The 576716-nt window shown below is 38.5% G+C and overlaps 1 protein-coding gene and 5 long non-coding RNA genes across 6 annotated transcripts; 3 read left to right on the top strand and 3 right to left on the bottom strand.

Annotated features, from left to right (window-relative positions):
• The first annotated feature begins 17031 nt into the window (after positions 1 to 17031).
• On the top strand, positions 17032 to 28373 carry LOC114156433 (uncharacterized). Its single transcript, XR_003597937.1, has 3 exons — positions 17032 to 17045; positions 22697 to 22702; positions 28177 to 28373. It is a non-coding gene; the product is annotated as an uncharacterized LOC114156433 (long non-coding RNA).
• A 3959-nt stretch (positions 28374 to 32332) lies between these two features.
• On the bottom strand, positions 32333 to 32793 carry LOC114156385 (uncharacterized). Its single transcript, XR_003597933.1, has 2 exons — positions 32484 to 32793; positions 32333 to 32394 (listed from the first exon to the last, which is right to left on the bottom strand). It is a non-coding gene; the product is annotated as an uncharacterized LOC114156385 (long non-coding RNA).
• Positions 32794 to 45909: 13116 nt separating this feature from the next.
• Positions 45910 to 54643, top strand: LOC114155331 (uncharacterized). The gene is made up of 2 exons (XR_003597719.1): positions 45910 to 46054; positions 54389 to 54643. It is a non-coding gene; the product is annotated as an uncharacterized LOC114155331 (long non-coding RNA).
• A 123275-nt stretch (positions 54644 to 177918) lies between these two features.
• Positions 177919 to 442279, top strand: csmd2 (CUB and Sushi multiple domains 2). The gene is made up of 72 exons (XM_028036079.1): positions 177919 to 178366; positions 215112 to 215328; positions 239145 to 239257; positions 264029 to 264223; positions 268748 to 268955; positions 303734 to 303846; positions 305693 to 305770; positions 309284 to 309371; positions 309868 to 309992; positions 323107 to 323228; positions 326235 to 326338; positions 328212 to 328324; positions 331630 to 331812; positions 333077 to 333267; positions 333504 to 333639; positions 337402 to 337596; positions 339593 to 339731; positions 341732 to 341919; positions 342696 to 342884; positions 343442 to 343558; positions 344007 to 344222; positions 345432 to 345620; positions 346861 to 347030; positions 347161 to 347317; positions 348073 to 348264; positions 350107 to 350233; positions 362158 to 362360; positions 362490 to 362681; positions 362924 to 363062; positions 363258 to 363445; positions 367521 to 367715; positions 369606 to 369722; positions 371567 to 371680; positions 378325 to 378420; positions 378860 to 379063; positions 380122 to 380246; positions 382864 to 382960; positions 383330 to 383434; positions 383593 to 383711; positions 386688 to 386757; positions 388754 to 388870; positions 389052 to 389261; positions 391480 to 391668; positions 393906 to 394083; positions 395713 to 395858; positions 395955 to 396035; positions 396583 to 396696; positions 402801 to 402989; positions 403649 to 403795; positions 407357 to 407545; positions 408593 to 408778; positions 410306 to 410500; positions 410677 to 410850; positions 410937 to 411110; positions 411345 to 411518; positions 416491 to 416679; positions 416887 to 417060; positions 418718 to 418900; positions 420372 to 420548; positions 423125 to 423304; positions 423457 to 423630; positions 423830 to 424003; positions 426121 to 426194; positions 426798 to 426909; positions 427089 to 427268; positions 432028 to 432093; positions 432370 to 432531; positions 432708 to 432820; positions 433465 to 433552; positions 434817 to 434949; positions 436349 to 436526; positions 436831 to 442279. The coding sequence occupies exons 1-71, from the start codon at positions 178171 to 178173 to the stop codon at positions 436506 to 436508; spliced, it is 10827 nt and encodes a 3608-aa protein (XP_027891880.1). The 5' UTR covers positions 177919 to 178170; the 3' UTR covers positions 436509 to 436526; positions 436831 to 442279.
• Positions 191428 to 191745, bottom strand: LOC114155938 (uncharacterized). The gene is made up of 2 exons (XR_003597869.1): positions 191605 to 191745; positions 191428 to 191523 (listed from the first exon to the last, which is right to left on the bottom strand). It is a non-coding gene; the product is annotated as an uncharacterized LOC114155938 (long non-coding RNA).
• On the bottom strand, positions 196571 to 196888 carry LOC114155937 (uncharacterized). The gene is made up of 2 exons (XR_003597868.1): positions 196748 to 196888; positions 196571 to 196666 (listed from the first exon to the last, which is right to left on the bottom strand). It is a non-coding gene; the product is annotated as an uncharacterized LOC114155937 (long non-coding RNA).
• Positions 442280 to 576716: the final 134437 nt, after the last annotated feature.

A 576716-nucleotide genomic window follows, 5' to 3' on the forward strand; every position in this document is an offset into this window, starting at 1 on the left:
TATGGGCATGGACCAGCATGACACGCTCTTCGGGTCATTAAATAATCCGCCATGCAATCAACGCTGATTGTAGCGATCACGAAACAACACTCCCCCAAAAAAACAACACCATTTTAGTACAATACGAGTGCTGGTTCTGGCAGCCACGTCCCAGCCGGAGTCAGCAATTTGACCCAATTGCTGACTGTAATTGATCTTCTTGGAGAAGCCGCCATGTGGATTTTGTTTTCAAAAGCCACGTTTTTACGCTGTCTGCCTATCTGTGATAGTAGGTATTATTTATATCATCGCTAGCAGCTCTTCTGGTGCGAGTTGTTCACACAACATGCACATATTAGCGCACAAGCCGTGCGTAACACATTGGTTTTATCTCTTTGTGTCAGTAATCCCGTGCAGCGGTGGCCTCAGAAGTGTGCCCGGTGTGGAAAGCAAGGCCTTTCTCCTACTGCGAGTGTTGAAGTAAGTTGACCCAGTTAACCGCTCTTCTCTGAGGGCAGACATAAATTCTACAAAAGTACAATAAGGAATCTGTAATGTCTAGAATATCTGCCACACTTTTGTCTCTTTTAATAGATTTGTTCCAAGAATTCATTTAGCAATAGCTAGAGAAAGTGCACCAGGTTTTAAAATAAAAAGCTTCCTACATGAGTGTTTCTTTTGAAATGTGTTATTCTATACTTGTCAAGGTGTCGGTCTTCTATTGAATTCTTAAATTACGTACATTAAATTACAGAAGTATTCCTTACCTTTGTACATTTTCACATTGCGCCACGTTACAACCACGAACTTCAATGGTTTTGGTGGAGCTTTATGTGATAGGTCAACACAAAGTAGCGCATGACTGAAATTGAGAGAAAATAATATATGCTCTACAGAAAAATTCAGATGTGAGAAGTGTGCATACCACCTGCACACACACGCACACACACCAATCATATATATCTCCCCTACTGGATGTGTGTAGAGTCATTGTGCTTTTGAAAGGCAAACCTTTCAGACCACAGTCTTTCATTTTTTTTGCAGCCTTTAACAGGTTTTCTTTTTCAGCTTCATCCATCTTTCCATCACTTCTGATGGAAGACTTTGTTTAGGCTTTTGCCTTTAGCTCAAAGTGTAATTCTAGTCTCATCTGATGAGATCGTCCCTCTGCAGACATTTGGTGTGTCCCCTACGTCGTTTGTGGCAAACCGTGAACAGGACTTCTTGAGACTTTCTTTCAACGGGTTATTTCTTTTGGCCATTCATGCATGAAAGCCAGACTTGAGGACTGTAGGACTAATAGTTGTCCTGTTGATGCATCCTCTCACCAATGCTGTTCTCCCTTTCCATGGACAGTCGTATTTTTGTGGGTTTGCAGTTTTGCCTCACTCACTCTATTTCTGGATTTGGATTTAACTCGGTCAGCTGTTTAATGCTTGAGATATACACATTGCCTTTTTTTAGCGTTACTTTTATTGGCTTCTCTGACCTTTTTTCTTTCGGTCATTAACAGATTAGTGCTAACCATTTGGTCCATCTGTGTATATTGTTGTTTAAGTTAAAACTCATGCTGGTGTGTTCCTTGAAGTAGATAATGACCCCTAAAAAGATCTCAATGATATTCATTGTGGGTTTTTTTTTATTTTTATTATTATTTAGAACAGCACGCACCGTCGCAAGAACTTTCTCCGCAAGTCCTTTCTCCGAAGAAATCTAGTTTCCTCCACGGGTACTTCTCAGAAGACCGTTTTTCATTTGTTTTAAGGATGTATAATTTCTTAAAAGATTGTAATGGGTCATCTAATATGACAAAGTCCATTTTAATTACTGGACAGTTTTCCTAAGTAGCCCCAAGAGACAAAAAAGAAAAAATACAAATGGACGTCATAAATTAGTTAAATGGGAGTGCACGTTAAATGATCCTTGAATTTTAACTAGTCATTATCCATACAGAGCCCGGCGCATCACAAATATCCATCCTTGACCCCGGGTCTTACCCTGAACACTTTATTCACTCATTTTTCATCAAGCTAATCAAAACTCTTGCCATTAAAAAAAAAGAGAGAGAAAGATTTGACTTTCACTGAAGAAGTTTGCAGTTAGTATGTCTTTCTGTGGAGAACTCCACGTTTACTTCACAAAATATAAAACTTCTTACAAATTATACAGTGTGCAGGTCGAGAGACAAGGTTACTGATGTTAGTGAATTCACTGGATAAAGCAGCAGCACATATGCTGATGACTTTTTAAAAGTCTCACATTCTCCGTCCCCTTGACGCTCCCACCTGAGCAAAACTTAGTAGAAGCTACAAACAACAGACATTCCCCTCCAACTAACCTTAACAACAATACGTTGTTGCAAAGAGGAGAGATTAAAAGTCAACTACATAAAAAGATATTTATAAAACAAAAACAAAAAAATTTAAAGACTGCAAAAAAAGCTTTTAAGGTTGTTTAAATTGCCTAACCAAGCTTACTGTTTAGGTGGCGCTTGTACAAAGCTTCGTTAGCTTGTTCTAATGAAGATTTATCTTCGATGTGGCTGATGTCTAATGTCATAAAGGAGAGCTACTACGTTACACTTAACTACGTAAAAACAAGCAGCACTGGTAAACACTAGGAGGACTGAGATACAATTTGCTGATCAAACCTAAAAAAAGTACAAATATTCTGTGAAGTTCAAGTTCTGTAAAATGTCGAGTATCTTTCTGTGTTTCCATTATCCCCTCAAACCACAGAGGGTGTAATATGAAATGGGCAAAAAGAAATGTGGCCAAAGATTTGCAACCTTTCGATGCAGTAGACTCCAAATTATATTTCCTGTTGCAACGAAATCGACTCAATCATAGCATTGTGTCTTAATAGTCCCATTTAATCACATTTAACCATATGCAGACGTTCTGTCTGCACAGATGAACATTTTCTCCCTTTTGCATTCTGAATAATCGGATGTGCTGCTAATATGGCAGAGGAGTTTGCTCTATTTTCTGATTGATTTGGCAAATAACTGACCGGTTGTGGGCAAATAGCACCAAACTTTCAACTCGATTTGAAGGCGATCATGTTCAAGCATGAAAAAAGAAAAGCAAAGTGACAGACATGAATGTTTTTAGGTTAATTGTTCTCTCAAAAATTGTAAAGTAGAAAAGGAGTATAAAGTGAAAGAAATCTGTTTTGGGTTTTGTTTAGACTAACATCGATGTCTATTAAAAAAACCCTCATTCTCTTCTTTACCATCTGTAATACTTTTCAAAACAAAGGTCTAAAGGTTGTGTAAACTAAAACTTGAAAATGAAACGACAAAGGAAGATTAATTGCTCATCTCCTTAAAACAAATGACATGAATAAGGCAATCTATTTGTGAAAAGACGTAGCTCTACAGCAGGTGCGAGAATAATCTCCACCAGCTGCCAAATGAAATTTATGAAGTGGACGGTAAACTTGATGATGCCACCGTAGTTAATTTTCTACTACCGCTAAACTGTCTGGGGCAGCGTCACACCTGAGCTGCTGCGAAACTGCTGCAGCAGACATTACTAGAAAAAGAACGGATTAGCAGAGTGGTTACACTTTAATGCAGTTGGCAGAAACCACCCAAGGTTTTCAACAGGATCCAACGGAGGAACCTTAAGTCCCTGGCCTTTATTGAGGCTTAGTGATGAAATGATAATGGTGAATTACGTGACAGAGTGGATTTTGTCAAGTCAGTCAGTGTTTTGCTCCCAGTGTTGGTCAATTGGCTCCATTCTGTACCTTTGCAGGGTATTTTCTTTTATATACCAAAACTTGTTAGAAATGTTTCACCTGCATTGTTGTTGTATCAACCTTCCTGTTGTATCAACCCTCCAGACCTCTCAGGTCTTCCGGTTCTGGTTCTGCTCTGCATCCCCAGAACCAGAACCAAACGAGGAGAAGCAGCTTTCAGCATCTATGCACCACAAATTTGGAACAAACTTGCAGAAAACTGTAAAACAGCTGAAACACTGACTTTCTTTAAATCTCGACTAAAAACCCACCTGTTTAGAATTGTATTTGAAATGTAATCAATTACAAATTTATTGATGGAACTTGAATTAATGATTGATTCTATGTTGCATTGTGTTTCTGTGTTTGTAATGATGTAAAGCACTTTGAAATGCCTTGCTGCTGAAATGTGCTATACAAATAAAATTTGATTGATTGATTGATTGAAAATTGATGATAAAGTAATTTTTCAATTTAGTCTGATTTGATCAAAGGTGGATTATCTGTGATATTTCATATGACTCAACCGGCATAAACATAAATCAGAAATACAGTTAGCGGAACTGAAATTCTCACAAAGCAATCTACAATTAGAACAAATGAAATATTAAATATCTGCACCTGTGTTATTATTTATTTACATAATACAATAATGCTGCCATGTTAACGTAGCAATACAGGAATAGTTCTAAAAGGGTAAGAACTTTATCCTTTAAAAAAAACGGCGAAAAAAATGTTTTGCACCTTAAAAACAAGTGACATGGCAAGATACATTTAAATAAATGGGAGTCCATGAAGAAGTTGCTCCTTATGAAACCTGTCTATACAACACCTTTCCTCCACAAATCTTGATTAAACCATAAAAAAGCTGTTTTGTAATGTGAAAAAGGTCAACACTCAGGTTCAGCAGGGTAACAGAATGACATGAAAGGAAATAAACGTTTGCTGAAAGGTAGCCTGACTTGAATGTGTTCTGTTTGAATCATCACTTTTTGTTCATCACTTCCTACATCCTATATCTGATCATAAAGTTCAGTGAAAGACGGCACATTTTTAAGCATTCCCTGATACTTTTTGATCAACTTCTTCAACGAGGGGATTATTTGCACACCATGCATGTACAGACATCACACTAGATGGCACTGTTCCCTCTTGCCCAAAGAGGCAGGTCACACAAGAGAAGAGTAGCCCTGTAGTCTAAAAGAGGCTTCCTTATCTTGTACTGTGTTTCCCACTTACGTGGAAACCAAGAGCATTCCCGACCAGACGCTTGTGAGTGTTTGATTTTAGCTCGATCAGATTACAGTGAAGGGCCTGTGGAATTAGGGGATTACCGACGAATTTGCTAGATTTCCATAAAAACAGAGCCTTCCATGCTTAGAGAAACGACAAAACAGAGAAAGTCATGTTTTTGGGAAAGTGATCAGCGATACACCCTATTATTTTCAGGCCCGGCCAAGCCGTTGTTCGTCTGCATGCCGATGCAAACCGGACAGCGGCAGTGAACTTAAGGGGCAAGCCGAGAAGAACAGGCCGGAAAGCAAGGATGTAAGTGGAGGTTTTTTCAGGCTTATGTCACAAACAACCTTTTTCCTGACATCATGGTGCAACGAGCTATCTACATGGCTGGAAGGTACACACACACACACATCCACACACCGAGAGACAGAGTGAGCAAACAATGCATACCTCGATGCTCTGTTGTTTGAGCGGTAACGCAGCACCTGCTCCACACTCGTCGGGGCAAGAAAGAGATAAATGGCCGGAGCTGGGGTATTCACAAGGACATCTCCAGACAAGGCAGGTGACTCGTGTTTTTCAGCGTGGCGAGCATCTGCAAGCCAAACTCTTGTGGGACTTTTTGGAGATGAACAAGCTGGTCACTTAGTCTCATAAGCACTACAGAAATGCATTCCCTGCTACCTCTATAGATCCATGCGGGCAGTGTGGTTGTAGAGTGGCGGAGGTTTAGGAACTTGAATGTGATTTCTTGAAAGTTTTAAGGGATGGCGAGTCCAGGTGGATTGGACCGACGTTCTGAGGTTTTCTGCTCTCTTGATCAATACTGCAGTATCTCAAACGAATCTCATTGTGCAATGAATTAGTGGCGGGCACAACGCATCTTTGACATGTGGAACCTCGTCAGCTGATTAGTAGGGATTCCTGTGCAGTCCTGAAAAGGGTGGAATTTAAGTGTTTTTAGCATTTTTAGGTGTACCCAGACAGCATTCAGATCTGGGCCATTACAGGTTGCCGTATCCACGCACGTGTGCCAGCTCTGTGCTGGACTGGGGTCATGAAACTCGCCTGACACCTGCAGAAATTGCTTTGGCTCTGAACCGGTCTGGTGTGGGCCAAATGCGGTATTTCTGTAGCTCCTCTGGATCACATCTGGTTCAGCTCCATTCCAGATCCACACCAGTTACAAACCATTGGACACAGGCACAGGTTAGTTTACTTACAGATCCAAGTCAAATTCTCACCTATAGTTGGTCCAGAGCTGGCACAAATAACTTTTGCTGTCAGGGTAGACAAATATGGATTTTCTATCCATATTTGAATTTTTTTTTTATGCTGGTTGTTAAATGAAAGAGGCATATATAAGTGCATTCATCTATCCACTCAGCTAGGAATTCATCAATAAATCAAGAGCAAAACTCTTAACTTTTTTTGTATTTTTTCCCCAACTACCTGGCAAAAAAAAAAAGGTCTTTGAAATTTTAACCCCACTCTCCTTCACCTGACATTTGGTTTGATCCAACTTGCTCCATAAAGATTGTTTTGCCTGGTTGTACACAGCTTACAGCAATGGGCAGAAAAGGTAACATGAGCCAAATTAGTTCAACTATTTAAAGTGTTATATCAGTTCTGCATCTTTCTCACTTACCAGAAAAGAGACAAAATAAGGTAGAAAACCTTTCACAGCTTAGCAGCTGTAGGCTCGTAGACACATGATTCTCTTCTAACTAAGCCTTGAAATAACACAACATTTTATGATGGTCCTGCGTCATTGAGAGACTGAACTGCAGGAACTGTTATTCATGAATGAGCTGCATTAACAGACTTTGGTTCCAGAAGAAGAAAGAGGATGAGTTTAATTTTTTTCTATCCGTCCGTCCGTCCGTCCATCCAGTTCTATGTTTGAAGCTTTAGCTCTAACCACCAAATCTGCCAGAATCACGCACAGAAAGAGCAAGACTCCATGGGAGCACAGATGCTTTTAAACACAACAAGCAGTTTTATTTAGAATTTGACCTGCGCTGTTCATAAGCAGCTACAAGTCGCCCCACAAAGAGCGTTTGCTATCCTCACAGAACTGTTTAAACCTGGCGGCAGAGTAAATTGCACACATGCTGGTTTCCCCCATTCACACATAAACAGACACCTCTGCACTCCGCTGGGATTATCATGCATGATGCCTCTCAGACTGAATGGCTGGTTTCACACTGACAGCCTGGTGATCTCTTGTCTTTGTCTGCCTTTTGAGAACCACTGAAGCTCCCTCCATCGCGCTCGCACACTCGAACCTACTTTTCCTTCCCCTCTGTGTATGCAAATCTCCGCCTAAGTGTTGGTGTGTCACAGGAAGGCAGAGCCAGGCAGGCAGGCAGGCAGACAGACAGAAGCCGCAAAAGAGAGAAAATGAGCATTATGTAAGACGGGAAATCCAGGTCAGACAGTAGATTCATCCTTTTGTTTTGCACGCTGAATGGGTTCCACGGTGCATTTAACACCAAAGAGCTTCACTGCAGGTATGGTTTTTTTTGGGGACGTCTAAAGCTATTCATGGCTGAATAATAACCATAACAACAATGAGGGTTCAACATTTTCATGTAAATGTGGAAACTTGCACTCCAAAGCACTTGGGGGATTTAAAAATTTTTTTTTAATGTTTGACGCATTTGGGCCCAAAATTGATATCAGCATTGCTTTGAAAAGGTTTCCGTATCTCTTGCGTTTCATGAGCATTTTTCCCACATGTCATAAAATGCACATTATTACTGGAAAAAAATGATGTGTTTAGGTGACTGACCAACACAAAGAAAAATACAGCTGAAATAAAGCCTCTGTTACTCTGATACCCATAAAAAATATGCATGTAATTGCTTTCAGTAGGCACAAAATAAGTGAAGCGGACGTGTAATTCAGACCTTCTTTACTCTGAAAAGTACCAAAAATTGTATATTGTAGATAACCATTGAGCAGTATGACGACGAAAATGTGAGGGCAAGACATCTTGGAACGATGAGCTAATGTACCTGCCCCCCTGCAGCCAATGGACCAATCAACAGCTGACTTCAAATTGTAGTTTCTAATGTGTATGCGGACACAATTTACGGGTTTTCAATGTGCAGGTGTAGAAATCTAACTTGGTCACAGTTACCATGCAAAGCTGCTGTTACATCTTTTTTTTATTCTACGTTACATATTACCGCAGGCGATCAGCTCTATGACAAACACAAGAACGTTTCTGTAATAATATAAAGAAATGCAACACACAGCCTGAGCAATCAGGCAATGTCTGACATCGAAGCATGTTTAACCGTCGGAGTTGGCCAGTCAACGTTCTGACATAAATCCAGTTGTGAATCTGTGAAAAAGATCAAAATTCGACTCCCTACTCAGTACGACTGACTAAAGTCCCTGGATTTTGAAAGTTGTTAAAGACATAGACCCGAAACATCAAAAAATGACTTAAATAATATTCCTTGAATTTTATTGTTCTAATGTGGCGGGGTCTGAGGGGTAAATACTTTTTTTTGGACACGTCACATAGATAACAACATAATTAATAATCAATTAATAAGACAAACAGTTTAAACAGCAGTGGAAATATTGGTAGATGTTGCTCTGCTTCAGAGGTGCACTGTGCATAAAACTGTAAATACATATGACTCTTTCAGCTTTGTTAATATCCGTTTTAAGTTTCAAAGTGTGATTTTCAAATATAAGGATATACATATTTCATTTAAGCCCGTGCTACGTGAGTCGACACAATTACAATTAAGCCTTTTGTAGGCGGTAAATGTATTTTATTATTAAATCCCTGCATTGCTTTAGAAGCTAGCGGTATAATAGGAAATGTCAAAGAAAAGTTTCAAATGTGTCACTTGCTAAAGAAACTTGGTTCTCAAGAGACAGAAATGTTTTTTTTTTTTTAAGAAAGTGATAGACAGCAAGAAAAGCGAGGTGGGATTTTTTTTTCTCACTGCGGTTTTGGATGCTTGGTTTTTAAATGCTCTGTCCTACAGATTAACCAGATACAGACCATATTAGGTGTCAGGTATTAAAGGTTGGCAAATATTGTTTTTCTTTAAATCGTTTTTGTCAGTTAAGTGATGCAATTTTAATTTGTTTGGGTTTAAACTTGTAAATCACTGCCATACCAATGTTTGTAAGGGCTATAGTCAATACTTAGTCTCCTGTGATTACTGGTTGTTACAAATTTAAAGAGATCTGGAGCATTATTTGGACTTTCATCCACTGTTCATAGCAAATTATGGACAACATTATATTCTTTGAGAGAGAAAAATAAGCAGAGTTCACATAGTTGAAGGAAGGAAGATCGTTTTCAATGACAATGAAGGAGAGACACAGCAAAACACAGAAGCACTGAATCAGGAGTACCTTTATGGGGAAAGGAAAAAACAAAGCAGGGCACGTAATTATTGGCAGCAATGACTCTCTCGAAGCTTCCTGCCCAGAAAGAGACAAATAAACACAGAAGCACTGGGCCAGGAGAGCTTTTCCTGGTAAAGAAAACATTGTTAGTGCTACCAGTGACTCCTTCGGTAACTACCTAGGGAAGAAATTAAGCCAAAACACAGAAGAAGAAGTCAGGGCAACTTCTTTTATGGTAAAGAAAAATTGAACAGGGGACACATGGGTTATGGCAGCAATAGCTCCTTGGAAAGAAACAGAGCTAAATAAGTTAGCACTGACACAGATGACCTGGCTCAGGTTACACAGTTGAAGTTAGTAATGCTTCTTTCAATGGTTCAATCTAGGAAAGAGGCAAAGTTTTATACGGAACCACTGGATCAGGTGTACATTCTATGCAAACAAAAGACAGAGTCTTGTCCACAAAGTATGGAAGTAAATATGTGCCATCAGGATTTGAATTAAAAATGCCTCTGAAATTTGAATGTTGTATATTTGTACGTAATTTTTCAGTGCCAAAATATGTATTTTAGCACTGCTGAAATATACATTTTAACACTGAAAAAATAAGTTCAATTATAAAAATTTGTGCACAGTCTTCATTCAGTCACAGGCTTCATTCTATCTTCGTCTCCAGTCAACAAGGAAAAAAGGTTCTAACACAGCAAGGAGCACAAGACCCAGAACTTTCCAGAAAACAAAAGTAATATCCACAGTTCTCAAGCCTTTCAGTTGAATTTATTAGACCTTCACAAATGTGGTCATCATATGGAACCCATACAGGAATGTTAATGGCATGTGGAGGTAGGGGGGGGGCGGAGAAGACTGTGACCAGTATAATTATTATTATTACACACAGTAAATTATTACATCATCATTAAGCATCTTCACCTGTTTCTTTCAAAGGACTGTCCCATGATCCCTTTAGAGCAGGCATGGCTTCAAGTTGTTCCCTTGGTAACTCTCCAGCATGTATTATGTCGGCGAGATGGGATATAACTCTGTTTATGATGCTGTAAAGTGTTTTTGGCTGAAGCCCCTGCTGCCCACGGTGAGGCTTTAGGTCCACAGTAAAGCTGGAATGGGCTGAAACCTTGGAATGGTGCTGTAAATAACATCGTCTGTGTGCGTAGGCTCCTATTAGGCCAACAGTTCGGGCTCGAGTTTTAGTTGTTCATATGATTCCAAACGCAAAACAAAACAAAACAAATTAAACCTGTGGAACTGCTTGCAAAATGGCTTTTTGTTTGTGCCCACGCTTTTCATGTCTGAGGATTGGTTTTATGAATGAACAGCTACGGTGCTCTCAGCTCTGAGGATAATAAACGGAAGACCTGAACTATCTCTACATGCAACAATGCTCATTTCTTACATTCAAAAAAATAAGTGATTGACATTTGGGGCCTACCGAGAGCAGAGCTTCCAGTTAGAACTACAGAGACGCCATCTTGGCAGAACACTTACTACAGACAAGTATATAATATACAGTATATAATTATAATATATTTACCACCAATGACAAAAAATTCACCAACTGCACAATTCTTAAGGAGTAAATAGTATAAGATAAATAGTGTTTCAAAAGAGCAGAAGAAATCTTATGTTTTTTGAACAATAACAATATTTGTTAATATGTTGCTAAGAGATGAGCGCGTTTTCCGGTAACGAAGTGCCACAAAGTAAACATCTGATTTTTTACTTTTGCAAAAGTAAAAATGTTTTGCCATGTTTGGCACCCTAAATGGAGAAAGTCAATGTAAAACATCATGCTAGTTTTACCCCACATGCCACTGGCAGCATTTCGGCTAACTTTCGCATTTTGGCTAATTTTAGCTTTGATAATGTCAGGAAGGTGGCCATGGTAATAATCTTTGACTGCTTAACTTCTTCACTGGCTAACCAAACAGCAGAGTACTTTGAACAGTAAGTTTCGGTGTTTATTCAGTCCAACTCATCTTTAATGTCCCAGCTCGTACTAGTTCCCCATCCCCATTTTGCTTGAAGTAAAGCTCTGTGCCTATTTCCACTGCAGCCATGCGTCCACCCATCTGGTCTTCCAATGGTCACTGTTATTTTATTAGTGCATAGATGATTTGAAAACCTGTTTTCAGTCCTAACATTTTCACTTATGTGTCCTATTTAGTGGTGGATGGATTTCAAAAATCATTAGCTGCAAATTTGTGCCCGTTTCTTGCGACCCTGTTGACTGTTTGCAACAAAGTGACTTGAGATCTTGGCAGTTTCAAGAGTGATGCGTCCCTGTGAACGACTTAACATTTCGGACTTTTCTGAGTCAGTTAAATCTGTTGTTTTTGGCACATTTCGTTTGAGGAGCAGAAGCTGCTTAATAAATACACAAACCGAGCAACGGGATGTTAGGTTTAACATCACTGAATATTCTCTCAATTTCATTTTGGTATCTCTAACATGATGCATTGAGAAGATAAACTCTAATTTAATCACATGTATAATTCAATACAGTTGACACTGCTGTTATGTTATTCCCCTTTCAAGTCCAAAGGGTTAAATTATTAAAAAGCATATTTTAGATGTTTTCCACTCGGCATCCTTTCAACTCAGTAAGAACTCTGATGTTTCTCTTCACAATATAAAGACAAAAATTGATATTTCCTAAAACTTTGTGTTTAAGGCTCATTAATGGTTAATTTTGATTTGGAGAATCATACAAAACATCTAAAACACACCATCCTAATGTTTTACACCAGGTTTTGATGTGTTAACGGTTACGATGGCACCAATTACAACACATGCCATTTCAAAGCCTTCTACACATTAAAAGGTAAATTCAGTCCAATCATACATTGTCATTCACTTTGCCAGAAATCCCTCATTCCGAGCAAGCATAGTTTATGAATTTCAAATGGGTTGAGGTCAGGGATTTATGAAGGGCGTTCCATGAGATTAATGTTGCCTGCATAATTCATTCAAAAACAGTTTTGCTGTGTGTTTGGGATCATTGTCCCCGTTGGAATATTGAATTAAAAACTCAGATTCAACCTTTCAGCTATTGATTTTAGGTGAAAAGACTCTGTGGGTGTCCCTTATTTGTCGTTTCAGTCACTCTGTAATATGCAAAGACACAATGAACAATGAAGCAGACCCTCAGCATGATGCTTCTGCCACCATGTTTGACAGCTTTTGGAATAATCCCATTATTTAAAAGTCTTTCCTGGATTCTTTCAATGTACTTTTCACTGTGGCTGTACAACTCGCGTCTTGTTTTTGCTGACTAAATATAAAAGTTTCTGGAAGGTAGCCAGCGTTTCCAGAACTTTTCACTTTACTGCCGGTTGAGTCTTGGTGAGAACTGAACGTTCCAACAGTAGAACGTTCTCAAACCTACATAAAAACTGGCTCTGAAATGGACCAAAGCAGGCTAACTAAAGCCCCAACCTTAATCAAATTGAAAATTAGTTGGGCTATGCGCCAAAGTGTGGCCACTAGTTGAATTAGCAGAAAACATGCTTTATTCTGCTAAAATTGAACAGGTGCTGCCTATTTTGCCAAGAAGAATGGTCAGAATTGCAGCTAGAATTGTTCCAGAATATTCAAGATCAAAAATAAATAAATAAATAAAACATGCGAGTCTGTATTCATAAATCTGACCAGAAATTCCACAATGTGCTCTAAAAATCGGTGTCACGATGCGTGTTGGTATTGGAAATAATAACACCAATACAGTAACAATGCAGCATGTTGAGATTTTGAATTGATTTTGAAGATTTAATAAAGAATCAAAAAACACAAACCTACCACAAAATACAGGTTGTCAGGGAGCCAGAGCAGAACAAAAGTAACAGGAACCTAGAATGTAACGGGCTTATCCAGGATTATTATTATTCTTTTTTTTAATGCCGGTTTTCAAGCAAAAATTAGACATGCATTACAAAAAAAAAAAAAGTATTAGGCAAGATTTAACAGGAGACGGGTTTAAATATTGTGAGGTGAATGCTGGGAAAAAAAAGACCTGGTAACGAGTTGCAGGTGTGAGATGAGATTGAAGAGGTGGACTGAGGAACCAAACTAGAAATGGTAGACTGACACAAGGCAGCAAGGGAGGACAAAGCAGGAAATAATCTACCTGTAACTCTCAAAAAGAGTAAAACTAAGAGCAGACTAAGAGTAAAACATGATGAGACTGATCAGATGAAAATAGCTGAACAAACAGAGGAAACAAACATGGACGAAGGGAAATAAGAAATCAAAACAAGGAAATAACGCAAGCAAACACTCCAAATAACACAGAATATGACACATAGACGTTTGTGTATAATCATTCCTCCCTGGAAAATTGATACGTTGTTTCACTAATCGTCAAGTGCATAAAGTTAAGGTTTTATTTATAATCATGATGAGTTTGCGAATCTCTCACTGCCACTGCGTACAAAACAGCAAACGGAAGACGCCTCTTTTTATTTTTATTTTTATTAAACACTGCTTGAATCGCTTCTGCTTCATCCAACCATTACAAAGTGGATCACAGAAAAAAAAAAAAAGAAAAAAAAAAAGCCTCTGCCGATGTCACAAAGCGTATGTGTTTCTGAGATAGCATTTCGGGTTAATGGCTCGTCGTGGCTCGCCTGCTCCCCGAGTGCACGCGCGAGACCAAGTGTCGGAGAGCATTTTGTGCGTGAAACGCGGCCCCCCGTCGACAACCGGCGGAGCAGTCAGCGAGGGCGAATGTAACCAAAGAAAACATGTGGCGTCCTGCTAATGTCAAGCGGGCAAACAAGCGACTGTCAAAGGGATTAATTGGACTCCTACACACCGGCTTAAGCGGAGAGTCGTGGACGTGGGTGTCTGAGTGCGTGCACATCAGCTCGCTCTGACGACTGAGAAACTAACAGCAAGAATGATCAATTCCCACTGTGTGTGTTTGAATTATTTGTGCATGCGCGTGTGTGCGTGTGTGTGTCATGGTGTTCCCATGTAATGTATGTCAGGCTCGCCGCGAGCAAGTCAGTTTCAGGTTGGTTTCATTACCAAGGTAATTCCTCCAGAGCAACAGCCTCATAATGGCAGGAGATGGTAATGGTCCTTTAATAGCCCTCCTCATTGCCCACTGGCCAGATCCTAAAACCCGATTTGCCTACTGTGCTCCCACTGAGCTGAGAAGATGAATAGAAAACTAACCATCATTATATCTGCCTTAGAAATCAAATCTGAACACCCTTAATGTACTTCTCTGATCCCTCCCTTTTCATCTTTTTTTTTTTTTTATCTTCAAACATGGCGGTGTGCAAATGTAGAGTTGTCTATGCAAGCATGTCGGCAGCTCTCTTTTGTTTTGCTGGTGTTATAGCTTTTAAACACAAGCAATACTGTGATTTTTTCTCTCCTTTTTTTAATTGAAGCATCATTTTGAGATCAAATGTACATGTGCGGCCGGTCCAAGGTTTTAACTCTGCGTTGTGTGTTTCTATCAGGGTGTCAAATGGAACAGAAAAGCCAGACCGTCTTTTATTTTGTTTGTCTGTTTGAGGCATCAAAAGAAACATCAGTGAGCACTCTGCACAGTCTGGTCCAAAACACCTCCCTTTCTTTTCAAGGAAATAACATCCAAAATAAAGAAAAAATTGTCAAAAGCAAACAAACATCCAAGAAAATCCCGCCACAATTGCAAAAAAAAAATCAAGCTAAAGTAACGCACAGTTATGTAACTATAACAAAGGAACTTGTTATTAGCTCGCTGTACATTTCGATAAAATCTCATTTCGGCTTGTGTAGACCACATAACTTCCCACGGTGTTAAAAAAAAAAAGACATATCCCATCAATCATCAGTATAAATATGTAACTTATGAGATGTGAATTAGACAACATGGTGCAGCACGTTTAACCCCCTCTGCATTCACGTAACTGCGCTGCATGAGGTGCGTTCAAGTGCAATAGGAAAAATGAACTGCTCACTTCAAACAGGCACTAATAAAAAGAAATAACTAACCTACATAACAGATAACGTCAGGAATTCAAAGCTTAACTTAAAGTAATATAATTAACTTGTTACACATGCTTGTTTTACTTCCCCCAACAGTGCCTTGCTAAAAGGCACATCACCTGAACCTCTTCTAGTCGTCAGATTACACCCACAAAGTTCAACGGATTCCATTTGGATTTTATGCCACAGACAAAATTGTGTGGCTTTTTTTCCCTGTCAGTGGGTCTTTCTTGCCACTCATCCCTAAAGCCCATATTTGTTAAGTGCAAAACTTAGTAGATGTTCATTCAGGTTTTAATAATTTATTCCAGGGCACAATGTGACTCAGGGGCAGAGCAGGTGCCCCATAAACACAGAGTATCCCCCTAAAACAAATCTTCAAATTCTGACGCGGATCATTTGCTGCATTTTATTTTGTCCCCCGTGTCCTTAATGCTTTTGGGTCTGTCAGTCTACTGACAAATAAAGGTCATCAGGACCAGAAAAGACCGACTAGGTGCAAGTTGCAGCATAATGCTGCGATTAACTCGAGGCAACGCAAGTAGAGTTCTGCATGGAGGGAACTAAAACATAACGACCCAACTGAAACACAAAACTCCAAACAGGATGAGCGAACCGATGCGAAAGAATCCGATTTGCGCCATTCAAGCCATCATAAAAAAAAAGTAGATATAACTTTGTTAAATTGTCACTTTTGAATGTCGTCTAGCATTTATCCTGTTGACAAATTCTCTCAGAAAACCTCTCCAGCTCTTCTACAGATACTTGGCTGCTTCACTAGCCAACGCTCTTGTTGCCATGGATGTCCCTTTAGCTGAAAGGAGATGTCTTGATAGGTTTGCAGTCCTACCACAATCTTTTCGTTGCCAGGTTGAGCGATTGAAAGGGAAGAATATTACTGATTTGACCTGTATTCTCCATTTGTACACTGTAGTGGATCTAGAAGTGAGGTTCTACAATTTGAGTTCTAAACCTGCGCTGGTACTTGTTTGTTTGACAGTTTAATCGGTTTCTGTCTGTAAAACACCAACTATAATGCTGAAAAACCAATACCCGGAATAAAGGTCCCGCTGTTTGACGGGGCTGGAGGCGAGCTCAAAGAAACCCAGCGATCAATCAAAAATGCTCAGCGTGCCACGTTTGATACAAGTCAGCTTTACTTTTCGTCACCTGATCTGACTGAGGGAAAACTAAAATCGTAGGACTTAAATGAAATAAAAAAATTTTGACAAGCACGTGAATAATGTCAAGTTCCTGTTTGTTTCTAACCGTGCCGTCTCCAATGAGATGCTTTTTCAGCTGAATTTAGAAATGTGTTTTGTGATTCTGTTCATAAACGCTGACCAAACAGAAATCTTTAAAGTATCGGCCACACCTTTTCATACATTAAGGACAATTTAGCTCCTTATAGTAAAACAGGAACAAATACATTTAACACGGGATCCCTGCGCCCATTTTTATTGAAAGAAATGTGATCATACCTAAATAGAAAAACACTTTTGATTATTTTTCCAGGCACGTGGTGGGTTGCAAATGGGCACATGATACTTTATAGATGGTCAAGATCAGCTATGAGTATTTAGTTGTTGGGTTTTTTTTGCTGAGGTTCTTGTAGAACTTCTTAACAACCAAGTATAATCCCAGTCAAAACCATTTAAGTGGTAAAAACAGTCTGAAATGGAGCTGTGCCTGCCTGATCTTTGGTGTCTAGGCAAATGTGCGAGCACATTTCTGTTCTGCAGTCATTTAGCAGCCGTAGCTTCAGTCCAACGCTTCATATTCATAGGGATTTTCCCCTTCAGTTCTCTGAGTTTCCAAGAGAATAATGGTAAATGTAGAATCTGATTGAGTGGGCGTCTGAGACCCCGCGCCATCTGAGGTGAAACATTTAAGAAAAGAGCAAAACTCCATGCTAATCTCTTCCAAATGTGGTTGGCTTTCTTTTAAATCTTTTGTGAGATTCATGCGGATTAGTTTGCGTTAAAAAAAATAAAATAATAACCAAAGTGTTGGGGGAGGTGGGGAGGAGAGAATGACTTTCTGGAGCGTCTTTTAATCTTTGAGGCATGTTGACATGATAAGCACGTGCTGAACACATGAATCCATTTATTGAATATGGGAGAAAACGATTCAACATTGCAGGGAAGGAATGAAATAAACAACCGGTTAATGCTGCGGTTGATTTATAAATTGGAGCAAGTTTTCTCCTCTAACTGTTCATTAAATTCCAGGAAGTCCATGTGTTTTGCTGTGTGTGTTTGTCATCCACAACGCTGTGAAATCGCAGTGCCTGCTGTGTGTGTGTGTGTGTGTGTGGGTTTCCAGTCTGTGTAGCTTTGTGAAAAGAGAAAAAAGTGAGGTGGGGCGGGAGAGAAAAACGGGCAAAAACAAGAAACTGTCAAGCCTATTCATCATTGTAGCATAACAGAAGAACTGTTGATCCCAACACACTGTCCAGGAAAAAAGAAAAGACAAAAAAAAAGCCCGACACCACCTGGATTTAGCTAACAAAGGAGGCAGTAGCCTCTTGTTGGAAATGCATTCTCCACTTATTCAGCTCTGAGAGAAACCAAAGCTGCAGTAAAGTTTATCAATGCCAAGTACATTAGCAGTGGCCAGACCTGAGAATGAATTTTGACATGCAGAGAGAAAATGAAAACCAAAAGGCGTGGTTTAGTTTCTCAAACTACGTGGAAAAGAATCACCTCAGAGATCCTTGCAGATCCATGAGAACCGTTTGGCCCTTAAATATTTTGTTTGCCATACATACATGTTTTAGATAACAAAATTAGTCCTATAGTCAGACAAAGATGACCTTTTGGTTGATAAAATTAACACATTTTCAAGTAAGGATTTGACTTATTTATTCATTTACATACTGAGGGGCAACTACTATCCAAACCAACCTGACTGAGTGAGAAAGTAATCAACCCCTGGATAAATCGTGAATCTGTTTTCCCACAGTTTGAGTCAATGACTCAACAATAAGAAAGAGACTTGGCAAAATTGTCGTCCACTGAAGAGCTCCAATGCCGAAATTTGGAAAAAGAAAAACTAAGACCTGAATGACATTTGCAGAACAACATGTTCATGCAGCAGACGAGGGGTTTTGTCCTAAAGCTCCAGGTGTTTTTGATGGGAAATGTACACATCAGTGTCTAAGCAAAAGAAAATTGAGCCTGAGAAAATGGTGGCCAAGGCTCATAATGGGAAATATTTCGAGTGAACTTTTCTGAAAAGTTTCTGGAGGGATAACATAGCTGTCTATATTGTACTTCACTCATACAACATAGACAGCTATTCTATCAAACATAAATGAGATTTACATAAATATTTGAACGGGAAGAAAAACCATAAATAACATTATTCTGTTATTCATAAAACAAAAAAAAAAACTTTTCCAATACTAAATCGCACGAAAGAGGAAAACATTTGCATAATTGAATCTCTGACTGTCATGAGTTGAGTTTTCTTTCGTTTCAGTGTTTCTTAATGCCCACCACCTGGGTGTAATTGCCACGGCTGTTTTCATTATTTCGTGATGGTGTTTGGTTCCTGCGTGTATTAAGTTCACCTGTTGTCCCCAGTCATTGTGGGATCATTGTTGTTTCTAGCTGCACTCGCAGTAAATTGTCATTGGAAAGGTTCCAGCGTGGCAATAAAGTGATTATTCTTAAACTTTAAGCTGAATTCCTGGACTCACCTGTGTTCACCATGACGCCTGATGACACTGACAGTGAGTACTAAAAAAATTGGAGTCTTTTTTTTTTTATAAAGTGTATGGAGACCTCAAGTTAAATCTGCATGTCAAATGTAAGCTTGAAGGGCAGAAACTCTCACCAGACTGGCCAAAAGTATTATTAGCATGCAAAGCCTGAACGAGTGAGATTCAAATAAAAAATGGCCAACCACATGTTGCATTCCTGTGCACTTGTTACATTGCATACAATGACGTGGCCATGACGGTTGCGATTCAACATCCATCCATCCATTTTCTTACACCCTTGCCCCTGGTGGGGTCAGGAGGGGTGCTGGTGCCTATCTCCAGCTGCCAACGGGTGAGAGGTGGGGTGCAATTCAGCATGTTAACATATTGACAATTTGTAAAAAAAAAAAAAAAAAAAACAAATACATCGGTACGACCACACACTCCCTCAAAGCCAACAGGCAACGCTGCATCTGAAATGAATTTCTGTCAAAAACTATAAACCACTGAAAATGTTTCAAGATTTCTGCCCATGTCACCCCCGAAGTTTCCAACATCGCCGCTGGCAGTGATTATAGATACAGCTATTTTGCTAACAAGATAAAACAGCCCAGAACTTTACCATGACTGTGCTGCCTGGGGCGAGACGGAAGCGGTGATGGACTTCAGGCCTTATCAGCCCTTTTCCATAGGAGATCCAGTGCATATAGGGTACATGGACAGGTCGAGTGTATTGATTTGTCAGGGAGAACACCTTCTGGAAGCAGATTGGTTTGAGGGTGTCAATGTTCAATCTGTTGTATGTGTGTATGTGGGCGTGTGTACGTGAGTGTTAGTGGTCTGCAGTTTCACCACAGTTGCCTGCCAGCTTCTCTCCTATTTTAATTAGAGAAAAAGCATCTACAACAAAGGTCACAAATGAAGGATTGGAGGAGAAAGGAGTGTTTGCAATGTAAACTAAACTATCCCATTCGGTTTCAGGGACTATGCATGGTTGATCTGACTGTATTTTGTTTTTCATGCTTTTACCATTTTTTTAAGTAAAGATAACAAGCAATACAGTGTTGGTGAAGTTTACAGACAGACAAAGAACTTGAGCTTTTAATGTGTTTGCTTGGAGATGTACAAATACAAGCAAAGGGCGTTGAGGAGTCAAGTTTACTTGTATAGCGCATTTCAGCAATAAGGTAGTTCAAAGTAGTTACAGAACATCAATTATGAAACAGACAATAAAAATTACATTTTGTCATATGCCGTCCTCAAAATCATCACCACACATCAGATATGTTGGTCGATGTTCCGTTTACTATAAAGGCAACAGTTGGGCTTTTCTCCTTGATTTAAAGGAACTCAGTGTTTCAGCTGTTTTGCAGTTTTCTGGAGAGAGCATTATGGCTGTCTCCAGAAAAGTGTGTTGAACAGTGCAGCTAAAACTTAAAGTAAGCTATAGTTGGATGAAAAGGTTGCAGTTAGTTCTACTCAAACCTGGGGAAAAAAACCCATAAAAACTTAAATTACATTTAGCACAATGCTGCAATTCAATAATGTATTTGTGTGGGAACAATTTGTTCCTTTTTTTCTTTTTCTCTGGCAAACAACTTCTAAAAAAGAAGTTTGTTATAGCTCGCCCCGTACCTTTCAAATGGGCGAGGGAATTTCATTTGTATAGCACATTTTTAACGGCAAGACAAATCACAGTGCTTTAAATGATTAGAAGGAAAATAAAGCAACAAACACGGAAAAGACATCACACTGCGGTGCCAAAGAAAGGGACAAAAGATGACAGGTAGAAAGCAAAAAACTACTCTTTATATTGTTCCAGTTGTTATTTATCAAAGGCGGCTCTAAACAAATGGGTTTCTAGCCTTGATTTGATTTGTCAGATTTAGAGGACTAAGAATATTTGAAATACTGCCAAGCCTGAGTTTTAGACAGCAATTAAAATTATTTTTTTAAAGTGCATGCATTCGAGAATAGAAAAACAATGCTGATAATAAGATTGGCATACGTGTTAACAGGCTGGTTGAAGATTTTAAGCACGACGTGTTGGATGAAGGACAGAGCTGTTTTAACTCTAAGGTAACTTTACAAATGCAGCATAAAAAAAAAAGCTTTCCATAACTTAAAAATGCTAACAAAACGTTGTGATGTGTTTACATAAGGGGAAAAAAGTTCCCAATTATCTCAAACCAAATTTGTATTTGCAGCTTCTATGATTTATGTGCAATAAAAGTTAATCTGCTACTTCTCGTTTTTCTCATTTCGGTACACTGTGGTGAGTTTTTTCAGCTGTTTTCAATATTGGTGTGACTGAGGACATTCCTTTAACACTAGTGACTAATAGCCAGCATAATATGACATAATATGACTTCTCAAGCAGTGACTCATGTGCTCCCAGTGTTTCAAAGATGACCAAAGAGCTAAGTGAGTTTTCTGCCTCAGAATGTGTCTTTTCACTTCATTTATTTGGGGTTATTGCTAGTTTAACATTACCCATTGTGCTCCCTTCTCTTTTCAACCTGGTTATATCACATAAAGTAATTTAGAAGTAATAACCCTATGATTGAAAAAGAGGAAAGATTCCAAAAGCTTTCATCTTTCTGATTGTTTAGTTAAAAAAATATGATTTAGTAGAGCATTATGGTACTTTATGTAAAGCAACCTTATAAAGTAATTCATGTCTGTCAGAAATGCTATTATTACTGCAATATATTTTGCCAGAATAGTTGATGACAGCAGCGGCTTGTCAGAGTGCCGATTTATTTTAAAAAGGGCAATAAGGCTTCATTTTAATAAAGTGACTGAAACAAGATCTGTATTTGTAGTTTCTGTAATTTAAACACCACCTGGGTTTATATGAGCACTGGTATTAAAGCAAAAGATGAATCACGTAACACGCAAAAAGACTTTTCCTGGGATGGAGATAAACATGTTCCATCCTGAGACTTTTTCACTGAATCGGGTTTGAAAAGCTGTACGATGTCTGGGTGTTAAAAGAAGCAGCTTTGGTTCAACTGTTGACAGAGACGCATTATCATAGCAAAGTATTCACGAGGTGGCAAATTTTCAGGTGAATCCCCCTGCCTTCCCAAAAAACCCATAAGCACCATTCTGTAATATATAGTTTTTAATCAGAGGTACATGTATGAAAACCGCTTGTGTGCAGTAAAAATTACGAAAGAAAATACCTTCAGGTTAGAATTGACTTGTGAAAATCATTTGTTGCTGGCGATACTTCATCCCAGTTGGTTGTCCTTTCAGGTAACATCCAGCAGCAAGAATTTCTGTATCTTACCGCAACAATTACGCCAGGATGTACAGGGGACTCAGGATTTTGCACATGCGGCTGCTTTTCTCCTGTGACTTTGTCAAGTGGTTGGCAGACTCAAAGGAAGCTGCATTAAAAAAAAAATCTGTGTTTTTAATGATTTTTGTATAACTCGGAAAATGTCAGGAAATGTTACAAGAATATTTGTCAGTTGATGAACTGTGCAAGGCGATCAGTGGCTTCTTTTCAAATTTTGCGGGATAAATAGACCGCCTGATGTGAGCCAGAAATGTTGACGTCACAACAGGGTTATCCCTCCAACATGTGGGCAAAGAGCTTCCCACGTCCTGAACAGATTTACTTAACCAACAATGGGCGAGACAAAGGTTAAGTAAATCGACAATCCAGAAAGCGTTAGTCAGAACGACGGTCCGGCTCGAAAACAAGGCAGGCAAGGAGAGGCAGAGCAAATCCAAAGTCCTCTGGGCAACCGTCAGAATCAAGAGACGTGAGGGAGGTTTCAGAGCCAAAAGCAGAATTCCTCACAGTACAAACAAGGAGCAGGCAGAAGGCAATGGTCAAGATGCAGAAACGGGTCAGGCATGTATCCCTCAGAGTCTGTGTTGAGAATAAATAATTCTGTGTTTTCACCCTGTCTCTGTTAGCTAGTTGCCAAGCTGAAGCTAAGCTAAAGCTAAAAGATATGACATGTTAGGAAACGCCCTGAAAACTAAGATTACAGGATACTAGGAGACGCCCCAAAAAGGGAACGCCCTTTTTGGGGCGTACCTTAGAGAGACGCTAACAAAGGAGATCACAACCCCTTCTGGGGGGCCATTTTTTTCTGTTAGCTCTTAAAGGTAGCAGGTCATAATGGACCAGCTGTATTTTGGTATTAATAAACGGAATTCATGAATTCGACTCACTGGCTCTTCTGCAACCTCATACATCGAGAACTCAGCATGGAGAACGGATAATTCTCCACATCTGTGACAAAAAAGAAAACAAAAAAACAACAGAGGATAACACCAAGTTAATAACACAGGAGTTTATACAGGCAGCAGGACAAGCAAGCCCAATCAACACCCAGTAGGACCGGCAGATGCACAGGTGAGAGCAACGAGCTAATCAGCAGGTAAGGCTTGGTTGGGGTTGGGATGTCATGAATCAAGGCAGGAAACAAAGGAAACAGGGACATGATGACAGCCTCACGTCTTCTATGAAATGGATCAGACTTGATCCCAGATAAAAGCAAGAAGACTTGTGTTACACTTTTTCCAGACACTGACTGGATGAATAAGTGTGTTACCAGTGAATGCATTAGTAAATACTGGAGAATCCAGTCCTGACTGGTTTTGTTGTCAGGAATGATGGAATGGTTGTACCAACACGACTCAAAAGGTCAAGTTTACGGTCAACAAACCAAACGGGTGAAGTACAAAATCTATTGCAAGCAGCCCTTTAAGCCAACACGAAGCAGCTTAAAAAGTTGCTATTTACTTCTGTTAATATTATAGAACCATAAAAGCTAACATGACACTTTACCCGTCCCATGAGGTCGCGCAGTTCTTACCTTGAATACAATACAGCTTTTCGCGCATTAAAACAAAACAATTCGTCTGCCACAGTTCCACTTCTTTGCTTTTTCCCCGGGTGGCTTATCCACTGCATCAGCACAACACTATATATGCTCTCTGACGTCCTAAATTAAACTCAAAGGAGTTGCTTTGAAAGCGTCAGCATCATTAACGGCGGAATAATTACCATGCACTCCGAGCTGCACTGACTCTTCAGCAGCAACGTAACCACCATTCTGTGCTCCATTTGTGCATCCCGCTTTCATCGAATTATATGCCCCTTCAATCTTGTTTGCGACCTTTTCTTTTTCCACTGGTCAGATTTTCTTTTTTTTTTTTTACCCCTCAAGCATAACTCATATCCTGCCCTTTCCTTCACAACATCTCCTTTCAAATCTCTTCCAATCCCTCTCTGTGTGTCATCACGTTACAGAATTAAGTCTCTCTCTTTGTGACTACCTCTATTTTTATTGACTTTTTTTTAGTATTATTATTTCATCTGCTCCCCTCTGTCCATTTTCATCGTCTCTCTCAGTCTCTAGCTCTTTTTTTTTTTCAGGTGTAAAAATTGGATGACATGCGGAGAGTTGTGGATTAAAGTGAATGTCAATCACCTTCTTTTCTATCCTCTCTCCTCCAGGCAATGCTCCCCAGTGGATTCACATACCTGTGGGGATTTTTCATTTTTCTCTCTGTCTTCCTTTTGTCTCCTTGTCTCTCATCCATAACCACTGTCACATACACAGGACCGGATGCTAATTGCGTTTCTAACGGAACTTCCAGCCCAAACACCTAGTCACTTTTTGACCCTTACTTAAGGAAACTGTCTGTTTATGTTTTGTTTTTCACTTTTCCAGCCGCCCAGTCTTAGGCTGTCTATGGTTTCTCCACCCCTCTCTCCCTCCCTGTCTTGTTATACCTGAGACCTGTGGAGACAAGAGGAAAATCTCTCCTCCTTTCATGTGATAAAAATCACAGAGCTGTGGCTGTATCCAAAGCCAATAAGCCTTTGAAAGGAAAACAGCTTTGCGGAAAAGAGTGACTGGCAGTTTGAGTCGCAGGAGACGTGGCGAATAAAAGACAAGCACCTTTTCTCTTTTTCCTTTTATTTCCACCTGGGTAGACGACAGAAATGGCAGATCACATAAACTGACCTCTTAATGGCTACCGTTTTCATTAGCGCTCGGGATAAGGCAGTGGTGATTCAATGGCTGGAGGGAGTTTTCTTGTTAAGAAGAGAGCAAAGTCCCCCTTTCTTTTTTTTACTCGTATGTCAAAGTGCAGACAAGAGAGAAGCAGCGACAGGCCTGTTCATCAATCACAGGATCAACTTTAAAATTAGACTACCTGTGTGTGAGTCAACCTCGGTATAAATGTGACGGGATCAGAGGATTGTCAGAGAAACGATAGCATCGCAGACACCAAAGAACCCAACTTTGTACCTTTTTGTTTTTCTTCAACAACCATCATTTTGAGCGGCTCGTTTCTCACCTGCATCGTCGTATGGGAAGCAGGAGTTTAGAGCGTTTATTAACGCCACCCAGAGATATTTAAAGACCAGCAGTGGTCGAGGACTGAGCCAGAAACATTTATTTAGTCAGTGGAAAACAATCAGTTGAGAGCTCAGCCAAAAGCAGAACATTGACCTACTTAAACTTGTTAATGGTTATTTAAAAGAGTGAGGGAAGTTAAAACACAATCAGCATGTGTTTGAATATTAATCCGACATTTCATCATAGTTCAAGCGCTATTTTTTTTTATATGGTTTAAATTCTAGGGTTTTGAACTCAACATGTTTTGATTGGCTGCTGTCCTCAATGATCCCACACCTGATTGGTGAATTTATTTAGTGCTGGAGCCAAAGCATGGTCAGGGGAAACACAGAGAACTGGTGTTTAGTAAGCTCTAGCATCAGTTCATCATTGGTTGGTGGAAAAGGCAACCTAGAGGCTGCACTGAAAATTCCCCTTTCGACATGACATGACCGTCGACCGGCCAGCCACTATGGGATGCTTTTTTTATTTATTTTTTTTTTAGAATGATTGTTTGGCAGAGAAAAAGAGGGAAAAAGGTTGAAGTCTAGATGTAAAAAGCTCTACAAAGTATTCACTCGGGGACTCGCATACAAAAGCCTATCCCAGGCTTTTTAGGTTTGTATTTGAAGGGGAGCAGAGAAGAAGTCATAGCCTTGTATCATTTTTCTTCAATTTCACAAACCCCCCTTTGTGCTCATCTACCACAAAAAAATTTCAATAATACATTCTAATATTCGGTTACCATGTAACATAATGTAATAAAAAAAAAAAAAAGAGTATCAATACCTTTGCATGGTAACAGCGTTTGGAATCTTGTCATAACCTGCCAAAGACTTTGTTCAGTATTTAACACTACATGGAGCCGCGTAGTGGAACGGCTTTGTGAGAGTTCAAAGCTCACTAATAAATTAAAGGCTGCAGATGAAACAGAATGCGCCACAGAAAATGAATCAGTCAGGGGACTATCTTTATGCATTAGCTACCTTTGAGACATTGTGTCAGGATTTGCGAGTTCACTTAGGGCGCATAACTAAGGTGACCATTTAAATCGCAAGGCGCATGAAAGATTGAGGAGTTGTCTGTGTTTGGTTGTTTTAAAATAATGTGACAGCAGCCAGAAGTAACCCCTCTTAAACAGATGACATTGAAATAAACTGCTTTTTAACTACAGTGTGCGGCTAATTAGCACTGAAGGATAGGATGGGGGTGGTGGAGCAATGGAGGGTGGCGAAGGATACGGCAATTAATCTGTCAGTTTAGCTATTAAATCAATAGTTTAAAAAAAAACAAGCATGTTTGATCCCACATTTTCATGTTGCACCCATGCATTTTCATATATAATGTTTTTGTAAATAGAATTTGTTATTCACTCTGGACAAGAGAATGTAGCAACCTATATATTTTATTGCAGTTTTTTGGCTTCTCTCAGTAGATATTTGATTTACAAACAGGGATTTCTACACTCTGAACTGATCAAAAATGATCAACAACTCAATGCAGACCACGGGGAACCGTATAACTTCCTGTTACTGCAGTACTCAGAGAAGGTTATAATTTAAATATGCAAAAATGCTCAACTTAAGTTAAACTACTACTTTCATTATCCATCACTGCTATGCTTAACATAGATTATCTTTTTTTTATCTACTTGGAATCAGTCTTTGCTTTATTTACGGGATTTCATGTAACTTGATGTTTTGCTCACATGGAGCGACAGATGGTAGACAGATTTGGACCTCATCTAACAAAATGTGGCCAAAAGCTAAGGATTTACCAATGATCTAATAACCCTTGGTCGTGAGATATAGATCATAACGGATCTCAGATGAGTTTGGCCCTAAAGGTAAGGTGAGTAATTAGGTAATAGTTTGGGTCAGGCTGCATCCTGGGCGTCTTCTCTAGGTGGGATTTTTGTGCAAGAAGCAAAAGAAGATTGATCAGACAGAAAGAAAACCAGAACACCTTCTATATTGCTTTGAACTGAGTCATACTCTGAGCTCCGACAGCTAGAAGTTAAAACAAACCAACACTGTACAACTAATACGTAGCAACATATTTATCTTTTTCACTGTTTTGTTTCTGGTTCATGACAAAGTTTTACAGAAGGCACTCCAGAGAAAACTTCAGCGACATCCAGTCTGAACCGAAATGGAAGACAATGACCTTGTGCTTCAATTACTTTTCTTTTTCCACTTCAAAGTCTTTTGCAGCTAAGTAGAGTAAAACATTTCCACAGAATAATGTGAAGACCACCACGTTTAAGAGCTGGATGGTGTTTTCTTGCCAACGTACAGTTAGTTTTGCATGTCAAGTCAAAAAGTTTCGTTTTGGTGTCATGAGCAATTTCTTCCACGTTTGTTGGAAGCCGACACAAAGCAAGCGTAAAATGTGTAGCGAAGTGTCATGATTCATGTGCTGTCCTGTCCATGCTGTGCTTAAACACTCATTCAGCTCAGCTGCCACGCCTGATTGCTTACCTGTTCCACCAGGGCCCCGCCCCTCTGCCTCCTTGCCAAATTAACGACAGCCATGAGCCAGTAGAGATCCAGCGTTTCCTTCCAAGCCTTCAGTGTTTCTTTGACCCTTTTCTGTCCACAGATTGACCCCCCCTGCCAAGCCCTTCACGGATCCCATCTGTTCTGGATTTCTGGACCCTGACCCAAGCCTTGCCTCACGACCACCGAGCATTGCCTGCCCCTCAAGCTAAGTTTGCTCTCTCTGTCCTCCTGTGTATGACCTCTGCCTGAGTCCCTGGGTGTTGCCTCTTGGATCTCCTTGTGGAGAGTTTCATTGCTTCCACCGTAGCCTGTTCTACCTGGTTTCTCAGCTCCACCCGTCCACTGCTCTACAGTGCTGTGTTTGACGACCTCATCCTGAGCAGCAACCAGTGTCTGAACATTTTATTAAACTTGTTCTTTCCTTTTCTAACTCCTGTGTGTGGTTGAATTTCCGGGTCCCCACCGAGTGTCCTTACAGTGAAGCTTAAGCAAGACTTATTGACACTGGCTTTCTTCTTGCCAGTTGTCAAGAAGAAAACCCAGCCGGGTTGTATGGAGCCAATCTGGGATGGGGCTGAACAAACAAACCGTAAGAGTATAATCTTGTAATAATAATTTGTCTAGGTCTGGTACATATACGTCCAATAAAAGAGATTGACATTTGTGGTTGTAACATGACAAAATGTTACAACCGTCGACATTTAGCAAGACTGTACTTTGACTTGAAAGGCCAATTATTTTTTATGGTTTTTATCACTACATAAAAAAAAAAAAATAATCAAAGGGGACTGAAGTGAACTTTTGAAAAGGTGGAAGGAAACAGAAAGAGGAAGGGAGTGAGAGATGAAGTAGTAATGCATCATGCTGGCAGAGGTCAGGGAAGAGCAGGCTGTGTAATTAACTATAGAGGAATCAGGTAATCATGCAACTAATACACTGTTTCAGCAGATAATTAGTCACACTACGGTACCAGGATGTTCCGTATATAAATAAATATTTATGGTATATGTATTTATGGGAGTCGTGTTGGAAGGCCGACTTTACGATGAAAGGCAACATCGTAACAGCATCTTAGTGAACGCTGCAGGTAAATTTGCTTATATAGACCAACATTCAGTAATGCGTTTTAAATACCTGCCCAGCTCTAGCTACAGTTTTCATTTTCCTCCCATTCTCTATGCGCTCTGCATGAGATTAGTTATCCTGGTTCTCACCATTCACCCTGTGCATTCTCAACAGACAGCTCAGAAAGGAGGCTAATAAATGCTAATCACAGGGACCCATGCTGCCGCCTCTTATTCATTATGGGGCACACATTAACTCACCAAACCTTCTTTTTTTTTCAGGATTGACAGTTTGAACTCTTTCTGTTCCGCCTTTCATTTCTATACTCTCCTTCCTGCTATTTTTTCTTCACCTATTTTGTTACTTGATGCAAAAGTGGCATGGTCTCTACTTACCTTCTGTGTTTTTTGTTAGTTTTTCTTTTCTTTTTTCTTTTTTTCCCCTCGCAGCATCCTCACCTCCCCAGTGAATACTAACATGTGCTAATATGGCCCTAATTACTGCTCATTGCCTTTTCGGTGGGCAGAGAGAGATAGAAAAAAAAAAAAACTCTTCGGATGAAACAAACTCGTCTTCCAGCAAAGACAGATGACTCAGTATTGTCTGGGGTTTGAAAAGTCTTTGTGGCTGCTTATCATTCTCGGTCCTGCTTTAGTCATCAGTAGCATGCTTCTTGGCATCAGGAATTATAATTAAGCTACAATTAGCAATTAAGCTGTTACATTTGTGGAAGCTTTAATCGTCTTTGACTGGGTAAAATGAGGTAGACTGTGGCGCAACACACATGGCCTTTACCTTTTGACCCTCTGCTCCTCCTTAGAGCAGGCGTACCATTTGCAAATCTGGATTATCTTCAGCAAGTCAACATTTTTATATGGCTCTCGTGAAAACTGATATTAACAAAATTCCCAAAACAGACCAAAAAAATTGAATTCAATACTAAAGCACCACAATCGTATTTGTGTGTCTACATGTATAATAAATATTGAACATGTTAATATTTTTCTTAGTGGATACATTACTAATGAGAAGATTGATGAGAGAGATTCCAAAACATTAAAAAACACATTAGTAAATAGTTATATTTTTTTAAAAAGTAAAATGGTATTGAAGTATGGGATGAACTTACTAAAATTAAGATACTTAGTACATTTTTAATGAGTAATGGACAGCTTATGTGGGGAGAATTTAATTTCAGCCATTACTAAGGTAAAGGGTGCAAGTCGGTGGTTAATGATATTTAAATATCCACAAACTATTCTCAAAAATGGAAGTTTTCTTGAGACCACTTTTTGGTCATCTTGGCATTTGCCTATTTCTGTAGCTTTTCAATTGGATCCTAATAACTCAATTGATTAAGCATTTAAACTTGATTTTCTTCCTCTGAAACAATTTTTCCTGAGATTTCTTGGGTTTGTCTGGGATCAGCATGTTCCCCAAAATCCACCTGGATTTCACCTTTAAATTCTTATCAGGAATGTTGTTGCATTTCATTACTTTTCCCTTCAATTACAAGAAGTCTGCTAGTACCGTATCCTGAGAGTCGGACCTACTCCTTGCCAGGCTAGTTGGTGAACTACAGCGGATCCAATGAACGTAGGACAAATTTCTCATAAGTCTTCAATAGATGCATCGTCAGAGCCACCGATGTCCGGACGCTTGGTCTTTGGCACTGACACCTCACAGGAGGTCTTCCACGGTTGTCTTCAGGCTCAGGTTGATCATGCATCCCATGATGCCACACAGTTTATTTGTGCACCACCTCAGAAGAAGCCAGGAGCGGATGCCATCTAGATCAGCAGCCTTTAGCACCTTGATCTTTTGCAGCCCCATTCCTCACCCAAAGTGTTGAAGGAGACGAGATGGTGGCGGGAGAGGAGTGATGTGGGACGGAGTCCTCTGAAGCGAAGGAGCTGAGAGCTGTGAAGTCCCGAGAAGAAAAGCCAGCTGTCGACAAACGTGATGGGGGGCAACAGCATGTGGAAAGAGGAGGAAAGAGCGGGTTGGTCAAACATGCTAAAGAACTGGTTCAGGTCATTCTGCTACCCTAAGGTATATATATAAAGATATAGCTGTCATGAATTATGTGTGGAGCCTTTCAAAAGCTTACTGAATGCTAAACTAGCAAACAAAATAAAAAGATCACTTGCTTTAAAGTACACTACTTGTATCTCCTGTAGCTATTTTTTTATTTATTTAATTGCCTGCAGGGTCACAAACATCACTCACATTTTCTGAAGAAGTCCGAAACACAAACGGCAGAATAAAAGATATTTTTTCCAACTCCATGTGAAGCCATCGTGACAGGGCTCTGAAAATGTCTCGGCAGAGAGCGAAAGGTGCGCATATTTGTGCGAGAAGAATCTGATTTCCAAGGTTTACATCCACTACAGGAGCTCACGTTGATGGAGTACTGTAAAGCAGCCAGCCGGGACGTTTACTACAAATGTTTTCCTTTTGTATATATATATGCACACACCTCTGCAGGATGTGGCACGGAGCACATATTGCACTTGTACAAAAAAAAACCAACACATGTACAGCCAACCAACAAAATTAATAAGACATCAAAGTCGGTACACAGACAGCTGCCTTAGCTCTGGGTGGCTTCTTGGCAGAGCAACTACAGGGCAGGCACCACTTCATGTCTGATACATGTCTGGCATGAGGTACTGACTATTACCCTAAGCAACGCATCTTTATTTTTCTTTTTAAGTTTTAAGTCTAACCCACCTTAAACTGAACATATTGACACAAGTGTAATGACAAGCTTGTCAGGTAGATTTGGTTCTCTTAAGCTGTAATATTTCTGGAAATGAGAAATTAGAGATTAGTGAGTTGGATCTGGTTGTTAAAGATATATTTACTTGACATACATGACCATACATATATATATATAGAGAGAGAGAAATCTGTTACTATTAATTCAGTATTTGATCAGCTTTAAGCGTTCACTTTTGTTCTTCAGTAATCCATTCTGAGCTCAGAGTGCTGTCAGCTGTTTCTCTGATGTCTGCTGTGTTTCCTAGAATTATTCACTCGCTCTCTTGCTGGCATTGATGTCACTTTCCGGTGTGATTCCTTCACGCCGAACTCGGTTCCGGGAAAAGATTTCTTGCTTGTTGCACTTGCTGTTGTTTTTGGCTCAAATCGACTTGGTAAGCAAGATATAATTAGACGGCAGCTGTCCCACGAGGAGTGGCTACTACGCACGACAGCCGTTCCTCTCTGACTGCTGCATGCTCTTCAATTCGTTTATTTTTTCTTTCTTCTCCCCATTCATTGGCTCACCAATAGACCCTGTTGCTCCTCTCGAGTTTAATCAAGGCTTAACGCAGTTCTTGGTTTCAACAGCCATTTATTGTGGACACGTCTTACAAAGTCCCCAAAAATGCCGTCAGAACTAAAAGCAAAAGGTAACACAAACCCAAATCAGTTCACAATAAATGGAGTGTTTACATAAATAAAAGATACAAATAAACAAAACCGTACCTCATTAGCCGCATTGACTCCAGAGGAATAAAGTTTAATTTCTAGCGATCAGCTTCTTTAGCTTGAATGCCCCATGTGGCTCTAAGTGCGCCAGCTAATGTTTCCCCGGGCAACACATGGTCCGCGGAACAAAATAAAAGGTCCCCCCACATTTGAATGTACACTTAACCGAACTTAATGAGCATCAACACAACTTTAATAAAACTACCACACATATTAAACTTCATGTTTAATATTAAATAAACTTTAACTACTGCCACCTTAAACCAAACATCAAAACAATAAACCAGATGCAGTTGTCTTGACAGCAGCTACAGGCCCAGTCATTTTTTTTTTTTTTTTTGGTCAAAGCCATTTTTCCTGTTCCTCATCTCTTGTGAGAATGCCAGTGCTACAGTAATTGTGTTTGTTCTCTCTCTCGTTAGTAACCTTTTTTTCCCCGCTAAAACAAATGTGGCAATTAAAACTTTCTCTTCAAAACGTTCCCTCCCTGGTCTATCTTTACTTTCAAAGTGACCTCTTTCTTCATGGGTCCTCAGAGGAGCATCAGGAAGATGTGGTTCAGACTTGCTGCTCCTATAAGCTATAAACCCCCCTGTCATTCGATAGCGGATTTCCCTCGCGCTTTAATGATGTAGGAAGATACGCTGCCTTGGGTTAACAACGTTCCAGAATTACCTTCCAAGTCTTTTGGTTCTCAGAGTTTCTGCAAGTTCCATTGAAGACTTCTTTTAAACCCATCTTGGGATCTTCAAGATCTCAATGAATTAAAAAAAAAGAATCTGAGTTTATTACTCCTCATCAGGGGTTAAACAAGTGAAAAATAACTATGAATGTAAATTGGTGTTTTTTTGTATACATATATATCAGAAATTATTGAAATATTGATTTCTGAACTCTTCCTGAGTTCAAACATTAGTATTTGTCGTGTTCTGTGTTTTCTGTGTATTTATTTAGAGTTTTCTGTGTCCCCGAGTCTTCGTGTTGTCCTGTCCTCCTCTTGATTGTTCCCAGGTGTGTCTCATTCTGTGATTACCCGCTGTGTATTTAACTCCACCTGTGTTCCTTGTTCCTCGTCGGGTCCTTGTCAATTCAGCGTCTAACGTGCGTGCTGTCAGTCGTGTTGTCCATTCGTGTAAACGGTTGCTACCGGCGTCGAGCCCTGGCTTCTGCTTGGCCGTGCTGCCCATTGATCGGACTGTGTTTGCTTTATTAAAATCATTTACTCATCTTACCTGGGCCTACAGCGTCTGCCTCACCACCTCTCACCCTACTCTGCACCGCTTCGTGACAGTATTGTTGTTTCCAAATGAATATGAACTTGTTTTCTTTGCATTATTCGATGTCTGAAAGCACAGCATCTTTTTTGTTATTTTGGCTATTTCTCATTTTCTGCAAATAAATACCAAATTTTTGCTTGGAATTGTCAATAGTTCATAGAATAAAAGAACAATGTTCATTTTACTGAAACATATACCCAACCCATCCCAAACTTTGAACATGCCACTGTGCACTGCTCCAGCCATTATCTAAAAATGGAAAAGAATGTAGCAAACCCACCCAAACATGGCTGCACACCTGAACTGAAAGGGCAAAGCAATAAGAGCAGTAATCAGAGAGGCAGACAAAAGGCTGCTGGTAAATTTGGAAACCGCAAATATCAACATCTCACATGGGAGAATATATTGACAAGACAACTGTTAGATGTGGAGTCTGCAACTCGCCTTTCCCTGTGGTGAAACATGACGGTGGCAGCTTCAGGTGGTGTGGATGCTTTTATTCAGTTTTCTCTTGAAAGCTGGACAGAGCTAACTTGTGCTCAATATAGTGAGAAAACATGAGGGGAAAAAAATCAGTTGGAGGCTGCAAAAACCTGACATCTTTAGGTGCTTAAATGAATATTGTACAGTGTTCAGTAGTCCTTTCTCTGTACCTGGCTACGTTTTTAATGATCACAAACACATTCATTAGACAACATTAAATAATAATCCATGTTGTCGTCCCAAATATGTCAAAGTCCAGAGCGAAATCCGGTTGAGAACATTGAGCAACACCTGAAAGTGTGCGTCTTCACGCACTCTTCCTCCAGTCTGACTGAGCCTGAACCATTTAGGAAAGACTGGAGAGATATTCCAGTCTTTAAGGAATGCTTTAGGAAACTTTTAAAGACATACTTCGAAAGACCTGCAGGTGCAGTAGGTAGATGGATAGATTTTAGTACATTCGTAGTCCACATCACATATAAGAACAGGTGACACTGCAGTGAAAGTGGTTCTAAGGGCATCGACTCCGGTTTTTACGTTTTCATGTGTAACAATATTTTAAAGACCATCTTTTCACACATCACAATTACACAATGCTCTTAAGACAACTATTGAATGCATTACACTGCCATTTTACACCAATTATTAGCGCATTGTCGGTGTAAAATACACACGTTTCACAGTCCTCTAGATCAGTGTTTCCCAACCCTGGTCCTCAAGGCACACTGTCCTGCATGTTCTAGGTATTTCTTTGCTTCAGTCCAGCTGATTTCAATTGATGACTGATTAACAGGCATTTGTTGAACTGCAATCAGTTGAATCAGGCACGTTAAAGCAGGGAAACCTCTAAAACATGTAGGACAGTGTGCCTTGAGGACCAGGGTTAGGAAACACTGCTCTAGATGATACATCGCAGCTGACAAATTGTCAAAAGGTGAACGCCTTTGCTGGGTACATTGTAATGAATATGTAGAGCACCAACAACAATTATGTCTGGTAATGTTAAGGAGCACAGAGCCTGACCTTGTTAAATGTTCTGAGGTCTGCTTGACCTCCTTATTCGAGGAAAAAAGAAACTTGATGGAGCTGCACAGGGGAAAGCATTAGAAACACACTGGTGCACAAGGGAATTAGAGGTTATGGGTCCTTGTAAACTTCAAACCTTTCACAACGTGACAACCGACCTTGGTAGACCCGTCCAAGACACCTTTTAACACCGTGTAGCACCTGAAAGGGTTTTTGTTCTTGGTGTTTAAAGGTCAAAAACCAGATGCATATATATTACAACGTGCTGCCACTCTTCTGTATTTTAAACTTCGAGAGGATTTGATGTTCGTTTTTGCCACAAAAGACCAAAAATAAGGAAGCCGATATATTTACATGAGAACATATTCCTTCGGTAACGAGGCATTATACTTTAAAGACAAGAACACTTCAGAACACAATGATCCGTAGGGCTGTGCCACCCCAAGAAAAACACTCCTTGAATTTGAAAGTGACATCGTTTACGGCCTTGGGTACTGTAATGCAAAAAAAAAAAAAAAAAGAAGAAGAAAAAAGAGGACAATTACTTTGCGCAGAATAACCAGGTGTTAAAATGAGATCTTAAAAGGAAAACCTTGTTTCTGTAAAAAGAAAAAAAAAAAAGAAATCATACAGAAATTCTGCTGGCCTTGATGGCAGTGTTTTCCTTCCCACACAGTGTTCTGCACATTGGCTTTCATATCAATAGACAGGCACACAATCGCTCCCCTAATGTAGAGATTTGTTCTCGCGCTCGTGTTTTTGGTGCGTCTCGGTGAGCCTGAGCGCGTGACGGGTCCGCCATTTCATCTTCTGTCCCCGAGCCTTTGAACGCCGGGACATTGGAGCCCCGAACGCAGCAACTGAGAATTCACTTTGATAAACTTATGTCTTTAGGCTAGATTAAAACAGAAAGCGACAAACGGCGCACATCGGGCTTCTCCTTTGAACATCCTCCAGCGGGAGTCGTAATAAGCCACCACTCCCCCGACTTTCTGCCGTTTTATTTTATTTATTTTTTCTCTCCTCACACTGCTGACACTAAAAGTTGGAGCGACTGAGGCATGTAGGAGGTGCACATCTTGCAACATTGCTATTTTGATGTCATTATGTTTGTGATGTATTAGATTAAATAGGCGGATTTACAACCACAAAATTAGATTCTGTAAGTATCTAGTACAGGGAAAACAGGGGATATATGTTTTTAGATTTACATTTAAAAAAAATCTTTTAAAAAAAAATGTTGACATATTAACATTTTCTACAGCCCCTTCTTCATTCTGCATATAATTGATAGATAATTATCTGACGCTCATATTAATAGTTCACACCTCATTGCCAGGGCTTTGCAAGACAGAATCCCCCTTGAGGTGAGATTTCGATGCCACAAGGTGCGACAGACTTTGATTCTTTTTCACGTAGTGTAGAAGAAACCGGAAACATCTGAAGATGTGGCTTTGTGTGTTTGGTTTCATGTTTGCTTCATTGCATATCGTGTCTCTTTTTGTTGTTGTTGTTGTTGTGGTTGAACTCTTACGCCGCCGTTCTTCAAGATGCTGGACCAAACCTGCCGCATCATTTTTCACTTCATCTGTGCTTCCTTACCTTTCGAGTGCATCTCTCTATTGTCAGCAGCCCATGCTGTGTGATAAAAGGCCAATCAGGTGGTGGCGGGGGGGGGGAACTGCATCCTGACTTGAAAATAAAGTGCTGCACATATCCACTTATCTCGAAGCTGATGAAGTAAAACATGTTTCCTACCAGTGTGAAGACAACTTTTTTTTTTGTGACTTTTCTGAAGGAAAAACAACAACCATGTACCGCTGTCAACTAAAATCAAAACTCAACACCAGTTGCAGCTCGCATGAACTGTGTCTCATCCCAGCTGCTCGGTTCAGAAATGTATAATGAGGCAAACGGATATCTGCTTGTCTGACTTGTTTATCACTGACATGGTGGGCGAGAAGGTAGAGATGAATGGCGATCATTAAAGCGGCGCGGGCGACGGCATCTGAGCGGGCTCCGACTGCGAGGTGCACCGGGTCCTCCCTGAGCTTGGTTTTTAAATGTCAGCGCCGCGTCGTCCGGCCGTAAGAGCCAGCCCTCTCTCTCATGCGCTGTGAGATATTACAGCAATTATTCCCATCATGAATCAGAGCCCATCGGCTCCAAGAATCATTTGAGGCCTCACGCCGGGGATCCAACCGGCGTCGTTTCCTCGGTCAGACATCGGAAAGAGTGACATTTTCCCTCCGTCCATATTTTCCACCAAATCAGAAAATCGTTTAAAACAAGTCAAGTGACAATATTACCCATATTGCACAGTGAGGCCACGTGCATTGGCTAATAGCTATCCACGGAGCAGGTTTGCGACCTTCCATTGACTGTGTGGCATTTTGCCATGACATTCAAAAAGCCAATTTTTTTTTTACACATACTAAACCCGAATTTATACAGTTAATAAGAAGTCAGTTTATGACTGTTACGTGTTTGTTGGTCGTACATTGCTCTACCTGAGGTATTTCAGCAATTTTCCAAATATTTTCAATTATTGCCTTCTAATTCAGCCGCTGCTAAAGGAAATGGTAATTGGGGATGACAGTGGTACATGTTTGACAACAAATGGAAGCAGAGTGTATAGTGTTATATCCAAAATACGTACTTGTTGTGTGAAACGGAGAGTTTTTGGAGATGTTTTCCTCCATAGCCATAACTCTGGTTATCAGTGAGCCTCGTTTGTTAAGGTCCCAGCATAAATCGTTTTATTTGCTTCTTATGTGTACCTACATACAAGTTTAACTGAGCTTATATTTTGTTTTACTTTTTTTCTTTCATATACTTTGTTGCCTAGAAAGTTAGAAAATTTTGTATTGAGATAGGTTATAATTTTTTGCTGGGTTCTTCAGTCTGCTTTTAACAAATAAAAGTATAAATTGAACCAAATCAGTCAGTGGCATTTCATTTACATGAATTGTTACCTACAAGTCTCACAGTTATAAATTCTCTTAATGCATCTGCAGTGAAAAAAAAAATACTTTTAAGGGTTTTTTTTCTGCTTTAAGGGTTGCTTTATATGAACAGTATAAGGTGTACAATTTCTCATTCCAGGAGGAAATGTAGTACTGGTTCATGTCATTTCAAGAGTTTGACATTTCCTTGAACAACACAAATATCTTATCCTTGTCCCTACTGCACAACAATTATTCCCATTATGAATCAGAACTATTGGCTCTAAGAATCATTTGAGGCTGTATGTTCTAATTTTTGACATTACTTTAGACCAGTGGTCTCACACTGCAGTCCTTGAGGACCGGTGTCCTGTACAGTTTAGACGTGTCTCTTGAATCCAATGGCTAAACTGCCCTTGAGGACTGGCTTATGAGACTTCTGCTTTAGACTGAGAACGTTCAAACAGCCATTATACAGTACGTATCAATATTTTGTACTATTCCCATAGAACATGGGAATCCGTAGCATAGCAACATCCGGTCCTTGTTTTCCACCTATCTGAGGTGGACTTGTGGGACAAAAAAAGTTCAAGATCAAGAGCTATAAATCGCTCACCCTAACAACACCTGTAAGCTCCCTCTGAGGAACCTCAAGGTGTTCCACAGCAGAAGGGATATATTCAGTCTTCCCAATGATTTCTCAGTTTGTGCCCTGGTCTTCTCCAGTGAGACGTGCCCACGACGCCCCTCAAAGGAAACACGTAGGATGCATCCTGGTCAGATTCTCTAACCACTTCAGCTAACTCCCCTTTTTCTGTAAAACACCAATAACTTTACTTTGAGGCTCCCTAGACCTCCTCACCTTATCTCTAATGATGAAGGTCATTTCAGTCAGTTTTCTCCACTATGTGATTCCATTCTGTCGGCCTATATATCATTGACATAGGGTCAAGGTCAAAACATAAACTGATTTATTTATTTTTTTTCCCATTTGGATCAGCTTTTTCTACTCTATGACAAACCAGAGAAGCACCCACGACTAAGAGCCCATCTATAGAAGTGGGAATACTTCTTTGCTATCACATGTCAGAAAAAAATCTTTAGCTTGATTTAGAAACGGAAATAAAAAAATAAAATAAAAAGGAAAGATGAGGCATGAAAAAATTAAAGCAAGGTAGACTGTAAAGCATTGTAAAAAAAAGAAAAAAAAGAAAAGAAGAGCCAACCTTGATTAAAATAAGCATCTTTGTTTTGCCTCTTGTAAAGGCTTGGACCACTGAGGTCTCTGCTCAAGTTAAGAGACCCGCCCACCCTAAAGTGTACCGCCGAGGTGATGCCTCCACACTTTTTAGTGTGAATTGTGACTGTGAATACAAAAACTGTGAATACAAAACCCTGGGCGAGCTCAACTCGAGACCATGTATAAGTCGATGGTTGTGAAACAGTTTTTGCAGCGTCAGAGTACAAGTTTGGTTACAGCGTCGATGTTACAAAACCGCATTGCGATGAAAAGCAACTGTTCCTCCACTCGTATTTAAATTAATTGGTAATGTCACATTAAAGTTGATCATAATAATTACTTGCTAGGTCAATTGTTGTGGTTTGATGCTAATTATTTTTAATGAATGAGATTGTCCTTTCGTAGCACTACTTTCAACGTACCATCTCTCGGATAGTTACTGTCCATAATATACTTATGGACAGTAACATGTGGTTATGATTTTTTTTTGTGTGTGTTTTGATATGGAAGCAAGTAAGCCGGTTCCTTCAACTGAAATAACTTAAATTACTCAAGAACATAAGTGAACATTGATTATCAGCCTTAGGTGCCATTTGGTGATCGATCAGTTTTTGGTTTTTTTCCTGTATTTTGTGAAGGACCCATTCTTCTGAGAGTTACATTGCACATAGTGGCATTAATCAGCCCTCTCAGTCATTAATCTCTCCTTCACTATCCATCTCCTGCTCAAAAAGGTGCCTTGCGCAAACATTTTCAAATGCAAGCAAATATTGATGTCACCTTCTGCCACCTTCCTTTCCTCTCTGTCCTGAAGCTATTACTTCAAACACTCGTGTCATCATCATGGTACGAGAGACAGTAGCAACGTAAATCGTGACTCACTCCTTCTATAATGCAGCAGTAATTGGGACATTAAGTGTGATGTTATGCAACTGCTCTATTTGTTTCTCCTCGCTTTTTTCCCAGTTTTTATTTTTTATTTTTAATCTTCCTTTGTGAGCGACGCTGCGTTACTATTCCGAGGGATGTAACAGTTTTGTTGCCCAGTGGGCATGAATTTGCAGGCTGCTTTAGTGGCCCCTTTATTTCACTGTGAACCTCTCTATCCCTGCAGGATATTAGCTTTTAAAGTCCTCTAGAGAATTCTGGCAACCTGCTGCAAACACACACCCTCCGCCCCCCCCCCCCCCCCCCCCACACACACATTCTTTGTTATGAAAGGTGGGGAGAAAGGTGTGTTTTTTTTATAACATCCATCATACACAAAATGACTGTTTTCTCTTTAAATAATTAAATTTCTATTTCTAGAGCTGAGATATTGTCCACCGGCAGCCGAGTATTGCATCTGCAGCTCATCTGACGTGGGCGTGCGCGGGGTGGGCGTGTGTGGGGGTGTGTGTGTGGCTGTAACTGTTTTGAAGTTATGCTCCTGTCCTCAAGACCTGCTCCAAATAGCCATTAATGTATTCAGGGTAGGCCCTGGGAGCATGAACAAGGCCTGCAGTGGGGTGCATTAAGATGCTTCACATTCTTCATCCATGAATTTCCCCACAGCAGAGTGCAATAAAGAGCTCCAAGACCAGGTAGAGGAACTGGTTCTGTAGCATCCTGTCTGCCTTTAATGATTAACCTGCACAAGTCCAGTGGAAATAGGGGGAAACATACTTATCGGATGTTTGCTATATAGATATTCTATTAGATATTCTTACAGCTGTAAAGAAAAAAAAATACATTTCCTGTCAAAGTTTCTTGTTCTTTCCTTGTCGGATAAAGCAAAGTCTTTGCTCTTCCTTCTGTGATTTAATGTTCCTCGTTATCGTCAGAACACATCAGCAATGCCAGCAACTAGTTTTGGGTCAAAATCTCCATAATGTGAAGATCAAAGAAATACTACTTTGACCAAATGATGGGCTTGTTTTCGCATTTGCTTCAGCGCAAGAAGAAAGTGAAAGTGCTCACTAAGACGTCAATCATTTGGAACTAAAATACCAATCCTGTATCAATATATCAATGATGAAAAGCTGCGATGCAGGCTGTGTACAGAAAGCATGTAAAATTGTTGAATTTTGGAGAACAGTCTTTCTCTGTGTTCATTACAATTCTCAAACTGAGTAAAACGCCAAGGTATAGCATCCCTTTGCATCTTATATGTTAATGGATTATTAACTATTGTAGAGTGGGATGGAAATGATTTATTGAGTGACTTAAATTATCATTACAAAAACCCAAACACTTTTTCTTTAAGACTGTGACCTCCCTCCTAACCTCTGAACATTTTCTGTGCATTTCGTTGCAGCAGGCTATTTGTTATCTTTTGCATGACTACTGCCTTTTAATCAGACCAGATCCGTCATGCGCTAATGAATTCCTTCTTGATTCATAACCCCTATAGCTCTTTTCTGTGTACACAAGTGCTGAAATGAACTCTTGAATATGTCAGCCTACACTTTCACACAGCCATTCAAACTTGAACTTACTGAACGTTAAGAATGTTAAGTGATTTCTGGTCAGATCACTTATAAAGGTTATACTTGTACAACTCATAAAGAGTTGTACTTCTTTATGAATTTGATAAGATATTTCTTATGCGATGCTTCAGGCAGGTTTTGTCAACAGTAGTCACTTCAAAACATTGACATGCTCATTCTACTTCAACTGACACATGCACCACTATGACCTCCCGGCAGGAAGTCATCCATTGGTTTTGAAAGTTGGAGGAATTATTTGCTAACTACAACAAAATTTTCAACAACTGAATGATCGACCTAGAGTCATTCTTCAGTTTCTTGAAAGATCCGGATCTTCATCCAGAAGGCAAAGCTTAGTGGTCCATCAGAAAGATGTCACTGATCTCAAAGTTGGATATTGCTGGGGTGTGCTGTGGTGGCACAGGGGGTTAGCACGCCCCACGCTTGGAGGCCTTAGTCCTCGACGCGGACGTCGCGGGTTCGACTCCCGGTCCCGACGACCTTTACCGCATGTCTTCCCCCCTCTCCTCACCCACCTTCCTGTCTGCCTACTGTACAAAAAATACGAGCCACTAGCGCCGGAAAAAAAAAAAAAAAAAGTTGGATATTGCTGTCAATTATGCATGACAGTAAAAAATGTAATGAAATAATCTAAATCACTGTCATTTGACAGTATGGGAAGCAGAGAACACTGTATTTTGGAAATCTGTTGATGATTGACATCTTTGTAGCTTCCTAATAACATTACAAAACAGTTCTAAAATATGTAAGTTATCAGAATTGTATGTCTGGCGTGCCGTGGCGGTGTAGTGGTTAGCGCGACCCGTATTTGGCGGCCTTCAGTCCTCGACGCGGCCAGTCCTTCGACTCCCGAACCTGACAACATTTGCAGCATGTCTTCCCCCCTCTCCTTCCTCGTTTCCTGTCAGCCTACTATCACATAAGGGACACTAGAGCCCACAAAAAGACCCCCTGGAGGGGTAAAAAAAAAAAAAAAGAATTGTATGTCTGTAAAAATGCAGGTGAAGAAAGCCCTTCACTCTCCTGGCATGTACATTTCTTTTAAGCATGTGAGAGCAAGCACTGAGTGGCTTCAGTAGGTGCTGCTGTTTTTACCAATTCAAGGACCTTGTCTGCTTTTGTCTGTGGAAAAATGGAGAACTACCTTGACCAGTCAGTCCTTGCAAGGCCCGCCCACGTAGCAGAATTTACTTCTATTATCTCCCTTGTCCCCATCTACATAGTTCCTGCTAGTGCTTTAGTATTGAGGAGAGGATGTGAAAGCTCAGGGAGGAGGGCAGTCTCCCACGACAGCTTTCCAATATCTTCAACCTGATTAATCCCGCTGTAAGTTTATGCATCTGGTAAAGTTTTTTATTCTCTATATATCTCTGCCAGACTGTCATAGAGGAAGTCGCTACATTATTATATTGCCATTTAATCTAGCAGTGGAAAAGTTATCTGATGCATTTATCCAACTTGAATAAGGAAGCAGAATTACCGTGCTGCACATTTATGAAATACCAGACCATTTTTACTCTGGTAGAGCCATTTGACAGACGTTCTGGTGCTCAAAACCAAATTCTTAATAGCATTAGATATTCTCAAAAGGCTTCATTAAGTTTTGAATGTTTGAATTTCATAAAAGCAGAGCAAAATTTTTTATGCCATTTCCCATGTCCTCCTTTTTTGCCCAATGCCAAACAAGAGACATTTGATTGGTCACAAAAAAGTAAACCTTTATACAAGGTGAAAATAATGGAAATAATGCTTTAAAGATAGAATAACTAAATGTGCTGCTGTCATTTTCGCTGCCATTTCCATCATATGAAATATTAGTTCAGTTTGTATGTGTGATGACAGCTCATTCATATCAAATAAAATCACATAGTGAGTTCATTACATGCCTTAAGCAAATAACTTCACCAGAATTTGACTAAGGTGATTCTGATTAAAAGGAGAGTCGATTTTAACACCACTGAATGTTTTTCACCATCTACCAGTAATGTGAAATCTGTGGCCGATTGGACACATTTCTCCATGAACCGATAATGATCTGATTCATTGTAATAAATTAAGAAAAAAATATGACCCAATGCATGTACTATGATACCGTTTAATGAATTGATTTCAATGGACCTTACCAAGCTCCGCCCACAACCGACCCACGTGACCGCAAGTCTCACAAGCAAAGCCTCACGGTGGTTGTTTCTATGTAAACATGACTCGATTAGTGCATCATTTCTACCGGATTTTCACAATATATCAGCTACTACAATGGACAGAGGAACTAACAAGTTCGTGTCATCATCTGGGAGGAGGTTACTGGTTTCTCAGTCACAAGCTGGTTGCAAACCTGAGGCCAGCAGGTATCAGTCAGTTACGGTAGATCTGAAATTTGGTTTGATGACGTCAATATGAGAAACTACAGACTGATAGGAGGAACCAAAGAGCTCTGTAAAGGTAAAGGCAAGTCTTCTGAAGCTGGGATATAATTAATTTAATTTCACATAATTACCGCGGTAGAAGCCATTTGTTTGTTAAAATTTTATGAAATATATTTGTTCTATTTGATGTTTGTTGTGAATGACGTAAACTCACAAACGAACGAGGTCATTAGTCCAACGTTTAGAAACTACAGCGGCTGTAATGCGCCGCAGCAAAGGTAAACAAAGGTAAAATAACCTGAACAGGTGATCAACTCAAAACCACTCCTACCTTTTTACTCTCTCAATCTCTTTGCAGTTTAAGCACACCTATTACCGTGGCAACCGCCTGCGCCCCGCAAGACGAGCAAAGATTACGTTAAAAATAGGCCTGCTAAAATAAAATCTTTAGTGTATGTCAGATACAGTACACATTGCATATTGATCTGTTTAGCTAACGTAAGACTGTGTAGCAGACAGGCTTCAAGGTGTAGAAGTTCTATCAGTTCTGCCATTATGCTGTACTTAGCTAACGGGAAGCGTCTGTTTGTGAGACGGTCACGCACGTGACCACGTAGAATGGGCATCAGCCAATGAAAAGCGGCCCCTGTGGTAAGGTCCGTTCATCAAAGAGGCAAAGTTCAGAATTTATACAATGGAATTGGGTATATATTTCTAATACTTCTAGTGCATTTTTAAATAACATGGTGCTTAATGCAATATAAAAACTGCCAGAATAAAACTGCACTTATTGTAGCATGGAAGAAAGAAATCATAATGCATTCCACCAAAAATAAATACGTGAATCTTATTTATGTATTTTTAATAGTTTTTTTTCTTCATTTTATTGTCTTTCATTTTCATCAGGAAATTATTATTTAATTATTATTTAAACAAAATCTATGTAATAAGTTTCGGAACGTTATTTTTTTTTTTTGCGGTCGTGACCCGTGACGTCACTTCCTCCTTCACCGTCCATGACAGTTTTTGTGGAAGGTGAGTTTCTCCCGGAGCTTCTGTTAATTTACTGTCTAAAAATGGCTCTAAATGACAAAATGTTTTAGCTAACATGTTTGTAAGATGTTCCTTTCACTTATATAGTTCAGAGGAGGATGGAATGTTTTTTCTGTCGAACTTTAGACCTTACTGTTGTAGCACATACAGTATGTGAACAAGCCGACTGGTCTTCTGGCGCCTTGCGGCCATTTTCTTTTTTAATGTGGTTTTTTTTGGTCATGCGCAGGTGAACTGATGTCGACTGGGTGTTTTTCGTGCTGCCGAACTATCCAATTCCATTCTGTGCAGGTATGTTGTTTGTCTCTTTTTTTAAAAATTAATTTATTTTTTATTGAACTTTCTTGTCTGTTTTTGAATTTATATGTTATTTTCACAATATGCAAGTTGTTATGCCTTTAAATTATTAATCATAGAGCTTGGACAGTGGTGTGTGTTCCTTTTATTTTTATTTTGTCGTGATTTAAAAATATGTAAAGCTGTTTATATTAGCATTTAATGCTGGATACTGTGATAAAAGACCAGACCGTTCATGGCAGGAAGGTAAACTGATGTCAGCTGGGTGTTTTTTGTGTTGCTGAACTATTTAATTCCATTCTGTGCAGAATAAAAACGCCATCAGTTAGGCTGACCCGGAACTCCTGAGCCGTCTTCATCCGCACAACGCAGAGCTTCAATTGGTGATTCAGGTAGTGTAACGCTGAGCCCGGCTACATTAAGAAGTATTATTTGAAATTTCTTGCTTTAAAACTTCTTAACCATTCAGTGTTACCATAAACTAACACCAGTATCATGCCATCAATGACAGCAAAGGAGTTAATTTGCACTGCAAATATAATACCCATTCTCTAAGACATGCAGAGCATATCGACTTTTATATTTAACATTGTTTGGCAAGCTAGCTGGATAATTTGATGTACTTAATTACACTGTAAACCTTTGGGACTATTTGTTCTAACCATGAAATGATGACAATTTTTTATTTTTTTTGCGAATTTCTTTTTTTTCCTAAGCAGTAAAAGTGCAACCTCTTAAAACGGGGTGCCTTACTCAGTCTGCAGCCAGGCATCCCTTCTCCAACCCACCTGAATCAAATGAATGACTCAATACCAGGCCTTAGCCGAGCTGAATGACATGCTGATAAAGGGTTTCAGCTATTTGATGCAGATGTGTTGAAGATGGGATGCATCTAATAGGGTAGTGATTCAATAACTTGTCTTGTAGCAACAAATACATGCCTCCTTCAATGCAACATCTTCACCAATTACTAGAATAGTACAAAGCTATTGAATTTTGCACTGCCCTCTAGTGGATCTAGTGTCTCATAACCATGCCAATACAACGCACCCTGGAGTTTATGGTTTGTGATGTTTGGCAACATGTGAAACCGGCATACGTTTTTTACTAATAGTGTAATGGTACACAGTCTCTTACCTTGATTGTAAAGTTCAGTTTGGTATGATTTTGATATGCTTGAAATGGAGGTAAAACCACAAATGTGTGAAGCAAAATTTCTTGATATTTACATTTTAACGATATGATCTAGCCTTTTAAAAAGTGGCAAATTTAAATTCCAAGACGGATCTTGGTATTTAAAGAAATCGCTACGCAACAATAAAACCACTTGACAGTGGTCAATATGTTTGGGTAGGATTGTAGAAAAAGACTTTTAGAACTTTTGATCAATTTTGAGATATTTTGAAAAATGGACAATTCAGTGCATGCATTGTACTGGAGGTGATCGCGACTCGTCTCTACACTGCTGGTGTTGAGGGTTGGAGTCATGCTGCAGATACTGTAGCTGTTGAGGTTTATACTTTAGCTGATTAATTTTTAAATTAGATTTGTAGGCTGGTTGTTCTCTGTACCACTGTCACTGTAGCTCAGAGATATCTCCACTTTGTTTTCCTTTCTAAAGTGGCTTTGCAAAATGTTAAATTCCACATTCTTATTCCACACAAGAAATCCTGTTATGCATGTGCTGAGATTCAAAATAACACTGTATTCATACAGCACACATTCATGCAGAACTGGAAAGGCTATCCTAATAATTTTGGTATTTGTGCATGTACATTACGCCCTTATTGTTTACATACAGTGAGCTTTAGTGGGAATTAAGGGAAATAGTGGGCAGAAACATGGAAATAAGTTTATTTTTACAACATTGGATTGAGGGCAAGCATCTGATTTGTTGTTCTTGCATAAAAATATAACTTAGTTAAATTAATACTGTTTTTCCAACTATAGGGTTCAATCAGGACATCCTTTAACTACCTTACAGGCCCGGAGAATTTGCGTCTGAAATATTATAATCATGTTTTAAAAGAAATATACAAAAAGGAGAATATAGGCTGAAATGTTACCTAGATTCCAAACAGTTTCGTGACAGTCAACAATAAAAAGAGAGGTGGTACATATTTTGAAATTCTGATAATGGGTCTAGAATCTCAAAATACTTGCAAATGTTGGGATTGTCCTGCAAAGAACAGCTGCAGGTCAGCATGGAAGCAGGCAATAGGGGAATGACTTACTGCTGGAAAAAAAGAGGATTTTTTTTTTTTAAGGAAAAGATGGAAAGATGCGGTCAGAGTTCATATACATGCGCCTTAACCGTCTCTCTTCCTCCTGACCTCTCAGTCTCAGAGAGAGTGATTAGCCTCAGCAGGTGTACGGACACAGTCGCCCCCACTGTAGGAGCAATGAATAAATAAAATGGTTGAGAGTGCTGTTTTAGAAAATGGCCCGAGTCCTTATGCCTACAAAATGTTGAGTGTTTTTACCTTCAGAAATCTTCAGTATATACTCAAAGTCCAGCGGAGACAAATGGATAAAACTTAAGAGTTTGCTGGTTGATTTAGTCCCGGTGTCGTGTTTCTGCCTGTCTCATCCAATTTTTTTTATGTAGAAGGAAAAACTGCACAGATATTATTACTCGAGTATGGCTAAAAAAAAAATAGAGAGAAACCTTTCCTTATGCTATGTAGTGTGTATGCAGGTTAGTTATGCGAGTCTGCTGTTAGATGCTCTTTGTGCGTATTCTTTAGGGCCTGTAATGTGTTTGGAATTATAGCGCAGAAAGCAATTAACCGTTTCATACACCTCGCTAATCCTGTCATCATCTGTAATTAACATAAAAGCATCACACCTGTGCTTGATTTGAATCAGTGAGGTCAGTCCAGCAAGAACCGCGCAGTCCTCTGGTAGCAGAGCAGTCATTGCCGAGAACATTCGGGTCAGAACATTGTCATTTTTGACAAAAAATTACCGCTGTTGTGACTTCATCACAAAGTACCGTCTTTTCTTCTTTTTCTTTCCACTGCAATCGGAGATGATCTGGACTCATAGATCAGCGGATGACATCTACACATTTTACGTCTCACCACAGCTGGAAGTAGATATGTCTTCTTAATTATCAGAAATAAATGGCCAACATTAATCAAGAATCCTCTGTTTAACTGGATAAAAGATGTAAGCTTTTATTAAGTAGTTTGTATTAACATTTGTTATAATATAATGCGAACTTCTGTGAAACGTTTGTTTGCTGAGCATTTAAAAGTGTGCATGTGGCTTGATATTTGATACAGTATAAGGACAATTTTTCCAGCAAATACTACATTGTGAGGATGGAGGTTTAGGAGTAAGATGCCAATTAAGTTTTGATTAGGTTTAGCAATAGGCTAGTAATGGTTAGGGTTACAAAAAATAAAGGTTTGTTGCCCAGAAACAAACCTGACAAACTGAACTCTTTAATTCTTCCCTCTTGGCTGATAGTTGGATAAATTTAAATTCATACTTTTTTCCATTTCAGCTTCAAGTCCCTCCATTATAAATGCCCCAATTTCATATTTAACGTTCTTGCTCAGTTACATAAGCAACCTAATATCGCACCTAATCTCATGCATGCCTCTGTAACTTTTTATATGAACTTTTGCAACTCTTACTTTCCAATTTCATCCCACAAGTTCTTCTACACACTTCAGTTGGTTCTGAATGCAGAACCAACATCCCTGCTTGCCTTGTCACCAGAACCCAATCCGTAGAATGTGTCGCTCAGTTCTTCCTGCAACCTCCTGTCAAAAAAAAAAAAAATCAAGATTTAAGATTCTCCTTCAAACTTTCAAAGCTGTCCATAATCTTGCTCCTTCCATATCTCTGAAACGATCCTTTCCATCGAAAACTCACAGATAATCTTTTCCAGTTCTCGACTCCCTTGCCAAGTTATCTACTGTACAATCACCTTCAGAGCCGTAGCTGCACTGTAGCCCGTTTTCTGGAACTCATTCTCACTTTTCCTATGCACCCTATAAAACCTTGAAAATGTTTTTGTAGCCTAAGACGTTTTTGTTTTTTTCCCCCCAAATTTGGCTACATTACAAAGAAAAAATTAGCTTTTTGGAAAAAAAATAAATCAACATCATGTGTGATAGACAAAGTTCTGTATTATTGCCAAATAAAAAAACAATCCTACATGGTTATCACTTTTCCAAATTTGCACATAAAGGGAACAGTTTTAGTCTACCATCTAACTCTGCAGGCTATATAGTGGATATGTTAAATAAAATTGTATTTTAGCTGTTTAATCAATGTGGTTGAACAATTGTTCAAAAAGCTTCCAACAACTAAAAGCAGTGGATAGGGTTAGTATTGATTGTGGTCTCAAGTTTGCTCATTTGTAAAACTTGAGGGAAAACTTTGAAAATTGCATACATGTGTATGCAATTTTCAATCATTTGAATTTCTCTTTTAGACCGCAACCCCCTTCCTCCATTATTATTATTATTATTATAGTCACAGTTCTGACTAGGACTCTGTGTTTTAATAAAATACAAATATTGTGTTGATCTCTACAATTTTCTAAAAGAGAAAGAAATATTTCTGAATAACTGATGCAGTGTATCCAAAACAGAAAAAAAAGAAAAATCACATGTTGGAAATTATTACCCTGCAGTTATTTTATTGCGAATCAGTCGGCTTTTATTAAAGCCAGATATTCTGCAGCTGTGAACAACGTTGGAGAATATGAGATACGGTGCTTTATTACTCTTGTAATATTTTTTAAGATCACTTAAGTTCAATCTTGCAAGTAACTGCCAATGTAGAAAAGCATATAAAATGCCATAAACAGCAACCGTAGCTGCTTCTTTATCATATATGAATGAATGTCTGTGTGTTAGGAAAGCAGACGTCTTTTAAATACAAAGCTCAACGAAGAGCAATCCTTCAGTAGTATTATTGTGAGTAGTATTAGTGAAAATCTAAATTACTTAATTAAAAATATTATATTTTTAAATTATTTTGATCAAAATAGTCTCTAAATAGCCAATATTATTTAATGTTTAAGAAAAAAAAGTATCAGGGGGGTTGATAAGTGAAACTTGCGTAATGGAAACTCTTTTTTTCTTCCTTCCCAGTTGAGATGTTCATACGTGTTGACAAAGTTTCCGGTTACATTAATCCCAAAGAGCAAGAGTTGATGCCCCTCACTCTGTAATGAGGCAATATCCGCAGCGATGTGGCTGCACGAACGATGGAGACTATCTATTGGCGCTAACGCGACATTGGCTTTAAGTAGGGCGACGGGACGGGCTGAGCCGACTTTAAAGAGATCATTCTGATAAATAGACTTGGTGAGGTTGGATGGTTGAGTGTTCTCTCCTCGGAGAAAGCGAGCCGAGCCCGTCACGGTAGCGGTTATGCGGCTCTGACGAGGCGGAAGGGATTATGACATTAAGTTGGCTAAGCGTCTGATTTTAAGGGAGGTTTGGTGCTGCTGTGTTAAGTACCCATGCCTGCTGATTCACAGAGGGGGGTTAATATTTGATCCAGTATTTTTGGTTCGACACTGACAGCGTTGGCAGTTTAATGTTAAAAGTTTGGTAAATACGTACTGGTTTGCGACTGCATGTTAAAGTCTGTTTCTTGACTCGATTGGTATAAAAGGAGCTTAACCAAAGTGCCAAAGGAGATTCAAGCCAAATTATAACCAAGATATTTATTGCCTGTGTTTCTAAAATATAACACCACACATTCAGCCAAACCTTCCCGATCCATTAGAAAACATAAGTTTGGGTTTAATTTACGGCTTTCAGTTTTGTTTTCTCTTTCTTCCATTAGTAAACCTTTTCCCCTGTTATTGTTTAGTACACCAGAAATGTCATACATCAGGAGTGCATATTTCTCCATATACTGTTTTCCTAGATATGCAGAAAATGACAAATGAGGATGTAGTTTGCAATTTACAGTATACTATGCCGTTTTTGATGGCGTAGCCAAAATGGGAAAACAATCTACCTAACTCGCATGTACCAAACTGAAATGTTGAAAAATTGCTGCAGTTTCTGGATAACTTGGAGGTAAATCTTGTTAAATTTAAACAATATACTTTGCCCCACTTCTTAGCAGGACATCAAATTTAGGTATTTTGGGGTACTGCAGTGCAGTCCTCAAATAGTCCTCAAAGGAGTGAAGAGATAAACTCTAGAAATTAGGACAACCACCTCCTTTCCCTTTCGCTGACCCTTTGCTCTGTAAAACACTGTACATAGATGTGCCACAAAATTTAAAAAAAAGAAATTGGAGCTTGATTCTATGGATCTAAAAGTCCAGCCGAGAATGAAACGATTACCAGACTTGATTTTAAAGCGGGAAAATTACAGCTCTGGAGTCCAGAGTTGCATATGGAAAAATTTCTGCCCCCGCCCCCCATGCAGCGACAGGGTAGCGTGGTCGAAGAATTGGTCTTGGTCCGGTTTACAGGAGGTTCACCGTTTGACAATTTAAGACCGGCTGGCAGAGAAGAGTCAGCAGGGTCAAAACTATTAAACCAGAGTCCGTAAGAATAACTAGGTAGGGGCAGACGAGGTTCAGGGGGATCAGGAAGGCAGAAACAGGGTCGTGTTCTCTGAGTCGACAGGAAAATGCAGGATTTCGTCGGCATGGTGCTTCAGGTAATGTGGCTGGAAAGGGCTTTCATCCTGGAAGAAGAACAGGTGGAAATAATCAGACAGGCACAGGTGAGGGTGGCTAAGTAGTCATGGAAACCGAGAGCAGTGAGCTCGGGAAAAGTGGTTATAGCAACAATTTACGCATTATGTGACACGAAAACAGACCAGAAACAAGAATTATGGCCAAAACAAACAAACAAAAAAACTTTTGTTGTGAGTCATGGTAAACTGAAGCAGCCCAACTTTTTTCCACATATAGCAAACAAATCAAAAGAGTCGCACAGGAATAAAACTGCAGTATAAGGAACCACAGACTGGAAAGCAAAAGCATGGAGATGGTTTTTTCCATATTTATGCTAACTGGTAGTTCTCATTCAAACACAAAATAAAGGGAAATGCTGTTGAGGTGTTATCTGAGGTACATGTTTTTGATTATTTAAAAAAAATATATATATTTTTGAAGGTTTGTAAGTGTTTCTGTGTTATTTTTCAGCTCAAAAAGGGGAGTTGAAGTGGTTCTTTAAAACGTGATTGAAACAAATTCATTTTTACAATAATGTTACTGCTCATACAGGAGGAGTCATTTTAGTTTGGAGAAAATAATTTGTTCACACTGGATCATGACAAATGATCCAGCGTGAAAAAAAACTCACTGACATAAACTCAGTAATAGAAGAACTAAGAAGAAAAAAACTGAAACCAAATTGCCACAGATGTTCAGTTTGCTTGAATGCTTTATGCAGAAGGGTCACCTGACAATTTAGGCAAACCAAGGCTTAGAGCTTTTTGCCACTGACGGTGGACATATGTAGTAGAGCAGCTGATGATTCGGTCTGAATCTATCTGTAAGGTCTGTAGTGGGGCCTTTCTCTTGTGGGCACCTTGTTTTCTTTCAGCTGCTTGAGACTCAGAGAAGCCTCAAAGAGACACTCCTTTGAACAAGACCAAAGACATGTGCAAATCCCAAAACCCAGTTCCATTAAAACCTTCTGGCTGTCGAAAAGGCCCCCAGACGAGAAGATTGTTGACATGTGCGCCCTTTGAAGACGGAAACATGTCCTCCTGTACTTACAGTGAGAATTACCATTGAGAATCTGCTAAATAATGTCTTTTCTTTTTTAAGCACAGTTTTTAAAAGAAAGTCTAGCTTTTACCAATTTGTCTGGCATCTTTAACATATATTTAGATATTGTAGAGTTTTTTGAATTATTGTGACGAATGTTGGCATGTTTACCTTCTTTTTTAACATTTCTCTAAGTTAATCATTCAAATTGCAAAATATTTCACTGCTTTTTAAGTAAATCGTGTTCTCACAAGAAAATCTTTTTCTCCTGAGGAAAAGAAAATGCTTTGAATTTGTATGAGCTGGACGTCAGAGACATTTATTTGAGCACAGGCATAGCAACACATCCTTATCACAGGCTGCAATAGTCAATACAGTGTCTCTTTATCGATCAATGTAGCTGTAAAGAGAAACAAAAGTTTGAAAATAATGTTCATTGCCCATAAAACATCACACCACACCCATAGTCGTAATGAGTTTGGTCAGGGGCTGGAACACGATGAGAACATCTTTGATTCTAAAATAATTTAATATAAGAAATAGCTTGAGCCTATGATATATTTCATTGTTACCAATGTTGATAAAAAAAAAAAATTGACAGAAAAAAATCCAGGTATGTACCATCAGCATTGCCCTTTCAAATTAATTATTGAAGGAAAATGAGGAAATTGTGCAAAAAAAAAAAGGAAACAAAGCTGATCTTTTGTTCACTTGGAAACATGGCCAAATGTCAGAAGGGACAAGTTGCAATTATTAAGCCTTCTTTTCCCATCCATCACTCCAGCCATAACATAATAGATTTGATTAGTTGCCTCCTGAACATGACAGGTTGGAAATTGCCTGCATAAGTCTGATAAATATAACGTTGGTATTAACACTAGATGGTTTCTGGTGAATTCACTTTGCCGATGAATTATGTGAAGTTTATGGTCTTTACTGTTTTTGTTTCTTTTTTTTTCTTCTCTCTCTTGCTTAAACCTTCCAACTTCTGTCACCGTTTGTTCTGCAAAGAGTAGGCCGTGCAATCGGAGCACGGAATGCTCAGAAAACGCCTTGCGAAGATGACCTTCAAACAACTTCTTAAATTCTCAGAAGGTTGATTATAGGATTGCATCCGAGTGTCGTTGTAACACTCAGACCACGCCTGCAGGTGGGAGATATGCAACTCCAACTGAACATACCAAAACCACTCACACTCCAAGCCATGACACTCAGAGCCTGAATGAATTGCAGACACGTCATAGAACAGAATAAAGTGTCCTTTCAAACAACTTTCCCTTTTTATGCTCCCTCTGTAATAAAAATGATAATAAAAATGGCTAATTCTGAGTCTTGTCCCTTCTGTAAAAGCACAGAAAAGCACTTTCATTAGAACCACCCTGGAGTGCTTAGTATGGTGCATTCAGTGATTGGGAAAAAATTGGATTATTGAGCTTCTGACCAAGCTGCAAGCGACGAGGGGCCGATGAAGAAGAAAATCTGCAGGTTCCGGTCGCTAGCAAATTTCTCGCTGCATCTCTTAAGTGTTTTTGTTTTCTGGAATTCTTTGAGAAAACTAGACCTTTTTAAATGTGCTCACTGCGAATTAGCCAAAAGTGTTTGAACATACAGAGCAATACACAACTCCCCTTCTGTCATTACTCTCCTGACTTTGATGACATTGGATTATGTTGCTACAATGTACTCCCTCAAAAACAGACGCCTGCTCCAGGCCACATCCCTGCAAACAAGTCAGTGACGAGAAGAAAAAGAAATAGTCTCTGAAAGATGTTAAGAAATGCAGTTGCTACACTTTTGGCATTCTCTTGAGGTGCTTTGCATCCTTTAGATGTGTCAAAGTTTCACCAAAAAAAAAAAGAAGCATACTTTACCCTGTGCATTAAGCTACTCGTCGACTTCAACAGCTTACTTAAGATGCCGGAGAAAACTAGTTTCCAAAGTAATGCCAGAGCTTTCACTCACTCCAGTTTTTTAAAATGAAAATAAAAAATTCACGCTATACCGTTCTTTACGACAGCTAGTTTAATTACTCAACAAGGAGTCCTTCCTTCCTGTGCACATTTTTCATTTTTATGCTTTATAGCTTGCTTGTAATTTGCTCTTTAGCAGAATGCAAATTGATCGCATGAATCAATGAGGCCATTCGCATTTTTCAAGAATGAGTTACAGCTTCATAAGTTGACACAACCATTTTTGAGTTCAAGTTAATGAGCTCCCACTGAGTGGGACGCACTCTCGGCTGCATTACTCATTCTTATCCTCAATAGGATCACTTCCTTTATGGAAATCTACCTACCTATTATTGCTACTGAAAAGCATCATTCTTTTTTTCTTCTTCCTCTTTTTAGAGAAGAAGAGCCGAGCTGAATTAGGAAGACTGACAATGCCTTTCATTTGCATGCAGGAAATTGAGTTTCCGTCAAAATACAAAATACATTGTATCGACCGTAATCTCGCCAAGTCCTTTTGTAGAGTAACAAAATTAGTTAATAAACAATCACAACCGTGGATAGGAGGCAAATATGCAAACACAGAGGACGCCTTATAACTGAATTAATATCTCCTCTCATTCCCTTGTGATGTTTCAACCTTAAGGCTGAACCAGTTTGTGCATCCAGATATTAATTTAATTCACTTCCACCAATTCGGTTGAGGAAGACTCCTTTTTTTTTATAAAAGGGCAGCAATGACTCCTTTAGCAGTTTCTCTCTGTTATGCTGAAGATGACAGCAGAGTCAGTGATGATGAGTGGAGTGATTCATTTGTTATGCTCCAATTGCTATGTCGTATAAGCTAGTTTAGTTATTTTTTTTCAAGGTTTTCATTTTTTTGGATTTTTTTATTAATCAAAATTTATGCAAAGTTCTATACATTGTGTTTCTTTCTACATTTTATGTTGCAACCACAAATTTTATTGGGATTTTATGCAATGTACTTTTTTTTTTTTTTACAAGTCAACCTGAAAAATTTGCCGTGCGTTTATATTCATATCTCTTCAGTTAATACAGCTTGAAACAAATTTTCGCTGCAATTACAGTTGTAGCGACGTGTCTCCTCGAGCGTTTGGAACCAGAAATTTTCTGCTTCTTCTTTTCAGCTAATAATTGATAACATGAACGGTTTGTCTCCCATAGAAGGAAACAAACACAGCCCAATTCCTTTCTCTCTAAAGAGACCCTCTTCAAATAAAAAAAGGCAAATAAAATCGACATGATGGATTGATGAGCAGCGACTTTGCAGTGAGCAGCTGCAAAAGTTTATAAGGGTGAGTTCCCAGCTGATGATGCCTCCGCACATTAAGGCTGAGGCACTCGGATGATAAAATCACCACGCCACAGTCAGGTTGTGTCCATCCGCCGCAAGTTTTGTCAGAGGCAATTTAATTTTACACCTCCTGATTTCTCATCTCGTTTTTCAAAGTGAGTGGCAAAAGGGGAGCACCCTAAGACTTTATCAACTTCCCCTTACCTGCAGATTAACACACATACTTGCAGCATGGGGCTAATTATCTTCTTTATCAGCTAATAGCAACTTCGGAGTGGCCCCATTGATAGCTGCCCATTGATACACAAATTGCAGATTGAAAAAGAGCCCGCCAATATTTCCACTCCCCTTTTAGAGGAAAGATATGGCGCTATGCTGATGATATGATCCTCCTTCTCAATGATGCGTATCCAGATTAAGTGGGAGGCAATGTGGTGACTGCTGGTGCCGTCTTTTGATAGGAGTTTTTCTATTTACCCATCAAAACACTGAAAAACATAATCAATAATGAGCATTTCCTCCCTCCCAAGCATAAAGACCCCAGCTGTCACAGCGAGCACGCGGCGCGTCCTACACTCGCTCCTTCCTAAAGTATGCTTTGCCGATGTATGATAATACCATCATGAGGATAAGTGTCTCTGCAGAGAGCAGCCTCGCTGATGATGTCTCACACCCATCACTTCAAGTCTCTGAAGTTGAAACAAAAGGCCTCACCGCGGAACAGATGACTCAGATCTGATCTCCTTTGATACGAGACTTGACTCGGCGACAATGACAGAACCAGGTCTGCCGGCGGAGGATTTCTCATGCAGGTGCGGACGGATTTGTTGGGACCGGGTAAAAGATGTGTAAAAGGTCCTCAGATAAATTTGCCCTTTATCAAAGCAGCATAACCTCAAAGAGAAAAAGAGTGAATTTATTCAGAGAAGAAATGGTTGCTTTAAAAAAAAAAATCATTGGTTGCATAATAATTACCACTGCTGTGAACTTTGGGGGAAAAAAAAACCTTTTGTCAAAAGAATGGCAGCAGGTTTTCTACAGGATTTAAAGCTTGAGATCAAGTTGTGAATGGTTTCTTTTTTTTGACTGGTGATTCATTTATATATTAATACTGAAATACCAAATGATGACTCATTTTCAGGCTTCTGGTAGAGTCCACCAGATTTTTATTTCAAATTTCCTGATACTTTGAGGACCCTATAATAACATCCACCCTAACAAAGCTACCTGGATTATTGGAAGAGAAACATCACAGACCATTCACTGTACCTAAACTTTGAATGCTTCTCCACATTTTCATAATTTGTTTGCTTGTCACAACAAATATCTCGGCATCTAAATGTGGACAAAACAGAACACATCCACATCCTGTTTGAATGTTACTGTAAAACTCTTTTTGTTCCCTCTGTGTTTCTTTGATTTTTTTGGTCTTTCTCTTATTAAATTTTTTTTTAGAGAGAGATTATTTTCTTTTTTTTTCTTTTTCCTAGATTAAACTTTCTCGGAATGTTTTACCCCTAAGGGAGTCGACGTTATCGGATCTTTTCAGAACAGGTGCAGAGGGGGAAAACGAGTAAGACATTTGAAAAGGGAAAATCCCTTTATTGCATAAAATTGTCTTTAAGATCACAAGGCAGATAAGTTCGACATTAGAAGGAAGTGTGTTTTTTTCTTTACTGCAGGAGAAGCAACTCTGAAACTAACACTTTTTTTTACCTGAGGTCTATTTATTGCATATCTAGCTTCCTTTGCTTTGTTCTTTTCACTTGGATGGCTGATTAGGTATTTTTATTATTATTATTTATTTAACTCCATTCACTGCTGCTTCATGCAGAGTGGAGTGCAGTGTCAGTCTAGCCTGCTCCCCTTCCTGTCCCCGCTCTGCCTTGCCATGCCTTATTAATGTCTCCGTCTCTGACGCAACCTGTGTACCAATTAGACCTACTTAACCTTTCAGGAGTAGTATGCTGATTGGCCTTTAACCTGTTAATGTTGCCGCTAAGCTATTCAGTCATGTGTGCGTTCCGACCCTCATGCTACTTCCCCGAGATTTTCAGTACGGTACCTGCATCAGCTGCTGTGCCAAATTTCTGCACCCGTCTCGCTCCCACACATTACTCTACTGCCCCTCCCGCACTCATTCCTGCCCATCTCAGTGGCTTTACCTCGGCATGAATATTTTATGCATCCCTCATGTCAGGCCCGAGATGCAAGGTAGACAAACGTAGTCGAAACAAGCCCACAGGATGATGGAGAGCCGAGGTGTACTCAAATTTTCAGCCAAAGGGTAAAGGTGTGGTAACGGAGGCAACGGAGTTACTCCTGACACTTTTTATTTTTTTTGTGGAATGTCAAAAGGAATAACCGAGAAAAATACATAAACTATGAACCAGCAGCCGTAACCTTGTCGGTTCAGAGCCACAGAGCGCAAGCTTGAAAGACGGGAAGAGGGATAACGCCGTATTGGATATCCTAATGATGGTGATTTTATTCATAATGGCGGAGTATATCACTTGTGGCCACAGTGACACATTTTGCATTTTGGCAGAGCGAAAAGAGATTGCGGCGTCAGGAAGGAAATGACTTACGGGTCGGTGTGACAACAGCTAATCATACCAGTCGCACACAACAACATGTAGGGCGATAAAATAGAGGGAAGGAGGAGCAGCGTGCTCACACGCGCCGCGCACATCCTCACGGGTACACAAAGGACTGACCTTGAAAGTGGACTCTATTAATTACATGGACCTTGTGGCGGCTTCGCCGATCCTGCTTTACACGAGTTGTTATAGTGCTTAATTAAAATAATAAGTCAATTATTACCAACATGGCTAAGGTCAGGGCCCAGAAGATCTTGGAACTACCACTTGCCGCTCTCTGGAAGGCTTTGTTTTGCGAGCACCTTTATGTGTTGGATGTATGAACTAACTAAAAAAAAGGAAAAAGAGAACTCTATTATCTCTCCTCCTCAAGCCCTCAGTCTCATTGTAAAGTAGCAACCCAACGTTTCTTCTGTACATCCATCCCCTTAACTCAAGCATCCCATTTCACCTGCTGAAAGACAGAGTGCCCTTGCAGAGTAATTATATTAGGTTTGGTGATAGGTGATCATAAAACTCAAAGCACTCTAATTCCTGGGAATGGGCTCTGGGTCCAGCTATGAGTCACGCTGTTGTGTTTGATGTCATATCGGGCCTGCACGCTTTTCGCAGCTGGCCTCTTGTAAATTGCGCCATCATGAAAAATAAACAGATAGGCAAAAATAAATGGTCTTAAATCAGGATCTTTAGAATGGTGCTGCATGCCATCTTCCTTATTACCTGGTTTAGTCTCTGTTCAGCCGGTGATAATGCTGAACTTTATGGCAACATAAACTCTTCTCTGCTGCCTGTGCTTTGCCTCTCTCTCTATGGCCCACCTCAGCTGCCCTCCAGTTTCCTCCTCCTTTCTTCCCACACATTGTCCTTCTAAAATGTTTTTGCTGATTGAACATTTTCCCATATTGAGTAGATTGCAGTTACTAACTTTTATGTTGTAAATCAACATAAAGAAAAGCTATTTGGGAGGAGGAAGGAAAGGGGTAAGATTTAGTAATTAGGAATGCACCAGTGAAAATTTAGGTCGATATCCAATATAAATATTGCTGGTATGTTATTTACCAATGTTGTGTGTGATTTCAGCTTCTATGCGCCATAAATTGATAAACTGGTCTTCTTGTCCAGTCTGTCGGTGTAAATGGACAGCAATGTCTTTGTTGGGTCAAACTCTTATTTTTGGGTGACAGATGTGTTTCGTTAAATCTTCTAAACTTGAAATTCTAGTTTATTTCTAAATCGGCTTTAAATGTCGCCACAATTTGAGGATTTATTTGACTAATTTTCCAAGGAAGTCATTTGGACAGAATTATATTTAGATGTGTCAGAGTAAAGGGAGATGGATAAAAGCTCAAACCACAATTTTAATGTTTTAATAGGTAAAAACAAGCATTTTCTATCAACTTCACAACAATTTAGTGCTTGAGGTTGGTCTGCGACATGAAATTACAACTAAATACTTCGAGGTTTGCGATAGGAATGCGACAAAACCCGTACAGAATCTAAGGGAGAATACTTTTTCAAGGCATTCGTTCTCCTCCACAGTTGCCAGAGAGCATTAGATACCTGACCAAATATGTTTCTGAGGTAATTATACAGTATTACGTAACCAAAGCCATGCTTGCACCCTGCACAGTTTCAGTCCTTCACCCTTTTATCAGCACATCCCCTTAGATGCTGTTTTTCATGCCAGCCACCTCTAACTGCCTGCTCTTCTAATGCCTTTAGTGGCTGTCTTCCTCTTCACTCACACAGTGATATGCCTTAAGCTAAGTGGTCCACAGCGGAGCGTGCATGCCAAGGGTGATGGTTGAGTAATGACTATGGATTACTTTGTTATCCCACCCCTTACAGGCTGGCAGGGTGCTTAAACAAGGTTGCTCGTAACAAGTTGAATACAGGGAGGGAGCCGACAAACAAAGGAAAACAATCCCAGGTCATGTCTTTGCTGCTGTTATGACCGTGAACCAGTAAATCATGCCATTGCATTCCAACATGTGAAACTGTCTTCGTCTTTCCTCTTAATACGTACTTAGCCTCAACAAATACATGAAACCAGGAAGTTAGCAGAACAAGCAGTAGTTAACAAAGCATTATTGGCTCTTAAAATAATCCAGGTCTTATCTTTTTGCAACCTTCATGACGGTTCCAGTATCCAAAGCGACAAAAAAATGGGAGACAAATGGGATCAATCGCTTATCATTTGTGGGCAGACAGCAGCTGCTCCAGTTTCAAATTAAGCCAAAGAATTTGGCAATGGGTGAGAACTTATTTGTTTTATATTATGTGTGGAGGTTTTTTTTTATTTTTTAGATGAAGAGTTTAAAAAAAATCTGGACTAGAGCATTTTTTATTACTTTTTTAATACAATTAAATAAGAAACTGGCACAGACGTATGGTAATTAGGTTTACTCCTAATTCTCAAAGCAGTATGACATTTTTCTAGACACTCCCACATAAAAAAATACTTACTTACTTGGTTATTCTTGGGTGTTCTCTATGAACTGGAGATTTTTTTAAAAAATGTTTTTTATTATTATTTGTCTTTATCCTGGTCATGTTATAAACCATGGACTCTCACCTGTTGGGAAAGAATCCAACCTCTCTGTGAGAGAACAGAAAAGAGCTGATACTGAAAAATGAATGAATATATAATTAAACTGGTTAGAGTTTTTATCCTTACATTTGACCGACATTTAAATGACAGTATCACATTGTCAAGTGTAGATGATGTCATATCAATTTGTTTGAAGTTAATTATCATTTTCTTTTACCAGAACATAAAATGTTGACAGTATATTTGATTATCTTAAGATTGCATAGAAATAAACATTTGTTAAACTATGTAGCCATTTTAATGAAAAGCTTCAGGACTGAGCTCTTTTGAGTCTCTGAGATCAGATAATTTGATGTTTTCCACAATTTGGTCCAATGCTATTTTCAGTGGATTTGATGCCTTAATCTTGACCTAACTTTGTGGTAACCTTCAGTTTGAACTTTTTCCTCTAGGGTATGGGTTTATTTTTTAGTTTTTGCCAAGGTTTTTTGTTTTATCTTATGCACAGTCTGAGTTTAGGGATGGATGATTTAACAAGGAATGGCCATATGTGTGCTCCTGGTAAGGCTGAGGCATCAATGGTTTTTGGAATTGTCTGATCCGGAAATCTAAATTTAAACATATGCTTATATTAATATTAACATTTTATAATCTAAAATGCTTTCACTTAGACAAATAGTTTAGTATTGGGCCTTGTATTGTATGTGAATCAGCCTCGGCTCCAGATGAGTTTAACAGGAGGGGCATTGGCTTCTGTTAAGGAAATATGATTATTTTTAATGCTCAATACAGTTAATCTTAAAAGATATATGGAACACTCTTATTTTGAACAGGTTTGTGTTAAGCATTTAAAACTAAACCAGATGGGTAAGTATTCAGAGACACAGGAACCAAATGCAGATTAAGGGAGATCTCTCAATGGGACCCCCACTGTGAGGCCAGGCCACAGGCGAAGCCATAAAATTAGCATTTTCCTTGGGAGACAGAGACGTTAGATTTCTCAGGTATCTGTGAGGTCTTATCTCAGGATCGTTCTGTACTCAGAATGACCGAGGGAGCCACGGGGGGTCAGGGCCAGCTATCCGCTCTTTTGTTTTGGTAGAAGGCAGATGGTCCTTTGATCTTTGCGTAGATTGAGGGGAGTTTCCAAGTTTCCCTGGGAGTTTCCAGTTGGCCAACAAGAGGAACGCCTAGAATGCATAAATTAAATAGGAAAACACCCACTCAGTATAAAATTTAGTGTCATCACTAAATTGTAAAAAAAAGTTGCCATTTTTTTGCTTTTTTGCATTGGCTCTCTCTCCAAAGACGTCTTTGCTGTTTGTCTTTGTTTCGTGTTTGTTTGTCTCCCCTTGTGTGTCTTTATTTTTATGAGAAAAATGCATATCTCTGTTCCTCTGCAGCTTTGTTGTCGATTGCTTTGTATGAGATTAAACTCTGTGATCTGTGACGTCAACGCGCAGTGTGGTGGTTCCACTTTCTAGCGGCTGCCCTGCCCGCTGAGAGGACCCGGGTTTTAAGGAAGAAGACGAGCCAAACGATTTGTCTAAAGTTTTTAATAATTATTCTTCCTTTACACTTCTTTTTGGGGGGGCGAAATGAATCCACGTAGCTGAACGTCGACAACAACATCAGTAGTCTATAGGCTACTTGTTAACAAGCTTAAGGTGCTGTATTGTGATTAGCTAGTCATCTTTTAGCTAACATTACCTGCATCCAACCGCATTACTCTACTCAGTCGGTTAGTTTGGGGGAAAAACTGCAAAGTTCTTCGCGTTTTGCTGGTTTGCTGCATGATTTTAATACACACCTGACTAGCTCTGCACAGCAGCAGCAGGTCTCCGTCGCTGCTGCACAGATGTAAACCCAGCGCGAGTGTCGTAGCGCTCATGTTGCATTTAAAGGTGGCTCTGAAAAACAGGTTACGGCGTGTTAACAACGGATTAAACAGTTTTAACTGCTGAAAACAGTGACAGAGGACACAGATATGGGAAGTGCGGAAGCCCCTTCTGTATGAAGTTGATATAGGAATAACAGAAAGTTGGCCACTTTAAGGTAAAAACAACAAACAGCTTCCAGTCCAAGGGGGGCATGGTAGACTCTGTGGGCGGGCAATGCCGCCCATGCCACCGGGCCTGATGTGAATATGAAAAAACAGCAAGCAAAAATGGATACTATCAGCTATATATGGCTGCATTTTCATCTGCAATAAGAATAACTAAATAAGCTTTCCTTTTTTTTTTTTACCCCTCCAGGGGTAGTTTGTGGGCTCTAGTGTCCCTTATATGACAGTAGGCTGACAGGAATGGGGAAGGAGAGAGGGGAAGACATGCGGCAAATATTGTCGGGTCCGGGAGTCAAACCCGCGACGGCCGCGTCGAGGACTCCAGGCCTCCAAATATGGGTCGCGCTAACCACTACGCCACCACAGCACGCCCAATAATAAGCTTTTCTTTTATCCCCATAATAACATTATGCTGCTGCACAAAGCTAGTGAGACTCAAGACTAAAGAAAAGTAAAGAAGCTATGAAAAAAAACTTTCTAAACTTTCTTTGAATCAGAAAATGTTAAACATACGTTTAGGAATTAACTAGAACACTCCCTCAAGAATTTTCATCTAAAATGACAAATATCACATGCAGGTGTATACCATCAGGTGCACGTGATTAAATCATAGTTACTCAGCATTTTCAATCTTTTTTGTCCTGTTTCATCATTCATTTTAATATGTTGTGACTATTGTTGTGCCAGTTAGCACCATGGCAATATTGAAAGAGCTGTCTTCAGAAAGAAGATTGTTGCAACTTATGACTTTGATTAAAGCCTAGAAGAGGTCTTAACTGCATTTATTTCTACCGTGAAGATGATATCCAAAACATCTGCCAAGACCCCCAATTGAATTCATTCAGTTTGGTAGTAGATAACACAACAATATGAGCCGCCAACAACTCTTACATGTTGTCACTGGATCTAAATAGGCTCTTGTTCCTGTTTATAAGAAAATATAGGCGCTCTCACAAGCAGAAGTTTAACATTCACGTAAGAATAGAAGGAAGAAACAAAGTATTTTGGATCATTCTATTCTTCTTTCCAGTTCAGACTTTTCTATCAGCGTGTCTGCCTGTATATTACCCGTTCCAGCCTCAGTGACTCTCTTACAGTCAGGCATAGGCTTGATTAACCTTCATTGTGCGCCCATTTCTCTTGGGTGAGTTCTGATGCCTCTTGATGGCCACATCCTAAATACATTATAAACTAAGAAAATGGCCACCTCTTAACTAGTGCTGTCACAGCCAATGTTCTTCATCTGCATTCATTTTGACAGCACTGAGACAACTGTTGATAAAGTTAGATCGCATTAGTCTTAAAAATACATTAACCTAATCTCACCTTAATACCATAAAGAATAACACAAAAGAAAATGAATGAGCTCACTTCCCTGCCTGAGATCATGGTGTGTAAGCAGTTTGATGATGTCAAGCTCCCTTGTAATAGGTGTCTGTCTCTCTGTGGAGACATACTTGTATTGTGATGATTAGCAGTCATTTCTCTCTTGACTAGCTGGTTGTAGCTGGGTAATTAGAGGAGATACCTCTAGTTCTTCACATAAACTAGATTTTATTTGAGCCACAACAATGGCTCAAATAAAATAACATTAAGTCAATATGATAATGTCAATGATGAGTGGCCAGAACTGCAGAATGACTTGTACGTAGTAGATACAACCAACCGGCACGGGAGCAGCGACAGCTTCGTTTGACCGAGCACCGTTCACCTGTGGAGAATGAACCACTTTGCAAGCAATCATCACTACCATAAAAAGCAGAAAGAGCTTGTACTGTAACACCTTAACTTTACTGTGTCCATGTCACAGATGATGCATTAAGGATAGTGATGGGAAGGGCGGGCAGGTCGCAGATTTCCTATAGTGACCAATAAATATCTCACAGCTACCCACACTTGCGTGTTGTATTAATTTCTTCCACTGGGGAAAGTTCATCCCTTGTTGAGACAAGATTGACGATGGACATGAAAATGTACTCGCAGTGATTTTTGTAGGCTATAAAATGCTTTGCGAAAAACAAACCAGAATGCCTCTAAAGCAGTTTTTTTTTCTGTATTAGAAAAGAGAGACATTGAATGAACTGGACATGTGGTCATGCATGGAAGAAGGCCAATCTTGAGAGGACTGATCACATGGAAGTAAATTATCTCACTTGCCCAGACAATCATTCTCAGGCATGTTCTTTGATGATGGATGAAAACAGGGGAATGGCGAGAGCTCAAGTCACTTAGTAGACACCTGTGTGCTTCGAGTCACTCAAGTTTTTAAAAAGGTGGAAGAGTAAAAGCACTGGGGAAAAGCTTTATTTTAGCCATGTGTGTCAAGTACTTGACTTCGGTCTATCTGAAGCTGAAATGGATGCAATATTTGAAACTGAAAGTTAGATAAAGAAAATTGTCAAGATGTAAAATCCTGACATGATTTTCAATTGCTGTTGATTAAATCACTCTTGACAGCTTTCAGAATGCCAATATACCAAGGCACACCTGCTTATCTATGATACAATTCCTATAACATAACGCTGCTTTTAGGGCTTTATTAATCCGCTGGTGTAAATACACCAGCAGCGGTCTTCCCACCGTTCGTTATCCACGCAGTTCTGGGAGGAGAAAAGCTGTCATACTCCAAACATCGCGCCAGTCATTTTAAGAATTCTTATTGGTCTCACAACAACAATAAAAGGAAAACTTCACTTCATGCTGCTAACAGTTATCAACAACTCATAGGCGGAAGTGAGAGCACTGTCCAAGACAAATAATGATCCGGCCTGAACAAGGTGCGCTAAATAATGAAACATAATTTAATGAAGCTTCCAGGCAGATAAATTTTCCTCTGGGTAGTTTAATAACCAAGGTACCGGTATCCCTTGACGAATCGTTACAGCCCTAGTTGCTTTAATGTGATTTTATGGACCATAACTTAGTTTTGCTTTGCTCATCCCCCACATCTTGCTGTGAAATCCCGGTCATCTGACTGAAAGCAGGCCACTTTTCCCATTCGCCTTAAAATCAATAGATTTGATTGTTTGGATATTAGTGGTACTAAAAAACAGGCCATTGTGTGGAAAGTCAAGGACTCCACACATCACTTTTATATTGCAACGCAGTTTAAAACCAGAGAAGGAATGCATTATTTGAAGTTGTTTTTAAAAAAATGTACAAAGTAAACATTTTGTGCTATGATTAATGTAGTAATTTAAGTTTCGTAATATAGTTGATGCCACCCGCTGACACAAATGGCTGCATTTGGCTAAGATCCACAGATACATCGATCTGTTCACTTTTTGAACAAAAGACATGACTTGATGCTCCCGATATGTGTTTCCAAATTCACCAAAAAGAGATTATATTGGCTTGTTCTAATGATTACTCTTTCAATTGATTCCCATCACCTGTTGTTCATTAGAGCCACTATAAACAGAGACGATCGCAGAATGCTTCTCTTTTCCTTTGACGAAGTGTCTCATTGCCATTAGTTATTGCTGCGCGTTGTGCCGTTCATTTTGAAATGAGTAAAAGAAATAAAACTCAGAACATGTACACCCAGTGTTAAGCTATTCACGATGCTCATTCAACAACACCCAGAAACAGTTGTCTCAAGTCAAGCTAACTTGGAGCACAAGACATTAACAGGGTTGTAATGCTGTGAGCAGGGATGTCAGTGCCAACAAAAAGCTGTCACATATCGATGTCTTCGCTAAATTGTTGCCATGCATGTCATATTAGTCCAATCAGTCGGCCTCTCTGATGCAGATAATTAGAACATAAATGAATCAGGATGCCAAGATGCCTCCTTGGGTATAAAGTGGCACTAAGGCAAGCGTTAATGCAGTTTTAATAAGTGCTCCTCTCCATGACACTGCCTCTGTGCTTAAGTTTATTTCCTTACGTATCTCATTTCATGCTGCCAACTGAACTGTAACTGCATGGCTTTTTATTTTTTTCGTCTTTACCCATCAATCCAGTGCTATTTTTTTTTTTTTTATATTATTTTTATTAATTTTAGATTCGTTACAATATAAAGAACAAAGAAGAAACCTGTGCCGCCACACACATAGAAACAAACGAACACACAAAAAAAAAAAAAAAAAAAATCTACAACAAAATACCCCACACACAGTGCTATTTTTATGAATTGTTGAAGAAGTTTAGATTTGTGTTTGACTTTTGAATTAGGAAAAAGCAGAAAGGACAAATTCAGAAACAGAAGGAGTCTTGTCAGCTTTCTTGATCTTCAAAACACCATCATTGACTCACTGCTCGCTGTAGATGCATTATAAATCTATCTACATGGATGAAAAAAACTGCATTATTAATTCTATTCAGTGTTAACTATTGCTTGCGGATTTTATTTTGTAAAATTTGGAGAATGGTGACAAGTGATGTAACAATCCTCATTCACTATACACAGTTTTTCTCTGTTGTTTTCGTGCACTACTCGGAACAGAATTTAAATTTGTTTTACAAATGTCGATTATTCCAAAAATGTACACAAGTGACTGACAAAAACTTAAAAAAAATATAGTTGGTTTGACTTTCCTGCCAATTTCAGGGCATGATTCATTTCTCCATTACGATGGCTGGACATTAACATGCTTTTTATATTTGCATGTTATTGTTTGGACAGAAGAATTTGGCTTCTAAAAATTGTAACTAAACATGATGCAGCCTTGTGTAGCAGTCAGTGATTCTCTCCTTTAGCTCTTGGCTGGTTGGTTAAGACTTTTCTATTTCATAAAATGAAGCAATCTGTTACTAAAATACATGCACAGATGCACCTCAAATGTCTAAAATGATCATGTCAAAGGCTTAAAAAGTTATGGCTTCAACATCTGGGCTCTTATAAAGTGTTTAGAAGAGGGTTGTATAATGTAAAATTAACTTTTTCAGTTTTATATCGTGTTATAATGTCATTGCCTCGACAAAAAAGGGAATCAAAAGTGAATCAAAAAAACTACTTTTTGTTCCAACGCTCCTAAAAACAGTTGTAAACGGGATTATGGACGAGCATTGCTGTGATGACGTTTACAACTGCAGGAGCTTCTTAAAGAGACAGAGGCCAATTTCAAGGCATCAAATTGCGAAGTCAAATTTCTTTTATTTTTGATATGTACATTCTAGAGGTGTGCCACCGATCATAATCGGCTGATTACCATGAAAAAGTGTATGATAGGTGATGGCCAATGACTGTCTCTTGCTGCCGATCACCAAAACGATCACATTTATCTCACTTCGCAGCCTGCGTGTGCAGATCATCTCCTCTTTCCTTCACACTGTGCAAGCGCACAGCAACAAATCCTGTTGTGTGGAACTTTAACGCGCTGAGTGAATCCCTAGTGAACGTTTGCGTGTAGCGGCGGAAAATTACCCCGGGAGAGAAGCATGTCAAAATGCATCAGCAAAATAAATATAATATGGCATTTTAAAAACAAGCACTTGACGGAGTTCGGCCATATCGAGGCTTAATGCAGGAACAAAAGGACATCCGGAACGGCCGGTAAAGCAGCGCTCAACTACAAACACTCACCTGGATTAGCATCACAGTCAGAAAGCTAAACAAATAAACCGAAAAATAATTCAAGTCTTCGAGCTGGCGGTGAAATTCGCTGGTAGCCGCTACGCGCTACTGATAGTAATATTTCACAGACGGAGCACCGCTCGACCTCCACCCAGCAGTGAACTCTCACACCAAACGTCTGCTTAAAGCTGCAGCATGTAACATAAGCAAAAAAAAAAAAAGATTTTAGATATGCATTAAAGCTTTCGCCATCCTAACGTAAGACAGATAATCTCTGAAAAATAATCTGCCTCCTCCCTGTGTTCTGCATAATTACTCAGCTCAGTCAGAAACAGCCAATCGGAACCAGCAATAATCAGCTAGCTGTGCTATCAGAAAGTTATGATTTAGTAACTCAGGATTGTTTATTTTAATGCAACCTGCATTTGACTTTGAATTAATGTCTCCTTTTGACATTATTTGATAAAGACAGATTTATTTGACTAATAATCTATGGAACTGAGAACCTTACTGTTAAATATTATTTTACTGATTGCAGGTTTTTCAGTTGTCCTTTTGACTGTATAGCTGCTGTATTGAGCCTGCAAGTATTTTGGATGTTTATGTCTAAATTAGGTGAATTTATTGCCAAGTAATTTTTTAATTTTGCCAGATCACTTTGTATCATTTCTACCTAAAGCAAAAAATTAACAGTCAATCCAGGCAATAGGCAAAGATCGGTGATCAGCAGAGATCAGCCTCGTGGGTGATCGGTATCGGAATCGGCAGCAAAAAAACTAATCGGAGCATCCCTACTACATTCTTTTCATAACGACTGAAGGTCACAGTTTCTTTTCTGTGGCATAAAATTGCAAATATATTGCTAACTCTCCATCTTTAAATGCATTGTGTTCTCAGTGTTTGGACATTTCTAAATTTAAAGAAAATAATAAAGAGCACATTTCTAGAGGTTATCTCATTGTGACATTGAAAAAATATAAAATAGTTTTTTTTTTTATAACTTAAGTCGTGAAAGTTTTGATTAAATATCAAAAAGAGATAAAGAAAAAAAAGTTGGATCTTTTTATACTGTAGCCATAAACGTGCTTTGCACCGTTGGTTTTCAATCCACCTTTAACATAATCTTATGTGTGATTACATGTTTTTAGATCTTGCTTCACACTGACATGCAGTTGAGACCTGGAAGGCAGGCTAACAGCTGAACAAACAGCCTGACATGCGGCCCTAAAGTATAGTCTCCTTCTTCGCTCCAAATTCAGGGCCAATTATGCACTTCATGATCTGTGGTCAAAGGCGCCTCTCAGACAATCACCCTAATGAGTTGGGCCTCATCCAAAAGTGGAAAGCTCCATCACTCAGTGTGTTCATTTGCGAATGTGTGTGTGTCAGAGAACAAAAGGGTGTCGCTGCAGGGCTACACAGACGTACTAGGAAAAGGAAGCTTTTTTCTATCCCTAAATATGAGACGGGTAGATATTACTTTAAATTACACTCCCCTTCTCATAGATGGAGAAGTGGTGGAACGTGTGGACAACATCAAGTTCCTGGGCCTCCACATCACTTCTGACCTCTCCTGGAACACAAACACCTCCCACCTGGTGAAGAAAGCACAACAAAGGCTCTTCTTCCTCAGGAAACTGAGACGGGCTGGACTTTCCTCACGGCTGCTCGTGAACTTTTACAGGGCGATGATCGAGAGCATCCTCTGCCTCAACATGACTGTGTGGTATGGTAGCTGCACAGCATTGGAGAGGAAACAACTGACACGGGTGGTGAGAACAGCACAAGGCATTGTGGGATGCCCCCTCCCAGACCTGGACTCCATTTACACAGACCGGGTCAAGAAGAGAGCTGAATCCATAGCGATGGATTCCAGCCACCCGGGCCACAGACTGTTTGTGCCGCTGCCATCAGGCAAGCGGTACAGGAATATACGGACTACAACAAATAGACTGAGAAACAGTTTCTTCCCCACAGCCGTCAGAGCCATTACTCCCTGCCGCCCCCCCCCCCCCCCCTCCCCCTCCCACACATATCATAACCATAACAGTCACACATACATATCCCCCACCCCCACACAGCCATATTGTTCTGCACTTTGCACTGTCACATTATCTGTACTTTGCCATAATTGGACCTGCTGCTACTTCTTTGGTGTGGTTGAGTGCCTTTAGTTAATTTAGTTGTATATATTGTTATTATTATTATTGTGTGTTTGCTTATTTATACTGTATATATTTGACCTTTTGCACGGGAGCTGCAATGGAAATTTCGTTGAATTCTGTTCAATGACAATAAATGCTATCTATCTATCTAAATACAATTTGGGTTAATATTACAAAATCAAATTTTGATTTAAAGTGATCTATCTAATTGGTACTTGTTTTTACACAAAAATAAGAAATTGTCAAAAATGATACTGGTCAAAATAATTTATTTTAGAGGTAATGATTATCTTTCTTATTTTCCTTTTTTTTTTTGCATTAACATAATGTTTCGAATTTTAGCCCTGACCAAGTAGTTTTTTTTGGAACATGGTACATTGTGACCTTTCTTGGTGTATATCTACTATTATAACCAAAATGTCAAATAGTACTCAGTGAGTACATTAGTGAAAAGGAAACTAACTTCGATAGCATTTTCTTTAATAAAAAAAAAATATATATATCTAAAAAAAACAATCTTTTTTAATCTGTGGCAGTAACTCAGTGACAGTTTACTGGAGACTTGAATTACATTGACATTCTGTGGAGGCGAGTAAACAGAATCTGTAAATTGAATTTATTATGTGCCTTTGCCAGGGGATCAAAACAGAGCATTGAGAGAAGTCTGATGCTGACTGATGCTCTGTCGTTATCAGCTTTCCTTCTTTCAGTAAAGAAACCCATAAGAAGCAACACGGGGACACGCGTTCAGCCTTCATAACAGGTTTTACACAGTTTATCAGAGAGTTGGTTGTTAGAAGCCTCGACATGGTGTTTTACTCCCAATACCACTACCTACAGGAAAATGTAATGGTAAGTTCATGCAGCAGAAGCACAAATGTAACTGAAGTGCACAATTTTTCAAAGAAAAACCTCCAAAAAAGAGCATAATTTTTGAAAACAGGTTCAGTTTAAAATGACTCAAGCTGATAAGATTTAGTTGCATTTTGACATTAATACTGTAAATACTTCATTTCTCAAAATTTCAGGGTAATTAGCTTAGCCCCAAAGTCTTACTTTTTGTGTTGTTTCATCTCAAAATATTTTGGTTTTAAATTCTCCCAATGAAAACTATTATGCTTTCCTCATCTTCTGCAAACAACTCCTATCCTTCAGGAACCTTTGGGTCACTTTTGAGTTATTACTTACAGAAGTCAGTGACAATGATGAACCATAGCATAAAGTCTGTCTCGGCAATAAACTATTTTTCACTCCAGAGTCGGTGAGAGTCACTCTAGTGCCAATTATTCAGCATTTTCATGCAGTCTTCTTTCTTGTCCTTAAGAGCGAACACCGCATTGCTTGACAGATAGTGAACAGATGACTGCAGTGCTGAGGTTAACCTGCACTTTTAGTTTGATTTTTGTGAAACTGTAAACGCAAGAAAAACATAATTGTTTACAATAAACTGCTTGCAACAAGATAGCACATAATGTCTCATAAGCTAACTAACATTGCAAAGAGCTTTTGGTAGCACAACTCTTAACCTTTAATGATTTTCTAGCATATTGGGCAACTCGGATTGTCAAAAACAAAAACTGATTGTTTTTGCTAATTACCTAATAAACAAGCATAAAACTTGAAATGTAAAACTTGTATGTATGTTGTGCCTTAAACGATATACAGCAATTCAATTTTTGTCTGGATGGCTTTACTTTTCCATCAGACGCTTTGACAAATTCTGTTTTGCCATATTGCCAGATTTGTTTTTGCTCCATTGAAATTGTTGAGCTCTTCATAGGTTTTACTTTTGATTCTGCAGAGATGTTTATCTTGTTTTAGTTGAATTCTGTCCTTTTTGTAAAGCTCCTGCTGTGTTTTGTTTGCATTTGTAATTTTCTTGTTTACAGTTACAATGTGAAAGTGTATTTATCCTATATCTGCTTTGACTTTCCCTGCTTGCCTCTCGTCTGCTGACTGCTAATTGTTGCCAGCTGTGTCTCATCATCCACTGTGTTCATAAGTTTACATTCAGTGCCGTCTCGCTGCCTCATGCTTTTTGTCGAGCTTTAAGCTGTCTGACTAAATAAATCCAAACCGTTTACACCGCCATGGGTCACAGCCAGCATTGGCTGCACTATTTGTCCTCTTTTTTTCCTCCCCAGTACCTTTTATTCCTGTTGTCTTAAAAGAGCAAAATTCCGGATGCAGAAATCAAAATTCTTTGACCTACATTTATGCTATAAATAAGTAAAAAGAAAAACTAATGGAAAATTGTGCACTCATTTTTTTTTCTGCTGATACAGAGTGTGCCCAATTTAGAGTTTTAAACTCTAATATTTTACATATGTAATTCTAACATATAATAGTTGCCAAAACAGAAGAAATCAATATTTCTTCTGTTTTGACTCTATTGACAGCAGCCAGGCAGCACATTGGTAGGAATCTGTCAACATTTCCAAATCCGTCATGTGACATACTATTTGTCATGGTGAGGTAGGATGACCCAAATTCAAACATCAGGAAAAAAACTCTCATTTTGAAGAACATTTTAGATGTACATAAAAAAAACAAACAATAAGTCTGCAGGCGAGAGAGAAAACACAAAGAGGCTGCAATGCGGACTAATAAAAAAAATATTAGACAGCTGGCGCAGCAAGTTAATGAAAAGATTACACAACAGTCTACAAGAATATTGTTTAAATCAAGTTGGTTATGAAATTATGATTTAGAAGATTTTCATAGACTCACCATTCAGTTCAATTTAGTGTCGTAATATAGTTCCATATAGTACGTGACGCTATGTAGAATCCACTTTGATACAGTCAGATTCAGATACAGTTGCATAAAGTGCAGGTGAAGGCAAAAAAAATACCATGCAGGTAGCTTTAGTTGATCATCTAATGCCAACTGGTTAAAATCAATCTATTTCTAATCTATCCTTCTATTGAAGGAATCCTTGTGAGCAAGCATGCATAAACAGTGTAGAGGAACCAGTTCCTTTCGAGTGTAGGTAATATCTACAAGGTTCAGTTTAAGTGTTCATCAAATGTGATTGAGGGAAAAAAAAAAAAAGATTTTTTTTACTGTAACAAAATCCAAAGAGTACACAGATATTAGCAACAGTAGCTTTAATTTTCACATAGTTTTCATGATGTCTGTCGTGCATCAAATGAAATGCTTTCATTAAAATCTACCAGTGAGTTTCATTTCATTCATTTGATTGACTGGATATGGCTGTCTACTCAGCATTTTATTGTTAAAAATATTACTGAATTACACAGTAATTAGTATCACATCAAACATTTCAACATGTAGGCTACACTTTTAAAACCAACTCAACACATTTGACAAGGACTGCTGTGCCACTACATTTATGAGTATCCCCAGTTTGTTCAGAGTCTAATTGTCTATTTAATTTCACACTGAAAGATATCCATTATTATATCCATTGTTATTGATTATCTTGGTGGAGATGGCTTTTAAATTTTGCAGTTACCTTGTGTAAAAGGAATCTTTCCTTTCTTCCTTGTGTGCAACCCAATCGTGGCCTACTGCCTATTCCTGGCTGTGTCAAATTCAGCTTAAGATAAATACACAACAAAAGTCATTTCAAGGCACTAAAAAGGAAAAGTAAGCAGGTACTAAAGCAGCTAAATCAAATTTTAAAAGTCCAATTCAGTTTGACAGTTAATTGTTCCGCTCATCTGTAAATTTAGACTGCATCTTTCCACTGCTCTGCTCTGGTTGTTTATTTTCGTTACTCACTGTGGCAAATGCTCCCTCATCTTATTTTTTATTTATTTTATTTATTTTTTTATTAAATAATTTTTCCCATCTGGTTAAAATTGATTTCATTGTTTGGATTATTTTATTAACTGTGTCCAGCCTACTATTGCTTTGAAATGCTGGCTTACTTTTACAATCCGGTGTGCCTTGTGTACATTTTGGTACTCCTGGTTTTACGGTGCCTAGCAAAAGTATTCATGCCTCTTGAAGCTATTTCATATTCTGTCACAATACAACCAGGAATGTATTTTATTGTGACTAGTGCATATTTGGGTAAGCAAAAGATACATGATTAACAAAATCGTTCATGAACGAAAATCTGAAACGTTTGACATTAGTACTTTATAGAGCCACTATAAAAATGGCTTTTTATAGCCATTTCAGCTGCCGTTCTTTGGGGGGTATGCCTGCAGGCGTATGAATTATTTGTCACAGCAGTGTAAGTGCATACTATGTGTGGTATGAAAACAATAGCTTTGCAGACGGCGTAAACTAAGAGAGTTGCATTATTATTAACTAATATGACTTTTATCATGCCAAAAATCAATGATAAATGGACTGAACTTGTATGGTTATATGGCTTTTCTAGTCATTCTGACCACTCAAAGCACTAGAGCCTCTTTCGCACTTATACACCGATGCAGACACAGGTTGGTAGCCAATGACTCTTCCCACTAAGTCACTGAATACATTTGAGATATTTCCCCTGTAAACTTCCCTAGGCTATTTGGCAAAATTCCCTTGGCAGAAACAGTGAGATTTAGTTGTTTGTTAGCGTTTTCCGTATTCTTTTTTGTAAATACTGACAAGGTCCTGGCCATCTGCTCAGCTCAAAACAGTTAGTCATGCTCTGTTGCGGTGATGCTCTCTTGGGTTCTGTTACCATGTGGAACGACCACGGGGTGATGTGGTGGCAGTCTGAGAGCGGAAAGGCCAGTGTCACATCTGCATCTGTGCAGAACAGCATGCTGATGCAACACATGGATGAAACACGGGGAAAACAGCAGGGTTGGGCTTATTGAATGCTCCAGGTACTCTGAACAGCCAGAATTAAGATCTCCTTTTGGCAAGGCGCTTCACCATCCCGGTTCCATGCTTCGCTGTAAAGCATTAGCTTTGCACCAGTCAGGTGTGAATTCTATACTGCACACATTTACAGCTGCAGGCAACGGCCTTCATGGTAAAGACCTTGTGTTCAGCCAATTTGACTTAATAAATGTGAAAAAGAAAAAGGGTAAAACACATACCTATACAGAGATTCTGGTGGCAGTGGGTTATGTATTATGCATTCAACCAATCTCTCCAGAGTCATGTACAATGTTATAGCATTTCATGCTGTGTAAAATTACATCTTGTGTGATCTACAGGCCTGTTGATGAAAAAATGGCGGGAGCAAAACTGATTGAATGTACATGCAGCGGTGCCTGCTGTGTCTATGCATGAGTAGCTTGGTCCGCTCAGGTGTGTGTATGTCTCTTTGTGTGAGAAGAGCAAGATGATCCTGATTAGAAAAAAAATAAATTAGAAATGTAAATTAAATTGGGGTGCTTTCTTGATATCCTAATTATTGCTGTAGTAGAACTCGACAATCATATAGACAGATTACAGAAGTTACGTCTGGTCAGACAGAATGTGTATGCTTACGCTGGCACTTGATCACTAATATGTGTCTTCGTGTGTGTGCATTGTAACGCCCATAATTCCGGCAAATAGAAGCATTGTGAGAACCCACTGCCCATACTGGGGCCTAATGCCCAGACCCCATAAGGACTGTTTTTTGGGGGTTAGAGGTTAGGTCTAGGACTAAGGCATGAATTGAGTTTATGTTAGCTTTAGGGTAGTAGTCAGGGTTAGATTATATCAAAATGAAATATGAACGAAAGACAAGTTGTGCACATAGAAATACATACTGTGTTTGTGTGACTGAGGAACAAACATTCAAATAAATTAAAAAATACTTTATTAATCCCAGAGGAGAATTAATGGGCTAGTCATTCCCCTGATGGAAACCCTCTGACCAGACATATACACCAAGAATATGGATCAAATTGTGCTCTTGTTGTCATTTGCTTATCTGATTGAAACAGACATTTTACTGTGTACTATATACTGTACATAGCTTTGTTATCCCTTAGCCTAATTAATTCAATTAAAAACATCCAAGAATTACAAAATAACCTGTTGAAGTAGGGGATGCGCAAAAATCTAGCTCAGGTGTCCTGGCATACGGTAAAATGTTTTTTTTCTCTGTATGCCTCATTCACCCATTCACACACACACACCCCCACACACACACATTGATATTTTTGCTTCAAAGTAGTAAAACCTTTTACAGGCTTTGCTTGGCTGTTCCTCTAATATTAACACAAAAGAATCAGATGTAAAAGATGCTTTGGTTCATGCATGAAGAAGAAAGTTCAACACAGGAAGCTGTGGATCCAAATTGCTGATGGTAAAATTAGACGTTCTTCTCTCTGAGACACAAGCGCTTACTCAAAATCCATGACTGTAGGTTCAGTATTATGTGGAGATTTGAGAAGACCTCCAATGGCCATAAATTCAGATAATACCTGGTTTTTATATGTCATCAGTGGACCTTTATTTGTTTTGTAAGGTGACGATAGGAGCCAAGCAGATCCACCAGAGAGACAGGCCCAGGAGATGAATGAGAGACGGATTGCTTCCCAGATTAGGTTTGTTTTCCAATCATCTTCTGGCCATATACCATATTGATTAAAACCTAATAACCTCATAAGACGCTTTCCTGAAGCTTATACATCTGCTGCTAGCCCACACCCCTCTCCCTCACTCATCCGTTTCTTCTTTCTCTCACTGTCCCCGAAGTGAAACAACTTGCCGTCTCTCCTCTTCAGCATTAAAGAAGTACTGACAGCAAATCATTCTTCCTGACCTCAAAGTTCTGCCTTTAATTTTGATGATATCTATCAATCATGACAAGGATATCAAATAAAAAAAAAGGGATTGACTGGGTTATATATCCTACCCACGATTAAAAAATATTACCTTGCAACACACACATCAATCTGTCAGAGGTGTCAAGCAGACAAGAGGGTTAAGAAGGGGAAATAATCTTGCAACTTGATGACATTATTTTTGATTTGGTGCAACTTTTAGCTGACAAAGCATTGCATTTATTTAGGAGCAATTGATTGTGCTAAATCTCATATTTTATACATTGATCCCTCCTTAAAGTTTCATGAAGGTGAGACTAACCTTGTGGCACTGCAGTTTGCTCCCGCGATTTGTTTGCAGTGGTTACGCACTGAGCCTGTACATGAGCCATGCGGCTGTGTTTGCCATGTCAACACTCTATTTCACAGGTGTCATTGTGTTGATACGCCTGCTTCTCATATCTCCCTGATCAGAATGTCACGTGTACGTCTTCAAGCATTGCCGTGTGGGTGGGGAGACGACTGTAACCGTAGCTGTAAATTTGGGCGTCTTTTCCCTCAGGGGTTATGTCGTTTGTCGCATGCCACAGGTAGAGTTACATTAGGTTTTTAAAGAACTGCACATTCTTTGAACAATCAACACATATTACTTACTGCCAATAGAAGCAATCTTCTCAGCAACATCCAAACTGTTTTAATTTAACAAATTAAAACAGTCCTTGATGTTGGAACTTAGATATGATAGCTCCTAACCATTATTATCAAAGCAATCCCAAGGTAGCATCAGTTATAAAACCAACTCAGTACAGTAGTTACTTGGGTTATCAATTCAGTTTAATTATATAGTACCAATTTCCAGCTCGCCATGTTAAAGCACTTTACAGAAAAAGTCAGTTCAATCCAATGATACAAAAAGAACAAAAGTTAAGTGTGTAAGTTCCAATTGAAAGTTATTAGCTTGGTGCATTATCCAGAGTGTAGTGCTATCATAAATATCTGTATGAAATAGTGCTGTGATGCAGAACAAATTCAAGACTTGTTCTGACAATTAAAAAAAAAATACACAATTTGGATTTACAAAACCAAGGCAAACACAATATTATCCACTTTCTCAACTAGAGTAACGGCATATCTGTTGTGTTTGACTCTTAGTTGAGATCAGGCAGTCAATTCTGTCCCCACAGCAGTGCAACTTGACAACCACTTATTTTGAACTAAGATACTTGAACAGACACAGGCTTTCAACCTTAACGCACAACTTCAAATCCAGGGTTGACAAAAATAACTTCTAATTCATCTGTCTGTCTATTTCTGCAATAAAATCGTGACCATTTCAAACAGCCACTGCTCTCACTTCCATCATCAGCTAGCTGACCTGCAGGCATACTGTTTAAACTGTTTAAATTCATAATATAAATGTATCTATCAATTTAAAAGAGAGTTTCTGGATGTTGTTGACTTCAGTGTTAAATACAAACAATATCTTTTAACATCACTCCTAATAACACTCTTTTTCTTCTCATTTTATACAGAAAATGTTATATGTGAATGGAGACGTTGATAAAAATGTCACACAGACATACTGGTTTGTGAAACTAACTTGTGAACTAATATGCTTTTAAACATGACTTGTTTATTTTCTTCCCCTTCTTTTCTTTATAGACCAGATTATAACCTCTTTTCCTCCATTTCTTAATCTTACTTTAATCTCCAACGACAACACAAGGTTGTTTGCATTGGCTTTAACAGAGTGTGCAAATACCCAAAAGTCCCATTCATATCTTGTACGTGACATTTCAGACATTCCCCCTATTTTCTGGTGATCATCTCATTTTCTTACCATTTTGTGCCTAGTCTTGAGAAAACAAGCCTTGGTATATTAACCTTATTAGTGGTATTTACGTTCTAATTAAAGAGGAATTTACAAGCCCGGCAGGAGGGATTACAGAACACATGGACTATTGGGGCATGTGACAGATGGCAACCTTCAACAAGGCTTTAGCATTCATGTTGTGGTGTTACAGTACTTGGTTGGTTTTGCAGAAATGGCATGGTTCCCTATGCACTTCAAATTTCCCAAGTGTCGCTGTTGTTCTTGTTTTGCTTAGTTTTTTTATCTAGCTGTGAAACCGTATCACAGAGGGGTGTCACAAAGCTTAATTCACCAGAGTGCACAGGTCCCTGCATCTCTAATTATTTACGACCAAAACATCTAATCAAGATATGCTAAATTTACAGCTTCATGGTGCCTAAAATCTTGAGGCAATTATTTTAAGAATATTAAATCTCACCCCTTGTAGACTTGAGAACTGGCTGTGAAAAGCTGCAGCTTGTTTCCTCTTAGACGACTTGGCAACAGAAAAGCAAATGTATTTAAACTTTAAATCATATTTTGACTATTGTTCAAGGGAATTTAAACCATAAATACACATTGTGTTAGCTCAGCTGAAATTACAAAGCTGATCTTTCACATCTGAAGACTGAAAATGAATAGCTTGGATATTGTTTGAAACAAACGGGTTTCACATCACACTTTTCTGCTCAACAATATATCAATATGAATTCTGGTGACTTTTATTTTGAAGTAAGAAAGGAAGTAAGAGGCCAGTAGTGTTGAAATATTTTACTGCAGATTTCTTGTTGAGCTTCCTGACAATGCTCCATTAAGAAAAACGGCAAATAAGCCTCCATGACTTAAATTACCTGAGTGCCGCGATTTGGGGGTACTCTATCATTCTGTCACTTTGTTCACCTTTCTATAAAGAATATATGAAATAAATACAAGCATTGTGAGAGTTCCAATGAGAGGTAAAGTGCTAACCATTAATGACTTCAAAGTTTGCATCTGGTTTTATGCTTCCTGCCAGCACTAAATGACAGGCACGTTTCCAATATAGGAACATTTCTAAGAAATCAGAGAGAGTTAACATATTTAGCAAGAATAAATAAATTAATTTCCTTTTCCTTTTTTAGAGCTGAGAGAAAAGGACAACATATTTTTTTTTCCTACAACCATGGCTGTGACCTCTCACAACTTACTCTCAAGCCAGAACTTAACTTTTTTTTCTTGTGTGGCGTCTGCCAATTTTGTGATTGGTCAGAATGTTAAAGTGAGGGTTTAAGTACAAGATGGAATCCAAATAAATGACCAAGTCTGTGTTTGTATCAAATATATTTCAGCTGATATCTTCATTTGTCCTCAGCTACCGGTTTCCCTGGTACGTCTTTGCACTATAACTATACATGTTGTCATTGGCGCCTTCTGCATTGGTGTTGTGTGAACAGCACACTTATTAAAATGAATGAGGAAACTGTGATGCTACACAACAGGGCTGTGATGTTTAATGGAAACTATAATATCAGTTTTGTAAATTCAGTTGAGAGACCTCGAAGCTCAGTGCCTAGCTGCAGGTGTGAGGAATTACTGCAATAGCTTCTGCATGTTTAATGTACCATCCTTTACAGTTCACAAATTCTAACTAAATATTGCACATTTTCATTATTCTAAAAGTTAATAGCTGTAAAGTATACAGCACTTTCAAAAAGCGTCCATATGTTAAGATATAAGATAAATCTTTATTGTCATTGTCACAAGGACAACGAAATTTAAAAGGTGCTCTCATACAATTTAGCACTTTTATTATCACAAACCTTAATCTATTTTATTGTGATTTTATTCAATAAACTGACGGAAGTAGCATGCAAATGAGAAGTGGATGAAAAATGATGCATGGTTTGGATTTTTGTGGGATGCCCTTCAAAATATATACTCTTTAGGACCACAATCGCATGACCAATCTGCCAACAGATCTATCTCTGGATCTAAGGCGCCTCCAGAGTTACCATGGGTCAATTGACTAAGTACTCTACTTAAGGCAAAAGTAGTTTTTGATACGGTCACAAGATTTGCCATTCTAAACCTATAAAGCAGAAAGGACGATGTATTGAAAAATGACTGTTTTTTTTTGTTGTTTTTTTTTCCAACTAATGTAGTTGATAAAATATTCTTTTCAACAGGATAGAATCCCCAAACCACCTAAATTGTATCAAGAAAGATACAAATTTAGAGTACATAGTCATATTTGTCACCTAATAGCTAAATACTATGGAGAAAATACGTAGAAATTTAGTGTTAGTTATCAGGAAGGAGTCAAATTAGTTGGGGGGAAAAATACTGTCTTTCTCCAAATTATCAGAGGCCAATATTACAATGACAAAGTTCACTCATTAAGTCAGTGCCAACATGTTTTGATTACTTACCTTGTCTTGTTTCCCCTTACCTCCCTTTCCTCTCCCCTTCCAACCTTTCAAAGAAAACATCTTATTATGCAAAGGCCAAGCTGTAGAATTAGCAAGGTAATAGATGTGATCCGCTTGCTAACCTCAGCCAGCATCCATGCCCAGAATTTCAAAGAGGGTTGTCTACACAAGTCAGTCGCTTTCTGGAGCATAAGGCCTTGTCATCACTCTGCAGGGAACACGTATGTGCGAGTGTGTTGGGATTTGTCACATACGCGTCCAACACTGTTGCCATGTGGTAGGATTTACTAAGTCAGCTGTGGGGAAAATGTCAACTCCTATGACACGATTAGATGTACACACAATAGTTGTGTTTCCACTGCAGGCACCTGTTCCACAAACTCGGGTAGCTTTCAGGGCCATTTGTTTACCCGACTGCTTCTTCTGTAGGAACCATTTTTTAAACAGAATGCCAATGTTTAAACTTTCCAAAAAAAGAGAGAATGTCTAAAATTGAAAAGTTCAAAAATAGAAAACAAATTATTTAAAAAAAACTCTCATTGTTCGGCCACTAAGCAAATAGAATTGTATAATCCTAACACGCTAAACAATAAAAGTTTGTCTGATTTAAATGCCTGACAGAATAAAAATCTAATATGTCATAATATACACTGTCGTATGCATTAGCCTCGTAAAAAACTTCAACTACTTCACAATTATAAAACGGCCCAGAAACATTTATATTCTTGTCCAAAACAAAACATTCCAAAATTTATTACAAAGAAATGTCAAATCTTGGAAAGTTAACCACACTGAAAAAGTCTTCATCATAAACAGTTACAGAATATTTTATGAAGTCAAAGAAATTACCTATGCACAAAAACTGTGATTGATATACAAGCTTACTAAATAATAAATGTGAAACTTTATTGCTTTGCATGTCATTGACTGCAAAAGGAAGCTTTAGGAGCTGCCAACCACTCACGTATATCTGGCCTGCTTCTTTCAGTCACGTATCATATTCTAGGCTAGATTCTGATCAGCTGAGGGCTTCTACCCAATTTCCATAATAGGCATTTCAAGCCATCACAATGGGACTTTCAGACCGTGTATTTGTGTGTGGGGGTGAGCATGTGAACACACTGAACCAACGGGATGTGTTTTTATGTATTTATGATTCTGCCTCTGCCAGTGTGTGTTTCCAACAAATGCTGATCTGCGGGTTGGAAGGGAGCAGCTTTTCATATATTTAAGGGCAGGCCCACTTCTGAGCTATAACAGGCTGAGGGCACTGATGCAGTAGAGAAGCTAGTGGAGACCGAAAGCTTACACACACAACACACAGATGCAGCTGATGTTTAACTCATCTCCAGAGTCCTGTTTTGTGCTTTTCTTTTCCATTAAGATATTTTTTAAAGACGTCTGGATATTTTTACTGTCTAGTAAGACCAGTTGCATGCATCAGTTCAAAATATCAAATGTCAACCCTCAATAGAAAAGTTAGCTGATGGTCTGGTTTGTTTTCTGTAAAATAAAAATTGCATGAAGAAGGAAGCTGCAAAAGAGAAAAAACCCTTTAGATTTTCTACCCCTGTTGAGGAATAACAAAGCCACACTGGAATACACTGGCCAAATATTACAGTGGCCTTGTCCCTATAAAGATAAAGAATTAGGAAGAATATTTACATCTCCACCAAACTTTTATATATCTACCTCTAGTTTCTGTTGTGAATCCATGAACTCAACCCAACGCAGGCTGACAAAATTATTTGGACAAATTTGAATATTCAATTGCATAAGTGCAACTCGGAGACACATCAGCGAAATTGCAATGACATTTTTTGCAAATGCCTCTCTAATTTTACAGCAATCAAGCAATAATGGTTTCATGTATTTACTACAGTAGGCAGATGCGCTGCCTGCATCGATGCAGATTTGATCACCTCAGCATGCTGAATGCTTGGAGTGGCTCCAACAGGTGGGTTTAAGGTTATCTTGGCTAATTATTGGACCCAGTAGCACTCTACTGCACAAATTCAGCATTATCTCTCCATATTTACACACAAAGAAAGCCTTTTTAGATGCATCTGTATATATGATAGGAAAGAAAACATGCAACTTCACTTTTGTGCTTTCTCACTAGTTCAATCCTACTGCTTTGTTTCAAGCATCTAACTGAAAAATATTAATTTGATGGCAAAAATGGCCTAATGAAAGAAAACCACCTCCTTTTGCCTTGAAAACACAAACTGTTGAGAAAGTGCTCCAATTTAGTGGATGCAGTGACACAGAATTTACCAGTTTAGTTAATATCAGGGCAACAAAATGCATTCCCTATAAAACTGAATAGTACATTGCAGTTGTTTCTAATTAGCATGAATGAAGGTCTTAACAATACCTAAGGAAACGCATCACCCTTTCTTGCTGGGTTCTAAATGTCAAATCATAAACGTAAAAGAAACATTAACAAAGAGAAGGCTAAAGCATCGTATTTTACCACAACCAAAAGGGGATAGTCTGGATATCTTAAGACCAGAATGTTATGAAGGCTACATTTATGTCTCATATTCATGGCTGTAAATTTGTCAAAAATTCTGCCTTGGTACAATTGTAAAAAGAGAGTTTGCCACCTAAGAAATAACAACTTGTATTGATTATTCTTGAGAATCGTTGCAAGAGGTAAACACAGTCAAACTTAAAAACTGATTAATTAGAATTTACCTAAGTAAAATGTGCTTTAAAAAATATATATAAAAGCATGTAATTGCTATTAAGAGTTTTATTTAGTTCAATATTCATCTCCAGTTGCTACTTGTGCTAAACATTCATGTTAAGGCGTTGATCAAGTAGTTTGGGGTGTCAGAGAAAGGTTGCACACTCATGTGGTGATATTGTTGCAGCTGATGATTAAAATGGAATATGGAGTTTGTGTTATTATATGTCTGCAGATTCAAGTCAAGTTTATTTGCGTAGCACATTTCAGCAACAAGTTCAAACGGCTTTGCACCTTAAAAACAAAACATAAATCTGGCTTAGACATTTGTCCGACGGAAATGTTCTTCGGTCTGTATTCATGTGGATGTCATTAAACACTTTGACGAGGGCGGTCTCGGTACTGTGGTGAGCACGGAAACCAGACTGAAAGACGTCATATGCCAATTGTGTCAAACGACTAAACAGTCCCGTTATGCATGGTTTTATGTATATGTATATATGTGTATATTTATGTATGACATATGTATTTTTGTATAGTTCTGGAAATTATCAGTCTTTTTAAGGGGATATTTCTGGCCCATGAAGCTCACAGTTTCTGTTCTCCCCCTCATCATTCTCATTTGACCTAAGGGCAAGCGTACAGTGAAAGCCACAAAACCATCCATCTCCATTCTCTCTTATTCTGTCTCTCGCTGAATGTGTGGCAGAGGTCACCTTGTGCTGCAGAACAGGTAGTGTGCACACACTCACGAGCTCTTGGCTCTTAGTTTGTCCTTGTCCAGTCTCAGCCCTTCTCCACTCTGTATCCACAGATATCCTTCCCTCATTTCCTGTCACTGACCCTCTCCGGTAATTTGTCTTCACCTTAACTTCCTTACACGTCTCTCCTTCTGTGGACCTTTTTAAAGTCGAGCCTGTAAGTTTTGAACTGAATTTTGCAACAACAGTAGAACGGCTTCTACCTTTTGCCACAAAAGGACTTCGGCTGGTGCACATGTTCTGATAATTGCCAATCTATTTCTGACAATAGAAACAGAAATTATTACAATGGTTTCCATGCACATTGCAGGACAGCAATAAGTTGTAGGGCCTTTTTCACATGCTTTTTAAAAAAATTATTTTACATTTTTCCGTAATAAAATTATTTGACTTTCTGTATTGACTGAGGTTGTCTTTGTGTTTGTTCGGTTTGGTTTGGAAAAATAAACACACCTGCTCCAAAAAAGCTTTTGGTTTCTGTATTTTTTGTATTTACAGAAGCTATGTGGGAATGTGTTATAGTTATTACGTCTACCTATTATGCTTAGATTCTTCTAAGTCAGACTTCTTCAAAACTATTGGTCACAAACTAATTCATGATGGCAACATCGATGAACACAAGCAAAGTTACAATATGCTCACAAAGTCTTAGTAAACCGCTTGCTGTGCAGTTATGCGAATGCCAGTGCCTAATTCTTGAGTAATTGTCCAGGAATCTCAACATCAATGAAAACAGTCATTCATCAACTCCACTTCTACTTTCTACTACAGAGACAGACGGAAAGAGAAAGTCAAACAATTTTGTTTTGTGTCATTGCTGCTGAGTTGTCTTTAAAATTTTGTTTTAGTTGCTTTATTTACTACTTAAAAATGAACATTACAGGTTTTGTTGCTCCCCAGCAGTTTCTTCGCTTCGTTCTGTTGCTATGTTTGTCACCAGTGTTTGTTTGTTTTTTGTTTTTTACGTTTTTTTAATTCTTGGTGTTTGAAGACACGATGCCACCGGAAAATAATGTTTTACTCTCCCCAGGATGCACAATGCTTAAATCATATGCCATCATTTACTCTGAGTGATACAGCTACTAATTATCTGACCACTTGGGGGCGCTCATATGACATTGAAGTCTCATCTCCAGATGTTCTTCAGATTCTTCAATTGAAAGAAACAACAACAAAAAGTGATGTACCTGGTCATGACAAAGCAGAACACTGAATTCCATCACATCAATCTGAGCATACACATGCTATTTGGAACAGGAGCCTATCAAAAGAGACACACAAACAACCGAACTTGTTCCCACAATATCACTTTGATTTCTCCACTTTTAGCATGTTTTTTTTTTTCTTCAAAATGCCAGCATACCCTGTCAGATAGCAAATAGTGTAAATCAGATTTTACAAATTACTGTAATGATTATAAGGTGAATGACAGCTTCTAAGTTGCATATTAGCAGTTTTAAAATCGTAAGTTATACGCTTTATGCATCACTTAATTGTCCGTTTGATTTTACTTTTAATGGTAGTTGTTTTTCATGCTCTGTTACTGTAATAAATTCCATAATTGGCCTGTTGATTAATCGGCCCGTTTTGTTTGCAAAGAAAAGACCTGCCAACGCAGCAAGTCTTCAAAGGTCATACCTGCACCCGCGCAGCCACGCAGACACACACCAGCCTGCACACAAAACACCGCCCTCTAGGATCTTCCAGAGAAGGACAGATGCCCTTATTCAGCATCAGTTAACAGGCGATGTGTGAAGACATTTAGAGCAGCACATTTAACATCCCCACCTTGTCTCTCGCCCTATCCAGAGTTGTTTATCTCCCTCCCTTGATAAAGTGAGGGGCCCATTGTTTGAGTGCAAGCAAGCATTCTGTGCGTGTGTGTCATGAGCAATCAGTTCAAGCATTTCCCAAAGTCCCAGAACAGATCAATTGACCTTCCCTCCACATGTTAACAATGAAGAGTGATGGACAAAAAAACAACAGGACAAGCAATGAATGAATGCTGAAAGTAGAACTAGTGCAGGGGTCTCATGGAGTGGGGAAGATGACATGTGAGGTTGTCTGTAAGTGGTAAGCAGGGTGACTTGCTCTTGTTGCGAAGTTCCAGTAAGCTTTAAAGTGTGCAGCTATAACATCGTTTGGGTAATATAATAGTTTGTTTGTATGCAAACTTTCTTCCTGCTATTAGGCATAGAAGAGGCAATTACAGTTCATTACAAGCAAGAAAAACATAAGATTTACCAGCATTAGATGAGTATTTATTTTAAGTAATCCATATTGAAATGGTCAAAATGTTAGTATGTCATATTTACATTCCTTGAACATTTTCACATTTTGCACCATTTCAACCTCAAACACAAAGACATATGGATTGCAAAGTGGAAGGAAAATACATGTTTTGCTCTCATTAGGCTTTTTGTCAGTTTAGGCGGGCGGCCATGTCTTGGTAGGTTTGCAGGTGTCCCGTAATTTATTTTTCAGATGATGGGTCATAAAGTGCTCGCTGAGGTGTTCAAAGCTTGGGATTTTGTTTGATAATCTAACCCTGCTTTAAGCTTTCCCACCATTTTCTTTTTTTCTCTCATGTGTGTGTACTCCTTGGTCTTTATGATGCTGACCTCTGAGGTCTTCAAAGAACAGCTGTATTTGTACCGAGAATACACCACACACAGTTTGACTCTATTATTTAAGCAGCTTTCAAAGGATACTGGTCACACTAGATTTTACTTTAGTGTGTCGGAGCTGAATACAAATTCACCATGCACATTTTAGACTTCCTTATAAACAGAAACTTAAAACTGTCTATAATTTTCCTTTGCCTTTTTAAATGTGCAACTTTTTTGCTCTACTATATAGAATTACAAGAACATACATCGAATTATGACAATTTAAAAGGTTTAATCCTTTAGCTAAACATTTGGTGTTGAATCATTAGCATGATTGGCAGAGATGCAAATGTATTTATTTCTAAAGGCACCTGTTTTATTTAAAGAGTATCAAAAAAGAAGCTAAATACAAATTCATTTTCTTTTCAGATTTTTTTTTAGCAAATTTAAGGATGCGTCTTTTTCCTCTCTCCTCACAGTCATGCATGGGTTTGTGTTGGTCTGTCACAAATTCCTCATAAAAAACACTGATGTTTATGGTTCCAGCATAAAAAAGTGAAAACTTTAAAGGGTATGTATCCTTTTGCAAAGCAATATTCTTTGCAATAAACTGTTAGAATGACCCTAAAACGAAAACAAAGATTTACTTTGTGATAAGTCAAAACAATACAACAAAAAAAGTTAGAACTTGTAAACAGTCAAGGGAAAAGATGGAGAAATAGCTATACTAAATCAGTAAAGAGTTAGCCCTAAAACAGAGCTCTTTACAAATAAATCCTAGGGGAAGTTTGATTGACACCGTAATTTAAATGTTTAATTCAGCATTGACCAAATGTAATCTATTGGATGTCTAGAATAAACTTTGATCACCTTTATGTGACAGCAATTTTGTTCTGTAGTTAACAGGCCATCAGCCGTAGGTGCTGCTGACTAACTGTCCTTGTATACAGTCAATAAAATTAAGGTTGTCTGTGTGCGCTTGTGTATCAGTCATTGGCATGGTTAGTCAAAAGGTTTATTATGTATTAATCTGAGTTAGACATAAACATAACATAAAACGGGGCCCTCTGGCTGAAGAGGTCATTTTATATAACCACTTCAAGGTTTTACATTTTACATTAAATCTCAAAGGTAAATGTGCCAATGTTGGAATTTTTATGAAAAGAACAGAAGCTAAAGATTTTTACTTTTTACCCAAGTTTCACTTTAGAGAGAATTATTTCATGTCATATGAGATTTGCAACGGGAATGCTGTACACTGCGAGATACTGTTAAAGTGAACGGCAAGCAAAATGGGGCTTCTTTTATCTCTGAGAGTAATTTTGAGACTGTGAAGTCAAACCCAGACTAAGCTAAAAGTCTGTTTTTCACTTGTATTAACTGAAGCTTGTGTTCCTTTTAATCTGTACTTATTAAATGATTTCTTGGGTTTTCTTTTTCTGTGTTTTCTCCTCCTGTTTATGTTCTTATCCAGAAAGATTTTCCTTATTAAAAAAAATATCCCATTGAGCAAAAATCTTCCTCCCTCTACATTACAAATATGATGCAATGGCCTGCAAAAGGCCTTTTAGTAGACGTGCTCAGTTATTTTTAAGGCATATTTTTATTTGCTCTTGTGTGCAATGAGAGAAAAAATGTTCATATGTTTTATATAGTACAGAAACTGGGTCCTTCTTTTGCCCTGCTTATGTGTGGACAAACTTTCGGTAGAGCTGATCTTCATTTATCCAGATATTTTTGTGTTTAAACTAACTTTGTGCAAACTAAACATACATGCAGTGAATGTTTTTAGTTTAGCTTGATGCATACAACAGAAGTATCAAATAATATTAAAGTAAACTTGGTCTATTTCACAGAAAAAAGGGACAGATTTGCGCATTCTACCATTAAAATTGCAGAGCTACTTCTTTGAGGGCAAGTCTTAATCTCTCGGCGCATGCCTATGCATACCAACAGTGACAGCAGCATAAGTAGATAAGTTTATGTAAAATTTGGCACTGATGCATATTTATGCCCAATCATCCTTTTAAATTTTCTCATACACTTGTAGTTGTGAATATGCAGCGGGTTCTTTGCTTCTGGCCCAAGGTATTTGGTAATGTGGCTGATTAGCGACAGTCAGAACCTTATAAGCATTTTTAACGAGACCATATTGAAAACACACTTCGAATAAACATAATAAAACTTAGTTAACAAATGGGAAGGGAAGGATCAGATGTGTGCAAACAGTTTTTTCAACTTCACAATGCAAAAACACAAAATATTTTCAAGTATTTTTGGTCTGGTTTATTGTCAAAATATCTTAGCATGATTGAAATAAGACAAAACTAACTTACAAGTAACCTTACAGCAAGATACAGGAGCTGGTTTTGAGTCAATTAATTCTTAATATTGATGAAAAAGTACCAGTTCCGTTGGCAGATTATTTTTCTTATAACAAGACATTTTCCCATGTTATAAGTGAAATAATCTGACAATACAACAAGTACTCTTTCATCAAAATTAAGAAATTAGTTACTCAAAACAAGCTTCTGTGTCCTGCTGAAAAGGTGTTTTCATCATCAGGGTGTTGTTTTCAACCACCAGTAAAGATGGCATGGTGCTGAGTTTCACATGAGTCTGGAAGGTTCGAAGCAATTCTTTCACAAAACAATTTCAACCTTGTCCATGGATGTATTTTGAATTTCTACTACTTGAAATTATTTGTACACTTTTCACACTATTTGTAACCTATATTGCATTGGAAAGCACAATATTATTTTATTTCTCCTTGAGAGTGTTATTCATCCATGACTCTGCTGTAACAAAACAGTCTAACATCTTATAGAGTAGAGATTTTGTGTTTTTGTGACCACAAGGGCTTTCTTTAACTACGGAAGAAGGATATAAGGTTAAAGTGGCGTGTTATTAGATTCACTTTGCTACCTATGCAGTTTGGGACCCTTATGCACACATTTTTGTGCGTATGTGTGTGTTGTACAAAGGAGGTCAAAACCGGTGTGCATTATTTTATACTGTCTGATTTCTCTGGTATTTCATCCTGAAATAATCTAAAGATGCTGCAACAGAATCATAACAACACTGGATATGGCCATGCATGATCCATAATGAAATGATTATCGATATTGCTGTTCCTAAAGGACATAGCTATAACAAAATGCATTAGTAGGCAGACTACAGTAACAGATATAATATGTGAGCAAGACTATCTACAGTTTGTCAGTTTTATGTTGCGTAGCGGAGAATGATCCTATTAACTATACGGTTGCCATTGGACACAGGTTGGCAAGACATGCCAGTCTACTTTTAAAAGTTTTTTGTTTTTTTCTGCACTAAATTCTTAACATTTCTTCTTTCGGAAAACAAAATTATTTGCAATTTCCTTTCGCCTGACACATCTGGTGTGCAAACAGGGCCAACCAGCAGGGGGTTGGCACCAGGCCACATATATAGCCTTTAAATTCAGACTGTTTCTCTCCTTCTCTCTGCCGGGATCCAGTTGCTCTCAAGTTACAAAGTTACATTCTGAACATTTTGTTCTTTTAGCAATTCCAGAAATGAAACCAAATAGAACACTTTCTTCTATATTACAGTGTCATAGTTTTGCCTGGATTAACCTAAAAATGTTAATTCTTTTCTTTTGCACTTTTTAAAACGTACCAAAAAAATTCCTTTTTGGTTATAATTAGGGGTGTGGCGATACAATAATCTCACGATACGATATTCTGATCACAATGCTAAATATCACGATATTTGGCAAACAATACACTTCAATGCGATTTGATGCACTTTTTACATGTCTTTTTTTTTTGTCGCCCCGCAAGGGGTCTTTTTGTGGGCTCTAGTGTCCCTTTTTTCAAAGTAGACGGACAGGAAAGGGGGAAGGAGAGGAGGGAAGACATACGGCAAACGTCGTCGGGTCCGGGAGTCGAACCATAAACCAGCCGCGTCGAGGCCACCTTTTGCCTGAATGTAGGTCGCGCTAACCCCTCTGCCACCACTTTTAAGATTTTCTGAAAGATGTTTCGTTTTTTACGTTTGGGAGCTCATTCCCTGTCACATTCCCAGAAAAGCCCGTTTTTAACATTTCTCTGACTTTCGGAAAAATATGGTTTACTTATTTTAGCATAACTCTGGTTTTACTTAGCCTGTTAGCACAATTAAAAAACTGGTGTGTAGTTTATAATGTGCACTTTAAGCATAAGTGGAAAGTGAGACTGGGGTAGGCGGAGTCTTCCTGCTACAAACCAGACATGTTAAAAAGACGGTATAAGCCAATGGACCCCTATGGTCTAACGTATCGATACTCGCGAATGAAAAATCTATACGTTCCGAGGGTGGAAAAAATCAATAAATATCGTAGAATCGATATAATTATACAGTCCTAGTTATAATTGTTTTTATTAAAATTATAAAGTAAGGGAAGCTTGTTAAAATCATTTTGTAGTTGAAGTTGGTTGTGCGACTCTGGCTAATAAGATGAGAGTTCACGATTCTAATGGTGCATTCTCACCAACCTCGTTATGCATGTCAAAAACGAGTCTGACGCTTCAAGTTCGACGCGTGTGCACTTTTGGTGCGTTCACACCAAACGTGTTTTGAGCGTCAGGCACATCTGGTTTACATTCAAAGTCTATGTGGAGGGACGGACGCGTTTCACGCGTCAAACGCTCAAAATGCTCCAAACAGTTCAAATCACGCCACGTTAGACTCTCGAAACGCGCCTCCATAGCGCTCAAAGAGCCTCCACGTAGACTTTAAATGTAAACCTGACGCTCAAAACGCATTTGTTGTGAACGCACCATGAGATTAAATGCATGGAGATGATTATAATAAAATGTGTATTTATGCACGAGTTGCACACATACTATTTTACTTATAAATATGCATAGCTTGGCCTAATACTACTATGATGGATCTATGTTTAAGATGTTTGGCGCAAACATGGAGACAAATTTAAAATACTTACAAATGCTCAAAATAGCACTTAACACAGCAATCAATGAAAAAAATGTAAACTTTTGGGTTTGAGCTCTTTTGGATTTTCCTTAGCTTCAAACTGCTCTGAGGATTTATATACTGTTTGACAAATTCACTGCAAAATCACTTCTGTTTACTACAGATAAATGAACGATTACTGACATTTTACAGAATCTAACTTTAATAGAATGCAGCTATCCCATCTGAATTCAAATAATCCATTTATGCATTCATCAGTGTGGAGTCTTTTTCCCCTCGCCTCAAAAAGTCATATTATGACCTTTTTACTAGGACTTGCAAAGAGAAGACAAATTGTAGCCCTCTGGGAAACCAGAGCGCAAGACAAACAAGTGGAGTACAGTAAACGGCATGACTGAAGCACTTTTGTCATGTTTGTGAAAATAGGAAAAAAACTGCTTTATTGTAGTTTTGAGAAGAAACTATTTTTGATAAAACATGGATTAACAAAAACAAATGAATATAAACAATAAGAAAAAGTAATCAGTTGACCTATATGCAGATTATTATTATTAGCACACTTTCAGTAAGATTTTAAATACAGACAAAAGAACGTGTCTCAAGCCTGGAGACACTGATACAAGTTCTGCCAGCAGCTGGATCAACAATAAGTATGGGTTGCCAGAGCTGTCAGAAATGTGTGGCCACTGGATTGGGTGATGCACAAAAATGCTTGAAGACGGAGAGCAACCTTGATGCCTTCCTCATAACAAAAAGGTTGTTGTAGAAATTTTCTCAGAAATAAATAAAGCAAAAGATTTTTTTTATTTCCCATCCTGCTCTTCATGTCGAGTTGGTGGGTTATCCACAGAAAATGTGTTCTGTCTTTAATATCTAAATTAATAGACCACAAATGCAATGTTTGCAAATATTTAGCGTGGTTAGAAAATATCCGTTTGTTCATGTGCAACTTCATAATATGCAAATTGTATATTACCTTTTTAGAGAAATAATCCATTGGGTTTTACTAAGTGTTGGATGTGTTTATTTTCAGACAGCTTTTAGTTAATTATTATCCCTCGATTTAACCTTTTCATGCAAGAATTACAATCCTTTATGTCAGGATTTTTGGTCCAAAGTGTTTTTGATTTTCATGAGGTATTAAAAAAAGGTGGGAAAACAATTTTGTAAAAAAAATAAATAAAATAATTCTAGGATTTTTTTCTAGGTGATCAGTTGTAATTTTCCCCAAATACAAATAACTTTGTATTTGGAGACAAGAAAACACAAGAAAATGGCTTTTAGATAGCTGTCCACTGCAGCGACCACTATGGGTTAATTTTGACATGCCATAATTTGCAAAGGGCCCAAATGCAGAAAGCAACTGTGAAAGATTTGAGTTCTTTAATGAAAAAAAGAGAAACTTACAGCAGAGAGTCACAGGCCGACTCAGACATCAACATGGGCGGAGGGGCAGAAAGGGGAACGGAAGAATCAAGTAGCATTGAAAATCCAAGAGTCAAGTACTGATGAGTGTGACTGTCGACAAGAGGAAAGCGATTGATTACTAACAGGGTGAAGCTGGGAGAGATGGCAGACAGAGGGATGTTGAGCAATTAACACCAGTAACTGAAAAGAAACATGAGTTGAAAACTAAAGGAGGAAAGGTAAAAGTAAACGTCCTTACTTTTGGCCTTTAACCTTACGCAAAGAATGATGAATCAAAGAACTAATGTATGTTAACCAACTAGGTTTTTGTGCTCTTGAATTTAATCATGCACCCTGGAAAGTAACACTTTCTAATGTCACGTGGTTACGTCCTAAACAAAGCAAGCACATCCAAATTGGCAAGCAGCAGTGTCCTGATGTTACTCGTATAATATTGTGAAAGCAGGTCTATACTGTACTCTTGCAGTTGATTTAAATGTAAATAACTTTTTTTTATATATGGACATTTTATTTTTTTATTATGAGTTTTTAAATTTACTGCATGTTTTGTTAGTTATGGTTGATATTTACTGTATTTACTGATATTCAGACAATTTTGAAGTTCACTTCCTTCTTGATGCCTGTTCTGACAGCACATTTTAAAATAAGTCAAAAATCTCAAAATTACTAATACTCTGACTAAATTGCATATTTGGTCTGAGATTCTTTTTTTTCCACATGTCTTGTTTACTTAAAGTATAGGTGTAAAACTAAGTGTGTTTGTGTTGCGTGGGTGAATGTGAGTAAGTTTGTTACCTGGACCACGTTTCAGAAAGCAGAGTCAGCAAACCCTGAGTAGAAGACAGACACTCTGAGTAAACGTATGATTGAGAGTATATCATGAACCCTCATCAATGGAGGGCAGGTAACACGATTCGCCATGGCAACAGAAGGCAATACGAAGCCGCAAAGGGCGCGTTTCTCACCAGTGGAATTAGATATGTTAACGACGGCATATGGAGAATATCAAAACATATTTAACAAAAATAACCAGCAATACTGTTTGCTGCTGCAAAATAGCAAGAGCCCAAGTCAATGCGTGAGTACAATTTAGTAGAGAATTACTGAAATTCAATTTTAATGGTCTGAACAAAATATGAATGCTGTTCTTTAACTTGCAAGCAATAAAGAACACTTAATGAAATACAAGGATCATAGTATTTAGTTTATGAAGTGATTGGTAAATCAGGAAATATAATATGTCCATCCATCCATCTTATTTATGTAAATATGAGTCAAAATTTCATGTTTTGGACTTTGACTAGAGACCTGAAACTTTCATTCCTATACTTGGGATTTGAATAAAGATGTGAAGACTTACTGTAAGTAAGTGCTTGACAGAAAACACAGAAGCTTATGAATACTGGTAGTTATGTTTTACGACTGAGGACAGGAGTACTTAGTGCATGTATGAAACAGTTTTGAAGGGCAACTGGGAAAATGGCAACGAATCTTATGAAAGCAAACTATATAAAATACGCAGAAATCCAACAAGGCCGTGTAGCAGGAATTCATAAAAATTAAACCCAAATGGCCATCTAAAAAAATAATAAAATTAATTTTAAAAAATTAAAAAGACTTCTAATGAGAGTCATCAAAGTTGCGGTACACTGGGACACATTTGTTCTTTTTCTTTCCACGAGGCTCTCTGTGGTGTGCTGGACAGCTGGAAGAGAGCTCATTTTTCCTCTTTGTTCCATCTCACGGTTTACAGCACCTGTGTCTGTTTTTTGATCTTCCCTTCGTGCAAGATACTTTTAGTCATTACAAACAAACAGGTGCACATCCGGACCAGACATGTCAACAGTAGCGTGCAACCTGAAGCAGTGTCTGAACTCTCAAATGATACTGCATGTTAGCTTCCAACAGCAAGAAGGGTTTTAAGATAAATATGCAAAGGTAGGCAGAAGTAACATGAGGTTGAGGTCAAATCATTTGACTGAATTGCGAAATACACTTTTCACAAACAAAATCTTAATAAAAAACGTAGTTTCTGTGAAAATACCGACGATTGAATTCATTTCCCAATGAAGAGCGTGCAAGGCAGATTTATGAACAGAAACAAATTAAGACAGCTCTTTAGTCTATAAAACACTTTTATTTAAGACGTGTTTTAAAAGGAAATGAAATCCTAATTTTATTGAGAGGAATGACTGTACATCAGTCAAAAATGTCCACGGTTTCAGCTCTAACTTCTAATGAAATTTCTTCAGCACAATTAGCTTGGGCTTCATCTTGGAATAAAAAATACATGTAAAAATAATTTACTCTGGGGAAAACTGACTTCATTCTGAAAATCCTACGGCAAATTGATTATTAGAGGATGAATGAAATAATTACGTGGTAATGAGTCTGGCACTCCCATGATGAGTGGTAGCTACAATAGAATTTAATGCGCCGGGTCAGAAATCACGTTGACATTTTTAGCTTCTGTCTCATTTTTGCCATTGGATGTATTGTAAAATGGTGAGATTGAGTTTTGAAGCCGCGGCCCATCAGGTGATGTTGCCCCACACTCCATTCAAAAGCTCAGATCCTTTTAAAAAAAAAAAGCCTATAACAGACAGTTAAGTGTTTGTACTCTGCAGTGCAACCCATGAATCCATATCGGCCAGGACGTGCATGTTTTTGGTAATGCCATCAACACTTCAGTTTTGTCACGACGACAGTTATTTTTACTTGTTAACTTGGACATATGCCTTATATTGTCTTAGACTGTCTCGGTAATAAAAATACCAAGATACAATTTTTATTGTGAATGCTATGAAATAAATGGCATTATTGCTGCTCTTCTGATTTCTGTCATCCGAGGCAGAATTACTGAGTAAAATGTACCCTCTAGTGTTATTAGGAAGTTGAAAGAAGTCTGCTAATGGATAAAGTGAGGTTGAAAATGAAGTGAAACCATTGCACAGTATAAACAATGGCTTTATATAAATAGGCATTCATAAAGCACGTTGGTCTCAGGAGGAAAGAGAAAAGGGACAGAACAGAAAATAACTCCTGTTTAGTCAATCTATAATGGAGATATAAAAAAAGCAACATAAAAGTGTATGTATTGACAAACATAAACAGGGCTGATATTTACATAGCTTTAATGATGTCCTTTGAACGTCGTCACATTTTGTTCAAGTTAAAACGACACACTCCAATTTATTTTTAGGAACTTATTAAAACAAACGAGGGGTGGGCAACTCCAGTTAATGTCAATGTCAAATTTATTCAGATTGCACATTTAAAGCGGCATCGGCTGAGCGAGGCCTTCATGGCTACAATCACAGTTATAAAACAGGAAGCAGAATAAAAACGGCAAAGAAAGCAAGTAAAGCACATAGAAAAGATTTAAAGCTAACTATGTAGCGCCTCAGGCCAGAAAAAAGAAATGAGTTTATAGCAACATGTAAATGGTTGTAGATTCTGAACGGTACAAACAAGTTAAAGGTAAGCTATTCTACTGTAAATCTATAAGTTTTAGTAATTTGATCTCGGATGGAGCAAGCCCATTAAACATTTTTAAACATATAGAGACAAACAGGAACATAAGCATTTTCGGACGATTTACTATATTTTTGCTTATTTGTACCAGTTAAAAGACAAGCGGCAGTAATATTTGAACTATTTGTTGATGCTGAAAGGATGATTACTTTAGTCCAATACAACAAAGGATTGAAATAGTCCAGATAATGGGTAATAAAAGCGAGGACAACATTCTCAAGGTTCTTTAAAAGATTAAACGACAGATATGGCTTTGCTTTATTGATGAGTCTTAGTTTTAAAAAAAGCTGGATTGAATAACAGCAATTATGTTTGTTCAATTTGAAATTGCTGTGTAGAATGACACTCAGATTCCTTACTATAAAGTCACTGTAGGTATTTAGGCAACCAAGAACATCTGCTGCACAAGAGGAGGGATATGATTTGCTAAACCAGATGACCCAAGTCATCATTCCATTCCAAGATAGAAAATGTAGCTTCATCTGGGTTTTTATTTCAGCCTGAGTTTATTAGGGGGTTCAGTGCTTTATTGTTGCTTAATTTAACTGGCATATATGCCTAGATGTTGTCAGAGCGGCAATGAAAAGGTACATTATGCTTCTTATAAAGTCCCTAGCAGCAGGATGTCCAGAGTAAACGGCAGTAGTCCCAATATTTGTCCATGTGGGGAACACCATAATGTACAGGTGCTGCTGAGTAACAATACTGACAAAAAAAGCTTCTGCCTGAAAGATAGGACTTAAACCAGGAGAGAGTTGCAGCTTTAATACCAACATTATGTTCCAGATGGAATAACATGTTGTAGTCTATGGTATCAAAGGCTTCTGATAAATCCAAAAGCACTAAAACAACAGAATTCCCTGAGTCAACTGTTAAAAGGGTGTTGTTAAAAACTCTTAAAAGAGCTGTCTCTGTGCTGTGCTTGATCTAAAACCTGACTGAAGCTCTTCACAAATGTCATGGGTTTTTCTAGAAACTTTAAGAGCTGAATAGAAACTACCTTTTTCTAGAGCATTGGAGAAAAGAGGCAGTTCTGTGAGTTGGCAGAAGGTCGTCCGTAACTGCTGCCATTCTTCACTCCTTTCCTGTCGTTCTCAGTACAGTATTTTTATTTTCCTCAGCCAGAACACATAAATGACTCCACCATGAGCAGGCCACTGTCATAACCACATGCCAGACAGATGATTTAAATCAGATATATTGCAGCGGGGACACAACTAAAACTTTCAAGACACACCAATTCTCATAGATAAACCTCAGTTAGAAAAACCTGTGTTAGAAAAGAGAATGGCATGCTTTTGAAGTGAAAGTTAAAAATAAAGGTTTCTTTTTTTTGTTCCAAATGAAAATTTAAAAAGTGAGGTGTTAATCGGTATGATTAAAGCAGACCTTCAAATGTCTTAAGTCGATTCTATCATCTGATAGAAATGGAAAGAGCATGGTGAAACGACAAACCTTTGTTGCCGTCCATCTAAATCAGTGCTTTCCATAGTGGATCAGTCCTTCCTGGGGTACACACTGTATGAATGAATGAGTAAAGAAATGTTTGGACACTTCTACCATAATGGGCAATTTTTAAAGGGGCCCCCATATGAATGCATCACCAAATAAGCTTCTAAACCAACATTCTTCCACACCAAACGATGAAAAATGTGACTGAGTTTATCTTGCTACATGTCCTTTCATACTGGCTGATTTCCAGATTGGACTGGAAATAAGATTACCCACTACTTGGTAAGCGAGTCCTAGCCATACCTTTTCCTTTTTGCCACATCTCACCAGTATAAGATAAGTTATTCTCCCGTGGTCTCAATCAGCACATAGTATGGATTGAACTCTGAGTGTCAGTCCCACAACTGCAACCCAGATTTGAGAAGATCTACCGCAACAAGCAGGTTAACACTTGTCACTGAAAAGATCACTAGAAGATTAAATGTATTTTTATAGTAATATTTAGCATTGTTACATTGTAAAAAAAAAAGATGCACTAAAACAACCTGTAAGTTATCACAGTGTAGTTGTATTTTTACTGATCTTCATGAAAAAAAAGGTTGAGGTGTGAAAAGCTACAGTGGAGTTTAAAGATAAAGTGTGTGTGTGTGTCTCTTTGGATTGCGTGTGACACAAAGGAAAACGATTGTGAACTTATATAGCCAGAACTACACCGAACTATTTTAAATCGAAGCATGTTCATGTTAGAACGTACCATTCAAAACACATTAAAATTAATCTCCGTCCAGTCTGAATACTTTTCCAACACACTGGTTCTACTATTTTACAGAATAAAGTTCAGTAGTGAGTTGACAGAAAAAAGATATTTTACTGCTGGGTCCCCAACTGCTGTCACAGCCGTCTTTGAGCTCTAAATTCAATCTTCATTTTCCCCCCAGAAGATTTTGTACTTTGTGACAGATGGAAGTAAGGAAGTAAATCGAGGCTTATAAGGAATCCGTCTAAATGTCAATGCTGCCGTTGTTCTAAGGCCACTGTGCAAAACCTTTGATGGCTGAGCCAACCTATATCATATGCTTGTCCTTTTCTTTTTTTTCCAAAGATATAATGATACCAGAAGGTGGTAATGATACCAAAGAACACACAGTTTCTTAAATATACGACCTCTACCGTGCCCTCTACTTGTAAATCCTGTTGGTGTAATTTCCTGGTTATACAGAGAGGATTCAAATAAAACATGAACTCTGTCCTGAGCTGAAAAGACATCCTGGAAATTAGTCCCTGCTTTGTATGACCGCAGAAGTATCTTGTAACGCTTCATTCGGGGCTGTTTGTTCTGGCTCCTATACCTTCATATTGAAGCTAATATAATATCCCACATGGAATATTATAATTATTTCATAATTTGAAAATGGTATCTACAATGAACACATACAGATCATAACACTAGGCTTTGAATATATTTATTCACCTAGTCACCCGGTTCACAATTCTTCATCTTGTTTTGGAGAAATAATACGGATATTTCCCCCAGCTACAACAAAACCTCTGTTTGCATCCTGCGATCACGTTTACGGTTTTTATGTAGTGGAACAAAATAAGATTGGTTGGTCTCTTGAAAAAGTAGAAAAAAATCTTGCTCTTAGTATAAAAGGGTATAAGCCATACACAGTCATCTTTCTCTGTGGGTGTTGTGACAGCAACACTGTTGCCGCTATGCTTTAGGTGTTGGACATGGCAACAAATTTATATTTGACAGGGGAAAAGAAAAATACAGAATATCCCATCAGTGTCATGTTAATCTAGTGGCTATAAGTCATTGTCACAAAGGCATTGTAGAAATGTGTTGAACATGTAGTTTTATACGCATAATCTAAAATCCCCTACTATTGATAAATCATAGGCCCATCTGGGAGAAATGATTGATTTCATCAGAGTGAATAAAAGGCAGAATCATTCCCGCTACTGTTCCTCACCAACTCCGGCGCTTCTCCCTGCTGTGTTCACTCCGTCATCTCCGTGCAGCGGCGCAGTAGTCAGCAGCAGGCATTGTGTTTATGTGTTTATATTGGCTCATTTCTGTCTCTATGTCAGTGGGAGTAATGAAGCAGAGGATGAAGCTGACATGAAGTCTATCAAATAGACTCATTTCAGATTAATCCTGATCCAACTCAGCCTATTAATCAAACACACGCACACACACACACTAAAAGTTAGAGTATGTCAAGCTCATATGCCAAATCTTACTAGATTCAAGCTAGGCGGTTGGCTAAAAATGGGAGGATGCCATTCTTAGTGAAAACACACCGTCTGCTTTGGAGCATCTAACCTGCCACAAATTTCAACTATACCTATGACAATACAACCAGTTGCTATTTTAGTGAAAGTGACTTTGCAAAATGTCTTCGAGGGGCTCTTAGTAATGTGTCACAATCAAATAATTTGGTTATTGTCAAACTCTAAGTATCTATGCACTATGCAGGTACAGCCACAGTGATAGATATTTTTAGATCTGTTCTACAGCCGGAGTTAGGCTTTAATCTTCTTCATTTTCTTTTAAATATGAGAGGAAATGAATTTCTAAACCTGGAGATTTCGCACCCATCCTGTCTTATTAAATTGTGTAGCACTGTATAATCATGCTCTGTGATGCATGTTGCAACCACTGGTAGGAAATAATTCCTGAAATGTTGACATTTTTCAGTGTTTGCATTTTTATGTGCTCTTTTTCCTGTGATCAGCCTTTTTAATTGTTGTTTACTTGGTTAGGTTAGATTTGTTCATTCTTTGCGTCTAGTTATTTCTTCTTCTTATTTTTCTATCCCTCAGCGTATCCACCTGGTGTCTTCACCTTGTTTCCAATCAGTTACTTGTTCTGTGTCGGTAACCAAGCTCATCTGTATTAAGCTCCTCATTCTCTGTCACTCTTTAGCTTGGTATTTCTTTTAGTTTTATGGTTCCTTTTTTCCATTGTTTCTGCTGCTTCACTGCCCTGCCTCCCTGTGTTTTCCTATATTTGCAAGTTCCTGTAATACAAGAAAAAGGATACTTATGCAGATAGTACTATTATCACAGTTGGAGAACTATGGATATGAGGTTGACCGCTTCTTTTAGGAATTGAAATTCACTGTTATGAGTTATTGTTTCCCCATAAAACAAATGAAACAAGAGAATGATTCAGCACTAATTCAGAATATCACAAGGATTCAGAAATAATAGTTGACAGATAAAGATGAGAAGGTTAACAGAGATGTTAGTTATTATAACAGGGTTAGCAGCTATGCATGTATCTGTATGTACATGAGTTCCACATATGTGAAAATGATGAAACTGGTCAGGGTGGAAAGTCCAGATTGGTATGTTGCCCGCCATTTGCTGTAATTTTCTCCTTCCCTTTGCTATGAACCTGCTTTATTCATGCGGTGTCAGTGGGACAGAGCTCCAGTACCAAGGAGAGAATTCACATTGGCAAAAGCAATAACATGCAAATGCCATGCAAAAAAGACTGGGATACAAATATTCCAACCCCCCACAGCACCAGTTGTTTTTTTTTTGTTTTTTTTACCAGAATACTGTGATGGTGTCCTATGCTCTATCATAGTCAGGAAGAGAGCTGCACTGCTGGAATGCCTAAAAGTTTCCATTTCAAATGTAGCTACTTTAAATTTTCTCTTTTGGGTGACAGATTGCTCTTCTAATTCTTGGAAATTATAAAAAGAAAATTGATAAAGGCATAACGATAGCTCTTTTAAAAGCTATTTTGTTCAAAAATAGCATGGGCTATGTTTTGGGATTTCTTCTTCTAAAATATATGGGCTACTAGTGGCTGAATGTTGCTGTCCTCCTTCCTGGCAGTCCCCTCTTTGTAAGTCGACATTTCCCAGCAGTGCTTGATGTATATCTGACCTTTGATGTTGTCGCTGTATATATCCTGCAGTCTCAGGCCCAATTAAAGCTAACAAACACCGAGGCCCTGTAACCCTCCACCTAAGTTATGCTTTCTTCTCAACCACCCACCCATCGTGTGCAACTATTACTTATTGTCCCCCTTTTCAGAGTTCATCTTATTTCAATGTTTCTTACCCACCTGCAACCACAGATTTATTTTTTCCTCAATTAAAAAAAAATGTATCCATTTTCTTCTTGTCGCCTATTTTTGTTCCTAATGGACAAATTCTGAGTCATTCTCTAATCACATCCATCTTTTTCCTCACTTCTAGGTAATAGTTGCAAGAAACCTTGGAACTGCATTTTCAGCAAATTGCTCATTTTCTGGCCTGATGCAGGCTGGGCTTCACGTGGAGGCAATATCTGAAGCTCATATTTTAGCAATCCTAGCAAGTGAAAATGACGTAGAGCCTCACAAACTATTCATTATTCCAACTAGATCCAATAATTGGGTTTATAAGATTGTTAAAGCCATTAGGATATTACATGTTCAACTCTTTTATAAGTACCGGCGAATCAAGAATAGCACATGGCGTAAACTGTGTGTGCAACCCTCTCGACTAGTGACAAAGGATAAAGGCCACCAACCATGCAAATGACCCATTAGCATGTGGCAGGATTGCAGCAAAATTGGAAAACCTTTTTAAGTTTCAAAGGAAACTTGCCAAGCAGTCTATATATATATATATATTTTTTTTTTTTTCCCACTGCAGTTTTCTTTGCCCTTAAAATGCTCTAATGCACCCTCACCAAACTCTATGGATCAGCAGCCTACTAGCTTGTATTCTCGCAATCACATTATGTCCTGGGCCCCTTGCCTGGCACGACTTTCACAGGCCACATTAAGATGCAACTACACACCAAAAAAAAAACTACACAGTGCTACCACAAACCCACTGCAATGGGTACATCATCTATGCAACGCTATATGAAGAATTTTCTTTTTGGTTTGAGATGTTCAGCATTTACTACAACTTATCAGCAGCATAATGCAAGTGAAGAGAAGAGATTAGTTTGTCATTCTCAAACAAGGAGGGCAGGGGGTTAACTGGATCAAAAAGGCACGACTTTTTAAGGATTTACTCTTCACATCAAAAGATCAAGCACACACACAATAGACCATGTCACATAACTTCTCACAAGACCTTTCCTACGGACACAGGTTAGACAAAAAGCAAAGTACCACATTTGTCTACGTCTCTAACAGAAACCGCTGAATTTGTAAGCGCCATCAGAGCAGGGGATGAAGGGGTTAGAGAGGTCCGCGGATAATCTGTAGGTGACAGTTGATCGAGAAAGAGTATTAAAGATACCTGAAGTCTGAGGCGTGTGCTGCGCCTCCTCTCAGTCATGTAACTGAGAGGAGGAGAGTGTACTGTGTCTTTTAGCAAGGTAATGGAATGGCTGCTGGACCCAGAGCAGAGGGAATAATTCAGACTGAATACATTCCCGTTTTTGCTTGTGGCTGGAGAGGAGCAGCTCTGGACTTTATGATAAACTAGAGTTTGAGAGACGACTACTAGGAAGCTTCAGGGGATGGCATGAGGGTTTGTTTGCAGGAGAGAACTACATGGCACAGAATCACTGTTCAGATGAGACGGCCAAGACGCCTTTAAACCTTTGACAGGGCACTATATGGCTCTTTGATTGTAGCATGTTGTCAAAACACACATACACTTTAACCCTTAACCCTCATTTTGACAACAGTAAGTCTCAGATAAACCAAGGACTAATTTAACAAGTGTGACGCAAAAAAAAAAGATAAAAACTACCAATTTGAGAAAATAGTGAGTTTTGTAAAATACACAAGTTGAAGTTATGAAGAAACTATTCACTCGATTTGGTCATTGGTTTTGACCAATACGTTGCATGTTTGACGTGAACATTTGTGTCATTTACATCACCAACGCTTAACCCTCGAACCACATAATTTGAGGGTGTGGTTTGAAAATAAAGCAAAAAATTAATCTTTTTTGCTTTATTTTGGAAAAAGGCTTAATTTAGCTTAACCCTTTAATATGTTGTTTTTGGTGGAAAACAATTTCTGTATCTCAAGAACCCTTATCCGTTCTTGTGATGCATTAAATATCACAACTGAAAAGGGTTAAGTAGCATTTTATCCTTTCACCCATTTACTTCTGATTGGTTTGTCTCGTTCTGTTGTCATTTCCCACCTCTGCTTCTATATTTAAGCTTTTTCATTTTTTGTAACTAGATCCTTCTGTTTTGTTGTGTGAATCCATGCTAGTAATTTATTTTACAAGAAAAATTTACATTTTCAACCATTTTTCCCTGCGTTTGGGTCCACAATTTCATTTAAATAAATAAAAGTTTATTGAAATATTGCGCGAAATTGTATTTAACATCTTTTAGGGGGAATGTGTTCTACAGAAAAAAAATGTCATCTAAAAGATCAAAACCTGAAATCCAAAAAGATCATTTCAAGCAGATATGAGGACAGGAAAAAGGAAAAGAGAAAGGGGCATGAAATATGACTCAAACAAGTATCTAAATGGAAAATATTAACTAATTTTCTACTAGTTACTAAATACTGCCAATGGAAATTCATCATAACCTTACCTTGTCCCAGACCCAAGCAAGGTGGTCAGATAAGTTCAAGTTATCTGGAGCAGTCGTAGAACGTTGAAAATTCACTTTGTATGCTCCAGTTCAAGCCTAAATTAAAAGAAGGAAAGAAAGAAAGAAAGAAAAATATGAGACATGATTGTAATTGCAAATTTCTCAAAGCCGAGCTGATGCAAAGGAACAATGTGAATCTCAAACTCTTGATTCCAATACACACAAACTATTCAGAATGGGAGCGCATCCGAAGCAAGACACATATTTCAAAGATGTGACAGGAGTTGATGTTCCATGAAATCCCCTTCATTTCTTTACATTTGCACCTGTATAATGCATGTTTCTTCAACGCCCCAGCATACAAGAACGAAAACTGTGTGACAGCAGCTTAAGCAAGGTATTCTGTAAGAAGGTTACAGTTTATTCCACATAGTCCGACGGCGGCATGGAAGCAATCACTATTTAGACGCATTAGCTGGACGAGAACTCTTGAGAATATTAGAAACCTCTACCGGCGACTGCTTGTGCTTGTCGGCAAATACGAGTCCTATGTTTGGATGCGTTTCCTCCAGCATACGACTGTTAGTTGTACTATACTCACTTTTGCTATGTAAGAAAAAGACATTAGAGAAACATAGGGTCAATTCACAAAGGTATTTGTACATGCAACATCTGTGCAAAGCCCGTTTACTCTCACAAGCAAAAGAAGATCAACCCTTAAAATAGCACAATCTCGCTGAGCAGACACTGCTCAGCAGTCCGAATTTAAACAAAGCATTACACACACAGGCAGCAGTTTCCTCGTATTTATGTACATTTTTATGAATGTAAAATATGGAGACAGATACAGCTTAGGTTTTTATTTTTATTTATTTATTTAAACGCTCTCGCCACTACAAAATTAAAAGAAAAACGTGGATTGTGAGACTTTATGCAGACAACAACAGCTAGGATTCTTTAAGAGAAAGTCAGTGTTCAATTAACAATGAGGAGAAGACAAACTTTTGTCCCCAGTGTCCCTGATCTCTGCTGGGATCTTGTGCTGAGGGTGAAAGGAGAACCAGTGGCACCAGTGGGTAGGTCAGGCGGGCGGAGGTGAGGTGGTGGTTAGGAGGTAAGAACACAGTCAACCCTTTTAAACAGCAAATGCCAAGCACATTTAAATTACATTTATTAAAATAAAAGGCTGTTATCTAGGTCAGGAGAGCACAATAGCGTCTGGTATATTCCTATATTACAAATTTGTTCTGTGCATATTTGTGCAGGCACCCTTTAATTGTAATCCACCTAAATGGATGAATAATTCCAGTGTCTTTCACAATCTGTAGCATTCCATATTAATTCACGACGATTAATCCAATGGCAACTGGAGGGAAAAAGGACCAAAAAAATCAAATAAAAATACTGGGTCAACCTGCTGCTTGTTTGGCTTGATGTGTTTGCATCAATGTGCATTTAGTGCAATCTGTGTTGTGAATCTAGTGCGGATTCACAACACATCTGCTTCCGCACACATATGCACACTGTTTTTATCATTTCTGTTTTTAATCCAACCTTGTCAGATTTTTTTTAGTCAAAGGGACAATTTTATTATTATTTCGTATCTTTATTTAATTATTTTTTTCTAGAAAGCATTTGGAACTAAACCTGTCAAACGCCAGAACATGCACGTCAAAGTGCAAAAACCGCAGTTTAGCTTATTGTCAAGAAATGAAAAGTGCGCTATTAAATATAATTAGACCTATTTTGCACACCCGATGAGAACCCTTGATTCGGAACAAGTATCCTTGAACTCTCCCGCAGGTTTCTGTTCAAGAAGCATTGCCCTGACTGCAACAAAGCATTCAAGTTCAGATAATCATTTCGGCAGAAGGTAATACGCCTCCTGAAACCTTAGTCATTAAATGGAAAGAAAGTGACAAGAAACAGAGCAGCGAATATATATATATAAAAAAGTTTCCAATAGATTTCATGTGACCACAATTAAAGCATTAATATAAATTTATGAAATGATTTGGTTTGTCAAAGGATAAACAGACAGTGTTTATGACATTTACGTTATTAGCTTAGATTTATAATGTAAATACTGCATGACCAACATGTTTAAATACACCGCCATTCATTTGGAACTGACTATCTGTATCCCATTAAGACTAGAGATATTTACTTGTGCAGTAGTGCTAAGACTGTTTCCACTAACGCATATTGAGGTACTTTTGGTGTTAATTCTCTCATGTAAATCTGAAGGAAATAATTCCGAATTTTTGTTGTTTTTTTAGCTTGGTAATTTGGATAAAATCTGTCACACAACACACTTTACAGCCTTTTACATCTCTGTTTTGATGTTTGATGCAAAACTGTTTAAGTACGGGGTTTCGTGTGACCGTCAGCCTCCATGCGGAGTGTTGCGAAGCATTCTCATTCATCATGGCCCGCTGCATTGTGAGAAGACACTTTTTTGTGCCAGTGGGAGGGTCAAGGGTGATCGATGCCGAGAAACTCGAGAGCAGTCAGTGAAAAGGTGACAATATGGGCGCGCTAGGGGAAAGTCGTGGCGCGCCACCAGGTACGATGGCAAGAGCAAAGAGAACCTGTCGTGAGGGCACGCAAAGACCTCCGCCTCAAGGGTAAGAGGTGTTCTCTGTTAGTGCAACGCTTCTGGCTTCCTCCACTTTTTCTCCTCTGTGCTGTCTTGTAGAGGATGCACCTCCCCACCAGGTTTATTTAGCAGCTGCATTCTAAAAACAGCACCGGAACACATTGTTATCCTGCGCACTCGCAAGCTGACACAGACGTATACCAACACCTTCCTGCATGGACAAGCACTTGCTTACAGCACAAACTCACAGGCACATGTAGCCTGCAGGTAGTTTGCTTTTCTCTCTGGGTGACCCCAAGGGACTGGCTGCTCTTGACTCACAATCGCGTAGCTGTGTTTGTGTGTGTGCGTCCATTCGCACGCCTGTGTGTGGTTTTAAAGTCACCCCCACTACACATAAGTTGGCAACGTTTATCATACAGTGATAGGAAGACAGGCTAGGTATTCCTCAATGTGCCAACGTGGCATCAACCATAGAAATTATCTAAATTGGTGACTTCTGACAAAATAATCTGTTCCGACTTATATCGTTCCTAATATCAGGCTAATTATGTACATGTCAAGAATATCAATGCAAAATTGCAGTATGATATTGTTCAATTTGAAATTACATTATGTACATTCAACTAAAATGATTCAAGCATCTTATTTACAGATGCACGATATAAGAAACTTTAAATTCAGATGAAATATAGAAATCATAATGTTATATCATAAATATAAGATTGTTGCTTCGTCATCTGACCTCTCTGAATGTAACATCATCATCAAGCCATTGCATTTTGAAAAGAAATAAGATGTGGGTAATTATATTTTTACTTGACATAATTGAAAATGAGACATTTACATCCGTATTACATAAAACCTAATGACTAGTTTAAACTTGTAATGTCGCAGATACGGGGATCGTCACTTAATGTAGATCAGTTCCAAACCAACAGCGCAAGGAAAATTGGACTAGAAAGAATGAAATAATTCTTTTTGCAATATTTGCACATTGTGCGTTTCTTAGAGTGGCTGAAATCCACTGTTCATTTTGAAAATGGCCTTTTTATGTCATTATTTGCAATTTACAGCATCCAAGATGCATTGGATATTCTATCACTTGTCTAGCCTCCTACCATACAGAAATACCGGCAGGTGAAATTTAGTCGACAAGTAAAGCTTTCTCTGTTATTTGTTTGGGCGTATGTAATAATTAATAGCTTTAGGAGCGTTTGGAAAAGGGAAAGTCAAAGATTTGAACAAATCCAGTTCCTTACTATGTCTAGAGTCAATGTTGTTCCAAATACTAATGAAGAATGCGGTTCAGTTATGGTGTTGTGCAACATATTATTATTCTAAACTGAGGTCCACTATGTTCTTCACAAAGTTAAAACTATTTGAAAGACAACCAGCCATCATTTGTGAATTGTAAGTTGTATTTCTTCACATGTGTCAAACTCGAGGCCTGGGGCCAAATCTGGCCCGCCGTAGCTTTTTATGTGGCCCAAATGACTCCAGATTACATCAGTAAGTCCCTCCAGTTTTTCCACAAATGCACAAAATTCACACAAAATCAACACATCCCCACATTCTTTCTGACTTTCATGGCAGATCTTTCTCAAATTTGGCCAAGAACATTGGGTTTAAGTGACTGCTGGCCTCAGTCTTACTTGACGTCAATTTGTAGTCCGTGATTTATATGGCGAGTAATAACAAGTCACATTTAAAGTCATACATTAGCGTAAATATCATAAAATATTTCTTACAAATATTTCTAAATTAGCTTCACAAAATCTCTGGGTGTGTGATTTTGATTGCAAACATGCATGGTTGTTTGTCCTGTCTGTCTCTGTGTTGCCCTGCGACAGACTGGCAACCTGTCCAGGGTGAACCCCGCCTCTCGCCCAGAACGTTAGCTGGATGGAGATAGGCACCAGCACCTCCTGACCCCTCTAAGGGACAAGGGTGTTAGAAAATGGATGGATGGATGGATGGATGGATGGACAACCGCAAAGACAATCACAAAATCCTGGATAGACTGATCAGCGTGAAAAGATGTTCAATATTATTTTATTATAAGAAACACTTTTTGAATGCTGAAACAAACTGCTATTTATTGATATTTTAACAGCTTAGTGATTTTTATCATTGCATTCTGGCACAACCGGCCCTTCAAGGACATTGAGATTTTTGATATGGCCCAAAATGAAAATGAGTTTGACACTCCTTGATCCCAGCAAATCCACTCAACATAAAATTTTGCCCCTTACTAATCTGTTTTTTTTTCCTGGATTACAACACTTGCCCCGCGATAATCTTTTCTGAAGGGGATTGTATCGAGGATCTCTGTGTAAAACTGACATAAACCTTATGCATCATGTAGAACATGTCAGATGAAATATCTAATCAAAGAAACTCCTCATGTTCCTCTTTTCTTATCCACGTGTCAAAATCTTCAAAATGTCTCGCCCCATTTTCATATCCTTCATTTTTTTCCTTACATCACTCTGTGACATCTTCCTGCTTTGAAATCCTGAGGTGGGAAGAAAAAAAAACACCTTTGATGTTCTATTGCTAAACTTCAAAGCAGAGAGCTGCTGTAATTGACCTTGAAGAAATTATGTCGTGAATTGTTGATCCTGACTTTTTTTTTCCCCCCTCTGCTTTCTTTCAAAGTATGAACTCTTCCTTGTTACTTTTGAAGACTCACAACAACCGAATAAAACCACGTGGACCAAGCCATCTAGGAAAAATCCTCTTATCTTTAAACGCGAATTAACTAAAAGCCATCCACTAATTATATATTTACGTGTGTATCGCAAACATGAGGAAGTGTGTGCTTACGGAGAATGAAAAGTGTGTGCCTGTCCGTCTGTGTGGACCGGGTTTTATAAGTAGCGTTACCTTTCAATTGGCCTCAGTGTCGCTAATGAACCTTCAGGCACAGGGACAGAAACGAGGGCCAAAGACATTACGGGTGTATCGGTGGTTCATGCGTGACCACAGGCGGCACACTGAACCGCGTCTGTGTGTGTGTGTGTGTGTGTGTGTGTGTGTGTGTGTGTGTGTGTGTGAGTGAGAGAGAGAGAGAGATTGTGTGTGAGACCAATATGTTGTGTGGCCAGTGGAGCTGAGGGAGCTGCAAGCTGGCGATAGCACTGGCCTCTGTTGTGCTCCTGCTAATCTACTGAACTGCAAAGCATGAGGAGGGGGTCGGGTAGGAGGGAGGAGCGGGTCAAGGAGAGGCCTCATTCTTTCCAGGATGCAATCTAAAACACACTCTCTGGCAATGTGTACTCTTCCCCCTCCTCTTCTTTCGTTGGTGAGAAACAAAACGGGTGATTCAATATTCAGCAGAGCCCCGCTGTTGGTTTTCACATACATTCAATAAGAGATCTAAGGGAAATGTAAATATTGTCTGGGGTGGAGTAGTGCAGGGTTAATTTCGAGTAAACTGTTTTTGTAGAAGAGGTGGGAATCTTTATTCATCTCAGGATTTTGATTTTTCTGCAATGCAGATAGCTTTTAAAAACAAGTCATACACACACAATCATATCCCCAGACAAGACCTTCTACTTCAACAAAGCTGAGATTGAATACCTTGAACAAAAAAAGTAAAAGATAATACAGAATACGTAGAGAATAACTCTTACCACTTGCTCTGGAGGAAAGGGTTTTGAACCTTTACATATTCCATACTAACAGCTTATTAACTAATCTGTCATGGTGGCATGTTTGGCTCCCAGTTCGAATTTGAAAATTAGGTCATATATTAACTTTTATTTGAGTTATCAGAGACAAAATGGTTCGCGTTCCATTTTTTTTACTAACACTTTATTTGAAGAGGTGTGACATGACGCTGTCATAAAACATGACATAAGACCTGTCATGAACATAAAGGAGTTGCAGTAAAAGTCAATTAAAAGTGCCAGCTTTGCATCAAAGTGTCATTATTTACCAAATAATGCAAAGTTGGTGCTTTTAATGGACTTTTAATGTATCTTATAAAGCAACTTTGCATTAAAAGTGTCATTATTTACCGAATGACATTTCATGACAACAATCATAAACTTTCATAAGGTCTCCTTCATGTTCATGACGCGGGTTATGTCATGTTTGTGAAAGTGTCATGTCAGTCTAATGCACACTCCTTCACGTTGGTCACAATTCTCAACTTGGAAGAAAATATCATAGTAGAATGAAGAAATTACACGTAGTTTGTTTTAAAAATGAACACACAGGTCAGGGATGACGAGTGGCATTGTTCTGTTTTAATGGGGGGAGGAGGTAAATTACTTTTTCACACCAGGCCGTGTAGGTTTTTTTTTTTTTTCGTTTAACACTTTTGTTTAAAAACTGCATTTTGTGTTCACTTGTGTTGTCTTTGACTAATTCAATTTGATATTCCAAAACACTGATGTGTGACAAATGTGCCAAAAACGTAGAAAACCAGAAAGGAGGCAAACACACTTTTTCACAACAATGCATCATGACCTGCATTACATTGTAGACGGACTTTATTTGCTACCTTTGAATGAAAAGCACTCTCTTCAATCTACTTATAGCCATTTAGCACACACACACAAAAAAACATATGATCCCATGCCCGGGTATCCTTGATTCTCTCCCAGCTCTCAGAAAGGAAGCAGCATCTGCAATAATAGCCACGGCAAAGCATTCAGGCTCAAATAACCATCATTAAACCAAGGTTGAGATCAGTCAAGGGCCTCTTCTGCCCACTCCCTCAATGTCTGCTGTACCCCACAGGAGCAGAGTTTAGTGATTAAAAGGCCTCTAATTACTACACACAGAGTTCAGTGTCTGTGTGTTAGTGTCTGCAGGTGTTAATGTCCCAGAGAGTGTCTGCATACATTTCAAGCTGTATCCTTGAAGGGGGGGGTTTACCAAAAGGACACCTTGCCTGTAACTCCTGCTGTGAGAGGGTTGTTTAAGCGCTCCCTTTGTGAAAAAGTGTTTGGATGTTTCCTTTTGTTTGTGGTGCAGGGTATTGGCAAGTAGCTAGCAAGTGGTATTTCAGTTGCCACATACTTTCAGATGTCTACATCTCTATTTACTTGTGGTGGGTCTTTTTTCTTTCTTTTTTTTGCCACCAGGACATTGGCCAAGTGTTCCATTTGGTTCAAATAAAGACAAATGTTAACTTAACTCGAGAGTCAGTTTCTCTAGAGCTGCAGTCATGATTTTCCAACAGGAAAAAGAGACAGGCAGCCCTCCTCCAAGTCGGGGGTCTGTCTTCTTGGCCTCAAGTGAAACGAGCTCAAATATCTCGGCATCTGGTTCACGAGGGATTTTGCGGGATGTCATATCACCGTTCCACCTGTCATGGTGAAGCTTTAGATGTACCTTTAAAAAAAAAATAAAAATCTGTTCATCCAGTGGCCTAACATGTGATTAACTGAGGGGTCCTGATGTGAAGTGGAGGATTGAAGTTGACCGAGGAAAATATGCCCTTCATCCTCATTGGTAGTTATAAACCCATAAGGTTAGGGTGGAATTCTAAGGGGGGGATTAAAAGTCATAAAGCGGCTGCAGCTGTTAGCAGGTGTACACAGGACAGACGCGCCATGTCATCCTCCATTGTCAACATCCATCCATCCATTTTCTGTATACCTAGTGGGGTCGGGAGGTGCTGGTGTCTATCTCCAGCTAACGTTCCGGGCGTGAGGCGGGGTTCACCCTGGACAGGTCGCCAGTCTGTCGCAGGGCAACACAGAGACAAACAACCATGCACACACACACTCACACCTAGAGAGAATGTAGAGAGACCACTTAACCTAACAGGCTTCTATGTTTATGGGGCCGTACAGAATTGACCAATTGACCTAACAGTCATGTTTTTGGACTGTGGGAGGAAGCCGGAGTACCCGGAGAGAGCCCACGCATACACAGGGAGAACATGCAAACTCCGTGCAGAAAGACCCCCGGGCCGGGAATCAAACCCAGGACCTTCTTGCTGCAAGGCAACAGTGCTACCAACTGCTCCACTGTGCAGCCCCATTGTCAACATTATTAAAAAACGTGTTTCGCATTAGAATTTGTTAGTTTTTGCCATGCTGAGGGAGGTGCACTCTTTGCTTGTGTATAATGCACTGATCAGCAAGTCAACAAGTCTGCATGTGGACATAGAGAGTGGGTGGTCCTGGCAGGTCCAGTTGTTTCTGTGTCAAAGGACGAAGTGATATTTGTGGGGTGTTCGTTTTTTGTTTGCTTTGTTTTTATTGAGGAAGTTTCATCAAAAAGTACATTTTAGAAACCGGGTGATGGGGGAGGGTTATAAACTTTATCTTCTCGTTATATCTGTTATACTTAGTGCTTAAATACATTTTAATAATACCCTTGTGTAGTGACAAGCCCATCTCTGAGATGTCCCTAAATTGTTTTGTTCTGAGTCGGTTGATGTCTCTCTAGAAGCTAACTAAGGGGGAATGACAAAGAAGCCTTGATTGAAAAGGCAGAGCCGGCGCAAACAAAAAACAACTTGCTGTGATCGAAAGGTATTGTGTCAAAGCCACTCGCTTATGTCAGGGCGCATGAAGGTGATCACTGGTGCACACCTTGATTCCTTTGTCTGCTAAAATTACCCATCAGCATGTCTGTGCATATGAGTTTGCATTGTATTTGTGCATAAGAGGTGAGCTGGAAGAGGCTTAGTCAAAGCCTGTAGAAACTGCTGTTGCAGAAGTAGTATCAACCTTTTATTGTTTTCTGCCTGACAGTTTTGATTTTGTCAGCTGCATATGTGAATTCCCCAAGGCCAAAAGTAAATAAGTTGCCACCAAAAAAAGGTCATGCACTAATATGTCACTTGAGCGTTGTTAGCTTTGATTTCGGTCGGCATTTAGTGTGTCTTTCCGATTAGCTTCTCCAATGTCAAAGGATTTATTTGCAACAAGTGTTGCATTCATTTTTCAATAAGGTCTTTTATTGACGATGATGAGAGTCTGATCACGGCTCAAAGCATTCTTTAGCACATCCTAAAGATTCTTAATGGGGTTAAAGTTCAGTATCTGCGGTAGCCGGTCCTTCTGTGAAAACCTCATGCAGTGTCATGCTACCTGAACCATTCGTTCACAGTCTGAGGCTGAAGAGTCATGGCATTGTCATATGAAAGGTGCATCGCTTCATCGGCCTCTCTTCTGACCCTGATCCAAGGACGATAAATGTGAACTCATCAGACCACATGACCTTATTCCATTGCTCCAGAGTTCAGTGTTTATGCTTCTTCACAAACTGAAGTCTTTCTTAGACTCACTGCTTAGTTGTTTCGCTAATCGGTTCAGTCCCAATCCTCTGACTTCCCTTCACATTGTGCGTTTGGAACTATTCTGACTTTCGCTATTTAACACAGTCCTGAGTTCTGTTGTTGTTTGTCTTTGGTTTAATTTTGCCCAACTGTTAATTGATTGCCGATCACGATCATTCAGGATTTTTTTTACGGCCACATTTGTTCCCCTGGAGTTAATGGTTCCTTCACGTTTTTAACAAAGCGTTCTCAACCCAATTTTTGTAGTTTCTGCAATCTCTGATGTTTTCTTCTTGATGTGTGCCAACAACTTCACCCTCCTTGAACAGACTAGCATCTTTTCCATGACTATGGAATGTGTCTTTCCACGTCCGTCGTTTAAAAAATGAGAAGCTGCTCATTGCATTGCTTAGTGGTAAATAACGTGTTGCCAGCTCAAACATAATCACCCATACAGTAATTTATGCAATAGGCTCACACCTATTGGATAGTTACATATTACCTTTTTTTTTTGGTCATATAATGTAAGAGGTATGAAATATGAGTGGAATATCTTTCTGTAAAATAAAATAGGATTAGCACTATAAGTTGATGCTGACTCATGAATTACATATTTATGTAAAAATGTACATTTTAAAACCAAAATCTGAAGCAATAGACATTAAATTGATAAAATCCATTTAAATTACTTTTTTTTTATTCAATGCACATGCATACTTGCATGTAATATCCATCATCCTTGGCGAGAAGCATTTCATTTGACTGACACCGTTACATTATTTGCAGTCTTGTGTGAGTGTTGAAGCAAACACTCGCACACTATTCACATAAAGCCAGTTACATGCTGTGCAGAAGTGCAGAGAATCCGTCACAAGCGGGGACACAAATGAGCTTGTACAGCAATTACCTTTCCATAGCTGCGTATAAAACAAGTAGAAAAAAAAGTATAGAGTTTATTTTGAGCAACAACACATGGATCCATGTTTCTACCTACCAATCCATCTGCTGTCAGGATTCTGTTGCCTTAGATTAGCCCCAGACTTTAAGGCATGTTATCTATCTCCATTTCTATTCAATATATTTGTATGCCTTTGTGTATGTTTATAGGTCTTATGTCCTAATCTTTCCTGTCATAATATTTTTTTAAAACTGGTTGTGACTGTGGGGACCAAAACCCAGTCTTATAACATGAGAGCATCGTTTTTAGCTTCTACGTTACATTTATGGCTAATGTTCAAAGTGGTATTTGTTAGAGATTTTACTTATTTGGCATAGCTTACAGGAGCTGCAGTCTGAAATCTTTGTCTTCAACTATTTATTTGCATTTTGAAGGTTTATGCATCGGAGCAAGTTAGGGTTTGCCATTAAACCACATGTAAGATTGTATGCTGATTAAAGCACCTTTGCCTTGAAGCATGAAAGGCCTGAGTTTGAATCTGGCCCTTGCCCTCTGTGTCCAAGTGTGAATATTTCCAGGGTGCTCCGGATTCCTCCAAAAGTCCAAAATGTACGTCAGATTAATTGATTCATCTCTAAATTGGCCTTGGGTTGAGTGCAATCAAGGTGATTTGTGCTGTGTACCGCTGGGATAGCCCTGCTACTAGGTGGTACGTACCCCAACATATGCCCTCCAGTTACATTTGAAAGTCTTTTAGGCTACTTCTGTGTGCATACAGACTGACATTTCTGCTCATTCTTTGCAAAATAGCTCCTAACTGTTACACATTTGTAGAGCTGTGAACTTTGACTCTGTCATTCTAACACATGGATGCGCTTTGATCTAAACCATGGGTCTCAAACTCCAGTCCTCGAGGGCCGCAGTCCTACAGTTTTTAGATGTGCCACAGGTACAAAACACTGGAATGAAATGGCTTAATGACCTCCTGCTTGTGTAGATCAGTTCTCCAGAGCCTTAACGACCTAATTATTCTATTCAGGTGTGGTGCAGCAGAGGCACATCTAAAAGTTGCAGGACTGCGGCCCTCGAGGACTGGAGTTTGAGACCCCTGATCTAAACCATTCCATCGTATCAGTGGCCAAAGTGGTTTAGAGTGTTGTCTGTTGTGTTTGCCACCAAGCTTTACAGGGTAGCCATGGTTGCTAAAACCAGAAAACAGCAGATGTGAGTTTTTATTATCTTTTGCAGGGGAGCAAATACATGCTGATGATAAAAAGTGCATCCATGTCAAGAATAACAACAGTTGCACTGGTCCAGTGACTATCTGTTGCACACACACAGACCAAACGGTTCCATTTTAGTCTCATCTAACAAAAGCACGTTCTTCCATGTGTTTATTGTTCACATAACTACATACATTATTATACATTGCTCTATAAATGGAAAAAAAAAAACAAAGAAAAAGCACTGATAAGTCCCATCATATAACAATCTAGGAACACTATTTATATTGATCAAATTACTTAAAATTCACAGAAAAAAGCTATTTACGTTTTAGGTTTTTAAGAGTCATCTATTGTCCTTTGACCACATAAGGCAGTAAAGTAGACAGGAACTCATTCACACTTGATATAGGCGAGCCACTAAAAACACAACTGCAAAAATCCCACTTGAATTAAGCAGGTGTAGAAAATAGATGGTTGGCTAAACAGAAAAAGTAGCTTTGAGAGACTGACTTAGTGAGTTGAAATATTCCAGTTTTTACTATTACTGACAGAAATAATCTCATTACAATAAGTGAAACTTCACAAATTTAAGCCATCTAACACATTTCCAGCTTTCTAAATTCACTGCGACTTTATGGTGACATTTGAAGACAGAAAAAGAAAATAATTTTTGTTGTTGTTTTTTTCCCTGAGAGGTTGAGGATTTGGTGCAGTGGGAACGATCGAAGTCAGACACCAAGGCGTCTGACCGCCTACGAGGCTAAAACCTGTAGAGACGGAGATCAGTGAGGTAAAAAATGCGAGCGCAAAAAAAAAGGATACTTAAAAAACAGCAAGGAAAAATAAAATCAAATGAAATAGGACTTGTAAAATAAATCTGAGTAAATCAACAAAATATTCATACGCTTTGCATTCTGTTCCAGATAACATGCACAATTCATGAAATTCTGTTAGCCATCAGTCTGCATCCTTCCACATTTCCCCTCTCATAGTACTTTATTTTCTGTCATCTCTCGCTGAAAACTTTTTTAACTAAAACACATTTATATTGTAATGAGGCCACAGATTAAAGCAGGAGCGTGTTGTTTTATTTAAAATCCACTGCAGAGTGATGCAGTCAATCACGGACCCCTAACAACCTCTGCAAACCTCAATGACTGCGCAGCAGAGAGTGCTTGAAAGTGGAAGGATCAGAGCTACTGTCATAATCACAGTCGGTATTTTTATCAGCTTTTGTCATCAGCCTCTCATCCAGACCTTTTATTCCCACTTCTTCATTGTAGCCGTCTTCATCTCACGCATTCGGCCAATGATTTAAAGAGGAAATAAATGATTTAAAAATGAATAACTAAGCACCTTTGCCTCATGGTTCGGTTTTATACAGGACATAATCCACACTGCTTCTATCATTATCCTGCCTTCTTTGACTCCTTTTCCACCTCGCGTTGACCTCTCTGCTGCTTCAGCCTCACTTTTTGTCCTGCCCTCATTATTGTAATGTCTCCACTCTGCATGACAGGGAAACTGAGGGAGAATTTAACCAATGACTGGTTGCAATTACAGCAGCTGACCTGCTGAGTTCGTGTCCAACTCTGCCCTTGACCAGAACCCCTACCACATTGCGAAAAGCGGCTCAAACAAACAGCGGGGGACGGTTGATGGAGTAAGGATGTACAACCATACGTGAAGGTGGATGTGCAGGAATGGCTCGCAACAAAGAGTGGATGGTCATAAGGCTTCATTCTAACATGTGCACAGAAAGTTGCACAACTGCCCGAGTGCATTTTGCGAGCCTGACAAACCCTGTTTGGGTTCGCGGGTGATGAAAAGAAATCATAGCCCTGTCCCGTTGAGCTTTATGAAACCGTTGTGACAATGTGGAGTGATCCACTTAGGAGTTGGGTAGATCACCCTCAGGGGTGCCGAAGCTCGTCTGATGGCTCCCTTTGGAATTGTGTGTGTGAATGGTGGTCAGCCTTGTCCACCCTGACAGAAAGGACGCACAATCCACTGTCGGTGAAATGTTGCGGCTTGCTCCTGAGTCAAATAGTTCCTAAAATAGCTTCGGATTTTTAAATACATTTGAATGAATCATGAAAAGTGAACACAAATGTGATTGATGACAAAGGATGTAACAATTCATTCAGCCACAAGACAAGGCAATACGCGACATTGGGTTTGTGAAAGATGCTTTTTTTGCAGCATGTTAAATCACAATCTTCATTGCACTGTAAATCTGTGTAATTTAAGTGTTGCAAACCTCACTGTTTGGATGTGGTATTTGACTGATCTTATATTTTAGGTTTTATGCATACAAATACTGCATGCCAGTGATATATTTGTACTGCTGGACAGGGATTTCCATTGCTCTTGATACCCACACTTATGTGTCTTAAGTGGCAGAGATGATAAATCTCAGAGTGATGAGGACACTGTGATGGAGGAAAAAAAGAGAATCAGGAAATATTCTATCATAATCAACAGCATTAATGCAGCATTTCCGAACTGAATTTCGTACATCGGAATTTTATTTTATTTTTTTAAATGTTTGTTTTTCTTTTTTTTGTTCAACGTAATCATTCATTCATTCATCCATCTTTTTGCTCTGTGGCTGGACCTCCATGAAATGTATGCAGAAATAGGAGAGTAGACGTTAATCACTATAAGGAATTCAGTTTGCATGTGGGCAGTGGATAGGTCAAAGTTTCCAGTGTGGGAAAAGATGTGCACTTTGTCAATAAAAGGTCTTGGGAAAAACATAAGTACTTCCTACACAAACAGCTAAGGCCCATAGCGTGAACTGCAGACAACACAGCTCCTGTCAACAGCATAAAAATCCCAACTCTTTCTAGCATTAATCAACCAATCATGAAATTCTTAACTATCAACAGGAACACACTCTAACGCCGCTGCATTGTTTCACACTCGGTTAAAGTTTATGAGTTATAAAAGTCTTGTTAAGCTTATTTGCACACATTAATGCTCACATTTGCTAATTAAATGCAAGAATAAGATCTTTAAATTACAGAAAGAACAGTCAGAAATTTGCAATGCATTTAACTGCTTTCTGTAAACCTTGAATCCCGACAATAGGGATTTTATCCAGTTAAAACTTCTCTTTAAAAGCTGTAAAAAACACCATTTAATTTGTTTGGCGTTTTTTCTTCTTGCTATCCTGCAGTGATCATTCATTAAGTATAAACTCCATCACACAATTCTTAACAGCAGTGATCCTTGTGAAATTACTAGGTTGTATACAAGAGGAAGGTAAGTTATTTTGGAAAAAGTTATGTGTTAAAGAGTGAAGGTCAGAATGAGAAAGTCAGAGACAATGGTTACTCCAAAAGAAGCTTAAAGCTAATTTTGCAAAAAAAACAACCTTTTCCTATGAAAACTACAAGTCAAGTTTTTAACGTGGTATTTTGTCGTGACTTGTCTATGTGCAAAATAGACGAAGCACAGACTCATGCATTGTTCTACTTTAAAGAGGTACATCACATGATATTATTTTTAGTACTAACAAAATTCATCCAGTGTTTTAAATATATATATTTATTACTTTTAACACATAATAATAAAGCAAATCAGATATATCCTGTATGCATCTAATAAGCCACAGTCCTCTCTCAAATAATTTCCCTGCTGGGATGAATAAAGTAATTCTTCTTCTTCTTCTTCTTCATGCAGACTCACATTTATGCTAATGACTCCACAAGAAAAACACACTGAACCAAAATGGAGGGTACAGCAGCAGAACTAAAGAAGAGGCAGTGTTCTCCAAAAAGATAATTAGTGCCCATCTGCGGTTTGCTAAAAAAAAAAAAAAATTATGTAGTCAAACAGAAGACAGCTTGTAGAGTGTTTTGTGAGATTTTTTTTTTTTATTACCAAAACTGTATCCAAGCCTATTTATCTGAAGGGTCACACCCATTAATTCACTTTCTATATGGGATTTCCCAGCACAGATTAGCCTGAGGCAAAGTTGACCCCACCAGGTTGCTTTACTTTGCAGTGTTAACACAGAGACCGAACACCGCATCCATTCGTGCTTCTTATTGAAATGTTTAAAGAAATGTTCTGAACCTAAGCAGGCAAGTACTTTTGGCAGAGAGGAGGTTGAAGGGTATTAAGTGAATGCATTGCAATGGCCATGTTAAAGTCCTGACTACCATCCAAAAAAAGAAAAGAATGAATCGAACAGTTTATATAAGGCAACCTGCCAACTTCCCACTGCTAAAGCTGCTCAGTGCTGAAGAATAAGCTAAAATTCCTCCAAGCTGATGTATGGGATTGATTAAAAAATTCGCTGCAGTTATGCTTTTTGCTGTTTGCTTGTTTAATTGTGTTTTCCTCTATTTGTGTGAGATGTTCTATCTATTTTTTCAGAAAAAAATCCACAAAACCTGATATTGTTCTGTTCCTGTTATTCTCAATTCTACACAAACTGTATTTTCCTCTGTTTTTCTGGCTCAAGGTCCTTGTCATTTTCCTTGTCTTTGCATTGGTCTACGTTTACGTTTTCTCATAAAGCGGCGACAGGGCCTCTCCTCTGAGGATGTTTGCTGTTTCTTTACAGAACAGTGCAGAAGTCTCGGCGGTAAAATAAATTGCAAACATTTTACAGACCTTGATTTTTGTCCTTACTGACAAAGTTTTATTCTATGATTTCTGGAGTCTCTGCTGGTTGCTATGGGAACTGCTGTTGGCCCTGCAGTCCTGCATATTTGTAAAAAAGAAAGAAAAAAAATGTGTAAAATGTCAGATGGCGAATTTTGGAGAGCTGTTTTAGTTTTGACTTAAAGTGAATTGATCCCACAACCGAAACCCCAAAGGGTGTTCCCATTTCTCTCTGAATTAAAACCTGTTTTATATTAACCTAATTAAACCTTCATTTTCATCCAATTTTGTAAGAGTGGAGATTTTGTTTTTGTTGTTTTCTGAGTCTCAAATGGTTCTGGTATACATCTGGAACATCCAGAAAAACACAAAAATGCTGCATTTTTATGCTATCCTTTACTAAGACTTTTCCTAAAACATGGTTAGTCCCAAAATTTAAAATGTCATGGCTGCTCCATGGGCATTACACATCCAGCACCATAAAAACATTTTCATACATTAGTTTGATTTCTCATCTCAGTTTTTGTGTGTGTGTGTGTTTTGGATTTTGCTTTTTTCCATTTGTTTCTTTCTGTAATGGGTCCATTAGGTTCAGAGTTCCTTTCCCCAGCCTGGTTTATTTTTCTCCCTTCACCTCAGCCATTCTTCTCCAGAGGCTGAAGTGAGACGCAGATGGTGAGGTGGGGAATTGAAGCCACGCTGCATCATGATTCCTCTCAGAAATTTGATTTCACTCCATATCAAACTTTAATCATTGATCAAACTTATCACATGCATTTAAAATAGCAGCATAACTATACAAGAGGACCTTTCAAATGGGGGAAAAAAAGGTCCACAAGCAACTTAAAGCTTAAATCATAGTCCGTACAACGTGTCGTCAAAGTTTTCACACCATCAAATTCCTCTGTGACATACAGATAATCTAGGGTGATAAACATGCATATAATTTGACAAGGTGTGAGGCAGTCAGGCTGATTGCTGTAAATATTTAAATATTGTGGCGACACTGCTGAAAGATTTTACAAATGGGAGAAGCAGGAAGAAAATTCAAACTTTCCGGGGCCTGATCTGATGCACTCTTCCACTATAACCTGCAGGAGACGGGGGCTACCACCTTGGGCGCTGGCTCCAAACGCTGTTTCAAAACCCACAGAGGAGCCGCACTTTCATGTTGCTCACCCCCGTGAGTGCTCAACTCTGTGGAGCATGCCATCGGCCTCCTAAACTGTTGTGTATAACTTATTTGTCCCAACCACTAATGTGGCTACCGAAAAATTAGGTTTTCTTTACTCGTGTCAATTTCGCTTGGGTTTTTTCTGTGGTTGATGCTGGTGACCATGAAATAACATTGATCTACTGGCTCATTTAAATACACCCAAACATTCATGTAAGTGCACCTAATATTCACGAGGCCGTTTGCATAGACCACGCATGTAGATGGCAGAATCTGAGGCGGAACCTTATACACAATCATTTAAGTGGAGCTTTGCTCTATAAAAGGATATTGCTTGCTACTGTGCATGCATATTTTTATTTCCATATGCCATTTTTGTTTTTGTGCACATGTGCACTTGTTATATGGATTCTACGCTATCCTTTATAAAGACCGTAGGTCTAAGACTGGCAAGCGACAGGGGAGAGTGACTGTTTGACGTCCATGGAGTCTTCTGAGTGAACAGGCAACAAATGTGTTCCTGGAGGAAAGTAAGCTCTGACTCTTAGTGCAAGAATGTGCCGGTGAGTGGTGAAGAGATCAGGAGGATTTGGGACGTGATAGAGAAGGTCTTATGTCTGGAAGACCGATCAAGGAATGAAGGAAGGAGGAAACAGAGGGAGTTCTACAAGATTCAGGAATCTGAAGGTCCAGAGTTAAGGCACTCAAGATGTAACGTGACATGAGAGAGCCAATTTACTGTACCCTGGACAACTCCATTCATCCATCCATCCATTATATACCATTTATTCGAGATTGGGTCCACTGGGAGAACAGGACCAATTGAGAAACCCAGAGGAGTTTCTCTGGAATGATTGGAATGCTTTTAAAGAATGGTAACTGAAGTAACAGTGTATGTCTGAGGCATTGCTCAGATATATGCTCAGACAACAGTGATATAATTTTACCACATAACCTACCTCCTTCATGCACAGCCTCATCAAGTAGGCATGTGTTTTGCACCCAGTGGGTTTCCAGTTTGATCCCCATTCTATCCGTTTCAGTCACTTTGCCATTGTGTTTTTGGGTAAGACACTTCACCTTGCTTTACCTGCTAGTGGTGGTCGGGGGGCCAGGTGATTGAATGGCAACTTCTGTCAGTCTGGCAGCGGTGGCTACTATGTAGCTTATCACCATCAGTGTTCTGAATTGGTGACTGACTGATTGTAGCGTAAAGTGCTTTGGAATCCTCAAACTTCATAAAACGCTGTACAAGTACAGAACAGACCATGTGCAACCATTTGTTTGCGCTGACTTGAGTTCAAGTTATATTCTTTTATTTCAATTTACAAGCAGGTAGAAAAAGCCGACTATAATTCTGAAGAAGGGCCATGACTTTAAAGACAGAAATATTATTCCAAATCACTACTGTTTAAGGGCAACAAGAGGAGTAAGGGCTGGGAAATACATTTTTTATTTATCAAATCATACAATCATTTTTCAAGGCTGCCAAACCAAATCAACTATCCTTTTCATCTTAAGAGATTTTGTGACTCCTTTAAAATTTACCAAAGTACATGAAAGTCTTTGCTTCCATCTTCCAGAGGACAGGTGGATGAGATGCGTTTATCAAGGTTTCAATACGACACTTGTGTGCCAGGAGGCACAGCGGTCACAGGAGGCGCGGGGGCACAGATGGCAGCACAGGTGTGGAGATGCCACCACATCAAGCACAGTCATCAATGCCATCTAAACACGCTGCGCCACGGCTATTTACACACACACTAATAAAGAGTTTGCATCGGAGCTCTATGCTGGTATTCCGTTGCGAACGTCTGACAGAAAGAGTGGCTGTCTGCTGCATTGTTCATATAATAACTAAATGCAAGTTGGACGTATAGGCACAATGCTGAGACATTGAAAAATAACATTAAGATTAGGAGTAACGTGTGCTTGACTGTAAAGAATAACGACCCATCTGTCCTGATTGACTTTCTTGCAAAAGCTTTAGTCTGTCACTTTCCTAAAATTGAGATATTTTGCTTTACTTTTCTTTTCAGGATTTAGTTTGTCCTTTGACCTGTCAAGCACGTAGGAGTGAACAAAACATGGCAGCTCAAATGATACCCTTAACTAGTCAGTGTTTTGGTGGGTTGCATATTTTGAAGTTTAGAGATCTTGAATTTTTAGGAGTCTGTATCTTCCTAAATTGCCCTTTTTGTTGTTTTCAAGTTGTGTCTTCTGAATGTAATCAAATGTGCTGTCTTGAATAATAAAACTTGTTTTAGCTAAGTGACTAGAAAAATAACAACATACAATAGATGCATCTAAACTTGCATTAACAGAGATTAAATTGTAAATGTTATTTACTCTTATTAAATGTGCCTTGTAAAAGTATTTCAATCTCTTAGACTTATTTACATTTTTATCACATGACAAAAACACAAACTTTAATATATTTTGTTAGGGCTGAATGGAATAGAGCAGCACCTAGTGCATAACTGTGGCTTTGAAGGAATAATGTCTCAAAAGTTAACCCTAACTTTTGAAACTTTGTCTTCATAATATTTAATAGAAAGGAAAAAAAACATATCTTAAACTTTTTTGGTCTATGGCATTTAATCCCTCCTGCCCACAAAATGAATAAATAAACACACTCAAGTTTACAATAATGAGATAAAGTTCAAGGGAAACAGATATCTTTTATAGGTAAAGTGTGTATTATTAGTCTCTCCTTAAGTATTTCTATGTTTTTTTTTACCATAGTGATAAACAAGATGATTCCTGTACACTAAAGAATGTGTAATTCTATTGGCCGTTGCCCTTAAAAACCCCTGTGTTGGATTGATTACACAAAAGAGTGCTCTTCATGCTGAATTCATAAGAGTAAAGGGTGATTTGGTTTATAATGAGGCTCGCTCATTACAATGACAAGTCCTCATGGCTCATCAGGCTGACTTTGAGGAGGCAGTCTCAGAGTCAGCAACCTTAATTAGTGCTTTTATTAATATTAAGAGAAGATTAAAAGCACACACTACTGTAAAAAAGTGGCCAACATTTTGCAATTTTTATCAGCTTTGCAATGATTAATATAAATGAAATAACTGATGCAATGCGTTTCTCATGCTGTTAATAGTTAAACAGTAAACGCTTCACCTAAACATTTCTATTTAAGTTTGAAATTAACACACATTAACTTTGAGAAAATCAGCAGATATTTTATTCAAATCAAAAAGGTATCACCGTACTTACATGTAAGTGTTTCAAATAACTTAATTTTGCCAACTGACCATCTTGTTTATCATTACAGGCCTTGCTTCTATCATGAGACAACAGTAATTCACCTTGTTGTTTGCCAACTGCTAATTAGATCGCTTGTACATGCTCCAGTAAAATCTTCATGTGCAGTCTGGTTAAAAATGAAAGCACACAATTATCCACAACTAAAACAATTACCAGAGGAATACAAGAGTGCGTCCAAAAATGTAGTAAGTAGACCGCACACCCGTTTTCATTCAAATCATACAGATAATTATGATGAAGAACACGAGAAAATGGCCTTTTTTAACATGTCTTCACTATTTCAGTTGTTCAATAATTCAGGGATCGGAAAACAAAATATGCATCGGCTCCATTGAGTCTATGGAAATGGTGGGAAAATTTTTCAACTAAATCTCATTTCTCTTTCACCAAGTTAGGTTCCCACACTGAATGAACAATAGAAGAAAATGTAATTCACTTGAGGGGCTGAATGCATAAAATTCTTCTCTGTTCAGAGACTGTCTCACCTTCAAGCCATCTACAACAAAGAGGAGTCTATAAAACTGTCCTTCCACCTTCATTAAAACGGGATTAAATGCCCTTTTTTTTCTTGTGGCTATAGGCATTGAACACCTACAGAGAAGATTATGGTTTGTGGCTCAGGCAGTACTGAAAAGGTATTCTTTTCCCATAAGTCCCACTCTCGGCCACCTCCAGCTTCATTTTTCTAATTTAGCAATCGGCCTCTTCTTTTCTTGTGAATTGTCACATCTCTGCTCTTTCTCCAGTTTTTACTCAGTACCCTATATACAAATGTGTAAGTTTATAGTTGGATGGCTTATTTTTTTATTTTTTTTTTTTTACAGTTCGATGGATGCGTAGTGATTGTGGTGGGTGTAACAACAAAGTCTCACCTGCTGTGGCTTTATATCTGACCTATGAGAAAATAGCAATATCTTGCTGTGTTGTAGGAGTGGGCTGGTGAAAGTCTTTAGAGCATGTCGTCACCAACTGTGCACATCTACAGACAAAAATCTTTGCTTGTTCTTCTTCGCAAAATAGCTCAAGCTCCGTCCAATTGAATGGAGAGCTTCTGTTAACTTACAAGTCTTTCCTCTGGAAAGACAAACTGGGTAATTCCAGTTTATGGCCATCCTTCAATCTTAACCTATGCATGGTTGCTCTGACTGTTCCAGGTTGCTATCCTGCTGGAACCTTGGCCCATGTCTCAATTATTTTGGCGACTCTGACAGATTTTTCTTCCAGGATTCCCTTGAAGTGAGCAACATGAACACTAACCACTGTTCCTGTACCCGATGTAGAAAAGCATCACATGGTCAGGATTCTGCCACCGGCAAGTTTCACAGTGAAGACGCTATGTTCAAGGTTTAAAGCGATGTGCAGCTTTCATGGAACCTTGGTCTCATCTGAGTTGAGAATCTCCTCATAGTTGATTACTGTGTCCATTTTAACAGCTTTACCAAAGTCACTCAATGGTAGAAATTATGGGGTACATAAAGAACAACTAATTAACTTGTAAGGGTTCAGAAATTCTCTCCCCTTTGGCTTTAGCTTAGCTTTTGTGTGTGTGTGTGTGTGTGTGTGTGTGTGTGTGTGTGTGTGTGTGTGTGTGTGTGTGTGTGTGTGTGTGTGTGTGGTTACGGGAACTGATGGTCTGACGGGATATGACCTTGACAGGGTTAATGGTCAACCTGTCAATTGAGCAGGATGAAAATGTAGGTCTTCAGAGCTTTATTCATGAGCTATCTGATGCGTTCCTTGGTTTTCGTGATGTTATTTGTTCAACAGTGTTCTTTAAAGGAGCATTTTTAAGTATTTTCCAGGCACCTGCTGGCTGTCTTTTATAGGCTCTGGTCTAAAGCGCTTGTGACGGCAGGTTACTACTGTCTGTGGGTGTTTTCCAACAAAGGAAAGAAAGGCTTGTTTGAACTATTGGTGTGAATTTGTAGATTGTTATGCACCAAAGATTTTGTGGAGTTTAGTTTTTTTTTTTGTGTGTGTGTGGTTTCTGGAATTGACGGTCTGATGGGACAGACCATCAATTCCTTGCTATATGGTCTTGCTATATGTCTTTTCTTAAGAAAAGGTGTCTGTGTTTGATGTTAAAGAGGCCATCTTTGATCCTGGTAAGTTCTGGGTATGGGCGATTAACATAAAGATTAATCCAAAATGTCAAAGACTCAGCTGCTGTTTCTATGACACTGTAAGGATATGTCTATGTGAGACCAGCTGACCAATCTTATGAGAAGACTGTTAGTCTAATCTAAAACAAAAACAATGCTCCATTTTGATTTATAATGAGTTTAATTTGTGGCACTGGATTTAATTTATTTTTTGGACTCTTATGAATTTTTATTATAAAAAAAAGTTTTAAAACTACACATTTTCCCCTCTCTTCACAAAATGTGCCACTTTGTGTTGGTCTGACACAAAGAATAGATGCAAAAGAGAATGAATAACCAATAACCAGATGTTGATGTTTGTGGCTGTAACATGACAAACTGAGAAACGGCCCAAGGTGTAAAACAATTTTTTATATGTTGATTTAGAACAGTCGCAAACAACATAACGTAATTTTTTTAGTTGTGATTTTTATTAATTTTTTTTTATCACTCTTGACAGTACAACAGTGCCGTGTTGTTATTCATCCAGTATATGGATTTTCTGCTGCTATTTGTTTTAGAGGCACTGGTGGAAACTGTAAACATAACACTGAAATATTATCCTCTTAAAAAACTTATCATACTGAACCCCTTATCACATCCACCAGATTCAGAGTAATGTGAGCATTAATTTTTTCCCACCTTTCTATTTTAAGTCCAGAGGTTAATCTCCACATTGGTGTTAGTCCAAATTAACGAGGTTTTAAGGCCTCGAAATACTTGCTGGTTAATTCTGGAAGTCGGCAAACTCTACAGTGCTGGGAAGGTTATACACAACTCATTTATCATCAGTCAACACTTTGATTGCAATCGACTGGCCTTCTCTGAATAGATCGCTTTTTACCAGTTGGCATTATAAACTGAATCTGAACTTATGATATAATAACTAGAATTTATATGTAATATATGTAAATATGTTTGAATCTGACTAGATGATTAGACTCAGATTGTTTCAATTACATATTTCTGAAAGTCAATCAGATCTATTTGTCTTCTAAACTGCCTTGAGATTACCCTAGTCGTGAAATGACACTATATACAGTAAGTAATATGACTTGAATTTAACTGAATCATCAAGACCTTCTTATTTTCATAGCAACAAGGGAAAACTACTCGCATTTCTAGGTTTAAATGAATTATCCATTAAATTCTTAGTTCACATTGGGACTTTCAACAGTTAAAAATGGCAAAATACAGCACTATAGTTTTTCAGATGATAAATTTAGGGTTATGCTAAGCACCTAACAACTAATCTCTAAGTGGAATAAAAAGAGACCAGGAAAGATGAGAAGCACTATGAAATTGCAAGTACAAGCGCAATTAAATTAAATGTACAGGGAATAAGGACGGGGACAAAATAGATCAATCTCTGTTGTTGTTTTCAGTGGAGTTTAATATTGGTTTTGCTTAAACCACAGGAGTTTCCTCCAGTCCTGACTGTCAGGCAGTAGTAAACATTTTTAAAGATGTATCTTCTCGGCAAAACCAACTAAAGTAATAAAAGCATTCTGGTACCAAGGATCTTTTAACAGAAATGTGTTGTTTTTTTCTTACTTCTCATATGTATTGCGCAACAATAGGTTTGGTGTGCCGTTTGCCTGTAAATAACTAATAATAAATCAATAGTAATTTAATAAAAATTAGGACCATGAAGGTCCTGGATCCTGATTATCAGGAAATAGACTTTCAGTCTGTTTTTGCTTATGAATACCTGCCTAAATAAGTTTAGATATTACATAATAATTGATTAAGGATTAAGTTCAGCAATGAAAATGTATAGGATAAATGTAAACATTTATGCACCTAAATAATCCAACCTTCCTGTTACATACTTTGATCAGCAAACTCATTTAACTAGTAACACTCCAAAACATTTTTTAAAAAAATTGAACAATAATGAAAATAAAAAAGTAAAATGGTAATATTGAACAAATAAGAGTAGAAAGCCAGGATTCCAATATTCAATAAAATTAAGTCATTTTTTTCAATATTCACTCTAAATATAGAGAAAACAGATTTATTTTTGAGGAATTTGGGAATGAAGCCAAGCTAGCTCATAACTAATAAAGATTGGGCAGCACCATAAATCTTATGAATTACTCACATGGAAGCACCAAAATATGTAAGAATAAGACAGGATCTAAATCAAAGGATGTCATGTATGTGTTATATAGCAGGTCACAACGCAACCAGGAACATGCATCCCCAAGAGCATTTTGAGATATTTACAATTCCTGAAAGTGAGGATTTCAAACTTTCCAATGGATGGAAATACAGAAATTAAAAAAAAGAAGTAGAAATGCACATTTGAATGTTGGCACTCTGCGAACGAGCTTAGTGAGAAAACGGCTCTCAAAGTTTCAGAAGCATTTGTTAATGCAAATACTCATTTGCATTAACAAGCAGTGCAAGTTTTTCTTTCCCTGCAAAATTAACTCTAATAGTCCTGAATCTTCATTGGACATTAATATGCATTATTCTGTAACATTCACTGTCCTGTAGTCTAAAACTTATTGCAGCCTCTTACAAGGATTGTTCTGTGTTTAACTTCATCCATCCGTCCATAATCAGGTTCCCTCTACCTGTTCCATGAAGAACTTTGAGGCTTTCCCACACCGTGTTGCTGCCACAACTTTAGTTAATAAATGCCATTTTGCATGAAGGCCTAAAAGTGAAGTTTTGGTTTCGCTGACCAAAGCACAGTCACACTTTTCCGAATTTTATTAGTAGCAGTAAAAACGTGTTTTGTTTTTTGCTGCAGTTTTTTTCGTCTTTGTCTCCTAAAATCCAAGCAAACTACATTGAAGTTTCCCACTGCATTACAAAATGTAAAAAAATAAAAAAAATAAATTACTTGGCTATGAACACCTTTTCAAGGAGGCCCTTAAAAATGTTCACCCCACTAGCAAAAAAATCAAAGTATTTTATTTAAGTATTTTTACACATTCTACTTTTTACTGAGTTCGTTTTGAAATATACTCAACATGTTGTTTCACCGAAACTGGTCGCTTAAAGAGGTCCGTAGTATCAGAAGCAAGCCTACACTGTGACTACAAGGATAAAATCTCCTCTGGCTCTTCACCCATAAATATTTCCGTTATATTTTCCCTCCATGTTCCTAACCTCTGTCTTTCTGCAGACCCTGCTCTCCCTTTTCAATCTCTTCTGCGAGTCCTATTGATTTCTCCGACTGTGGCAGATGATGGCAGAGCGTTGTTTGCCATGTGATAATTGTCTCATCGCTGCGAGCTGTGATGAGTGCTCCAGTTCCTCCCTGCTTATTTATTTATTAATGGAACGTGTCACCTGCTCCAGACTCGAGAGGAAGAGTCGGGCAGGTTAAACAAGTGCAGGGCCGTCCGTTATCGATTAGAAATGGGGAGAAGATGGGAGAAGATGGGGGAAGGGGAGGAGGCACGAGTGCACTGGGGGTGAAAATGCGACATTCAGAATACATAAGTGTAGTCGTGGGATGTAGGATTGATTTATGGGGGAATGAGAGCAGGATCAACCTCACTCAGCATGCTCACTTGGTTATTTCAACTATAAGAACATTAAATAATTTTTTTTCTAAATACCGAATCGATCAAAAGAACTTTCCCGCGCTGACTGAACAACGAACACAGTCACACATCTCAAGGTAATCCATTTTACTTGTTTGAAGTTCATTATAGTACACAAGCTTTTTTTTTTTTTTTGCAGGGGGGAGTTTCAATTATTTTGACAATTTCTTTTTTTTTCTTTCTACCAGTTTGTATGACTCAGAAGCTCAAGTTTTCTTTGTCGTTATAGGAATCGTGCGCTGCGGCGTGATGGCCTTGGAGTAGGTGAAGTCCAGGCATCTTTCATTATTAGTGTTTTAATATTTGCAGAGTTCCAAACACATACAAATGTGTGAAAATATTTATGTAGGTGTGACTTAGGAACACTAAAACATTTGAAATTATTCGCTGGCCACTTAGTGGAGATGACATCACTACTCCTATTTGTGACAGGAAATAAGACAGGGAACAATTGAAGACCTCCAACGGGCAAATTTTGGTAAAATCCCCATTACATTTACATTAAATTGAAGGATTTTAATAATCTAATGTGCAACTACATGCAGTGCCCTAATATTTTGGTAAGGAGACTTTGTGTGTTTCATTCAATCTAAGGAAAAACATCGCTCAGAACTGACAAGCTTGCATGGTGCGGAAAGTCTGGCTTTTTGGTGGGTAGATTCATCTAAATGTCCCAATATTCCATCTGATCCATATCAAAACTGTCCACGCATTTCAGTGCACATCAGTGGGTGCTATGAACATATTATTTTGTCTTTTGAATGGCTAAACTGAGTGGTTTCCTTTTTACTCAAATTTCAAAGCCCCATGAGACTCCCTGTGTGTATAGTAGTTAGTTCAAGATAGGACTTTGGCTGGGCCACTCTAACACGCTATGTTTTTCAGTCACAAGAAACTTTCTTTTGGATTTTAGAATATGAAAAATCACAGTCTCTAAATTCCTTGAAAACTGTGCAATACTCTTTTAGGTCAGCATTTAGCTTTAGCCACTACTTCTTCATCGATATCCTGCTTGGCATGGCCATATTTTCCTATAATCCCATACAAACTTTGCAGTCTCGATCCCTAGTAACTAGAAATGCCAATAATTCTTTGAAATTTTTCTTAGAGCACAACTGACAGAACTGCTGGTAACGCCTAATAAAATTGCTAGAGTCTACCTACATCAAAAACCTTTTCCGTCGACACCGGTCCATGCGCTCTCAGAGAGGGGAACGTTTACAACAAGCAACAAAAGTCAGTATGTCTCCGAGTATCGTAAAAGACACACTGCAGAATGTGATACTGAGGCAGGCTACCCGGCCAATTACCCACGGAACATCTACCGACGAGATTCCAGATTTTTCGTAAGGACTGGAAATCCTACACAATATACCCCTGCTCCTCGCGTCAGCAGTAATAACATGCGGCGGAAACATGTTTATTTCTACAAGACACGCATTTAAGCGTGCGACTGAACTCAATGTTGCATCTATCACCTCCAACTATGAAATGATGGAGGCTCTGCAAAAGATTTCTATGGCAATCGCCATGTTGAATTACTTCACCAGAACGCCGTCTAATGTCAAACCCAGTCACCACTTCACAGGTTACTAATTATACTCATTTTAAACATTCACTCTGACCCATTCCTGTTTGTTTGAATGCATCAAAAATAACTATAAATAATACAAATACTATGACAGTTGCGATATTATTCCATGGGCAGCATTAGTAATAGCATTTCTGTTTGTATGGTGCTGTCAGAGTTTTACACACTCCCAGGCGTAGTGACCCCTGGTGGCAAGTTAAAAGTAAAGTATGTGTTCCATGACGATCTATCGTACCTACTTTAACTGCTGGAGATCGTCGTGCTACAACTCCTTCAGTCTTCGAAGAGCAAAGAGCCATTCCTGACAACTGTGAAGTAACGGAAGTTTTAGTTGAGTCTCATTTGAAGGCATTTGTTAATTGAACACTTGCCTAAGGAAAACGAAACTTTGCTGGCAAAAGATCGATGCCGAAACAATCTGAAAAATCAGAATAAAGCACAAGCGGATAAATTTTAATAATTGGGGAAAATGGGCAGAAAAGCTTCTTGTACATATGAACCATCTATTCGGTAATAAAAGAGCTGAATTCCTTTATTACACCATAGCGCAGTATAGATAATTTGATATAGATTGCATTGATAGCCATGAGTGATTGATGTGTTGACCTTGACAAGGTTTGAAGTAGATGGGACATTAAAGGGATTGTTCAGATAGCTCAAAGTGGGGTTCCTTTAAGCAGTTATGAGCGGCTAATATCTTACAGCACACCAACACAAATATGTACGTCAATCATCTTAAAGCAGCTTCAATCTAAAAGAGAAAAGAGGAGGATAGACAAGCTCGTATAATACGGGAGGTGTGGCGAATGACTTGAGAACCAGAAGGTCTAATCAGAGGGAAGTAGAGGCAGCTGGGAGAGAGAGAGTAAGCAGAACGGAAAACAGAGGAGGAGAAACAGCTGTGTGGAGAAGCTGACTGGCAGGCTAAGAGAGAGTGAAAGAAAAACAGCACAGAGAGGTGGAAGGAAAACCATACGACTACGCAGATCAGTAAACTGAAATGGTAAGATTTAAGGAGCTAAAATAAAGTCATCACCATAACACAAACAACTAAGAATCATGACACTGTCTGAATCGGCAGCAACAATCTTGTTCAATTATCACAGCACTGGTTCTATTTGTGAATCAGAATCAGTTAAATAATGCAAAGCTGAAATTATTTTGTGACTCATACCTGTACTTAGCCACAAAACAAAAAGAAACGTTTGTCACAGAGACAGAAAAAAAAAGCCTCACAAAGTAGCAAATGGTGTAAAAATAAAAATCTCACACAGGTAGTAAAAAAAACAACAACAAAAACCACTAAACATGTATCTATAATGATAATATGTGCCTATAAGTGTTGTAGGCCAAGCAGTACTATGTGTTTTGTGTGAGAATGTGGCATTCTTCTGAAATGATTTGGAGAATCATTCAAAGCATGCGCTACCTGAAAATTAAAACACCCTCTCCTGCTCGGCACTCGTGAGATGACGGGTCACATTTCCCCCCCCTTGTCTGCATCGAAAACAGCCGCTGTTAGAGAAAAAGCTTTCTGCAGTCAAGCAGCTCTGATTAGAGCTTCTCTCCACTGATTGCTGCTAGAGTGGGTGAAAATACTCCTCCTATTATTATAAGCGTCATTCTATGCCCTTAACATCCACCATGGTGTTGACAAGGGACCAGCATGTGAGGGGAAAAAATACATAGGGTTGTGTTTTTTTTTATTATTATTATTTTTTTAGCCCAGGTGATGTTTTTGGGACTATTTGCTCTTTTCTTTTCTGTAGGAATCCCTTTGCTCATGAGTTAGTTTTAGTACAATGTCTCACTTTTAGGCGAACCAGAGATAACACTATTTTTTCGAAATTGAAATGGTGTGGAATGACTTCTTGCCTAAAGGAAGTAAATATTAACAATTGCCAAAGGAAGAAGTCTTCTCTTTTTTCAAAACCATTGTTAGTATTATATAAGTAATAGTCAATAATCTCAATATTATCAGAAGTTTGTTTATTTTTGTAGCGCAGTTCACCCAGTGAAACACAGAAAGATGACCTAAACACAGACTGATGCTTTTAAGTCTTGAGTATCATGTTCGTTTTCTGCTTAAAGTAGATGAAAATCCGATAGAAGATGAGAATATTACAGCAGAGAAATAAGAATAACATTTTACAGAAAAGTTGAATATCTGCTTAGAAGTTATTTTGAAAAGATTATTTTAATTTGATCATTTTCATAATACAGTTTACTGAGAATTACACTTTGGTGACAAAAGTATTTGTCACAAAATACTTTTGTATTGTAAAGGGAAAGAGAAATGCATAATTTGATAAATCAATTTCTTAGGTTTCATCTCACAGTGAGACAAAACGGTGAGAAGTCAGTGTGTATTACCAGGTGCACAAAGTAATGTGGATAATTACCAGTACATATTTTTTTTCCTTATTGCACATCATCACTTCAACCAGTTATTCACTGGATTATCTAAGGGCCATGTAGTTCATTACAATCATTGGCCAATTTCAGTATTGGATAACAAAAACAACGTAGCAGTCAATTACTTTTGTGATAATGTCATTTTTAGCATCGACTTTATTTGATAGCCTGCTAGAGTTGGCAGTGGAAGTAGACAGAACTGTTTCATACCTGGAAAAGGTTTGGGAGAGAGCCAACACAAGTATGGCAGGTCTGATTGTGTTTGTTTTGACGGAAACGTTTTTTTTGGAATTGGAACAGAAGAGGATCTGCATCACTTTGACTCAACAATTTGATTCAACTGCTGAGAAGCTTGAACAATAAGTGATCCAACAACAACTAATGTAGAAAGTGTCAAATGTAATGGTTTATTCAATAATAAAATCGAGCGAGAATTTAAATAGAAGACCCGTAGTGTTCAAGTTGTAGTCTCTAAATAGAGCTACAGGTGTGACATTATCTCATTCTTTAAAGAAACAGTAATCATTCTGTACATACATTTCTGATTTTGATTACATTACTTAATAAATCTGATATTCTTCCCCTAATTATTGTGGCATTTAGCTAATAGAAATGATTTTTGGCAACTCCAACTGACCTAAAGCAAGAAAAGTTTGGTCTGCGTTATGTTCAGCGAGAAGAAAGTGTCTCTTGATGTGGTGCATGCAAACTTTTATGGGATAAAATATGTTGTGATGAGGAACATTTTCTACCAAGCACACATTTTCTCACTTTTTGTGCTAATTTTGGTTAGTATACTTCATATGTGTATAAGTAAAAATCAGCTTTAAGTTAGACTTTTCTTCTCCTTTATTTTGATGTGTTATTAAAAGTCTACAAGACTGACGTGCTCCACCCGGAAGCTTTGAATTACATCAACATTAGCTTATTCTTGCTCACCGAAACGCGCCACCGTGTTAAAAAGCAACAAAAACAAAAAAGCCATTAATATGTAATTTGGATCCTGTGTTGTGTTTGAACAGACTGGAGGAGTGAAGTGTACAGATTGGCCGCACGGTGTCTGGCGGGGGACGCCGCATACAAGCATGTGAGTGTGAACGCATCAGTGTGTGAGCGTGAAAAATTGATTGCTGATGCCCATTCATTTTTTGGTGGGGGTCATTCTCTGCTCATTGACCTCGGTGTAATTACCTTTGGGATGACTGGGAGTGGTATTTAAACTCATGACACTCATCTTGTTTACCAAACCTCCCCGCATAAGAGTTCCAATAAACAAGCTAATAACAGACTTTAAACAGTGTTGCTACGCTCAAGTTTTTCCCTCAATCTGTAATCACTTAATGAACTGGAACCACCTGTACCTTGTGCGACAGGCCCGTCGAGAGGCTTTCGTTTTGTGATTTCACCACTTGATGCAGCGCTTCCTGTTTGTAAGTAAGAAACAACAATGAGAAGGAAGCAGAGAAAATGGAAAATGTGAGAGGGAGAGACAGAAAGTTTTTAATTCCTTAACTAATTTGTTTTGTTTTGTATAGTAATTCATATGTGTTCAGTAGGGGTGTAACAGTATCTCGCTCACAAGATATTGGATTCATAAGAATGAGGTAGAGAGATAAAAAAGAAAAGTCGTATTTTTCATGTTTTGTTGTAGGATCAATATTTTATACATCTCAGTCAGTCCAGTGAACAGTTTTCAGTAGTCGCTTCTATCAATATATTTTTTTTAATTATTGCTTCCGTTGTTAGTTTTGTGTAAGAGCTTCACACTTAAAACATAACAGCTCAAGGTCAAAGCACTTACTTTCATATCCAGGAAATCAGAATAAGAGTTTAGACCTATTTCACCAGATAGAGTTGCATGCCAAAAGCAACTGGAAAGCACTTTGCAGGACTTCAGACTTCACTTTGATGACAGATGTGGTGTTGTACTGTTGTGGGATCTATTGACTAGTTGCTGCACCCTCTGCCATTATTGTCACTAATGGTGGCGATATGGAAAAGAAAAAAATACTTTAGCTGTTTATTAGAGTAGTGTTGTCTCACAGTAAGCTTCAGATATTTTTTTAAATAATTTTTTTCCCCCAATTTTTATGCCTCGCATAACTCATTTGGTGTAATGTACGAGTGTGTATTTATTTTTAAAAGCCCACATAAGAACTGGAGTTGCAAAAAAGCTAATTCTTTGATATGACCTTTGTGCACAACATCAAATAAACATAAGACGTACTCCACTATGGTTAAATAAAAAGAAAAGTGAATAATGGTAAGATCTAAATGATCCAGTCTTGTTGATTTATTAAAACTTTTTCAATTGCTTGTTTTGATTTTAGATATTAGCAAGTTTACATAAGTAGTTTTATTTATATTTATCTTTTTACATTTTCTAACATATGATGACCAGCTAACATCTTAGTCATATGGTATGTTTTCATGTCTTTCCCAGTTTGAATAACAGCTAAGATGTCGTATTTAAATCTCAGAAAAACAGAAAGTAACTGGTTTCTATACTGCAGTATTTTGTGAAAACTGTTAAGGTTGCTGAGAGAGGTGGCACTGGGAATCTCTGTTTTGTTCCTCCCACTAAATAAATGTGGTAAAACAGAAGTATTAGTTTTCTAAAACTTTACATGTGACGTTATGTGGCTGGAATAATGATGACATTTTCTTTGAGGCAACATGGTTTGGAATAGTGAGGTACAGAAAATGACAGATTCTTTTGGGAAATTGAATCCTATGATTAGAGACAAAAGGGAAATGATTGGAGTTTGCTTTAACTTTTATTTATTTATCATCAAACCAGGCACGTGCAGAAGGGGGAGGGGGGCAATGGGGGCTTGAGCCCCTGCTCCTTTTATTCTTGATGCCCCTAGTGCCCTTTTTGAGTTTTGTTTTTTTTTTTTTCAAAAAAAAATGTTTTCCAATTTGTAATTTTTTAAAATCTGCATGTCAGAAGGCCTGCTTGTGCCCCTCAGCAATAATATTTAGCTAAGTATAATAATTTAGTAAAAATAAATTAGTCTGGCTGCCCTCAGTCTAATAATGATCCATGTTGTTCAGACTCCGGGTCCATGGTGAGGAGGAGGGGGATCTGTGCCCTCTATCAAATTATGGGCAAGAATATTTTTTCATACTGGTTTGTGAATAAAACCATAGATCTGATGTTGACGTTAGAAAAACAGTTTCTATTTATATTTTGTTCATATAATCACATGTTATATGAACAGCTAGATGTTATATGTGTCATCATCAATCATTTACATCATTGTCTGAATAGTAAAAGGAAACTCTTCATTGTTGACACTTCAACATACATTAAAACAAGTCAAAAAGTAGTAAAAGGAAGAAAAAAAAGTATAATGATCCACAGAGACGATGGGCAAAATGTCACTCAGTTGGAAAACGGAACAAATTGCTTTTCTATTGAATAACTTTTAATCATTTAAAGACGGTTCCATTATATGATTACAGAATAAATTCAACCTTTTTTTTTGTTTTAAATATAGAATGTAAACCCAGGGCAGTTGTTTATACGTACTGATGATTTTATAAGCGATTATTGAACATCTCAGTTAAATCTGTTGAGAAATCTTTTTTTTTTCCCTCTTTCTGAGCTGACTTTAAATAATCCCACCCAGTTGTTCTCCGGTCCTGATCATTCATGACATTTTAGCTCAGGCTTCACTGCAAAGCCCTTTATGAAGCTGGAGTGCAAAATGCTAGCTAGTTATTTGGAGCAGCCACAGTGTTATGATGAGATGTGTATGGATTATATATGTAAATGTGATGTTTTGTTGTCGTGGTCGCCGTGTCCCTTTTTTCGGCCTTCATCGTGTTCAGCAAACGTCTTCCAATTCATCTTCCCGCTCTCAACCTTCGCCGCTCTGTCAATTAATCTCACCTGTTTTTTCCTCCTGCTGATCACTCCTTGCAGTATTTAAAGGGGTCAAGCATACATTGTGACCGCTGACAGGTGAAGAGGATGACTCATTATCTCGTCATCGTGACTCCTGTTAGTGGGTAGGACATAGTAGGAAGCATTTTATCCTCAAAACTGACATGCTGGAAGCTGAAAGAGAAAAGAAAAACGGATGTAAAGATTCAAGAGAGGTTGACAGGGGTGAATATTTAAAAGTTCAACTTGTATGCAGATTAGGATTAGGGAATTGTAATTATCCATCAACGGCGGCCCAAGGAAGAAACAATTATGAACATAGGCAGCCAAGACATGACGATATACGTTGGGCGCAAAAGCTCACCTGTGTTGTCCGATGTAGCAGAAAAGCCACTAACTGAGGTGATTCTTTAGCCTCTAAATTCCCCAGAACACAATTTAGTTGACAAGCTGTAAAATGTATAAGAAAAATAAGGTTATACCTTTGCAACTTATGGGACTCAAATAATCAAATGTTTTGTTGGTGTCGGATGCCGAAGGTGTTGAGTTGAGTCTGGGAGTTGAGAGGTCAGGGCTGTTTTGGTTTCAAAACGGGTACCAACACACTAACAAGCATGCGGACTTCAAGTTATATGTGACTCGTGCATTCTCCTTCTCCTCAGAAGATCCTTCTGAGGAGAAGGAGGCTGTGGTAGGATCCTACAATTACCCGTAGGACCCTACATTGTTATTGTAGGATTCTCATTTTCTTAGCCGTGGCTTCCCCCGCTTTTCACTCTTCCTCTTTGCATTCTGATTTTGCATCCATCTTGCCTGTCGCCATCCTCTTTACCGTCGTGACTGACATGACCCCAGACTAAAACCGAGCAACGTCATGACAAACTTTGAGGGTTTTCAGAACACACAGCGGATGATGCTTTAAAATAGTATTTTTTTGTCTGTTTTTCTTTACCCCCCAGGACCAAATAAAGATTGCTAGCACATTTGTACACATAAATATGCTAATGTTTTAGCACCATGCTGGCATCATCGCTGACATCGCTTCACAACCTCACATGCTAAGCTTTCCTGGCTTCCTCGCTTTAGAAGTCGGTGTAGGTTTCTATATTAAGCATAAACAGGCTGAAAACTGCTTCAAAGATGCACATAAAAGCTGGTCAGACTAAACATTTAACAAAGATTACAGACAGATAAGAGCAAAACAAAATAGAAAATTCCCATAGGTGTTACTTGTGTTGCTTTCTGGCGCTTGCTTTTCAGCTCTGCTTCTGATAGACGGTCACTTTCACTGTCCTGCTCATGCTTAATGAACCCCAATGTTTCTATCTTAATTGAACGCCTTTCATGCCTCGGTGTTCATCTCTCCCTTTTGTTTGTGAATAAGGATGCTGATGACTAATGAATAAGGTTCTCTCACGACTAACGTCTATTATGAGGCCTCTGGGGTGCGGGTACTCAAACAATGACACGTAAAAAAAAAAAAAAAGAAAACCAATCCGAAAAAACACACACCGAGGCACTTGTGTCCACATTCCCTGAATGGAAAGGGGAAGGGAGGGGGAAAAGTCCAGCAGAGTCATTGTTAGTAACTAAAATGCTGACTTTTCTTTCATCTAGTTGGCTGCATGGTTTTCAGAGAAAAGCCCTAAAAAAAGCATCAGCAAGTTGGTACACTTTGTTGGGAGGTGTTGCTGGAAATGTCAAGCTTTTTAAGGCACTGACCTCATTAAGTAATCTATAGTATACAGCATTTCCCTTGATTCCACCACTCTCTCGCTCTCTCTTGCCCTCTCTCTCACACACACTAAAATACCCATAGTGCCAGCTTGCAGCATTATCTCCAGAGATAAGTGCTTCAATGCAGTAAAATAGCTACATTGCCTACCTTAGGCTGTGGTAGTGTGGCTTTGGCTCAATTTGGACACAGACAATCAAAAGTGAAATGCATCTTTCAATGCATTTCTCATCAAAAAATAAAAAATTGCCACACAAGTGCTTTACGGCAAGTAGAAAACAGAATGGGCATGCTTTTCTTTTTTCTTTAAGGGAACAAAAAGACACCCTGCATTAGTTGGGATTACATTGCCAACAGAAAATTAATGATCACCGCACTTCATTTTAAGTTAAATGTTCCTATTTAATTTCCCTATCCAGGTGGTGACTGTTTTTGGCCAGGAGGAGATAGTGTGTAAGCAATGTGTTTTCCACGTCTGGCTGGCAAATGAACTGGCAGAGTGAAATGAAACAAAAACAAACGGATTCAAGATTTGTTTTTTTTGTTTCTCCCCCTCACATCTAGCGTTGTTTTAGAACAGATAGGCTAAAGAAACATGCTTCTCAATCAAGAATGTTTTTTTTAAAAACGACGTTTCACATTAACAACCGACAGTGAACTCGTACATTGTTTAGTTTAGTTTTTTTTTTTTTTTTTGCAGTGTTTTATCAAAACAAAGCGTTCGTCTCATCTCAGGGGATACGTCTGTGGAAGGACACAGAGAGCGTCTTAAAGATGGACGCAAATTGCTTACGTTCATTCTGAGCCAATGGATCTTTAATATTAGCCGGTCGGAATGATGTATCTGTTGGATTATTAGTTTGCCGCAGTCCAGATGAGAACCGTTTTTTTTGTTTGTTTGACGCTGAAGTAGCAGCATTCAGTTTCTATGCACCACAAATCTGCAACAAACCTCCAGGAGCCTGCAAAACTGCTGAAACACTGAGCTCGTTTAAATCATGGCTAAAAAAAAAACATACCTGTTTAGAGCTGCCTTTAATTAGTAGAAAATGCGAAATTGATCAACATATCTGATGTGTATTTGCTTGATGAGGGCGTTCGAAAAAGTGTAATGTTTATTGCCTGTTTTATGATGGTCTGTATGTCGTTGCTTACACTTGTGTAACAAGTCTAGATCATAAATTAAGAACATTTTGTGGATGTGCTTAACATTATGTTAACATGAAAGCTGCGATGAACAAAAAATAAACAAATAAAACTAAACAAAATGCAGGACATGAAGGAACAAATTGACCACTCTTGACAACAAGCTACTTATCTTTATATTACTTAAAGCGGATTTTTCATTTTCAGAGCAGAGGCAGAGGGGGAAGCTTCACAGGCCCGCTCCTAATTCCAATCAAATAAAGTAGAGCAAGCCAAACTTCCAGTTCAGAGGCGAATCCTCTCATTAATCAATGGCCCCTGAGCTTTGATGATCTCTGGAATCGATTCTCTGCCTCGCTGATCATTGTCTCAGCATTAACCAATCAAGCATCTATCCAGTAAAACAAACACTGCAACCACCAAAGGCACCGAAGGAAGCCCTGACGACACTCGAGCGATACGACAAGAAAAACAAACAAAAAAAAACAATATGGACTGAAATCCCCCTTGGAAGAGAATATGAAAACATAAGAGTGCTTAATATTTAAATGACTTGATGAAAAATGTATAGTAGCCCAGAAAGGAGGAGGAAAAAAAATGCAATGATTTAGATGCATTATGTATGAGAAGATCCACTGGCGAAAATGACACTGCACTACTGAATACTGAATATCACTATTACTCCCTTCACTGTGAGATTTCCTTATCACAACGGAATTCATTTGGAAACTGCAGAGCCTTTGTGCTTCGTAACTGGAAGTTAATTTGCGTGCGCAGACCACACCGATGCATGCTAATAAATCAAAGCGCTGACTGTATTGCACAACCGTGCCACAATCTCACTTGTTGAATCTCGCTGTCGCCCAGCCTCCGAAGCACAAAACACAGGAGTTGGTGAACGATGCAAACGTTTATTTCTTTTTTCTTCTTTTTTTTTAGAAGAGAAATCATAAAGGCTGATGGGCATCTGAAGAGACAAGCACAGCACAGTCGAAGGGATTGCCGTGTTATCATAAATAGCCTGATTCACATGGGAAACATCCGGCCTGAAAGATAAAATAATTAGACATTTAGATTCATTTTGTACTCTTTTAATTTGTTTGACGTATATACAGTCTGAATGCAACTTTCGATATGAATCTGAACGAGGAGTAGTTCTACTTTTCTTTGAGCTTTTTGTGGAGCACAATGGTTTCAGTCAGAAAACAAAAACATATATAGAGGAAAATCAAAGGACACGGCAATACCGAACACACTCTTTGTTTCTTACCAATACTGTAGTTTTCATTTTAAATGCATATTTTCTACACAATTTCCAAGACAAAAAAAAAAACAAAAACCTTCTTGATGTGTTAACTTTGTCAAACCTTTGGGTGTGCCATAAGTAATAAAGCTAAAACCAACTTTTTTGTGCTTCATATTTCTGTCACGTGACACAACTTATAAAACCGAACCATCACGCAACGCATTATTCAGCACTAGGAAATGTTTTCACTGAGGAAAACATTAAACCTGAAACTTGTGGTCATTTGGCTTACTACTCTGGTTAGGTGTTAGTTAGGTGAGCAGCTATGTCTTGACTGATTAACACTTAAAATTTTTCTGTTTCTGAATACAATATGTTTGATTGTATGTTTATGGTTAAACATTTTTATTTTTTTTTAAAATTCCTGTATCAAATTGTGTTGGGAAAACAAAGAGTACATATATACATGTATATATACAGTACAGACCAAACGTTTGGACACAACTGTGTGTCCAAACTTTTGGTCTGTACTGTATATATATATATATATATATATATCATATTGGAGAAAATGTGGAAGAAAACAAAATAAAATTCTGTCCCAACTCAGACTAATACGACTATTCAGATAATAGGGCAACTCAAATAATTCCCTCTTCCTCACATAGAATTCAAATATAAGAAGCTATTTTTTTTCCCCTCACTTTCTAGGTAGGTTCAGTGCAGTCATTACAAATAATGTCTAACCCTCAAAGTGCTTGATATTGTGTGGCTTTTTATTTTTCTTATTATTTATAAGAAAATATTATTTATTATATATTTTCCTTCTTATTTCCCCAGTTCACAACGTCAAATTGTAACCAGGTACTTGACTGTCATTGAAGGCTTGCCGCACAACCCAATTTTCTTAGACAGCCTGACACAAAAATAGATGATACACATGCTGCAAGTGTTGACAGGGCTCTCCTTCCGACATGTTAATATTTGCGCAAAAATCTTTTGAACTGGGTTTATTTTTTATTCTATAAAGTGTTGGAGGCTGAGTGAGGCACAGACTGGGGGTGTTTGCCAAGGACTTGTAAACCAAACCCAAAGTTTGACCATGTATAACACAAACAAGGAAAAGCTCTGGGCTCAAATAAGCACTCTATCAAGGCAAAGTGTGGAAGGAAGACCATTGCCTGTAACACATCTATCCCAGTAATGTGTCTTTAAGGCGGCTGTTTTCTTTAAGTGCATCCGCTAGCAGCTTTACAAGGATGAGTCCTTGCCGGCTGATTTTAAAACTCATCCAAAGACTCCAAATAGAAAAGTTTGATGGATAGAAAGTCCGTAACAACGTCAGCTTCATTGAAGTTGGAAAACTGGAATGATCTATTTGAGCTTAATAAAGTGTTTTAATGTTTTGCTCGCTGGATTACTAGTTGAGCATCTGTCTGTGAATGCGCATGGTGGCACCTAAACCAGAATAAAGAGATTTCCCCTCAAAAGAGGCGACTCTCAAACCCAATACTTGCGCATTGGGCCGATCAGGTAAAAAGGAATGCGTTCATTTACTCCAATGCCGCCTCTTGAAGTAAATGAATGATTTGAAAGTGATTCAATTTAGCTCTGAACGTTTTAGGAAGCTACAATGTTTAACTGAAATAAAGGACGCCTGTAGGAGCTATAAGACACTTAGGCGAATGGCAAAATGATTTTTCATCAGAAAATTAAAAACCCATAAATGTGAAGTGTTTCCCTGAATACTGTTGAGGGGCAGCTTGTTGCCAGACTGCCTTCAGCCTTTCTGAGATCAGTTTTCATATTTGTTAGTTTCTACTTTGACCTTGTTTAAGAAAAAAACAACCTGTGATGATTAATTTATTGGAAATAATCTGATGAAGTTCATGGCTTTTTAAAATCAGAATGCATCACCTCAAAAACTGTTCATACCCCTTGATTCTTTTAGTTTTTTGGTATTTTTTACATTTTATATCATGTTTGTTTGTTTTTTTTGTTGTTTTTTTTTAATAGGAGCAATACAAAGCCTCACATAATTATGAAGTAAGAATACAGGTTTCAATAGGTTTCAGTTTAATGTGTGTGACCCAAGATAGTGTTTTTAAAAGCTGGGTTTAAAAGCCTGTATACTACCAGTGCCCCATATTTAATTTTGCCTGATAAGACTCTGGCAAGCTTTTGTGATGCACATTTTGTGATTACGTCAAACTATGCTTATTTGTTTAATGGCTATGTTGGAATATTCACAGCACATACGTCAATAAGTAGCACATTTTCCTTTGTATTCTAAACTCTCTTCCATCGTTGCACATTGTCGTCTTTGTTTTTCTCTTTTGTTGATCGGTTCTCTCTGCATTTCTACTTTTCTGTCACTTCCTTGTTGTTCCTACCAGCCCTCTTTTGTTGCTTTGTTTAGCAGGATTAGCTATGCCTGTTTTGGATTTTAATTTAGCCTTTGTCTGGATTTCTTGCCCCGCAGCGCTATTGTTGTACTTTTTTTTTTTTTTAAGTTTCTTTCTTTTATTTATTTTTGTCCACCTGCCATCTTCTTGTTTGCATTTGAATGTTCCAATTATACAGTGGAAAACTTTTGCATTATCAAAATCAATGAATAAATATACATTTTAAGCATACCCTGCTTTGAAAACAATATGGCTGTTGTGCAGTTACTGAAAACTGTGCTTTGTTTTGTTTTTTGCATTCTGATTTGCCAGAAGTCTCTTTTTAGTAGCTTTATGATCAAGCAGAAAAGAAACCATTAAGTGAAGATTGTTTTGGATTTTTTTTTACATGAGGTTTGTAGTCACATGATCTTTTTATAACTGCAACGTACCTGATGATCAGTTTGGCCAAACTGTCCAGTGGAACAATAAAGCAAAACAGGGCTCTGCTGTTGTTTATCACTTCTGAGAGGAGAAGCTTTTGACAACATCCAGCAGTGTTTCCACCCTCATGTTTTTTAGGGTGCACATGTGTGTGTGCGCTTCTGTGTGTGTGTGTATGATTAGCAGATTTACTTAGATCTCCCTCATTTATATTCATGTATGCATTTGATGTTAAGCAGTCTAAACATTCAGGACACTAGAGGGTAAAGGGAAGAAATACGGAAGCTTCCACAGATTCCAGATCCCTGATTGATTGTCCTCGGCGAACTTCGCGCCGTTGCGCGTTGCGATCACAATTGTGTTCCAAAAGCACAATTGCGATCGGTGTAATAATTTGTGCAGCAATCGAAAATGAGCACATACCCGATCATCCTTTCCTTGCCGTTGTTCGAGGAAAGAGAAAAAGTCAGACTCAACTTACCAGACCACCTCTGTGCTCCACTGCTGATAAAGAAGTCTGGGATGATGTCTTGTTTTTTGTTTTTACAATTCTGCATAATTCACCATGTCAATATTTGCGTGAATACATAAAGCCTGTTGCTGTTAAGCATTTTCGCTTACGTGTCTATCACGTCCCTGTGACAACTTTATGTTGACTGTTTCTTTGAAACAACATGAACTCATAAAAACACTTATTCTGAAACTTATCAGCCCGGTGTCACATGAAAACCAGTTCGATGTGAACACTGTTTCCACCGGGTAGTTTAATGTGTGACACCGAGTACGCGTACGCGGTCATAAAAATCTATCCTTGCGCGGACATGTCTGGCGGACTGAAGTGCGCCCGAGTATGTTGGGGCCTTTACTTGATCTCTCTTTTATTCAGCAACCAAAATTAAGTTTATTGTTGTCTCTTTCTGCTTCTTTTGATTTTATGTTTTGAACTTTGGCCTTTCAAATTCTTTTTTTTTTCACTTGTTTATCTAATCATTACTGGTGTCTTTGTCATAATTTTTCTACCCATTTAATCTTCCTATAACATGGGTGAAAGAGGTAGTCCATCGTTTTTGATTTTTTAAATGAGGTTACAGTAATAAAAGGTTATGAGAAGTTAATATCTTACCTGCAATATTAACCTCACTTTGAATCTTTATTTGAGATAAACTCAATTAGATGGTGATGTGTTAAAACTAATGGCCCCCATTAGCTTTAGCCTAATGGGAGGGAAGGGGTGATTTCTTAACATACTTTCACTCCTTCACTCCAGTTTTAAAAAATGTCCCAAAGGTTCATCAGTAGAACTTGTAAAGTTGTTCTGATCAGAGTACCAAACTACATATTAAAAATGCATGGTAGCAAAAAAGAAGGAAAAAACTGGATTTGCTTAAATTGCTGAATTTATACTCATACCACTTCACTTTTATATCAGACAGACAGATTTTCCTGTCTGTCTGAATGCAAACACTTCACATTTTGAGCTCTCAGTGTGGACTTCTGTGTAAATTAAACCACTCGATGAAAATATGAAGGTTTAAAGGCTCATAAAATACGATTCACACAAACGTCTTTAAAGTTTTTGAGACTGCATGGTTCTTTAATTCAGTAGAGGTCTGCTTTGGTCTTGGTTCCTCTCAGACTAGAAACAAGTCCAACTCACTTCAATCCAAACTTCGCTTTATTAGGGCCCCAAAGGGCAATTCATTTGCCAACACATTCACACAAGTCTTATCCTGCGAGGTCCTGCCTCTGGGTCCAACAAGTACAAGGTGAAGGTGCTAAGAAAGTTTTGTACTGAAGGTAAAACTTTATCTGCTTATAACAAAAACTTCAACTTAGACACCTGAGCGGTACCTTTAAGAGCAAAAATGAAGCCTAGGCGCAAATTCAAACTGGAAGACTCTTTCCAGCCCCACCTGCATCATCCAACCGGTGCATCTTGCTCATCACCGTCAACCAATCAACGCTGGTCCAAGACACGTCACATCCAATCACCGTCCAAGTCCCAGTTGATAAGGACCTCTATCCATGGCGTCTTCCGCTTTCCAGCAGAGCTCAACCCACCTCCACCCCTTCACCTCCACTCGCTCGGCTTTTTGGCCACTTTCTTCACCACCTCCACCACCAGTACTGGGTCCCGGGGGGATGACGTTCCTAACAGCATATGGAATGCTCATTCGAGCCCATCGCAAATTTTGCGATAGTTGATGTCCTCAGCTGGGGCCCGAGCGCCAAAAATTTAATTCATGCTTGTTAATAAACTTTTCTAATTGTCTTCCTTTTCTCCGTCTGAGTCTCTCCAGATTGAAATCTACCCTCTCTCTTTAAGAAAGGTTTGTGCCTTGTTAAGGGAACATACTCATACAAGTCATGTTGGCGGAAGTAATTCATTGTGCAAGAAGCCCATTAAAATGGTGTCTACATTGTTTTAAACTGTGATTGTGAGTGGGAATAAAAATAGCAATAGGTATTTTGTTCCATATAACACAGTAGGAGTGTAACAGGTAAACCTTCTATGGATGCAAACTCGACCAAAAACCCACCTGTTTAGGATTGTATTTGAAACGTAATCAATTACATATTTAATGATGGAACTTGACTTAATGTCGTGTCCGTTCATGGACAAAATTCATACAAGGTAAGTATCATCAAAAGATAGCATCTATTTATTTATTTATTTCACTTTGACCAAAAAAGCAAAAAAATCGAAGCTTATCATTGCAGTAGTGCTTTCTTAGTTTTACAAAACCAGAGATGTTCTTTTAGGTGGGCAAAAATAGGTAGATGCTATAGTCTATGTATATGCTCCCTGTGCTTTTTAAAATAAACTTTCAGGTATTTTATTATTATTATTTTATTTTATCAGATTTGCATTTACCTGTTCTGTTGGTGCCTAAAGTCTACATCTAAAACTTCTGGTTAACCCTCATTGATTGAGCTCATTTAATTTTATTTTAATAATTAATTCGTCTGTTAATTCAATTAATTCATAATTTATCAAATTATGAATATATTTTATCTGTGTTATCTATTTCATCTACATTTTAATTTGATCATACAGTACTGCATTCCATATTATTTATCTTTTATATTCCAAACTTGATCAGAAAATAATTTTTATTCTATTATTAGAATAAAATAGTGTGTGTGTGTGCGCACACACACACATACACACACACACACGCACACACACACACATATATATATATATATATATATACACTGCTCAAAAAAATAAAGGGAACACTTAAACAACACAATATAACTCCAAGTAAATCAAACTTCTGTGAAATCAAACTGTCCACTTAGGAAGCAACACTGATTGACAATCAATTTCACCTGCTGTTGTGCAAATGGAATAGACAACAGGTGGAAATTATTGGCAATTAGCAAGACACACTCAATAAAGGAGTGGTTCTGCAGTTGGGACCACAGACCACTTCTCAGTACCTTTGCTGTCTGGCTGATGTTTTGGTCAGTTTTGAATGTTGGTGGTGCTTTCACACTCGTGGTAGCATGAGACGGACTCCACAACCCACACAAGTGGCTCATGTAGTGCAGCTCATCCAGGATGGCACATCAATGCGAGCTGTGGCAAAAAGGTTTGCTGTGTCTGTCAGCGTAGTGTCCAGAGGCTGGAGGCGCTACCAGGAGACAGGCCAGTACACCAGGAGACGTGGAGGAGGCCGTAGGAGGGCAACAACCCAGCAGCAGGACCGCTACCTCTGCCTTTGTGCAAGAAGGAACAGGAGGAGCACTGCCAGAGCTCTGCAAAATGACCTCCAGCAGGCCACAAATGTGCATGTGTCTGCACAAACGGTTAGAAACCGACTCCATGAGGATGGTATGAGGGCCCGACGTCCACAGATGGGGGTTGTGCTCACAGCCCAACACCGTGCAGGACGCTTGGCATTTGCCAGAGAACACCAGGATTGGCAAATTCGCTACTGGCGCCTTGTGCCCTTCACAGATGAAAGCAGGTTCACACTGAGCACATGTGACAGACGTGACAGAGTCTGGAGACGCCGTGGAGAACGGTCTGCTGCCTGCAACATCCTTCAGCATGGCCGGTTTGGCAGTGGGTCAGTAATGGTGTGGGGTGGCATTTCTTTGGAGGGCCGCACAGCCCTCCATGTTCTCACCAGAGGTAGCCTGACTGCCATTAGGTACCGAGATGAGATCCTCAGACCCCTTGTGAGACCATATGCTGGTGCGGTTGGCCCTGGGTTCCTCCTAATGCAGGACAATGCTAGACCTCATGTGGCTCGAGTGTGTCAGCAGTTCCTGCAAGATGAAGGCATTGAAGCTATGGACTGGCCAGCCCGTTCCCCAGACCTGAATCCGATTGAGCACATTTGGGACATCATGTCTCGCTCCATCCACCGTCACGTTGCACCACAGACTGTCCAGGAGTTGGCGGATGCTTTAGTCCAGGTCTGGGAGGAGATCCCTCAGGAGACCATCCGCCACCTCATCAGGAGCATGCCCAGGCGTTGTAGGGAGGTCACACACAGTACTGAGCCTCATTTTGACTTGTTTTAAGGACATTACATTAAAGTTGGATCAGCGTGTAGTGTTATTTCACTTTAATTTTGTGTGTGGCTCCAAATCCAGGCCTCCATTGGTTAATAAATTTGATTTCCATTGATGATTTTTGTGTGATTTTGTTGTCAGCACATTCAACTTTGTACAGAACAAAGTATTCAATGAGAATATTTCTTTCATTCAGATCTAGGATGTGTTATTTGAGTGTTCCCTTTATTTTTTTGAGCAGTGTATATATATATATATATATATAATACCACTTTGTATCCCCTACTGCAAGTTAAATGAAAAATTGTACAGTTACACGAATGTGGAGACACATTTTATCCTTTTCTAAAGTGGAAAAAAAAAGAATGCAACTGGTGTGGTAGAGGTGTAGAGGTGATAAAAAGGGGTCAGAAGAATAGAGCAGTCAGGGGTAGAGGTTGGGCAAGATTGAGAGGAGCATTAAAAAGGGAGAAAGGAAAGGCCGTCCTTTCACTTTCTTCAGCTTATGTTCCCAAAATGGCACCGCTGAACCATTAAATTCTGCAGCAGTCACCTCCAACCCCGCCTCGTGTCTGACACAGATCGGACTGTGGCGGCTTGACACCGGTAGTGGCCCTCGCCGTTTGTTGCGGAGAAAATGCCTGCTGCCTTCAAGCCTTGAACCCACGTGTTCACAGGGGACGCGCGTGCAAAACAAAAAAAAGAAGAGAGAAAATGGCATTTTGGAGAAAATAGAGAGGCACAAAGAGGCGTGATAAAAAGAGGGGGAAAAAACAGCATTGCAGAATTTGTGAAGAATGGGAAAAGGCTGCATTATTTCATTTCAAATATGTTTTTTTGTTCTCTTCCTCTGATGCTCAAGAAGACAGCTTTGCTTGATGATGGAGAATAGAATCAATTTCAGGGGTTTCCGTTTTCATGAATAATCCTGCGGCTGCAAACAATGCAGCAACATAACTAAGATTGTGCGAAAATAAATAAATAAATGGCCCATTGGATTTTTTTATTTTTTCATTTATTTTTTTGTATACCTGGCCTATTTATCCTTAAGTAAGAATCTATTTTACAAAAAAATTACCTTCTCTTTTCCCTCACTTCTGCTGATGGAGCTGCATACGGGATGAGGTTCGCCTATTCCTGGTTTATAGAACAAAATATAACCCATTTACAATAGCTGCTGTGAATGAGAGTCCTCACTTACAAAAGTGTTTGCTGATTCTGGATCAGTATGAAACTGCCAGTCTTACTTTGTATTTCTTTGCAGTGAATCAGGCTGTTTCATAGTGTGTTATAGATGGGGTTTGTTTTACTGTGATGTTTGAGCAAAGAAATTGCTCAATTTCAATAAAATAGTGTGTGTTCATGATGAAGCAGCCCCAAAAAGTGAATAGAACTAAAACTTGATTGTGACTTAAACGAGCTTTTGAACCAAGTGTGCTTTGTTCACTTTGTTGTCCTTAAAAGCCTCTTTGTAACACTTACAGTTTATATTTCTCTAGACCAGCAGTCTTCAACTCCAGTCGTCAAGGGCCGGTGTCCCGCAACTTTTAGATGTCACTCTGCTTCAGCACTCCTGGCTTCAATCTTAGCTTATAGCTCTATAGAGCTTGCCTGCAGGAAACTGAGGCAGTTTCAGGTGTGTGGGACAAGGGACATGTCTAAAAGTTGCAGGCCTCTTTACATGTCTATCAATGCATGTAAAGGGAAATGATTTTGAAGATTGACTTGGTACTACGAATTGCAAAATTTTAACATCAAGCTTAAGTGCAAGAAAGACTAGAATGGATACATCTGAGGAAGACTAATCAAGTATTTGTAAAGCCATAGCAACCGCTTTAAGTGCTGTGAGGTGTCCTCCTCCCCCCCATTAAAGGCGAGATGATGTGAAAATGCAAAGCATTGTAAATGCTGGAGGAAATGTGGATATACATTAGTTTGCCGTTTCCTTATTTTTAGGTAATGCCCAAAGATTTCCCCCCCCTACTGTGTAGAAGTAATTTAGACTATTAAACTGAATACTGGGTTAAAGCTGTATTCTATCCAGGCAATAATCCAATTGGACTGAAGAAGCAGAACAGATACCTGATACAAATGTTACAGGCAGCAAGAAAAAAAGCCATAAAAGAAACTGTGTCAGGATGGATGGGCATAATGCTCAAATTTTATGTTCTGGAGCGACTGACTTTTCAGAGAAAAAAAGTGAACAATATTGGAATATATATATATATATATATATATATATATATATATATATATATAAACAAATGTTCTTAATAATTAACTACACTCTATCAGTGTTGGATTCAATGCACAATGTCCATAATGAACCGAACCCAGACAAAATGTTTTATTTAATTTTCCTTCCAATTAGATGGCTTTCTTAACTGCCTGTTTTGTTTGTGTCTGTCCTCAGTTTGTTGCGTTTGAGATTATTGTTGTTTGCGACAAAAAAAGAAAAAATGCTCAATAAAAACGAAATATACAAGAAATAAAAGGATCATCTGCATTTGTACCGTGCTCAGCTGTTGATCCCCATGCACAGCGAATACAAAACAACTACTACTGCTGCAAAGAAAGCATGTTCTTACCAAAAAAATATTGAGATGTATTCATACTCTTTCTCCTACTTAATAACCATTTGTTATTTTTTAACCAATAAATCATGTAGTAATGTAATTCTCAGTATTTGTTCCAGGAAATATTGAAATTGTCAATAGTTTTATTTGGTTGTGATTGTATCATTTTGCCTCTCCATGGAAAGCAAAACAGTGACAGGTTACATTTTAATACTTGAAATTATTCTCCCTCAAAAAAGTGCAAATTACAGACTGTTCTGTTAAGTTCACAATATTATGCCAGTCATTCCCATTGAGGTGACTGGAGTTCTGACAGGTGTGCCCACAGACACAGCATGTCCTTACCAAAAAAAATATTATAAAATAATAATAATCACTCAAAGGAGCTAGTAGGGGATACAATAATAAACAAAATCTTATTCAGTGAGGTAGAAATATGTCATTAAAAAAGGCTATGTGATTAAATACCAATAAGAAAATAAACCTTTATTTGGGCTCAATGAACATGTCTTATATGTTGCTCTTTTTGAATTCAAAGGTTTTCACGTGAGATTTACAGAATCTTAGGAATCTGTTCTGCTTTATTTGACGACACTATAGTTTCCTCAGAATACTGCTTGGTTTGTTGCTTGCGTCAACGAGTTTAAATATTGTGTTTTTTTGACTTGAATGTAAGCTATAAACTGTTCGGGGAGAGCCGTGTTGCCGCTTTATTTCATAAGCTAGTAAAATGCATAAAATATTTTACGTTTCTGCTGACCATGCAAGAGTCTGGACTCTTAATTTTAAAAATGCAGAAAGAACATCAGTTGTTATAAATTTAATGGCGGGAACTCACCAGGTGGACAGTAAAAGGTTAGTAGGTCGTTCTTTTATAGGGATTGTGCAGCTGTGATCATAAGGAAGAAATCCTTCAGTGAAATTTGCTAAATTATTTACCAGTGTTCAGCAATCTGATTTGCAATCCATCAATAGAGTGAAACTAAGTCTGTGTTTGTATCATTCTTTAAACATCAACTTGAAAAAAAGGGATGTGTGGGTACAAATGATCAAAGTGGGAAACATGGAGCATTCTAGTGATTTGCAGCTTTCATTTTATCTAAATGGGTCTCTGATCGGCTCATTCTCAATTATATAGTAAGGTCTTGAAGGGGATTGGGCAAGTGGTGAGGTACGCCCTGAACAGGCCACCGGTCCTTCACAGAGCAACGATGAACAACACAGGACGAACAACCTTAAACTCAAAGCTAAGGGCAAAGCTAAGTTCCTCAGACAGTCGTGTTTTTGGACTGTCTGAGGAATTGCTAAAGACACAGGGAGTGAAATAGATCATGCATTTCTTAGTCTGGCTGCATGTTTCGAACAAGATCCAGCATTAAAGCGAGCGAGTCTAAGCGTCTGTCCTGACTGCACACTAAACTCTCTGAGAAAAAGACTCTTTTTTTTAAATGTTTCAAACATTTAGCATATTTGGAAAGATCTCTAGATGAATGTTGGTGTTCCTCTCTAATTCTTAACTCGGTGTCTAAAAAAACCAAACGCAACGCCACTGCAGACCGCAACACCCACCTGCCATTCAGTTTGTCGGCATTAACGTCGGATTTGACGGAACATTGTATTTTTACAACTAAAAACTGTAAATTTGTCCAAGTGTTGATTCTTCTAGATATCCGAATGCAAATGAAACATTGGGTGACAAAATGGCCACATCAAGCAAGTAATTTGAGGTACTGTGATATCAATGGTTTTATGTTCTTATTGTTGCTTAATGCTTGAGAGAATGATGATGCACAGAAATTAAATGAATATTTAGTCGATCCCATTTATATTTATAGCCACTTTTGTCCAGTTTTCTTATATATCCTGCTTTCAAAGGCTATGGTAAATGTGAGTGGTAAATATCTTTAGATATTTTCTTTTTACAAATATAATTACATTTGACCAAAACCAGCCTTCAGAATACCAAACGTCCTCTTTCAAGCCATTTTTTCAATAACACCAAACCGTACATTTATATCTCTAATACAACATGTAGACATTTTTGTTTTAATTCATTGCAATGTGTAATTTCATTTATAGAATTTCTTCCATTATTTACAAAAGTCTCATTGAACAAGTCACATTTTGAGAGAAAGGTACAGTAAGCCAAAGAAACAATACATTTTTCAATGCTAGGTTGTAGAATTTGTAAAATAACTTTCCCTTTTTGAATATACCGTTTATTGAAGAATGTATTTCCGCTGTAAGATTTACGTAAATAAAAGGGATAACCTCTTTAATATTGGGTAGCAGTAACGAAGCTCACAAATCCATACCTTCTGTTTGCGCCTCTGCTATTTTATTGCAATTAGATAAGGCGGCGTTTCCTTACACTGCTCCTGAAGACACGCTCCTTGGTGTGTTTTAGACGTGTCACTAGTTCAACACACCTCACTGAAAAGAATAAACTGCTTTAAAAGCTGTTATTCACCCTGAAATCCAAACAAGGTGAAACAGGGAAACATCTAATCTCAATATTCAACATGGGTTTTCTATTAAGAAACAAAATGCTGAACTGTGGGCGTGCCGTGGTGGCGTAGCTGTTAGCGCGACCCGTATTTGGAGGCCTTGAGTCCTCGACGCGGCCGTCGCGGGTTCGACTCCCGGACCCGGCGACATTTGCCGCATGTCTTCCCTCCTCTCCTTCCCCGTTTCCTGTCAGCCTACTACCATATAAGGGACACTAGAGCCCACAAAAAGACCCCCTGGAGGGGTAAAAAAAAAAAATGTTGAACTGTATTGATTTGACTGAATTTTTAAAGATCTAGGAATCCAGCAGAGACTTTTAAAAGTTTTAATTTTCAGTTTCATCTGCTTCCCCTCTGCCCCCCAGTTTTTCTCAAGAGATTATTTAGATTAAATAAATGTTGCAAATTGAAAAGTTGGTACAATCTCCATTTTTTTCTGTTCCTGTGAAAAGTACTTCTTAACATTTAATGTCCTACCAACATAGCCGGCATACCAGTGTGGAGATATCAAGGCTCATAAAAAAAAAAAAAAACTAAAGCAAGTTATACGACTACCCACAACATTCCTACACGAGGCTGTCCGCAGTGCTTTACAAGAAATCAAAGGGAAGACATTAAAATAGCAACAAAAAAAAAAACCTTTGAGCACTGCTTAAAACGATAGCTCAGTTTGTCCAACGGTTAAACTTCTAAAACAAAGAGACGCATTTTCTCTGTAGAGAAAAACAAACCGATAGGGTTTATTTTGCGTGAAATTGTTTGGTGCATTTTCTCATGAATTAACAAGGATTGCTTCGTTTCATTAGGTGCAAAGTAGCTGCCAAAAGTATCCAGTAGAAAATAACACATTTGCAAAGACACGATGATTCTGTTGTTCAAATGTTTTCAGCAAAAAACTAATTCCTGTTGGAAAGAACTAATCTAAATGGTGAAAAATATTCCTCTGTTTTTATTATTACTATTATTATTATTATTATTTAAGCCTTCTTCAATATGGGCCCCATTTTACTAAAAATGTCAATATCCAGTAAGAAAAAAGTAAGTAAACATCTAATTGTGAGGACTTTCATATAATTTTTCTTTTTGCTAAATTAAAAACATCCTTGGCCAAAAAAAAAAAAATGAAAGTAAATAAGGTGACCTCGGGCAGGCTGCAAATATAACCTGATGACATAATCTCTATGCTAATTACAAGCTGAGGCGGTCATAGTCCACAAAGAAAATTCATGGACAAATGAGAACGAATTAATGACATAACAGGGAATTTAGTTGCTTAGGTGATGAATTATTAATATGGCCCAATTCAGAATTAACCTGTGTGAAGACGTTCTTGTTAAACGTAAACTTGATCAACAATGTCTGCCTTTCTCCACCATGAAATGCACTGCGACACCAAACAGAGAGAACGTGCAGAGGAAGAAGACTAAGTTCTCGTCTTCGAGGAGGGGAAAAAACGAAGAAAAGTAGACGAAGAAGAAGGGTGAAGAGTTGGAGCAAAATTGAAGAATGATTCCTGATTGTACTTGTCTTATGAGGGGAATCCATCAAGGTGACACGTGAACAAATAAAAGCCTTTTTTAAACCCCTATATTCGATTATACAGCGTGAGGCAAGTTTGAGCCCAACAACACACAGATGGTGACACACATAGAGCTTTTCGGTCCAAAAAGTCCTCCATTTTGCATCACTCTAAAAGATTATAGGCTAATCTTCGCTAAATGACGTCTGAATCTTTAAGGACAGTTCCCTCTAAAAGTCATGTGGACTGGAGAGAATTCAACAAAAATAATGGATAGATATAAACAGTTCAACAGAAAGTAAAAGTTGAAGTAAGAAAAAAAGCTTTTTTTAAAAAAATATATGCCTGGAGATATGGAGGAATTAGTCAATGTTTGACCAGGACGAAAGCCAAGAAAGTGTCGGTGAGCTGTGGAGCTGGGGTATTTATTTATTTATTTATTTATTTATTTATTTATTTTCAGACAGGCAGTATCACATTAACTAGCCTTGACAAATTAATAATTAATATAAGGACACGCTCAGTAAAGTTTTTTGTATTTCCCAACTGCTCAGTCCTAAGGCTTAAAATGCTGACATTGGTAAAAAAAAAAAAATGTTGTGGAAAGCTCTTTCTGAAAAGTAATACAAATATTTAACCTGCAAAATAAGATAAGTCCTGCAGTGCCTGAAGGTATTAATAGATTAATGTCAGTCAAATATAAAATTTAACCTGTTATTTTGTTTTGAGGAAGACGTGCTGTGATCTCCGATCAAATCACATTACTAGATTTCCCTTATTAGCAGTGCGGGGGGAAAAAAAAGACGAATAAAGACCGATATCTGTCCACTGGGATAATGGAAAGACTTTAAGGAGAGAGAGTCTGCAATATATGTTTCTTTGAAAGGCTCTGAAATGACTGTGAGTATTTTTGTATAATAAAAAACGGACACACTCTATCAGTAATGCGTAGTCTTTTCCACAAATGGGTCATAATTTAACAGCATGCAAGAGATGCCAAAACTGCACCTTTTGAAACATCCACAAACTAATGTCAGTACATTTTCTATTAAGTTTATGTTTATTTGCATTCTTAAAAAAGATATATATACAGTATATCCAGGTAATATACTCAGCAGCTCCTTGGAACAAGTTAAGACAAGCCAACTACAAAATGACGGAAATTAAAATTAGGCCAACATTAGAAAGAGCTGTGGTATAATATTAGGTGAACACAGCAGCCCCAGTTAAACAGAATAAAAATAGTTAGATAAAGACTCAGCCGGTTCCATAATAATATTAAACCAAAGAATGAAACTAGCACTTTTAATAACCCACTAGTGAAAAAAAAAGAAAAATCCCTCCCATGATTTGAGTTTCATGCATCTATACTTATGCTGGTGGATTTATCTGATTATGTGTTGTTAAATGTAAAAAATATGACTCACACTATATTGTGACATATATGTACAACCATATGGTGTACATATGATAGCAAAAAGCATTTTATTACAAATCCTCAACAGAGATATACCAGAGGAAGTCATTTTCAAGCATACAGAAAAATATGATGTGATAGATCATTACTGGGGATATGTGGATTGATATCACTTAATGTGTACCTTCAGGGCACACACAATGACTCCTGGGATTCTTCTTTAAACCAAAAGTTGGGTTTATGTTGTTAGGACAAAGGTGGGGTAATTTTGATACCCCCACCATCTTCCCAACAAACCGTGTCAGTTTGTTGGGAAGACGGTGGAGGAATCATTCTACACAGAACACTGTTTTAATCTATGCAGCAACCTAAACTAACTATAATTAAATGGCTAGTGGAATTACACTGTCATATTAATTTCAGAGGGTTTGTTAATAATTACTTTAATTTATAGCAGAGTAAGAGTTGGTTAACTTCAGGTGTAAATTGAATCACAAAAGGAGATAAGTGCTGACAACGTTGATCATTTTTGCAAATATTAATATATTACTGCTATACTACGAACAGTCAAGCAATATAGGACGATCTCGTTCATTTTCATCATATTCAGTGGCTTGCATCCAATTCATGGTTCAATATTCACAGATTTTTGCGTTGAGCATTGCTAAAATATAGCAAATCAAATGCTGCTTGGTAAGCTGAAATACCTGGACGCCTTGCTATTGGACATGCTGCTGGCTGCCGTTTTCAATTAAATATTTATAAAGAATGTCCGCCACTGTATAGTCCTTGCATGCATTCCACAATACACAATCCATGTTCTACATGCTGCTTCGTATTTGACCAAAATGTTCCAAAAACAACATAGTTTAAAGCTGACTAGTTGCCATTTCATATTGCATTTATGCACAGTATTCAAACTAAAATGATCGACTTCACTAATTAGAGCAGGATTCCAGAATTGGAGTCAATTCATCCTGACGTAAAAACCAAATTCCGATCATAACAATGAGACTTCTTTGTCATTTGCGTTTTGGATGAAGATAAATATGTCTCGTGGTGCCAGGCGCTCAGTCACTGCACCCACCCTCCATCTTTGCGCATTTTAAAAATGCCAGAATGTGGGTGTTGGTGGGCTGTTGCAAAAATCTCTAAAAGCCACAAAAACATGATTTTTGCTTCGGCTCAACATTTTTAAGAACTACTTCTCCTTTACATGGCGGCTGAGAGCGCCTGTGCAGTGAAAATGACTCTTATTATGGTGAAATAATCTTTAACAACATTCACTTTTGTACCATGTAGCCTCCCTCAGAAGTTGCATGTTTTTCATAGCAGGTGTTGTGGTGTAGACCGCAGTCTATGGTCAGAATTAAAACGAGACCTACGAACAAATTTCTCTGACTATTAGGCCTCCTCTGCACGAATACCAATTTAATAAGCATAATCAGATCGAAGGGTTTCCGTCACTTAAACCTGAATTTGAGTGAAAATAAAGGCTATTTCTTTTCTGGTTTACTTTGAATTCTTATGTGCATTTTTTTTTAATAGCAACAAAAACTGCTTTATTTGAATTCACATGATGGTGTAGTATAAATAAAAGTCTAAAAAGTGTGGCAGACCTCTGTACATAGCAGCAATGTTTCCACCAACTTTCCATCTAGGAACTTCAAAAAGCTGAGTGAAATTATCAGAGCATCTAATTTTCATTTTTCAGTTTTCATGTCTTGCCACAAATTCTAAGGTAGATTTAAGTCCAGACTTTGACTAGGTCCATTTTAACACATTAATAATTTATCATACAACTTTCTCCCTGAAAAATTTGGGTCACTCGTTTATTAGATTTATCCTGTTTGGTTGCACCAGATTTTACTGTACTTAGGCATATTAGCATAAAGGGGACGACTGAACATACAAGCAGCTTTTCTTTAGATGTTTAATTGTAAAAAAAAAAAAAACTAAAAATTTTTAAAAATCCAAATTTTTATTTAGAAATGTTTAAAAAATCATCATTTTCCATAAACTTCAGAATAACGTGCTACTTTTTTGATCCATCACATCAAATTCCAATAAGATAAAGCTTGTGAATGTACTGTGTCAAAATGTCATCAAAACACTCCAAGTAGTTCACAGTCTCACGAAATGTTTGAAACACACGCACCCCCACACACACACACACACAAATATATGTAATTCTCAAAAGACGGACATAGACAGAAAAACGGCCACCTGCCGGATAGTGGAAGCAGAAAAGTGTAGCCAAGCAACAGCTTGGAGACGGGCTTATTAGCTGGAAGAACAAAGAAGGAACGCGAGAGGGGACAAACTTTGGTCTGCTTCTCTGCCACTCACACATTCGTACAAGCTGCGGGGCACACGGGCTCAAATACGCAATCCTTATCCCTGCCAAACCTCCTCTCCTCTCCAAATGTGCCTCGTTTCTGACAGTCCTACATTTTCAACAGCACACCGACCACAGGCGGCTAAACCAAAGGATTTGGCAACGCGCTTTTCTTCTCTCTTCTGCCAAGAGTGAAATATCTTGGATTGTTAGTTTTGTTGCTCTGTTTTTCTGTTGCCCAAATACAATCACAGGTTTGGCTCATTGAGTTTTGTCTTCAATATGGGTCATATTGTAATTTGAATCCTTGTTGTGTGGTGATTTATACACGACGTAGCTGCAGAAAGGAAGAGTAGAATCAGTTCAACTTTATACTCACTTAAGTGAGTGACCTCTGTTTTCAGGGAAAAAAAAAACTCCTTTCACAGCTTGTCGTCATCCAAACACCAACGCCCTGAGCAAAAGCTATGTAGCTCCTCCTTATTTGATTTGTTTAAATGTTTTTTATTATTATTATTATTATTATTTAAATGGAAAAAATATTTTAGAGACATTTAGTGCCAGAAGAAAAAGTGAAACAGGACTCGGCTAAAGTCTGAGAAGAGGATTTTCAAATACCTCAGTGTCTGCAAAAGCTCTCATAACTTTTTCACACTCCTATAAGCATTTACTCACATCTCAGCATTAGCTGTTTGGCTGGCAAAAATAAAACTCATCTAATGTCTCTCTACATCACCTTCACCTATTTTACAATCTCTTTCTCCTTGTTTCTTTTTCTCCTTCTTTTCTCCTTGCATCTCATTTATCTGCTGACACTAAGAATCCCTTATTTTGCCACTTCCACACACACACACGCACACACCCACAGGGGGAAAGTGTTTGCAGCCTCTGTAATTATCACGCTGGTTGGGAAGCGATGAGGCCAAAGGGCCAAAGCCTCAGAGTGCAGTAAGCCTCGCTGCCACAGTCACTGCTGTAGAGTGCAGACAAAATTTCAATAGGTCTGAGCTGCGAAGGGGGAGACAATAAAAGGCGGAAAGAAAAAAGAAGTAAAGGTACTCTGTTTCTATGCGACTGAAAAAATATACACTGATCTAAAACTTTTGGCAAAATGAAGACCAAAACTAAAAATCACCTACATCACATCTACACCTTCGTCAGTTTGACTACCACAGAATTCTGATCCTGCACAGATTTGAGTTTCAGGCGTCACCCTGCGAAGGAGAGCTTGCGGTTGAAAATAGAAAAGTTTTAAAATACCAAACTCTTTCCTCCAAACAGCGACTTCAAACTTTTTTCTGAGGGGGTCAGCATTATTCCAGAGAGCCAGCAGCTGCTTAGCTTTGTGCAACAACAGGGAAGTGGAGGGAATAGTTTTCTCCAAAGACAAAATAGCTCGCAATGGTTTGTCCTAATATTAGCTACGTATTAACTCACATTAGTTTAATATGAACTCATATGTAAATTACGGTGCTTTATATCGAGAGGCAACACTATTCCACAATAACTGCTGCATGTCTTTAATTTTATATAGATATAAAAAAACATTTTTTCTTTTTTTACTGCCTTGAAAAGAAAAAATTTGTACTCCAGGTGCATTATTAATTTTCATGTACTAAGTTCATTGGAAGTATCAAGTTTTTATTAAGGAAATTTAAAAATATTTTACAGCATTTGGCTGAAATATCAGTTTGTAACTCTTGTTCAATTTGCCATTTTGTATTCCTATTGCGCAGCTATTCTCTTGCATTCATGCTTTATTTGTGAATATATCATTTTGTTTCCATGTACTTAACAATAATTTCTTCCATTATTTCACCTGGTGGTTAGGTATAGTGAAAATAGATTTTCCCACCTAACTTGATAACAGTTTTCTGGATTTGTTCAGGGTTTTTTTTTTTTTTTTGTCTGTTTGATGATCTGAAACATTAACTTGTGCAAAGAAAGCAAAGCAAAAAAAAAAAAAAAAAAAACTCTGTAAAGAGGAAGGCAAGTTGAAAGTGCTGCAGTGTGTTTTGTCAGTTAGCAAGTGACTGGCCGTTGGACAAATCACTGGACTCCAGCCTTGGACGGTTTTATTAGAAGAGCAGGTGCTTTTGAAAAAATAAGAGAAAAGGTTAAAAAAGTATCACATAAAAAGCTGACAAGACGCAGCTTGGCTGAAAAGTATTTCGGCACATGTTTGACGCCCCACTGATGTGCCACTGGACACTTCTGAAAGATTTTGGTCCTCTATTAAACCAGAACAAACATGAGTGACAATCCTGCTGGTACATGCTGTGCAATGGAGTCAAAAAAAAATAAAATAAAATAAAACTTTCCCTCAGTGGTTGCCAAAGTGAATTCACAAATCCACAAGGGTGGGGGTCACCGAATCCTCTTTAGGAATCGAATTTGTTTTAAAAAATTGTCATGCTTGGTGCATGTTAGGTTAGAAATGTTTTGGGGAAATAAAAAAAAAGGAAAAACAAATAATGCTTCCAAATAGAAAAAAAAAAAAGCATTCTGGCAGTGGATGCTGTTTGTGGCGTCTTTAAATCCTTCTTTAATTGACTTTGCAGCAATGCTTGTATGCTTAATCCTCAAGCTCCTTTCGCTGTTTTTTAAGTACCTATGGAGGATTAGCTCAATTCATTGGCCATCAAAACAGATGTGAAAACGTACCCATGCTCAGTACAAGTTAAAGTGCAGATATCCTTTTTTTTTTTTACCAGACAAAGTTGCTATTATACAAACGCTAATTTGTAATAACAGAACATATTTTGCTGTACTATTTCTTTACCCCCCTTCTCCATCTTGAGGACTTGGTTAGTATGCTTCTTGTTAAAACTATAGTGCCTATAATATCCTTGTTTAAACATATATGTAGCAGTAATTCGTAGCTACCTGGTAAACAGAAGGGCTGTCAGGACTAACAGTGTGGTTTAGGTTGTGGGGGTGGAGGAACATGCTTGTGCAGAAATTTTGGCTTGGCCCAACACTCTGTACTGTGTGCACGTCTTCACGAACGTAGCCAGGAGGAATCATCCAGACAAACTCAAAAATCTTTGTGAGTGTGTTTTTTTTTTTGCCTTCTGATCACTCTGAGTTGATCGCAGCAAGCCTCTGAAGCCTGAAGTTGCTTAACTAAAAGTTGCATTAAACGTCCACTGAAAGTGTCAACTTTGCACCATTCGGTCAAAAGTTTCTATGAAAATTTGCACAAAAAGTCCATCAAAAGTGTCAACTTGGCATTAAAAATGTCATTTACTGAATGACACTTCATAACAAGAGTCAATAGCATTCATAAAGACTCCTTCATGTTCATAGGTGTTATGTCATATTTGTGACACTGTCGTGTCAGTCTTATGCACACCCCGTCAAATATAGTGTTACCAAAAATGAGTAATTTATTTTACATTTTAATGCATAAAATACCAATATTATGAGATGATAGGCCGGTTTCCTCAAGCTCAACCTTTGTGCATTGACGTGCCTTACGTTAGTGTCGCAGTGAATGGGACATTCCAACGCCAACGAAATAGATTACACAGCAGGAAGTGATCCAAAGCACGCATTCATTTTAAGTGCATTACCCAAACATCTTTTTGGGAGATCGGGTTGCCTTCAAATCAATTAAATATGCATGACAACTGAAATTTGACCATTGTGTACAAACATTTGCATGTCACAGTAATTTCATAGTGACATGAATAATTGATAGGTGAGAAATCTGTACAAAGAAGTTTGCTAAGCAATGCACATGAGGAGCTAAGGGGAACGGGGGCATTCTCTAGTCTTGTGCTTAGGTGGGACTAAAAAAAACGAAACGCACTCAACCAGTGATGATCATAATAAATTCTTCATGCAATCCACCAAGAAACGTAATATCCATGAAAGACGCAACCTGCTTGTACAGTATGGAGCTATAGCCTTACCTTTGGCTCTGTTAATGGCAACCGTGTGTTGAAAGGTACAAGGGCTGGCTGTCTCCCGGGGGGGACAGCTGCTTGCCTCATGCCTGCCTTGGCAGCGCGAGCTCAGGACCTGGCATTAACACCCACACCATCTGTACCTGCAACTGCAATGTGCACAGCGATGGGGGAGGGAGGGCACAGATTAGTGCTTCAGCCATTTCACATGCACGCTGTCTTTTCTCACCTATGTCATGTTAAGTGTGATGCAGAGGGCAGGCTTTAACGAGAGCTGTGCTCCGTTTCCTCTGCGAGGGAATTTTTTCAGCAGCCTAGCCCTCGGGGCTTCGACAAAATGCTATTGAGTCAACAGAGCTATACTATCAGCGAATAAACTCTATCATATCAGCACTGACTGTAAACCGCTGGAGGTGTGTTGGGAGTATATATCAAATCCTCATTTATTGGGCAGAGCAGAGCAGCCTTCAGCTAAAATTGTACACCTGTTAAGAAGCAGGAGGGAAATCAAACAAACCTAAATATGATGGTACGGGATTCATATATATATATATATATATATATATATATATATATATATATATATATATATATGTATATATATATATATATGATGAGGAGGTGCATGCCCAATGTAAGGCATGCTAGGGGTACCAAAAGCATCTCTGTGTTCTTGAATCGATGCTTTTTTTTGTTTTTTGTTTTTTTAAATCTATACCTATTGCTCTGCTCTGCACCAGCGATTAGGTCGGAAGGCTCGGTGTGTAATTTACTCTGCCACTGCACAATAATCTCCTCATTATGAAAACTTTTTTTTTTTTTTTCACCTTACTGAGTCATCCAAGTCAGGATGCAACAGCCATGCAGAGTCACAGTGTTAACACCTACACAGGAGAGATTCAGAGGGTTCTGCGTGTGCACGGTTGTGTGCGTGGGCAGATGGGTGGTGCTGGTTGGCGTCAAAAAGCCCTATTCCCCTCAACCCGACTGACTGATTTCGAAAAGTAGTTTTGCTTAGGCTGTTTTGGGTTTCAAGATACTCTGGATCAAGTCTCGAGTTTCAATGGTTAAGCAGTTGAGCAATGCTACGTCACCTGGGTAATGGTGTAAAACATTTATTCAATGAGCACAACTTCTAAAATGAACTTCTAAACGCACAACTTCTAAAATGAATATTTATGTCAAATTCAAAACAAACGCAGTAGTTGTACAATTTAAACCAAGGGAAACTCAGATGAGAGCTGTTATGGCTGGAAGCATAGAGACAGACAACTTCTCCAGAAAAAAAGCTGAGTGTATTAGTTAAGTCTATAAATACTACAGTACATACCAATATGAAAGTGCTATGTTTTTAGCTATTCACATCCTACAAATACATGCAGCAGCACCATGCAGTATTTCCTAAGGCTTCCTTGCTTTTTATTACGTTATGAATTGCTAATGTCAGTAGCACCAGCATAAAAAAGCCTACAGAATATTATCATTTATATACCTACATGGTTGCCACATAACAAAACAATGAATGGATCACAGAAAACCTACAAAACAAGAAGTGGCCGGTGGGAGTGTTGAATTGCTACTTTTCTGACTTCCTGCAAAAGTCTAAATAGCTGCAATGCTAGCTAGCTTGTATTTAAATAAGCTAGCTAGATTTTATTTCAGCTAGCTGCATTGCTATTTAGGTGGCAAAGCAGCTAATTAGCTGCAATGCTAGCTAGCGTGTATTTAAAGAAGCTAGCTAGATTTGATTTTAGCTGAGGGATTTTTCTGCCTTCCTTCATAGCACCACTATAGGAAGTACAAATTTGTTAGCATCACTACTATTTTTGCTGCAAAGTGAGCAAAGTTTGTTTTAGGTCGGCGGAGCTCAGTGTTTCTGTTCTTGTACAGAGTTTGCATTCCTCGAAAGGACACTATTCAGCACGGTATTATTTATTTGCTTTTGTTTTGTTTTTCTGTGAACCGCAAAAATAGTGGAAGTAATATGCAGAAGTACAAAGGCTGCCGGATTAATAGGGGAGAAATTGAACCCTATCGACTGATGTCACATTCACCATTTAAAAGTTTGCGACAAAGCTGATGAAATGTTTGGTTTACTGTGACCATGGTGCCCAACCAATGAGTCCTAGACTGTACTGGGTTGAGAGAGATCCACGTGGTAACGACAGCCTTCAAACCAAGTGGGCAACATGCATGCATTTTTAAGAGCAATTACAAACACAGTAAACCTCAAAGGGAACCTTGGAAGTATTCAGTACAAGAGCAGGACACAAACTCAACCAGAAGGGAACTAGAGAGAGAGACGCAAAGTTGAGTCGCATCTTCCAACCAATACAATGTATAATATGCTGTTCTTTTAACTAATTAGATTTATAAATGTCACTGGTATATAAACTATATATACAGTACATGTATGTACTATAAGTCTAATTATGAGACAGACAAATGGCAGATTTATTATCTGTAGGAGGCATTTGGTTGTTGGCCTTCATTTTCTCCCAGCTAACTCTGGGGGAGTTGGGCTGGCTAACCAAGCCAAATGTTTCGAGGCCCAGTGCTGATTTTTGATCTCCTGAACAGATGGAGGAGCCCTCACGGGGCACGTTTTCCACTCTTCTCTTGTGGGAAATCACACTGTCTTGGCGATGATTTGGCGAGAGGGTAAGACCTCTTTTTGCTGCTGCGGCTCTGGACCATTGGATTCCCCGTGACGCACTTCACCCCAGAGCTAAAGGGTTCTCTGGAGGGCAGAAGAGGCGGAAAGTCAGCCAGCAGGTCGGAGGCCCTCTGCAGCACCGGCAATGTGTCGGCTGCGGAGTCTGTGTGGAGCTCCTTGCGTTGGACTGGAGCCGGCACAGGGGCACTCGTGCCACTCGCCAAAGTGGCAGTGGGGGCATGGCGTGGGTGGAACGAGAAGGGAATCTCCCACTGGCTCTGCACCTTCCTCGAGGCTGAAGGCTCAGTGGGACAGGGTGGGATGCCAGCCTTGTTGGTAGGTAGCTGAGGAAAGTCTGTCTTTGTGTTAAATAGAAAACCGTGCTCTCTGTCAGAGCAGCTCCTTTCAGAAAGGTCTGGGATTTCTTTTTTTTTTTTTCCCCTGATCGTTTCTGTCAATCTCTGCAGCGGCCTTCCTGCTATCAGAAGCATACATTTGCACCCCAAGTGGAGTGACAGAATTATCATCATTACTAGAATTAGTGTCAAAGAGGTTTCTTCTGTCTCGATCACATTCACTTTGACGTGAATCCCGGTGTACTTTCGCAGGACAAAGTGAGGAAGGATCTTTTGTATTCTTTTTATGTTCAGCGCTAGTCAGAAGAACCCACAATTTTGTACCACTCTTCATATTTTCTTTTGCGCATTTCACCTGACATGACAGAGACATTAAAATAATAAAAAAATCACAGGACTGAGTTGGGTTTTTTTGGGGGGGGGGGCTTAACGAAAAGTGCACACTGCTAGAATATAGTCAACTTTTAACTTAACTTTTCTGCTGTCTTGTTCTCATTTCTTTTCCAGGTTTCTCTCTGTATCCACCGAAGTGCTCATTACCTGTGCAGGTACGGCAACACGGAGGCAACATGCAGACAGAGATGTAGGGGCAAGGCAGACTGGACTCGGTGTGGTGTTGTCTCTCGTCCCTCACATGCTGGTTTCTCAGAACCAAACACTTTGGGGGTTTTTTTGTTCCTCATCATTCCTGGAAAAAAAGCACAAAAAAAGAGAGGAGGAATAGGATTTTTTTTTTTCAGACACTGTACAGTGTCTCCCAAAAGTATTCACAACTCTTAAATATTTTTACAGTTTATCAGGTTTCAGCCACAACTTTTTCCGAAATGAAATGTTTACAATTGTGGTATAGAGCAATCCCTCCGAGGTGTTCAGTGCTACGAGCCTTAATGAAATAGTTACACTTAACATGAGCTTAAACATTGTGCATGGTGAATCTATTAATGATTGGGTGACGTTTGAAGGTATTTGACCACACTAAATTTTATTCACTATCTCAGTAAACCGGTCCAATTGTATATAAAGTGCACACTTTTCAGATTTTATTTGAAAAATAAAATAAAATAAAATCAAGAAATGAAAAGCTTTTGGATGATATGTCGCATAAAATCCTAACAGATTAAAGTTGAAGGAATTAGAAAGTTTTGTGAACTTTTGACTATTTCAAAGTAATCTTGATTGCTGTGTATGACATTTTATTTGATAAATGTTGCAAGATTTGTACAGATTTTTTTAAAGATTTTGTTTTTAGTTGGCTTGTATTTCAAATATTGTAGTGCAAACAGTGTAAAAAAAAATTAGGGCACAAATTTCTGCAACAGGATTAAATTACAACAAATAGCTGGAAAAGGAATATAAATGTACAGTAAAAGTACTAAATATAATAAAAAAACATTAAAATCATAAGTCAAATTAAAACATATGATCCTTCCATTGTTATACCCGCTTATCCTCGCAGGGTTGAGTGGAGCTGGGCCCTATCTAACATCAACTAATCTAAGAGGTTTGTTTTTTGGACAACGGGAGGAATCTGGAGTACCCAACGGGAACATGCACAGGGAAAAAATGCAGACTCCTCAAAGCAAAACCCTAAAGTCAGGATTTGAACCCAGGACATTCTTGCTACCAAAAATATTTTAAAAAATTGTATTTTTGTTTTCTAATAGGATTTGGCTGCGTTTTTTTTTTTTTTTTTTTACACAATTTCCACCCAACCACTTTATTCTAGGCTATAAATCATTGGGATATAGTAAAGTTCCTGAACTCAAAGGTCAGCCAGGAACTAATGAGGATCTAGTTGTGGAGTATAACTTTACTTCAGCCTTTCCTAATCCTGAATTGCTCTCAGTGCCAAAATTCTCACTTCATTTTAGCGACGGAAAACAGTGAGTTGGTACTTAAGTTACAGCAGCTTAGTGGTGAACAACAGATTTTGATTGTCCTTCTGCGATGGTGAAACAGTCACTGACTTGTTGCTTCCTCGTTTTATGACTGGCTAACCGTTTCATTCGAAGTTAGACGATAAACTAGAAGTGGTAAATAGTTAATCAGCAGGTGACGAGCTCCTCATTAGTCCGTGACGAGTTCCTCATTACTTTGGCCCTTATTAGGATGTGTTCGAGAACCACAAAATTATGTGGGATTTTATGGATTTAGCAGTTTTTCCGAAAATTGTGTTCCCATTTCTTTGATCAAACATACAAATAGGAAACGTAACAAAGACTTATTTGTTTTTATTGACATAATTTACCCCTGTGGTAAAATAATGCTTTCCATGCCTTAGCTTTCAGGGATGAAAACATTACCAATGACTGCTTACATTTGTTAAAGATTGTTTTTATTGGAATAATGCATATTCAACATTAAACCCACAGATTAAAATTTTTTGGGTTCTTTGTTTAATTTTCAGTCTCTCACTATTATTATTACTATAATTGGTCATTTTTCTCTCCCTCGATTTTACGTTTATGATCACATTAATAAATTGACAGAACATAAAACAAGTTGCGATACAACAAGAAAAACTAGGTCTGAGGTCGATATCTTCTAATTTTCTGTAATTATTGCTAAAATGTCTTAAAAATTTAAATTATTTCTCTTTATATTTCAAATGTGTAACACTTAACAATTGCGAAGCATCGTTAAAACAATCAATAGTAAAAAAAAAATGTTAATTATGAACTGCAACAACCGTACTTTTGAATGTACCAAATAGTTTTGTCGCTTTATTTTCTGTGTTGAGATCAGATAAAACAAGTCAGTGCTTTTTTTTTTTTTTTTTTTCAAATCATCCCTGGATATTTACAACTCCTCCACACTTTGTGGAGCTGAGGCCTGAAACGTCAGGGCAAGGAAGCCTGAAGTCGCTTTGGTTGTTCTTCTCCTCATCAGAGTCCATGTTTGACAAAAGTTAACTTTCCCCCTCTGCTGCTCGTCATTCCTGGACAGGAAGATAAAACCACAGAAGTCGTGAGTTTATTGTCGTAGCGCATCTCTTTGCTTAGGTTATGATTTCAAATTCTTTTAAAGAAAAACTCTGGCTATGAGATCTTTTGCTTTTGCTCTTTTTTTTCTGCTTCATGATTTTTTTTTTGTTTCTGTTTCATGACTGAATTGATGTGCATGTCCCAGTTTTTCATGTAGTCTGAGTTTAACTTCAACACTGTGGTAGTCTGATGCCATGCAACTACTGTATGCAGGATCTAAGTATCAAAAGAAACTAAGCATCTACACTGCTCAAAAAAATAAAGGGAACACTTAAACAGGTGTTTAACACTTAAAGTGTTCCCTTTATTTTTTTGAGCAGTATATTTCGTTTGAGCTAAACAATAAACGCAAAGCAAGCACTAGCTTTAATGCTGTTGTTTTCAGTTTTGGACTAAGACAAGTGGGCTCACAGGAAGAAACAAGAGGACAGTAATAAGAAAGCTTTTGATAACTGCTGATATTTTGCAATGATTGCCTTTTGGATACTAAATTAGCCTTTTGTGAGGCTGTTGCACTGAACAACTACAGACGTCAAAGTTCAGCATTTCTCCACCATCGATTTTAACCTTTCAAACATTTAAAAATCACATGCAAACCTAAAATGATTCTTGGCTTTCTGCATGGCATTTCTATTTTTCTTTATGTGGTCTGGGAAAGTCTGCAGACTCGCACGTTACCTGTCGTCCTCCATGGACTGTGTTTCTGGAAGGAGATCATCTTTCTCCTTCCGATTCCCATCAGCACTAGACAGAAAGAAAAACACTGACATAAGTAATAGAGTGGTGCAGCCAAAGGACAGATATAAAAAAAATATCATTCTGAAATTGCTGGGTTTTTTTTTTTTGTTCTTTTCCAGCCAATAATCTCAAATGCATTGCCATATTCCGAAACTGTATGGTTGCTTTCAAAATGTATACGAAAAAATATGAAACACATTTTTCCTCATTCGTACAGTACTAACATTTATATAAACACTCTTTGGATGGTAGGTGGACCTTGCTGACCTCCGGTCCAAGACATAAGGACAGGAAGAGGAAAGTCAGTGGATGCCTTGTTGCTCTCCTGACACAACACCTGAATAAAGTCTCTGTTTCCTCGGTTCTTTACACAAACACACAGACATGAGTGGGACTGTGATAAATGAACACATTTAATTATTGTTAATTAGGCCAGTTCTTTCCTGGGCGTGCATTTCTAAACTATCGTTTGCAAAGGAAGCTTTAATTTGGCTTTCACAAAATTGCCGAACTTGAAAAAGTGAAGTTGTCTGCACAGCGATTATAATGAAATCACAAGACATTTTTTGTTCATTCTTGACCTACATCTCAGTTAGACGACAGAGTGCATTCTAAGTGTCACTGTGTGAAATATCCTTGATATTATTATTGACTGGAAAAACAACCATCTAGAGGTCACCGGCGACATTTTTAACATTTGCTGCATGGCACCATTTTCAAAGCATGGCATTTTAATGGGGCTTAGGCTCCTTAGGCACCAGCCTATTGACTGTCAAGCTGTCAATGCAGAACAGACGCTCCTGTGAGACCGGGATGCTTATGATAACGGGGGACCTCATGGTACGTCCAGGTGGCTGGTGAGCAGATGGTGTACATTAACATTGTACGGTGGCTCTATAAGGAAATTCTTTGATAACTCTTATGGGATATAGGTCACAGATAGGCTTTAATTTCCATCCACACTTCCTACTATACAACTATCTGACCAAACAGATAACTATATCATCTGCTGGAGGTGCAATGTAGGCCAAACAAATCAAAAAGACTTCTGAAGATAACATTTTCATCACATGAAAATCTTTTATTTTGTGAGGTTTTGGTAGTCATTACGGTAGTATGAACCTTAAATTGATCCAATGCGAACACGAGAAACCAATTGCCATCATTCGGAGATGCAACCTTGCATTAAAATAACAGTTTTGATACATTGCTCTATAGCCATTTTCAATTATTGGTAAACAAATAAATGATTAAATAGACCCTGTTAAACAGCATGTACTGAGAATAGAATAGAATAGAATATCGTTTATTGTCTCACAGTGGGGAAAATTGGGGCACGTATTCTAGACTGAGAGGATGCATCTGTCTTATTACATAACTCACATAAACAGTAAAACAAATCCCTAGGAAAGCATATAAAATACAAAATAATTTACTTTGACATTATCCTCAGGTCGCATACTCTACTGAGATGTACAGGAATTAATTTCCATAATTAAGGTTAGTGAGAACCATTGAGGGGGCCCCCACTACTTTCCTCAGGAGCAAATGAAATGATAACACCCCATAAGAACAAAATGATGCAGCTGCCAGAGCATCGTTTAGGAAGATTTATTAAGCCCTGAAGAGAAATACAAAACCTAATGCTGTGAAAGAAAAAAAAAAAATCAAGAGTCAGCCTACAATGAATCACTTATGAGCTATAGTGTAGTAGGCACACGCATGCTAACACATATGAGTAAGAATCCAGACAAATACGGTACAATGCAAAAGTATTCACACCCCTTGAACTTTTTTTTCCATCATTCAACTTTCTATACTTTAACACATTCAACAACAAAAATCCAGCACAACCAATTCCATCCAGACGTTGCCTCTAGAAGCTTCTATATTAAGTGTTATTTTTGTTTATATCAACAACATGAATGAAGAAAGAGCATCATGGACACCCAGGAACACACCAGGCAGCTCAGGGATAGAGATTTTAGAGAGATCCAAAGCGGAAAATACATCACACATGACTATCCAATGTTTTATCTGAAAAGGGAGAAAGCGTGGTACCGCTTCAGAACGATCAAGCGTTGGCCACCTACCCTAAAATGGAAAATCAGAGAAGTAAGAGCCTATCATAGCTCTGGAGGAGCAGCAGAGATTCACTCTACAAATGTGGCTTTTACTTGTGAGAGGCCAGAAAAACAAAAGCCACTGCTGAAGGAAAGCCGCACAGAATCCTATGTAAAAAAAATGTTTCCATAAGGAAACATAGTAAATGTGTAGAAGGTGCTTTTGTCAGAAACACTGTAGTTGAGCTTCTAGCACTGCACATCACGCTGGACACACCATCCCCACATTGAAACTTGTTGGTGGGTGCATTGTGCTGTGGAGATGCTTTTGTTTAGCAGGAGCAGGTGAACTGCACGGTCAGAGCTGATGGGATGATGGAGGGAGCAAAAATAGCGAGCAACTGGAAAAAAAGAAGTCAGAACACCCGAAAGCTCGGGGTTTTGTCGCCGTGGCAAGACGAAATGTGAGGGTGGAGGGGGCAGGGGGGGCCCCAAGGGTGTGGATACTTTTGCGAGGCACTCTCTCCATAATTCTCGATTCTGCCTTACACGTTACTCAGCTCGTGGTCAGAGAAGACGCTGTCCGTATCCACTGGCCGCTGTGCCGAACTCTTCAGGTGGGTGGTTCTGCTCCAAATGATTTCACAGACCAGATCAAAGTCATCTCTGGGCGCGTTTGGGTGAATCCATGTGCGGCGCGGGAACGGAGCGAGGGCGCTGAAGCGTGCGCTGGTACTAAGTGGCTTCCAAGGATCTTCTACCATTATTTTTTCTTCTTCTTTTTTTTTTTTATTTATATATATATATATATATGTGTGTGTGTGTATATATATGTATATTGGGTGGAATCTTACTCTTTTAAAAGCGTGTGTTGTTTTGTTGCTATTCTGAGCACAAAGGGAAACAGTCCACCTGGCGCGTTCTTGCTGCCATGGAAACGATATACAATTCCGGAAGAACAACTCGGCGACTGAGAAGAATAGTTAAATGACTTAACACGTGTTTGATTTAAGCAGGAGGGTCCTGAATGCATCTCCTCATACTCAACAAACACGAGTAAGAATGTAACTGCAAACCTAATGAGTCCATGCAACGTGCCCACGCCAGGGAAGGTTGTTGGAAACCGAAGAATGTTTGATCGATATCCGATACAAGCAAAAGTAGCAGCGCGGTCCCGCTCCCTGCTCCCCCCACCACCCAAGCGTATCGAGAACTAATTATAATAATTCTGTGCAAAAATGGAAGTGAAATTCAAATTTACTGAGTATTGGGGGGGAGCAATAGTTCCGGGTAGTTTGGCATCCATTTCACGTGTAATAAGCAGAATGTGAACATAGCAGGTTAAACTGCTGGGCGAGTCCAATGATTGGTCTTAATGGACGGACACGATGGCCCCCAAGTCACGCCTTAGCAAAACAGAACAAGAAGACCTGAGTCTTTTACATTACTATTATTATTATTACTATTATTATTATTATTATTATTATTATTATTATTATTATTATTATTTGAGATTCAGTGAGTAGAGTGGAGCATCTTCATTCATTGACTTTACTGCAAACATCTTCTGAACTGATCTCAAAGGACAGAGGAGAAAGTGTGTGTGTGTGTGTGTGTGTGTGTGTGTGTGTGTGTGAGGGAGAGAGAGAGAGAGAAGGGAAGAGGCGGGTGGGCAGACACCGAGGAGAGATAGAGACGCGCAGAGTGGAGAGCAGGTCTGCAGTCTGAATCTTGGCGTCGCGCAGACCCCGAGTCGACGCTTCGTGGCCGCTCGCTGCGATAGATGCTGGGATTACCACAGACAGACCTACCGCATCCTCCGATCACTGACTGAACACGCTCCGAGGCTGCGGGCTCGAAAACTTCTCCAAGCCGTCGAGGAAAGAGGTTTTCTTTTTTTTTTTTTTGTTCTTTTTTTTTTTTGGTTTTTCTTCTTCTCTTGGATCGTTGGATAACATCTCCTTTGGACGGGGCGCCTTTTATGAATCTCCGTCTAATGACGAGCTCAAACGTGGATTTACTGGAAGTAAAATCAACCTACTGTTTAGATTAAAAAACAAAAAGGAGGAACGAGAGAAATTGAGAGAGAAAGAGAGCGAGCTCTGTTGGATTTGGGTACCATCAGTTACATTTCTGGAGCGGAGGAGAGATTTTCGTGATCTTATTTATTAATTTCATTTTGGAGGTGGTGGGTAAATCACTGGCCAATTCTCTCTCCCTCTCCTTCTCTCTCTCTCTCTCTCTCTCTCTCTCTGTCTCCCCCCACCCCCACACCCGCCGACCCCCACCACCACCCTACGGTTTGCCTTTTAGGTGTGAAATCTATCTTATCAGAGAGAGACTCTGAGCCCCCTTTTGGTCCCCCGCATGACATGGTTCAGTCCAGCTGTGAGATCCGAGCCTCCTCCATGCATTGGGATTTTTCTCAGCTCCGACACCGAGTGAATCTCCCTCTTCTGAGCATCTGAGAACTCATCGTGCCTGCCAGAAAAAAAGGAAAGAAAAAAAAAAAGAGAGAGAGAGAGAGACCCTGCCATGACCACCACTTCAAATCGGGATCGGGACGGAGCACCGGGACTTGGAAGGAGAGCGGAATCCGTATGCAGAAAGGGAGATGATGGCATTGGGGTTTTAGCAGCTCTGATGAAAGCTGGAGCTCAGGCGCGCTGCTGTCGGAGCCGAGTGCTGCTCTTCTACATGGGGTTGCTGATGCTAGTCGCCACAGTTGAGGGTGAGTTTTCTGCCCCCCCCCCCCTCTCCCCCCTCACACACACACACACACACACACTCTCTCTCGCTCTCTCTCCCTTCACAATTCTCCCCCAATCTTTTCAGCTGAAGACGTGTAAAAAAAATAAAATAAATAAATAAATGCAGCAGGCTTTACCCCCGCACACTCCACCGCCCACTCTTTCCCTCCACCTCATCGGTCCTTGACTGAATGCAAATCACGCAACCCGCACGCCAGAGAAGCTCTTTAAAAAAAGATAAAAAAAAGTGTTTTACACGATCGATCTCGGTGTGACGTCGCTGTTTCGTCAACCACGTAAAGTGTTGAAAAAAAAAAAAAAGAAAAGCTAGCTAGCTGCTGGAGGTTGGGTATTTTGGTGGCAGCAGATCCTCAGGACTCGACAACCTTGACTCATCGGATTCTGGTTCCATTAAGAAACGGGATGCTTGTTTTGGAGAAGGTTCTTTTTTAAAAAAAAAAAAAAAATTATTTCTCTTCCCGTGGTAAAAGAGACACAGCGGTGGGACAGCATGCATTTGCCCTCATGAGGAAATCCGTTGAGATGGACAAGAAGGAGGCTGATTATTATGCTGTTCAGAGTCCGAGAGCTGGTGTGTGTGTGTGTGTGTGTGTGTAGGTAGGTGTGTGTGTGTGTGTGTGTGTGTGTGTGTGTGTGTGTGTGAGGCAGAAAGAGAGTGAGGGAGAGAGTGCATAGATAAATCTTACTCTTTTTGTGCTACCTGCTCTCTAAAGTAGCATTGGTGTTGCAAAGAGTTTCTCTCAGCCTCTGTCTGTTCAGGTCGGGTTGTCCTGCGCTCTTGTGCGCGCGCAATTGTCACAAACCTTGAAGCAGCACGAGCTCGAGCATTCAACAGATTGCCACTCTTCCCGTTCATCTACACTTCCACTCACCGAGTGGGCTCCCTTCAAGGCGATGCTCATCTGCATCAAGAAGGAAGAAGAAAAAAAAACAGCAACTCACGATGTTATTTAAAACCTTCTTAGGGGGGAAGAACCGAGTGGGGATCTGTTTTAAAAAAGAGAGAAAGGCAGCCGCTCTATCTCTGTCTTGGCTCCGCACCAATGAGCGAGCACCTATTTTTAGCAAAATGAAGAAAAAAAGAAAGAAAAGCAAACAAGAAATGTTAAGAATACTGCCACAATATGAATTTGACTCTCCTAACCTTTAGCTTGGGCAGCTTGAGTTTAAGGGAAGGGTGGTGGTGGTGGGTGAAACTTGAACCTTTCAGGCCTTTCTGCGCACATTGTCTCCCACTTTTTGATCCAACACGTCACCTGTACCGTTGAAGCTATAAGCTCAGTCCTGATGAGAGCGACGCATTTTCCCCTCGACTTGAGTAAATCCCATTCTACGTCATATTGTTTTATTTGTACCCAGGGAGCTTTTATTGTCTCCACTCTCCACCGGGGGGTTTCAGCCAATAAATCGACTCCAACTTATTACACACTTTTTTCTTCTTCTTTTTTTTTTTTAAAGTCTGGAGAGCGGAAGAGACTTGTAACAACTTGTGCTTGGAGTGGCGGCAGTAAAGCGGCTTTTATGTTTCACGCTTTCCCGGTGCTGATGAGGTCTGGCGGTGCTGCCGCAGCCACCAGCAGTTGCCCCTTCCCCCCATTGAGCGGCACCAGAGCCTCGCACTACACAGCGGAGAGGGAACAGAATGGGACCTTTCCTGGTCACTTTTATTAAAGCCAAAGCAAGATTTTTTTTTTTTTTTTTTTAAAGTCCAATAACTGAAAAGAATGTGCCAAAATCCCAATGAATCCCAACCTTCCTACCTCCTCCTTTTTTTTTTTTTGTAAAATCCCTGCTTGCATTTATTAACTGTTCCTCTTTTGATTGCTTCCTTCTCTTCTAAAAGTGTCAACTATTTTGTTTGAACAGTAAGCTGGCCCAGATAACCCCCCATTTTTCAACAATAACAAAAAAAAAAGTTAAATAAGCTTCCATTCATTTAACAGCAAAGTGAAGGGGAAGGGAATTGGTTGAGGGCGACGCGTCTCCCTCAATAAATGCACCTGTGATGCATTTATATTTTTAAAATTTTCTATCTCCGACTTCATTTTGTCGTGACGTTGGTTTACGCCAGATCACGTCCTGTAGGCCTGCGCCTGTAATTAACCATAAAGTTATGTAAGTGATGTTGATTTTGTTGAGGGTCTGGATGCTTGAAACAGTTTACCACTTACTTTCTAATTCCGTGGGTGGCCCCGCCTGCTGGCTCGCTAGCGCGCTGCAATGTTAGCACATTCAAGTGCCTCCTGCATTTGAGGCTTTGTGAATTTGCTAATTTGCTAGTTTAACCAGCAGCGAGTGTCCGGAGGTTGGCTGACATTTCCAACACCCCGGAGAGCGACAGGACGCAGCAGAATCCGCCGCACGGATTAGAAAGTTCAGATCAGCACCGCGGACAGTTCCGCAAGCAACAGACTCCGCAGCAGTAGCTAACGCTTTTAGCGGAAATTAATCCGTCGCAAAGAGCAAATTTCTTTTCTTTTCTGTTAAAACATAGTCAGCGAGTTAGTGATTAAGCTTCTTAGATCATATATTTGGTGGGTGTATTTAATTTTTTATTTTTATTTTTTTTGCAATGAATAGCGTCGAAATTGAAACGATTTAAGTAACAAAACAGGAGGCACGTCACCTGTTGAGTAAATTGTCGTTGTTGAATTTAATAATGTAAGTAAGGTTAAAGGGGTTTTAGGAGGAAATGTTCTCAATATGTTGCTTACACCTGTTAAAAATCCAATAACATTCATAAAGATCTATTTATGGCTGTTTTAGGTGTGGCCTAAAATGACCTAAAAATACTTAACAAAACGACTTTAGATAACTATATAACTTTTCATCCAATATATATATATATATATATATATATATATATATATATATATATACATATATATATATATATATATATATATATATATATATATATATATATATATATATATATATATATATATATATATATATATGTTCATCTGGATCTTATTTCATCATTCAGTAAGGTAACACCACTTTTTTTAATGCATTTTGAACAAATATTTTCTCTGGGGGGACTTAAATGCTGCCTAATGCATGTTTGGTGAAGCAATAGTATCAGCCTGGAGTTTACATCCACTCATCTTGACATAAATAATAAATTAATTTCGGTCTATTAGTGGTTTATCCAAACTATTGTATTCCCAGAGTGGAATGCAACTAGCAACTTCAGTGTATTTCAAACAGAAGAGTAGAAGGACAAGGCCTGGTGTGGGACTCTGGGGTGACTGTGGCCCAGTGGGTAGAGTAGATTCCTCCTGGCACTTGTCAAGGTCAGATAGTGTCAAGACACTCACCCAAGTTGTCTACTCATCTGTGTATTGGTCTACAGACGCGTGTGGATGGGTGAAAGCTCGTTGAGTAGTCAGTATGACTAGAAAAGCTGTTATTAACTTCAGTCCATTTACCATCGGATTCCCCTCTACATCCCAAAACATGACTGTCAACAAAAAAAAGAAAAGGAAAAAAAGAAAAAGAAACAATGGTACTCGTTTTAAGAAAAACTGAGGTGTGCTCATACATCTCCAAAGTAAGACCTTCTCGTGGCAAATCAGATTCTTTCTCTGCTTGGTGAGGAAAAACCACTTGTCCAGAGACAACCTGTGACAAAAAGAAAAGATGATGATATAGATTGTTTGTTTGTCTGGAAGTCAGCTGGAGAGGTCCAAATAATGTCAGCCTCAGGGTCTCAAAAGCTTGTGCAGAGCAGCTCTTTGAGATTCTGCCACACTTCTTCGACCTTACCCAGGAAAGGGTTGAAGTGCTGTGGAAGACCTACTGCCCTGACATCCTGCATTATAAATGTAAAGTCATGTCTTAATGCTGTTGAGGAGTAAAAAAACCCTTTTCTAAAGATGCAGTTTTGAAGTATTAATGTGGATTTTTCTATACGTATTCAAGCCTGTACTGTATGTATAATTTCAATCCTGCGTGGCTTACACGTTTTATTCTAACGTTTGTGCCCAGTTACTCAAATATTTGTTGTTGTTTATTTTATTTAATTTTTTTTATTCTTCCCAAAATTTATTTATGATATTTAACAGTGGAAGTGGATTTCTGACCGGCATCGTTAACAGTGGATTAAATCTCGTGATAACAGTGATTTAGGTGTTCTCACTTCTCATCCGCTCTTGTAGTTCATATGATCTGCTTTTCCCGATACCTCAACATGAATTGTGGCTGAGGAAAACCGAGCGCTATCCCTGGTGATAACTAGATGGGTAATGCCGCCTTGTCATCGTTTCTGTGCCTTAGCAAAAGAGCCAAAGTGATCCACTGATAAAGATATTGATCATAAAGATGTGTTACTATGGGAGGATACGCACAGAGATGGGGAAAAAAGAGAGGATATTGTTGTAGATGGGTGATAATCTTCCAGCAGCTGAGCATTAATTTGACCTCTATGTTTTGGTGCCTTTTTAGAGCTGGGTGATTCCCACCCTCTCCCCCCCTTTCTGAGCAAATCATCTATTTGGAGAGCTTATTTTCTTATCAGGCAACAAGCAGACACCTATTTTAACAACTAACAGCTTGTAAGTAAGCTTGTGGGCACATGTATGCGTGTGGTTGGATGACTTTGTGAGTTGCCGCCTCCATTTACTCAGAGAGTGATTAGATGAAACTGTCGACACGGAGGTTGTGAGCTGCAGGAAAAAAAATAAAATCCGTAAGAGAACCCACAAAGCTTTTGGATTTCCTCGCCTTAGTTTACCCATCAGGCAGCTGATGTGCCAGCGCACTCCTCCGTCTTTTTCCGTTGGACCTTCGTCCCTCTAGGTTGCCGCTCCCTCCTTTGTCGTATCGCTCTGGTGATTCATGCCGTCCTCTGTCTCCAGATGGTCTGGGCTCTGTCGCCGCACTTCGTCACGCCGATTACAGCCCCGCATCGGTACACACACATAATTTCACGCACATGCAGACACCCACTGAGATAAAATGCAGCCAAACATCCAACTTCGCCAGTTACGTCACACGCAAAAAAACATGAAATGAAACAAAGCTTTACATTCGCAAAAAAAAAACACAAAACATAAACATCAGATTCGCTAAAGTTTGATGTTACCCTTCTTTAATTTTACTCCAAACACGTTAACCGACAATTTTTATATGTCTGTAGGCATCTGTTATAAAGACAGTTCCTTCAAATCTAACACAACTTGAGAAAGTCTTTGTTGGAGAGACACACACATATGATATAATGTTCACTATGCCCCTGAGTTTAAGATTAAATTAATAAATGTGGATATTTGGCTCAGTTTTTACTTGCAGGCACCATTTTTGGTGCCGCTTTTATAGTTATGTTCATTAATTGATCTTTTATCACAGTACTATATTGTAAGTACATATCTTCTTGTGGTAAATTATTGGCTTGGTCGTGTGTTTTAGATCGTCATCCTGCTGAAACAACCAAGAAACTTCCTGGCATTTTAGAAAAGCTTCTGATGACTTGCACTCAAACCAGGCCTTTTGAAACAGAACCAGGCCCACAGGATCATAGAGCCCCCGTCATGGATGAAAGAGAGTATTGATATAAGAACTCGCCCAGCGGCTAAAAGAAATAAATCTGTGTCACGTCATTTTTATATGCCTAAGAATCAAAGGTTCGTGGCTTGCATATTTTTAGGTTCCTGGTACCTGTGACCGCTGTTCAAAAGTAGAGCATAAAATGAAGAAAATGCAGGTTGATTTCTAATCAATTGCTTTGTCACTGGCGATTTTGGAAAAGAACTAATGTTTTGACACAAATTTCTCTGTTTCCCACTTGATCAAATGTACTCAAATATGACACTATGATACTGCAATAAAAAAGGACGTCGTTTTTATAAGCTTCAGGCGACGTTGTCAAGGATTCCTATATGGATATCTGCATATTACGTGACCGCTGTGGGGAGTGAGAAAGCATGAAGCAGCTACTGTAAATCCCTGAAAAGCAAAAGATAGACACAGATGACCCGTCTGTCTTGTCACGACAGAGATTTTACTTGCAGCGTTTTTTTAGTTTCTCGAATTACACTGCTCTTATCAGACACCAGTGATCCAAGAGATTGAAGATTAGATATCAGGAAGGAGGTACCTTGTCCTTGTCCTTGTCTTTTTCTTCCCCACTTCTGCCTTTCTCACCGTTTGCCGTATAGGCAATCTGTCACTGGCCTTTTTTCTGGGAACAAGGTAGAGTTATCGTGTGGAGAGAAGCGTCGAGAGAGTGTGGGAGGCGACTTATACTCCCACACCGGGGAAGACTATTTTGAGATTTGTTCAAGTTTAGATTTTAGACCAACAGAAGGCAAGCCGAAGATTTAACGATGCTCTGTTTGGAAGGCTGCTGATGGATAAGGATTTAATAAATAGGAACGAAAAAAATGCTTAGCCATTTGTACTCGCCGACATTGATATGTGTTCACTGTAATTTTGGACGCCACATGAAAATGACCTAAAGATGACAGATTTTCTTTTTAATCCAATGGTTACAATTTGTGTGTTTTAATTTATTCAGAGCAACAACATTTTGAGAAACAAGCATTGTAATTTGGGAACAGGCATATTTCCTAACTAATACGACACATGTCCATTTGTATGCATTTTAGAAGAGTTGCAAAAATGTCCCAAGTTCTTGTTCTGTTTTTTTTTCTTCCAAACAGCAAATAAATATTGCAATAATAAGTCTTCCTACATCACTGATTAAAACATATCCACATCAAACCAATATCTTTCAGATTTCTACACTTGCCTTTATTCACTATTTTGTTTTGTGTTGACAGTAACGTCTGTTCATTTAAACTTTATGACAGCCATGTTATATCTGAATGTATCCGAGTTTCACCGAAGCATGCTCAACCCTTATCAGTCATACCCCCCAAAAAAACCCAAACACTTACATGCAAGTCAATGGGTTCATGAGGACACCTTAAACTTCGAATGCCATGTAATAATTTACCCATTCATGTGAATACTTAAATCTAGTAAGGCAGCGTGACTGTTGCTGCAACCAAAAGTCTGCCGAGAATACTAATTATACATCTGCATCTGCGCCTGTAATGGCTTTGTAAATATTTGCGGTAAGAGCCCGTTGCAGCAGCTGGTAATGACCAACATTCATAACACTGAGAGACACAGCCAGTCATTCAGACTCCAGGTAATAAAATCCAAATGTGACAAAAACTATACTTTATATGTGCGTTAATGTGTTAAGTGTTTTAAAAAAAAACAATAAAAAAAACCTTTAAAAAAGTTTTAATAAGGTGCACAGCTGGGTGATAATTTTAAAAAAAGAATGTAGTTCTTGAATAGTTGTCATCCTTTATGTGCGAAACTGCTATGGTAAACATTTAGTTAGCATGGGTTCAGCTGTCCACTAAAAATGGCTCCGAAATATTAAGAGTAGGTACATTAAAAAACAACTGCCTCGGTGATTGCTCGGAAAATTCTAAGTCAACTACTATAAAATACATTCCTTGGGTATGTTGTGACAAACACCTGTTGCTTAAGATGAATCAACTTGTCACACTGGCTTGTTGAAGTATCTACATCAATCTTGAAAACTAAAGAACGCACTCAGTACAGACCAGCAGAAGGTTGCCGAATAAAAAAGCTAAAAAAAAAAAAAAGAAACATATTGATAGCCACTTATTATTTTTTAAGAAATGGTTCACTGCAGTTTTTAGCTGCTTTTCTACCATCCTGATTGCACCTAGCTGTGCTGCAGTGCTTACTATAGTGACCACATAAACATGAGCAGGTGGATGTTTGGTTTCTTTTTTATTTCATTTGAGTAAAAGATGGAATGTTTTATACCAATTATAGCAAAATGACAGTAGAATTCAGCTGGTGTTGCCCACAGTCGCCACCCACCACAGTATCACCAGGATTTTGGAAATTATGCATCTTAGAATTATAGTGAGCGTGATTACCACGACTACAGTTGATGTCCATCAAATCAACATTAATATTTGTGTTTACCAAATATTTTAAATACATTTTTATTAGATAATACCTTTTCTCAGCTCAGTAGTTTATCTTTTGTTTGTCTCTTCTTTATATTTACCATAAATCATGTTGTGCTGCTATTTTTTAAGTATGATTCATTGATTGGTTAATTAATTAGTAAAAGAAATAAGATCTGTGTTGAAAAGCTTCCTGGATTTAGTGTTGATTTTAAAATACATTGAATGGAACAGGAATACACCTGAATAACAAAGGATGCCAGCATGGATGACCATCAATTATGAAAACAGAGACATTTTAACAAGTTTAAATGGAGTGAGCTTTTGAGTCTCTTGACTTTAAAGTACTGCTGCATATTTCAGGAGAAAGAGAAATTGAATTTACTGAAACTCTGAACTGCGTTGGATATCTGAAACCATAGTCTGTGTCTTGCATGGCGTGAATTAGGCTCAAGCTGATAGACTTTTGAAACTACAAACTACACGTTTCTAGGCTAATTGAGCCTGACTTTGTTACGTTTCTGACTCTTTCAAAATGTTTATTTGTTCTTTTTTTTTTATCTTCCCCAAAGGGTCAATAATTGATGAATGCTTGTTCCACATCCAACATGGACATGCATGTGGGAATGCAAAGTGCCTGTAACCACACATGTAGCAGAAGCAATATGATTACACGTGAAACTCATCACTTGCAACTGTGCTTCACAAGCTGTCAGTCAAGCCTCCCCCTGGGGGCATGGTTGAATCTGAGTTGAAAGGTTAAAGTGTACCATTGCGAGAAGTAACTCGGATTGATCGCCTGCTCATCCAACTCTACGTGATTGATGGAATTGCCCTGCTGGGACAGTCACAGTCTGACCTTTGGATCGGTGCTTACACGCCCTGGCTTTAATCCAAGCTCGTCAAACGGGGAGCGCATGCTCACGTATGATCTTTCGCTTGCGCTTTGCTCAAACCGCTCATCGGCGTGTTTGCCTCAGAGAGGCACGTCACACGTTAAACGACGCTATTGACTTCGACTGATTTCTGGTGTAATTTTGGGGGGAAACTTGTGGGAGGCTGCATGTGGCTTTTTTTTTTTTTTCCAAAACGGGAGCAAACTCCAGGCGCTCTGCTCTCGCATGTGAGAAGAATGAAAATGAGGTGATAATTGACTTTCGCTGTTTCACACGTCAGTGTCACACACAATTGTGCTTACAAGCATCAAGAAGGCAGGAAGAGGGGTCGGGTTTGGGGGAAAAGAAATTATTTCAGACATCTGAGTAGTGCATTGTAAGGCTGCATACACTGGTGGGTTTGTGCGTGAAAAGCTAAATTTGCACATTAAGCAGACTTTAGTAAGGATAAATTAATGGTCTTGCCTTTTGTATCTGCCTGTATAGTGTTGTCATGGGAACAACAAGCATCGTTTTTTTCTTTACTCATCTTCCCTTTATCAATAGATAATCCAGGGTTAGCCTGAAATGAACTGTTACAGATCAGACATATATGTTTCACCAAGCCTTTAGTCTCATCGTATTATTTTGTGGAAAGCTCATTTCTACTGAGGCTGAATAGAAGCTATGCACAAAGAGAGGTGCCTCAAGAAGAAGAGTATCTTTGACTCTGAATGAGCTACCGTCTATTGATTAACTCCAAACCTCGGTGAACAGGTTGTGGAAAGGGCTGTTAGTCAGAGGGAGGCCAGGCTAATGCAGACCTAGTTAAACATTTTCATGCAAATAAGAATACCCCCCCCCCCCCCAAAGTTTATTTTAGTGTAACGATTGTTTTTTTCTTTTTTTTTTGTCATCTGTGGGGATAGAATTGGACGCCTTGCATGTCCTTTTGGCAGGAGCGACAGTACCGTGGGTTAAATATGACCCAGCTGGAAGGAAACTGCCCCGCTCCTCCCTTCGTTTCCTCTGTCTGGGAGGACACATGCTCCATTGTGCTCTTTTCACCAGTCCCTGATAACAAATAAGAGTGTGAGCATACATTCATTCAAAATGTGTATTTCTCCCAGCTTCTCATGTGTGTGTGTGTGTTTTTTTTAGCATTCTGAACCCAAGATCTATGGGAATAATCTACGCATGTGGGCTTTTTACACACCACACATATGAGCCCTCCAACCAGATCGAAGCATATTTTTTAAGCTCTTGCGCATGTACGTGTTGCCATAGGCATCATCAGATCCTCGAAAGAAATTCAAGAGACTGTGGATGTCATAAGTGGGACATCTGCGCCGTCAGCATGGAGCAGTATACACATGTCCCCTTATTTACAGTTTTATATATGTTTGTCTGAGTGTCTGCTGAGTACTTATTGAGTATCAGCTCTGTCTGCTTTTTTTGCTGGTACTTGCGCTGTGTCTTTCTTTGACACTTTCTGGAGCGGAATGCCTTCTAAAGATTTTTTTTTTTTTTTCCTGACTTAAAAGAATGTGATTTAAGTTAAGTTTAAGCAGACTGTACCAAGTTTGTTTTGTCAAAAGTGCCATTTGCCTCACCCTGCAGTCATTGATTTCAAAGAGGTCGCATTAAAGCTGAGATGCTGATGTTTGGACATGTAAAATGTATATATTCTCTCCGCATATGAATCTATAAATAGTTTGGTTTCTGTCAGTTCTGTAAAGATACAAGAGAGAACCATAGCGAATTTCTCTTTTACATGACCAGTACTTTAATTTTACTTTGCTGTAAAAATAACCATTAAATGGTTTCAAATTTAACAAACTTTGGCTCCTCTATGCTTTAGGAAATATTTCGCCCTATTTGATGTTTGATCTGAATTGATTAGCTACTTAAGCACCTGAACTTCTGATTATCTGTCAGAAAATGTGTGCAGTTCACCTTATTTTGTGTTAATTGAACCGTCACTGCGTGTGACGTTAAGCTGACAGGCTGACATAAAAAACACCCTGTTTTCACCTGGACAAATTGCATCATTTGTTCATAGAACGTGGCAATATTCAGATCAATCATCAAATAGGATGAAATATTTCATAAAGCATAAAGAGCCAAAGTTTGTTAAATTTTAAACCACGACTCCTGCTAAGTAAAATTAAATTATGGGCCATTATAAAGAGAAATTGGCTTTGTTCTCTTTTGTTTCTAGAGCTGACAGAAACCAAACTATAGATTTATTAGCAGAGATAAAATATGTTTTACATATCCAAACATCAGCATCTCAGCTTTAAGCCACATTTTATAGAATCCAATAATAACTAAATAAAGAGTTAACTGCCCCAACCAGACCCAAAAAAGGTTTTGCGTCTTTATTATTTGCTATATTAAAGACACATCATATCTTAATTTATTGCATTCTCGTGTAAGTTTTGGCTTTATTCTTAGCACTAGAAAAGAAAAGGTCGTCCAGTGACTGTAGGTGCATCAGCACCCCCCCCCCCCCACGCCCCACACTTCATCCCCACCAACTTGCAACACAAAGTTACACCCTTAGCCTAAAAACTTCTTTTCCTGAATAGTCAAAATAATCGGGGCACCGGGAGAAAAACTTTGCATCCAATCCAATCATTAATCCATTCATCCAATTATCCAATTGATAGTTGTTACCGTCCCTCATCCTGAGCAGTCAAGTAGAGAGGAACAACTCCCTTTTAACAGGAAGACACTCCAGCTTAGAGAGACTGATCATATTCTATGACCTGTTCAAAATTAAGACGACTAAGAAAACATAAAATATAGAAACATTAGGACTGGAAGCCATTTTATGAGGCCATGTAAGGAGTGTGTGCTAAAAAGAAACGCATTAAGAATCTGAACTAGATAAGTTCATATTCTTTGTATCTCTAACAGTCAGTGAGTGAGACACAGAGGTAAATTTAAAAGACACCAATTGACCTAATCACTTTTTCCCCGAAGGTAGGAAAAACCGGAGCACCCGGAGAAAACCTATGCATTGAGTTTAAAGTGTGTCCATTTAAAGAATGTCTTCAAATATTAGTGAGTGAGAGACAAAGGTAAATTTAAGAGAGACCAATTAGCCTAATCACTTTTTCCCCGAAGGTAGGAAAAACCGGAGCACCCGGAGAAAACCTTTGCATTTAAAGAGATGGGATGCATATCAGGAGGCATCCTAACCAGATTTTCCGGCTCAAGAACTCAATGGCCTTGGATTTGGAGGCACCGATTCTCATCCCGGCCACTTCGCACTCGGCTGCGAATCGCTCCAGTGAAAGCTGTAGATCACGACCTGATGAAGGCAGTAGGACCACATCTTCTGCAAAAAGCAGAGATCTGATCCTAAGGCCACCAAATCGGATCCCCTCAACACCTTGGCTGTGCCTAAAAATTCTGTCAATAAAAGTATTGAATAGAATTAGTGACAAAGATTAGCCTTGGTGGAGTCCAACTCTCACTGGAAACGAGCCCGAGGTACTGCCGGCAATGAGGACCAGACTCTGGTCTGTTCCTGAGCTTCTGTAGCTCAGGATCAGATCACCAAGGTCCCTACCTTCAGCTGCCATCCTTTTGACTCTGCACCCCACCAGTTTGTCTCCCCCAAAGGTGGTGAACCCGTGTGAAGAGGGAATCATGTCTCCTCTTCGGCTGTGCCCGGCTGGGCTCCATGGGTTAAAGCCCAGCCCCAAGGTGTATACGCCTCTTGTATGTGATGCTCACAAATGCACCTCATAATATCTTGTTGCCTTTAACCTCTAATGAGGGAACTTTAACGTTCCCATCAACTGTGGCACGCCTGCCTGATTGACCACTATTTTTTCTCTGCTCAGGTTCCCTGATGACAATCTTCCTGCCTGAAAGTGTAAATGATGGCATTTCAAGCTTCTTTTTGCTAGGGGGTATTGGGCTAAGGTTTAGCTTTTCTATCGTTATGAGCTTGTCTTCTTTCAATACTGGATCTAACCTGCCTCCACCCAGAGGCAAGGTTCCTTTATAACGAATTGACTTTCCGTCAATGGATGGTAGAAATTTGGCTTGCTGATCGTTGGTCTGTGTTTCATTTTTAGGTATTTCCGCAGCAGTATTATCTTGTTGTCATGATGGTAGTTTTTAACAAGCCCACATGCAGAACACAAGACAGGAGAGGTAGGATCAGTGTTAAATGATTTAATAATGATCACACAATTATCAGCGAGAATCAGGATGGTCTGGTCCAGGGGCAAAGACAGTGACGGCAACAATGGTTCACTACGAGGAAAGAGCAGAGTGGTGAGTTCAGGGGTCGTGGGAAGAAAGGAAATCTTTCTGGGAAAAACAGGCTGATCTTACTTGTTGCAGATGAACGGAGTCTTGGAGGGGAAACAAAGTATGTCCGGGGTCTCGGTTCTTGGTGGGTCCAAGAACAACGGAGGAGTGCGGCGGGCAGCGGACAGGTAGGCTCGGGTGCAGCGGAGAGACGGAGGAGTGGTACGGCCGCCAGCCGTGGGGGTCCAGGAGATAATTGCAAAACAACGGAGAGGTGAGTCTGGGAACTCGGGCAACCTGTGGATACTTTCCACGGCGTCACGAGGGTGGTTCATAAACCAGGAATTCAACCGGGATCTCATCAAAGGATCACCTAAAAGGCAACGGAGTAAACAAAGATAATTACTAGAATGTTCAAGACAACTAGAAACACAGAGACGGGCTCAGGGGGCTCAGAGGTACCGTGACTGGCTAACACTCAGGCGACGCTGGACTGGCGGCCAACTCCTTAAGTCTGCGCCGCTGATGAAGATGATCACGAACAGCTGCGGATAATAATGCACCGCACTCCAACCGGAACCTGTCGCCATCTGGTGGTAAAAGGTAATAAGGGTGCACAGGAACTCCCACCATGCAGCCAGAACCCCGGAACCTAACAGTACCCCCCCCTCAACGGTCGCCACCTGGCGGCCTAGACGAACTGGAAGGCAACGAGGAACGATAGTCGGAGATAAGGGAAGGGTCTAGGATGGAAGAACCAGAGATCCAGGATCTTTCCTCCGGACCGTAGCCCTCCCAATCGACGAGGTACTGCCAGCCGCGACCTCGCCGACGGGAGTCCACGATCCGGCGGACGGTGTATGCAGGATGACCATCAATGTCACGGGGGGGTGGAGGGGGTTCGGCTGGAGGGCAGAGCGTGCTGGTCTGGACAGGTTTGATCTGGGACACATGGAAGGTGGGGTGGACGCGGAGGGAGGCGGGCAGACGGAGACGGACAGCAGACGGACTGATTATGGTTTCAATGGGAAAGGGACCAATGTATCGGGGAGAGAGCTTCTTGGAAATGGATTTGAGCGGAATGTCACGTGAAGAAAGCCAAACCTGTTGACCTGGGATGTATATGGGTGCTGGTCTTCTCTTCTGGTCAGCCAGGCGCTTATTTCTATCTGCAGTGTGGTTGAGGTTACGGATAATGGTGTTCCAGACTTTCTGACAACGGCGGATGTGATGACGGACTGAGGTGACTGAAATATCCTTTTCCTCTGAGGAAAGAAGAGGGGGTTGATAACCAATGGAAGCCTCGAACGGGGACATACCGGTAGCTGCTGAGATGTGGCTGTTGTGAGCGTACTCCACCCAAGGGAGGAATTGGGACCAGTCAGAGGGGTTGGTGGAGGTGAAGCAGCGGAGGGTGGTTTCCAGGTCCTGGTTGAGCCGTTCAGTTTGACCGTTGGTCTGGGGGTGAAAGCCGGAAGAGAGTGAGATAGATGCGTTGAGAGCCGAACAGAAACTTTTCCAAACCTGAGAGATGAACTGAGGACCTCGGTCAGAGAGGATGTCTTGTGGGATGCCATGGAGTCGGAAAACGTGTTTGATCAGAAGTTGAGCGGTTTGAAAAGCTGTGGGTAACTTACGGAGAGGAACGAAGTGGCAGGTCTTGGAGAAACGGTCGACGATGGAGAGGATGGTGGTCATGCCCTTGGAAGGAGGTAGGCCGGTAACAAAATCTATAGATATGTGAGACCATGGCCGATTGGGGATGGGGAGAGGTTGCAGGAGACCAGATGGTGGTTGGGGAGAGGTTTTATTTCTGGAACAGGTGGTGCAGGCTTGGACATACTCACTGACATCTTTATGGACAGAAGGCCACCAAAACTTGCGGTTGACGAGTGCAATGGTACGGCTTATTCCGGGATGTGCAGAGAATTTTGAGGCATGGATCCAGTGGAGAAAACGGGCTCGGACTGAGACAGGAACGTAGAGCTTGTTGGGTGGACAGGTGTCGGGTGCAGGTTCTGTCAACTGAGCTTGTGTAATGATGTCTTCGATCTCCCAGGTAACGGTGGCGACTGTACAACTGGGAGGAAGAATAGTGGCAGGGGCCTTCTCGGAATCATCAGATGAATACAGGCGGGAAAGTGCGTCAGGTTTGATGTTACGGGAACCAGGGCGATATGAGATGGAGAGATTGAATCGAGAGAAAAATAGTGACCAGCGTGACTGACGTGGGTTGAGCCTCCGGGCAGACTGAAGGTAGGACAAGTTCTTGTGATCGGTCCAGACCAGCACCGGATGCTCTGCTCCCTCCAGCCAATGTCTCCATTCTTCCAGGGCTAATTTTATAGCTAGTAGCTCCCGATCTCCCACATCATAGTTTCTCTCTGGAGGTGATAATCTGCGGGAAAAAAAGGCACATGGGTGAGTTTTATTGTCGCGAGGAGAGATCTGGGATAAAACCGCACCAACTCCGGTGTCTGAGGCGTCGACCTCGACAATGAACTGTCGGGACGGGTCTGGCTGAATCAGGATGGGTGCGTTGGCGAAGAGGGCCTTGAGGCGTGAGAACGCCGCTTCAGCCTCCGGAGTCCAACTAAAAGGGATCTTGGAAGAGGTTAGTGCAGTTAGTGGTAAAGCTGTCTGACTGTAGTTTCTGATAAAACGGCGGTAAAAGTTTGCAAATCCGAGGAAGCGTTGGAGCTGCTTGCGGGTTTCGGGTGTGGGCCACTGCAGTACTGCCTGGATCTTTTCCTCCGTTGGCCGTACCTGTCCGCCCCCTAATATGAAACCCAAGAAGGAAATTGACGGCTTGTGGAACTCACACTTCTCAGCTTTGACAAATAGTTTGTTCTCGAGCAGTCTTTGGAGAACCATGCGAACGTGGCGTCTGTGTGTCTCTAGAGTCTGTGAATAAATGAGAATGTCATCCAGGTATACGAAAACAAAGATGTTCAGAAAGTCTCTTAAAACATCGTTTACTAGGGCTTGAAAAAATGCAGGCGCATTGGATAAGCCAAAAGGCATCACGCAGTACTCAAAATGGCCAGTAGGTGTCTTAAATGCAGTCTTCCACTCGTCACCCTTGCGTATGCGCAGAAGATGGTAAGCGTTTCTCAGGTCGAGTTTGGAAAAAACTGTAGCACCGTGCACCGGTTCGAAGGCAGATGATAATAATGGCAGGGGATACTTATTCTTAACTGTAATATTGTTTAACCCTCTATAGTCTATGCAGGGTCTCAGGGATCCATCTTTCTTCCCTACAAAAAAAAATCCAGCTCCCAGAGGGGAAGATGAGGTGCGGATTATACCGGCTGCCAAAGACTCCTTTATATATTTTTCCATAGTGTCTCTTTCAGGTCGAGAAATATTGTATAAGCGACTGGTGGGTAACGGAGCCCCCGGCAGGAGATCTATGGAACAATCATATGGACGGTGAGGAGGGAGAGAAAGAGCCTTGGACTTACTGAACACAGGAGCGAGGTCGTGGTATTCAGAGGGGATTGTGGAGAGATCGACCGGGTCCGCCTCCTGAGGCTCAGCCGGCGGAGGACCTGGGGGAACAGCTGAGCGGAGACAAGATGAGTGACAAGAAGTGGACCAGGATTCTAGGTGTTTTTCGGTCCAGTTTATTTGTGGGTTGTGAAGTTGTAACCAGTGGAAACCTAAAATTATGGGGGAATTGGCTGATGAAAATACAAAAAATGAAATAAACTCACTGTGGTTACCAGAAATGATGAGGTGGAGTGGTTTGGTTTTATGTGTGATGTGTGGCAGCGTTTTTCCATCTAATGCTGTGACTCGCAGTGGAACAGGTAGTGGTTCGGTCTCTATTTTCATCTGTTTCACCAGGGAGTCGTCGATCAAATCTTGTTCGCAACCAGAGTCGACTAGGGCGGATAAAGAAAATGACTGGGTCTGAATCAAAATGGTTGCGGGCAACAGTAAGCGAGGAGAGTCTCTTTCGCTGGGATGGTCCGCCAACCTCCTCGCTGCTACGGGCGGACCGGGAGGTTTAAACGAACCGGACAGTTGGCCAGAAAATTACCCGGGGAACCACAATAAATACAAAGGCGGGCTGAAATGCGCCGCTGGCGCTCCTCAGGAGTCAGGCGAGTCCGACCTAACTGCATGGGCTCGGGTTCCTGAAAGGCTCGGGGCGGAGAAACTGCCGAGGGGGAAGCGGAGCCACCGCGGTGTCTAAATGGTTGGCTCCTACGACCCCAATCTCTCCTTCGGGACCGGATTCTGTGATCCAGTCGGATGGTCTGGCTAATTAATTCCTCTAGGGTCCTAGGTTCTTCAAAAGTAGCCAGCTCATCCTTAATGTTTTCATTTAACGCGTTATAATATGCGCTCTTAAGCGCGGCTGGGTTCCAGCCTGTCGCTGCAGCCTTGATGCGGAAATCAACGGAAAATTCCGCCACAGTTCTATTTCCTTGTTTAATATTCCACAACTCTCTGGAATTAAATGACTGGTCAGCATCTTGACAAAACACCTGTCTGAACTCTTTTATGAATTCATCAAATGAACAGCCATAGCGTGCTGGATCTGGGAAACGAGCTTCGGCCCATAACAAAGCTTGTCCCGACAACGAGGACAGGACGTATGCAATCTTGGAGCTGTCGTAAGGGAAGCTTCTCGGGGAGTGATTGAACATTATCGAGCATTGAAGGAGAAAACCATTACATTTTCTCCGGTCACCTGTGAATCTTTCGGGTGTAGGTGGACGGACCTCAGAAAACGTGGATTGGATCTCCGGAGCTGGGTTTGAAGCTAGAGCTGAGTCAGAAGCTGGAGCGGGATCTGGAGGAGAAGTTTGAGGGGCTGAACCTCGAAGGAAACGGGTTAATTCAGACACTTGTTGGTTCGTTTCAGTTTGGATTCTACTTAACTCTCTTAATGCGTTTTCATGAGTTTGCAATGTAGATTGTTGTTCGGCTAAGGCTCTCCGGATTGCGTCTGCTGGGCTGATTTGTTGGCCTGAGTGTTCTGTCATGATGGTAGTTTTTAACAAGCCCACATGCAGAACACAAGACAGGAGAGGTAGGATCAGTGTTAAATGATTTAATAATGATCACACAATTATCAGCGAGAATCAGGATGGTCTGGTCCAGGGGCAAAGACAGTGACGGCAACAATGGTTCACTACGAGGAAAGAGCAGAGTGGTGAGTTCAGGGGTCGTGGGAAGAAAGGAAATCTTTCTGGGAAAAACAGGCTGATCTTACTTGTTGCAGATGAACGGAGTCTTGGAGGGGAAACAAAGTATGTCCGGGGTCTCGGTTCTTGGTGGGTCCAAGAACAACGGAGGAGTGCGGCGGGCAGCGGACAGGTAGGCTCGGGTGCAGCGGAGAGACGGAGGAGTGGTACGGCCGCCAGCCGTGGGGGTCCAGGAGATAATTGCAAAACAACGGAGAGGTGAGTCTGGGAACTCGGGCAACCTGTGGATACTTTCCACGGCGTCACGAGGGTGGTTCATAAACCAGGAATTCAACCGGGATCTCATCAAAGGATCACCTAAAAGGCAACGGAGTAAACAAAGATAATTACTAGAATGTTCAAGACAACTAGAAACACAGAGACGGGCTCAGGGGGCTCAGAGGTACCGTGACTGGCTAACACTCAGGCGACGCTGGACTGGCGGCCAACTCCTTAAGTCTGCGCCGCTGATGAAGATGATCACGAACAGCTGCGGATAATAATCCACCGCACTCCAACCGGAACCTGTCGCCATCTGGTGGTAAAAGGTAATAAGGGTGCACAGGAACTCCCACCATGCAGCCAGAACCCCGGAACATAACACTTGTACCTTTGTCTCTTTGCTCTTTATGGATTCATTTAAATCCTTGTATTTCTTCTTCTCCCTGTAATACTTAGTTTTCATCGTATTCACTTGTTCAGTGAGATTTTTAATGCACTCTTGATCCCTCTGCCTGTTTTGAGTTAGTGCCTGTATCTGACCATTTAAGGACTGAATTTTCTCCTTCAGCCTTTTCCAATCAAATTCTGTGCGGTAAAAACTTCTTTCCTTATCCATGGCTTCTTGCTGTCGTCGTAAGTCTTCTTCCTGTAGTTTTAAGCTTTCTTGCTGTTGTAAGGCTGGGAGCGTTGAGTGGCTCTCGGCCTGCTTCTTCAAGGGTTTTCCCTCCTGGAGAGCTCTTGCCTTCTGATATGACTGATTCTTGTGGGACCTCTGGTTCATTATCTCACTTTCTAACTTTGGGATTGTCTTAAAGTTCAGGTTTTTGTTTTGTCTGTGAGACTCATCTAGCTTTTCCTTGAGTGAACCAATGTTCTGATTTAGATGCACAATTTCTTCCTGAGCTGCTTTCAACTCTTCCTCCACTGCGGGTCTACTCCGATGCTTCTTATCTATTTTTTTAAATCTTTGCATGAAATCCAGAATCACGACGATCATTTCATCTCTACTCATTTGTTTAATTTCGCATTCTGTTAAACAATAAGTGTTAATTGGCAGCATTTTGGCTGTCCGACTGATGTATCACTAAAGCTACAAAAAAATGCACTGTTCAATCCAATATGGAAAACCCAACGTCCGAGCTGCTGCTGCTTGACTTCTGCAAGTTTGATTCAGACGCTGGATATTCAAGGCATCTGTTCCTTGTGATGTCATAAGGGACAGATGCCTTGTCCCTTATGACATCATAACACTTTGGCATCATCAGATTACATCAGTGGAATAATGTCATGTATGCCATGTTGCCAGGCAACAGCAAAGCCAGCTCATTTTCCACCATATTCCTGGGAGGCTTACTGTGTGAAACGATTCTAAAATTCATTAACTCTTATTTGAGGAATTGTTTAAGAGAAGTAGTACTGCTCAGCACGCCACGCTGCCAGAACTCTCTATTCCTGGGAGGCTTACTGTGGAAACGATTATGAGTCTTACTTCCGGCGCCCACCGGACGTAGCGGCATTTTACTGTAATTTGTAGGGTTTTTTGTTCATCTATATTCATGATAGAAGTTACATCTCTCTTTTCAGTTACTGTACAATGTTTGGTAAAACTTGTTCACGGAGACGCCGTCTGCCATCAGAGAGCTGCTCAGTTCAGAGGACAGTTTGTGAGTTTAATCACGGGGAGCGACAGGAACACAGCGTTAAGTTTGGTAATGGAGTGACGGTGAATTAGCAGCGCTGCTAGCAGCTCGTCTCTCTGAAGAACCGACTTTAACAAAGAGAAAAGCAGAGAAGCTGGTCAGAGTTCTGAGCTGCAGGTTTGTGCCAACAGTGGAAAACAGCAGAAATACATAATATTAGCTTGGTGTGATGTGAATTTGAGTTTTCATTTGGATTTAAAAAGTCATAAAGTTCATGATCTGAATCTTTATCATTATGTTTGGGCCAGCAATACATTTCTATAGTACAAAAAATATATATATCTGGGTTTATTTAGTCCATCACAACCAGAACGTCGAGGTTCTCCATTGCTGAGTGTCGCTGCAAATAAGCGGAGAAAAGACCGCAGCTGTCCGTAACCCGGAGAATCTCCCCACTGGACCTGAACCGAACCGAACTGAACCGAACCGCACATTAATCTGTTCTAGAGAACAACTTGCCACTAGAAAGGGCCGTAAGATGCCCCTGTGAAACTCGGGTAACTGCTGTGCTCTAATAATTAGACCAAACTTAATTTGTGGCAGCAACAGGTGTGTTTTGAACGTGCTCCCGAAACCAAAAAGACAGTGTTTCTGTGATAAGAGGTAGTTTTCATAGCCTACCGACAGATAAGGAAACAAAAAGAATTTGGCTAAAAATTCTAAACTTGGAGAGAGAACCCAAAATGCTTTATGTGCTCGTTTCATTGTGTGGACAAAAAGCCAATGGAAGAAAACCCTCATCTGCATCCGAAGCAATTGAGTCAGTGAAGTAGCTAGATATGCTAACATTGAGTGAAATAAATGAAATTTTCATATTCAACATTATAAACAAACAAAAAAAAGCTCCTTGAATAGAAAAGAAAAAGAAAACTCAGTTAAACTGATTACCACAAAATGATGTTGAGCAGCAGGTCCTGTTACAAAGTCTACATCTCCACCTTAGTCAGTATAGGTACCTTCCAGTCCGATTTGGCGTCCATCAGTAGGCCACCTTCCCGGCTCCCCTGGCTTGATCAATCTGCAGCCACAGACAATTTCCCTCCTCCCAGATTTCTTTGGGTAGCATTTTAGCAAACCGGATGCCCAGTTCTTTGCAATAAGTGGATTTTTTGGTCTTCTTCCAGATTTCTTCCTTCAATAATCTTCGTGTAAATAGCACAATAACGTTCTGTGTTTGTTCTCCATCCTTCGTCCCAGTCGATGAACAACATGCACGTCCCCCTTCAGCCTTGATGCAGATTCAGGAACGATGTGCTTCAGAGTACATATGACTAAAGTCCTGATGTCTTCATCTTTCTCCATTTCATTCTGCACCTTTTCTCTGAGCCTCTTCTTAAGACCAGCATTCTCCTCTCGTAGTTTTTCACTTTGCTTTTCCAGCTCTTTACCTTTTGCGGTCCGTGTATTTTCAGGCAGTTAGTTTCTTTTGTTTAAAATGAAAAATGAAAAAACAAAAATAGACTAGTTTTTCGTTTATTAAACCAAAATCGGATGACGGCCCGTTATCCGATTTCCCATTTAGTGAACAAAACGAAAATAGAAAAACCGGATAACGAGCACTCAATTTCGATTTTCATGACAACATTTTTGACAAGATATCTGACCCGGAAGTTCTCTCTGTCCGGCTTACACAGGGTCCCTATCACACATAGACTTTATACAAGCTGCAGAAAGACGATCTGCCAAGCGCAAGTCAGTTTAAGTAATGCTCCTGTGAGAAACAAACAATACCGGACACCTGGCCTCCGAGAAAAATGGTTAGCCTGAGTTTTTATTTTGAAAAGCCAGAGCGCGAGGGCGAGGCTTTCCACACCATCCTGCAATCATAACTCCCTCGTCTCTGGACCAGCAAGATGGCGTCCATTGCAATGTGCAACCAGCACCGGTAAATAGAGGTAAGTACCCTATTAACACTGGCATTACCAAACTGACGACTCTGATGGCTCAAATTAGCATCCCTTCTTCAATTGTAAATGTGGCCATTGACCGTCAGGCCAGAAGGTAGGAGTGTGAATAGTCCATGTTGGGGGTGGGTCCGATCTATGATGGAGGCAGCTCTACAGTAGACTCTCCTGTAGGCAATGCTCTTCAGTTTAGTTTTGAAACATACATGAAGTGTTTTTGGAGAGATGTGACCTTTTGCAGCTGATCCATGATGTTGTGCTGCATTATCCAGGTCATTTTGCCAAATGTACATAGAGTTTGCAAAACATACAATCTGTTTCAAGAAATATGCAAAGGTTTTTCTAAAAGAAATTAGTAATGTTTTTCTTTTAAATAAAGTGTTTAAATTGTGTTGATCCACCTCAAAAAAATCATGCAAAAAGTGTAAGCAAAAGAAATCTGGGAGACTTTGCACATGCAAATTTGCATGCAGCCTTTTGTGCTGTGGAGGATAAATAGGTGACTGCTTCACCTATTTAGTTCACAAGAACTAATGGCATTTATTTCAGTCGTTATCTTGCGGGGGGTGACCAAGGTTCCATCACTATGTGACAGCTGGTCAGCAAACCTGGCAAACATGATTGACATGGCAGCACTGAATGCACATGTGCTTTATCAGGCATGCATTGGGGTGCAGGAGAGACGGGTGGACTTCCTGGTTGAGCTTGCAAAAGAGTTGGGTAACTCTCGTGTGAGTGAGAAGAAGGCACACAAGGAGAAACTGCTTCGGCAACAACCTTCCACACCCAGCTCAGGCAAAGGGCGAAGTGTCAGGTCAACCATCGATGCAGGATGCGTGTCCGAGGCCGAAACATCATCAGTGACCCCTCACACCCCCACCATGGACTGTTCTCCCCGCTGCCCTCTGGAAAGAGGTTCCGCAGCATCCGGTGCAGGTCCACCTGGTTCCGAAACAGCTTTTTCCCACTTGCCATTAGACTGCTGAACTCTTAACTGGACTGCACTCAAAAACTGGTCTCCACTTTATACCTTGCACATGTACAGAGCTAAATAACTTCTATTTTACTGTCAGTCCTGCACTTTATATTTTATATTTAGATTTATATTCATATTTTATACTGTATTTTATTTTATTCTGGAGTAACCTCACAACATTGGAACCTCAAACATTGTCCTGAGCCGTATGCAACAAAATTTTGTTCTGTATACACCCTGTGCATGCAAAATGACAATAAAGTCAGTCTAAGTCTAAGTCTAAGTCTAAGGAACAATTGTGCAACTGTGAGATGCGTTGAGGCCATTAACAGGGTAATTACCAGGGTAATGGCCTTATTTACAGAACAAAAGCGCCTGCTAGCTAAAATCCTTCAGGTCAGTCGACCCGTCTCTGGACTCCAAAGGTAGAAATGTTAAATGACCTTTCTCTGGTAATCCCAGTGTTAAACGTTCCCCCATGTGGGTTAAATGAACCTGTTTAGCCTACTGACTCCGGTCAAATCACAATTTAACTGAGAGAATAACTGAACTGAAATGCAAAGCCACCGAGTCTCCCAGCAGAGCTAACTGTGTCAGCTCTCTGTCCTAATGCTAACTCTCGAGTCAGGAAGCACCGAGGCGTGGAGATGAGACGTAAAAGCACCGCATCCGTCTGTTCCTTAAAAGGGTTGTTGCAGTGCTCTGTCTTTCCCACTGACTGCATCAGACAGAGGGAAATGGAAAACTTTATGTGACATCATGCTAGTCCGATGGGCACGGCAAAACATTTATGACTTCATAATTATTGTAACGTTAGTGCCCGTGTGACGCCGAGATGCGGTCGTAAACATGAGGCAGCAGCAAAGGAGCTGCGCAACACCGCTTCTGGTGACATGCAGCCCCATGCGGGCGCGTACCGGCGAACACGTCTGATCGGTTGTCGTCTGTATTAATGTTAAGAGTTCTCAACTGTTGTAGCAACCAGATCCTACAGATGTTTCCTTGGCTAAATGTGGGTTTATATTGAATACTGAAACACTAGTTTGTTGTTAAATTTGCACGTTTCTCATCCTGCGGAGGCAGACTGCAATCCACTGCTAAGTGCAGACTACAACTTCTGTGTATCACCGCGGTCTGTGGCCAGTCGTACGAGCATTAATAATAAATCAACAATAATTAAAAATAAAAAACAATCCTTGAACCAAAATGTCAAAAAAAAAGAAAAAGGCATTACTTCATTTTGAAACGCATGCGCCACTTGGTTTCATCGCTTTCTTCCACATTTTCCTGCCCCATTTTTGGACATGAATAGGCATCCAAGAATGTTAATCCTCATGAAAATGCAAACTCTTTTTCTTCCATTTAAGACGGGTTCTCTGCGAGACGCCACGCCATGAGATAAAACGTCATAATATTACATGTCAAAGTAAATTCTGACCCACAAAGTGCTATCTATCTCTTTGCTGTGTCAGTCTAAACCAGTGGGTCTCCAACTAGTAAGAGCAAGTAGCATCTTAGTAAATACTAATTTCTTCAAGTGAGAGACAGATTAAGCATGCAGTTTGACAGGAGTTTTACTTTAAATTTTTGGGGGCCTTCTATAAACTGCATGAAGACCTAAAAATCAGAAGAGTTCTGATCCTGACGTCAGTAGCGTAGTTGGTAGCACTGTTGCCTGGCAGCAACAAGGTCCTGAACTCAAATCTCAGTCTTTCTGCATGGACCTTGTATGTTCTCTCCGTACATTTGTGGGTTCTGTTTGGGCATTGTTAGATAGGTTTACTGCTCACTCTAAATCAGGGGTGGATAATCCTGGTCCTCAAGGGCCAGAGTCCTGCAACTCTTAGATGTCTCCCTGGTCCAACACACTTGAATCCAATAGCTGAATCAACTCCTAAGTGCAGTCAAGTTCTCCAGAGTCCTGCTAATGGCCTCATTATTTGACTCAGGTGTGTTGAAGTAGAGATGCATCTAAAAGTTGCAGGAGACCGGCCCTCGGGGCCTGGAGTTGCCCACCCCTGCTCTAAATTGTCCCCATGTCCATTGTGAATTTAAACATGTCACATATTCTATAAATAAATATAATAAATATTGTCCTTCCATCATTGCTTTGCTAATAGCAACTAGCAAAATGACTAAATCGCTGGACACATTTACCAAATTCTACTTAACTTCCATCTTGTTATGTTTTTCCCAAATTATTCTTTAGACTTCGAAGGCAAGTAGGGCAGAAGATATGTGGCAACCATGCTGTTTTCCTTATTCGCTGTTACACAGTCCTGTGTATAGACTCCTGGGATTTCTTGAACAATTCTCCATCTGCCTTTTCTTTCAAGAGTTTCCGTTTATGGCAAATACTATACTTGACCAACTAATCTTTTGGGTCTGTTTATTCTTAACTCTGTTAAGTAGTTATTTGTCTTGGGGTTTACATCATACAATACCAGTGGTACTTTGACAACTAGTGAACTCTGCGCTTAACATAGAGTTTTAAAATTGGCATGCTTATGAGTCTGTGTTCGAGACTCTTATTTTGAAGCAAGAAAGGAGGAAGTTTTCAAGTTTTTCTGTTGTGTTGACAAAGCTAGCTAGTAAAAGCTGGGTTTGTTACCAACTATAGACAAGAAACTGTGATAGAGTGATAGACAAGGTAGAAATGGTTTGCTAGCATTTGCGAGTGCCGTAAATAGCTAAACATAAGCTTCGGACTGTGATAAAGCTTAGCTTCATACCCATCTGTGCTAAGCTAGGTTTTTTGTTTGTTTGTTTTTTTTACTGTCCGGACTACATTCGTTTACTTCTTGTTCAAACTCTAACATGGATTAACGGATCAGACCTGGTCTGTATTGTTGTAGAGTGAGCAAGGATTCAGCAGAACATAGTTTTTATTTCACAAAAAGCTTCATTTCAATTCTTTTATGTCATTTAACACACCAATAACCAGACAACCATGAAATATACAATGTAGAGAATAGCTAAAAACGGATTGCTCTACTCTGAATTCAAATTCCTTAAAACACACTTTGTAATCTGTGAATCTTTAGATTTATTTGTGAAATAAAAAAGGAGGAGTCCTAATTTTAAAGATTGGCTTTTACGCTTACTATCTAAGCCGAAGCGATTATTGCCTCTCTGCTTTTTAAAACTCAACCTTTACAAAAATGCACTGTGAGAAAAACCCCCCCAAAAACCTGCTTAAGAGAACACAATGCAGAACAAAGCCAATCTCCAGCCCCTTCCACTACATTTGGCTTGTTTGGAATGGCAGCCAATGCCATCATAGGCTGGGACATTATCCTAATGCAGGGAGGCGAGCAAGATAGCTAAGCTTGCCCATTTCCATTTTAATGGTGGCCATCTCGAGGTTAATTTGGTTATGATGCGGTCAAGGCGGGCATATGCGCTGACACGTCAGAAGACAAATAGTGGTGCTGGGACGATCTATGAGGTGGGGGGGTTTATCTTCCCACCAAGGAGGTAGTTACTGGTACACTCACGCCCACAAGTGCATGCTCACACACACACGCACACACACACACACACACACACACACCCCAACAGCCATAAAAACCCCACATTTGGTTGTTTGAAGTTTACTCATGGGGCAGGCTGTAAGTAACAGTGAATAGCTTTGTTGTTGCTCTATAAACCCTATGGGGACCCACTTATTAGGCCAGAAAGTAATCCACATCTGCTCATATGAGGTGCTTATTTTCTATGAACATTGCCCCCTGTGGACTGCATATATGCATTCTTTTATGAAGAAAAAAGAGCTGAATGCAGTTTTTCTATGTGATATGGAGACTTATAATAGAGTTCTAATTTAATGGTGAAAAGTGTGGTCTGTTCTGCGCACAATGGCAACTCCAACCCCAACGGAACTGCTTCTTTTGCAACAGCTTTTCATTTTTAACATAATCTTCGCCAATTCCAGACGGTAGGCTTACTCCTAATAACAAAGCCACAAACTTCATATTTTTTTGTCCAGGGGCCTAACATTTTTTTTCAAAATCCTAACTTCAAACAGTCGACTTTTGTTATTCCCTTCATGTGTTCGTCCTGCACAGCATAAGCCACTTCTCTTATTGACCGAAAGTGCAGGAGGCTCTTAACATCGTCGCCTTTTTGTTCAGCAGCAAACTGGGATCACTGATGAGTGGACAAATCAGAGACAGAGAGGGATAACAAATCAGAAAGAAAAGACTGAATCTTTTCTTTGGTATTTCTTAATACCAAAATGCTGTTTCGGTATTAAGAGAATAAGATGTTAGGATTATGTTTGTCATGGTGACATGTCTTTCCATTCATAGTCTCTGCAGGGGATGCAGGCCTACAACTGTCAGACATGATGGTTTCCCAGGGCAAAGACTTTCTGCACATGTGGTGCCTCTTAAATTATCTTTTTTTCACCTGTGGATCTTTTCTACATTTTGCTATTTAACAACTGCAAACCTTTTATCAAGATTTTATATGTGATAGACCGACAAAGTAGCGCATTATTGTGACGTGGAAGGAATGGGAAAGTGGTCGATGTTTTGTTTTTGTGCAAAGTTTTTACCCTGTTTCACCTGTTGCCCCTAAATTAAATATAATGAAACCAATTGCTTTCAGAAGGCACCTTTTTAGTAAATACAGTCCAGCTCTCAGTAATTGCTGGTGTTTGCTCACCATCCAAGAATAGAAAGAGTATGGCACTAATCAGAGAATCAGTCAAGGGGACTATGGTAGCTTTGGGGGGAGTTGCAAAGAGTCTTTGCTTAGGATGGAGAAGCTGTCTGCAAGGCAGTTATTAATTGTGGACTCTATAAATCTGGTACATTAAAGAGTGGCAAGAAGAAAGCCATAAGAAGTCCTACTTGTAGTTTCTACTATAGCACTAGTTGTGTAGGTGACACAGAAGACATTTGAATGGTTCAAACCAAAACAGATGGGAACTTTTTTAGATGCATGCCAAATGCCTTCTGTGGCGCAAAACCAACACTAGGTTGGCTTAACAATGTGAAAACACTTAACTTGTATTAATACTTTTAAGGGGCCCCACACATGTACACACAAAAAACCAGCCTGCTAATGTTCATAAACCCATATTTTTTGCAAACAGTGCTGATTTAGTGGCCTCTCATGAATGTCACACCTTCAAAATCTCCTATCCCATCCAACCTTTCCCTATTCAGTCACCCTCATTCTCTGCTGCATTATCTCTTACTGCTCTGACATGTGCTTTCTCACATTCCAGCACTTCTTGCTCACTTCCTCCCTACATGCATTAGATATGATGTAAAGCACTTTGAAATGCCTTTGCTGCTGAAATGTGCTAGACAAATAAAATTTGATTGATTGATTGATTGATAGATCCTCCAAATCTGTTTCTTCACATGCCCATACTTACCATCGGCCTCTATCCCTCCCACCACCCCAAAGCCCTGTCTGTTTCGCTGTCCTTTACTCTCTTCCTGTCTGTTTCCTCCTCTTTCCCGCCTTAGTGCGGCAACAGTGACCGCCGATTTATCAAACTGTCAGGGCGCACTAGCTCCGCTCTGTACACCCGCTGCTAAACAACTGTCTCTGCAAAGCAAACAATAGCAGCCACACAAAGCCTTGCGCGCACAGTGCACGCACAGGTAAAGTCCTGGAGTTCTGCCCGAGCAAGGTGACACCATCTCTCTGTACGCTCACTTGGCAGCACGCGCAGCAGACACGGCAGGAGCAAAGCGGATGCTGCCAGCGACACAGTGGGCTGGGCACTGCACAGCATATCTGTTGAACATCCACAGACGTTGGGCATAAACAACATTGCGGTGAACGCCAAGTGAACAGGACCACAAAAACATGCGGTGGGATAAAATATTAAACACTGAAATAAGACAGCAATTACCTTAATTGCTGAAGCAGCATTTAGGTGCTACTCCATATTCATAATGGCACACCTGTGCAAACATGAGCCAAGAAACTATAACCTTCTTCTTTGCTGGTGGTCTAGCAGGGGCTAAAACAGCATGGCCAGCAGTCTCTTTATGGGGGGCTTTATGGTTTGTCAGTGGGGTCAACTGCTGGATGGGCTTTTCCCAGCAGATTTACACTGAGGAGCTTTAGAGTAGGTCACAGACTCTCAGCAGTTAATTTCATAATGCACCTTGGGCGAGGCTTAAATAATTCAACCAGGGCTGGAAGTGAAGGATCTACTTAATCAAAGGCTCTTGGCTTTCAAAGAATGGCAAGAACTACAGAGCCTCGGTTACCTCACTTCTCATCCTTTGATGGTGAAATACTTTCAGGGCAAAGACTAAAGTTATGAAGATGTAATGCAGCATTCTTCTTATTGTTGCCAATTAGGAGCATGGCCTCCGGCGCAAACATAAATGCATGTTAAGTGAGCTCAGATGGGTAATGTAGAACTCAAACCGAAAGAGATTTACAGAGAGGATATCGATTTTATCAGCTTGAGCAGAATACGTATATCAAAATGAGCGGCTTGATCCAGTGAGTGGTGTCGTTGCTTTTGTTGGCCTTTTTGAGTAACCATGGCGACGTAATTAGCGAAAAAAAACGAACCAAATTCAAATCAAAACAAATTCTAACTGACACAGTTTTGTGTCAGTTGGACTCAAAACAGAGATAGAACTTTGTCTGCTCCTCCGTCTCACACGACGGTTTTCAGAGAGGATTAATTACCATAGCAATAGAGGAGAGCAGAGATGTAGAGAACTACAGAGACGGTGGAACAGTCAGTTCCTAGAGGAGAGCAGAGCTGCCACCTTACAGGAACAGTAAGGCCTTAACTTAAGTTAAGTGTTAAGTCAACTTAACACTTCACTTGTGTTAGGTTCCTGTGTTAACTACAGGAACTTAACACAAACACATGGCAGAAGAGCAAAGGAAGTAAGTTCCATATGACTCATGAAAGTTGATGCACCTAAACTGACAGCCACTTTGGACTGTCAAAATAAGAGCAACACATACCCAACAAAATAAAACCCTTCCTTTTTTTCCACAGCAGGTATTTGCTGTTTTGGGTGTTATATGACTGGTTTAACCCAACCACTGTCACACAAGGGATTAGTGAGGCCTTTTCAAATGAAGCTTGCTGAAAATTTCAAAACAAAAGCCTGAACATTCCTCTCAGGTCACTTGGAAAGCAAGGCTAAAATAAGGCGAAAATCCTTATGTTTTTTGAACAATAACAATATCTGTTGTTAATCTGTTGCTAAGAGACGAGTGCGTTTTCTGGTGACAAAGTGCCACGAAGTAAACAAATGATTTTTACTTTTGCAAAATTTACCAACTATAAATTTCTTGTGTCTAAGCAGATAAGCAGTATTTCAAAAGAGCTTATGTTGTATAAACAATAATATTACTTATTAAGTTGATGTTAAGAGATGAGCGGATTTTTTTCTGGTAATGAACTGCCACGAAGTATAAATCTGATTTTTACTTTTGTGTTGAATGTTTTTTTATAACATATTTACCGCCAATGACACCCCCTCCCCAACCTCCCACACACACACAAAAAACATTTTCACTTTTCTGCCAAATTCACCAAATGCACAATTCTTGTTAAGTAGTAAGTAGTATAAGATAAGTAGTATTTCAAACGCAGAAGAAATCTTTTATTTTTTGAACAATAACAATGTTTGTTGCTAAGAGATGAGCGGGTTTTCTGGTAACGAAGTGCCACGAAGTAAACATCTGATTTTTACTTTTTTACATTAACACACACATTAGTAGTGCACTGCCACTCTCCTCCCCTCCCGCTAGCAGTCCAGCAATAGCCTTTTCTCTAAAATGAGTTTTTTAGCTATTATTTGATTTATTAGCCATGTTTTAGCACACTGAATGGAGAAAGTCAATGTAAGACAACATGCTAGTGATACCCCACATGCCACTTGTAACACTTAGGCTAACATTAGCCTTTTGGCTCATTTTAGTTTATAGGCTACACAAATTTTAACATGTTGAATGGAGTAAGTCCATGTTACTCAACATGCTTATGACTCTCCACATGCTATTGAATACATTGTAGCTTACTTTAGCATTGATGCTAATTTTTAGCATCAAAACTCTGGGTTCCAATCCAGCTGGCACACTTTAGCAGGCCCCGTTTAAATTTCTTGGGAAATTTTCTAGTTGATAAGCTGTCATCCTATTATTAAAAAGTGCCTTGCAAAACATTTTTTTTACATGTTTGAAATTTCTATGCATTTTGTTGGCACTGACATTATGCACCAGTGAACACAAAGTTGTGTATTATACATATATGTAATTTTAAAGGAAAGTATCTATCCAGAAATGAAAATCTCAGATTTGAGGGATGCATTTGCGTAAGGGGTGTAAAAGTACCTGCAAATCATGGCTTGGTATGTATATTAATCAAGAAAAATAAATAAAATGTATTTATTTTCTTTAATTTAGTCAACAGTAAACAGAGTTCTGAAATTAATCTGATTTCGTTGTTTTCTAATATATAAAAATCTTATAGTGGAAAGAATAGACATGGTTCCATTTGGCTGGATTTTTATTAGTGAGTAAGTCAGCAGTCAGAGCAAATGTTTGTATTGGTAATTGAGAATAGCCACTTGAACACTGTCAATATTTATGTTTAGAAGTTTTAAATAGAGGTTTTTCTAAAACCACGTTGGAGTTTTCAGGTCGCGTCAACCTAGTTTACCAGCTGCTCCTGAATGCAGCACGAGCAGCTGTTCAGAAGTTCCCTCATTAGCGGAGATTCCTCCCACTGACCATTCCTTTCATGGGAAGAGTTCGGACTGATTTGGTGGGACAGATTTCCTTCAGTACCAGTGATATTTACATTTCGCTTTTGTTTATTTAAGGTGAGTAATTCAGTCAAGTGCAGAACGAACTGTTAGCCCAAATTCTTGCTGTTGAACGCGAAAAGGTTTTGGTTCGATCCACCCTTCTTTATCCGTAGAGCTGCATGGGAAACCTTAATGTTCCAAGATAGTAGTTTAGTGATAGCTGGGGAGCTTCTCCGTTTTACTTTATGGTCACTTTTTAAAGTTTCACATAAACATTATGTATACATTAAGACATTTATTACAAGGCTGTATTTGTTTGGTGCGCGTGCTAACAAAAATACAAATTACTAACCTAGTAATTTGTATTTTTAAAAATTATTTTAATTACCTTTTCTTGTTCTATCACATAAAATCTCACTGAAATATAATATACAATCCCATTGAAATACACCGATTTTTGTGACTTTATCCTAAAAAAAAAAAAAAAAAAAAGTAAGGAAGTTTAAGACAGGCAGTGCGAAGCACGCCTTGTGGGTTCACTATAATGCAACAACACACAAGCTTTAATCTTTCAAAATGCCCTTTCCCTTTTGTTTCCTTTTTCAATTTGCACGCCAGGTAGCCATTGTAAGACAATTTATTTCTTCTCATGTTTCAATTTAATCATGAAACTTATTAATACCAACTAAGTTGCTTTGACCTCTGCAGTATTATTTTGTAGTATTACCCAATGGACCCAATCACGTACAAGCTTCACAGTCAACCCTGACCTCCATCAGTGCCAACCACCAGGATGAGCCATTGATTGGCATTTGTCTGACAGAGGCTTTGTAATGAAAGAGATGATGAGGGGATTATTGACCAGACTGTGTTTATGAAAATCAGGTGGATGTGAGGCTTTACCTGGATATTGGTATTGACCTGAACGTAATTGCTGGGTGGAGACCCGCTTGCAGAGCCTATTCAACGTCTTTAATGAAAAATCAGATAGCGATTGCTCTCAATTAGAACTTTTTTTCTGCTTTTGCTCTTTTCTTTCATTACTGATTAAAAATCACGATTAAGAATACAAAAAAGGAGGGGTCATTAGAATAAGAGTAAGTTCTGCAGGGTTTAGTTAGTTGCGTTTGAGGAGCGGGTAATCTGGCGATGTCTGCCGCTTTTATTTGGCTTCACATCTGCTTCCGTTTTTTTTTTTTTTCAACTTTTTTTCCCAGCTTGTTTTCATTCAACAAGCTGCCTAAATATATTCAAGTTGTCAGAGTTCAAGCACTCGCACATTAGCATCTTTTGGAAGAGGTCAACCACATATGAAGATCTGGAAAGTGACGGCTGAGAGGCTACTGTTGACTTTTTTTTTCTTTTTTGCTGAGACAGGCCCCCAGGAGTCAACAGCACCGTGATGGATACACTCTGACTCGAGATGATATTATCCTTATGCTGCTGCTTGTGATGCCATGCTGAAACCACATCCACTCTTCATCCTCCCAGGAGTGTATTGTCATTGCAATTTTTCAGCTTTACTTGCAAAGAAAAGTTAATATTATTTTGTTTGCGTGTGTGTGTGTGTGGGGTGGGTGGGCGTGTGTGTGTCACATGTCTTCCAGCTGCAAGCTAGAATTCACTAAAGGCCTGATGTGTCTTCCTTCAAATGATAAAAGCCTTGAATAAAGCTGGAACAACAAATGCCAAATTTGCTTGTGTGCCTTACCAGGGATTAACCATGTCCAAGCTTAATTTGTGGCTCCTTTCTTCTCATTTTTCTTCTTAAAGAAAATATTTATTTCAGTTGTAAGTAATTCTCAGACAATTGTTTTTCTTGTCATCTTGTTTTCATGCCTGCTGTCTTAGTACCTGGTAATCCATGCAGGTGTGTCGGACATGAAAAACATTTCGGAGAGAAAGTTTGGATGGATTTAGAGCTTTGGGGATTGAGCTAGCCATTAGAGACTGTGGACAAAGTAGCACAAGTTCTCAAGTTTCACAGTAAATAAATTAGGTGGATTTCACTTTTTTTTTCTCAAAAATAGTCTCAGATGAACATATTTTAAAATTGTATTTTATTTATTCGATATTTCATTTATGCTGTCTTTTAGTCGATCATTTGCATTGTGTTTGAGCACATTTCTTTCACAGACATGTCTCTACAGTATTTGTAACAAATGCATATAATTTCAACAGGATAAGATGGTAAATGTTCAAAAGAGAAGCTGCATCCATCTGGCACAATAATAACTTAAATGGCAGAGGAGCCATCAATAAGGAGGTCTGCCCAAAGGAATTACACTTCACTTAGACTACTGTATTTTTTTTTATCTATTCAAATACATTGCCTTTCAAATAATTCATACAATTTTTTTTCACATGCCCAAATGTGAAGAGGAAGGGAAAGGACTTATTTTATACATTTCTTTACAATGTCTTATGCATTTAAGACAATGTGGCAATCCATTTATAATTGAGGTAACTCAGTACCTTATAGAACCAATTTTTGTAGCGTCTACAGGTGCAGGTCCTCTAGACAGATGTATGCCGATTCCGCTCCTAAAATTGCTCAAGAATGGATGAAAAGTATCTGTAAAAATCCATTTTCAGTTGCATGTTCTTAACTGTATTAAGGTGCCAACTGTACAATCTTCCGGTGAATATGTTTCAAACTAAGCCATGCCAATTGTAGCTCCATCTACAATTCCAGGAATGTAAAATTCTGCAACCACTTTCAAGTCTTTTAAAGCTTTTAATTGGTTTTCCTCCATTGCTGCCCTGTGTTTAGTTCTATCCATGCTAACCAGGTTCCATGTTACTGCTGAACAGAAACTTCCCGTTAGCATTTTTTCTTCCACTAAGGTCAACTTTTTGGAGAACATGGTTAACAGATGTACCATCAACATTTGCTGACACCTGAGCTTACGTATCTGCAGCTGCTCCAGACCTTCCTAAGTGGTTCCCTGATTAGATTCAAGACTCCCTTTGTCATTGTACTGATATACATATTTTTTTCATTTTTTGCTAGGTTAAAAAGCACTCCCAAAAATATTACTTGATACTATATTTGCTTGGACTTTTTGATATTGGTAGGACTGCAGTTCAGAAAAGAAGTTAATAAGACGTTAAAAGCTTGAAATATTGTTTTATAACCAAACTCTGCATTAAACTGCTCTATTAATTTATCCCTGGCCTGCCAGCTGTTTCTTGGTTGTGATGATGCTGCTTGTTCACTAATGATCTCTGACAAACCTCTGAGGATTTCACAGAGCAGCTGTATTTACTAACGTTATCTCACACATAATTAGACTACTACTTCAGTGACTTCTGAGGGGTTACACTGGATTTTGCTTTGAGATATCAGAGAAATGGGGACTGAAAACACATGCGCATTTTTCGAATGTTCTTTTTGAAAAAAATAAAGTGTAACATTTTCCTCAATCTTCACAATTAATGAAATACTTTGTGGTCATCAATTCATTGAAATCACAAATTAATGCATCACTATTGGAAAACAACAAAATGTAAAATTCTTGGAAGGGTTTAAATACATTTGCTAAGCACTGAAACATTTGCAAAGTGACCTTGAATGTTATGGAAGGCACTTCTAAATGACATTTATTATTATTAACCTCTTTCATCCATTCACTGTACTTGATCTGTCTGGGTTAGCGAGAAGCAATTCATCCTCTGTGATATTGGTGCTAAACAATAATTTCTAAAGAACAAAACAAGTGACTGCATTAACCATGTTTTTTTTAGAATGCAGATTTTATAGGTAATAATTGTACTCTAATTACAAGAGTACAATTACTCTTACAATTGCTCGTACAATTACAATCTATAGAAAGACTCTAGTTTGATTATATTTTTTTCTAAGGCAAACAAAAATAAAACGTACATCCTGTGGATAAATAGAACCCATGTGAGCGTGCTTGTCTGCACAGGTGGTTTTTCTACAGCTTGTATGAGAATGCAACAGTCCTGCTGCCAGTCTCTCAAAATCAGATTGTATCCTCTCTTCACTTGTTGGCAACAGACTGACAGCTGACTGCTCACATTTGCTACAGAGGAGATTTAAACTATGTTTTTTTACTTCAGTCCGCTCTGCTTAGGGGAGATAACCATCGCTACCAAAAACATGATATCAAATCACTGCAACATCAGTTAGGGAGCGATATCTAAGCACTTTTATTCATCTGTTCCCTCGCAGTAAGGCATTCTCATAACATGGAGACTTGCACAAAATATAAAACACAGTTCGCACAGTAAAACATTATTTCCTCCCGCAGCTAAATCCATGGAGATGAAACGCATAGACACAGAATTTCCATTTTACGTACCCATCTCTGATAGATGGCAACATGTACTATTAAAATTTCATTCCGTACAACCTGATTGAGTGTTGGGGTGAGGAATCACAAGGTGACATCAATTAAAAAGGCACTCAAGGGTGTATCTCCACATCCTCTCCTCCCCCTTGTCTTCTCTGCTTGAGCAAGTGTATGTCTTGCATTAATGTGGGAACCAGTTATTAATGTGGTGAGCGGCCCGGTGACTGAACATGCATGTGACGGTAGAAGTGGTAAAGAGGTAAGGAAAGCAGTGGAGATGGTGAGCCATTTAGCACAACAATATTAATAGCTCATGCTGCAAGCTGTGGGTGATAATGGATGTTGCAGCACTTGGTCCAAACAGCTTGACTGTGGGTGTGCATATCTCTAATTTTCTTTCTTCAAAGTATGTTGGTGTAGGCAAAAGAAAAGAAAATCATCTACACTGTACCTGTTCTAGCATGTCCTCTGGTCTTTTTTTTAACAGTCGTCTTTTGTTATTTTTTCTTCTCTCTGCAGCTCAGAATTGCAGTTATACTCTACACAGTCCCAATGGGACGATAGAGAGTCCCGGATATCCTTACGGTTATCCAAACTATGCCAACTGTACATGGGTCATTGTGGGAGCAGATCATAACCGGATACAGCTGGTGTTTCAAGGCTTCGCCCTGGAGGAGGATTTTGACATCCTGTCTGTTTATGATGGGCCGCCAAGCCCAGGGAACCTGCGAACAAGGTAAACATGCCATCCAAGTTTATTACATGTGTTCGTGTTTCATGCAAGCTTTGACAAACGATGATCTTATGATTATGTGACGCTGTGTCAACTCGACAGCGTCCTTTGCCGTCACCTTTAGTCAAAACTGTAGATGCATCATAAAAATGGATGTAACTAAAACTGCTCCAGGTGCTTTGGGAGCAAAATTCTTAGTGACTAATCCCACACTGACTCTGTGACATATTCAAGGTGATTCACTGGATTTTCGCTTCAGAGCTTTAGGGTGTAAGCACACTTGGGTGTAAGCACAAAAACATTTTGTGAGCCAACATTCACACACTCAGGTAGCAGTATCAAATTTCCAACCCAGAGAGATTATACCAAAATATGAGGCTGGTATTGCTATGTTTATATGTTTGATACCATATACTATGACATGGTATGTGGTCTCTACCACTACTGGTGGTATGGACTACAGCAGTGGTCCACTGTGTTAAAAGTTGACTGGAAACTTAAATATATTAGATAATTGTGTGTTATTGGTAGACATTTTTGACAATACCGAAACACCAACAATAAGTCTTAAAAAAATCAAATATAAAATCATACAATTAAATAATATGCATTTTCTACACTAGTTAAATCCTTATCAAGTATTCACCCAGTGAATCTTAAAACAAGCCAATTAATGCTAGTAACGTTTAACTAGAATGGCTGGAGTTAGGCCATTTTGACATATACCTATTCAGGCTAGAGATAGTCCAACTGGCCTGAAGGATTTTATCTAGCAGGTGCTTTTGTTCAGTAAATAGGGCCATTACCTTATCAGTACCCTGGTAATGGCCTCAACGCATCTCACAGTTGCACAATTGTTCCTTAGACTTCGACTTCGACTGACTTTGTTGTCATTTTCAATGCACAGGGTGTATACAGAACGAAATTTCGTTGCATACGGCTCAGGATAATGTTTGAGGTTCCAATGTTGTGAGTAAAATAAAATACAGTATAAAATATGAATATAAATCTAAATATAAAATATAAAGTGCAGGACTGACAGTAAAATAGAAGTTATTTAGCTCTGTACATGTGCAAGGTATAAAGTGGAGACCAGATTTTGAGTGCAGTCCGGTTAAGAGTTCAGCAGTCTGATGGCAAGTGGGAAAAAGCTGTTTCGGAACCAGGTGGGCCTGCACCGGATGCTGCAGAACCTCTTTCCAGAGGGCAGCAGGGAGAACAGTCCATGGTGGGGGTGTGAGGGGTCACTGATGATGTTTCGGCCTCAGGACACGCATCCTGCATCGATCCTGACACTTCGCCCTTTTGCCTGAGCTGGGTGTGGAAGGTTGTTGCCGAAGCAGTTTCTCCTTGTGTGCCTTCTTCTCACTCACATGAGAGTTACCGAACTCTTTTGCAAGCTCAACCAGGAAGTCCACCCGTCTGTCCTGCACCCCAATGCATGCCTGATAAAGCACAGGTGCATTCAGTGCTGCCATGTCAATCATGTTTGCCAGGTTTGCTGACCAGCTGTCACATAGTGATGGAACCTTGGTCACCCCCCGCAAGATTATGACTGAAATAAATGCCATTAGTTCTTGTGAACTAAATAGGTGAAGCAGTCACCTATTTATCCTCCACAGCACAAAAGGCTGCATGCAAATTTGCATGTGCAAAGTCTCCCAGATTTCTTTTGCTTACACTTTTTGCATGATTTTTTTGAGGTGGATCAACACAATTAATACCCTCTTAGCTTTATTTCAAAGAGAAACATTACTCATTTCTTTTAGAAAAACCTTGCATATTTTTTGAAACAGATTGTATGTTTTGCAAACTCTATGTACATTTGGCAAAATGACCTGGATAATGCAGCACAACATCATGGATCAGCTGCAAAAGGTCACATCTCTCCAAAAACACTTCATGTATGCTTCAAAACTAAACTGAAGAGCACTACCTACAGGAGATCTGATCTCCTGCAGGTATCATAGATACCCACCCCCAACATGGACTATTCACATTCCTACTTTCTGGCCTGACGGTCAACGGCCACATTTACAATTGAAGAAGAATGCTAATTTGAGCCATCAGAGTCGTCAGGGTGGATTCAGGGCCTTTTGGCCCTGTTCAGCCATTCTAGGGAGAAATCGAAAACCCAGCCATTCTAGTGTTAAAAGCAGAAAAAAAAGGAAGAAAAAATAAACTGTTACAGATACAAAGTATTTGTATCTGTAACTAAATGTTAGAGTACAGAATCAGGTGGTTGTTGTATATTTTTTATTTATTTTTTTGCTATATCCTACAGTTTTGTTTGGTATTGTCTGCCATTTGATGCAGTATTTGATTTTGCTGGCTGTGATCGGATGTTATAAGCAAATGATGAATAAGGGATTCTCTAAGTGGATGAAGAAGACTTGTCTGTGATTGGCTGGTGGTGTGATTCATGTACATAAGCTTGATCAAGTTTCAAAATCAGACACAGAGCCAAGCATGTGCCAAAACAAGCATGTGTGTGAAATTTAAATGCGCTTTGTTCTTTGTTCACAAAGATGTATGTGCTCATACCAATCTGACTGCATGCTCTACGTGAACCTTTAGAAACACGACTAAAACTCATCACATTTTTAGAGGTTCATGTGAGCGTATGAGAATTAAGCAAGCGGCAAGGCTTCTATACTTGATCCATACGTTGGTGCAGTATTTTCCAAAAAGATGGTCTTTATTGAGGGATCATATAAATGCCATTTTAAATCAAAGATGGCGGACGCGATCTGCATAGTGACAAAAATTCGGAGGTGCAGCACCAGGTGCTGTGATGTAGCTTTACAGAAAAATGGAAAAGAGTAACTGGAAAGACACCTGAAAATAATTCTCTATTTCACAGGGCCCCCTGTCAGGGATGCATTGACATCTGGACCACTCACAGTAGACTGAAACTATTCAGGAAATGTACCAAACCATTCACCCTTTATCTATACCCACTTATCCGACCAGGGTTGCAGGGAAACTGCTACATATCTGTAACATGTGATAAGTTTTAACACCATCTGCCTTACTCTCAACAGACTTGGTCATATGAAACTCAGGCTTTTTCGAGACAAAAAGGAACAATATTCATTGCACCGATTCCCTGTTGACCGTTTCCTGTCTCTGCTTGCTTCGCATCCCTGTCACCTCTTCTCATCCCCTTCCACATCCTGAGTCTCTCATTTTAAGCCAGTGATGCCTTCACTGCACCTCCCCACAGAAAAGAAATGAAAGTGAGAAGAAAATCCATTAAGGATTGCTTCTGGTTTGTCCTCCTCAGCCATTTTCTTGTTTGGACCTCTGGGCCTTGTTTAGTATGCTCCAGTGGGATTTAGCGAAACGCTCTGCGCTTTGGATAAAAGGGAGAAGAAGAAATGAAGAGTGGACTTGAAAGCCGAAGGAAAAGGGGGTTCATAGAAGAAAGGAGGAAAAAAAAGACCAAAAGGAGATAGACGTAAAAACACAGTAAAGGGATCACAGATTGGTTTTAGATTTCACCAGCTTTCTTTGGCAAGTTTCTTTTTTAAAAGAGACCTTCTGTGAAAAAGAAAAACGTCCAACTTTATCTCTGTTTGAGCTTTGACAGTCTGAAAATCTGCTAGGATGTCTCTCTCTTTTGGTGGCAGCAGTCTGACTGAACTTTTCACTAACAAACACCCCAGCTGAAACCTCACCGACCTTCAAAAACACACACACACACACACAAAGATGTAAAACTGATAATTCATCCATCTTTTCCCTCTCATCTCCCAGTTGTCAGAAGTAATTTTCCTTCCATCTTTCTTGCTGCTCTTCTTTCAATTTCTTTTTCACATTTCATTTACGTTCAGTTTTTTTTTTTCAGTATCTCATCTTCTTTTAGTATTTTCCAATTTATGCCTTTTTTTATTCCTTTTATGTGTGCTATGTGGTAGGTTGTAGAGCTTGGAAATTTTTCTTTAATCTTGAGCAATCATCAAAAATGTATGCCTTTTTTTTTTAACCCTACTTGAAATGATGGAACTTGATTCACAGCAGCCACATTCCTGTAGATTTGTTTATCCAATCAACTCAGGCATTCTTTACTGTCCCAAAAAATCTTCGAAAAATATTATCTGGATAATAACTGCTTAGAAGAAATTAGCCAAACGTGTGTTTCTCTACATGTGTACACCCCGGGGTGTGTTTGTGGTTGCAGATGCTTTATGAGTCACAGTCTCTACTTTAGATAAGCATATGTGAGTCAGTCTGATGGTGCAGCACTTCATTACACTGTTGATCAAAACCGACGTCTGGAAAGAAGACAGAAAATGCGATGGCAGCTTCTCTGAATAGACGAGGGCAAAAATACTTGTTGATGGGAATCCTAGATTGCTAGCACAAGCTGCTGCTCGGCTCTTTGATCGCTGATAATTAAAGGCGGCATTTATCTCCAGAGATGGTGTGGTGATTCGGTGCGTCACGGGCAGGTTGGGGCCTTTTGAGGCAGCTTTGCTCATGGTGGCGCAGAAGCACAGCAGAACAAAAGCCAAAAGGAAAGGAGTCTGCAAAGCTCAAAGACAATGTTTGAAGAAAGATTAGAATAAAAATAGAAATATTTGGCCTGATGTGACAACTGGAATTAGGGAGGAGAACTCTGTATAAAATTTCTTTCTAAACTCTTTCTGGAAAACGTTTTCTTAAATGAGCTTATCTATCGTACTATATTATTAAGAACATGTAAGGTCTACCGCCTATCAAATAAGTGTGTATACATTAGACATACAGTTCTGGTTGAACACTTACATCCACTCATTTTGGAAAGAGTGACATTTAACATTTTAATAACTTGTATAAACATGTCCTTTCCCAGGTTGGGATAAAATCATACAACTCAAAGAAAAATAAAATGTCTAAGAAGGTGATAGAACAATTTAGAGGTCCTCCTTAGGCTTTATTATTATTTCAACCATGTTGTGTAATACACCTGAGCTGGTAGTCAGGAGCGCCACATGGAACTGTTCTCTCACCATCCCTTTTCACTTTGTGCACCTCTAACTTTGAGTAAAAAACAGACTCCAGTCATTTGTAGAATTAGTCCATCAGGACGCTGAGGATAGAGAGCAGGTGGGCCACTTTGCGGCATGGTGTGGAAACAACCATCTCAACTTGAATGTGAACAAATCCAAGGAGATGATTGTAGATTTCAAGAGAAATGTGTTCCCCCACGACAGAAACACCATTTCTGTCGTGGGGGAAGAAATGGAGGTGGTGGAGGAGTACAAACACCTCAGTGTTTACCTGGACAACAAACTAGATCGGAGTTGCAATAATAAAGTTGTCTACAAGAAAGGACAGAGCAGGCTTCTTGAGGAAGTTTTGGTCCTTCATTGTTTGCAGTGAGATAAATCTGTGGAGAGTGCACAGTCTTCTGCTATCGTCTGCTGGGATAGCGGCATTGGAGCCAGGAACTTAAAAAGGCTAAACAAGCTGATAAAGAAAGTTGCTTCTGTTCTGGGGACTAATCTGGACTATCTGGAGATTATTGTGCAAACAAGGGTTCTTTTTAAAATCAGGAAACTCGCCTCCTTCAGCCATCATATAACGTACAGAGCAATAGCTGTACGAGTTGCATGACCCTGTATTTTTTCCACCTTATGATTGTAGTGTAGTTTTTCAATGGGAAAATATTACTGAGTTGGATTGCCAGCCTGCATACTCTGCCATTTTCTAAAGATTGTTTTAAATATGGAGAAAAATAATGGGTGACTTTGAAAGAGTTTCGTGGACCACATGCATTGTGGGTACGGAAAGGCAGGCAAAATCGCAAGTAGTTTCTTTCCCTATTAAAATGGCATGTAACATGTCTAACCAAGTATTTAACAGAGCTTGTAAAATTGACAGAAGTCAAAGAGGACATGTGACGGCTAAAGCAATATTCAACTTGACTTTAGGAGCGTAACTTTAACCAGCTCACTGGCTGCCACTGTGGGAGAGAGTACATGTTTTTTAGCATGACAAAAAAAAGCAAGATTTTTTTTTCTCACTTTTTGTGTCACATTTCACCTTGTAGCTGCCAGTCAGGGTACACTAAGTACATCTCAGTGCGGGAGAAAAGCTGCCGGGGTGTGCAAAGTTGTCCCTCTCCACATGCCTTCCTCTCACTGATGGAGTGACGGAACAGAGGGGCTTACAGCCCGGTGGTCTGAGACACGTGGGGTTAGTTGGGGAGAGGCGGAGGCGTGAAGGGGGACAGATTTTCAGCCTGGAGGCAGGATTGGACCTAAATAAGGAACACTAGTGCGTAGTGGTGGGAGTGGTGCTAACACAACAGCTAGCCTATGGGGCTGCGAGGGAAGGAATTTCAGCGCACAAATTTATTTCAGTGTTTTCTGTGTATTTGTGTAAATGTGTGTGCAGGGACACAATTGCAGTGTGTTTTCTTGGAGCGTTCTTGCCTAAAAGTGATGCGGAGGGAGGGTTACAGTTAACAGCCCATTACATGAAGCCGGTTGATTCTCAGCTAAACCAAGGTTTGTTGTGATTCAGATAAAACGAACACGACACTCAACTGCACATACGCTTTTAAGGACTAAATAAATGGCATTGGGCTGGAAAAGTGTTACTTCTCTACTTTTTTTAGACACTCCAACATTTTTCTGCTCTCAGCACAGCATTTTTCCCACATTACCCCAGCTGCTCGCATAAAAATATGTGGCTGTTTAATATTTTATGGCCCTTACATTTGGCTTAAGATCAGCGCTACAGTATTATTTTATCACATCCGAGTTAAAGCTAGTCATCTCCCGGGGGGGTTCTCCATAGCAGTTACTGTTAGCACAGAGCATCCACTGCTTCATCTTTTATCTCTGCTGGTATTTGGAGAGCTAGAGTCTATCTGTAGTTCATGCTGAGTGTGTGAATGACTTAGTCGGTGAGTCATGCTTGTAAAGAGCTATGGTTCGCGGGTCAGGGTGAAAATGGGTGACGTGCAGTGGCACCTCCCTTTTGAAGACTCGCCTGTGGCAATAATTCTTCTGCTGTGAAGGCCTCTGGCATCAATCTCAATACGTAAACTCTGGAATATGATAGGAGCATGTGAACACTCTTATTTATTGAATGTGTGTTTGCATATTCGTCCCCCACTTTGTCTGTTCATTGTGCTGCCGTGAGAGGACTGCGTAAGGAAAATATATCTAAATCAAGAGGTGGGATCCTTGATTCCCAGTGTCAGAGATGTATCACCTGAAGGTTGCGTAGTTTTATGAGTTTGCGGTGCTCATGATTATTCAGGCAATCCAGATAGACGTATAGAAAGATGCATTCGCACATCCCACAGCATGTGCAAGCACATTCATTAATGCACGGACACACACAAACGCGCACGCCCACAGACGTGCACAATTTTGAATTTATGGCTCCTTTGAGTCTGGGCTGTTAATGGGAAGACTGCCACTTATCAATGCCAGCTTTAACGACAGACTGCTAAAAACAGGACGAAGAGTGATAGTTTGTTTTTCATCATCTTCCCACAGGAGAAAAAGTAAAACGATGCCCAGATTTATAACGTCCACTCACCTGTAAGGCAGAATTATTAGGCCCAGCAACTCAAGATTAGAGAAATAATCAAATAGAAGCCTGTAAATTTATACACAGCACCCTTTGTATTATTCATTGTGTTTCATCACTATCGACTTTCGCCCATTTCAAGGCCAATCAATATACTTATTAAAAATACACAACTGAGAATGCACTTTTTTTTTCTGTCAAAAGACAAAATCAAACCAAGAAGTGCATGATGTGAATGATGAGCCATTTTAACCTCCCCCCCCCAGGTTTGGGTTCATATTCACTTAGATCAATTACAGCAAATTTTGGAGGGTAGCCACTTAAGCCATTAAGGCTTTTACTGATGAAAATGTAACCATTTAAAACACAGGTGTAATTATCCTCCTTTAGAACTCACTGTTCAAATTTGATCCTTTCTGAGCTCTAAAAAAAAAAAAGAACATAATTGTATGTTTCACTTTGTACAGGTCCACTGGCATATTTTTTTAAAAGAATTTCTTTTATGTAGATTTTTAGCTTTAAGCTAAAGTAACCCTACTGACTTGTACAATTTAATTCTAAGCTGCATAATGATTCCATCTATAATGATTCAATAGTTCTGTTTAACAAAGGGTAGTCTCCGGAGGCTGTTTTTCTGATATGGTGCCTCGCAAAGTTTGTATTCAGACACCTTGAAGTTTTTTTTCTAATTTTGCCATACTACAACCATGAATGTTGTTTTATACTTTGAAGAATTACTTACTTGACAAATGAATAAAAGGCAGTGAATGATTGAGCAGCTGAAGGAAAATATATGGCTTTTAAAACGCTTAATGTGGTGGTTGCTGGTTCTGAAATGTTTTTATTTCAGGACATGAATACAAATACTGTAATCTTATAAATTTAGAGACAGATTTGCACAGTTTGTTTCAATATCTTCAGATAATCTTGTGGTGATTTCTTCCAGCTTGTGTTATCTTTGATGTGTGTAGGCATGCGTGTTTGTGTTTCTGCAGTTGTGTGTTGATCATTGATTTCATCATTTTCTTTTTTTCTGCTTTCTCTTCTTCATCCCTGGGAGACACGGAGCATGGCGGTCTAATTACTCACCCAAATACCTTGCAAATCTGATCATGGATACAACACATTACATTTAGCACACACGCGCACACATGCACAATAGCTGCCCTGTGCCAAACGGATTTTTCTAGCTTGTAATTAAACACTTACTGCACGTGACCATTTGCACTTGTGCTTATTTAGCTGTTGAGAAATCAAAGGTTAACTGTGCCGTTCCCGTCCTAAACATTCCGTCATTGATTCTGTCATTAATGATGGTAATAAGTGAGATGAATATACATGCAGTGCAGTGAAGGGATGCTGAAGACTTAATTAAAACACATTGTTCAGGACTTCAAACCAGGAAGGCACATAATTAGGAGACAGGCATTAATATTAAGACCTGCAGACAGAGAGCAACCAAAGCAGAAATCTGCACGAGTATCTGTGTGCTACTGTTACTAATTCCAGATCCAGGGTGTTATTCAGGATACTCATGTAGACACACACGCATACACACGCACGCATATTTATATTTGCATGCAAGACTAACACCTTCCTCCTCCTACTCTCTCTTCCCTCTCCATCTTCTTTCTTCTGCTGCTCTTTGATCATCCTTCCCACCGGAGTAAAAGAAGAGTGATGGGTAGAAAGTCAATGGAATTGGTAGGGAGCTCCATCGGTCACTGTGTCCCTTTTAGCTCTGCTGGCTAATCAGATCTTCCACGCAATCTTGTTTTGGGCTTTATTAGTTGCATTCCTTTGCAGAGGGAAACACAGAAGATCACAACAATGGGGAAACAAGTGTATATGATGTAAATTCGAATAAAGATTCATAAGGTATTTATAATAAGCTACCGTCGCTTACATTTTATAATTTGTGTTGGAATAATCCATCATGGCTTCTGCAGACACCCACATTCCTTATTTACTGAATCATTCATGAGCAACTAACACTGCGACTAATGCGTTTGGAAGATTTATTAAGGAATATTACACCTTTTGTCTGAGTAGACTTCTGATAGATTCAGAAACCTGGCTGCAAATATTTGCTTCTATTCAACCACGAAATATCAGGAACTGACAAGATGTAGCATCATCATATTTGGCTGATGCTGCAGACGTTTAGGTTTTCCACTCAAATCAAATAATTAATTTGTGAGCCATGGTTTACCTTGTTGCTTCAAATAAGCTTTTCTGTCCAAACTGCTTCCTTGAGATGAATGCTAAATGAAACAAAATACATTAAATGTCAGACCTTTTGATCTTCAGGATGGGTAAATGATCGGTTCATTATATTTCAGCTCTAATCTTTAAACATAAAGTGGGTGTATATCACTTTTATTACAACACAAGTGAAAGATATGTTTGTGTTCGTACACACATCTGTACATGGTTAACACAGGAAATAGAAATAATAATAATAGAGTTGAATCTGCACACAAAAAAGCTGACTTGTGAAGGATAGTGTTATAGAAGATTTTAATACAAGTCATTTTGCAAATTAAATGTAGACCTTTTTTCTGATCTTTAAATGCTATCCACTCCCATAGCAATATTTGCTTTTGGCTCTGTGTAAGATAAAATGTTTTGTGGGAGCGTTAACTCCGTCAATATAAATTGCCCTGCTGCTGCTCTATAAAGAAGAGGGCAGGAGGGAGGATTAGTCAGAGATGGAGCAAAAGCAAAAGCATCAACTTGTGAATAAAGGATTTGGTCTTTTCTCCACGAAGAGGCCAATTGACAGAATTTCATAGAGCATATACTCGGCTGTCGCCCAAGTGTAGACTATATTTTGGGATTTGTTTATTTCATCCATTTACTGATATGTCCGTCATGTCATATGCACACTAGTACTTTGTCAACCTTGTGTGCCTTACACATGAAAAAATTTGATGTTTGCCAGGATGAGTCATTTTATCTCTTTACAGTTGCTTTGTGTAACTACTTTATTTACCAATGCAATAAAATATTTGATAAACTGAGCTGAGAGAAGACAAGTTAAGAAACTAAATTCAATTAAAATTCAATTTAATTCCAAAACACTTTATTAATCCTGCAGTAGGTAACTTCTATTAATTTTTTTTCCACATATTTGTTAATACTGCTACTATGTCATGACTATGTCGATCTCCTCCACCTTGTCAGAGTGCTCATATTGCCATCTGCAGAAATGCACCGCTCCCTGTCAGAAACAACCAATCAGAGCCAGGAGGAAGGTCTTAGAGCTGTCAGTCAAGCTCCTGTTGCTATGGTTATGCATAAAAAAAAATGCTTGAAAGTAAAAGAGCATCAGCAAAAATGAGCTGCAAAGTTGAACTTTTTGGAAGGTGTACATGATGCAGCTCACATCTGGCATAAAAGTCACTGTATTTTCAGAATAGGACATGATGTCGAGATATATGTTAGTGTAATGATCTGGATCTGTTTATCTGTTTCTGAAGGAGAATTCCTGGCCATCAGTTTGTGACATTAACCTCTAGCACACTCGGGTTATGCAGCAAGACAATGATCTAGAAGCAAGCCAGCAAGTTCACCTCTGAATGACTCAAAACAACCAAAATGAAGAGCGTTCCAAAATTCCTTCACAGCGATGTAAAAGATTAATTAATGCCCATTTTTAGGTGGCACAACCATTTATTATGTATGTGAGGGAGTCAATTTTTCTCACAGGAGCAGCTTCGTTTAGACAATTCTTTCCTTAATAAGTGAAATAATCATTGGAAAACTGCATTTTGTGTTTATTAGGTTAACCTTGTCTATTTGTGCATGTATATAATATTCTAAAACAACCAAGGGGTGACAAACAAGCAAAAACAGTAGCAGTCTGTAGAAAGGAGAATACATTATCACAGTACTGTCTGTAGTGTATCATTATTTTTATTGAACACATTTTGTATGTGTATGTTTGTTTTGTGTGTGCCCCAGTTTATCACATGCATAAAACAGCCTGACGTTAACACCTCTTAGACTACATCAAAGCACAGTACAAAAACTTGCTACCACCTTGAAAATATTTAGCATCTTGTATATTAAAAGTGAAGCGCTTTTTCACAAACTTCATTTCTACCAATTGTATGAGATTGCTGGAACCACTTTGAGTATCTTCTTGACATGTTAACTTGATGTGAAACATTTTTCCCCACTTTGTTGTAACTTCAATACATAAAAGTATTGAAGGCAGAAGTTATACGCTGGAACTAAAAAAAACATTCATTTAAAAGCAAGAGTGCAATTTTTTTATAACGTATAAGTACTTTGCCCTGTGATGGGGCTCTGTATGGTTAAATAATGGAATTTGTCCAGCAGCATTTTACATCCTACATGGAAATGTTCTAATAACATCTACAGTATATTAAACTTTTTAAGTTAGGAAAGATTATGTACATAAAAAAAGAAAAGGACAAGATAATTTGGAGTTAAAAAGATTGGGTATGTCGTACATTTAGTGTGCAACAGGTGATGAGGCTTTTTCTGTGTAGTACTGTTGGTGTCATAAACTGTTTCAGCTCGGTTTGAAATGGCTACTCGGCAGATTCAAAAAGAAAAGAACACATCTAAATACAGAAAATATTACTACTTATTTCAACTACCTAAAACGAAGCATGCATTAAATACTATCCACTTCCTTAGCTTATTTGTCAGTCATTCAGCATTTCTTTCATCTTGCCTCCTGTTTGATGTCACTGTGATCTCTTATGTCTGCCCTTAGTCTCTCCTTGATCATTTTCCACAGCCTTCTGTGTCATAATTGCTCTGTTCACTTACACACACGCACACGTGTTTTCACAAGGAAGTAAACAACGGCATATCTCATAGCTACTGCTTAGAGTTGTCACTTTGCTGGGGACAAGAGGGGCACAACATTGAATTATTTTTTTTTATCCCTAATTATTTTCTGCCTGAGGATTATTGCAAAGCAATTTGTGCAGAGCAGTGGAAACACAGGGGAGGGAGTACGGACGTCACCTTGTTCCATTTGTCAGCTTTGATTTGTTTGCTGTGGGCATAATTGACTTATGTCTGTACAGAGGGGGGACAAGTAAACAAAGAATTTAATTCTGGTTTGGTTTTTGAACTTTTCTTAAGTTGGACTGAAGGGTACACTATTTTAAGAAATAAAATCACTGTGCCTTGCATTCATATCACATCAACATTTTCATGTTTCTTTTTCAGCACACAGACAGAGCAATGTATATTACAGACGCAGAAGCATTGAGTTATTTTTTACTGAAATAAAATCTATAACAAGATGCTTTCAAAAGTGTAAACAGAGTCCACCTGTGTATATTGTTATTGCAGAATAAATACCGCTAGGAAGGACAAGAGTTTGTTTGCCTTCACAGTTTGCTCTTTGTTAGCGAGCATTAGTGAGCAAACACCATCATGAAGACAACTTTGAGCTGTGCACTCGACAAATTTGGCAATAACAAAAGAGTGACAAAGACAATCATTGTTAAAAGTAAAGCAGACGAAGACTAAACTAGTTCACATACAAAACTGATGCTGGACCTGACCCTGAACTATATCCCCGGTGCGCAGTAACGTAGTACCATGCATCACTCTATGGGGATGTTTCTCTTCAGCAAGAGTTGATGTCCTTGCAGTATAATGAAAAGCCTAAACAAATAAGCATGGCTACATTAAAATGGTTTACAGTGAAGCCTTTTCATGAGTTGGAATACGTCTGAGAATTTGTGGTAAGACTTGTCCACAAACCCCCTCTGGATTCAGTTTGACTGAGCGTGAGCTAATTTCAGAAGATGAATAAGCAAAAAAATATGCAACTATAATTACTGTATAATTACTGTTAACAATTATTCCGGACAGTTTTGATGCCAGTGTAATTAATACAAAAGCAGACCACACGTTTCAGATTTTAATTTGTGAAACTTTTTCTCATAAATTGTAATAACATTTTAATGTAATTTTGCATGCAGTAAAGTTTAGGGTGCACTGCACTAAACTATTATAATTATTTTTGGACCTTGTAGTTTTTTCAGTTTATGTCCTGCGTGGTTTACGTTTGAAAATATACCCTAAAATTCAATATGAGCACTTGTATGTATTTTTTTAAAAATCAGACATTCAAGCTGAACTTATAGTCACACTATGCATGTTCTGCACATGTACTCGGCATACTGAGTTGCTTCAGAGGTATTCAAAGTACTGGGGAGATGCAGATAACATCGGCACAATCTAATATGCAGTTAATGGATTTTAGATGGTTCACAGATAAACCAGTCATGCTAACTTGCTGACTGTTGGGCACAGCAGAAGAACTACATCTATGAGAATGTGTGGAAGCCATTATGCTCCACTTACTGCAAATCCTGGGTGGAATTAGATTTAAGAGACAGATCCGCTCTAAGATGACGGCCCGACTATCTCCAGTACAGCATTGGTACAATATCCCATAAACCTTCCACTTATTTACACTCATCTTTTAATGTGGATGGTGATTACTTTTGTCATTCCACAAAGCAAATGATTACTAATTGGTCCTTAGCTGCTGCTCTTGTCGTCTTAAAGACCAAAAACCCAAGGCATTCCGTGATTGTTTAGACACTATAAATTGCTCTCCAGTTTTCATCAGTGCATTGGTTTTGTTTTTGTGCTCAGCAGCTCAAATTCCATTATTTTTCCGTTCTCACATGCAGTTTGTTTTTCACTTCCAGCATCATAACATGCTGTTATTTAGTTGCTCCGATTTTGTCGAGTGTGCCTCATCTGTTTAAAATCTCATCCAGTCTATGCTAATATGTGTTTTCTTCTCTTTTCATATCTTCTTCGAACGCTAGCCTTCCACTCTGTTTTTTCTTTTCTCTCTCTCAGCTTATCTTCCTCTGTGTCTCCCCGCGCCCTCCTTCTTGAGAGGCGCTGGTTTCTTAATGACTTCGCTGTGGTTTGACTTTCAGCTTGAACTCACTCACCGTCTACGTTTAGCGTCGGAGAGATCTGAGAAGCTCTCCTGTCCTCACAGGTTGTCCATGCAGTGCTGATATCTTGTGATGTCATGTAGGAATGTGGCTCCGCTCATTGCGGCTTGACTTTCTTCACAAGACAGACCAAAGGAAAAGGGCTATTTGAGTCAAAATATGTTGGTGGTGTGTTAAATATAGATGGGCTGAGGGATGTGGCGGAAAGCCGTTTTGTTTTTCAAACTGTTGTGGCTTTTATCGAGATCCACCTTTACCAAACCGAAAACCTTTCAGAAAGATGACACTGATGGCACTGAAATATATGCATATATACAGACAGGTTACATTGAATATGTGCTTTCAAGATAGTTTCCATTGTTGGATCAAAATGCGCAAGTCCGGGGCGTGCCGTGGTGGCGTAGCGGTTAGCGCGACCCGTATTTGGAGGCCTTGAGTCCTCGACACGGCCATCGCGGGTTTGACTCCCGGACCCAACGACATTTGCCGCATGTCTTCTCCCCTCTCCTTCCCCGTTTCCTGTCAGCCTACTGTCATATAAGGGACACTAGAGCCCACAAAAAGACCCCCTGGAGGGGTAAAAAAAATAAATAAAAAAAATGCGCAAGTCTCAGTTTTGAATCCTGGTCATCAGCCCTAAACTGAGATGGAAATATGTGAGAGACATCAGATTAGGAATCCTGGCATTGTTCAAGGAGCTTTATCTCTTTAGAAACTGTCAGTCATCAACCAGAACAGTTATTGAAAGATAATTGTATTTATCAAGAAGGGAGTGAGGTTCTTGGATTAAATCAAAGGAATCAAGTAGGAATTAGTCAGTACAGTTCAAGCTTAAATGGTGCCAGTTGATCAGTAGCTGAAAATTCCAGTATACAGTACAGACCAAAAGTTTGGACACAACTGTGTGTCCAAACTTTTGGTCTGTACTGTTCATCCTCAGGTCCACAGAGCTACGGTAGTGTAGCTGGTTTGCTGACAGTTTGTCGACATTTTCTCGCCAAGGACTGTGGTGCTGGGTCTGCAACGCTAGTTATCACTGGCCCAAGTTGCATGCTGGTATATGCAGGATGTTGGGGAAACTTTAAGAAGGATCAGGCTGAAAGAAAGTGATGTGGGGAATAAGCAAAATGCCCAAGTGATGCAACCTGCTCATTTGAAAACGTGCCTACTTACATACTGGAAACACCTAGTGAGCTCAGAAAAAATAAAAAATAAAAATAAAAATCTATGTTAAGTTACCTGAACTAGTCTTTGAAAAAGTGGTTCTCTAAAAGTCAGAAGAAGTGATGCATCTCTGTGATCTTCAAAAATATATTTCCAAAAAAAAAAAACCCATCAGAGATTTTCAAATTCCATTTAGGTGGATCATGACATAGCTGTGAAGTTTTCATACTCTTCCAGGACAAGATCTAAAGAAAAAAAGCTTGTTAGAGACAACTGGGAAGATCAGAGTGGATTATGGAAAAAACGCACCTTTTAAAAGATCTAAAGAGCTTCAAATTGGTTTGAAGCCATTTGGAGTGGGCAGAGCATACCGAATGTTGCATGCAAAAGATCTTTGCTCTCATAGATATTCAGCAGTCTCTCACTTTTCAGGGAAAGTATATGAAAGGAACACAAAGCCCAGAGGAAATGCGGTTTTGGGGATGGGCTGAAGTGAAAGAGCACTGCAGTAAAACCCGGCAAAGGGCCCATCATGTGGTGCTTTGCTGCATTTTGTAATGAAAGGAATAATGTATGGCAGAGAAATTATGAAATCAGTAAAAAGTCATTTTCATACAATTCCTATGTAATTTTTTGTTCAGGAATGTGTAAACCAACATTTTGCGTGATTAGGATTGTCTTCTTTTGGTTCTGTTGAAGTCGATGTTATCTCCACTTTCTGGCACGGCACAGGATATATAAACACCTGATTTTTTAAAAAACCAATAGAAAAAATTCCCCAGTTTAAAAATATACCCTGTAGTATTGATGGGGTTTGTATTTTACCTTTTTTTTTTTTTTTAAAGAGCTAGCTCGTTTATATTTATTTCATAAGCCATTTAAAATGACATGCTTAAAATCAACAGGTGCCAAAAAGTCTATGTCGACCACTGTCATTGTCATTAACAGTTTTTTTTATTGCCTTTGCAAAGCCATTAAGCAGCATAATTAATGCTTTAAACACCAGGAGTTTTAAATGAAACTGAAAGCACTGAAGGCAACTCTATCAAGGCCAAATCCTGCCTTGGGCAAAATGACGTGGAGCATTATATTTAGACCAGGAAAAGAAGAGAGGGCTGATGGGGGTAAAAAATATATATACTTGTAATTGTGTGTGAAACTCTCCTTGCTAACTGGATAAATCTAATTGTGTGTGTGTGTGGGAGTGAAGCATCATGTTAACCTCTACTTGGCTACATATATATATATATTTTTTTTTTTTAGATGGAGAAAGAGAAGAGTTGTAGTCATATATTTTGACAGCAACCGTTTTAAAATTTGGATACAACAGCAATTTCTCTGGAAGCATGCACGAAAGGGCGGAGACTAAGAATTTGTTGGGCTTTATATGTGTACGTGTGTCACAGAGGCGCCGTTCTAGGCAGGATGAGGTTAGCTCACAACATTGCTGCTTGTGTGACAGGCAGTCAGAGGAGAGTTAGAGCTCTAGAGAACAGCTGAACATCAGCCTCTGGCCTTGACCACTGACAGGGTGCACAGGGTCCTGGAAGGGAAGGATATGCCACACATAAACTCTCACACACACATCCCCACGCACACCCACACACCCCCACACACACCCTCATGCACCCCCCGCACACACACGCATGCACGCAGGCTCACAAATAAAAAAATATACCCTCGTTCTTCTCCATGCACTGTCCTCCCTTTTCTCTAACCACCCATCATTTATTGGCTAATGTCTCTCCTCGACTCAGCCATCAAAATCTTGCTGCTGTATCTATTTTTTTTTTATCCTCCCTCTTCCTTCCTTTAGGGGGAGAAAAAATCAGCTGCATCAGCACTGTGCTTACCTTCTACCCTGAGAATACACTCTACACATACTCATACACCCACACAATGAGTGAATAAGATTAAAGGATGAATGGCCTGATTTGGCCTATGCTGTTGTAGGCCTGCATATATTTTCAAGCAGAGAGCACAAAATATACACAAATGTTTAAATAAGTAAAACTGCATTTGTGTGGCTGAGTGAGTCCCTTAAAGCAAGTATGGGAGGTTTTCCAGAGTAAATAAACCTTAGTCACGCTCTTCTGTGAGGTTTGTACGTTTCCTAAAACACATGTGTTCATACACCTTGAACTTTTTAACATTTTGTCAAGTTGAAAAAATTTTGTTTTATTGGGATATTATGTAATAAACCAACACAAACTCAGGTCTTTAGACTCTGGTAGCCCTAATTAAATCCAATATGAGAAGATACCTTCAGAAGCCACCTAATCAGGAGTTACAATCTACTATGAATATCTCTTGGAAGGTTGTTTAATCAATAATGCCAAGTATTGCACACTTCCAGTTCTACCAAAACATGGTCAAAAATGAACTGACAGGCCTTGTGAGGACAACATTTTTCACTGAGAGAGACAAAAATCCCATGACAACTCTGGAGAAGCTGTATTCACCCGATGGTTTTGGCACCACCTCCACCCTTTTCTCTCCTCTCTCCCGGCTACACATTTACTGTCTGACTCAATCTTCCCCGTCCGTTCATGCCCTCCTCCCGTCCCCATGGGGTAAGGTTGGACTAATTGGAAGCAGAGGTTCTTCATTGAGATGACTCTGAAGCCAGTCAGGTGAAAACTCTTCTTAATGGACCTCTGCTCTCTCCACACACAGCAGGAATGCCTTAATGCTAAGACCTATATATATAGTGCATACATTCCTTTGTGGTTGAACATATAAACACATACGCTTATCCTTCTCTCTGGAGAACGTAATTGTTCCTTTTGCTTTTATAATAGAAAGAAGAGTTCTTTTTAAATCTCTCTATGCCTCTGTTTTTCCCCTTCTCGTCATCAATCTGGCACTCACTTGAGACACCTGTGCAGAAAACCTATTCTTTACCATGCCTGTTGCAATATCAACATTTTCTTGCAGCTTTCCCTCGACAACAGCAGACTCCCGTGGCAGTTTCCCCCCCGCCCCCTCTTCATTTTCACAAATTCACAGATTGCCGTTGCCCGTATTGTATAGCAAAATGTCATCTTTCCAGCCTTCACACATTAAACCGGCGTCTGTGTGTCTCCAATTTTATCTGTGCTTGGCATGTGATTCAGGGCCGTATCTGGCTCATGCTTGACGATCGCGATTTGGACGCTGCGAGAATCCCTCCCAGTTTGTTGACCGCCCCTTCTCCTCGGGCTCTGCATTACACCCTCGATCTAATCCCCCACTTTCCCGCAGTGTTGCTGCTGCTGCTGGACCAAGATGGCTGCCTTCCAACTCAATTTGTGGTCAAGTAAAAGGGCTATTTGCATGAGCATGTGTCCTGTCGTTTAACATGTGGCAATCTTTCTTGGATTGCCACAGGCGTGTATTTGCATATCTTCTTTTTAGTTTATCATCCTTAGGCAGTGTTTGTGGGGATTTTCCCCCTGCATTGTGCAGTCTTTATTATACTCATTTTAATATTTAGAAATAAAAAAGTGGGATGTAATAAATTATATAAAATGGAAACATGTAATGAGAGAGAGAGGGCACATGTTGCAAACGGGGGGGAAAAAATAAGTGACTTTTCAACGATTAGCTGAGTTTGCCAAGCAACACTGTCCTCTGTTAGAATTTGTACACAAAGATTTTGATTCTTCATGGCGATCCACATGCACAGGCAGATCAGTTTATGGGGATGCGCAATAAATGAGCGGAGGACACCTGCGTTTCAATTTGCCTGTGTATGTCTGGCTTGGTGACAGATCTCTGCCGCTTTCTGGGTGGTAAATTGTTTTGATTGCGAAAAATGGCAAAGCTGCAGTGGAATGATGTTCCTAACACAAAGTGGTTCTTTGCCAAAATTACATAATTACTTTGCCTCGTGATGTAAGATATGTTGATTAATCCTAGCACCTTTTAAAAAATTTGCGATGATACTTTTGTGGCTCTTTTAAGTTTTCCTTTTCAAAATCACAATTAAACTGACAAACTTTATTTTATTGGCCCACTTTTAAAGAATATAAAAGCTTTTATGACTTAGTGTTTTACTGGTTATGAATTAGATGCTATGCTATAAGATTTTGAATAATGGACTGGTCTAATTGGGGTTTTGCGTAATTAGCAACATTATAATGAAAGATAACAGATTTGATTAGTCTTAGACTAATATATATATATATATATATATATATATATATATATATATATATATATATATATATATATATATATATATATATATATATATATGTAACTGATACAGTCACTGAAAAGATCTAAAACTGCTTTAATTTGAATTGAAACTTAATGCACAATCCCAACCTAATTTTTAGAATATATATTATACAAGTCCTCAACGTAAGCATTCATGTACACAGATAAAATATACTAACTTTTAAGTTTGAATTTAGAACAGCTTTAGTGAATCTTTTTGGTATTCTATAGCACTAGGATGATGGGAAATGGATGAAAAATTAATGGTTGTCAATTTTGTTCTAAAAAATCTAAAAGGTTTGTGTGTGTATTCACCCTCCTTTGGTATCCCTAAATAAAAACCCAGCATGATAAATTGTTTTAGGAACTTACTTATATTAGAAATTACTTTCCACCTCAGTGTAATTTAATCTGTAAAAATGCAGGTGTACTATAAAACAAAATCGGATGTTTTTAGAAAATTTAGTGTAGAAACTGCATGCTCGATTGTTATTCTAAAATAATCTAGCACTGAACAATTTGAGCCCTTTTCAGTAAATTATCAGAAAATTGAAGTGCAGGCCTGCCAACATATGCCCATCCCCTTAAATTACTTTGCAAGCAAAGTAATTTGATCACAGAAGCAACAAAGAATTAAATTTTTTCTCTGCAGGAGGTGCTGAGAGCTACAGCTCAGGTGCCAGGATCTTGGCAGGACAATTAGTAGCTGTTTTCTCTGCAATCTGACCTTCATGGAAGACTGGCAAAAAGATGTAGGCACAGGGAAGCTGCTCAGAGTTGATGGGGAAAATGGATATTAATGCAGGGCAATTTTGAAAGAAAATTGGTTTTATGCAGCAGCATGCTTTAGACTGTGGTGGAGGTACAGCTTTCAGAAGTAGAAAAACACTAAACATACTGCCAGAGATACAGTGGAACAGTTTAGATCAACACATTTAAGGGTGTGAATGGTCCTGTCACAGTCCGAGCCTAAATGCAATTGGAGATCTGTGGCAAGACTTCAATTTGATGTTCTCAGATTGGTGCCATCAAATATCCTTTGAAAGAGGTGGCAGGGTCAAACCAAGTTGTTTCTAGGAACTTTTCCCTCAGGGGCACTAAATACAAATGCACAGCATATTTTTGGGATTTTTTTTTTTTTTTTTGAATGAATGAATGAATCATGTTCATTCTATTCTCAGTTGATTATGTTTAGATCCATAATATAAGATGTATTTCAAGTTTTGATTGTAGGATAGCAACGTTAAAACAAGTCTGAATATTTTTTTGTTAAAATTGTAGGAACAGTAAAGATGAGTCATACAGGTTGTTTCAGTTCAAGTGGGAGCAGAGTTTTGGACATGGGGTTACAAATCCAAGAAAAAGCTGCAAGATCACCTACCGAGACAATAAAATTTGATAGATAGAAGTTGGTTCCCCAGCTATCAGATCACTGGCTGTGGATTAAGAGTAAGAGCATTAAAGTGGGCATCATTCATTGACTCAAACAATAACGGCTAAGATAAAATGTTTGGAGGAAAACTCCCTTAAAAAGAGCTACATTATCACTTTTTATATATTTTTTTATTTAGATATGACTAAATTCAGCTTAAATTAGGTGAGGTGGACAAAACTGAAACACATCAGGAAAGGTACATAAACATGCATGTGTTTAAGCATATCTAAAATGTGTGCAAACGTTTAGTACAGATATACTAGAAACCCACTGATTTTATGATGGATGGTGTCTGGAGGCTGCAGAGTGACAAATCTAATGCCGTCACACATTAGCTCTTATTTCCAGTAGCAACACCTTTAGGTATCCAAATTCTTTTACTACTGTTTCTCAACAAAATATGCCTTTGTGTGTTGTCCTTTTCCTTGATTTGAAACATTTTATGTAACCATCATGCAAAATAAAATTAAATAAAATAATTTTTCACAAATGGATAATAGTTTATCATGAGGGATTCTTGATAAGGATTAGGGCTAATATTTATTTAGCTTTTCAGACATTCGACTTCAACAAAAATATATACAATTTTGCAGTAGTTTTTAAGTGTTTCTCATGGAGAATAGATTTTTCTCACACTGTTCTTTATAGAGTGGAACGAGTCTAAAAAGTTGACATTAGGTGTTCAATAAGCTATATGTTAAGTGAATGATTTCAGGCTGAATGAAACATGACCAGACAAGTTTATTATGTCGTGGTGTTACCTTAATTAGATTGTTTTGTGGTGCTCATTTAAACCAATATCACAGTATTTTACATATGACTTCTTTTCAGTAGAGTAGAGTGATGCAATGCCAATGTGGGGGGAAAAACTCCCCCAACAATCTGGCATTGCCTTCTACGCATTTGGAACTGTAGCTTACTCAGTTTGGCTGCCACAAGCTAAACATGTTGGAAGTGCCCAATGCATGATGCTGCAGCTCTGATACACTTAATGTAAAACACATGTGCAATATTACAAGACAATTAATACGACGGTGCATCAAAAATTCCAGCAAAGCCCTAAAAATGCAATTACTCAGTCTCACGTTACACTGTTGTTTCATGTAGCTCCCTTTGTGAAAGCTAGAAAATAAGTGACTCATGGCACGACTGACTTCTGGAATATTTGAGCAATTATCTGACCATGTGGGGACATAAAGGATATAAAAGTTTTTTTTCCTTTTTTAATCAAACAATTTATCCTTAAATATGAAAAATGTAATAAGGAAAATGTGAGATGGTGATGTCACCTTCATTCAGCTTAGTACCATTCACAAGGCCATGTAATTGATTAAAATACATGCAGTCAAAGAGGCAAGTAACTGACACACTTTTTATTATTATTATTATTTATTTTTTTAAATCCAGTGTATTCAATTTGACTACAATAATGCATACATTGTCAATGTCTTTGATCTGGTGTGCTGATTCTAGAGTGTCTGTGTATGATATACATCTGAGTGGCTTGGTTTCAACATCAAAGTTCTAGTTTGCATAATAATATTTACTGACTTGTGGTATGGTTTTATTTGATGTTTTGGCCTGTACTCGGAACAGAATCCTCATTTGATGTTTCTTTAGAACATTTGGAACTTGCAAATCAAACATAGCACAAAGGTTAATAGATAATTTCTGCTGCATTTTGTCAATGTGAATTACAAAGATAAAAATAGCACTTTTTCCATCCTTAAATGTAGGTGTTTTTGGATCTTTGACGTGTTATTGGATCTCAGAGCTGTGATGATCACAGTTTTTATTAGCTGCCAGTTGGTGCTGAAACTGTTTTGTTCCATTTTTAAAAGTGCAGGATGGTCAGACTTTGTTACATTTGAAACTAATTCAATTAATCAAACAAGAAATTTACATATTCTTTTTTCCTACTACCAAGCTTTAAGAACTCCTAAAATTATAAGAAAGTCATGTTTACCAAAATACTAATTACTTGTTTGATTGGAGCTGAAATGTGTTATAGAACTAGAAAGTTGACACAATCAAATCAGTCGGTTTAGCTTCTTAATTAAATCTTTTTTGTTAAATTGAGAATTTAAAAAGTTTTTAAACACCTCAAAAACTGTTGATCATTGAAAAATCCCATCTAAATATGACACATTGGTAAAAATGACTATGTACTCGATGTTAAATTTTTTGGTATCTGTCTCTGTTTGTGTTTCTTCTCACACTGACTCCACTGCAGGCTTATGTCTGCAGTAACTGCAGTCAAACCATTTGCTAAAGAAATGCTAAATATGTCAAGTTGTCATGTTTTATTTAGGATTTTTTGACAGTGTATAGATGATTTCAGAGCTAACCAAGTTTTCTTTACAATTGCTTTGGTAAGTTTGCATTTAGGTGAAAAATACAAAGCAAGCTTACTTGAGATTTTTTTTATATACTTTTGCAATCAATTGTATTGTGGCTTTGATCACAAGACTGATTTATTTTAATTTTTTTATTTTTTCCTCCCTTAGGTTAACTGGGTTCCAGCTGCCTTCACCTATTGTGAGTACAGGCTCCAGACTCACCTTGTGGCTGCTATCTGATTATGCTGTCAGCGGGCAGGGATTTAAAGCAGTTTATGAAGGTAAGACTGGTTAGATGTTTCATAAATGCCAAAGGTTTTTTTTTATTTGTTTTTATCGCTGTTGCAGAATACATATTTTTATCAAAAGAATTGAACTGATAGGATCTTGAAAAAAGCTGTGCAAGTTGCCAATAAGTTCTATAATTTTTATTTACAGAATTCTAATCGTTAATTCAGCGTTTGAAATTCCTTTACAAAGTTAAATGGTGTTTTATCAGAGGAGATAAAAGCATTCGGAAAGAGAAATAATTTACTGTATACCTCTACTTGCTTCTCTGATACTCCAGGTATTTAGTTGACCTCTACTGACATGCTGCATCTACCAGAAGTGTGTTGGTTGACTTGTGTGGCTACTTAAAAAATTATATCCTTATGGACTACGGATATTTTACGTCCTTAAGGACTATAGATATTTTAGGTTATATAAAATGTGTCTCATTCTGCTTGGCCTGGTTGAGCATCTTTATCGTGATGATAAAACACTTCATCATTTTGGGAAGGATGATGTTATTTGTTCCAAATTTCTGACTCATTGTGGCAGTAGTAAGAACTGTTATGGATGTATTTATAAATTCTCAGTAGCAATGGTTGACGAGGCCACAAACCATAATCTATGGCTAAAAATAGTCAAAGACAAGATGGCAAAAGAACAATTTACTCCATTCTAAAGCAACAGGGGATTGTGGTTGTCTCTTTAAACTAAGCTTCTAGACGTCTGAGAGCTAACCTCAATGGCTTTATATATATATTTATATTTATATTTAGTGTTTAATATATTTTAAGCTATTTAGTTTTGATCATACATGAAGTCAGCAATTTGTCCACACAATGCATTTTGTGAAATAATAGAGCTTTTTACTCTTGTGATAATTTCAGTGCATTCGGCAACAGGAGGAATTTGTACAAAATCATAATTACCTGTCTTCTTCCTCGCATGACACTGGCAAGCCCTACTAGAACGACCTATGCCATAGGGGAAAAGATAAGTGCTCTGCTGTGCTGACATGTGGTGCTGCCCTCTACGTTACAGTGAATGTTAATTGGATTGTGAAAAATAGAAGTGATATGCAAATAAGAACCGGCTCTCTTTAACTGTGCATAGGACACAATTTATGCACTGATGCTACATGGTCTATCTGACACATTTGGCAAAGACATAAAGCTAAAGGGAACATTTCATTTATGTTTTGCCACAAAGGAACACAATAAGGTCTTTGTAAATTGTGGTTAATTAATATTGGCTGGAAGCTGAGAAACCCCAGGATGATATGATGTGTTGCTTTTAGCTGATCAGTGCAAAGGCTGTTTGACTGGAAGCCACTATCAATACCTGCTGCTATGCTTTGATTGAATTTAGTTTTCAGTCAGCAACAGTGCAGAATGGTCATCAATGAGCAAGTTAGTGACACAAAAATGTTTATGTAGCCTCCATAATGTAAACATGATACTTTTACCTGGTGTTACATAGTATTCATATGTACTGCAAACTTGCTCCTTCAGGCCTTATGCTCGGTGTGGGTTAAGTTGTTCATTTTAAACTCTGTTTGAGTCTATTGTTGAGATGATTGATGTTTACTTTTGCAGGTCATTTCGTAGCACTAAAGTATGATGGACAACCACAAGCCTGTTTGCATACAGGATTTGCACATAATCTCATTTATGCACATAATCTCTCATTTCTGAAAGTAGCAAAACTGCATAGCACGTTCATTCCAAGAATAGGTACATTATTAGGTTTTGTAGAATGACTTTATTCATCTGCAGCTTTAGGCGAATAAAGAAACAACTAACCTGGAGTTTGAACTCCTGTGCATTTGTCCAAAGTGAAAAGTGTGGGTGCATGTGTGATGGAGTGATTTGCTTGGCCCACTTATTTTACAAGATTGGAAATGTGATATCAATTCAGTGTCATATATGATGCACGAATATTGCCTGCGGTTACGTTATCAAAAATAGATGCCTGTGTAGGTCTAAACGTTTTTTTCTTTTTTGGGGGGTTGTGGCAATCGCCTGGGGTATCTTATATGCTTATACTTGTCACATGTATGTTGGCATAATAACACTACTCATTGCATCAAATTCTGCTCTGCTGTCTGAATTTTTATTTTGCAATAGTTTACATATTGATTTTTAGTATGTTCTTGCAAATGTTCTAAAAATTTTTAAAGGTTCCAGTAAATTATAGGTTAAGGGACTGCTTCTAGACATTGGAAAGCAACGACGTTTTGGCACTTTAGCAAACTGCTTTGCCTTGTTCTGACGTGTCCAAAAATAATAACCAAGTTTCAGTTTATCTTAAAATTGCAGTTCTCTGCTGATGAGTATTAAAAAAAACTTAATGAAGCTACTTCTGAATCCTTTGTGTCATGTCTTTACTTTTTGGTATAAATATAGTCCCCCCTCCGGGGAGCTGCATAAGATGTGTGCAGTACAGATGTCATTGTTAAAAAGCACCAATCCAACCATGAAGGATACCAAAACACTGAGGAACAACTCAGCCGATCGCCTCGTCAAGCAATGCCACAGAAACTAAACACAGACTCCAAGCCCAAGCAATTATTTGGGCATCTAACACAGACATGAAAACGGCTCCTGTTCACCTCTCTGCTAGTGCTGACACCACGGTTAGCAAACCTCACACATTTTAAGGCAAAGACATTGCTCTTTACAAAGAATTTGTGTCCCACCCCCTGTCTGACAAAAACTTAGTGTTAGCAGTAAAAAGACAGAAAAAAATATCTATATATTTGTGGTCCAAATTTCTCTTCAAGCTCTGAATACTGTTGGTAACGTGTACTTCTCTGACCCTGTACTGATTTTAAATACATTTTGATGACTTGCACAAAGAAAATTCTCTTGACTCTGGCTGGTTGACTCATCAAGATTGACCAGTTAGTGGCTTTAATGAGATTCTGCCTTGTGCTTAGGGACAAGCTTATGCAAACTGGAAAATGTTTAGATGTCTGAGTGAAGTGTCAAAGTGAGTCAAAAGCAATTTTACATGAATAGCATGAGAAACTGCACTATCAGTAATTAATTTTCTTGTTGGTGTATGAGAAAGATCAAATGGCAGATATGTTGACAAGACGTACCCAAAAGGCAAATTTGACATTCTGCCTTCCAAAGCTGTGTTAAAATTTCTGTTAGTCTATTTAGGCTCACTCTTTTAGCATCTAAAGTTGTAATAATTTGATATTACTCTATGGGTTTAACATGATTCAAAGGTGGATTTAAGAATTAAATTTTTTTAGGCAGAGATAAAAATGTAACATTTCTACAGTGGAAAAATCTGGGTTGTTTAGGTATGTTTATGTCTTCTGTAACAGTAACATACTGTACATCTCCTGACTTGCACTTTTATAGTAATCACATGTCTTAGCTTTCCTTTGAGACACAAATTACAAAAAGTAATTCTCTGTTTTATTGGGGAAGGGATCATTTTGGACAGGAGGGTGAAAAGAAACCTACATTTCTTGTTTTAAAGAAATGTAGTGGTTTTAGTTGGATTTTTTGCCTTTAGTATGTTTGGATGCAAATGTCACAGAATCTGTTTCAAGCTAATTGGCTTCTAAAAGTGGAGCTTTTGGCAGTAAAGCCTGAGCTCACCAACTTCCTTTTTATATTAAGACTATGCTTACCAACCACCATTTTGGTGTGAACTCGTCTCGTTTATATTAGATATGTTCTTTTTCAGCCCACACTGCAATAAGCCTAAGTGCTGCACAGTCCATCTCCCGAACACACTGCGTAATGGCCGAGACCACTCTGGAATCTCTCCCCTCTTGTCACCATGGCAACCCCAAAACTCTTTTTTTCCCCATCCCATATTCTTCCTTCCCCTCTCCTCTGTCTCTTTCCAAACTCTTTACTCATGTTTAATCTGCAGCAATGGAGAAGTAGCTAAAGGAGGCAAAGGGAATTGGGAACATTTGCTAAGCCTCAGAAAATATCTACTGGGAGTGTTAAAGCACTCTTATTTTCTCATATGTTGCTGCAATCCTTGTTCATAGTCATTGCATCTTTTTTCCCTTATTTATCTCTTATTCCTTTTCCTCTATGCGCTCTGCACCTTCTTTCTGATTCTTAGTATTTCCTGCTATATGTATTGTCTTCCCTGTTCTGCCACTTTCTTTAGTGACTTGTTGTGATCATCATCAAGTCATGTCTGTCTCTGTTGCATAATCAATGTGCTTCCCAACTGGGTCATGTGAAGCAAAACCTCAGCCAACTCTTCTGCATGTTTCAGGCATTCTCATCCCCTATCGAGCTAATCTTCGTAGGTGTTTGTATAAAGAGGGGGAAAAAAACGGTCAATATTTATAAGCAGTCAAGTAAATATATTTCTCTTAGATTAAAATTTGAAGCATGTTAAAACAGGTTGTCTTCTGATAAGTTGCTTTTTTTCATGTAAAAAAAAAGGCTCAAGGGAGTGTCTGTGCAGCTGTATTGCTTTTTATGCATCCATTAAAGCTGATCTAGATTATTGACCATCTTCTAACTCAACCAGCCTTGGCACTTCTCCTCCATCCCGCTCTGTGTTTGAGAGAAAGGAAAGTGGGGGCTGACTAAATAAAGGTGATGAGAGAGCAGCAGAGTGTGAGAGAGTTTAGTGTCTGATTGATAACTGAGCCTTGTCCTTATAGTGATGTGTTTTCTCCAAATGAAAGTAATGACGGAGGTTAAGATAAATATACTCGGCACCAATTCTCCAATCTTGACTTTTTTTTTCTTTTTTTTTTTTTAGAAACACAAGGAATAATAAATATTTAGTGAAAGGTAGTAATTATGGCCATGATCGTGCATTTCTGTTTCACATAAAAAGGTTTTTTGCATATTGTTACTGGTTGCTTTGTTGAAATTGAATTGGTTAGGCCGAATGTGCAAAAGTAATTGAGGTGATTCCAAACACTTTCATGGCTATTACTAACTTTATGTGGACAGCTTTATTTATCACAGTAGGTTTTCCAAATATTTAGCTCACACATTATCATCATTATGGTCATGTTGGTAGTATTGGATTTTTGTGAGTAATAAACTGAGTCAAGACGAATAACTGTTTCATCATTTATCATTTATTATTATTTCATTTGTACACTGTTCTACAGCTCACAACCAATTAAACTAGAGAACTGTCGTGCTGTTTACTAATAAACCCGTACAGTATTCATTCCACCTAAGCTAATGAGAATTAAATATGCAGTTTTGCTCTGGCTATATGTTAAAAACTAAAAAAAAACGGCTTTAATTTTTTACGTGGCCTGAAACTGCTCAAAACATTGTTTGTAAAATTTGTAGTGTATTTGATTATGAAAAAAAACAACAACTAAAAAACGGCTTTAAATTTTTACATTGCTTCAAACTGCTCAAAACCATAGTTTGTAAAATGTGAAGGGTATTTGATTATGAAAACAACACAATACATACGTGACTGGCTTTGATATCTTACTTTAATTCAGACAGGTTCTAAAATTAACTTATCTTAAAGCAAATTTTGAGTACAATCTGATTAAACTCTCTTGGAACAGGAATAGACAATGTTTCTCATTTACTAAATCCCCGAAGAGGAGTGATATTGGTGATACTTAGTGACTAAGTAAAGCTGCATTGTTCTTGCTTCCATAAAATTATGTAGATGCATACCATACACATTTTCAGTGTTTTGCAATTTGCATAGAAGTTGCCTAATGTACTTTCTTATGCATTAGCTGGGCTACAGCAAAACTGTATATCTGCATAAAGACTGTAGAGAATCTCCTGAGATGGGTTTGAAACCAGAGTAATGATCTGCATTTTGAAGGCAGTGTGAATTATGATAGCTTGGGATTGGTATTTGAAGATAAGACTTTAGCTTTAGATGCCAGTACCAAAGTAAATATGGCACATTTTGTGCTGCATCTGTATGAGGACAAGTGTTTATTCAACAAGTGATACTTGCTATATTCACTGATAAGAATCTGTAAGAATCTGATGAACAGAAAATAACCAGTCACATTTCTCCGAACCCAAGCAAGAACTGAAATTCATTTCTTTGACCTTTACTGGACGTGTACGTATATGTTCAATTCCTTTGCAGTTGGAAGTTATTTTATTATTAGTTAACATTTAGATGTCTGTCCTACATTGTTTAAAATCTTCTGTGCAATAAACAACCTTGGAGTACAATCTATTTTTTTGGATATTTGTCTAAATTGTCTGAAGTATGTTTGTCTGTGGCACAGAGACATTAAGAGGCGACATATTTCTGGAAAAGATTTTTTTAAATGTTTTTTTAATTGAAGCTAACCACCTTGCTCCTACTGCATTGTGCAGCACATTCTGAAATTCTGAAGCCTGAAATAGATTTAGTGTGTAACATATACTCTCAGACAATGTTTTATAGGTTCAACAAATTCAAATGTTAAATGTGTGGTAATAAAGAAATAAAACATCAAAATTCAGAAAATGAGGTAAGCAGATAAGGTGAATGCAGGTATTTGACATTTGGTGAAATTACTGAGCATTAGTGAAACAATAAACCATCATAATGACTCATCAAATTTTGGAAAGTTTTCTGGGGAAACAAGCGCAACTAATAAATAAGTACTCAGTTGCAAGAGTTTTAAAGAAAGAACTGTTCCCATGATGCCTTTAAGAAAGGAAGAGATTGTACAATGTAGTAATTTGAAGGTGGTGATTGGTGTGGCAGAATAAAAATGGAGGACTTGAGCCACAGTTTTATCTCCCTTTAGTGTGTCTGTCGCAGACAGCAGAGCTGCTTTACTAGAGTAACAATGCTTGAAGTAAAATTGATTACAACCAGTGAGTTCTTTTAAAAAAAAAATCCAAAAATGTAAGACAAAAAACCCAAACTTGCCTTTATATACAATAGAAGTAATAAACCAGCTAAATGCTTTAAACCTTTTTAAAGATTTCTAAGCAAAGGTAATACCTAACTGGTTGTGAATTTAATGCATATTTTAGAAAGAAATCAAAGTATTTCTTAAAAAAATTAATAGAATTTCACTGAAATAATAAACAATTCTTTGATTTATCCAAAAAGTATAAAATGTACAGGTAAAAGCCAGTAAATTAGAATATTTTGAAAAACTTGATTTATTTCAGTAATTACATTCAAAAGGTGTAACTTGTACATTATATTTATTCATTGCACACAGACTGATGCATTCAAATGTTTATTTCATTTAATTTTGATGATTTGAAGTGGCAACAAATGAAAATCCAAAATTCTGTGTGTCACAAAATTAGAATATTGTGTAAGGGTTAAATTTTGAAGACACCTGGTGCCACAAACTAATCAGCTGATTAACTCAAAACACCTGCAAAGGGCTTTAAATGGTCTCTCAGTCCAGTTCTGAAGCCTACACAAACATGGGGAAGACTTCAGATTTGACAGCTGTCCAAAAGGCGACCATCGACACATTGCACAAGGAAGGAAAGACACAAAAGGTTATTGCTGATGAGGCTGGCTGTTCTCAGAGCTCTGTGTCCAAACACATTAATAGAGAGGCAAAGGGAAGGAAAAACTGTGGTCAGAAAAAGTGTACAAGCGATAGGGATCACCGCGCCCTAGTCAAGATTGTGAAAAAAAACCCATTCAAAAATGTGGGGGAGATTCACAAGGAGTGGACAGCTGCTGGAGTCAGTGCTTCAAGATCCACCACCAAGAGACGCTTGAAAGACATGGGTTTCAACTGCCGCATACCTCGTGTCAAGCCACTGTTGACCAAGAAACAGCGCGAAAAGCGTCTCACCTGGGCTAAGGAAAAAAAGAGCTGGACTGCTGCTGAGTGGTCCAAAGTCATGTTTTCTGACGAAAGCAAATTTTGCATTTCCTTTGGAAATCGAGGTCCCAGAGTCTGGAGGAAGACAGGAGAGGCACAGGATCCACGTTGCCTGAAGTCTAGTGTAAAGTTTCCACCATCAGTGATGGTTTGGGGTGCCATGTCATCTGCTGGTGTCGGTCCACTCTGTTTCCTGAGATCCAGGGTCAACGCAGCCGTCTACCAGCAAGTTTTAGAGCACCTCATGCTTCCTGCTGCTGACCTGCTCTATGGAGATGGAGATTTCAGGTTCCAACAGGACTTGGCGCCTGCACACAGCGCAAAATCTACCCGTGCCTGGTTTACGGACCATGGTATTTCTGTTCTAAATTGGCCAGCCAACTCCCCTGACCTTAGCCCCATAGAAAATCTGTGGGGTATTGTGAAAAGGAAGATGCAGAATGCCAGACCCAAAAACGCAGAAGAGTTGAAGGCCACTATCAGAGCAACCTGGGCTCTCATAACACCTGAGCAGTGCCAGAAACTCATCGACTCCATGCCACGCCGCATTAATGCAGTAATTGAGGCAAAAGGAGCTCCAACCAAGTATTGAGTATTGTACATGCTCATATTTTTCATTTTCATACTTTTCAGTTGGCCAACATTTCTAAAAAATCCCTTTTTTGTATTAGCCTTAAGTAATATTCTAATTTTGTGACACACGGAATTTTGGATTTTCATTTGTTGCCACTTCAAATCATCAAAATTAGATGAAATAAACATTTGAATGCATCAGTCTGTGTGCAATGAATAAATATAATGTACAAGTTACACCTTTTGAATGCAATTACTGAAATAAATCAAGTTTTTCAAAATATTCTAATTTACTGGCTTTTACCTGTATATCTTTTAAACGAAAGTCAAAACTTTCATCTAAGTAATGAAATTGCTGCTGTTTCAACTACATCTCCTGACATTCCAGCGTCCGAACACTATTACATTTATACTAGTGTTTAAGCAAAACAAAAGTTTTGACGTTGCTTCGGTATTATGTGTCTACTTTAATTTTCATTTTGTTTTTAAACGGAGACAAATTAAATGCTCCGGTGGTTTTGACCAAAGGGAAACTTTGCCTCCATCACAGCAGAATGCATTTCAAGTAAAAAGTAAAAAGTTCTTCCTTTTTGTGTTCTCGATGCGGTATGTTTATTCATGTGGTGCAATGTTTGCTCTGAGGAGATGAACTGAGCTACCCTTTATCTGCAAACACTACTGTGTGCCCACATTTGTTGCTACTTGAAAAATACAGCGTTTGACTGTGAGTAAGCAGATCTCTGTTCGGTAGGTTGTGGTTATTTTTAGTTTCTGCCAGGTTAATGAAAAAAGAAGTCAACTTCTCGGGTGTCTAAGACATCATGTTTGATTATTGTTGCTTAGATACTCTCACACATACCATTTCCTGCAAAATTTTTCAAACATAATTTTCCTGATTTTTATCACAGTATTTGATAAAAGAAAATACGTGATTGTTTTTGTAAGTTTAATGTAATTCTTCTTTTTTTTTTCTTTTCCTTTTTTTATTTCCTGTCTCTGTGAGCCACTTTGTGATTTTGGATATATAAATAAAACATACTTTAATTACTTGGGTGTGGTCATACAATATGGAGGTTTTAAATTACATCAGTTGAGATGGAAACTTCACTGAGTAGTTTATATTCATCTTGTGATGCTCATTTATGCTAAGCTTTGCAAAAGATTGAAGTGTTTCTGGTGATTTGAAATGCCTTCCCTTTTTTGCTATTTTTTTTTTATAGACCTCACAAGTGAAGACCATTATTTAACAGTTGCTGTTTCTGCACAAGCCATATGCCAGCTTGTCATTTCTACAGGCTAAGCAGGACACAGTTTTTATTATGATCTTTTTTCCGCCTTTACCCACTTTCTGGGTGATTTGGTTGCAAGACATAGTCCGGCCTGTGGTTAGGACAGATAGGAGGTGGCAAAAAAACATTCCTGCACCGCACTGATGTTGCACTGTCACAAACACTTCACACACACTATCCAATCACATCCATTTGCACAAATGGACACACAATTCTCGTTTAGACTTCACGTCTGCTGCTCGGTAGAGCGTGCACAAAATGGTCATTATTCCTTGTGACGCGCTTACTTTGGGAAGGTTTCCAGGGTTTCAGGAGCTGTGCAAATGTCCCTTTCTAATAAATCATTCTACTCTATTACATCTGCCTGGTGTTATATTTTATACATATTTCACTAGGCAATTTGAAAGCATGTGTAAGCTCAGAATAAATTCACCACAGCCATAATAAAAGGGATGTTTCAAGCTGCTTTTTTTTTTAGGTCACCTGTCGATAAAGGAAGTCTTACTTGCTTTCGATTCAGTGTGATGAAACAATGAAAAAAAAAAAAAATCAGAACATCTGCTGCTAGTTATAGTAATGGTAACACTTCAAGTGACTTTAAGGAATTTGCACACACCATTCATAATTAAAAATGTCATACTGTTATCTATTCAGGCAGTAAGAGTGAACTTTAGCTCTGTGCTTCTGTTTTGATTTCAAATTAAACATTTTGAATTGCGTCGTCTCTTAATTATGGTATCATGTTTTAAATGTTGACTCTCATGCATCAACCTTCTACAAAATGAACAAAATGTGGTTAAATGTGCTCTCAAAATGAAGCGAGGGTGTTTTTTTTTTGTTTTTTTTTCTTTTAATGTGGTACACATTGTGATGGTACGTGTAAAATAATCATGATATACTTTTGTCACTACAAAGATACAATAATGACAACAATGTCTCGGGTAGTAGATGAAGCTATAGGGAGTCTTTTTGCACCACACTGATCGAGGTCATCCTAACAGCCATATCAGAGAAACACAAGCAACGCCACATGGCAGATTTGCTGTGCTGTTACTCATGCACAGCTCTGTCTCTTCCAGTGCCATGCATTTTTTAGAGGGTTAGCTCATCTCCCCAGAAAGCTCCACAAAGCCAAACTGCTCTCTTTTCTCCTTTTGGGATAAAGGGATCAAATGTAACCTCGAAAGCACTTTGCTAGTAAAGTGGTTACCTGCTTTATTTAAACTCGCCAAAAAGTTATCGGTGTGTTAGTCCTGTACAACCCGATCACAATAGTATGCTCCCTTGTTTAAAGTGGCTTGTGGATTTGCTGCTTGGTAATGTAATTTTTCTAGTCTGTCCTTAGGTAACCTTAGTGGGGTTTTTTCCCCGACAGATGAGGGGATAGTTCTCTTTTTGTTAAGGGACCATAATTGGTTAAATAACATTTAAAACCAGTGCATGCAACAATGCAAATAGTTACTTCAGTTAGTCGGTTTTTTCAGCTGATGGAGTATATATGGAATGCTGATTTGTTTTCTGCTCCGCTGTTAAGTGAAGTTCTCAATATGTTAATTAGTATGCATTTAAACAGAAATGTTCTACATACAGAATACAGCTGCACAATAACACGTGCTGTATAGTGTTTGTGCTGCCAGGTTAATGAAAAGCGATTGTTGAACCCTGAGAAGGTTAAACATGCTGTGTAGGTGTGATAATTGTGTACAATTTGAGGGCAATTTGCCATGGTTGACCTATGTTTGAAAACTTTATCTTTAAAGTCAGTGACCCATGCATTTTCTATGCAGTGAGATGGCTTTGTTTTTCTTTGTTTTTGTTAGATCATATCTAATTTTTGAGTGCACATTCAAGTATGTATGTGCATTTAGGACTGAGGTGATACCATTTTGGTATGTTATTGGCCTTGTGCTTCTTTCAGGCACCCAGAAGGGTGACCATTTAAGGTCCTTACAATAGAAGTAATAAACCAGCTAAATGCTTTAAACCTTTTTAAAGATTTCTAAGCAAAGGTAATACCTAACTGGTTGTGAATTTAATGCATATTTTAGAAAGAAATCAAAGTATTTCTTAAAAAAATTAATAGAATTTCACTGAAATAATAAACAATTCTTTGATTTATCCAAAAAGTATAAAATGTACAGGTAAAAGCCAGTAAATTAGAATATTTTGAAAAACTTGATTTATTTCAGTAATTACATTCAAAAGGTGTAACTTGTACATTATATTTATTCATTGCACACAGACTGATGCATTCAAATGTTTATTTCATTGGCTGCCTGTTTCATATCGAATAGATTTTAAGATTCTTTTAACAACGTATATCGTTCTAAATGGGTTAGCTCCTCCTTATCTTCAGGATCTTTTGAAATTTCATTCTGTGTCGAGAACTTTAAGATCAAATAATCAGCTGCTACTGAAAGTCCCTCGGACTCGACTCAAGAGAAAAGGACATTGGACTTTTTCTGTTGCTGCTCCTATTCTCTGGAATAATCTACCTTTCCAGATTAGATTCGCCCAAATCCTGCATCATTTTAAATCGCTTCATAAAAGTCATTTTTATTCTTTGGCATTCAATTGAGGCCTGATACAGTAACTCTTCTGTTATTATTTTAACAATATATATAGATTTTTTTTCTTGTATTATTTCTCTTTTTCTTTTCACCAAATTACTTTATCATTGTTTTTGTACAGCACTTTGGTGCAGTTTTACACCTGTTTCTGAAGTGCTACATAAATAAATTTGACATTGACATAGATGGAAAGTATTGTGATTTTTTTCGCCCTTTTCATGTTGAACTGGACATTTCTGTGCAAGGTGTAATCACTCTGGGTAGAAAAGGTTAGGACAATTGTGTCCATTTATGCTTTGGGACTTGAAATGCTAGACTAGAAAAGTTCTGAGCCTTTTTGAAAGCAAAATGTAATCCCAGTTTCACAAGGAGCTGAATTAATGCTATCCACAATCATGCTGGAGTTGAGGGTGGAATCTAGTGTTTCTAATCTAATATACAACAACTAGAAGTTGCAAAAAGAAAATCTGTTTTTCAAGATGCAACTGGAGAGATGCATTTCTGCATAGTGATGCAGTAGTGTGCATCTCTCCAGATGCACATTAACTTGAAAAACAGTTAGTGTGTTTTTTTCTTAGTTTAATTGTATCTGGAAAAATCAAGTAAACGACGCATTCCTGCCATCTACTGAAGTACTGACAGGAGATGTGAGTGCAATTGCGCTGTGACGTATGCATGACACGGCACAGCTTAATTATGCGTGTCAGAATCAATTTTGTGATCTTTGAATTTATTATTTTTTTCCATTATTGGTGTACTGTTCACCGGCTTGTTTCTAAAAATAGAATATATGAACGTAATCATAACATGTTTTTGCTGTTTATTTTATGGATGTCTTATTTGTTGCATTTCATGGATCCCTTGAGTCCCCTAAGCTGTTGATGTTTTGTTTTTCACTGGGACTGAAGTCAAGTATAAGATGAATTAAATGTGCTACTTTTTATTATTAAACAGCTGTTGAGTCTCGTATATCATTAGGATTGCGCTGGTTTCACGTTACCATCCATGATGAAATACTCAGTGATGGCTATACAGCAACTGGTGCATTGACTCATTTAAATAATTGATGCTAACCAAGTGCCTCCTCCTTTGTTGATGTGTTCAATCTTTTCTGTGTTCACTAGATTGCTTTGATCCACAGCTATTCATCAGACAAATTCATTGATGAGCCATGGCCAATTTTCCCCACAAATCCTTTCATACTTTGACAATTCATTATTCACTTGCTGACTACTTAAATGTTATGGTCATAATCAATGTCTTTTGTTCAGGCAAGTTGTAATTTTTGTCAAATCATCTGTGGCAGTTTTTCTATGAAATTATTTTCTTTGATTTTTTTTCAAACTGTGTATTTAATGAAATAATCCTTGCTTTCATTAAACAGATACGTTGTCAAAAGCCATCCCAAAGTAATGGTTGTTCTTTATTGGATTGCTGAAGGACTTGGAGTTCTGTGTTGCAATAGAACAGAGCTGAATCTTTACAAATGGCGATCGTAATGAAAATCTGCACACAAACATACCAGTGCAATTCACAAAATCATCCCCTCCTCAGAAACGTATGAGCTAGTAGTGCTAGCTTTCCTTTTCATTGACAGACAATGTTTGCCGTGGTCAGCTGCATTTTCACTGTTTGTGAATCGACAGCAGAGACCCGGCCTTTGAATGATTTATTGGTGGGGGGGGGGGGATTTGTTGGAGAGATAAGAGATGAGGTGTGTACGGAAAAACAGGCATATATTTTTCATTGGCTGATTGCAACAAAAAAATATCTTTACAAGTCAGGTACCTTGAGACGACATCTTGTTGCAAGAGGAACTGAAGAGAAACGAAATTGAATTTGCATAGAATAACTGTGGCATGTGTTTGGATTTGTGTTGAATCTTTAACATCAACGTTCAACTAAGGTTAAATATGGATATACATGGAGGATGTGGGAGAGGGTCTCACAGTTCAAGGTATTGTTATAAATAACAATGGTGTTATCTATAACAGTCAGAAGTACTTTTATGGATAGCAATACTGCACAGCAATTGTGCCCTGTGGGCTTCCTACAAACCTTAAACAAACAGTTTAATTTACAGCCATCTCATGGAGGATATTATTTATTTATACCAGAACAGCTGACACCACGTCATATAGAGTGAACAAGCATGCAAACCTCTCAAAACCAGCTTAATTTGCTCAAACTGGCATTTTGTATCTTGAAAATTTGTATTTGGAAATGACTTTTGCTATTTAAAATAAGTGAAATTATAATGATTTGTCCCAACCTCCCACACAAACTCCAACAACACGTTCTCAGCTCTTAAATCGTACGTATTTTCTACATGAAACCTATATTATAACACTTCTGGTAATATTGCAGTGTGTAATAATGACAAGGAATTTCAGGGACAAGGTTTCTTGACAAGGTCAACCACCTGTTTGACATAATGGTGATTTTTAAAATTAAATAATATTCTAAAAATGTATTTGATCACAACTTCTTAAGAATAAGGTGATGAAATGGGAAACTTTAGTAGAAGCTCAGCGCTCAAAGTTGGTAATACCAAAAAAGGAAGTGACTTGAATTTTACTGTTCTTTTCCCCTTTCAATCCTGTCAGATTTATGAATATTATAAGTAAAATCTATACACAAAAGATCATGTTGATTTGAATGTGTCTACAGTTATTTCATGCCCTTCTGTCAAATTTATTTATTTTTGTCTGAGAATGCAGGAACCTCTAAGAAGAAGAGATGCACAAACCTTTCTAACTGCACTTTCACACATCAACACTTTATCTACCATAACGTCCTCTCTGGTGGGCCTTTACAGTTTCCAAGGCAACCTGACAGAGCAGAAAAGAGGATTGGCTTAGAAAATGGCAAAGCAAGACAAATTCAAGAGGCCAGGTGGAGGACTTTTTATGTTTGGCGTCACCTTTTCAACTGGTCCACTTTGATATTTGTCCAACCCTGTTTACATTAAGGGTTTATGTGTTTACCCATACCGGTTAGATTGCAATAAAAAAATGACGTGTTTTCCAAAGGTAGCGTTTAATCTTGTGTGACCTGCTCTCTCATGTAAAACTTGATTTAAGAATAATTTTATATAACAAAAAAATGACTTTCAAATATTAAAGTCAACAGTTGTTTTTTTTTTTCTTTGAAACAGTCAACATTGCACTTGAACAATAAATATTTTCTTCATTATGACAATAATCTGAGAATTGAGAAACGTATCACCATATCCCCATACAGTGCAAAACATTTTTTATTTGGGCTCATGGAGGTTTTATGATGAATGTACTGTGTCGTAACTGATCTGTTTTTGCCTTTTGCCTTCATTGGGTGTTAACTTGATATCTACAACATACATGTGCAATCCTAACACAATGCTTTGGAAAATCCAATAAAACATACATGTTTACTGTGCACTGACAGCCTGGAAAGTATTGTCCGTGGTTTAAACAAAACTTTTAATTTCAATTAATGTGATGACAGAATGGGATTTCACTCTCATTGTAATGAGCCTTACTTCAGATAACACAATGACAGTCCTCTATGGAGTTAGCGTACGACTTTTGCTTTGTATCATCAGGCTACATTTGTGGATAGCACTCCAAATTGCATTTAAAGACAATTACTTGTGGACATTAGTAATTTCCACACCTGAATCAGTTTTCAATACTGTGCCACCCTAGATCTACTTTCAGCTTTGTTCTTGGTGAAATTAAATTTCTTAAATTCTTGAAATGGTGTGATCAAATTATGAACTGTGAATGTTGCGTAGTAAAAATTCTTCCCTGCTGATATTTGTGGAGCTGTATTCAGAAACTGCACTGATAGGAAACATTAAGCATCTGCAAGAAACTCTTTGTATACCCATTTCCTCACCGTTAATAATATTATTAAACTGCTAAATTTCCTATTCGTACCTCTGACATTTCTAGATTTTTGTTGCCCCATCCCCAACTTTTTCAAGATGTTGCTACCACCCATTTTAAAATGACCTTATTATTATTATTTGATTTTTTAAATTAAAATACTAAAAATACATTTACATTCCACTGTTGCATCGTGAAGAAAAAAAAAAAAAATTCTGGCCAGTTTTTTCTTATAGAGTTTGTGACAATGGTGAAACTTACATGAATTTGTTTATCGTGATACAATTACGTAGCTGTTACTTTCCTTTATAAAGGTACTGACCCAAAATTTTGAACAGGTTACAGGAACTTGCTCAGAATTTATGTGGATGCTGTTTTCTTTTTTGATATCCATATTTAAAAAAAAAAAATCTTTAATGTAGTTTTGAACTATAATGCAGCAGTTGTTGATTGTGGTTAAAAATATATTTGTTGTAATCAATTTTCACCCTATTTAGTAATTACAGCTTTGAAATTTAGCTCCATGTGGCTGATTAGCTGTTCTTTTTCTTAAGTTGTATATAATTACACACACAATTATGTTGCTCTCATTAACTCATAAGTTTGCTTTGGAAGTAGCAAGAAGTTAGTAGAACCCTAAACATTTTATTGCATCTCTCTATAAATCTGCTCAATTCCATATTTAAAATTACAGAAACAGCCCTTGTACCTGACTTTGAACATTTGTACAATGGGATTTCCGGGGTTTTATGTTTTCTCTGTCAGTAGAGAGATAAGCCTGAAAAACCATATGGATTTAGATGGAAAAATCCAGGGTCCAGGCTGTACACAGATGCACCCATCTCCCCTCCAAACTTGCTCTAGCCACGTCTCTCATCCGTCTCCCGGCTTTCCTTGAAGTGTCTTATACTCCATGATCCCTCCTAGTTTAGTCTCGTATATAGTGAATGGGTACTGAATGGCACATTATTCCATTTTACAGACAATGTGGAGTGCCATCAGTTCTGTATGAGTTTCCCTTCACACCTCAACAGCTTCCACACAGCAATTGGCCCTGCACAGCATTGTGTTGTGCTGTGTCTGAGTAGGAAAAGATAAGAATTATCTCATTCAGGTTAGAACTTAAATATGGAAAATATTAACAGCCCATTTACCTACACCAGACACAGACACATTTTAAGGTCAATTTTAATATACTATTTAAATGCATCTCTACATTAGATTTAATGAGATTTTTTAATGAGATTCAATTAGATTTAAACTTCCTTAAATCTAATTTTACCAACAGGAAATGTAGTAAATGTCCTGCTCTAACGAATACATACTTTGATGTAACACTTCATAAGTCCCTTTTAGATCATAGCTTTACAATAAACATGTGACCACAAACTCCCCTATACTGATTGGAAGAATCTGATCTGTCCATTCAGATCTTACAAGTCAATCAGTCCACATTGCACATTACAATATTATCCTTTCACAACCTGCTCTAAGGATTGTAATTAACTACAAAGCAGCGTAGTTTATATCTTACATCATCCACTGGAGCAATACTTGTAAGGGATTTCTCTTAGGAATTTCTAAAATGACCGACTCTATATGATCATCATCCAGGCATGTTAATATCTGCATCGGATTCAATAAGGAATGTATTCCTCAGTTGAGATGTAGCCTGAAATATTACGTGGTGGATCAACTCTCGCCGAGCACGGTAGATTCCTGCTACGTCCCCAGCTGTCTTCACTTTGTAATACGTTGCTTCGTCACACTTGTTCCGCAACAATTTACCACTTGTAGTTTGTACAGGTTTTAACGTCCTCTCAACGTGGATCCAACATTAGTCAAAGGACTTTAACATGTGTTGGGACCTTTTAGTTAATTTGAAAGTCAAAAACATGTGTAGATCATAGAATGATTTTACCAGTCAGCCGTAGCTATATTACCTGTAACAGATGAAGGGAATAATACGTATTATTTCTGTCATAGTCTGTCATCAAAGTTGATGTTTAACAATGTAGAATAACAGGCATGTGAAGAGATTTGAGCTAGGTTAACAAGGGCCAAATTGTGACTGCTGGATGACTGAATCAGAGCCTTTCTCAAAATGTCAGCCCTTGTGGGGTGTTTCCAAGCCACAGTGGTGAATATCTATCAAAACCAGCCCAAAAAAGAAACACAATTGAAGCAGCAAGAAGATACTGGGCACCCAAGTCTTGCTGATGCCAATGGAGGACAAAGTCTGGCTGGCGTCTATGATTGCATCCAAAAGAGTACCTACTGGTAGGCTAGGCCTGTCACGCTAACACATTTTGCTGAGTGATTAATTCTCAAAAAATTATTGCGATAAACGATAATATCGTTTGAAGACCACTTTGAACTGATGTAATGGCAATGACATAATAATACAAGCACATCCTGCCAAAAATGAATACACTTTATTTTCAAAAGAACACTTAACACTGGAACTGGTAAATAAAATAAAACAACCAAAAACAAAAATAAAATGGACTCTCAGTCTCCGTTAACAAGAAATGCACTTGAATAAAAACTAAACACATCATAAAACCAAAGTGGAAATAAAAACTACATTCAACCAAAAGAGTACAGCTTATGAAGTCTGTATATTATATTGTCCTTCAATAATCATTAGATTTAAATAGAGAAGATGGGCATATCCGACTACTTGATGCAATTGTTCACTTCTCCCTTACGTTAAGGAAATGAGGAAGGGAGGGGTCAGTGGAGAACACTGGAGCTGAGTCTTTTTATCATCCAGTATCATTAAAAGAAAAAGAAAAAGGCAGGAAGAAACGATAAAGGCGATAAATTAAAATGAGGTCGATAATTTTCCTTTATCACGTGATTAATTGATTTATTGTTTATTGCAACAGGCCTACCTACTGATGCAGAAGTCATTACTGGTTCTGATAAGAGTGCACGAGAATACACTGTGCATTAGTTTGTTACATATTAGACTGCAAAGCTGTCCACTTTATGGTACACAGGCAAACTCCTATCTTCTACATAACACCGCAACAATGAGCATGTTGTTCACAAAACTGAAATGAAAAATTTTTAAATGTAAGGTGTCCTTTTTTTGTACAGTGCCTTGAGAAAATGTTTGTTGTGAATCTGCGGACTATAAATGGTGAATTCAATTGTCCTGGTTTAATGAATCATGGATATCAAAATACCTGTGTCGCTTGCCTGGGAATACATGGCAAGCGACCAGGAGACACCATGAGAAGAATGCAAGTTGGAAGAGAAGATGTGATACTTTGGACAATATTCTGACAAGCCCTGATTTCCATAAATGTCTGTGATGCGTACCACAATACATAAACATTGTTGTTGGCTGCAAATACACTTTCAAGAAAAGAACATTCCCTAATAGGCCGTTGCCTCTATGTGACAGGGTAATGCACCCCGTCATGAAACAAAGCTAGTTCATGGTTAGTTTATGGAGCACAGCAGTAGGTTTGAGGTTTTGACTTGACCTCCAAATTCCCTGGGTCTCAGTCCAATCAAACATCCCTGGGGTGTGATGAAGAAACGAATCCAATCAATGGAAGCCCCACCTCACAATTTACCAGACTTAAAGGATCTGCTGCAAACATCTTTGTGCCAGATACCACAGCATACCTTCAGGGAGTCCATGCTGTGATGGATTAGGGTTGTTTTTAATAAGGGGTTCAACTCCCTATTAAGGAGGTAGATGTTGCGTTATGACTTATAAGAAAATGTAGCTGGTTGTTAACATTCTCCAAAAACCTGTGTAAATAACACATTTATACTTTATAAAACACATTGTTGCTTCTTTTAATTAATGTCAAGAAGACATAATTCTTGTAACAAAAAGTCAGTTTTTGGCATTCTGCAGTCTCACTAATCAGAAGCGATCAGAGTTGCCAGCTTTGTCCAGTCCATATGTAGTGAACAGAAGGCATTGATTGAACTGCTGCTTGACAAAGCAGAAACTGCTTATTGAGCTAATGCACCTGTGTGTTGGGATCGATCTTGCAATGTCACTTCCAAAGACATGGCAGGAAGAAGTAGAGCAACTCAAATCCGTAGGGAATAGATTGAGGACTCGATGTGTAAGAACTAAGGAGACATTAGTAAGTTAACAGTTACTAAAAGGTGAAAATACAAAATGTTATAAGCTTTAATTAGACCAGATTATCAAATTTAATTATGGTTTTTGTGCTTTGAATGAGAAATAAAGCAAAATGAAGATTTTAACACAGCACTGCAGTAAAACATCTGTTTCCAAGTAACAGTCAGATTCTCCACACACCTTTATTATGCACAAGTTGCTTGTTAAGGAGTGCAGACATTTTGGACATTGGGACTTGGGAATTTATTGCAATATTACTAGTAATAGTACTATTGTGATAAAGATTACAATAAAAAACAAAGGACGGTGGACCTGCACAGTATCCATAATGCCTCAAACACAATAAATATTGTTAATCAAATATTGTTATTGAAAAACATTCTCATCTGAAATGGGCTTCTTCAGGACACTATAGTTTAAAAAAGTGTAATTTATATCATGTAACTGCTCACAGTATATGCATTTAATCATATTTTCAAGCGTACCAATATTCAATGATGATATTTAATCCAGATGATATTTAATCTGGTGGAACAAAAAGGGGATAAAAGCAAAATTACATTTCTGTTCACACATTCAGTATTTTTTATTTAACATCAATAACTGAAACTTCTGACAATTACAAATCAAACTTCCTTTCATGGTAAGGTTTTTTTCATAACAAATGATGAACTGTATGATAAATTTCCACCCATTGTTTACAGAGTCTGTTTGGAAAAAGATTTTATGGTTTGTATTTGTGTATGTTACCGGTATGTATTTTTTTGTAAAAATAAAAAATATCAAAAACATCTTGTATATAAAAGATTTATGTCGCTAATGGAAAAAGAGAAATAATTTAACCCATTCATCCCACTAATGTAGCCTCAGAATTCTTTTTGTGAATTGTATTTTCTTTTCAAGATAACTAAATCTTTAAAACTGTTGTGTGATGTTTATCATGTAAAGGAGTTTTTCTTTGATTTATTTATTTATTTGTTTTTTTGGTATTGGAACCGAGTTTTAAATTCTGTTGTTGTATTGACTAGATAAGGCTCAAAGTTGAAGCAAGTTGTTCTTATTGTTTTCCCTTTATTTCTTTCTTTCTTTGCTACGACCTCTTTCTGCCAGGAAATGTCCTGTTAAAGTTTAATTACAACAAGAGACAATGATCTTCTAGAACTTTCAGGTTTGAGAGCAGCACATTAAAATCCCCTTTGATGACTTTTCTTAGTAATGTCAATAAAATGCATATTTACCATCTTTGTTTTGCAGCATCAGCTTTTTAAAAATATGTATAATGGTTTGGACAATGAAATAGTTTCCACAAAGGTCTACAACCTTCACCCCTTTTTCTGGGAAAGACATTGATAAATAGAGGGACAGACTTGGAAATACCTGGGAAGACAATATGAGGCGTACGGAGGTCAAGAAGCCTTCCCACAGGAGAAAAGCTCCATTGTGCCTCCCTCCTTCCTCTGCTCTGTTTTAAGCACCATAAATGGGAGGCAATGAGGATGACACAAGAAAGAATGAACTATTATAGCCTGATAAGGTAACTGATGGATGACATGATGGATAGCACAGCCACTCATTTTTTACAGTGTGTTTAGAAACAGCTTGCAAGCTCTTGTGTGCATCTGTATGCCTCTACCTTTGGCCCATGTGAGGTAGAGCGAGTTGCAAAGATGTACAAGAGCATCATTTGCCACTTCAGCAGTAGCATTGCTTATAGGATTCAGACCCCAGGGACAGGCCAAGTCCCCCATTGCTGTGAAATATGAGCCTGCTGTAAAGAGCTCCTCAAGGTTGCTGTTGTTGGGTTAGACATGAGGAGTTGGGGACCAGTCGGATGACAGCGGACACTGTCCCCGGATAGAATGAGCCTCGATGCTAATTTATTGTTCAAGCTGATACATAGAAACTGGTTTGCAAAATTATACATGTGCAAGGCCATTTAAGTATTCCCTCTTTAGTGTTTTACAAACTTTTATTTCATTTGATACAATGAAATAAGTTACTGCTCGTTTAACAGTTTCATGCCTTATACTTCAGTTTCTTCCTGAATGTCTATAATAGCTGTGCCATGGTTTTCAACTAACCATGTACCAGTTTCCAAGATTGAGGCATACCAGAGTTTAAGCAAAACACAACAATGTTAATATAGTTATATTGTATTTGAAACGTAATCAATTACAAATTTATTGATGGAACCTGACTTAATGTCATGTTTTGATTGTTGATTATATGTTGCTTTGTGTTTCTGTGTCTGATATGATGTAAAGCACTTTGACATGCCTTGCTGCTGAAATGTGCTATACACATAAAATTTGATTTGATTTAGTTTGGTTTAAAATATTTTTAGTAAGATGGCAGTGAAAGTGTCCCAGTGACCAGAGTTTTCTCCACCTGTATGAAGGATAGATTACCACACTTATTTCATATTTCCAGCAGTGAAAAACTAAAAAGCTATCCATCAGTGTCTATTTTTATAAGTTCTGTGTGAGAATATCATCCTGCACTATTAGCACATTTACTTAAAAGCCACTGTTAAAATTTATCAGTTCTTTTTATCTGACTTTAGCTTATTAGATCATGTTATAAATTTTTTATTTTATGTAGACACCATCAAAAGTTTTTTCTTAAGCTTACACTGTGAAAATCTTACACCAGCCCATTCCTCATTTGCGGCAAGAAAAATGCCTGCTGCTCCTCGTGACACGCATTTTCTGTGTTTTTAAACTTCTCATTGTTTAATTTTTCTTTTTGCTTGGTTTTATTGGGCTTCATTTTCTTTTGGAGCTTTTTCTTCAGACAGTCAGAAATTCTTTGTCAGTAAGAACAGTCAGTCTAGTCCCAAAAATAAACTCTGCATGTGGTTATCCTTTTCATGGACTGATGTGGACGGAAAATTTTGCATCACACAAGCCTTTCATTTGCAAGGTCCCAACTAAAGAAACCTGAACTCAAGCAGGAAATATGATTGCACACAAACAGAAAGCCACAAGTGTTCATATTCTGAATTTTCTTTTCTAAACTGAGATGTAAAAGTGCTCTTTTTTTCTTCCTCATAGTTTTTCATTTCTACATTACTATGCAGCAAAATCTCAAGGGGAATGCTACCTGTGTGCCAGAAGCCTCCCAGTTGCCAAGCTGTAGCGCTCAAGCATTTGTCCCAGCAGCTAATATGCTAATTTGAGTCCTTGTGCATGTGCTAATCTGGTAGTGATGGAACACAGGCCGTAATAAGGTAGCCTTGGCAGATCAAAATAAAGGCTACAGCACAGTGGAGCTTGAAAGTGACAAGTTACTCTATCATTAGAAATCTGATTAGACCAGAGGGAAAGAACCCAAGTACTAACCAGGTGCTTTAAAAGGCAAATCAGTGCTGAGTAATTTAGGACATCCTTGGTGTGTGAGCAGGTGTTCTGCCTTCAACAGATGATGAAAAACACCTGCTATGAATTCACTAATGGTATAGCTTGCAGCTGGAGTCCTCCACCCCTAGTGAGTTGCTTGTGATTTTTACCCTCCAAAAATCTCATCAGAGTAAGGAGACATTGTGACTTATTTGCATCCATGTTTGCCAAACAGGCTTATAAGGAACTTCTTTCAAAACTGCAAAACACTTCTGTACATTAAATGGTAAATTTCCTGAAAATAGGAATGTCTGCAGAAGATTAACACTGTAGCTAGACAATTTTGCTGTTGGAGACATTGTATAATCACAACAGCCCTGCAGTGAGTAGAAGTAACTAAGAGTAAGGTTGCTTTACTTCGTCCTTTCATGTTCAGGGATACTTTTGGGACCGTCGCTTTTCTCTGTCGTTTTATAGGTTACATGTAATACAATCATAAAATTTGATTACTTGAACAAAAGTAGATGTATTTTTTTCGGGAATGTGGAAACCAATTTGCAGACGAAGGGTGGTAAGACATCGGATGACAAAATATCCGAAACTCAAGGACATAAAGACCTGATCGGGACATCCCTGTCTGCATTCCTAATTATGATGTTTTCTACCTTCCATTAAATATGAAGAAATGAAAGAAAAGAAGTATTTCTTAGGTTCCTTGTAAAAGTAATCGCTTCTGGTCAAGTCTATGTACTCTGAGTATATAGTTATGTCACGTGTTATTTCTGGTTGGTCATTAGTTATTATTTGAATTTCAGGAACAAAACAATTTAGCTTTGATGGCATTTCTTTTAAGTGTGGGTTTTGAAGGGAACTGTAATTAATCACATCTTTAGATAGTACTTAAATACCAGAATTAGATGAGGTTATGTTGAACTTCCTCATTTGCAGGGATAACTGATTGCTGGAGCATTAACTCCCGCATCGCATTAGCAAAAAATCCATTTGAAGAGACTTCCATATTGAAGTGTAACATTTTATCTTTTGCAACACAACATTTTATCAGAATTTTCTCTGTAGAGGAAGCTGCTACGTGGGTCACAAATGTGACAACTAGATGGTGTGTTTTTTTTGCTTACTCGTTTCTTGCTTTCTTGCTTCTGATTTTCACTGAGTAACAAACCTCAAGGTATATTTTTGTACTCAGTACATTTTGTGTTCTTTCCTTTCTCTCCAGCTCTGCCCAGTTACACTTGTGGTAATCCTGGCCAGCTACTGAATGGCTATCAACAGGGGTCCACTTTCAATATTGGGGATAAAATCCGCTACAGCTGTAGCCCTGGCTATGTGCTGGAGGGTCACACCACACTCTCCTGCCTCGCCACTTCAACTGGGACGGCTGCCTGGGATTTCCCCCTTCCTTACTGCAGAGGTAGGTAACAAGAAATACATGCAGGCCTACAACTAAAACTAAGCTTTGTAAATATTGCTGCTTTTTTTTATTATTAATTAATGAATTTATTTTTTTTACAGTTTCATAACACTGAACACAATTTGATTGTTCTATTCTTTGTTCATCAAAACCATTATTCAAAAAACAGCTAGTCATAATACAAAAAAGTCTTGAAATATTAATTTTTTTGTAGCAACTGACATAATTGCTGATTATTTCTTAATTCTACAAGCAAAATACTTTAGTACACTTATAGTCACACACACAATCCGCCCAGCTTTTCTTTTTTGCTGGTGGAATTAATCATCCCACACACACACATTTGTGTGTACTTACAATGTTTGTTGTGTTCATACTGATATCTTATTTACGATGGCGGGACCTCATGTGTTTGCTCCCAGTCAGGTACTTGTGCCAATTGTCGCTCCCTCAGAGCTAGCAAGCACCCCTGCTGCAGTGACACCTGCCAGTGTGCATTGTCTGACCCAGATTGACAGTTTTCAGATTTGAAAAAACAAACCAAAAGCAACACTGATTGTCAAAATTTTGCATCATTCATATTTGTACTAAAATGGATTTCCAGAACTGTACCAGATGCACATGCTGAAGACATGTGTGCTTGCATGTTCATGAATGCTCTTTTGTGCTTGCGTGTGCATGTGTGAGTTCTCTTGTATCCATGTGGCCAATGGTTTATGTCAGTGTGCCTGCTGAGCAGAGCACTGAGACAGTATACCATCTGTAGCCAGGCCGGGAGTCAGGAAGCCCACAAAGGAGCACACATGGCTGGGCACCGTGCGCCAGAACAGTCCCCACCCACCCATCACATGCAGGCACATGCACATGAATGGACAATGCATCTCAGAAGAGACAATTGTTGGTGTTTTTGTCACTTTTGTCACTGCAATTTTTTTAAGCTCGTATTGAAAAAGCGTTGTTATAAACAGGGTCCCTACACAGTCTGGAAAAGTTTGGAATTTCACTTTTGTATTTTTAGCTGTGTGGGAGTAGACCATGTAAAACCAAAAGGTGCATGCATTTCCAGACTATTTTTTTAGCCATCATATTTGCTATTCTTCCAACCTAACTTCCCCTGTCTACTTGTCAGTTGTGGGTTTTGCAGATTCTGTCCAAATTAAAATATCTTGAAATACATTCATGTAATTAGACTAAAAAAGACCGAGGATCTCTAGAAAAGCATGGAAGCTTTCCATTGAGAATGTGTCAAAATCTTTTAGTACAATGACATGCAGTATGTAACAATGATGCCCTTCTTAAAATGAGTAATAATTGACCAAAACAAATAGTTTTGCTACTTATTTCCCATCAGGCATAGAAAATCTCCTCCTTTGGAAAGAAAATTCACAAACCCTCGCTGATGTGATTAGGCCACCTTTTCAGCTGAAATTACACGCCAACAAGTTTTAGGAACTAGCAATTTTGCTATGATTAATTGAGGTCCCTTCGAGGCCACATAAAAGTCAACTTGTACACCTGAGTGCACTTTCATAATGCGCAAGTGTATTGTTAATGTCACTCCAATTATAGTGCCTGCCCATATGTGGAGGTGTAAAGCTCCCACTTTAGGTTTTAGCAGGGAGGACATTTTGGCATGGTCACCACTTTGGACTCAGAGTGCCAGCAGTGTTGAGCCAAACATTAAATACAGCCAATGATTGCACAGATAATCTTTTATAAGCCCTGCTCCATGCTAATCAAGTTGTTTTATCTGTATTCAATTAAGATATAAACACAGTTCAGCCACAATCTCTTCTAAAGGAGACTTTGTATGTGTTTTTTTCCCTCTGGGTTTTATTTTCCCCTTTTAGCTGTGCAGTTTACAGTTTCATATACACGTTGACGTGTAAAAGAAAAGAAATTCTCTCATTATTTTTGCACATTTGAAAAATGTTGAAAAATATTGAAAAATGTATGTTCAATGGGTCCTACTTGGGTTTTATTGCTGGATTTTGTTCCTCTTACATATGGTGGCCAATTGCAGCTGGAGAGAGCCGAGGGAGTTGAAGAGTCGAGGCAAAGGGGATAGTTTAGAGTAAAAAAAAAAAAGCTCCTTTCAAGTGTGAAGAAACATTCTTGTGTAGAATGTCAATATATATCTTTATGTGCTTTTCTTTCTACATTCTACTTCCTGTCTCTCCCTCTGCAACAATCACCTGTCATTCCTCATGCCATCTTTCTCTTTTATTGTCCACCTTCTCTCCACTGTTTTTTTTCTTTTTTCTTTTTTTGGCCCGTCCTCTCATGTCACCTGTCATTCTCTTCATCCCCTGTTCTCTTCCCGCTGTCGGGATTTTCCTCCTGTTGAAAATCACACCCCCAGGTTCCGGCTCGCCCATGCTCGCACTCCCTTAGGGGGTTTGCCATGGTGACAGGTTGAACGGATGATGGACGGGCTTCTGAGGTCCTCGTCACCTCTTTAAAATATCACACCCACTCGGATGCTCGGCCACTATAATGTCTCCCACTAACACACATACTTACACAGGACATAATCGTGGTAAAGTGTTAAAAAATTCAACTGATGTCCCCTATCTCTTTCCTTTTAAGTACAACAGTACTAATCTTCACACATTTTAGTTACAACGAACATTCTCGGCACAATATGACCAACTGTCTGGCAGTGTATTAGTGAAGCTTTTGCTTCAAAAATATTCAGAGCCTGTGCCCAAAATATCCTTCAAATATTAGGTGGGCCCTCCGTGGACGAGACTACTTGGTCTGGGATTTCCTACTCCTTTTCAAATAGTTTGAACGTTGGTTCAACTTCACCCTTGTCTTTCCCTCTTTTCGAAGACATTTTGTGTACAAACATAAATTTTTTTTAAAAAAGACTTTTTTTTTTAAATAACCAAAGTTCAATTGCTTCTTTTTGTCCACCCACTTGGTGAATAAAGCTGTTTCTGAATCTGAACTGAGATCTGGGGAATTGGGGAATAAAATCAACACCTCAAACTCACTTCTTGTACATTTTTGTTTTGTGTCGGGGCAAATTATACTGCTGAAATAGGCCATAGCAGTCAATGAAAACTGGCATGAAAGGGAGTACATGATCTGGAACAGCGTTTTGTGTTTTTTAGCAGATTTTGACCACTGCACACTCAGAACAACCCCACAGGTGAGGCAGTTTTGGAGGTGCTCTGATGCAGTATTAGTTTTCAAAACTTTCTGAGCTCTGTAGACTTGCAAATTTATTCAGCTTTTAACACATCAGCTTTGAGGACACATTCAGTATTGTTCCAAAGTGTAAGATATTATGAGCATTATCTCAGCACCACATTAAATGAACGGCTTATTATTTAACTATATGCTTTCAGCTGAGTCGTTTTGATTAACTAAATCCTGCATTAGTCTGAATTGAATCATGTCCCTCCTTGTTGCGTTACTTTGCATCGTGCCCTAAACCTTTCTTCTTGCTGGCTGTAAAACCAGTGTAAGGCATTTTGAAACCGTAAGACTGCTGCGTTTTGCTCTCTGGCAGACTGGTAGACAATAGAAAGATATTCTGTAATTCACTGCAGTATTTTTTAGTGGTGAATAAAACAATGCTGTTTGGGTTTCAGCAGATTTTTATTTATTTATTTATTTTAAATCCACATGATGTTACTTAAAAACTTACGGAATCAAGTTTTCACCTAGTTACAGTCTGGTTGAATAAAGCTTAGGAATACAATGTGCTGGGAGACTGAAGATGGACAGCAGAGGAGCTTGCATGGCATGGCCTAGAGCTGAACCACATGAAACAACACAACCACAACTCCTAATGTGTACTCCCTTGAATAACAATATGGATTATTTACAGCTGCAAGAAAGAGTCTGCTCTGTTTTTGTTTTTTTCTTTAGTTGTCTACTCTGGAATCTCTAACTGGATATACTAGTGGTGTTTGAAGCCAGCATCCTTCCTCGCATGTGATGAATCAGTGAGCTTTCGGCTACTTGTTGTTGATCCCTGAGCAAAAGTTGTAGAAGTGGTGAGGACTACCACCCAATCTGCTAGAACAACAAGATGAAAAGGAGATTTTGAGTGCAGACTCTGAAAAAAGACACTGCTGACCAATAAGTTACACTGATTCTCACTCCTGCTTGGGCATGTAGAAATGCAATACTCCGTCAACTTTGCCTCCCCAAAAATGTTTTAAACATAAAATATTTGTTGTTCTCTAAATGCTAACAGTCTTATTTAGAGATGTAAAGACTTGTGGGTTGACACTATCTGAAAAGTAAGTCCCATTTAGTCTCATGTTAAAACGGTATTTTTCCCGCTCTGCAATAGCCAGCTCATTTAGGCATTGCAGAGTCCTAACTAAAGGTGAACTTTTAGCCGCATTAAAACTGCAGCTTGCGTTTATTGACCTTTTTACTTTCCCTGCTCTGACGCTCTCATTTTTCTGAACATCAGCAGTTATCTCTGCAGTTCATCGTTGGATCATCATTGTGTTATAACAGTAGTGTGTTGAGACTTTCCTAACTTTTTTTTCCTTACAGCTGATGATGGATGTGGAGGGACACTGCGGGGCCAGAGCGGGGTGATCACCACCCCCAATTATCCAGCCGAGTACAACAACAATGCTGACTGCACTTGGACTGTGCTGGCCGAGCCCGGAGACACCATCGCCTTGGTTTTCTCTGACTTTCAGTTGGAGGACGACTACGACCTGCTGGAGGTCAGCGGTACAGACGGACCTTCACAGTGGTAAGTGTTCTGCCAACAGTGTTTTAATCACAGAAGGAGCTGAATAGTGTAAAAAAACGAATAAACGATCCCGTAGCATCTGCTGGCACATGGGCACCCTATGTGAGCATGAGCAATGCTTAGAGGTGGGTGGGTGTTAAATAGGTTCTGCTAAGTTGGATCGTCGCAGTGTCGAGTGTTGTGAGTTGTCTTTAAAATGAAATCGACAGATAACAGTAATTTATTTGATAGACACTTCCTAGCTTTCAAGCTCCTTTGTGGTGTATCATATGTTTGGTGTTTCTAATGTGTAATTTGAACACTCCATCTTGGTTGCACACTCATTCTCTCAATTACCGAGTCTCGCACAAACACACATGCTCAACTCCAATGATGAAGAGGCCGGGTATCCTGGCGTCAGTGTGGGTCTCTCACCATCTGTGGCAGCTCCTCCTCTTTCTGACAACTCTCTCAGCTCAGGAAGTAATTAGTGAGCTCAATTACCACCAGCAGCCTTATAGTGGTGTTTTATACACACTACTCTTTGCTCTCACAGTAACACACTATAGTTCATATGGGAATGTGCACAGTAATAACTCTACACTACTGCCTGTAACCCTAACCCATATAAAAAATAACACCCTGGTGAAATATTGGTGTATGAATCCCTTCTGATGGACATAGTATGTGTGTCCCAACTTTTACTTTGGTATAATCTGTTTAAAGACTCGTATAAGGCTAGCAGTAGAGATAAAGAGACAGTGAAAGAGACTTTGAAGTCACAGCCACAGGCAGCAGTTCGCAGAACAATACTCCAAATACCACAAACTGAGCTGTTAAACACAAAGAAAAAGGGAAGCAAAGATAACTGTTTACAAAAGACGTACATACAGTGCCTTCCAAAAGGATCCACAGCCATTAAAAATAATTCAGTGAGGGCGTGCCGTGGTGGCGTAGGGGTTAGCGCGACCCACATTTGGAGGCTTCAAGTCCTCGACGCGACTGTCGCGGGTTCGACTCCCGGACCCGGCGACGTTTACCGCATGTCTTCATGAAAAGGAACTCTAGAGCCCACAAAAAGACCCCATGGAGGGTTAAAAAAAAAGTAATTCAGTGAATTTGATTTATGATCATGTTGATTGTTTCAATAGGAGAGTTTTGTTCATGAGAAACTCCTTTTTAAATTAACCGCTAATGTTCCCATTAATTTTAAAAGACAAATTTCTTGAAAACGTTTGCGTTTTAAAAGAAAAATGAGGGGCTGAACATTTCTAATTACTAAGCAATTCATGCAACACTGAAGTAAACAAACCACAAGCTCAAATTTGCTTTCTGCTAAAGCCATATTTCTAGGGCAGAGTGGGACATTACTATCTTGAGTTTCTTTTCACCATGCCACCTGATTCATTTATTTATTTTTTGTCATATTACACAAATGTTTGTAAACTCAATGCTGTGAACATGGCCAACACATTGGATTCATTGGGTATTTGGAAGTGACCCTTTTGCTCACATAGAGAATGTCACATCCAGAGCAGCTCTTAAAATCCAAGCTTCTTTATTTGTTGCTCATTGTAATACTGTGGTGAGTCATAAGCTGAGCAGAACCTCAATAAATTGGCCTATGTATGTGGTAGTGATTTATTTTTTGGTAGAAAAAAAGATGAGTCGTTGGAGATGCTGGAATGGTTCCTAGAGCAGCAGTCGGCTGTCTCTGCAGCTTTTCCCCCCCGATGTGCAGAGGAATGAAAGCTATCTCTGCACTATGACAGGGGTTGACATAATGTCAGCAGAGATGTGGTGAAAGCTTTCAAGGCTCATGAATGCTGGCATATCGGGAATATCTGAATAAATGTCCATTACTGTGAGAAATATTGTGGTTTTGCTTGTATAGCTGCTGGAGCAGATAATCTACGGCCCTAAATTCTCCACGACCGAATACAAAAAATAGCTAAACTTGACTGCCTTAAGTTATAATGGGCAGAATTACATTGACTTTTGACGACAAGTTCAAAACAATGTTTTTGTTGCTTTATCTTCGTATATGCCCATCCAATTTACAATGTACGTTACTATAACAAAGTAATCTGAAGCAGAGGTAAAATTAATTTGCTTATTTATCTATCCCGTTTACCCAGGAAATATTATTAAATAAATTTTAGTTAGTCATCTTGAATTACATCCTAAATTGGGGTAACAGTAATACAGAAAATGTTATCAAGTTTTCTTCTTTTAATTTAAAATATGAGAATCTTCACTGTTGGAATGCTGACTGTGAGGTCGGTGGTGGTTTTTCATGACAGTGAGTCATCAAAAGATTGAACAATTTCAGAAACTACAACGTGAGAGGATATAGGATTTATTTTTCTAGTGTTCGTGCCTGGAGGCACCATTAAATATTTATATTTGAAGCAGAGGTTGCATAACGGCTCTGAGTGGAAAAATAGGTTGTTGTAAAACTGGGTTTTAGTAAAACTTCAAAAGACATGATTAAGAAGTGGAGACGTGTAAAACTTTAACACCTTATTTTTATGATTAGCACAGCTAGCTATGCTAGAGTGGCTATCATTACAAAATAGCAGGCTCAGACTGAACATTCTTCAGAATTTCGAAAATTTATCAGAATCTTAACTTTACTTTAAATTGAAGATGGCAAAGACTGACATTTTCATATCCAAGATTTTTCTTACTAAAGTTACATAGCATACAACAGGACAGTCATGCTGTCATACAGGGCTGTCAAACTCCAGTCCTCAAGGGCCGCTGTCCTGCAACTTTTAGATGTGCCTCTGCTGCACCACCTGAATAGAATAATTAGGTCATTAAGGCTCTGGAGAACTGATCTTCACAAGAAGGAGGTAATTAAGCCATTTCATTCCAGTGTTGTGTACCTGTGGTACATCTAAAAACTGCAGGACACTGGCCCTTGAGGACTGGAGTTTGACACCTGTGCTTTAATATGTTCTGCCTTTCTGCTACTTTCCAAAAGTCTTGCTCTTTCACAGCCTGAACAAACTGCTGTAATATCTTAGCATGTTGGTCCCTAAATAAGTCACAGAGTAGTTTTTCTGAACACACTACTCTGATCTGAACATCAGCCGCTACTCTGCTATGAATGTATTGCTGACTCCATGATTGTAGGCTTTGCTTGTTTATGAAACATGTACTTCCTGCAGCTTTCTTTACACTGTCTGGTGGCAGTTGTGTCATGCGTTATCTTTTACTTACAGACTCCTACTCTAAATGGAGCTGGTGCATTTTGAGGTGTAAAAATAACTTATAAGTACATGAGATGGAGTTATCAAAAAGTTATACTTATTTTTTCAGAATGGTGCAACAGCCATTGGCGGCTGAATAAGAGAGCTAAGCTAAAACAAAACCTCCACAAAAAGTGAATGTCTGACTGTTGTCCAACTGGACAGTGTGGGAAACTTGGTGGAAAAACAAGCTAAGGCAGGTTTGATGGAAATATTACGTCTGTTTCCTCTGTGTGCGCATCACGCATGATTTCATATTGGGTTTTTAGGTAATAAGTTTGTATTCTGCATAGCCTCCTCACACCTAATGTTGTCAACGTACTGATAGCCCAAGTCTAACAAATGTTAGTTCAGGAACATAACTGTAAAGTAGATCTATTTGTTTAAACCGCTGTCTGTTTTGCATGTAAACTTTGTGCTTTTTGATATAATAACAGGAAGAAAATGAATTGTGAATTGGATCTCCAGTGTCAGAAAAATAATTTTAAAATGTAGCAGGCAGTCTTAAAATTACCCTAAAATAAATACAGCAATAAAAGAAACCACAAGCTCTAGGCAGACTGTAAAATGGAATATAACAGTATAATCAGAGGAAGGCTTAGCAATAGCAAATTGTTACAGTCTAAACTGAGTTTACCAGTGGAAGGGCCTGGTAAGAATTAGGGGAAGAAAAAAAAAATCTGCCCCCATTTAGTAACATCCTGATGGGATGGGATGTACAGTGTTTGTTACACATGAGAACACATTCTTGAGCCATTATACCATCTGTACCCACATTGATTTCTTTCCTCATTCAGTTTAAGGCTTTGTAAATAACACTTATGCACATCAATTGCCAAATCCTCATTTGCCCACTTGCCACTAAGTGAAAATCATAGCTATTTGACTTGCAATTTCCTTGGATGATCACTTGTTTTCCAAGGGAGTATAATGCATTTTCATCTTCCAGCAGTGTTCCCTTAAGATTTGAAATGCAGCTCCCAAAGCACCTTTGATACTGTAAATAGAGAACATCAAGTGCCTGATTCTGCACTTGAAAGCATTCTGAATATTGGCAGTATTTCTTTAGTTCTACAAAAGGGGAATAAAAAACTATCAGCAAAACCACTTTACAAAAAGTGTTCTACAACTGAACTTTTATATGTTCTCCTTTCCATTCTCCTAACTTTTATAAACTTCATTTCCCCAAAAGTGTATTTTTTTTCTTTCTTTTGTTTTCTGTTTTTGATGCTCTTTTCTCTGACAACACAAAGCTCCCTGGGTAAATGCAGCTTATTTCTCTTTACTAGTAGATCTTAGAGCCCAATGAGTTTTGATCTCTCTAGGTAGCTTCCAATCCTTTCCCCCCCTTCCTTTTAACACTATGCCGTACAGACTTGAGACACTGACATTTAGTCAGCATATGGATTATCCCTGCCTTGCTGATATGTGTCATCTTGTCCCAGTGTGGGGAAAAAAAGACTATGATTGTACGTGAGAGAGGTAGTGAGAGATAAAGACTTGTATTGGGAGCACAGAACAGTGGATGTATATTGATTGGCTGTTAGGTTTACTCACTTGAGCGTGAATAGTCTGTGGAACAGCAGTTTTTACTATTTACCTTAGCTTTGCAAAAGTGCTGTTGCAATGCAAGTAACATTTCATATTTCTGAAGATTGATTCCTATGCTCGGTGTGACCTGAATACATGTAGAAAGACAGACCAAGGCTGGAAAACTGTAAGGTTTAAAAACTACACAAACATATTTGTCAGACCAGGCCTACGGTTTAAAGCAACATTTCCTGAGATGCAGATACCATGTCATAGCAACGGGAGTTTATCCAAAATTTGTGGAATAATGGATGGGCTGCCCAATTCCCACGTTTCTGGTCTACTACACTTCTTCTATGGTTAAAAGAAAGAAAACTAAGATGTTTGGTAATGTCTCTGCCTAGAAAATCAAGGAGTGTAGGAAACTACACCCAGATAAGTTTTTTTTTTAAAGCCACAGTATGCAAAATAGAAGCATTATGTCTGTCAAGAATCTGCTGTAGGCTTACTATCCTTACATGTAGCCCAAATAATCAACCAACAAATATCAGTTGTACTTGTTACTCTTGAAACCTCAGGATGAAGAAAACTACAGCAACGATGTATGATGTGCTGCAAATTCAGCAACTGAATGTACTCTCTTCCTCATGGCATCTGTCAGTGGGTGGGATGTATTAAGCAGTAAGTGAACTTTTTGCCCTCAAAGTCAGATGTTTTCGAAGCTGGGAAAATAGACAAGTGTAAGGATTTGAGCAAGTTTGACAAGGGTTATTCTTGGTCTACAAGGTTCAATGTCCATCAAGAGAGGTCCAAAGAAAAAAAAAAAGAGTGAAGTCTGGCCCAGCAGAAGAGCTAATGTAACTCAAATTACTGAAGACGTTATTGCCATTTCTCATAGAAAGCTGGCAGCATTACGGTGCCTCTCAGGTTGTTGTGTTTGGGGTTTCGTGCAGTCCAGTCAGAGTGCCCGTGCTGACCCCTATCCACCTCCAAGAGAGCCAACAATGGCCATATGAGTAGACACAACTGTTATGTTTCTAAAGAAATTCTGGATGTTTTTTTTTATTATTTCATTAGACATCTGGATTTTTCATTTCCCTGCTCTGAAAATCTAAGTAATTTTATCCATACAAATGTGTGGCAAACCTTGATCTCTGAAAAGATGATCATCCTTCACCCTCTGCTCTGTAGTGGGACTCCACAGTAGTGCTTGTCATGTCAAGCTGTTGGCTGCCTGATGTACTTTCTCTTCCTATTGTTGTATGGTCACACTGAGAGTGTTTGGAAGTGAGTGATTATACAGTATGTTCATAGACTGCTTGCCTGGGAGTAAAAGCATAGCAAACTGCACATGTGATTACCATACATTCTTGCCAAAAAAAAGTGCTTTAGTGTACATTTTTATGCTTAGAAAGTGATATTACCATGCAAATAATCTTTTAATAGTGTATGACAGATATTTTACATAAATGTGTTTTAAATAGGTACATTGAGGTGGTCAGATATGCATTATTCATGAAATAATTGCTGGATATAATCTCACAGTTAGCTTTCTGTACAGTCTGCAGGGATGAAGGAAGTATTTTACTATATAGCCATACATATAAATCATAAAAACATTAAGTTGATCATGCGTCTGTGATATTTTCTTTTCCCTTAGATGTCCTGAGTCACAATCTGTATCACCATGACATTATGGCATAAGGAAAAACGTTGAGTTTACAGTCTGGCAGTTTCTAAGGTCTAAAAGTGAAATGGAAAATATAAAGAAACCTCAGTGCTTGTTAAGAATGAACAAAAAGAAAAGCCTAAAGACTCATGTGGGGGATTGTACTGATGTCACAACACATATCAGTCTAATATGTCAAAGAATATTGAAAGAAAAATCCTAAATCAATCTTTGATGGAGAACAAGTTGCCAGTAATTTATCGCACCTTACAATTAGCTGTATTTAGATCCGTTTTAGAACTACATTGGGGACCAATGCTTAGCAGGGTTTGAATTCTGGCCTGGGGTTTTTCTGCACACTGCTTGCATGTTCTGCATGTGCATGCGTAGGCTGTCTCCAGGCTTCCTCCTCCCACAGTCCAACAACATGACTGTTAGATTAATTGGTTCCTTGAATTTGCCCTTAGGTGTGAGTGTGTGTGTGTGTGTCCTTTGCCGCCTGTCCTGTAAGTCTGTGTTGCTCTGTGATGGACCAGCGACCTGTCCAGGGTGTATGCTGCCTCTCCTCCAATAACCGGTGGAGATGGATGCCCTGCAAGTTAAACATGGAGTTCTTTTTCGTGTTTGGTTGTATGTGCTTACCAAAGGTCTAGTGTTCTTTTTTAAAATTATTATTCAAATTCCTTTTGCTACAACCCTCTAGTAGGTATGAGACAGAAAAAAAAATCTAAGGTAACCCAGTTGATTACACGCAGTCCTAGCCTTTGCACCAATCTCTCATACTGAGCAGGAATATGCAGCAATTTTAAGAAAGACAAAAATTTTAACGTGATGTAACATCTAGAGAAACCTAGCTCAGTTTGACCAGCCAACAGCCATGACTGATTTCATCATGACGTCTTCTATTTGTTTAAGTAGACAGAGTAGACACAAAAGACACTAAAACTCTGTTCCATGAGGAACAAAAATATAATCCAGTTATTTCCTATGACATTGTTTATAAGAGTGTTGTCTGGGAGTTGTCTGAAACACCAAGGCACAGTGCCTAGTGATCCTTTTGAGACATCAGACATCCCAATATCTCCATCAAGTTCCAATCATTCACGAAGCAGCCTTTTGGAGATCTGCTGGATAGACGGATTTATAGACAAAATAACAATACAACTTGAACATTGGCTAACTCTGACATTAATGACACAATAGTAAATGCATTTACTCTTGTTTGTGAAAAGACAGATTTTTTTTGCTTTGAGGTTGCACAATGAACATTATATGTAGACAGGTTAATCTTCTGGTGAACTAGTCGACGCCGACTACATATTCTCTTAAGTCAGTCTGTTATTTGTGAAACACGTACTTGGTTTGTGAAAACCATAAAACAGAATGGATGTTAAAATATAGTATTCTGTGGCCTTATCTCATTACCTGAATGTATGTAGTTCCATTCTGGTGAATAGTTAAAGTGATTGACTGTATGCCACACTCTGCAGGAATGGCAGAAAAATGTTATTGCTGGGTTTCCCCAGAGTGAACGGCGATGTCGGTGCCTCAGCTGGGTCACTGCTCAACCACAACACTAATCTGTACAATCTCCAACAGCCCTTTCTCTCAAATGAAAATAAATGAACATGGAGCACAAACACACAGGCACCTCATGCAAAGCTTTCGTGTTGAAAACCTAGTCTTCTCGACAACAGAACATGCGTATTTCCACATGTATTCATTGCAAATCAGCTTTCCTTTATTGATTATAGTCAGTGGTGGGAAGTAACGAAGTACAAGTACTTCGTTACTGTACTTAAGTACAATTTTTGTGTATCTGTACTTTACTTAAGTAGATTTAATAATGGATACTTTCTACTTTTACTCCACTACATTTAACAGTAAGTATCTGTACTTTCTACTTCACTACATTTCTATATAGCGTTTCGTTACTCGTTACATCCAAGACGCATTTCAGTTTTTTGATTTGTTCGTTAGTTTGAAAGTATCCAATGGCGAGAGCAGAATCAGTCCGCTGAACCAATCCAAAGCGGGAAATAACCATTAGGCCCTCCCTCAAGAAGAGCAGCACAGTACGCAGGACCTGCAGAATCATTAACTCCCAGAATGGAGTCCAAGGATAGTCATCCTCCAGAAGACCTGCCCCACCCATGGCCTTATTTAAAAGATTTCTTTGAAATAACGGGGTCAAAAAACGCATCCTGGAGATTCCAATTCCTTTGCATGAAATTCTATCTTTCAAAAATTCACCATCAAATTTGAAAAAACATATTGAGGTAAGTTAAATTGCTAAACGCTGTCGATGTTAAATTAATTTGTGTTAGTGAAGTTTTATGTAATCTTAGCAAGCTTTTTGTTGAACTCGACTGCAGTAAATAAATACGATTACTGTATATTGTTATAAGCTAGCATGAACTTGCAAGTAACAGTGATTACTGCGGTCGTGATCACGTCTCCCGCCATGAATGTTACATATAAGTTGACGCTAAACTCCTTCACGTCCTGGTTATTGAATAAATGTTAGCGCCATTAAAATAATCTCCATGTAACAGTTACAGTCATATTCAATAAATTAGAATATGGGTTCCAATGAGACGCAATTGTCGCAAGTCCGGCGACATTGGCGGACACGCCCGCCCACAGAGTCAGCCGGACCCCCCCTGCCTGGAAGGTGTTCATTGTCAGCCCCTTTCTGTTAAGAGTTCTCTCAAAATAGCTGGCAAAAAAGTTAAGTTCATGTTTTGTTAGGACGAAAGACTAGATGTTTCCAAATCGCTTGATGTTTGTTAGGTCAGTTTAAAGTCCCTTTTTTCAGGGAAACAATTTTCTTTTGAACGTGTTTATTTTGAATTAAATAAAACATTTCAAAGGTATAATAATTTCTCTCATTTTGCCTAATTACATGTAACCCTGCAGGTCATCCCTGGAATTCTGATGCATAGAATAAAATATCTAAATCTAAACTGTCACAGGGGGTAAACACAATAAAAACATGCTTTATCTGCAGCATTGCTCATTAAAATGGTACATTACTGATTTATTAAAACTAAATACGATAGGTACACTGAATGACATTATATAAGCCGTTAGGTATTATGGTCGGCAAGTACTTTTACTTTTAATACTTAAGTAGTTTTAAAAGCTTGTACTTTCTTACTTTTACTTAAGTAAAATAATAATGTGGTACTTTGACTTTTACTTGAGTAAATTTTTGTCTGTGTATTTGTACTTTTACTTAAGTACATTGTATGAGTACTTTCTCCACCACTGATTATAGTCCCTCTGTACTGATAAGTAGAGATGGAAATAAAAATATGTTTTTTCCAAACCCAGCTGGCCTTTTTTAGTTTTATTGATTTTGACTAAAATACAAAGATATATATTTGGAAACAGTTGAAAATCAAGACTCTGCTCTTCATAAATAAATCATGAAACAAAGTTTAGCATAGGATAGACAAAAACTGTGACTTTGTAAATATCTACAAAGATGTCCATCAAGTATCCACACATTTTGTGCTTGCAAAGAATGAAGGAAAACAAGGTTTGTGTATCTAAATGCTCAGAGGGACACCAATTGATGTTGTATGTTTGTGTTAGTTGACACAAGCAGCAACTATTCCCTTCTCATGTCCTGCTTTGTTTGTGCACAGCAATGAAATACTACTCACCTGTCACTTTATCAGACATTGGCTGTCATTGTACACAGTGTGACACCAGGCCAACCTGAATATATTTATAAAGGAACCTTCTGAACTCTAATAAATGCACCATGACTGACCATTACAAGCTGCACTGCAGAGTGCCTCTATGACAAGGCTCCCTAACAGCATCATAAACTTGAGAAAACAGGGGTGAGGAGCAATGTCACCGCAGTGAAACAAATTCAAAATAAGAGTTAGAAACCGCAAAGAAAAGTTTTGGTCTTATTTTGAATAGTCAAATTGTACTTATTGAACCCAAAAATGTTTAAATAAGGTCATTTATTTATTTTAATAATTATTATGCATTGCCCAGGGATTTTGCCTGTGTATTTCTGAAGGTAGAGTTTGTTACTATTAAATGTTAATGTCTGCTACATGTTTCTCATTTGTTTTATCTGCTCAACTTCTACAAAAAAACCCCAAAAAATCCCACACAAATCCATTCCAATTTTGAGCATTTTGATTACTTTTCTTATCGCATTTAAATTGTGTTACTTTCTAAATCTATTCCTTTGTGAGATTTAGTCGAATATAAATTTTGCAGCCAAGGTGGGAATTGGCACCCCAAACACTGTGTGGGAGTTTTTCTTTTTTTTTTTTTAACAAGTGTAGGTGGAACGATGTGGAGGACTAGTTAGCTTGTTGGGACACCTTCTTCCATTATATAGTCTCGGTGTTCTCTGTTGAAAACAAAAAAAGGAGCTTGAAGGAAAAAGCTACCAATATAGCAGTTATTTTGAGAAGACATTGGTTTTATAGAAAACTGTGAAACTGCAAACTCGAGAACTTATAATAAGCTTTCTCAAGTCATCCTGGGATGTTATTGTTCCAGTAAAGACAGAGAAGATTCACTACCTCTGCATAGGTCAGAAATGTGTCTGATCAGAATTTCTTCTGCTCCCTATTGGATTTGTTTAGGTGTGTCCCTAAAGAAAACTAGGCAGTGATATGATTTTACATGATGCCCAGCCAGGTACAGGTGGGCATTTCCTCTCCTCTCTTTGGACCGTGTCCCTGTTCATGATATTGGTTTCTTCCACCAATTGTGTGCTTCTGTTGTCTCATTTGACAAAACACGGAAAAAGGTTTTGTACATTTGTCCTTTTTATAAACACAGATAAAAATGTTCAATGGGTTCAGTCAAGTTGTTTGCCGCCTTCCTCCATGTCCAAATAAGCCTGAGATCAAATTTAAATATGGATTTTATTTAAATCTGCCATAAAGTCAAGACTTCAGCTCTATTTCACTAAAATCACAAAAACATCTTCTTTACCACTGACATTGTTTCTCTCATTCTTTTTAATGCCTCCCTGCTTTATACTCTGTGGTCTTTTAATTAGATGACCTGATTAGAAACCATTGGCAAAGGTTTTATTGGGTGTTAAGAGAGAGAGAGAGAGAGAAAAAAGTGGGGATTAGTCTAGTCTGGGACGCAGGCAAACAGAATTAACAGCTTGTGCAACCAAGCTTTATCTTTTACAGATCAGTGTTTCTAATATCAAAGCATTATTATAGCTGCACGATTCTCCCCAACTGTGTGATAACCAAGGATTATTGAAGGTGCCGGGGCTGCTGAACCAGGGAAAACGGTGTTTTGCCGTAGCTTTGTTAATTAATGCAATGTTTGCATGAATGATATGAATCGGGTTTAAAGCTAATTCTTTGACAGGCGGCCAGAATTGAGGCTTTTTGTAGCTTCCTACAAAACAGTTGTGTATGACATGCTGACATGCTGCTTTGTTGTGTATCATGTATACAAATACAGCATGCAGTTTCTTTAAGAAAATTGAGTTGTCAAAAGACAAAACAACTGTGTAATATGGTTAACAATCATACTGTGGTCAAATTTTTTGAGATTCCTTGAGTGCTATGTACTGTATAAGAAAGACGTTTGATATGCAGTACCTTGAAGTTATTTAACTTTTTTTTAACAACTGTTTTTAATTTATCTTTGATTTCACAACCCAAAGCCAGCATATTTAGGCCACAATTTTTTCCCTATATTTTCAGTCCCTATATTAAGTGAGATCTTAAATCTCTTAGAATAAATTGGTGTTGTTGCTCTCCCATTAACTCTAAAAATACTGTTGCAATGAGAAACTCTGCATTGTAGTATCCATTTTTTTTCTAACATTGGATAAAAAGTTGTGATTGTTTTAAATAGTGTCCAGTTTTGTCAGTTGTAAAATGACATCTGATCTTTAATGGATTTTTTTTCTTGTAGTACTGCAAAAATGAATATTTTTCTGCTTGAAGCTATTTTTCTGGGATTTTCTTCCCAATTTTTCATCTATATAGAATCTCTGATTCTGTTAGGAGTAACTTTTATTGAATTTTTAGGTTTAGTGTTGGAGATGACGGAGAGCCTTTTTACCTATTTAATGAGGTGGAAATACTGCAGTTCCCTTGCATCCTGGCTGATAGTGTAGACGCTGATTGTCTGCCTGAACGTCTTTGTGTGTAAGCTATAAAGACAAACTACAAAATGGCAGCAAGCTGTAATAAAGTCAATTTCACACTCATTCTGTCATGTTGTTGATGTGGTTTTCTGTGATGGGTCCCTCTCTTATCTTGTTTTTCTTCTTTATTACAGCCACTATACAGCTTTTGTATGTGCTTCATTGTTCAATGTTTGGTTGATGCTGTGATCATATATCAGAATTCTACACTGACCTGCTGTAAGATGCTATTTTTATCATTTTACTCAATAGCGTCTGCTTTATGCTTGCCTGCGGTTCCAATTGATTACTAGATTTGTTATTTTTGTGATTTATCTTTAAGCTTAAACACATAAAATTTTCATATGAACATCTTTTGCTTTCTGTTGTATTTTTTTAATACAAATTTTTTTTTTTACTTTCTAATTGTGATTTACTGAGAATTGCAAACCCAAAATTATTCGAGCCAAGCTGTAGTTGAAAATATTGCAGCATTATTTGCTCACTTTGAATCTGTCCCTGTTTTTCTTCTTTTTCTTTTTTTTTTTTCCTTTCGCCCCATGCCATGTTCTTGCTTCCAGCTTCTGGCTTGGTTTGGGCTCAGAAAACCCCACAGCAGATAAGCTCCAGCTTTAGCTGTGGTTCTGACATCAAAGGTGCTGGGAGAGGGCAGGGAACAGCAGAGGAGCAGAGACACAGGACAGCAAACGCTGGCATCAGTGCAGAAGGGACGGATAGGGTTGAGGGAAGAACATGAAATGAGATTGAGCATGGAGATGTGAAAGATGAAGAGCTGCATAAACAAAACTGGGGGGAAAAGAATGTATGATCATTATTAAAGGTGCACCGACCATAATGTTTTGGCTTTGACCTGTTGTATTGGGTTGTTAGTTTAAAATGATAAAAGAACAGCATTAAATGCATGTTTTTCCCATCCATCCTTCCAATAGAAGGCACTAATTATATATATTGGGAGTAGAAGTGGTGTTTGTGAGAGATCTATCTCTGTAGCATAATTTTTACAGTTTTAAAACAAAGTTGTTTACAATTTAAACTTCCCTATATTTAATCATTTTATATACATTAAGCTCAGTGACTGACGGTTTAAAAAACCTCTCTGTATTCATCCTGAAAGCAGATTGGCTAGATATCCTGACCAAGAAACTTCACAGGGCTAGACATTGTCTTTGTCCTGTCCGCTTCAGATATAAAGCATGCAGAAGTTAAAGTTTTGAATTCAGGCAGCTGATAGTTGTAAAACGATGCATACCAAAAATGAAAATGTTTCCCAACTGAACACAGGCCCAACACAAGGTATCTAATACTGCATTTTTGTCTCTGCACAGGATCTCTGCTGAGAAAGTTTGAAGAAGTGGCAAGGCTAACACTCGCTTTTTTTCCTCTCTTTGGTGACACAATGTGGTTGATATTTCAGATCGGGGCATGTTGTCTTTGCTGTTCCAATGAATTGTGTGAGGACACGTCTTCCTGCTTCATAAACAAAGCACTTTGCTTTGCAAGTCATCGTAATAACAGTGTTATGGTGCAGTGAGAGCTCTGCGAGGCGGCTGTCTGTCTGAGGTAGAGCTGTGCTTCGGCTGAGCAGGTCACTAAACAGACAGACTGAGAGATAGCAGCTGATAGGATATGCTCTCTTTTACTCGTCTTTCGATGTGGATGTCAGCGTGACTTCCACTTATAACACTGCAATTTCGAGATCTGTAATATCAAAAGCACAAATTGCCAAATTCTGTGATATTTCCCAGTTTTTATATTACAAATCCTGCAATATGTGCTCAGTCTTCCTGTTATGGGCTTTGACTTGGTCTCTCTCCCTGGCTCACCATCTGAATTAACCTTAGATGCACGCTGTGGAAAATACTATTTTCTCTGAAGTGGCTTTCTGTGCTTTCTTTGGCTTCAACACCTCACAAAAAACGATGCTGGGAGAAAAAAAAAACTAACATAGTCTTCATTATTCAGTAACAAAAGCAGCATCAAAGAGTATTCTTACTCATGGTTAGGTATAGTGTATTCACTGATTGGAAAAGATGAGGTTTTTTGGTTTCCAAACCAGCCAGTCAGTGATCAGGGTTGATCATGCTGAAAGTACATTGACTCTGGAAAAGAACTGCTTTCCTTGTGCATCTTCAATCTCTAATTTCTCTACAGGTGCCTGGTGACACTTTTATTTGTCATCTATAAACGTTATGTAGAAAATTCATTGCAAATCTGAAAACATGTTTGCTAGTTTTTTTTTTGTTTTTTTTTCTCCCCCTCTCTTATTCTTTATTTTTTGCTTACACATAAGCATGATGAACCGTGACTTGGGGAAACTGTGCTTCTTATTTTTCTATAACAGCCACTGTTGGAAGACTGATGGCGTACAGCGCCAGAGCCCTGTGATACACCATCACATCACTAGGCATGCCCGTTCACAGCTGTGTGTTATGCCGAGTGCCCATTAATCTAATGAATGTGTTGCTGAAGCACAAAGTCATGAACTACTTATCAGGCCAAGCAAATGCATTTACTGTTCTCCATTCTCATGGCATATGGTGCGACTCTTTTAATTATATCTCAGTAAATAAGATGTAAACCTTTGAAGGGCAAAATGGCTTTAGCTCATCACTGTTGTTGATATACTGCTAAACTATCTAGCTCGTGTCTAGCTTAGTGTAGAGACAGAAATTGGCAACATTCTTTTTTTTTTTGTTGCTTAAATGTATTTCTAAAATTGCATGTGAAAAAACAAAGTATATAAAACTCTAGACTTTAAAAAGGGAATGCTTTCTCTTTCACATGATTGTACAAAATTATTTTTATTTTTTTCTGAAATGCATAATGCTTTCATGAAACCTAATTTTTGTTCAAATGATTTTTCTAACTACTTTAACTACTTTTTTTGTCCTTGGAGTAAAACTATTATTTAAAAACACCTGTTATCTTCAGTTTTAAAGATTGAACAGATTGTATATATATAACAAACTTCTTTTAAAGAGTCTCAGCCTCAAAGGTTGAACTGAAAATGAGCAAAAAAGCAATACAAGTCCAGAGTAAAACCTTGGGAAGAAAATACATGACAAATAAAAATGACTTTGTGGAAACACGATATAATAAACATAGTTTTGTAAGATCTTCAAAATGAATTAATTATTTGGAGGAAGACGAAGTAATAATGTAGCATTACAATGTTTTTCACCGACTTAGAATGTTAGGCTTCATAGTCTGATTACATCGTAGGCACATAATGCATCTTTAAAAATGGGAACAACATACAATATTTTTTTTACCATTATTTTAGACTGTGTAAATCAAGTTACTTCTATTATTCTTTCTTCCCTGAGGCAGTTTTCTTTCTGACAGTCAGACTTTCGTTAACAATAGTGACAAATTTGAGTCTTAATTACGAAGAACTCACAATTACTCAAGGTGGTTTGTGGTAGATCACCAGACAAAAAAAGTGTTAAGAAGGGGACACATAGGTGCTCTCACACACAAAGAGACGATATACAATATTTGTTGTGGGGCTACGTTTGGTTGTTCATGGGGAGCTTATTTAAGTCAGGGCACTCTTGTACCTGCACCTCAATTGTCATGTCCATTTAGAATTAGCAAGCTGTGTAATTTCCATACCTTTATTGTTTAGTTTTTGTTTTACTTTGCATAAAATATGTCATGCTTCAAAGTTAGCCTCCTCTCTCTGCCTGCTGTCTCTACACATATATTTTTAGTCTAAAGACAGGCACTTGTTGTATTTTTAACCTGAGACTAGACATCGGCAGATGTGAGATTTTCACACTGGTCTAAGATGTATATGGGAAACCTCCTAAGAGAAGGCCAGAAATTTGGAAGACATAGTTCATTTTCATTTTTATATATACATATATGTGTAGGCGCGTATATATGTGTGTGTATCTATATGTATGTGTATATACTGTATGTATGCATATACTGTATATATGTATGCGTGTGTGTGTGTGTGTAAAAGAAAGATTTTTAAGTGCTATGCTAAGAAAGTCATCACCTTCAAAATTTGTCCCTCTTATAGAGTGTAGTAACATGCATTACTTTACCTCCGGTAACTCTGTTACCTCAGGTTCAGCATAAGTCTGACTGATGCTGATTGACAGCTAACACAAGGTCTCTGTCAAAGCCACTGTAATCACACCCACCCTGGAAAAGATGAGGCAGGCACACTGTTTGATGCCCCGACAGCATCAGATTGTCAACTGCATCTGAACTTTACTTTTTCTTTTTTTTTTATCATAATGTAGTAAAATATAGCAAATCCATAATACAGTATGTGCAGAGCTATGCACTAGGCATACATCTGCCCATTCTTCTCTGTTATGTTGAGAATTAAAAAGCTTCCATTAGGTTTTCAGCCATACTGAAAAGCACACCTGCTCCAACTAAGGTTGTGTGCACTTTGTATGCTTCTAGTGTTTTTGGATGTATTTGTGTTTTCCTAAAGTTTCCCATCATGACACTTGAGGTGGGAGTAATATGACTGTACAAAGATTCTCCCTTGTCAAGGCATTTTACTCTTAAATAATACAGAAAGCAGTTTTTGCATATTTTTTTCGTAATTTGAGCCAAAATAAATGTCTAAAATTGCTTAACACTTATAGTGATGCTATGCATTGTTGATCGTCAAGTTCTATTGGGCCCTGATTCGCCTTTTTCTTAGCTTGCTGTACTACGCTTATAATACAGCTTTAGTTCTTGTCAAAGTGACTCCATTCGCACATCCACCCCCACAACCTATTTGATTTCTCTTAAGAGCCTACTGCTGGGGGCTCACTATTAATGGGAACGAAATTAATGGCAGTGCTGCTATTGTGCTGCCATTAGCCTGCTCCTGTCCCAATTATCTGAAGTTACTGCTGTCAATCCCATTATGGTTTCTCACCAATTGTGTGTTGATGAAATAAAAATTTCAGTTTCTGTCCATTTCGCGTGAAGCTCTTTTAGGGAGGCATACAAATGCGTCTATTTAGTTGATGAGCGCTGTCAGTTTTTAAAGCTGGTTAAAACATGAGGCAAGATGAGAAATTGATGTCAAGTGACATATTGTGCATGAGGTAGACAGCTGTCACTAAGTGCTAGTGCAAGCTTTTTCAGCTGTACATATAAATGAATGTAAATGTTTGTAATGTAAGCTATGTAAATGCAGAACTTATTCACTGAGAGGATGCGTGTGTGCACAGAAATGCAATATAAACTGCATTCTGATGCTTGAAATTGCAGACTTGAAACGGTTCCCAGTCAGTGGGATTTGTCAGAGTTGGCATCACTTGTGTATTTCTGTTCCAAAATCTTGCAAAATTGAATAACTCTACACATCCAGTGAAGTGAAAACAGCTGCCACTCAAACAGAAGCATTATTGTTTCATTTTTAGAGTTTAGGAAAATTTTTCTTCTGTAAGATGAAGAATGGTCAGAAGCTTTATGCTGAGTTTCGTAGCTAGGAAAATAAGAAACGCAATGATGCCATTTTATTTCTGCAAAATTGGATACCACAATTACTTAAACAGAACTAGCATTGCTAAAGATGTAGCTCCTTTTACTTTCTGTAAGGGTTGGCTCTTAGAAGCTTGTATAAATCGAGGTGCAATTTTGGACTTCATGTTAATGCCAATTGACTAATGCATTTGTAGTTTGACTCAATGGTGTTCACTGAAATAGAAATGTTTATATATATATACATATAAAATATTTAAATATATAATATATTCTGTTTCATTTTAGTTGTACATAGAATTGAAATGTGCGATATGTCTGTTTCTACTTGAATTAGTAAGATATTGTCTCTGAATTTTACATCTTTTGAGAACAGAAAATCATTTTATTCTATCACCATCCTGTACTCACTCCCCGGTTTATGTCTACAGAATGGCCTACATTATACATTAATGACAGAATCTACAGGGCTTTCCACTCAGTGACCACCCAACTTAATGACATGGGCTATTAAGGCTTCATTAATCCAAAGTGAGGGAATGGGGATGGAGATCAAGTCTGCCCACATACTGCAAACAATGCAATGCTCTTTTCTCTGCCTTCATATACCGTATTATCTGGACTATAGAGCCCATCTTACTATAAGCCGCACCTACAAATAAAAAAAAAAAAACCCTGGAAACGTACATATACAAGCCGCACCGGGCTATATGTCTGTCATGTTCTGTGTTTTCTGTGTGTTCATTTCGAATTTTCGGTGTCTCTGTGTTGTCCTGTTCTCCCCTCGATTATTCCCAGGTGTTTCTCGTTCCCTGATTACCCTCTGTGAATGTAGTGTCACCTGTGTCTCTGCATCTCTGTCGGGTCCTCGTCTAATGTGCGTTCTGTCCTCCGTGTATCCAGTCGTTTTAACGGTTGCTACCGGCGTCGAGCCCTGGCTTCTGCTCGGCCGTGCTGCCCGTTGCTGGACTGTGTTTTTCTTTATTAAAATCACTTATTCATCTTACCTGGGTCTACAGCGTCTGCCTCACCACCTCAACACCCGCAATTCATGAAAATGTCGCTGGTATCTCTGCCTCTTTCGGTTTTTCACATGAATAAATCTGCCATTAAGGACGCAGCCCTGCGTCTCACAGGCGGACCATGGATTCGTTCACGCCAAGCTTACGTGCAGCGGCTATCGATCTATACTGCCACATTGATATTCCTCAACTTAAAACTGGCATATTTTTCTTCGTGTTGTTTCCATGATGAGGGGGTATGAGTTTGAAGAAATTTCTCCGCCGTGCCTGCTGCTAGCATGTGTTTGTTCTAAATTAAAATTAGTACTTTTTTTATTTCTAATTTTGACTTCCGATGATTCATTTCCTGCTAAAGAGCCCCCTGGTGGTAGAAGAAAAATCCACAGAAAAGCTGCACCGGGCTGTAAATCGCATGGTTCAAACCATGGGAAATATAGTCCAAAAAATACGGCATATTTTTTGCTTAGACACAAGGGCGCCGTATTGGGGGGGAAAGTTATGATAATTCTAAGGGCCCCAGACCGACAAAGGGCCCTCTGCAATTTAGTTATTTATGTATTTTTTCATAGAAATAAAAATAAATTGGGGCCCCTGTCAATTACTAAATTAATCATATTGTGTTTTCTAAAATAGTTTGTTGCCCTTCCCAGACCAAAAAGCAGACATCCATATTTGCACTGAACACCCCAGGTTCTGTATGAAATTATTATTGAACATTTTGGTTGTAACTAGGCTAATCTGAAAAGATTTAATGTATTTTAATACTGTCGCGAAGAACTTACTGACTTGTTTTTTTCCATACTTCAAGCCTGTATTCAAATCATTTACATATATCCCTTTTATGAGCTTCATGGTACCGACCTCATGTGTGGTCCTTATCATAATCTGAATAATTGCTCGTTAAATAAGCGGTGGCATACATCTAAATTAGAAACAAAATTTCCACATAGCAATTTATTATAAAAAAAAATACAAGCTTGAACAGTATGCAACAGTCCTCAGCTGAACTGCAGTTGCACTATATATGCATTTTGCAAAACGGTTTTGTTTTTGTCTTGGGAACAGCAAAGATAGATGCGAATGCAAACAAGATAATGACAGGGCCTGGGAAATGATGCTGAGGCATGTTTTTCCTTCTGTGTTCTGGCAGAGATGTGCAACTTGTGTTTTTTTTTTTTTTAAAAAACTACATTTAATTAAAATATAACACCAGGGCATCTGAAATGGAGCTCAACAAGGACTTGTTAAAGGTTGTATATTTCTGTTGCTTAACTGCATATCTGTTTTTAAGACAGTGTTTTTTACAGGTATAAACTTCTATTCGATAACTTTCTAATGGTTGCTTCTCATTGCAACATGTGAAAGCAGAAGTGATGGATGCTCCACAAATCAGGTGACAGGTGGGGTGAAGGGTCACTGTTGACTCAGGAGGAAGCAGATTGAGTCATTTTAATTAGATGGTGGTTTTATGACAAATCTATGTGAGATGTATAAATGAAAGCTCATCTCTTCTACCTTGAGGTGTTTTCCATCCTTGCTGCTGCCACTTTAGTTGATTGATGACATTAATATTTACCTGCAGTATCATCTCAACAGTGCAGAGGGTGATAAAGAAGTCGAAAGCGGAAACACGGAAAATAGGTTAATACCCGTTTAAAGCTGAATAAAATATACAGCAATATAAAAAAAAGGTATATGAGCGTTTGGTATCCTGGTTAAATGTTTTTTTTTGACTGGAAGACCAATAAAAACTAATGGAAAGAGACATCAAGCTGTATCAGCGAAAGTGAATATCTCCACTCTGTGCCGTCTAATGGAAGAGAACTTGGCCCACTTCCACTTTGCTCAGATAACTTTGAGGTATAACTCTGCCTGCTTTGTACGGCATCTATTGTTAGACATGCGAGTGAAGATCAAACAGAGCTTTAGCAGTTTTAAGATAAAACACTTCTTTCAACCTAAACTTTAACATGAAATGAGATCAGAATTTTAGATGTCAAATAAAATACCATGGCATCACCGTTTCTCTGAATTAGCGCAGTAATTGGGTTGCTGCAATGGCTACACCTGCTTCTTGTCATGGTTGACGGATATACCTTCCTGACTTGACAACTACTTTTAAAGAATAAACAATAGCAAAGATGACACAGTTTAGGTAGGAGGTTTTTCTGTGGAGGTGGACAGAAAACCAAGAACATTACTCAGATTCACCTTTGGTGCCGTAACTTTGCAGCCTTGTTGGACTTCTTGAGTTGGAACCTGAAAACTCCAATGAAATGTTGTGTTAAAAATGAGATGCTAACTTGTGGGGTTGAGAGGGTTTGCCTTTGTTTCCTGAGGCAAATAATATTAGTAGTGTGCATTTTATTTTGTACTGCTATTTAGGTTATATCAAAATTGCTTATTTAAGATGCATCAATTAATTGGATAAATCAGTCAATTTTCACTTGATTAACTGGTTAGTATCAAATAATGAAATAATGGAGAACTTTATGTTACCTGATTTATTTAACTGCATAAATCTAATAATTCCTACCATTTTTTTCCTGCAAAATATCAACCAGCACCAGCAATTTTAACTGTTTCGCTTAATGCAACAGAGCTGTATCAGATCTTTCTCTTTTATGGACTATTGTCCTTAAAAAAAAAACCAAACAAACAAAAAAGTGTCTAATTTCATGCTACTACATTTGCACATGTTGGTGTGGTATTTACTTGTTAGTGTACTGTAATTGATTATCCACAGCTCTCCCTAAAAAATGTTATTTGATGGCACTTGCTTTAGAATCTTAGTCACTTAAATACATATCAATTTTGGCTTCAAGTAGTGTTAATCTAATCCGTCTAGTCAAATCTGTTATTGGTATGCACAGCATAAATTTGTGGACTTGAATATTAATAGTCTACTAATGGCATTTAAACACTGATGTTGTAATAATGATTAAGACTTTGTAATGTATCGCTCTAGTATGAATATGGATTTTTTTTGTTTGTTTGTTTGGTTAAATCTCATTATATTAAGTGGTTACTTGTTTCTCTAGAGTTCTTTGTATTTTCTGTCAGCATAAAACTGTGTGACCTAGGAGTGAATTTAATTGGATATCCACTCCTGAGAGGATTGGCAACTTTCTGGACAGTTTTCACTAGTGCATAATCACACTCGCTGTAGCATGACAGCTTCCAAATTGTTTGGAAATTGCATTGTAATGCTTTGTGGAATGATGGGCAGCAACAATTGCTTTTCAGAGATTATGGCTGACGTCTTTCCTCCCTGGAACCATGCTACACCAGCCTGAAGGCTCCAGAAAGGAGAATTGTTAAAGGTTGTTTTCTTAGAGAGGTGCTTAAACTTACTAACAATCAGTTCATCAAACCTGTCTGATTTCCCCAAGTTGCCTGTAGTCTTCTTAATTCCACCAGAAGCAATTAGTGTGTACTTACCTTTTAGCACTGTCTTTTCAGCTTGGCTAAAGTTTAGCTACATAAATACCAACATCATAAAGTTTTGGTGTTCTGTATATGGTTACAGAACCGTGTTTCATAAACTACTGGCTTTTACATTAAATCTTTTTTAAAAATTTAGAACAATAATTTCTAGATGTTTTACTTTCTGTGAAGATATTGTTAACAGCTATTGTTAAAAAATAAACATCAATAATTACCAAAGTTGGTATGTCGTCCTACCAGCCAAACAAGTTCTTTTGTGGACTCCAGTGACTTTGTGCAGAACCTGCTTTCCACAGTTCTGTATTAAGTAGATGGTTAATAATAGACCGAGCTTATAAGATGATTTGATACATAATATTTGGTTTATAAGAAAACAACAAGAAAACATTTTGGAGAAAACTAATGATTCTTTTAAATTTTGTTAGAATTTTCCTCAATAACATAGTTTTGAATAAAAAAATTGCATAATTTGCAACAGTAATGCTGATATTTTGACTTATCAGAAGACATGAAAATACCATAACATTTTGCATTCACAATAACCCTAAAGTTAGTGTAGGCTTTGTGTTTTTTACTTTGTATACTGGTGTGCCTGTGAAGGTTATCATTTCTATTTTGAGCACTCCTGCCACCCAGTGACTAGAGGTGTGTTTGTCATTCAAACATAAATAAGTACTCTAGTACTAAAAAAGTTCTCTTGCCTCTCAATTGTCAGATTGTTCAAAAGCTGTCAGACCGATTAAAAAGAAATCACCCTGTAGCCTACCACCTAATGGAAACTCCATACTAGACACAAATTTTAGCTGTCAGCTGCTAGTTGTTAGCTAGTTATGGTATTTTCACGATATTCACAACCAGCCAGAAAGACATTGATTTTTTTTTAATGTGTCGACTGTGTCAACACAACAGGGTCAAGGACTTGTATATTTCTGAGAACAAGCACAGTGGCAGCTTTTGAGATGCCTTGATTTTAACCAGCATATTATCACTCAGTTGGACATGTATTTATTTATTTTTGTTGGACAAATAATGACGAGTGACTATATACCAAGTGTTGCAATTATTTGCAAGCCATACCCTAAACAAAGCCATGGAGAACTGTACTGACAGAGAGGGAAGGATTACAAGGAGGTTTAACAATAGAGGGCGATGAATCCCTAATCTCTTCAAAAAGGCTGTGAAAATCAAAGGTGTTTGTGAACAGTTCCACTGAATAAAGTCGTCCTTTCTTTCACAAATTAGGGGAAATCTTTGAGCTCACAATAGAATCGCTGTTTGTGACTTTCTAACTAATTAAGAGACAAATGCTTGGAGACCCATTCAAGCGTACTCGGAGAGACAGCGAGAACAATGCAGACGGAGAAGCAGTGAACACATTTGATGTGGTCTTGTTTCGGAGGTTATTGGTGCATGAGTGAGTCACTCGTTTATTCACAGCAGTTTGTCACTTGTGTATTTCCTCTGAACTTGCATCACTGTGAAGCAACTTTTCTCCTTTATAAATTTTGTGAGGAATGGTCAGGGTTGATTTATTTTGAGGAGGTTGACAGAATTAGTATCTTAAAAATGTTCTATTTTTTGGGGGGCGTGCTGTGGTGGCGTAGGGGATAGCGCGACCCACGTTTGGAGGCCTTCAGTTCTCCACGCGGCCGTCGCGGGTTCGATTCCCAGACCCGGTGATATTTGCCGCATGTCTTCCCCCCTCTCGTTCCCCCTTTCCTGTCAGCCTACTTTCATATAAGGGACACTAGAGCCCACAAAGGACCCCCTGGAGGGGTTAAAAAAAAGTTCTATTTTTTGTAAAACAGAAAATTTTCCACTGTAACATGGATGCAAAAGCTGTTGAAGAAAGAAGTTTGACCCGCTATTGCACTTTACGTTATTCATACAGAGTGAATTTTTTTTTTCTTTGCCAACATTCCTTTAGTTTCATTAAAAATACTGTTGCTAATTTGTAGGCAAACTTTATTTGTTGCTGAAAATAGGAAGGTTAGTAACAGATTGTTTAAAATACTTTTCTCATATTTAAAACGTTTTTGATTTGACCTATTCTGTGAATCGCACCAAAGCACATTTTGTCTCATTACAACACATCATTAAGATTTTATGTGATAAACCAAACACAAAATGGAACATAAAGATGAACCAAACGAAAACTAGAAGGTCTACAAAGTGTGACATTGTAGCGTAACATTCAGTGCAGCAAATTGCCTTCAGAGGTCACCTATTTAGTAATGTTTCTATCTTTGTGTAATTTACTCAGTATAAATACAGCTGCTTTCAGAGACTTGGTAGAGAACAGTTTGAGGTCAAGCAACACAGACAAGTCAGGGATAAAGTTATGAGGTGTGTAGAGCTGGTTAACAGACTAAGAAAAGGTATCAAAAGATTTAAAAAATATTATAAAACTCTATTCAATCCATGGTTTGAAAATGAAGGAAAACAAAAACTACACAACTGCAAACTAGGGCTGGGGCAATGTAGCTGAAGAACATATCACAATAAGAGCGGTATAGGAAATTCTCCTTCTAAGCTTTCAAAATACTGTCAAGCTGGCAGGTTTTTTTTAATGTAGCAAAGTCTGCACATGTTGCTATAATAAAGACAATACTAAAAGAGAAAACTAACTGGGAATAACAATAAAGCATAAAACAGCAAATAAATATTATCGTACGGTTTCAGCTCCAAAATGGATTTGATCTCACCCCAGACCCCTGCTACGGATTATAATCAACAAAAGTCACAGGTTTATACACTGTGAGTTTGGATCCCTTTATGATCTTGCCCTGCTACATTTCAGTCAGTTGTACTTTTTTGTCCATTTTAGATTTTCACCAGATTGTCACTTCAGTTGTTCTACAGCTAACCTAAAAGATAAAAACAGTCAGTTTGCCTCCTGTTGCTCATCCACTCATTAGGTACTAAACTGTCTTGCTGCTTTCTTCTGTCAAGAATTGAGACATTTCAAATTCGCTTTGCTCGACTGCCTACAAGTGCATGACCACTGGCTCTTAGATAAAGATATGAATAGTGGACTTTTTCATGCCTGTATGTGACTCTTCAAAATGTCATGATAGAAGTGATGCATACAGTGGGAACTACAGATGAAAACACAAGGCAAAACTACAACAAGTCAGAGTAATAGAAAGTTTATCATTTAACTGCTTGTAGTTTTCCTAAAGGACATTTCATGCCATTACACTCCTGGGGAAATGGCCACAGTTATTTTACTCTAGTTAGATAATACTTATTGGTTAGGTTGAGATGTTCTTCTTAGCTTTTCAAGTTACACTTGAAGTAATTTTCCATAATTTTCCCAAGCGTCTTACCTTGTAGATGTTTGTATGACTTTGCTTTAATCCGATGTTCTTTCTCCACGTGGAAAGCTGCCAGGAAGTTGTGCAGTGGGTAATTAGGAAGGAATCAATGGCAACTACCAGGAAAGATAAGACTACTTAAGGAGTAAATGTAGCAAATGGATGGTGGAGTTAGCCATTACGATTAAAACTTAAGTGTTTAGTTAGAAGCTACTAAATCCACAGTTTGCGGGTTTACACACTCTTACCCATTAATGTCGAATCAATAGAAGCGTCTGATCTTTTGAATGTTACTGTTTTCTGTTTCCTCCCTTCCTTCCAGGCTCAGTTGGGCTTTCCCCTGTATGCTCTCACATGTTCATCTTCCTCTAATTAAAGCAGCCTCTTGTAAAAAAAAAAAAAACAACAAAAAAACCCACTGGGCAAATAGTCTGACATATTAAACATAGACAGACTCTATTACATCATTTAAACACATTTCTGTTTTTGTATTTTCATTACATAGCTTTATGCTCCTGCTTCTATACTATATATTAAGGGCTCTACTCTTTAAAACAGTAGAGCCTTGGGGTTTATACTTTCAAGGCAAGCACTCTACGTATGCACTATTCAGCACCTTTAATATAAAATGTGTACACTTTTTATAGCCACACAGGTTTGCATGCCATTAGGTTTTATGATTGCCAGTAAGCTGCAGTTACGAATGGTCTGCTGGTAAATCAATCATACATTAAATGACCACAATGACCTAAAAAACTGTGAGAAAATAAGAGGCTTTTCTCAATGATGAAATCAAAGTATGCTACATAAATTTTATAGTTGTTGCATTTTGTTGCTGCAAACACAACCATCTTACCTTTGTACTGTATCCAGCCTATTAGTACAAAGACTCTACTGGTATTGGTACTATATCCAGCTATAAACACATGGAATGTTGTAGTAATAACTTGTGATAATTCTTTAATATTAAGTACTGAAATACAGTGATGTTTGGTTGACATCTTGTTGTTTCACTCTAAATGTGATCTATTCTTTTCATTTTGAACTGCACCTATTGGGTTCACTTCAGTTCAGCCCTGCCTACCACGGAGATGCACTTAAAATATTCAAAACATGGATCAAAAATATTTTGGATCAGTGAATATTTTTGCAACATACAGTGCAACACTCCTTGGAGTGGCAGTTGGCACTGCGAGAAGACGACTCAGCTTTTTTTTTCTTTCTGTTTTACTGAGGGAAGCACAAAAGTTGTTAGAAGTTTTGAGAAAAAAAATCTTTACTTTCTAGGAAGAATTAGATACCTTTTGGTTATCTAATGGTCAAAAAGTTGACTTTTTCTATTCTCAGTTTTGCAGGATAGAATCATAGAAAAAATGAAGCAACCGCAATATAAAAGAAGTATAAAAGAATCTTTACAAAGCTTTTAAGAAAGTGTCCCGTCATTATTATATGCACTTTATCAATAACATTACTTGGATAACAAAAAATCTCCATAGAAATTCCTTGATGAACCCGGCACACGTGAGACAATCCAAGCTTTTAAGGTGTCAAGGAGAAGCTTGATATGACAGACATAATGATCACTTAGAGCTTTGGCAGAATACAGGAAAACAGAAAGGGGAGCACGCTCATGACCTCTCCACAATAACTTCTGAGTAAACCCTGCCCTTGCTGGGAGCAATTTATGGATGCCTGCAGAGTTAACAACTTGTTTTTTTACTCTGTTATTCAAAGCAATAGGAATGAAGTGGTTATGAATAAACACCACGTAATGACACTGACATAGATGAAAGGTAACATGGGCAAATGAAAAACTGAAACATTAGTAGTGAGTTCAAAGCAGGTTAGGCTGAATCGATTCTGTTTCAATTGAAGTATCTTAATGTGGGAGGGCCGACTGAAGTCGAGGACAATTCGAAAGAAAATCCTAACATCTATATGCTCGAATGAACAAAGCGCTAAGTTTCTCTTTTAATAAACACAAAATGCCAAGTATCTTATATGTCGTTTATAAAGATTTAATCAAAATCATGCAAAAATAAATCAAAACAGACCTGCACACAGATACTTCAAAAGCTTCACGCCAAACATACCGATGTAGTTATTTTGGGATGCCGAGACGTCGGGGGAATACAACGAGCTGCGTGTGTGTTTGGGAGGATGTGACGGTTTTGCCAGGTTCAATATCATTAGCATGGTTTCACCTGTCTCCTCGCATACTGCATCATCTGAGAGTCACTTTGAGAAAGCCCCTGCTCATGAACACCAGTCACAGAGTAACACAAATAAAAACATTGAGAAGACAAGGAAGCAAAATTTCCAACATTGTATGAATACCAAACGTGAACTGACAGATTCTGCAATTATTAATGTCACCAAAACAACTATATGAAATCCTGTTTTGATAAGTTTCAGCATTTCATTTATTAAATTCTCTCCTTGCACGTTGTTTTGCATACTTCACTAAACATGACTCGCGAGATGAGGGATAACGGTGACATGGTTAAATGCTGGAACTGTTGTTGTCGGATTTATTCATTGACACTTGTGGGGAGATATTTTCTTTGAGTGCCACATGCTAGATACAACTAAATAATTCAAAAGTAGTTGCTGAGAATGATGGTATTTCTAACATTTCATTGCCATTTGTGTTAGCTTCCTTCCCTAGCCACACATTGATATTTCCTTTGGAGCCCTTTTCTGTCTCTTTATATCTTATGCCTCCTGAAGCAGAGAATTGTAATGTCCCTGTAATCAGCCCCGGGACATTATTGGAGTTTGTTTATTGTTGTGTTTGATAGATCTACATGGAACACTCACTTATCACAGCTGCTTTTAAGTATGACCTTGGAAACTCATTTGTTGTTGTTTTTTTTTTCTCTGTTAACCACGTATTGAATCCTGCCTGTAATTACAGAGAGACACGTACATTGTTTTATATCGTCACCTGATTATTGGTGTGTTTATCCATGGTTTATCAGCTTGGAAAGTAATAACGGCCAATGATGCAGGGTGTATGATGGGCTTGATGGAAATTACCAAAAAAGGAAAGGGGCTGAGGAAATGGTGTGTACTTCGACAACGCCCATATTTTTATTTGACTGCAGATGTCAAACGCGTAATTTGTACCTCTGTGAGTCATTATGGTGAAGGTGATCCAAGTTATTAGAAGTGTATAATTTCTTCATCAGCACTCTAAAATGTGTATTTGTGAAGGTCTTTATGTAGCTTTGTTGTGTGTTTCTTTTCTTAACTGAATACGTTTATTCTGATTAAGTCCTTGATCATGCCACTTTTTGGTTAGAGTGAAACAGTTTAACTAAATTCCTTTACAAATTTAATATTCTAAGAAATTGACTCAAATTTTTTCTTTAATTTGTTTATCATTTAGTGGCACACCAATCTTTTATAAGCAATGACTTGTAATTAGCAGGTTATATATCAAAGAACTCCTTTTTTTTTCTTTTTTGAATGAATAAACAAAACTACCGTAAAACCGTTTTTTTTTTTTTGTCTGTAAATTAATTGACAACACTTTGCTATTCATTGCACTTTGTTTTGAGTTTAGTAAAATCAGAACAGCGTGGAAAATAAGATTTGAGCTTTTTCTTTTTTAGAAATTTGAAGTGCATTTGTATCATTTTATGTTCAATGTATTCCCAATTTAATTGTGAAGGCTTAAAAAAATTTTTTCATTGGATTTGTCCAATATCTAACCTGGCAAGTCAAAGAACCTAAAAGAAAATGATTGTAGAAAATGATTGATCGTAAAAGATTAATTTTGATAAGCTTCTTTTGTCCTGCAATATCTGCATAGAATTCACACAACAAACCAACTCATTTATTTATGTAGTTATAATAAATGTGTTATTTATTTTAAATTTTTCTTTCTTTCCAAGTATTGAAGGAACTAAATAGACCCTTAATCATTTTTATTTCTCACCTTGAACAGTTTTGATCTTTTTTTCCCCTGAAACCTAAAAAAAACAAATAAACCCCAAGCATATGATTTTTCTTGAGTAGATATTTCTTTTCCACAATGGATCATGTAGGTTTTCTGGCATAAGGTAAAATTTATTTAGTAAAAGTGAAGAATAAAATAGCTTTTTGGATAGTAACTTTGTGTAATTCTAGTTTAGTCAGCCTTGGCTGATCTTGAATTGTTAACATACTGTACCAATGAATAGAAAATGTGTCTTTTTTTTCTTATCCAATGAAGGGAAAAGAAAATAAATTAAATGGAAAAAGTGAAATGTCATCCAAGGCAACAGCATTTCCTTAAAATATCTGAAATAGAAGTCAGTCTTGGAGTCCTAATATCCATAACACTAACTATGAATTAACCTAGAAAATAAAACATCCACAGTAGCTTTCAAGCTTACTTTTTTATTTCCATATCTGCTCCAAGCTATTTGACGGAGTAAATGCTTGATCAAAGCACTTTTACCCTCATGTTGTTGCTGTCTTTAAATATGTAGCCCAAGAGCTGAATGCAAAACAGCTGGTTGTGGACTTAGAGATGCTTGATCAATCAGGCTTTTTACATTCGAGGTTATCTCAATCCCTGGGAACAAAGCTTGCGGTTTTTTAGATCGCTGCTTTTCACTGATAAATTTTTGTGGCCGCAGGGAGCCTTTTAGAGAGTGATGAAAAATGATAACAGAAAAGCAAGAACTTTTAAAATGGAGTACAAGAATGCGTGTTCTTCCCAAAAGGAAATATCCTTTAATCAGTGTCCTATTATATGTTCTTTGAGGCCAGAATATGTTTTGTGGGAAGAGGAAGAAAGGAGTCTCTCAGAAGATTTAACAACTTCTTCTGATGAGGCCAAAGGTCTGCCCATGAATAACACATGAGAAGTGAAAGAGGAGGAAGAAGAGACATATTGGCTCTGTCGAACCAGGGAGTGTATGGTTGGAGTAGACATGTTGGCTCTGATGGGTCTGTAACTTTTTTTTTTCTACTCTGCACTTCGCTTCAGGAAAAAAAAAAAGCAACTCATGAGACATAATTGCCCTCAAGGCCTCTTGTTATATTTTGGCCTCATCCTCTCGATTGAGTGAAGGCTTTCATTGATCACTTGGATCATAGTTTGTTTTAGTTTTTTTTTAAAGTAATGATTTTGATTAATGATTTAAACTCCTTTGTGCTTTTTGTGGCTACAGTTACATCTGAAGGTCACAGCAACTTGTCCATTTCCTTAATATTGCCATTCTGGGCTTTAAAGTCTCCCACCGTGATTCACTTTGCCTCATAAAGAAGCAATGTTCTCTTAGGGCAAAATTGTTTAAAGGAAGAGTAAAAAGCAGAATGTCTTTTATTACCTGCACGTTTATTACGCTAACGGTTGCTATAGGTATGGTGATTTGAGCGTTTTCGTTTACATGTTCACCTAGCGCACACTGTAATTCATATAATCTCATTAAAATGCCGAAAGTTTTGGCTGTAAAGTCACCGTGACCCTGAGGTCGGCAGCAAGCATCAGTTTCTGCATGCTGAGCAGAGCTCTGATTGATCTCCCTAAGTGAGAGCAATTATTGGGAATGTACTTTACAAAGAAACTGCCTCCCTTTCTTTTAAGCCCATGCAAAACACCCACACACAAATCTATGCCCCTTCATCACATGGTATATCAAAATGAAACTGTTTTAAAAAAAAAACTTTGAAAGACTTTGATCTTGATTTGGAGCTGATGATCTTTGGCTCTTCAACTCTGCCCTTTGCTGATTATGCATAGAATAATTTGACCTCCTAGCCTCTGAATGGAGAATAGCAGACATAAAACGCATAATATAAACTAGGAAATGGACACTTACATCTATAAAGTTTGTTAAATAGGATGAGGGTGGTTTGTCTAAAATCCTTCCAGTGAGTTGGAAGTTAATTTATGTCAAATTAACTGGAAAATTTATTGGTGCTTGTGCAGTTTAGTCAGTCAATTTGAGAATGTCTGCCTATGCATTTGCATCCGCTTCTCTTGCTTATTTTGGGCACAAATGACAATGGGTGGGTTTTGTTCCGATTGAGATAGGAATATCCTTCAATAATGTAGGATAGCAGACAGTTTGGTGTGGAGGAGAAAAGTATATTAGCAACTTTTGAGGGACATCACTGCTGGCAGAGTGAAGATGCATGTTGTGTAGTTCGAGCAAATATACAGCTTAGACCTGACTTGAAGTAAACAGCTACTCTGCTTTTTTTTCTTCTTTTTTCTTCTACCTCCAATCGAACAGTGCAGCAGTTAATTACCATGGAGACTGAATGCTATTTTGTGGATGACCCTGAGCAAAGAATTAAACTGACTTCTTAAATCTTTTTTAAAGTTCATAAGACGCATGACAAACAAACTACATTAGAAGAATTTCCTTCTGTAGCTCCATGACAAGTGTAATACTTACGTCCCAAAGTTTAAGTGCACCACATAACCTACACACCTTTGGATCACCTTGTGTTGCCCAACATACATTTTCTTCCACAGTCATCAGAAGTCAGACTGAGGACCTTTTGGACCTGGACATGGAAACTTATTTAGCGCTGCTCCTTTGAGACAGTTCCAGCCCTGAATCTTATAAGGCCGGGCAGAAAAGAACTTTTGAACTTGCCACATTGCACTTTACATTGCACTTCATGAGACCTTTATCGCTGTACTCAAGGATTTTTGTGTTTGTACCTTAAGTTCGCCTTAACAATGAGCTTAGCATAAAAAAGCAAGAAATGAAGAAGAAATTGAGCTACAGTGATATTTTGAGATCTCTTCATCTGAGATGTATCATTATTTGCTTAATCCTTAACTCCTTTATCATCTAGCAGAGTTTGCCTTAGGAAACAGTATTTATCTACATCTTCTCTGCTAACAAGGTTCCATTTAATTTCACACAACTAACTTTACTGCTTTATGACTCCAGGGTGTTGTGACCCAGGCACTTGTTCAAAGAAATATGGGGGGATCACCCAGTTCATGTTTTCTCTCTGCTTCTCTTAATTCTTAAAGTCATACGCTTGCATTTGCAAATGAAGGCTCAGTTCATGTCTTGCGATGTTGTTTCCTTAACATTTCGTTTGGTGTGTACTGACATGAATGTAAAAGACACTTATTTGAACATTTAGTATGAACCAAAACGTTTTTCATCTCAAGCCACATTGTGGCATGGTTATGCTTTACATAAAAATAAGAAAATTAGTTTGCCTTGTATTGCGCAAACCTGATCCCTTGAATAAAGAGCAACTGCACGTAATTTATATTTGAATGTCTCACTGTGAACACGACCACAGAATAAAGCACTGGCCTTTTATTCTGTGGTAAAAATTGTATCTATTGTACAAATCCCAAACAATCAGAAGGACGACACATCCTGTAATAAAATTGATAAAAGTTTTGTACGCACTGCAGAAGTACAGTTTGTCCTTGGCGTCTTTATTGAACAGAAGCTTTGTTTTTGTAACAAGGCCTTCATTTAGAGGTCTTCACTGTGAGCAGATACACTCAGACCCACCTGCTGCCAATATTTAATAAGCTCTACAGTGGTTATGGCAAGTCCTATAGTTCATTCCTCAAGAGGAGACATGCCTGTAGCTTTGAGAACACTCTTGGTTGTCCTTAACCCTTTTTCACCTTGAAATTACTAATAAGAAAGAATAAATATATATTTTTAAATGATGGAAGAATTGATTTCCAGCATGTTTGAAACATAAAGCACTCCTAGTATGAAAATAGTTAATGGCGTATGAGCAGAATAAAATGAATCCAACCTGTGTGGTTTTCTTTGTTTGTTTTTACCTGGGGCCGTTTGTAACTTTTTGATATAAAATCTGTTTTGAGAAAAGTGTGTCATTACATTTCTGTGTAACAAACTGAACATGAAGAGTCAGTTATTTAAACAATTTTTAAGTGTTACGTATTCTTCCCATGGTTGCCATTCTGGCATCAATGAAAAATCAAACTTCTTATACTGTATGTATTCAATATAACCTTGATTACAATGTCAAATAACATGGGCACCTAGTAGTGTGACCAAATAATACAGTCTAAAGAATGTTTCTTGCAATATGTCCTCTCTAATTGTACACATGAATTGTTAAATAAGGTCAATAATGTCAGGAAAATGTAATTTGCACCTAGAGAATTCACAATCACATTCAAATACACGTCTCAATGTTTTTCTGTGAATACAAAAGACGTGTTTGCGTGTGGTTGCATGCTTGTTTTTGTGCATCTTAAGATAAAACATGATGCGTCTCCAAATGACTTTAGCTCTAACAACAGAACAAGGGCATGGTGAGCAACATGCCTCATTAAAATACAGATGAAGAGGCAGTTTAAGTTTATAATTCACCATTGATCTCCAAAGCAATAAAATAAATTGTTTTTCTCTTCAAAAGTCGGTACTGGTTTGCCTTAGTTCTTTTTAATGTTGGGATCATAACTTGATTAAAAGTTGTTAATGTTACATTTCCTCTTAAGCACTAAAACATTCACTTTGATAGCTCTTCTAGGAATAACCCATTACCACCTCTTAAGTTGTGGACGCATTCATTTTCAGGTTTTTGTATAATTAAGAAAAGCAAACAAGGCAATCATTAGGGAAAACTGGCAATTTCTGCCAAGTGCTATGAGATATTGGGTGTCATTAGGCTTGATTTTATGCAAAACATAATGGATTACATAACTGCCATATGCCACTAAAGCAAAGCACAAGCATCCCCAGTGTCAAATAGTAGAGGATTGAATGGAAAATAAGACATAAAATATTGAGCAAGAGAAGCTGACTAGATTTGTCTGAGTGTCTGAGCTCAGGTAGGACGTATTGATAGACACACAGGGATCTTTGATTCATATCTTCGATTTTAGCATTTAATTTATGTAGGAAGATGTTGGTGTAGCTGTAACCTATTCTGATAAACGTTGTTTTACAGACTTCTTGATGGTTTTCTACGTCTCTCTTTTTGCAGGTTTACTGGTCCCAACCTTCCCTCGCCTATTATTAGCAGCAAGAACTGGCTTCGACTTCACTTTACGTCAGATGGCAACCACAGGTTGAGAGGTTTCAGTGCCCAGTATCAGGGTAAGATCAAGGGAGAATTAATAGAACACCAAAAAGTATTATAGACATATTACTAACTGTGCGTAGTATGTTCACCTTCGTTATGATCTTTCTAATATCATACATAGATGCACAAAATGTAGCTTTCTTGGCAGGCTCTGATTTCCAATTTTTGTAAAACCCAAAAATACTAAACCTGACTCGAGTAGTCAGAATTTTAGTTATGACTTTTAACCTTATTTCTGGTTTAGTACATGTTTATCAAAGGATTAACAGTAAAATTATTTCACATTTTGAATAGTGGTAAAAAAAAAACAACATATACATTTATTGGGTAAATTTACAAATAGCATAACTAAGGTTAGTGACAACTTTGTTGGGTAATTTCTGTAAAAAACATTTCTCGTTCACATTAAACTGTTGCTGTTTTACCAATTCTGAACATTTTTAGGTAAAAGAAGAAACACTGTATGCTTTCTGTATTGGCAGAGGACTCAACATTGCTCTGAAAAGATGGCAAGATCCTTCCTTCTGAGCCAATTACTTTTGTGCACACACACGCAGAAACAACACACGCACAAAAACACACACCCACTAAACCTTTCTTTTTTGCAACGGGCATCCATTTTCTTCCTCATAACTGTTAGCAGTACAGGGGGCACCTCTAAGAGGGGATGAGCTCTGAAAAAGGATTAGATCTTCTACAAAAATGGTCATATGTGAGGATTTTACCTCCAGCCATCCACTGGCGAGATAATTGGAAGCGGAGGGAGTATTGTGAAAATTACAAGATAAAAAAGGAGAAATGCCTGGAATGTAAAATACAAGCTTATTCAATTGCAGGTTCAGTGTTTGATAAATGTTGACCAAGATATTAACAAGATCAGATTCTAACAGAGAACTGATAGAATATCCTTTTCATTTACTCCTGGTGTGCTTAGAAAGAAAAAGAAGAAAATGAAAAACAGGATTTAACCATTCAATGATTTATAAGCCGTTATATTTATAGCATGAAACGTATTTTGAAGTGCCTTGTTCTTAAAATCCATTCTTTCATCATCTGAACACCAAAATCAGCTTGATCACAAGATTCATTTTTATGTGTCAAAAATTATGTCAGAAAGCTGGCACGTTGCTTTAGAACCCGAATTTGTTGTCAGTTTAGACGCCAAATACCAGGAACGAGCTGGTTTCATTTTTTGTTTAGTTAAGAGAGCACATCTTTTTAATTGTTTTTCTTTTATCACAACCATCTTAAAAAGACTTTTCGACATGTGGCTCAGATATCTTTGAAAAAAAAAAACAGAGCAAATGATGCCATTTCAAGAAATATCCTTAATTCCACTGTCAAAGAGAGACAAAACAGTTTATTTGGGTCCTTGATAATGCTGAAGATATATATATATATATTTTTAAAACTGAGGAATAAATATTAGCTTTTTATACTACCATGACTTAGTTTTCATTCTCACTGATGCTATCACAAGACTCCACTACTTAAACCACATCTTTTGCTTGTATAGTTCCTTCATTAATCATATTATCTGAGTAAAATGTTTTCCTCAAGGACTCCACAGGAATGAAGACATTTCAGATTGTTGAGCTTTTTATAAGTCAAAATAAATAACACCATCATTCTAAACATAAACCTTTTAGCTATTTTGCACATTTTGACAATGATCCAGCTGCTTAGCTGCTTAATAAATTACTTTCCCCAAATCGATGTAAACATAACTCTGTGGGTAGTGCTATAATCAGCAGCATGGAAGTTATGTGCTGCAGTCATTAAGCTCCTACTTGACTATACTGGTGTCATTATAAACTCTTCTTTTTTGTGCTTTGTGTCTGTGCTGTGTTTTGTCAACAGTGAAAAAGATGACTGAACTCAAATCTAGAGGTGTGAAGATGTTGCCAAGCAAAGACAACCACCATAAGATATCAGTGTGTAAGTTATAACTCTTACTTTTTGTATTCCTGAAATATTGGCACACTGCAAAAACTGAAATCTTAGTAAGATTAAATATCTTAAATTAAGGAGATTTATGCTTGGTTTTTCTTCTGACAAGATAATTTTTCTCACCAAGATGTTTTTATGTTGGAATATTTTTCTTATTTTAAGTGTTTTTGTACTTAGTTATCTCAGTAAGATATAAAAGCTTGATACTAAGAAAATATAACTTATTATGAGTAAAAAGCAATATATATACAGTATATATATGTGTAAAAGTCTTAAAAAGCTGAAGAATAGAAACTATTTGGACATCCTCTTTTGCCATGTTGGGCCCCATACATACCAGGGTTGTTTATTAGTAGGTTTTTAAGCATGGACCAAGTATATGATTCACATGAAGTAATGATCTTAAATAACGAATCAAATACCATCTTAATTAATAGACAATGGTGTACTGCAGATCTTCATTTGTATATATTTTTACAGTAATAATAAAGAAAAGCCATCCTTGTAATTTAAACAAGGTTTTGCTTTTTTTTTTAATGCCCTGTACAAACATGACTAGCAGCTTAATCCAGGGAACAAAAATGGAACACAGGTTGATAATAGCTGCTCACTATTTTAGGATGTCCAAGTTGATAAGAAAGTATTAAAATGGAAAAATGTCTCCACAAAATATTTTGTTACTCTTAAAATAGATTCAACTGCCTGAAATTTGCTCACTACCAAATTAAAGGTCTCTGCTCCTTACTCTTTTAAAGTACTTTGAAGCATCAAAGCCGGTTAAAAACAATGATGATGTTTAGTCTTTAAACTCACACTTGTACCTGTGAAAAGACAGCAGTAATTGCCTCCACTGCTATTTTTAAACCTTCCTTGTCCTCTCAGCTTAGCATTAATCTCATTCAGCAATATCTAAACATGTAGATAATAACAGACTGAGAGGACTAACTCATCCAGAACCACACAAAGCTGCAAGCTGAAGACTGAAAATACTAGAAGACTGCTCTATTTACAGTTCTGTCTAGAAAGCTCCTTTTGTTGTGTTGATTTTTATTCTTTCTGGTTGCTACTGTAAAATTCAAAAAAAAAAATTATTTTGTTTTATTTATACTGTTTGTATATTTTATCATCATATATACCAATTTACAATGCATGAGACATTTTTTGCCAATAGATGACACTTTTTGTATGGGATAAATTTACAGACATGTAAATTTGTGACTGTTTGCGAATCATAATTAGTGCCTGTGGGAGCATCCAGTAGTACATGTGAAATCCCAAATCTGTGCTAATCTTCAAACACAGGTGCAAGCAGCTCGTTACAATAATGGGCCAAGAGGTGTAGAAGGAACAGGCCAAATCAGAGCAGATCCCAAACAGCAGTGTGTGATTTAATGACACTTAGCTTCCCTCATATAAACTTAATTACCTGATGAGACAATTCCAGATATCCTCATTGGCTCAGAAGAAAAGAGTATATCTATATCAAATAGAAGACTCTACTTTGATGATCCTTGGCTACTCAAAGCAGTAGATTGTGAGCCAGTTCTTTAATGGATAAACTGAGTGAATCAGTACAGTAGCAGTCTTTAGTGAAGAATATGACGTCCATAACATGTAAAGAAGTAGTAGTTTTGTTACAGGTAGCATTAATGGGTGCTTCCTTCTGTAAAGTAATAATGTCACTTAAAAGTTGCAATGATAGTCATTTGAGGTTTTTTTCACACATGCCTGCTATACTTCCAAATGTATTGGGTCTAGCCAAAAATCATTAATTCAGGGGTTTCAGTCATATCCATGGCAACAGGCATATACAGTCAAACCCTAAAACATGGAGACTGCTTCTATAGATATTTGTCGCTTTCATATTCCCAACATTGAATAAATGTCTTGAGGATGGAGCCCTCCTGTTTCAACATGGCTGCACACCAGTTCACAAAGCTGGTGAACTGCAAGGTCCATGAAGGCGAGGATGAACAAGTTTGGTGTGGAGGAACACGACTGACCTCAGCCAGACGGACCAAATGTTTGGGATTAATTGAAGCAGAACCTGGAAGCCAAGCCTTCTCGTTTGACATCAGTGTGTGACCTCAAAAATGTGCTCCTGAAAAAACGGGGGGGCGGAAAAAAATCCAATAAACATAATCCTAAACCTTATGAAAAGCCTTCCAGGAAACGCTGAAGCTGGTATAGCAGCAAAGGGGTAGGCTGAAGTCATAATAAAGCCTTTGGATTAAAACTAGGATGTCACTCAAGTGTGTGTGTGTGTGTATGTGAAGACAGGTGAACAAATATTACTGCTCCTGGGAGCACTTTTGCAGTTTGCATAGATTTTTTAATATATAATTTTTTTATTGCTAAATAATGCTGCTTTTGGCTGTAAATAGTGCAACACAAAGTTTAGTGGCCATCTTTGATTCTTTTTAAAAAAAACCTCTAATTTATCGATACTAATTCAACAAAAGCACATACAAGATTCAGTAATTTAGTGCTGCTATTCTGTGAAAAATTAAACAAAAGCAGTCACATAATTGCACCACAAGGGACATTACCAAAGGAACAGCACCTTTGTAAATCTGCAGCTGGATCTATCAAGATCTATCTTATATATTTATAAATCCAGCCTTCAAGCTTTAATTATCATATTTTTCTTTAAATATGCTGTAATTGTTCGTAATTATGTTTTTTTTTTTAAATTGCTCAACTGTGTTTTTTCCCCCTGTAAGTCTTGAGGTAAATTGAATAACTAGCTTTCTTCCAGTTTTATTTATTCAGAATTTATTACATATTATAGCACTAGGAAGCTCTGCTGACACTGCCGAGCCTTGTTTTGAATTTATAGCAGTCTCGCATTAGTCTGCAACTCAGGCCAGAGAGCAGGTGTCCCATTGATTGGACCCTGTAGAACTCTGACCCCTGGCAGTCAGTCAGGACTTACCCACTTTGCCAAGTTTACCTGACCCCTCTTGACACTGAAACTTCACTGCTTTGCACTCAATGACATGATTAAACAGAGATTTACGGAGATTGTGTGGTTGAAAAAACATTTTTTCTCTTTTGCTCAAAAATAGGATTGTGAACACAACTTGTCTGTAGCTAGATAAGCAATTATCAAGATGTTTGATTTGATTTCTTTTCCAGTGTTTTTTTGCAAATAAATAAATAAACTTCTAAATTTTAATTACAAAAAAGCAAAGCTAAACTGACAAAAGAAAAAAATCACCATATTGGACAAATTAAACAGAAAATGCATATATAAAGAATTGAATTCTAAAATGTAAACCATCATATCAAGCAGTGGCAAAAAAACCCCTGACATTTATTCATTATTATTTTACTTACCCTATGGAGAATAGTTTTTTTTAGTAGTTAAGCATTAAGCTAACCATGCATTCTGCAGTACGTTATTTTTGTAACATTTGGCACAGGATTTTCAGAAAATAAATACTTTGTCCTTGACCAGCTGAACAATCTATACTTTTTTTGTTTGTTCTCTGTCAATAGTGTCTCAGATGGGTGTAGCTCAAGGACACAACATGTGTCCAGATCCTGGGATTCCGGATCGGGGAAAAAGAAAAGGCTCTGACTTCAGGTAAATAAGAGGAACACTAACAACATCAGATAATTTAGTTTTACCTTTCATTTAGATTAATATGGCTGAAACAACATTTCTTTTGATAGCTTATCTGGCTTTGCAACCTCCTGGTGTTTATTTTAAAATGTGCTCCAGTGCGACACATTTCCTGATGTGAAGCAAACCAAATGAGTCAAATGTGTAAGCTTATGCAGATACACGTCCCCTCTTATTTTAGCCACAGCAATAGCCTGCCTGCTGAAAACAGTGATATTGCCATAGGGGCTATGGAGCCTTGTTTCCTGTCAAAGCTATTGTCTGTATCAGTGGTCACCAGTAAGGCAGACAAATGGGTATCATCTGTATCCGGTATTTGTGTCTTTTTTTTTTTTTTTTTAAATCAAAGCCAGTAGGGCTAAGAAAATATACATGTTTTTTTTATTATCAGTACATATGTTTTCCTGGTTCTCCAACATTTTAGCTAATTTATTTTCTATGCTTTCTCTGACTGCAGGCGAGGAGCTACAGTGCACTATTCCTGCGATGAGGGTTACGAACTGCAGGGCTCCAAGAGCATCAGCTGCCTCCGAGTGACAGACAGCTACGTGGGCTGGAGTGATGACCGGCCCATCTGCAGAGGTAAGCTTTGACATGTCGTCTCTATGCACGCATGTAACGTAAGCAGGCTGAATTTGACCTCTATTCATTCTTCTGCACTGAGGTGCTCAGCCCATGTTTGCTTATAAGGCTGCTGGTATTTTGTGTGGGAGTGTAGTACATTTCCTTTTCTTCTCGATATGCAGTTCCCACAAGTTTATGAGTGGCCTGACTTTGACCTTTACTCAGCATTATTCTGCTTCTGTTGCCTAGCCATGCATGCATGGTCCATGCCCATCAGTCATGTCGTTTCTCCTTGTGACCTTTTGGTAATGGATGATTTATTGAAATGTTGACGTTTTTGACATCTGTGCAGTTTTTGAGTATCTGGTCTTGAGTGCATTCTTTCTAAACGGTATTACGGATTCATCAATAGAGTGCTTTACCGTAACGTTAAACTTGGTAGCTCAAAAGAAATTCCGGAGCGTTCCTGCACAGTCAGGAAAAAAATGGTATTTGATTTAGAAAAAAAAAAGATTTTCAGGCACGGAGACAGGAAATAGAATCTGTAAAGTTATTTATATTTCATCATTTCTCTACCTGGAAGTAGAGATTTCTGTCCTCTACCTTAAGGGTTTGAGAACGCAAATAAAACTTTAACAGCTAGTTTAATAAAAAACAAACAAAAAAATAAAATAATAAAACGGCTCACTATTTTATAATGTTCGAAGAATTCTAAGTTGCTGAGTAGATGTGAAAGCGCATCACTTTTCTGCTGAGCAGGCAAACAGATTTAATAGGGAAAGAGAACTGAATAAATAAGCTATTAAACAAAATAGTTTATAGTTACTTATTCACTAAATGCATTTGATTTTTACACCCTTAGAAGCAAAATTATTAGGACACTTATGATGTCCCAAAAAATCAAACAAAAAGATTCCATAAAATCAAAACGTATTTTATGGAGATTGCAATAATTTAGCAAAAGTCTTATTTCTACATTTTTGTCAACGATAGTGATGGTTTTTGCTTTGACTGCTAGAGCTGTCACTGATTTTCTAAAACTGGTACAACCGGTCTACACTGGAGTATCCACTAAATGAAGTTGACTTTCTAGAAGGACTATTGGAAATGTGGTGCTAATTAGACTTGGTTCCATCTGCAGTCTTGTCACCTGCATTTCAGAAAATAAGCTTGTGATATAGTGAAGCATAAAGTCTTGTACTGACAGTTTTCTACCAACAACATCCATAATGTGAGTGAAATTTGTCCTGACGAATGTCTTCTTTCAGCATTCAGTAATCCATTATGAGCCCTTTCATGCTGCGCCTCTAATCAGACTCAATGCTTAGATAAAGATAAAACATTCTCAGGGAGCAATTAGAGTATCCCAAATTAGCATCAGTCATCATTACATTTAATTGGGCTATCATTAACACTTTGGGATAAAGTATTTACAAATTGATTTCTTGGCATAAGATCCATATTTTCCATTTTAATTATATGTTATTTAGCTTTTTAATCTTACTTACTTTCTTCTCTGCCAACAGACCCCTTCAAAAGGTGTATAGGACAAGTGGTAAAAAGCAACCTTAACTTTCTTGCTATATATTTTCAAGCCAATTCTAATTATCAACAGTATTTACAATTACATGGTTTGCTCCTAAATTTGCTAGGCAGATTTAGATGTTAATATGTTTACATTGGTGGTATATGGATTTAGCACTCAAGTAATTTGTGGTTCTGTAACACCCTAAAGACCTCTTTTACACAATTGATCAAACTTGTGTTTTATAGCTGAGTTATTTCCAAATTATGCGTATGAGCTTTGTCTTCACATACACACAGACAGACGACTTCCTAAAGTCTTGTTTTTAATTAAATGTATTTCTTTTCTTTACTGTTCCACCATGCTGATGCCCTCGGGTCTCCCTAAGAAAAAGTCACCTTGTGCCTTTTCAAGCCTGTTTTGCCAATTCCTCACCTACTCTGTCAATGTGACTATTTAAAGGGAGATTTATACTGTTTCCTTTCCCTGTTGATTAGGTTACATTTTAAATACAGACAGGTGGACTAAGATCATTAAACAAATTAAATAGAACAGATTTTCTCTGAGTTGAGTGGATCTTGATTTCCAAGCAATCTACTTTCTTTGTTATTAAGTTATAATCAGGCTTCTGTAATGTTCAAAAATAAATATGTTTAAGTTATCTCCTAGCTCAAAAAATATAGGGCAGTGAATCCTCAGGATGAGGACAACATATGTATTATAAATACTGGCAAAGGAGTTCATCTTTGCCTCATTTTGTTTTGTTGCAACAAATTTGAATCTCACATCTAAAAACTTCAGTTATGCCATAGTTCAGTGCATATTAGCTACCACATTGTATCAAAGTGATGTTCAGTGTTAGCCTTGTGCCAAACATTTTCATGTTGACTAAAATGTTTTGTCATAGGTTTGCTCTGTCACCTAAATGACTTATGGCAAACCCCAAATAGAAGTTCTTATAATTTTCTTATCAATACGTTTTTTCTTGTCACTTTTTCATTAAAGCCTCACAAGAGGTCAGACAAGAGCAGCCAAGTGGCATGGGCTTATCTGATTAAGACACACTTTTGAGATTTTCTTAATTATAACTTCAAAAACTACTTACTACTAAGTGTCACTATTGGACCAAGGAAAAAGCAGGAAAATACAGTAAAATACAGTATCCCGTTTCCTAATGTCAATTTGGTAGCATAACTTCAGCACCTGAGGAGCTGAAGACTTCTGCTGAAAATATCAAACAGAAGGACGCTTCAGTGGTGATCGAAAATGAATCCATCGCCAAAGCACAGGAGACAGTAGATCAAAAAGGGGACAGACCGACACCAGAGAGTGAGTCCAATGAGAAGAACCAGGTACCATTTAAAACCTGGTCGGAGGAACACGTCCCCGTTGACCAGGCGATTTCTGCAAGAAATATTGAAAAGCAGAACAATTCACTGGTCAGTGAAGAAGAGTCCACCGCTGGAGTGCAGGAGACAATAGATATAGCAGAGAAGGAACAGCCCTCTAAGTCTGAGGAACAGCCACCAAGGATAAGGCGCAACAGGAAGAAAATGATACCATTTCAAATCTGGTTAGAGAAACATGCCCCTGCTGATCTAAAGATTGCAGCTGAAAGTACTGGAATGGAAGATGTTTCACTGGTTACCAAACAGGAATCCATACTGCAGGAGATTCCAGAGAAGGAACAGCCCTCTAAGTCTGGTGCTGAAAATGTTATAAAGCAGGACACTTCTCTGCCTAAAGAAGAGGGTGATCAGGAAGATTCCTTAAAGAAGGAGACTTACGAAGAGGAACCTGTGATTTCTACAACACAGCTGGTCGGCGAAAAGAAATCCATCTCCAAATCACAGGAGACAGTGGATCAAAACGGGGACAGACCGACACCAGAGAGTGAGTCCAATGACAAGAACCAGGTACCATTTAATACCTGGGCGGAGGAACACGTCCCTGTTGACCAGGCAATTTCTGCAGGAAATATTGAAAAGCAGAACAATTCACTGGTCAGTGAAGAAGAGTCCACCGCTGGAGTGCAGGAGACAATAGATATAGCAGAGAAGGAACAGCCCTCTAAGTCTAAGGAAGAGCCACCAAGGACAAGGCGCAACAGGAAGAAAATGATACCATTTCAAATCTGGTTAGAGAAACATGCCCCTGCTGATCTAAAGATTTCAGCTGAAAGTACTGGAATGGAAGATGTTTCACTGGATACCAAACAGGAATCGATCCCCGTACTGCAGGAGATTCCAGAGAAGGAACAGCCCTCTAAGTCTGGTGCTGAAAATGTTATAAATCAGGACACTTCTCTGCCTCAAGAAGAAGATGATCAGGAAGATTCCTTAAAGAAGGTGACTTGCGAAGAGGAACCTGTGATTTCTACAACACAGCTGGTCGGCGAAAAGAAATCCATCTCCAAATCCCAGGAGACAGTAGATCAAAAAGAGGACAGACCGACACCAGAGAGTGAGTCCAATGACAAGAACCAGGTACCATTTAAAACCTGGTCGGAGGAACACGTCCCCGTTGACCAGGCGATTTCTGCAGGAAATATTGAAAAGCAGAACAATTCACTGGTCAGTGAAGAAGAGTCCACCGCTGGAGTGCAGGAGACAATAGATATAGCAGAGAAGGAACAGCCCTCTAAGTCTAAGGAACAGCCACCAAGGACAAGGCGCAACAGGAAGAAAATGATACCATTTCAAATCTGGTTAGAGAAACATGCCCCTGCTGATCTAAATATTTCAGCTGAAAGTACTGGAATGGAAGATGTTACTCTGGATACCAAACAGGAATCCGTGCTGCAGGAGATTCCAGAGAAGGAACAGCCCTCTAAGTCTGGTGCTGAAAATGTTATAAATCAGGACACTTCTCTGCCTAAAGAAGAGGGTGATCAGGAAGATTCCTTAAAGAAGGAGACTTGCGAAGAGGAACCTGTGATTTTTACAACACAGCTGGTCGGCGAAAAGAAATCCATCTCCAAATCCCAGAAGAAAGTGGATCAAAAAGAGAAGAAACAAACATCGAAGACGAAGCGCATCAAGAAGACTCCACTGTTATGGAAATCTTTCCCAGAGTCAGATGCTTGCATAGATCTTACATTTTTTACGGAAAAAAGTGTCATCAATAATGGTTCTCTGCCGGAAAAACAAAATGATCAGGCAGCTTTGCCCAGCACCGGAAATAAGACATTTTGGAAGATGCTCCCCAAGTCAGAACCTCGCATAGATGTAAGTTTTTTTGCTGAGAATATTGAAAAACAAAATGTTTCAATACCAGCACCGGAACATGATGAAGCAGCTTCCTTGAAAAAGGAAAGTTACTCCAAGAAGACAGTGATTTCAACGAAACAGATAGCCACCAAAAAGGAATCCATCTTCACACCGCAGGAGACGCTCGATCAAAAAGGGGAGAAATATCCATCTACGGTTAAGCCCAAGGACAACATCCAAACAGAGAGTTTAACTGAGGTTCTTGATAATCTAACAGCAGAAAATGTTCAACTAGAGTGTTTACCTGAAATTCAGAATTTGCCCCACTCTTCTGAAAACACAAGTCAGGCAAAGTGTACGTGTCTTGTCAAATCTAAGGAGTCTGAATTGGAATATATAGAAGTACAGAAATACTTAATGAAACAGCTTGAGGAGATGTTCAATATAAATCAGAAACTAAACGCTAAACTTAAACAGCAGAAAGATCTGATGAGGAAAAGACTCTCAGAAAGAAAACAAATCAACAATTCAATGGTTTCTGTTCAAACTCAGACAGATTACCAAGACAGCCCAAAGCAGAAAGCAGTCAGTTATCAATCTGCTTCAATACAAACGGAGATGGATGTACAAGAAAACAGCTATCAATTAAAACCAGTCCGTCACACGATTTCAACTCAAACTGAGATGGATGTGTTGGAAACCAGATCTCAATTCAAACCAGATTATCAAACAATTTCAACGCAGACTGAGCTCTTTTTATTGCTAAGAAAACAGCCGTCTGAAACACAAATGAATGGGAATCAGGATCGGCAGACCAAGCTATTCAAGAGATTTACAGGTAAGAACAGGAGAGAGTCACCAATGAAAGCTGCCTCTGAACAGGAGGCCCTCGGTAATGAAAAGGTTTCTGGAGCAAACAGTGAAAAACAAAACATTTCAGGACCAGAAGTAATTGGGGATCAGACAGCTACCAGCACAAATGATATTCACGCAAATGAAATTGGGAAACCACAGGAGGCGATCGAAGAAGAGATGGTCTCTAAAATGCAACAAAATGGGGACCATCAAGATGAGAAAAACCCGTCAAAGAAATCTGACCGTAGGAACAAGAGAAACTCAGCAATGAGAGCAGCCTCTGATTTGAAAGCTGTCAGTAATGAAAACATTTCTGGAGAAAAAAGTGAACAAGAACTTTTGATACCAGAAATAGTTGTGGATCAGACAGCTACCATTGTAATAGAGATTCATAGAAATGAAGCAGTGACTGGTAAACCACAGCAGATCATTGAAGTGTCAGGAAGTGGTGAGGTGAGGGGTGGTGAGGCAGACGCAGCGGACCCAGGTATGAAGAATATGAAGATTTAATGATGAAAACCAGTCAAAACAACGAACAGCAGGCACAAGGAAACACTGACGACGAACTGACTAGACATAGACGACGACATACAACGACAAGGACCCGACGAGGAACAAGGAACACAGGTGGAGTTAAATACATGGGCGGGTAATCACAGAAACGAGACACACCTGGGAACAATCAAGGGGAGGACAGGACAACGAAGAGACTCAAGGACAAAGAAAACTCTAAATAAACACAGAAAAACACAGATCCTGACAGTACCCCCCCCCTCAAGGGCGGCTACCAGACGCCCACAAAAAAAAAAACACAACAAGGGTGGGCGGAGGGGCGCTGGACGGGGGGCCAGAGTCCAGAAAAACAAAAAACAACCCACCATCGTGGGCGGAAACACAAGAAGGGCCAAGAGTCCATAAACAAACAAAAAACTACCCACAGGGTGGGCGGAGGCAAAGGAGGCGGGAACCACAGAGGTGGTCTGGCGGTCGTCCGCGGGAACCACGGAGGCGGTCCGGCGGCCGTCCGCGGCGCTGGAGGCGGGAACCACGGAGGCGGTCCGGCGGCCGTCCGCGGCGCTGGAGGCGGGAACCACGGAGGCGGTCCGGCGGCCGTCCGCGGCGCTGGAGGCGGGAACCACGGAGGCGGGACCCCCGGAGGCGGTCCAGCGGCCGTCCGCGGCGCTGGAGGTGGCAATGGGGAGTCCCGGGGGCCGCCCACAGACGGCGATGACGAGCCCCCCGAGGTAGGGTCTCGGTCGGAGCACAAGGGGTCTCGGTCGGAGCGCTGGAGGTCAGGGTCTCGGTCGGAACGCTGGAGGTCAGGGTCTCGGTCGGAACGCTGGAGGTCAGGGTCTCGGACGGAACGCTGGAGGTCAGGGTCTCGGTCGGAACGCTGGAGGTCAGGGTCTCGGTCGGAACGCTGGAGGTCAGGGTCTCGGGTGGAACGCTGGAGGTCAGGGTCTCGGGTGGAACGCTGGAGGTCAGAGTCTCGGGTGGAACGCTGGGAGTCTCGGTCGGAACGCTGGGAGTCTCGGTCGGAACGCAGGGGGTCTCGGTCTCGGTCGGAACGCAGGGGGTCTCGGTCTCGGTCGGAACGCAGGGGGTCTCGGTCTCGGGAGGAACGCAGGGGGTCTCGGTCTCGGGAGGAACGCAGGGGGTCTCGGTCTCGGGTGCGCCGGCAGGAACGCCGGCTGGAACGGCCTCCGGTGCGCCGGCAGGAACGCCGGCTGGAACGGCCTCCGGTGCGCCGGCAGGAACGCCGGCTGGAACGGCCTCGGGTGCGCCGGCTGGAACGCCGGCTGATTCGGCCTCGGGTGCGCCGGCTGGAACGCCGGCTGATTCGGCCTCGGGTGCGCCGGCTGGAACGCCGGCTGATTCGGCCTCGGGTGCGCCGGCTGGAACGGCCTCCGGTGCGCCGGCAGGAACGCCGGCTGGAACGGCCTCGGGTGCGCCGGCTGGAACGGCCTCGGGTGCGCCGGCTGGAACGGCCTCGGGTGCGCCGGCTGGAACGCCGGCTGATTCGGCCTCGGGTGCGCCGGCTGGAACGCCGGCTGATTCGGCCTCGGGTGCGCCGACCGGAACGCCGGCTGGAGTTGCTGGTCCCGGAACTGGAGCGGGATCTGGGCTGGCGGAGAAACTGTGCGGCTTGGGAGGCAGAGGTTCGCCAGCCATGACGGCTAGGGCCGCCTTACGCTCCCACTCTGCCTCCCTCTGCAACTCCACAAACCCCGGGTGCGGAAAGCGAGGAACCCAGTAGTCCAGCAGCAGTCCCAAGCGGATGGCGAAACCGAGGCGTCGGATGGCAGCGTACGGCTTGGCCATTGCCTCCTCATACTCCCTGATCGTTTCAGTTAGCTCCTTTAACTCCTCTGGGTCCATGATGAAAAGTAAAAAATAGCGTGCCTCACCGTTCGGTCTGGTCGGGTCCTTCTGTCAGGAAGTGGTGAGGTGAGGGGTGGTGAGGCAGACGCAGCGGACCCAGGTATGAAGAATATGAAGATTTAATGATGAAAACCAGTCAAAACAACGAACAGCAGGCACAAGGAAACACTGACGACGAACTGACTAGACATAGACGACGACATACAACGACAAGGACCCGACGAGGAACAAAGAACACAGGTGGAGTTAAATACATGGGCGGGTAATCACAGAAACGAGACACACCTGGGAACAATCAAGGGGAGGACAGGACAACGAAGAGACTCAAGGACACAGAAAACTCTAAATAAACACAGAAAAACACAGATCCTGACATGAAGAAGAATCGGTTTCCACAGCACAAACAAACTTTGACCAGCAAGATGAGAAAAAGCCATCAAAGAAACCTAAATGTAAGAACAAGAGAAAGTCAGCAATAAAAGCAGCCTCTGAGCCGGAGACCCTGAACACTGATAAAGTATCTGGAGAAAACAGTGAACAACTAGAAGTTTCCATACCAGAAACAGTTGAGGATCGGAAAGCTATACTCAAAAATGAGATTGATATGATTGAAACAGTCATTGCTAAACTTGAGCAGGCGATCGAAGAAGCAACGTTCTCTGAGACCCAACAAAATGGGGACCATCATGATGAGAAAAAGCCAATAAAGAAATCTAAACGTAAGAACAAGAGAAAGGCTGCAGTGAGAGCTGCCTCTGAGCTGGAGACCCTCAATAAAGAAAACATTTCTGGAAAAAACATTGAACAAGAAGAAGTTTCTATAGCAGAAACTGTTGGGGATCAGACAGCTACCATTATAAATAACATTAATATGATTGAAACAGTTATCTCTAGCCCCCAGCAAATCTCAGCAGAGCTAATCATCTCCGAAACACAACAAAGTGGGGATAATGAAGTGAAGAAAAGGTCATCAAAGAAATCAAAACGTAAGAACAAGAGAAAGGTAGCAATAAAAGCTGATTCTGCATTGAAAGCTGTCAGTAATGAAAGAATTTCTGGAGAAAACACAGAACAAGAAGAATATTCAATACCGGAAATAGTTGGGGATCAAACAGCTACCATCATAAGTGAGATTTATAGGAATGAAACAGTGATTGGTAAACAACAGCAGGTGACTGAAGACAAAACGGTCCCTGAAACACAACAAATTTTGGACCAGCCAGATGAGAAAAGGCCATTGATTAAATCTAAATGTGAGAAAAAGAGAAAGATGGCAATGAAAATTGAACTGGAAACCATTATAAACCCAACAGAGACAGTCCAAAACATTAAGACACCAAAAATTGATTTTGAAATAATACCAGAGATCCCCCAGACGGCCTTTGACCAAATACAGACAAAATCTTGCAAAGTTTCAGAAAATGTAACAGGTAAGGTTCCCATAGTTTCCACAGAAGGGGAGAGTGGTCTAATGAAAAAACAGAGAGCATCCAATCCACAGATAAAGGTTACAGTAAAAGAAGATGTAATCCAAGCAACATCTCAGGAATTAGACACTCAAGTAGCAGAAGAGTCAGCTCAGCAGAACGATATCGCTGAACAAGAAGAGAGCCCCAGAAAAAAGATTTCACTGTGGAAGCGTCTCAAAAAGGCTTTATCTCCAACATCTCTGCGCAAGTTCAAAGACAGATGTAAAGTCCATCCAGCGTAGACATCACTTTACGTCTCTAGTATATTAGATTTGAAAGGGAGGTGGGGCCATGTGTGGGTTGGGTGATTGGCGGTAATTGGAAAAAGAGCTACTGTTGTTGTTAATTGGACATTTTAATATTAAAAAGCCAGGACTACACGGTGGGAAACGTCTCTCCGTGTAGGTGTGGGTTCACTCCGGGTGCTCCGGCTTCCCCCACGTTCAACAACATCAGTACTCATGTTCATCCAGTGTAAGATTTTATTTCTAATTCTAAACAGAAAATAAGACAACCACATTTATTAATTAAAGGGAGATTTGGGAAAAAAAAGTAAACAATGTGCAACAGAAAGAGCCTATTAGAAGTCTAAACCTATACAAATTGGGAAAAATTTTAAAAACTATTTATCTTTCTGGGCAAGATATAAATATCTAAATCTAAATTTATGTATATAAATAGATAAAGATAGATATCTATATCTAAATTTCTCTCTCTCTCTCTCTCTCTCTCTCTCTCTCTCTATATATATATATATATATATATATATATGTCTCTCTGTCTATAAATATGTATAAATCTATATATATCTACATATGATATCAATCTAAATATCTATAAATCTACCCCTCTCTCTATATAGAGAGATGTAGATATATAGGTGTAGATATGTAGACATATATATAGATATCTATATCTATCGATCGATCGATAGATAGATATGTAGATATATGTATATTATATATATAGATATATAGATAAATATATGTCTATGTATAGAGAGTAGAGAGATATGTCTCTCTATACATACAGTTCAAACCAAAAGTTCAAACCAAACGTTTGTCCAAACCTTTGGTCTGTACTGTATATACATCTCTCATATATTTATACATATATAGTATAGATATATATCTATATAGATATATAGATCTCTCTCTATATGTAAATAGATATAGATATCTATGTACATGTCTACATATCTACATCTGTATACACTGCCTGGCCAAAAAAAAAGTCGCCACCTGGATTTAACTAAGCAAATAGGTACAAGCCTCCTATTGGATAAGTACTGCATAGGTGATTATCTTTCAGCTGGCAACAAGTTATTTAACCCCAGCTGATGCAATGAGTAACTCCTCATTTCTTAAACAACCATGGCAAAAGACACATCCTGTGGAAAAGATGTTAGTCTGTTTAAGAAGGGTCAAATCATTGGCATGCATCAAGCAGAGAAAACATCTAAGGAGATTGCAGAAACTACTAGAATTGGGTTAAGAACTGTCCAACGCATCATTAAAAACTGGAAGGATGGTGGGGAACCATCGTCTTCCAGGAAGAAATGTGGTCGGAAAAAAATCCTGAATGATCGTAATCGGCGATTACTTAAACGTTTGGTCAAATCAAATCGAAGAAAAACAACAGCAGAACTCAGGAGTATGTTTAATTGTGAACGCAAAAGCATTTCCACACGCACAATGCGAAGGGAACTCAAGGGGTTGGGATTGAACAGCTGTGTAGCCGTAAGAAAACCTCTAATCAGTAAGGCTAACCAGAAAAAAAGGCTTCAGTTTGCTAGGGAGCATAAAGATTGGACCCTGGAGGAATGGAAGAGGGTCATGTGGTCTGATGAGTCCAGATTTACCCTGTTCCAGAGTGATGGGCGCATCAGGGTAAGAAGAGAGGCAGGTGAAGTGATGCACCCATCATGCCTAGTGCCTACTGTACAAGCCTGTGGGGGCAGTGCTATGATCTGGGGTTGCTGCAGTTGGTCAGGTCTAGGTTCAGCAACATTGTGTGCCCAAAGAATGAGGTCAGCTGACTACCTGAATATACTGAATGACCAGGTTATTCCATCAATGGATTTTGTCTTCCCAAATGGAACGGGCATATTCCAAGATGACAATGCCAGGATTCATCGGGCTCACATTGTGAAAGAGTGGTTCAGGGAGCATGAGACATCTTTTTCACACATGGATTGGCCACCGCAGAGTCCAGACCTTAACCCCATTGAGAATCTTTGGGATGTGCTGGAGAAGGCTTTGCGCAGTGGTCAGACTCTCCCATCATCAATACAAGATCTTGGTGAAAGATTAATGCAACACTGGATGGAAATAAATCTTGTGACACTGCAGAAGCTTATTGAAACAATGCCACAGCGAATGCGGGCTGTAATCAAAGCTAAAGGCGGTCCAACAAAATATTAGAGAGTGTGACCATTTTTTGGTGGCGACTTTTTATTTTGGCCAGGCAGTGTATATTGGAATTTCTGGCTACAACATAACAAAATGTGAAAGAGATATTGAATAGATTTAAATACTTTTTAGATTCTGCATTATGATTACTTCTACTGTTTATTCTTTTGGCCCCATTGTTACGTACTTATTTTAGTGTTCTCTAGAAAGAACCCCAGTAAATTGTAAAGCCAAAGGTCAACAGACAATCTTGTTTCAAAAACCTTACAGGAGGAATGTGAAGCTCAAGTTGAAAATGACTTCTATCAAACTGTGCATAATGTTTGACTTGATGCTGCAACAGAAATACATCAGACAGATCCGACAGACACTATTGTAATGTTTGTTTCTGGTTTCCATAGTTGGGACTGCATGGTGTATTTTAAAGACTTTGTACTTTTATGTTTTTGTTGACATAAAGCACTTCTTTCTGCCTTGTTGCTGAAATGTGCTGTACAAATAAACTTAACTTATTGTTACTTTGAAAAAAGGGAAAGAAAGAAAATGAAGCCGGTGCAGTAAAGGGGAAGACAACAGTCAAACATTCATTGGTTACATCACTAACCAATGAATGGTTAGTGCTATCTTTGAAACGTCATAATAAAATAGATAATTTTATTACTAAAAAAAGCATTGTTTTTAATTTGAATATAATTGAAAAGTTCATTTATTGCAGTAACTCAATTCACTTAGTGAAACCAATTTTAGAAATGATTGCATCTTCAAGCCTTTACTTCAGTTAATTATGACAACTTAACACCAATGCAATTACAGATAAAATAAAATTAGTCCAGCAAAAGCATGACTTTTAATGCAGAAATGTGGTCTTAATAAATGTATGTCCTAGCACCTGGTTCAAGGTTACTTTCAAAAGGTTTTTTAAACTGACAGACAAGTCTCATTGAAATGCATAAACCAATTTATTGAATGTGCATGTAAATAGGCATAATCAGTTACACAGTGTAAGAGCTAGAGCAACTTTGGTGATTAATTTTTTTTTTTAATACAGCGGTGAAAGTAGATCCTCTAGAAAATGCAATCAGTAATGTCTTAAAGATAAACATGCAGTCCAGTCCTACACAAGACTTGCAGATATGCAGTCTGTCCATAGAAGAAGAATGATTGACGTTTTTGTCATTTTGTGCAGTGACAATATAAAACACTACAATTTTTGTGATTATATTGTGTGTCTGAATTGGTCTTTAACAAAACATTTGCCTCTTTGTTTCTGTTGTCTTGTAGCGCCAATGTGCGGCGGTCAGCTAAAAGGACCCAGTGGTGTCATCACATCTCCTAATTATCCCGTTCAGTACGATAACAATGCCAACTGCACTTGGATCATCACAGCAACTGACACGTCTAAGGTAATTCTCACTCAACATGAGATCCAAGTTGAAACCGTTTTGGATTTTCAATTGACTTTAGGTTGTTTTCTGTGAAAATGTTAACGTGTGTGAAGCTGTGTAAGTCAGCTTACCTGTTTGAGAAGGGGACGCAGCGTTCTGCCACGCAAGACCCCTTTTGGGGCTTTGACAATCGCTACAGGACCTTTTGGGGGCTTTTCAGCACGCCAAGTGATAGACTGAAGCGTAAGAGACGAAGAAATTAAAGGAGAGAAAATGACTGGATGTGCTCCAACAAAAGCCATGAGCACGTTGTTAGAATTACCTGTGGTGGCACAAAGAGGGTAATTGGACAGCAGAATAATGGTTTTAAGAGCATGCTTAGAGGAGAACATGAAAGTCTCGCAGTCCCTCTGTTTAGACCATTGACTTTGGAGTTGTGTTCAAGGCCATTCAGCTACTCTTCTGCCAAATGCCCCTCTCTAAAACCGAGCAGTGTAGTTGTACAAATCACCTTTTTTTTTCTTTTTCGCTGCAACGAGTGAAAGCGGCTTTGTGAACAGAGATAAAGCAGGAATGCAAGTCAGAAACAATATATGTCCACCGATGCCTAACCTTTTTTTGCAACTATAGAAACGCACTCTGTATACCCAGCAGGCTGCACCCGGAAACACAACCTGGAATTTTAGGCAGCATCTTGCTTTGTTTGGTTCAGATGAAGATGGAACGAGGCTGTTCTTTCTGTTTACAGATGTAATGAGCTTCTATTTCTGTCCATCTCCACAGACGCAGCCAGAGGAGGTGTTAGTTGAGGTACTGCAGAGGGAGTAGAATAGGACATGACAATGATTCCTCTAGGCCTAAATTCAGTTTCAAGACGCCGTGACAAATGTGGGCTGTGGTCAGTTTTATTGAAGATACAGAAAGTTTATTTTTGAAGTCTTTCAGGTATTAAAGCATCAATATCAAGGACTCTGGCTTCCTATTCCAAAACAAATTAAATGACAAGTGTACCAGTGACGATTTTCTGCAATGTAAAGTACACTGACTTTACGAAAGGAAACAAAGTTTCAGAGACGTGTTCTTTACTCTAACTACTAATATGAAGTTATTATATTGGTATCAAAGCATTAATCCAGTATGAATCTAAATTTACAGTGAAGTTGTCAAAGGTGTTTGGCTTCAGGCAGTTCAACTCTAAGAATATTTTGTTAGGATTTTTGAACAGCTTGTATCTGCATTAACACTGTCCTCTTTGGACTTTACAGAACCTACCAAAAATATTCGTACCCCATAATGGTATATTTATTGAAATTGTATGTGTTAAACCAACAGTGCAAAATTATAAATTGGAAGAAAAAGAAAATGTTTCTTTCAAAATACTGTACACCCAAAAATCTGACAAGTGTATTTTGCTCACCCTTTATAGATTCAACTTTTAAATCACATTCATTTGTCAGACCTAAATCTTTTTAAGAATCTGTGGTAGGATATTTCCTTTCACTTGAAACGTTTTCACTACTTTATGCTGAACTGTCGCATTAAATCCCAATTAAACACACTAGAACTTGTAGTTTTAAAGTGGCGAAATGTGTAAAAGTTGAAGGGGTATGAATACTTTTAAAAGAGACTGTGTTTTTGTAATATTTGGTGTTTTTGTTGAGTGATACTCTCAAGGATTTGTCTTGACAGCATAGAGGTTCACGGAATAAAAAACATACACCAGTAAACAGCATTTCAAATTTAAGCTTTTTATTGATCCCTTTCAACTGCATAGAGGTATTTCCCGTAACAGACTCATGTTGTGATTGCAAAGATTTTTTTGTTGTCGTTGTTGTTTGTCCCCCCCCCACCCCCTATGCTATTTTCTCTCCCCTTACCTTAACTTGTTGGCTGACAGATTGGAGAAGAGTTTGTAGTATAAAACTCTATTTATCGAGCGATCTGACCTATTTTGGAACACATCATCAATCTTTTCTCTCCACCTTGGCAATTTTCATTAGGCACAAGGTTTAACATAGTACAGAATGCAATTTGCATTTATATAAGCTTTTTCATTAGTCCTTGCTCTCTCAGCCTTCTGAAAATATTAGGAGTTTGTCAGAAATCAGTGGCACCCAATTTAGACTAAGGGACAAAATATTGTTCTGTTTTTTGGTGATATCGTACCTTTCAGCACTGCTATTCTGTCTGTCATCACTGGTTTTCTTTGTTGGTTAATTAATGTGTTCATCCGTACTTATCAGAGATGCATTTTAGGACTAAGTTGGTTTTTTATGCTTCAATATTGACCGCATAATATAAAAATATTTCTGTTTTTGTAACTTGTTATAAAATGTTCAGTGTCTTGCAAAAGATTCACACCCAGTGCATGTCATGTCTGTATTTTACAGAGATTTTATGTGATTAACAAAAAAAAAACTTGAAGTTTTTGAAGAGATGTTCAGTGGTTATGTCTACCTTATATGTAGGAAATCTACTACAAAGTGTGCATTCAATCAGAAAATGGTTGCTGTAAGTCATTTTACGTCTGGTAAAATGGGCCCTAAAACTGATTGACTTCTTCCTGCTTTAAATTTGGAAGGTGTTGAGATGATTCAAAACACGTCTCATCTGATAAGACATCAGATGTTTGATTAGTGGGTGAGGATTAATGAGGGAAACATAGGAAATGAGATGTAGAAAAGCATACCTAAGGAATTATGTGCAGTATTAATGCAAATATGTTTATCTGTACAAACCATACAAGGGCCATATGTTAGAAAAACGTTCATAGAAATTGTCCAAAAACGAAGGAAAATTTGTAAGGCAAAGTAGAACTTTATATGCAGGTTGCGCAGCTGCATCATAGGTGTCCACTGAAATGTGTCTGAAAAATATTCAAATGAGACTCTTTAATGATGGATTGATGGACGGGGGCATCGGGAATCACAGATGGAAGGAGGTCTCTTCTCTGCGCCTGATCTCGAGATCATTCAAGCATCTGTCAGTTATGCCTCTCTGGGCGATATCTCTGCTGTTGTCTAGGTGATCAAGCTGACATTTGAGGATTTTGACCTGGAGAGAGGTTACGACACCTTGACGGTGGGAGACGGCGAGCTCGTGGGGGACCAGAAGACCATTTTCCATGTGTGAGTACCTCCTTTTTTGACCTTCATCTTTCTTGCCTTGAATTTTTCCTGTTTTCATTTTTGCTCTTTGGGACACTAGTCATTTCTGTTCTGCCAGATGTCTATCGACACTGTTCATGCTTTCCTCTCTTCATCTTTGTTCTGTGTTGTAGCACTTGCTATTAGTTTTCCTCTCTGCCTCCTCATGCCCAGCAAGAGCCCACTTTCTTCCTTTGCCCCTAGCACTCATCTCTCATTGGCACAGTTTCTCTTTTATTTCATCAGCACCTGGTGCAGTAGGGTATTAAAAATAAATGCTGCAGTACATTGTCAATCAGAACTCTTTCCAGTACTGAAAAACAGTGCAACAGTAAAGTGGTGTGGCATTCACACTAGCAGATGCTCTATTCACAGGATGTTATTATTAATTGTGCAGAAATTTACCACCTTAATAAAGTTTTTATAGATCAGTTTATATTTGAGGCTGCCTGACTGTTAGAAGTGAGCAGGAAAGTCAATAAATGTTGCAGATGTGTGAACGGCTTCTGCAGTTTGATATTTTTCTCTAGGCTGGCAAACAGTTAAGCAAAAAAAGCAAGAATAGAAATCAGTTCTTGTGAAGATTTTTGCTCATTCCATCAACCTCTTCTGAGCAGGAAGGCCTAGTTAGTGGATTAGTCATCTTTGCACACAAGTAAAATGTTAGTAACTGTTTTTAGCCTCCAAATTATTTGAAGATTTCTTGGGGGGGGGGGGGGGGGGTGTTCATCGTGGATATGAGATTTTTACACACAGTCTCACAGAATCTCACCTGAGATAATCCAAACTGTTCCTTTAAATAGGTCAAAATTAAGAATAGTGGAGTGTATTGTATAAAATTAGTTCAGACAGTTTTAGATTTATGAAAGTAGCAAAGGAAGCAGTATTAGCAGAATTAATTTTTTTTTTAATCTCTATGCAGTTTTATGGGTCAAGTCATGCAACATGAACGGATATTCCATTCAGCTTTTAGTTCCTGAAATATAAAACTGAAAAAGCAAAAGGAGCAACTAAATATTTGATCCCAGCTCCACACACAATGCTGACAACCTCCCCCCCCCCCCCAAAAATATAATGTTTTAAAAGGATAAAAACGACACATAAAACCAACGTTGCCAGACACAACCACTCATTTCTCTATTCTCTGTATTCCACCATTAAAATTAGAGCCGTTAATCACTTACTCTGCAGCTATACGCTTCCTAATTAGAGTTGGGTGAAATTACTATTCAAATAGGATTAAATTACTACTGTGACATTGACTGATCTTGCCTTCATTTTCCACTGCTCCCCAGCTGATTTGCATGAAGGCTTTGAAATTTCTCAGGTTGGAGTTTCTCATAGGAGCTTTAGAGTTCAGTAGTTTTGTATGTAACCCAGGCTTTAATATTTCCCTTTGGTAGTTGAAAGGATACAGAAACGCTAAGTCCTTGAGCTATTAACGTGACAACAATTTAGTAATAAAATCACCATTCCTCCATGCAGTCTGCAGCTTGCACGGTGGAGCAGTTGATAGCACTGTTGCCTTGAAGCAAGAGAGTCGTGGGTTCAAATCCCAGCCTGGGGCCCTTCTAATTGAAGTTTGCATGTTCCCCACTTTGCATGAGTTGGTTTTCTCTAAAAAATACATTTAAAAAATCACTCGTTAGATTAATTGGTCTCTCTAAATAGTTTTTGGATATGAATGTATATGTGCAAAGTTATCCTGCCCTTGTGTTGCTCTGTGACGATAAACAGGTATAGACGATGAATGGATGGATAACTTTCACTAAAGACAGACACATCTGATGTATTATTCCATCTAAAACTGTGTATTTGACCTAACCAAACAAAATTTGTGTTAATCATTTCGCAGCTTGTCTGGTACGACAACGCCAGACCTGGTGGTGAGCACCAGTCACCAGATGTGGCTGAACTTCAAAACAGATGACACCAGTGGCTCCCTTGGATTTAAAGTCACTTTTGAGGGTAAGAATGGATATAAGTAAGATTGATTAGTAACACCAAATAATAAAAATGTGTTCAGATTAATTTTAAGACTTATTCGATGTGCCAGTATTTCTTCAGAATAGTTTTTAAGTTTCAGTTCTCGTCAATACCTAGAACAGCCCAGTGTTTAGATTAGAAGACTTTAGCTGAGGGCTTATTCAGCAACTGTTATGCTTCAAAGGAGAACAAAACTTCAGAGGGCGCCACGTGACAGACATTAAAGGCCAAACACTATTGGTGTTGGGTTTTGTGATAAGGAAAAATAGAGAATGTGTTTCGACAGACATCAGACACATCATCCAATGTCCAGTAACTCTCAGAAAAGAAAATATCTGCCACACTTTTTACATATAATAAATGTATAAATATGCTGTGTACGGACTTAGTTTGAGTTCTTATGCTAATTTATGAAACCATCCGTGGGATACCTAACCAGCTCTCCTGGAGTTTTGCAAATACTGAGAAGTAGTTTAAATAGGGCTCGACTTTGCATCTATTTGAAGGAACTGTTTTCTGAAAGAGGTTATTGTCTATACCTATTTTTCTTTCTCATACTTTAGCTGTTTTTCATGGACAGAGAAAGCTGAGTTAATCTGCATAACTAAAGCCTGTTTTGCCTTTCTTTCAATTTAACAAGCTTGATTGAGTTTAGGTCCCAAAACTTTTTGAACAGAGAGAGACATTGGCTTTTGAAGCCTTTTAGCATAATAACAAAAGATTGTGGTAATTAAAGGCCTTTGATCCCCATTTGCCACATTCATAGAATATAATGATGGCTTATGAGGACTTCAAACGTAACGCAGGTCCAAGTGATCTCTTAAAAACCTGACAGAAAATCTCTGTTGGGTTTAACACTCTTTGGCAATAATAAGTTATAAACTGATTTTTATTCATTGCTAGCATCAAGTTTCATGCATTGAACCTTAATGAGCTCAAACACAATCAGATGGCCTTTAATTCATTAGTACTGGTGTTTTTTTGCCCCCGATGCTTAATTCCAGTGTTTTTAATTATAATTTCTATTATGTGTCTTTGCTGCATAATATAATATAATTTAATATATAAGCAGATGTGTATAAGCTTATGTTTCCTTTTATAACCAGTGTTTGTTTTTGCGTACAGCCGTCGTTCTATCTAAAGTACATCAAGCCTTTTCCTCCGGTCCAAATGTTTAAACAACAGGGAAAGTGGAGCCAGCATATTGAACAAAAGTGTAATTAAAACAATGAGTTCTACCTAATGAAGGGGGAAGAAACACTCTGGAACACTTCACCTCCTCGATAGGAGCAACCGAAATCTAATTAGCATTTTCAATTACTTGCATTTTTAAGCCCGATCATCAGGTTTAGTTGCAAATACAGTCAAATCAGTGCACATATTTTAGTGTAGGTCACACACCTTCAGCGCTGGCCTTCCTTTTGAGAATGTAATGCTTACAAACATGATTAGGCGTTAATGCAAGTAAGCAGGTCTCTAGGTGAGTCAGCCACTTCAAAAGTTTATGATGGAGTGACATGAATCAGCGGCATGTATTTATACCTTAAAGCAAATTCATGAACTGCAGAAAAGTGTATGACATTAGGGAAAAATCATTTTCTCCTTTATATGTTTTTAGCTAAACACCATCTATATTGATATTATGTTATGCATCTGGTCAAATATTTTATTCATAACATTAGCTCCTTTATTAGCATTTAGACTACTGACAGCCTCTTAAATAGTGCGTGTTGACTTTATATTTGTTACAGCTGATTGAAACAGAAGTAGACTTTAAAATGATCTGTTGGTTGATGGATTTAGTCCTAATATTTGTCATGGGCTTGATTATGTGCTCATTTTTCACTTAATTTATTCATTAGTAGAGCTCCATTTAAAAACCACCTCAAACTGAAGTATGTTTAGAAACAAATTATGAATAAACCTAGCAGGATGCATTTAAAATGTCAACAGTAAAACATTAGAAGCTAATAAAAGAAAATAGTTTTTGAAGCCAATAAGTAATAGAAAATAGAAAATGTAAAAATAGAAAAACAAGACACACTTTATCGGAGCAGAAAGCCCGTTTAAAGAAATCTACTTTAAAAGCTCATTAATTTGTAGAGCAGGAGTGTGATCCTGACTCCTGAGCAGCTTTTTATTTAAAATGTGAAGCTGTTCTAAGGTCTGCAACTCTTAACTGAAACAAGGTTGATGTGTTGTTGTTTAAAGCGTGTTAAGTTGTTGCATGTGTTTCTGGGCCATACCATAAACCTTGACTAGCAGAGTTTCATTGTTCTGTATGGCCTTTGGAGTTTGCAGTGTAGTAGCTGATGGAAGGCTGATTCAACAGATAAGATTTTTTTATATATATATATTTACCCTTTTCATAACTTTTGAGTGCTGTTTAATTCTCTGTTTTGTCATATACTGTACTAGACACACACACTAAAGCACCATAGGCCATGGAAAATGTCTCACTCATATGTGCTCACAGACTTCAAAAGGCTCATGTTTAATAGCTTGACCTTACCTGGCGGTTCAGTTGTAGGAGATTTATATGGTAAATATACATCGTCTTTGTGCTAGAGTGCCTCTGTGTGTAACTTTTTTCTATCTGTGTGTACTAATGTATTATATACTTGTAGCTTTGTTTGAGGTGTATTTTCTTGTCAGACCTTACATCTTCCCTGAGGATCACCCAAAATTCAGCCTTATCCTCGATCCATGTAAAGACCACTGTGCTGTCCCTGAAATGAGGCCATCTAAGGACAGCTATGCCTGAAAACAGCACCAAACAAAACGTGTTCTAAATGGTGATCATCATTAGGCCTAAGTATGGATCTATAGCAAGAATTACCCCTGGTGCCGCTCAAAATCATATAATGCCCTGCCATCTTTTTACCTGGATGGATGAGCTTATTCACTCTCTGTTCAGACGCCTAAATAGGACGCCTCAGCAATTCTCTTTGCAATCTTCAACTACGGGAGAGTCAAGAGAGCTTGCGAGTGAAAGAAGGGTCGATGCATTATTGTGATAATGAAATTTGCAAAGAGGTGTGTGCAAAGAGGTGCGGATGTGTTTGTGCGCTAGTCAGAAAGTGCTCACGTCAACTTCCCAACAGAGGCGAGAATATTCATCACTCAGTAATCGAATGGATACAGTTGGAGTCAGATGAGACGGAGAGATGCTTAGACGTTGACAATAAAATTCAAGTTACTTGAAGAGAGTTTTTATTTATATATAACAATATTTACTTCAACTTTACTTTAACTTTGCTTTAATTTGTGCGCACCTCCCTCTACAGAGATCGACCAAGGCAGTTGTGGGGATCCTGGAATTCCAGCCTATGGCAAACGGGAAGGGACAGGTTTTCGTCACGGGGACAGGTTGTACTTTGAGTGTCTGCCTGCCTTCGAGCTCGTGGGAAAGAAGAACATCACCTGTCAGAAGAACAATCAGTGGTCCGCCAAGAAACCCAGCTGTGTTTGTAAGTTATTTTTACGTCAGATTTGACGGTCCTTATTTGTGAATTTATAAACTGCTGTTGTGGGTGAATAAATACCGTGCAGATAAGTACAGGGGGCAGCTGCATAATAAAGAATGAGATTATCCTCACAGTTTGTCTTGCAGAGACTGTGGATTTAGAAACAATGGAGAGGGATTTTTAGCTAATTAACTCAATAAACAACAAACACAGAAAATGAGCGGTAAATGATAAGGGGTGCAGCAAGAGAGAGCTGACCATGTAGATAATGTTCCCTGTTTTATTTTTTAAACAACAATAAAATGGGCAAAAACTTTGATAAATATCATTGAGCTGAATAACTTGTTTTTTTGCTGCAAATTTAATTTGGCTTAATACAAGGACTATATAGTTAACATTTAACTAACAACTTGCCAAGTTCATGAAATTAATTTATATAAACAATATATATATTGTTTATATAACAATTATATTTAATTATATTGATATTTAATGTGAGACAAATTCAAAGTGGAAATTATATGGTTTAAAATAATTGCTGATCTATCATTATTAATATAAAATAATAAGCTGGGCAATTTTAATAAAATGGTAATAAAATTTGTAAGTGGTGGAAATGCTTTTTAGACACTGTGGTTTCAAAATTAGCTTTAAAAAAATACTAACTATCTTCTTGATCTCCAGCAGGTGTAGATGCCACGTGGACATGTCAGCGCTCTGTTCAGACTGTCTCACTCAGGCCGTTGACATGCAACATGATATTGAGCTGTTGCCATTAAAGGGCATTGTCTAGACTTTGCTGGGATCAAGTAATAATCTTCCCATTTGGTAGACAGGGAAGATTCCACTTATTGTTGGGTTACATAAAGCCTTTCCCATAAGTGTACACAATCCATACCAGCTCTGGCTGAAATGCCTTAGCCGGCAAGATGAAAAATTGCTTTTTTTTTTTTTTTCTGTCTGTTTTTGTTTGTTTTATACTCGGAAGATGTATTAGATTAATGTTGCTCTCACTGTGTATGTGAGTGAGAAATCTTTAATAATTGTCATGAGGCTTAAAATTAATTTTCCTCTCTAAATTATGAGGTGTCTTAAGTATGTTTTTTTCTGTATCAGATACATTTCTACAAATTCATTAAAATTGTTCATTTTATATTGTCATATAATCAAAGAAGGTAATTTGAACACATCCAATATATTTCTCCCATCTCCTTAGTTATTGTGTTTCATGTCTTCTTTTGTTTGTGTCTCTCTTTACTTCTTTCAGTTTCCTGCTTCTTCAACTTTACTACTCCATCCGGAGTCCTGCTGTCTCCCAACTACCCTCAGGAATATGGGAACAACATGCACTGTGTGTGGCTCATCATCACCAACCCCGAGAGCAGAATCAACCTGGCCTTCAACGACCTTAGCATGGAGAAACAGTTTGACTTCCTTTCCATTAAGGACGGCGGAAAGGTTCTGCTCAATTATGTCTTAATTTCCTCGCTTTCTTTTAATAGCTCTTGGCTTCACTTCTCGTGTTGATCTGTAGATGTGTCAATGTCTTTAGGAAAATCACACTGTGCAATTATAACTACAAGCCTGCTGTTTTGACTGAATGTTTAAACTTGTGCAATATTTTCTCCACCCTCCCCCCTCCTCTCTACAAACTGGAAATCTTTGGTCTCATCAGAAAATCTTTTCTTTTCCAGGCTGAATCTCCCATTCTGGGCACCTTCTCTGGAGACGCTCTGCCTCCCCCCATAACAACGAGCGGTCACGTGGCCCGACTTGAATTCCTGACAGATCATACATACACGGACAGAGGCTTCAATATCACTTTTACAAGTAAGTCTTTCCTAACAGAAGAGAAAAATAAGTCTCAACATTTGACACGGATGGTGTACATTTATGTGTCTGTATTTGTGCCTAAGCCTGTAATTGGTGTTATAAATCATCCCACATATCGCCGTGCCGTTTCTTGCAGACTGAATAATCTGTTTCCGCATCAAAAACAGGCTCTTTATAAAGTCCCACAATAAACAATAGACAAAAACACATCTAAGCAAACACAAAACATAAAAAAAAAAATTAAATGAAGTATAATATCCTTACCTGACACATTGTGGCAGTGCTTGTAATAATCCATTTTTGTTAACTGCCAACTTTGGAGGTAATTCAACATGCTTTTTATAGTCAGACAGTAAACACAGGGTGCATGCTGGTAAACCCATTTCATGGATATACTTCACCGTGAGGATTTTGGTAGCAGGATTATAATATTTGTTGTTTATGCACTATTGTGCAGTGAGCCTGAATTTTGAATTTGCCAACATCTCAAATAAATATTAATCTAGCAGACAACTCTACTTTGTAAACTACTGATTCTTGGCTGTATTCAAGGTAACGCTCGTTTAATACAACACCTTATAAACTCTTTAGACCTTGAAATGTTTTGGAATGTCACAAGCACAGATTATATATCACTCACCAAAACAAAGAAGTTGAGCACTGTAGTTGTAGGAAAACAAAATACAGGTTTCAAAATTTTATACAAAAAATTTAAATAGCAGTATGCTTTAGTATTCATCCTCTTTTCTTTATTGCATCCTAATAAAACCACTAGTCTTTAGAAATGAGTAAATAGGGTTTCATGTAAGTAATGTTGAGAAGACAGTAGTTCTTTAACTGCCTGAGAGATCTTTTAGAGAACAAGTAGTGAGACAAATTGCTGCCTGTGCTTGTTTAGTCTTTACCCTGGGAAAACAGAGTAAAGCGGTCTCTGATGACCTCAGGAGTCCAGATGTATCTCACCTGACCACCATCTCCAAAATGAATTCAGGCCAAGACGATTCCTTGTCATATACAATCAAGACAATTTGAACATCCACGCTTTCACAGAGGGAGCCAATGTAGGTATTTAGGGACTGGTATGGCGTGATCTATTTTCTGGTGTTGCTTGGGACTCTGGCAGGTTTATTTTAGATGAGCTGCAGCTGTCTGATTGATTTATTTACAGAGACCTGTATGGACACACAGACTTGTATCAGATTTTTCTAAAATAAAACATGCATAGGCTTTTTTTGCGCTGTTTTGATAGAAAATCATTTGTTCTGGCAATGTTTTAGGGTGTACTACTATGATTTAAAATTAAGATTTTATGTGGGTTTTTTTTTTTTTATTAAGATCTAAGCCCATGATGACATTCAGGTTTTTACATGTTCTGTTCCCCCCACCCCCTCATTAAGACTAAATGAGTCCTGGTCTCTAACCTTGCTCTTTTGGGTTTTGTTCCTAACCAATCCACAATCTACATTTTGAAACCTGACTCAATAAATTTAGTGGACTATGGTCAAATTGAAGCTCAGGAAGATAAAGTTGTACAGATAACAGATACTATCAGTATAGCAAAAGAACAAACCAGACCTATCAGGTATAAAGTTTCAAAGAAACTTAAACCCAGGTTAGCTTTAGCTTTGGACATCTCGCAGAGGACTGATTAATCTTTCATCTGAAAATGAACTGAGTATGGCACAAGTGCAGTCCGTCATGTCCTATTAGCAGGTTAATACAAGCCATGTAGGGGACACAGCAAAAAACATGGAAGAAGATCCTCTGCTAAGATGAGACTGCAATAGAAAACGTTGACCTACAAGCAAAATACTATATGTGGTTGAAAACAAACACTATATCTTATTGTGAACACAGCATCCTATTATGGAACTTAGTGATGCCAGGATCACGCTGTGGGGGAAGCCTCTATTTAGTATCAATATAAAAGCTGGTGTTAGTCGATAGGAAGCTGTATGTTCTAGGGACAGAAATTTCAAAATATAGGTCAATCTTCCAAGACAAGCTGTTAGACGTTTCAGAACATGTGAGACGGGATGATGGAGGTTAACCTACAATGGAATAATTTAGATCAGTGCATATCCATGTGTCAGAAACTGTGGCCAGACTTGAAAATTAAATTTCAGAGACACTCTACTTCCATCATAATGGAGCTTGAGCTATTTTGGAAGGAAAAGTGGAACACGTTTCCTCTCTAGCTGTGAAAAGCTGGCAAAAGTATATATATAAAAAAACTTGCAGCCATAATTGCAGAAAAAGGTGGTTCCATAAAGTATTAATCCCAGAGCTGGATACAAATACACACAGCAATTTTTAGATTTTCATGTGAAATCATGACAAAATACAAAAATTTTCAGGTCAACTCTTTTTAAGGCACTGCAGTGTGAAAGAATGCTTTTGAACTCTGACTCCGTCATGCTCTGTGATTTAACCAAATCCAGGTATTTCTGTAAAGACATAATGATGACAACACTTGGTGGCTAATGAATGATTTATCGAGTCATAAAAATAAAAGTCAGTGTAGCATAGTGGAAAAATGTCAGGAGATGTTAATTGAAGATGACACTCTATTCCTGTGAACAGTGTCATCTGACTGCAAGGGAGTTTTTAGGAGGTCATTGGGCTGAGCACACAACTTCCATCATTCTTGTTAATTAAGGACATGCCAAACTGTATTGAGGCAATTTCTGGCACCCTAATAAATAAGATATTTGAGATTGATGAAGAGGAGCTGGCACTCTGTTTGGGTCCATTGGCTAGCAAAGAGGGATTCATCAACACCTACATGTGTCACCAATTGCTGTGTATACAAGACTGAGTGAGAGAGATAGCAGGACAGGTAATGCATTTGTTTACGTTCCTTTTTTCCGGGGCTATGAGTCTTCCTCGAGGGCCGTGCGCTGCTGTGGTCTTTCTATCTTGTCCCCACTTGAATTTTATTGAAAAGCCTGATTTATAGGGTTCTAAAGGTGTGACAACAATGTCCCCTTTTGTTTACTTTACAAATATCTCAGCAGTGTCATCCGGTGCAAGTAATCTGCATGGCGATGTGGTTGCGCATCCCCTAGAATCACGGCATCACAGTGAATCTTTATGACTAAGTACAAATGAATTCACTCTCATCTTAAGCTCACATTGCAAAATGCCTATAGTTAATTGAAAATAGAAAAGGTTTTGCCAAGAATCTAACATCAATATCTTGTGATCTCCCACAGAAAAATGAGACCATCGAACATGTCGCAAATAAATAATAATCTAAATAAACAGGTGAAGGTGTCTGTTTTTGCCTGTTTTTATTTTATGTTTATCTTTATTAGTCAGTGGGGAAGATCTTTAATTGCATCTTTACAAATAATTTAGATGTAGGAATATTACTGCAATCATCTAGTTTTTTGCATGATACAGAAAAGGTCTGCATTGTACATTATATTATAAATAATGATGAACAAGTTTGTTGTGAATAACAAGAAATGACTGTTTTATGTGTTATTTTGGACGCTATATTTTTCAGGTGAGTTATTAATAAAATGAATAAAAACAAAGACATCTGGAAACAGTCACACCAAATTTAAATTCTTCAATCAAGACCTCCATGTGTATGGACAAAACCATTCATCTGAATAATTCTTATCATTTTTTTAAGGAAATTATGTCAATGCTGTGAGCTAAAATGCTTTATTCTGTGAAAGGCAATAACACTCTCCTCACACCTTTGTTGATCCTCCAAATTAACCACCTCCTTGTTTGCATTTTCCAAAGCTTTTCGCCACAATGAATGCCCAGATCCAGGGGTGCCAGTTAACGGAAAGCGTTTTGGCGAGAGTCTTCAGCTGGGCAGCTCCATCTCATTCCTTTGTGAAGAGGGCTTTGTTAAGACCCACGGCTCTCAGACTATATCCTGCATTCTGAAGGATGGCAACGTCGTATGGGACAACGCCGTCCCCCGATGTGAAGGTAAGTGAGGCGAAACCAGCGTCGGATTACATGCTCTTTGATCACAAAGTAAAAAAAAATATTCTGCCAACGTAAATCAGCAATTTGGTGGGAGTTTAAATGCCAATTCAAAATAGCTGTTACTATAATAAATCTTTGGTTTAACCTTTTGAAAGGTGGCCTTTATTCTGACGGCAATTTTTTTCATACTCCCAAAAGACTTGGTACGAAAAAGACATGGTAGTTAGTAGACGCTGGTTACTGCATTAAAATGACAGACATGTTGGAATTTCCTTGCATCACAGTTTCCTTTCTCAGTGCTCAATGAATGTTTTGGGTATTGCGTCTTGCTTTTTGTGTGTCAGAACCTGAAAAGTTTGGGAATCATTTTTAATTGTTGGAAAATCCATTCCAGAATTGCTAAGTCTATGTGTAGCAGACGTTGGAACATAATTGATGAACTTTGTCCCGAAAAACAACAAAGCTGTTAATTGACCCTTTGGCACTTTGCCACACTACATAAATGTAAACTACTGTAACCATTTAGATATTATGTACTATACATTTGCAACAAGGTAAATATTATGTAATCACATTACCAAAGTGTCTTTAGTCCATTATCTATCACCCTCACAATGATTGCATGTAAGTCAATTTGTTCATTAGGACACCAGTGTCATCGTGACAGTTTAGGGGTTAAAATCTAGAAATTTTAGTGCGAAAAAGTGTGAAGTTTGAAATGGAAAATTTGCATAAACCTCAGTGTATGAGTTGAAGCTACTTGAGGAGATGAGAGCCAAGAAATAACTACATATTTTATGAGCTAATCAGCAGGAGCCATCAAATTTAACTCCTCCTGGCACAAAGCAATCTTTTGGTCCATGATCTGGATATCTTTTGATGCAGCATAACAAACAAAACGGTAAATTAGTCTGCTGACTAAAATGTTAAAGTCTCTTTAACATCTTTTAAATGTTTAATAGCTTTAGTAATTTGTTGATCAAAAAAAGTGTACAACTGTACATCTAAAGTCATGTGATATTAAAATTTAGCTTCATCCAGAGGCTTTTTTCTCCTCCCAAACGTCTGAATCAGCGGACATGCTGTGCTTACATGCAGATTGCTGAGCTTTCAATTTACCCCTCTGTGGCTTCATAATCAATAAACTATTTCCAGCAAACCAGAAAAGACCAGCATAGCTGGCAAAGATTAGATAAAGCTTAGCATTTACCAAGGTTTCTTGGACATCTGCAACAAATCAATGTGATTGCAGACATGACAGAAATTCTAAGAGAGCTAATCAAGTTCACTATCTGCAATATTCAAAAAGAAAATCAAGTATTAAAGCATGCCCTCTCCTCTGCATTTCTCAGCAGCTTGATATTCCTTTGAGACCGTCTATCTCATCCCTGCTTTTGTAGCATAATGCGCTTCATAGATGTCCTTCAGTATGTTGAGCCGACTGATTAAATCATTCCACTTTAGAGAGGGATCAGGGAGCTGGCACTGTAACAGGAACTCCACCATTTCTGCGAGTTCCAGTTAAGAACAGGCGGTGCCGCCGATGCCTGGTAAATTGAGTTGTAACAAAGATGAGAAATATGAAGAGGCTTGTGTGCTGAAGTGTTTTTTTTTATTTTCTGCAAGTCATGAAAGATGTTGTGTTCTCTGGTTTTATTCCTGATAAAGATCAACGTGCGTAAAACATTTTACAAGGCATTTAAATCAAGAGAGCAGTTTGAGTGATGCGCATAACATGAACAGCTAGCGCATGCTTTTAAACACAGACACATGGAGAGTGGCAAACATGTTCGCAAGAGACGTGGTTAACCTTGAAATGAGCCATCACCAGTTTACATCAAATATAGACTGGCAGTAAAGGAAATGGGCGGAGCCCCCGGCTAATGTGAGAAATCATCAATAGGCCTCGCCATTCATCACCTGGGACGGACATGCATAATTCACCCTCTGTCTTTTTTTTCCTCTCTCTCTTCATTTCTTCTTCTCATGCTGTTAGCCCCATGTGGAGGAGATCTGAAGGCTCCCAGTGGGATCATTCTCTCCCCTGGCTGGCCAGAACTGTACAAGGAGGCCCTTAACTGTGAATGGATCATTGAGGCTCCTCCAGGCTATCCCATCAAGATCATCTTCGACAAGTGAGTCACCGAGATGGCAACCGCTTTATTCCCCGACGTTTTATCCACTCTAAACAGTCTGGGATGTTTCTGTTTTTAGCCTCTCGGTTTCGGCAGCTTGCCTTGTGTTTGTCTCTTTATCGACTCTTTCCTTTTATTGCTTTTAGTGGACTTTAAGTGACAAATCTAGCACACGCATACAAACACTGATTATAAACAATTACCTAATATTTAGCAGGTTCTTTTTTTTCCCCACAAAAACAGACCTGAACACTAGGAAGGTGAACAAGGAACATCTGTTATTCTACACTGTCTGGCACCAAAACTTATGGGCCAAAACCATTTTGGATCCTGTGGTTGTTGGCTGTGCTCTCTCTGGATTAACCTTACTTTCTAAATATTTAAATTTTAACACCGGTCCAAATCTGGATTCTAGATGAGGCCAAAGGCCTAGAAAGTAGGATGTACAATGTCCTGTTATTAAATTAGCTTAAAGAGGAAATTGCACTTTATTGCCTCAGCTTTTGTTACCCTACCTTGTGTTAATTTGTCACTGTTAAAGGTAATGAGCACTCTAATTTCATAGGAAAGCTTAACTTGATTAACTTAATTACTTTTTATGCCTCAGCAATTAAAAGCACCTTTCTTTGCGCACAAAAACAGACTAAATAAATAAACTACGCCTAAAGAGGTAGCTTAGGCTCTGAATAACTGTCAAGTTATTTAAACTGAGTTTCCAGTCTTAAAGAGTATGTACTGTATGTCATTACAGTTATTTCAGCTGGATTGCACACAGTGATCTGGCAGGACATAAAATACATTTTTTCAGGTGAAAAAAAACATATACTCATCCTGACTGAAGGATCTTTAGCTTGAATAAATATATATTTTTTGTGGACAACATTAAACTTCAAAGGAATTACTATAAAATTTGCTTAGAATGCAAAATCCTATAATCCTATGATGCCATAAATACCTACGAAGCAAACATACACATTATGTTTTCAATGAGTGAATAAGCAACAAATAGTTGTCATTAAAAATTTAGCAAAGGCAAACAGACTGTAAAGTATTCTAAACAACACAGTGTATTGCAGTTGTTAGTAATCAGCATTGTTTGGGACACACTTTAGCATACGGCTGTATGCTAAAGCTGTTTATACTCTTCTTTCAAAAATGCTTTGACCATAAATCTGACCTCCCAACCCTAGCCATCTGCACTCAGTCATATAAAATCCACTCATACACACACGGCGGCCATAGAGGTGGGAGAGGAGTTAATTTGTTCTGAAGTAAAAGGACACACAGACAGACAGTTGTAGGATGAAACGCTGCATTAAATGTTTTAAGTAAAACTCATCCTTACAAACCCATCTTATCCATGCTCCTGCTGCGATAGAACCGTAATCATAACGAATGTTCCATAAATGTTTGTTGCTCTTTAATTTTTATGTAACATCAATAAAATATCACAAACCATTTCATTTAGATGACATGGCTCTGTAACTAGGCTATTTATTCATGGCTTTGAAGATGAAGTGGCTGCGGCAACAAAAACAGAAATTGCACACGCTCTCTCTCTCGCGCGCACACACAAAAAGAGAGTTAAATGGAAAGTAAATTGCAAACATCCATCTTAAGTGCTTTTTAGAAAAATTGAGTTATTTTTTTTATTATGACCTAAAGACAAACTCTTTTCTTTCAGGACTTTAACTGGAACTGTGTACTTTAGTCATACTGCCTTGTTTTTTTTTTTTTTTACCACAAACATGACAGAAGAGAGAGAAACACCTGATGATCACTGCTAAGCATTATGGATGATTTGTGATGCTGTGAGCCTAATCCTTTTCAAAACACTTGAAATGTATTACATTATAAATACAAAGAAATGAGTATTCATAATGTAGTGGACTGAATCATCATTTCAACAGGAAGATTATCAAAAACATAGCCGTATTTCCTCTCTTCTGTTGTTGTTCTTTTACACTGACAATCTTTTGTCTTCCTTTTATTTCCTGTAGGTTTCGAACTGAAGTCAACTATGATGTTCTCGAGGTGCGGGATGGCCGATTTCCCTCCTCACCTCTAATTGGAAGTTACCAGGGCACCCAGGTTCCACAGTTCCTCATCAGCACCTCAAACTTCCTGTACCTCCTCTTTACCACCGACAAGAGTCACTCTGACATCGGCTTCCGCATACGTTACGAGAGTAAGGGCTAACGCACGTGATGCTACAAAGTCCAATGTACATCCAGATAAAACAGGATGTGATTCATTTTCATTTTTTCCTTTCATAGCCTGAGTGAATCAAATACCTGCAGGAAGCCCAAATCAGAGGCAGTGGCCTTCTTTGCATTTTTAATGTTACTTAGTCTTGTGTGCAAGAATAATTCTCTGTTCACTTTGTCACCTAAAAACCCCTTCTTAACAAAACACCTCTAATTTAGATGTAAATGGTTTTCGAAGATTCTGTCAGAAATTTCTACTGTGACACACACACACACACCCACACACCCACACTGCCAAAGTCTAACTAAAGAGTGTGTTACAGGCTGTACCCCGTTCCTGCAATTACACCTTTTACCCTTACACCAGCCTTCGCTAATCATGTAATTTAGTCCTCTGGGCAATCTTACTTTCGTTCCTCCATGTATGGCACACAAGGTAACCTTTTAAACTTTCACTTTGGGTAAATCTCTGTTCAGCTTCAATTATTTACTATGAGCCTTGCCATACCAGAGAGTATAGAAGGTAGAGGAGGGAAATAGCTTTGAGAGAGCTTACTGGTTCATGTCTGCTGAGGGGAATAATGGGTATTTATGTGAATAATTTATTTGGAAGGATTTTAGCATCTCATGACATATTTTAGGCAAAATTCTTTAAGCCTCATTAGAATATTTGCAATTGCCTATTTAAATTTAAATTATGCCGCTTTTATTTTGACCGTTTTTGATCGTCTGATCTGTCGTCTCCCTCCTTTTCTAGCCCTGCAGCTGCAGTCAGACCACTGCGTGGATCCCGGCATCCCTGTGAACGGGCAGCGGCACGGCAACGACTTCTACGTGGGAGGTTTGGTGACATTTAGCTGCGACGCCGGCTATACCCTGAGTGACGCCGAGCCTTTAGAGTGCGAACCTAATTTCCAGTGGAGTCGCCCCCTGCCTAGCTGTGATGGTACGCTCCTTAATATTGACCTAGAAACGAAGAGTCGCCTGGCAGATTTCTTTCCCACAGGTCACAAAATGATGATGGGGGGGATTAAAGCAGAATTCATTGTTCTGAGCTTTTTATGAATGAAACATGATTTCAGCGTTTGCTTCTTATTGCATCAGATTTATATTATTAAATATTACCAAGTCATTAAAAAATCTATAAAAGATGAGAAAGTTTCTTTGAATGGCTCTTATTTTACATTTGGAAGGACTAATCTGTTGAGAAATGATTTAGAGGCTGCAGCAGTAACATGCCCCTCCCCAGCCGCTATCCCCTTTAAGAATTGTATTTTTCTTGCGCATATACACTTTTTTTTTTTGCCTCTTGAGAACGGTATTGATGTTTGTGCTTTCTAATAATGTTGTAAATACCACTCTCTTTGCTTTTATTCTGTCTTGAAGAGAATGTCCTTTTTAAATGCATTTTACATGAGGGTAAATAACAGCAGTTTGGGAGTGTTTTCAGGAAACTCATCTTCACGTTCCTCCCCCTCTGTGTCCCTCTGCCTCTGATGTCAGCGTTGTGCGGCGGTTACATCCAGGGCAACACCGGAACCATCCTTTCTCCCAGCTTTCCTGACTTCTACCCACACAACTTGAACTGCACATGGACAATCGAGACCTCCCACGGAAAAGGTTAGCAGACGAAATCCATGTCAAAACATGCAGCAGTCAAATTGAACTTCCTTTACGGTGTCATTTCCCCCCACCGAGTGGCCTTTTTATTTTGCCGAACAAGCTGTCTTTGTAAGAGTAGAGTGCTGAGAGGCTGGCCTGAGGCTACGGTGCCATGGGATGACTCTCCAGTCGTGTCCCCTTTGGCCAAGCTCTCACATCAATTTGACACAGCCTCATTTGCAGATGCTCACTTTGTGTGGATGTGTTTGATAAATAACAGGCAAAGAAGATATAGGAGCATTTCATTCAATGAAATGCTTTGTAGGATTTCATTCCAAAATACATTTTGAAAAACTGAAAATGTTCTTCGGTTTCAGTTAGCATTTCACTTTTCTTTAACCCAGAGAACATGAAGAAAACATATTTATCTAATGGTTTTTTTTCTTCTTCTTCTTCTTTAAATCAGGCGTACAGTTCACCTTCCACACCTTTCACCTCGAGAGTCCCCATGACCATTTGCTGGTGACCGAGAACGGCAGTTTCTCTCAGCCCCTCTGGAAACTGACCGGGTCCACCTTGCCTCCTCCTTTAAGCGCGGGCCTGTTCGGGAACTACACCGCGCAGATCCGCTTTCTCTCTGACTTCTCTGTTTCATACGAGGGATTTAACATCACATTCTCAGGTGAGAATAATGTACATTTTATCTCTTTTCCACACCAGCAGAGGAAAACTGGGACACTATGTGCTGAGCCACGCTTATTATGTAGGAGAGAGTCACACAGAGAAGGGAGATTAAAGAACTTGAACTAGAATGTTGCTTATACCAAGACAACTTATTTAATGTTAACAGATAAGCTTGGGGAGAATATAGAATGTCTCGCTGTTACTGAGGTTGAATCTTTTTCAACCAAAGAATATGGAAGATATTACCCAGCAATGTATTTTGCACCATATCCTGACAAAAAAAAAAAAAAACAGAAGTGTGGATTTCTTTGACACAAATTCAAAAATTTCCAATGTTGTCAAAAGAGCACTGAAGAAAAATTAGCAATTTCTGTCAGTATTTGGATTGATAACATCAAAAAGGACACAAGAATCAAGCTAATAAGGTAACACTATTTCAAGAAGATTATAAACCAGTGGCTGTTGACAATCTGTAGTACATTTTGAGGCATTCAAGTGACGTTGGAATTGCGCAGGTATTTGCAAAGCTGAGATAACTAGTAACAATGGCAACGACAATCAGGAACACTGTAGTTTCTACATGTTCCATGTAATTTTTTACATCTACTTGATTTATTTTCATATTTGTGTCTTAAAAATTTAGTAAATATAGTATTCTGCTTGCATTACCCTAAATAGTTACATGATTTGTCAGTGTAGGTGCCCTGGATTCACTCTGAACTCAAGACTATTCCAGCATATAAAAACAACTTCTGTCTTTCTGCTTTATTCTTTCCTTCTCATTCTGGTGTTGACTGATCATGGTGGCTGGCGGTGGCAACCTTGTAGGGATGGGTTTTAGAAGAGATCATTTAGTTGCATTTAACCAGGAAATGGTGTTGTGACTTAAAAGCCCTGTCAGTACCCTGATTACGCGGTTTTGATAAGAACTTGGCTCAAAATTATATTTACAGATCTTTAATGATCTGGTCTTCTTCCCAAGTTGCTTTCATGTGGCTTATTGTTGACAAGTTTTCCTGAAGTCTGTATTGTGTTTCTCACGGGGCTGAAAAGTCCTGCTTCAACTATACAGAATATACAGTACTTGTGAAGGAAAAAAATGTTAGTAAAACATGAGAATAAAGATGACAAACAGCAGTGGGAGTGTCATCTCCTTTATAGTCTTGCAGTAAAATTTGCTGACAGTACATCTGCGTCTCTCTTTCAGAGTATGATTTGGAGCCCTGTGAGGATCCTGGAATCCCTCCATACAGCACCAGAAAAGGTCTCCAGTATGGAGTCGGCGATGCCCTCATCTTTTCCTGTTTCCCTGGTTACCGGTTAGAGGGCCCGGCGAGGGTGGTGTGCTTAGGGGGCAGAAGGCAGGTGTGGAGCTCCCCTCTGCCAAGGTGTGTTGGTAGGTGGTCACATGCTTTATTTTTTTGCCTTCATCACAATTCCCAGTCCCTTTGTCATCCCAGCAAGCTAGGACTCTCACGTAGCCCTGCAAATTAGCAAATTTACCAAACTATCAATTATGTCAGGAAATGAGGCATTTTCTTTTAGTATTCTCCTCATTTACAGCACTCTCTACGCCCACGTTTTGTCTCTGCATTGGACGGCTTCCCAGACACAGCCTGTGTGACTTTGTCCAAATTATATAGGGCAGCAGTTTTAATGGGGGATGGCATCAAAAATCTGAAATGTGTTAATTATTGATGTGGCTTTTTTTTTTTTTTAATGCATGGGAAAATGACAGGCCGAGATATAGGTCAGTTTGTTTGTCTCTATGACACAACGAACATTTACTGCTACGTTTATTTGTTAAAATGAAATTGAATTTGATCCCAATGACCATAATTAGCAGTGAATCACACATCATGGCCACCATTGACCTCCTATTTAGTTTGTCCTTCCCTGTAGTTACTAAACTTCTCTCGTTGCTTGAGGAAGCAACATGAGGAAGCCATAAAATACTTTATTGGGGCATCTGTACTTTCTCTTAATTGCAGGTTATTTACTCACTTAGTATACTAATTTTTATATTTTACCTTGCAGACAAAACCTTATGTTCATAGCTTCCTTTTGTGCTGTTGTTTAGTTGTCTCGTTTTTAGGTTTCTTGCTGTTTTTTGCCTCTAGATGAATCCAAGTCTCTGACGACTGACAGTAAAGAGACATTTTGATATTTTCATACTTCTGTCACTGTCTGCCCTATTTTCAAAACTTCCCACTTCCTATCAACGCCGTCTAATCCCTGTACCTTATTATACCTTGCTGAATTCCCTGAGTTTAAAGCCGGTGTGCATTTGTGGGCCTTTTCGATTCCTGCAGCAATTTTGCTATAGAAAATGTTGTCCTTTTTTGACTCTTCCCCCGATGTGAACCATGAATAGCAATTTTCAGATAGAGCTGAAATTACAGTTAATCATATTCAGATTGCAGGGTGATTATGATGATGTGCCACTCAACATTCAGGTACACTCAGTGACCATATTCCTCTCGCCGTCAACTCGCCCGTCCCCCCCTGTGCATGACAACGTGACTAAAACACCCCGAGAGTTTCAAGCATATAGCGATTGACATGTCCTCTGCTCTCTCCAACGCCACTTCCCCTCCGTCTCTGCCTGGATCTCTGCTCCCTCTCCTTTTTTCTAGCTGAATGTGGCTCATCCGTGACTGGCATGCAAGGGGTGCTCCTCTCTCCCAACTACCCTGGTTACTACGGCAACAACCACGAATGCATCTACTCTATCCAGACGCAGCCTGGCAAAGGCATTCAGCTGAGAGCACGGGACTTTCGACTGGAGGATGACGACGTTCTCAAAGTGAGGGGGTGGTGGGAGTAGCATCTTCCACAACTTCAGACACAGCCTTGTTTGCATATCTGAATTTGCACACCTGATGCTTCCTCCTACTCATATGCTGTTGTTTTTGTTGTCGTTTCCTTTCCTCTAGGTTTTTGATGGCAGCAGTAATAAGGCTCGTCTGCTGGGGGTGTTTACAGGAAACGAGCTACTAGACGTAACCTTGAACTCCACCTCCAGCTCCATGTGGCTGGAGTTCATCAGCAATGCTGAGAACACCAGTAAAGGCTTTGAACTGCACTTCACTAGTAAGGAACAACCTGCCTGAAACAAAGATTTTCCACATATCAATCAATCAATCAAATTTTATTTGTATAGCACATTTCAGCAGCAAGACATTTCAAAGTGCTTATCATCAAACATTTCAAAGTGCTTATACATTGCTTATATTACTTGAACTTTTTCACATTTTTTGTTACAACCACTAACACTCGTATTTTGCTGTGAGTTTGTTGGATAGACCAATAAGGGCTCTGCAACCGTTGCGTTCCAAAAAGCAAATTTTACTCTCAGTCCAGCTAAATAAACCTATTTAGAGCCGCAAATGCCACAGGACCTTTCGAAAAAGTACAACTTACCATTTTTGAAATAGTACATTTGTCATTTTTGGAAGAACTAAAATTTTACTTCTACTTTCACATTTTAAATAGAGCAAAACTTTTGAATGTGTATGGATATATTTGTTCATATTTGTGGAAAAATGTGCTTTAAAGAAAAAGCAGATGATAAATGCATCTAAAAATGTATTACTGGTACTTTTAGTTCAATTATGTTGTGTAAATTAATGAATAAATGAATTTATCCATAAAAATCTGCATATGTAATTATATTTACATTTAAATTCATTAGTAGCTATTTTTGGCGCTGGAGCCTCAGGTTGTTGACCCATGGAGTAGTCCAATAGAGTTATAACCAGCACTGCATAACACATTGAGCACTGTAAAATTTATAATTCTTTTCCCTCTATTCATTCTTCTCCTGTCTTCTTTTTTGTTCATTTAAGGTTTTGAGCTGGTTAAATGTGAGGATCCAGGCGTTCCCCAGTTTGGCTACAAGCGGGAGGACAAAGGTCATTTTGCAGGGAGCACCGTGTCGTACAGCTGCGACCCAGGCTACACCCTAAAAGGCCCGGAGATCCTCACCTGCCTCAGGGGGGAGAGGAGGGCGTGGGACAGGCCACTTCCACTCTGTGTTGGTGAGTTATGGTCACTTTGGTTTTTATAAAAATTTACTTTTTCTGTTTGAAGGAGTATTTACATTTGCGTACATTTATTCAGTATAAATTAGTTTAATTAGGTGAAATCCTCTTTGTATGTAAATCTGCATCTCTTGAAATCAGGATGCTGTAACTGACTGCAGTACCACTAAAAACTTGAATAAATACAGTACATGAAATGTTAACAAACCAGAAATTAAATTGTGCTTTTTCCCCCCAAGGACACAAGTTTCTAAAACTCTTTGTCAAACAAGTGGATGTGGTAAAATTTTGAAATTACAAGAATTTGTAAGATGGCTTGGCTTGGCCAGTACATTATTACCTTTTCTTACATCAGTGCTATTTATGTTTTACAAGAATAACATACTATGTTGCATTATCTTGCATCATAAATTTTTAATAGTATTTAGTTGTTTTTTTTTACTGTTAGATTTGCTGATAATCCAAGCAAGCTTTCGTTTTTTTAACTGACCCAGTTCCTCGTCTTAACATAAATATTGCAGATTTTTTTTTAAGTCTTTGTTTTAAATCTTCCATTTTAAAAGGACATTGTATTTATTTGTACAGCTTTCCCAGCTTATTCAGCACATGATCTCACTAAAACATGTTCACTATTTAATTTTTTATTTTTTCTGTTGTATTTTGTTTCGAAATGTCCATTTAAAATTATTCCAGACCATAGAAAGATAATAACTCTGCTGTTGTTTTGAGGGCCATAGATTCATTCAAACAAGAGGACAATAGATACATTTGTAGACATATTTACTTCTATAGTGTTCAGCTGGTATTATGATAATGCTAGCACAGCCAAAGGAACATGTTGGCAGTCGTTCAGAAACCAGCCAGACGAGGGGAATAAAAAACAGCTAGACAGGTGTTCCTTGACACATCGACCAGTGTGATTAGAATAGTATTGCTCAGCTCCCTTTTCAACCTATACTGACAGGTAATTTCATGTCTGGGTGTAAACAACATTCAGCAAACTGTGTATCCCTGAAAACATTTCTCCTTGGCATGACTTCAGTGGAGGTGATATTTTAACAGCTAGGGTGAATTCTAGGGCAGATTAGAGACTATTTTTATCAGTGGTATTTTTTAGCAGCAGCCAGGACACAAACACACAAAAAATAAACAACTGTAAGGCAAGGTGAGGATAGCGACAAAGACAAATAGAAATAGGAGTTGGAAATAGAAATGTCAAAAGTTTTGACACCTGAAATATGTGATTTACAAAGTTTGTTAGGCGTTGTTTAACGAGAGCATAATATGTGCCTCCACAGGTATTTATACCCATTGAACTATGCCTTCACTTCAAATTGCAGTATTTGGAAACTTTAGGTGATAAACCAACACAAAATTAAACATAATTGTAAAGTGGAAGCATAAATGTAGACGGCTTTAAAAATGTTTGCTACTACAATTTGAAGTGTGGCATATTTTCATATTAAGTCAAATTCTGATTTTAAGCTTGGGACAAAATAAGCATGCTGTCCCCTCTGTCCTTTAACTTTTGAATGCAACAGAACGAGGCCAGGCTTGTAACAGCGGTTTGCTTTCTTTGTACTGGAATCACACAGTGTTTATTGAACTGATTGCTTGGCACCCCATCACTCAAACCGCAGAAAAGCATATAGAGAGCTCCACATTTGTATTGCAGACTACTGTGTCAATAAGAAAAAACGGATTGTGTGTAATTTCTTCCAAGTGGGAGCTGTAGTTCTCATTTTAACTGACATTTCTGCAACATTTATTAATCTCTTTTTAACTGGTTGATTTTTGTTCCTCCTCTCGTTGTCTTTCTGCCTTCTGTTCTGCTTTTAGCGGAGTGTGGGGGCACCATCAAGGAGGAGCCTTCCGGTCGTATTCTGTCTCCAGGATACCCAGCTCCTTACGAGCACAACTTGCATTGTGTTTGGACCATCGAAGCTGCTCCAGGAAGCACCATCAGGTCTGAACAATAACCTTGATTTTCTCTTTGTTGACTTTTGTTTTCTGATTACATTGTTCCCCTTTTTAATTATACTGCTTCTCCATATATCTTTAGCTATGTTTAGTCTCCCCATCCCTTTTTGTAGTGGTGTTCATCACTCTCACACACTGCTGTGTAATCAATCTTCAGCGAGTTTCTGTTGGCCAATGTCCAAGTCAGAAACGAGTCAGAGGAACTATCACCTCCAGGTTTCATACCATGTAAAGGAACATCATCTGGGTCCCAGTTTATACTTTCCATAATGAGTTTCCATCCATCCATCCATCCATCCATCCATCTTCTTCCGCTTATCCGAGGTCGGGTCGCGGGGGTAGCAGCTTCAGAAGGGAGGCCCAGACTTCCCTCTCCCCGGCCACTTCTTCCAGCTCTTCCGGGGGAATCCCGAGGCGTTCCCAGGCCAGCCGAGAGACATAGTCTCTCCAGCGTGTCCTGGGTCTTCCCCGGGGCCTCCTCCCGGTGGGACGTGCCCGGAACACCTCACCAGGGAGGCGTCCAGGAGGCATCCTGACCAGATGCCCAAGCCACCTCAACTGGCTCCTCTCGATGTGAAGGAGCAGCGGCTCTACTCTGAGTCCCTCCCGGATGACTGAGCTTCTCACCCTATCTCTAAGGGAGAGCCCAGCCACCCTACGGAGAAAACCCATTTCGGCCGCTTGTATCCGCGATCTCGTTCTTTCGGTCATGACCCAAAGCTCATGACCATAGATGAGGGTGGGAACGTAGATCGACCGGTAAATCGAGAGCTTCGCTTTTTGGCTCAGCTCTCTCTTCACCACGACGGACCGGTACAGCGCCCGCTTGACAGCAGACGCTGCGCCAATCCGCCTGTCGATCTCCCGCTCCCTTCTTCCCCCATTCGTGAACAAGATCCCGAGATACTTAAACTCCTCCACTTGGGGCAGGACACCCCCCCTGACCCGGAGAAGGCACTCTACCCTTTTCCGGCTCAAGACCATGGCCTCGGATTTGGAGGCACTGATCCCCATCCCGGCCGCTTCACACTCGGCTGCGAACCGATCCAGCGAGAGCTGCAGATCACGATCTGATGAAGCCAAAAGGACCACATCGTCTGCGAAAAGCAGAGATGAGATCCTAAGACCACCAAATCGGATCCCCTCAACACCTTGGCTGCGCCTAGAAATTCTGTCCATAAAAGTGATGAACAGAATCGGTGACAAAGGGCAGCCCTGGCGGAGTCCAACTCTCACCGGAAACGAGCCCGACTTACTGCCGGCAATGCGGACCAGACTCTGACACCGGTCATACAGGGACCTGACAGCCCGTATCAAAGGGCCCGGTACCCTATACTCCCGGAGAACCCCCCACAGGGCTCCCCGAGGGACACGGTCGAACACCTTCTCCAAGTCCACAAAACACATGTAGACTGGTTGGGCGAACTCCCATGCACCCTCCAGGACCCTGCTGAGGGTGTAGAGCTGGTCCAGTGTTCCACGACCAGGACGAAAACCACACTGCTCTTCCTGAATCCGAGGTTCGACTATCCGACGGACCCTCCTCTCCAGGACCCCTGAATAGACCTTGCCAGGGAGGCTTAAGAGTGTGACCCCTCTATAATTGGAGCACACCCTCCGGTCCCCCTTTTTGAACAGGGGGACCACCACCCCAGTCTGCCAATCCAGGGGAACTGCCCCCGATGTCCATGCGATATTGCAGAGTCGCGTCAACCAACACAACCCTACAACATCCAGAGCCTTAAGGAACTCCGGGCGGATCTCATCCACCCCCGGGGCCTTGCCACCGAGGAGCTTTTTAACCACCTCGGCGACCTCGCCCCCAGAGATTGGAGAGCCCAACCCAGAGTCCCCAGGCTCCGCTTCCTCAGTGGAAGGCATGTTGGTGGGATTGAGGAGGTCTTCGAAGTACTCTGCCCACCGACCCACAACGTCCCGAGTAGAGGTCAGCAGCACACCATCCCCACTATAAACAGTGTTTGTGCTGCACCGCTTCCCCCCCCTGAGACGCCGGATGGTGGACCAGAATCGCCTCGAAGCCGTGCGGAAGTCTTTCTCCATGGCCTCTCCAAACTCCTCCCACGTCCGAGTTTTTGCCTCAGCAACCGCCCGAGCCATAATGAGTTTGTGGTTGAAAATCTTCCATTTCAGAAAAATTGTACCATATAGTTTTACTGTATTATTTGTCTAAAAAAGGGAAAGCTTTAGTGCAAAAACATAAATAAATAAATAAATAATATGATCATTAGTACAGCTGTTGGTTTAAGAGCTGTTGTGCTCTTAAATTAGAATACTTCAGAATACTACACATAAAATGGGATACTGGTTATTACCGTAACCCTACCTGGCATACCATGAGCTTTCTTAAGGAATATTTACCCATGTAGTTAGTGAATTAAACTGCTGCAGTACTCTCAAAATAAATAGGAGGTGCTACTTACTGAAGAAGTTGTTCTACAACCAGGAATGAAAGCAGATGAAGAGCCCTATGAAACTTCAATAAATGTAACATCCATATTGTTTTTGAGCGGACTGTAATCGATTGATGGAAACGTAAAACTAGGATGCATTACAAGTGCATCTAATTATAGCTGCTCTACACGAATATGCATTCCCCCAATTTTTTCTTTTTTTGTTTGTTTTTTGGACATCTTTAGTACCAATTAGTGCCACATAAATATTTGTAAGATTATTTCTTTTACCTGAATGTTCTCTCACCTATGAGATGGTGGAAACAGTCTTGTGCTCTACAGTGATCCCAATTATTGAATGTTTCCTTAAGCTTTGTATAGACAGTTAAATAGCATTTCAGTGTGACTGAACTTGGGACTTTGACTGTCTTTTCCTTTGTCCTCATTTATTTACTTTTGTTTTGGGTGTATTTTGAATGGTTAGCCTGTAAGACAGTGACAACGAGAAAGAAGAAATGTACTGACTCTTCTACTCAAATACTTCTGCATTGAGTGGACAAAGTCACTTCTGTCTTCTCAACTCCTATAAATGAGTTAAAATGCAATACAAACAAAAGTTTTTGTGATGATGCTTTGCTTGTTGTATGTTCTCTTTTTGTACTATAACTTAAGCTCTCCACTTTGGTCTCATTTTTAAGAGGGCTCTGGAAGCCTTTGTTCTTTCAAAAGAGACAAGACTTTCCCTCGACAGTCTTTACAAAAAAGCTTTTTCAGCCCTTTTTTTCTTGCTGAGGTCTCATAGGCATTAACATTGTACATCCCAACTGAGTCTTGTAGAGTGTGATATGGCCCAGGTAACACAAAGTTGTCAACACCTGAATTTATTACATGATCATGAGAATATGAGAATTTATATAGCTCCCATATTTATATTTATACACAATATCTATATCTCTTGCTATAACCCCTTATAGTCCATACATACAGTCTTGTACATCCGTAAATAAATGTTTATATCTCGTAGAGCACTTCTGGATAGATGCAAACTACATCTCGTTGCTTGTACTTGTGACAGTGCAATGACAATATAGTTGAATTCTATTCTATTCTATTATTCTGATATGTAAAAACTTGCATTTCAAACAGAGCATATTTACTTTTTACCATAAATATGCATATGAAATACTATAAGACTTTGTTTTTAGCAAAATCAATGAGCCACTATTGCACATTGCTATAATAATGATGATGATGTGGATGAAGACTTTGAGGCCTTCTCGTGTTTATTGACCACTTAAATCTGCAGCTGTTAATCCAGAAGTTGATGTGTATTTAGACTGACATTTGATAGTGCGAATAATAATGTAACAGTTTTAAAAGTTCATACAAGTCCATGCTGTGCTTTTTTCCTTCAACAAATTAGTGCAGATTTATTAAAGGAAAATACCATCAAATATCTCAATACATGCAAATTGGAACCTACAGCTGGACTGATTTTTTTTTCTTCCTTTATTTTAGTAAATTATGGTTATGTTTTGTATTTTTCATATTGTATGTTATTTGATCATTTGTGATTGTATACCCGTACATCAGATTATAACAAAAATAAATGAATCATTGTGGAGTAATTTTACAAATTATATAAACAGACTTTTCCACTTGGTTATCTTCTTTGATTTGTTTCCAATCAATGTTTTTGGACATACTTAGAACCAATTAGTGCCACATAAATAGTTGTAAGATCAAATATCAGGTTCAGTTGATATTTGCTTCCACAGACATATCCTTTACGATCTTTATGCAATTGTTAATGTTTAGCTTATTTGCTTTCATTCTACAGCATTCTTTTTTAGCATTTAAAGTTGAGTTAATATTGTCAGAAAGATCAAAACTCCTACCGCACAATCTGTTGTTAAGTGCATTTATTTTATTTATTTATTTTCAAATTCCTGTTCTCTGCAAATTAGATTGAGTCGTGCATTCACTTCAGCTGGGTCTGTTTCATTTTTCTAAGCATGCTTCATATGGTTCGTTCTTTGATCCTACGCATGCCATTTATAATTGAAAACAATCTGCAATGCATCAGCACTGGGATTCCTTATGCATTAAGGGCTACAGCTCAAAATTGCAGGCATAGCTCACAGTTCTGAAAAACACTGCTTTCACGTAAAACAGTGGCAGTTATGTGAAAGCATCGGCATTGTGACTGCAGGCAACTCAAAACCCTAATGACATATTTGTCAAAACATATCGATGGAAGAATAGCGAAAGACCGGAGTGTGGAAGACTTGCAGACAGAGATAATACAAACATAATAAAATAGTGCTGATGAGGGAGTTAATGAGCCATTTTACTGATCTAAAATCCATTGGTTGCTGCTGCACAAATTAGAGACCCAGGACGTATATTACATCATACAGAACAATCAGGTATTAAGTGCTCACATAAAAACTGATATTTGTTTTGTTTTTCTTTTTAAAATAGTTGTCCTTTCTTTTAAAGTAGAAAAACAAAAAGATATGAACTGACCAGAGAATTGCGACCGATGTCTGTTCTCTTAATTTTATAAAGGTTTAACCTGCCTGCACCAGTTTTTATAACAGATGTGTATTTCTCTTTAAGAACTATTATTAAACAACATTCAGAATACATCTTCCCTGCGTTTCTGCTGTGAGTGGTCATTACATATAATTAAGAGTTGATGGCGCACTGCTTTCTGTAAAACAGTTTTTTACTAATTCAAATCAAAGGTGTTTCTACATTCACATTTTAAGCAGTCTTTGGTATTCTATATTAGTGACTAGCTTGATTAACATTACTATACATAACCATCCATCTCTCTGTGTATTCCCTAGAGAATAAAGATCCTTACCTTAATTTAGATTTCTAAAAGGCTGCCAACATTTGCAAATCCCATGTGTTCCTTGACAGGCAGAATTTGAAAAATTAAGGGTTAAACAGGGCCACCGCACTAAAATATGTTCCGACTTGCTGTTATCTGAGGTTGGCTCTGGGTCAATATGCTCCTTTGCCAGTTCAATGTAAAGACAAAACGGATGAGCTACCCATAATAGCAATCAGAATGAACAGCCAGCAGGCAAGAAAGTAGTTTCTTTTAAATATCTTACATTTCCTCTGATGCCAGTTTAAACACCTGACTAAAGTAGGAAATACATAACTTTTAGTTTCCCTCTCTCAGTAACAGCTTCTACACAGATCAGTGAATGTCACTTTGGCTTCATAACATATACGTTAGTGCTCACTGATTAGAAAAAAAATATATATATATATTTAGCTTCCAATACAGTTGGTCACTAGTCAGGACCTGTTAAAAGTAGAAAATCAGCCATTATCATTAGTCCTTTTCCTTTCTGAAGTAAATATTTATCAGTCATTCTATTGCACAAATAATACATGCCTCATCTCAAAATCAGGGGTCTCCAACCCTAGTCCTCAAGGGCTACTGGCAGGTTTCTGATGAACAGTTCTGAGACAGTGTGGTTGCACTAACTGTTCAAAACAACTCTTTAAACAGATTGTACACATAAAAAAACAAACAAACAAGGCTGAATGTATGAAGCTGGATGTATCAACCACACTATTCAGTTTCTTGAATTAGTAAAGCAGTCCCTTAGCTTTACAAACGTTGCAGGCCTGAGGACGGTTAGCATTCGTCCTCGGAATAGCAGGTCCAATGATGGCGGCTCCCAGGACAACCACGAGGACTGGGTTACTCACCCCCCCCATGGATTACGAGTTTTAAACGAACGGCAATAAAACTGCTCCAACTATGGTCCAACAGTTCATTCTGGCTCACGAGCACGGTCCGGTTCCGTGGCTCCAAAAACCAGGCAAAACGTTCAGGAAATGTTTGTAGCGCCAACTGATTAGCAAAACAAAGTCCACAGCGGCATAGATCCAACTTCATGCATGAACGGCTGCCGGCCGACTCCCAGTACGTAGCAGCGGGCACGTACACCTCCAGTACCGTTCTCACTCCAGTCCATCACAACCAATCAAATTGCTTAAACTTGATTTTAGCCTAGACTTGATTTTGCCCTAGCCTGTCCAGTAAGTTAGAGACAAGTAAAACTGGACTGATTTTTTATTATTACGTTATTGCGTTATTACCAAAACGCTACATTTACTGTGTGTTTTAAGCCAACAGAAAATACCTGTGTGTGCTATATTGTTATGGACTTTTACAACACGTAAAACCTCCAATATGTGAGTGTAAAACATTAACCAAGTCAAGTAAAAGGTGATTATTACTGTTTAAGGTGAAAAGGTCTACAATGCACTGTATTTAAGAAAATGTTTAAGGGGTGAAGGAGAAAAGAGTTATATATGTAATCTGAGGGGTTACATATTGTCTACCAATGATGCTTTCTAGACTTATAGCTGCGTCCCTTAAGCACTGCTTTCGTCTTATGGAGCAACTGTTTCACACCGTATCTTGCTTTTAGAACAATTGCAGAATTGCACAGCTTGCTTTGTTATTGCATCATTGACGTCACAGTAAATGGACTGGAAAAAGATTGCTTTGACCACTGTTTGGGTTTGGTCAGGTGTCAAATCAGCTCAGATGTGTCGGCTGTTGTGTCTTTCAAAGCTTTCTGCATGGATGTGTCTGCATCCTGATGATCCGCTGGGCCACAGCCACACATACTGATGTAGTCTGCTCCCATGGTGAGATTTCACACTATCTCAATTTGTTTTAAGAAATCTGGCAGCTGCAAGATTGCGTTTGCTTTACGTATCGTATCTCTCTCGTACCACACACATCCATGCACAACCCCACATTCTTAATTATTTATCATCTTCAGGCACACACACACACACACCTACTCTGAGACTCCTCACAGGACTCCTGATTGCAGCAATACTGTTTTGTATTCATATGAGAGAGCCTCAGCAGTCCCTATCCCTCTCTCCATTTCTCTCATATGAATACAAAATAGTTAAGGCGGAATCAAAAGAGATCCTTAAGATCTGTTTCATCTCTCTCTTCTCCATCTCATCTCCTTACGGCGATTCCTTTGACACTTGATTGAACTATTTTATCTTGTTAAGAGGCAACCAAGTGCAAAAGGAGAGCCCTCGGCTGTAAACTCCAAAACATGGTTTCCTATGAGTCCTCAGAATGTTAACTGCGTGAAGAGGTCAAGATTTTCCTGTCTTTAGTCTGAAGACAAGGAAATCTTCTCTTTAGGAAGAGAGCTAGAGTGTCTTACAAGAGCACTGTAATGATGCCTGCTCAAACTTTTTGACATTTTGTCACATCACAGCCGTAAACTTTAATGTAATTTAATGGGATTTCTTTGTATTATTAAAATCTGACACTAGGAAACAAATAATGCTAAATAATGCTTGGTATATGCAATTATATTTAGCCCATCCAGGAAGTAAATAGTCTCTGTGTGTATTTTAATCTCAGAGTAAATACAGCTGCAGGTCCTCTGCAGGTCTCAGAGGTTTGTAACAGAACATTAGTAACCAAACAGCATCACAGAGATAAATGAATACTCAAGATACATCAGGGACAAAGTTGTGGTTAAGTTGAAAACAGTTAAGTTCTGAAACAGTACGCCAAGCTTTAAACATCTCAGAGCTATGTATGCTCAGTCCCTTGTCCAAACAGAAACAGATGACATTCAAACCCACCAAAACATGGTCATTATTAGGCTGCTGGAAGAGACACAGCAATCAGAAAAGGAATTGCTACTGGCACTAACTGTGTGTACTGTTTTTATCCTTTAGATACAGTACAGTTATTTCACAGCTTATATGTTTAGCTGTTTCTCTCTCCTAAAAATGAACCCTTTACTGATTCTTTACCCTTAAGAAGCACTCCTGGATCAGTGCTTCAGTGCGTGTGTGCTCTGTGTTCTCCAATCCCCAGTTGGTCGTGGCAGATGACTGCTCCCGCTGAGCAAGGTTCTCTCAGAGACTTCTTTCTATCAGTAGTTTTCCTCAACTGTTTCGATATTCGTGCTCAGCGGACACAACAGTAATCACGGGAACAAAATATTGACTTCTGTAATAACAGATTCTACTTGTTGCATTGAAAGACACAAATACTCGGAACAAATAAAAGCAGCTTTATCTGCAATCTAATGCGTTTTCAACACCCAGACAGAAATGTTTGGTAAAAAAAAAGGATAAACTTCAATATTTTAATTTGCTCAGTGGTAGACCTAAAAGATTGAAGATTAAAAAAAAAACAACTTTGGTGCGTTTCTTGCTGCTGTTCTGTAGCAGCAAGAAGCAATATGCACTGTTGAAATGCACCTATAGGTAATAGTCCCTGAGTTCCTGCTGGTAACTCACATTTTTCATTTTTATTGTCCTAAATGCTATAAATGTTGTAAAAAGGAAGAAAAAAAGAAGAAAATGTCAGCCAACCAAAGTGTGCACTGAAAAGGAAAAATATTCTGTTGGCCTTAAATATGTGCTATTGAAATCTTTAACCTGCAGAATGAGAATTCAGTTTTGTGCCAGTGTTATCATCCTTCCTCACTAATTCACCTGCAACACTTTTACCCTTTTTAATCATTTTGAGAGTGACAGGGATATAGTGCTATTTAAATGGCATATAAAAAGAACCATTTATCCCAACATACAACCCACATTGGTTCAACCTGTCCGTTCCCTCAGCCTTTACCCTCGCATTGTGCCGAGTTTCTTTTGCTCTCCGTCAACCTCTTATCCTCCTTCGATCACCCGATGCCGTCAGCAGCCTGGCAGTGATCAACACTGGTCGCTTTTTCATTGCCTTCCTCACCTTCAGGTTTTATTCAACGTACTTCTGCCATTCCACCCACCCTTTCATCTTCCTTCACACACATAAATCAGCTTTCAGGATTTGATGCCTTTCGAAGCTCGACAGTGCCGAGAGTTAAACTAGAGCACAGGACTCATCAGCACACAAACACGGACGCAGCACTTGTCCTTGATGCTGACTGTGCTCACGAAAACATCCCCAATTGTTCTTACTCACACGTACTGTACACGTGCACGTCAATATTGGGCAATATTCCAGTGATGGCCGTACACCATCACTGGAAAATATTTTTGATTTTTGTTTAATTCTGTAGATCTTGTTGGAAGCATTGGGAGGTGGAGCATGAAGGACTTCTGGTCCCTAAAGGTTTCATAACAGGATTAACAGAATATCTGACTGCCCGGGGGACGTGTGTGGGTGAAGACATTTGAACTCCGTGTTTAATTCTTTAAAATCATCAGAACTGTCAAGATGGTCGTTGAGATGTTTATGGCTTTTCTTAAGTGAGGAAAGTAGTAAAAGAGCTGCTTTTACTCTTATATAGACTTCTCTTTTGCTCTATCTGCTTCCAATACATGAGTGGTTGTGTCAGCCCACATAATGCATTATAACTTCAAAAATACCTTTTGCTGCACATTTATGTGAATATTTTCCAGTGTGTCTATCTGCATCGGTTTGCTCTGCGAGCACTTCATTCACAAGCAGGACTTTACTTGAGGGTTACACTAGTCACACAGAGAGTCTATTGTTGAGTAGCCAAAGGCTACTGCTAACACATCAGACAGTAAGGGAATCAGAGTCTGACACCAATTATGCAGAAATGGTGGGAACTTGTTGCTAAAAGCCAACATATCAGTGGGTTGCTGTTTCTCCTCTGCATCATCTATAGCTCAAGGCTTTGTGAGTGCATGTGGGTAAGATGATGTGGATACTAAAGGGACCAGGATTTCTCCTCTGTGACTTGGGCAGAGATGAGCATTCAGCTCTCTGACTTTAAGACCTGCACACTGGACAGATTTATGATCGTCCATCTTAAGCTTCAGGGCAAAAACGGTAAAATAAGTTCAGCTGTCCAGTCTGAAGTGCAAAGGATTGTAATGAGTTTGTCTCAAATACCCTGACCTGCTTTCCATTTTAATTTAACTCACTTAATATGAGACACACTGGAAGGAAAATATCTTTGGGCATATTTGTAAAAAAAAAAAAAAAAGACAGAATGAAAAAATTACTGAAATATACGTTGAATTTCAGTGCATCTTCTTTTTTCATAAATTATTTTTTCATCTCATTAACAGGAAAAATGGTTCTCTAATTGTGATTAATTGTGATTAACTTAATGATTATCAACTATGTTTTTCCTTGTGAATAATATTTTCAGGGGAATATTGTCCACAATGGTGCTAAATATGTAGATTTTTTTTTTTTTTAAGAATTTTGAAAACCGTATGTCCCTTCCCTTCGTCTTCACAGTTAAAGGCTATCTTAATCATATAAAATGCCACTAAAATTTATAAAAATTGGGATATAAGGATTGTTCAAGTCACTACAATGCATTGGTTGAATGCTTTTGCCTTTTGCATCACATGCAGCTCACCACAGTTGCAACCTAATGATTTATTTCTCTTCCCACTGTTGCTCTTCACTTGTTAGATCAGACTTTGTTCTGTTTTCAGTGGAAAAAAATAGACAAACAAAAGGTTCATTCCATAGAAGTTGACATGAGCTAACCCGCTTTTGTAATTAGTTGCAGGCATTGCGGACCTCTGCTGTGAATGCTTTTTCAATAAGGGCCCAAAGAAAGAGCACCTCAAAGTTTTTTTCTTTTTTTGCCCAGCTGAGCCTGTCCACAGCATCCTTTGAAATGCTCCAACACAAATACTTAAGCAGCATATTATTACGAATGCACTGCAGTTATCCCAGTGCATGTAGATGCACTGGCACAGAGCGTTTCAGATCCATCGAACCACCAGCTGGCTGACAGCTGTCTGGGCCAAATTGAATGGGAGATATTTTGACAGCATCATCTTTTTGGCATCTGGACTGATTTTAAAATGTTGCTGCAGACTTATTGCTTTGACTGACACTGTGGAATCATTGTTGAATGTCCCTAATCTGGTTCCTGGGATCCTCCTTATAATAGTATTTGTTTCCCTCATTTGTACTAAGCGTAGGCTGGTTTCCCGTCTTCCATTTTCTTTAATCACAATGTTACTTTTACAGTAACTTCACAGTGTCCTTCAAATGTATTATACGTTTTGAACATTGTTGTGTTTTGTGGGGTTAAACCCACAAACTTCAATGTATTTCGTCAGCATTTTTTGTCACAATCATGTGAGTATAATATTGTACAAATTACTCTGTAGAAGCATCTGTCATGGTTGTTCCATCTCCAGGTCTTTTGAGGTATGTTTCTACCAACTTTGGCCATTAAAAAGTGAAATATTTTCACTGTCGTCATTGCTAAACAGCTCAAGCTCAGGTAGACTGTATGAGAAGCACCTGCAAACATGAATTTTCAAGTGACTCCACAGACTCTCAATCGACTTGAAGAAATTCTGCCTGTTTGAGAGTAGAATTTAATATAAATTCATACAAATGGACATTTGGATTGCACATTGTCATTAGTGAAACAATAAGCACATCTTCTTTGATTCTTACTGTCCAATTTTGCATCATACTTGACACCTGCTGTATCTTGTTCATCCCTCTTTTCAGTCTGCATTTTCTGGTCTTCCACACGGAGGAGGTCCATGATGTGCTTCGGATCTGGGATGGTCTGCAGGACGGGGGAGTCCTGCTGAGGGAGCTGAGTGGGTCGGCGTTGCCCCCGGACGCTCACAGCACCTTTAACACGATCACTTTGCAGTTCACCACGGACTTTTTTACCAGCAAGCAAGGCTTTGCTTTGCAATTTTCTGGTGAGCAATGAAAGTTCAGCAAGCGGATTGGAGGTGTATAACACGAACCATCTTCCATGTGATAGTTAAGCTGTCACATTAGCTTTTTTCATATTGTTTCAATGATCTAGTCCCTGCTTGCTCTTTCAGTCTCCACGGCGACCTCCTGCAATGACCCGGGCATGCCCACTAACGGTACCCGCGGAGGCGACAGCAGGGAGCCCGGGGACCATGTGGTGTTCCAGTGTGATCCCGGCTACGTCCTGCAGGGGGCCACCAGAATCACATGCACAGAGATCAATGGTCGCTTCTTCTGGCAGCCAGACCCCCCAACATGCACAGGTACTCTGTAAACACAGCATGCAGTAATTAATTATGCTTAACCTCTCTGGATTGACATCAGCACTTATCTGAATGCTATCACACACTTATTAAAGCTGAGCAGCGATGCCTAATTGTGTTATATTTGCTCTTCCTACCTTGCTAATTGCAACACATAACACAAATTATAATAACATTTTAGAATTTATGTCAAACAAATTATTTTCAGCACTTTGTAAATATTTGTTTTTCTCTTTCCATAGCTCCGTGTGGTGGGAACCTAACAGGTCCAAGTGGGCTGATTCTGTCTCCAGACTATCCTGAACCTTACCCACATGGAAGAGAGTGTGACTGGAGAGTAACTGTCACAGAGGACTATGTTATTTTGCTCAGCTTTAACCAGTAAGCTTTGACAGCACAGAAAGTATTACATGATATGCAATACCATATTCCCACAACAGTTGTTGTAACTGCAGTACTTGATAAATGATTAGGCTACTTGTCCTCAAATGGTATAAGTTAGATGTGAGAATTTTACGCTACGTGTTCATGCAGCAAATGTCCAGATTCCTTTTTAATGGGACTGTCTCTAACCAGTTTCAGCCTGGAGCCCAGTTATGACTTCTTGCATATCTACGACGGGCCTGACTCCCTGAGCCCCTTGTTGGGTAGTTTCTATGGCACTGATGTTCCAGATCGCATCGAGAGCAGCTCCAACACGCTCTTCATGGCATTCCGCAGCGACGCCTCCCTCAGCAGTAACGGATTTGTGCTGCAGTATACAGGTACAAACTTTTGGTTAGACCAGGATTCTACAACCTACAGCTCCAGGGCAACGTGTGGCTCTTTGGCTTTTACTAAACCAGAAAGTAAAAGCGACAAGAAATTTTAGGAGTTTTTCTGGAAGTTCTTATGCAAAATTTGCTTGTAATATCTACAAAAAGTTTTTAAAAGTAACTAGATTTGAACTGTTCAACCTATTTTGCTTTTTTTCCCCAAAGTTTTAAAAAGGCTCACCTCATTCTACATTTTTATTTTCTAAGAGAGGATTTTTACTGTTCCAAAAACTAAAATTAGAAATAAATTTTGATTTAAATTTATTACCTTTCATTATAAAACATGTTATGTTGTACATAGTTACAGTAGAACATTGTTTTTTGCTGCTCTAGGCATGTTTTATTTGAAGTAGCAGTGGAAAAAGTGGCTCTTTAAATGAAAAAGGTTGCTGACCACTGGGTTATTCAAACATGGCCATAAACTGGACCGGTCTGTGTCGCTATGAAGTTTCTCCTCTCTAGTGTCTTGACTAAGCTGTGAATTTTGAATTGGACTGATGCCTGTAATGCTTGAACAATTCCTGTTTTAAGTTTTTCTAGCAGAGTGAGAGTCTTTTTTTTTCTCTTTGCAGATTCTTTATTTAAACCCTAATCAGAAATCATCTACTATAAACCTATGGGGAAACATGTATTTGCCTTTTAAAAATGGGCTAAAAACATTTTGAGATGTCTTAAAATTTGGAGGTGGAAAAGTATGTTACAATTTTAGAAACATGCAACATTCCTGGTCTGCTCAGTGGTGGTGGTATCGATGCATATGTCGTGGCCTGCTAACGCATATAATTATGGAAATTAAAAGCTGACAGTCTGCATGGTTAAGCTGTTTTTGATCAGTGCAGCTGCACAAAAGGCTTCTAATAAATTAAAGCGAGCAGCATTTTGTTGTCTCGTGTCAGAGCTTGGCTGACCGCAGCACATTGTTTGGGGAGGTTTAGATTTATGTGCTCATGTAAGGCATGCTGTACTGCTTATCTATTGCAAAATTATAACAGAAGTCCTTGAAAGAGGGCCAGTGTTAGTCTAGCATAGCACATCAATGTGCTTTGCATTCGTTTCTCATCCTTATTGAAGGGAAGAACTTAGTGACTGAGTGTGAAAAACCATTTCCTTTCCAAATATACAGATGCTGACCAAGCTTTAAATTAGACAGGGCATCTTTGTTTAGGTCTTCTTGCTTGAGGGAACAGTATTAAAACTTCCCGAATCTCACGGCTTCAATTAGAATTGTTTAAGGTATCAGACATTTAACCGATTCCAAATAAACCCTGAGCTCTCTGCTTATGGACTGGGTTTTGGTCTAAATAAATTGGGGAATTTTATATCAGTATATGTTTGTGCAACACAGTACAGCAATTCATTTGCCACCCCTCCTCCCTCCCCAAAAAACCAAAAAACGGTGTTACTGAGCCTACTTTTTAACTCACTCCCAGCAATATTCATTGCGGTGTGTGATACCGAGTGTGATTATTGTATGGCCAATCTGGAAGAGCAGATGGACCCAGTGTGTTGCACAGGAAAAAAAAAAAACTCCTTCACCCCACTTCCAATTCTCCACACTAATGAACCATAACCAAATAATCCATAAATTACCTCCTTGGTTTCAGAGAAGCAACATGGCACAGACACATTTAGCTCAGATTTTTGGGTCAGTTTTGGAAAGAGATCAGCAAGTTGATGCTTTGGCCCGGATAGTTATTGGTCAGGCCACTGCTACAATGTAATTATCATAGATCCATGCTGTTCTGTCAGCCACTAGACTACACAGTTTTTACAGCTTTTTGTTTCTGTGTTCGGAGGTCTTTCACTGTCGCCAAGGGAACGGTACGACTGAAATATTTTTCCATCTCTAAGACGAGGTTGAATAAAACCCACGTAAATTCAGAGATTAAAAAAAAAAAAAATTTTATGCCATCTACCATGGATGGTTCAGGGTGTAAATCTGTTAAAATCTGCAACAGGTGCCCGTAGTCACACACCACATTCAGTTTTATTGCCCTGTAAATCTACATTACTGGTTTGTGCCTGGTCAGCTCCCCAGGCGGGTGTTTAAATAACAGACATTTACCCAAAGTGACATGTCCTCACCTACAAAACTGAATTAGAAATGTGATTCATCATAAAACGTGTGATACTCACTTTTAACATCTGAAAGTTGAAGCAAATACCTCTATTAAACTGACTACGTTGCATTGTGTTGTAGTTGGTTTGTGATGTACACAGAAGAAAGTCCTGGGATGAATAAAATATTTAATTTTGCTATTAAGTTGGAATTAAAATCCTTTGAATAAATAGTGCTCTGCAAAAATATTCGTATCTCAGACTTTTTCAGACTTTGACATGTTACAGACATAAACTTTGTCACTAGGACTTTGCGATTGACCAGCAGAAATAGTTCATAATTGAAAGTGAAAGGAAAATTATATCTATAACACAGGAAGTGTTGTGCCAGGGATTCACACTTACAGGCTAAAATCTGTAGACATTCTTTTTCCAGAATAGCTCAAGCTTAGATTCTTAGCTCCAATTGGGATCTGTGGAAATCCGTTTAGCAACGGATTCCTAACTGGATATAGTTTTGTAAGTTTTTGACTGGGCAAATACATGAGTATATTTTTTTTATCTGAACCATTTCATTGCAGCTCTGGCTGTATGTTTGTGGTTATATTTCAGTGAGGAGGAGAAGAAACCATTCACCCTAGTTTCAAGTATTTTACAGCCTCTAAAAGGTTTTCATCCAGAATTGCTCTATATTTACCTTCAACCATTTTCCATCAACTCTAACCAACTTCCCTACCTTTGGCCAATAAAAGCATCCCAAAACATAATACTGCCTCCCCAGTTTTAGGATCTTTATTTGTAAAATGTTTGAGTCTATGTCATTTTGTTTTAGACTGTGGCACAAAATTCACATAAAATACATTGACTTCCTTGGTTGCAACATGACAAAATGTTAAAAAAAGGATATTGGAGTAACGATGCATTTGCAAGATGCAGGACAATTAGTGACAATACATAAAGGTTATGTGAACGTCACGTCTATTTAAAAATGTCAGACATGAGACACATATTCTGTTAACTTTTGTAAAAATTATTTTCGCCTTTACTGAAATTCCAATGATGCCTCACCTTTTTTTCTTCTTTTTTTTTCTATTCGGAGCTTGTATTCATCAAATTATTCACAGACTGTTTTACATATTTTTGTCATGTGTTGAGTTTTAGGTGATTTTTTAAAATTTGTAAATTTTTCCCTGACAATTGGAAAAACTTTTGACCCACCTTCTCTTTTGTGTGCCAAGTTATCAAATATTAAAGTTTGCTCTGAGAACCAAATCTGCTGTGCTTAGGAGTGAACTAAATGACTTTGGGCATCTTTCCTATGTTTATCTTAGCTGAAAAGGTGTGAAGTGTGCCAAATTGACAGGCTGCATCTCACATGCACATTTTGCACCTAGAACAATGTGCTGCTAAATTAAGCAAGACATCTATCTTACGACCTCAGGGTTGGTGATTGATATGTGGTTAAATGCAGAGCGTGTGAGTGGGAGCGTTGGCAGGGCAGGCGTGCATGTGTTTGATAATGAAAGCTTGCGTATGTGCATTGTCTTCTCAAGTTAAGAGCACAGAGAAATGTTGTTTGAGAAGCGGTTGTGTACAGTCAGCAGACCTTGGGCCAGAGCCATGCCACTTTCAATCAGCTGCCTGTCTGTTTTCACAACCATACATACCCCAGTAGCTACAGATGAGAGGCTAGTGTCAAGGGCTGGAGAAAAAGTGGCAGTCATTGAGATATATTTACTGAAAACGGGACAGCACAGAGTTGCAGAAAACTGGAAAATGGGAGGAAAAAAAAAAGCAGCCATAAAGAAAAAGGAGTTGGAAAACCAAGTGTATAAATACCCTCAGGCGCATAACATTTTCTATTCCAGCATATCTGGTGCAGCAAAAAAAAAAAAAAAAAAAATTAAAAAAATCATTATTGAAAACCACGTGCTTCCATCTGTCACAGAATTTCTTCTCGCCACAGAAAACCCCAGGGAGTCTTGCTTCGAACCCGGCCTCGTTCGTAATGGGACACGGGTGGGCACCGATCTCAAGCTGGGCTCCACTGTCGCCTACCACTGCGACAGCGGCTACACGCTAGAGGGAGACCCGACGCTCACTTGCATCATGGGGGGAGACGGCAAGCCGAGCTGGAACAAGCCCAAACCCATCTGCATGGGTAAACACTGACATCTGGAGTTGATTGTTCAGAGCACAAACCATGCCTTGCGCTTATAGATTTATCACACGTAAACATTCATATGGTTAAATCATCATGTGTTGCGTTTCTACTGAGATATGTCCCGCAGGTACATATTTGCCGAGCTGTGTGGGTTTTGTGAAAATATGCAAGTGTAGTTTTGATTTATTCTGAAGTTTCAGAAGAGCAGCCTGTTTTGCATATCTTCCCCTTACACTCAGAGGGAACTGCGTCACTCTCTGATATTCCTTTGACACAGCTACCTCACGCAATGCATGAACCCCTGGAAAGCTGGTAAAAGATACCTTGACAGCACAGAACCTGCTTCAGACTCAGCGTGTCGGGTGGAACACTTGCTACACACTTGTACCGGCATTGCAATCCAGTTCAGTCACACAAATCCACTGACATACAAGGACATTCAGATACATCCAAATATGACTGGATAGCTATAATTCAACTCAGAAAGTTCTACGTCCTGTTTGTAATTGGGAAACGGTTACAAAAAAAGTCTTAAGGCTTGATACTAAAATGACTTGCATTGGTCTTTTCCACAAAGTGAGATGTCTTTATCTGTCTGTTTATCTCCGTTAGCGTTAATGGTTGTGGCTTACAGTTAATGAAAACCCTGAATTAATTTTGTCGTAAAATTTGACATAAAAAAGTTGAATCCATGAATACAAATTTATGTAATTCGACGAGGCAGTTTGTATGTTGAAAATATATATTTGAGAACACAATTCCTAGTTGAATATTGTTTCCCACCAAAGCATTGGCAGCACTCGTAAACATATTATTTTTTTTATTATTGTTATTTTCAGCATAATAGTCATTAATTCTATGTTTAAAAAAATGGTTACAGTGTTTTATGGAGCACATTATTATTATTATTTTTTTTACCCATATTTGCTTTAAATTTCCTCTTTAGAAAAATGTGAACTGAGAATATGGACATGTTTAATTTCCTTCTGGGATTAACACAGTACTTTTTGAACTGAATTGAATTAAAGGTTCAAAGCATATTTTAGCCACAATACAGACAAAGAAACTCCATTACTACATATGTGGACTAAACCTGCTGTGTTATTTATCCTAAAGGATTCTGCATTGAGCCCAAAATCTGATAAAACCACAAAAAACACTTGGACATTACTGGCACTCATGTCAATCTTTCTGGGCTTCCAGTTGAAAAGAGAATAGTTTATAGGCGTTTTGGCTCACACTCCAAAAAAAAAAGAAAAAATCAACATCACTGTTTTAGTACAGAGCTATGTTTTGGGTGATGCTGTGCTTTCACATTTTAAGAAGAAGCAGAAAAACAACACAGTAAAAACAATGGTAACAGTAGCAGCAGCACACGGAGCATGGAGTTTACCAACACAACAAAGCCAAACTCGTTAGAAGTGTGTCGCGGTCTGGCTTTCACAATTTCTAGCGACACTCTAGACATTTGCACTTGGAGGAAAATTCTATTTATCATACGAGTGTTATAGCGGAAGTAAATTGACCTTTAAGTGATATTCACATTTATTTAGATGCCTCTGGACAGCATCCCTGCAAATATCCACTCTCGCACAGAGCATTTTCAGGGGTTTTAACTTGGAGAGGAGGCTCTGGCCTCATCACACCCAGGGTAACCCAGATGGACACTTGGAAAACATGGCAATTTCACTGTGGCAACCACCAGGGACATCTTCCATCCAAACTCCAATCACACAAGAAAAGTAATTTAGGAATGATGGAACAGCGAGGATGGAGAGCAGGAGTAGAAATGGAACCTTCCCCTGTTACCGTTAGACCTCCCTTTTATGTCAGCCTGGTCCCACTTTATGCTCTCTCTTCATGTTTGATCCCTATGTTTCTCTGCAGCCCCATGTGGTGGACAGTACTCTGGATTAGAGGGAGTAGTCTTGTCCCCTGGTTTCCCTGGCAACTATACCAGTTCTCGAACCTGTCTGTACTCTGTAGTCGTGCCCAAGGATTATGGTAAGCCATGTTTTTCTTTTTTTTTCCGTGCGCGCGAGTCTGTAAAGTGGGTTATTTGTGTTTGTTTAGAATCAAATCATTCAGCAATCCCCCAAGAAGCCGTGATCAAACAGAAACTATATTCATCTGCCTTACTGAACTCTGTGTTATTTTCTTACTACTGGAAAAAACAGAGGGAAACATTTATCTTTTTCCCCGGTATCTGAATATTCTCAGTGACAGGAAAGGCTCACAAAAGCAATCTGGTGTTAAACTGTTAAAAGCTCACGCAGTCGCTGTGTTTCCACCTCTAATCAAGCTGCTACTCCTGAGAGGTTTGTTGAATGCATGTATCCTACTTTATTCTACTCATAGTAAAATCATGCAGTGATAGACGCATTTCCACAGGACTTAAATCTTTTTCTTTTCTTTTTTTTTTCTTCACAGTACATCGGTAGAGCTATTTAATCATCATGAAGCACACTACTTATTCACCGTGTTTATCAAAAACACACCTACACACAATCGCAGACAAAAAAATAATTGCCACCTCGAAGCTTCATATTTTCTTCAGTTGTATACCTTTTTTGGCACTTCCCTCTTAGAGGTCATCCTTTCCCTCCAATGTCTTATCAGATACTACACAAGCATCGAATTATTCGGAAGGCAAAACAATGCTGAATGCAGCTCAAATGAATCAATTCAAAATGTCCTTCACTTACTTGCCCAGGATGTCTCTCTGCATCACATTCTCAAGCCGACTGTTTGCTCTTGCTCGGTTTTTTATCTCTACTTTTTCCTCCAACCACAGGCTTTTTTAATGAGTTATCAGCATCAGGTCTCTTCTGGGAAAAGCTCCTGTCATGGTTAAATTACCCCCACAAAAAAGCATCAGCTTGTGTTTGACTTTTGGGTTTATTTCACCCCGGTCTTCTGACTGTTGAAGCCTTTATGCACCTCTCTTGAACCCAATCATCTGCATATTTCACTCACTGAGGTCATAGTGAGGGAAAAAAAAAATTTAAATGATTAAAATTCACATTTGCATTTTCCTGGATAATGACGGCAAAGCCCAAGGCAGCTCACTTTGTCGTGCAGAAAAGCAAAAGCTTTTTTCCTCATTCTTCTAGCTTCTCATTAGGCTCATGCGCCAGGCTAATAATAGGGTATTTTACCCAGTGCGGATGACTGGGTGGGTGTCACTGTGACCAATGGTTTTATCTTATTGACAATGATGATAGAAATGTGCAAGAACATATTTTAAATTGGGAGAACATTCCCAGTGCTAGGTCCTGTTGAAAATAGAAGACTGTAGGGTTCCACTAGTGGACCCACAAAAAAATAGGTAACCATTATCCATACTTGCTCTGTTGCGTATCTCTCATTGTTCGTCCTTCTCTTTAACCAGCTCCATTTATCACAAGTTAAAAACTAGATGATTGACTATAAAAAGCCTGACTTTTGTTAAAAGAAAACCAGTACAGTATTACGTCTTGGTTGAGACGATGAAAGCTCTGTAGTGGAGCTTTAGCTGCACATCATATGACAGATTGGCTGTCTCTGTAAATCCCTGCGTACTGACAGGCCATCAAGCCCAGACAGGTTTCCTGATCCCCCTTGTAATGTCAGTTTTTGGTTTTGTTATCATAACTGCCAGCATAATCCACCCTGCTGTAAGGAGGACAACTTGATTGAAATTGCTGTTGATAACCCTCTTTTTAAATCTGGATAAAGCAGAGCAGTATTTTTATGAGTCTTTAGTCATTTTAAATAAACTGAAGAGCATTTTTTGTGACTTTTGCAGGCAGCGCTTTCAGTTCATTTTTCATCTTTTGTTTCTTGCTCTGTCTGCATCTCTTACCCAGTGGTGTTCAGCCAGTTCGCCTTCTTCCAGACTGCTCTGAATGACATAGTGGAGGTTTATGATGGACCAACACAACATTCCCGGGTTCTGAGCTCACTTTCTGGAGCGCACACAGGTATTGTACATGCATTTTTATAGTGATCTGTATTGACCCTTAGAAACTACAGTACATCATTCATGCACATTGAGGTGCATGACTGACGCTGGACGTTTGAGGTATGGCAGAATTGAACGAAGCGACTGCGATTTTTGTCCCAAGTTGTTTTTGCTAATATAACCATGATTTCTGCTTATTCAAGTCTATCTATACTATAAAAGTTAAAGTTGAAAATGACATTTGTCATGGCTAAGTGCGCCTCTTTCTGAAATGCGGGACATCATGTGCATCACATGCAAGGCAATACAGGGCCTTCCAAAATGTTGTTGCTACTTTTTGTCAGGTTTCTTGTTGGGAGCTTCATAAGACGAAGCTCCCAAAGAGAATTATTTAGAGCCAGTTTGCTTTCTTCCAGACTGCTCTGCAGAATGCCAACTTTCTCACCCACCTGAGCCATATCCATCTCCTCCACTTCTTCAAAGTGGTGAAGAATTGTGTAATGTGAAGGAAAATCATTCATGTCTTTTATTCAAAACAAAAATCTGAAAATGCAATGCCTTTTCACTCAGCTGTACTGATTTGTACACTTTGTTGTCAAATCTTGAGGTTTGTTAACATTAGTTTATTGAGAGATGGAATATTTCTGCTAGTTCAAGTGGTTTCATTGGGTGAATAGTTACTGTGGCGTTTTTATTTCAGTTTTGCCAGAAATTTACAGTTGAATTTAAGTTTGGATTTTGTCAGGGTGTTAATACATGAATATGTTTGAATTATAATCCATGAATATGTTCTGTTCTGAAAGTTTGCTTTGAATCATTTTCTGCTCATAGTTGAGCATATCTCCCTGTCTCAAGTATTCAAGTATATTTTGGAGTGCATCGCTAATATCTAATTCACCCACCTGAGCCATGCATCTATGCATCTCCTCCAGAATACCATGGGCCTCCTTTTTTACCAGCCTGTCATTAGATAAGAAGACAGACTTTACCCTTCACAGACAGGCAGGGATGGATGGATCAATAGATGGATGAAATCACGCTCCATGAGATGTTTAATGTCTGTGATATTGTTTATATAACCTTGTCTTAAAACGTCTTGAGTTTGATCTCGGACAAAAGAAACGTGCATCCTTTTCCTTCAACTCCACAATTTTGAGTTGGGCTATCACAAAAAATGCATTGCATTTTTACATCAGAACACACCTACATGTGGAAAAATATCGAGAAGTAGACACTGTATGTAGACTCCCCGCTTCTCGCCCGAAACGTTTGCTAGAGATGGGCACCAGTACCTACTAGGGACAAGGGTGTTAGAAAATGGATGGATGGAGACACTTTGTTGAACATACAGCATTGGCATATCCGTGCTTATTTCCTGTATCGACAAGACAATAACCAATGAAGTACATAGCTTTAATGATAGCTTTGCAACCAAGAACTTATGTTTTATTTAGGTTTATTAAAATGTGCGTAAATATACATCGACCGTCATTCAAAATACAATATTTTACATCTCAATTTCAGATTCATTTGATTCCAGTTTTTACTTAGATTGAGAAACTGTACTTGTTTGGTTCGCTAGCCTTAGGGATAAAAATATTTTGGTTTGAGTCTAACACAGTCTTGGAAAAGTCAATTTGCAGTTCAGTAAACAAGATGCTGTAATAACTAAGTACTTTGGCTGACAGGTTCACTGAGTTATCCAACCAAACATGGCAGACCTGATGTACTTAAGAAAGAGAAACATCTGTGTTGCACTATAATGCTGTGTAACTGTCGTCTATAAACCGATATTCTCTACCTGTACCTAGTGCAGATAGCAAGACATAGAATTACATGTTGATCTACAATTTGGAAGATCTACAATCACCCAAATCCAGTCCCACTTTCTGTCAATTTCTAAAATGTGTAATTGAGCACAGTTAATATTTCACTTTATTTTTTTACTGAATGGTTGTGTTATTTGTCAGGCTGAGAAAATTACTGTAATCAAAACACAAGCCAATTCACTGTTATTAGTTAACCTTGGGAAGCACATTACATTAAATTAGTCAGACTAATGCATTCAGCAATATGTTACTCTCTCTCAGATGCCTAGGAAAGCCAATCTTTGAGAAGAAAAGGCAATGATTGTGAATTACTGGGGACAAACAGAATAAAAGAAGAAAAGAGAAAGAAGAATAAATGAACAATAAAAGGTGGGAATTAGAAGAAGGTGACAGCATGTAGGCAAGATTGGATGAAAGGACTGAATAAAGAAATCAAGAAGACTTATCTAAATGCAAATTTTCAAACTCATTGGGAAAAAAAAAAAGGCAATTTCCACCCTCATGGTCATCTAACATGAGGGACTGAGGAGTCTATTAAAGTTTGACCAGTTATATTGCCAATGTGCATTTTCTGCCTCTGTTTTACTGGTAGCATGCTGCTAAATAAATTCAGAACTTTGCTTCCAGAAAATGTAAAATCTGCTTGCTGTAGCTCCCACAGGGCTTCGTCTTTTTTTTTTTTTTCTCCTTCTTCTTCTCACTCTAAAGCTGATTGAATTGATGCAACAGCTGGAGCAGTAATTTTTCACATTATTTTTCATGATACTCAAATCTGAATCAACACCCTCTGAATTTTGACCACCGACTTCCAGCCAAAGTCAAATCTGTCCTTGTCAGTCCTTCCATATGCCAGAGCAGAAAATCATTTCAGTCCAAACTGGTTCAGATCTGGAAAGTTGCCGTCGGTCAGATCAGTTTCATGCCGACATGCCTTTGGTGCGCGTGGATGAATATCTGCCTTTCAGTGCAAATTATGAAACACCAACCCAAGTATAGCCTTGTTAGAAGTACTTCTTCTAATAAACCTCCCAGCATGCCTCAGCAGTCCTGTAGTGAAAGCGTAGCAGTAACAATGATGATTTATTATACGCTATTTGAAATTCAAACCCACTGCATTTAAATTTGAAGAAACAAAACCAAAAAAAAAACCATAAGCGAAATTTGTGCACAAATTATAGACTCACTAGTTCACACACAGATGCTGCCTCTGGGGTTAACCGCGTCTACCTCCCACTAGAGTGTGACAGCAAGCAGACATAGAATAATGAGATTCACTGCAGAGAGCCAGTTGGCAGCTCAAACAGAGTAAGAAAGAGAAGCAGAGACTGAGGTGCCCACACTTCATATCATGTTTGGAAAAAAATGTGTTGACTGACAACAATGACGGGATTTTCTATGTGTAATTACAGGGGAAGCTAATGAGGATTCACAAAGTCACTTCAACATATACATTAAAAACATATTTTCTTCCTATGTCATTGTCTACAGTGAGAAATCTTTTATGTTGTCATGCACTCATACAGTGTCTTACGAAAGTATTAATATGCTAAGCACTTTTTAATCTACTCACAACAACGCAAAATAGTCCATCCCTGGAAAGGACGAATACACATGGCTTTAAAACTCAGAAAAATATTTTGCGGTAATAACAAGTTGATTTCTTTTGAGGTAGCTCTCTCAACATTGCACATTTCTACCAATTCCCAACTCTTAGTTCCAAAGTATCACCAGAGCTGCTGTATTGGATGGTGAGTATTTGGTGAACGGCAGTTCATTTTCAAATCTTGACAAATACTCAACCAGACTTAGGTCTGGACTTTGCATATGAATATGCTTTGATCTAAGGCCAGGCAATAAATAAATTATCAATTAACTGAATTTGCTGTTAAGACTATTAATTTTTTTTGAAAATCAAGTTGTTCTTTCTTTGTTTTTATTTTTCCACCAATATGCTTTTTAGGCTTCCATAGCTCAGTGTAATGTGGGCCCACCCAACAATCATGCTCTTAAAACATGGTTGTTTTACAGGCATGATTCACAGCTGGACTTTGAATTCAGATCAACTCCCTGAGGGAATAATTTAAATAAAAGTAGTTTTTTGAAAATACATTTTTTGTTTGAATGAAAAGAAAGGGAACTCGGTATGAAAAAAGTTATAATTTTATTTTTACACCATATTGCTACAGCCCTACTTTGATCTAAACAATTGCACTATCGCTCTGAGTGTATCTTTATGGTTGCCTTTCTCCTGGAATGTGAACCTCTGGTTCAGTCTTGTTTTTTGTTGTTGTTTTTTCTTTTCCCCTTGGCCTTTAACACACTTTCTTCCAGAATTATACTGCCTTTGTCTTTATTACCATCAGATGAGAGTAGTTTGCCTGTTTCTGCCAAGGACAAGCTGCCCCTCAGCATGATGCTGTCATTATTACATTTCGCCATGGGGATGGTGTGTTCAAGGAGACGTGCAGCATAATTGATCTCTACAGATAGTGTTCTACATTTTAAACTGTTTTGTTTGTCTCACTGGAGCATCTTCTGTCACATGTTTGCTCTGTAGCAATGTACAAATGGCACTTTAACAGATTTCTTTCAACAAAACTCATTCATACAGACCAATTGTGAGGAGTTTGCTTCAAACCGTTATGTCAGATTCCACCTCTTGAGGTCTGGATGTCTGTAGTCTAGATTTACCACAAACATAGCCGTTTCTCTGATTGATGCTTCCACTGTTTTGATCTGCTATGTGGCTTATGTATAGAATTTGACTGTTTCATGTCACATATTTTGGCTGAAATGAATTTAATGAGGGCTGAATTTAAATTCTGCATTTGCATATGTGGGTTTTTTGGGTAAACTGTGTACAAACAAGAGCTTCATCTAAATGCTCATTTTTACTTTCTGAGTAGAAATGAGCTAATTGGTTGCTTGGATTTTTACAATTGCACACTAAATTGTGGTGTTTTGTAAAACCTTGCAAAAAGAAAATTTATTTAAAGTTATTTATTTGACTTTTTATATCCTTAAAAATCTCATCAGTCCTGGTCAGGGGGCCCTTGATTTTTGCCTCTGCAATCTGCAGTTAACATAAGAAGGTGCTTGATTGTGGAGGGCCACAGGCAGCAGGTAAAAAAAAAAAAAAAACGAAAATCAACCTTGATCTTGATTACATGGCAGTGAATTACAGCCAACAAGGGATGTAGTCCTTCCAGCCACATCTTGAGCACCTGCCACACTGTTCCTAATCAATGCAGATACATCAGTAATGATCTGCTCATTAGGAGATATTGTCAACAAAGACATAGAAAATAAGCCAATATCTGAAATCAGTTTAACCTTACAAGAGGAGGACACAGAGTGAGGTGTAGGCTATAACTTCCTAGCTCCAAGCCATGATTAGTTGTAGATTCAACTGTAAGTCTAAGTAATATCCTGGTATTAGGCAATGTAAGTGTGTCCCAGCTAAGCATACTTGTGAAGCCCTATTCACATATGAGGAACCTCAAGCTGCTTTACTGGAAAAAAAGGAAGGACGCTAAAATGGACAACTGAACATTAAAAACAAGTCATTATATTGATGTTTGGAACTTCTTTGTTGTATTCAGTAGTGCCCTGCAGGCCATCACGTCTGAGAGTGCTGAAACTGTGAGCTTCACTTCTGTGTGTCTATTAATAATTCCCTCTTCTAAATAATTTGTTCGGTAGAAAAATACGATGTAGCTGCTTCACCTTGTAAAATGTGTAGCAATACATACAGCTAATAAGGCGAGACAATTTAGAATATGGGCTTCACAAGAATGAGACTAGCATGGGTTTTGCTGAATTATTTTTTTATATTCTAACAATAGTTTAATTATTTTCTCAATTGATTTAGTTGCTTTCTTTTTGAACTGTATTAAATAATCTACAGTGAGTGTAAAATTCTTCAGTCCAGATCTGACTTGTAGATACTGCACATTGTAGGTTTTTATATATATGACTAATTCTAAAGTCTTCACAATGCCAGAATAGTTTAAAAACATAAATCTTTTGTGTATTCTCAAGTAAAATAAAGGTGTATTACACTCAAAGAGGTTGATTTTTTTTTTTTTTTTTTATTAAATTAAACTAGAGATGATCAAATGCAGTTTATTTTAAATTATCTGTTGAAGTGCAACCTGAAATGGAAACAAATTTTTGTTTTGTTAGCATCTACATTTAGCCAAATTAAGTATTTTTTTTCAGTATTTACAAACCATCTTCATCTTGTTTATTCAGATGTTTTCCATAGACTCCAAAATGCTGCTATATGAATTGTTTGACCATTCAGATGGACTGTTAAGAATACAGGGCAACTCGAGATGTACTTAACCTCATTCTTAAAAACATGATTTACTAGCATGGATGCAATAATCTTATGCTTAAATTACTCACTTTTTTATGTGGGGCTTATAGTAACAGCTTGAAATTACTCCACCAGTCAAATCCACATACTAGTACCAACTAGATATAAGGGACTAATTTCCCTTTGATATAAAATATTGGGGGATTTTCATGTAGAATTATATCGTGACATCCCTACCAGATACCATCATACTACTGGTTTCTGATAGTTAGTCCCTATTTTTTAATAAAAGCCTTTCCCAGCAGCAGCAAATTGTACTGTCTCAAAGTCAGTACATGAAAAAATATATTTTTCTTTCTACTTGCATGACTCATAGTTTCTAAAAGGACCATTAGCATCAACACATAGCAGCAAACAAGACTAAATATTACCTAGAAATCTTTTGACAATATGCTCCCATTGAAACACAGCCCTCAAGGTCGCCCTTTGCTTAAAACCTGCCTTCTCTCTCAGGTGAGTCGTTGCCGTTGGCGACCTCCAATCAAATCCTGATCCGCTTTACAGCCAAAGGCCAATCCAGCTCCAGAGGATTCCATCTGGCCTACCAGGGTAAGTGTAGAGCCCACTGGCACACAGTCCTTCTCCCGTATTGAGAGACTTGTGAATTATTGACTGAATTAATGAACTTCTGCCATTGTTTTAGTTACTTGTGGTGGTGTGTGTGTGTGTGGGGGGGGGGGTGATGTAAAGGGATTTCTATTTTCTGTTGTTGTTTTCCTTAAACAACGTACTGTAGCAGTAGTGACATTTACCACAGCTATCCAAAGGCAAAGTTAGCGCTAGAGAAAGTTTAATGAATAATTAATTCAATCTTGCATTTATATTGTAAGTGAAATGATGGACTGCCAAGACAAGGTCAAACTGTTTTTATATCACTTATTGGATCATATTAAGTATTAACTTGCTTTATAAGCAGTGTGATCTTGTGTATCCAAAGTAAGTTATTAAAACCCATGCAAACTCTTAGTTTTTTTTTCCCCGTTCATAGCGGTGCCAAGGACCAGCGCCACCCAATGCAGTTCAGTCCCTGAACCACGGAACGGTCGGCGCATGGGCAACAACTTTGCCGTTGGTGCAGTGGTCCGCTTTGAGTGCAGCCCTGGCTATGTCCTGGAGGGATCAAGTGCCATTGAATGCTTAACAGTCCCCAATGCCCTGGCACAATGGAACAGCTCCATACCCAGCTGCATCGGTAGGAAATCAATGCTAAAATCAAACACTTACAGCTTACAGTTAAACTATTTTTAGCAGTCTGTGTGGGGGGGTTTTTTGCAGTTTGTGTCCATTTCCTTTCTTTTTCACTAATTAGCTTGTTTGCTAACCAGCTTTCTCTTGTTTGCTCTGTGTCTGCTTCTCATGTGACACCCTAAGAGTTAAAACCCTGTCTCCTCACAGATGTCAGCTGCAGGCCATCACCTGCACTGATGCAGAGATTTAGCCGTGAGGCACACAGGTGCAGGCCATGTACGGGGTCAAAAATACACACCGATGGAAACAGACATGACAACACGGACAGTATTGACAATAACACATGGTCTTCACACACAGGATGTAACACAAGCAGATGCTGTCACCAGATGTGAAATTGGCACAAAAAGCAGGAAAGACTCATCTGATGAATATAGATGAGAGTCAGCAGGAGAGGGGCTTGGTCCAACTTTTTCTTGTTGTTCTGATTACGGAATTAAAGGATGTACCCAGCAAGGCTTGTTCATTATAATCTTTATCTAAAAAGTTTGAAGTATAGTTCTCGAAAATATAGTGCGCTGAAAAATCTTTCATAGCACTTGAACATTACATATTACATCCACAAATTTCCATGCATTTTGTTGGGATTATACAATGTACATTCAAACCCACACAGTTTGTATTGCTGTGAAATGGAATAAACAGTACATAGGTTTTTGGGTTTTTCCCCCAAATATTACCTCTATCGGAGTGTTTGACTACAATCTGAACAACCCAATTCTTTTCACACCCCAAAAAGTCTGAACTTTAATGCCACTACAATATGTGGCATTATATATGCGGTACCTTTCAAAGTGTCTGCAGTCTGATCGGTCGTGACACATTTTATCCGACTTTTACGTTATTGATATGAGACCTGCATCATAATTCTGACGTTCAAAACACAAGAGTAAAAGGCCGATTAAACACTGTTTTTAGCACAGTGGTAGCTGAAAAATAAAATTACTGCAATATTCATTCCATCTTTTAAGCTAATAAAAATTGCTCTTTTTCTGGCTACAGTTCCATGTGGAGGTAATCTGACCCATCGAACTGGCACCATCTTATCTCCAGGGTACCCTGAACCTTACCTCAACAGCCTGAACTGTGTGTGGAAGATTACTGTTCCTGAAGGATCAGGGATCCAGGTTTGTTTGTTGATTTATTTTCTCAGTGTTCTCACACCTCTCCTGGATGTTAGGATTGTCACACATGGCAATGATTTGATGATTTCTGGCAGCACAAAATATGTAACGGTATATACAAATCTGCATTTGTTGACCCATACATATGATGTAGAAAAAAGCCCTTTGAAGTAAGCCTTTCATATTTTCAACAGAGAATTACATGCACGTTTTTGAGGCTTACTTATAAGAATGTACATTTTTGTGAATCTGTTTTATAGAGTAACATGTAAGCCATGTAAATTTGTCACAATAACAAATTTTGCTGGACAATATATCGTCCTAGAAATGATTGTGATAAATGATGAAATTGTTGTTTTGTAATAATAATAATGCAAATACATCCTCTTAAAGATCAATACTAATTTCTAAAGAACATTTAACATTGGAACTGGAAGACATTTTAATTATCCAATATAAATAAGCCAAAAACAAATAAAATGGATTATGAAGTCTCTGCAAACAAACCTGCCCTTCAAAATATATTAATTAGACTCAGACAGAGAAAACAGGCAATTCTGTCAGTTAGGACTTTTGTCGGACAAAAAGGTATAAATTTGCTCCTGTGTACTGGTTGTCAAATGTTTGCAGCATTTTTTGTAATGAGATTATAGGGCTTGATATCTTGAGCAATTACCAAAATTGTCTTAGTGTGCAACATTTTGCACTGGCCTTTTTGCATTTTGTTTATCAGTGAAACAACCCTGTAATTCTGGAGTATCATTATGGCACATCATGGCACAAGCCTTTGATGTGATTTGTGTTTTTTTGGTATTCCAAATTCAAATAATGTATCCATATTCCATTGTGTCAAGGATACCATTTTAGCTTCTCTGGGTATAAGTTAGTGGGTTGAAACTGACCTTGCTCAGGCTCCAAATGTAATTCTGAAGATCAATTTTCTGGAAACTTGAGATCCCTCAACTCGAAATGAATTTATATGTCACTGCTTCCTCAATTACCTCGCCTCTCTTTCCTGGGAGTTTACTCGGTTTGCATATTGTTATTCTTTTTGATACGTTTGTGATGAAACCTTGCTGGAACTCGGGCCAGGTCCCGGCGGAGGCGCCTGCCGGAAAGTTTTTTAGCCCCGTGTTCCAGCCTTTGTGCTTAATGACCTCAGTGGCGTCCCTCAGCTATTAGCTCCCCCTCCTCAGCTCGGTGTCCTTGCAAGTCAAACACGCGAGACGGGCCACAGGTCCACTTAGCATTCTGCTTTATTCACCAACCTCGCCAAAGCTCGGATTTTAAATCGAGCAAAAGTCCGAGCAGACGAGTTACTATGGCGACACTTTGCACAAATTACACCACAAATAAAAATGCTCATAACTACAAGCTCTGTCCAGTTAAACACACGGGGTTTTACTCTGTTTTCATACACACAGTAGCAGATGGCTCCCCATTCCCTGCTTGTTCCTTTTTCACTTTCCTTGTGTCCTCTCTCACCGTTGCTTTCTTCTACCAGCGACCAGAAACACATTAGATTGGAGTGTCTCGAGCCAAAAGAGAACTTAGAGGAGCGAGGTGCCTTGTTGGCACATTTGCTGCGGCCCCCTAATGAAAGATCAATCTGTGATCTGCCTCGTCTCCCCAGGAACCCAGTACACCAGAGCCCCTGCAGCCCCTTTAATTGGCTCATATCCGATCTATAACCATCACAGGCAGCTGAGGAAGGCAGAGGAATGAGTGCGTGAGACGAACTGAAAGGAAGGCATGGAGGAAGTGTAAAAATGAGGGATGACACAGAGAACACTGCATGAGCGAATATACATTTGAAACCAATGTCCAAGGGTAAATTTGCAGCAGCTGACACAGCATGGCTGATGTCAAACATCCATTTTAATCTGTTGCTTGGGCAGTTTCACAAATTTTTGGTGGGCATGAAATTCAGTCAGAACCCATCAAATATAAGTTTAAATCCTTCTTCTGGGGGCAACTATTGTGAGCTGCGAGGCTGCAGTTTCCCTCAGAGTGGGTACGTTTCATCATCCAAGACAGTTTTTAGTACCTTTATGCTCATTTTGCCTTTATTTAATATACCTATGCTGCATTTAATGAACCCTTAGCAATTCTTATTGAAAATTGAGTGCTTAAAACTTTAACACAGCTCATGAAGGTAGTTCTAAAAAAAAATTGAGAGTAACTAGATACACTCCCTTGTTAGATTCATTCAATTTCTTTCACAGGTCTTATTATCCGTATGAGCCATTGTGTGCTTAAAGCACTTATACGCAGTGATTTTGCTAGCCATTCCTATAGTAAAGAGGAAATGGAAAAAAGATGAATTCCTTTTCTATTGTGAGAATTTTTTTTTTTTTTTCCCCATTTTATGGTAAAAATGTTGTAGAAGCTGCGTGTGTCCCGGTCTGAAAGTTAGAAAAGTTTTCACCTAAATTACTTCTAAAACTTCTTCACATACATTTTTTATTGTGTCTCAACCTCATTATTCTTTATCTGTAGCTTTTGCTAGTTGCTTCCTTTTTTTTTTTTTTTTTTTTTTTTGAGCATACCATTTTTGATCTACTCCCTGAATCCATTCGCTCTTTTTAGTGTTACACTAGTGTTTACTTTCATCTCGTAGATCCAAGTAATCAGCTTTGTCACGGAGCAGAACTGGGACTCACTGGAGGTCTTTGATGGAGGCGACAACACTGACACACTCCTCGGCAGCTTCTCAGGTAAAGCTAATTTTGTCTTCAGCTTGGTTAAAACCCATTTATGTAACAGGCAAGATCATGCACCAGTCAAGTTTTACAAAGTATATACACGACTTTGTGTTGTCTTTCACAATCCCAGGAAAATACGTAAAAGTTTGCTTGCAACCTGGAAACATGAGGAAAAAGTTTGAGATTTACGTACTTTTGCAAGGCAATCTATGCTTTATTTGGAGTCGGTTATGCATATAACTTTTCTACAAAAATAATTCCACTAACTGAAGCGAAAAAGTCTATCTCTTTAGCTGTTTGTCAGTGATGCATGCAGTAAGTCATGGCCAGCATATGGAGGAGATTGCATTGCTGAATTCCACTATTAATCTTCTCTCCTAGGTACAACGGTCCCCGCTCTCCTCAACAGCACCTCAAACCAACTCTACCTTCACTTCTTCTCAGATATTAGCGTGTCCGCTGCCGGATTCAGGCTGGAATACAAAAGTAAGTAGAAACATAAGGCCATTCCACTTAGATCAAGCATGAGTTAGTGTTAAAGAATACCTGCACGTATTTGCTAAGGACGCCACATTTTTCCTTTTGAATCTCTTACATGAATCGTAATTGTTTGACATATTTGTTTTTCTTCTTGGTCTCTTCAGCTGTCTCTCTGACCAGCTGCCCAGAACCTGTGGTTCCCATGAATGGCATTAAGATTGGGGAGCGTCTTCAGATGAATAATGTGGTGTCTTTTCACTGTGAACCTGGCTATACTCTCCAGGTAAACTCTTCTGCTTTCATATGAAGTTCAGTCAGGTTTGACCCTCAAAACTACATTGATGGGGTTTTTTATGGCATTTTCAGTGTCATCGTTGTCAGGTTTGCTTTTGAGTTGCTTGTCGAAGCAGCAATGACATCTTTACAATAGTGTATAAATAAAAATGTCCAAGGAATGTGACAAAAGAACTGGTCAAGATTCTCATACTTTTCAGGTTTTGTTCCCTTTACCAATCCATTTTGACCCGTTTAAAGGTACTAACTGAATTTACATTTAGTTATCGTAAAAGTTTTCCATTTGATGTCTTACAACAATAAAAAAAACTGATCTGTATTAGATCCCTCAAGAAAATATTTAGTTTTATAGGCTGTCATTATCAACTCAATTAATTCAAACGTGAACACTGAGTGTAATCTATAATGAGTCTATTATTTTAAAGCAAAAATGGTTAAGAACAAGTTGAGCAATGCCTCCGGAGGCTCACCTTTAGGTGCCAATAAAGAAGGTGTAAAAGAAGGTGCAGTGCCAATAAAGAAGGTGTAAAAACAAACTTGTTAGATCTCAAAATCTATAACCAGTTTCCATCTTTATATTTTATTTTATAACATAAGGATTTTTGTGATGGATTTCCTATAGATAACATATTTTTTTAAAAAGATGTCAGCAGACTTTTACAATGTTAGTAGTTCTAAAGCTGTGCCAAATGCAGTTGGAATGGTGTAATAACCTTCAGTAGAAATACCACTGTGTTTATTTTTGTATTAGCACAAAAATGTGAAGGAAAACTTCACAAGGTGATCTAATTGTTTGTATCTGCAACAATTATTATTATAATAAAACTCTAGCTAAAATATTTTATCAATTTGGTGACAGAAGTTATATCAACGTCATCTTTAGCAACTATAGACATATATCTGAAAAACCACCACTTTGAAAGAGTAGGGGTGGTGCAGCAAAATGATTTCTTTTTCTTTAGGAAATGTATGACAGAAAATTTTAGAAAAAAAATTACTTTTTAAAACTTTGGTAAAACTTAATGCCGTCAATGTGAAAAACCTGTATAGCTTCTGGAATAATGTCCTTGACACAAACAAATCAAAAGCTTCAAGAAAACCTTTATGGCAAGTGGGTCTCGTAAAGTCATTAATTCAACCAGGAGCTGCACTGTTTGCCAGAAGATTCATTTTTACAGCTGAGATTAGACTGATATTGTGTTATGCATCTCAGTGACCCCAAACATACATTTTAATCCATAAGCAAAAGCCTGCAGAGAAAATGTCTTTGGAATTACCGCCTCAAAGTCCAGCAGAAAAGTTAGTTTTTTAAACGCTGTTTCAACATTTCGGCTTGATGCTTTTTAAACAGTTTATTACAGCATTTTGTTGTGCATCTGAGTTTTTCTTTTAATAGCACAGAGGGATCATTAGCAAGGTTTTAGTGGCAATAACAGGACTTTAAATTCTGGATTTCGGGAAACACAGGGGGGCAGAATTAGGTCCCTTTAGTTGTGGTTTTGAAAAGAAAAGTTTTAACTTTAGTTTGTTAGACCTAATTTTGTAACACTTTCATTATTTTTGTATTTTTTTTCACATTAGATTTAGTAGTCAGCTTTGCTATATATCTGTACATTGTGCAATTAATTTTGTTTTCCTAAACCAGCGTGGTTTTAACCCTCCACCTGGTTTTTAATGCTTGATTGCTGCCACATTGCCAAGCTGTTTGCAACCTGCAAATATCACTACAGGCAAAGTGCTGACAGGATCACAGGGCGGCAATGCACACGAGTTGTTTGCAATGAAGTGGCAAAGAAGAAGGTTGTGGTAGATTACATTACCATAGCAACGACTGTGGGGCATGGAGCCTCAAACAGCTTTATGGAGCAAAAAAAAAAACAAACATCCAATGCTGAAAACCAAGCGAAAGGATAACTTTTAACTAAACTGAATAATTTAACTGAATAAATGGTAAACATGTGAATAAATAATTATCCCCAACATCAAAGCCAAGCCTTTTGAAATCCTTCTTTTTTTTTCTGGGATATTGAGGAAAAACAGGATTTTGGTGTTTTACCACCAGCTCGGTCAGGGATAACATCAATGAGCTGAGATTTACCAAGCGGTGAAATTGTGTACCTCATCCACGATGCACAGCTTAAAAAAGGAAGTTTTTCCAAAGCACTTTATATGTTAACAAAATCCTTTTTTAAAAATGATGAATTACTGGTTGGAGTTTCATGGGCTGCAGATCTATTACCTCATATTTTCATCTCTGCTGCTTCTTTAGGATCGTTGTTGTCTTTTCTACTTTGCTGAGCTCCTTTTTTTTTACTTCAAGTATCATAAATTAGGAAGTTCTATTGTAATAAATGTTCTTCTTGCCTTTGAATACAAATCATTAAATCTGACCTTAAGTCAGGAAGAAGATATAAGTAGCACAGAGAGACAAAATGAAGGTATTATTCCTCAAGCTAAGGATTTTCTGAACATCTTGTGAACCCTTCCAGCAGCAGTAACCCATTAAAAGAGACGTGGGAACGAGTATATTCCAGAAGTTCAAAGACTTGACACTGAAATCAGTATAAAGTCTCAACCTTTCGGTTTGTTGTAACAAGCACTTGATCTTAGTGTGACTATACACAGATTTTCAGAAGTGTCTGCAGAGTTCAAGCTTCATCTCCTTTTGAAAGTGAGGCAGTTTATATCTTTGTTGCAGAACTTTGAAAAGCCAAAATTCAGAGAAAATCGTTAAGCCCATTCTACGTAACCACATTTTATTGGGTCTGTAAATTTTTCATATTTAAGAATCTCAAAAATACAGCTGAACCTGCAATATTTTGTAACACTTTTGGTTGATATAGTAACGTAGCCTTCTTCGATGGTCATCTGAAGCAGAGAAACTGGCTCAAATAATTACAGCGGCCAATGAGTGACAGTTTCATTTATCTGTTTTTCCGTGTATTAACACGGACTGTCCTTGCAGGGGAATTCTCACATCACCTGTATGCCTGGAACCGTCAGACGATGGAACTATCCTCCTCCTCTCTGTATTGGTAAAGCTCTTCTGTCACTCTATAATTTGGTTTCACCTACTTCTCGCTCGTTGTGGCATGAAATAAATAACATTGTAAAACTCAACTTTGTTATCTTGAGTCAGAGTGGTTTGCTAAAATATTGAACCCCTTCAACTTTTTCCAATTTTTTTTTAACTTTCCAATTACAAACTCAACTCAAAAGTATCACCTATTTGTTAGGTGGAAGGAAAATCATGCATGTATTTCGAATAAAAATCTGAAAAGTGTGACCTGCATTCATTTTTAGCTTCTCCTGTGGAAACAGGGAAGATGGTTAGGATTGTTGGGAAGATGTATGGAGCTAAATACAGAGCAACTTTAAAAGAAAACTTTTTAGAGGCTACAAAACACTTAAAACAGGGGCGAATATTCAGTTTTCAGCAAAACAACAATCGTTAAAATTTAGCTCTTGAATCATTGTCCTTTTACTACCCCGCTCCCCCATCACTTCCTTTCCATGTTTCTTTTGGTACTTTTGATTATCTGCTGAATCAAGATCAAGTGTATAGGCTTGTCAGCCTTCACATGGCAGATTTTGATATCTGTCTTAATGTGTTTTTTTCTTATTTTATGCCTTTCCTTCACCGTGTTCTGGCAACAAAAACATACACATGCCAGGGATGGCCTTCGTCACACACACACACACACACACCCCAACACACACACACACACCCTATTTTCAAAGCAATCAAAAGGTATAGAAATTGGTTTTTGTTTGTTTTTTTTGCATTTGTACCTTCAAATGAATGTAGCATTTAACCTTGCAAAATTGAGCGAATTCAATGAAAGAAAATGTATTAGGTTCCCACTCTCTTTTGTAAAGTGTTTCTGCCTGTGAAATAGCCTTGACAAATGAGCTGTGCTTATTGGAACAACCTACTATTGCCTAATTAGTTCCATCTCGACACTGATTGGATGAAACGGGAGGAAGATTCATCGTGTTTACAGGCATCAGCAGTTTTCTGATTACAACTGGCTCCTACAGGGTAGTGTTTAACCCTGCACTTATTCTCTATCTGAGAAACACTGCCACAAGAACCCCATTTTCCTGTTTTTTTTTTTTCTTCTTCCCCCTCCGACGTCTGTACATTTTTTGTCCTATTTAATTCTTAATCTACTGTATTGTATTTGCGGGGTTTTTTTTATTTTATTCCGCAGCAGCTTGTCTCTCATTTCCATAGAGATGGGCGAATGTTTTACTGTTATTTCCACTTCTCATCCACTTTTTAAATTAATGTATTAATGTTGGGGAAGGATCTGAGAGCAGAAGATATTTCTTCTTGAGAATCCATGAAGTAATTAATTCTCACAGATGTTCTCGTTAATGAAAAGTTGGTTCATTCATAAGGGCAGTCTTCTGTTTTGATTAAAAATAAGATGTTATTTTACTTAATCAGACATAAAACTTTCATTTATTTTGCTTTTTTATTTACCATTCTTTTTTTTATGCGACTGTGTTTCAGTGGTCCCCATAGATCTGCCCTCTAGAGACAGTGGAGGGATTTGAGTTCCCTCCCCTGAATCCTGAAACGCCTAAAGCATATTGGTTTTAAGAAAGGGGTCAAACAAAAAGAAATTCAAAGATCTTGATGATACCTGTTGCAGCTTTGACCTAATCTCAGATTAAAGAAAGATGATTGGCTTTAACATTTGTGTAATTTTGCCTCCAGTGTGCCTTGTTGTTTTAAATAGTTGATATTTCATTGCTTGTTCACTGTTTAATAAGCGTGAGTGTTTGGTGCTCTTCTGGTGGGTAAGAGAACAGTTTCACTGTGTAATCTTATGCAAAGAAGAGAAAGGCATTCAATTCAATTAATTATCAAAGCAACAGATTATAACTTATACTGCCAAACAATTCACTTTGTTACACAGGATTGTATATGTATGCATTCATGTACTAATGTGGAAAATTCTTTATTTAATTGGTTTATTTTTTGCATTATGCTAATTAAATGTGTTGTCTGGACTCCGCTAGCACAATGCGGTGGAATCCGGGAGGAGATGGAAGGAGTGATTCTCAGCCCTGGTTTCCCTGGCAACTACCCTAGCAACAGTGATTGCACCTGGAGAATATACCTGCCAGTCGGTTACGGTGAGCATCATCAGAGACTTTCGAAGCATAACAAGTTGACTTTTTATGTACCTGCAGAAGACAAATGTGGTCGTGTTCTACAAGTCATTCACATTAAAGATTATGTGCAATAGAACTGGGTTTCAGGTTCTAATTCCAATTTTTTCTTCTCAAAACTATTTTTCCACCCTATTCACCCCAGGAGCCCACGTACAGTTCCTTAACTTTTCAACAGAGGCCAACCATGACTTCCTAGAGATACGGAACGGGCCTCTTGACACTAGTGCTGTGATTGGTCGATTCAGTGGCCAGGACGTCCCGCCGCCTCTTCTCTCTACCTCCCACGAGACCACAGTTTATTTCCACAGTGACCACTCACAGAACAAACCAGGTTTCAGGTTCGAGTATCAAGGTAAGAACCTAAGCAAGAAGAAAATTATGTGGTCAGGGGGCTTACAAATTACCTTTAGATTTTTCTTGACAAAATGCACAAACTGTTTCTTTCCAAGGGGCTATTGGATTAATGATCAATCCAAAATAGCCATAAAGTTCACTCTGTCATCAAAGAATACACTTACAATGCCAAAGTATTCATACCTCTTAAACCTTTTCATGTTTTGTGATGTTACAAACACAAACTTGGCTGTATTATTGAGTTTATGGAATAGACTAACACAAAGAAGAGTGTGCTTGTAAAGTGGATGGAAAATTATAGTTTTCTAAACATTTCATTTTTGTTTAGTTTCTGTAGTGCTTTCATAGCTTTGCAGGAAGAAGAGCATTGAACCCTATTAACTTTTAAAAGGAACTATTTGCCATGGATTTTATTTAGGGATATCAGAGTAAGGAGAGGTTATGTTGGTCTGTCACATTGATGTCCAAATACATTGTAATTTGTGGTTAAAAGCATGAAAAAGTTTGGAGAAGTTGCATCACTTCCCAAGGCTACATTGCTAATTTATGTAAAGTCATTCAGATAAACTGAGATTATTTCTGAACTTATCTTAAAGCTGGCACTAAGAAATAAGCACACTTAGTTGATTTTTCCATTTATATATATATATATATATTTATATATATATATATATATATATATATATATATATATAGTGTATATATATATATATATATATATATATATATAGTGTATATATCGGAAGAAAAATCTGTTGAAGAGCAAAGGTATTGCTAAGTGTAAATTAAAAGCTTTCACTTCATATCTCCATTAGGCAAATTGCCCTTATCTAAACATGCAACAGGCTACCAAAGTTTGTATTTTAATGATTCAACAAGCGTGCCAGCAAATCGAAAGGTAGCATTGTTCATTTACATAATTATGTGCAAATTAGCATATAAATCAAGCTTTGTGTTTGCAAATTCCCTCCTTCTGCAGTATTTGCATGAGTTATCTTCCACAAAGGGAAGCTGCAATCCATAGAAATCAAATCCTTTAGTCATTTTTATATCCCTGCCATCAAGGCTCACTGCCTGCTCTACTCGTGTATCCTAAAGGGGGAAAAGTGACAATTATTTACCTTCGGTACCTCCAGTAACTGCATCATACTCCAGCAGCACAATTCAAAAGTGCCTCTTGTGGGGTTTTTTCCCCTGCAAGCTCCCCTGGCTGAGGGGAAGAATGAAGGAAAAGAGATTGGAACAACAATGATATATTGATGGGGAATTGGAAATGTAAAATACAGGTAGCTTGCATTGCATAAAACACAAAAACAATCTGGCAACCGAGACCCACAGTAGTTTAGGAAGCTGTCATTTGCGTGATATGAATTGGGATTTATAGTCCTCTCTAAAATGATTGTAACTAAAGAACTACTCTTTTTTTATCTTTGCTATACTCTGAAAACATTTGAGCTTAACTATGTGAGAAGAACAATAAAAAAATGAGTATTAAACTTCTAATTTTTTAAGTGATCAAAGATTCTGGTACTGGTGACTATCAAGTGTTTTTGTTCCCACACTGTGTCTTGAGGGAAAATAATACATTTTCAGCCCTATTTGGGATTAAAACTGACAAAATCATTGAGATTTTGAGAAACCTGTTTATATGGTAAATGGTCTGCAATTCTATGTTTCATCAAGCCAGAGGACTCCAAAGCAACCCACCACTCACAGAACAAACTCCAAAACTACTAAGTCAATACCGTCCTCTTTTTAATACTTAAAGCGATCAAATTGAAAAATGAAGAATCATTGCAAAAGCATTAGCCACTTAGCAGTAGATTAGAGTACAAAGTCAGAGAGAAGAAAAACACGTGATGAGTTTACCTGGCTAGCAAGTAGGCCAAAAAAGGAAAGTATGGAAATGTAAAAAAAAAACTATTCTGTGAAATCTCTAAGAACCTTTGTGATAAACTGTACTTGAAAGATATAGGGGTTTACGTTAATCACTTTCCAACTCCGCATTAGTGTAGAGAACTGCAGATTTTTTCAAAACTTAAATAAATGGCCATTAAACTCATTTGTTAATGTGCCGAAACACAGCATTATCAAATTCACATCAAAATAATTTGCAACTATTATCACAAAATCTAACCTTACAATAATAATTTTTTTCTAATAAGAGAATTTGTTGTTTAAATAAATAATCTCATTTTTCCTTGCTTTTGCTACAGCATATGAGCTACAGGAATGCCCAGATCCAGAACCTTTCCGTTATGGAGTGGTGGTCGGCGCAGGCTATAATGTGGGCCAGTCCATTTCCTTTGAGTGTCTGCCTGGATATCAGCTGATGGGACATTCCATCCTCACCTGTGAACATGGCACCACCCGCAACTGGGACCACCCATTTCCTCGCTGCGAAGGTAGGTCACAAAACAATGTCCTCCGACGCCTCCTTGGTAACATCGAAATATGTTTTATTTAGAAATGAAATGGTAAAATAATTTCAGACATGCATGAATGCAAGACTAACCTCATTACATGATAACTTCCTGTTAGGAATTTATTGAGCTCTTACATCATTAGTGTAAAATGCAGCCATGGAGATAATGATTATCTATTATGAATAATGTAATTACAGTGAGTTATTATCCCCTATTAATGAGGCAAAGTAGTCTTTAATGAAAATCAATACTGTGCTAAAGAGGAGTGGAGACAAATAAAAGATGAATAAAAGAGGACCTAAATTGTAAAGGAAAAGTAATCGGTGCTTTTTCTTTTGCTATGTCCTTGACACACTTTCTCACGCTCCAGCTGTTGATTATTCAATAAGCCAGGCAACATTACAGAGGGAGGTGAAGGCCTGGCCATGACAGTGGGACTTCAAATAGGGAAGCCGGGAGATAAATAGAATATATATATATATATATATATATATATATATATATATATATATATATATATATGCAATATATGCTCTGTCTATATACAATGTACTTTTATGTTCTGTTCTGTGCTTCTTTTAAAAGTAAAGGCATTGCAGTTTTAAGAGCCCCACTTGACCCTATAACAGCAAAACCAGATCTTTAGTCCCCATCTCTGCTGTACCTGAATAGATTTCCTTTAACAGGACACAAGTGCATTGATTTTCCCATCTCTACTGCACTAACCTGCCTGTTCTTGCATTATTATTATAGCATGTTTGTTGTGTTCACCCAACCGACCTTTGACGTCTAATCTCCTCCTCTCTCACACTGCCTCTTTTTCTGCTCTTTCATTTTCATATATGGATATATAAGTTTTAACGGGATGTGCTTGAACAGAGATGGTTCACTACATAACATTTTGATTTGGTTTATTTTTCTCTGTCACAACTTAAAAATGGAAAAGCAGAAAGAAGTTGGATCATAAAGACAATTAAGAAAATGAAAAGTTAATCATGCAAGCATATCTGATTCTATCATATTTTGATGTGCTGCATTGATTTTGTACTTTTTTATGCCTCCAAAACTTGACTATTTCCAGTTTTCACCCTGACCTTTTCCAGACATACCCTTGTTTTTACATTAGGCTTAAGTCTCTGTGTACTCAATGCATTGACCAGAGGGGTTACCCCTCAAAGTGTTGAGATTCTAATCAATGGATCTGATTAATAGGTCATGTAAAAAGTGACACAGAGGTGCCTACTAGCCCAGTGAACTAAAAGCACCCAACAGTGTAACTTGAACACACACATGAAACAGCGGGGGATAAAACACATAATATCTTTGAGTTTATACATGCAGCAATCCAAGAGTGTGCCGTTAAGCTCAATACCCTGGCTGGCTTCCTGGAAGTGCCTGCACTGCTGCGATTACTATTCCGCCTGAATTTTCTCTCCTCCCCCTCAGTGGATATGAGGGACACCAGCGGGAATGTCACGCAACTTTAAACCATTCACTTAGTTAGAACCTCCTGAGTTTCAAAGGAATATTTTAAAAATGCCCAAGTCCTCTCTATGTTGTTTAGAGGCTGTGTGCAGTGATTTCAACTAGTGTGTCTCTCTGTGGCTGTCAGTTTTTTTCTTTTTTTTGCCCCAAGGTATCAATCCTGTGTGTACCTGGAGGTACAAGTGTTGGCAGTCTTGACATTCTCATTCTGTTACAGCCTTGTCTAAGTTAACACATCTATACGCATCTACTCTCTCTCTCTCTCTCTCTCTCTCTCTCTTTCTCTCTCTATATATATATATATATATATATATATATATATATATATATATATATATATATATATATGTATGTATATAATGTACACACAGGCACTCATATAAGCACACACCAGGAACCTGGCACTTGCTAACACCCCCTCCCTCACCCTGCGCTCCTTCGCTACAGCCTCAATGGAAAAGGGTTGAGCCCTTATCTTTGCAAAACACTCCATCCAACTCCCCTCTTACTAAAAGGCTTTACTGGCTAATCTTTAGCTCATACAAGTGCCTGGGCAATAGACGAAGAGTGAAGTTGAGAGAGAAAGAGACACCGAGAAGGGAAGCAAAAGAGGTGGAGAGTGAAAAATTGCCATTTTCTGTTTATGTGCCTGCGTAGTTGTACAGTATTCCTGACCCGCTGCATTATTTAAATTTTATCTTGCCTTCTCCCCCTCCTCCATATTCTCTCAGTGCCTTGTGGTGCCAACATCACATCAGACAACGGGACCATCTTCTCCCCAGGATACCCAGAGGAGTACCCGAACTCAGCTGACTGCACCTGGCTCATTTCAGTGGCTCCTAGCTTTGGAGTCAAACTCAATTTCACTCTGCTTCAGGTTCATGGGCCGCATGACTTCATAACTGTCTGGTAAGAAATGACAGAAGTATATAGACATTTCAGGGATGACATACTTGGTATGTTGTGGTGATAATAGCTAAAAATGCCCAACATTTGCTCAATTTCTGAGTTGTGTTTTTTTTAAAAGTGATTTTAAGCCACTTTCTTTTTTTGGTGAACTATATAGTTCTTATCATAAGTGGTCAAAACATATTTATACTAGGAGCACATGAAATGTCTCACCACTTTTCTGAGTTCTCTGAATTCATTACTTACTGATACTAAAAATAGCTAACTTTGAGTCTCGTACCAAGGTCCACACTGAAGAGTGTTGTGATGATAGGATTGCTAATGCATGGTGCATTAAGTGACCATAAAACGATTGGATATTTCAAACTGCTTCCTGTACAGTCATTAATCAGAACAAGTAAAGCTGAAAATTGGTCAGTTCCACCATGTAGTTTCTCTTTTCATTTACATTTAATGTTGTTTTCTACATGCAGTTTCTTTGTGGGGAAATAAATGTCCAAGAGGTTTTGGTGTTGCACTTTAATTCTTGATTAGCTAACAGTGATATGACATTTATAAACCCTGGATGAATGATCAGATAAATAAGTGGTGCATGGTTATTTGGGTATTAAAACGTGTGCTCACTTGTCAGGAATTTTGGATGAGTGATTTTTGTCTTCATGCCTGGCTGATGTTCAGACAGATTATTCTTCCATTCATTGTTTGCATAAGGCTTGACCTGCCATATTTAACACCAGAGACGGGATTTTACATGCATGATGGTTTCCAGTCTCGATTCATCCCCACTCCCCGGAGAAAGCATCCAAAAGTCCCAGTTCTCATGGAGACCAGAGATGTTACTGCCAGTGACCCAGGAAGCTGAACGACCACACAAATTGCTCACAATGTGTGGGCTGACATCTGTGTTTTATTTTTATTTATTTTTTGGATCATGGAGGGTTTCAGGTCAAACTCCAAAGACCTGACAGAATGATCATTCTTATTGTGCTCCTTTTCCCTGTCAGTGTCACCAGTTGTAATCTTTTCAAAAAAGTTCCAGCAGAGTCGTGATGCAGACTATCACATTCCCCACTTCCAGTTAACGTTGCTGTGTATCTATTCACCGAACCACTGAGCCAAGGAAATGGGCCCCATAATGGTGGCTTGGCTAGACTGCTGTCAGACAGCATTCCCTAGCCAGCCGTTTCCAGAGCTGCTTGTAATCTCCCATGCCCAGTCTGACAGCCAAAGACAGATGGTTTCTAAGCTGAATGGTTGTGGCTGGAATCTGGGAGCTGGCTTAATTGGCCATGCCCACACCAGGGGACTGCCAAGGCAGGGCCACCGCTTCCAGAGCCACTCCCTTTGGATGTCTGTTAACAGGAGCAACGCAATCCAGACCTGTTGTTCCAGTCGTGTCTGTAATATTTACTTTATTCTGTCCTATTAAGCTGAAGCAAGCCAGTGAAATGCGTTTGCGTTTAAAGAAGAGACAGGCTTTATGACACAGACGAAAGCTTAATAGCAATAATCTGTCATGTGGTGTACTCTGGCTTCTTTGTTGGAACTTTTGAACATTTTTAAGGCACTCTTTTGTGTGCTGCTGTTTCAGGTGTTTGAGGGTCTACCTGTGATATTTCTTCTCCTTAGGGACGGTCCGCAGGAGACAACTCGAAAACTAGGTGTCTTCACGGACGGAGAGCCTAATGACCCACCCAGTAGCACATCCAATCAGGTGCTGATACGATTCCGCAGCAACACAGAGAAGGGCGGGTTATTCCGCATTAGCTATCAAGGTATGGAAATGATCTTATTATATTCAAGAATTTCTGAATAATTATTCTGAATAATCTGTGTTTTCACTCCTTTCATATCTGCTACATTGCATAAAGCTTACAGACTTCAGTACTGCCTGCCTCCACCCATCATCCCTAATGCAGAGATCCTGATGGCAAGCAAAGAATTCAAAATTGGTAGGTGGAAATACTGTCACCTAAATTTCATAGAATACATGTACAGATGCAGACGCATAATCACTGATATCTCGACGCAGCTGTCATTTCAGATTGGATTTGGCGTCATTGTGATTTGGGAAAGTGTTGTATTCTGAACCATTAATCCCAAAGGGAAATTACATCCTGGCATTAACCGTTTAAATTGCTTTAGGTTGACTGAAACTTCCTATAATTTAAATTACATGGAGAAGAATGGAAGAAAATAATCAGAATGGGGGACATGGGACCATTGCTCATAACATATTTCTGTTGTCTTCTGTTAAAATAGAGATGATGTTTGATTATCTCTTTATTTTTGTGCTTGTATGATTAGTTATTATTCTGAACTACATACACCCCATCCATTGGGAGTTTATTATTATGGTAATTTGTTTCTGCAACTGGTAATTTTCCTGAAGTCTCCCTGAGACTCCCTGAGATTGCACTATCCTAGGATTGGATTTTGTTGTAGCCACCACCCGTACATCTCTGAATTTACCTCCTTCCTTTCCACCTCTCTGATCAGGTGATATAGTTCGCTACCGATGTCTCCCAGGCTACCAGTTAAGTGGAAATAGCATCCTGACATGTCGACTAGGAACACACTTAGAATTTGAAGGTCCCCCACCGTCATGTGATGGTAAGTGATGGTGTGCAACTCTGAAATGTGCAACAGCACTGCCTTTAAATCTGTGTAGATGATCATTTGCACCCCACTTGTAACATAATCTAGAGCTTTGGTCTTGTAATCTTGTAGGTAAGACAATTTATTTAGCATTTTCTATGGTCTTCTTGAAAGGCAGTACAATATATAAAAGACATTTACTATTCATTGTTTGGACATATTTTTTGTTAATTCAGTTAAATTCGGTATCTGACTTAACACAAACAGCTACAGTCATTAGTAAACTTATGTCTTGCTCTTGCCAATTATTTATCAGTATCATTTAGCTGTCGTGCTAGGCTAGCAATAGCATCTTTCTTCTCATTTTTAATATGACTCTTTGATGATTACACTCAGTGCTATCCCAGTTGGTTGTGTATTGTCAAATCATCCCAGAAGAACAAACAACACGTTCACACTTGAAACGACAAGTCTTAATGCAGACTCTCACACTGAATGTTATTGTAAACCCCTGGAGTTTCACAGAGAAATGATGAGTCCTAATAGTTCACCACCAACATGGTAAAAAAAAATTGAGTTTAGTCTAGAACTCGGATAGTGATTATCTAATAAAAAAGCTTGCAAAGTCTCAGAATCGCTTCAGGACACCTCCAATCTATATTCAATTTCAAAAGATTGGAATATAATCAACAAATGCCAGAGAAACTGCAGTCTTGAAGAATATATTGGTCTTATTGGGTGAGATATTTCTTGAATGCTGGTTTAAAAGTTGATAGGTCTGTTTTGATAGGAAAAACTTGACATTGATGTAAAAACGCTAATTGGAATGTTGCTACACGTTAAGACGGCCATCATCTACTGATTGAGGTTTTTTGTGTATTTATTTTCAGTAGTGCTTTGTCTTATTGGTCCAATTACTTATAGACTGGAGCATTAAGGTGTGTTTTGCCATCTTTCTGCCTTCCAAAGGGCAAGCGTTGTCATGAAGCAGCACAGCAACCACATTTATTTTGTAGATACCACTTCTTTGGCTTTTGCTCGACTCCCAGTAGGTTAGGGATGGTTCCTTTAGAGAATACTACAAATATGGTTGTCCCAAAGGATTCCCCTGCACTCCATGTACAGCCTTACATTAATACTATCGGTTGTATAAAATGCATCTTTGGGAGCATCTACGGGTTTCTCTGCTTTTTTTTTTTTTACTTCACAAGATCACAATCGCATAGATCTTTTCTGTTCTAGTGGTGATTTTCACAAACTAAATGCTTCTTGTCTCTCCCTGCTGGGTAGTAGTAGAAGTAGTAAATTTGTGTGTGTCCTTTGGACTTAGTAACAGCTATAGCTTACAAGTAAAGAACATTTAGCATTTAAATGCTACTAATTTGGAGTACAACAGACTAAAAACATGAAGTGAAAAGGATACAGAAAAAAATCCAGTGAACAAAAAGTAAGTATAAAATCTATATGACATGACAGCTGGAGTTTATGTAATTTTCCAATTTCCTTCAAGTTCTTTTTGTACCTTACCCTTGGATATTTGTACCTGCTAAAGTTCAAACTTCATGTAACCCTGAACATCATCCCACACTTTGTGCAGACATATTAAATGTATAAAGGGGTGTATCACCTTGCAGATTCCCTGTCATTTCCCCATCAATTATTATTATTAGTCCTTTGAGTGATAAAAGAGCAGCATCATAAGGTTAAGGTTTTTGGAAGTAGAAAACAAGAAGAGAAAGAGGATAAAAGAAGATGGAAAGTATCAGAACAGTATGAGTCAGGCCTGGCTGAGCTGGCCCTCATAAAGTAAAAGGTTGGTCTTTTCTAGAAAAGGTGGAGGAGTCACCAGAAATGTAGTGCATAAGGAAAGAATAGGACTGGAGTTTAAAGGTAGGTGAGAAAGAGGGCTGTTAGACACTTAGTTGGAGGGCAGTGAAGAGACGACATGCACAGCTCATTGAAATGCAGGGGACATGCTGGCTGCAGCTGCACCTATCAAATCACCACTTCTAGCTCTGACAGGCACAACCATTTCTGCCCATCTAGGGGCATCCGACTGCTCCACCCCCACAAACACCACCTCACAGATTTTACACACTATATCCTGCCGGCCTACACAGTGCATGTTATCATTCAGTGATAGTCTTTCAGATAACCAGAGTCAGTTCTGTATTCTTAGCACTGGTATACCCACTCATCCTGACTCACGCGCATCAGACATCTGTTCTTGCATAACACATGTGACCGTTATATATTCAGTTTTTGCCACTTTGAAATTTGTCATTGTCTGAGGCTCTTTTGGAGAAAAAAAAACAAAAACAATGTCATGCATACCGAGTCACATTTGGGTGTCTGTCAAGACCCAGATCTGTCTTTTTCTGTCTCTGACTTTTCTGTTCCCCAAAATAGTGGTATACAGATACATAAATCCACATAAAAAAAACAAACAATACTTTTAACCTATAAGTTTAAAAAAATACTAGCGGGCCTTTATTTTTGATTTGAATCATATTATTAATTTTAAAAAGTCATTATTTCAGTAATTCAACTACATAACAGTAGCAACCCATGTATTCATTACAGTAAGGGTGATATATTTAGGCCATTTATTTTTATTCATTTTGATGAATAAGAACTAAAGAAAACCTAAAAGAAGTAGACTTAAAACCAGCTGAAAAAATAAGAAAATGTTTGGTTCCCAGCAATCATGGGAAAAACCTCTGACTTGACAATTGTCCATCAGACAGCCATTGGTGTCTTTAGCAGGAGGGGCAAGACCGTAAAAGGTCATTGCCAAAGAAGCTAGTCGAGTAGAGTGCTGCATGGAAGCCTGTTAATTGAAAGTCAAGTGAAGGTAAAATGTGTGATAGTAAAAAGATTGTGAACCAAAACTTCTTCAAGAATTTATGAGAGTATTAAGATTCAGAAGGTGTGAACCCCAGCTGGACTCAATGGTTCAAAACCTATCCCATACAGAAATAGTATGGGTAATAACAGTTGCATGACGTGTATTAAGCCAGTCCTGAAACACACAAGAGGAAAAGCATTTTGTCATTGCTTCTTTAAGAACTCAAAACGCACTGATGTTCTCCACGGCATGCTGCATTTATGTAGTGATTCACTCAAAATGAACACCAATCAAGTAGTGATGTCACAGACTTAATTTTGAAAACGCAATATAACTATTAAAATGAACTCAAAAACTTGCTTTCAACATATTTCTTTGTGTGATGAATCCATAAAATGTATGAGCCACGTTTTGAATTGACTATCATAAATAACTATTTTTAGTGATTTTGATTTGCACTTTATTTGAGTTTGCTGCCTTGTATAAGATCCACTGCCCACTACATTTACTCTCCAGTGTGAGCTAGACTTCACAGTAGACAGAACTGTAATATAAGGTCAACTTTTTCTGTTGTTGAAAACAGCACAGTTTTCCATTTTTTATATTTTTGGTAAAAACCTGCTTTCTCTGCAAGAATGGTTTTACAATGTTATTGCAACATTAAACTTTCTTTTTCAAACTTTCTTCTCCCCACTGTTTTAGTCTTTATTGAATTGTATTCCTTCTGACACTTTCTGAATCTTATGTCTCATCCCGACTCCGAGTTCGTTTCAGTCTCGATCCAGTCTAATGTTCATGTTGTCCTCAGTTGCCCCTGATTAAATGCCATGCCGAGTAAAATCCAGCTGAATGCAGATAAAAATCAGCATTTGTGCATATCCAATAACAGAATGTGCATTTATTATTCCCAGTGTTTTGTTTCAAAATTGCCAAGTATTAAAAAGTAGCCCACGATTTGCACTCTCAGCTATATCTTTTGTCAGCTCCAAGACTAAGCAAATGTAGCCTTAAACTCACTGGTGCTTCCTGAAAGGTCACTGTACAGTCTACACATTTCTTCTCAGTGAATTAATTGTTTAATGAACTTTACTTCTTTATTTTATGTCCTACCTCCATGTCCAAGAGGTTTTACTAATATTGATAAAACCTTTTCTAAGACATCTCTAGGTTTCTTTTTTAAAGTTCTAAGTTATACCTGACTTGGTAAATATATTTTCAATCTGAGCAGTTCACTGATACTGAAGAATAGAAGTAATACAAATCTTATTTCAGTATCTGTATTGACACAAGTTATAATTAAGATTGGTTGTCACACACTCTTTAGGCAATAACTTTTAATTGCGTTATCATTTTTTGTTCTTCCTTTGGATAGTGATACCTGACGTTAGATTTTGTATTTAAGAGGTTGGTTCTTGAACAAGAACATTCAGTTTTTCTCACTTTAATAAGACGTGTAAGTACTGAGAGCTCCTTTACCAGGCAGAAGAGGCTTAGGTATTCAAACAGTGCCTCACAGCGGGGACATTTACATCCCCCAATAGATTTTCTGCAGTCTTATTTGATAAACACTTTAATCCACCTCTTGGTACATTAACTTTGAAGTAGTTTTACTCTCTTTCTAAAACTTTATGGATTTGATTTTATTTATGGCCACTTTTGGTCTTTTAAAAAGATATGTTTACGGACTCACACTTCAGCCGTGAGCTTAATTATATGCCACTGGGATGTGATGTACTAGACACACACGAAGTAGCTTATAATTATGTTGCTTCATTTTTCTCTTTTTTTTTTTTACAAATAAAAATGTTAAATGCCCTGAGTACTGTACTATCAGTACAGCAGCAAGTTTTTCAGAATATATCACAAATTTGACCAAATAAGTATCTGAAAATGGTGATGTTTGTATGTTCAGGACTGATTTACTATGATAAGCCTAAACAAAATTAAGTGAAATTGCCTTCATTAGTTGCCTAATTGGTAAATAGGATTCCCTTATGTTTTATTTAATATCTGGATTAATGCAGAAGTTTTGTGATGACCACAGGTGTTTGTAAAAGAATCTCAGTGGGCAGTTACCATCTTTGAGACCAAGAAAAACACCAGATGGGCTGTTAAATAATATCCCAAGATCTGAGCATGTTTCAGATCACTGTTCAACCACTCATCCTAAAATGAAAATTATTTGGCATACCTGCAAACCTACCAAGATAAGGTTGTCCACTGAAACAGACAACAATGGCAAGGGCAACATTGACCAAACAAGCAGCCAGGATGGAAAATTGTGGTCTGGACAGATTGAACTAAAATGTAACTTTTGATCTATTTGTAGGCTAAACGTGCCCACCGAGATGCACTTTTCATATTATATGCATTTGTATTTTGTATTTATGCACAACTTTATTTTGACCTAATTCATAAAACACTATGACATTTTAAGTTTGTTTGTAAAATGAGAAGAAATTAAAATTATCTGAAAACAAATCCCAATGCAAGAATCATTATTAGATGTTTAGAAATGTTATTAGCATTAGAAATGCATACTAATTTCTTCTCTTCATTGTGGAATATTTCACAGTTTATCGTTGCCAGTGCCAGGTGGATACGTAAAAAAAAAGAAGAACTCAACAATAGTTGAGTATCACATTGTCTCAGTATAACAGTGAGACACATTCTTTGATGCTATAGCTTGTTTTGGGTAGCACCAACCTTCTGGCGGATAATGCCATTGTTTTCTCACCGCACTGCAACAAAAACAGAGCAGATAGGAGCATGGCGGAAACACGACTGAAACGTCTAGAAAATGTCGAAGGATTTTGAGGAGATGAAGTCTGGCGACAGGAAGGAAGTGTGATGAGGGGAACGATCTAGTTTGCCCAGACATGCTACGGCAATAGCAAGTTAGCTCCACATCTGCCACGCTGGCAATGGGCAAAGAAGTGAATATGCTCATGGCGAGTCAATGATATTAAACATAAGCTGTTTAGTAGTCTGAGTTGGCATGCATTAAGTTTGTTTTCCTGTGACAGCACCCAGACATGAATGACAATTAGCCTTAGCCATGCTTTTAGTTACATTGAATGTCTCTGCAGCAACAATGTGAACCTAAACAATCCAATTTATGCTTCAAGGTAAATTGAATTCGCTAAAATGAACAATCACTCGACGTGATCTGCAATTATAAAACAATGCCGGCAAAACATAAACGGGATCATTATTTCAATGCTTCACAATAATGGCTCCTTTTGTCTTGCTCTCTCTTTCCTCTCCCCAGTGACGTGTCCAATGAATGAGGTGCTGACGGCTTCCACAGGCGTCATTATGAGCCAGTCACCAGGCACCGGCTTCCCTCATTTCGAGTCTTGCTCCTGGGTTGTTAAAGTAGAGCCCGGCTACAACATTACCTTCACTATCGAACACTTTCAAACCAGCCGTCAGTTTGATGAGCTTGAAGTCTTTGATGGTGGGTCTCGTCGCTTCGTCTACGATTGCATGTGTTTGTAAAGACAAATTTAATCCGACCACATTCCCGTTTATGTTCTCTGATAAAACTTTCTTAATGTCCATAGTGTTGCGTAAATAGTACTTTTTCCTCAGAAAGCCACAGTTAACGGCTAAATAAACCAGGCAGCTAAATAAACTGTCTCTAACAAAGCTATCTGCCTCCACTAACAGAAAATCACACACAGTTCCCCTTTCATGGTGGCAGAACATCTGCATCTGCCTTGTACATTTGAATTTGATTAGAGGCAAAGTCAGCAACTCTGCCCGGCAGCCCTGAGAAAATGGTGGTGGGACACACAGCGGCGATGCTGATTAGTACTTTTTATCTTCTGCCGACTGGAAAGGAACAGGCATTTGTTAACCTTGAGGCTGCTAAGCCAATTATGGTCTGCAGTAGTCTCTTTTTTTTTTCTTCTTCACAGTTAGGAGTTCAACAAACTTTTCATTTGCAACTTGACACAATTCATAACAAATGAAGTATTTCAAGATTCTTACTGTATGAAAAGTCTGGATCTACTGAATGATAGATCCAGACTTTTGATTTACCTTGAAGTTCTTTTTTTCTTTTTTCAGCTTTCTGAAACTTTAATTGTCGTTCGTCGTCATATCTTCATCCAGGTCCATCCAGACAGAGCCCGCTTCTTATTACCCTCAGTGGTAATTATTCCAGCCCGCTGAGCATCACGAGCTCCAGTAACAAAGTCTACCTGCACTGGTCTTTTGATCACACCACCAGCCACAAAGGCTTCCGCATCCGTTATTCAGGTAAGGGCCAGAAATTCCCGAACACTGCCTCATCACGCCATGATCGATTGCCGCGTGGAAGCCATTTCGTACTCGTTATTTTTAGGGCCTTGTTGTGAGTTTGATCTCATTAGTCGTGTGTTTAATTTACTTTTCCTTTAAGACCTGCATCTGGGCTGCCAACTGTGCCGTAGACAGCCAAAAATATGACCCAGCTCTGTGAGAGCCTAATGGGGGCAGCAGGCATCTGCACCGACATCTTGCTGTGTGCCAAGACCTAGGAATTTGTAAGCGCGGTTTCATGCGTTGCTTGTTGCTTATTACTCCTCCGTTTTGTCCTGCTCCCGTGAAGGATTTGTTGGTATACGACACCTGCATAACTTGCTGTGAATTATGACTGTGTAAATATTTAAAAGGCTCCCCCTGTTCTGTATCAACACCACTCAGCCAGATTGACTAATTGTCTCTCTCCTCCCTTTGGTGGAGCTTTCTGTCTCCCCAGCCGGATGTTCTGTCATCTCTCTCTTCTGCTTTTTCTCCTGCCTCTTTCACTTTTTAATTGTTTGTTTCTAACACTGACGGTTTTCATCGTGACAGATTAAATGACAAACTAAGTGATCCCTGAGAACCCAGAAGTTACCATGGTCAATATGGAATTGCCTTCTGGTGTACCTTTGTGGGAAGAAGGAAAAAAAAAAACAGATGGCACTGATGCATTCAATAAATTCAGCTATGCTACTCATCAAGTCGAGTTTCCTCTCCAAGGGCAAGTCTTCCATTAACAACTTGCAGCAGTGTCTTGTTGCAATTCACGCGCTCGGTTTTCTACAGTTATTTTCTATCAATTTCAACTATCACTGTTTCTATCTCTCTCTTTAGGTACATTCATTTTCTCCATCACCTCAATCAACTTTGAGTGAGCCTGACCTTGTCCGCTCAATCTTTCTTTCTCCTGTTGTTTATTTATTTCAATTTAGTCACCACCCTCTGCAGTCAAAGTTATTCAAAGTTGCAGGGCTGATTGCAGAAAAGGCAACTGTTGTTCTGTCTCATGCAAGAGAAAGGAAAGGGAAATAAAAATAAAGAAAACAGATGGGCCAATGATTGAGACACCTGCTGGCGTTTATTGGTACCCCAGGTGAAGATGTTAAAAAAAGGCATACAAACGTTGAGAGATGCACTCGTTATTGGTACCTATGCTACTAATGCTTTTTTTTTTTTTTTTTTTTTACAACCATGTTTGGGGAGAATTTAAACTTACATGCCTTCTGGTGTAAACTCATGTAAGTTTTAAATTTGGAGTACCATTACTGTGTTCATTTTATATGTTTCGATAATAATCTGATTGAAAGACCTAATTTCAATAAGATTATTATTAGTATTTTAAGTCCCCTCCCTTTCTCAGCTCTAGCAGTTGGCATACAGTGCTTTTTCACATGTTCTTCTTGTTTTGTGTTGTTGTCAAAAGGTTCAAACAATCTGACCAAAGTAAATTGTTTCAGTCTAAGTTTTAGTGGAAGTTGGCAAACTTGTTTACCAACTTCCACATTATTGTTAAACTTCTGTTTACCAATAAAGAAAAAGCTTCTTTACCATCTAGTGCAGTGGTGGAGAAAGTACTCATACAATGTACTTAAGTAAAAGTACAAATACACAGACAAAAATTTACTCAAGTAAAAGTCAAAGTACCACATTATTATTTTACTTAAGTAAAAGTAAGAAAGTACAAGCTTTTAAAACTACTTAAGTATTAAAAGTAAAAGTACTTGCCGACCATAATACCTAACGGCTTATATAATGTCATTAAGTGTACCTATCGTATTTAGTTTTAATAAATCAGTAATGTACCATTTTAATGAGCAATGCCTTTACTTGCAAGTTCATGCTAGCTTATAACAATATACAGTAATCGTATTTATTTACTGCAGTCGAGTTCAACAAAAAGCTTGCTAAGATTACATAAAACTTCACTAACACAAATTAATTTAACATCGATAGCGTTTAGCAACTTAACTTACCTCAATATGTTTTTTCAAATTTGATGGTGAATTTTTGAAAGACAGAATTTCATGCAAAGGCGGCATTGGAATCTCCAGGACGCGTTTTTTGACCCCGTTATTTCAAAGAAATCTTTTAAATAAGGCCATGGGTGGGGCAGGTCTTCTGGAGGATGACTATCCTTGGACTCCATTCTGGGAGTTAATGATTCTGCAGGTCCTGCGTACTGTGCTGCTCTTCTTGAGGGAGGGCCTAATGGTTATTTCCCGCTTTGGATTGGTTCAGCGGACTGATTCTGCTCTCGCCATTGGATACTTTCAAACTAACGAACAAATCAAAAAACTGAAATGCGTCTTGGATGTAACGAGTAACGAAACGCTATATAGAAATGTAGTGAAGTAGAAAGTACAGATACTTACTGTTAAATGTAGTGGAGTAAAAGTAGAAAGTATCCATTATTAAATCTACTTAAGTAAAGTACAGATACACAAAAATTGTACTTAAGTACAATAACGAAGTACTTGTACTTCGTTACTTCCCACCACTGATCTAGTGGTCTTGCAGATGTTTTTGGTTGTGTAATAATTAAAAATGAAAATGTTGCTTGCTTTCATCCATATGGGCATCTTTGGGGGCATTGAGAATTTGCGCTTTGTTTACAGCGTGGACAGTAAGCATTTCCCGAACCCTGTTAAGTTATTTGTTAAATTGCTACCAAAGCACTTTGTCCATCTGCTGTTGATCTTTTCAGAGAAAGAAAAATGCTTTTGCAATAAACTCAAGTATCAGATTCTTTAGGATGTTTGACAGAATCTCTGTCCCCTTAAAGAGTGTTAAAATCTTTGCCTTTTTGAAAAACATAATATACTGTTAAAAATTGTTTTATGTCCATAACTAACCATCTATATCGGCTTAGTATTTTTATACTATTGGGGATTTTGTCTGGTTATATAGTTGATGTAAAAAAAAAATGCAATATTTTAAATTGTCGCTGCAATGTGAGAGCTGTAAAAATGGCATATTTGCATTTTTATTGAAATTTTATGTTCTCATAATAATTTTCCACCCATACTGAACACAGTCTTCTCTTCTCATTATACAGTGTTTGTAGAGTCTGTGTTCTGCTACCGTCTTTCTGCAGCTGACATGTAGCGCTGCCCCTTATTGGGAAATCTGCTAAATTTCATTTGGGCTCGTGAATCTTCTCGATCCATTTTGGCACCATTTGCGATGATAAATGATTATTGCCGTTACCAGTTTAACCAAAGTCAGATACTTTGTTCCCATTATTATGTATCCATCACTTTTATGATCCTCATCCACAGCTGCTGACAAACGCTCATTTTGCTTTGCAGTACATTAGTTTTCAATAATCAATTTTCCTCATCTCGAGGCAGCAGTGTTTGCTGTAACTTTTCCCTCAGCACAAGCGCAAGACGCAATTGAGATCTTTGGCTCTGTCGTTAAACGGGTATTCATTATTCATCCTCTCAACAGCTTCTTACATCACCTTGCATCAATGTTTTTTTTTAACATGTCACTTTTTTGTGATTATATAATGTGTATTTACTTCTTTATCCACAGCACCGTACTGCAGCCCTCCTAATAACCCAGTAAATGGCACAGTGCACAGCCTAACTGGGTCCAAGTTGGGCAGTACTTTACGCTTCAACTGCGACCAGGGCTTTCGACTTATTGGTCAGACCAGCGCCACATGCACCCGGACAGCGCAGGGGATCCATCAGTGGAATGCCCCAGTTCCTCTTTGTCAAGGTAAAGCCCTCTACCATTCTCTGTCAGGACTAGAGATAGAGCAGAGACTGGATTTTTTTTCTTTTTTCTTATCATGTCAGTCAAATCCCTTTGCAGGGATTCATCGGAGGAGGATATTTTATCATTTGAATACACATAATTTCAGGATCTGATTGATATATTATAAAATGTCTTATAACTGATGACCTTAAGTAGATTATATCACTTGTATCCTGTCTGGCATACTGAACAGAATATCACTGCAAATCCACTTTGTGAGCTGCATCTCTCAGGTTTAAACTGATTGAGGGGAAAAAGTCTTACAGAATCCTTTTGCTTCGGATCAAAGGGTGATTGCGGTTGACAGCATGGCATCACTAGCAGCTCCTCCGCCTAAGGCATACCTCCAGGAAGTTTACTTCACCACTTTTTTGTCCCTTTTTAAAGATTCAGTGGAAACGTAGTGACATTTCAATTACTGGATTTTAGTCCTCTTGTCATACTGCACATATATATTTTTTTAGTAATAATAATTTGGAGGGGTTTAGGGATTTTTAAAAAAAATTTTTATTGAGTTGGTCATAGTGAAGATTTAAACTGTTGATGAAAAATATCTGAAAATAATAATTACTATTTGTAAAATAATATTTGTTAAGTTTAATAAAGAATTGATGGCACTGTGTTATTTTCATTGCATGGAAGTACTGTACTTTAAATGTTTGCTTTTAAATCAAATATTAAAGCATGTAATCTAAAAATGTATTTCCACTATTTGTTTTCAAACTAGCACACACAATTAGAGCAAACGTTGAGCGTGCAAACAGTTCCATAACAGGTGTATTCATCCATAAAAATTGCATTTATCCTCTGCCAACTTTGATTGTTTACTGTTGTGTGAATTGTGTTCCATGCTAATGTGTGCGGCTCATCCTTCTGTGAATGGTTTTGAGAACTCAGCACTTTGCATACAAGGATGACAAGTTCGTTTGCCTGTATTTTATTTCCTCTCACTATTTTTTATATTGTATTAAATCTTACTCAACTACCTGTCAATGTGTTATTTTGTAGTCATGTCCTGTGGAATGCCTGTTGCCCCTGTCAACGGCAGCACTGTTGGCCAAGACTTCTCTCTTGGGGCCAGGGTCACTTACCAATGTAATCCAGGGTTTCGGCTTGCTGGTCCTCTCACCACCTCAGTGGCCTGTCAAGAATCTGGGCGGTGGAGCCCCATTGAGGCCCCTCCGAGATGCGTTCGTGAGTATTTCGTCTGCTGTCTGGTTAGATTCTGGGAGTCAGACAGAAAAAAAAGTCACGAAATCTTCAGAAACATAGGAACCGCAGGTGTATTTTGATGCTAATATAGGTTCATTTTATAATTTACCACATTTCCGATTAGAATCTTACTGTGAATTAGTTTTTCATAAGCTCAAATGGAAGGGAGGAAATTATTTTGTGCATTTTGTAACCCTTAAAACATGTGCTTAGCATAGACATTTTGAGAAAACGGTCCAAGTGTCTTCAAGGCCAACACTAAGGATGATGGTAAACATTTCACTGCTATAGAAACTCCTTTTGCCATGCTAAGCCAACTAAACATCCATGATCACAGTGACGCAAAAAGATAGATGTAGAGAAATCTAACATTCCCCTGTTAATAAATAATAGAAAGAAAAATAAATGTAGTTTTTGTAACAAGTATCAATAGCACTAACATATATCTCAGGCAATAGTTTGACGGGATCCAGACTTTAATTGGATGAGTTTTCCATAAAGAAAATTCAATGTGATTGCTGCGAAGCTACAGTGTATTTTTATATACAATGTGCGGTGACAGTATGCAGCTCATTAAATCCTTCATACACGTAGGATTGTACCACCTCTGTTATTGAATGTGTTTTTTGTTTAGTTGTTTTAAATATATGAAATGGAAAGAAACAACTTAACTTGATTTGCTAAAGCCAGTTATGTAATTTTGTCACTGTACACAGCAATTAGAAAATCCAGTAGAATTTGTAGTTTCTAACTAGAGCACAGTTAAGCTGGGGGGTTTTTTGTGTTATCAAAATCCTAATGTTGGATTTCAGAGATAAATTGAGTAAGGTTTAAGTAACAACAAGCAACTGTTTTTCGTTCTCTGTTGTCCACATGAGTTTATACTGGGAGTTCTTGAAAAATTATCCTCCATTTGTTAGAATCTTATCTTTTTAAATCATTGCTCTTAAGCAGAGAATTATTTTTGGATGGTTCTGCTTATTGGACCATGTGAGAGCTAATGACATTTGCATTTTACCTTAACAGTTCATAACCAAAATTTCTCTTGAGTACCACTAAGAACAGGCCAAGTACTATCACTGGTATTAGTACCACATTAGTACCACACTGGCACTAAAGAAAATGGAATTTATTTTCATTCCCTAAATTTGATTGTCTCTTTAAAACTTCATTTGATATTCATGAAACCTCTACTGTTTTGTGAAGATACACCAAAAAGACTTTTTGGCAATAGGACTACCATAGTATTAAACAACTAAAAATTTCAATTTATAAACTTGTCAAACCTGAACCGACTTATATAATCTTGATATTACCTTATGAATACAGTTTGTGATTAATGAAGCTTTTTCTTTAATTCTTGAGAAGAAAGTGGGGATTCTTAGTCTTAGTCGCTGTGAGCTGGATGCATCATTCCACTCCTAGTAAATGCCCAACACAGTTCAGCTTTCAGAAGACAAACTACTGACTGTTAAATACGTATAAGAAAAATGTTCTCTTACCTCATAGCGGTCACCTGCACCGACATCAGCCACTCTGCTGTGGAACATGGAAGATGGAGGCTAATCTACGGCACTCAAAACCAATATGATGCTATAATGATGCTCATATGTGACCCGGGATATTACTACAGGGGTCAAAGGATCATTCGCTGCCAAGCAAATGGCACCTGGAATTACCCTGATCCTCGCCCAGTCTGTGACAGTAAGTTAGAGCTGTTGCCTTTCTGTGTCTGTATATTACTAAAGATTTCCATTAAAATGTAAGCAACATAAATGCAACCAAATTTATTTACTTTTATATCCAAGTCCTCTAAGATGTAAAAATTGATTTTGAATCTTACTGTCCTAATTGGGTTATATTTTGTTCTTTTATTTCAGTTGTTTCCTGTGGAGATCTTGGCACTCCTCCAAATGGTCATAAAATAGGAACTTTGAATGTATTTGGAGCCACAGCCATTTTCTCCTGCAACACAGGATATACCCTAGTGGGCTCTCGGGTACGAGAGTGCATGTCCAATGGGCTTTGGAGCGGAACACAAGTTCAATGTCTAGGTGAGATCTTCAGTCCAAAAAATGACAACAGTAAAAAAGTCAGAGCCTACCATATTTAACCGTCTTTTTTATTGCTTTGTTTTTAGCTGGCCATTGTGGCACTCCAGACCCAATAGTTAATGGGCAAATAATTGGGGAGAACTTCAACTTTCGAGGCAGCGTTGTGTACCAATGTAACCCAGGGTTTCGTCTTATTGGTGTGTCAGTGCGAATATGCGAGCAGGATCACCGCTGGTCAGGAAATACCCCCGTTTGCGTTCGTAAGTTGCCTCTCCAAACAGCTATTTGTATTTGTTCATAAACCTCTGGGCGGTATTGAATTGAGACTTTTGTTGCTGTGGATGTTTGTTATTAAGCAATTTGTTCTTTAGATAATCATTTTTTATCAGTATTTACTGTGTTGTTCAAAGTATAAAGCAGTTTGTGTCATTTTCTTTCAAGAATTTGACTTTGATTGTATATCAAAGACTTCTCCTGTCGTTTGACTCTCTCAGCCATCACATGTGGCCACCCTGGAAACCCTACATTTGGCACAACCCAAGGAACCCAGTTCAACTTAAATGATGTTGTGCGTTTTGTCTGCAATACTGGATATGTTCTGCATGGGGCTGTTAAATCTACATGCCAGGCTAATGGACAATGGAACAATGCTATACCAAGGTGTAAAAGTAAGTGGCAAGAAGATTGTCAGTGTGTTTATTTACTGATTTCAGCAGAATTATATAGATAAGAAATATTTACAAAAAGTTGATGAGGCTCTTATTTTGCTTCTGATAAACAGTTGTTCTATATGTTAGAAAACAGTTTTTGCCATTCCTTTAAAAATGTATATTCATGGAGATGAGTTTTTTCTATGTGCAGCATCTTTGAAAAATATTCATATTGCTTGAACATTGCCAGATTTTGTCAATAATGTGAAAAATGGAGGGTGTATTTGTTTTCATTCCCCTACTCTCATTCCAATGAATTGCCAGAAGTCACTTATCTACTGAATATAGACCAGAAGAGCGATATTCCAAATGAGTGTAATTGCAGCTACTCTTGTTAAATAACATTAGTGAAACAACATCATAAAGAAACAAGGAACACAGCAGGGATAACGTTCTGGAGAAAATTAAATTGGGTTAGATTATGAATGAACATCTCATGGATCATGTCACCCGCAATGCAGAAACACCGTGATGAAACATGGCAGTGGTAGCATCATGTTTTAGGATGTGTTTTCCAGCAAGGACAGAGAAGCTTGTTTGTTTATTTATTGAGTAGGACCATGTACAGGAGCATTAATCTCAACGGAAAATATGCCTGGTACCACATGTTAGCTCTCAGAGCTAATTTCCATCTGCAGTCCTTGCAGATGGAAATAGGAAATAGGATAGAAACACATGTATGGCACAAGAACAGTACAAACAAAAACCCAACAACAACACACAAATCAATGAGAAGATGGATGGACATAAATACAAGGCAACCCTTTAATCTGTCACAAAACTTGAAAGTTGCATTTAAAAGGGTCTTCATTCAATCGGACTGAGTTTGATCTGTTGTGTCAACAAAAATATCTTACAAATGCGCAGAGCTAGTACACACATACCCCTAAAAATGTGCAGCTCCAACAGTAGTAAAAGGCTGTTGAGCCAAGTCAGTAATGTACCTGAGTGAAGTTGGCCCCCCCACCTTCTTCAAATTAGACAAAATTGGTGTCAATCAACTCGGCTACGTTTGTGCTGGTTTGTGCAGCAAAAATTTTCGTTTGTGCTGCTATCATTTTAAAGATATTAAGAAATGTTTTAGAGGTCATCAAAGGTCAACCAGCCCTCTTAATATCTTTAAAATGATAGCTGCACAAATGAAAATCTTTGCTGCACAATCCAGCACAAATGTAGCCGAGTTGATTGACACCCATTTCGTCTGATTTGAAGAAGGTGGGGGGGCTGGTTGACCTTTTGACCTTTACCCTTTCCTTAATATCTTCAAAACCGAAGCAGCACAAACAAAAATTTTTGCTGCACAAACCAGCACAAACGTAGCCGAGTTGATTGACACCCATTTCGTCTGATTTGAAGAAGGTGGGGGGCTGGTTGACCTTTGATGACCTCTAAAAACATTTCTTTATATCTTTAAAATGATAGCGGCACAAACGAAAATTTTTGCTGCACAAACCAGCACAAACGTAGCCGAGTTGATTGACACCAATTTTGTCTAATTTGAAGAAGGTGGGGGGGCCAACTTCACTCAGGTCAGTAATGTGACTGGGGCTAACTACAAATGCATGTTTGAAAAGTATTGAAAATGTTCCTCCATTTTATTCTGTGTTTCTGTATTGGGCCCAAAAGTACAAATTAAATCACATTTTAGTATGCAGTTGTTATTTAAAAAAAAAAAAAAAAAAAAATCTAAATTATATGAATACTATTAAATGTTGCATTGCAACATGTCATTAGAGAAACGGCTTCTTATACACCTAAGTTGAATGTTGAATGTTCATGTCAAGGAGGAATCGGATGAAGAAAAATGCCTAATTTCCACAGAGTTGCTCGTGGACTTAACATTTTGTTTTTATATTTTCGCACATTTGTGTGGGTAAGTACTAAATTACCTAACATAATGTGTAAAGCCATATCTTCTTTGACCACAAGTGACCTTAATCATAGAGAGTGTGGAGATGAAGCAAAGAAGCACCCTGGGGAGAAGGTATTTAACGGACTTAACGTTTAGGGGAAGCTCAAATGAAAAATTAAAGAAGAATCCAGTTTATTTAATTACATCGGCCTCACTCAAATGGTCCGTGGAGGTTCTACATAATATTTCCAGTTGACTTTTTTATTTTTTCCTCTCAGCCTCACTACCTCTTTATCCCCAAAGGCAAACATGCATGTCAGGGAAACAATGTTAGTTAATAGCCATGCAGAGACAAATCCAAAGACAATCACCAGATTCTTGAGGTTGCATAAAAGACAGCAGTCTGTGGAGACCTGCGTTTTGGATTTTGCTCAGAATTACAATTATTCAGTTCTGCTTCGCATGAGTAGGGCAAAGACTCTTAATTTGGCAGTGTTTTTGCAACAAGTAATATATCTCTGCTCCCGTGTCTGTGGATAAGTCGTTTCTATCTGAAGGCTTTGTGACAGGAACAGACAGGGGCTGCTTGCAAAGTCGGGCCCTAAATGTGACAAGCGGTGACAGAAAACGTGTCTGATTGACTTCCTGAGTTTGTTTTAAATGAGACAAAAAGGGATTTAGTGGGGGGTTTTTTTAATACTTTGCTGGAGTGATGGGAAGGTTACAAGTCTTGCGGGCATCCGTTTTCTTCCTGTTTTTTCTTTCTTGTCTTTAAGAAGAGAGTTCATTTTTCTGCTGCATACATTTTCTTGCAGATATATGTCTTAGAATCTCTTCACTTTAGCAGTGACATCATATTAGCATCAGCCTTGTTTCAGCCCAGATGCTTATTCTCAGGCACATTTTATGTGAAAATTGTGTGTGTTCCTCTACGCGCGCGCATGTGTGTGTGGATGGATGGATGGATGGGAACGGCATTTTTGATGTCCATTATCCTCACTTTTGATGTGAAGACATAAGCAGCTTACAAGTCTTTTTGTCAGTCAGATTTATTACATTAATTACAGCTATAGTGACACATTTGGTAAAGTGTGGCCCTCGCTTTTTCTTCCTGAGCAGCAAAACTGTGCTGGCATCCGCTTCATCCATCTCACTCTTAGTCTCAGCTTTGAGTGGGAGAAAAGCAAATGGGAAGCAGAAAACATTAGTAAACAAAGGGCGTCATGAAGGGCGAGGAACAAAGCAGATATGTCAGCAATAAAGTTGTGGAGAAGTTTAAAAAGGTAGTAGATTACTAAACAATATTCAATTTTTTTAGGCATTTCACAGAATTGTACTCGGTTCATCATTCGAAAAAGTTGAAAGAGGGTCAAATGAGACCAAAGTTAACAAGTTTGGCCAAGATGTAAATTGTCTGTAAAGAAAAACTAACACTTCACCTTTTCACACCTGCTTATTCTGCCACCACAGTGTTTTGTGGGGGCATTATGCTATGACAGTGCTTTTCTTATTAAAGCAAAGAGGAGTTGATAATAGTTAAAGGGTAAAAAAGAAGGAACTCAATATAAAGCTATCCCAGAAGAAGTTTAAAAGCTACAGTAACAGGAAAAACCCCACAATTGCATCGGGAAGATGTAGATCAAAGTATCTCTGTGTTGCAATAGCTCATTGAAAGCCAAGACTGAAAACCTATGGAAAATCTTTGGCAAGAGTTGAAAACTCCTCTTCACAGACATTCTCTTTCCAAGCTAATCTTAGACAACATTACCAAACGATTTAATCGTGCAAATTTGGAAAAAAAAAAAAACACCAAAATGAATATGCAAAACTGGTAGAGGCTAGGGATGCATCAGTTCCTTGGCACTAACAGTATTGGCCAATATTTTTTAACCTTTTGTTGATAGGTTTTTAATATCAGCCCAAATTTTTGTACTGTCACATCCTTTGTAGAGATATACCCCAAAAGAACTAGAGATGTAATGAACCCTACAGTTTAGCTTTAAACTATAAAATCTATAGGATTTTGTATATGTGTACTTATGGTTTGGTGTGAGCAAGAATGCTGAGAGGAAATAATGTTACGCTTCGGATGCATCACCTACCCAGGGGAGAGAAGGTGACGAGGGTTTCCCACCTTTGATTTGAACTGAAATAAATTACCTCTCTTCTACTTCCCTTCTCACCTTCCTTCTTTGTTTTCCTTTTATACCTTTCCTTCTTCCTCACACACCGGACCACACAGAAATTTACGAGAAGGTCAGTCAGTTTAGACAGCCGTTGGAACCCTTTTCAACACACCGTGCACAAGCACATTTGATGAAAGCCTAGTACCAAGCTCGGAATGCCCCTCTCTGAAACCGCTCCGCGGCTTCAAAGACACTTTGTAGAGTTATTATGCAGTAAGTTGTAAATGATGGCACCACAGGTCAGCACTCTTCTGGGAGGAATACATTATAAAAGATATTTGGGGGGTTATTTAGCATAGCTGGACAGCTTGGGAGCATGAAAATGAGCATGCTTTTTACACACATTAGAATACAGTAGGTTCATTTTGGCTGGAGCAAAAACACATTTATCAGAGTGAGGTTGGCAAGCCAAGCTGGGCTACAATAGCTGCAGGCAAACTCTGAGTGTGTTTTGGAAGCCATTAGTATGTCTGCATCACTCCATATGTGTAGGTATAGGCTAAATGGCAACTCTGACTTTGCTGAGATAATGGCTCACGAAATGTATGCAAGACTTGGTTATGATTGTTACTGGTTAGCACTCTGTTAGCATATTAGCTTCTTGCATTCCTTATAATTTGATTCACATTTCCTTCCTCAACTACCTGAGGTCTCCTTCCATCTCCATCGCTGTCTCTCAGCCAGAGAGACTACTGATTATAAGGAAATTTCACAGTGTACAATCTATATAGTTTCTTATTTTCTTTAACAGGAATAATGTTTTTATAGTTGTCCCTGAAAACTTTGTAAAATCAGATATATAAATGTGGTTTTTAAACAAAGTCTTTTGGTCCTAAAAATGTTCATTTTTCTCTCTCTGTCTATGTTTCCTCTGCCCCATAAATGCCCTCAGTTGTAAACTGCACAGAGCCCGGCCATGTAGAGTACAGCATTAGACAAGTAATATCCAGCGGTCCGCATCGGTACAGCTTCCAAACTACGGTGACGTACCGCTGTAACCCAGGCTATTATCTGCTGGGAACCAGCTCCATCTCCTGCCAAGGGGACGGCACCTGGGACCGCTCCTTACCCAAATGCCTGTGTGAGTAACGGAAACAGTTGGGTTTTTTAAGTACTTTGTAAAATGTGGTTTAATAGAAAAAATATGTATATTTATATTAGAGATTCACAGATTTGTTGTGGTTTTCCATTTATTAACGATAGTTAAAGGGTTTAAAATTTGTGTTTCTAGCAGCAATCAATTTAACACTTGTTTGCTTCCTTCTCCAATCTTCCACTGATTGGGCAGTGGTTCTTTGCGACCGTCCCAGCATGCCTCCATACGCTCAGATCTCAGGTGACCGTCGAACGGTGGGCTCAGTCATCCGCTACAGCTGCATGGGCCAGCGTAGCATCATCGGAAACACCACAAGAATGTGTCAGCTGGACGGGCAGTGGAGCGGCTCGCCACCGCACTGCTCTGGTATGGGGAACCAGTCACCAGTCAATCTGTGTCTGTCTGTGTTCAACCAAATGTCATTTTACGAAGGACTAAAACTTAACATTCAAAATCTTCTCAAATAAGAGTCTGGAACAAGCAGAACTATTATCGTGTCATGACTGAGCCATCATCCTCTGTCAATTCTTGATTTAACGCTTTATTAATTCAGTTGGGATATCAGCTCCGTTTATATAGATGCCTTCATACAGCATGACCAATGAATGAAGACTTTGAGTGGCATCTGGTGGTAGGATATTTACAAAATAGCTGGACTAAAGATGGAATTGCCCGTCTGCTCCGCAGGCCTCAAGGGCAAGCTGAGTCCCCTCTATAAACTTGTTTTAATTTGCTCTCATTAGGCTGAGGAACATTAATGCCGGGTTATGAAGCTGCATAAAAACACAGGCCCCCGTACTCCTATACCCCAACAACAGTTGCTTCAGGGCTCCAGTGAGTCACACATTAAACGGCCCACACATCCCCCATATGTGCAAATGCATAGTCACACAGATGGGACAGAAAAGTGAACAAACACAGACAGTGTAAAAGAGCTATAAAGTCGTTCGTTTAGGCATACAAGCTGTGTGACAGTAAAGTAGCACTCTGAGAGTTCAATGTCATTATGTGTGATGTTCTCTGCTGTTCTCTCAATGGACAGGTATTGTGTTCATATTTATTTGCATGGCCATCTTTACTACAGTCCCATGTGAAACTATTCATGCACTTTGAACTTTTTCACATTTTGATATGTTGCCCGCAAACTTGTAAAACATTTATTTTATTGGCGTTTTAAGGGAGCTACCAAACACAAAGTAGTGGATAAATTATAAAACAGAAGAAAATTGGTATGTGGGTTTCAAAACTTTCTAAATCTAAAATCTGAAAAGTATTGCATGTGCTTGAATTCACTAAGCGACATTGCGCAAAACTATCTTTTGCTGAACCTCACATCTTATGTAATTTGTATGTTGGAGTTTTGCACATTTGCCATCTTTTCTTTACATTTTAAGGTAAAATGTAAAAATGTAAAATGTAAAGCACTGCTGTGTGAGATGCTTATAGTGTATCCCGAAAGTATTCACACTTCTTACCTTTATCCAGATTTTATGTTGCAGGCTTACTCCATATTGAATTAAATTAATCTATTTCCACCAAATTCCACACAAACTTTTGAGATCTTTGTGAATTTTGTAAAAAATAGAAAGCACAAAAAAAAAAAATCACATTCTGGCATGCATCTGTCTATATAAGGTGGCACAGTTGACAGTACAGCTCGCAGCGCAAATACTAAGCATGAAATTAAAGGAATTGTCTGCAGACCTCAGAGAGAATTATCTTGTGGAACTAATCAAGGGAATTGCGTAGAAAAATGAAAGTGCTGTGAATATGTTCTAGTTGCACTGTAAAGTTTGGTATTTTGTATAATAACCAAACCCTGAGTTATAAAATAAATGAACTTAAATAGCAAAGTAAAAATTCTTTAGGTTGCAGAAAGCCATCATTGTCTCATTGGATATTTATTTACTACTTCTATCATTGTCCTTATTGCACAATTATGCACCAGTCAGCAGAATTAATTTCTGATGCATGCTGATTAATAAATGCCATATGTATGTGATTTTTGCTTTTGTCCTTGCAGGCGAATCAAATGGTCTATGTGGAGATCCAGGCGTACCTGTTCACGGCATTCGTCTTGGAGATGAATTTACCGTGAACAGTGTTGTACGTTTCAGCTGCGAACCTGGTTACGTCCTGAAGGGGTCACCAGAGAGAACGTGTTTTTCCAACGGTACATGGATGGGAACACAACCGGAGTGTCATGGTAAGTCCTTTTTATTGTATTTGTCAAGGTTTCTCACTTTGCAGTTACTTGAACTTCCAGTTCTTTGCTATGGCCATGAGCTTTGATCGTGAGGTGATATTCTGGAAACATCCACAGGAAAAACACATTTGAAGACCCACAATCTACAGAAGCATTAAATATTCTGCCTTAGGATTTACTGTCGGAGGAACAAGGGCATCAACAATGATTAATGATTTTGGGGTAAACCAGCATTTTAACGTTGCTTTAAAAATGCTGGTAAATTATCTGAGGATGTGTAAAAAGGCATTTGTTTTGTTTCAGAATAATTTTACATGCACATTTGTCTCTGTTTTGCATTTTCTTAGTCAGTGTTATACTTTTTTTTTCTGAAAAAGTTATTTCATCATTTTGAATTTTTCAAATCTAGATAACTCAAAAATTATTGCTATAATATAAAGTTTTCCTTTAATTACCTATGTTTAATTTTTACATGTCCAAGTGATGTCATGTGTAGTGTAAGGAAACATCTAAAATTAAAGTTCCATGGTTATTTCTGTGCCTATATGTGAACAATTTAAAGAAAATTCGGTGGATAAAGAAACTGAAAACAAGCTTTTCTTTACAAATTAATGAACTACATAGCAGTTAACACTGGGAGTACAATACCATACAATATGGTATTGTATGGTATACCATACAATATCAAAAAGTTTGTTAAAACCTTTTGCGCAGTGCTTTTCTTTAATGAAGACACAGGAAAAATATTTGTCTGATGTGGGGCCTTCCCACAATCATCTGCTGTTTTACAGACCGTGTCCAGTGAAGCTCTCAACCACTCTCTGTACTCCTTCACCCGCACCTCAACCCCATCTTAGAGCACAACTGCCCCTTGCTTCTCTCTGTGTTATGCTCAATAGCCTAGGTTGCCCACCTGTTCTCAGTTGGCAGGGACTTCAAGGGCCAGGCTACATCTGGTCATTATGGGAGGGCGATGCCCCCAGGGTACTGATGGCCTGGGGCAAACTGGAGACTGTAATGAACAGAACTATCGCTTCCGGCTGGACAGACACCAAGGGATTTTCTGTGTAAAAGAAAAAGTCCATCAAAGCAGAGTTACTTACAAAGGAGGATGCACAAAAATGTGATTGCGTCAGGAGTGGACAGATTGAAAACAAACAAGAAAAAAAAAGGAAAAACAAACCAAATCAGGAAGCTTTTCAGACTAAATTTGGAGCCAATTGAGAATAAATGGCATTGAGAAACATCTTTGTTGATTAATAAAGGCATCATATATAACAAATTCAGTCAACTTTTGTCACAATTTTGTTAATGGCTTTAGGCCTTTAACTTGACTGATGGTTTGACTAAGCAGAGAGATAATAAAAAAGTCAATTTCTTTTAAATACAAGTACCTTTAACATTTACCTTACAGAATTTGTCCTTTCATCTTTGTTGATCCTGTCTTCTGCTCTTTTATGTTTCTTAACAGTAATTTCCTGTGGAAACCCAGGAACTCCACGAAATGCCCAGATCCTTGTTCACGATGGACTGACTTTTTCCAGATCCATCACTTACAGCTGCAGGGAAGGGTACTATTCTACTGGACTGCTTACCCGACACTGCACTGTAAATGGGACCTGGACGGGCAACATGCCAGAGTGCTCAGGTAATTAACAGCCCAAAGATGCACAATCACAGTGACTCCGTCTTTGTGCTTATACATACAGATTGAAAGAATGATGCCCTGTTTTTCATAATAACCTTGCTGCTTAGGTCTCTGTTTACATGCTAATTTATCAAGTTAGCAGCATATCAAAACTAGCACCAGAGTCAATCTGTTGGAAAAGCCCCTCTCACAAAAACGGTTTCCGTCATTAACATTTCTGTCATCAGCACTTTAACCACAGAAAAATCCCTCCTGTGAAGGAAAATCTTGTTAAAAGTAGTGTTTTGCATTGTCTTAAGATGTTATAGCTCTGAAAAACAAGCCTAGAAAATGGACCCACCCAACCAAGGAAGTCATTTGTAGATTTGTATTATTTTATATTGTAGGCAACTTTTTAAGAGACACGTTTTATTAAATATGTGAAAGCATGAACACACTCTTTTGTTTTATAATGCATTGAAAATTCCCAAATCCTTTATGTTAGAATATGTATGTTAATAATTTTAAATGACAGTGAGTTGTAAAACTATTCATAACCCTTCAATCTTTTTGTGAAGTCAACCACAAATCTTAGAGTTTTTTTAATGGATATTTTGTGCAAGGCCAACACATAATAAGAAGTAATAGAAGTAAAAGAAAAGATTGCTTGCTTTTCATTTTTAAAGAAAAACTGAAAAGTGTTGGAGTCGTTATGTATTGAGCTCCATGTCAATACTTTGCAGAACTATTTTGTGCACTGTAATCATGGTTTCAAGACTGAGATGTGTCTCTATCAGCTTTGCACATTTTGGAGATTTCTTTGTCAAATAGCTCAAGCATAGACTGGATTAAAAGTTCCAGTGAACAGCAATATTCAAGTATTAGATTTCAGTGTGTTCTATGATTGGACCACTCTCCTACATGGAGCAGCATCCAACAGGTGTTCTTTCAGGGTTCCCTTGTATTTACCCTTTCTCTTTCTTCCAATCAACTATGACAAGTTTCCCAGACTGCTTCACGTATTTATGTTCTTCTTGCCTGGCCTGTCACTTTAGGTGGAAGGCCTTGTCTTGGTAGGTTTGTAGTTGGGCCATTCTTTTTTCCATTTTTCAAAAGACAAATTGGGCAGTTCTCTGAGACGTGCAAAGCTTGAGAAATTGTGAACTTAGCCACTCATGTTTTTTTTTACATTTCCTCTGACTTTTCTGATGTGTTCCTTGGTATTTATTACGGCTATTATTCCCTAAAGTTTTCTAGGGAACTGTTGAGGTATTCATAGAACACCAGTATTTATAGTGATATTGAATTATACGCAGATTAACTTTGTTTCTAACTATGTGACTTTTAAAGGTAATTGGTTACACTTTTTTTGACTATAGGGTGTGAGCCTGAAGCTTGCTGAATAGCAATTCGAGACATATTTCCCATACTTGTATATGTAAAAAAAATGAATAACATGCTGAATTGCAGATTCAGTGTGTATAGAAGAGATTGCAGTCATAGGAAACTGGAGTGCACTTGTTTCAGTGCATAAAAAAAACTAATTTCATTTCTGGCATAGGTGAGAGTTTTAAGAGTATGTGGTTCTCTGACAGGAAACGCATCATGATTCTTTCAACAGGCGTGACGTGACAGTTCATTATCAATACATCTCTGAAAAGGCACAGAACTGCTGTACAGAGCCAAGAGACCCTAGTAAATAGAGGTCAGCCAATCTTCTCAGTGGAGAGGATTAAACCTTAAGCAGAACCACAATGGATTTCAAAGCTCAGTTTCATGATTGTGCAGTTACTTGTTACAACACTGTGACAAAATATTTTTCTGTGATTAAATGATGTCTGTGGGTCCGAAAGCATTTTCTAAAGCAAGGCAACCGTGAAGTGGTGAAGGGTCTATACTCTCCTCTGTTTTGACGATGCCAACGTAATGCAACTTAATTTTGCAGTTGGTGGACTTGTCACCATAATCGGCGCGTATTGTTAAGCCAGGACAAAGCATGTCTGTGCAGTCTTTTGCACTTTATTGTTACTGCGTAGACAACCTTAGAAAGGCTTTGTGCTTGTTCTAAAAGCATCCTAACAGCCTGATAGACAATAAGGGCTTTCTGGTTCAAGGGAAAGTGCAACACTTCAAAGACGTTTAGTTTCCTTGTCCTACTTACAAGTTTTTCTTGAACATGCGGGATGTACACATTAACAATTCGTTATTGTCCCAAGGCATCCGTCTGCTAGATGTCAAGTCCCCTGTGTTTTTTTTTCTTTGTAAACATTTACCAATGAAGCTGAGTTGCACTACATTTCACTACTTGACTGCTTGACTGTACATTTTGCACAGACAAGTAAAAACTGTGTTTTATTGCAGCAGCAAATGTAAATGTTGCCCTTCCATCAGCCCTTCCTCCTGTCCTTCCTTGTTTTTGCAAGTCTCCTGTTTGACGAGTGAACAGTAAAAAATTACCTGCTGTAAATGAAGCAATAAAATATGTGATCAACAAAATGTGTCTTAGATGCAGTGAGATTGGAAGATGTAGAAAAAGACATGTTATATTTTGCTTTACAGTTTTTACCTGTTCGTTTCCTATTGTTTTGTCGCCGCAGTAATCAACTGTGGCGATCCCGGAGTGCCAGCCAATGGAGTTAGATTTGGGAATGATTTCACCTACAACCGAACCGTCGCTTTCCAGTGTTCTCCTGGATATACCATGGATGCTGACAGAGCCTCTTCTCTCATCTGCACCAAGGATCGGACATGGAATGGCACCAAGCCGCTCTGTAAAGGTAGATTAGTGTAGGATGACATGAATAAAATGGGCTGGTTTCTTGCTTGTTTCCATTCTGTTTAGATTTTCCTTTTTTTCACTACTTTACCCTAGTAGATGGACTAAATTTGAAAGATATATCCATTTTAAGAAATCTTTTTCTTCTTGTAGCAATTGTCTGCGGTCCACCACCGCTCATCCCAAACGGACAGGTTGTGGGTTCAGACCTAACCTGGGGCTCGAGCATAAGTTACTCCTGCAACCAAGGCTATCAGCTGTCTCTGCCCACTGTGTTAACATGCCAGGGCAACGGCAACTGGAGCGGAGAGAAACCACAGTGTTTCCGTAAGTAGCACCCCGCTGAAATACTTTACATATTATGATTAGCTTCTGAGATTGTCATCCCCATGTATGCATGTTCATATCCTGCAGGATGTGTCTTACCCTCTTGAGAATCTAATTAAAACCCAACATGTGTTGCAGGTCACCTGATGTTATGTCTGTCTCTCTCTTCCCCCTCCATCTCCCTCATGCTTTGCTACAGCTGTATTCTGTGGAGACCCAGGAATGCCAGATCAAGGCAGAAGGGAGGACCGCGGTTTCACCTATCTTTCTTCTGTCTCGTTCTCTTGCAATCCTCCCCTCATCTTGGTTGGCTCGGCCAGGCGGTACTGCCAGTATGATGGCACTTGGAGCGGCACGCAGCCCTCCTGCATAGGTGAACTATTAGTTTATTCATGCATTTATGGAAAGAATCATGTCATCATTTTAAGATTTGATTGAATAAATCCACAATATGAGATTTACAACACTCATTTTCTTTTAATGACGTGCATCATTTGGACCTACACAGTTATAACTTTTGAACAGTTAGTTCAGCACCTTCAAAATGTTTTATGTGGTTATATTTATATCTATATATAAAAATCTGCTTCTTAGTCCTTCGAAGGTATTTTAGAAATCTCTGTCCCAGGGTGAATATTTTACCCAAATCAACTAGTGTCATGGTGAGGGGTTACCAGGACTCGAAGGCAAGCAACAACTACGGACACCAAGCGCAGTTTAACAGATTTATTGAACAATGAGTGCAAATGGGGAGAGAATAGAGAGGCGTTGATCTGCAGCAGCAGCAGGGAGGAACCGGGCCAGAGGAGGAACTGAGGAAAGGTGAGTGGTTAAACAGGGAAGCAAATGAAGGGAATGGTGGTGTAACCTGGTGATGGCTTACTGTCTGAGGGTTAGGATGAGCAGAGGTGGGTACATGGGTTTTCCAGCAGTCGGTGCAGTGTGGGATTTCCGGGGGGAGGAGTTCCAGCATGAGACTGAGGGTGGACAGGCAGCAGCTGGCTGGTGGTAGTGGAGGTATCCAGGAGCTAGTTTTAGCAGAGCAGCGAGGACCAGGTAATTAGGTAGACTGAGCACGAGGGGTTGATCAGGGCTGGTTCTCTGAGGAGGGAATAGATGAGAGAGGAGTCAGAACAAGCTAAACACAGTAACAGCAGCACAGAGAGCCAGAGTATACCACTATAGAAGCAAAATCATCTGGCGTCTGCCTCAGGGAAGCCGCTCCTATTAAAGGCCTTCGCTGATTGGTCTTGATGAGCACCAGCTGGATCCCGTCTGCCTGCCACCCTGTAAATGTAGAGAAACCACTCCCCTGCAGAACCCAACAACTAGTAGTTAAAGATCTTGGGTGCTATGTGTTTTCGTCGCAATAACTGTGTGTGTGGTTGTTGTGTTTTTTTTTTACATCTTTTCTACTTTTCTTTGCACACACCAGAAAAAGCGGTGTGGCGTATTCTAACTCTTTTTCTAAACTGGAGTGAGATACAGTGGCATAGATGAATTAAACGAGCCAGGACTGCTCAAAAACCCTAAAATATAACAGCGATGCATTATCTTCTGAAAGGAGACAAGTTCTTTTTACAGCTCTCTACTTGAAACTTCAAGGAGGAATTTTATCTCTATTCTCCCACTCAAAATCGATGAGCTTAAAACAAAATCGCTGTAAACCGCTGGCCCTAGCAAGCATAGGATGGAGTTGAATGCCATTGCTTTTTTCTGCACATATATGAAGCGGTTGAAAAATGCATCTGAAATACTACTCAACAACATGGTGTTATTAGAGCTGTACCATAAAAGATGTCTGCAATTATGTTGCCATAAAACATGTATAAACACCTTTTAACAGGGACAAATAATGCTTACTGTATATAAAAAACACTAAAGAAGCACCGCCTAATGGTAACAATCAAGTTGAAGAAGAAATTCAATGGATTTTTTCCTCCTTTAATCATTCAATAGTGCTTATCCCAACAGTTTGGACATTATAACGTAAGTTACCTAAATTTTACAACCACCATTAAATTTGCTACACGACAATTTTAATGTGACATATTTTGAAAACTCAGCAGGAAAAAAATAACTTCCTGCAAAGCTTCTAGATTATAACTCCATCAAGTCAAATGAAATTGTGTGCTTTTGCCTTAACTTATGTTGAGTTAATGTTTGGCTTCCGAAAGTAATGTATGAAATAGTGAAGTATTCAGATTTTTTCTCAAATGCGCAAAAAAGGAATCCTTTTCTGCATAACAGGCCTGTGAGTTTAAATATAAAAATACATTTGTGGGTTTTGCCATTTAGGATATACCCTTCAAATTTTATATTGTCATATAAACATTTTTTAGAACATTTTTTAAAAAGTACTGACCACTGGGGTTGAACTCAAGCCCCCCATGACCTTGCATCCATCTATCTATAGACAATAGATAGATGGATGGATGGATATCAAATGGGTGTACTCACTGCAGTTTATTGTTTGTTTGTTTTTTTCAGATCCAAGTCACACAACCTGTGGTGACCCTGGCATTCCACTCTTTGGAAATCAGAACAACAGCCAAGGCTACCAGGTGTGAAAATGTTGTCACACAGGAAATTGAGTTTATATATTGAACAAAAAAAATCCAATTAAATTTTAAAAGGTCATTTTTTTTCGCTCTGCCTTTGTACTACAGTCTACGCTTCCCTTTTATTTTGTAATGTAAGCTGTTTTCTGTCAGCTTGGACTGGAAGGGTGAAGAGTCACTGATTAATGCATTTGATAGTATAAGAAAACATATTGTCCCTCCAGGCCTACCTTAGATGCCATCAGGAGCCCTGAATACTTTTGCAGAAGGGGCTTTCTGATCATTTAGAAACATGACAGAAACTGTTAAAGGGATGCCAATTATACTCTGCCAAGACGTAATATGGTCACCAACAATACTCCACACCAGACAGTCTGGTAAAGTAACCCGACTATAATGGGTTTTTAATTATTTACATTGTGAGTTTTCAGATTTGCCTATAGAAATATTCTAAAATGTCCACTGTGTGCTTCCGAGTCTTCTTTACTGTGAAATCACAAAATAAAATCCGGTTCAACCGATTGCAAAAAAGCGTGCAAATTTTCCTACTTGTTCTAACTGCGCACCAATTTCATGTAATCCCTTTTCCTGTGTTTTCTGCTACAGATTGGCAGCACTGTGTTCTTTAACTGCAGAAAGGGCTACTTATTGCAGGGCTCTATTTCGCGCACATGTCTGCCCAACCTGACCTGGAGTGGATTTCAACCTGAGTGCATTTGTAAGCACACAACCTCTTACTCTGAAAATGGAACGCAAAACACATGTAGTAATATTTAACCATGAATTAATATGCCCTCTATTCAAGCATTACTCACAACCTACATGTTGCATCTGTGCTATTTTTAGTGCTTTCTTTTTGTTCCCTTTGAAATTGGACTCCTGTCTCTCCCTCTCCAGCCCACCACTGCAGCCAGCCAGAGCTACCTGCTCAGTCTGATGTTCGAGCCATTGAACTGCCATCCCTTGGCTACACACTGATCTATACATGTCAGCCTGGCTTCTATTTGGCTGGGGGTTCAGAACACAGAACCTGCAGGTCCGACGGTAGCTGGTCAGGGAAACCACCACTGTGTGCAGGTACGGACATGTTTGTATTACATCTCTAAAACAGTATGGAGACATATTTGATTAAATAATTCAAAACATGGGTGCAGTTTTCACTACTGACTCCAACACGGCAATAAAGTGCTGGTGTATAAGCTGTTTACTGAGAGAAGAGGCATTTGTAGCTGTTGAGGAAAACAGCAGATGTCTGCTCCCTGTATTTTGTTTTAAAAGCAACTGTCATTGTTTCCCTCCTGCTTGTGATCTGAACTTTTCTTGTCTTTTATTGGCTGTGTTCGGTGCCACCATCTGGCTGGGAGTATTATAGTTCCTACCGGCACATATTGTCCGGGAACCTAAAAATGCCTATAAGATCTTAGTTGTGTTACGTCCACAAAGGGCACAACATATTGAGGACACGAAGACAAAAATGAGGATTCAAAAGTAATTTTTATTTTCAATTCTCTCGACCTTTTTGTTTAAGATGAGCTTCTTTTGATTTTTCTGTGAAGAAAAAGAGAATTAAATCCTCGGTTCCCCGTGTCCCAAAAAAGAAAGAACACAAAAATCCCAAAGTATAAACAGAAAGTTGGACCTGATGAGCCGATCAAAAAGAACAAAACGGTACAGCAGGAGGCCAACCCTATACAGGGCCGTCGAAGCCCCTGCTAGTACCGGACTACAAGAAAAAAGAAACTACTGTTAAAGAAAAATCGAAAACAGGACAACCGGTCCCACCAGGTCAAAAATTACAACAAAAACAAAACATCAACCAAACAAACAGCTAACAAAAACTACCGTGTGGCAGGCTGGAGACGTGCGCACCGCGTCAGAACGCATCCTCGGTGTTGGTTGGGAGTGGGCGTCGCCTTTACCTGGCGCAACCCAGCCTATTTATAGGCGGTCCAACAGCGCACAAATTAACGGACCAATTACAAGAAAAAATTATCAAAACTCCAAACTATATTAAACAACAACAACAAAAATCATACAACTAACTTCCTTACAAAATAATCCAAGTGAAAAAAAATAGACAGAAATAAATACAATGTGCCGGAGCACATAACAGTTGGTAGTTCACTCCTTGTACAAAATTTACACATGCTGGCCACATTTTTAAACATTTATTTGAGCATTTTCCCCACAACTGTGCATTCAGCATTAAGGTGAAGCTGGTAAATTTTGTTGACAAAGTATCAAAATCATTGCAGTGATTTAAAAATGTTTTTTTTTTCTAAAAAATGGACAGTTTTTATCAAAAATTTCTATACATCAACGTGATCCATTTTTAAGTTGTATAATCCATCGTTTGTCTGTTTATACTCATTCATTGGAGAAAAATAAATCTAAACAAATCTCTACATAATGTTCTGATACTTTTAAAAAATGTAAAGTGTAAAACTGACCAGTCTAGTTTCAAAAATTAAAAAACAAAAAAGTTTACTGGTGACCAAAGTGATTTTTTTCTTTTCTTGATTGAACTATACTGAACAATATATTTTGTATACTGTTAGCCTTCTGTAAATAGTCAACTTTTATCCTAACCATTAGCTGCCATGCATTCCTCTGCACCAAATAGGCGGATCAAAATCTTTGGATTTTAAAAAACGTTACTCAGAAAGCGCATTCCTCATCAAAGCTAATGTTTCACAGTATCCTAATTAAAGCAGTGCCACTCTGAACCAACATTTCACAGCATCCTTCTGCCTCTGATGTCCATGTGGCCTAATGGGTTCTGACTAATGCAAGGTTGTGGCTCTGTGTACTAATATGTTTGAAATGAGCACACTGACAAGTTTTAATATTTTCTATAAACTTGGAACCTCATAAATCGGTGTAGCTTCTGAAGTAAATGCAATCTTTCTCTTACAGTCAGCCTTAAAGAAATGAGAGGAGCAAACTCATGCCAACAAATCTGACAGACTATATTGCAAATGTGGTGCAGTGATTGAAAGATGTTATTTATTGATGCAGAAAATCCTTTAACAGCTCTTTTTGAGACTATCTCATAAAAAAAAGAAACCGGCAAGCTTTAATGAGTTCATGTTAGAATTGTGAATTTAAACATTTATAAGTAGTGACCCATAAACATGAATTGATAGCTTTAAGCTGTGTGAGCTGGATTTATAACTAGTTTTTTTTATGAAGGGTGAACTTGCACAAAATTGATTGTGACGCTGTATGATATAGAAATAGTCCTGCTAAAATGAATAAAATGCCCAAATATCTACATTTGTAATACTTCTTGTTTTTTGTTTCTGTATATTTGGAAAATTCACCAAGTATGTTTCATACTTTCCATAATGACAAAACCGGGGAAGTCTAATGTGAACGAATAGCACTGTTGCTCAATTTGTATTCTGAGACACATGTCAGAGTAGGATGATCCATCCATCATGCTATTAGATTGCTTGAAGCCCAACACCCTTACACTGATAAACGAATCTACAAGCTTTGAAAGATTAGCAAAGGTGCAAAACCTGATTAGGCCAATGCTTCCTATTGATCTGGTTGAGTAGATGTACGTCTTACAAATGGCACGGCTTCTCTAACAAGTTCTAGCAGGCTAATAGACTGCTATCAGGACTCTCCAAAGCATCAAGCTAAATACATATGAAAGGAGGAGAAAAAAAAAAGAGTAATCAACACACAGTTATCTAGGGTAGCAGAATGCTAATGGTTGAAGAAGAATGATATAACGGAGGTAGATAACCATGAGATGGATTCCTTGTCAAGTTGTTAGTGAAATATACAAGGTTTTTTATTTTATTTTAAGACTGGACCATAAAGAGTAAAGGCAAGGTAGACAACTGGCCTTTTGCTCATATAGGACATAAACCTAGCCTGTGGGCACAATGATGAAAAGGCATCTCAAAAGACTGGTGGCTAATAAAGTTAAAGCATCTGAGCATGTTTTATATTTATATTTATGTGCATCTCTGTGGCTGTTTACAGATGTAAAATCGGAATAGCTGTCTTTGGTTGCGGTTGTGAGTAAAAGCCTTTTCTTTCTGTTTATCAGTGTGGGTGTATGTTTACTACAGTGATGTAGTCTTGTGGTCCCTTGTGAGCTTTAAGGCATTATTAAAGCGCCTCCATTGAACCTGTGAAACTGTCCACCTGATTTAGCCAAAACCCTGCGGGGGGTACTTGAGTTTCTTTTTGACACGAGACAAGCCCCGTCAGGAGCAGCCTTCACTCTGGCCACCAACGGTATTATTACTTGTAAGCTGGAGATGCAGGTATTATTGTCTTTTAGATCTATATTTCAAGTCAAGTTTATAAAAATTTCAACTTTACTTGAACCTCTTTAACCTAAAAGAAATCCCTAAAATCCACCTGTTTGTCCTCATAAGCTCAGATTTTCAGGCTGAAAATTTACAGAAGCTATAATTAGTGTTGATTATGTCAGAGCTTTTCTCAGTAAATATATTACTAATACTTCTGTTGACATGGGGAAAACAAAGTTAGTCAATAACTTATTCAATTCAGTAAAACCTTGTTTATCACCTAGGGGTTACTTAAAGGCACAAGGAAGCAGTCCAAACATATGCACAATAACTTTAGAACATTAATTCAGATGCAATTACGAAATTAATATCAAAAGCAATGAACAAACAATCACCAAGGGATGAGGCAGTGATCAGTGAAAGGTGCTGAAAAGCAGTATTTACATCAAATATTTGTACATTATCTGTATATAAGCAGTGACACATGACTTGTAACAATAAAAGCAATAAGTGCAGTAAAGACTCATGATGTTCAGAAAAATGATATATTCTTGAGTCTTTGGTGGCCTAAGATAGATGGAACAAGTATTAAACACTGAAGAAAGTTAAATGCAAAAAAGGCATAGAAAGCTTGCACAGAGCTTCGGGGAATGGGATTCTACTGCCAAGCAGCTACATCCCAGTCTTTGATTTCAAGTTGTTGGATGCACTGGTCTAAAAGCATGTTGCCAAAAGGCTCTAGAACACGAGTGCCCAAAGTCGGTCCTCGAGGGGCCGGCATTATGCATGTTTTAGTTCTCTCCCTGGTGGTAGCAACAGCCTTTTCAGCATGTCAGTGTTCTTCTTAGGCCTTCTAACGAGCCATCATTGAATCCAGATGCCTTAAACCAGGGAGAGAACTAAAACATGCAGGATGCCGGCCCTCGAGGACCGACTTTGGGCACCCCTCCTCTAGAACAATAGAGGGAAACAATTTAGATCTGCCTGGCAAACCAACGGAGAAAACTGATTGCATTGTGTCAAATGAAAAGCTTGCTTCAGACGGATTATTACACAGGGTGGCTTTTGAAATTTGGGCTTGACCCTTAAACTCCAATGAAGGTAATCCTAATGTGTCAGCATACCAAGACATTTTGGCCTAACTCTGGCTGCTCACCTTGTGGGAACAGTTTGGAAATGGCCTCTACATGTTCTTACAAAACGGTCCACTAGTGCACTTTTAAGTTTGATGTAAAAGAACATGAATGGTTTGCACAGAGCACATTTCCTGGTGTCCATCATGTGTTGAAACTTAAAGATGTAGCATGCAACTCAGATGGCCACACATTTTCATCGACTGGTTTGGGGTTTTTCTGACCTATGATCTAATAAGTCAAGTTTTTAGGAACAGCATGAAAAGTACGTATACATAGAGCACCAGAAGACTAAGAACGAATTTACTAAGGAAACCTTGGATCGCTGTCAAAACTGTTTTCAGTTTTACTTACTCTAAATTGCACAGTACACCATGGGATTTGGCTCATTTAAAGTTTTGTCTTTTGTGTGTGCGCTTTTATTTTTAGCTGATAATCGGCCAAGTGGTAGAATCCCAGTGGGCACTGTACAAGAGCCTCCATCTAAACTGCCAGGTGAGACAATTACCGTACATCCTGAATTAAAGGTAGTCAGTTGTTTACTTCATTAAGATTATATATATACAGTATGTATATATATATATATATATATATATATATATATATATATATATATATATATATATATATATATATACAGTATGTATATATATATATATATATATATATATATATACATACATTCAGGCTTATAATATGCTCAGTTTCTCTCCATTTAAGATTCCAAAGATTTTAGCTAACTCTTGTTGTTTACTGACATGTTTCATTCAGTCCCCGGTGGTGTGTTTGCTAAAAACTCCCTCTGGAGGGGTTCCTATGAGTACCTGGGAAAGAAGCAGCCAGCCATGCTTAGCATCACTGCCTTTGAACCTTTTAGCAACCGAGTTAATGGGACACTGATCGACCACAGCGGGGTTGAGCTTAAATTAGCAGGTAAGTACCCAGTAATTTCTAAAGAAGCATTACAAAAAGGTTCTCTGTAAAATCACCGTTGCAGTTTTAGCCAAATGGCCAATCTTTTTTTATTGTAAAGGCAGATCCTTTTTCTTAAATAACTGTCTTCTCCATCTGTGTTTTTTTGTTGTTGTTGTTGTTGTTTTTCCCTGCAGGAACGTATAAGAGGGAGGAAGCCCAACTGCTTCTACAAGTTCACCAGATCAGAGGTCCTGTCGAGATCTTTGTGAACAAGTTTAAAATAGACAACTGGGCCCTGGACGGACATGTAAGTGCAAGCCCAAAGTCGGCTTCATTACAACATCTTCCTTTGTCTCTGTAAAGATGTTACATCTCACACTTAAACACACATCTTCATAGTGAGCCAGTATGCAAAGCATACATCCACACTAACCTTGTCACTCTAGGGAGATGGAGGGCCCACTGAGAGTTTTCTCTTTAATTAAAATGTCAGTTAAATCATTGCTTGGTAATCAGGACTTGACAGACCCCCTCACTCCTCTCTCCCGAATTACCCTCCAACCCCTGGCACCTCTACACACACACACACACTTCTGATTTAATTTAAAAAATAAATAAAATATAGGTCACAGTACACATGAATCCGAGTGCCTTTATGTGCTATTTTACAAGATGTGCACAGAAGTGTTTTAAGGGTTTCTTTTTTCTAATTCGGAGTGTTTCTCTTAAGTGGATCTCTTGTTTGTGTGCCATGTGAAGGGGTATGTTTGTTTGTGATCTTGAGCAGGAAAACGGCACATGAAGTGCCCCCCATAAGAGTACCTCTCAGCTCTTTTTGACACAATGTTTCATTTTCTGCATGCACCAACTGCTGACACTTTGATGATGCTCCCCTTTGTACAGCTACGATGTGTCACATAAAATGTCTCTTCTCCATTCCTCTCTCACTAGGTGTCCTACATCTCCTCGTCCAATGCTTTTGTGTACCAGGGATTTGTCAGAGGAAAAGGCTTTGGCCAATTTGGTCTCCAAAGACTGGGTGAGTGAACTTTCCTCTTGGCTACAGAAGCCTGTGAAAGGTGGGTTTTGAAGAGAAGACTACTTCTGTATTTGTTGCTTTATCAGCAACAAATAAAATCCATTCATACAATGTTTGTGTAAACTTTACATACCGTACATTCACCATGACCAGTAATGGTTTGAATTTTGTGCCTTTTATTTTTACCTTTTCTTTTCAGACGGGGCATTTTTCTTGCATATGTTTTTCAAATATATGGCAGTGGTTCCACACGTTGTCAAAACATATAGGGCTAAATATATTTATACATAAGTACCAATGTCTGTTTTAATATCCTTCAAAACAAAGCAGGCAAACAGTATGCTTCTGGAACATCACTTACTTCAAGTCTATTGAATATGTACGTATTATTCTTAAACAATCAAGTCTGGTCCAAGAAACCAATCAGTTTGGATGGACTTTACCAATAATACCAAGAAGAGTGGTCAAGTTTTCAGTCAGATTTGCAGCACACTTATTAAGCAAACAGCCCCGTATTATTACAGGCGGCTGGGGCTGATGCCAGGGTATTCATCTGTATGAGAATGGTGTGTACACGAAAAACACCAGATGTGTGTCTGGAAGGTGGGTTCGACATCTTGGAAGCAATCCTACTTAATTTGACGACACTTTGTGCTTTCTTTTAACTCGGTGGCGGCGTAACAGTGAAAGCAGTTTCTCTGCTTAAGCGTGTTTGTGCATCTGCTTGTGTGTGCCCGCGCTTACGCAGCGGGGGTTGATTGGCAAACACCACAAAACCCCCCTAATTCAATTCCTTCTTGTTTGTCACCCGCCCTTTATTGGAGCTTTTTGGCACTCTGTGGCGAACAGGTGGGCTTGTCACTCGTCCACTGTTGCTTTTGCAGACACACAACTTTAGAAATTAGATGACACATCTGAAATGAGTTAATAGCTGCCGGCCTTTGATGCCAGTAATTAAAAGTCATTGTTGGGATAATGGAATTTGACTTTCCCTGGGGGGGGTGAAATGAAATTAACACATAGAAGTGAACATGAAGAAAAGTACATAAATCAGGTTTACTGCCATAGTTTATTGCGTGTAAATGGAGTGCTCCTGGTAACACTCTTCAGCCGCTAAAAGTTATTTTAATTTATTTTCATGTATAAGTGCTCATTATATCTCCAGTCAGTCTTGGTAGAAGATGAGAAAATTTGCTTAATAAGTACAATTAAAGGATTGATTTGGTAAAAACCTATTATTGTTGTGTGGTTTTTTTTTCTGCAGAGAGCTTAGATCCCAGTAGAGCCAACCCCGGCTACAACTTTGCCTCCAACAGCAGTTCAGTGGCAGCTGCCATCCTAGTGCCTTTTATAGCAATGATCATTGCAGGCTTCGCTCTGTATCTCTATAAACACAGGTAAGACTGGGATACTTTTTTCTTTCCTTTTTTTTTCTAATTCTATCTGTAATTTCAATTTAATTTAGGATACATTTTGAGAGTTCATCCTGCTAAACTGCTAAATGGTGGATGACTTGTACTATCAAGTCCAGGAGACCCCAAAGCTCTTTGCACTACACATCCACGCATTAATGCACACATTCACATGCATACATTAAACAAGCAACATTCTGAAACGACAAATGATCAGCCATACATTTAAACTGTAAAGTGGATCTTGATTAAGTGGAAAGAAAAGGCTATGTACATCAGTTTTCAAAATGTTTTACGAATAAAAAGTTTAGCTTGTATTTGTATTCACCCCTTTTTCTCTGATATCTATAAGTAAAATCCATTGGAACTAATTGTCTACAAAAGTCAACTAATTAAAAAATAAAGTTCTCCTGTGTCGAACATAATCTCATAAAAAATTCAGCTGTTCTGTTGAGGCCTCAAAGTTGGGTTAGAGAACAATAGATAACAAACGGCATCAAAAACACCAAGGAACACAAGAAGACGGATCAGGGATAAAATAATGGGGAAAAAAGTAGAATTTCTGGCCAGACAACTAGTGCATTAATCAAAGAAGCTGCCAAGAGGCCCGTAGTAAATCTGGAGGAGCTGCAGAAATCCACAGCACAGCTGGGAGTATCTGTCAACTAAACAACTGTACAACAAATCCTTGTTTTTTCTGTTGAAAAGTAAAGAAGTCTTGGGGGGGAAGCAAACACATGGATGGAATCCAACTGTGGATTTAAGATCTTTGTGTCAAGACCTGAAAATTAAGGTTCCATCGATCTAGTCCGACTGACTAGACTGGACTCGATCTAGTCAGTCAGAATTTCTTTTAGCAATTTTCTAAAAATGAATTGGCAAAAAAAAAAAAAAACTCCAGATGTGAAAAGCATGGTCTACATGTATTGCAAAAGATTTGAAGATCTAATTACAGTGGAAGGTTGTCCCACAAAGTATTGATTCCAGGGGTCTGAATAAAAATGCATGCCATACTTTCCATCTTTTTATTTGTGAACAATTTTTCAAAGCCGATAGTTATTTTTTGTCCCATTTTCTATTGTGCTAGCTGAGGCGGCACATGTGTGTTTTCGTGGCATGTGTTCATTTCAGAATACATTAACTTAATGAGATTATAATCAGTAGAATAAGGCACATTAGTAAATCAACACGATCTTTACGGTGAGAAAGAGGGAAGACGTAACGAGAGTTAAATTGCAACTCTCCCACTCTGGACGCACCAATACAAACACATTTTAAAAGCATGCAAGTCACAACAGCAAAATCCGCAACATGTTAGTGTTTTAATGCTTCATAAGGAATAAAACGCTCCTGATGGCTCATGTTTGTTTTTATGTTATTTTAGAAGAAGACCCAAAGTTCCCTTCAACGGTTACGTGGGCCACGAGAACACAAACGGTCGGGCTACGTTCGAGAACCCCATGTACGACCGCAACATCCAACCCACTGACATCATGGCCAATGAGACAGAGTTCACAGTCAGCACAGTGTGCACCGCTGTATAGCAACACCATCCTTCAGAGGTAAGAATCTGGAAGACTTCACTTTGGTTGACTCGCCGCTTTTCTAAACATAGAACAATATTCTAATTATGAGGTTTGTTTATATTCAATGCATGTAGTCTGTGCTTTCACATTAATACTGATATCTTGTATGTTTTCTGTTACATTAATTTTCATTGTCTTCCATCATTCTGGTTATGTTTTTCTCTCTTTTTATTTTGTGTGGATTCTTTTTTTTTTCCTTTAAATTTTATCTGATCACTCATCCGTATTTTCAACCACAAACATCTTCTTACACGCTCATCTTGTTTGCTGCAACATTCAGTCAGTTGAGGAAGGAAAGATGCGCCACAACCTCCGCTGGCTGCCGGCAGAGGACACCTATAATCCCCTGTGCAGATGGCGAGAAAAAGATTATTTTATTTGCTGAAACACCTTCAAGTAACATCTCCAGTCGAGGAGCCTCGTACCTGCAGGAAACAAGAAAAAGAGACTATAGGAGAGCAACATCTTTTTTTATCAAAAAGGTCAACGAGAAACAGCTCTCTGTAACTTTACATGGTTTCTTGATCATGTTCCATATTCTAAGGAAAAAGCTTCCATCTGAACCTGCAGCCGGCAGGAGTACTGCTGGAGGCAAAGCTGTGATGACTTTTCTCACCGCCCTTCGCCTAAACCCAAAGGGAAGTTTGTGTAAGTCATAAAATGTACCTGTAGCTTACAAAGAACTCTGCGCACTGTGTGGTGGGCAGCCACGTGTCGGTCGGTGTGTGTGAGGCTAAGAGAAACTGTCCGAACTGTTGAAATTTATCCGTTCTGTTCTCTATTTGTATTTTGTTTGTTTTTACTGTTTTGTTTTGTTTTTTTGTTTCTTTCTTTCTTGTGTTTTATGCTGCCAGCTTTGTCAGATGAGTAATTGGGAACATTGTTATCTGTCAGATCTCTGCTATTTGAGGTTGTCAAAAGGTTCCATGGAAGGCTGCAGGTTTAAAGATGTCATTTTCAAGGCCATGTCGAAAACATACTCTTATCATTACTTTGGGTGCTCTTCCTCCTATTTGTCTTTTCCTGCGGCTGAAGAAAAGGTTAAAAGGTTGATAGGTGTTTGAAGAAAAGTAGAGAGAGCATCTGTGTGACTGCTATAGGAGGACAGAGTGCCTGTGTGCGTAGGTGTGAAGACATTTGTGGTTTTAACCAAAAACCTGATGATTTTTTGTGGTTTTGATAGCACTTCATTTGATTTTAGGAAGGCTAATGATCAGAAAGAAGCTGTGCATAAATGTAACCCATCAAGTGAAGGTAGAATGAAACAAAAGAACTGAGAATCTAATATTCAGTCAGCAGCAACGTTTACTTTTCTATTTTTGCTTTGTTCCTGGTTCAAACACATTTATATTACAATGTTGTGTTTGAAGACTAATTAGGTGTCAAACAAGCCGAAGTTATCTTGAGAAGTCAAAGATGATCCCTCTCTCAAATGGGGACAGGATGTGGGATGCATTTCCATGGACATAAGTCTTTTAGAGACATTACATCTTTCATTTTTCATTCATATCCACATCTCAGGGCGAAGCTGCAGCACCAACTCATGGCTCATTCTGCTATGAATAGTGCATTGCAGAAATACAAAAAAATACTTCCACCTTTTTTCTTTAAAGCCAAGATCAGATTCAGATTATTTTCTGTCTTAAATTTGGCTATTTGTATTTATGACTAAAGGGATAGGTTGTATTTTTAGGCAAAATTCTGGGGAAAATGTGTTACCATTATTAGCTCATTTATTATTAACACAGTAAATGGCTAAGGCTTTTCAGAGAGTTTGGATTGTTTAACATAGTGCCGTGTGAAAGCGAAAATGACCAGCTGAAAATGTAATAAATATTGCAATTTTGGTCCCTAATAGGACCAAGTCTCTCAGACTCTCAGTAGTGAAAACTCTCTAATCGGTCTTATAAAAGTTTAGCTGGGTTATATGCACTCATATGGTGTTTTATCTAGCAGATGTAACAAATTGCTTAAATCAGTTAAAATGGGGGTTCCACCTGTTTCTTTTGTTGCAACATTTAATCTTCCACTAGAGATGAGCGAACTAATTGTGAAAAACACTTCACAGAACCTCCACTGTCCCTTTAAGATCCAATAGTAGCTTCTTACACCTGGCCTTCGGAAACGCAAGAGCAAAATGTTGCAATGAAGGCGTCAGAGTTTGAAGAGCGGATGAGTCAGTGTCGCGTTCCCAGTGGATTACGCTCGGGTCTTTTCCCTCCAAGTTAACTTCTGACAGCCCCGTCCTTTTAAAGAAGAAGAGTGTTTCAATTGTTTTGTTTTCTGCTCATCATAAAAACGTTGAAGGCTGCGTGCCTGCAGGCTGTGACAGCGGGGGAGTCGCTGGCATACTGATTACTGCCGTGCATTAAATTGGAAATGATAAATGTGATATAGGAAAAAATAGTTTAGCCCTTTAATGCTAACACTCCTTATCTGGCACTGCTGGGGGAGAAAATTGCAGAATATATATGTATATACATATATAGAATTAAATTTTTTTTAGAGTGCAACACACAGCAGAAATGTCATCATATATATCTGTGGGAATCTGCTTTATGTGTTCCGGTCTGATGAGAGGAGTTTTATGACTTTTTTAGACCTGTTGATCCTGACGATGATCAGTGGGGTGAATATTGGTTGAATTTCCTTCAAGGAAGATGAGCTTTTTACTTGTTGCTTCCTTTTAATTTTGCTTTCCAACTCAGAAACCATTAAACTGGTAATATCCTTGACTACATATTTATTTTCAGAAAAGAGTATTGAAGCACTTAAAAAGCAGAATGAAACATCCACACCGATTCTTTCTTTTTTTTTTTTCTGGGCATTGTTACAAATAAGAAAAATTAAACAAACAAAAAAAATCACCCAGACCGTTTTTTCTTTTTTTTTTTTTTTTTACACCTAGAAATCAAGTCTCTTGAAACCAATCATTGCATTGTTCCCTCAGTCATTTTCACTGTGCTTCAGTAATTGCTTTGACAATTTTATTACTTTTAAGACTCTCGTTTATCTCGACCGTTCCAGTGGAATATTTGGCCATTTTCCTCCTCCGGAGTTTGAGCGATAGAATAGGAAGTGATTGAATTACCCTGGAGATTTCACGGAGAGACGAGCAGTTACACTCATGTAATCCCGAAGACTCCCTGTGCTGAATTCTCATAGTTTTGTGCAGCAGTTGCATGGTGCATTACGTTTATTTTGGCTCCGAAGCTGCTCTCAAACATCTGAGCTGAAATTATGGCTTTATTACATATTTGTTCGGGGCACTTCAGGGGGGAGCCTTTCCCCTCAATTTACTCTACAATGGCAACTTCTTTCACACTTCTTTAAAATGGCTGAACTGATTTTGGTAACAGTATTATCACTGCTGATTTCCCTACATGAAGTTGAATCTGTTTAGGCATACGATTCAACAGAAGAGGCCCGAAGAGGATCTCATATGAACGATTGTATTAAGAGGGGCTTATTTGAAGGAAATTAGAAAAATGGTCATCAAAAAGGCCAAATATTTACTCTTTTCATGATTTTTTTATCTGCTCCAGTCTTCAATAAGCACTTTATGTTCATTATAGTGCCTTGTCATAACTCGTAAGATCAGTCTCCAGCTTAGACAGTTCTTTTTGGTCAATAAATTTTAACCATTCTTACTACAGTTTTGGGGTCAACTTATCATCTTCAGATATTTCAAACTGGAGTCCTTCAGTCACTCCCCGATTATCTCTCTGGCTGAGTGGCCCCGACTGATACAGAAAAACTCCTGAAGCACTGAAGAGATTGTGAGCTGTAGTTTTTGATCTTACTGAGAGGGGGGGAAAAAACCCCTCTGAAGATGTCAGAGTAGAAATTCATTTCGCTTTATTATCTCTGTGCTTTGGTGTACGAGGATTACTATCCAAAAATCTGTCTGCTTGCCTAAATGATTGGTCAATTTTTAAAGCCTCGTTTTCTGTTGATGGTTTAAAGGCTGCTTTATTAGTCAAAGGGGAAAAAAAGATATCCAAAGTCATCAAATAAAAAAATATATAAAACATTTAGTTTGTTATTGAAAACAAAAATTTCTTGAAACAATTTACAGGTAAATATGAACAAATCTTCATTTTCACTTAATATTCAAATCTGTGGAGGTGTTTTCCTTCCCACCCAAGCTGCTTAGCCCAAAACCTGCTCACTGCATCGCAGTACTATGAAAATGGAGATCAGTGAGTGTTGGATTGAGCGGTGCTGCAACAGTTAGAACTGAGCCTTCCTTGATAGCAGCTGGCGAATTTGTGCTTCTTCTACTTTTTCTTCCTTTTTTCTTTTTTTTTGCATATTTTAAATCACTAACTCTGTTCATTCAGGCTCATTTTTTGTTATCAGCCCCACACAGCTTTGAGTTCCCCCGCGCCCTCATCCTGCTCACCATCTCCTCTATAATGTAACGCGCCACAGCAATGGTCTTTTGAGTTCACTGAGTTTCCTCTCAGTCAGGGACCAGACCAAAAGCCTCCCACTTCTCTCTCTGCAGCCAGAGCACTGACTTTCCAGCACAGGCCACACTCTGCATGTAGTGGGAAAAAAAAATAAAAGCAAGCAATCCATCAGTAATGCTGAGTGACACTTTCTACAGCAGCTATCATTTATAATCTCCCATCTTTCACTGTCACCCCATATTGATGAATCCAAAAGCTCGGCAGCTTGCCTTTACCCTTCAGTGAAAACCCACGTTCGTTTCAGTGAAATGAAAAATCTTTGAAATGTTTGCTTATTTTCTTAATTCGGTTCAAAAGCTAAAAATTCATACATCGATTCATTGCACTTAGTCATGTATTTCAAGCATTTATTTAATTGTGATGATTGTGGCTTACAGTAAATTAAAACCCAAAGTGTATTTTCTTTTAGAACATTCAAATATAATCCGAAACGTTGACCTACATAAACGTGAATATATTTAACAATTAACCTGGGCTTCTGTGTGTAAATTACTGGAATAAATGCTACGGAGGTGTAATGTCCAAAGCTTGTGAATCTCCCGCAAACTCTTGAATGGACTTTAAGAGTCCACACTCCTCTTAAGACTGCTTTCCCTGCTGCGTGGGCACCCTTTTCTGCCAGACATTTTCCATCCACTTAACTTTCCAATAAAATGCATGGACACAGCACTCTAAAATGCCATCTTTGCATTCTTGTGGTGAGTGTCACTGAGTTTCTGCTGGACATCTGCCGAGTCAGCGGCCTTTCCCATGATAGAGTAGGTCAAAACGTCCATTTTTAAAATTGTGTCTCATAAGAAACACCTTCTTATGAGACAAATTTCAGAGAAAGCGATTGTTTTCGCTGCACGTCTAAATCATCACAATTATTGGAGGTAAATGCAATTCATTACAATGTGTGTAATGAATCTGAACATGCATATTTTTTTTCTTATGAATTACTGAAGGAAATATCTTTGACTAGATCAAAATTTCTTGAGTTGTACTTGTAAGTAGCAGTAAAGAATGGGTTGTGGATAAGACTAACATTGAGTTTAATTTAGAAAAAAGTGGAGTTGGATTATTTCTTTGACCTCTTGAGTTCCCACTCATCCACTGATGAATGTATTTCATTTTTATCAAGAGTTTGTCCGATTTGTACTGTATGCTGCGTTTAATGTTTGGGGGGGGGGAAAAAAAAATCGCCAGAATGTTTCAGTCTTTGAAGAAGAAAGATGTAGGAAGTGGATTCTTAAGGAAAATACTAAAAAAAGAGAAAAAAAAAATAGAGAATTTTTTTGTAACCACAAACCTAACATTCCTGTTTGTTGTTCAAAGAAGTAAGAGGTCCCGTCTTTTTTTTTTTCTTTTTTCGTCTTTTTATCGATTTTATTTTTGTTTCGCTTTGTTTACAAGTTGCCCTCTTCATCCGGCTTCTTTCTGGAACTGAACTTGTAAACTCATAGCGCCTAAGTGGGATCAACGTGGCTCTCGAATGCCTCAACAAAACAACAAAAAAAGGGAAGGGCAAAGAAATCTGTCTTGCTGCACACCAAAAGGGAAACTTGTAAAGAGCCCGACAAACATCGACTTCAGCAGACTGTGTATCAACGGAGCAACTGCGGAGGGAAAGTGTCTCTAAGAAAAATATGTTAACAAATAATAAAAATATATATATATATATAACTTTTTTTGTACAGAGATATATTTTTATGGAAATACATTTGTAATATAAAAAGAGAAAATGGATTTACATATATGTAAATGATTTTCTTTTTCATTATTGTAGTACAAATGCTAGTGGGAAATATATAAAAAAAATCTATACATAAATATATATATATATAATATAAATATATACAAAGAAAAATAGAAACAAGGCTTTTTGTATTTGTAAAAAATTGTATATAAAAGTTTACATACATACTGTACATATGTAAGACCCACCATGGCTTGTCTGCAATATATAAAATGTATTTTATCCGTCTGTATATGATGCTTTGCATTGTGTCTAAGCTTATTCTACTTTCTTGAACTTGAAGCTTATTTTGAAAGTTTTTGGAATAAAATATAAAACCGACCCTCCACCAGTGTGTTTTTGAATGTCTGTTAATTATGTAACTGTACACAACATAACTAGTTCCCGATAAAGCTCCTCTGTACTCGGATAATAACTTAGAATTCACTTCCTGCGAAATATTCTCATCAGTTTTCCTTATGTGCAACATTTGCTTCAAGTATTTAGTGGTTAAGGAAATACAAAGACATCAATCTGTGTACTTTCCAGCTTCCAAACATATTTTCCTGCATCTGTTTATTGCAGTGGACCAATAACTAAAGTAAGTAGCGCTGAATGTTTGTGGCTTCTTTAAGAGGTAGTTTAGTTTTATGGCCTTGTAAACAGATATCAGTGTCTTACAGGTTCTGTAGCATGAAGACCAGGAATATTCAAGAGACTTTAATTATGAAACTTTATTGTAAACATAAGTTGTGTTTCCCCCCCAACAGCCTAAGCCTGAATGACCTCACCGCAATAAATTTTATAAACTTTTAGGGCCACAAAAACTTGCAAGCATTCTTCTCAGATCCAGTCAGAATCTGGGAGGGTGCATATGAAGAAAGGTCTGAACTAAATAATTTCCTAAACCTTTAAACAACTGTTTTAGTTTTAAATGTATAGAATTCAGTTTTGCAGCATAATAATTAGTTGTTTTAAAATGCAAACCCTAAAGCCTTATTCTCACATGGATAAACCCTTGCTGCTTAATTAGTGGAATGTATTGCAGTGCGTTGCATAAGTATCCATGAGATTTGCTTTTAAGTGTTGTTTTATGAACAACAATCTTCCATGCATTTCATGGCTTTATGATGATGCAACTCAAAATAGCAAATATCTGTAAGGAGTGTGAAAGTGAAGTTAAAATGTTTCTTAAAAAATTATGAAAAATGTGGTATGTATTTGTATTTAGGCCCCTTGAGGAAATGCTTAGCAAGACCACCTTTCACTGCAGTTACAACTGCAAGTTTTTTATGACAAGACTCAACTTAGCTTTTCAGATATAGATACTTGGGCGCTTCTTTAAAGATGAGTAGACCAGTTTTAGAACTAAAACTACTCTCTTTATGGCTGAAACCAGCTGCATTTGAAGATGTGTATGCATTTTAGTTTTCATAACATCCATTTCTCTATCTGCTGTTGGCTAGTGTGATCACTAATTTGTACTTTATTTTCAGTAAGAATACAGAAATGGGGGGGGGAATGGGATGCTCAGGCTTTTGCTGTTACTTTGTATCAAACTTGAAACTATTCAAATATAAAAAATGCAAATAGTGACAGTTAAGTACTCCAGCAGATTTGCTTTCTGCTCACATTTTTCCTCATTAGCTGCAGCAAAATGGCTCCCATCTCTTTCTAGGTGTTATTGTATAAGTGCTAATGGACTGCTGTGGGAGAGAAAAAAAAAATTCTGGTCTTCTCTTTTATACATATGGAGGAGTGTAACAAATTGTGTGGTAAATCATTTCTTATGAAATAAAAGCTTGAAGTGGTGAGAAAAGTGGATTACTTGCCTACATTTTTGCATTGCATTTAATCTTTTCTCTCTCTCTCTCTCTCTCTCTCCTGCTTTCACAGATGGTTTCTGCTCTTTGTCCACCTTGTAGGAATGTCATATGAATCTGTCCAAGCGGCTTGTAGAGAAACACAACATTTCAGCGTCTTGTCCGGAGAATTGAAGCATGTGCATGTGTTCTGTTTCACCCTAGTATTGGCAAGGTTAAAGCTTTTTTTGTTGTTGATTGATTAAATCAGCAGCCACCCGCCGGTCATTAGTCACTCCTGTTCTCGATCAGGTTTCACACAGTGATTAATCAAACCCTGTCAAGTTGCACCGACTTGTGAGTGGGGCAGTTTGCGCTACGTCCACACAAATGGACTTCAGTAAACATCCACTGCCTCTTTGTTTTTGTCCCGAGTTGGTGCATTGCGTTCACCTTATAACTGCTCAATTTTTTTTAACCTTCTGACTCTGCGGGTCAAAAGAAGCCATCAGTTTGTCCACTATGGTGCCTTTTCTTGACAGACTAGAATAGGATTCTGTTTAAATGCTAAGCTCAACTGTAGGACCCCTGAAAGAGCTCAAAGGGGTAGCCATTGACTAAAATGTTTGACAAAAAAAAAAAAAAAACTCAATCAAACAAAATTATTTGTCAAAAGACCAAACTAAAAAAAATTTGTTTGGTTTCACAATATTAAAAAAATAGATTTTTATCCCCGTTTTTCAACAAGGATGAAAGACATTTTCAGTAAAACATCTGACAATGTTTCACGATGCATTTGAACTGAGAATAAAACACTTATTTTGTGTTCTTCCTAAACTGCTATGCATCGAACTCCGCACTCTATTGCTTATAATGATAAATGATTAATTGAAACATTTTTGTTTTTATTATGATGAAATACCACAGTGATGCTAAATTTGATACATTTAACATTACACTAGTCATTGTGCCATTAAAAATATGTTGACTCAGAAAATATTTACGTTTTTAAGAGAATTTTTGCTCCCAGAAACTCTGTTTTTGGCTATTTTTTTTAGCAATTTGCCATAATTTATCTTCATTACTATTCTCCCTGTGAAGACAGTTTTCTAATTATCAAATGATCTGATAGCCATGATGCTTCTGTTTTTTCTTTTCTTTTTAACCAAAAAACATAGGGATTATTATACTGCGCTGAAAAACCAGTGTAAAGAACATTTGGGACTAAGCATGGCCCCAGCTCAATTTAGTATATATTAATGGATAACTTGATTTCATCTCCAAGAGACTGTTTGTGGCATCTGAGAAATTATGGAGTAAATTGCTCCAGCCTTAGGCTCAAATAGTAAATGGAGAAAATCATATATATTGGTTACTGACAAATTTATAACCTCTTGTATGCGGAATGCGTACGGTGAAGATGTTTAATGCTTTTATACCGCTTTCACCTTCAGCTCATCAGTTTTTTGTTAGTGCCACAATCAAAAGGGACATCTTTAGTAAGTTCTGTCCTCCCGGTTTCCTGCTACCCATTATTTCCGCGACGTCAAGCTGGGATATTTAAAGAGACATCAAAGGAAATGGCATTAACTTCACAAATCACCAGAGCAAGCTGGCCGGGGTCTTGACTGAGATCAGGCACAGCCCACACTTTGCTGTCCCAGAAGACATTGGAACAAGGATGAGGAGATCGTCTGCAGACACAAAGTGAATATTTCGTCTGTCAGTTGACTGTGTCAGCAGGGGGGCTGGCTTAGTTCCTGAATGCGGCGGTTAATTCGCAGTAATTGCCAGTAAACGTCATGGAGCTCGAGCCTAGACTACATTTTCAAATCAGGCTCTCATGCACCTGTCACAGGCCTCTTTACATCAAATAAAAAACTTTTTAAAAATTCTATTATTTGAGTCCACTTACCATATTTTGGTATAAAAATATTCTAAAAAGCTCCATTTGTTCTGTTTCTATTCTGCTTCAGTTAAAAGGTTGCGCCGATGAAAGTTGATTACAGTACTAATGAAAACACATGGGACTCAATGAATTAAGGTCTTAGTCACAAAGAGACTCGTAATGTTGTTGTGAGCCTCAAACTCGGAGAAAACTTTTCATTATGAGGAATAATGAAAGAGCGAAAACGGACAATCCCGTCTTTGTGATGGAAGTCAACAGTGAATTTCTAATTAGCACCATGTACGGCTCCTAACAATGGGGCAATAACTAATGGGGAGCTGTCAGCGTGCTGCGGTGTGATGGGATAATAAATACCCGGAGCTCATCAGGATGATACGCACCAAATTGGAAGCCTATCTTGATTTTATTCTTTCTCTATATCTCTCGCTTTCTTTTTTGCCTTTTCAGTCAACGTGAAACCAGTCGGCTTCCCATGTGTGACTGTCTAATTGATTCATTAGCACATTTGTCTAATTACCAGGGTAATAAATTTTAAATCAGAGACTAAGAGGGCTATTGATGAGGGAGCTGATTGAGACATTATTTCAATTATTTCACACTGAAGTGGAACAGATACTTGTTTCTTATGCTGCTTGTACTAAACAACAGAGAGGCTCGACTTATAAGAAAAGCTATAGCTTAAGGAAAATTTAACTACCCTATGTATTGTAAACTTCTGAAAATTTAGTTATGTTACAAAAGTGCTTAAAAATCTTGCCCATCATGTAAATTTAACCCCACATTAGAAGCTATGCAATGTATTTTGCAACAAAAAAAGTACAAAGCTCTGTAGTTTGAGGACAAGAAGAGAATTTAGGCAGAAATTAATTGTAATTCAAAATGAGTTCAATCTTTAACTCTGCAATACTTGCTAAAAAAATAAATAAAATTCTGGTCCCAAACGGTATCTATCTAAATAATATTGAACTTAAAGTCATAACTAAAATTCAATTCTGAATTTTTTCCCCCCACTGTGAACTCTAAAACAACAAAAGAATAATCATTTCAAACTTGGATCATGTGTAAAACAAATTTTATTTTCATAGTTTGTCGGAATGAAATAAAAATTTTGTCAATGCAACTTTATAATAACAGAACATGGTGTCACATGCTCTGTGACACCATGTTCACAATTTATGTTGTACAAATTCACTTCAAATCAGTTTAGTGGGATAAAAGCCATTTTACATCCTCTGGCAAGTCTGTTAACCAAAGTGAATGGATGACCATGATAAAATAAAACTTTTGTCATCGACATCAGCCCAGTAAACTTTCTATGTCACCAAAGTAGCAAAACTATAAGTTCTCTTGCACGAATAAACCGTCCCATTTTGTAGTTGATATTACTTGATTTTATGAAAGAAGCTGGCGAGGTTCAGGCAATCTAGATATGCCTTCTTTGTTAAACAAAACGTGGCCTGCTCTCAAGCATGTGACTGTTAAAACAAATCAACAAATCAAACAGTTAAACATCCTTTGGTTGAATTAAAGGTGCTAGTCATTTTGCACCTTTACCATTTTCTGATCTTGATAGTTCTTTTTTTTTTGTTTTGTTTGTTTTTGACAAATGACAAAATAGTAAAACGTGAGTTGGAAACGAGGGTACAAATCAGCAAAGATGTGAACTGACCCAGAGCCAAAACTGGTTCTGCATTTTAGGCCATGTTTACATGAGACGGTTGTCTGGAAACTGTTGGTGTTTTTGGACATTGATTGCGGTAATGTTCCACGTTAAGACGTGATCGTAAAGAAACCTTGAATCCACTATAGCTGTCATGGTAGGCCAGGCCACCAGATGGCACTGTGATCTTAGAATGTTTTTGAAATGCACATGCGCTTTGGACCCTTAGCTTTCACCTAGCTTCTAGCTCGTCTAGGGAAAAAAAAGTAACCCGTCTCTGATGAAACAAGTGCTCATGTAACACATATAAATACCTTATCAGATGTTGTGTTAATCTGAACAGTTTAAGTAGCACAACTTAGCACTTGTGGTCATCTGCCCATGCATGCAGATGCGTTCTACGCATGAGCATTTTCACACCTCAGCGAAGGGTGTTTCCTAAAAGTTTCACTCTCAGATCACCCTAAAAGTTTCACTCGATTTGACTGTGAGACTCTGATAACAGGAAACGTGCAAAAGAAGCAGCTTGATTGCAACACAAAATGTAACAGTTTCACTAAATAGGGGCTCTGTGGAAACAAGGCCTTAGTGTTGTGCTAAGTGACTTCAAAATGTATTTTTTGTCAATGTAGGGTGGTAGCAGCCATGGAGAAATAATGTTATCCTGATGTGAAATGACCACTGAAGACGGGTTTTGCCGTCCTCTCTGTTGTCCAGCAGGTATGCTAATCCTCCAGATACTCTTATCTGGAATGCCATCTATTTTGACAACTAAAAACTGCTGAACTGCAGCCAACATTAATATAATTATCTTTTTTATCGCCACAGTTCTTTATCACTTTATTTTATTTTTTACAGAAAAGGGTGGGTGACCAACCACTTTCAAAAGAACTGAACCCACTTGGACCAATCCCAGCTCAGGACTCCAGGAAACACCTTCTTCACAAATGGCTAGAGATCAGAAGAAGTACGTCTGTCTTCTGGGGAAGACGGTAGCCAATGAAGGACTGTCTCTGACCACCAAACAAGGTCAGATTGTCAGATTCGCTTCTCCTTCAGGTCCATGCGGTACGTTCCGCATCTTGACAGGCCCCAGTCCTGTCTCGCTAAGGTTGAAGGTGACGAAGGCCCATGATGAAGAGTGTTACAGTGAAAGGTCACAGTGAAAGGTGAGACAATTCAGACGGGCAGAGGCAACCACTGTTGCAATCAGACCCCATGCAGTGAGCCCGACTGGAGGAGAGGCCCGGCAGACTAGCACCAATACATCGAGTATGAGAGTCAGGCATGGTCAGGTCACAAACATAAAGCACCTTATGACGAGAGAACATGTCATGGACAAAAAAAATAAAAAATCAGTTCTCTGTTTTTGAGAAGATCAGGATAAGAGGTGAGGAGATTTCTGCTGCTTTGTAGCTTTGGAATAGAAATCAACCAGATGCATGTAGCCCAGCTAAACATCAGCGAGTTTGACTTAGAAATTGTTCTCTTCCCAAAACTTATGACATACATAATGCTGCTGCAATAAAAGTTACTTTCAGCAATAAAATACAATTTTTTGCATAACTTTGCAAAGGGTGACAATTGTGGAGGGTTCTGTGTTGGTTGGTCTTCTTTGGTTGGTTGGTTTTTGTTGTTAACGTACGTCTTGCAGATTGATACAAGGATTTTACTCAGTGTGACTTTAAGTCAGCACTGTACTCTTTCATGAAACTTGACTTAAGACTGATTAAAGATAATAAGAAAAAGTCTTATAATAAACCAAAACTATGAACTTGAATTCTTCATCTAATTTAAAAGAGTAGCACAACCTCTACCTTCCCGACATCTTTTTCGGTCTGTGTTTGCTCTCTGACACATTGTAAGTGATAAAACACTTTTTCCATTAACTCTAGTAACTGAAAGACTGACAGTTTAATGTGTTTACATCTCTATCACGTGTCCCTGAACCTACATGAGCAGTGCTAGGCTTTTTTATTTCCCCACAGCCTTTAAACTGTGATTACACGTCTCTTTCTTTTCTCTTCTGGCGCCGTGGTCTAAATGTTGATGACAGATGACTCCAGCGCAGAGAGCAGAGATGAAACAGACGTCAATTTCTATTGCAATTGCACAGGATTTTAGGAAAGAAGCAGCTGAAACTTAATTGTGTAAAAGAAGAAAAAAAAGTTATTTGAATGAAATTTCGCAACGCATTGTTTTAAGTTTTTTTTTATTAACTAAGTTGACAGGCTTTATGTTGACTTATATTGGGGCACAGCGCAATAGCTGCAAGGTGATGAATACTGTATATAGTGGCTCCATTTATACACTTCAGAAAGTGGGGAAGGAAATACAATCAACTACACTCAGTGTAATGAAAAAGCTCCCAGCCAGCTGCTTTTGTGGGAGGCTGGTCGAATCAACACGCAACATCAATCCCAAAAGGTGCAGCGGCTGCTGGATGTTGGATCCCTTTTTTTCAGCTTCTCAGGTATTTGTCAAATCAAGCTATCAGTCATTCTTGCTTCAATCATACTCTGCCAGTAGGTATCCCCCAGAGTGAGGAAAGTTTCAGCACACCCACTCAAAACTCTTATAAGGTTAAGCGACAACTCCCACTCACGCTAGAAGTTTTTCTTCTCACATGTGCATTGACGTTTGGCCCTTTTCTCCCTCCGGATCAGTTTCTGTCATAAATTTGCATAGTTATGAACTCTTCTATACTCAATAGCGGAACAAGTCAGCGTCGGGCCGGGGGGCGGTGCTAATGACCGGGCCCTTTACACCCAAATAATGAAGCTCATGGTAACTTAACTTTACAACATAGGCATAACTGCAACACCGTATCTTACAAGTTTCACCACCGCAGAGAGCGACTCTGTCATTCTGAAATCCACCTGACATGAAGTACAACAAACCAAAAGAACAACAGAAACATCAGGCTGCTGGTCACTAATGATGAAACAACACAAGAACCGCGGATAGCGATCTTATCATTTTAGCACTTTATCAATTTCAACTCAGAGCCTGGAGCAGCTAGCAACTACGGAAGCTAGGTTTGTTGTTGACGCGTTGAACCGAGCACGCAGCAGCGCGCGCGTTGAAACGGGTACGCAGAGGCACGCGCCGCATGTCGCAGCACCTCGTGCACTTCTGGATGTTTGTAACTCGGTGCGGATCGCGCGCGCCGCCGTTCACACAAACTGGACGATCTGGAAGATGCTCTTCCAGGCGGCTCCAACGTAAACCTTAACTATAAACGTCATATTGCTGTCTTGGCTCAAAAACGCGCTCCAGTTTTGGCGGGTCTGAATCGCTGCCAACAAAAAAGTCCGGTTCATCTCCAAGACGAGGAACAAAATATGCGTCCAGTTTTTGGTTTTTCCTTGCTCTCTTTTTTCCATCCTTTTCACTTTGCCGCTCCATGGAGCTCCACTCATGTTAACTTAGTCCGTAGAAATGCTCTAGCTAGTTTGCCATCTGTTGCCAAGTGACTGATGATGACGTTGGTGGACGGCTGGTGGCAAGCTTTACCCAGAATACACTTGGACACAATATGGACGATCCACTTGTAAATTTGTGTATCATAAAATTAAATGTAAGATTGAAAATAAAGCCATGTAGCACAACATTTTATTCAATATTTTACACCCAGTATGTCACTAAAATCAGTCGGTCTTGTAACGATTTTAGCAACCATGAGTCAACAATAACTGGATCAGGCCACTATATAATGTACTGGGGCATCAAACAATTTAATCCCACATACACCATACTGAACAGGAGATACGTGATAAAGTGATATTTTGCTTCCTATCTGAAGCTCCGCCTCTGTTTCTACTTTTGCTGCTATTAAGGAGCAATATGATAACGCAATCTTACAGACAACGTAGCTAATGTGAGCAGGTGCATCCCAACAAATTAGAATATCTTTGAAGAATTCACTTATGTCAGCAACATTATTCAAAAAGTGGAATTGGTTACAAATTAGGAAACATGCAAAAGGACATAAAGGTAAAAAACAAGAACTGGCAGCCGAAAATGCAGATAAAAGTTGTCCAAAAGTGAACACATCACGTATGCAATGCTTCACATTGATAATAATGCACAACACAATAGTTCATACAAGATATGATTAGAAATAGGGAAATCTTGAGCTGAAATCTTAGTTCATAAAGTGAAGATTAATATAGTAATCCATTCAGTAATGAGGAACAGAGTAAAGAAATATTAGCACCAAAAAACAAATTTGCGGTTGTTGATTTCAAGCCTACTGTGAGGATGAGGAGATATTCTGTACTGACAGAGTGCACATAAAAAGTTAAAACCCTTATTAAAGAAAACTATTTCTTCACTAATGACCATTCTAGCTAATTTAAGACAACATGCCATAAATTTGCCCTGTTCTAGTCTACCACACTCAGCGTTTCCAAATGTTTTCATGTCCATATGATAAAGAAAATATTTTGAATAAAAAACTACCTGATTGATCAGGAGAACTCTGTTTTGTTTACTTCCAAGTACCTGCACATTTCTGTAGAAAAATGGTTTTGCACATTATTAACAAGTGCCCATACTTCCATTTGACATTCATATTATTTAATTTCCCTTTGGGATTAATAAACTGTTTTTTTTAGCTGAATTTGAATTGAATTCCGATTTAAAAAGTATTTTCTTTATCATGAAAACAGTCTGTATCCTTTCTTCAACAGCGCAAGTAGAAAGGACACAAGTAAGAGACAGTTACTTACAACTGTGTTACTAAGACAAGTCATCATCCTTATGTGGTCATCGCTTCCTGTTTTTTTTGCATGGTTGTTGCTGCCAGGGTTGTTGTAAATTACAATTTATTTATGTTTCATACTTGTGTTTTTTTGGTTTTATGACTCTAAAGTGGGATAATGTCTCCACTCTGAACCCAGCAGAGGCAATAAGACCTGTGTTGGGTTGAAATATTCTGAAAAATGAGCACATTAAACTTTTAATGATTAGTAAAGGTCTAACAGTCAACACTTTATTGCTTGTAAAACAATCACATAAGCAGTGGTAATATTAGGTAAACATATGTGGCATTCCAAAAAACTTTTGATTCTTATTTGGGCCCTGACAAGAAGTGCAGCCTCCTGTAGGTGATATTCTATGAGCAGCTATGCTCCTTGTTTTTTTCTTTTTTGTTTGTTTTATTCAAAACAGCCAATATCTAAGTAGTAAAATTTAACTGCATATAACATATAATGTAAAGAAATGATCTTGTTACTAGTAAAAATCATGGTTTAATGTGGCAATATAAAGGTTTTAATTCACTTACAATTTTATGGTTCTGATGAACTCATTAAAAGGACACAAGTGTTCAGTCTCTCCACTTTGCAGAACCTGAAGTAATTTGATGAGCCAGCAGTTTTCCGATCAATGCTTTTAATAGTTTCATGTAATAAATTAATCACACAGTCCATCAAGGTGTCTTTATACGGTAAAAATTGCACACTGGCTTCAGAGAGGCAGTTGTCATCGGTATAAGCCTGAAATGCTTTGGCTGTCTTTAAAAAAAAAAAAATTAAAATAGCAAGTTTTTTTGTTTAAGTAAATTTATGTAGTTCATTAAAAGTGTAGACAAAAAAGTCTTGAATTGTATTTTATTACAATGAAATATTTCAAATGTTTCCCTTTGTCTGTCTGTCTAGAAAAGTGTTTATATTCATTTTCTTTTTCTTTGCTTCAGTTGAATACTTCAGTTTAAAATGAAATGAAAATGTAAAGATGCATTTATTTAGCTCTCAGACTGTGACTTTATGAACTTTCCCCCAGCGTCATTGTGGATGCGTATCAGCCTCACTGTTCACACTGTGTCAGATCGATGTGGTTCTTCTGCTACAAAGTGAAATTGTTTCCAGCCTTTTTGCACCAACAACAACAACAAAAAAGCTATGCCCCAAAACCTTTTGCAGGCTGTTACTCATGAATGTACACGAGTGTGCAAATCTGTGGTTTCACATGTGAGAGAACAGCAAAAACTTAATAATATACATCATTTAAATTTCAATTTCCATTAGTAAATTAGAGATTTTGTGTTTCCAAATACAAACCAAAATCAGGATACTTTTTTATGTTTCAGTGACATGGACTAAGCAGGAAAATTGACTTATATGGTGCAATAAGTAAGAGTTTGACTTACAGAAGGTATTTTTTATAATCCAACAAAGATTCATAGAAGAAGTGAGCCCGCTGCAACATATAGGCTGCTTTTTTTCCCTCTAAGAAACCCTGTAGTCCAAAGTATAATAACAGCAAAGGAAAACTTTACCTTCTGCGATAACATTACATACCTGTATCAATCCAAGCATGTGTTCGCCTTTCATGTTTGTCTTCAAGGTATTTCTGGATGTTGATCCATGTATTTGCTCCCAGCAGGACCCAGGCAGAAAGCACATCTGAAAAAAAGCACAGAATAAAACATTGATTTGCAGGCATTGCTCTGCCTCCGTTCACTCCTCTTTTCTCACCCTCTAGCTTCCTGAGCTACAGTGGGGATTTCCCTATCCTGCTCCTTAGAGAGACCTTGCTGAATGAAAAACCGCAGACAAGCCTTGGGCTTGTGTCGTCCCTGTTGTCCTCCGTCTCCGTCGTTCACTGTACATCATTCTAAAAGACGAAGCCAACTAGGTGAATACAAGTCGTACATCTGCCTGGAACAGAAATCTGACTTTTTGGGATGAAAAACAAACTGGAGCCTGCAGCGTAGAAAAGCCTGAGAATGAAACATGACGACATTATGATCAAAATGACAGCGAGGTCATTGCGACTCAAAACGGTCCTTCAAGTTTAACTTTGTCTTTAATATTGATTTCAAAAACTGTGATTTTTAGCCTGATACACCTCAAACAAAATTCACTGCACAATTAACCCAGGATTTACATATTGCATTGTTCAGAGAAGCGGCTAAAATTGCTTAGAGCCAAGCTTGTTCTCGTTAGATCAGAAGTGCCTCAGTCCAGTCGCAGCAAGCTACTATGCTGCAACCCTTATTCAACAACCCAAAAACAGAACGACTTCTTACTGTACCTTGACTTTGGGCCCCACAAGGCGCAGTGGGTCCTCACAACATAGTTATTTGTTGGAAAAATGAGCGTTACAAGGTGAGAAATGCTAAAATGAAACACAAACGCATTGAACTTTGTGGTTGTGATGCGAGAAACACAAATAATCACTCTTACTTTAAAAGATTTTTATATAATATCCCCTTGAACTGAAGGAATTCTAACAATTGTCAACTCAACCTGGAAAGACTCACACAGAGAGAGACGGTGGTATTAGTAAGTTTAACTGACAAATGGAAGTCTTTGGCGCTCGGACCCAGGAGGAAGACGGACGCTGGTAACCGCTGTCCGAGAGAATGAGCCGCTGGGTATGAAAATTAAAGCATCTTCCCCCTTGGGCCCGGACACTGGTGGTGGAGAGGATAGAGCAGACTGAACAGATATTGGAGAAGTCACAAGCTGAAGGCGGAGGAGGGTTGGAGTTCGGCCAAGGAGCGTAAGCAGACGAACAGCTGGGCCTTATCAAGGGAGCGACGCTTGATGATTGGAGGAGGGGACCGTCACCGATACGTTGGAATCGAGACGCATGATGACATGTTTGGCTGAGCAGGTGAGAGGAATAGAGTCCTCCAGTTTGAATTTATATCTAGGCTTCATGTTTCAAAAATGTCAAAGCACAATTTGCAGCGGTTGCATTAAGACCTCCTTAGTCTTTCTAGTCTTACTTGATCAAAAGACGTTGCTTTGTTGAACAAGCAAAGAACAACTAGAAAAAGCCATTAAACATGAGAAGGAAATGGTGAAAACACATGTGGCTCAACGAGAAACAGAATAAACGGCCGAAGCAGAAAGACAGCCTGTCGGAGTGTTTCTGGTGGTCAACTGGTGTATACAGTGAAGGGATAATGAGCAAAGGAGAAGCAGTCGAAGGGCCTGCAAAGGACAGGTGATGAAGCAGGTGGAAAATTGGAACAGATGGGAATGAAATTAGAAGAGTACTACTTCCAGGAAAAGGGATAATCAAGCAGACTAAATAAGATATAGATAAAACGTAACACTGCAAAGTGAATCCTATTGAAAGCATTAACTGCATCTGTTCAATCTAATCCTCTCTTAAGGATTAAGTCTTCTCTTAATTTCCCTCTATGGATTTATTGCAGATGCTAATGTCAGAAAATCTCACTTTGGTATCCAGTTGTTTTGACTTTAACAAAAGTTTTTCTTTGGTTAATGTCAACCTGTTGAACACGACAGCAACAGTTTGCCTTACTTGTTTGCAGCCTTTTGTGCTGTCACCGGTTCGGTCGACACAAACAGAATTTATTCAACTCGAAGGCAAAAAGATACGAAGTTCGTTTTATTTTTTTTTCCTTTGGCAGCATTGTGTCTTTTCTCCCCCGCTTCCATCCTTTATTGTGGTGACCACCCTCAAGCCCACTTTGTGTCTCCTCTTTCACTCAAATCTGAGCTTACTATATATATTTTTTTTTTTCTTGTCGCCAAAAGCTAGAAAATGTCTCTCATTTCTTGGCTATTCTTTCTCTTCCTTCCTTTTAGCTCAACATCTCATCCGAGGTCTCATCTCATCCTCCTCCTGTGTCCCACCCTCTAAATCATCTGGGGTCTGCAGATTAGATTTCCTACCTACTGGAATGCCGTGAATGTCAGAGGGGAGCATTTAGATGAATTGTGCGTCACTGGTACACACGAATGCACACACTCTTTATTAATCACCCATGCATGTACAGCATGCATGGGTGCTTTTTTCGCTGGTATCCCGTGTCTATCATGTTCTTATTAAACCATATTGCCTTTGACCAAATTGTTGAGGTTACTTGACACTACTCTTTTTTTTTATTATCTTTTTGTATGCAGACACACACACACTCCCATACACAGGAACGCCTAATGTCTTTGCAGGTTATCTGCAGATGTAAAATATTTCAACACCCTGTCTGGCTAACTTTTAACACTTCACCAAACGTCTTGAGCAGCCTTTAAAACTTTTGGCTGCATTCCTGAAAAACAGACTGCTGACCCCCTTCCCTCGTTCCTTATTGTTCATTTGTCTGTAATATTGAAGCAGAACTGGAGAGCGTATTTTTCCCCTATCTCACACATTAGAATCAATCATAATGATGAAACCTGGCTGTAACACCTCCATCATTGTGACTCGTGTCATTGAACAAAGCGGGCATGAATATGAATTTTATACATCCTTTCATCTTGTCTTGTACCCTCATTGACTTCACTTTCTTTTCTGGTGTCAAGGCGCGATGGACAACAGCCCACCAACGTATCAGGCAACGCAGCATTTGTCTGGAGCTGAAATTCACATCTTTGCAGATTCTTAAAGTGAATTCAGTTAATTTGACACAAGTTTTGTCAATTATTAGATAACAATATTTTGATTGCCTATGGTAGATATGACGGCCCAAATGTATGAAGCAGCATGTGTGGAGCTTCTGTGGGCACAGTAGCCTTACCTCTCTATTGGCTGAAGGCCATATCTACTGGCAGGAGTCAAGAAAGTCCCATTTTTACACAAGCTAACAAAAAACATTATCTGTTTTACACTAAACGTTTTACAAATGAAAATGACACAGCTAAAACCAAATCTCCACAGGGGTAGTGCTAGCATAACAACAAAGTTAGCCACTAGCATTTATGTTATAAGAAGAGTACCGTTGCTTGTTTCCTAATCTGTGACTGGGTGAGGAGTTCATCCTTGCAACCAGTGTTGCATTGTAAATTCTGCTGAATATTGGACACTATATTTTTCCATACTCTGTAGAAGCCTACAAGGTGGTGGACTTTAATCAAAGTCTTGCTTTGACAATGGTCCATGTCTCAGACTTGTAGAGAATGAAATATGACATCAGGATGGGAACGAGTTTTGGTTCCTATCAAAAAACGAAAACCCCAATTGATCTCACCTGCTAGAACTACCTTTCTCCCGGTTACTAGTAAGCTGAGGTATTAAAACTTCAGTCTCAAGGCTCTCTAGACTCATACTGTTGTGGTCATCTGTTCTAAAGAATTTTTCCCCTATTCCCACAGATATTTACGCCATGAGGCGTGGCTGAGTGGGTAATATCATTCTTTATCTATTGCATTTACAAAATCATTTATAATTAGTCATCCACACACATAAAATCAACCACAAGCTACGGTTTGTATGATGACTTTCCACCAGCAATTGTTTATACTGTATGATAGTGTTCTTGGTGTGCAGAGTCAGTTAGGATACAGCAGTAGCACTTTTGCGGAAATCTGCACATAGATAACATGTATGAAAATGGCATGTCATGCATGTCAGTGCATATAATACACTGTTTTAAATTCGGATTTCCCCAACAGGAAATGTTGTCCTACTACGTCTCTCTATGTACGTCTCATCCGTGTTACAGAGTAGCAAAGGGAGCTAGCCACGTTAGTATCTCAGGTGATAGATTGGAAAAGTTTTAATTATATACTCTGTGCTGTTGCCTGGCAACAGGCCCTCCTTTCACTGAGCTTGTCTGTTGGCTGAGAAGGAGGAAAGATGAGAGGAAGATGAGCCAAATGCTCTGTGGAGATGATGGAGAGATCGAATCGAACACTGTGACATGCCTAACGGAACGGGGCGCAATTAAATATTGAAGAGGGCAAACAATCGTAAGATATTCAATTCAAATAAAACAACAATTCTGACAAATTTCATAGTTTGTTATTTTTTTGTTCCCCAACAATTGCAAATTTGTTTGACTCCACAAGACATTGCAGATTTTTTACATTTTATTTCTTTAGCTGTAAAAGACAGGACACATCCACAGTCATCACTTCACCTTTAAGAGCTGAGCTCTAAATATGCAAAGCAGCAGCAGCAGCACAAGCCGCATTAATATGTGCGGCCCCGGCAACACACTGCTGAGCAGATTTCTTTCTGTCTATATAAGTGATAATGTAAGCAGTTAACTGTACAGCGTGCGAATACACACTTGCGCAGTCTAGCTAAGCATCTCCTTCGTCTGTCTTTGAAACCACAAATAATGTCCGTTCTGTCAAATGTTACGCTGAGATTTACTCTACATAATTTATCTGGAGCTATTTGTGGCTTTAATTAAGTGCATTAATTACTTGTTATTATATGTGTCTTACTCTTTGCCAAAGTGGAGCAGCTGTCTCATTAATCATTACCACTCGGGCCATGACTGGAACAACAGCTGGGGAAGAGAGCATGCAAAGACATCAAGGATTCCGAGGCGGTAACTTCATTTCTTGCTTGGTCAGTGGATCAGGATAACAGTCACTTCTCCTGCCGCAGGATTTTCCTCCGCAATGAGATGAGACAGATTCTGAGCCAGGTATTTTTGCAGCTTGCTGCTTTTAATAAAATAGCGAGTCACTTTTGCTCCTGTTAAGGAAATATGATTATTTTTAATGCTTAATACAGTTAATCTTAAAAGATATATGGAACACTCTTATTTTGAACAGGTTTGTGTTAAGCATTTAAAACTAAACCAGATGGGTAAGCATTCAGAGACACAGGAACCAAATGCAGATTAAGGGAGATCTCTCAATGGGACCCCCACTGTGAGGCCAGGCCACAGGCGAAGCCATAAAATTAGCATTTTCCTTGGGAGACAGAGACTTTAGATTTCTCAGGTATCTGTGAGGTCTTATCTCAGGATCGTTCTGTGCTCAGAATGACCGAGAGAGCCACGGGGGGTCAGGGCCAGCTATCCGCTCTTTTGTCTCGGTAGAAGGCAGATGGTCCTTTGATCTTTGCCGTAAAGAAAGGGGAGTTCCAAGTTTCTTTGGGAGCTTCCAGTTGGTCAACAAGAGGAACGCCTAGAATGCATAAATTAAATAGAAAAACACCCACTCAGTATAAAATTTAGTGTCACCACTGAATTTGCAGAAAGTTGCCACTTTTTTGTTTTTTTCCATCGGCTCTCTCTCCAAAGACGTCTTTGCTGTTTGTTTGTCTTTGCTGTTTGTTTGTCTTCCCCTTGTGTGTCTTTATTTTTATGAGAAAATGCATATCTCTGTTCCTCTGCAGCTTTGTTGTTGATTGCTTTGTTGTTGATTGCTTTGTATGAGATTAAACTCTGCGATCTGTGACGTCAACACGTAGTGTTGTGGTTTCCTGGTCGCTGCACGTCGCCCACGGAGAACGTCACTCGCCGAGGATCCCGGGAAGATTAAAAAGAGGAAAGAGCCAAACGCTTTGTCCAAAGTTAACGTTAAATTACCTCTTTTTTTTACACTCCTAACTGTGGAGTGTCATTATAAGGATTTTGAATGGTTTTTTATTTATTTATTTATTTGTGCATCTGTTTCTCACCAGTATCCAGATCAGGTGAGAGGTTTGCGTAAAAGTCCCAACACTTATGTGTGATTTATGTGATTACACATAAATGTTGGACTTTTACTGATGTGTTTAAGCCGTTTTTTATTGTTTATGGTAAAAAAATAAATAAAGAAATCCTGAAATTTTGGATCTCGTCTAATCTACACCAGATACAAATTAAACATGCAAAACAAAGCATAAACATACACCTACATTATCATTTGACGTGTGTCCCTTAGCACGTTGCACCCAGCAAATTGCGTTTCTTGACTATCAGCAAGGTCCCAGTATATTTCTGACTGCCTGTCAGTCTAATTTCTTATTTAAAATGTTAGAGCTTTGCCACATAGCACCCATCAACTTCAAGACGCTGTAAATTTAATGAGCACGTGGAAGGAAACCAGCTGTTTAACGTGTGTAAAGTGGAAAATACTGGAAAACCATCGTCACTATCCACAAATTAGTGAACAGGATCACCGACTTTGAGGTTTGACAATCCCTTGTTACAAAACGACCTCCAAACAAGCTCAACTGAAATTAAAAAATGTTTCCCAGGGCAGGTTTTATGTCTTATGGTCAGCCAAGACAAACACTGAGCTATTTAGTCACAATGATAAATCAACAGCTTGCAGACAAGTACAAATATTTCAACAACTGTAAGAACTGTAAAGAAACTAAATCTTGTAGAGGGTTTGTTTCATTGCCAGCAGTGCTGGTCCCATGCTGATTATAGTATTTTCCAAAGTCAACAGCTGAGTAGATAAAACTTGGGTAAAAATGCATGTTGCCATAGAAAAATTATATAAAATGTTAAAACAATTATTTTTAGTTCTTCATCAGAACAAGTCGACCAAGTCCACTCCATTATTCTAATATACAGCTCTGGGGAAAAAAAATGCACTGAACCCCATTGAAAACCTCATGGTGATTCCACTAAATATTAATTTCCGAACTGTTCCTGAGGTAAAATATTAGTATTGTTGTTTCAAAATGAATATGAACTTGTTTTCTTTGAGATCTGAAAGCGCTGCATCTTTTTTGCTATTTTGGCCATTTCTCATTTTCTGCAAATATGCACAAAATGTTTGCTCGGAATTTCGGAGACACGTTGTCAGTAGTTCATAGATAACTTGCTGATAACTACAGAAAGTGCAAGAGATTTTTGCAACTCGCCAAAGGTTAGTTCACCAATTTTTAGTGGATGTACTGTGTGTATATATTTACATATAAGCCTGTCTGGTTTTTTTGACCCTATGTGACCAGATTTTCAAACACCGACATCGTTTACTGCACATGTGCTCCAAAGCAAAGAAAATCTGACCTGTGTGTTGCTCCACCATGACAACATCAACCGAGGATTTGGACCACTTTACCTGCTTAGGCAACATTTTAATAGAAAGTTAAAAGCTATTTATTCAAATAAAATAAATAAATAAAATCACTGCCACACACCTTGTACTGATTGCATACTGACACTATAAAAGATATCCCCTTTACCATTACCATTGTACATGACTACCTGAATGCGTTTACATCAAATTTCCTGCTGGTATTCATAATCCTTTACATTTGAAGCTTTACATTTTTTATCTTTAAATTAAGTCCTTGAGCTTCCTTTGCTGTATTAATCATCAGAGCAATATGTACATGATGAAAAACGAACTTAAACTACAGTGACATTTGATACCCGCTCTGTTGATTGACAAAGCGACACTTATGTCATTGTGGATATGAGATATTTCACATAGGTTTATCATAAACATTTCAGCCCTTATGTGCAGAGCTTCGCCATATGTAGTTTTCTCAAAGAGTTTTGTGATGCTAAGCAGCTGCTTGAGGCAAAGTTATCTTTTTATATTCATAGTATGTACACAGATAATTTATCATCTTGACTTAATCAAAATTTTGCTTTTTTTTTTTTTCTAAGTCGAGTACATCCTTAGAATAGAGTAGCAAAGGAATGAAAATGCGTCTACTCTCACTTGCTAAATGTTGCTAATTAATTGGTCAATCATTAATAAGCAACATTTTCGAGGCAGTTCTTATTGAGTGCACACAGCCACTATTTAATTGGGTTTTTAAAAAAAGTTAAAATCATACATGATAATTCCATTTAACCCTTTGGTTGCTCTGTCCATTACAACTATTATTCAGCAGAGTAGTGCGAAGCTGGAAATGCTTTGTGGTAAATAAATGTTCAGATTGGAAGGAAAAAAAACATAACTGTGCTATTGTGGAAAGTTTTTTGAATCCTCTGATGCAGTGATTCCCAAAGTGTGGGGCCATTGTGTGGATAAAAAAAGAAAAACAACAAACAGTTACACAAAAGTGTTTCACTGTAAAGATGGTTTGAAGTTTGTTTTGTTGCAACCTGAAGTGTGAAATAAACTTCAGTGGAGTTTGAAAACAAAATATGTGTATAGGTTTATGTCTGGTTGAACGCTGTGTGTGCCCAGTTGATTTTTTTCATTTTGGGAGGGATTTTATTGTAATCCATAGGGGGGTCCAGAAAATCTTTGGGAACCACTGCTCTAATGGGTCTTCTACAGTTAGCTAGCACTCTATTATTCAGGACCTGTGATGCTACCCACTTGCATCATGTCAGTGTGCTCAGAGGCAATCCTAATGAGGATGTGGCAGTTCTTGATATCATTAATTTTCTGTCAACCGTTGCTACCACCAAGGAAATCCATGCTGACATCTTCACTTTGCATCAAAAAGACTTAACAGGCAAGATAATTGCTGCTAGTAAGATGGTGTCCAAATGAATCATTTATAAATTTGTCAAGAACCTTAAGCAGAGTAGTTTGGTATTGTGGACAAAGACTCAAGGCAAACCAAAAAAAACAAAAAAGTACAAGTTGTTGTAGGACAGTCTAAGAATCATCCAGTTGAAGAACCAGATTGCCAATAGTACAGAGCTTCCTCAGGAATGCTAACAGACATGACACTGTCATGAGGAGAGCAGCAAACAAACCACCAATCTCCAAGAAAATCATCAAGAACAGATTGACGTTCTGCCATAAGTACCAGGATTAGACTGGATTTAATCCTTTTTTTTTTTTTTTCATCGTAGCCCCCTTCAGTTTGGGAAATCTGCACCATGCCAGCAATAAAACATGCAATGACGACCAAAGTTTGGGATTGCTTCTTGTCTGAGGGAGAGGGCTCACTTAGTTCTCTCAAGAAACAACGGGATGAAAAATAGAATGTGATCCAATCATCCTGCAGGAGAAATCCTACCCGAAGATTCCTAAGCAGGAATCTGCTTTGTGTGGATCAGGGATAAAAGCACAGTATTATTTTTGGATTTCTTTGCCACCAAATTTCCAGAGTACATGGAGTTTTTAGAAGGTTTTTAAAATGCCACTTATTATTGACATGGAAACATTGCAATTCCAACACAGAAACTAAAATATGTGTGAAGTAAAACTGTTTCAGTCAATCTTAGCTATGTGACCCAAACTGTATTTACAGTAAAAGGTCTGTCAGTTGCTTTTTAAGAGAGCTAATGGAATCTACTGCAAATAGTGAATTCCAAGGTTTTAGCGCTACTGACTGGAAAAGTCTATCCCCACAAGATATTCAGCAAAAGTGTGGGATCATCAGCAACCATTGAACTAAGTAACCTGAGAGTCCAACAGGAAGAATACGGTTCCAGGCTCTAAAAGTTGAAGCTAAAATTGAAAAATGAATTTAAAAATTTTACAGGCGTCTAGTCCAAAAAAAAAGAAGTTGGTGGGGGGGGCTTATTAAGGCACTTTTTTCTGCACCGGTTCAAATTCTTGCAGCTGCATTTTGCACAATCAGATATTGATCTAATTTGTAAAGATGGTTAAATAAAATCTCTGAAATCTAGGTGGATTGAAAACAAAAGCACATCTAATCCTCTCTAGTTGTGTCTTTGATACAAGCTGTGCATAAAAATATTCCTTAAATGAAGAGAAAAAAGAAGAAATTCTTAATATACTGTTTATGTTCAAGTGACATTAAGACCAGACATTTAATATTTAAAGGAGCAGAGTAGCCTACAATACTGATCTCTGAAATTTAGAGAATATTGCTTAATAGCAGGAGTCATTATCTGCATTTAACTGAATAAAATTGAGATTTAAGCATTGTGATCTGTCCTGCAGTTGATTAAAATGGACAATTTCTAAGACTTTGAAGTCAAAAAGGAAAAGCGTAGCTCAATTTTTCAGTACAGAAAGGACATGTCGTTGTTTAATGACCTTCAACGCACAACATAAACTCCTGTCAAAAATGTTCAAGTCACAAACGAGTCTCCGAAGCCGTTGCCTATATTATATGTGGGGCCATCTAACAATTCGGCTTCTGTCTTTTAACCCTGCATTCCTTGAAGTACTGAACAGAGAAGACACCAGATGACTCGGAACTGATAAGGTAAACCTTTTATCCGGCACATTCTGCACATGCATCCCTCACACTGAAGTGGAGGGGTGGAAAAAAAGTGAAAGGATGTGGGAAAAGGGCAATAGATGGAAGTGCAGATGCAGCACCCAGGCAGTGGCGCTCCCATTTCTTCTCCCCCCCACCCAGTCTGTTTGATTACAGTAGTGTCAGCGCTGAGCCCTCTTAATTGTTTTCAAGATAAACATGTCTCCCACTGACGATGGGCGTGGGTGTGTGTGTGTGTTGGGGAAAAGAGGGAGAATCAATCACAGGACAGCCCTGATCCCACCGTCTCAGACAAAAGGATGTGAAACGCACAAACATGAGCTTAGCTTTACTGATTTTCAAAATCATATCATTCTTCTCTTATTCTGTTTCACCTTCACATGTGTTATCATACTCAAACTAATCCCCATTATTTAGCGCTTGCATGATGTTTGTAAAAAGCTTGAATTAATCTCCAGTGGGGGGAAAAAAAATGCACGTACCCTCAAACACACTCCGGCATCTGTCATTTTGAGACACGGCTGAAATTTGCAAATATTCGCTCATCTCTTGTGTGTCTGTTAATGTGTGTGTTGTGTGTTGAGTCATATGTCAAATATGTGCTGTTACAAAAAAAAAAAAAAAATGTAATGAAGGTGGCTCTGCCAGCAGTAAAGAGGATTCAGTGCAGGGTGGAGGCGCAGATTCAATTAGCTCCGTGGGAGCCATGAAATGGTGATAATGCAGGCGGGTAATGTCAACTGGCATCAAATCTGTCTTTTCTCTTTTTTTCTTCAAACAGATTTCCTCTCCTCCTCCTTGTCTCATTTTTTTTTTGCACCCTGCCAGCTCTGTCCTTTATGTATTATGCTACTGAGGGTCACGAAGGTGTGAAACGCTGCTAGCAGGACACGCAGCCCCTGGCATTCATCAATGTAATTAGTGCTCAGCGTGTGACCTCGCTTCTTAAAAGATAACTGTAACAGCAGTCATTGTCTTTACATAATGTCTTCCACTGGCTCTCTGCACTGCCGCCCTGTTTTTGGTGTGTGTGTGTGTGTGTGTGTGTATGTGAGGTAAAACACGGCGAAGAGGACGTCAGAGTGCTGGCAGTAGAGCTTGTGTAAAGTTAATGGAGCAAGAAGGTGGCGAGAACACTGCGGTATTGGAACATTTTTTTTTTCATTTGTCATTTTGCATGAGTGCAGCAGCAATTAGTGCCACTGGAGGCTCGTTCTTGAATTTGGGAAATCACTGAGTGTTGTCAACAGGAAAGCAGTTTGGAAAAAAAAAAAAAAGCAGAGATACTACATCACTTTGTCCGCTCAACATGAAGTTTTCCTTCAGCATGGGGAACTGACGAGTGTCGGTCTTTACTTTCATGTTTTAACGGCTTTGTTCATGCTCATCTAATTGTACCTGGAAAGCTATAGGCTACATTTGGTTCCAACGTCAGATTGGATTTGACTGCCTCATAAAAGGAGAACGTTTCAGGGCTAAACAGTTGCTTTTCCCTTCTGACGTTGCACACTTTTATACCTTGTGATCTGTTTTTCCAAATGTGTTTCTTCTGAGTCTAAATACATAGAGCAGAAAAAAAACATCCCTCTACAAAACGAAAAGAGCCATATCCCCAAGGTTTTGTTACAAATAACAAGAATGAGCTCAACTTTGCTCTGATTTCCAAATGCAATCGAATGCAACATAATCCAGAGACTCAAACTAATTTATCATGTGGAACGTGGCTGAGTCTGCTATGATGCTGTTTCCTGTCTTTCTAGTTATGTTGGTGTCTTGAAAAAACACCAGTTTAGTGGGTCTAAGCAAAAATATATCATTCAGTTTTATTCAATCACAGGAAAATTGTGTATGTAGACTTTATGCATTACTTTGTACTGTATATTTCATGTACAATGAAATTAAGCGGGTTGTGTTCTACTGTGTCGAAATGGGTGTGATGTCACCGTCTCATTTTGGATATTTTTCATAGGTAATGATCAGCAGGCGAGTTAAGATCAAGTCTGAATAACTGCCTTAAGGGATCAAATAGTGTGAACCTTATTAAACAAAAAGCAGGCCAACAGTTGGAGTTGCTCGAAGCATTTGACATGCTGAGGCGAGTGAAACTTTATCAGTACAAACAAAACTGCTGTCAGGGGAGGTCAAGGGTTTGGGTGGTATAGCAGATGGACATAGACCTGGAGGTTCTGGGTCCGAATCCCAGGTTAGCTCATGCCTGTAAAGCGGGAACAGCTGCTGTGCTGTTCTACACGTGGTCTGAGACCTTCTGCGTACCACAGCATTATCTGTGCATAAATATTTCATGTCAGATTTGTGATGCTTATGCCACCTCATTTTTGACATTACCAAAAAAAGTCTGTGACAACATGACTTAGCTGGTGTTCAAACAATACATGCTGCAGTGTCTGTTGTAGACAAAGGTGATGTTGGAGGATCATTCCCCTCAGAGCAGAGCAGCTTCCTTTCATTATTTAAACAAAAGGTAGATACACAATAGGGTGATGGGAGTTTGAGAATTACACCACTTTAGATATTCTCCTCATCTCCTCTATTCAACACATTTCACAGAAGTTTGCTTAGATATACAATGCTTTATTTGTTTTCTTGATCCCCTATTCCAGGCCTCCTCTGTAAACCAGGCGCCTGTTACTTGGCTGAAGAGACGGCAAGACTCCCAGCTTTTCTGTGAACGACGGCGGCTTGTTGACTTCAATGACTGCATTGAAGTGTGTTTTCTAAAACCCAGAATGCCAAGTCCATTAAACTGAGAAGACTTCATTTGTCACAGTTTCTGCTGGTGTTGGTGTAATGAGCAGGTATGCGGGTGATGAATGGCCTGACCTTTTACTCCACTTTATAATCAAGTGTTCCTGGTACAGTCCTATGATTAATTTGTGGATGTCTTGCATGCAGAAACAGACCAGGGAGCTGTAACCCCAATCCTTCCTGAATACGAGGCTGTTTTTGTGTCTCTCATAGAAATTTTCTGATGTCCTGCAGCAACTTTTACCTAAGTTCTAACCGAGGTACTGAAACTTTTCCATTGAAGCTTTGCACAAAGGTCTCACACAGGAGGAACTGTGCATGGGAAAGGCGCTCCTATTGGATGAGAGAAGGTGCAGCATTGCAACCTGAATTAGTACATTTTTATACTCAGCTGTTGTGCGCTTCGGTTTAGTGAATTATTCATCAGCGGTTATCTCACAAGTGTGAGATAAACAAGTTTCAAAGTGGAAGTAGGCGTACATCTTCCATACAATTGTTCAATGCGAGTCTTATTTGTTATCAAAAGTGGGTGACAGTCAACCCACAGTGCCTTCTAGTGGCAAACGTTTGAAAAACAAAACGCTATGAAGTAGAAAGGCAGAGGTTTTAGGAAATGTAACCCACTGGGTTATGGGCACAAATAAACTTTGTACCCATAAATTTAACAATTGCCATTATTTAATTATTTAATATTTCATATTTTTGAAGAACTACAAAGATATATATGCAGACCAAAAGTTTGGACACACTTTCTCATTGAATTCAATGAGTAAGTGTGTCCAAACTTTTGGTCTGTACTGTATATATAAAGATATTTGAGTGGAAACAAAAATCCTGCTCAAATATGTAAGTTCTTAAATAACGGTAGAAATAACTTTCCATATAAACTGAGTAATGATGTATAAGCACACGCAAAAAAAATATGCAGGACAAAACAGCTCCTGAGAACATCAAAGACATGAGGTTTCATATCAGATATAAAAACTCTGGGATCCCAATAATTCTGTCGGTTTTCAACCCTTGCAGGACAGAACTAGAGCACACAGATGTTTATACAGTAACGGACCTTAACTCTATTCATATAGAACATATGTAATTGAGTGATTATAACTATATAGGTTTTAAGAAATATATTTAATTTAATATCACTGTACATAAATGTCCATATCAAGATGAGGTAAATCTCTGTTCTATGTTAAAAATCCAACCTACTCTGAAATAGGGCATAAAGCAAACTATACACTGAGTTGCTTTTATTGACTGTAATCAGACACGATATGAGCAGAGAAAGGCAACAGACATTCAACAAAGGTCGTAAAGTTCTGAAACAAATCCAACATGGTGTTTTTGTAGATTTTTGGACGTATACGGTTCCTGCTCTACTACTAACTTCTACACAGAGCAACACCCCATATAGAATAGTTGTACTATTTTATTCAAAGGTGTTTTACCCGATCATGTGTCAAGTAAATGTGGTTACAGTAACAAAGAACAAAAGGTACAAGTGCACGCTTAATGCTCGACCTTTTTCTCTTTTTAACACCTCCTGCATTCTAAGGTTATATTTTTGAACTGTAGTTAACAACTATTGACTAAAATCTCTCTGATTAATGCTTCTGATAAATTGCTTTGACCTATTTTTTGTGCTACAATGAAGTACCAATTTGTTTAAGAGCAGCTTGGCAAGCCGCATTGTTTAGTTACAAAGCACCATCTGGGAAAACCAGATCAATGAAGGCCCACAATCAGCACAAACAATGAGAAGAAACTGTCATTGACTGTTCTCCCATTGAATTGGTTGCACCGTGTGTTTTAGAAAGAAACATTAAAATTCGTTTGTGCCTCACAAAATTGACTCTTTTTTAATTATAATGTCCTAAAGTTGAACTACATTGTAGGCACAAATCGACATTCAAAAAATTCAAAACTGCTGTCTAAATTATATGCTGATACATACTGTACATGCTCATTTAAATTATGTGCTGTTGTTGTTGTGCTGTCACTGTAAGACAAGCTTATGACAAACAAAAGTAAAAATAATGACTCTAAGTTCAGAAATGATCGTTTTTTTTGTTGTTTTTTTTTCTTTCAGGACTTTAATGTTTACATTAAGCCGTTTCTCATATCCACTGTCCATGCTTACCGCTCTTTAGTCATTTGCTTCATGTCAGCATTTCTTCATCACTAGTCCAGGTTATGTCAAGATAAGTAGAGGATCCCTTGATGACTGATGGTCACGATTAATTTTAGGCATTATTAAATTGGGTGGTGACGTGGGATTTTTCTGGCTATTTTCTTGTGTAACATTTGCATGAGATTTTAGACAGAGAAGCGTTGCGCTGTTTTGTGTTACAGTTAATAACAGTAAAGTTTACAGTATGCCTTTGATAGATAGAAATTACAGCCATGGTTTTTATTTAAGGCCAATTTTACATGCAACTAAATGGCAACAAAAATTATTGTAGGTGGGATAAAAGTTTAAAAAGCATGTAAGAGAACATTTAATAACTGCGTCGAAATAGTTGACACTGGTTTGAATTGATGAAATGCTTTGTTAGAAAATTTAAGAAGCTTGGATTCTAAAACCTGATGAGTGATAAAAAAAATCGTAACATATTAAGAAAATAAACATGGAAGAAAGGAAAGAAAAAGCACTTGTTTTTGCTACATATACCTTACATATGTTTTATAATTTACAGCGGTTTGTAACTTTGTGTAAATGAACTTCTCCTACTTAGTCAAATTATTTTACATACTTAAATAATAGAAATCTAACAAAACAAAATCATTAACCCACAGCTAATTGCTAAAATCAGAAACACCTAGAAACATTCCTTTTTAAAAAAAAAAACAATCCTATGTTGGCTTGCATGGAGGGTCCGGGTAAAATTGCAGGACTGCTGCCTTTTACTTGCAACCACTTTATTCAGCCTTGTTCCTCTATAATTCCGTCAATCCAGATGATCGAGCTGAGGAGCAACAAAACAGACAAGAGTAAGAGCCATTTTCGATCACGCACAAGCAGGAAAGTGAGGAATCGGCACGCGTACAAGCTGACTGTTCACTATCGTCATGGGAATAAAATCAGCTCACTGCAGCACAGAAAAAAAACATTAAAAAGAAAGGATCTCACAGAGATGACCCATGACAGAGAACCTGTCCAAGTGATGACGCTTTAATAGTTAGAATGGGAATCAAGATGACAGGACGGAGTCACTGCATCTCTTTTGAGTTTGAACATGTATTCGTCTGCATGTTGACACAGTGCTGAAGTTCATGTCTGTCCGACCTGCTCTGTTTTATCGCGTTTGCCTTTCTCTGGCAAGATCTTGTGAGTGCAGTTTAGACTCAAACTGCGGGAGACATTGTTACCGGGAGGGAAGAAAGTGGTGAGGAAAAAAAAAAAAGTGCTGACAGGACTGAGTATGATGAAACTGACGAAATGAAAATAGGACAATGGGAGATGTACACAAAGCTTATATTCTTTCCCAATCAGAGGCAAAAAAGAGCTGACTGAAAAACTATTTTTGGGCTCTTCATGTACAGAGAGAGAGAAAAAAGAAAGCATTTGCATTTCATTTCAATAATATCTTGAAAGCTTTTCCCATACTAAGATATGCTTAGGCACTCATAAATAATTAAATCTTTACTCTAATGACTTCAAATACTTCAAATAGCATTCTTTTTTTTGTTCTTGCTTTGAGAATAATTGGAATAGAGTCCGACTGCATTTTTATGCCGTTTCTTTTTTTTTTTTCTCACCATTTTTTAGGGCAGCCTGGGGCGAATTTTAAGAGAGTTGCTAAGTATCTCCTAACATCAAAACATATCTTTTAAAACAACAAAAGATGATGATTATCATGGGAAGAGAACGGAGGAATTATACAATGGTGTAACTGCTTCTTTTTTTTTAAGCATCTATTTCAGCACTGTATTATTTATCTTTTGGTGTATGTCCTTCACAGCTTCCTCACAGCTGCAGAAAAGATACAGGATCACAGTGCATCATTACAAAAATAATATATATATATATATGCAGTATTTCTGCCCTTTGCATTTTCCCCATTTTATCTCGTGGCAAGCTGAGACTTTAATGTATTATACCAGGATTTGATGTAGCAGATTAGAATGTATTTCTGAAGTGCAATGGACATAATTTATGGTTTTCAGTATTATCTTCCAAGTATTGCCAAAAATTCCCAACTGGACTTAAGGCTGAACTTTGACTGGGCTTCAACATTACATTCATCTGCTTATACATAAGTCATTTGAGTGTAGCTCTGGTTGAAAGCTTGTCATTATCCTGCTGGAACATGAAACTCCATCTGAGTGCCAAGTCTTTTGCTGACTCTGACAAGTCTTCCATATTATATTACGTTATATTACATCACATTATATCATGTTATATGAAAACAGTGTTCTGAGATTGGCTAAGCATGAGATTGTGATTGTTCTTTACAGCCACAGCCTAACCTAAAAATTTGGCAAGTTTCTTGATCTTTATTGTCTTGTTTGCTCAATTTATTCTCTAACGGAGGTCTGTTGTCGTCACAAAAGAGCCAGATTTACGTGAATTTTGAAACACAAATGGACTGCAACTGTAAAGAGTCGGTGACAAACTGACGTCACTCTTTTTAGGTTATCTTTGCTTGCTTTATTTAGTCAATCACGTAAAATAGCAGTAAAATACATTGGTATTTTTGGCTGGAACGATGAAAAAAGAATGTGAAAAAGCTGGAGGGTTGTGAATACTTTTGAAAGGTGCTCTAAATGACTGCCTGGCTTGCTTCTTACTGCCAGGAGAGAGGAGAAAACGGGGCCACTGACACATGCATGCTAATATCCAGGTAAATGTTTCTGCAAAGTCATGGCCAAGGCTGTAGCCTCAAGGGATGTCTTACATTATTTAACAGTAATGAGCCATGCAGCGAGCGCCAGGTCAGAAAGTGGTCATGGGATAAAAAAAGAACCGGAGAATATGAGGTGACTTCCTGCAACAAATGTATTGAAAATGTTTGACATAGTAAAAAAAAAAAAAAATCAACCATATTGACCTGGTTTTTGATACTTTATGAAAGATACATCAGAAGAATGAGTCCAGTATATTAAAATTTTGTTCTTGTAAAATATTAATAAAAAAGTCTGATATCGAATAACTAACCCAATAGCCTGATATCTGTGAAATAAAGGCTTTGCAATAATGACAATCTGGCAATTCTACTAAGAGAGAGGAAAGTAATAAGCAGCAGGTTTGTAAATGAGCAATTCAAAGTAGATGTGTGGAAGAAATCAAGATGATCCCAAACAACCTAGAAAACCGAAGCAACGAAGCATGGAAATGTTAGCATGCTAGTGCCAGCGTTTAGCTTAAAGCCATGCTATGCTCACTGTTGGCATCCATAGTACGAAGGTCAACATGTTTCAAAATTGATGAACTTGGAAATTGGTTCCGAGCGATTGAATTGTTGTATTTGTATGCATTAAATATTTACATTTTTGACCTTGTGCTTTTTTTTCCCCCTTTTTTTTTTACCAACAGGAATTATAAATAAGCTCAGTATGCTTTTGTGAAACACTATCAGTTCAATTTTGCATTATGCTGTAATTGTGTTATCAGCTAATGGTGTCAAGAAAATGCATAATATGCATAAGTGCTTTCCTCCCTTCTCTCCACCTCCGGTCCCCCGGCCCGTTCTCTCCGCTCCGCTCTGACCTTTCCACACACAGCTGGGTTTTGATGCACACAAGTGCAAGAAGTGCTTCAAAAGTCACAAGTGCAAGAAGAGATTTATGCACTCGCAAGAGAAGCAGTAAGAGATTGGGGAAGTTTTGTTTTCAACTACTTGTGTTGAAAGTTTTAGAGACCATTGAACTTGATTTTGAAATCCAGAAATGAGTTGCTGCAGGGATGATAAGCACACGCTGACTGCAACAACTGCCTCTATGAAGGGCCAGACTGCGCAACACCTCAGTTCAGGTATGGACCCTTCGTGGCCAGGAAAGGGGTAAATAAGAGCCCTCTAATTTTCCCCCATGACTTTTGGATAGAAGTTAACATGAGAAGATTTACAGAAGAACTTTTCTAACGATGTTCAAAAGATTAGCACTCCTTTGAAAGGACTATATCACCCCAGGGGAGTAGAACATGTGCATTTATTTCCCCTCATTTTGGCATTTTAGTTGGACTGAAGGACTATTTCCACTAAAATTAGTTGCTGATTTGAATTCAAACAAAGTGAAATTGTACATAAATTGGTTTAAAGGATGGGTACATGAAAAGTACTACTCTTGTATGATTTAAAGTAAAAAAAAAAAAAGATGTTGAAAAATGTTTCGCTTGTAGCCATTACTAAACTTAACAGTGTAAATCCAAAAAGTGCTTCTTCTCTTCCAGGGTTGTTTCCTGGGTTACATTTCACCTCGATTCTGTTCCCTGCAGTAGAAACCAGTGCAGAACAAGAATAGAAAGACTTGTCGAGACAAGTTAGAGCTGTATCAGCAGGGTTCAGTTCCAATAACTTCCAATTATCACATGCAGTGGAACTGCATCACTTTGCAACAATGACAATTGTCTTGTCTCAGTAACGTGTTGCGTTTCAGTTTTATTTAGGCAAAAGTTGATGTTTTTCTGCTTTCAGTGAACTATCCAGAGGGGAAAAAACAGTAGTCCAGCACAGTCCATCTTGCTAAAAGTAACAACTTGTCATATTTTTAATTTGCTTTTTTTTTTTTCTTTTTTACATAGAGTAAAAACAAACCAACAATATAATGGGTTAGCATTAGAGATGGCAGTTTTTGTAATGGATCTTGTGACCTTCCAAGTTGCCTGGCCACACAATTAACAAGCCGACATAAGAGCCGTATTGATCTTATAGGAACGTCATGTTTCAAAATGTCAAAGTTTTGTTTTAATTAATGTGACCTTAACAATCAACATGGTGCATTAATGGGCTTTTTTTTCTCCCTGCTTTAATATTTGAGCCCAATCACTTAGTCTAAAGAAGCATGGCACAGAGGGGGGGGGGAGGTCTGCCTTTGATCTCTGTTTGCAGATAACCCCTGACCTGAACGCCTTATCTTATATCCCACATCTGAAAAATCATTACTCATTGATCATTTATACAATGTTTATTTCATGTGGCCTAGATAAACATTAAACCGTTCACAAAATTGCTAATCATGCCGAACCCCAGACACAAGTAATGCCTCTGTTACCTCTGCAGTGTGTTTGTGCAAACCCTTTGACTATCAGCAGCACAGAGATCTGTCACCACACTTGGCGAAGTAATGGACTGGCGGGGAGGTGAAGGGGAATACATCAAAGTGGAATTTGCATTACATGAGTCAAACATTAAATATTCACATAGAGAAAGTTTTATGGACCCCATACATACAGCGGCTTTTGTAAAAGGGATTTGTTGAGGATGGGACGGTGGAAGATGAGAGGGGTCTTGCATGCGCTATTTTTCCCTTATAACGCATTTTTATAAAATTCTATTATGGCATCTTATTATCTTCCAAAAGTACATTTGATGCACAAATGAGCATTTAAACACGAAGTGCCAGGGTTCAATTGCCCTTATCCTGTCGGCGATGGCGGGAAATTACCCTGCTGTACTGTACAAGCTCAACTGTCCCCAACATGCGCTCACACACTCAAGCCTCTGAAATAAAGATGGACCCGAAGATTAAGCAGTTCATGTGTGGAAACATTTGAGCTTAAAATTGAATCCCTGGCTTTAAAATGGCTGTTAACCTGCAGGTCTTTCAGAAATGGCCGGAGTTGAAGATGACACTTATGGCTTTGATGGAAAAGAATTACACTGTGAGGTCCCTGCTAAATGAAGGTGATCTATTAGTTTTATTATGGTATTGTAATGCCTGTGAGAGGGCTGGTGTTTGCGCTGCAGATTGTGTTTTGCCACGACAAGTAAGAAGCATTTGTGCATTCACCTCTCCTGACAGATAGTAAATAACAGAGCTTCCTATTGAGACTACAAGGCAACCCTGAAGTACAATCCAACAACAGTGAGTGGGTTGAATTTCCCAATTGGATAAATATACAAAACTGCCTTGGGCAATAGCAGGAAGAATAAATATAATAAATTAAGGAATAAAGGTTTATGTCAGTTACAAACAGGCTTTATAAACTATTTATACAACAGTCAAACCCAGCTGTGAGGAGGCATGTGGTTTCAATTCAGATCAGCGGCGAAGTTTCTGCGTTAATGCCTGAAAACATGTTAAGTGGTAATTTAATAAAATGTCCAATATGTCATTTGAGACTTTGTGATGTAATACCTAAACACCCAACACTAGGACTAATCTAACTAATCCAGACTTGGAAAAAAAACCCTAAATGTTTTCAAAATGTACAAATGGAAGTGAAATGGCACAGAGGGGCAAACGGAGGGGGCTGAGGAGGCAGGGGCAGGATTTGATCAATCACAACAATTCCAAAGGGAGCAGAGAGATAGAGGATGGGGAGTCCAAAGATGCATCACAGAAGGTTCTTTTAAGATGAAAAACTTTCCTCTCCAGAATTCTGACAAGTAAACAGAAGGGCAGTGTTGATCCTACGTTAGCACGAGGACCATTACAAAGTGCCAAGTTTGAGTCAGGAGGAGAGAGAAAGGCACAGATAATCCTCTATTCTTGTTTTATGATGGCAAGAAACACAGCTGAAAAGTTAGTACTCTAGGCTTGGAGCACAGACAGCTAACAGTTTTTAAACTAGGTAATATAAATTCAAGCTTAATAAACATATTTGCATGCTTTTAGGACACAATCTTTTATGTGAAGTTCTGTCGGGGGCTTTTGAATGGGGGTAGTTTATTATTACGCCCAGTAATGTTTTAATATATAAACTACAGATTAGCTGTTTGTAGAGGGTAAAGCTAACATGGTCGTCCTCAAATAGCTAAAAAAAAATCCACAAAGAGTTAAGACTGACAGCCTATTTTATAAGTTCAAAAATACCTTTATATGCATTACTATGCACAGTGGAAAACAGTCTTAGCACTACCACTGAAGCTAACATCCACAGACTTTGTTATCTATGCGCTTGAGGTACAACCACAGCCAAAGAAAATAAATGGCACTCCTGGATTAGCTGCTTTGCGGACAACAGTTAATATGTAGCATTGAGCCTATTTCAGCTTCCTAAGCTGCATTTTCATTTGAATATTTTACATATACACTGCGCACATTTGTTTTGGCTAAGCTAAATCTAGCAATTAGCTTTAGCTTCTTGGGGCAACTCATCTGTGTTTACTCAATATAAAGTAACTGAAATGATTGTTTACCGATGGGAAGTTTTTACTGCCTGTAAGGTTTCAGTAGAACCTCTTGAAAAACATACATTTTATAATAAAATAATAATAATAAACTAGCCCTGCAACAGACTGGCGACCTGTCCAGGGTGTACCCCGCCTCTCGCCCGGAACGTAGCTGGAGATGGGCACCAGCAACCCTCCCGACCCCATTAGGGACAAGGGTGAACGGAAAATGGATGGATGGATGGATGGATAAACTATTATTTATATTATCACTATTATTATTTAGTAGTTCGAAACAGAGCCGTCAGTCTTTGTACATTTTTTTTGCATGCTTGTTATCAGATATGTCAGAGAAATTAAGTTTGACTTATTAAAACTTAAATACCCGCCTACTACTTTAAGGATATCAACTTCTGAAAATAAAGTTTCCAGTGTCTCAGCCCTGCAGCAGAAACGGTGCCTGGTGTAATTCCGAGTACTTTTTCCATGCCTCACCTTTTAGAAGCAGGTGTGCTTTAACAAGCTAATCGCATTGTGTCCACCTGCTTTTAATTCAAGCGAGACATTTTTTCAAAGACCTGTGGGCAGCTGGTAAAGGCCAAGGATTACACTAAACATCAGTAACACATGGTTGCCACAGAGAGGATGCGCGCACACAACAGATGTGCGCGGCAACAGATGACGGGTCAGCTACCTTTTATCTGTTTGCGCCGCAGTCCATCACGTTCAAGGGAGCTGTAATGAGCAGAGCTGCTTCTCGAGGAATGCTTGTTACATTTCTGTCAGTGAAGAGCCTTCCATCGTCAGCATTTTGATACAAAGCTTGAAAAGAATCATGAGTGGGCTGAAAGGAAACAGCTAATAGGCTGAATGTTCTTCATTATTAGAAAGATGAAAAAAAAAGGTCTTGAGTTTGCTGTTTATCTTTGAAGCTTTTTCAGTCACATACAAAAAGCATTCAGATTGGGATATTTACATGCAGAACTTTGAGAAAATATTCAGACCTTTGATTTTTTCTCTCTTTTTTTTTTTCCATTTTCTCATATTACAATCAAAAATCTCATAGCATTTTATTATTTAGTGAGAGAGACCAGCACAAAGTGGTGCAAGACTGTGAAGCAGAAGAAAAGGACACATTTAATTTATTTTTAAAGACCATGAAAGTCTGTTGCAGCATGAGCACAAGTTTTTCTCAGATTTGTTATGGCTCATTTCCACTAGAGATATGGTATTGGTCTGTGCAGTTCTGGACGCTATTTTTGAAGGGGACCCGTGCGGGGGGCCCCTTCAGTTGCAAGTCCATAGGTGAATGATTCGGTGTGGCGAGAGTAGAGCTACTGCCTTCACCCCATGCAGTCCATTGACTGGGGGAATCACGTTTAATGGCGCCACATTAGTGTTTGGGTTTAACCTCGCCCAAACAGTGAGAGTCCAACTTGTGGTGGAAGCGCTCTCTTGAACACGCCAGACCATAAAATATCTTACTGAACTGCAGCAGTCTGTGCTGTACCACTCAGTGGAAACAGGGCATTAGAAGAAGAAAAAGCAACATAAGGAGCAATGAACAGACTTGACGGGTCAGGGATGAAGCTAGCTATGAGGTGAAGGTTATTGAGCATGGTCTAATTCATTAAAATAAATAAAAGTGTGGCACCTTTTAAAGTCTACCAAGACAATTAGGCAGCCTGGACAGAGAGAGGATTAATCAAAGAAGCTGGTAAGAGGCCTATCATACCTGGAGGAGCAACAGAGACTCACAGCTCGGATGGTAGAATCAAGATGGTACAAAGGTAACTTGCACTCCTTAAATCAGGTCTTTTTGGAAAAGTGTCAAGAGTGTTATAGAAGAGTTTCCTGAATAAAACCAATGTTGTAATAAAACTAAGAAGTAAAAATGTGGAAGAAGGTGACATGCAGGTGCTAATACGGGAAGTTGGCCCTATATTTGCCCAAATACAGATTAAATCTAGAAGGAAAACCTTCAGCAGACTGAAATTCTGTATAACTGAAAATATAGAGTAAGAGCTACAGAGGATTGATTAACTGAATAGTTTATTAATATTTGAAAAGCTTACAGAGTCTATCCCTTCATCTGTCTGGGTTTGAGATATTTTGCAAAGGCACAATTTTGAAATGCTCATTTGAATTAAATATTGAAATCTGCTTTTTCTGTTTCTACTAAGTATGCTCTGTCACATAATATTCAAATAAAGTACATTACGGTTGTAATGCTAGAAAATGTGACAGTGTTTAGTCAGGTAATGGAGGAATGCACTCCTTTAGTAAAAGTCCATTAGTTTGTGTTGTATTTTCTCTCATCTTATGCTCGGTTTTACGGAAAATGTTTTCAGGAAAATGAAAAAGTCGGTGTCCGTCTGAGGTTTACAGCAGCTGGAGATGCCTTGGAGAAATCACACTGTGGCCCAACATTTAATTCTGTGCCTGTGCTGGGCCAAGTCATCCACTCCTCCTGTCTAAAATATTGATTCATTCATTCCTATTGCATTCGGTCCTCCATTTTTCCTACCATATTCCCTCCCCAACCCATTCTTATTATTTTAATGATGACAGACTTATGCATTGACCAGGCACATGTAGAGTAATTATGGGGAAATGAACCTGGAGGATGCACGGGCCATTGACCAGTATATTGACTTTGACTGCCACCACAAGCAATTAAACTTAAACTGCTCTGCAACTACAGAATCCCCAACCAGTATTTATTATCAACATTTTCACACACACACACGCACGCACGCGCGCACACACACACATGCAGTTAAACTAGATGCGGGGTTCAAGTTCAACTCTTTGCAGGTCTCCAGAGAACAATTAGTCAGCATGTTTTTCAAAGGTTGCTTAGAAACTAATGGCATTATGTTTAGGAGTCCGAAAATGAAAATTCCCTCAGCACCTTAAAACCTATACAACGCACGAGACGCTGCAGAGTCATACGCTACCTACGGTACAGCTTGTAATTCATGAGCTGGACAACTGTTTTGACATGCACTTATCAAACACTTCAGCCTCATTGCTGCCAGCGGTGCACTGACAACTGGGATATAATCCATCTGTGGGGCCAAAGACTCAAAGAGACCTCATCTAGCAGGATGGGCGGACAGCTGTGATTCAGTTGCTTTGGATGTTCATTTGAATTTTTTCATCTTCTACTGAGAAAGGGGTTGAGTGAATTGGTTTACAGCAAAACTAGTAAAACCCAACAATTTCAAATTACTGTTAGCAAAATATATATTATCACAACATTATAGAAGGTTGTGAACATTGTAAAATGTGTGTAAAGACATAGCTAAATTGTTTGTTTGTAAGTTTACTGGTAGGTAAAACAAAACTATTAAAGTTCTGATTTTTGTCAGTGTTTTCTTATTTATGAGCGTCAGCAGCGTTTGCTGATTTTGAATGTCATGTTCCCTTTTCTTATCAGTTTTGGAGAGCGGTAAGCTGAAATCTGCATGTGCTGTCTTATTTTTACCCAAAATTAAAAAGTAATAAATAATATAAAAACTCCAAAGGCACAACATAAAATATAAATTTAAAAAATGCTCCCACTTTCTGAATAATCAAGTGGGAGTTTGTTTTTTTCCATATTTTACTGCGAGATTTTCCTCCCAAAATAATTGAGAAATTTATTGTTATGTTTCTATACGATTGCCAATGAATATGATACATGCTGGAAATATCAATAAAAATAAAAATGTAAGTCGATGATTTTCAAACCATCCAAGGTTGCCCATCAACTGAATAAATTTAGTGCAAACATAGCAACAAAATGAAAACAAGAACAGATAAATTTATGGATTTGTGATTCTAGATTAAACTTTTCTGCATGTCAGTAAATGCAGAAAACTGCATTCCTTATACTAATTCCTTTTATATATATTTTAAACCTAGTCTCAAAATAATCTAAAATAAATTGCTATGCCCCATTAAACCCTGCAATTAACTACTTTTACATTCAGTGAGGGTTTGGTTTGAAAATGATACCAGTGGTAACATAATTAGCTGGCCACACTTTACATCGTGCTTGCTTCTTAGACATGCAAGGAAAACCATAATTAGCTGATTATGGTCACATCTTTAGGTCAGTCATGTTAATCTAACTAGGTCAATACCTGCCTTGAATGTAAGGTGGTTCTTTTAAGAGTGTTTGGACTAAATGGGCCACTGAAGTTGGTTGATGGCTTCAACTAAGTTAAAATACTCCATTAACCTAATCATGTTTCTGCCTGTTAATCTTTTTGACTGTAGACTGATTGAGTGTAGTAGTGAATCATAAAACCTAAGTGAGCATTGGTAGAAGACAAGTTTATCAAATTTAGAAACACCTACTTAATACATTGTTTATGGTTTACGGTTAAAGGGAATATATCGTTATTTCAGTGCATCTGTGTTGTCTAATTTTAGGTCTTAGAACAAAGATGTCAAACTTTTATGAGACGACAACAAAGCCGATTTCTTGAAAGAAATGTTTCAAATTAACGGAAAATTAAGAAATGACACGTAGTTTGCAGCACATAAAGGAATTAAACAAAAAAAAAAGATAATTCCTTGCATGATTGGTGCCATTCTGTTGGGGGAAATTCTGTGCAAATGTAGCATAAAAACAGACAAAATTCTAAATTAGCATTTTAATTCTATATTAACATTTATACACATTTCTCTAATTTCCATCACTTTTGGCCAACATTATGAAGAGCCACCTGTGGCTGCAGAACTGCAGGTTGCAGACCACTGTCCGCGGCAGATCGGCAGCAATTGTTTCTCTGAGTGCATTGCTGAGAATTACTGGAGGCTCCAGCTCAGTAAGACTGATAATACTTAGTGAATATAGTTGTTTTGTATCTGAGGTTGCATTCATCAAATAAGAGTTTCTGACAATGTTTCTTTTCTTCCCTCCCTCCAAAAACGTACTTGTTAAGTTAGCTCGTTAACCCAATTTGTCTTAGGTATCATTACATGTCGTGTGTGTTGCTGTTTTGCCCTTAACTAGACTGGCAAGGAAATATATTTTACCACCTTCAATTTTCACTCAATGACCGTTGGAGATGGACACCAGGAATAGAAAGCATGTAATGATGTAACATTTCTTATTATGCAAAATACCACTGAGGTATTTAGGTCATGTGTCATTCTCATGTGTCATGTGTCATGCTAACACATGAGCATGCTTTGATCTAAACCATTCCTTTGTGGCTAAGGGCCATTTTTGGAGCTGTCCTGCTGGAAGCTGAACCAAAGAACCTCTGATATTTTTCTTCCTGTGTTTTCTGTGTTCCTAGTCCATCTTCTCTGATCAGCTTGCCGGTTTTTCTCAAACCATGATGCTACCACCAGCATGTTTCGTGTGTAATAATTTGAATTTACAACAGCTGGTAACATAATAAAATGACACATTTGAATACTACCAAATATGATCCTCCTTGTTGCTCTGTGTTTTTTTTTGTGTGTGTGTGTGTGTGTTTTTTTTACCTCCAGCCTCCGTCATTTTGTTCCTGGAAGCCTTTTGCTGCTGAATGTGCAATGCGGCAATAAAATGTCACAGCTGTTTTAATTAATAATTTGGCAAACCCTTGCTGGTGCTGTTCAAAATGTCAGCATGAGTTTAAAAATTCCCAGCTGAAAATAAACAATGTGAAATATTCGGAAAAGGAAGACGCTACGACTTTACCTGCTCGAACTGAAACGTACAAATGAGCAAACAAGTATTTTTGAGGGTTTTTTTCTGACAAGTAGACACTTTATTACATGAGTTGCAGACTTGTTTGATGGATCCCCTTTTATGGTATGTGAATGTAATAAATGAGCTATATTTCCGTCAGTTGAATATGTTTTTCACCATGTTAATTAGTTCTCAGGGGGAAAGGTGTGCGTGCGTATGTGTGTGTGGGCGTGCGCTGCAAAGTTTCGCATCTTCCACTGAGTGACAGAGATTTAGTGGCTGCCCCTGCAGTCCATCCCGTGTCTTCTGTGACAGAATCAAACAGGGGCCTTGCTGGATTTGCACGAACGATTAAAAATGCACGAAGATCTGGCCCGCAGTCGAATTTGTTAAGCTTGCATTCATCAGATGTGACAGATGACAAGGAACTTTACAAAGCCACCAGATCCAAATCAAATCTCCTGCTCTGCTGTCCACTTTCATCCCTCCAGTGTACCGTTGCCGCGTAATGCGGGTACACGTTTCACCCTTACACATGGTCTCAGGGGGAGTGTTCACGGGAATGCAGAGTTGCATATTTTTTCGGAGCTGCTGTTTCGATCCCTCTGCCCTCCAAGGTTTGTTGTAGAGCCGAGGATTAGTGCTAGGTAGACTGTCAAACAAACAGAAGTACTGGGAGACAGGCACTGTGGCTCTAGCAGACCTCCTTTAATGTCTGGGGGATTGTTTGTACATATTGACTAAACACCCTTGGTCAAGGATTTAACTGGCCAGTGACACAGAGTCTGAGAGAAGAGGATTTTAGACTGTCACAACACGCACAGGTCAAGTTTCATACCAGGCCTGGCACTCTCACAGTATTTACCTTCCTTTACTTGTCTGTTGAGACATTTTTATCTTAGAATACTTATTTTCACAGTTAGGGATGATGTCAAAGAACTTATTTGTTTTTTTAACCCAAAATCTGAGCAGAACGTTGACAAAGATTTATTTGGGGATGTCCTCACATGGTGCATGGTTTGTTGTCATTCCAATGTATTGTAAGGTTCTTCTTAATACAGATCTGCTACAAAATATCTAACTGGAATGTTTAAGCTACAAATGGGTCTTATTAGAGTATCTTGAAGACACATAGCCTATTAGACAGACATTGTCGTAATAATTCGGTGAATGTTAGCAACTGCTGTAGTGTATTGCATAAGTATAAGTGTAGGGCCAACATTTTAATGTAGTTAATAAGATATCTGTATCTAGAAAGGTATCATGTCAGAGCATAATCACAGCTGTAGAGTAATTGAAGTTGAGGTCTGGGCTAAAAGCACTTTTAATTGATTACCCTGCCTGGATTCTCTGTGAAATAGGTTAAATACTCTAAAATGAATTCCATTAGTCTTTCGTGTTCACTATTTTTATTCCTGTGCCCCTCTCTTATTATACAGTTGAGATGGTTGTGATTAACTTTCCTACTCTGTACTTCCCCTGCCTCTGTACCTCTCTGCTCCTTTTGGCTCCATTTACTTTCTTTTTTCTCAGCTACTTATCATAACCCACTGATCAAGCACAGTCCAGACTGAGCAACTGCAACCCCCATCCACAGGGCACACGCCTCCTCTTATAATTATCTAATGATAATATGCTTAGTGTGATGCATTTGATGGCTGTTGTCGCATATTCAGCACACACCCAACAGCCTGTTCTGATGGCTAAAAGGTCAGGGATTCTCATTTTTGTAGATTTTGCCATGGTAACAGCTGGCCTATTTACTGGCTGCTTTTTTTTTCTTCTTTTCTCTCTCTCCAGTTCCTGTTTTGTCAAAGTCCCCTCCAACACCTTGGCCCTTACTAACAAGCAAGTCCAGCAATCCAATAGAAACCAATACTGTGAATGTCAACTGACTGTACAGGCATCCTTGTCCAATTTGCCATTGGCGGCACTTTCAGGAAGAATTTCTCTCGGGTGTATTTTATTCCTTTTCATACCTGGCACTGTTGCTTGTATGAAATTCCCATTCATCATAATAACCAGAGTTGAGTGTCCATTTATCAACAACTGAATGGCTGGGCATTAATGTGTCAAGCTTAACCAAGAAAATTTACTTTCTAATGGCTGTTATAAAACCTTGTTACGAGTCAAATTAGACAGGAAATGAAAGGGAAACAAGATAACCAAAAATACCTACCTCACCATGTATTTTACACACTGAATACTCTTTAAATGATGTTCCTGTGAGTGCAAAGACACACTTGCCAATAAAATTGCATGGCTACAATTGCCTAACAAAGTAGTACATTCTGGTGGTTTTCGTGTTTTCAACTGAAATGTTGCTTAACCGCATGTCAAACCATTTCTAGGTTTAAAAATAAATAAAGCAAGAGTACTGGCAATTTTCTATTCTTGATAAATCCTTCTCCCTTTTTTACCATTTCCCTGTTAAGACGAGGCATTTACAAACAACCTGGTTGATTCAGCTACTGGTGGACACCTTTCAATATGAGGGTTCACATTTTTCACCCAAATCTGACCTGTATGAATGAAGAAGACATCATCAGGGTCTACTGGTGTTTTTGTGGAATTACTAATACACTAAGTCACTTGAACTAAATGATTATTCAGACAGAGAGGTTGAGGAATCAACACAGCAGGTTACAACAGACCATGGCAGAACATGCGCTGATAAATGCGGCGTGTGTAATTGTTGTCTAATGGCAAAAGAAAAAATAAATGTGATCATGACTAGATGCACACAGAATGACAGTAAATATTGTAATGGAAATGTTTTCAAAAATGCACAACTTGAAACCCATGCTTATGTTCAAAATACAAATTTGGTTGTGTATTTTCTTTTCACTACTACTGTATTCCCACAGTGTTTGCTAGTGTTTGTTTCTGCATCTGTTTGTGTTTGGAGACGCGCGCTTGCATTGACGTTTGTCTGTGTGAACGTTTCTGTGAATGTGTAAACTGGTACGAGTCGCTTTGAGCCATTTGTTGCTGTACACTTTGTCAAAGGTTTTGGACTCCCACAGTCCAAAAACATGACTGTTAGGTAAATTGGTCTCTCTAAATTCTCCCTAGGTGTGAGTGTGTTTGTGCCCGGTTGCTTGTCCTGTCTGTCTCTGTGTTGCCCTGCGACAGACTGGCGACATGTCCAGGGTGACCCCACCTCTCGCCCGGAACGTTAGCTGGAGATCGGCACCAGCGTCCCTCCCGACTCCACTAGGGACAAGGGTGTTAGAAAATGGATGGAGGATGGATACTATTGTATTTTATCCTCACACTAAGGATGCATTCTATCCAAAGCAGCTGTCATTTAGGTAAAATGTTAAAACCACTAATTGGTTTCATTAAAAAGTATTAAATGTGCATTTTGGCAGAACTAGTTTTGGTAACACTTTATTTGAAGGTTTGTGCATAAGACTGACATGAAACAGTCATAAACATGACATAACAATGGTCATGAACATGAAGGAGTCCTCATGAATATTTATGACTGTTGTCATGAAGTGTTATTTGGTTAATAAGGACACTTTTAATGCAACGTTGACACTTTTAGTGAACTTTTAATGCAAAGTTTAATAGAGTTTTGCATTAATAGGGTCATTATTGACTGAACAATGCAAAGTTTACACTTTTAATGGACTTTTAAAGCAACTTTTAGTGCAACTTTGCATTAAAAGTGTCTTTTTTTTACCAAATGATACTTCATGACGACAGTTGTAAACATTCATGAAGACGCCTTCATGATCATGACAGGTGTTTTGTCACGTTTATGACAGTTTCATGTCAGTCTTATGCACAATCCTTCAAATAAAGTGTTACCCTAGTTTTTTTTAGTAATAGTTTCTTAAAATGTATTCATGTGTTATTGTATTTATTTTAAAACTTTTCCCTTTTGCCATGAACATCAAAATCCCAAGCTCTCTGTTCATATTGCCCGGTCCTTCTAAGTTGTATTTCTGCGGATTTATTTTAGGCCACAAAACTCTGGCTGTGTTTTTTATTTAACGCACGTGATACGATCAGGACATAAAGGAGCATAAACTGTTTGTGACCTCACCGCCAGAACAGGCACACTAAAGGTTTGAACCTGTAAATGCTGTGCTGCTTGAGGGGAGCCATGCTTCTTCGGTGAATGATCTTTAAGTGTGTCCAAGGACAGAGGTCTGAACGAGCCTGTCATTAATCAGTCTCAAGTGTGTTCACACCTGTATATAGCACTATCCTGGTGTTAACAGATAGCCAAGGACAGATACTAGAGCCAAGTCTGAACTTGACGTTTTCTTTTTTAACATGGACTGATTACAATTGCTTGAATGCCTTTTGATAGCTTTTCTTTCAATTCACAATCTTTTTGACAGTTTTAAATGCCACACATGTGATTGGTACTTCATACATTCTCTTTTAAGCAGAGATTTGTTTCTACCTTTCTACCATCTGCATTCACTATGTGGCTTGTCACCACCTCAGCAGACACGCAGTCTCTCCTTGTCTCACTCTTTCTAACTGCAGACCACTTGACTTGCGTAATATATTAATGCACCGATCCTCTGGCAAGGCACCTTCACTAAAAGACCAATATGCAATGTGTGTCCATTTGAGTTTTATGCAAACCTACATGAAACCGAGCAAAATGTGATGAATTCAACTTTTATATTGCACAAGACGGCGCTTTGATGAATTAACAAATCGGGTGTGAAAGTCTCCCATTTAATCATGATGAGGGATGAAATCCTGAATCAGTGGGGCAGGCTGGGTGACTGTATCTGCAGTAATCTTTTTCCATCCATATCCCAGTTTGAATGAGGTGCAGGCAATGACTTTGTATCCAATTTGGTGAAACAGTAATCCACATTGTGGAGGGTTAGAAGAGATTTTGAGAAACTGAAAAACATTAGTTGCTTCAGATGTTTTTGTCTTGTAGTGTGCTGTGTGCCAATTCGAACCAAGTAATTTTGATCGGCTATGGAGAGTAGTAATTTTATTTACGTTTTTTTCCCTCTGTTAGTGAATGGTAGTACAGAACCACATAAGAATTTTACTGCAACGTGTGGCCTTTTCAAACTGGGAAAAAAAAGACAATGAAAGAGTTTGATCCATGTGAAATTTTTTTGATAACCAGAGAGTTGCAGAAAATAGCGGATGTAAGTAGGTCTTTAAATTTTGGATACTGCTACATTTCTTCAAATGAGCTGCTTACTGCTTTTGAGATTCTATTCTAAGAAATATGAGTTCACTGCAATTTTTCTGAGATTTTAACCATTTTCCGTGTAAAACTGTCCATTTGTAAGTAAAGATTCACCAAGAAAACACATTTTAAGCTTCAAAAGCTTAAATTTGAGATTGGCTGGTTGGAAACTACAAATTTGGTGGTGAGGACGATGTTAGTCTGGAAATGCACAACGCTAAAGCTAAGAGGTTACATTGACGTTAACATCACATAGCTAACTGAGGTAATTGCTAACATATGCTGCTAAAGGTGGTAGTAAATGTCACCTTGTTCTCTATGTTGTGTTTGTTTAAAAAGCTTTAATTTCCACATAGTGTTATGTTACCTCTGGTCCCAACATTAATTAATTATAAAGGATTGATCACAGACAATATTTTTTAGATTTTGAGACAAAGAAACCTGTCTGCTCTCTCCTTTACTTATTTTCAGTATGATTTTTTTATTATTACATTTTGTGAAAATAATTACATATCAAATGAATTCAAAAAGTAGAAAGAACTGTTTCTTCAAATTTCTAGTGCTTAAGAGAGTCCAGTTTGGTGGAAATTGACATCATCAGATCAGATCAAAATTAGCGACCAAAAATCGACACTAAAATCTATGATCAGTGAACGTCAAATTGGAATTTGCTTCGAGCTCAAAACATGCAGGCGAGGAAACGGTTAAAAAAACAGACAAACTTTGGCTTCAGAAATCGAAAACTGCAGCTAAAGTGTCCAAATGTAAAGTTTTGACAAAAAAGACTGAGATGGCCAAGATAAAAATACATCAGGGGATGTTGATTTGTTTCATGATATAGAGATACCACTTCACAGCATCCAGCCAAGGAAAGAAACACTCCAGGGGGCAGACATATTATTCCGTGTACAGAAACTTCAGCACAAGAAAGAAACTATTCTGAAACTGCACCGAGTGAAAACTTGTTCTTATTTTCCCATTTGTCTTTATGAAAATGGCCAAAGATATAAAGTTTCATAAACAAAAGCAGTATTTTTCAAACCAATTTCATCTCCAGTGAGCCTCAGCAAAGACTTGGCATAAAATCCACGACTCGGATGGAGGATTATGTAAATCTTGTGTCCTGTATCAGGTCTTTGCTTAATGTTTTTTCTTTACTTTTAACAGCTGGAGCTTTAGATCATGTTCGTTTGTTGAATTAGCGGTAAGACTTCTTTTTAGTACTATTTTGGACAAGAGGTAAACAGATGAAAGATGAGGAAAAAAAACATCACAGAGATAAAATATATCTCATTAAAACAGAGTTGTTTTTTTTCCTAAAAAAATTGGCAGTAATCTTGAGACCTGACAAACAGCTCAAAGGAAAAAACTAGTCAAACTCAATGCAAACAGTTTGACAGCGAAAAACTTGGCTGTCAGTAACTTTTTACGAATAGTTACTATGTTGTGTGGAGCTTATATAGGCAACCCTTTTGGTGCACACCAATGATCAGCAGGCTAACTGGCTGCTATGTTCTACTTACACAAAAGACAAATCCAGCTTTTCAAAGAGAATCAAATTAATTCAGCAAATAATTGTCTAATCACTTGCGGGTGTTTATAGGGTATTGAAATTTTTTTTCTAACAGTTTGTTGATACTTTGAAGTACACAACACAACAAAAAGAGCAAATATAATACACCCCATCAAGACACAGAATAAGTCCACTTCCAGTGTTACTTAAGAATTTTCACACAAGGCTTAAGGTTGCGCAGAATCCATTTCTGTTCTTCGTGCTTAGGCCTACTCAGCACTATGATGCTAAATATGCCACTCCACACTCAATGCAGCAGTAAAAGTGACAAGATAGAAAATAGCATGGCAGATGCGGATGCAATTTCTGTTAAGCATCGTTTGTAACCAGGAATGTAGATCATATCAGTTTCACTTTCAAGCACATAGCATGCTGAGGTACGGTAAATTTTCTGCCTAATATAGCAATAGATTAAGCAGTATGACTGAGTCTTTGCAGTCTTTTGAGTTGCAGTTTTGTTGATTTTTTTAGTAGAGCTGTGCATGTGATGCTGTTTGAAATTTCAAGAAATTGAATGTCCTACATCTCAATAGTTTGATGTGACTGTTTCGTGACCCATCACTCTTATTAGGGGTTTTATAAAACACCACTTGCCACATAGGGGTTAGACAGTAGAAAAACTGGAGGTAAGTGCAGCTATTTCTTGACTCACCTCCTAATAACCTCCAGAGGGAGATACATTTACTTTTTTTATATGACTGCCTCCCATATATGTCATCTTCCATCTGTTTGTCTGAGCATATGAAAAAAAAGTTGGCTAATCTCTCCAGAGACTGGTTGATCTGGAGTGTAAAAAGGGAATTAGATAGGGAAGCAGAAAAACATTCCCCTAAAATGTAACATTGCTACATTTTCCCTCTAATTCACATTTTCTCTCAAACAAGATCTATGTAACCTGAAGCTACACATGTGTAAAGGCTGCAGCCCCGACAATTAGCATGACATCAGAAGCCGCAATTAGCCCGGATGTGTGCGCGCTCTTCTCAGCAGGATATTCTTTAAACATGAATACAAACAGCAGTACAAACACACCATGCTGTGCTCTAGCTTTGTGTACATATACAGAGGAAGAGGTCTCCCTCAGAGGTTTAACTTCTTTTTAATGACACGATGTAGCATGACTATATAAAAATCAGGACATGGAGAAATTTGCCTGGGTGCAAATTTTACTCGCATAGAAGATGATTATTTCAGCAAGTAGCTAAGTTTTGGGTTTATAAAAAACAGGGCTCAGTCTATGGGGAGACAGAAAAATGTCTTAGTTTCCATTGTCTGATACCTGAAGGCAAACTTGTTTTTCACTTTTCTATGAACTTCTTATAGGAATGGTGGGTATGAGATGCTCACTATATAACCCCACATTAGTATTAACAGTAACATTTTAAGATTAGATAAATCTTTATTGTCATTGTCACAAGGACAACGAAATTCAAAGACAACGAAATTAAAATATGTTTAAACAAACATACAAAATAATTAATTGTTTCAATTGCAAAATTTGAAAAACACAATTATTTCAAGTGTTGAAAAAACACCCAATTACTGTTTAAATATTATCTATAACAATATTTTTTTAAAAATTAAACAATAAGATCAAATACTCGCATAAGATTTTGTGGTATAGAATGAGATGTCATGCTTAACACTTTCTATATTGAGTAGCTGTAGAGGTTCATGTTATATCCTGAATTAAGTACATTTTTAGATTCTTTGTATTCAAGCAGGGTGTAGGTTTGCTTTTTCCATAACCACCGATCATGATTGACTCAGAAGAGGTAAGAGTCCTCACCAGTAGAGGCATAATGTGAGAGTACACACACTAGCACAATATTTTTTATAGCAATAACAAAATAGCTTGAGATCATAAGTAAATAAAACCAAAGGCCAAAAAAAGGGATAAATAAAACACAACTGGAAACAATTTGGAGCTTAAAAGCAAACTGTAAGAAGTGCCTGACCAGACAAAGGTGAGTACTCCTAGTAGTTTGTCAGACTAACATTTTTTTTCCAATTCATTCAACAGTAGAGGAATGTTGGATCAACTGTGGCATTTAGAAGTAAGGTGAGAACCGAACCACAGCCTTTTCGCAAAAGAATCCACTCTGAGATGTATAATTTCAGTTAGTGCTTCACGTAGTCTATTTCATCTTATCTTTGTTTCTACTGGCTTTAACTTTAACTCAGTTTTTTTTAGCATGTTCATGGAGGATTAGAATACTCTCCTTTTCAGTGTCTGGGATAAATACCGGAAGTATTACAATAATATTGTCTAATTGTGAACAATCGTTTTTAATATACTAATAGTGAATCTGAGTCAGTTCCAAAAATAACCGCTAGATGGAAGTAAGAAGCTGTTAATAATACGAAGAAGAAGAAGAAGTTAGCGGGGTTGTGTCTGTTGTCATTTCCTTGAGGATTTTTGTTGAAGAAATGTAATTTGTAGCTTTATTTTTTGGCAATTTTCATATCAAGGATAAGAAAAATAATTTTTTTTGTGTGTGTTGAATCATTATGGTCTGCCGAGCTTCTTCTCTCCGGTGAGTTACATTCTCGAAAGCAGCACTTCAAGCTAGTGCGTAGCTACGTGCTACTTTCTGTGATTTGTTGTAGATCGATAAATAGCTAAGCCTGACAGTTTATGTCCTAGATGTATAAAACATGTCCGAGATATTGTTTAATGGCTGCTAATTATTGTTTATGTTTCCTTTTTTGCACAAATTGATTGTGTTTGTTTAAATTTAATTTGTTGGGTTTCCATGTCATTTGCGTTCAGTGTTTGCATCTTTCCATCCATATTTAAAACATGTACACTGCAGAAAGAGCTGCCAATAATTCATGGTTGTGTTTTATGTTTTATGCTGAATGTAAAAGAATCTGGACTGTGGCAAGTTAAATCTGCAAAAGGATGGAATCTTTACATAAAACATGAATTGAAACTCTGGATATGCTAGCAGACATGGCAAAGTGGGATGGTGTGACACCAGCTTTAAATTGTTACAGAATGCTGTTTCAGTATGTTGGAAAAGAAAAGACTTCAGTCTTTTGGGAGTACAAAGTGTGAAAAGTAATTTATCATCCTTATTAGTCTGTACAATTTTCAAGGCATTTATTTCGCAGGTGTGCATTTCTTTGAGTATACCCTAACGACTAAATCAAAGTGAAAATGTGATGCAAATTGGCTTTGTTACATGAACAACATGTTTCTTAAGGCCATTGGTTAAATGTATTACATCTGAATTCATTGTCTTGTGTGGTGGTATATTTGGAGGATATGAAATTGGATTTAACCTGAAATGGGATTTAAACCTGAACCTGACTGTATTGGACTAAGTTGTAATTGGATTGCGCTGGGATGAATTCAGTTGAATAGAGGGAATTAGACGGAATTCTGTTGCAGCTCAGTGCCGTTTGCTTTTTGTGTCACGGCCATTTCAGATTGTCGCCATTTTATCCCTTTGTTATGACCCACGGAGTCACCTCGGTTTGTATTTGTGGCTGTATAAACCCTATAAGATTCATTTTGACTGTGTATTTATGAAGTAAAGTCTGCAGTTGAGTCTAGAGAGTTCTGTCTGTACTTTTCTCAAATACCTGTGTTTAGGAATACAGCAAACAGTGCTATGCTGGCTGCCTGTTGAGGACACCTCTCTTAATGCCAGGCTATCTCGCCACATACAGCTGAAACCAGAAGTTTATTTGCACCAAATAACAAGACACATATAAGTTCTTTTCTAATTATCTGAAGTTAAATCAGTCCAGACTTGTCTTGTTTTGTCATTTTCTTTCTTTCTTTTCTTTTTTTTTTTTTTTTTTTAGAAATTTACCAAAATTATTTCTATTTGCTAAATGCCACTAGAGATTTTATTAATGTTTCCAAAATTTGAAATGTACATACATAAATATTTACTGTCTCTTTAATAAAGGAAAGTCTTCATGGTAATGTCATGACTTTGGGAACAAATTAACACCACTGACAGCATGGCGTTAAGCGAATCTAAATAATTTTGGTAATTTTAAGATACTTGACCTAAAACAAGAGAAGTTTGGCCTGATGTAACTTAGGCAGTGGGAAGTTTTTCCTCTTTTATTCTGTATATTAACTTATGGCTTCAACTGTATTGAAAATATTTAAGTGGCTTTAATGTCTTTACAATGTAGGGGCGCATTGTAGAGAATTATGTTACCCACTTCAGGCACTTTGTCTCACTGTAATACATATGTATTGGGTTTGTGGCTGTGTCTTTGTAGTTGATGGTTGAAATTGGCATAAAGAAACAACATTTGGAAATCTCTGCTTATTCAAATAAAGGATATTGTTTTGGATTGATTGGTAAGGTAAAGCTGGGTGACTAAGCAGCTGGATAATGATGTGGGAATGGATGGTTGAAATATAAAAGCACAGGTATTGTTCTTTTTTTGCACCATTCCAGCTGTAATAAATTCACACACACTTAAAGATATTAAAGAGCAGATTTTTCTTTTCTTTTGCTTTTGAACATTCCTTGACATCATGGAGGTTATGAAGTAGAAGGGAGCCCCAACTACTCAAGAGCATCATATATATTTTTTTCTCATCTTTTATCTACTTAACCAACCCTGGAGCTCTTGGGAGTAACAGATCTTCCTGTTAACTCTGTTTCTTAATCAAGATGCTTAGGTCTGACCTTTTAGCTGAGGCACCATCTGGGCAGAATTTTAAGCTGATGATTTTTCTCCCCAAATAAAAAATATAAATTCAAATTGAATTAGATACTTTAATGCGATTAAGTAGTACCTCTCTAGCAGGCCCTTCTGTTTATACAGCACTTGAGCGTGAAACCTCTGAAGAGTAACCTTCTTTCAACAACTTTTGTAATTTGATTACCATGGATGCACATTTATACACTTCGAAATGGTTTTGTCTGTAAAAATCCAGTTGAAGGCTGAACATGTTTTAAGAATGATGTTCTCTCACTGTCAGTGGAGAACATAGCTTAAAAAATCAGTTTAAAGCGATGTTACACAAAAGATATTCTTATTTATCATATGTGTTTTTACATGAACGACCTTGGAAAGACATAGAAACATATCCACACTTTGTAATATAACAGATCAGATAAGCTGCCAGTTATTTGGATGATATTTGAAAGAAAAGGGATGTTGAGATTAATCCATTTCCATCAATACATGTGCAGAATAGAAATGCATTGGTGGAGCAACTATGAAAAGATGCAGTTTTTCAGGATTTAATCTAGCTGCATCACTTTTTGTGAATTAAATTTAATCGATTCAGCAATGAGAAACCTTTTGTACTTTTTATCAAAAAAACTAAATAAAAAATTCTCCCGAATCTTTAATGTGGAGAGTTATTCCTCTAGTTAACCTATACTCTTTGTGAAAAGCTGAACAAATTTGCCTTTAGGGAGTTTGCAGGATGGTGGAGGTGTTAAAAATACACACAAGCTAACTACTAATTAGCAAGGCTGACCTTATGACAGACCTGAGGGGGGGGGGCATGTTGATAACGCGGAGGTCTGCTGGTGTCTCAGCCTTACCTGCTTCAGGATATATGTCAGGCGAGGAGCTCCAAAACCTCTGAGAAACTTTTTTTCCATTTCTTTCTACCAGCTCTGCTTATTTTATTACCAGTACAGATGTCCCAAACATCTTTGGAGCGATGCATCCTTACAGGGTTACTGAGTGCAGGGCTTGTCTTGGAGTCAAGATAGAAAATAGCCAGTGCAGCTGGCTATTACAGTCACTGTTATTACAGTTATTATTATTATATTTTAATATCACATAACGGCAACTTGTTTCTTTTAGCTGGATGCCAGTATTTTAAAAGTTTACTAGTCAGACCAATGTTTTAAAAGTGTCTAATTAGGTAGTTGCATAGTTTCATTTCTATGGTTCTTGTGACATCAAACTACATATTGAATCAAACATTGTTTGCTATGAAATCAGTGAATCAAGCTGCTTCATTATGAAACCCTCAACTATTAGTTAAACACCTAAGGTATTCAAAGTATCTCGTTTATTTCTTGTGTGGCCAAATAGAGGTAAGCTGCTGTCAGTTTGTGCCTTTTTTGTTAAAATGCTATTTGTACGTACGGTGGGTAAGTCAGTGTTGTCATGGATGCCATGAAAAAAAATGAGGTGCCAAAAATTTATACACTATTTTTGTTTTTCTCATTTGTTAAATCAATGAAAGTAAAAGCACTTACTGTCTGTTCTTTCAAGCCCATTTTATCGGGCTGTTCTCTGCTGAGATTTGGCATACAAAACCATATTCATATTGAACTGAGAGGAAGGTGTCATTGAACATATTTTAGGTGTTTATGTGACTAATTTTATGTTTGCAGTGGTAATGTATCTTAATTAAATGTATATGGACTTAATATGTTTGTCTTTTATAGAATTAGCAGGTGTATAGCAAGCATTTTGATTTGTTGGGTTTGGCAGCAATACCTCTCTTGTGCACAGATTCGTTCATTGCGAGGAGTTTAATCATCCAGTCAGACTATAAAACCAACAACTTAAAACCAGCCAATAATGCGCGAATGATTTTATCAGCATTAACCCCTGATGTTTTTTACATGTTGATAGCAATTTGTTTAAGAGAATTATTAAAAGGAAATACTAGGAAACGGACCTCTGCAAAGCTGCAAAGCAGGGTTGATATGGAAGTACGCGACACAAGATTTTTTTTATTATTATTGATTTGTCTGCACAAACTCATGTTCTCATACTTCATCACGCTCATTTAAAAGTGGGTTTGTTAAATTTTTCTGGGTTTTTTTTGTCGAATCTTTCGCCTTATCAGCAGTTGAAGACTCTGTTTGATCTGTGCTGTTCAGCAGCGGCTGGCTACGAGAAGAGGACTTTTAGTTTGCATGCAAAATCCCATTCATGTGAAGTGTGGCATGAAATAGTTGAAAGAGAACGCATTCTATCCAGAATTTTTCTTCTCTGATGAACCAGGCGGAAATTGTGTGCTGTGCTCTGTTTGTTATCCTTCACAAACTTAGCTGTGCCCTTTTTGCTCGCAAGATTCTACTGGCAGTTTCTGTGTGGTGGTGCAGCTGCAGCTGAGATGTGTTCCTCTCCTTAGCATCTGTGTACCATCTGTGTAGTCAGATGACTGACTCCGTCCGCATATGTGGACAAAGTCGCAACATTATTTCGTTGTGTAACCCTTCTGCCTTTCTAAGCCTGAGCATCCTAGCAAAAGAGGTTTGTCAAACATTTGATAGATAAGGAAACAGCTGTCACAGTTGCAGTTTCAACTGCCAAATTTACAGCATATCTAACTTGCCGCTGGCCTTTGCACTGAAGCTGAAAGAACCCAAATTACTGTTTCTGACACCATTTTCCTTTGGCAGTGCTGAAGGTGAGAGGGAAGCCCTAAACATGCTGGAGAGAGGACGACAACAGCTGACCTGGAAGTTCCTGGCTGTCCCCCAGGAGGACCTGAAGGATGTGATGGTTCATCTGCTTACCCAGTTGCCAAGGTAACCATGTATAAATCTTAAAGGAATGGACAGTTCATGTCTGACACCGTTAGACTTAGTTTTTACCTTTCATGTAATTTAAAGTGATACTTTAAAAGCAGTTTAGTTTTTTGCCTATCCATTTATTTGAACCATTTACAGTTATATTATTTAATTAGCTTGTTGCGGCTATCAGACAAATGAGTTATTGAAATGCTAAATTTAGAAGTAGTTTTTGAGATCTTACTGAGGAGGTCATTATACGTTTTTTGGTGTTCTGCTCTCAGACACAGGTACAATAAGCCAATATTAGCAAATTAGTCAGGCTGTCTGCTGGGTTAGCTGGCCTTCAGTCAGCTGCTTACAAATATGCTGCTCGTAGATTGTCAACTGTAGTTTGTGAACAGAAGGCTTATTGATAAAAGGCTACTTTGATTTCCAGCTTAAAATTTAGTATTTTCAACCAGCTGAATTTGACTTTTCTTAAATGATAGAAAAGCAAAAGGAATAGGAAAAAGTTGGGACGCTACTTCTTTAAACTTATAGTCCTAGCAGAACGACATAACTTCAGTCTGTCACAATCTGACATTCTCTGGCTCGAACAAACTCTGTAATCTTGTTATACATTTTTACTTCATGTTTACAGCCATTACGCACATAAATGCTATCTCTTTTTAGCTAATTTAACAAGTTAAAGATTCTATTTTGGAAGTAAACTGACATTTTTTGTGTGAGCCTTAAACAAGGCTCTGCCAAATAACTCATTGCAAGACAGAGAACAGCTTCAAGACATTGCATGCAATTAAAATGAAGCATCAGCTGCATTGACTGTGAATTCAATGTAAATTTGTAAATGAGAGCTTTTGATTACTGGGCCCAATGTAAAACACAATTCCAGTTTTCTATTGTATTTTTGACCTAAAGAAGGTGCATCTGTAGAATTTAAGCCCTGGCTTTCCATCTCGGTGTTAGAGTTTTGATGAGAATATCTTTGCAAAAGCTTAAGTAAAATATCAGATGCCATAATATAAATGTAGCATACCTGTGCATGCCATTGTCCTTTGTGAAATCCATTATTTATTGTATCAAGTACTTCACCTTTGGTTCTTTTAATAAATGTATGTCTTTTCAGCCTGTTGGCAGACCATGGGAGGCCAGAATTGATTTCTGAGTTTTCAACAAGAGGGCGGAAAGTCTAGTTGCCGGGCAGCTTAACAGCTCCACAAAGATCAATGGTGTAAAATAGGAGAATTAACAATGAGTGCAGAGCAAAGCGAGGACACTGTTTTGACCTGGTATGTGTTCAGATGACAGGTTTTACCCTGTCACCCTGATAATTGCTGCACTTGAGGGGGATAAGGTCGAACAAGAAGGGCCGTGATAACAGCAAAACTTCCATATTTCTCAGTAAAAAGAGAAAAAAAAACCCACTCCCAATGGGTATTAGGATCTGTTTTTCTGCTAATGAACACATGGGTTGTTTGGTGTAAGTAAGTGTGTTCATTTTTACCAAGACATTTTTGATGCATGAACTCTTTTGACTTTCAAATGCTCATCTTCCTCCTCCTTTTGCTTTAACCTCAGCATTCCTGCACTCTCCCTTTTGCACTTTCATTAGATTAACATTGATATTCATTAACACCTGATCTACCCTGTGTGCTTGTGCATTGGGTCTGGCACTGTGCCTCCACAGGAAATCAATAGTATTTTCATTCATCCAGTTGGGAGGTTCTGCATTGCTTTGCTTCCTCAAGCAGTAGTTGCAGTTGTGATTAGCATTCTTGTAGAGGACTCTGATTCTTAGGCAGATATTGCTTTTGTAGGTCAAGCATTGAGGTAGTAATCGGGGAACATAGCCAGTAAAAGCTGTTGTTTAAAAAAAGCCAGTTGCTGGAGTGAAATTTTGAAAATTAAGAATGACAAATAATTAGCAAAGGTGAAAAGGCTTGCCTATCATTTGTATTCCCCTCCATGACCCATCACATATTGAAAGATGATGACAGGTTAGCCAATTTCCCCAAACTCTCCAGTCAATGCCTTAGAAAATGACAAATTGCCAGGTTAATTGTTTTAGGGTCACAGCCATTTGAATGGAATGAGCCACTTTATTCAGACTGGAAATCCATAAGCGGAGTTCATTCACCATCTATGCTGACTCTCTTCAGATCCTCTGAGGTGTGGCCTCTTGGGAGTAATCCTAGACTATCTCAAGTGAGTATAGTGGCTATATAAGAGACCATAACTCCGAGACAGTGCTTTGAAAGAGTATTCACAATCATAATATTCAATATGCTTTTGTGGATGTTTAGCTGCAGACCAACATGATGGAGAACATAGAAATGAAGTCGAAAGAAATGGTTTATTGTTGTCATAGTAATTTGTATTTGTGCCAGTAGGAGTCTAGTTTTGACTATAACAAATTGTTAACAACAGTTATTCATTGTTGAGTAATTGAGAGGCGGTGCACACCCTGGACAGGTCGCCAGTCGATCACTGGGCAGCACAGAGACAAACAACCATGCATGCACACACACACCCACACCTTAAGGAAAATTTGAGAACCCAATCAACCTGGACCTGACAGGTTGATCGGGTTCTCTCCGGGTACTCCGGAGATGCACAGCACAGGGAGAACATGGAAACTCCATGCAGAAAGACCCCGGGCCGGGAATCGAACCCAGGAACTCTTACCTTTCAGGAAGGCAAGAAGGTCTTGCCACAGTGGAGCCCACTGTGCCACTTTGCAGCCCACTGAAATTTGTACAACAGTCTTTTTAGTTTGGTTACTTCTGCTCAGGATCATTTAGATTCCTTTTTTGTCCATTGTAAATCAGACAAATAGCTTCTGCAATGGGAAGATATTGCTATAGTTTCTGCAAGAGCAGTCACACCCAATTCCAGCCACCTTTGTAACCAGTCTGATACCCACTCGCCTTGATCGATTTCCAAGAACAAGTACAGGTAGAGAAACAATTTATATTTCCATCTTAAAAGCACACACAAGGTTGGGTTGGATTAGAGTTGGGCTTTCTTGGAGACGAGCACTGGGACTTCCTGGGGAAAGGTAAAGCATTTGTTGGTATGTTGTCCATAGTAAATATATATAGATTTTTGTGGGCATATACAAATAGAAGGGTGGTCTGTATATCTGAAATTACCCCTGCTCTGTAACACCCAGATTAGAAAGGAAGTGCCTCCCCTGGTGTCGGGCAGCACACAGAAGAGATAAACAAACGCATGGATGGATGGATGGATGGATGAATGAATAAATGGAGAAAAACAGATGTAGATTGGGGACTAGTGCCTTTTTTTGTCTTAAACTTTAAATAGACCGCCATGTATTGGATGTGGATACAGGATAATAGGTTATTGAGAAAGGAGACAGTATTCTCGTACTCTATTCCTCCACTATCTTAATTCCCATTTTCACCCTATCTCTCTTGTTCCTCTCCGCCTTTCTTTTTTGTTATCTAGCTCAGTTTCTATGGGAGCAGGCAGCCAGCAAAGCCTTGAAGTCAGATAGAAGAAGGTACTAAAGCCAGGTGTGCAGAAAGAACATGATGGGGCCCTGAGGTTGGACTGAGAGGTGAGGGACAGACACTGGAGTGTGTGACAAAAGGATGAGCTTCACTGCTAATGACTCCCACAGGGGAGACCAGCTGCTCAGTTTGCGAAAGCTTGCACATGCATTTTCTCCCTGTAGAATTAACTTGGCGGTGTGATAGAGCATGCTTTTGAAAACACAAACTTTGCATGACTTGGACATCAAGAGCAACACAAATGAAAACACACACATATAGCTATAATAAAGTATTTGCGTCTCTGTTACCTTTCTCTAAACCTCTTCTGCCCATTAACATGACCAGAAATTCTCAGTAAAAGATTTACATTGCTTCAAAACGAGGGGTTTTAAGTGTCTTCAGTTTGCACTTCGATGTCTCGAGGCATGATGCAGTGCTGCTTATGCAGATGGCTCATACCACACTTTAGGAAAAGGATGTTTCAGCACAATACTGCAGAATCAATAATACAGTGGCTCATGACCTGTGTAACCTTCCTCATTTGCCATGTTGACATAAAAAGTAGTTCCACTCTGAAAATACAGGCGAGCCCCCTGATGTTAAGTCAGCTTCATTTCCAAAAAGTATTCATACCCTATAACATAACTTTTTCACGTTTTCATGCTACTACTATAAAAAATGCACAGCACACATTACAAATGTCTTAATGCTATTTTCAGTCCCTCATTTTTAGTATCATATGTTTGACCTTTTTCTTTTAAACATGCCATGCCCTCACTGATAACTGTTAGTGTAATTTTAGGCAAATAAACATTTATCTTTCATTCAATTACTGATTAATTTGCATTCAGTGCTCCGTATGCAAATTATATTGCAAATTATATTTCAGGTGATATTTGCCCACTTCATTTCACAACGGGAAAAAAAAAAACTCCCAACTGCTTCTGAAGTCACAAAAACCCTATAGAGCTATAATCTGTGATGAATAATGTGATATTAAGTAGATCTGACATTCTTGAAGGGCTTTTAAAATCCATGCATTGATCAGATGAAGGGTGACAAGCATCATATCTTCGGTAATGTCCCTCCCACCATGACTTTCCAAAGGTTTTCTCGTACATTGTTGGCTTGTCTTGACAAGCTGCATTAACATTTTTCTTTGTCCAATTCATACTTTATAGTTTTAATTTTAACATATTATATTTGAATATCCGTTTTTAGTCAAAGCCTCCATAAAATTGAATCTGTACTATCCTGAAAAGGTGAAAGCAACACTTCAGCTGCATAAACTCAACAGCACTCCGTTGGTTTACTTTATATACAAGACAGATTTGACACACGACGTGTGTCACTAATGTGTAAAATGCCAATGATATCTTGGCATTTCCATTACTTAATTTGTAACATCTCATTTATGGTTTCCACATGCAAATCAGTTTTCTTCACACCAATGATGCGGAGATCAGCTGGCATTTTGTTACCTTAGAAACGAGTGTGGGGCTATATCACCACATGAAAGATTAAGCTCTTACATGAATTACCAGGACCATTAAGTTAAATCAAATAATTAAAAACAACAAAACGGATGAGTTAAGTCATATTTCTAAGGTCCATTTAAGTTTCTGTAATAACACATGTATTTGTAATGCCTAATGCATCTCAATTTTTTTAGTACACCCTGTTTGCATTGATTGTGGTTTAAATCTTTGGCTTTGCCACGACCATAATTAAGCCAAAACATATTAGGGTCCTCTTGTTGGGATATTTTCTTGGAGTCTCATATCTGCATTTGCTTAATGTTGAGAGTGAGTAGAATATTAGATTTTCTTCTGGGACCCCCAGTGGTTCCCAAAGATTTTTTGGGCCCCCCTATGGATTACAATAAAATCCCCCCAAAAAAGGAAAAAAAATCAACTGAGCACACACATCGTTCAACCAGACATAAACCTATAAACATATTTTGTTTTCAAACTCCACTGAAGTTCATTTCATGCTTCAGGTTGCAACAAAACACACTACAAACCGTCTTTACAGTGAAACACTTTTGTGTAACTGTTTTTTTTTTTTTTTTTCATCCATACCGCTTCCCGCTCCCCCCCTGCAATGGCACTGCGACCCCCTAGGGGGCGCACCCCACACTTTGGGAACCACTGCTATAAACTATTGGTTGTCATTGTCAAGCAGGTACCATTGATCCAAAGGCATGTATTAAGTGAGGCATAAGTCAGGAAAGTCTAGTGGCAGGCAGCTCCTTTTTGTACCGGGAAAACAACAAAAACTGCAAATGTAACAAATGGCAAAATTACCAGTATCTAAAGTTCATACTAGTGATATATTGTCCTAGTTACTTTGAATCATCTAATTTGTTGTCATCTGTTTGTGTTTTACCTTTCTGAACAACAGTTCAAATGTATTGGGTGTTTCAAGTGAGTGATTAGAGACTACGTGGGTAGACAAATAAGGTTCAGTTTATAATTAACACCTGGACCAAACTGTCAATGTAGGTTTTTTCCAGTTTGCCCTGAGCTCTACACTCCTTTCTCTAACCACTTGCCGTTCTGTCCAAAATGTATAAGCTGTCTTCTCCTTGAGTTGTAGGTGTGTGATTGATCATGATATGAAAATCTTGCATTTGTATTTGAGAAAATTTTCATGTTTTTTTTTTTTCTTTGATAGTTCAATAGTTTTTTTCAGTTTCTTTAGGTTATATTTTTAGTTTCTGATGTGAGTCAAGGAGCAAGTAATCTATGAGTTTAGGCTTTCAGTATACCTCAATTTTAAGATTTCTTTCTTTCTTTATGGGCTTGGAACAGCTTGGAAAAATGCAGCTATTCATACCTTTCCTAAATCTCTGGTGAACTTGTCGATGTCAAACAAGTTGCTTTTAGTCAGTACCTCTTGTTGTTCCAGTTAGATTTTGACTGAGCTGAGCTGTAAACTATTGATTTATCTAGCCAATTTTAGTTTTCTCTTGTTCCCTTTAAATCATGATATTATGATAGAGTAAGAGTGTGACAAGATCTCCAGAAGTTAAAACTCTTCTATCTTTCTTGTCAAAGTTAAGCCAATCTCGCATGAGCATTGCCACATGAACGGTGATTGACAGCGCTAAGCCCTGCCTTCTGTTTTTTCATGAAAGTTACATACTGCACCTCAAAGCCCTCTCTGTCACTTTGTATAAAGAAAAACGTGGGAACTCAAAACCCTTTACACTGACATTGGTGCTAAAGGGAGTGAGCTCAGACATATGCAGGATGATGTTGCATCTTGCTATGCATTAGTGTTGTGTTGGCAAGACAGCTGTTTTGATTGGGTGTTTTAATACTGAGCTAATTTAATCTTTTTTAGTTGATACACTCGAATCTTTGACAGCTAAATTGATAATAATGAAAAGGTTTTTTGTTAAAATGGTAAGTAAAGTTTATTTGCATAGCACATTTGAGTGAGAAGGCTGTCCAATGCGCTTCTCATCATAAAAGCATTCCACCGTCATCACAAATGAAACATTATATTTTGTCATATGTCATCATTTTGTCAAAATCATCAAGCAAACACACATCAAATATGTTGATCAATGTTCAAGTTACTACTAATCGAAGGAAACTCTAAACAGGTGGGTTCTAATACATTTAAATGTTGATTTGAATGTTTCTGGTAATGTGGCATGTTGGTCTTGAATTTCATTCATAATGGTTTTAAAAGGTATTTGGTTTAACTTACTGAAACCTCCAAGAAATCCCTGTAGATATAACAAAGATTCAGCTAAATTTTAAATGTTTATTTTTTTTGTTGGAAAAAAAAGTTTGGGGGCGGGGGTTATTAGTTTAGTGTTGAATATTTAAATATTTAGCAAAATGTTATAGCCCTCCCAATTTTAACCCTCAAAGCAAAGCTTATCTTTTCTGTCATACATTCCTAATTTATCAGATAATCCATTTAATCTTGTTACTACTTTATATCTAGTTTACTCTTTCATGTTCAACACTGGGGTTAGTCGAGCCTTTGCCTGGAACGTGTGAACGTGCGTAAAACTCAACCAATTACATTGGGGAAATAAGTCCTAGGCTGAACAGGAGCACAGAGTGAACCCACTCTGGCTTGATCATTAATCATGTTGTTTCAGGGTGTACAGGGTGTGCATGTGTTCCCGCCTGCAGCTGTGTGTTTGCTGCAGTATATCTTCTCTCTATTCTCCAGTTCTGTTTTCTGTATGAATGATCTTAAAAACTGGGCGGTAACTGATGGATTGTACAATAGGTCAGTGTACAAGGGCAAGATGGGACCACACTGGAAAAAAAAGACAGCTTCACCTTCGAATGTCTGCTGCTGACAGACGAATCAATGTTTGTGATGGACTACTGAGAAAACATGCAGCATGATGAATTTTGGTCTTATAAGCATTAAAGTGCACACATTATGATGCCTTACCGCAATGTGATAAATCCAATGTGATAAATCCAGTGTGATAAATTCATGATCAGGATTCACCTAATTAGTAGATGGGAATCCACTTGTGTGTAATTTTAATTCAGCATAAATACATCTGTGCAGCTAAGACCTCACAGGTTCTTTTAGAAAGGATTAGTGAACATACAGCATCATCAAGACCCAAGAACACATACGGTGGGTTAGGAGTTGTGAAGACGTTTTAAGCTGAGTAGGTTATTAAACAGCATTCCCAGCTTTGAACATTAATTTCAATCCATCATCTGGCAAACTTACCAAGGCATGGCTGTCCACCTAAACTGCCAGGCTTGGCAAGACGAGCATTAATCAGAGAAGCAGCCAAGAGGAGAATCCTGTTCAAAGTTTACTACAAGCCATGTAGAGGACACAGCAAAAAAAAACAAAAAACAAAGTTGAAGGAAGTGCTCTGCTCAAATGAAACAAAATTTTGCTTTTTGGCCTGCGTACAAAATGCAGTGTTCTCGGGCTGCATAACATATTGTAAATTTTTATTAATTATAAAAGTATATAGAATATACAAGTTGTGAACATCAGCATTTACTGCATGAATTCAATTAATTATTTAATTGTTTTGCATTCCAACTCTTTACAACTGCAATATGTATATTTTAGGGCTGTTGTAAACGAATATTTTAGTAATCGAGTAATCTATCGATTATTCTTACGATTAATCGAGTAATCGGATAAAAAAATTTTATAAAATAAACTATTGGCAAATCTGCAATAACACCAGTTAGTCCAGATCAGTCCAATATCTCCTTTTTGAGCATCCCTAACAGTTAAATGTTTGTAGTTTAGAAAGTTTACTTGTAACAGTAGTTTGCTTTAACCTGAAGAAAAGTTATACTAAGATATTAAATTATATTCAAATAATAAAGTGGCAGGCTCACAAATATGCTTATAAAAATGTCTATACTCCAGCTTTTAGTTTATGTATTTATCTTCAGTGAGTAATACACATACACGTAAAAGAACTAAGTAAACAACTCATTTTAACTCTAACATTTTATTGATAATAACGCAATAACATTAAACCTCCAGTAAAGTTTCAAATCAGTAGTACAGCAAATCTCTTGCTTTTTTGTTCTAAAGTTCAAACAGAAAAGATAAATAAAGAAAATACTTGATTTAAAAATAAAACAAGTTTAGACAAAATAGTAAATACTGCATTTTATACAATATATTTTAAGTCTAAGGTGCAACAAATTCCTTGCTTTTTTCAGTGCTAACACAAAAGAGTAAAACAATATTCATTAGCTTTAAATAGAAAAGTTAAGGCAAACCAGGGAATACAGCGGTCGCATGTCTGTGATGATCATATTTAAAATGCTGTTTGTGAACTCAGCTGCTTGAACAACCGAACATCCTGGAACCCTTTGAACAAAGCTGTCCAACGTATGACTCTTCGGTTCACTGAAAAGAAGCACAATGTAATGATTATATGTTTATTCCTTGTTATGAATTAAATATATTTCAAGTGCACTAATTTGGATATTATAAAATTTAATATTATTAAGTTGGAATCTGCACTGACAGCTCATCTGCCATGATAGCAGCTTTAGTTTCAGTTTTATTTTATTTATGGATTTAAGGCTTTCATTTATGTGTGAGTTTTGAGGATGCTTTAATTAAAAGCATTATTTTTAACCATCACAGAAAAATCTAAATGCAGTGAAATGTTTTTTTATGTATTGGAAAACAGAATGTAATCTATATGTTAGGAAAAAAATAAACTTACTCAAAATGTAAAGGTTTGAGTTTGTACAGAGTTCTGCAGCCTTAACTAGTCATGATAAAATGCAAAAATGTTGCTATTTTTATTAAAACGATGCTATTATTTATTCTTGATTGCTTAGGTATTAACAAATATAGAATTACTACAAAAAAATATTAATCAAAAATTTCTAATTCATACATAACAGTAGCGAGAAGAAAAGACTGTAACTTTTCAGGATGGAAAGACACCAATAAATAAATGCTTTTCAGCTTATGCCTGTAATCTGTTGCTGCGTATTTTTATTAACAAACTTACATTAAGTCCTGCATAATTTCTCTCAGTTCCACCCTCGCATACAATTTACACTACACCCGGTTAAGTAACCGCTATGTTTAGATGTAACGTTAGCAAAATAATGTGCCTCAATTTACATCTATAACATGGCAGATTATCACACAACGTAGTTAGCAAAGAGAACATAAACGTTACCTGTTGGCAACCGTGTACGAGTTGGATGCATGTAGCGGGTGTTTTCTCTTCAGATGCTGCAACATTGATGTCGTGCTGTTGTGGTACGCCAATTCTGCTTTGCAGTGGATGCATTGCGCTGTGTTGTCCTTTCTGTTTAGCCTCAAATGTTCCCAAACTTTTGACATTTTTTGTCGCTTTCGGGGTTCTCCTTCTGAGCATTCTCCGGTTCCCTCCATAGCTACAAACTTAGCACATGTGCTCCAGGCGCTAACGGAAGTGGTAGCGTTGTGCAACACAAAAACCCTCCGGCTAGACCAGTGTGCTGCGTATTTAACAGCATTGCTTATTACAATACAATAAATTTAGCGAAGCTTCGAGGCAGATAAATTTCCTCGAGGATTTTTTGTAATCGAGTTACTCGAGTTACTCGATGAATCGTTTCAGCCCTAGTATATTTGCTCACACAAGTTGTTTGATGCAGAACAAAAAGTTTAAGAAGGTAAAGAGATGGTAATCTGGTTTTAAAGAATAGATACACAAGCTATGTTTTTTTTCAGTAGCAATTCAGCAGATGCCAGTCAGAAATTGTATTCTCAATAAACTATTGCCAAGAAGGAAATAATGAATTTTTACAGAATTTTTAACTGAATGAACAACTCATTATCTGGAAATTGTTTCCAATGCAAAGCAGAAAGATAGTAAGACTTTTTAAAAATTATTTCTATTGAAGTCGAATCGAATACAACATTCACCAATACTGTTGCATATTTTCCCAATATTAAAATTTTAAGTATTGGTCTTAAATTGTTAAAATGTTAAATATATTAAACTGTCTTGCTGAAAACTTACATATTGATTACTTTTGACTTGGAGCGTGGCTTAAGTTAATAATTCCTTAATATAAACAGCACTAATTTCACCGGCAGATTAATTCGCTTGTAACATACAATGTAACAGTGGAACTAATAAATATAGTAAGGAATTGTTTACTTAAAAAAAGTCCCCATATTTTGCTGATAAGTTTGTTATAAACTAGTTTTTGAACTACGATATTTCTACTAGAATGTAGGCCATAAATAGTTGGTAAGATTCTGTGTTTTTGCAGTGTGCAAGTCCCACTATGACTGGCTGATCTGTAGTTAGACTTGCAGTTGGCTGTTTATTCAGTCAGATTGAGCTTGAGCTATTTTGCAAACAAGAGTGGTCAATAGTTTTCTAAATCTTATGATGATGTATAGTTGTAGCAAAATGTGGGCTAAAGGGTAAATGTAAAGGTACAATACAGTTTTCAGAGTTTTACTGGAAATATAAAAACACATGTTTTCCTTACACTTTAAAACTGCACAAATACACTGCTCTGTGTTGGTCTATTAGGTGAAATTTCTTTAGTACTTTAGCTTGGAAGTTAATCCCATTGATTCCATTATGAGGGGATTGAGTGACTTCCAACATGCGTTCTGTTGTTAATCTGGAAACAAGTTGTATTTTTCTGTGACCGGTCCAGACTTACCAAAGACATTCTTCTTTTACTACAGAACTTAAACAGCATTTATTGGATGGCATTAGAGGGATCACAAATGTATCTGATTTTCCCCATGAAGTTCCTAGCTGGAGGTGTTTCTTGTGGTGTGGAGAATAATGCATTCCAACTCAATTTCTGTTGGCATGCTGCTGAATAGTTGACCAAATGCCTGTACACACTGCCATGTCCAGACCTCCTGCCTGGATCACTTGGCTGGAAAATAAAAAGATGTTGTGCAGGCGTTAATAAAGCCTATTAAAGGAGAAAGGAGTGGGAGGGGAAAATATGGAGCAGGTTGCAAATGGGTGGGCAGACTAAAATGAGGAGAGATGATACCTCGAAAAAACATCTTTTGACACCTTGAATACAGAGCCCCCACTTCTCGTTCCATCTTCCTAGCGCATTGGGAGTCTCTCACATGGCCTTAAAAAATCAATAAACTCCACCAGTGAACTGAGTGAGTTTTACTCTCAGCACAGTTTGTCTGACCAACTGCTGCACTGCATGTTGTCCTATGGCTGCTGCGGACATGTGCGGCACACATCTCTCTCCGTCGAGACCAAGCCTCCTTTTCCACTCGTCTTTGGACCACTGCTGGCAGTGGGACAGAAAACCTACTGGATGTGGAGAGAGAAATAACAGGCTGATATTCCCCAACTCCCACCAGGAAAGTCACTCTAAGATTAATGAATGTTTTCAATGTCTGCTGGCTACATGCTCAGCTATCACGAATGCGAAGCTGCGTAAGATTGGGGATGTGGGGAGGTATGATTGAAAGTTTTGGATAGAGGGTGCGTATGCTATTTTAAAAATGTATTTATTTATTTTTTTTACACAAATAGCCCTCTGAACAGTTACAAGTTCTGCTGAAATGATTCATTCCAAATATAAAACTCACGCATGCTGTTCTGGCAAAGATAGCAGCTGTTAATGCAGGCTGCAGGGAGTACAGTATACACAAAGTGATCAGATGAAGAAAGCAAGAACACAACACTTCCACAGATCAGGGTTGAGGGCTTCTGTCTATTCTCAAGGCAGGCTTGTGTCCTCAGATTTGTTATTTTACTCCCAGGCTTTTTATGAAAGCTGCCTCATTAGGCATCCAGACAGAAGAAACCCATTTCATTTTGTCACAAAGTCACCCAGGACGACAAGCCTGTGGCATGAAAAATAAATAAATAAGAGAGGACTGGCAGAAGCAAGTGACTGGGCTGACAGTTACTGTGATTAGCGTTTGTAGAAGTGAAAGCATTCCTGTCATTCTCCAACCCATGATCCTTGTGTCATTTTTCTGGAGCAATCTCTTGCATCCAACTCTCTCTGTGGAATGCAAATGCCCATGACCTTTATCTTTCCTGTATGAAGTGTAATAATAGAAAAATGGAGATTTCAATGAGCAGCTGGGGAGGCCAACAGATTCCAAATGGCATTATTAAAACTATACTAAAACTAAACATACTAGACTATATGTAAAATGCACACAGTGCCTTGTAAAATGTATTCATAGCCCATGATTTTTACATTTTGTCATATTACAACCACAGATGTAACCTACTGTATTTTATTTGGATTTCATGTGATAAACCAACAGAGAGCAGAGGGGAAAAAAAGATTTTCAATTTCTTTTAAATATATGACTTTTAAGAGTGTGTTGTGCACTTTGTTTTTACTTGGGGCAAAATTTCAACAAAAACTTAGTGTACAATATCTTTATTCTTTTTTCTGACATTTACTGCTGTTGCAATGAAGTTTCCAGATAGTGGAGCAATAAAATATATTTCTATTCTATTCTATACATTATGTATTCAACCTCACAAGAGTTATTACTATGTGGAACTACACTTAGTTGTAAGTCTTTTGTGATACACATCTCCCAGCTTAGGTTCAGTCAGTTTGGATAGAGGATGTCTTCAATCAACAATTTTTCAAGCCCTGCCAAAATGTTTTGATTCGACATAGGCCAGTTTTTTTTTTTTTTTTTCTTCCTCATTTGTCTGGGTCATCCCAACCTATGAGTTTGCTTTATAGCCTTCCTCGAAGTCCAAACTGCAGTCCGGATCAAGAGTGAATAAGTTTGCTCCCAGGTCATGGTGCGGAAGATGCGTTCCAAGTTGTTTAATGCCAAATTTAAAAAATGCTTAATGTCATAAAATTAGGTAATTTGTGCGTTTTATATAACAAACCTCCAAACAGCTGTGTCCCATAATTGGCCCCATATACACAGTAAAAGAGCAGATCAAGATTGTCTGCTGCTATCTCTCCGCCTGTCTGTTTTGTGACTAAAAACTCAGCTCGCCCTCAAACCGAGAGGCATCTGAAAAAGTCCTGACTGCTGCAGAACACTGTTCATTAATAACTATGACTTGCAAAGCAAAGTGCTTTGTCTGTGAAGCAGGGAAAACCGCTTTACGTTTTGTCCATATGCAATTAACTGGAACTGCACAGAGAACATGTTCTGGGCTGAATTGTCAACCAGAGCACGTTATCACAGAAAGGAAACAAGTTGGGGTTAGTGTGTTGTTTCTGTTAACCCCTTCCTGAAGCAAACGGTGGGAAACTAAAAATGTGCAATACAGTAAAATAACACAATGCATGACTGAATCGTAGCTCTACACTTCCATGATATTAACAGTTGGAATGTAATCTTGTCTTAATATTTAGCTAAACACTATATATTTCTGAAAATGATGGTGTAATATTTTTCCAGATTTTAGTTTTGCCCTAGTTAACAAAGTTAAAATATTATATTGTATTTAATCATATATTTTAACTGTAACTAGAAAGAACCCTTTACCTTAAACATTTTTTGCTGTAGTATCAAAAATAGTATTGAGTATTTTTTCTTTAGATTTGTATATGTAAGACAATAAAAGGAAAACCATTCATTATCCCCCTTTCACTCCAGCATGTTGCGCTGCTTTGTGTTGATTTGTCCCACAAAACTCCAATAAATTACAGTATATTGAAGTTTGTGGTATGAATACTCCTGCAAGGCATTTGTGTAATAAACATTTGTGCATGTATTTCACCTTTGGCATTTAATGGTGCAGTATGGAATCTAACCAGATATTTTTCAATAATATAAGTTTGCTCCATAATAATAGCATCTTTGTGTTGTATAAACTGTGGCTTTTTAGTCCATATCTAGACACATCCAGACTTCCAGATTTCTCTGTCACAGGTATAATGGCGCTATCCATCGCCTGATAATGAATGTGTGATCCTCAGGTCGGCCAGCCTGGCACCGGAGCAGAACAGTCTCTCTCATGGCCCATTACAGTTGCGTTAATGACCACACTGATGACCCAACCTCTATGGCAGGCTGTCCACACTCTGCCTGTTTAAAACAACATTTCACTCCCCTAGCAAAAGTTCACACTCGCCGACACCTGAATACAAAATAGTATACTCACCTTTATATCCATGGTTTTGTAAATACTAAAACAGGTGAGCATTTTGCTAGTATGCTGTGTTATAGGATATGATGACAATGATATGGTCATGTTTTGCTTTCATCCAAAACATCAAATGCTCATCGGTGACTTTAGGGTAAAAGTTACACTTATTTGACAGTTTATAGACCAACCAATCTTTAATGTTTATTTAATCTAAGTGCATTTTAGAGTAACCCAGCCATGTTTTTGGACTGTGGGAGTAAGTAGAGAACCTAAGCTTACACAGGGAGAATATGCAAACTCCCTGCAGATCGACTCCAGGCCAGGATTTCAACCCAGTATCTTCTTGCTTCATAATTTTAGTTGCCTTGCAACAGTGCTACAATCTGCTCTACTGTGCAGCCCTATGTAAATCTAAATTTTGTTTTTAGATCAAAACGCCTCACCTTTTCAAGGACATTTGATTGGTGCAGCAGCTTCTGTGTCATGTAGGACGTTATTTACCCCAACCTCCTCCAGATGTGATTCCTGACTTGCATGCATTATAATTACTTGAACTCAGATTGGATTCTTTCATGCCTCTGTGAAAGAGATTAGCACAGATGTGCACATTCCTCCTGCTTCATAAAAAGTTGTTTACAACCGTACGATTAAAGTAAAAGCACTGACCTGTTGATTTGTGGTGATGAAGCCCCCCCAACACACACACAAACATGCCAGATCACTTTGGGCACCACAGTATACATGTTGCATAAAACCTCTCTCAACCATGTGCACAGAAGATGATGATCCAAGTGTACACTAACTGCATTTTGCAGGGGACCAAAGATCACGTTGTAAGACACCCAATCTTATTCTTAAAGTTGTTTTTTCTAATTCGATTAGCTTGCTACCTTATATACATTTATAAAAGTTTATATTTGAAATGCTTTGTGTTAGGGGATATGTCCTGGTGGTATATGTTGGAATATTTCTCATAATACCAGCATGACAGTGGAACAAGTTATCATATGTCCATGAATAGGCAAGTTTTCTGCAAGTAATTTTGGAGCTACATTTCACTGAAAAATCCTCAAATAGATGAAAACGGAACTGCTAATAGGCGAGAACCTACTTTTAACATAATGTTACTTTTGATCTGCAATCTGCTAATATTTACTACCGGTTAATTTATGCCTGTGTGTTGTGAGGCATAAATCACAACGCCTCACACTTTGAATTTCACTTTGAAGTGAAATTTGGTTTTTATGTTTGTGCCATGTAAAATTGCAACATGCTGGCAAGCTAACTCTTGCTTGTTGCACACAGAGGGACTGGAAAAAACAAAAGCATATAATGCTGTCTTGCAAAACTGTCCCACAGGTATGACATTTGCAAAATAGCTCTTCGCAGTTTGTTTTTTTCCCCCCCGTCGTGCATGCATCAAACGTAGGATTTTTTCTCTTTCTTACACAGTATATGTGTTACAAAATATTTCGTGGAAACAAAATCCTTTTTTTGTCATTGTTGGGTAAGTATAAAAAAAATGTAATGCTTTAATCTAAGTATGCAACATTTATAGTCATGCCACATTTCTGACATTGATGTGATGTGAATTGTGATTGAGACTGGAGCTCTAGTCATGCACTATTTAGCAAAAAGCATATGTTGCTTGTTTCATCAGCATTGCATATGTGCTGCTTTTCTGTTCATATATTGTGAAGCAGCCACACACAAAAGGACACACACAGAGATACAAGTTTTACTTTTTATTAATGGCATTTAAATAAATCTCTGTATGTTGATTCACGTTTCTGAACTATGTTTTCAATCAACATTTTATCTTAGAGAAACATGCTAAATTATTAATATCTTGGAGAGCTCTTCTATGTCCTAGTGATAAAATTTACAGAAAGTGTCAAATATGTATTTTATTTTGCTGCTTTGCTTCATTGCCAATTTTTCTGAATCTCTAACCCTCTGTGATGCCCCTCTTTGATCTCCAAGTTGTTATGGTATGCGGCTGTGCAGTATGGTGCCTGCAGATGACTGATGATCTTTCTGAATGAGTAATACAATCAGAGCCAAGAGGCGTTTAAGTAGGGTAGAGGGAGGGATAGATCAGCTGGAGATAGGGGAGTGAATCTAGGTGTCTTAATTTAGTGAGCCTTAATTAAAAGTCTGTTTGCCAGGTTTCTCCTCGCCCTCCTCTGCAGCCCCTCCTCCCCTTGACAATTAAAGATTTAATCACCATCTGCAAAGAGGGGCCTGGGAAGTATGTCTGACCCAAAACACAAACAGCTAGATGATGCTCAGTAGGAACAATAGTTGGAACTTGAACACTGATAAATTGCTCCCTACTTTAATTTCAGCATGAATTTGTTTACGAGCTTTGTTTCCGTTGGAACAATTGTTACAGAGTTGTTTTGGTTTTAATTTGGTCGTCTTTGACGTAGGTACAGGTTTAAGCTTTTATTGAAGATTATTAGAAAACATCACCTGATTAACAGCATTAGTCACTGGTTTCAAATTAGGGTTTATTCTCATAATGGTACTCAGTGTAATAGATGAACGTCCTTCACAGTTTAGATGGGATTCTCACACTTGGAAGTTTTTTCTTCAAAATGTGACAATGGTCATTTTGACAAAACACTACAGTTTTAACTTTAGGTACTTTTCACTGGACACATTTCCAAAAATTGAGATCTAAGACCCAGATTGTAGTATCCTGATATGACTTATTATGCAGGACATAAATATAATGATGGGCCAGTAACCACATGAGGGCACTCTTGCATGTAACAAATCACAAAACAGCAGAATCATTTAACTGTTGGGCTGGCATTTAAAAATCCCACGACATCCTTACATATCCATCTTTTTCATCATCAGACCAGAGACAGCAGTGTGAAATGAGTGCAACTACTCATTTGACATATGGACCGTTTGTCTGTGTCTGAAAAGACAAACAAACAATAAAAAAGACATGATTGGATCATCTTGAATGCCAACTCCAGATTTCCTTGGATTTGTAGGATCAGTGATAACAGCTAAATTCTGACTCATCGCAGCAGAGGATGCAGTGGCCATATGACTCTGATCTTTACAGAAGGTCCCCTCAAATCCAGGTCCTACTGACACTGGAACATTTACTTTATGTATCTCTGCTGCCAACTCTTGCTCGTTTGATTTCAGAGTGTAACCTTGTCTCATAGTTGCTCCTGTGAAAAACTTTCCTTGAATTCTATTCTGTTGAAGATTAATGCTAGTATACATGCCAGCATGCGAGTACATGAGGCAAAAACACCAGAAAAAAACATGTGCTTACTGGGACAGCAAGTTGGCTTTGAAAAGTAGATAAAAAAAAATAAGGAAAACTCTTTAAAAGGTTTGAAAAAAATCAATGAATCATTACAGAAATGGAAGAAAATGTTTATGTATGTGTGTATTTCTCCTAACAGTTTAAGGAAATCAATAGGCACATTCAATATTTGCTCACACCTCATATTTTTGCGCTTTAAGACTAGGACAAGCCAAATCCCCCTGTAAAAGACGACTTTATCTCAGACTTACCTCAGAGAGTAATTAAGTCACAAAGTGGAACTGTCTGGAGTTATCTGTCGAGAGACCATAGGCAGGCAAACTTTCAGACGATGACATATCATGAATTACAAGTCAGTCTTTTTCCTTGCCAAGCCTTATCGGGTTCAGAGACCTGTTCTAAGGGGGGAGCTTTAGTTTCGTGTATCAGGCCAGTTCTTAATGGAATTGATGGCTCTGTATCAACTTTAGCCTAGCAGAGGGATGTAGATTGCTGCAGGCTTGAGTCTGAGGAGCTGGCCCAAAAAATAAACATTAAAAAAAGCAACTAACTCAGTAGTAGGGAAGCTGCTGATATGAGTTTTTAGTTTAATCTTTCAGCTGTGTGCCTTTCGCCTCTGGAAAAATAATATATTTTTTTTTACTCGAATTTAAGTTTAGATTACAGATGTCTGAGGAACAGACAAGTCATACAGGACGTGCATGAAGAAAAGACATCATGTAAAAATAAAGACATGATGGAGCTGTATGCAGGGAGAGGGGAGATAGAGTAAAAGGAAGAAGCATAAAGAGGCTGTAGTTCAAAGGCGTGCAGTTTTCCGGCATGACAGGTAACATCACTTATAGCCGAGTGTCCGGACCAGAGGAGGAGGAGGCCTAATCTTCTAACAAGAAGCAAATTGTACCCATGATAAGCCTTGCATAAAGCTCTCATAAATGTTTGATTTTGTTTACTGCACAACTTGGTATGAAAAACAAGTCTCATTACACAGAAACAGCTTAGCTGGTGCCGAGGGCCTCAGGATAGGCTTCCAGAGGCGCATATTGCAGACATAAGAAATAAGAAGTAGTTGAGAAGTACAAATAAGAAAAAAATGGGAAAGAGATTATTCTTGAGGACCATACTTTGTCTGAAAGTGACAGAACAAGTCTGAGGGGAATAACATTTTTGACAGAAACTGGTAAAGCAGCATAACTTTTCTTCTCTAATTATTATTTTTTATTGTTTTCTAAAGCAACCACCATCAACTAAAGCAGAACTTTAACAGGATAAGAGTCGTAGCTGCGAGGCATCAATTTCCTGACAGCTGAGGGAAAAGATGACTTGCAAAGTGTGTCATCACGTTTTTCTTGAATGGAAGGATGGCAAATGTTCAGACCAGAGCAAAGTCAAATCTAGGGCAAGGTTTGTCTTTACAAAACTCCTGAGGCGTTATGGGATTTTGCAAGGCAAGAAAGTATTTAGCAGAAAGTTGGATTAATTATACATGGCAGATTAAATATTTCATTTTGTGTCACAGCTGATCTATCTAGAATAGAAATCTGCTTTTACATTCCTTACTTTGCGTTTCAAAAACAAATATTTATTTCTAAAACAATTAGGTCAACTGGGTATGAAATAGAAGGATTGGGGCCTCAGTTTATTTCAATTCATAATCTTATTTTCTAAAACAAATAAACCAATCCCTTGGCAAGTCTTCAAATTTCTGAAAGTGATGTTTGAAAAGCAGCAAAGTTTCATCCTATCAGATTTCTTTCTGCTCTGTTGCTAGCTAGACACAGGGCTATCATAAACAATCTGGCCATCACATAAAGACAATTTCTCCCGCTATTGTAACAACCAATCATCATTCAAGCTATGCCTGTATGCGTCCATTAGAGATAGCAAGTCTGTCAGAAGCCAAGAACCTGCTAGCCAACGCGTTCAGGGACATTAGCCACAGTGAGGGCATTTTAGCTGATTAGCTTACCGTGCCATTCTTAACTTTTAATGCAAAGTTTGAGTATAAGGATAAAAGAAGAGTCAGCACAATAATGAACTAAGAGAGGAAAACCAGCCTTTTAAAATAATTTTCAGCTCAACTAGAGTAGCAGGGTAGATCGATACCCTTTATACTCAAATTGTCAGATCTGTTTTATTACTAGCCACATTAGCCTCTTATGTCGTTTCAACTAAAGGGAGTGTTCTTTGTGCAGGACCTCACAACTTGAAGCACATCATGACGGGGAGCTCAGACCGACAGAACACACCATCACTGGACTGTCCATGTTTGAGAAGCTAATATTAAAATTGTTGGCTATTATCCAGGAAGTTTACTACTTCACTGTTGTAGAGACGGATGTTTTACTGAAATTTTTTTAAGTTGCTTTGAAACATCAATGTTGTGCCATTAGCATGTAGCCTTAGCATTGTTGTGGCATTGTTTGGCATTTACTCTGGGGGGTAAAAGGCAGCATCTTGACATCAAACCAGAAGAAAGAGAACCAATTTTTACATCGATTAATGTGTAACAACTTGTGAAAAAAAATGCATGATACTTCATGAGTAGAATGCTGGAGAGGAGAGGCAAACATAGGGATTCACACTGACAACCTATTGCTTCCTTTCTGGCTACTATTTCATGGTTAAATGTGGAGTTATTGACTCTTCTTGCATGATTCTACCTTAAGTGTCTGACTCAGGTTTTCTTTAGTCCATTTTGCTTGAGCAAAAGCCTAAAGCAACATTCTTGTTTTAGTTTTCTTCCCTTACTGGATATTAAGTAAATAGGCTCCTTTTAAAATTCTACGAGTTGAGTTTATCACACTTAGCAATTACGTTTTCCCGCGTATCTAATTGCAAAATCAATGCAGCATTTGTTTTCCCACCTTGTATTCTCACTGGTCAGTAGACATCAGCATTCTTTACTCTTATTAAACGTTCATGGGTTTTGTAAGTTGCTTTTATATTTCTGGAAGGACATTTTGTTTCCTTTTAATGAAAACCAGGTAAAACCAACTTCCAAAAGTGAGTGTGATGCAGTCCTGTGACATATAAAAATAAGAAAGTAAATCCCAGCGGGAACACAACATTCCAATACAAGAAATAACATGTCAACCGTAATACTTTAATGTTTTTTGTGTTTTTATTTTATTTATTTTTAAGCACAAAATGACTCTTAAATATATGTTCAGGTTCCATACACAGAAAATGTCTCAGACATTGTGCTAGTCTCATGCACAGAAAGCACAAAGCTGAAAATAAACGTTAGATATTGCTTAAATTGTCAGCTTATTTCTTTAGCACCATGAACAGCACATGAGTTTCGATAAATTTTGATAAAAAATTTATAGTTTCGATAAAAAAACTCCACCCAACTCGTTACCTCATCCTTGTCTCCACAATTTCCAGAAGACCCAGCCTTTTTACTCAAATTGTCTACGGAAAATGGCCAATTCCAAAAAAAAAAAAAAACATTTTCCACTTTTCAGCTGTAAATGGCTGTTGTGCAGAGGCAACAACTAAACCTCAGTGAGTACCTTATCTGAAATATTAAAAGGTTTTTCCTCTTTTCTCTTTAAATGTCAGATAAAACGTATTCAACTGGCAAGTTATTCTAGGCATTGACCTTACCTAACTTTAATGCAAGTCACATTTGAAAGTACAAGAAAGTCAGAGTTCACATTTTCAGATACGGTTCGTGCATAAAGCCAAATAAACAAATCCACAAACACAAAATCAGTTGCCCAGTAGGAGTGTGATCATTTAACTCAATATTATAAATATTAAATGTATAGGACAATTATATATGTAGAATATTGCAATGCAAATCTAGGTTTGAACAGAGGAACTTATACCTGGCAAAAGATACAGGCTCAGGAAGCGAATATGTGTTGAATGTGGAAAGTGTGCATTTAGTTAAAGGAATGCGATGTTTTCAACTGGTTAGCAAGTATTCTCGTTTAAATCTGGGAGAACACTTTGCAAATGGAGCAAATGATTTCAACACGAATCCATAGGTCCATTTTGTGCCTTGCATGAGGAGTGCTTTCCCTGGAATATGAGAGGACAGAGTCCTGAATTAGATATGGAGAATTAATAATTGATGTTGCTATAGTTGTTCGCAGACACCCATCATGCTCAACATGAACACTCATGCGTGGAGTCTGGTTGGGTATTAAGGATCTGCTTTCCAAAAGTGGCAAGCTAGTCAAGGTTTTCTGCTTGTTAGTTACTTTTGGTCAAATTAAATATTGAACTTCTCAGAGGGAGATGGCTCAATATCAGGTGTACTGAGGCCAAAAATTGTGTTGTTTGTAAAAAGATAACAGCCCAGCATAACATAGTGGAATCTTTACATTATTACAAATATTTAAGAGACACATATAAAAAAATGTAGGGAGAGAATTTGAATCATTGTTTGGTAAACGCAAAAATAAAAATTAGTTTTAAAATAAAGAAAAATTGGGGTTTTAAGTTTGTAGTGTGACTGGCCAGTTGTTTGATTTGCATTAATTAACAGATTTAGTCATCCATGATAGGTGAGAGCTATTTTAGATAACTGAGAAACTGCTGGCGAAACCTTCAAAGATATTTGCCAGTCTTTACTGTAAAATCTTTTTTTGTTGTCAATCTTTATTTTATCAAGATAAAATACACCCAACTCTGTTGACTTGATGTAAAGAATAACGCTACTTTACTTGCAAGACATTATTTAATGTGATAGGAACAGAGTATGAGAATCTACATGTATTACAAGCACAATGAGATGTACAGAAATCAACCAGATGGTGTATATGCACGTTTCCAGTTTTTAAAAAAAACTTTGTGAGTGCGGCTTATAGTGAGGTGCGCTCTATGGTCTTTATAGGAAAATACGGTATTGTCCAAATTCAAAAGTTTGTCAAAAGTTGTCCTGTCATGTTTTTAATACTCGTACCTGTTGTGGTGTCATTGACCAAGAGTTTTTGTTTTTTTTTCCCCGTCTTTTGCATTCACACCAAAGAGTTAGACTTTTGTCTCATCGTTTAATAAATTTGCAAAACACTCAAAGTTTTTGAGTGTTTTCAATGCTGTCATTACAGGGTATTAGTGTGGAGAAATTTAGAAAAGGAATTAATTCAATTTGGAATAAGATTGTAACACAGCAGAATTTGGATAAAGTGAAGCATTATGAATACTCTCCAGATGCGCTGCAGCATTTCAGTATCTGGCAACGTAGTTTCACTCCAAGAATATTTCAGCAGTTTTTGAACAGATTTTTTTTAACCTTTCTTTCAATCCTCATAATTAGTTCCTTGTTCATTCTTGTTTGAAAGTTTTAAACATTAAATTGTTCATCTCAGTGAGGATTTGGGCAAACTTAGATCGATAGCTATTTTCTAGTTGCAATTTCTTGACTTAAGATGCCTGAGATACAGCTACATTGCTTGAATACACGCTTGTCTTTTTTTATTTTAGTTTTTTTCAGTCTGAAGACTGACTATGGAATAGAGACTTCTGACTGTACAGCCCAGATTGTTTTAGATTATATGTTTAAAGTTCCTGGACACTGAAAACTCAAAATATGTTGTTTTATAGATTTATTTTAGGTTTTTCAATATTTATGGCAAAAGTTGAAAAACAGAAAACCTTTTATTTCTTGTCTTTTTTAAAAATGAATCTAAACGGTTTAGTATCAAATATCAATAAGGGCTCTATATTTGTCAGTCAAGATCATTTTGAATTCCACCCGGTGAATGTGTATTCGGGGAGACTTTGACTTATGCAATTATGGGCCCTAAAAATATTTAAGTTGAACAAAGACAATCATAACGCAAGAGAGACCAGTGTCATCTCAGCCAGAACAAGGCGTGACCGATTGCAAGCGAACTTGATCGACTACTTTGCATGACGCACAATCAGATAAAATGGCCATCACTCTAGAGCTATCGCACCATAAATCACCGGAGAGATATGAAGGAATATGCATTCTCTTTCATCATAAATCACAGTTATTTCTCATCTAAGAGTCAATTATCTAACCCGCAACAAATGGCTCAGCAATAACCTTGAAGATAGGATGTACAGTAAATGCAGCGGGGCCATAATATGGGTTCTTGAGTCTACTTTTGTAACCGTGACTACAGCACATTCTTAAAAGCTATTTGAGAGGGGATTTATGGAGAATTAAAAACTATTTAAAAAGTTCCATATAAAACTAGTCGTATTATACATGCATGTCATGTTCCACTGCATGAAATTGGTCAGTATGGATGGATAAATGGATGCCGTTTCAACTCAAGATACTTGTAAAGTGGTACATTTTTTTCAAACCAAGCAGTCAAATGTAATCGTAATTGCATAACAAATGTCATTAATGAAAGGCAGTCCGAGACAAAGTTATAGTTGAATAGAAATTTGTAAAAACATTTTATTTGGTTCTCTGGTACTGACCTGGGTGTTCCTCCTTTTTCAAGTTAGGTTTAAGCTGCACACACCAATCGTGTCGTTCGTGCCCGTAACACTTTGCGGTAGCTGCCACAGTCTTACAAAAAGTAGCTAATATATAGCAGGGCAATAATGACTTGAAAACTAATAATTTTAGCAACTCTTGGTTTTGGATTTGTCTTTATAATAAGATCAAAATAGATAAATAAATGGTACTATACTTCCTTATGACCTTCAGCCCCTTTATTCCTGTGCCCTCCTTTCCTTTATTGCATCCTTTGCTCTTTCCTTCCCCAATTATCCTTCATAACGCACTTTTTTGTCTTCACCAACTTGCTTTCTATTTATTATCCTTTCTATTTTTATTCTTCTTTCATTTCTTGTAGCCTTCCCTCCTACTCTCTGTCCTTGTATCCATTCTGCGTCAGTCAGCACCCGATATTTGAAGCACTAAGCTTGGTAACCACCCCAGCTTAGTGTAAAAATCTCTCTCCTACGATGACAGGGAATCTTTTTTATTTATATTTTTTAAATGGAGGTAGAAATTAGACATTTTTTGGTTGTTAAACATATAGATTTTTTTCACGAAAAGTGATATGGAACTGTGATTATATGACAATCTACATAAATAATTAGGGATGGGACTTTTATTTTCTACCTTGGTATTGGTAGTAAATTGAGGAACCATCTTAGTACTTGTCATTCTAACTTAAAGTCTAAAACTGTCTTTGTGAAATATACCATTTTTAAATTCTCACTTTTTATTCCAGGGTTTAGACAATCATGTTTTCGTTTATGGCATTTGTTAAAAAAAAAAAAAAAAGTTGACTGCTTTTCCAAAACATTTTTACTCCACAGATAAAATCTCAGTGCCCCTCCTAGAATTCTGACCCTTTCTTTGCCACGAGGGATGTTTATCTGAGATGCTAGGACGCTGATTTCTTTACAAGGTCATCTTCCTCCCCTGTCAGTTTTCTCCTTTTATCCACTAACAGGAGATTATAGCCGATATACTTCTCTCGATGATAAGCAAACTTTGCAACAACTAGGTAATTTACAGCAATAATAGTTAATAGTCATGCACTATATGTCTGCAGTGGAATTTCACGGGTATATTTGGTGAGGTTTTTTTATTTAATATACGCTAGTTTGTGTGGCACAGATTGAAGGTCCCCAATCTAACAGAAGATTGGGAGAAAGTGAGAAGCAAAAGAGTGAAGTAGTTGTGCATCAATGAGGTGAGAAATTGCAAGAGCTGCACAGATGGCCTGCTCTCACCTTCATCAAGCTCCCTCTCCATCAGTCTTATTTGCCTTGGCGTTAATGCCACATGACATGACCTTCCTTATATACCTTCACAGGACGTTTTATTATCAGTAATATTTAGCACTTACTAAGGCTATGGTCTCTCCATAGTCGATTCCTCTAGTTCAGTTGTAGGCAACCGTGTTGACTCATTTCTATGTTAAGAAAAACTGCAAAGATTATTTTTGCAAACTACGATGACACAACTTTTGTGTTTAAAATTAGGCAATTCGTAAGGATTAAGGCAAGAAAAGTACAAAAAGAAACGTATGAACTTAATTGGTCTCCAATCCTGACCGACCATTTATGTCCACATATGTGACATTTTCCCCCCTAAGTAATAACATACAAGGCAGATAATGGTTCTCATTCATGAATCAGCTGTCTTATCAATTTATTTTAGAAATGTCAAAAGCAGAAATTATTTAAATGATAGGGGTTCTTCAAGAGAAATGACTATAAAACAGGAACATCTAAGACAGCATATGCTTTAGTAGTACTAAATAGGCTGATGATTGTGTTTACTGTAAACCTAGTGTCTCACCCGTACTGTGCAGGAGTCAGTGTTGAATGTTGAGTTCCTGCTCAGTAAGTAAAGGTGACTTGAACTATAATTGGAGATGTAATTCCAAAGGCAGTACATTTTCTTTTCATTCATTTCTATCTTGATTTATAAGGTTAATCTAGTGAATACAAGGAAGCAGCTGTCTCGGTTTGCTTGCTTACCAGGACTCGGTGCCTTCTGTAAATAATGGTCTACATTTGAAATTGTGTTATTTGTATTCAGGGCTAGAATGAACGTTAATCACTATCTGCACATATAAATGAAATCCAACTCTTAGTTGTGGCTTTTTTTGAAAAGTGACATACTGCCAAAGGAAGCAGATGGAAAAGTTAAGGCTTGTTTTAGCATGTGGGTTTCTGTGTGTACAGTCGTTCACAAGGGTAAATGGAGTTGGTCAGAGCTAATAGGAGCATGTGTGTCCAATGGTAGAGCTTAGATTGAAGCATATTAGTATGTTAATAATGGCCCAGTCAAAGTTTAGAGCCAAATCTAAGCAAGAACCTGTGGCAAGACTTGAAAACTGTTGTACAACTCTATCCAATCTAAATTAACTTCACCTGTGGTGCAAAAAAGAATAGCCAGCCATTTGAGTCTTCAAAGCAGCAAGGACATATCCTAAAAAAACTTGCAGCAGTAATTGCAGCAAAGGGTAGTTGAACATAGGAGTTTCACCGAGAGTTAAATAAAAAAATTATTTACGCTTTTTTTTCTCCATTCTTCTTCTTAAAGGCTTTTTCTGGGTCTATTGACCTTTATTTAACAGTGATCTGACAGGAAAGAGAGCTATGAGAGCAGGAGACTCGAATCTGCGACAGCCACACCAAGGATTAAGGCTTTTGCACATGGGTTGCGTGCTTTACCCAAGTCATAAGACTGCCGTGCTGATTTTTTTTTTTTATTTATTTGGAAAATCTGCATCCTTTAGCAAGGTCAGGGGGTAGGAGTTTGTAATGTAACTGGTGAGTTGTTGGTTCGAATCTCCGTTCCGTCCACTTTGGATGTATTTTTGAGCAAGACACTTCACCCACCTACCCTGATGGTTGTGGCACTGATTGAAAGGCAGCCTTGTTTCTGTCGGTTTACCCCATGGCAGCTGAGTTAACGATTGTTTGAATGACTGTAGCAAAAACTGCTTTGAAGTCTTCTGACTTGATGAAGCACTGTACAAATGTAGCCCATTGGTGTTTCACATACAATTCTAATAAGACTTTGATTGTAGTGGTGGTAATATAACAAAAGATTCAAACTCTATGAAAAAAGTATGCAAGGTCCTCTAATTAGAGAATAGAGTCCACCTATGTGTAATCTCTTTGCTGGTTGTTTACATTACCATGTAATTCAGCCTTGTACATAGGAATATATAAGGATTACATGGTGAGATTAAGGTGCTCATCTTTATCTTGGCATCGATTCATGAATGATTTTGTGCATCAGCCTTGTTTTTATTTCGTGCTTGTGGCCACACTTCCATTTCCCTCATAACCCTCTCATGCCAACGGAAGAAAAATGGCCAAATTTGTTCGTGGGAGAAGAGGATATAAGGTGATGGAGCGATGACAGAAGGAGCAAGTGATATTAAAAAAAAAAAAGCAAGCTGGAAGGATGATGTGATGGAACAACGGCCTCCCGGAGTCCGGGTCAGCTCCTGAACCCTGAAAGCACCCATTTGATCATGACATGTCAAGGATGGGAGAGGAGAGAGCGAGCAGGGAAGTAGAGCCGAGGAGAAAGATGGCACAACAGCCGGAAAAGACGCTCATCATTTGGTACTAGATTGAGTGATCCGTTCTAGGAACTAGTGAGCACATAGGAGTGCGTGTGTGTGTACGTCTGTGCCTCACCGCCATTTCATGCACTGTCTCATGCCCATCACTCCTTATGGGAAGATGGTGTATGGCTTAGCCCATGGATTTGACGGACGGCACATCACTGAGTCACATCGATCTGAGGGGTGGGGGTGGTATAGAGAGGGAGGAGGTTGGAGTTTGGTTGTCACAGACAGTGAGATGGAGGATAGTATCAGACATGCAATCTCACAGCTATGGACCCCGGTGTGGAGGGACAGGTCGGGGCGATCCATCTCTCTGCATTACCCTCAGCCACAAGGACATTAAGCCAGAGGGATAAGGGTCTGTCTGGGGGTGTTTAGAGCTACGTCTGGTTATCTCTCTGCAGGGACCTAAAGGCCAGAAGCCAGTGTTGCACCATGCAGAAGGGCACTTTCTCTTCTTTGAAGTCTGCCAAAGTATAGATTGCATGGTGTGTCTGAGGGCTTTCTGATTTGCACCCCTTGGCCAAAAATGACACTATTAATAAGTACATTTTGCTAACTTTTAAACAATAATTTACAAGGGCATTATATAAAAATATAAGCATAATAGTCAACATTATTGTCAAGGCATTTCACATGTGAAATGGATTCAATTTATGTACAAAAATGCAAAACAATCATATTCAGATTAAGTTGAATAAATAATTTAGTTTCATTCATTTTAATTTACATAGAGCCAAATTACTAAAAAATGTAGCCTGAAGGCACTGAAAAATACAAACAGGGGAAATTTACATTAAGGTTTTAGTAATATTAACTCAGATCAATCAAATTCACTTCAGCATAATCCAGTAATATAGTCACACTAATCTTCAGGCACCAGCTATCCAATACTATCATAGTTATAATACACTAAAGTCAGCCAGTTGATCATACTGCATCTGGGCATTGACTTTGCAATAAGCATGTGGCAACCATAAAGATGAACCACTCCTTATTGATAGATTGAAACCTCCAGCTGAACCAGGCTGGAGGTCAACTGCCATCTTACTGTATACATGTATATTCCTCTTTTTAAACTAGTCTGTCATGTAAATATTGAACTTACTTTTGACCTTTTGAATTTTTAATGTAGAGCTTTAGGTGACAGATAACCACCCTGTCCAGTTTTTTTCACGATAGAGGATGATGGTGTAGGTTCAATTTATGCTGTCAACTCTTTATCCAACTGAAATACCCAGTGAGACTTGCTGTCACAATTTAGATTGCAATCTTTTTTTAATACGATAACTTCTGATAACAAGAATTCCATATTAGATGATAAACTTATTTAACGTTTATACATTTCCATCATTGTTCTCAACATATGATATGAAGTCACATTTTGTGAAATCAGCCCTTTAAACTTTAACACTGGCGAGTGGCAATCGTATTCACTCTACTAATAGAACATCAAACTTAGATTTCCGAGAGTCTGCTTCTGAATTATTAGTCTCAAGAGTTTTATAAAGCATTTGTTTTGACTAGATTTCACAGGATTAGTCTTGTTTTTTTTGTTGTTGTTGTTTTTTTCTATTTATTTTGTTCACGATTAACTAAGAAGGAGTTGGTACGATATCCCCATCATTAAACAATTTGAACAAAAATATAAAACGATTTAACACCCCACTGCTGACAAAGCAATACTGCACAATGCTATTATTGTAGCTTCAAAAGCTAATTCATAGGCATTTTGATTTTGCTACTCAAACAATTGAAAAATATTGAAAAAGGCACAAACAATTTCAGAAATTTAAGAAACAGTCAAAACAAAAGGATTGAACAGCAAAAATTCTAAAAACCAGACAAATTCAGTGCTGTTTCTAAGGTGCTCTGTTCTGTAGTTCTGATTTTTGAAAGTAACATTAGGAACAAACTGCTGTTGACTCTTTAATCAGGCAGATTAGCTGCATTGCTGAATTGAACAGCATGAATTGGCTGTTCAATTAACCAGTGGACACAGTAACTTTGGTTTTGACATGTCTTGTTAATAATGGCAAATGTCTGGAAGAATTTCCTTCCTTCAGTCAGTTGTCTTACCTCGTGCAGCAACAGGAAGGAGGAGAACAATTACTCCGGTCACGATCGCCAGTATCACACTAAAAGGATTTCAAACTGTAGAATTGCTGTTGAAGTTTCAGAGGTTATGAAACCACTGCTTTTTAAATAAAACATATACCTTGGTAACAGAATCACAATTGTGCCTAATTATAACTTGATTACAACACAAAACACATTCCAGACAGAATATTTTATTATACCAGGCTAAATTTTTATTATAACGGTGTACATCCAAAAAAGTTCTCATTTCATCTCCAGTGACTGGCCATGTGGGGTTCAAATGGAATTTGACTGAGCATTAAAGGTAAAAACAGTGGGGGCTAATAGTTTGAATACTGACTTAACTCCACAGCTGCAATTTTGCCTTCAGTGAAATAAAAAAAAGAGGGAAAAATAGCTATTAAAGTTCTTCTGGGTCAGTTTGACTTTGAGAAATGTCTGGAGGGAACAGGCTTGAAACTAATGAGTCCTTCACATTTTTTTTACCAAGCAAAAGGAAAGTGTGATGAATAGAACTCAGGTTTATGAACTTAAGCTTAGTTACTGCCTCATATAGACTTTAACTTTTAGTTTAACCTAAGGTGTCAATCTCAAAGTAGTGAATGTAGGAAATGAAATATTTTCTTCCACTCTCAACTGCAGCTTTCAATTAAAATAGCTGAAAACATTTTCTTGATCTCAGTAGAGTTAAAGGCGTGTCAGACAAATGAAAAAGTTACAGACTGTGAGATGTACCCGTCAGAAGTGAGCCCAGGCAAGACTGTTGTGATAAGACAAAGATAAAAAGCAAAGCTGATAATGCCTTTAAGACCACGTTTGATGATGGTGTTTGTCTTTCTAAAACCTTGTCTGCCAGCCTTTGCTGTGTAGCTAGACCTCCACCCCCCCTTTTCCCAGGGTGCCAAGGTGTGGGACTTTGCCGATCGATATCTTTTGCTCTCAGACTGATTACTTATTAGTAGACAGCGGAGAGTGAGGCGGCAGGAGACAGTAGTACTTTAACAGCCAGGGTCAAAACACTGGAAACAAACGAGAAAGAGGGAGGAATCAGGACTACGAGGAGCATTAAGATAAAAATTGTAAGATATTGATATAAAAATCCTATAATAAATGTTCATTAATAATCTACAGTTTTATGTTTCATAATGAAAACAAGGCTTTAGTTTGAAATGCCCAAAATTGTTTTGAGTTTCCTACTTTCATCCTTGATTTGCACATGAACAGGACATGATATGTAGTCAAAAGATAAACATTTGCGATCCGGTGCAAATGTTCTACCATGCGTCAACCCATCAACCCATACGTCTCTCCCCAGACTCATGGGTTGCATTGCACCTGCTTCAACAGATGCAAATTTCCCCAGATTAATTACTCATAAATGAAATGTTGTTCCAACACAAATGACGCCTCTCTCCAGAGGTGCTGAGAAAGACAAGTGAGCAACAACCACATTTCAAAAAACACTTTATCTCACGCCTCCATGGGGCACTTGGGCAATATTCAGGGTTACCTGCAGTGTTAATTTTTCACACATCATTTTTCATGTATGTGAAAAAGTCTTATCCTGGTTTTTGCGGGTGCACTGATATGAACATTTGGGCCAGTATCGATATTTGATATGAATTCTTTTGTTGTGGCCGATAACTAATATTTATATACGTATATATGTATAAATAATTCTGACACAGTTAACAAGTTAAGACACTGTCTATATTGCTTCTCTGCTTCAGTTAAACACCCTACAATCCTGTGCTGTATCACTATCACTTGTGACCAAACAAATACCACATGGCCAACCCCATCATCGATTGGTAATATTGGCCCAGTTTTACTTATCGGATAGTTAGTGATATGTAAAGTTAACTAATATCGGCCAGTACTGATGTTGATGCTGATAGATTGTGCATCTGAGCAGAGCACCTTCTTCTACATGTCTTATGTCTTCTTTATTGTACCATGATTACCAAATACCTGCAGTTACTTTTTTTTTTTCTGATAATTCTCTCCTTATGATTGAGGTGGATGTCCATGTCTTAGGCCATGATTGTTACATTGGACTAAACAGTTATATTGTTTTACAGGTTAACCATTAAAGTTCTCAAACAAACCTATGAGCCCTTCATAACAAAAGCTGGTTTTATACTGAGATTATACTGAGAAACTAAACACTTGGTGTGGTTGCTAATTAGTTGAATTTTGAAAACATTTGAGATGTTAATTTTTAAAGATATTTTGTGAAACTTTTTGCTTTAATATGACAAAATGTAAAAATGTTCAATGTCTATAAATATTTCTGCAAAAAAACCCCAACAACCCCTAGACAACCTTTTGAGTACACAGTTTATTTTATGATTTTACCAATCATAGATATTATCAAAAAGAAGTATAAATTTAACAGCTCAGACATGTATTATAATTGGTTTTAGTCACATAAACTGCACTCAGTGCATTTCTGGTTTCAGCTGTTTCCCAAATCTTCAACAGCAATCAGGATGATAAACCTCCCAATGTGACTTTCTGAGAAAATTGAGACATCCATAATGACCAACAGATGTTGATTCCGTGTTAATTGAGGTTATAAAAGTTAGAATGACATAAAGGAAGCAGATGACCTTTTTATTTTGTGGATAATGAGGAAAAACATTGCGATAGATCTTGCAGCCCGCTGTGCAGCTGTGCCGCTGTCAAATCAGGGATGCATTTTAAGCATATTGGATGTCTTTTGAAAGCCCTGCTGGTAAGAAATGGGTTGAGATATGTCAGATACTACACCACTTATAATTCTGGTTGCTTTGACAACTGCACAGTAAGTCGTAAAGCAGTTTTAAAACGCATGTTTTATGGTTCGTCTCATCTTTTTGATGATAGGTCGTTTTCTTTCTGTAACATTATCCCTAAGAAATGCGGATAGGCCCCATCTTTAATAACGCACATGGAAATGACCGTACACACTCCCACATGTATTGACATATCTGCGACACACGCAGTTAGGTCAGTGGGGGGTAAACATCGGCATTTCACAGGGAACTCTCCTGGCTGTGAAAGCAGAGTGTGTATTTGGAATTCTAAGCGCTTTATGCACACTTTTATGTTTTATGTTTTTTTGGGTTTTTTTTGTCCCTTCAGCACGTTTGTGAATGCACCTGCTGGGCGTGTTTACCCACACCACACTTTCAGTGAGCGTAAATACACACCGCTGCCTCTGCAACACAGCTCGGCTCTCTGTGTGCAGAAAGGCGGGAGCCTCGAAGCTTTGATATACCCTCGCAGCGTTGCAAGGTGATTCCGAGGCTGTCAAGAGACCCTGGCAAAGCCAGACCTTCTCGCTAGCCGGATGTTTGAATTAAAGCACGGAGCCGCCGCGGAGCGTCTGTGTGCATACTTATGCACACGTTCTCCTGTTTGCCCCTCGCAGTGGCGAGGATCTCTGCCATGTCAATAACAGTGAGAGCAGCCAAGATTTTAATGGGAATATAATCTCCTGGCTGTTTGTGCTTTCTTTGGCACTCACTGTGCAGTTTTTTTTTTTTTTTCCTTTAGTGTGCATCACTGCATTTCAGTTTGGCAGACAGGTGAAGGACAGGGCAAAAAAATAGCTTGATCAACTGAAGAGTAAAACCAGAAGGAGAAAGTGTGATAATATGTTCGAAAGGAACGGACGTGAAGGAGGACCGATAAGCATCTTGTTCATCCCAGGCGGTCTTCTCATTGTATTTCATACCGTGCCAAGCTTTCCACTCTGGCCTTCTCAGTAATGTGTTTTTATGATATTGCACCATCCCAGTGTGACACTCACACTCGCAACTAGACTCAATGATCCTTTCGGCGGACTTGCGGTTACCAAAGACCTCTTCTCTAGGAGATAAGAAGTTCCTATAGAAGAGCGAGTGAAACAGGGTGGAAGTAAGATACAGAGTGATAAGGCTGCTGATAGGGTGGAGAGAAATAACACTGACTGGCGCATGACTCCCTGAGTCATCCTGTGACTAACAATGTTGTCCTTAAGCTGGCATGGGTTATTCTTTCTTCTCTTCTTTCTCTTAAACAATGATTCATCTGACTCCCAGATACTCTGCAGTCAAGAGGCAAGTCCATCTTTACAGATTTGGTATTGTTTCTATGTGCTAAATTGTCTTTACGTCGGACAAAATAAGTTTGATGAATATTATTCCATAAAGATATTTTACATTGATTTCTCCCCCACCCCATGAACAAATTTGGTTCGTGAAATGCAGTCAAGTCAAATTTATTTGTATAGCAGATTTTCAGCAACTTAAATTCACAGTGCTTTACAAGATAGAAACATCACACAGTCACCAATTATTAAACAGGCAGTAGACATTACTTTTAGTCAAATGCTATCATCAAGCAAATGAACAAATATGTTGATCAATTTTCCATTCACTACCAATCAAAGGCAACTCTAAACAGGCTTTTTGTTAGCCCTGATTTAAATGAACTCAGTGTTACAGCTGTTTTTCAGTTTCCTGGAAGTTTGTTCCAGATTAGAGGAGCATATAAGCTGACTGCTGCTTCTTCATGTTTGGTGAATGGAAAGTTGATACAATAACAAGTCTATAATGTATTGTGGTGCCAAGCCGTTCAGTGGTTTATAAACTAACTCTTCTCTGAGATACAGAGAGAAATATCCTCAAAGTGTAACTGATTAAACAAAATGTATTTTTCTTGATGGTGGGATTTGTTTTCAACAATAAACACTGAATCATCTTCAACATGATGGTTTTAGAGGAGTCCAGAACATGAATAGGGTAAAACTCTAAATTATCCACTCACGGCTCTGCCGGTATGTCCCAATAAATGTTCTAAATGTATGAATATTAATGAATATGTACATGTAGATGCAGGTGAACAAATCTAGAAGGATCTCGCATGCTGTGAAGGACACACTTAGGATAAGATTACGACATTCACTGCGTTTAAATGCTTAAATCTGTCGATGACCACGCTGCGCTTTGATACATCATAAAATCACAGTAAGATGAATTGTGATGCAAGAGATGTTCAGAAGAAACCCTACTCTGACTACTTATTCGGAGGTTTAGAAAACTGAAATCTTGATTTTGGACTGTTTGAAGTTGTGTAGCTTGATCATCACTAATTTTAAATAGCTCTTATGAAAAATGCTGGCATACTATGCTACTTTCTCTGATTAATTCAGACTTCCTATGCAGTCAAGATAAGTCTGCTAAATACTAAATGTAGGTCACATTGGGTTTATTTGTAAGACAAGCACATTCATCAATGGAACAATTCAAAGTCCTTTATGGAATTATTGGTATTTGTTAAGGTCTGGATAAGGGAAAGTTGAGTATAGAGAAATTGATTGAATTTGCTGACTTCATTATGCTTAACACATATTTTTTAATGGCCATCCTTCCATGCATTGTTTTCTCCTTTCTGCCAGTGTAGGAAGATCTGTCATAGACTAACTAAAAGTATTTGTACTTTAAGTCTGTATAAGTAAAGAAATGTCCTTTTGTAGAACTTTTTCTACATTCACGCTTTAGTCTTGAGTCATATTCCTCGTATAAGCACTTACCACGAGCTCTAATTCGGTTTTTACTCATTCTGACACTGCAGCAGTGGGACTCTATTGCAGCTGCGTCATACTCATACATCTGTATCGTCATTAATGTTGCAGGGATGCAGGCAAAAATCTAGTAATTTACAGAACTCTGAAAGCTTAAGACGGTTACAGACCATGAATGTAATTTTTTTTATGTTATATACGGCTTCACTGCTGGTGTTTCAGTCCCTCCAGGTATCAGATTCAACCTTACCTTCTCAATTTGTTTCCTAGGGTCAGAAGTTAGGCAAAGCCCTTGGGATAAGGGTTTACTGCTTTTCCTTAAGATGCTTTACCTTTCCTCCTTTAAAAAGATCCACACCTCTGAGACAGCATCACCATGGGAAATCAAATTCCTTAGATTGGCTTTCACATTTCCCCCGACTCCCCGGGCAATACAAATTTCAAAGATCAGCCACGAAAAACATGCTACAAAAAGAAATAAATGTCTGAAAACTGGCCCACCATCCAATGTCACCCCTAAAAGCTTTGGGTGTTACACAAAGTCAAAGTTATGGTCGCCTACAGGTATATTTTATCACTGCTGCATTTTTTTTTTCTCTTTCTGTGTGTTTCCTGGAAGTTGTCTCTACATTTAATTTATATAAAAGAAGAAACTCTACACATCCATTAGACCCCTGCACCTCAAAAGACCTGTTTTTCTTTTCGTTTTGTTTTTTTGCTTAATCGAAATGTACAAGTTGCAGAAGTCATGATGAGCAGTTCTTTCACTAGACCATCTAATGGACGCTTTTACATACTGTCTAATAATGTGAATTTGCAAAGCAGCTGCTTAGTTCCAAAATTTTTGTTTACCTCACTGTCCTTTGCAGCAACCCAAGGACTTTTTTATTTGTGGAACCCATTATTCAAAATATATTTGCATTTATCTGCCGTCACGCATTTCAATTGCTCTTATTTCTGGAATAAAGACCAGCTTATTCATTTTCATAAGCATTTGTGGTGTACATTGTTTTACTCATCAAGATTCCTAGTTTTTAATTGCCTAAGTATGGTGTTGCAATGTGCTCCAGATGTTCTCAAGTTCTTTCCATTTAATGTAGGTTTATTTCTGCCTTAAATGTTTCCATAAACAGCTTTCATATTCAGATTGTGTTTTGGTTTAGATTACTATTTTCATTGTGCCGGCAATCAAATCTATGAACATGAGTTGCAATTTTCTTGCCAATCTGCAACATTTGTGTTACTCAAAAATATAGGAAAAACGGTGAATCACTAACTGCATTGGCCTTTCCTTGGTCATCTCGGGGTGAATTGATAAATAATGCTATGATTATGAATCCAAGGAATTTCCTCATAGAAAGTTTCCAAATTTATCAAAATGGGAGCTACATGTGCTACATCATTCTTCTGTATACACCGAATTGTTAGGCAGTTTTAGAAATGCAGGAAAAATATAAAATTGCACAAAATAGATATGAAATATTGCCACAAAGTAAAGAAAAAAAACTGGAGTCATGCAGTTTTGGTGGCGATGAAACCTTCCCTCTGTTTCAAATTGTTTGATCCCGGTTATGTATTTGGCGCTCTATACATGATGAGTCGTCTTGATGTGAAAGTTCCATTGTTAATAATGGAGGAACTAGGCCTACTATCTCTTCACAGACCTTTTGATACTAGCTGTGAGCTATTCCCTCCCATGGGTGAGGTATTAATAATCTAGAGGTAGATCCAAGCACTGTCAGAACAAGTGTGTCACTGTTTTGAGGAGATATGTGACTATACCACCCACTGCAACACAACCGTACTCTGCCTCTGTCTACTAACAGGCACAGTCATCTCACTGTTGCTCTGTATGATGGTGTCTGGGCTTTTAAGGCTGTTTTCCTCTGCTTGTAGTTTCATGTTATCGTCTGGATTTCCATGTTTTTCATTTCAACGTTGTACACTTTTTCAAACTCTTAGTTTTAGGTTTCTCTGCCCATTTTGGTTCAATTTTGAATACAAAACATAGCAGTGATGGTTTAGTTTTACAGGGCTCTATCATAGAGGGAAAGATGAGGAGGAAGATGTTGATGGTATTGGCCTGGTGATGAGCCATGCCTGGTTTTCTCCAGCCTATGGCTGTCAACATCACATGTGATTAATCTGAAAATGTGATCGTGTCATTACATAATACAGATTAATCAAACGACCTATTTTGACCTAAAAACCAACAGCAGGCGACAAAATGTACAGAAATTTTGGCTAATATGGATTGCACAATATGACTGGATCCTAATTCACAAATTGTCAAGAACCTTATATAATTAAGTAAAAATTGTTGCAAAAGCTTTTTAATAATATGACAGGATATGAGAGTGGTATGAATTTAGCTTAAGAAAATGTGAATATTAATTAGTGGCATAGAATTTCTTCTGCCTGCAGAACTCCACACTGTGTACCGTTATCTCTCCTTGCTCATTAATCAAAGACTGACACAGTGGAAAAGGTCCCTAGGTATCCTTACTTGATTTTCCACCACACCCATTTTAATTGTTAGCAATGAGTTATTCTAATGAGTAGAAAAGTATAAAATAAAAAAAAAATAAAAAAGGAATTAGACTATTTTAATCTACCAGCCTAGGAGTCAGACAAGCACACAACTCAAATTTCTGATTTCCTGTTTGTTGTTGTGTAAGATTACATTTTAATTTCTAAGTACAAACTTAATTGACTTATAAGTCTTATGTTTTTGCAAACACAGTATTGCTTTGCTAGGTTTGGAAGAAAATATCTATTCTTGTATATTTACATTTCTTCTGTATTTCATTTTTTTCTTTTTGCTTGAACAAAAAAAAAGTATTGAAAGCATTTTTTTCCCTCTTTTGCTGGTTCTGTGAATTTAGATCAGTTCTGTGTGAGTGTGAGCTTTTATCTGCCCCTTTTGAATATGTACTCTACATGTCTCCTGCCGTAGAGGAACAAAAATGGAAGAGGGGGAGGCAAGCGTTGAGGGGGTAACACTTTGCAAAACCAAAAGCCAGGAGAGTGTTAGACAAGTTTAACACCTAAACCCTCTGTTTGCATTTGTTTCATCTTGTCTGTTTGTGACTGTGCAGGTGCAAGGCTCCCCTGCTGTACGCCGCCAGGTGCTGGTTAGCCGTGCATGCCAAATTGCAGTGTTGTACCGCCGCGCCGTGTGCTGTGGCGGCTCTCTGACATGCCAGTCATGGATGAGATAGTTGGAGACTTGAAAGTGGCTTAAAGTAGCTCAGAGTCAGTCTCGGTGTTTAGGCAGGCAGGTTGAGGTTTACCTGACAAGCCTCTTAAAACATTTAATCCTGTTAATTCACAGTGTAAGTCTGTTTGCAGCACAGTTCTCATCCACAAGTAAGAGCTCAGCCACTACTGAGTTTGTCTGAGACAAGTTAAGCTGGAAAGTCTTCACATAGCAACATTAGTCTGTGTGTCTGCAGGGGCTGGCACAGGGGACCTTTAGGATTATTTTTAAACAGGCACAATTTTTTTGTTGGCTTTGTGTTTTCTACCAGCTGAGTAATATGGTGACCCAGGTCAAACTGAAACCTTAATTCCACTGTTGTTATCTTCGGCCATGGCTGTTAACACAAAATTCAGTTCTGGTATCTTATGTATCTTGCATTACTTGTTTCTTATGAATTAATGAAATGGAGTACCTAGCAAAATTATTGTACATAATACCACAACACATTAATAATTTGCATACTTTTTGTGATTTTTAAGCTATAACATTTGTGAAAAAAGGCAATCATGAAGGCCAAGAAAAAATCCAGGACAGGTCGGGAATAATATTGAGACGTTTAAATTGGGGTTAGTTTATTAAATTGAAGAACAGTTTTTGAATGTCTCTTAAAACTCTGTTCATTACGTCATCTGAAAATCGAAAAAGTATAGCACTACAGCAAAGATACCCAGATATGAGAGTTCACAAAAAAATACTCTGGTTCTCTACAAGTTCATAGCCTAGATGGAAGAACTTGGACTGAACAGCGGCAGTTAGTTGTGCACTGTTGTGCCCAAATCTGTCTTTTTATGGGAGAGCAGGGAGAAAAAAAACACACAGAAAATTGTACGTCTCATTAACAGTTTGCAATAATCTGAGAAGTTGGAACAAAACTGAACTCGTTGGCATACATGGTAAGCACTGAAAACTACCACTGCACAGCAGCATGATCACACCATCACCATAGTGTAACATAGTGGTGGCAGTATGATGCTGAAAGAGATGGGGGCAGCAGGGACAGAAAGTTGGTTGGAGATTATTTAAAGATGGCTATAGCTAAATACATAACCCTAAAATAAAAAAAAAAACTAAATCTGCAAAAGGTTTGAAGCTGAGATTTATTTTTCAACAAGTAAAACAGAAGCTACAATGTAATGACATTGATCATAGCATTTACGTTATAATGGCCCAGTTAAAGTCCACACAAGCCTAATGTAAAATCTGGTACAGGGCTTGAAAATTGCTGTTCACAGACACTTGTCACCACATCTGACTGAACTTTAGCTATTTTTTAAAAAAAGAAATAGGCAGAAATGTCTGTCTCAAGGTGTACCACACTCATAGCAGTGTATCCCAAAATACCGTCAGGTGTAATTGCAGCTAAAGGCGCTTAATACAACAGATACTGGCAAGTGTGGTCCTGGAGGGACCCTTTTAGATGTCTCTGCTACAACGCCTCTCTATTGAATCATCTCCGCAGCCTGCCACCAAGTTCATTTTCATCCCACCTCACAGTTATACACTACTCTGTGCTGGTCTGTAACATAAAAAATACAATGATGTTTGTGGTCGTAACATGACAAAATGGGGAAAGGTTCAAGGGGTATAAAGTTATTTGCAAGACACTCTGGGCAGTTCCATTGTATGTGCCAACTAACATGTTTCTTTTACACGTTCTCCAGAATATTTTGTCCCCCCCCGTCTCCTCCAAGGATGGCTCTTAAATGTATCACGGCAGCCCCTCCAATGAGTTATAGCACTCTGTGATTCATTGAGCAATTCTGATGAGGTTATGAGTGAGCCAAGGACAAAGTTATCTCTCCTCTTCCCAACTGAAACTGAGTTTATTAGCCTTCAAAGCAATAGACCTTTTAGAGGAAAAAATGTAATCCTTCATTCCAATACCTCAGCCAACCACCTCCTATGGCACATGGTGATACAGAAACAGGAATAGACATGGAGAGAGAAAAAAATGAAATCTGGGAAAATCATTACACTCTTGCCTTGACTTGTAGAGACTATAGAGCGTAATTCATCCTGAAGCTTGTTCAACTCAAAATGGCCCTATTTACAGGGTTCCATAGTGGAAAAAAGAAGAGCAGTGGGAGGGGAGAGCCATTGATGGGAGCACAGAGTGCCACACTGGGGTGCTTTTGCGTTTTGTTAGAATTTATGGAGAATCATGTCCACACTTTGTAATTGAATGACCTGAAAAGTTTTCTTCCTACAGTCAGAACAAGTCCGTATATCTAGCCATCCATATTTCATCTGCATCGTATTCCTACTATTCACAGTATCTTGTATCCTCAATTGTATTTTTTTTCCTCTCCAGGGTTATCATTACAGATCGTGTAGTCTCTATAGATCCCACACTTTCAGTAAGAGATGTATTTTTAACTATTCTCCTGTGGATTATTCACGTTCCATGGGCAAAATACTCCAAAAATACGTCAGGGTAGGATGTGAAGCTCTTATTGCTATCTGACTTTAACACCCTGGTATACTCGATGAAATCCTCAATGATTTGCAGGGGCTGACTTTTTTGTCGCTTCTTATACGATCTTGTTTTTCTGTCTGAATGATTGTGGCAGTCTATATTAGAGCACAATCCCTAATATTATCTAAATCATTGTTGTTGAAAGAATCAGGAAAAGAAATCCAGATGTCTTTTCCCCCACCCAATTGCTGTTTGTAGTTTCTAAGCGGACCAATAAAAGCTTACTAGTTTGCTAACCCTGCTATACAATATTAGCATTATAAGCAAGAAGTAAATATTTCCCTTTTTTGGATCCTCCATTTACCTTTTAAGAAGCCAACCAATTAATTGTTTTTATATAAGTTTCAAGGCTTGGATTTAAGATCTGAAATCACCAGTATAATTCAGTAGGATATTCCCACAGTGATCCCATCACATACTTCCATGATCACTAAAGTCCAGAATGACTCTCAGCCAACATCGTGATTCATCTGCATGCAAGATCATTCTATGCTTGCCGATTCTGCTACGGTTATTGTGTTGGCACAAGATTCTCAAGTGGTATTGTCATGATATGCCTTGCTGCAAGGCAATCTAATCCTAACCTACGTGCAGCTGCACAGCTCAGTGTACTCTGTTTGATGCTCACAACAACTAGACTTTAGATTTATGGCTTGAGCAGGCCAGGATTATTTGCTTGATGGTCGAGTCGAGTTTGTTCGTCTGAGGCGCGTTTAATAAGCCTGCAAAACATGCAGCACAGAGAAAGCCAAATGAGAATGTACAATGTAAAGTTGTTGCTCTAATTATTACAGAGGAGTAGATACTTTAACCTGTTGAGAAAGTAAAGTAAATAGGGTGCAGAAGTTAATCAAACTGTAACAATGCATGCAGACGTGGCTCCACTCGAGCACTTGACTCAAACAAGCAACCAAATGGAGCTGGAAGATGCTAAACAAAAGCTAAAATGAGAGAAGTTACACTTCTTATCTAAATGGTGGTCTAAATACAAAAGCAATAAAATCTCAATTAAAATAATGTCTGGTTTACTTTAATACATCAGACCTATAGTTGAAGTTGATTAGTCGATTTGGAGCAGACACACCTATGGGATTGGGTCGTGTTGGCTTTTTAGGCCTGATCTAATAATTAACGCACTAAGGTACGTTAATGCAATCAATCAGGAACCAACTACATTCTTCACATACCTCTGAGAACCTTGCCAAGACTCTGTACATACCAGCCACATTCTGGTTCAAAGTTGTAGCACGAACTCAATCTTATATGAAAAGGTCCTTGGAAACGAGGCTCACATCAATAAAAGTAAGAGTTTAATAAGAAAGTAATGAAAGCCAGGGTGAAATAAGCAAGAACAGTCCACCATTGGTTCAAATGTATTTTTCCTTTCTCCCCGTTGTATTTAAGAGCCCTCAGGTGACGGTATAGGAAATGTGACATGCTCCATTGCTTCACATTATAATCCCTGAAGGTGGACTTTATAAATCCACTTGTAGTCAAATTTAGCTTCAAATTCTGCCATTCAGTTTTATGGTATGGGAATGGCATTCTCTCCAAATTATTTATGAGCTGTGCTGTCAGAGCATTGACCCTAAGCGTGAGAGGACAAGGGGACATAATTAAAGTGTCAAAACAGGCTGGTTACACAACAGTCGAGTGACAAAATTATTGGATCAAGTGCGCACCAAAGGAAAGAGAGCCCATATGGGATACAGCACACGCGTGGAAAAATACGCGCCAGCCAAAATTATGAGATATATCACTTAACTCTTCACCTCTTCCATCACTATTGTGTAGACGCGGTACTTTTTATCACACGCACACGCAGCAACACACATATGCATACAGCTCACTTTGAGATTCATTTCGCCTCAGGACACAGACCGTCCTCCACTGACTGTTTATGAACTCATCTGTTTTCTGCAGACAGGCTGGCGATGAGGACATTTATATTGTGTTGCAGTATGGCAACATATTCAATATAATTAATCTAGTGTCTAATTTGCCCGCAGTGGTACCCACGCATCCTGTCAACTTGTACAGCCGTCTTACAGCACGTCTTAAAAAAAAAGCGCTTACCGTTGATAGATGGTTTTTGCTTAATTTCTAACAGTTGAAAGGGAATTCGTGGAGTGACTTTTTTCAGAGGACCTAGAGTTAAATTAATTCATCTAAATTAATTTTGCTGTTTTGTGCAAAATTAATTTAGAGAATGCATAATAAGGCAGGGACTTATGATAAAATTGTAACAGAGATAAAAGCTTAACTTTTCAGACAAGTACATTGAAATCGCTGGCAATAGGTAAACAGTCCATATGTGGTTGTTTGTGGGAGAGACCTATACATGCGAGCTATTTTGGTGCAGTAGAACCAGTGGGTTTTGGTCAGAAACCTTCACTTTTTCACTCTAATGGGAGCTGGAGATCAATAATGCATCGGCCAGCAGATGGGTGGCTGTCCCTCCTGTCATTCATTGCCTCTCCTTCATCATTTTCTCATTTAAAGTATTAGAAAACAAAGGTGAAAGAAGGTGGGGAAAGGCAGTGAAAGGCAGCACGACAGAGGAGAAAAACAAAGAGAGGGCAAGAGTGATGAGCATCTCAAGGCTGCTTTGTCAGTGACTTGAATGGAATTGAAAAGTCTTAGGTAGAAAAAATTAGAGTAAATGTCATAGAATGTGACTTGGAGGACACGATTTCTTTGCAATTTGTGATTTTAATTTCAGTCTTTTGTTGGATATCAAGTTAGCAGAGTTGTACTATTTCATTTTATTCATGCTAACTGTAGAAGCTTATAAAAAAAGCCATTACAATTTTCAAGGACAGATCAAACCAAGTAGAAAAATTCTCACATCTGAAATTCTGGAAACACAATCTGAGAGATGAACCACTCTGCAGTCAGAAAAGTGACTCTGCAGTGCACATTTGGTGTGTCAAACAAGTTTATGTAGTGCTAAAAAATTCATCACTGTTTTTCTTTTCTGTCTGATAAGGTCAGTGCAGTTTTACAGGATTGATCTTAAGGCGCATATATAGAATACCAAAGCCATTTACTACCAAAGCTACCCACGGCGTGTTATAAATGTGTAAAAAAAAAAAAATTCTTTTGACTTACTACAGCTAAAATGCAGTTCCAAATTTTACTTCTAAGCTACTGTCTGACCAATAGCAGCTCCTGGCCACTCTATTCCCTGGGAGGACTGACACACATCAGTAGACCCATTTTACCAAATTCATGATGTACCTTTAACCCTGTTGGAAATGCAGCCTAGATTAGCTGAAATAGGCTTTTAGTTCCTTTAAAAGAAGCCCTTTGGCTGTTCCTTTAAAAGCAGCTAATGATAGCTTTGCTAGTGGTGCAGTTATTTTACTTACTACTCCCCTTACTTACTTTAGTGCAAAATGTCTCTGGTTCTCGCTGGTTTGTTTCATGTATTTTGGATTGTGGCCTTTGCAATTTATTTTCAAAGTTTTGATTTTCCATTTCTTTTATTTTGCGTTTACTCTGCCTCCTGTGTACAGCCCACATGTTCAGGTACCGCTACAGAAATGTGAATATCGTGACCAAGTTAACAGATTTTGTTATTTCAGAAAATTAAACTAAAAAAAAAAAAGAAAAAAAAAATAATATATATATATATATATATATTTGGAAAAATGTTGTGTGAGAAAACGTGCCAATGGAACTCATGGAACTCGTTTTCACCAAATTTAAGAATTTACTGACTTGAGCTGAACTCCTATATCTTTCCGAAAAGTTACTTGTAGGTTTATTTTGCCTGTTTCATATTTGCACAAGAAAGTAGAGAAAAAATACTTAAGAGTTTGTGTTTTTGCAGTTAATTGATAGCAGTTTGTATTGTACACCTATTCCACCCCAGAAAAAAATGGTTGAAGTAAACAAAAAGTATTATTTTATAAAACAATATCACATTATTTGGTACACACGCTCCAGATGAGTGTATTTAAAATTCTGACCGAAACAATACCTGTAAGAGTATTGTGCAGTTTGGGCACTGATGCATGTTAAACATGTCATCCCTGCTACCTATCATGTTGAACGTAATTAAATGAACACAGAACATGAACACACCAAATGGACACATGCAAAGTTGCATGTGTCAGAGTAAAAAGATGTGGATTACTGGCACAGACTGAGAAAGAAGACACATCAGCTTGCCAAATGCCAATTTTTTCCCCTTGGCCCAGATGGACACGACCCTTCATTTATATGATAAACAGCTGAATTGTAATCTAAGCGCTTGTCTTTTCCTCTCCGTCTATCCCCTCTCATTTAACACAGCTGCTGTATCAAACATCATTATTCTATCCTCATGTTTATCTGTCCTAATCTTTCTTTTTCAAACATACTAACCATCAGTTCCTGAATGAAACCGTAATCAGATGTGATGATAGAGGTGGAGATATACAGAGCTAATTGACTCTAATTCCACGCAACTGTGGAAGCTGGATAGTTTGAAGACTGTTATTATACTAAAAGATTCTATGCAGTTGTCATAAGTTAATTTCATACTACAAGTGTTGATAGTAAAAATAAAAAAATAGATTCACAACTGACAGTAAAAATAACAGGCTTGCAAAAATATAAATTCATATTAGTTGACATAAGCCTAAAAGCAATGCAAGCACAGTGAGAAAAATTGTTGAAAAGTTTTTTTTTTTCTTTTTCTTGTTGTATTAATATAGCGTGTTTCAAGAAAATTGTGATTTGTACGTCATTAATAGCTGCTAAACCTATTTTGGAAACAACTTGTAATGGATCCATCCTCCACTAGAGGGCGTCTGGCCTCTGCACTAAACTGCTGGATGAGAGAAATACTGGAAATCACTCAACTTCTGTCCCGTTTTCAAGGGTGTCAGAATAGCATTTGTCGCCATCGCAGAGGTTACAACAAACCTTAATTTAGCCATCTTTAGCTGACACAAACTCAAAATAAAGCTTTTACTTTTATTTCTCTCCTCCCTCCATTGTTACGTTTGCGTCACTCATAGTATTATACAAATTCCCTCGTGCATATTATAATGTGGCTCGGTCAAATTTCTAACTTCACATAGACCAGACGCCACTCCCGGAAACGCAAAATTGAAGCAGCAACATATATTTTTTAATAAGTACAATGACAAAAATAGCAACAGATACTGACTTGAATAAGTAACTTTTAATCTGATTACTGGATTGGAAATAGTAATTCGATAGATTACTCGTTACGGAAAAAATGGTGGGATTGGAGTAATTACTGCAACTGTAATTCCTTCCATCTATTTATTATCATTTTCTTTTTATTGGAGCCTTTTCCAAAGAAATTTCGCTCAATTAAATGACAGTAATGTCTGTCTAACGTGTTACTGACGTCACTGGTTAAATTTGACTTATTCTTGACAAGACAATTTTACTTGATAACTTTGCTGCAGATGATAGTTACCCAATGCACACACAGATACCTGCAGAATGTGTCAAAAACTGCCTTCAGCGTACAGTGTAGACAGCAGTGATTTTCTTTATTTAAATTTAAATTTGAGTTCTATTTTTAACCTTTACACATCGGCATGTGTCTGATTGCATTGTTCAACTTTATCGAACTTAAAACAAGGGGAAAGAAATTCTGTCCCAAGCATCTTACCCCGCACAGCTAATGAATTGCATCCCACACACTGTCACTACAAAGGACAGAAAGGCTGTGATAAAAAGTCACAGAACACAGGGAAAGTTCAAGCATTGTTTCAAGGCAGTTCGATATGTGGGCGAAGAGATGAATACAAGCAAATAGAAATGAAAAGGATAAAGTCACATATGTTCTCTTATTATTTTTGCTGTAGTTTTTATGCTGCACAAGGAAGCAAATCTAATATATTTACATTAGATTTACAATTAAAATTACTTTAAAATGTTAGGTTTGTGAAGCACAACGATCAAAGTAATTAATTACATTTTCAAATCTTTCCTTATCTTAATCTAACCCTCCCCAAATGCCCTTTCTGGCTGTGCATATGCTTTACAGTTGCTTGATGTGAGTTGCTGAAATAATGAGGAGCTTTCTTCCTGCACGAGAGCTTTGATATGTTAAAGCAGTCAGACTCACCAACTGGCAACAGCATCTGAACTGAGTAACCTTACCTTCTGTAAACCTAAACAGGATGAGCGGGATCAACAGAGAAAAAGGAAGCCGAGGGGAGAGAAAAATGAGTGAAAATAAGCAAGAAGTAACAATGCTTGTGTCTGCATAGTTGGGAATGGATGGTGTGAGGTCCCTACAGGGTTGCTCTGAATTAATACTCAATCACACACACTCCTGGAACATTAACCTAGCCCTTGGCGTACCAGTGGAAACGAATTTGTGGGGCTTGTAAACCACTTCGGGGCAACAGCACGTCAGCCACGCTTTGGTGAAGCTTAGGTATTTACATGTCTTGCTGAAATGCAGTAAGACTGAATAAATAACTTGAACTTCAATCACAGATACGTTCATCATAAGTGTTCTTCTGAAAAAAACAGGTTTAATGATCATCACTGGGCACTACACCTTGGAGCAACAACTACCAATCAGATGTAATAGCGGAAAGGTTTTTTAAATTTTTTAATTTTTTTTCCATTTTAAACTAATGTGTCCTGGATTTGTGGTGCAACTCCTAATTAGGACCCTAGCGCGGTCCCCAACCTTTTCAGTCGCACAGACCGGTCAGCCCTTCACAATTTTGCTGTGGACCGGAGGGGGTGCGCACGCAGTACTCCGATGTTGTTTTGTTACTCATTCTGCTGCAAGTTGGCTCAATTTTGACGCGCAATACGTAACCGGTAAAGTCCGGTTTAGGATTTTCAAAATAAAAGATCCAGAAGTAGTTCATTATTTCTTGCGCGGCCCAGTACCAATTGGTCCGGTGGCCCGGTGGTTGGGGACCACTGCCCTAGATGATTATGGATGTGGTGAAGAACAATGCTGTCGTTCGGCTATTACAACATTTACATCCATGTAAATTTCAGGCGATATACCAATTTCTGAGACAATTCTTCTGCTGCTTGGATGTCAGCAGAAGGCACAGGTGCTACTCTCCTCCCAAGTGCTATTTGATCTGCCAATAGCCGAAAAAGATAGCACTCAATATTCACCAGACCAGCACAATTTTGCACAAAGTCTTGTCATTGCCATATATACTTTGCCATGTCTGATCATTACACTATTTTTTCCACTTTTGGCTTGTTTGTGGGCTATTGCAAATTGCAGTTGAACCTGAAAGTTCTAACTTTGGAACACGTTTCTTTTTTAGTCAGCAGGCTCTCTCTGATTATGAGGACATTAATTTAGGTTCGCTGTAGTTAAGGACACAAGCTTGAGCAACCTTTAGTTTGTAGCAGACTTGAACTTTGTTGGTTCTGAAGTTATTTCTTACCATTTTAACTAATTTATTTTTAAATGAGGGTAAAGGTTCAGGTCAAGTGGTTAAAAACGTCTGAACATGTGATCCCAAACGTACAACAGAACTCGGTTTGTATTCTAGGTCTCCTCTTTGTAGTAATGTTGCCCTCTGTTTTTTCCTGTGATATTCTTTGGACTTTAGGGCAGATATTTATTATCTTTTTGCGTCTTGAATTGGTTTTGGCATGAAGTGATTACAAGGCACTAGTGTAGGCATCCTGATTACTTACTGAAAAATGCCACGACAGATATCTTTCAATGTCAGCAGCATTGAAACCTTTTGTACCAAATCAACATTTTTAGAGAAGCAGCATGGATTAAAGTTTTATCACTGTCCTTCAAGCTTGTGTAAAGATGTGGAATGTACCCATGATACACTTAAAGATTCCAGTACCTCTAAAAGCTTTTGGGAGGGAACCTGAGGCTCGCGACCTCGTGCAAAACCTTACATCGTGCTAGTAGGACTCCTGTGCTATTTTATTAATCATTTGCAGCGAACCTCTACTTTACTCAAGTCTTGTACACATTATCCTTTGAGTAGGGAAGCTATTCTAGCTGGAATAATTACAAAGTGCAGCAAAAGGCCAGGAAAACACGGGTGTCTCTGAGATTTTCCGTCACATTCACATAAGAAAGGATAAAACAAGAAACGCTAATGACACACAGCCATCAAAACTCATTTGTGAACTCTCCGGGTGCTTAATAATAAGACCAAACTCACAAATTCTTAGAAAAACCTTAATTTAACCAAAACAATACAAATTAAATTCTCTTTAAAAATAAAATGATTAACTTCAAAGTTGCACTTTTCCCTGATGACTGACCACTACTCCGTTCACTTCCTCTAAAAGTGCATTACTCCTCAGCTCGAAAAAAATGTAATGAAATTATCTTTATTTTTAACCACACTGGTGTGATACTGTAATAAGAAGACCTCATGCCTCTGCACCTCACACTGGCATAGTGGTTTGGCCCCATCTCAGCCTGGGCGGAGTGCCCTCTTTTCCGTGCTGCCATTAGCATACAGGCCATGTCTCGCTAGCTGCCAACCTTTAGGCAGTGATTCCATCTTGTCAGAATATGCAGTGAGGAAATGCAGTAAAAGTGCCACACTGCCAGGCTCTGGAGGCTACAAAATTGCAGGGAGGGTGTGAAAGGGGAAAAGCAGAACAACCAGAAAAAAACAAACAAAAACAAAAAAAAAAACTGAGAAGAATTACTGCCCTACTGGCAGAACGTCAAGAAAGAAAGGGTGCTGAACGCAGAGAAGCTACTTCACTTTACCCTTTTTTTTTCTTCTTCCTTGCGGTGTTGTTGTTTGCGGTTATTGATGTAATTGAGCAGCCTCAGGACAAGGCAAAAATCTATAGTGGAAGAAGATTTTCTTTTTCTCCAAAATGGAGGCATCAGTGAAGGCAGCCAAGTTCCACTCATGTGTTGTAGGTCATCTTATTGATCGTAAGTTAACGGTAATTGAACGTGACTGTGCTCTGTTGTTAAGAAGAGACATGGCCCTAAGGTTTTCACCTCACACATCCCAGTGGTAGTCCTATTCCACTTGTTTTTGGCCTTCAGGGATTAAAAAATACATTTAAAAAATGAGGTTGAGTTCCTTTACTGCAGAGCCTAATCACATTTATGTCAATCTCTACTTCAATTTACTTTTAAACTGAATATATTTATATGCCTATTTATGTAAAGCAACAATATTTAGTAAACTGGTTAAATACAACTTGCTTACAAAGTTTGGTCAAGTACAAAAATCGTTTGTTAGTGTTCTTTTTTTTTTTGCAGAGATGATCATAATGTTCCATGAATTGTGCCACACTTTGATCAGAAATTGCTGCCACCACACCAACCAAACCAGCTGTAAAGATGATGGGTTTTGGTCTCGTTTAAGCAACAGATAAAAAGGCGGTTTGATTGAGATCTTGGTTCCTCTGTCAAAGGTAATTATTGCTCTCGTCCTGTCAGTAAATAATAATAAATAAACGGATGACTCAACACCTTCTTTCTTACCATTAAAATCTGTTCATGTCAGTACACATTACCGAAGTCGTAGTTTCTCTCGCCAACGGAGCCAGAACAGAACTTCAAGGTTTTGCAGCACAGGCTTCACCACTTTAAATTAGCTGTTACAATCAAAAGCAATGCGAAGCAGTGCATTGTTCTTGTGATGTTTCACCTTCAGACAGCAGTAAAGCACAGATCAGTACTTTGTCACTTGTCATATGTGTAAGAATTTTTAAACTAATTTTAAGTGTTTCTTGTTCAGTTTCTTAGCAATAACGAGAACTAAGTGGGTGATATAGAGAAATAAAACAAGAGTTGGCTGCAGTGAGTGGATAAAGAGACTGGATTTGACCTCAAGTGTGGGATGATTTAAAGGCAGTTTGTGCATCCTCTCAGTGTGAAATACGAGCCCACAATGCAGATCTGGCCCAATAACCATTTACCAGAAGTAATTGAATCTAATAGTGATAAAGACATCAGAATGGACTGTGCTAAATGCACAGCGTTTAATCAACTGTGCAATTGTCTCCTCGCATGTTCGAGTGCCTCAAGACAAATACTGGTGACACCCAGTGCGTTCCAGTGATTGATCAAGTTACAATGCTTGTAATCTGCCAAGCAATTGGGTCCACCTGGGATTGATCAAATTTGAGGGTGAAACAGTAGACGCTTTGTTTCTGCCGAGCACTGAGCTGGAATAATCCTGGGAAGTGCGTGAGACTAGGTGCAAAATGACAGTGGGATAATGAGGAAAACAAGTAAGAGTATAGTCAGTCACTCCTCCCACCAAAAAAAAGTTTTCAGATTCTTGTGTGTGGGTGCCACTCAGCACAGCTGTGTTTACCTCGACTAAAGTACAGTGCTTTTTAAAAGTATTCAAACCTCTTGAACAAACTACAAACCTAAATGAATTGTATTTTTTTGTGAAGCTGTCATGTAATAGAACTAGACAAAGGAGTGCAAAAAAGATGGTTTCCAAAGGTAAATGAGAATAAACTCTTTGTACTTTGAAAACCCACCACAATTACGGCTACGAATTATTTGGAATCTCTCCCAGCTCTGCCCATCTAGAGGGAAATTTGATTTGCCTTTTTTTTTTTTTTTTAAGTAAAATATCTCAAACTGAGCCCAATTGGATGGAAAGAATCAGTGGAAATAGATTCCTCAGTGTAAATCAGCAGCGCAGCAAGCACACAGGTCATCTGCTCGTTGTCGTGGCTCGTACGTTTACTGCTGCATCTCTGTTATGTGCCTCGGAGATAAAGTATTACCATCCTCTCCATCTCACCACATTAAATCTCCATATAAATGGTATTATGGTATTCAGAAATGCGTTTATCGTGAAAATTCCTCCCACTACTTGAACTGCAAAAGCAATGAAGGTGTTGTTTTACATCTGGTGACTCACAGGGAATATTCAGCTTTTTAGATTTCCATTTGACTGTCAGTTTTTTTTTTAGTCCACGATTCAACAAGTGTCAAAGTTGTTTTCTACGGTCTAAAAATAGCAAACACTGAAAGCAGTTAAGATCAGGCTTTTAAGTTGAACTTTATACTTTGTGTTGGACAATCACATAAAGTCCCAATAAAATACATTGAAATTTGTCGTAGGACCATGACAAAATGTGAACATGATTACTTTTGCAAGGCCCTGTATTGTGTCTACAATATTTTGATCACTACCTCATCAGGAAAGATGAAACCGATTTTGGTTCATATTCAGTTGTCACGTGTTTGTGCCCAGGCGTAGTTAGACCTTGCATATGCATCGCCAAAAAAGCTGGACTTTCACTTAACCAAGATGGGTTTCAACTGCAAACCTTTAAGATGTAATCTAGAAAAAAACATTTTTGAATGATCCTGTAGGAAAGCTGCACTTGCTGTGCTATTTTTAATCTGTTTCCTACAAGATTCTGACGTGATCTATCATAGCAGGAGAGGAAATACATCCAAAATCAATACAGTTGAATATACAATAGATAAACTATGCTGTCTCACCCGTGTGTAGGATTATTTATTGCACCTGCTATGAGTGTATTGAAAAAAGTAATAAAAGAGAGCGCGAAAGAAAGGCAATCAATAAATGGATTTCGAAATCCATGGCTGATTTCTCACCAACACTATTCTGTCACAAATAAAACAGCAGTCCATATCACTTCCAATGGTGATTCTCTCATACGACCTTTCAGCTTTTGAGAGAGAGAGAGAGAGAGGGAAAATAGCTTTGAGCTGTTATATACCCTTCATAAACAATATATTCTGCAAGAATTTTGACCCAAACTAGGAGATGCTTCAGCATTTAGGAAAATGTGGAGATGAATGTAGGCTTTGGTAGTGAAGGTAAAAATGTAAAGGTACCTAATAACATTGGATATCTGCATTATTTCTGAGCTATTGTGCTGATTGAGAAACCATATTTTAGAATCAAGCGGAAACAAAATTAGTTCAGAAGTTGTTTGGCCTTTCCATCAAACACTTGAGGCCAGGACTGAGGCATCGTCTTCCAGACTTGGTAAGAATCAGCTATTTATATCAGTGGATTAAGGATGACAGCCGAGAACACTGTCAGCAGTTTTTATGAGGCTTCCTCTGCACCAGCTGACCTTTAGTCAGTGTTTGAGGGTTGGATGCTCCATCGACTGACTGCTCAAATCAATTGACTTGTGCTGCAGAGAAACAGACATGTTCAATGATTGTGGTAAGTATATTTTTATGTCAACAAATGGAACATTATAAAGAAAAAAAATATTTTCAAAATAAATTTTGAAAATAGTATGAATAGTATATTAATGTGTAATATTATCACAAGCATATCAATTTTAGTTGTCTTAGAGTATTTTCTGTTCTAATTTTAAGCAGACATCTTCATGTTCTTCAGTAGTTGCACTTTATTCACCAACTTGGGAAAAATAGCTTCATTTTATTAAATTTTGTCACAAACTTATAGTGGTCTGTATTCTGTAATGATGGATAGCACTGGCATTAACCAGATAAAAAGCTACTTGTTTGGCTCTTGGTCCAAAACCATTCATGTTGGTTTACTTTTCCAAATTTAATCATGTTTTTCCACCTGAAGAATTTGGCCAAGTTCAGAGGTCTTTATAATGTTTCTAAGTTTGGAACCTAATTTTCCTTGCAGTGTGGGTTTAACTTCTTCCCAGGGACACAAAGACAAGTTTTTCATGGCCCATTGGCTTGATCTAATTTGGTGCAAAAGAACGCCTTATGTCTAAATTTGTCACTGCGACCACCAAGGTTGGCACCACTGGATGGATCACTGAGCAGCGCCTCGGTCTCCCATATCAATTCCGAGCCAATTCCTAAAAATACACCCAATTATTCAGAGGAGAAAGGAGCAGCTATTGTTGGGCTCTACATTCTCACCCAAAGGTGTCACCTACATTAGATGTGACTGTGTCAGAGATTGATGTCCTGGAAGTTTTGCTAGGTGAGGAAACGTAGAAAAGAGCTTAAGTAAATGTCTGTTATTTTTGCAGTATTTCTCACCAACAGCATGAGTCATCAGCGTGAGTCATATTTATATATATATAAAATTTAAAGCGAACATAACTTTTGTTCCTGCAGAAATTACTGACTTGTGTTTTGGCTCATTTAAGAAAGAGCATCAAGATCAATCTTTGCTCATCCTTACCAAGAGACAAGTTGCATAAGTTAAAAAAAAAAAAAAAAGATCAAAATATTTCAGCATTCAAACCACCAACAGGTGACCCATTATCTCTTCCGTCTGCTCACAGCCTTTTGGGGCTGTCAAATCCAGCCACTAATCAGCTAATAACACCAACAATTGGTAATTAGTCTTCCCCAGCGGAAATAATTAATTACCAGTTTGTTATGTACTTTCCCCTGCTAATAGTTTGGTTAAAAAAAACAAAAACGAAAAGAAAAGAAAAAAAAGGCTTGCTTGATATTATGCTTAATAGTCATAAACTTTTATTGCCTCTTGAACAAGAAGAGTCAATTACTTAGACTGGCGAAGACGCTACAGGCCCTGCTGGGGAGAGAGGTTGATTAAGAGAGCTAAAGGCCCTGCAGCTTTAAAGGGTTGGATGGAGAGTAAATATATTGAGACAGATAATAAGGAATTGGCCCCAAACAACTGGCTTTGTTTTCTCTCTTTGTCTTTTCATCTAAGTTTTTTTTCTTCGCTTTATTTCACTCCCCCTCTTGATTAGGGTGTTGGAGAACCCCTTATGTTACTTTTCTCCATCACAAGAGTGTTGCCTCTCTGTGATTGAGAGCTGAAAACCTGCATATCTCTGTTGTAAACAGTTGGTTAGCAATTTGAAACTCGGTTCTGCTGATTTTCATTACAAACAATGTTACCTTGATATGAGAAAAAAAAAAAGACAAGAACAATTTCAATATGGTTTTTATAATAAAAATGTTGGGCACAATTATTTCTAACCCAGAGGGACTTCAGTGTTATACAGCCTAATTATTTTATGAATCTGATAAAAAATAAAAGTACAATAATTATTTTGTTTTCCATTTGAGATGCTGAAACTAAATTCATTTCATTATTGTGTTGCCAATTGTCTGATTCTTCATTTTCTTACATTAAAAAATGATAACAGTAAAATGCTCATAGAGTTTGAAATCCTGCACAAAAGTGAGCTTTTTTTTTTATCTTCAATTGTAACCACATGACTTAATAAAGCTTTCAATGTGTCATCAGCTGCACAGATTACCAGGACATTTCACATTGACTGCTATTCAAAAATCATTTAATTATTAAACCAAATGATAGAAAACATTTTATCTTGGAAGCTGGGGAAACAACCACAGCTCTTGTCCAAAGTTCCATAATTTATAATGAAACTAACTCCAAAGTTTTACTGACACATTGGTAGTTCTAACAAGAACATTCAGAATTTATGTGTTTTAAGATTTAATGGGATGAGTGAGCACTTTTACTTTCCCCAGAGACTCAAACTATAACATGTTTGATTATTATTTCTAGATTTACACTTGACAAGTTGAGGGTCATTGAATTAAGGGTGGCAGACTTCTCCCCACTCAGCAAAATCAGTGTTTTCCTAAAAAAAAAAAAAAAAAAGCTATTAAATGATTTTTGAAGCGTATCAGCACAAGGTTTTTAGATAAGTATAATGCAGAATCTTGGCTTTAAGTCAAGGAATTACTTAAGTATAAAATGGATTCAGTAGCCAGATCACTGTGGTGACTGATACTGTCAATAGTGAGGAAGAATAAAATTTCTCTGGTGAAAAAAGGTTTGCTGTTTTACTTAGTTTGGTGAAATAAAATGATCGGAACATATTTTAAACAACATCAACAACAAATAAAGACAACAGCAATGTTGCCACAACAGCCAATCACAGTTGAGATATTGCATGATGTTAATTTTGGTAGTGTGGTTCTGGGATTTAACAATAGAGAATAATTAGTGTAATAATAGCTTGAAGTCTCGCTTTAGGGCCAATCAAAGTTTTCTGGAAAAAAAAACAAACAAACTGTAGCCACACTTGTACAGTCGAAGAGGTGGAACAGACGATGCAGTGCCACATGATAGTGACCCAGGAAGTAGGAGTTCATCCTGCAACTGGCGGGTTGCTATTTTGAACCCCAGCTCTGTCCGTCAAAGTCGCTCTTTGCTTGGACCTGCCTTCATTTGTCTTCTGATTTGGTGGTCAGAGGGCCCAGTGGTGCCTATTGCATGGTAACCTTGCTTCTGTCAGTCTTCACTAGAGAAGCTGTGGTACAATGCAGCTTACAGCGTGTGTGAAACACTTTGGAGTCCTCTAGACTTGAAAAAACCCTATATATGCACAGGCCATTTACCAGCACAAATGTGTAGAAGTTACTTTCAGTTGCTACCATTCACTGCTGCTTTGTGCTATTAAATGCATCAAAATTCAGCTGAGTCATTGCAATATTTGCGTGAAAGCTGTACAACTTTTAGTTTTTTTTAATTATACATTTTTTCCTTAATGGCCATTCACAAGTGATTTGGATTACAGATTGACTGGAATAATCACTGAGCAATCATAAATCTGCGGATGTGATATCAGTCTGTTTGATCCTAAAGCTACCGCCTCTCAGACAACAGAACAATGTTCTCATATATATATACGTATATATATGAGATATATATTTTTTTGTGATTTATTTCTGGCATTTTTTTCCCACAGATTTCAGGTCCAGACCTGGAAATTAATTTTATTTTTGTACTCTACAATCATGAACACCATTTAAATGTAAAATATGTGAACCTGTGGGTCATAGACTTAACAGTGATTTAACATAAACCTAACTTTTCTGTATATTTTTAAATGTATCAAGGTACTTTGTTTTACTGCGCCGTCACAGTAATGGAACTCAAACAGAATGGTAAAACAGGTAAGAGCTACAATAAGAACTTTTGGATGTCTTTAAATCCTACAAGAAGCACTTTCATACTTCTTCCCAAGTATTTTACTACATAAAGCAAAATCTCATCCTTTATAACAGAACAGAGGAAAATTGCATCCCATTCTCTGAAGTTGTTACTCGAAAAATGAATTCCGTTATTTTCACAGTAGGATAGTCACTCATAGTTGTAGCAAAATTCTTTCATCATTCTTTTCTTAACAGCATGAGTCTTTCTAAATGTTGAGGAAAAGTTTGATAAAAATCACAGGAGATAATATTTTATATATACTGTATATGCAGCCTACTAACCATTTTCCAAAGGAAAAGCTAAACTTTTTATTTAAAGAAACAAACAAACTATTTTGTGTTGTTGGACTCATCCTCGGAAAGATGGATTTTCAGATTACTTGAAGAATTTTCAATATCAGTATTTTCCGACTGAAATGATGAACACCAGATTCTATTATCAACAACAGCAAAGGACCACAGAAACATGTTTGTTCAGATTTATATATTGAAAGTGACTGAGCTTTAATATTTGCAACAAATAAACTGAATACACGAGGGAAATTTTGCTATTCTGATTTCTAATTATGATTTGATATCTATTAGATATCAAACCACTCAACGTCATAAAGCATTAATAACTACCACACGTTTTTCTTTTTTCTTATTTGCTTGTGTTTTGACTTGGAAGTATTTTTAGTTTGGGTCTTTATTCTGGCTATTTGCACTGTGATATTTGATGTTGCTCTGATTTGCAGTGCTTATGTTGTCAAGGTGATGCAACTCTCTCGGCCTCCAAAGAAGGGCTGGAATTACACGATGAATCACTTCATCCTCATACAAGACAATGCATTAAAGCTCACACACTCTGAGGTAGGCCTATTCGGAAATCTTACCCTTCCAATAAGTTTTCCTCCAGGCTGTGTATAAAGATTAGTTCTGAGAGATTCACAGTTTGCTTTTTTCCCCTTTGGCTCTAATCAGTTGCAAAAGTTCTTTTTTTCTTCTTCTTTTTTTTTTGTTTGCAAAGGATTAAATTTTCTGTTGCATGTTCATCTAATTTGTAGACCCAATCTCACTTGCAGTTCTCAGGAAATCATAGGGATTGTCTCAAAAGAACTCTCTAAACATGAGAAGGGAAATGAGCTGAGACGGACGTGGCCAAAAACGGACCGTGTTAGATGGAAGGAAAACGAGGCAAAGGAGGACATGAGACAGAAAATGGTGCGAGGGAGAGGAGTGCAAGGCAGAAAGAAAAGGGCAGGGAAGGCAGGTGAGCTATGTGTGTTCTGACCTTCCCCCTTCTTGTCAGAATAAAATAAACCCAACATCCTCTGCCCCTCTGGCTGCATCATTCTGCCAGTCCATCAGCTGTCCCATTAACATGTCAGAACAAACAAACTAAACAAACAACACAAAGGACCAGAAAGGGAAAGGACGGACAGATGGATGGATGGATGCCTTAGCTTGCAGGAGGAGTGCTATATGGCATTGTAGTGAGAGATGTACTGCTGAGCATTGTGGACCTGTCATCAGTCATTTCTCTCTGACTTGCCTTCTTTTTTTTTGTTTTTTGTTTTGCTCTTTCTGTCAGCAAACAATGGCACAGCCATGTTCGAGCCCCCACGAGCCAAGCGCAGCCAGTTTAGGCAAGGCGTCTCTCTGCTGCACGCACGGAACGCTATTCAAGATTTATGAAGGAGCATCTTCTGAAATGTTATTAGAATATTGCGTCTTTCAGTCAGCGCCGCGCTAAAGTAGGTCACATTTTGTGATCTCATAAGAAGCCCTAAATTATGCTCCCAACACTCTTTCTTGTCTCCTCCGCAGTTCACAAGGTACGGGAAAGGACGGGAGGGAAGGCATCCATGCTCGATTACTGAGTCTCTGCAAGCCGGGATGCAGATTGTCTATTTGTTGATATGTTTGGACTTTTAATCTTGTCAAGTGGGTTATAGAGCACAGCTGTCGGTATACAAAACCAGTGGGGTGGCTGATCTAATACATTGAGCTCTTTTTACCTCCCTGCATGCCCCCCCACCACTCACCCCCCTTCTCCCCACCACTCTTTCTTTTTATTTTTTGTTTCTGTCTGACTTTTATATGGTACAAAAAGAACTACAGTGGCTCCTGGTGGAGCTTGTAGGAACTGTGCAGAGAACTCAAAAATGCAGAGGATGTTTTTGATTCTTGACCTGGATGTCGCACATTAAGAAATTCTTGCTAAACATGGGAGAGGGGAATTAGATGAGTGGCATTGACCATGGTTGCCTTTGTAATTTCTTATCTTCTGCATTTGGTTGTTAGTCATACGGCAACAACTCTGGGAATCGGTGTGCTAGATGTTGAATGGCAAATGTAGTCTCCAGGTTTTCTTGCGCTCTGATCTCGTGTAGATCCCCATAGAATGGGTATTGCTCATACAATAAGCCCAATATGAGTGGTAAGAGACACAAAGTGTCATTTTATAGCACAATTCAGTAACTTCATTGTTATAAAAAGGCTGTAAAAAAAAATTTGACTTTGCAATTTGACGCCTTGAAATTGGCCTCTGTCTCTTTAAGAAGCTCCTGTCCTTTTCTCTCCGACACGCTGTTCATAACCATCCTGAAATGCTGGACTGAAATGCAGTTTGTATGATGAGTTCAGCGGATGTGCTTTTCCACTAGGCATTTGCTTATTGATTCTGCTGCTGGTCTGGATGAGCTGAGTTGGGAATATGCAGAGTTCCATTTCAAATTACAATGTTTTGGTAACATGTTTGTGATGGTGCTTCAATAAAAAAAAAAAAAAAACTAACACCATTTCAGAAAAGCAACATTTGGTCAATAATGACCGACACGCATGCACTGATCTAGTTGATGGAACCATGATTACTGCTCTCATGCTAAAAATCCTGACTGAAAAGTTCATAAGCACTTTGGTTATGCAGCAGGGCAACAATGTGTTGTGACAATTGATGTCACATGCTGCCACTGTGGGTAAAATCAGAATCAGTATTAGTTGAAGACATTCCCTTATTTACAAAGGTTGACTTCCAATAGCTTTTTTCACCTAAAAAGTAAAATCAATATTCATATTCATATTTTAAGAAATATGATGTGCCTTCAGTCTCAACAACAAAACCCCAAAAAACACAAAATGAATTTGTGTTTATCTCTGTAGTCTTTTCAGTGTAGTCCTTTAGGTTTTAACCAGAATGATCAACATGAATTAGATTAGTAACATCCTCTTAAATTGTCTTTTTCATTTGTGTGAACTGGTGCTGGTGATATTACATTTCAAATGTGAATAGAAATGTTTGTTATTTTATGTTTATCAACATGCTGCGATTTGGCTCATACTTAGTACCATAAAAAGTGCTAGACCATTGCCATTGTTGTAAGCATATTTTTTCCCCGTTTTGCAGACTCAGTTTTACTTGGAAAGACATCTGTTTTTTGCTCTGAACAAAAATCTTTGGATTAATTTGGCATTTTATTTAAAAAAAAAGCATCAGGCCATGCTTAAAAAGCAATGTGTGAAAAGCAGTTGTGACACCATTGCTGACACTATTTTCACCTTGCAAATCTGTTTTGCTATCTGGGGTTTTCCCTGTGGCCCTTTCAAGCAAGTCTCATAATCTATCCTCAGTTATTGAACACCAGGTGGATTGAAAATAAAATTAACATATTTGATCAATTTTGGAATCATGGCTGTAAATCTATGCAGTTTACAAAATATAATGTCTTTTTATTCTGTATTTATTGATAAAAAATGTTTCTATAACATCCTGTTTTAGAAACCAAGTGTCTTGAGAGTGGTTCTTGGTCATTTCTAAATCAAATGGCCATTTTATAGCTGCATATTATTTTTATGTTCCTTCCTGCTTCAGTTGTGTACCTGCAATAATGTTTCCTACAGATGTATATAAACAATGGGGTATTCATTTGCTTTTCACTACCTTTGATTATTTTCCTGAATTATGGAGATAAGCAGTCATAAAAAAATCCCAAGATTTAACTCGTTTGCTATCTGACGCTGTATAGTACACTCAGCTCTCTTTTAGTTAGGTTTTGATTTGTTTAGTTCAATTGACTTGCGGTGCAATAGCAAGCTCTTCAAAATGTGAGATGTGGGTCGACTGGGCGGGGACGTTGGCACTGCTATGGGATTTAGCTTTTGCTAAATAACTGTGTTTATTTGAAAAATATTTGGTACTACATCCTCTCCACACCTCTTGAGCAAATTCATTCTTGTTCTTATCAACTCTGACCTCTTCCTCACTCACCCATCCAGCTGTCTGCCTTTTTCTTTCTCTTAAGTCCTATCCCTCTCTCTCTTGGCATTTCTTCACATAAAGCCTAATTAAAGCAATAAAAATCTAATTGAGAATGTTGTATATGACCACATGCACACTAGGTCACTAAACAGAGTTGGATGCTGGTATTTTGTTCCAGAATGTAATTCATTGCTTTCCTCTGAACCGTCCTGTGCTCTCACTCTGAATCTGTTGCCTCCAGGAACAGCCAGTCCTAAACAATATGCAGCGGAAAGGAAGTAGGCTTAAATTAAAGCCCCATCGTGACACAAACAATATCTAATTACAGTAGGCTATGATTGTATGTCAACATTATTCCTTTCTCTGCTTTCAACTTCACCTAGAGGCTACATCTTGAAATGAAATCAATATGTTATTCCGCCTTTTTTTTTTCTTTTTTGTATTCTACTTGTACTATCTCTCAAAAAGACAGGGGTAAGTTTAATAGCAATATAATAGCAGAGCCATACATTTGTCATTCATCGACATGACACCTGTCTGAAACGTCGATGTACCAGAGCTAGTACATCTCGCTGGTAAACAAACGCAGCGAGAGAGGCGGTCGCCAATTTTTAAGCGGTCTCACTGTCATGTTTCAGTGAACGACAGAAAGATGTTGGAAGGGGGAAGAGGAGGCAGGAAAACCCAGCGGGTTCAAAGAAACTGAGGGACTCCAGTAATGCGCTTGTTTAAAATTGTAGAAAAAGATCCCTCACAAGTGCAACGCCCACAATGAGTAGGCATATAACTACAGTACATTTCCCTGCTCTTCACTACCACAGGAATAAAGAAAATTACAGCAAATAAATAGTTGTTAAAGCAAGTATGAAATGTCTACAGTTAGACATAAGACAAACACTTTGTACCTGGGAAAACTCAGGTTGTGGACAGTGCTGACAAAACACCCTTCCGATGTAGGGTTGGAAGGGGTCAAGGCATTCCCATCTATGACAGAGAGGCTGATGAAGGACCTGCAGCATCCTGACAACTTATTTTTGGTGGGTTTATCCTTCAACCATGTTGATTCCATTAGCCTCCACCCTGACAGCGAGTGGCTGTGCTTCAAGCTCTATCGGCCCCACATCAGAGGCTAGAGAGAGGATGAGAGACAGAAAAACAGAGGAGGAGGATGACAGAGGTAAATAATGGCCGTCCTATTCTTGTGAGTCCTCTTTCAAAACACCGCAAGTAATAACGGTAATGTAGCATGTCATGGGATTTAAAAGCGTGCATGGGCAGTCAGGAGATTAGTGGCTAGTGTAACAATCTTGGGGCAAAATTTCACTCTCAAGTCTGACGACGGCAATGACAGTGAGACTAAATTTGACAAGGATGATGAGGACCATTATGCTAGCATTAGAGACCAGCAGCATTATCCTGTCCCTGCTTAAAGTGGGTCACAGCCCTAATACTGTCTTTGTGAATGTGACAAAGTGCGAAGTGGCTGTCACTGCCGCCTTGTTATACTATTTTCCCACGCATGGCCACAAATCTCCCCTTCATTTACCGCTCTGACTATTGAGATCCCATTCTCGGGAAACTGGTTTCGGAAAAGATACTTCAGGTCTGGTAAGTTATCGCTGTTGCCTGTATGCGTCTGCCCCAAACCCCACATTTAAGCCAAGCTGAATGGGATCTGGGGAGAATGAAATGAATGGGTTAATTTAGCTGTGTTTCGTGTTCGAACTAGAGCTCATATTTTTGTCTGCACTTCCACGCAGCCCTGCCGACTTGATAAACGCAGAAAAAGCGGAAATTTTCCGCAAGCCCCAAAATTACAGTTTATATGCGCCGTGTTGCATCTTTTACAACCACCGCCATTGACTTGTTACAATTTCACTTCAAGCTGCAGATGGATCCCAAGATGGATCTACCCAATGTAACGATGATAGACGTGGTATTAAACTGGTTGCTGATATCTATCAAGTGCTGAGTAGCAGGGTTAGCTTGGCAGAAGTAGCCGAATGACTGAAAGGATGAGAAGAATGAAATATTACTCATTTGGAGGGTAATGAATTTGAACATGATTAAAAAGTCCTTTATTCTATTGAGCTCACATCCAAATAATAAAGAGAGGCAAGAACTGGCTCAAAGTCAGGCTTTGACAGAACAATTTGTATAATGTCTGAGAACTCATTAGCTTGAGAAAGCTAATTAAAGCTTTCTGAATGGTTCCTTAACCTGTGAAATCTCTCAGCCAGGCAACTGTGAGAAAAGGTGGGACAAAGTAGAAGTTTTGATTAGAACTTGATAGGAACCCAGGACAGAAATTGATTGTTTAAGCTAATTTCAACTAAAGTGGGTTAAGCCATCTTATTGTAGCTTCAGCGTCAGCTGGTGAGACAGCTTCCTACTTGCTCTCCCAATTGGTGGTACATTTCTACGTTGGGGATAGAAATGGTGTTGATGTTCTCCAAATGTCAGCAGATTTTGCTTCAGGAAACAAACTACAACCAAAACTTTGGGCCAAGAGAGAATATCACTGTATAATACCCAGAAGTACAATGCCTGGAGTTATAACACTGAATTTATTTAAGTAAGTAGTTTTTGGTTTGGTTCTGTTTTCGACTCCAATAACAGTAATTTCATCAATAGGGCTAAACAATGCAACATTGTTCATTTACTCCAAATCTTACAACCAGCTTCACTTATTGATGAAAACTCACCTAATCTTTGTCGTGGATTTGCCCATTGTCTTGTTCTTGGCAAAATGTTTTTGTAGCTTCATATTGTTACTTCTGTTTCTTGTCTTTAATTGATTTCTATATAGCCTTGTTTTCCAGTAAGGATTTTCCTTTTCATTTCAGTTAGGATGTACTCACTGGACACACTGGATGCTCTGCTCAGTAATTACAGTGAAGTCAATGTGCACAATTGCAACTGTGTTTACACAATTGAACTGATTCAGTTCTTTCTTCTACCATCAGTTCTACCATTTTCTTGCTCATTGACCGTTTTCTCCAGGGACAATCTAACATATTTGCAAAAGTGCCTTGCGAATATGTCTATATCGATTGATGTGATGGAGAAACACAAAGTTGTACGCAACATTTGCTGTGTCCTTTATATGGCTTTTGGCCAAAAGGAGTTCTGCAAATGAGACACCTTATGGCCTTTGTTCAACAATGATTTCCTTCTTGCAAGTCTTTCATAAATGTCAGATTTATCGGGTGGATCACTAATAACTGCCATGATGAAAGATTTTTCCATTTTAGCTCTGGGTGCCTCCAGCTCCTCCAGAGACACCATAGGCCTCTGTGCTGTCCTAATTAATGGTCTCCTTGCCTGGTACGTCATCTTAGGTGGATGGCGATGTCTTGGTCAGTTTGCATTTGTGCTATATTCTGTGCAACTATTGGTTGATCAGTGAGCTTCTCCATTAAATGTTCACTGTTACTGGGATACAAGACAAATCCGGATATACTGTAGCATTGCTTTAAACGTTTGTACAACTTTGAGTCTGATCTGTCTTGTCTCTTCCTTGGTTTTCGTGAGGCTTTTTTGTCCCCCCCCCACTAATGTTCTCTAACAAATCTCTGAGGCCTTTAAGGAACAGGTGTATTTGTGCTGATATTAAGTAAAATGAAAACAGGTGGAAGCTGTTTCATAACCATGGGGATTTCTGTAGGCAGCTGGCTGCACTAAGTTAAATTTAGGGTCATTCGGTAGCTTAATAAATTGCACTCCATACTTTTTAGACTTCCACTTCACAATCATATGCTTTATTCAGTTAGTCTCTATCAGATAAAGTCCCAAATAAAATACTTTGTAGTTTTATGGTCGTAACGTGACTCGCAACTCTGGCAAAAATAATATAACCGTTAAAGAGTTATGTTCAGCAGTTCTACAACAGTTCTGCTTGAAACTGTTGCAGAACTTTAGAGATACTTTAGTGACAGAGTGGTGTAACTCTCTTTTGTGTACTTTTACTTTTTACTTTTGTGTACCAAAGTACACAAAAGGAGCATTGTTATATTGGCTTACGTTGTAAATGTATCCCTACTGCTTTTAGTCTTATTTTTCAGATTTGTATTTTTATTTTTTTTTACCTTTCTGTCGATGTGCATGCTTCTACTTACCTTTCACTTGCTGCTGGTACATTTGAATTTTCCCACTGAGACGCCATGCAGAATATTTCTGTCCTATTTGATTTCTATTGACCTACTCATCTTATTGAAAACCTGGTTAGAATTCCTTGGGTATAGTGAAGTTGTTTATGATAAAGTGAACAAAATGGAATTATTTATGAGAATCTCAACCAAGTAGTCCTTAGCTTATTATCCTTTAACAGAGCTCAGTAGAGCAACAAGGCATCTCAGTTCAAAATATACTCCACCAAACTGCTGAGAGGAGCAAAAGGCAGCCTGAGGTATGTGATCTGTAAATGCATCAGTCTGCTGCTGCATGGTAGTTCCCCACTTTGATGGAATATATTTTAAATGTCAGTAGAGGGGTCAGTTGGTCTCTAAGCTGATGTGTCATGTGAGTTTCACTTTCAAGAGTTCACTCCAAGGTAAATCCTTCCACAGTGAGAGACGGGAAATGTTTTATTCAGAGCCCCCTTGTTCTGCCTTTTGGAAACGGTTCATACTTGAGGACGCACAAAGTGACATAAATACAGAATAGGACCTTGCGAGCATGTCTGTAATTTCTATTTCTGAATGCTAATTTGGCTTGAGTAACAGTTCCATTTTATATATCTGACATATTCTTTTTACTGTTAGGCTACTGTCAATTCAAAGACACTTATAGCTCTTCAAAATAAAAGCACTTTCTCTTGGATTCATTCTGAGCTTCTGTATGCGCAGCTGACAACTACATCTATTGCTTTACTTTGAATTGAAACGCATTTTTATACTTTTAGTGAAGTGAATGGAGGGACAAAGAAGAGTCAAATAAGAGATGTATTTCTTTTAAGAGATCCTTGAGGTATAAAGAGCAAAAGAGAAAACTGAGGTTTCCTCTGTGGAAATCAGAGGCAGTGCTAACCTGACTGAAGACAGGTTAGCACTTCAGAAGAAGCAGATGTTGACTCAGGGTCCATGGTCAGGATGGCTCAGAGATTTTAAATACTATGTGTTACCATTTCAACTGGTTCGATATGTTGGTTTCAGAACTTCCGTTAAGCCAAACTAAGTCTAATAAATTAAAGTTTTTCTTCCATCTGGTTTTGTTTGCTTAAATTAAGGCAATGGGCCTAAAAGAAAATCAATAAATACAGAAGCAAAGTTATTGTTTTTTTTTTTTTTTTCTATAAGCTCGGAAGGTTTAAAAGGCATTGAGCAAAAGAACAAACGGAACATTTGATAGCTTACTGAGTCAGGGGGATTTTGTGAAGTCGGTATCTTTTTCTCACCACTTCGTCAACTTCTCGTATAACGCATATGCTGCCTTTTTCGTCTTTCCAGTTTTACCCCCATTTATTTTTCCGCATGCAAACGCCCGAACACACTACAAATATGACATGATCTTTCATTCAGGCCGGCGGCTGAGCCTAATGTGGTCCAGGGCTCCAAAGCTCCCCTCAAATGAGTTTTTCTATTATGCTTCTTTTCTCCATCTACTGCAGAGCTATTTCCTCAAACCTTTGTGGTTGTGTATGAATACTAAGCTGCCAGCCTTACCGGGTGCCTGTGTGTGGGTGTGAAAGCAGAAAGCGAAGAATGTGTGCTGCAGGCTTGCATGTTACTTTTTGGAATTTTACTTTCCCTATATTTGGTTTTACTGTTGTTTAAAGAATAGAAGACCTCCAAAAATAGTTTGAAATAAAATCAGCTAAATTGATCATTGTTTTGCTGTGTTTTTTTTTTAGCTGGATCCATTCTACTTTTGGGTTAAATGTTTTTTGTCAGATCATGTGCAGATACATCTAATATCGCTTCACAGCAGAGTCTAGGCTTTCAACCAGGCCAATCAGCATACACAAAGAAAAGTTGTGAACAGTGACATTGGTTTTCTGTGCTGCTTTAGAATTTTAGTCTGCCTGTAGTTTTAGAATCGGCACCGGAGAAAGTGAACGAAGCTGTTCGGTCCGTCTTGGCCACGCTTTGAAATTTTGAATTAACATTGATGTCTTTTCACCTGCATGCCTGGCTGTCCATAAATGCTGGTAGCACTTCTGGTTTGCTGCGTGTCAGAGGCAAAGAATTGCCCAAATTTGCTGTTGTTTTGGTCCCAGTGGATTTTATATGTATGTATTTATGCGTCAATATCTGTACATGTCGAGACATGTTTATGGTTTTCTCTAGCAACAAAAAAAAAGCAAGAGAGCGAGAATTACTAGAGGGAGCACTAAAAGGGATAGGGTTAGGGTTGTATTTTTTTTATTATTTTCAGTTTATATATGTAATGTATGCTGGAAGGTTCTCTGACACAAGTATTCTGAAGGAGGATGACTCATCTATACACAAGTAAAAACAGCTCAAGAAGTCTAACTCACGATACTGGAAACTGGAATGATTTTCAATGATTATCTTCCCATGATCCCCCCTACACAGTATTTCATGTTTTTATCTGATCACAGACAATGTGACAAAAGGAGAAGGACTAAGTGAGGGGAGTATGTGTGCAAGAGAGCAACACAGAGTAGTAAAAAGATATGCCAAGTGTGGAATAATGGTTTGGCACGTGTGAAAATGAACACAGTGATTGGGATTAATGACCTTATGGAAGCTTAAAGTGGGCATAATGAGCTGGAAAAGGCATATTCTAGATAAACCTGCTGGAATGGTAATGGAACAAACTGCTGGAGTCGGGGCCCACCGTTGAAAGATATCGACTGCAGATTTGTAACCTGATGGATTTCATTTATGCACAACACAGGTGATGAAACTCTGAAGCTACATTATGACCAGTTTTCCTTTTTTTCTTTCTATTTTGCCGCGTTGAGTTATGTTGTACAGTATCCATCATAAATGATGGTTAATATGGAACCCTAATGGGATTTTCTCCTCCTACGCATTTGTTGCTATTCATAATGGATGGTCTTTGAAATAATAGGCACATTTTTGACCTAAATATTATTTTCTCACTTCCATGCCATCTATCACTACACACTGCCTCCTAAAACTGAAATCATATGCACTACAACTTTTTTTTTTTTTTTACATATGGAAAGTCTATGAAACCATTTCAACACAATTTTCTGGATGTTGAATTGTTGGTTGTCAATAGTCAAATTAAACAATTATTGGAGTTGGTAATTTTAGTGGAAAAGCATAGATTTTTTTATTTGTCAGAATGTAACAGCAAGTTGTTCTAAATTTCAAAGTTATTTACCAAAACAGCAGGAAAGTGTCCTTAAGGCGAATGCACTGCAGCCACAAATCAGTAGATTAGAATATAATTGAAAAGTTAATTCATTTCACAAATTCAATTTAAAATATGTAAGTTATATGTTGTACCGTATACATTTATTACACACTAAGACATTTAAAGCATGCATTCTTGCTACATTTTATGATTAAGAGATTGGGGTTGAGGTTTTCAAGCTTTAACCCATGATCACTAACGCTGTATGGAATGATCTCTAATGCCTGTCTGGAAGGCTTGGTTAGATTGGGGACCAAAATTGCAATATGTGTAACATTTTCAGCTTTGACACTGCATTGCGTCAAACTATCCAAACTAAATAAACAATCTGTTCAACCCCTCGCCTATGGTGGCGCTGCACCAAGAACTAGCGAAGGATGAACACCTCAGAAGAAGACATGAACCCTATTTCCTTCTTCACAAAATCTAAACAAAGATGGAGTAGCATGTTTGGGCTTATATTGGCCTAGAACGCCTTTCTCTATAGTTCTCTTTGTGTATAATAGCGGTCTCCGGTCCACTTGCATCCACATAATCATTCGACCGCGCAAGAGTTCACTTTAGTCGAACCAAGACCTAGGTTTTTCAAGTGAACCAGAGTTCGCGCTTTTGGTCAGCATTGGATTGTGCATTCACTCCTCCCCCAACAAATTTGACTTTCTAGGCAAACAAGCTAGAGTTCTATAGCAGAGTAAACAGGGCTGGTGTGAATGTACCCTGAAATTAACAGAAATAAGGAACTTTTCAATGATTTTACTCTTTCTTTAGATGCACTCTCACTACAAAATGTGACTACTGCTAGTTACCTTTTAAAGAACCTTTGAATTGCTGCTGTTTTTGTACTGTTATCCAGTAGTCCCTCACAGAAGAGTTTCACTCTTGAGGACTACTAAATGAGAAACCAATATGGTGAATAAGTGAAGGGTGTAACACTGACCCTTTGGGGGATCACCTGTTCTGAATGGAATAATGGAAGCAAAATGAGAAAGGAAAGAGTGCAGGGGAAGGAAGGAGGTGAAATGAAGGGTGAGGATGAAATGAAGCAAAGAAAGGACTCTTTGGTGAACATGTGTCATGGACAGCTGCTGTCTTAATGCCTTCCGGCAATACTTGAGGCTTTAGGTCTCAACTGTGACCACCACAGTACTGATGAGATCAGGGCAGGCCTGCAGGAAATAAAGGCAAAAGGTCTGTGTGGGTGAAGAAGGAGCACAGGAGAGTTCGCCCATGCGGGTGTAATGAGAATATTGGGAAATGACAAAGGAGAGAATAAGATTTTAAAGGAATACACCAATTTTTGAAAAAATAGTGACCAAATAATTTCAATTGTGGAGTTTTTATCAATATCACAGCTTTGTTTCAATTTCTGAAATAGCATTCATTTTCTATCACATTGCTGCCAAATTAAACAGTCCATTACAATTTATATTCTTTGGAGTCCGTTACCGGAAAGCTCCCAAAGGGACTGGGCCTGCAAGTTTATGAGGCCAGGTGAGTAGTAGAGGAGATGACTCAGGGAATGTGTGGAAGTCTGTTCAAGCAGCAGCTTCAGATGCTCTCTAGAAGGTCCTCTTCATCATCCACCCTTCCCCCCAGGAGGCTATGATTCAGTTCAATGGTCTTTTTTTCTCTGCTCGCATTCTTGTCCTGTTGCTCGGAACGCTGTGGGGCCAGGGTTGAACACACACGTGTGCGCATGCACATAGGTTTCAAAACTCCTTATGTGTGATTTTCCTTGACACCCGGGCCCGTTTCTCATCACTCTTCTCTTAGTGTCACGCTGGTCAGTGTCCCGACTGCTTGTGTCTGTGCTTGCACATTTGAGCGGATTTGTTGTTTATGTGCCATATGTCTTTACTATGTTGGTAAATAGCCCAAGCAGCTCTCCGGGGCCTGATTCCACTCTGACAGAGAAACGACCGCAGTGACCGTGAGGGTAAACCGATAGTCTCAACAGATGGATGTCTGTGGTCTTGTTGATGGACCTTCATGACCTACACCTAAACCTACGCTGAAATTGAGTACTGGGGAGTGAACTGTACTCCCCAGAAGTTGGTGCCATGTCACCGACTTCACAAGCTTTAGATCCTCCAGAATCAATGCAACACTGGACAGAACAGTATGTAAAGAAATGTGATTGTATATTTTTTTAATAAAAGTGACCAGTTAAAAGGAAAAGATTTTACCGGACATGTCGTGACATATATCCGGTTCATTCAGCCTGCAAGATAGCAAGAAAGAGTGAGACTTACCTACTTTAAGGTAAGACTTCTAAAGAATGCATTTTACATCTGGTAGGATTTAAATTTACAGTAAAATAAATAGTTTTGATGCTTAATTTGGTGTAGCAAGCTGTATCTTTAAAGTAACTGTTTTGCAGTTTAGCTATGTCTGATCAGTACATCTCTAATTTTCTGTTACGTTTTACCCCCTGACATATTGAAAAATCAATTGTGGTGTGGTTTATTTTATTTTATTTTTTCAGGGAAGGTACCTACCTACGGACCTCACAATCAACCAGATTATTAATTCTGGTTAGTACACCTGGACTTGATCAAGATGGTTTTTGTTTTTTTCCCCTCTGGTTGAAAGGCCATTGAAGCAGCTGTTTAACATTTTATAATCTAATGTGGAATATAAGTTACTGTCACCAGTAGTTTCTATAATTCATTTCAGTTTACATAAAATTGAAAATAAAATACCAATGTTGATCAAATTTTCATTCAGCAAGCAATCATTTCCATAAAAATGGATACTCTCAGTTTTGTCTTTTTAGGACAGTTCCTGTTAATTCATGAATGTCTATTTAAGCAATTAAAATAACAAACAATTAAAAAAAAACATGTTCAGATGTTTTTTGTTTCCTTTTTTCAAATCAATGTGTAAAACACAACACCCATGTAATCATTCTTGTGCAACAAAGTGTGTTAACAAGCATAATTGGAATCACTGTTAAAGTATTTCTGTCAGGTATTCCATGTGCCCTTGGAGGGAAGTCAGAATTCCTCACTACCTCCCACCTTACCCAAGTCCGTGTTTCCAGCACACAGACAAGCAAAATTGAGCAGTTTGGTAGACGACTGTTATTCAGTGAGTATGTGCATAAATGTGTGTTTTGGAGATGACCCACTTTCACAAAGTGTGAGAGAGGTAGAGCTGCAAAAGTTCTTCTGCCTTCCTTCCTCCAACTCCCTGCCCTGGCAGTCTACCGTTGCAGTGGTGGCTATGGCAACGCTGCAGTGGTGAGTTAAAAAGATGTGCTGTCTCCCGTTCCTTCTTTCTATCATTTCTTTCTCTCCCATTTGCCTGCTCAAGGCTGTGTCATGTGTATCCATCTACATACTGTCTTTTATAATTACAAAGATCGCTATCTTTTTGAGTTATTTAGTAAGCTTGAATTGGAATTTTTCTCAGCAGTAGCCTCATTTGTGTCAAATCGCTTCTCTAGACTATCAGTGGGGTAACTAAAGGCTAATTGTAAATCATACTGATTTCATTTGCGCTGGACCTACTTTCTCAGTAGGTCCAGTAGAATATTGCAATAAAGACGTGCATAAATTTCAAAGTTTGTCTTCCAGACGCTTCTGTTATCACTCCTTATTACTTTTTTAGGCAATACCTTGTGAGAAGGTGTTTGTAAAGCCTGTAATATCTGGCAAAACATGAACTTCTTTGACACCACAACCAACATTATGGTGAGCTAAGTCAAGAAGAAGTTAAATGTTGAAAAAAACAACATTTAACTTGTTTTTTCACAACAAATTTGTGAAAGGATGGCTTTCACAAATTTGTTCTATTTGTGAAAGCCATCCTCTCACCAGGTGGTCACCAGAAGCTGAACAGAGGTATGTGGAAGGTGAAATCTCATCTCATTTTGTTTTCTATTTGTCTGTCTTTTCTTCATTTTGTTCCATGAATGGGGATTGCTGTAACGTAATAATTTTTATTTTTTCCCACTCGGAAAATAGGAATTAGAAGATTACTAACCAAAATGTTTGAGCAGAGATGATGATAAAATGGAGGACGTCAGAAGTGACTGACTTTAAAAACTTTAAAAAGCCTTTTATTTTCCTTTGAATTGATCATGCCAAACAAATGATAGTTATTTTTAACATTTTCTTTCTCTGTTTGTTATATTCAAGATGGGAATTCGTCAATAAGTACAAATGTTGAAATCTTTGGATAGATTATGGGAATATGTAGAAAGTAAAACGAGCAGTATTGGCCATCCTGATGAGTGAATCTTAAATTTTAGATCTTTGGCTAGGAATTTTTTGGTGTTTTTATAGTTGTCATAGCGCTGACCCACTTCATTAGAACTTACTTATCAACAGAAAGCAGATTAATAGAGGGGCAGAAATAAAGAGAGGTAAATGCAGTATACAAATGGACATTTTCTCATAGTTGTTGAAGTCACATGATAAATTTTCTTTAATCTACCACACAAGTTCTATTAATAGATGCAGTGACTTCCAAGGTTGATAATGGGTGCTTTAAAAAAAAACCCCAAAAAACGTAACTAACACTCAATGAGTCAGTCTTTGACACAGAAGGCTCCAAACGGTGGTGTAACATTACACATTGAGAGTGGGAACTGGCTCCAATCTGAGTTTCCATAATGGTTGCCAGAAGGCTATCAGGATGTTCTGGAAAGCATCCTGTTGTTGTTATAGATACTGCTGTTGTGCTGTTGACTCTGCTTTCAGCTCACTTCTGATCCCATGATAACACCTCATCCGACATCTTCCACTCGCTCCATGTGTGTTTGCGTGTGCGCCTCTCATCTCCTCTGGCAAAGTCCCACCACCCCTGCCCTGCAGTTTGAAGCCGAGGACTCCTGCCGAACACAGAAGGGCTTTTGGGACGTGCAGACGAATGAATTTTTCATTCATTTCCCTCTGCCAACTCTCGCCCCCCTTTCTTTCTCTGTCTCTCTGTTGCCTGTGCTTTCTCCTTTGCTTTTACTCCTGCTTCTGCTTCACTCACAAGTATCCTGCAACAGCACCTCTGGTACCTGTGCAAGCACAGCAAATAATTCCAGCGCTACACACACACACCCACCCCCACACGTCGGCACAAACTTTCAACCATTGTGCAAACCCTGCATGTAGCCAGCGATGGAGTAAACAGCTTCTGGACAGCAGCGTTTGGTTTTCAACTGTCTGTTATCTTTTTGCTTTCTTCATCCTCACCTGTTCAGGATTTCCGAGGCTGAGCATGGGGAGAGAGGGCAGGGAAATGCAGAAGGAATCCCTCCATGGGGTAATGTTAAAAAACCCCCAAAAAACAAAGGATAGTGAGGGTAAATACACTCAGGAATTGCATACATTGGAACTATGGCGAATGGGGGCTGCATCAACAAACACACAATCCATCCTCGCTACTACTCGCAAATCTTTTTCCTCTGTAGTACTTTGTGTTTACTGAAGTGTTTTCCCAGGGACTGACAAATATTTAAACTGAAGAGGACAGCAAAATTGCTGGATTAAATCCTCTCTATGCTGAGCTACGCACAGATGGAGGAGGAAATAAGAAGTAAACATTTAAAGGTTTTCAATTTTTTGTCATCCATCACCTTACGCTTCTGTGCTCATGCACGATAAAAAAAAACCAAAAAAAAAACAATGACAAGACAACCTGACATGTCCTTTTCAGGGGCCAGAAAATTGAGCTGTCAAGTGGCAGTGACACAGGCGGGCCGCTGCATCCGGATGAATTTCTCGAACCAAACTGACTGAGGATGCGGTTGAACCCTGGGGCCACTGACATTTTAGATCTCAGCTCCTGAGACATTTAAGATCCCCATAGATGACATGTTACCTTGGCCCACTGTCTTCTATCAGAAGTATGTGACTTGGCATGTCGCAGAGCTGCAGGTAATGACAGATACGCCAAGATTAGTGCTTTGTTGTTGCAGAACCAGTTTATGGCTGGCTTAGTTGCAGGAAATCAATATTAAATGCACTACACTCAGAGCTTTGCACAAGTATTCGCAATCCTTGAAATTTTCACTTTTTCTCACATCTGTTCAATGACGTTTTGGGGGATAGCATGTCACAAAATGTTCTGAAGCCTCTTAAAGGTTTTAATTTGAAGGTTGCCCTTCTTTGAGCAACTTCTTTTCCTCCTGAAGAACACCTCCTTCCACGTGGTTCTTGTGTGCGATGCTTAAGATGTAGCAAACGTCCGACAGGATTTCTTCTAACTTTCATCTGGCCATTATTACATAAAGGCCAGATTTGTCTACTGTGCAACGGTATGAATATGTCTAGTAAAATGTGTTCTGCTGAAAAAATCTCCTAGTTGAGCTGTGGATATATGCAGATCCTGCAGAGTTACTGAGGGCATCTTGTCTGCTTCTCTGAATAACAATTTCTTTGCCCCACCTGTCCATTTAGGTGGATAGCTTTATACTGGTAAGCCTGCAGATATTTGCAAAAATTTAAACAAAAAAAAAAAATCCTGAACAATTAATGTTGCTTCCATTTTACATTTCCACCCTTCTTAATCGTAGTGTATCACATAAAGTTCCAACAAATATTGAAGTCCGTAGTCGTGAGATTACAAAATGTCAAGGGGTATGAAAACCTTTGGCACTCACAGTGTATGTCCACTGTTCTAGCCGAAACACTTTTTCACTGGAAGACACATTTACTTACGTTCATTCATACAAGACTCCTTAGTTTATATTGCCTCTTACTTGCTAGGCAGAGCACTCAATCACACTCTGAGAAACGTGGAATGATGAACCTGAGATTGAACAGCAAATCTTCTGTTTGGCAGATGAACGATCTGTGGCCTTTCAGCGTTACGGGGCTTCTTTCTTGTGTGGATCTTGGGAGAAAGTGGAAAATGGTTGCCTCCACGTTCTCCCTACAATCTTTGAACGGCTAGAAATGTCTCCAGATCAATTATTGATCAAAGCCATTACAAAGCAACTGTGAAAGCTTTGTGACTCACTGTGTGTGCGCGTGTTTGTCTGTGAGTGATTCTGATTGTAAATGTGGTAGAAAAAGCAAAGAAAAAAAAAAGAAGCATGAAAGGAGCAGACAAACAGAGGAGGGAGAAGATAAATGTAGAAATGAAGGGACAGTCTATGTTTGTGCAGCTACACAGTCCAAAATGAAATGTGAGGAGACCAATTGCATTGGATCTTTGGGAAAGAATATTAAGGTTTGGTTGCAGACTTGGAGTTGCATCAGCCATTATTTTGTGTAGTTTGTGCAGAAAAGTATTTGATAACATTGGCTTCGTCAAACTTGTGCTGTTCCTACGTCACAAAAAATAATCTGTCATATAGGATTTGTGGAATACTATTATATATATAATTACCTGACTGTGAAACGTCATATTCACTAGTGTTCTTTATTGAATCTGAAAAGAATCGGTTAAGGGTTTTTGTCCAAGTAGATGATGGAAATCAGGGCGATTTTACTTTTTTGTTAATTTTGGAAAAATTATATTGTACTTGTACTACTTTGGCAATCCTGCGTCTAATCTCGTTATTGTCTAAATCCTTTTAGTTCCTTTCTCTTTAAATCGTGGCCCCTAATCGATACTCTCACTCTCGTTGAAGTCCAGTCTGCTCTAATTGGACTGCTAATGGGTTGTAAATGCCAGTTTGCGAGACAGCTGGTTTTTCTTTACGTGTGCCAAACTAGCCACTTGGCAGGCGTTATGCAAATGTGCAAAGAAAGAAAGGAAAGCGCAAGCAACAGTTGAGGGATATTTTTGGCAATGCAGGAGCTACACTTCCTGTGTTCCTTTCTTAATTCCTGTCTATGTACTTTCTAGGCTTTGTAGTTTTGCAGGTTCTTTGACATTAAGAAGAAAGTGATCTAAAACACACAACACTGATGACAGTAAATCTCCAAAAGCATAATGTGATTAATCAGAATGTTAAATTGATATGCTTTGGAGCCTCAATTTTATTTCAAAGTAGCCAAACCTTTTTCCTAGACTCTTGGATGTTCTCTCTGAAGTCAACATATTTGATGGTTAAAAAATGGGACATATTTTCAAAAAACTAAGATATAATCTTCTACCAAATTCCCTTTCTCCTAAAAAAAAAAAATAAGTGCCTCGTTTTTGTCACAGTTTCAATATTGTGTGTAATTGGTTTAACAGAGATTAGCAGAGAAAATATTTTCTCTTATTCTTGTTAAACACAGTGATGGCGAACACAACAAACTGTTGTAATTCAAGCTAGACATTGTGCTGTGCAGTCAAACACATTGTGACACATGCTCAGTCGTTGGATTTAAGCTCTTGAGAGCTTTATGAGAAGCAGAGATACCTAAAAATAGAACAGTTAAAAAAAAAAACATTTGCTTGGTGCCACATTGTTGGGCACAGCAGCTAGTCATTGCCAGCGTTTGGTGCTATAACGGAAAGTGATAGAGGCGTATTATTTGAACTCTATCATATATCTGATTTTGCACAGCTTCTTATCTTGCCACATATCTTAGCATCTCTGTAACACTTTTAACTTGGGTCTGAATGTAAACAAATCAGATGTATTTTGCAAAATATGAAGTTCAGTCACATCTATAAAGTTTGTGTATTGCTTCTAATGTGCAACCGTTTTTGCGTAGTGCATCGTTATTGGCAGTAAAGATACGAAATTGATGCTACTCTACGTCATTAGAGCATTTTAGGTTAGTTTTGTCATGTTATCACCATCTCATAATGTATATGTTCACACATATTTAAGGGTGACATTAAATAGGTGGGGCAAACTGCTATGCATTGGAGACTCTTCAAACATTCCACAGGCCAAAGTGAGTGAAAACCTTGGAGAGCACCACTATAAAGATGTGATTTCTTCATGGGAAAGTGATTGATCTCTTTGTCTGTAACTTTGATGAGTGATCGGGTAAACAGTCCAAGTTGGTAATGAGATCAGGCAGGATCGGTGAAGATCATGAAGTATTAAAACGGGATTTAATATTAATCTGTGTCAAGAACTTTAAGATGTGAACATCAGCTTGGAAAAACCAGATGGAATGCATATTCTAATTAAGACAGTGGTTGTACAGGGTCAAGCATTTTTCCACTTTTTTTTATGTTGAAGAAGCTGTTACAGTCAACATTTTCTGTCATAAAAGAAGTTGGTGGTATTTGAATAACTTTGTTGTCCGTAAGCCTCTCTGTAACTACATAAGCTTCATGCTACGGGTCATTGTCGCTTTAAAAGACCAGTTTTTGCCTGAGTTTTATGTTTCTCAATGATGTGCCGACATGTCGCTGCTATATTTCCTTATGAAGCTTTTTCTGCCTGATACTATCTTTTTTTAAAAAGTGTACCAGTCCCTTCTGCACCAAAAGAACCACAAAACATAAAACTACCACCCAGCTTGTTAAAAGTTAGGATAGAGTTGTAAAGTTTTTAATCTTCCAACCTTTTTCCAGGAAATGGCTACAAAATTTAAGATCTGTGTCCCATGCATGCACTTGCAAACTGTAATCTGGCTCCTTTATTATTTTAGCACGATAGCTTCTTCCACTCTGAGCGGCCTTTATTTCAAGTCATGTCAGTGCGGGACTCATTTCACTGTGGATATTCACCCTCATCTTCATTTCTGCGGCATAGAACCGATCTTATTTCTGAACAAAATGATAGCCATACATTTACATACATAAATTCCTGGTTAAAGTTTGTAAAGCCATTACACCATCATCATCTGGGCTTTTGCAAATTATTTTCTGGTATTTAGCAAACATAAATAAATTTCAGTCATCCTTTCTGGTCTAAAATAGAAACCCTGGTCTAAAACTCTAACCCTTATCCTAGCCCTCCTTTAATCTTATTTTGACAGCAAGGAAAACATGATTATGTGTATGTTTTATTGAACATTGAAGTATTTTTTAAGATGAAAACAGATAAATTTAATGTGTGTGACTTTTTTTTTTTTTTTTTTTTTTTTAATTGGGTCCAGCGATGGCAATAGGAAGGCACTGAGTTGCTTGAATTCACAATCCCCTGATAATGTGTGTTTGGATCTTTATTCAATCTGAATTCCAATGGCCTCTTCAAGCCAATTAAAAAACTAATTGTGGAGTTCTTGGCATTTGCCCTTACGAGGAGATAAAGCTCTTTTTCGACGGGTTTGGCCAAGCACTGAGTAGGCAAAGGCAGATATTACCCCATTTGGCAGATGCGCATCTGTATTTGATGGGCTGGCTTTGCCTCAAATGTCAGGTTTGTGCCCATTCTTAGACAAAACAAAAGACAAATGATGATCGTATACAAATGTGTCTTAATGACGTAGAATCACAATGCATACTAGAACTAAACTTACTAATTTCAGAGAGTGGGGAAAACAAAAAGTCTTGCCAGAATATGACATTTTATGCTGACTGGTAAACCGCAAGCGTTTCTCTCTCTGAGCTGTGTCCCTTTAGTTGTGACTCTCCTCACTGTCACAGCTGTGATGACTTCAGAGTGCAACCTTTCTGTTCTCTGCCCACATACTCGCGAATGCATCCGAGAGGCAAGCTGCTATTTTCATAAAGTTGAAAATGTAGCCGCACAGCACAGATATTCACTCAAACGCAGTTATTTGAAAAATGGGGCTTGGCTCTAATGTATATGAAGAGCTGCT

The sequence above is a fragment of the Xiphophorus couchianus genome, chromosome 13, assembly GCF_001444195.1.
Source record: "Xiphophorus couchianus chromosome 13, X_couchianus-1.0, whole genome shotgun sequence".
In the NCBI taxonomy this organism is placed as follows: Eukaryota; Metazoa; Chordata; class Actinopteri; order Cyprinodontiformes; family Poeciliidae; genus Xiphophorus; species Xiphophorus couchianus.

Bases quoted from the DNA above. Each gene is read 5' to 3' on its own strand.
- csmd2 (XM_028036079.1), top strand. From the start codon at position 178,171: ATGACCACCACTTCAAATCGGGATCGGGACGGAGCACCGGGACTTGGA. The intron at 380,247-382,863 runs GTTTGTTTGTTG...TTCATCTCGTAG, and splicing joins CTGAAGGATCAGGGATCCAG to ATCCAAGTAATCAGCTTTGT. The intron at 411,519-416,490 runs GTAAGTGGCAAG...AAATGCCCTCAG, and splicing joins TGCTATACCAAGGTGTAAAA to TTGTAAACTGCACAGAGCCC.